At 35.7% G+C, this 576,716-nt stretch overlaps 1 long non-coding RNA gene across 1 annotated transcript; it reads right to left on the bottom strand.

Moving 5' to 3' along the window:
• Positions 1-515,504: 515,504 nt before the first annotated feature.
• LOC118499298 lies at positions 515,505-536,265 on the bottom strand. The gene is made up of 3 exons (XR_004901823.1): positions 536,158-536,265; positions 528,289-528,294; positions 515,505-515,516 (listed from the first exon to the last, which is right to left on the bottom strand). It is a non-coding gene; the product is annotated as an uncharacterized LOC118499298 (long non-coding RNA).
• Positions 536,266-576,716: the final 40,451 nt, after the last annotated feature.

Below are 576,716 nucleotides of genomic sequence, written 5' to 3'. Positions count from 1 at the left end.
ACCTTTGATTAATTTTTAGATTATTATCTCTTTCTCTTTTTTAAATTTAATGTACACTTTAGTATCTCATGGATTATAATTGTCAACATACAGTGATGTTTGTTAGCAAAGTAATGTGATATATTCTAGAAAGAAAAACTAAAGCTTTACTTGCAATTTTAGATGATTTTTTTATTCAGTACTGGCTATGAACTCCGCTTAGAATTTCAGTTTGATTTATAAATGGGAAAGAACAAGGATACAGGGCTTTTGTTTCTAAGTATTTCCATGTAGAATACATTTTATTTCATGCCTCTATTTTTTTTTTTACCTGACAAAGAAACTACAATTGCCCGAATAAGTATAAGACAAGTATAATTGGCTAAACTTAAAAATCAAATGTCAATTTTTTTAGCATCACCACACATTTTATCAGATCATTATATTTAAAGTGCTTTTATATTTAAAGTGCCATTAGGAGTGCCCTGTCAGCTTATTTATAACCAATGCTGTGAGAGTGTTGGCCCTGGCGGCTCTTTCTGTGATTGAAAGATGCCCTTCAGCAATAATCCGCAGAAAACTTTGAAATGATAATGTTTATTACTTCAAGTCCTGCACCTACAAGACAAGCCTAGGGGCAGACTGTGAGGTCCTGGGGGGAGCGGGGAGGGAGAGCTCAGGGGCCTGAGGTGCTACTTTTATTTGGTTGGAAGTTAAGTGCCAAGGGTGTTGCTAGCATACTCTTTATTGGTTAATTTAAAACATAAGAGTGGAGATGTAAAGCATGAGAAGAGGAAAAACAAGGGGCCCATATGGTTGATTAGAAAAATCAGCCAAGTTTTCCCACCTGGAGAAGCCGTAATGTTGGTGGTGGTGACAGTGTTCCGGCTCTTCTTCATGTAGTCCTGAGACCACCATCTTTGACGTGGGTGCCTCTGCAATCAAAGCTGAAAACAGCCACTTGCATTACAAAAGAAATGTCAGCTGTCAGGGATTATACTGTTTTATGATCAAGATAGTGATCAAGCTGGAGAAAAGAGAGTCTTCATCCTAAAAGTAGACAGTAGAGTCACGGTCATCTACCCCTATCCCCTACGTATACCTGCACCTGACTCATTGAACGAAAGTTCTTTACACTGAACCTTTCAAGATGGCTGATTTTTCATGTGTTTTCACATAAATACATGTTGATATAATATGGTTCAATTGAACACACCTAAAATCATGATTTTCCCATAGCAATATGGTAATCATTATATCAAAGTAGAAGCTATCTTCCTACTGAAACTTTGGTTACAGGAAGTAATAACAAGTACAAGGTATGTTTTATAGAATAAGACATTTCACATCGACAATTTCTGTTTTAAAGGTCATTTTACCTGTTTAGTGTATCATGCATTTACCCATTTTTACAAAGAAAAAGTTTCTATCATTTATGTGATCATGCCTCTCCCATTTGCTTTCAGGAAATAAAATTTACTAAGGATGCCATTTCTGCTGGAGTAACCCACAAAATAAATATCATCTCTGGTGTAATTTTAGGACAAATGTGCTTGCAAAGGGAATGAAACTAAGGCAAAGTAAGTATAAAATTGAGATTAGTCTAACTTTGATAACATTTTATAACATGAAACATCAGAAAAGATATTTAAGGATAAGTCACAACAAACAACTTATACTTTTTATTCAATGTGGGAACAATTTGTGTATGACTACATTTCAAATATTGCATTTAAAAAAAATAATTGGCTTAATCATGTCAAAATAATGTTTTCTAATATTTCACTATATTTTTCTTTTCCCCACAAGGGGAAAAATGAGATACTATGCATAATATGCTGGCTGTCCAGGTGGAAACGGGTGTTTGAGGACAGCTCTCATTATAAGCAAAGTTCTGCACTCTGCACTCCTTCATCCCCTTCGTTTGTAACCAACTGAATTTCATTTTTGGTGTCTATATTCAGCGTTTGTGATTACTCAGGGCACTTACCTATATCTGGCTTCTACTAAACGTTTTCTTGCAGTCTTGTGTTATTTGGCCTCTGCGGTCTGGTCAGGTGAGTTAGAGTTACTGACTATAGAGCACCCCATTAGGAAAAGTGTTTCTCCCATGTGGGCCCTGCCTTATGAATGCTAGCCAATGTGAATAATTCTTCTTTGTCTTGTATCATCCAGGTTCCTATGGCTTTATTAAAGATAATCACCTGATAAAAGTATGGGCAAGAAGCTTATCAAAAAGTGCTCATTAGCATGACTAACTCCATACAATCTCTACAATTTGTGCAATTTCCTGTGCATATAGAATAATGTCATTGATAGATCATGATCACTTTCAAAATTATCAGTGTAATTTAGCTTTGCAGTGACAGTGAAAGATCTGTGACGCCAGTCTAAGTGCACCTTACAGCTCGGACACTTGGCACTGTGCAAGAGTTACCTCTCTCGTTTATAATCCCAGAAAGGCACCACATTTCAAAGTGTCTGATGTTCTACTAAGAAACTATTTCAAAATAAAAATGGTCTTCACACTATCTTCATGCTCCTTGAGGTTTATGTTGGACTATGGGGGAAAACTGGCTATTTACAAGTGCATTGTAATAACTGAAATTATCCATTTGCTATACTTCAGAGGAACAATCACATAGAAAAAAGGGGAGATTCATGAAGACCAGAAGCTATGAATTAAAGCCCTTATTAATATAACCATGAAAAACAAAATAAAGCTATTTCAGCAAATTGGCAGAATTTATCACAATGTGATTAAAAATATATTTTTTCACAACACATTCAAATGTAGTATATTAGAGTTATCAATTTGGTTACTTTAGGTTCTTTCAGAAAAAAAATCCAGTTTAATTTAATTGTTCTCTCTTTACCTTTTGAATTGGAAACCTGTACTTGGTTTTACCTTGCATTTTTCTACCCCAGTGTTACAGCTGGATCTTCCAAGGCAAAGGATTAAAGCTAGTGGCATCAGATTAAATGACACTAATTCTCAAATAACTGGGCCAGAGAGGTCCGGCCAATAGCACCAATTTTTATGGTAGACACAAAAATGCTGTAACTCTTTCTCTGTCTCATTCCCTGGGTTGAACTCTACGGCTACCACGCATGTTGATATGCCCTAAACAGTGCATTGGCAGCTTTTTTTTTCTTTTTAAATTTCTTCCACCAAAACACATACTCCCTGAGCAAAATATTTTCCAGATGACTTTCCATTTATAAATCTCAGTTTCCACACATGGCTCAACAGTAGAATCATGAACCCTTGCCAACACAAAGGACAGAAGTCAAAGTCAACTAATTTCTTCCCTGAAGTCACAACTAATTCTAATTAGCCTGTCACCTTTAGACGTTTCTATTCAAAAAGCAAAAACAGGTACAATGCCCTAGGGTGTCTCACTAGTTTCCCTCCCATAGAAACACGGGTCGAGGTGTTAGCTTCTCTTTCTGAAAGTCATTCATGTTTTTCTTTTTTTTTTTTTCTGTAGGATTTCCTTTGACTATTTTCCAGCTTAAAATTGAAGAGAACATGTCCCTGCCCAATGGAAGCAGGAGGATAACAGCAGCCCTCTGTTGTGACGAATCCTTCATATAACCTCAACTGATTTTTCAAAGACTCTCCTTTTACAAAAGCAATTCTTAAGACTTACTAGTCTGAGTTTGCTGTTTGCGTAAGTCTTACATAGATTGTAAAGTGTATAAAACCTGGAGAAAATGCGTGTTAAGATATGTCTTTTCAAGAGAGTTCGACAAAATACATAAAGTCCTCTTCTATATCCTGTTATTTAAAACTCACTCAGAGGTGGACTGATTAAAAATAGGAGCAAAGAAAAAAACCGAGGGTTTCAAGTGCCCCGAGGAGTGGGTTTCCTGAAAGCGAGAACAAGACAGCGGCCCACCTGGAGCAGTGTCAGGCCTCTGGAGGACCTGAGCGCAGGAAGACAGCGTCACCTGGCAGCACCAGCTCTGCGGACGGCTCATCTACACGCTTCCCACGTGTCTTCCCACGCACCGAACAACTTCGTCATTTTAACTTGGCTTCTTACGTAGACTAGTTGACCTGAGAATGTTTGCTGATCACAGACCATGAGTATGCAGTCTGCATGAAAGTTACATTTTTTTATTTTAAAAAGGAAATTTTGATTTTATACTGCAGTTAGTGTGCTCTGATTTTGGTGAAAGCCCCTTGGAGCACATTGGACTATTCCAAGTGATACCCGATATTGCTAAACATGTTTTATTCTTCAAAGGCAGCTGTTTTAATAATGGACATAGTTAATTGTCATAAAGATAATTCAGACTCCAAGATCTACATATGTATACTCCTTGATACCCTCAGTTCATTAAAGAAGAACATATCTGTATCCTCATAAGTTTGACTCATATTATGTAACAGAGGAAAGCTAAAAGTGGGAATCCATATTAAGTATAATTCAGGGAAAGATTCCTAAGAGAGCTTATCCTTGAATTGTGTTTGGGGAATGTACAGATCTACTGGACTAAATAATTAGAAATAGTAAATATATATAAAGAAAATATCCTGAGCGGTAAATATTCTAGGAATTCCAACTTATTTTTAAATTTCATTCTTAATTGTTTAAATTCTTCACAGTCAAAATAATTGTGATGTCTATTCAGGCTTTATTTTCTGTACATGATAAGCAATTACTACCTTAAACTATGCAACTTTCTAAATACTGCTGCCACTTTATTCTAAAGAAAAATTGTAAGCAATCTATATATTAAATATAAATCATAACATTTTTGTGTATCAGTATCAATTATATTTATCTTTAAAGGGTTGGAACAACCAATCCAGTTTGAAATTCTTCCACATGGAGTTTTATAATACTGCTTTCAAGTGGATTTAAAACTTTTTCTCTCCCATAAGAACATCAGTATGGTACTTAAAACTTAGCTTTAACTGCAAGTAAGGTAAGCTCTTACAAAAGGTTCAGAAGATGTATTCTATACCTTAATAAGTGATCCGTATCTTAATTAGTTCACAAAATAAAAGCTATTTTTGTATCTGTGAATCATTCTATCTCTGAATCATTCATTTCATATAACATGAATCCAGTGTTCACTCAGATAAAGAGAAACATTTTCTTCGTATAGTTTGTTCACTATTATTATAATTTTTAAACTATTAAATTTTAAAGTAATTTGGCTACATTTTAGCATGTCATTCATATAACATTGTATATAATAAATATATAATTTTAATGCCACATTACTATAATATCAAGTTATCATTAACCTCATGGAAAGATATAAAAGTCCTGAATTTTAAGCATTTAATAAGTCACATTTCTTAGAACAATGCTATTAAAAATAAACATTCATTTACATACATAGTCTCATTAAGTAAAATCTGTCCACTTAATTTGAGTGACATCATAGAAAATAAATTTGTTTGAAAATAGATAGTTTCATACATTAAATTTTAGCAATAATCTTTTCACTTGGGTTAAGTCAAATTGATTAAAAAGTAATATTTTTTAGATCTCAAAAAGAAAACTCAGATAGCAATTTGAAATCTTACAAAGCACTGACAAAATTATTTAGTTCACAAGAAATTATTATGAAAAATTAATTTCAGTTAACCATTTGAAACATTCTACATGAATGAAATTATAGAGCAGAAAAATGCCTAAATTTGTACTTTTTGGTTATAATGTTCTTTGTACTTTTTAATGTTTGGTTCTAATATAAAGCACTAACTATGTGTGTAGCATAGCTTATGGACTATATAGAAATTCTTTCATTCATCCTGATCCAGACCCTGCGATCCAATCATTTTGATAACTGTTTCCTTTCATCTGAGCTGTTTTCTGAATGATACACCACCCACTTTCCCTGAACCACTAGTTAGCACAGCAGTTTGGTTTGCTAATTGATTACGCTTAACAATAAAAAATAACAGTAACAGCCCATTAGATTAAGAGAAGTGAAGGGCATTTGATACATTTTCTCTCAGTTCTTTTTTCTAAAAGAATCTAATTCATTAATGCTAAAAATATAAATACTCTTTCTTATTTTTCAGAATTTGCAACTAGAAAACAAAATTGGCAGCATACCATAGTTCTCTATTGCACATCATTTCAAACTAAAAAAAATCAATATGAATCTTGCATTTTTACAAAATGACATATAAATCTTTTTTTTAAAGATTTTTATTTATGTATTTTTAGAGAGGGAAGGGAGGAAGATAGAGAGAGAGAAACATCAATGTGCGGTTGCTGGGGGTTATGGCCTGCAACCCAGGAATGTACCCTGGCTGGGAATCGAACCTGGGACACTTTGGTTCCCAGCCCGCGCTCAATCCACTGAGCTATGCCAGCCAGGGTGACATATAAATCTTTATGATGTTTTCAATGCCAGATAGCGTTTTTGTTTGTTTTCTAGGCATTTTAACTTTAAGGAAAATAAATGCCTTTATGGTAAAAGAAGACATCTGTTGTGAGCATTTCTCTTTTTTCCAAAGATATATAAATGTATGAACATAAATGTTTTTGTCATGTGAATATACAGGTATGTATGTAGATATAGTATTCAATATTCAACATACCTATATGTTAGAAATTTCATGATACATATTAAAATATTTATTGTAAAGGAAATATTTATTGTTTCCTGTCCATGGATTTTTTTTGCGTAAGTGTTTTCATATGGTCAAATGATTAATAAAAGCACATTGGGAAACCCCTTCCGATAAGAAATTCAATATGTTTAAACATGAACACATACTTTAGGTATCGCCTAGGATTCATCTGTAGGAAAAATGATCTCCTGAAATACAGTAGTCACCCCTTCTCCAGGGTTTCACTCTACATGGTTTCAGTTATCCATGGTCAACAGTGTCTCAAAACATTAAGTGGAAAATTCCAGAAATAAGCAATTGAGAAGTTATAAATTGCACACTCTTCTTAGTAGCCGGATAAAGTCTCTTGCTGTGCTGCTCTCTCCCACCCAGGACAGGAGTCATCCCCTTGGTCCAGCGTTTCTGCACCGCAGACACTCCTCCTGCTTCCGGCACTTGTATCCCTGGCTCATCAGAGCAACGTCATGGGGTGGATGTGCTGGTGTGCAAAGTAGCACTTATCTTACCTAATAACGGCTCCAAAGCACAAGAATAGTGATGCTGACAATTAGATATGCCAAGGACAAGCCATGAAGTTCTTCCTTTAAGTAAAAAGGGAAAAGTTCTGGATTTAATAAGTCATTTTATGATCTCATATCATCACAGGAAGAAAAAGGGTGAGCACAGTACAATAAGATAGTTTGAGATACAAACTATATTCACATAGCTTTTATTATCTTATGTTGATGTAATTATTCTATTTTATTATTAGGTATTGTTGTCAATCTCTTACTGTGCCTAATTTATAAATTAAATTTTATCATAGGTACATATGTGTAAGAATACAACATAGTGTACACAGGGTTTGGTACATAATGTACACAGTGTGTACAGTTTCAGGCTTGCCCTGGGGTCTTAAAACATCCCCTGTAGATGCACATGTAGGAGCTCAAGTTGCCACTCTAGTAGCAACTGGCAACTTTAACCTGGAGAGGAGATTAAGTTGCATTTTATAAAACATGTTTTATTCTCACTTTACAGACTCTATTGAATTTGGTTCATTTTTCCTTATATTTCTCTAATTACTTCATCTGTTTGACATTTCTTTTAATTGTACTTGTAGAAATGTGATGGAGTGAAATACATTGAAAAAGATGTTTTCATGCATACAGTTGAAATGAGCCTATTTTGTTTCTTTATTCAGTCCAACAATAACATACTAGTATTTTAATTCTTCAAAAAATTAAGAATGTAGGAATTCTTTTGACTTTACTTTGCACAGTAATATATCTGATATGTAAAATATACAGAAATTTATGGCAAGAAATATTATAGTTTATTTAGTTCAGGAAAGCTACAGAATTTCAATTTTAAATATACCTAATAAATCTTAATATAATAACTGTACTTTAATTTAATATCTGTTTTAGACTACCTTTAATCAAAATCCAATTGAAACTGTACTAGGAACGATTTTTTGTTATAAGTTATTTTATATACATAATTTGAGATAGCACATTAATATCCCTGAATAACTTATATTAGTAAACATAGATTGGATATAAAGTTGAAATATGAACTTTCATTACTAAATAAAATTATAAAGCCATTTACTTTAAATTATTGACTACAATACATTAAGAATACATTAGATAGCATTTAGGAAGGTCATTTTTAAAGTAATTGGATCTCAATTCATGTATTCCTATTATTTATGAATTTTTAAATATTGTACATCATAAATAAACAGGCCATTTAAAATAATAAATTATTCAAACAGATTAAGTGGTAACATCGGCTATGTACTACACCATGCTACTAATGAAGTAAATTAGTAAAACTAGATGCTTTGTTGTCCACATAGCTTCACATGACATATAAATTTTTAAATGTATCTCTATGGGATTCACTTTCTTCTATTATTTTTTCTTTTTCTTATTGACATTTTGTCTATTATGATTTGTGTCTGTCCTTTGTTCTGTTTCAGCATATGACCTCTCTGGACAGTGAAACATTAGAAGCTTGCAATGATACTTAAAATCATTTTTGACTCTTTCCATTACACCAATTAGTCAATAATTCTTGTCAAATCATTCTTCTCAAATTTTTACATATGGCAATTATTTACTGATATTCTGAACATAACAGCTAAAAACCTTAATCGGAATGTAATTGTATCATTACAATGATTATGTAACTGGCCACTTGTTTTCCATGTCTGCGTGTTAAATAGGGGTGCACACGAATCGTTTACAAGAAAATGTTGAAAGCCTTTTGACATGGTGTTCTAGGCATTTTAAATATGCCATTCAAATTTATCTTTGGTTGTTCTTTCACATAAATGCTCCATCATTCTGAGAATTTCACTATCCCTCCCTGCACAACTTTGCTTATAATTTTCCCCTTTGCATAAATTCAAACATCTTTATTCCTGTATATATAAATAGCATCCAGCCATCTAAGGTCCTACTTCCATTTCCATTATAATAGCTATTGTTATCCCAAAAGATTGGGATTCCAGACAACAGCCCTTTTACTGCAGCTAATTAGGTTGGATGAGTTTAACATACTAGAAATAATTTCTTTCTTTTATCTGCTCTTGGATGTTATCTCTTCCTATTAACTCCCTTAACTCTTGTATGTTCGGTGTTTCTCTTCTTTGGACTATATATGTTAAACCATTAAACAGTGGCGTATTCAAAGTAACAATAACAACAACATTAAATACATGTAAAACTTTTTAAATGTTTTTATTATATCATATAGTCTCTCTATCTCTTTGCATTGCTCATGTCTCTCTCTGCATATGTAGTCACATAGTGTATAAAAGGAAAGTAAAATATGCTACCTGCCTCTACTTCTTTACCCATCATGTGTAAATTTCAGCCACTGAAGTCTGGTTCACTACTTCAAAAGTAAACATCATCTGTCAAGTTTAAAACAACAGCAACAACAACAACAATGGAACAAAGGAGACCTTTTAATATTCTTCTCATTGGAACTTTGCTCATCATTTTCCATTACTGAAGTCATTCCTCTCCATGATATTCATGACACCCTTCTCTTCCTGCTCACATCAACACCCAATCAGACCACTGTTAAGGGTGGAAGTGGGGTTCTTGCAGTGTCTAAGGGGAAAAGAATTCCCTGAGACCCTCTCAAGAGGATGTGGCTCTGCAGCATGGTTTACTGATGATGTACAATTAAGGGGGTTTCCCTCCTGATCTTCCAGTATGTCATCTCCATTCATCTTGCCACAGGTCAAGTCCCACCTTGCCTTCCGTAGGGTCAGGATGAAGGCCACTGCCTAGGCAGGGGTGTCCAACCTTTTGGCATCTCTGGGCCACACTGGAAGAAGAAGAGTTGTCTCAGACCACACATTAAATACATTTCAACACATGATCACAAAAATCTCACAGTGTTTTAAGTAAATTTACGATTTTGTGTTGGGCTGCATTCACAGCCATCCTAGGCTGCATGTGGCCCATGAGCTGTAGGTTGGACACCACTGGTAGAGTTTCTGCTCCATATTAAATTACAGTCCAGTCCAGCATCCACTAACTTAGTGTGCACTTCCAGCTTCAGTGCATCGTTATGCTTCAATATGCAGCCTCTCTCTGTAGATCATGGAGAGAATAGATGCCTGCACTATGGAAATGTGAATCACAAGCAAGAGAGTTTCTTTGTTCCCCTGGGGTTATAACCAGGAGCTTGGGTTTGGGATGGACCAGGTGCTTTCTCAAAGTGACCAATCAACTTCCCAGGTTTTTGCAGGATTTAGATAGGGCCCATCCCCCAGTTAGATTGACAAGCCTCTATGATCTAGCAACTCCCCCTGCACCCTACAACAATCCAGTACTGGAGGGGTAAAGGAAGAAGTGCCAGTTCCCTTGGCGGAGCATAGCACTGTGATCCCCTAGTATGTGAAGCAAAAAATCTCCTGCTTCTCAGTTTATTAAGCTCAATGTCTGTTCTGTGTTGTTCTCCTTCTCAATATTTAGCTAACCACCGATAGTAACAACTCTACATGTCCTAGGTAAATGTTTTTTTCTCTAAACTTCAACTTTCAATGGACACTTACACAAATCTGATTTTATATATTTGTATTGCCTTATTAATATTTTTATGACTGCTTTGAATTCATGTAAAATGTCTGAATTCACTGTTTTCTACCAAACTTGTCCCCTTTGTATATTTTAAAGATTTTTATTTATTTATTCTTAGAGAGAGAGAAAGTGAAGGAGAGAAACATCAATGTGTAGTTGCTTCTCAGGTGCTCCCTACTGGGGACCTGGCCTTCAACTCAGGCATGCACCCTGGCTAGGAATTGAACTGGTGACCCTTTGATTCTCAGGCTGGCACCCAATCCATGGAGCCACATCAGACAGAGTCCCCTGTGTACTTTTAATGTGACTATCATAAATTTAGTTCTTCAAAACAGAAAAATATTACATATCCTTCTCTATAAGTATTTTCTGTATCTCCCACATCTGAGGCGTCACATTTTTCTCTGGAAGACTATCACTATTTTCCAATCACATCCTCTCTGCCTAAATTCATGCATATAGCATTTCTCATCTATTGCAATACCTCCCTAGTAATTCTTGCTACTCCCTTAATCTCAGTTTGATGCAGACACCGGCCCACAGTATCTGTGTCATTATGGATGAAATGAAACATTCATACAGACTACCGAGTCTGGTGGAGGAAAAGGGACAGCATGGTTTTCTCTCAAGGGAAGCAAAAGTCTTGGCCCTTGCCATGACCGGTCTTTATTTGGTTTCTTGGCACATTACATGATGGTCCTCATTTACTATGCACAGGCTTGCTTTAGGTGGTTACCTTTTACAGGAAACAAAGGAGCCAATGCTGCTAATCACATCATAGAAGAGACATATTTGCAAATGAAAAGGCAAAAGTGGTTGAACCGGTTACACTCATCCTTGGAAGGGTTAGCATGGATTTTAGGAAGTTACTTTGCAATAAATGTCCTCAGTTCAGGGTGAGGGAGTTTTTAAGCAAGAGCAAGACTCAAAGTGGCCTAGGCACATTGCAGGCCTGATTCCCCACAGGAGAACCTATCTGTGGGTGTGAGTCTTGTGCATCTCTGAGTGGGAGCTGGGCCCACCCGACACAGAACAGTCTCCTACATCAGGTCTTCATTGCAACAAATTGGCTATTTCTTTCCATACCATCCAAGCCTTTCCTTGATCCCAATTATTTCTATGCTCCTACCCAATCTCTCATGATTTCCCACATTCACCTTAATACTTGGTTACAGAAATACCTGCAGCCTACCTAACTGAATTTACACATATTTGAAATGTCGTTTGTCTCTTTTTAATCTGACAAATACACTCATCCTATCAAAGTTAGATCAAGTGGCAACCTTAAAGGGAGCCTCTACTGTCCTTTCAAACTAATAAGTCCCTTCTCTGTAATCTCAAGGCACATGTTTGTATCTCTTAGAGCAATTTTAAGAGACTGTTATTAAGGGATATTCTCATTAGAAATTAAGCCTTAATGGAAGTTAACATAATGCTTTGGGGGCAGTTTACAAATTGGAGCCTCTGACTATAGCAGACACCCACACACACCCACACACACACACACACATCAGTTTGCCACTAAGCTGCCCTGAGGTTTCCCGACTGCATTGTTGTAAGTGTTTTATCTGTCTGGGCTCTAATGATCCCAGATGAGGGGGCAGGATTGTAACTAACCTTGTTCTATCAACACCCACCACAGTTATTGTAATATAAATTTTGTTGTTGGTTAAAGAATGAAGGAATGCGTACACTCCTGGCATTCACTCAACAAGTATTATTTTGAATGACTAATGCACAGATATTTACTCAGTTAAATGCATTAATACATAAATGATTGAGTGAAGGGAATGAAATCAGTGAAAGAATTTAATTGGACTTTTCTCTCATCTGATATTTCACAGTATTTAGAGTCTGTCATTGAGTTCTGGCTAATGCTTTGTATGCTTATTTAGGTCCTCCACATAGGTAAATGTATATGCCTAATTAAATTACATTCTCAATAAAGACAGAAATAGAGCCTGTACAATACTTTCCACAACATTTAAAATATGCAAGTATATAAAACTTATATAAAAGTTATTGAATTACTAATATAGAACCAAATGCTTTATATATTTTAATTTTAGTTGTGTTATGAGCTTTTGTAATTAGTTATGTTATACACAATTTAAAAAATAGAATTTTATATTTCCCTTGGAGGGGAAAAATGCCACTGAAACAATAAATAACCAAACATGAACCAGATCAGACATAAAGTATAACTTCATTCTTACTCTAAGGTTTACATTGTTTTCACTTGCTAGGTTCTACTATCTTTATTTTCTTCTGGAGGGTAAAACATACCAGTGACATTTATTAAAGCAGTCAAATAATCTTAATGTGCCCTCAATGTATTTGATGCATCATACATGGGTGATACTTTAAATAGCACCAGGGAGTTAGATGTCTCAGATTTATAAATGGAGAAATTAGGAAGATAATGAACTGATAAATCAGTAATAGACTTCTTATAAAGACTAAGACATTTTGACTCTCTTCATTAAGATTTGTATCTCTTTAAAAGACAACTATTTCTTACAGTGAAATCTTCTTGAACTTGATGGTACTTATTTCTCAAAACAAAATTTTAAATGATAAATAAGTGATTAAAAAGTAAAGGTTTTGTAAAAAGATAATACAACATTTTTATCTTACTAGATACTTTAAAAAGTAAACAAAATATGTTATTGATTAACATTTGTATATTTTCCAAGGTAGCATTTCATACATGTATTAAAATCATTAAAGTTTAAGATAAATATTGTATTTGCTAAAGTCATAGTATATACATGTACAAGATGAAATGACTCTTTTTTTTTTAAATATTTTTATTTATTTATTTTTAGGGAGGGAGAGAGAGAGAGAGAGATGGAGAGAGAGAGAGAGAAACATCAATGTGCAGTTGCTGGGGGTTATGGCCTGCAACCCAGTAATGTACCCTGGCTGGGAATCGAACCTGGGACACTTTGGTTCCCAGCCCGAGCTCAATCCACTGAGCTACGCCAGCCAGGGCTAAAATGACTCTTTTTTGTATTAAAAATAAATAGAAATAATTCCGGATTTCTTTCACACATGCCATGCTGAAGTAGTTTCAATTATCTTCTTGATGTTTAATTCTGTTGCAATTAGTGCATTCTGTGCATGTCATTGTACTGCCATTATTGCTGTGTTGATGTGGTGGCATTACATAGCAAAAAGAATGAGAAAGAGGATTATTTATGTAGATTTTGATTTGATTAACAAGGCATGTCTAAAAGATGATCCAGAATGAGCAGAATCATAACTACCCAGAAAAAAAGAAGTGTTTAAAATAATCAGATTCATACTCTATAGTTTAACAAAAGTACACTTCAAAAATTATTCACAAATATTGATTAAAAATGTTCATGTGGATATTGACTTAGAGGAAAGGGAAAGATTTTAATATAAACTAAATTTGGCAAGTGAAAAAAAATTAAGTGCAAGAGCAATAAAGGGGTTTCATAGATGACTTCAAATTAATTAAATATTTGAAAGAAAATATAATCAAGAAAAAATTTTAATTACTCATGAGTATTAACACACTATAAATCTGGCACCACAAAGTTTAGAATTTGTTAATGGATTAGGTCAGTGGAAAATTGATGAAAACAACACAAATTACCATTTACTTTGTTCAGAGCAAAGGTATGAGGAGAATTACTTGAGCTACTATTTGGGGAAATGTTAAAATACTGAGTTAGTAGGTATAGCTACTCCTATTATTTAGTTACATGTTCTATGAAAAGGAGAAAAGAATGGGAACCTTTTGTAAGTAAGTATCATGTGGTTTTCCTGGGGTTTATAATTAGTATCTCAATTTAAAACTTTCTACTTTGGATTAAATTCCACTTAATTTCAATGGTATACACAAATGACATCATTATTACTCCACCTCCATTATGCTATTGTTACATATTTATACAATGAATGGAAATGTATCAAGACAATGTCATATTTCTTTATGCTGTTATTTAAAAAATCAAATAGAAGAAAAGTTTCAAAAAGTTACATTTATTCTGTATTTTAACTTGCAAGTGTAATTATTACTATGGATACTTCTTTTTTAAAAGATTTTATTTATTTATTTTTAGAGAGGGAAGGGAGGGAGAAAGAGAGAGAGAGAGAAACATCAATGTGCGGTTGCTGGGGGCCGTGGCCTACAACCCAGGCATGTACCCTGACTGGGAATCGAACCTGCGACACTTTGGTTCGCAGCCTGTGCTCAATCCACTGAGCTATGCCAGCCAGGGATACTTCTTATTTATGTGACTTTAAGTTACTCTCTGATGTCTTTCCATCCTGGAAACCCCCATTTAATATTCCTTGCAGAGCTGGTGGACTAGTAACAAATTTTCTCTGTGTTAGTTGGTCTAAGATTGTCTTATTTTTTACTTCATTTTTGAAGGATAGTCTTACTGGCTACAGGCCTTTTTGTTATCTACCATTTTCTATATTTTGAAAAGGAGAGCCTACTGCTTCTGGCTTTAATTATTTCTTATTAAATTAGGCATTTGATTGCTTTCCTTGAGAATCCCTTGTATATAATGGATCATTTTTCTCATGCTGCTTTCAAGATCTCTGTCTTTGATTTTTAGCAATATATGGCTATGATGTGTCAAGGTGAGGATATCTTTATGCTTCATAGAAATAACCGTGCTTCTTGAACATGTAGATTAATGTTTTTCATCAAATGTGATGTTTTCAGTCACTGTTTCTTAAATATCTGTTCTGCTCCTTTCTCTTTCTTCCAGAAATGTAAATCCCCTAAAAAATTAAAAATGGCTTTTTACGTATAAAATTTCTTCTGTTTGCTTGCTGCTGGTCTGATATTTCCCAGTTGTTAACTATGTGATAATAGTTTAATTAATGTTTTGAAGTTAGGTCCCATTTCTTCAATTGTCTGCAGTGGTAAGAATGACCCAAGCTCATTTTGGGGAAAGAACTCTTAGTTGTAAGAAATTGTGGGGCTACTTACTTTGCATATATACTTTGTAAATATTATGAGATGAATTTTATCTCTCTAAAACTCACAGGTTGAAGCCCACAACCTCAGAACCTCAGAATGAGACTGTGTTTAGAGAAAGAGCAATTTAAAGACGTAATTCAGTTCAGCTGAAGCTGTTATGCCCTGGCTGTGTGGCTTAGTTTGTTGGATTGGTTGGAGCACCTTCCCTCCCACCAAAAGGTTCTAGGTTTGATTCCTCATCAGGGCACATACCTAGGTTTCATGTTAATCCACCACTGGGACGCGTACAGGGCACAACCTATCCATCTCCCTTTCTCTGTCTCTCAACCAATAAACACATCCTTGGTTGAAGATTTTTTTTAAATGGAACTGTTAGGGTAAACTCTAATCCAATCCGATCAGTGCCCTTATAAGAAGTGGATGTTATGACAGGCTGACACAGTTGTGCACACACATAGAAGAAAGTCCATGTGAGAACAAAGGACAAGGGGACCATCTCTACGACAAGGAGGGAGACCTCAGAAGCAGCCAACACTGTAGGCACCTTGGTTTTAGACTTTAGTCTTCAGCACTGTGAGAAAAGAAATTGTCATTTAAGCTACTCACTCTGTGATATTCTGTCGTGGCAGCTTTAACACATTCAATAAGGGCATCTGTTTTATGCTGTTTGTTGGGTAATTATAATATTTGTAGATTTTGTGAGTTTGAGTCTATTGCCTTTTGTGTCTGCTGGTTAGGTTCGTGTTGTCATTCCTTTCTCAGATGTCTGGTCCTCTTTGACACAGTGATGGCTAAGGTGCTTCAAAAAATAAGGATAACTTTAAACTTAGGATGAAAGGACCAAACTGAATAAAGGAGTTGCCTTTCCTGTCAAATGCCTGAAAAAAAAAAACCCAGGAGAGGACCAACTTAGATTGATTTCAATACTTCTATCCTTCAACCACCCAATAGCTAATAATAGTAGTCTAGATTATTTAGACTACTGTGTAGTCTAAATGGCAAATGTGTAGTGTAGATTATTTAGAACTTACCCCTTTTTAGCTCATTTTAATTAATATCTTCTATTAGACTATTGTGCAACAATGTTTTGCTTTATTTTTCATGTTTTCAGTAGTTCAAAGTGACAAGAGAAGCAAACTCTTGTGACTGATGAAGTTCTGTACTTTACATGAATTAACTACAGTATGACAATTCCCTCTACCTACTTAGTTGATCAATGCCTTTAAAATATTGTAAATATTTTAGTGAACTATTTTAGTTCTTTTTGCTTACAGTTGGAAATTAAAATATGTATTTATTTCTTTGTATTTTTTATGCTGTTATAGCTGTTCCCAATTTTTCTTCCTTTCCCCACCCTTGCCCAGGCCCAGCCTCTCCCTAAGTCAATCCCCATAGTGTTGTCCATGTCCATGGGTTGTGCATAAATGTTTTTTGGTCAATCCCTTCCCTGCCTTTTATCGCATTTCCCTCCACCCCTCCAGCAGTGGTCAGTCTGTTTCATGCATTTAAGCCTCTACTGCTCTCCTGTTAGTTTATTGTGTTCATTAGAGTCCAATATAAGTGAGATCACATGACATCTTTCACTGACTGGCTTAATTCACTGAGCATAGTATTCTCCAGGTCTCTCCACACTGTTGCAAGATGTAAGAGTTTCTTCTTTTTTGTTTCATGGTATTCCATTGCATAAATGTACCATATCTTTTGGATATTGGAAGCAATCATTTTATTGCCTGTTTTTTTCTTTTTTTCAATTGATCTTTTTCTACTTTTTTAGTGTGATGACTTTTTATATTATTTTATTGTTGTTTTATTTGTAATTAATTTTAAAATGTGGGGGGGGTGCATTTTTATTGTTTAAGTACAGTTGTCTCCATTTTCCTGACACCACTTTTCCCAGCCCACCCTCCCATATTGTCACCTCCCACCCTCAATCCTTCCCTGCTTTGGCTTTGCCCATGGATCCTTTATACATGTTCCTAGAAAGCCCTTTTCCTCTTTCCCCCTGTTATTGCCCCCTCCTCTGGTTACTGTCAATTTTTTCTTTATTTCAATGTCTCTGGTTATATTTCACTTGCTTGTTTGTTTTGTTTATTAGGTTCCACATATAGATTAGATCCTATGGTATTTGTTTTTCATCACATGGATTATTTCACTTAGCATAATGCTGTCCAGTTCCATCCATGCAGTCACGAAGTGTAGTAGCTTCTTTTTTCCCCCTACTGCACAGAATTCCATTGTGTAAATATACCATCATTTTTTGATCCACTCATTTACTGATGGGCACTTAGGTTGCTTTCAAGCACAACCTCTTGTAGATTGTGCTGCTGTGAACATTGGGGTGCATAGGATTTGTGAATCAGGAGTCCTAGGGTATAATCCCCACAGTGGAATTGCTGGATCAAAAGGCAGTTCCATTGTTAGTTTTCTGAGAAAATTCCATGCTGTTTTCCACAGTGGCTGCACCAGTCTGCATTCCCACCAACAATGGACTAGAGTTCGCTTTTCTCCACAACCTCGCCAGCACTTCTTGCTTGTTGATTTGTTTATGATGGCCATTCTGACCAGTGTGAAGTGGTATCTCATAGTGGTTTTAGTTTGCATCTCTCTGATGGCTAGTGATGCTGAACAGCCTTTCGTATGCCTCTGGGCCCTCTGTATGTCCTCCTTGGAGAAGGGTCTGTTCAGATCCTTTGCCCATTTTTTAATTAGATTGGGTTGGTTTGTCTTTCTGGAGTGGAGTCTTGTGAGTTGTTTATATATTCTGGAGATCAAACTCTTGTCCAAGGAATCATTTTTAAATATAGCTTCTCATACTGTTAGTTCCCTTTTCATTTTGCTGATGTTTTCTTTAGACATGCAGGAGCTTTTTTAATTTGATGAAGTCTCATTTCCTTATTCTTTCCTTTATGTCCCTTGCTGTAGGGGCATACTAGTGAAAATATTACTGCCTAGGATATCCAAAGTTGTTCTGCCTATGTTCTCCTCTAGGACTTTCATGGTGTTGCAACTTCTATTTAAGTCTTTTATCGATCTTGAGTTTATTTTTGTGGATGGTGTGAGTTGGTCTTTCTCTACTTTCTTATGGAATCCTTCTGCTATAACATAGAGAAGATTCATTCTTTTTTACCCTTGACTTCTTGTTCCTTTATATATTTAATATCTGTTCTCATCATTGGGGCCCCAGGTGCCTTCTTATGCACTAAGGGACTTGATTTTTCTCTTCTGGAAAATTTTCCTCTTGAAATATTAATACATCTGTGGGGAAAGTTGTGGTCTCAGGAGAGAGGTACTCATTAGCACACATATGGCAAGCTAGGTAATCTAGGTTTCTATCAAGTAACAGAAATACATGGTGCCTTCTTTGCACTGTGGTTCTTACTGAACAAACATCAACCACAGATCATATATGCTCGTTTTATGGAATTTCATACAATTATTCCTCAAGGACTTCAATGCTTATCTAAATCCTTTCAAAACTAACACTCCTTAGTTTCATTGCTCTCCATCTTTATTGTGCACTGACCTCTCAATATTATTGCTCCATACCAGACCACATTATACCAAGACATTATTTTCTCTTTCACCAAACAACAAATTCCATTTGTTGGGGTAATAATGCTAAATTCAGACTCTAATGTTCTCACCTAAAAAAATAAAATAAAATAATCATTTAATTTCCTCAATTTTCTAATTTCCAAAGTCAATAAAATTGTACTTTACTTACTCATCTATGATTATCCTAATATGTTGCTTGTCTTTATGTGTTTAAATATATCTGTTCCAACAAACTGTTCACTTCCTCTTAATTGGAAAGTTAATCTGAATTATCTTGCATTCTCAGTACTTGAAACATTGACATGTAGCAGATGTTGTGTTAATAAGTATTGTTATATTGTTGGTTTTCTTCATTAGCTACACATATGATGTGTGTCCTAGCTATTTAGCAGATTCTACTTGTAAATATTTTAAACTCTGTTTTAAGCTGAGTGAAGTGTTTATAGAAATTTCCATATTTAAAGAATGTTTAATATGCCAAATCCAGCTTTAGAAATTATAAGGTACTTTTTTTGTAGCAACATCTGTAAGTATCATATCATGCTGACCTTGGAGCATGCATTTCTTGTGGTTTATTATGGAAACCAATAATTAAGTCATTTGTCAGTTAAAAGTATATTCAGTTTTGCTTGAATCAACTACTTAGTGAACTATTAAAACATCATAATTTATCAAAGTATTAATTTCATATGTAATATAATGTACTTGAGAAACCACAAGTTGGTTTATGCATATGATAGGTAAGAAATTTATTCTGTAATGCCCTATGCTAATAGCACTGGGTTTTAATTGTCCATTGTCACACAAGCTTCTTATCTTACACCCTGTGATTACTTGTGTCTATGAGGGGCTGAAATTGAGTGCCAGTAAAGAAATCTGAGTTTCACAAGAAGGCAAACTACTTTTTACTTTTCTCCTTTTTGTTTTTCTTGATGAAATAAATACACACATACTGATAGGAAACCAAATATTTCGTGTATAGGAATCACCTAGTTCTCACCAGAAAGGGCATCTTTAGAAAACATTATTAGGTGGCCATGTTTTGCATATTGCAGGAGTAATGAGATCTATTTTTGATGAATGAGAACTGAATCAAAGAACAGAACAAATCAGAGAAACTGAGACCCTTTGAAATTTTAACATTAATAGTAATAATAATTATAGAAAAATTCTAAAATAAAAAAATCTACATTGCACAATATCAGAAATAACTTGTAAATGGTACAGAAAATATATTTGTCTAACTTAGCATTGTTTATGTATGGAAACTTATTTATAGAGTAACACTAATTAAATCTATTTTTGTTAATATATTTATACACACTCTGTTTTTCATATCATAAAAAATTAAGAAAGCATTGTTATTTCTTGGCCTATCAACTTCTCCCCCTTAAATTGCTTTAGGATACTTTATTGTATGGAAGCACTATATCACATGAGTCTTGCCCTGAATGTCATTTTAAATGTACTGAATAGAAAATTTTTGTTTAAATATAATATAAAATAGTATGAAATATGACAAAAGTAATAACTGCAAAATATATCCTGGAATCTACGATATACCTAAGCTAGACCAAATTATACTGATAGGATGCTTGAAGATTTTAAAGTGGTTCTGGAACCTCTTCCATTTTATAATTTAACATGATGGAAGAAGACGTGAATTAAGTAATAGTACAGCAATGTCCTACTTCTGTGTCACTTTCTAATAACCTAGTGCTCCTGGGAATCGTGGAGCAAGCAGCTCATGACTTTATAAAACCAATTCTATAAACCATCCTAATTCTGTTTATCCCTAAGTTTATTTTCCGATTTAAATTAATTCACTCCACTTGCTGAATTCTACAGTCAGGAACCTTACTAAATCCATATCCATTTTCTTTGCTAGTGAAATATTCATTACCTTCAAAGGGCATATCAATAATCTTTCAGAGGCAGTAACCATTAGTTTCTGCACAGAGTATTATTATTGACCATTATCAAGCAGCCTTGTTACTGTATTACATGAAAGGGTTGATGGTTCTAGGAAACTTGCTGATTTACCTGGTAAGACCCATAAAAACTGTTGCTATTTTTGACAAACAAAGATGTGCATATTTTTATCTCCTCCACTGTCAAAATATACACTTTGATAAGAAGTACATTTAAAGAAAACATAATGGTTATACTGTTTCACTTTCATATTTTCTGTTATCTAGTTTCTCATGTTTCTAAAACATCCTCTTCTTATAATCTTGCAATCTTTAAATCAATAAATTAATCAATTTACCAATCTCGCATAAATTTTCCTTGTTAATTGACCACAACTAGTTGAAAACAATAACTAACCACAGGAGTTTGGATGAATTGAGTTCCTGGTAATCCAGTGGGCATAAAGGTGAATTCTGATAGCTAGTAAAAACCATTTTATGTCACATTATTTTACTTTAAGAAAAACAAATACTTTGCAAGTACACTTGTAGTTTTACAAGTCTTTGTTAATCATGACAGATTAAGTCATAGGTATACCATGTGGCAGAATTTAAAATTTAGAATATAAGGAGGCCTTTTAAAATTTAGAATATGAAGAGAGGTCATGTATTTCTATAAACTTGTCATGCTTCTTAATATACGAGATCTACCCAGAAGGTATCCAGCCATGCAATGTGAAAAATTGAAATGTTTATTGAAAAAGATCCAAGATACCGGAAACATTGTTCATAGGACAATGATACCTTAGTCACCTTCTAAGGAGGCACCTCAGGACTTTGCACAGTTCTCTTAGTGTTTTTTCCACTGTTCAAAACACTCTGCAAAATCCTTTGTTAGAATTGCCATCAGCTGCCGCCTCATATTTTCCTGAATCTCATCTACAATCTGAAATCTCTTTCCTTTCAAAGGTGATTTTAGTTTTAAGAAAAGTCAGAAGTTGCAAGATGCCAAAGTTGGGCTGTAAGGAAGACTGAGTCACCTGGGTGATTTGACATTTCACAAAAAAAATTTCTGCATGAGACATAATACATGTGCAAGCATGTTGTCATGATGAAGCTGCCAATCACCAGTTGCCCATAGCTGCAGCCTTCTGAATCATCTGAATAGTTTCCACAAAGGAATGTTCAAGCTTAAAGCAAAATTCAATGACGATTCATTGCTCTACTCACTCGGTTTTTGAATGATATGGCCACACAGTATATGCTTACTAAATGGTGTCTACTGTCCCCATGGACTAGTACGGAGAAGTCACCGTTGTTCACACATGAACATTCCAGTCCACTCTCCTTGGCTGACAGGTTACATCGATGTCACATAAACTGTCTCATTATATTAACAATGGCTGGACATTTTCTAGACAGATTATATTTCACATATATACACATATATGTATATTTTACATATTATATATAGTGAGATATATATATCTCACATTATAGTGAGATATATACATATATATCACTGTGTCTACAGTTACGAACAAACATTAAAAAAAGAAAATTTTAGTAAAAATGCTATCTAACAGTCGAAATAAAGCCACATAATTTTCCAGACAGAATAGACCCATGATTCCTTGCAAGCTTGTGAAAATTATTCATTGGGTTTTGGAAACCAGAGTTTCCAAATCATGGTTTACTTAAAATTGAAAGTTCTTCATTTCTAAAGTCATTAACGGTCTTATTTTACTTCACACTCCCTCCCTTTCCTGTGTGTACTTATTATTATGGTTGTCAATTATCTTCTTAACTGTACGATTTTAATACAGGTAGCTCTACTATTAGCAAATTGCTCAGAAGCTGCTAATAGCTCTCCAGAGAGCACTTGTCTCACCCTGTATCTCCCACCTTATCAAAAGGTCACATTAATTATATCACCCTTACTGAGAGGAAATCAACATGTCAGTCAGAGGGCTTCACGATTGTGCTTCAGGTAGAAGATGAAGAGTGAACCAGTTATATTTAGTGTCCCGAAGTAGCCCATTTGCATTGAACTCTTGTAGGTGCAATTAATGTTAATGACACAAGAAATCACACTTATACTTATTGGTTTATTTATTTTTTGACAAATGCTAGTTTGACATTATTTTATGTTTACAGTTGTAAAATATCAGATGCCAGTTAAAAATGGCTTTAAGGAATCCTCTTCAAAAAGGATTCAAAAGAGCAAGGATTTCATTGTGCAAGTAGCAAGCCTTCATTTATCATTTGAATCTCCAGGTAATTATGCACATAAATTTATTTCTGATTAATCTTCTCTTGTTTTCATGTGCTCCGCATTCTTGGGATCACAGCTTAGGAACTGATTCTGAGAAAAGCCAGGGCAGCAGCAAAGAAAAACTATGAGAATATCGACTGTTTAATTATTATTAATACACTTTATCTGGGCAGCTAAATAATTTTTATTTATTTTTTCAAATGAATTCAACATGCCATTTACTAATTTCCTTGGTCAATATTCTTCTAACATTAATAAATTATCTCTCATACAAGAAATAATTATCCATTTGTTCATCAGGATTAGAGTATGATTTAAGGATGTATTGATGACTTAACTTGTGGATCAAACCTATTCATAATGATTTTGCATTTTTTGGCCAAATAATGGACTATGTATAAGTTATGGTCCTAGTAGAATACAGGAAGCATACATGTTTTTAAACAATTTTTAAAGATGGTTTTTAAAAAGGGACCATTTATAAAGTTGTGGAGTTAAGGAAAACAATGACATATAATGCAGCCTTACTGTTGAAATAATAGTGTCTGGGCATCTTAGCTCAAAAAGGTTATAGAACCATAACCAAAGAGCAGTTATTGTGACTATGGTTCTGGAACATAGTCCACTCCAATGACGGCAGAGAGGAAGCTGTGGGGTAAACACCTTCACCTTACCCTTTTCTTTGTTTCTAATATTGGGCTGCCTTTCGGCAGCACTTTTTCCAATGCAGAAGTCCAGGGAGACCACTGATGTAGTCCATATAGGTCAGCTGCCTAGGGCGGGCAGTGGAGTAGAACAGGTTGAGAATCGATCTGAAAAATCAAAATAAAGATGGCCATTTTGGAGACTACAGTCATCAATTTCTAATTGTCAACTGGAATGCAGCCGGACATGACGCTATGCAGATCTGAGAAGAGCAAGGAGTCAACTAAGAGCGGGGGGAAGTAGGCAAAGTTGTAGTCATTGTTGTTGTTTTTTTTAAGAAAAGTAAAAAGATTTAGAGAAAGTCAGCTAGCAAAAATAATTACATAGGAGGAAACAGGTTAAAAACCCTGAGCTTTAAGAAAGAATAAAACTTGGTAGCAAGCATACAATCTTCAAATCAAGGTTGTTGAGGCAAACCTCTTAGGAGTATGAGTTGTAGGCTGCACTACTGGGAAAACTCAAGTGGTTACATAGACTTAAGCCTCATTTTTCTCAGCTATTGTAACCAACAGGATAAAGGCATGTGAGGTAAGAGGATGGAAATGAGAATCCTGAATTTACACTGCATGCAGAACAGTCATCTGTTATATATATTTTCCTTTTCTTTTAAATTTCAAGCTTACTTTTCTTTTCTATGCAATGCTCCCTTCATCCCATATCCATTGATAATTTAAAAACCATAATTATCATTTATCTGCAAATCTAATAATTGCAGGGCACAGCTACTCTAATTTTTACTTCCTTGTAATGAACTCTTAATTATATCCTAGATTAAATGATTTACAATTAGTTTTTGATGTATTAGAGACTCTTCTTTATATGATATCTTGAACCCAATTTTAACTGGGATTTTATTCATGATAGCTTATTGTAATAATGTGTTCATTAATACATCTAGCCATTCAACTTGAAGGACACATTACTCCCCATAGCCACGTGGGCACTCTTGCCGCTCACTCATTATTCAAATGCTAATCTCGCCACAAGAGAAAACTCAATGGAAGAGAGAAAGCTCTATTTCCAGCTCTTCTGTATTTGAAGAGAAGATTAGAGCCTCTTAGAGTGATTTCTATAAATACTTGTTGGATAAAATTTCAATTTACCTACTTGTGAACATCATATCTAATTGTGTACTATTCATTATATTTTCGCTCAGTAATATTTTTGTAAAGGGCTTCATTTAAAAAGTTTTCACAAAAGGCTTTATTGTTCCTAAAATAAACCCAGTTGATAAAAGGAGAAAATTTAATTAAATGAATTCCTGTGCTGCATTTAGTAAACATGAGACACCAAGTTAAAGCATTTTACCAAGATATACTTTTGCCATTAAAAATACAATTACGTTACATTATTTTGTTTGTATTTAATTAAATCTCTGTTCCGTCTCATTATCAGACAGTGGTTTTCTTTGCAGATCAGATTTGTCAGGCTGGGACCAAGTAAATATTTGCAACCACCTGCATTTTAAAATTAAATCCTGACATTTAAAAATAGAAATATTTAACACTGATACTAGTGGAGTATTGAAATGTTATATCAGAATGCTTCAATCATGGGAAGCCTCCCAGATTGAACTGTGATTTTTTTTAATTTAATATAGTTATCTATGGAGAAAATATGTCAACACTTTTTACAATCAGTTTTTATTTATACAAATATAGATATGTATATTCTTGAAAAAAATAGAAACTAAAATACCTTAAATTATTATTATATTTTAATGTCAATTTTTCATAGTATGCCAAATCATTTTGAATTTTAGAAATTGCTAATGAACTGAGTTCAGGCCTATAACAGCTAGCAGGTGTTTTTAATGGGATATACAAATATACACATGTGTATGCCATGAGATACTGCATGAAATAAATGTATAAATCCAGCTGTTAATTAAACATAGAAAAGAGAATGCAATGTAATAAAATAATGCATGCACTGTTTGCCCTCTAATTTTAGAATTTTAACTATAGTTTCTAAGTCCTGGGGGTATTTTTATGAAACCAGTGCTTTGACAAAAACCCAGTTTGACTGAAGTCATATTTTTCCAATATTTATTTTCACATCATATTAAACATAACATAGCTTCCTGTTTTGTTCTCTTTTCATTTGACATTGCTTCTCAACTAAGATGAGTATGAAGTCCCTCATTGATAAAGAAAAGCATTAATTAAATTAGCAAATCTTTTAAAAATATTAATTCAGATAAATAAAGAAGAACCCAAAATTTAAAGTACAAAAATAGCATGAGATTTTCACATAGTTTTTAAAAAACGTTTTTTTCTTAGGCCAGAAGTTAGAGGTCATTTAACTTTGTCAAGGTCTAGAATTTCATTCGTGAACATATTTGAAACTAACTTATAACTTCGAGTGTCCATCAAATTGTTAAAAGAGACATGACTTGAAATTACCTGTCATAATAATGAGTATTTATCAAAATGAATTTGGATAGCTTCTTTAATTTTAGATTTATTCTTTGTCTCCAACTTCCAATGTTTTCACTTCAGTCCCTATCAAAATCTTCTCCCTTCTATTTCTGAAAGCACATGGTTTTATCATGGTCTAATGTGAGAGTATTATTAGTCTCCCCACATTTCTTTCTCTGGAAAATTAGGACATTTTTAAAGAAAATCATCAGTATTCAATGTCTCTTCCTGATAGGAATTCTGAAATAGAAACTAGGGGTCATAAGACATCCTTTACTGGTGTGCTGGATATTTTCTGTTTGTCCTTCCAGATCCCCTCCTTACCCTTCATCATCTTTCCAGGGACCGGGGCGCCTTCCCTTAATGAAAGACATCATTGAGCTGTTTGCTCTCTGACTCTCAGTGGATGCAGCCAGCCGGAAGAACCAGTAAGGAATTAGAAAATGAAGAGTGAAAAAAAAAAAAAGTGAAGGGCTGGGAACCCCAGACTTTCCCCTACTTGTTGCCATGGGTTTCTGTGTCCCTCTCCCATAGAGACACAGAAAATTTCTTGTCAGATGACTTTTCTGTTCAGATAATCTCTCCAGCTTCTGGTATCACTCCCTTCACCTTCCTCAGCCCCTTATTGTCACCAGCTCTAATTCGTTACTAGCCTTTTTTGCTATCCTTATCTACCACTTTGGAAGTATCGTGCACTTAACTTTCATCAACTGTTCTGTTCCATAATTAATCATTTTTTGAAGAAGACTTACTGTTGCAACTACTTAAGAAAACCTGTGGTGGATTTATTTTTTTAAGTGAGTTGGTTAAGCAAATATTCTCAGGAGTGAATTTCCTATGCCAACCAAAAACACTGGGAATATATACACGAGCTTGATATTTTAGGTTGAAAAATTTGTATAGCTTGTAAAATCTGAATCAGGAAAATAGAAGTTGCATTTTTGTTTGTTTTTTTGAGAACAAGGAACCCCATTTAGTTTGCATGTTGGATATTCTGTTGTGTCATGCAAATAAAACCTCGACCCTTTTTCATCTTTCTCTGTGCCCTGAGGGGCTGACACAATCATAGGGTACCATCTGGGCTCCCTTGTCTTCTGGCTTCGAGGTGATGTTGGTCAGTGGGTGGCTATCGGGAGGGAGAAAGGGGATGAGAAATGGTAGCTTGGGGGTAGTCAGTCACACTCTTCTTTCACTGTTGTTCCACAGTCCCAGAGACAGTAAGTAACAGTTCCCCATATTTCCACATGCCAGGAGCTGTGCCAGTTAATTGAGTCCCCATTCATTAAAAAATCCTGTTGGAACAATCTGTTACATGGACACTCTAGTCATATCACGACATTATTTTAATTTGTTAGTTAATATGAGAAATGTTTTATAAAGTTTAGAGCATTTTCAGACTAAGGTATTTGCTGAAGTCCAGAATTGGATTTGTTCAGGTAAGGAAACTGCCAGGGAAGATGTTTTAGATTTCATATAAATTTTTTTTTCAACATGTATGAGTCTATAACTCAGGGTGAAATATCTATCTATAAAGATATATGTAAATATCATTATTCTGCTAATTTCCATTTCTTGAAAAAATTTCTTCAGCCTTCTGAGTCACACAATAAATTGTGTGTCAAAGTTTGTGAGTCTCTGACTGTTCATTTCATAAAGAGGTAGATTTTAATGGAAATTTTAAATGTCTGCAATGAAATTTCTGAAGATCCAGTAGAATTGATATGTGCTTTAGAGAACATAAAATAATATTATACTTGGAATATCTTATGTTTAAACATGGTATGATTTAAAAGTTCAGATAAGCTTATAAAATGATCATAAACTTCAATACCACTGTATGTGAACTTTCAATTTACTATATTTTACAGGAAAAAAAAAACATTCCTCTCTAGAGATGTTTGTCAGAATTCTCTGCCCTTGTGGAGACTGTTCATGGCCACAGACATCATTTGGATTTGCTAATAATTGGACTTAGTAGCCTTTGGTAATCAACTGAATCCAATTAGAGGAGAATCAATGTTCCTGATTTAACTCAGGAATAATTGTGACAAGTACCCTCTGCCACATTATATTTAGGAAATGTCTTAAAATATTTGAAGTGTGTCAAAATACATCAATCTCTTCAAATACAAAACTTCTGTCAAGGGCTAAAAATGTAATGGTTAAGGAGATGCAGTTCTTAAAGTTATATAGCAAATTGCCTTCACTTGTTCAATGTTAAAATTAGTGGGAGTATATGTTCAGATGGAATTCATTAGTACATCTTAAAGTTAAATACTACCATCGTCCTACCTGAAAAAGATGTTCCACTACATTACTGGCAAGTTTATTTTCTCATTTTTGAGGAATAAAATTTGTCGAGGCTTTTATAATACCTTATTTTATTTTTAGTTTTTAGAAAGGATCATATGATCATATGATATCATATGCTCTCTCATATCATAGATCATATGAATCTGTGATATAGTAATATATTTTAGTATAGATAAAAGTACCTAATATCATTTTTATATGGATAACTGTGTTGGTTATCAATTCATTGTATTTAAACTCCAAATTTACTCCTTTTGCCTGCTCTGGTAAAATAGATTTGGCCCTTTAAATATCTTTTCTTTGTCAGCTGACAAAGAAGCTGTGTCGGTGGAGGGTGGTATTGAGGTATGGAAGGCTACAAAACCAGAACTGTGCTTCCTGGTTCTGATGCGCCCACTTGGTGAGTTTGCACATGGCTTCCACCTGGACCTGGTTTCTCCCAGAGTAAAGCTTCCCCAGTGCCTGGTTTCTCCAGTGTACGGTGGCCAGCTGTACCCAGTGACGGACAATTACCTCTGGCACCCTGATTTGGGCAGTTTTGTAGCAGAGTGCCTCCAGCCAGCTTCTCCAGGACACCCAGCTTCTCCTGAGCTGCATGGCAACCAACAGCACCCGATGGCCAGCACTCCCCTGGTAACTGAGTTTATTCAGTTTTATAGCAGGATATCTCCAGAGACATCTCTCATGAGCAGCTTTCCATGGCACGTTTGAGGGGAGAATTCCGGTACCTAATGACTGCCATATTGGGCAACATCATTTTATTCATTACAGAAGTAACAAGTGCAAATATTAACCTCGAATTAGAATGAGAAATAAAATTTAAAATGTGGAAGCTGATGTCTTTTTAAGTATGAAGACACTCTAGGCACAGAAAATACAAAGGTTGTTTAACTTAGCTTAGGTCTCATTACTTTTTGGTGTTCAGCAAGGTTGAATACTAAAGAAACTCTTAATAGATATTAAATATGGACCATATGTCTATGGATTTTACTTTTATGTTTTGTGGTTGGAAGATCAAGTGGGGTTTGAATTCACAGTAAAACTTAATGTACCTTTGTGAATGGATGTGCCTGTTTCTTAATTGAACATGTTAAGATATTGAACCATTTTATTGAAATAATAAAAAGGCTGATATTATGTTGGGCAATATATCGTGGTACTTAGAGAAAGAGGATGAATAATATGACTTAATATGAACACGTGTATTACAAGATAAAATGGCCATTATTGCTGATTAAAATAAGCTAGCAAGTTTTACACTTATTATATATATATGAGTGTCAAATTCTCATAAACATGATTAGTAGAAAGTTATATATTTATAATGTTTGTGTATATTTTAATATAATTAATCCTTTCAGTAAGGCATTATAATTTTTTTGTTATACATGAACCATATTGACAATTTTATATTCTAATTCCTATTTGGTAACATTAAGTAAATCATTTTAAATACTCCTGAAAAGTGTTTGCAAAATGTGAATTAATTAAATAACACCTAAATTCACTTGAATCTAAAGATTGAAAGGTCATAGAGATTGAATAAAAATGTAATAATATTGATAAAAATTCTATGTATTTTTCTGTAGATGTATCTATAAAGGCAGATTTAATTTTGTGAAAACATAAGCTATGAACATATACTGAGAATACTGCAGCAGCGCATTTATTTAGTTTCTTCTATCACAAGAATGCACCTACCCAGTTCCCTTGCTTTAGTGTAATATTATCTCTTCAGAATAAATTAAATTTCCTTAGAAGTGCTAATAAATAAAAAATCACTGGTAACTATGGATGCTTCATGGAACATTTCAGCAGTAATCTATTTTCCAGGCACTGCTGTCGTAAACAGTCTGACTCTTGTTTTGATGTTTGACAGCTTCTATGTCTTTATCTCATGCCGCTTTCCCTTCTGCCCCACATCCAGGAAAGGTGAGGACACCCAGGTGTTTCTTTCTTTGCTGCTGTCGAGAGTTTGCAGGATGCAACCCCTACCCACACAGAACCCTCACTCTTGTCCTGTCCTCTGACATCATATAAACCCCAACTCACCGTCGTTCTTTGCTCTCTCAATCTATTTTTTGAACTACTTTTGAGTCACCTTGTGCTCTCCAGAAAGCTTTCTTCTGTAAGTAACAAATCTTTTTTATACCCTCTTGGTGTGTGTGTGTGATCATCAGTCTCCATGTATGAACCAGTTTTGAATGGAGGCCCACCCTCTACTTTCATAGCGGCTACAACTGAACAGTGGCCAGGGCATCTAGACCAGCACTACCCGGGACCTTTCTTCTTCTGTTTGGATCACTAATTGGCCCTATTGCCTGTTCAAAGCAAGTACTTTAAGTGGCTTCTTGCTGGTTAATTTGCCCTGTGAGCACTGTTACTGAGTTCCATCCAGCTTCCCTGTTATAGATATATCCCACTTAAGCCAGGAATGTTGATAATTGGCATTTAGGGACAGGAGCATTAGACTGAATGCCTCTGTAAAATGGTGCTGGATCACATGTCTTAGCCAAGACCTATCTTTGTGTCTTTAATGAAATTGTGTGTCTTAATTCCAGCATACGCCATAGCCGACATTAGACTCAGTGGAAGGGCACTTACCCTATGGCTGTTATTTGGGTGCCTTGAGCTGCTGTGAGCTGCCATTCTGGAGAGCACTCAGGTAAAGACTTCGCCATGAGTGATGCATGGGCCCACCAGATGGTTGTTTCTGAGGAAGAAGACAGTCACTAACTGGATTAGTAAGGTCCACACTCCTATGAACAGATAATTCACAGGATTCTACAGAATAACTTGGCTGTATGCCATGCTACCTATGTGTGTTACCAACAAAAATTAATTCCCAGTTTTATAAGAAAAGCACTGATCATACCCTTGTTGCAGAACCAAGGGGCTAATTCAACCATTTCCCTCACAGAGGTATTTAGTTTTGATGATTCTAATTTGAGGCTATCTGGAGGCAGACACTTACAAATATGAGCACTGCAATAGCAATGAGAAAGAGAAAGAGAGAAGAAATCAGATCCAACTGGTAATCCAATATTTACTAAAATAAATTATTCAACAAACAGATAAAAAGGCACGAGGCATAGGTCAGTTTTTGTACCTCTAAATCATAGATTCTGATTTTTAACTTTAATGCCTGCTGAAATACACAGTTGGCAAGCCTTAGGGGCTCAGATTTCACTTATGCCTATGCAACAAGCTCAATTTAAGCAAGTTGACACTATAATCTTAGGAAGGTACTAAACATAAAATAGAGGGCAAATACGCATGTCCACCTTAACTATTGTCACTATTATCTTAACTAAATTGCCTATAGCTATAGTACCCATTGACCTAAAATATACCATAGTACACATAGGCACTCGATCCAATTGTAAATTGGCTTGATGAAATGAGACCCCTCAGACACTACCTCAGAGCTAAAATAATTAATATGACAATGTAAACTCTATCAGGATTGAAACTCATTTTACAAGAGCTGTTCAGAGGAGTGATTATCTCCACCATTTCTCCATTTATGGCACAATCAGACCTGTTCTTATGCTTAGACAGAATCAATGGCACCTCACAATGATCACCACAACCTTAATGTCCCTTAATGTCTGATCCCATCCATTGAGGATCTAATAAGCAATGTTACTGAAACTGCCAGCCTATCCAATCATCAACTGGTACATGCTTCACTGTTATAGTTTGGGCTAATATATTCTCCCTTGGGTGACTATTTCAGCATCTTTGAATGACTAGATATCATATACATCAACACTTCCCACAATCTTTGCAGGCAAGATCTTCACCACATGCTATTCTACCTAAGAGTACAGGTGCAACATGGAGTGAATTGTTTCTTCCTCTGAGGAAATCCATTTGACATATTCATTCAAAATATAAAAATACTCACACTGTGACTCAGTAGAGGAGGGGAATTGCCCTACACATAGCAAAGACCACCTCATATAGATTTTTGAGAACTATGTGGAAATCTAAAAACAACTCTATCCCTGACATTGTCAAGAAAGTGATGAACTCTCCTGTCATGCCCATTGCTGACAGAAACATTTTTTTTTAGTATTTTGGGAGTCCTGGAGGCAAAACTATTACTCATTTATGAATTTTACTTAAGATCATTTATTCTACTAATTGCATATCAGCCCATCTTGAACGAGACTTCCTTCAACAAAAATTCTAATATATGTATACATTGCAATTTCACAGACAATTCTGTGGAGTCCTCAGAGAGCCTCCTTTTCCATAGAGGCTAAGGAGACTTGATTTCATGGCTCCTAGAATCTTTAGCCTTTAAAGTTTGTCAGCAGAAGTTGCCCATGTGTTTCTGATGCAAGAAACTGCTGCCTGTTAACCTTACAATGTATATCATTAAAGTGATTATTCCTGATTCTTTGTCCCAACCAAGCTACTTGCATTGGGTCATGGAAGCAGCAACCCACACACGCAGCACAGCCATCAAAGCCTCCTTGCTACAGAATAAGGTAAACACGCACCTTCTTGTATACCCCATGTGTAAGAGCGGGACTCTCCGCTGTCTTTGACAGGTGTCATGCTGCTAGAGGAGGTCAATCAATTTCCAGACCTCTTGGTTACCTAAGAAACCCCAAGGATCAAATAAGTAAACAGAAAGTGGAGTTCATGTAATTTGCAGATGGCATCACCATCATCACACATGATACAGCACAGTGGGAATTTGCTGTTATCCATCCGTTAACCAGGAAATTCTAATAAAAAATGAGACCCAAGAGTCAACACAATTAATTAAACTTCAGGCAGTCATTTTAGCACTGGATGCTCTGGCTCACCATCAGCCCTATCTGCACATCTTTACAGACTTTTGGACCATTGCCAAGGGTAAAGTAATTGGCCAATCGATGCCAATTATAACAGAATGAAGGACAGATATAAGGATAAAGGGATGAGTAAATATGTAATAAAATAAAGTAGAATAGTAATGATATAACATAAGGGGTAAGTATAAGAATATTCACTGTAAAACACTTTAAATACTGCTCTGCATTTTAAAAAATCACAACAAAATGTTGTGGAGAATGATTTTTTTTAAAGCCATAGACAAACAGAAGGAGGAAATGTAGACTAAATAAACAAAACAACCTTTTGCAATACTTTCGTTTTGTTAGAATCCTGGTTTATAAATAACACAACTGTATTTTTCAATAGTATTGGGGACATTTAAGTGTAGAATGGTATTTGAATGTTTTTAAATGCTTTACATATAATGACAGTGTCACTTTCAGGTAGGAAATATACCTGTACTAAGGAGATGCATGACTAGAATGAAGTTTTATGGTGTCTACAATGTACAAAAAATGTGAAGCGGTTCTGCAGTGTGATTACATAAGTAGATAAAGAATACAGAAAGATAAATGTAAATAGACAGTAGCAAATGTAGTCTCACCAAAATGGCATTGCTTTAACCTATGTAATAAATTAAAAGTTATAATCATACTATCTGTTTTTAAACTTTTCTAACTATGTTTTTTTCCTTAAGGAAATATGAGAAGTGATTAGGTTCAATGATTGGTTGGAAATGAGAACTCAGATAATAAAAACATGTACATTTGAATAATTTTGCATTAACCTTAAAGTGAGGTATTTTAGATTAAAAGACTTATTTCTATGATTTTTTGTAATTGTGTTATTTCCCCCTCTTTTAGATTGTGTGAGTCACTTCTAATAGACTTTTGTGTGTAATAGTTATGTTGTTTCATTTTCAGTTTTATGTCTTCTGTGTTATATTTCTCTTACCTTTATCTTTCTTCTATTATCTTCTACATATAAAATGATCATTTTCTGATATTTCTTAATTTTTTTCAAGAAATTCACTAGCTGCTTTGACCACAAGATGTCCCCTGTCACCATCTACTTCAGTGAATTGTAATATAGACTATTATAACACTCTGCTTATTAACATTACATTTAAAAGATCCTATATATTGATTTAAGACAGAACCTAGAGAGAACTTTTACTGAAGTGCAATGAAATACCACTATATGAACAAACAAGCAAACAAAGCACAATTTCAATTTACTGTATATAAGTCTCCATAGATCTGAGATGAGTCTTACTAGATGCCCATGTCAAGGATACCTATGAGCTGCGAAAAGGAACAAGGGAAGTCTACTTTCAGGGAGAGCAAGTATGTCCATATGCCATGCAAACTGTCATGTCACCACTCTATAATGTATAAAATCCCAACTGCTGTCTCTTCTTTGCTTTTTTTGCATAAAGCAAAGAAATGCATTCATTTGTTGTAGACTGAATGCTGATGTTCTCCCCAAATTCATATGTTGAAATGGAAACGTCCATTTGATGATATTGGAAATTGCACCTTTGGGCAGTAATTAGGTTTAAGGGAGGTCGTGAGTGTGGAGGCCTCATGATGGGATTAGTGGCCTTTATAGGAGAAGAAAAAAAATCCAAGCTCCCTTTCTCTGTCATGTGAGGACACAGGGAAAAGACCTTTAAGTTACCCAGTTTGTGTTATTTAGTTATAGCACTCCGAGCAGATTAAAATAGTATTCTGTCTCCTCCAAAGGCATTTCTGAAAGGCATTCTCATCAGCTAATATTTTTACCCTAGGTTGACAAAGTATTTTAGTTAAACATTAATACAATCAGAATCCTTAAGAACAAGTCAAGAGAATATTAAAAAATAGGCTAATTTTAAAGTATTGCCTCTCAAAATTCACCCTTCTCTTTGCATTTAGTCCTGCTAGCAGGCGAACTCTGCCATTGCACGCCCTCATCGTCAGCTGGCTGTCAGAGGTTTGCTCTCCCAGCAGCAACAATCAGGGAGAGACTGGCATGCCGGGGGAGGAATAAGCCACATACCCCTTTATGTTCTTCTACTTGACCAAGTCAGCACCTCTTCAACGATGACTCTATCAGTGAATTCCAGTTAGAACTGATTCCACATTACCATATCCAGTCCCATTAAACCTCCTGAGAGGAGGCAGTGACAGTGGCTGGTGGGTAACCCAGTCCCAAAGTTTGGATCCCAGACACTAATAAGTTGAGCTAGTTCCTGCGCCATAGTAGAAAACCTTCCATCGGATAAACACAGTGACACAGGGACTTGAAGGGGGAAGTTGCCAGTGTGCATGAAAATGTCTCCTGCAGCTTCACCTGGACTCAGGGGGGCCCAAGAAGATGAGGCGCAGTTCACCCACCATTTAAGCCTGCCTAAGCCCTACAGTGAGTCTCCTCTGTCATGCATGCTTAAGGTTACGGCTAAGCATAGCATCCAAAACTTACGTGACACCAGCAGTAAAGTGGGACAAGCCACAGTCTTTGATGCAAGTATTCCCAAGGCTGTAGCTAATGCTAACCCCCATTCTTGAGCCATCTTCATACTGGGCTAGCACTTCAGCTGCGTTGTTTCCTTGTTTGGTAGAGTGGTGTAGGCACAGATCTCTGATGGCCCCAACTGTCTCCTTACCCGGCCCTAGGTTCCTGCCACTGTCAGTTGCTTCTTGTCCCCAAGTTTGCAAGCTCTCAGAGGTACCTCAGTAGAGTCTCTGAGTTCCATTTCCTGATAATGTAGCAATAAATATCTCTAGCACCTCATTTTACTCCAGAGGTTTCACAGTCTGGTAGAGTAATCTCTTTCTTTTTTTTACTGTTCTCTCTGCATTAAATGACCAAAATGAACTGATGATACTAATAACAGTAGTTCATGGAAATATTCCTTTCCTCCACCTCAGAAACACCAGGATCATTAATCCCTCATAGAATGGGAAGGATAAAAAATACAAATTTGTCAAATGGTCACTGAGAGTGATGATAATAGAAGTTACTCCTTTGAGCGCGGGCTGGGAACTAAAGTGTCCCAGGTTCGATTCCCAGCCAGGGTACATTCCTGGGTTGCAGGCCAGAACCCCCAGCAATCGCACATTGATGTTTCTCTCTCTCTCTCTCTCTATCTCCCTCTCTTCCCTCTCTAAAAAATAAATAAATAAAATAATAAATAAATAAATAAATCTTTAAAAAAAAAAAGAAGTTACTCCTATTAACATAGCTTGATTTCTAGATGCAAGTCTTCTACCTATTGACCCCTCAGCAAGAGATAATGACCATTGGCTCAACATTGATACGACCACCGGCCTGCAGTGACTGCAGAACACTGCGGACAGATGGCTCATCAAAACACGAGAAAAACATACACAGAGACAACCAGGTCCTGTGGGGAAATAGGGACGAAATGGCCATTCTCTCTAGTGGAAAGCTCCCCCCTTCTCCCACCCAAGCAGGCTTTTATTTGGTTCATTTACACAGGAATTCAGGTAAAGCTCATTAAACGTTGCCAGGAAGTAAGGATCAAACAATAGATAACAAGGAACTCTGAGGGCCTATTTTGAGTCAGGGTCAGATAGCTAAAGAGCTGTAAAACTTTGAGGAACAAACTTACTTCTTGCTTGGACCCTTATCATTTCATTGAGAGCATTCTCAAACAAAGCAGGTTTTACAGGATTTTACATTTTCTTTCTTAGGCCTGATCACCTGGGGAGCTCACCCTTTCCAGCACAGGGCTACACCGCCCTCTGTCATTGTTTCAGGCTTAGGTGGAGGAAGGGAAGTAAGGCAGCCAAGAGATTAGGAGATTTTCTCACAAACAGTGAGGACTCAGGCTATGTCAAAGCTGAGGGGCCAGAGTCCATAACCCCCTTTTGCTGTAGCCCCCCAGTCCTTCCCTGGGGCTTCCCACATGATTGTGCCTGTCTTAGGTCGTTCCCCCCTTGGGGAATCTTACCCATGATTGGCTAACAGACCAAGCATTGGGGGCCAGGCAGGGTGAAGTAAAAGGAGCAGAAGCAGTGCTCCTGCCAGGGAGATAAGCTTTTGTCTCCTTGGTGTCTTACAGTCCAAGGTTATTTCCTCAGCCTTGGCAGGGGTTACGGCTTCTGATACCAGGCAGGGCAGTTCCCAACACAACATCTATACACATCAAGTCTAACATACTGTTCTAACATCACGTGTTCTATATCTTATCTGGTGATTTAGCTGAACCTTTATGAGAACCCCCCAGTGCTCCCCTGGTCACTGGCAATAACATCACTATGGCACTGCCTTATCTTCCTGCTCCGAGTTTCAGCTTTTCAAGGTCTTTCATCCTAATTTTACCCACTCGTTTCTGGTAGCTGTTTTCTGCAGATACTGATTCTCTGATATAATATCTGCCCACCCCATTTCCCCCCTTTCAGTCCCTCATTTCCTGTTCAAATAACTCTTTACCTGAACTTTATTGAAATAACTGCTGTGGTTTCCTGACTAGTGCTGAAGATGGGCAGAAGAAGCTGGGGTAAAAGGAAATGTGTCAGAGTAACTGTAAGTAAACTGGAGCAGTAGGTTAAATTGGAATCTGAGTAGCCAAGAATTTTCCTCAAGTTCATGAGAATATGGTACCTTATAAATGGTGTAATTGGAAGATAGGTCAAAGCTGCAGAAACAGACAAAAAATCAAGAGAGAAATTAAACTCTTGAAAAGGTCATCATTTTCTTTTTGGTGAACTGAAGAAAAATGGAGAAATGCCTTGGGAACTCAGCAGTATTAAAAAGGACTCTGCGAGGTGGTGTGGTACAGGATGGATTATATAAAAATTCGAACAAACTGTCTTTACCAGAAGTTATGTCAACAAGAAGCATTTGTAATTGAGTGACATAATTATTGGTAGCTCCAATGATTAAGAGTTGCTGCTGTAATTTAATGACAAAGGACAGTGATATCACATGTCCTGGAATGCAGGGGACTCTTCAGGAAAAGGGAACACTCTCTCCCTACAGCCAGGAGCCTTCCAAAGAGAAACACCATCTTGGATACTATTTTTAGTATTTTTTCTACTGATTCTTTTTTCTTCAATCACTGTCTTGCATTTTATCTTATGCACCATATGCTTCAGGTAATACTTTAGTAAATGAAACATTTAACTAATGAATCTAAAAATGTCAGCTGAATAAATCTTAAGCATAAGACTCTTGAATAGTGTACTATATATCTTTCAAAATTGCACAAGTACTTTCTATTAATATTATTCAATTTGGAAAGGAACAGATATTCTCAAGATTTCAAAATTATTTATGTCAAAACAGTACTAAATGTATGCAGATTTCCTTAGTGGAATCAGGCAGTTTTGTAAATGTTTTGCTTTTGAAATGGTGTAAGATTTTGAGTTCATTTCTTCCCAAATTTCCTGCTCATCATTCTTTCCTTTGTAAATATTTAGATGAAGTAGTCTGAATATAAGCTTTTTGGTACAAATAACAGCTGACAGACAAAAATGTAGATTAGCTATGGCAGGAAAAATTGGGTACTGAATCAAAGCTGCTACTACCAGAATTAAAATATCTTATGGTTTGCATCTGGTCCAGTTGTGAATGTGAGGGCACTGCATACAGATTTGAGATAAGTAAATGGCACATGAGCAGAAGAAGTCAGAACAAATAATAGCTAATTTTAAAATATGTGCTTTATTACATGTGATCTAGTGTGTAGGAGAAAAATTTCTCATCTCAAACCTGGTCTGGGACTAAACTATGCTTGTCGGATATAATTTATATATTCCTGTAGAGAGTGAAAAACATTCTTATTAAAATGCTCAACTGTTTTTTTTTATTATTTTAAAAGGATTAAGAATTCATTTTAGAAAATAAGAATTACCCAACTTGCTGACAGACCATCTATCCTTATCATCAGTAAGCCTCTATTTCTTTAATCTACCACATTTGTTGTTGTTGTTTGTATTCATTGTTTTTGTATATAAGTGTCTCTATGAATAGTAAAAACCTTTGAAATGGCTTTTTTAAGCACCTCTTCCCTTTGGCAATTGCAATAACACTTTGACAAGTACAGTCAAGTTAATGTTCATGAAGACAATTATGAGTAGAAACAGTACTCTCATGTTGGAATACTAATAAGTTTCAAGAATTGAAGGTTACTGACTTCTGTGTAGCCACACTGAAATTTCTTTACTGGCTATTTTAAGAGAAAGAATCTTACCTGGACTCATGGAGACAGCCAAATACATGATGTCTAATACCATGGTTATGAAATTCACAACAATTTATTAATCACATATACTCATGAGCTAGGGGAGAATGGCACAGCATGCCACCCAAGGCCACGGGGCAATTGTATGTATGAACATAATGAAGAAGCAGGAGCCAAGAGAGGCAGGCTTTGTTGTATGGAGTGGGTAGGAGGTCCAGTCCCACAGGGAAATGTGATTGCTTTGTCGGAACAATTCCAGGCAATGGCAGGGGAATAAAACCTCTGACTAACAGTGGTGTTAGTGGGAGTTCCAAAATGAAGAAAGGTGAGTTTACAGTTAAAGAGATGATCCAGACCCGAGTTTGTATCACCCTTCCTATACCTCACTCCTGGCTTTGGCTGGTACCCAAGACTTGAGATGAATGCAAAACGTTCTGAAAAAGAATTTTTGAAGCCAGGGACCCATAAGTAGGGGTCTATAGCTAGGGTTTCTGCTTGACCAAGTGCAGGAAGTTCAAAATGGAAAGTGGCTGATAGGCTTCTCATGAACTCTGACTCACATCTACATGGAATGATGTTTAAAGATTTTCCTTGTAAGTGAAGTCATTGAATAATAAGCTATTCAAAAATCTCTTAACCTAAAAGAATGTTTGGATGTTTAAGTGTGAAATTGAAGTTTAACCTAAATGTATTTAAATTTCAAATATGACTGTGTAAATAATATAGTAGTTTGTTTAATAAAATTTTAGAATTGTTATAAAAAACAGTTCATTTAAAATTTTACTTTTAGCCCTGGTTGGTGTGGCTCAGTGGATTGAGCACCAGCCTGTGAACCAAAGGGTCTCTGGTTTGATTCCCAATCTGGAACATGGCTGGGTTGCAGACCAGGCCCCCAGTTGAGGGTGCATGAGAGGCAACCACACACTGGTGTTTCTCTCCCTCCCTTTTTCTAAAACTAAATAAATACAAAATAATAACATTTTATTTTTAAATGTACCTATTAATATCTCCTGTTAAATAGATATTACTTGAACTTTAAGCTTAGATAAAGTGTGTATTTAGAAGAAAATATTTCTAATTCATCAAAAATATATTTGAATATATAAAAATATATTTATTTGAAAATATAAAAGAAATGAAAATGAAACCCTGGCTGGGGTTCTCAGTTGTTTGGAGTATCGTTCTGCACAACAAAAGGTTGCAAGTTTGATTCCGGATCAGGGTACATCTCTAGTGGGGGTGTGTAGGGCAGGCAACTGATCAATGTTTTTCTCTTTCTTTCCTTTCTTCTCTTTCTAAATTCAATAAACATATCCTAAGTGAGGATTAAAGAAGTGACAGAAGTATAAACTGTTATAACGTACACAGTTATATAACTCTGAAAAAAAAAAAGCTCTTTATAGGCATTCATACTCTCGGGACTGCTAAGTAGAGAGATGCCATTATACTGAATAAGTACTTAACCATTACTGTGGAAATATAAACCACAGCAAAACATAAAATCTCAAGTGCCTTGAATATAAGATAATAAGTAGAGAAATCAGGAGTATACTTAATACAATTTTCCCCACCCCATCCATTAGCTTCAATATTCACTTTTATTAGGTTTAATACACTTTACCTCTCAATATTAATTCTTTTAAAAATCAGATGCTCACATTCAACTTAGTTTATAATTTTACCTAACCCGTCATGATCCTAGACTGCTGCCATCCTTTGGCACAGATTTTTCTCAGTTGTCACTCTACTGTGTTTAAACCCAAATAGATCATGTTACTTCCACTCAAATTCTTCAGTAAACTCATATGCTTAAAATTCAAAGCCATTTAACAAAGGTAGGTCCATGGAGACCTGGTACATATTGTATTCTCTTGTCTCATCTTATTGATGAGATATATACTATTACAATAGAGAATACAATACTATTAATGATTCTATTAATTCATCCATCCTTTCACCCATCCATCAATTCATTCATATTTATGGGCCTCTAATATTCAGTTATACACTGTTATAAAGCTAGGGATAATGTGGCATGAACAAACACCATGGTTCTTGATGTCATGTGAACATCTTTATAGTGGGAAAAATGCAATAAAATAAAAACAAATTAAAAAGATAATTTTGGAAAGTGACACAAATCTTTAAAAATAATGCAATGGCACAACTTTTTGGCAATGGAATTTGGTCACCTTCAACCAAAACAGAACAGTCAAGAGAGATTACTTTAAGAATACTAGTGCTTGCCTCCTAATTCATTTCCTGTCTGTAGGAATAGGAGATTTTTCCAACCCCTCCAGGACGTATGCTTAGGAGATACCAGTGCAGCTTGTGAAAAATAGATCCATTTGAATGTTTCTCTCTCCCTGAGACTTCAGATTCCTTTCTTTGCAGCATGCCAAGCCTTTTAGAAATTGGAATTATCTATTTTAAAATGTCATCACCACAGTGAGTACCATCACAGGTGTAACCAAGAAACCCACAGGCTTGTCCTAGCAGGGAAAGTGTCCAATCTATGATTTAGGATAGGTAGGCTGTTATTTTTCACAGTGAAGGAAAAAAGAAAGGATAGCAAAGAACAAATAAACATTATTCCTATTTTTTGTTCAGGAAACTGAACAATGAAAATGAAGGCTATTCATAGTAGGCAACTAGTTATTCCAGATTACAATGAACCAAAATACCAGAATAGCAACTCCAGGCCCAAGTGTATGAATCAACACAATAATAAAAAAATCTAGATGACATAATTCGTATTAAAGAAATTGACTCTACTAAGCTTAATGTTTCCTCTTACTTGGCTTAATTAACCCTTTTGAAACTGACTCCCACATAAGCTCTTCAGAATCCTAGTAATAAAAATTAATGTGGGCTTAGCCTTTTAGTGTATAGGCTATCTCTTTCTGAATACATTGTGAATCTTATGTTTAAGATTATTTTGGAATCAAATTCATTTTGTACTTGCAGGCAGTGACATGTGCTGGTTAGGGGAAGGAGAGCCTGGAAGAGAATCACTATCCAGTTTTGATAATGAAATTTAAAAAAAAATATTTTATATACCACGGGAGGGCAGTTCTCTCAGTGGTGAAGTGGGGCTGTCTCCTCTTTAATAGAGAAGGATGACACAGTAGTACGTATATTAATCTTAGTAGAGGTTGAACCTAGCTTGTTATTCCCACCTGACTTTTTTTTCCTCTCTTAAAATTAAAGTTGCATGTTAGACATTTTCTGGTATACTATTAAGGGATCTGCAGTTTTGCTTTCCATGTGACTCTAAGAAGTGGACTGGCTTCAAAACTTCAGGAATTCTGATAAAAACAAAACAAAACAAGTGACCAGCTCAAGGATGCTGATATTAAAGATCCAATCAAGATCTATGGGAAAATGTCCAGCACATCATCCCCGAATTGGAAAGCAGGATGTTTGCTTTAGGACAAAGGCTTAGTTTGCCATGCCTGGCACAAATCACTACCCACCTTTTGAGCACATTGCAGGAACCTGCTGTTGGAACCTGGGCCTGGGGCAGCCTGATCACTGGGACTGCTAATGCCAAGGTCCTTCCTGAAGCTGACCGGAAACCTGACGGCATGTCTACCCGCCTCTGCCTGCACAACCACAACCCCTCCCCCTGACTTCTTTGCTCTGCTTTCCCGCTCCCTCCCGATAAAAACCCTTGCCTGCACTGAAACGTTAAAATGATTTTTGAGGACAGGAGTCTGCTGTCCTCTCAGGTAGTCAGCACCTGAATAAACGGCTTCCTTTCTCACCAACACCTGTCTCGTGAGTTTGGCTTCAGCAGGAAGACAAACCTGTGTTCAGTTACACTATGAAAAGTGTTCAGAGAAATTTCAAGATTTAAAATTCTCGTCTCATTCACAGCTTCCCAAATCACCTTATTCCAGGATGAAAAATTCCAACCTCTTTTTAAAAGTATCTTGGTATCAAGAAACAAAATATTTCCTTCTTACCTTTGGCATTAAAAACGAATTGATCTCTCAGTAATATCTATTAAAAATAATTTATACTGTATTTTAGTATCTTTGAGTGGAAGATTGGAAGCTATTAAATGGAATATAAAATCAATTTAATGAGTTGAAAAAATATATTTTTAAAAGTGAAAAAGTGGGCCAAAAGATAAAATGTCAGAATCTACCACGTGTAATGAAATACTGATTTGTTAAACTTAAATATTACACATAAACACACATACAAATACAAAAATGATTAGATTTAGATTTCTCCTAGCTATTTATAAAAGTGAATTATTTGTTTTTTCCTTAAGGTTTAAAGTTTGAACATTTAATAACATTTTTAATAATGTTAAGGTCATTCCTTGTATTTGTGGAAGAATCAATGATTCATTGACTCTGTAGAACACTATCATATTTAATCAGCATAATAACAAGGCACGCCATTCATATTTACTAACATCTGAAACCCTTGTTAAATTAGGTAAGCTTTCTAGTAAAAAGTCTGATGTATAGTTTGAAATGTCATGCACCATTGCTTATAAATTTTAGATATTGTCCAAAGAAAATAATAATAATAAATTATTGTAATGCATTTAATTATAAAACCAATTATAAAATAATTTAAAGTAGATAAGTGAATAAGTTATTTTAGTTTCGGTAAATGATGGGGCAGGTTATATAGCTATAACTAATAGGGACAACTGTAAACAATTTATAAGAATTAAATAATGTTACAAACCAAAAAAAATCAATTACATAGCATCATAATTTTAATTTTGTATACTTGTTTAGTATAATAGCATTTACAATATTAGCCAAAATAACCAATGACCAAAACTATATTTAACTGTGAGTTATTTAATTTCATTTAGATCATGGGCCTTAAAGAAAATTTGAATTATTTTTTTTTCAATCTCAGGAAATTAAATAAAATTTACTGTCATGAAACCTACGTGGAGGTAAAATTATAAAAACATGTTCAATAACATCCATGAAAAGCATTTCCAGTAATGTTTATGAAAAATAATCTATCTAGCTCTGTTAAAATTATCAAATCTTATAAGAAGAAAAGAAATACCAATAGAAATATAAGTAAAACATAATCAAACTTCAAAGAACAGATTTTTACAAGATTTCTGTTTAAAGACATTTAAAATTTTTACTTTATGGAAACTATCATTTTAATAAATTTTTGTCAAAATGACTTCTCAATATACCCTGCCCCATAAAAGAAGGGAATATGGGATAAGCACAAGAAACGTCCCCTCATTATTCAAGTGATCTATATAACAAAGTCGCCGATGCTCCTCACACGCTCAAATCGAATAGCCGATCCTCAAACTTTTTATCCCACTTTTCAAAAACTTCAGTCATAGCAGATTATCTCCATAAGATTCTATCCTGTCTTGAATTCTGAAATTTCCTACACAGAAGTTCTGTCCTTATTGATGGTCTTACCTTCTGTGTTTCTTTTGTTTAATATTCTTGTGTCTCTCTTTCAATCACACAACATATATAATTTGTTGGTAAATTCAAAAACCTTTTAAAGAAATGTCTGTGAAATCTTATATGATCGATTTGTATCAGTCAGGTCAAATCTACCATTATCTTTTTCCCATTCTGAATAAACCACTGTTAGTATCTCCACCTCACCTGTCCTCCAGATCATAATGCCCATACAATTCATGTCATTTCTCAGTTAAAAAATTTCTAACAACTTTACCACCCAACTCTAGATCTGTGATAATTTAGAAGCCCAGGCCTCAGGCATCAGCTTTTAAAATAAGCAAACAAACCCATTCCAGGGAAATATTGGAAGGTGGGTAATTGTGACTCTTCCATTTGTTCTGAGACCTGGGGGCATAGCCGTGGCCAGAGCTTGTACACCAGTTAAGAACCACTTCTATGTTTACAACAGTTTTGTGCTTACGTAGACAAGGGTGTTGTTGACACTTAGAGGTAGGTGTTTCAGGGGCTTATCCCCTGGGTGGCTGTTTTATAAGTTAGCATGCTGGATGTGGGGTCCAACCCTTCACTTCTCATGGAGAACCTGGGAGTTGGGGGTTCCCTCCCTGTGTGATGGCACTGTGTTAGAGGTGGGGTGCAAGCAAGAGTATGGGTATTTTCTCATTTCCCCAAAGTGCAGGAGGAGGTTAGCTAGTTTCTGAATCTCTTTCAGAAGAAATCACTTCATGTGTAACTGTGTATTTGGCACCTCTGTAGAAGCAGGAATGCTCAGAGCCCCCTATGTTGCTATCTTAGTCAATAATCTCCATATTCTTAGTAATACAGCCAAATTGATTGCAGTAAAAACAAATCAGATGCTAGTCTTCTGTCAAAACCCTCCAATGTTGTAAAATCTGTAAGAATAAAAGGAAAATCAACCAAACAAAATTTTGGTAAAAAACTACAACATCCTGGAAGAGTTTATTTGTACAATATGATTTCATATTACTTTGGACTCATACTAGACAATCCTACTACATTATTTTCCCGCAGCAGTAACAGGGCTTTTGTCAATTTCAAGTATGTTTCTGTTCAACAGAAAAAAAAAAAAAAACTGTGGTTTTTCTATGTAAAACACTTTCAAGTACACCATCTTTCACCATGACTTAACTTTTATTTATTTAATATTGCTTTTCTTGATCTGGAATGTAAACTCCCTAAGGACATGGCCTTCGTTAAGTTCAGTGTTTTAGTCTAGCTCCATTGACAGTCTATGGTATCAAAATGGGTAGCAAAGGGTCCTGACCGAATTTAGTTGATTACAGCATCATCCAGATATGCCAAGGTCACAAGTTCGATCCCTGGCCAGGGCATATACAAGAATCAGCCAATGAATGTATAAATAAGTGGAAAAATAAATCTGTCTGTCTCTTTCTTTCTCTCTCTATCTGTCCCTCCCTCCCTCTCTCACACTGCCTCTCTCTCTAAAATTAATAAATAAATGTTATTCTTTCTTCTGAGTAATATTTCATTGTGTAAATGTTACCACAGTTTTTTGATCCATTTATTTACTGATGGGCACTTAGGTTGCTTTCAGCACTTGGTTATTGTAAATTGTGCTGCTATGAACATTAGGATGCATAGGTTCTTTTGGACTGGTGTTTCAGGGTTCTTAGGATACAATCCCAGTAGTGGAATTTCTGGATCAAAAGGCAAGTTCCATTGTTAGTTTTCTGAGTAAATTCCATACTGTTTTCCACAGTGGCTGCACCAGTCTGCAACCCCACCAACAATGTACTAGAGTTCCCTTTCCTCCACAACCTTGCCAGCACTTACTGTTTGTTGATTTGTTTATGACGGCCATTCTGACCGATGTAAACTGGTATCTCATTGTGGTTTTAATTTACATCTGTCTGATGGCTAGTGATGCTGAGCATCTTTTCGTCTCTGGGCCCTCTGTATGTCCCTCGTATATGTTGTGACAGCATGAATGGGACTGGAGAGCATTATGCTAAGTGAACTAAGCCAGGTGGTGAAAGACAAATACCATGTGATTTCACCTATAAGTGAAATCTAATCAGCAAAACAAACAAGCAAGCAAAATATAATCGGAGACATTGAAATAAAGAACCAACAGTAACCAGAGGTGAGGGAGGAGGGTATAACGGGGGAAGGAAGAGAAAAAGTTGTAAAGGAACATGTATAAAGAACCTATGGACAAAGACAAAGGGAAGAAAGATTGATGGTGGGAGCTGACGGTGTGGTGGATATGGTGGTGGGAAAATGGAGACAACTGTACATGAACAACAAAATAAATAAGTAAAAATAAATACGTAAATAAATAAATAATACATTTTTAAAAATAGGTAGCCAAGGGTTTTACCAAGTAAGAGGTGTCAAAACATTGTTATAACAATTTAGCCCTGGCAGGCGTAGCTCAGTGGATTAAGCACGGGCTGCAAACCAAAGTGCCGCAGGTTCGATTCCCAGTCAGAGTACATGCCTGGGTTGCAGGCCATGACCCCAGCAACTGCACATTGATGTTTCTCTCTCTATCTCCCTCCCTTCCCTCTCTAAAAATAAATAAATAAATAAAATCCTAAAAAAAAAAAACATTGTTATAACAATTTAATAACAAAAGAGGCACTAAAGTTTTTAAAGCAAGTAGAACACAATAAAATACACATTTTATTAAGATCTCTCTGACTGACGTCTGAAATGGAACAAGTTTGGAAAAGGAAAACAGTACAGAGAATTTTTTACATAAGCAGGTAAAAATAATAAACATTTAAAGCAATGATGGAAACATCCTGATAAAAAGAGAAAGATTGAAAGAAAGTATGCTCAACAAACCTAGATAGAAAAATAAAGTCTATCCTAAGTATCTGCAGATTCGGCAACTGCAGATTCAACCAATGGCGGACAGAAAATATGTTTTTCAAATGTTATACCATTGATGTGCCCTGTGTAGTTAGGTCTATAGTGCTCGGATCTGTACTGAAAATGTACAGATTTTTTTTCTTGTTAGTATTTCAAAAACAACATAGTAAAATAACTACATACTCAGCATTTACATTGTATTAGGTATTATAAATAATGTAGGGATTATTCAAAGTACCCAGGAGGATGTGCATAGGTTATATGCAAACTATACCATTTTATATGAGGGTTTTGAGCATCTGCAGGGGACCTTGGGACCGATATCACGCAAATACAAGCAAACAACTTCAGTTGGATATAAACTCCAATAATATTCACTTATTGCATGATGTGGCTAAAAAAAAAGTCCTAAGATTTTTAGTAAGCTTGGATGGCAAGTCAAAGGAATCTTAGTATTTTAAATACAAAATAGCAAAATTTAAGGGTGTGTGTTTTAATTAGTCATACTGCTCATGAAATAAACATCTGAAAACATGCTGATATTTTCTACTGGTTATAAGAACACCATTTAAGACATGTATTTAAGAACATAGAATACATTTCAAAGGTTTCACAGTTCATACAATGTATGATTTTAAAAAAGACATAAAAATATACTATGCAGGTATGTTGGCATATATGAAGCAGAAGTTTTCCAGCAACTTGGGGAAACCTGGTAACAAGCATATTTTTGAAGAAATGGGGTTAAATCTGTTGAAATAGTAAGTCTCACCCCAGCGACAGCTTTGGTGCAGTATCCAATTAATCAGCACCCAAGATGGGTCTGACAGGCATCCCAACAATGCTCTTGGTTCTCTGCACATAAGTGAGGCCAATCCATTCAAACAGCAATGATGAAAACCCACAGGTACTAAGACAATTGTTCATTCTAGGTGTGATGGTAACAGGCTTGTGGGTGTGACTCTAGTTTTATTTATTTTAATTTTTTTATTTTAATTGTTGTTCAAGTACAGTTTTCTGCCTTTTATCACCATCCCAGCCCACCCCCAGCCCTCCCCACCTCCCTCCTGTTTCTACCCACCCTTGTTTTTGTTCATGTGTCCTTTATACTTGTTCCTGTAAACCCTTCCTTCCTTCTCCTGAAATTCCCTCCCCTCTCCCCTCTGGTCACTGTCAGCCTGTTCTCAGTTTCAGTGTCTTGGGTTATATTTTGCTTGTTTGTTTGTTTTGGTGATTAGGTTCCTGTTAAAGGTGAGATCATATGGTATTTGTCTTTCACTGCCTGGTTTATTTCATTTAGTATAATGCTCTCCAGTTCCATCCATGCTGTAGATCTCCACTTTAGGGCTGAGAGAAGCTCTCTGTACTTGTTTGTCTAGACACCTTGAAACATAGAGAGCAAAGGGGATTAGTGGATAAAAATCACAGGAAGCCAAGGTCACTTTTAGTCCTAATAATTTTAAGAATAAGAAATGGCATTCTAAGTCAGCATAAAAAACAAAACAGCCAAATATGTCTTCTGCCACCAAGACATCAAAAAAAGTATAAACACTAAGCTAAAGATAAGCCAGTGTTTTCTTTTGCTATTGGACAAAAAAGAATATGCATGACTAGGATGGATCGGTATGTAAGTATTAGATAAATAGTAGGTAGATAGAAAATAATTTTATTCATACTTTCTGCATTGTTTCCTAGTTATGTAGTTCTTCAACTTTCATGAATAAGTAGATGGATGAAAGACCAAAATTATTTAGCATATTTTATGATCAATATATGATTAGTAAAATATTTGTTTTAAGAACAAATTTAAAACGTACCAGCCCCATGGTGTTCTGTGGATCGTAATTCTATGTAAATATTTTTTTATTAGAGGAAGACCTTCTGGAAAACAAAAATATAATGTAAATATAATGTAATAAATGTAATATAATATTGTTTCAGGCAACATCTTAAACCACATTATGGCTCTTGTAGACACTTTGAAATATGATATTTCTCTCATCCTCTTTGAGTCAGAAGACATGAAAACCATTCATTCTGACATCTATCTACACTGTGCAATCGATTCACTATATTATTTTAAAACTATTTCTAATTTTTGGATATATAAAATAATATATCCATTGGAATAGCCTATAGTAAATCTAATTTCTAATCTACAATTTTCATTCTTCAGCTTGTGATAATTGTTCTTTGTTCGCCTCTTTTTGGTACATGTTATAGAAAGAACTGGTTATATAGAAGTCATTTTTCCTCCCAGGATCAGAAATTAGAATTAGGAGATGTGTTGTAAGAAATGGTACATCAAAGATAGCAAGGAAATTATGCTGGATATTTAGGACATACTTTTTAGTATATAAGAGACAATAAAACCTATTTGGGGTTTCCTACAAACTGGTAGGACCTCAAACATAGTAGAGAGATGGCCATTAATAAAACAATAACACATCTCCTACATATAAAAATAGTGTAGACCCAAGAAGTCATACTCACTGATTTTTCCCAGTTTGGTGCTCTTATCCAAGGCAGAGGCTATATTCTCTGTGTTTCTCACAGTCAGCTATCATGTCTACACAATACTGGATTTTGCCAGTCAAAGGTCATCCTGGGCTGAAGTACTTTACTTTTAATGTCTTATGTGTTTCTGATAAATGATCATCAGCTAAATAATATCAGAGATTAACATGGCTATGAGCTAATGTTACAGTGGAAACAAGCCTCCTCACCAAATGTGTAATTACAGAACAGATAACGCACATGTACGGACAGCAGTGGCAATTTTCTAACTCTTCCTCCTCTCCCCATGCCTTTGTTTTTTGAGGACCTTACCCTTTCATCGAAATGCCCTGGCTGAGTACACGCTGGACACAGTAGTTTCTAGGGAGAAAACAAAATCTTGTCTCATATTAAAGTTATTTTCAGTTCACGAAGCAGGGGGAGTCTGTGTCTAAAGAGAACTTAGTGACTTACAGAACGCTTGCTGGAAAACAACTTGTTGAGAATGAAAGGACGACTGCTGGTGTCTGGCTCCTTTCAAGTTTGCTCGCATTTGTAGAGCCTGAAGGAGACTGTGTAAAGAAGATAAAATAAAAGCTTGGATGCCACACAAGATTAACTTGGCAATAGAGATAAAAGCAATTAATCAATGGAAACGCGCTTCAAGGAGCAGATCGGATCACAGTGACCGGAGGGCCATGTACAAAGCCCATGAACAATTGCTATTTACCTTTTGAAAACAATGACAGTAATATTTTGCATTTCGATAGCTACTTTGATCAAAAGTTTCCCAACTCTTAGCATAGTTTAACATATTAAGCCTTCTAAGATTGATACGACTTCAATCAGAACTTTATAAAGGAATAGGCCGCTTGGATTTCTGCTGGAGAGAATGCAAGTTGAGTGGAGATTACTCCTGAAAACATCCCGCAGCTCAGCCCTTTGTGGAGTGCAGGCTTATATTTTAAATAAAAGCCAGTAGAGTTTCAAGGTAATCAGAATCCTTCACTAGCTGTGAATATTTTCAAGTGGACAGAAATACTGAAGCTTTATTGTAAATGGAATTTGTGCTTATCCCTAAACATATCACAAGTGTTAAGGGAACAAACAAATAGCAATAAAACAGTAGTAGAAAAATACAAAAACAATAGGAAAATGGAATCAGTTTGTATATAATTAGGTAGTATGTCATTATATTAAGATGAATTAAGCACCTGCATGTAAGTGATTGGATAATAAAAGTTAATAGTTGTGATAAGAAGTTAGCACAATTATGCTAGTGGAAATTCATTAATATCACCTTCTTTAAATAAAAACGTCTTTCACACTATTTGTAATTTCACATGCATAATTAAAAATAAATAAATTTTACCTCACTATAACACATGACATACACCAAAACTTTTCAAACTCATAAGAAAAAAATTATCTTTAATGAAGTCTGGTTATCAAGAGGGGAAGCATGGGATAGTGGAAAGAGATCTTTCATAGTCTTGTTTTTCTAGCAAATTGATGGGTAGATAGATAAAATGATGATGATGGATAGATAGATAGGTATATAGATAGATAGAGACAGACATAGGCTAGGCATATAATTCCCCCCTTTCTTCTAACTTCAAGTAGGGACTGATTTTATATACACTAGTTTCAATCTCGGGCTGTGTATAATGTCATGTTTAATTCCTATCAGGTGATCTCTGGGGAAATGGAACATCCATTTCTCTGATTTCTTTGGTGTGCAATATTTTTGTGCAAATGTGTATCCAAATATATTATTCACCTGGAGTGATTAGAATATGTGTTTAGAATTTATTAACTAATTTGAACTGATATATACTAAGCTCATTATTTAATTATTATCAACACTCTTATGATAAATGAAATGGGTTTTCAGGAAATTTATTTTACAATGAGGAGAAACATAACTAAGTTAAATTACCTACTATGCAATTGAACCCTTGACTTAAATCTCATCAGTGATTTAATTAAAAGAGCTAACTTAACTTGTTGCCAAATATGGCACCAATCTTTTCAAGGCAATTTATTATGGGATAAAAATAATTCATCAAGTTCGAAAACATAGTGGAAATGGGAAGCAGACTGAGGAAGCTGACTCTAACATTATTTAAACAACCTGAAATATTGGGAATGTATTCAATGTTTAATGGAGGTTCAAAGCTTAACAATGATGTGCTGACTGTGCATATTTTCTATTTCAGTATTGCAAGACAAGTTCAGTGACCTCATAGAGGAAAAGTTATTGTGCATTTTGTAATAGTATATTAATAAGGGACTCCAGAAAATCTCCAAGAATGCATCAAGCAGAAACACCTATGTAAAAGAGTTCCAAGTAAGTCCTTATATATATTGCAGATACAGTCAGCACTAACTTGACATCCATACTCCTTTCTCATTTATTAATGAAACCATACATTTATGCATGTTTTAGGTTATCGTATGTTTCAGGAGCTCCTTCCAGGTTATGTAGAATTGTTATTATTTATGAACCAGTACATAAAGTAGGAATGGAAAAGACTCATGTTTTGATTTTTGGTGTTGGAGACCAATGCTTTTTTTAAGTCACTGCCAATTAATTGTTAGTCTATCTCAAATCCAGAGAAAGTGATTAGTGTTATCTTACATCATAGGGAATTAAGATCCATGAGTATATCCTAACTTTAGAAGTAATTCTTAATAACATATATTCTATGTACAAGAAAAACTAGTATTTCTAATACATTTATACATTAAAACAGGTCCATTTAACTATAGATCTTTAAAACATAAAGCATGTTATTATGTATGTATAACACCATATATGTTACTATATAATCATAAAGGTTATCATATATAAAATACAATAATTAATATATTACACAACAAATTAAGATTATATAATGTAATATATTATTAGCATACATTATTAATAATATTGCTCTATTAATTAATACTAATAGTATGCATGGTATTATATATGATTTATAATATAGTGTGTATTATTATAATTATTATATAATTATACATAATAGCACACCTTATTATATATAATAACTTAACATGCCTTATGTTTTAATGATATAATAACATGCCTTGTGTTTTAAGTTATGTTAACTTATGTTTACCTTATATTATTATTATATTAAGCTATTATATAAACATGGGTTCAAGTAGTGATGAAACAAATTGTAGTATTTGTTCAGCATTTACAAAGGTATAAGATTTTTATTTATCAATTAATATATATGAATGCAGATAAATCCAAATTTATTGTGGGCTTTAATTTTATTTTCTCCATTATCTATCTATCTATCCATATACTTTGTAGGGTATTGTGACATAAGTATATGTGTGTGTATGTGTGTATGTATACACACACATATGTATACACAAAGTACATGTATATGATTATATGAATGAATAAAATATACCTATGTGTTAAATACTATTCTTTGAGAAGACTGACAGGATATAGTTAATTTTGATGTATTTTCCAATTTGTTTAAAATAATCTTGCATAAGACTGCTTTTTAAAAAAGAACAGAAAAGTATAGCTGGTCCAAAAAACAATGTGAAGATGTCATTAAATTTCTCAGAATTAGATAGTCTTTATAAAAACAAAATAAAATAGAACAAATCTGTTTATTCCAAAATATCTATTTTTATTCACATATTTACCAATTACACTTTAGCTTTTGCTGAATAAAACACTTCTATACATATTTTAACTGCCCTTTTTAACACGAATAGTCTAGACATAAGAGGTAACATTTATCAGGTGTCTTTAGTAATATAAAATTCAGTATCTAGTTTTATTAGGACACTCTAACATTTTTTAAGGGCAATGGAAATGTTAGGGTATGTCATCTGAATCATAGATCTGTAAAACTAAGTACTGAAAAACACTATAAATCAATATTATTAAATTTTTATTACTAAAAATAGTTTTTACTGAATTCTTGGCCTCACTAGTATAAGTAACTAAAATTAATTTATGTTTCTAAAAATATTTATTGCCACTTGTTAAAAATATAGTAAAATAAACAATTTTCTGTTCTGAATAAGATTTAAAGATTAAATAATCGTTTAAAAATAAAAAATCAAAATAATTTTAAAAATAAAATGAAATGCTTCTATTGAAAATTCTACCTGATAATTTTGAGACTTTCAGACATATATTGAGATACTCTTAGAGAATAATTTTACATAGATTTTTAGATAATGGTATATTAAGTAACTATCAATATTATAAATACACTAAGAGAAGTTCATGGATATAATTATGTTTCCACATACTTTCTAATCACATATCTCTAACTGATGATTTTAATCATCTACTCTGATTGAACTCCACCTGCAAAAAGATTACACTCAAACTTCCAGTACTAACTGTAAGATTTTTTGAAATATAGAACTGAACAATACATTGATAAAATACATGGAAATTCTTTAAGAATATGTTTAAATGTTTAAAGTTATGACCATTAATTTTTGCAAATTGTGCCAATGATAGCAAACTGCTGAAAATGAAAGGGAATCATTTAGGACTTCGGGGTTAAAGTATACACATCATGTGCTCTTTTCAAATACATTGTGTGTTCTATGCAAGTAACTCTTCGCTTAGAATGTAATCAAAATTCCTGTTGGCCCAATTTATTTGACCTCCTTAAGAGTAATTGCTTGAAAGTGATGTTATTATTGTAGTTTTAGTCCTACTAATATGCCTTCCAAATTAGGTCTGGGGAAAACTTTTTAACATTTGTATCACATAATAGCATAAAATTATTGAAAATCCTGTCATAAAAATTATTTCTTAGATTAGCTGGCATTAGCCATACATTCAATAATGCCACCCTGGTGTATCTCTAATTGAGGCCTCAGCTTTTCAACGTAAGTATATTAGTTCAAAAATCTATATTTGTCTGTAAGACCTTTTAAATCGATGTCTTCTACTTGGCTAACTTTTGGTTATTTTCCTGTTCTTTCTTTAAGTTCAAGATTCCTCTTCTCAGGGAAATGTTTTTTGATATCTTTTCTCTGCCTTAGGTTCCTATGTGTTACCTATATGATCAAGCAAAACACTATGTTTCCTTGTATTTTAACTTACGACTTATATTGGTGAACTCTTTGAGAAAAAAATATGGTTACCTAGTCTTTTCTTCCCAAAGCCTGTCTTTGACTACTTATCTGGCACTTCAGAATGTCCCTATACTCTTGCTAACATGCTTAAGATAATTAAATTGTATTGTTGAAGACAATTCAAATGCCCTCCTTTTATCTAGCATTTTCTCCACATTGGTAAATGTTTACCTTTGGTCTAAAGTAATAATTTTCCATTAGAACTGGCTTAAGAATGAAGGAACACATTGGATACATAAACATAATTAAATGGACCATTAATGATTTATTTATAAATGTAAATTGCTGACAGGAATCCCAGCTGTTATAATTTAAGGATATGCTTTCATCTTAAATTGACATTATTTTAAACCATTATGTATTAACTAATAAACAAAGCCTGCCAACATTTTAGTTTTTCTATTTTCTAATTATTTTTTTGGATGGGCATGGATGTACCCTTTTACACATTTTAATTTGCTTTCTAAATGAGGTTAAGCAGTCCAAATGTACAATTGTTTAAGTTTTGTGATATTGGATTCCTTAAAAATTAACTATATTACTGTTTTATTTACCAGTGTAAATTATCATAACACTTGAATATCTATCATTATTTTTTTGTCTCCACATCTTTCTACCTATAGAAGCTATTTTTTAAAAAAATTATTTGATTGTTGTTCAATCACAGTTGTCTGCATTTACCCCCCACCACTCTGAGGCCATCATAAACAACTCAACAAACAACAAGAGCTGGAGAGGATGCAAAGAAAAGGAAACCCTAGGGCACTGTTGGTGGGAATGCAGACTGGTGCAGCCACTGTGGAAAACAGTATGGAACTTCCTCAGAAAACTAACAATGGAACTTTTGACCTGGCAATTCCACTACTGGGATTATGTCCTAAGAACACTGAAACACCAATCCAAAGGAACCTATGCACCCCAATGTTCATAGCAGCACAATTTACAATAGCCAAGTGCTGGAAGCAACCTAGGTGCCCATCAGTAAATTAGTGGATCAAAAGACTATGGTACATTTACACAATGGAATTCTATGCAGCAGAAAGAAAGAAGGAGCTCCTACCCTTTGTGACAGCATGGATGGAACTGGAGAGCATTATGCTAAGTGAAATAAGCCAGGCAGTGAAAGACAAATACCACATGATATCACCTTTAACAGGAATCTAAACAACAAAACAGACAAGCAAACAAACTATAACCAGAGACAGTAAGAACAATGACAAGAAGCTATTTTTAAATTTATGGGCAGTTAATTTATTTTATTTTTCTTTATGAAAATAATATTTCTATTTTATTCATATTACAGAATTTTTGTAATAAACTTTCATACATAATTTGACATAGAAGAGGTCTGTCCAGAAAGTATCAAGCCAAATGCTATGAAAAATAGACACATTTATTGAACAAGATGAAAGATACAAAAATATTGTACATGGGACAATGATACCTCAATCCCTTTCAAATTAGGTACCATGGGACCTCACACAGTTCTTCTAATCGCCATCAGCTGCCCTGTTATACTCTCCTGAATCTTATCGATGGTCTGAAATATTTTCTCTTTTAAAGATGATTTTATTTTTGGGAAAAGCCAGAAGTTACAGGGCACTAAAACTGGGCTGTAAGGGGATTGAGTCACCTATGGGATTTGATGTTTCATCAAAAAACTCCACATAAGATGTGATGTATGGGTGGACGTGTAGTTGTAACGAAGCTGCCAATCACCAGTTGCCCACAGCTATGACCTTCTAAATCATCCAGAGAGTTTCCACAGAGGAATGCTCAAGCTTAATGAAAAATGTGGTGTAGATTCATTGCTCAGTCATTTTGAATGTTCGGTCACACAGTATACATGCTCACTCAATGACATCTACAGCCCCCACCGAGTATTACAGTGCAGTCATCATTGTTCATGCATGTGCACTCCAGTCCATCCCCGTTGGCTGCCAGGTAACATCCATGTGGCACAAACTAGTCTTGTTATATTAACAATGGCTAGGCTTTTTCCTGACAGACCTCATATTTGAAAGTTTCTAATGTATCACTTTTCTTTAACAAAACTCTTTGTCTTATTCTATCTATATAGATATTGCATTAACCAGGGTTTTCCACAGAAATAGAACTAATATGTAGAGAGAGAGTGAGGCAGAGAGAGAGGAACAGAGAGGGACAGAGACAGAGACAGAGAGATGTTTATTTTGAGAAATCGGTTCTCCAACTGGGGAGACCAGCAAGTCCACAACCTGCAAGGCAGATCAGTAAGCTGGAGACCAAGGAAAAATGGAAAGAGTCACAAAACTTGAGTCTGAAGAAAACCTGCAGGTAGCATTCACTCTATGTACATTTGTGTCCAACTTTCTTCCTCTTATTAGAACACCAGTCATATCAATTACCACATCACTTAAGTACCTCTTTAAAGATATTTTCTTAAACTGTCATATTCTGAGGTACTAGAGATTAAGACTTCAACATAAAAATTTGAGGGAACTTAGCTCATAACAGATAGATAGATAGATAAATATGGATGGACACTTACAAACATAGATCTAAATGTGGATCTATGAAGAGCTATAAACTGAAATTTAATTTTATACTTTTATACTTATTTAAATATATATTGAGATATATTCAAATCTCTTTGATTCATCAAAGAGATGAAAAGAATTCTTAAATATTAACTTTTATTTATGTGCAGAAATGCTATGTTTTTTTGAATTTGAGAGTATTTAGTTTGTCTTTAGATTTTGTACACAGAATTCAAAACTAGAAAATAATGTAAATAAGATGACTGTCAGAGTTCTAAAAAAAAGTCAATTTTTGCACATAATCAAATATTCTGATGAATGAAAGAAAATAACAGATAAAAACATTTTTTATTATAGCCCTAGCTAGTGTAGCTCAGTGGATTGTGAGCAAGCCAGCAAACCAAAAGGTCACCAGTTCAATTCCTGGTCAGGGTGCATGCCTTGGTTGCAGGCCAGGTCCCTAGTAGTGGGCACATGAGAGGCAACCACACATTGATATTTCTCTCCCTCTCTTTCTCTTTTCCTTCCCTTCTCTCTAAGAATAAATAAATAAAAGCTTTAAAATATAAATTTTCTCTTTTAATTTTTGGGAGATACAATATTTTAAATCATTAGATTTGGAAATGATTTTTATCTAATCACTAGTATAATTCAGTTTCTCTACAAGCATGATAATTAGAGTTGAATTTATTTGGTTGTTTGCACACATTTACTTGACTTGCATCACAAGTAAGATTCTGGATGGAAGAGAGAGATGAAAAATGTGAAAAGAAGAATTGCTATGGCACTGGGCATTTCTCAGAAGAATCAGTTTTGGAAAGACTACATATCAGCCTTACATATCTGACATCAATGAACTCAACCTCCTTTGTGCCTTTGTACTCTAACAGTGCATCTGTATATAAACAGTATGAAGAGTGCTTTAATAAAAGAATTAACAAAATAAGTGCGTATGTGAATAGCCTACTAATATTAACATCAACACCAAATAAATGAATTGCCTTGTGCCATGTGTACCAGGCCAATGCGTTATCTTCATCAATCTGTTGCTGGTGGCAATTCAGGCTCCTCCATAGGATCATGAAGAACCCATTCCAAGGACCCATGACTCACAGGAGATTGTAATGTGGCAAGGTTTATTCAGGTGGAAATCTGTCCTTGGGTTTCCAGATTCCCATTTCCCTTCATCTTGTCTTGGAAAAAGGCCAATTGTGTCTTCAGCAAGGTCAAAATACAAGCCAGTGTCCAATGTTTCTGTTTTATATTAAAGCTTAGTCCTGTGCAGCCTGTGAGTCTGCCACAAGTCTATAAGGCTTCTAGACCAACAAGGCTGTATGCTTGAAGCAAGAGAGAATGTGTGAACAAATGGTGTGTAAGTCACTGGAAGAGGAATGAGACAGAGAGAGAGAGAGAGTACTCCCTGCCCCAGGGATAATATTAGTTTGTGTTTGCAACAACCAGATGCTTCTTCAAAAGAACCAATCAACTTTCCAAGTTTTCACAGGCTTTTGATAGGTCCACCCCTAGCTAGACTGCAGGCCTCTCTGGTACAGCACCACACCCTGAGCCCTGAAGCAACCTGGTACCAGAATGGGAAAAGAAGGTGAGTTAATCCCTTTGGCAAAGCAGTGCTATGATTCCCTGGGGTGTGAAGTTGTAGCTTCCTGGTAAAGCAAAAAGTCTCCTGCTCCCAAGTTTATTAAGCTCAATGTCTAATTCCATTTGCTCTCTTTCTTATTAATAACTAGTTAACTACCCATGGTAACAAATTTTCACAACGATCATGCATACTAAAGGGAAAGCAATTTTTCAAAGTTTTACTGAATAAATATTGAGATTTGACTAGGTATTCATAATAGATTCACTCAGTATATTAGGTCCTGGAGGAATAATGATAAATAAGACATAAAAATTTAAAAATAATTTATTAGTAAAAATAGTAACTATGAAGACATAATATGATGGACATTATATCAATCGTTTCATAGGAGAAAAAGACAAGCTATTTACACATTTAGTGAAAGCTCCATTCTGAAGCAGGGCATATTTGAAATTTCCATGCAGCTTTGTTAACAATTTCTCAGGGGGAAAAAAGATGTTTGTTAGGTATTTCAGAACCTAATCCTGGCCTGCAGGGAGAAAGTAGTCAGGAAAAAAACTACAAGTTTTAGAAATTTTTGAAAAAAATGTTTTTACTTGTCTGGGATTTTTTTCTAAGGAAGATAATTCTGGAAGGAGCCAGAGTATTCCATATGTTATAGAAAGAAGGAATTTTAATATGCTTAGATTTAAATGGAGATCATGAATCAAGAATGGTCTACCCCTAAAGCTAAGTCTATAGTAAAATCAAGAAAGTAAAATTGTTTCTTAGAGATCAGATTTCTTGTATTTTAAAGGTTAGAAAAAGTCTCTATCATATCCTGCTGTTCGAGAAAATGTCAAGTCAGATATCTTCCTGAAGAGAGGGATGTTGTTGTGAATGAGCTACAAAAAATATTATAAGCTAGTGATGATTTCACTGTCACAACACAATTCATAAAATTTAGTTGTTCTTAGCCCTGGCTGGCGTAGCTCAGTGGATCGAGCGTGGGCTGTGAACCAAAGTGTCGCACGTTCGATTCCCAGTCAGGGTACATGCCTGGGTTGCAGGCCATGACCCCCAGCAACCGCACATTGATGTTTCTCTCTCTCTCTCTTTCTCCCTCCTTTTCCTCTCTAAGAAATAAATAAATAAAATCTTTAAAAAAATTAAAAAAAAAATTTAGTTGTTCTTCCTTCCCTTTTGCCAGAAAGTCCAAGAAACTTTGTTCTGAAATGACTATGTCAAGCAATAGGAGTAAGATAGAAAAGTAGATCATTTAATGAAGAAAAATAAAACCAATAGCAAAAGTAGATTCTGGATATTGGGAGGCTATCAGTAAAACTACACACTCCAAGTTTAAGTTGATTTAAATATAACCTGAACATGTATATCATTTACAAATTATGATTAACTTCTTTTAATCATAATTTGGTTACAGAGTTAGCAAGAATCTTTTTATGTACTCTCCATTCAACAAAGTTGGAATAGGATGAGAACAAACCAGAACACTCCCCTACTTCTCTCTTCATTTGGGGCATCATCATGTCTTGGGTTTTTCCTTTTTAAATGTAACTATCCAGCTGTTATCTTAATTAAGTCTGCCACAGGCAAGAATCTGGTTTTCCACACCTGTGGAGAAGATTGTCATGGCATTTAAATGACTTAATCAAGCTTTAGGAAATGGAACCTAGTGTGAATGTGAGTAATGATTTGTTCGACTCAGTGCCAAAGCTGTCAATTTCCAATTAAGAGATGTGTTTGTTCCTCCACAATGTAATACCACAAATTCTGTGTTTTGACACTGTTAATTCATCTTTTGCCACCTGATAGAAATAACTCCAATGGCTTCCAGTAATCTCTTCCATGATAGAGACTTACTGAAGTTAGGGACATCTGGTTATCAGGTTTAAAACCAAACAAAATAAATTATTCTCAGGAATGGAAATATATGATAATAAAAGAATAATTATCTTTAGTAATGTACCAAACATAGTTTAATTGACTGCTATGGATGCCAGAGTATGTAGTTGTAATCATTCAATGTTCTCTTTGATAGGGAATTCTGATGTGGTTTATGTGGGAAGTATAGTACTCAGTGATAAGAAAACTTTGGCAATAGAAGATGAAGTAAGTATAAAACTCTTCTCCCAAAGAAGCATCGAGTTATTTATTATTTTCTATATATATTGGTGTAGAAAGCTAGAAGGTTAGAGAAAACATGAGAATGGTTGAATAATAAATAGGAAACATTTTAATTTGTAATATTTATCCTCAAAGCAGTATATCTCTGCTAAGCTTAGTAATAAGTACCACTTGTTAATTACTACATAGTATTAAAGATGTTTTAAAATGTGTAACCAAGAAAACATATGGAGAACAATGAATATACTTGTGGATGTAAAATCATAGTGATAGCTATTATTTATTAACTAAAATCTATGTATCAACAATTGAGATAGGTTCATCTTCATATATGTTTCATTTAATCACCATAATATCCATGCAAGGTAATTATTAATCTTATTTTTTTTAATCTACGAATGACAGAAGTGAAAGTAGAAACAATGAAGTAAATAGACTAAAGTAAAAAAAAAAAAAGGAAGGACTGTGTTATCAAAAGAACCCTATCTCCTGATACAAATGTACATGTGCGTTTGTTTCAACTACCAAGTTCCTTAAAAGGTGTTAATTTTCTTTGTTAACACATGATGATTCACTTGCAAAGAACATAGTATATATTTACAATGATGCTATTAGTCATTTATTGCCACATAAACTCACCTTAAATCATAGTGATTTAAGGTCTTCCAAATCATACTGAGTTTGGTAGGGGTAGTTCATCTCTGCCTCCTTAGGCTAGGCTGGCGCAGCTTGATTTCCTCTGGAAGAGAGGATACACTTTCAACACAGCTCACTTGATTTGCTGGCAAGTTGGTACTGGCTGTTTGCTAGGAGCTCAGCTGGAGCCATTGACTAAAAGCCTCAGTTATCTGCATTTAATGTCTTTGTGGAATAGCCTGATCTTCCCTACAACATCTCTGCAGTTAAGTTCCAAGAAAGAGCATTGAAGAGGACAAGCTCTAACGAGAGGATGGTAAGCTTCTTCCATTACACTTGCTAGTCCTCCATCCATCAAAGTGAGGGACATGAAAGAAGCCACTGTCAAATGTGAAGTGTCTTCCCAAGAACCAGAAAACAGGGAGGTATAAACAATTTAGAAACCCTCAAATAATAGTCAATCAGGACATAATATCTAAAATTTTGATGTGGAAGTGTGAGACCTATCTATATTTCCTTTATTTCTGGATGGACATTAAAAGTGACATAGAACAAAATTTTTCCCTTTCACTGCAATGCAAAACAGACATTTAATAAGTATACTTAAAACATCAATGACATGAAGGAAACATTTTACCAGAGGCTGTGGTTTCTAAAATTAGTATTTAGAAATTGTGTGAAGAGAGTATGGGGAGTGAATAGTAATGGAAAAATACAACAAAATAATGTACAAATGCATAAAAACTAAAAAAAAGAAATAGATTATCTTGAAAAAATTGTGTAAGTATAATTTGTAAAGCTTGGGAGATTCTACCCAGCAAAGAGTTTGTGTACCTTCAGTGATGATATTTATGAATTAACAAGAGAAAAAGTATCAAAAATAATAGATAAAAATATTTAAAAATTCTCTTTAAATAAAAGTAATGGAAAGGTAAAATAGTAAGAATATCAACTTATTAAAACCAAGTAAAATTAAGAATCCCAAACTTGACATTTTTCCCAAGTGCATTTGCAAGTGGGATGAACTTGAGCATAATTTTCTTGGCCTTGAGGAACACAGGGGCAGCTGGTGACATCTCATGCCTGCCAGGATGAAAGTTCCAATGGAGGGCAGTCCATGAACGGCTGGAAGCTAGTTTTCCAGCCCGCCAGTGTGTGCATCAATCCCAAGCCTCAAGAATTGAAAGAAAAGTCTCTTAGCCAATATTATCAGGAGAAAGTGTTGATAAAATAATACCTCCTGAAGAATTCTTAATGAAATGATTACGATGCAATATTTATAAGATTAGTTTACATTTAATTTTAATCATTCCCTGTGAAACCATAAAGTGTATTAGTACCTAAATATTGAAAGTCATGAGAATGAATATTATAACAACTCTGAACTAGTTGAATTCCATGAAGTGAAAGAAATCTCCATAGAAATACAATAACTAACATCAAATTAGAGAAACTATGTTAGAAATAAAGAAAAGTAACAGTGTTTCTTCATATACTTGTCTTTGTTAAAGAATGTTTGAGTTTTTTTGTAGAGCTTACTTTAGAACTTCCTTACAGTTCTACTAAACATATTAACCCATTCATTTAAAAATGTGAATTTTTAATATATAATCTTCAATTCATGTGAAGAAAAATACCTCAAACATTTATTTTTATAAAAGAAATCCATATTATGGGACACTAGGATACTATCCTCATATATGGCTGTTAGCGTTTATACGTGGTGTTTTTGGGAAATGGTTTCATTTATTGGTTTACTTTTGATTATTTTTTAATTAAACCTCTGCTTTAGTTATGTCTATTGCCAGAAACCTCAAATTTCAGGCTTAAGGAAAAAGGCATGCAAATGACGATGCTTATAATTATAATAACTGCAATCAGTAAATAACGTGTTAAAGGGAAATGTGCTTTCCTAGCTCTTTCATTTCTTTCTATGAAATGTAATTTCCCTAAGCCTAACATGAGGCTCCTACGAGCTGCCTTTGGGAATATGTAAACAGAATTTAGTGGTGAATTTGGAAATGTAGGAGTAGGTTTACATGAAGTTAGCATGTATTCATATTCACCCCCTCCATTCTCGAAGGTTGTTGTCTACACAAGGCAGTAGAGTCTCAGTACAGTCCGGCTAGGAACGGGGCATAGCTGCCAATTCTGGAGTTCACTTAGCTAGCTCACTTGGTTTTTACACTAAGCTATGCCCTCCAGAAGCGGTGTGCTGGCTTAATCTACTATTTATTTGTTTTATCAGTTATTCAGAAAAGAGGGATAAAGAAAGATTCTATTAATTAGAGGACTACTCAGAGATTCTAATAATATTGGTAACATTAATAATATTTAGACAACGTTAAATAAGTGCTACTAGCTATAAGATTTCCTACTCTCGATAAAGTTTTTGTGATTCTATTGTTGTTTTGGTTCATACAAGTGCTGATTTGTTCTTTTATAAAGCATGTATATGTCCTAGGTCAGAAAATTGATCAAAAAAAGTTTAAAAGATTTGACATTTCTTCTGTCAACTACATGCCACATTTAATATCTGAATCAATAAGTTCTTTGAAAATCAGTGTAGCCTATTGGAAAAAAGGGTCCTTGTGTTAGAGACAATTCAAAACTCTTACTGTACATTTAATTTCTTAATGACTTGTATCAATTATTTTAACTTTATTTCCCCATATTTCCTCATGTAGGGAAGAGGAATAATAATTCTTTTTTAAAAAGATTTTATTTATTTATTTTTAGAGAGGGAAGGGAAGAAGATAGAGAGAGAGAGAGAAACATCAATGTGCTGTTGCTGGGGATCATGGCCTGCAACCCAGGCATGTACCCTGACTGGGAATCGAACCTGTGACACTTTGGTTCACAGCCCATGCTCAATCCACTGAGCTATGCCGGCTGGGGCGGGAATAATAATTCTTCACTAATAATGATGCCAAGGGTTAAAGATACAAGGCTAAATAGACAATTCACAGATAATTCAGAATATGGCATACAGGAAATGCACTTTTTCTAAGGTGGACGTAAAGAGGCTTTCTGATAGGATGTAGAAATACATGTGAACAGGAGACACAAAACATCAGATGTCTAAGCTCCTTCCACTCTAATAATAGAAACGTTATTCAATGACCATAATACAATTGGTCAAAAGACTTCAAATTAAGGAACTCCAGTGTTACTTTGTATATTTTTCTGGTAAAGATGCAAATGATTTCTTTCTGTTGAAAAGGATAAAGCCCTTAAATTTATCCCCCCATGAAAAATTAACCAGCTTGCATCCAAAAAAGCAATCTTAACATTTTTTTATTAAATTGCTGATTAATATGTAGCTCCCCAGATGCTTTAGTATACATTCTTTGATATGAAAGATAAAGCGTAAAAAAGAAAATTTCCATCTAATATATTCCAAAGGACAGAGCAGGGCAAACACATATTCTAAAAACAAACCTTCACTCTATAAAACTACATTAAACTTTATTTGAAACAAATTGATTTAATTTGTGGAAAGAACAAAGGAGAGAACTGACGAAATCAAAAAGATTAAATGTTAATGCACTTGATACTTAAAAGGAAATTTGAAGCACTGCAATTCTCCAGTGGTCTTATTAACACCACTTCAGGCCAAATGCAATATACATGCATCATCAAAGGATTTACAAGCACATTCAGTTTTGTCTGATTTATCAGCCACATTTCTCACTGAATAATCACTTTTTTAATTACTCCTATGAATTGGTTGCAAGTTAAAGTTTATTAGTGTTTTATTCCAATTAGTGTCTTGATTATTGCTATGCTGATTGCCAATGGCATATCTGCTCTGAGAAATGATGTATATATAGCTCTAGGTTTTATATGAAGATGGCGATTTCACTTTCTGCACTTTCTTGTTTGAATTGTTATAATTATTTAATTTATCAAAGTTACACACCCATGTAAATAGACAACCGGTTTTATAATGTTTGTTAAGAGAAAATGCACTCGACAATCCCTGTTCATTTCCTTTCCTCATTTTCTCTTAGTTTAGTATTTTCAAGTCGGTTAGTTGAATCTTTGTGATTTATTTTCCTGTCTCTAGAGAATGTGCTTGATTGCTCTTTCAGGCATTTGTTTTAAAGATTTATTTATTTATATTTATTTTTAGAGAGGGAAGAGGGGTTGAAAGAGAGAGAAAAAGAAACATCAATGTGCGGTTGCTGGGGGCCATGGCCTGCAATCCAGGCATGCACCCTGACTAGGAATCGAACCTGCGATACTTTGGTTCGCAGCATGCGCAGGCATTTTCTATGGACTTCCCACCAAAGACATTGAAGACTAAAGCATCTTTCCTTCACCAAGCCCTAACATATGGACACCCACTTCCCACCTACCATCTTCCAAAAATAAATAGATCATTATATTGGTGAGGTCAATATTGACTGTTTACATTATTATTAGGTAAGTGAATTTTATTCACAAGCAAATCACCCAGTAGACATGCTTAGTTATTTATAACTGCATACTGTTTATTTTATTTGGACTTCATACAAGCCTTACAGTTACAGTTGCTTAATTTGCTATTTATTAATAATTTGCACATAAGGTTGTTGTATTGGTTTTGTTTTGTTTAGTTTTGTTTTGTTTTGTTTTTATTACCAGAAGCTAAATCTTCCCTTTAGGTGTGCATTTACTTGTTTATTAATGACTTTCTTTAGAAGAATTCTGTCTTTAGTCTGGCTTGTTTTCCATCTACAGTTGGTGTCCATGGGCATATCTAGGGGTCCCCAGTCTGTCTTCCTGGAGACAAGGTGTGCCTCTTTCCTGCTGAGGTTTTGGTTTCTCTCAGCAAGTATCATCTTCTCAATATAGTCCCTCTTCCTGAGAATGGATGGCAAGTGTCACAAATATTTTATATATTCCATGTCTGAAAATATTTTTGTTTTCTTCAGATATGTAATTAATAGTTTTGATGAATGTAACATTTAGGTAGAAATAATTTCTCTTCAAAATGTTAGACACCTTACTCTACTATCTTTATTATCTTTTAGCTTTCTGTTTTGCTGTTCATAAACATGAAGTCATTATCATTCATGATGTTCTTCTATGACCCATTCTTGATTCCTCTGTGCTTTTTCTATCTAGTATTCTAAAATTTCTTCACATCCCGCATTAGTAAAAGTGTACATTTATGCACTGTGCAAAGGCTTCAGTGGACCATATGCATTTGGAAAAGATCCTTTAGTCCTAATGATTTTTCACAGATTTATTGACTATGTATCCTTTTTTATTTTGGGAAACAACCTATATGTTACTTATGTTCAATCTGTGTGGTTGATGCTTAGTTTTCTTATTCCATTACCTATATATTTGACTTTCTAAGTTCAAAAATTAACTTCATATTCAAACATTAAAATAAGTTTTATTTTTTTAAAAGTTTATTCTGTTATGTTTTTAATTTCCATTAAGTTTTTCTCTGAATGTCTTCTTTATGGTTTCCTCCTTGTTAAACCACAGAATCAATGTCTTCCCTAAACTGAGAATATTCCAGAGAACATTTTACAAATACATAAATTTGGGTGGATTCTGTATTTCTTATTATCTTTTAGGTTTAGTCTTTTATACTCAGGTTTGATAATTTTCTTTTTTTTTAAGTAAGCAATTTATTTCTTTATTTAAGTATATTTTGTTGATGATGCTATTACAGTTTTCCCAATTGTTTTCTCCCTTTTATCTGCTCTCTGCCCTGCACCTTGCATCCTCCAGCATTCCCCTACCCTTTAGTCATGTCCAGGGGTTGTACATATAAGTTCTTTGGCTTCTCTGTTTCCTATACTATTCTTAACCTTCCCCTGCCTGTTTCATGCCTACCAATTATGCTTCTTATTTCCTGTCTCTTCCCCACCATGCTTCCCCTCCCCCTCCCCACTGAAAATCATCCAAGCGATCTCTATTTCTCTGGCTCTGTTTATCTTCTAGCTGTTTACTTAGTTTTTTTGTTTTTGTTTTTTAGGTTCAGTTGTTGATAGTTATGAGCTTGTTATTTTATTGTTCATAGTTTTTGATATTCTTCTATTTATAGGTAAGGCCTTGTAACATTTCATATAATAAAGGCTTGGTAATGATGAGAAAATAGATAATCTATCTGATGCAGAGTTCAAAACACTGGTAGTCAGGGATGCTCACAGAACTGATTGAGTTCGGTTGCAAAATGAAGGAAGAAATGAAGACTACTCAAAGTGAAATAAAGAAAAATATGTAGGTTTGACAATTTTCTAATTGATATTTCCTCTTGGGTTGTTCAGGTTTCCCAGGAACTACTCCTGGAGAGTATTTGTTGATGACAGCTCGCAGGAGGAAGTTGGAGATGTGCTATAAGCTTTCAGTTTGCACGTATAATTATGATTTCTGCACTTGGTATACAATCTCTGCTTATAGCAGTGTCTGAAGTTTCCTTAATTAATAGGCCTATTGTCATCTGCAGAGAAGAAATTGGCATTCTATGGCTAGTTTGAGGAACTGTCCATCATATGACTGAAAGTAGTAGAAGAAGGATTTCAGAAATCTTATTATTTAATAAATTTCAAATGACTATTCCAATTCTGTGACACCAGTCTTATTAGTACTTGCAGAAATATCAGATGCTGTCAATTCATGAAGAATTAATATATTCTGTGTTATAAGTAAAGTTAATAATTATCTGTCACTACCGCCAATTTAAATTGTTTTTTTTTATGGTCTACTAGTTTAGTTAACTCTCATTCATTAGTTTTCCATTGTTCAATATTTGATTGCTACTCTTTTTTTTTTCTTTGCCTGTGAGGGTTTCTTCTTAAAGAATAATCTTTATTCTACTCTCAAAAGCATATAGTTTTGAAGATACGTGGAAAGATTATATGGTGTAATGGAGTTTTCTTTAAGAAAGCTAATATAAAAGCATAAATACAATTTTAAAATATATATGGGACCTTGGAAGCAGTCTATGAATTTCAGATGCTCTATAGCTGAATATCAACTAAATTCATGGTAATTCTATTTCTGATCCTAGTGTTAGTATGTTTTTAGTGGGGAGAGACAGACATAAAAAGTATACACTTCTTTTCAATTTGCCGTCAATACTCAAAATCTGATTTGCATCACTTTGAAAGTGTGCTCATTCCTTGTAATACATTTTGTGGTAATTCAATTTAAATTTTGTTCATCACATCAGTATAAACTAGAACACCATGTTTTATAAAGGCCTAGAATATTTATGCAATGATATGCTTTTTATGCTATACTATTTTACTTTTCATTTATGCAAACTGTCTAAAATATAGTAAAACTGTTTCATACGATATCAGTAAATATTAACTTCATGAAAATTAACTTGTTTTACATAGAAATTACATTATTATACAGAATGTAATACATGTGGATTAAAACATGCAAGAGATTTGTAGAAAAATGTGTTTTTTATCAAAAAGACATTTAAATCTTGGTGTCCTCTTTTATTACATTTTATTTGTAGTTTTAGAGAAGATCACATTTTAAATTCAAATTGTTCTTGGTATCAAATAAATAGCACTAAAGAAAACAGTGAGTTTCTTCTTCTTATGTCAGTTGCGGTTCATCTGAAGAAAGAAATAGAAATAAATAAATAAGCAAAATATATGGCAGATAATTATGAGTGCTAAAGAAGAAATATGAATGTGGGTAAAGGAGAACCTTGGACCTTGGACAGAGAAGCAATTTTAAATAGGAAGATGTATGTCATGTCTTGCAGACCATATTATGGATTTTGGCTTTGAGAAAGGAGGTTAGCTATTTAAGGTTTGATAATAGGTTAAATGTTGAAATTGAGATTTTTGTTGAGGACGGCCACATGATTTTTAACAGAGTTTTTACAAAGTAAGGGGAGAAAGACAGAACATATGTGTACACATGAGAAAATAAATGAAAGCAATTAGAGAAAATGATTCAAGTACATGGTAGATATAAAATGACTACTGAAGAGCCTAGAATTACAATAAGAGTGCAAAAATGATACTTATTATGTAAATGAAAATGCACATAAACATGAAAGTGAATCTGGTCTACTGTTATACTCAGCAGCATCCCAAAAAAGAAAGTAACAATTTTAAAGATGCATCATATCTGTAGTTTTGAAAGAAATGGCAAAATAAGTCTCCAGAAAAAGAGCCATCCTAGATTCACCTACACATGTTTCAGTTTTTATCTTTATTTAAAATTTAGAAATTCTAATTTCAACATCTTTGTTCCTTTATTAAAATAACATTATTGGTTTATTTTTTAACATTTAAAAAAAGATTTTATTTATGTATTTTAGAGAGGGGAAAAGGAGGGAGAAAGAGAGGGAAACATCAATGTGCGGCTGCCTCTCACATGCCCACTACTGGGGACCTGGCCTGCAACCCAGGCATGTGCCCTGAGTGAGAATCAAACCAGCCACCCTTTGGTTCACAGGCTGGCACTCAGTCCATTGAGCCACACCAGCCAGGGCATCAAACTGCTTAAAAAATTTATTACCCTAGTTTCAAAACCAGATAAAGACAGTGCAAAGAAAGATAATTATAGGCCAATGTCACTGATGAACATAAATACTAAAATCTTCAACAAAATACCAGCAAACCAAATACAATAATTCATCAAAAAGATCATACATCCTGATTAAGTGCAATTTATTCTGGAAATTCTAAGTTGGTACAACATTCATAAATCACTAAATGTGATTCACTATATAAATAAAATGAAGGATAAAAGCCACATGATCATATCAGTAGATGTAGAAAAGGCATTTAATGAAATCCAGCACCTATTTATAATAAAAACTCTCACCAAAGTGAGACATACCCAAACACAATAAAGGCCATATATGACAAACCCAAACCCACTGCAAGCATCATATTCAATTGGCAAAAACCATAAGTGTTTTTCTTAAGGTTGGCAATAAGACAGCAATATTTGCTTTAAACTCTCTTATTCAACATAGTACTGAAAGTCCTAGTAGCCTCAGCAGTCAAAAAACAGGAAGAAATAAAAGGATTCCAAGTTGGAAGAGAAGTAGTAAAACTATCTTTATTTGCACATGACAAATACTGTACATACAGAATCCTAGAGATTCCACCAAGAAACTACTAGAACTGTAAGTGAATTCAGCCAAGTATTAGGATACATAATTAATATCCATAAACCAGTTGCATAATTTACTCCAATAATGAACTAACAGAAAAGGAAATTAAGAAAACAATTCCATTCACAATTGTTTCAAAAAGAGTAAAATGCATAGGAATAAATCTAAGGATGTAAAAGACCTGTACTTTGAAAACAATAAAACACTGAAGAAAGAAATTGAAGAAGATACAAGTAAGTAGAAGCATATACCAAGTTCATGAATAGAAAGAATTAACATCATTAAAATGTCCGTACTACACAAAACAATCTTTAGGACCACACAGTTCCTCTTAAGATTCCAATGATGTTTTCACAGAACTAGAAAAAATATTTCAAAAGTTTGTATGGACCCACAAAAGCCCCTGCATAACAACAGCCATCCTGAGAAAGAAGAACAAATTAGCCCTGGCTGGCATAGCTCAGTGGATTGAGCACGGGCTGTGAACCAAAGTGTCGCCTGTTCAATTCCCAGTCAGGGCACATGCCTGGGTTGCAGGCCACGGCCCCCAGCAACCACACATTGACTCTCTCTATATCTCCCTCCCTTCCCCCTCTAAAAATAAATAAATAAAATCTTTAAAAAAAAGAACAAATTGAAGGAATTACACTACCTAATATCAAACTGTACTACAAGGCCATAGTAATCAAAATAACATGGTACTGGCACAAAAACAGACACACAGATCAGAGGAGAATAAGAACCCAGAAATAAGCCCACACCTTTATAGTCAATATTTGACAGTGGAAGCGAGCACATAAAATGGGCTAAAGATAGTTTATTCAGTAAATGGTGTTGGAAAAATTGAACAGGTATGTGCAAGAAAATGAAACTAGACCACCACCTTCTTATACCACACACAAGAATAAATTTGAAATGGATCAAAGACTTAAATGTTGGACCTGAAACCATAAAAATCATAGAAGAAAATGTTGGCAGCAAAACCTTGGACATTGCTCATGTCAAAATGTTAATGGATATGTCTCCCCAAATAAGGGAAACAAAAGAAAAACACATGGGGCTAGATCTAACTAAACAGTTTTTTCACAGCAAAGGAAAACATTAACAAAATAAAATGACCCACAGAGTGAGAAAACATTTTCGTTGATACACTTGATAAGGGGTTAGTATATAAAATTTGTAAAGAACTTATAAAACCCAACACCAGAAAAATCAACAACCCAATTAAAAAAATGGGCAAAGAACCTACATAGACACTTCTTCAAATAGGACATACAGATGGACAATATGAAAAGATGCTCAACGTCACTAATCATCAAAGAAATTCAAATTAAAACCACAATAATATATTATCTCACACCTGTCAGAATGGCTATCATCATAAATCAACAAACAATAAGTGCTGGTGGGGACGTGGAGAAAGGGGAACCTTTTTGCACTGTGGGTGGGAATGTAATCTAATGTAGTTTAGTGGAAAGCAGTATGGAGTCACCTCAAAAAATTAAAAATGGATTTGGCTTTTAACCCAGCAATCCCACTTCTGGGAATATATCTGATGGAATGCAAAAAATTAATTGGAAGCACCCTTATGTTTATTGCAGCATTATTTACGTTCACCAAGATAGGGAAGCATCAGTGTCCATCATTAGATGAGTGGATAAAGTAACTATGGGGTATTTACACAATTGAACACTATTCAGCCTCAAAAAAAAAGAAGAAGAAAAATTTATTCTTTGTGATAGTATTGATGGTCCAGGAGAACATTATGCTAAGTGACATAAGCCAGTGAGAGAGAGAAAAATACCATGTGATTTCACTTATATATGGAATCTAATGAATAAACTGAACTCATAAGCAAATAGATGTAGGCTCATAGAGAGAGAGCAGGATGAAAACTAAGGGGGGTGAGGTTAGGTCTGGAGGAACGGAGCAAAGAGGAAAAGGAACTCATGGGCATGGACAACAGTGTGGTGGTTGTGGGGGTGTGGGCATATAAGAGGATGAAATCTTAATGGAAAAAAATTAAAATTAAAAAATTAAATTGAGAAAATATTTACTAGGGAAATGTAAATAACTACCTTTAATGAGTGCAATAAAATATAATATGTGAAGATGCATATGCATTTTAATAAAACACAGATAATCATTTGGAAAGTTTTATGTTAATATATTTGTTGAGCAAAATTATTTAAACAGTATGGGCTTATTCAGTGAAGCATTTTGTTGTTGTAAAGGAGATGAATTGTGAATGATGTATAAATACATGTTTTCATCAAAGGAGAATTGCAAGAATAAGTTCTTTTTTTTTATTTTAATCATTGTTCAAGTACAGTTTTCTCCCCCCTACTCCCATTCCAGCCCACCCACCCAACCCTCCCCCCTTCCCCCATTACCCCCCACCCCTAGTTTTTGTCTATGTGTCCTCCAAATTTGTTCCTGTAATCCCTACCCATTCCCCCCTGAAATTCCCTCTTCTCTCCCCTCTGGCCACTGTCAGACTATCCCCTATTTCAGTGTCTTTGGTTATATTTTGCTAGTTTTGTTTTGTTTTGTTTTGTTGTTTAGATTCCTGTTAAAGGTGATATCATGTGGTATTTGTCTTTCACTGCCTGGCTTGTTTCACTTAGCATAATGCTTTCCAGCTCCATCCATGCTGTTGCAAAGGGTATGAGCTCCTTCTTTCTTTCTGCTGCATAGAATTCCATTGTGTAAATGTACCATAGTTTTTTGATCCATTCATTTACTGATGGGCATCTAGGTTGCTTCCAGCACCTAGCTATTGTAAATTGTGCTGCTATGAACATCGGGAAAATCTCAGATATTTCACGTAGAAACTTTTTTACTGACTTGTCTCCTAGAGCAAGGGACATAAAGGAAAGAATAAACAAATGGGACCTCATCAAAATTAAAAGCTTTTGCACAGCTAAGGAAAACAATATCAAAATAAAAAGAGAACCAACTGTATGGGAAAACATATTTGCCAATGATACCTCAGACAAGGGTTTAATCTCCAAAATATATAAAGAACTTACACGACTCCACTCTAAGAAGACAAGTAACCCAATTAAAAAATGGGCAAAGGACTTGAACAGACACTTCTCCAGGGAGGACATACAGAAAATCCAAAGACACATGAAGCGATGCTCAATATCGCTAGCCATCAGAGAGATGCAGATTAAAACCACAATGAGATACCACTTCACACCAGTCAGAATGGCTATCATAAACAAAGCAACAAACAACAAGTGTTGGAGAGGCTGTGGAGAAAGGGGTTCCCTAGTGCACTGTTGGTGGGACTGCAGGCTGGTACAACCACTATGGAAAGCAGTTTGGAACTTCCTCAGAAAACTAAAAATGGATCTGCCTTTTGACGCAGCAATTCCATTGCTGGGACTCTATCTTAAGAACACTAAAACACCAATACAAAAGAACCTTTGCACCCCGATGTTCATAGCAGCACAGAATAAGTTCTTTGTTATACCATGTAAAATTGGGAAAATAGTATATTTGTTTGCAAAATGCATTACATATTAGTACTTAAGTGTTTATTATTATCACAGATTATGATTCTTATATTTATTGAATAATAAACTATTTCTTATGTACACTTACTGAATCTACTTGGAATCATAAATCTATACCTTCAACACTAAAATAATTAAAATCCTCAAATTACTTTCAAAATAACAGAGAAATTAAGTTAGTAATATGTATTTTTGTATACCAAAATATCTATCAGACTTAAAGAAGAAGTAATATTGTTTATGATTGTTTTAAAAAATAAACAGATTTGAGTAAGTTTGATTCAGTGAAAAACTGTGAAAACCAGTTTCTAAGAGGAAATGTTTGTGTATTTTTGTGTGTATGTGTTTACACTTAAAATCATATTATTTATTTACAGTTTCACTGCAATATAGAAAAAAGGAATTAATTTAAACTATCTATTTCCGAATACTTATTTCCCCCTCTCTTCTTCATATAATGTTTGCCATTGCCATCTCCTTGGCTAAGGAGCTCCTTAGATTTAGACTCACTATTTAGTCAAAAATTGAAGTCTTCTGAAAAGAGCAGTTGGAAAATATTATCATGCACATTGGTAGATATTATTAACTTTCATTATGGAACCATATACTTGTCTATAGGAAATAAGGCAGTCAAAAATTATTAAATTCTACTCAGACACGTACACAGATTTTTTGGCATGTTATTTATGCTTATTATTTATTTCTCTGCCCTATATGAGGTCTGTCCAGAAGGTATCCAGCCATGTACTATGAAAAATAGAGACGTCTATTGAAGGAGATATAAGATACAAAAACTGTGTACACAGGACAATGATGCCTCCGTCCCCATCAAAGTAGGCACCTTGGGACCTCACACAGTTCTCCCAATCACCATCAGCTGTCTTGTCTTGGTTCCCTGAATCTCATCAATGGTCTGAAATCTCTTCCCTTTCTAAGGTGTTCTTTGTGTTGGGAAAAGCCAGAAGTCACAGAGTGCCACATGTGAGCTGTAGTGGGACTGAGTCACCTGGGTGATTTGTTGTTTCATCAGAAACTCTGCACAAGACGTGATACATGAGTGGGTATGTTGTTGTGATGAAGCTGCCAATCACCAGTTGCAGACTTCTGAACCATCAGGGGCAGACTTCTGAATCATCAGAAAAGCTTCCATAGAGGAAGGTTCAAGCTTCATGCAGTATTTGATGCAGATTCATTGCTCTACTCATTCAGCAATTTGAATGTGACAGCCACACAGTGCACACAATCACTCAACAACATCTACTGCCTCCACTGACTAGTACGATGAAGTCACCATTGTTCACTCATGTCCATTCCAGTCCTCCCTCCTTGGCTGCCAGGTTACATGGATGTCATGCAAACCATTCTCTTTATAGCAACAATGGCTGGACTTTTTCCAGACAGACCTCATATAACATACTAAATAAAAATACAAATTAGAATTCAAAATGACAAAAAGACAGGCTATATTCTTGGTTATGTTGAGATATTTGTATAGTATATAATTATTTGAAGATATATTCTATTTACATTGACATGCTGTCATTTAAGTTTTTCAGGTAATTGTGCTGGCAAAATGGAGTGAATTTTAAAAGTAAGATAGGTTTAGTATTATTCTGTAATGTAAAATTTCATTATATCTTCAAAGATTTTCTGCACATAAATATACATCTATTATAATCAGATGTTGAGTTCACATAGATCAAGCACTTAAATTAAAATCATTTCAAACTTTATGCCTTACATAGAATATATTCTTTTAATGTTAAATCTGCTGAGTCTAACTGATGGTATAACTTGTGTTTCTGTATAATACGTTGGTTAAATTTGCAATAAAAGACTATTATACCTAAAATTATGTTGCTTCTATTTTAACATACAATCACACCAGATACACATACTCCATATAAACATGTATACAAATATTTAAATATTTGTGAATACATGATCACTAAAAGATATGTTCCTATATTTAAGTTTCCAAAAAGGTTACAAGTCCTAAAGAAGTTAAACCTTATCTCTTTACATCAAGAATATTTTTGGCAAAGATACAACAATAATGAAATCTGTTAAAGCACCTTTTCTGAAACACATCCCAAATTTTAGAAAATATATTCAAGGACATAGAGATTTAGAATAGCAGCAATTTCGTACCATGTAAACAAACACAATATTTTAGACATGGAATCATTTGAACAACTTGAGACATGATATGGAAAGTTTATTATTGCACTACTTTTAATTTTTAACATGATGTAGAATTTAAAGAAGAGTTTTGAAAGTTTCTATTATTTGCTACTGAGTTGGAAATGTTTCGACATATGTTCCGGTCTTGCCAGGTGAAACACAAAATCAAAAAAGTGAAAATAATACAGATCAATAAAATGCAGCTCTGTATTACATTTTGAGTTTTAGGAAAGAAATGCAGTCGAGATAAAGAATGAAAAGAGCCAAGGAGAAACATATGCATGTAACTGCGTCATGATCACAAACCTGGGTAGGACTGTCTGCAAAAAGAGAGATGAATAAGCCAAGGAGGTGAATGAACCTACAGAAAAGGAAAAAAACATGCTAAATTTGATAGTTGGCCAGAAAAACAGTATAATAGAGAAAGCAGAATTGCATACTTTAAAAAGAAATATTCTGGATTTTTAAAAATTCTTTATACTTTCAAGGAAACTGAAGCAACTACTGGGATGATGGTGGAAGGAACAGAGCTTCGTGTTGTCTCTAGACTTAGAAACTGACAGAGCACCTTTGATATGAGTCAGTCCCGTTGCAAATGCAAAAGCCAGGGGGGAAAAAAAAGAAGAACCTGTGAATTGTCTCAAATGCTGGAAATGGTACTGAGTTTTCATTGTGTGTAATAAAAAGAGTAAGTTTGGAGAAATACATTTTTAAAAAATAACTGTAAATTCAGCTAAATCTGAAATGATTAACAATAGGTGAAACCTGTGAAATGCCATTAATCATGTTTTATGATTTTCAATAATTAATGTACATATGTTAAGAAATGTAGTATTGATACAAGATATGAATTAACACATTGTATTAGTAAAGATGGGTTATGTCACAAAAATTCCTTGATGTGATCTAGAGCCCATTACAATTTTATGCTAAAATGCAATAAGACCTCATACTCATAGTAAAGAAAACACTTATATATGTTTTGAATCCTATACTGCTTTTTAATTATTTTTAAATATAAAATTTTTTCTTTAGCTTCCTAAAATATATTCTATAACTTTCTTATCAGCTCAGAGAACAAATTTAAGCCTCAATATCTGGCTAGAGGAATTAATTTTGGTTCAAAATAAAACTAATACATTTTTAAGTAAAAACTCCACCATAAATTAAAACAAATTATATTTTATTTAATTATAGTATGCTCTTAGATTGGTCCTATTAGTATTTGATTTTCTTGCTAGGCAACTAGAAATATATACAATAAAAACATGAATGATGAGAAAAGGAGATAAGCAGAGTTAATTGAGGAATTGAGGATAAAATAAATAATGTACCTGTAGGTTGAATCATTATTAAAAAAAATTCTTCAAAAAAATGATCATGAGTCAAGTGTATTTAAGTTTTACTGAATATCAAATATTTTGCATTCAAGTCAAGAAAATAGGTTTTCCTTAGCAATTTTAGTTGTCAAGAAACAAGAGAAAAACTTTTTCTTGGATCAAATGCACAATTACTAGAAATAATAAGTGAATTTAGCAAACTTGTATTATGCAAGTTTAATAACAAAAAATTAATTGAATTTCTATATTGTAACAAAGGAAAATGGAATATGTAAATGTGTTCTAAGGAGATTCACAATGACAGTAACTTTGAGGCAAAAAAAAATATTGTCCTCAAAATATTTTAGGTCAACAATCAAGCTCTCACAGGTGATGTTACATTTGGCTATATTTGAGCCATACAACTATTTTAGGCTGTTTTATATCTGACTAGGATAGCAAGACATCCATGTCTGATAAAGCTAATTAAGACACTGATTTCTCTGGAACAGAGTAAGTCATTGTACTGGTTCATGATTGTACTTCCTAACTAGGATGACATCATTTCAAATTACACAAGTTATCAGCTTTGCCTCATTGGTCTTGACTGTAATAGTTTTGAAATCAAAATCCTGGGGACTCCAGCTGCCAAATTTTAACAAGTTTCATGGAATCAGGTATCACAGACACCCTCACAAAATCGTTGCCCTTTTTCCACATCCGACTCATCTAAGGTTGCTAGGTAATGTCTCACAAGGTCGTTTTGCAGATCTTAGGTCCTGGTACAATTCTGCCCTCAGCGTATAGCTCACAGATGACTGTGATTTCCAGATAAAACAGTAATAAAACCTGAGGAATGTGTTGGAAAATCCAGATTTAGACACCTCCTGGAGTGTGTGCCATTTATAATGCTTTTGGTCAAATAACAGAAAAGCAAAAATAACTAGAATGTTTTATAATAAGGCAAATTTATTATATCAATTAACAAAAAAAACTGCAAAAAAGAAACTTTAGAATTACTTGACTAAGGAGATCAACAATATCACCAAGGAGTGGGTCCTGCCCACTCTTCCCCCCTGCCATCCTCAGCACGCTGCTCCGGTTCCCCGTTTGGCCTCTCACATTAAAAAAGTGGAGAAAGCCATTTCAAAAGTTCAGTCTCACACAATTATATCAAAATCCATAGGAGAAAAGAATGTGCTCCTTCCATATGTCCTGTTTTCAGAGAAAATGAAAGTTTTTTTTTGAAGTTGCTCACACCCCAGAAGATTATTAAAAATTCCTGTCAAAAATCCACAGAGATATGCAAAATGCCTGTGGGTTATTCATAATATGAGAGCATGAGAGGTATATATGTAATATACTTTTAAACTAGGATAATAGTATTTTTCAACCATTGAGATATTTTTAAATATGAAAAGATTGAATGTACTCAAAACAATATTTTAAGCCTTTTGTTACATTGACAAGAGCCAAGAAATCCATTCTTTAGAGTTGACATTTCTAACTCCTGTTGTGAATTCTTGTTTCACAATGGTATTTTAAAAGGATGTCACTTTTAAGTTATCTTTTGTTGATTTAATTCAAACCTTCAGACACTTCTTTTTATATTTGTTTCCCTCTCTTTTTTCATGAGACTTTATGTTGCTGTAGATAACATGTTTTGTGCATCCAAAATAAAAAAGTCTGTGAATCGTTTATTTTAAATATCCAATATTTTAAAATCAGATTCTGTATATTTATTTTTGGTAAACTTATGTAACACTGAACTTCATATCAAATCATATTATTCAATTTTACAAATCAAATACTCTGGCTAAAATTTAGGTAGCTGTTTCAATTTAGTATTCCCTGGTGTGAAATTTAAATGGTCAGTTCTACCTACCAAATCACAGCTCATTCTCTCAAAATCTAAGTAGTACTTAAACTAGAGATTTTTAATGATATTAATATACATTATTTAAGAAGAATCAAGGAACATTATAAAATACTAATAGATAATAGATTATAAGAATACACATTATATGCTTAGAATACAACACATGTCCTATTGCCCACATGTATCATCACAAATACATTTCAAAAATATTCATGCAATGGGTATGAACTTTATGCACCTCACAGAGATGAGGAAACTTGCATGAGGTGGTTGTCATGGAGATCTTCTGAGTCCTCCAGGTGGGTCTCTCCACCAACATCCTGCAGGGATGCTCTGTAAGCAGCTATTGTGCTACAACTACGCTCCTCCATTGCGTGCTTGTGTGTCACACAGAACTACCTGTAAACCAGACTCATTTCCCCCCCTCAGTCTGCAGGTCATAGGGAATTCTCAATGAAGCTATAAGTACAGGCTTGAGTTTGAGATGCCAGTGTGAATCCCTGGGCTCATTGTCTTTTTCCACTTTCCCCAGTTCAATTAGGGGTGGCCAATCAATCTCATTACACTCATTGTTTGGACAAAAATGTTCGAAGGTATCAAATACATGATTCTCCAGAATCCTGACTCATACAAGTATTTGGGTAGGAGTATCCAATGGTGATATTTTGTGTGTCTCTATTGTCACATTATGTCATGGGCACATTATGTAATAGGAAAGTACTCTCTTTCCCATTAAACTTAGAACAATCAGGATCTTTAAGCAGAATCCAATTTGAAAACCAGTTCTGTTCCTCATAAAACAAACAAAAAAATCACATGACTCATCATTAGGATTCTGTTCCCCTAAAATTACTCTCAGTACCAAACTCTGTATCAATCTACATTCTCCAGAGAACCAGAAGGAGTAAAAGGTATAACCATACATTAATGTCTTTATTGCAAGACACTGGCTTACACAGTTGTGGGAGCTAGGTAGGCAAGTCCAAAATCCATAGGGCAGACCATTAGGAAGGGCATGCTAGATCACCTGGGCATAAGCTGAAACTGCTACTTATGGGCAGAATTTGTTCTTTTTAAAGAAGTCTCAACTCAGTTTTTAGAACTTTCAACTGATTAAATCAGGTTCATCAAATTATCTAGGATAATATTTCTTACTTAAACTAATTCTGATTAACTGACTATGAAGTTTAATCACATCTAAAATATACCTGTAGAGAAAGACCTAGTGTCTGAAGAACTGGGAATTGTAATCTAGACAAGCTGATTCATCAAAATGACCATTTCAAAAGATAATTGCATGTAGCTTGTAGACAGTAATCAGAAAAAATTACATTTCCTGCTAAAGATTATGAACTTTATTATGTAAAAACTTAAGAAATACTGGAAAATTTTAGGAGAACATTGTCATGACTCAAGTTTATTCTACACTGATAACTCTGGGCTCATTATGATTAAAGAAATGAAGACTTCTTTAAGAAAAGAACTTGATATGAAAATATGAGAGTCACCAGAAGTCACAGGAAGTATATGCCATGGGAGTGAGTAATATCAATCATTATTTCATGTAATTAATATAAAATTAAGAGTTTAAGATATACTCAAAATAATATTAGAAATTAATAATTCTAAAGATGAAAAGTCTGCTCTTTCTCACAGGACCTCACAGTGAAGAGGCGCTAAACATATGCAGAGACTAAACATGTCCAAAGCTGGATGTAAAGGGATGGAGATATGCTTGGAGTACTGTGGGAGGCGGAGGAGGGATGCCTAAGAATGGGGACAGGAAAAGTTTCATAAGCAAGGTTAGTGCATTGAAAAGGGTAAGGGGGTCTGAAATGGGAACACTATTTTTAACAAAATAGACAAAGTCAAAAAAATTGAAATTCAATATTTAGCTTGAATGCTCAAACAAAAGTAAGAAATAGACATGCAAGTCCAGGAAGCATCGAGAGTCCCAAACAAGATGTATGCAAGAGGCCCACTGTAAGAGGCACATAGTAATTAAAATGCCAAAGATTAAAGATAAATAGAGAATCTTAAGAGAAGTAAGAGAAAAAGAGATAATTACCTATGAAAGAGTTCCCATAAGACTGTCAGCTGATTTCTGAAAAAGAAACCTTACAGACTAGAAAGGATTGTCAAGGAATATTCAAATTCATGAAAAGCAGGGACCTATAGCCAAGATCACTCTACCCAGCACAGATATCATTTAGAATTAAAAGGGCAGATAAACAGCTTCCCAGACAAAAAAAGCTAAAGGAGTTCATCATCACCAAACCATCGTTGTATGAAATGTTAAAGGGGCTTAAGAAAAGAAGATCAAAACTATGCATAATAAAATGTCAATAAATACACGCTTGTCAAAAATTGAATCTAAAAAACTAAACAAACAAGAACAGAGACAGAATATGGATATAGAAAGCATTTTGATGTTTGCCAGATGGGAGAGGGGTGTAGGGAAATGGATGAAAAGTTGAGGGGATTAAGAAGTACAGATAGGTAGTCACAGAATAGCCATGGGGGTATAAAGTACAGTATAGGAAATGAAGTAGCCAAAGAACTTATAGTCATGGCCCTTGGACATGACCAATGGTGTAGGGATTACCTGAGAGAGTGGGGGGTGCTGCATAGAGAAGAGCAAAGGGGGGAAATCAGGATAACTGTACCAGCATAATCAATAAAATATAATAATAAAAAAAATTAGTAGAGCCCTGGCTGGCATAGCTCAGTAGACTGAGCGCGGGATGCAAACCAAAGCATCGCAGGTTCGATTCCCAGTCAGGGCACATGCCTGAGTTGCAGGCCAGGTCCCCAGTGGGGGCCATGTGAGAGGCAACCACATATTGATTCTCTCTCTCTCTTTCTCCCTTCCTTCACTTCTCTAAAAATAAATAAATAAAATCTTTTTAAAAAGCTTAAAAAAGAATAATCTTAAAAAAAAACTAGTAGAGAAACTAAGAATAACATTTTCAAGAATAAATTAATGGACCACAAATTAAATAGTGCAGTGAGGTCAAGTGAGACAAGTAGAAAGTATTCATTATGTTTTGAAACTAAGAAATAATTTGTAAACTGGGGAAAACACAGTTTAATTAAAATGGAGAGGGTAGAAGCTCTGTTATAGAGTAGGTCAAGGAGTTAATGGGAGGTCAGAAAAATGAAAATAATATTTGCAGACTTGGCAGTGAAATAAACCATATGAGATTGTTAGAGGAGAAAAAAGACACAGGATGTTTTGTTTTGTTCATGGGTGGTAATTTAGCACATTTTAGGGTAGGAATGAATAATCCTGTGGTTTGGAAGAGAGTAAAGGAGCAGAACAGGACACATCTTATTGAACATATACTCCAAAAGGATAAAGACTTTCTATTTGTTTGGTTTACTAATGAATTAATGAATGAATTAAACAAATCCATAAAAGTTAGGAAGGAAAAAGCTCCTCAGCCCAAAAATTGCTAATGGGTGATAATTCTAATGGTATCACACAAGAGGACAACTTTTATCTGGATAAGAGAATGAGAAAAAATAACGTTTGGGGTGTCTTGCCCTTTGGTATATTCTGACACATCTCCTCTTTTAATTTGACCCTTACAAAATCATTTTACTTAAATATTGTATTCCTGTAATCACAAAACCTAAATCTGCCCTGGCTGGTGTAGCTCAGTGGATTGAGCACAGGCTGCAAACCAAAGCATTGCAGGTTCGATTCCCAGTCAGGGCACATGCCTGGGTTGCAGGCCACAGCCCCCAGCAACTGCACATTGATGTTTCTCTCTCTCCTTCTTTCTCCCTCCCTTCCCCCTCTAAAAAAAATAAATAAAATCTTAAAAAAAAACTAAATTTGAGGTTCAAAGAACTTAACAAACTGGAGAATCCAGGTCACTCTGATTTTATGGCCTGTACAATAGACGAATAATACATAATATATATGTTTTCTACTGGTTCTTTTCATTATTTTAGGTGGGAAAAATACAGAACATACTGTTAATGGAGTAAAATCAAATTATAATTGTACCTACATTTTTTCTTGCTTTAAGTATACCATATATTATTACTCAGCCATATATGTAAATATATATGTTCTATCCTGCTTCAGATCTTAGTCTATCTCTCGCTTCTTGGAAAAGCCTTCTCTGGTCCTCACACTGGGGTAACTCTTGCATATGGCATAGCACAGTTTCAAGAAAGGATTGTCTCAAATGAGAACCAAAGTTTATTTCTTGCCTTTGTGCTTCAGATCCAGTTTCCTTGAAGACAGAGGCAAGCCAAGGGGTTAGGTGCAAATGATTTGCTGGGTGGAGCATTTGCAGAGAGGGTGAGGGACACAGGCATTGAGGTGGAGAAAGAGGAGGAGCAAACGCACCTGATGCGGCTTCTTTCACTTAACATATTTGTGCAGAGATATAGCGAGTTGCTGCCCCAGTGATTCTCTACCATATGATGTGCGCCAAGAGGCCAAAGAAAAGTGCCTCTAAATTGACCACTGTAGGAAATAAAGGAGAAAACTCTGTCTCCCGCTCCTTCCACTTCCTGCCAGTGAGCTTCTCTGTGAGGAGTTGATCACCACCCCCACACACCACAGGCCAGAGGGCGTTATGTCGTCCCTGTTGCAGGTTTAGGGGAAGCCATGTCCCACGGTCTGAGTAATATTTTAACCAAATTCAAGACCCAGACGTTTACCTGGCTGCCCTCGGATGGTGAAACCATGTGGATTCACACAGTCACTTGCACTGCTTATCCAGTGAATTGACAGAAAACAGCAGAGAGGCAATCGAAACCAAGGAAAGGAAGAAGATGAGTGCCATACAATTTGTTTCATGTGTTGCTTTCACAGTTCTGTGTTTTTCTCTCTTTGGAGGAAATATGAGAAAAATAGATTGATGAGTAGACTTCTGTTCTCCTTGCTGCAATAGAAATGTTTAGTATCGATTTCCACAAAGTGACACTTACTAAATAATTATTTCCTTTAAAAAGAAGATGAAGAAATCTGGAGGGAACAGAAATATAGCCTAAGAAATATTTTCTGAAATCATTTTCGCTTGCGAAAACAAAATGTATTTTAGTAATCTGAATGCTATCAAGAGATAGAGTGTTGATCAACACTCAATAATTTGAGATCTGACTTATCTTTGTTAAGGCTCTCTGGATAAAAAGATGTAAGCAGGAATCTGGTGCACCCAAATCACAACTCATGAGCGAAAATTAGATGTACAGTCATCATCACATGCATTCATTTTGCGGGTGAGAATCAGAGACCATGAGAATATTGCCCTGTTAATAGACAAAAGAAGAGGAATAACAGAAAACGAATAGCACATCCTTATATTTTTAAGATTTTAAAATTTTTATAGAATTTTTGTGCATTTTATTCTCAAAGTGTGTTATTTTATTTTTTAAAAGATCTTATTTATTTACTCTTAGAAAAAAGGGAAGGGAAGGAGAAAGAGAGGGAGAAAAATATCAGTGTGTGGATGCCTCTTGTGCACCCCCTACTGGGGACCTGGCCTGCAACCCAGGCACGTGCCCTGATTGGGAATTGAACTGGCAACCCTTTGGTTTACAGTCCAGAGTTCAATCCACTGAGCCACACCAGCCAGAACAAGATTTTAATTTTCTATAGGCAGGGTAAAGGAGGGAGAAAATGAGGGAGAGCAACATCGGTGTGAGAGAGAAACACTAGTCAGGTTGCTTCTTTGTACATGCCCCAGTTGGGACCAAATCCACAACCCAGTCATGTGTCCTGACTAAGAATAAAACTAGTGACCTTTTGCTTTGTGGTACAAATACCCAAGCAAAAGAGCCACACCAGTCAGGGCCCACATCCTTATTTTTAATTGAATAAATTAATTATACCTTTTAAAAGTTTCTGCTCTCATTCAGTTTAATAGACCATGCATGCAGGAGAGTAAGAGATGGTTAAAATAACGTGTTTTCTCTTACCTCTTGCTGACTTTAGAGTTATCTACACAAGATGGCTCTCCACACTTTTCTCATGCAAAAGGCTGGTACCTTCTGATTTGAGGAAATAGTTATGGAAAACGGAAGCATGACAGCTGTCAGGTTCTTTGTCCAAATTTAATCAGGAATCAGACAGAAAAAAATGTTCTAATCCATCAACACCTGCTTGGGATAAGCAGTAAATCCACCAGAAGATCCAAATATAGTGACTTAATTAATTGAGAGGCTTTGGCACATATTGACATGTGCTGCTTCCAAGTATTCAACTAACATGGAGCAGAATCTACGTCTCAAGTATTGCTGTGCTTTATAGCTAACTTACTCGATATTTATTTTTTTAATGGCAGTTCATTTGAAAAGATTTCAAAGTACCAGAAGATACAAAATTGGAACTACTATTTCTTAAAACTTTTATATAGTATAATTTTATAAAGATTTGTAGTTTGGTGCAGAGTTCTGTTTCTATGTGAGTGGCATTTTTATATAGCTGCTATGGTGCTGATTAAATTGATGGGCAGGTGTGGCCTGACAACGCTGTATTTGTAGCTCATTCTAAAATGCATGTGCTAGGGACTAAAGAAAATTTATTTTACAATTTGGTCAGTTAAGCCATGTAATTGCAATTGTACAATATGCGGTTTCTTGGGGGATGACTTCTTTCACTTAACATACTCTTTCAAGGTTCATCCATGTTGTAGATTATATATTAGTATTTTATTCATTTTTACAGCTCAGTCAAAATCTCTATGGTGTTATGAATTGCTCTTAAATGTAATCTTTACCATATTCTGTTTCAAATAAAGTCAGTTTTCTGGTGTTGCTTCAGAGGCTCCACACGGGCCAAAACCCTGCGCTGCTGCTCCAGATCCGGGCATCAGTACAGAGGTCCACTGCTCTTCGAGAGACGCCCTTCGCTGGGAGTGAGAGGACTCAGCAAGGGCAGGTGCATATGGCCTCTGGGCTTGCCTCTCCATGCATGACCACAGCCTTACTACTGAGTGCAACTGGAGCACCATGCTCTCAGCCTGCTGGGCTGAGCCGGGGCAGGCCCGCTCATCTGTTCTTGTCTGACAGAGAGGTTCTGCAGTTAGAAGCAGGGTGGGTGGAAAATATCGGTGGTCTTGCTCTCCTGGGGAGATCACTACAGTGTTTGACTGGTTGGTTGGAGATAGAAAGCTCTGTGATCTTGTCTGCACATCAAAGAGTTAAAAATGTTGTGTCATGCTGAGCTTGTGGGTAGAGGGAGAGAATTATGGTTCAAATGCAATTGATTCTCACTGTTCTTACCAAGATTGGGTAGATTTACTTGAATAAATGTTTCTGCATTTATTCTGCAAATATTCCATTCAGAATACTTCTAGAGACTTAAAAACGGGGCGGTTTATAATGTTCACCAGTTATGTTTGTTTAGCTAAGAAGTGTGTCTACAGGGAACTTTCTGCCATCATTCCAGAAGTAGTTGTGAAGCTCTCATAAGATTTAAAAATGTGTTGAAACATTTTACATGAGTGAAGGCTATTCATTGATTTTCAACCATGTGTAAAGCTAGATTTTCACCTTTCTTTATTGCTATGTACAAAAGTACTGGTGTGCTGTTGATTCTGTACCAGATGGAGTGAGGGTGGTTAGATGACTCACCTACAAAACTGTATGTAGTTTCCTGTGTTGACTCGTTCAGCTTTCTCTTCAGTACATTGTAAAAATATAAGTGTGATACTATAGAATCTTCCATACACCTACAATAAAGGATATGAATGGTTCCCAATGAGAATATAAATACTTATATGAAACATCTTAGTTTCTTAAAAAAAGCTTATGTTTCATTGAGTTATTTTATTAAAATAGTTAAGAATTAACTTTATGGTATTATATCCCATCTTACTAGTATTCTCAAAATAACTTACTTAAATTACGTGTATTTAGTTTATTGAAATCATGTGGATAAAATGCAATGACTAACTCTGAATCTCCAGCGGAACAGAGTGACAAGCTATACTTTTATACTCCCAACAAACTTAGAAGATATAAATCTAATCACATTATTACACAGATCGGTAAACTGAGGTTCCCCAAAATGAACTGTTTTGCCCAAAGTAGCACAAGTAGTTAGTAACTGAAATATGAGTCCATGAATCTGGGTTATGTTCTGTTTCCACTTCATCATCCTGCCTTACCAACATGTAGAATCACTTCTCTTTCCAAAGAACAAAAATAATTCTGTCATTACTGCCTTTTAGAAAATATATAGGTGACACGTGTTCTAATTTGTTGGCCAATGACAGTAATTCATCATTAAGAGAAAAGAAACATCACTTCAGGAGTTTATGCATAGAGTAATCAATAACTATGGGCTACTTTTTTCTTTCACTTTTATTGTTTCAAATATTACTGGAGAAGTCAGAGGAGTGTAATGTATTGGAAGCAGAGAAAGTACATACGTTTCTGCATCTCTTGGTAGTTTATGATGCTCTAGTACATAACTATGATTGATGAGTATGGGGGAAATTTAGAAGGAACAATTAAATGTTTTTAAGACACTAAGTTCCTTTTAAGGGAATCCAAAAGTAAGAAATTGGCTGTAACTATAGTTTCTCAAATATTTATTTCTAAAAACAAAACATAGTGATATAACAAGGACTGTCTTATAAGTTTATTGATATAATTTGTTAAGTAATGTGTTCACATATTTGTATAGTTTAGTAAAACTCTCCCCTGTTTCCTTCTTTTTCATTCTAAGAGGGAAAATCCTAATTTCTTATTGGAATTGAATTGATAAAAATCTAATTATAACAATTCAATTTACTTCACTCTTGCATATTATGTCTCTTATACACGCTTAGACTTTTATGCTTTCAATAAAACAACATTCAACATTCCCTGAAATTTTTTTCAGATCAATTAAGTATGTCTTTTTAGCACATCCTGTGTTCAGAATAAATGTCAAAGTTACAAATGATTTCCATTACTCTACAATACATTAGTTGAGTAAAGTCATTTTTGTGACATGTTTAGTGCAGTTGGTAGAAGTATGGCTGGAAGCCAGAAATGAACGTGAATGGCATACACATAACACTAATGCCACCCTCAGCGAGTCCTTTTGTCCCCGTGTGAGGATACCAAATACATCTGTGGCCATTGCAACACTCTCTCACTGTGGGGTAAACAGTGACAGAAAGAAATAACAATGTTAGCTAATTGCAGATAAAGTAAGTCATTTTATAAAATTTATCAACAAAAAGCATGCCCATGTGAATACATTATTAATACTCATGGACCCATGAAAAAGTGGTCTTAAAGCTCAATCTTCATTCACGTCCTAGTGAACCTTTATTCTGCTTCTGTTTCCTCCTGACACGTGGAAAGAAACATCTCTTCTGTCATCTGAACTCGTTCTATGGAGGACAGGGTCTATCTGCTTTTATCTGCTCTGGGACATTGGCTTCCTCAATTGCCCCATCTTAATATAAATATCCTTCTACCGTCCATCCAAAAAATAGACAGATAGATAGATATTGCTATTATATCACTTCTTTCACTTTACTTTTAATGGCTTCTATTGTTGCTAAAAAGTCTAAAGTCTTCATCAAATTTACAAAGCATAGAAATCGTGCATGATTGACCTCTCCTGTCCCTACAACCCAGGCTCCTCTCTCTCATGTTCTTTATCAATGATTTCATTCACGTTAGTATTATTATGGTCCTTGAAAACCTTACACATGTTTCAATACTTTGAGTTTATTCATTCTTCCATGCCCCATGAAAGATTTCCCAACTATTCACAAAACATAATTCTATCTGCAGTTCATGTCTGCACCTAAATGCCCTGCTAAGCAAGCTTTTTCTGAACACCTTTCCTTCATTACCTCCTATCCATTTATTTTAAAGTGTTTACATAATTTGAAATTATTTATTGTGTGAGTGTGCATTTATTTTAAACAGTGTTTGCATAATTTGAAATTATTTACTGTGTGTGTGAGAAAGAGGGAGAGGGAAAGAGAGAGACAGAATGGTGTTAGTGTTATGTTTATATAACTCATTAATTTTTGGCTGCTAGCAATTTTTTTTACCCACTGTACTAATCTTGTTATAAAAAATGCTTTTACTCAACTAATGCATTTATATATATGTAAAGATATTTAAAATATATATTTGTTGACTTGAAAGAAAAAGAAAGGGAAAGGGGGGAGAGAGAGAAAGATGGATTTGTTGTTATTCCACTTATTTATGCATTTATTGATTGGTTCTTATACGGGACCTGACTAGGGATCAAACTGGCAACCTTGGCACTGGGAAGATACTCTAACCAGATGAGTTATCCTGCTAGGATGGAAATTATATATATATATAATACATATAATTAATTATAATTATATATATTATATATAATTATGTATATATAATATATGCATATATAATTATGTATGTGTATACATACATGTGTATATTTATGTATATATACGTGTGTGTGTGTGTGTGTTTTCTTTTTGGTTGTCAAGGCAAGGCATTTCTGCATTGATGGCCATTTTTTTCCTTAATATGTCTGCCACTTCCTACTCTGTTGGTACTAGTAGTTGTGACTTGAATAAATAAATTAATGAATTGATATTGATATTTAGAGGATAGATAGTTAGGGAGAAGATGTACCACCTGGAAAAAGCAAATAGGGAAAAGTAGCATAGTTAAGAAGACAGTAAATTTTATAAGCAAAGAGAAGGAAAAAAGGATACTAAAAAGAGTATGTTTAAATGTACTTGATTTTTAAAATTATACTTAAATAATTATAAGATTTACCATCTTTACCAGTTTCAATTGTTCAATGGCATTAAATACATTCCTACTGTTGTGCAACTTTTTGCACTTCTATGAGTTAAGCTGATATCGGTACCTCCAGGTAGAGTGATACGGTATTTATATTTTTGCAAAATAACTTTTCTGTGTCAATTTATATGATTTTTTTTCTTCTTTAGAGTCATAATATGGTGAATTAAACATTTATTTCCAATTTAAGCCACACCTACATTCCTGGAATAAACCACACTTGGTTGGTTAGTCTGGATTTGTTAGTAATTTGTTGAGGGGCTTAATGCGTACATTCATGAGCTATATTAACTTGCTTTTTTCTTTTTTTTTTTACTGTGTTTTTCTGATTTTGGAATGAAAGTAATGCTGCCCTTGTTAAATGGGTTCCAACATTTTCTCATTTTCTATTGTATGGAAGGGATTTTCTTAGAATTAAAATTATTTCTTCTTTAAATGTTTGATATAATTTGCCAGTAAACCCATTTGGGCCTGAAATTCAATTTTACGAAATGTTTTTAACAACAATTTTATTTTCTTAATAGTTTTAGGACTATAAAATGAGCTATTTCATCTTAAGTAAGTTTCAGTATTTTGCAGATGTCAAAATATTAGTCTATTTAATTTATGCTACTGAAAGAGTGTGTATAGCTTTCTCCATAATATTCTCTTATTCTCTTGATGTTTATGGTACCTATACTTATATCCAATCTCTCATTTCCGATATTGGCAATACTTGTATTCTGTTTTTCATTGTCAGTCTTACTGAACATTTATCAATTGTGTTGACCTCTTTCAGTCAAAAGTTATTGGCTATTCTGTGTTTCTTTATTATAATCATGTTTTCAATTTTATTGATTTAGTGTATATTTATGTCCTTTATTTGCCTTCTTTGGTTTATTTTGCTCATTTTTAATGTTTTTTTTTAAACAAAGAAACATTAATTTTTGATTTGCAACTGCTTCAAATAAGTAGTAATTTGAGGAATTCATAAACATTTTTGTGAGGTCACTTTCCCGAACTCTTTCCTTTCTTTGATCTCCACAGTAATTTTTGGTTCCCTGTGGTTCCATTTTTTACTTCTGTAACTATAAAGGGAGAGCTTTAGTCATTTGCTCTGTCATTCATCTCAGCAACTAATACCATACCCAGGGCTAAGTGACAGGAGGCCAGTGAGAAAAGAAAGGAAACAGAGGTTGTCTCGTGCTGTTGAAACCACAGCTCCATTTCCAGTCCCTCCAAATGCGTAGCTCCCTGCAGGCTCCCGTTGTCACCGCTTCCACAGACACAAGTTTTCTGAAGCCCTAGACAATGGAGAAAATGAAAAACCGACCGACCACCCCCAACAACAATAACAGCAAAAGGATAATTTCTGTACAATCTCTGATGTTAGTTCTTTTTTCCCTATTCCACAGGAAAGAATGTGGAAAAATCTGGGAAGGTCATTTCTGGAAGCCAGGAAGTAGATATACAACAATTTGAACCACACTGAGTATATACCTCTAATGCAAATACAGTACAAATAAGAATGACATTTTAAAACTGAAAAGAGAAAAAAAAGAAGGAAAGAAATCCATAATAAAAAGTCTAAATATACATTTCAAAAGTGTTATGTTTTTTAAGCAGTTAATAGAGTATGTGCACTTTCTAAAAATATGAGCTTCCCATCAACTACTGTTTCTTGCACCAGATCCATAAAAGAGAAATGCAATTATACCATACTATAATTTTCAGCATAGGAAAATGCTGAAAGTCAACACAGTGTAAATGTTGTTTATGGGTTTTCAATGTTATTTTTTTAATTTTTAAAAATATTTTATTTATTTACTTTTAGAGAGGGAAGGGAGGGAGAAAGAGAGAGAGAAACATCAATGTGTGGTTGCTGGGGGTCATGGCCTGCAACCCAGGCATGTACCCTGACTGGGAATCGAACCTGTGACACTTGGGTTCTCAGCCCTCACTCAATCCACTGAGCTATGCCAGCCAGGTCAATGTTACTTTTCTTTGATGAATAAAGAACAGAAGATTTGGTTGTAAAGCAAAATTGAGCAACATTAACATTATAACAATAAAAATGTGTAGAAGAAGTTGTAGCCCAGTGCAACAAGGGGTTATAGGGCCCACGAGAGGTGTAAAAAGGGTAGAAAATATGAATATGAACATTCATGTAAAGGTGTCATCAGATTTACAAAATAAAATGATGCCAATAATTGCAGAGACAAATTTAAACTATCATCCACACAGAAAAGTACAAAATTCAACCAGGAAAAATATCTAACTGCTACTATGGTGAAGCAACCTTTGAAATCTGTGAGTTTTACTAAATTTACAGATATGACAATAATTAATATTGAAGAAACTTTGTTTAAATTAACAGCTGAATAGGACTGAAAATATATAGCACCTCGACATGCAAATAATTTACTCCTAAAGGATAAAAAATACAGTAAGTTAAAAAAGACAGCCACTAGCAGGACATTTCAGTGATTACTAAGCAAAACATATTCTGAGGTGAGATAAACGTGAATCTGTAAATGAATATAGCTCATTTATTATGGTAAAAATCAATGGGAAGAGATAATATCTATTCCACCAAAAACACTGAATTTCAAAAATCAATATGAAATCCTATAATTATCTTTAGTAGGAAGAAAGAAGATACATATGAGGGAAGGTATAAATGAAAGTGTCCTTAGAAGTCTCAAGTCAACAATAACAATAATAGAACACACTAACAACAGCAAAAACAGCAGTGCCACGAGCCTCCGATAAGAAAAATGTTTACTAGGTCAGAATTTTGAAAAGAAATCAAACTTGCCCAGATGTTCAACTAGTAGAAAGTTCACTACCCATATTAATTAACTGAAAAATATTATCAAACCATACTGAGACAAATTCGAGGTGAATAAAAATAATCACAAATGGAGAAATGTAGATTTAAAAAGACAATGGGAAGTGATGACATGTTTCTTAGGCGACAAGAAAAATAAGCTCAGGATTCAGTAGGGGGAAGTGAAGCACAGAAGGTCAGAAATTCAAGTTCTGCTACAGTTCAAACACATGGGCTCACTCTGAAGGCTGGTTCACTCCTTTGGTAACTGGTGTCTTCTGGGCCCTCCCCTCCTAAAAATTCTTCAGCTCCTTAATGCAGCAGCTAACTTTTAATTCCACCATATTTTTAGTTTAGCTTTCCCAATGCAGCGTATCAGCTCTCCAGCAAGTTACAGGAGTCACTGAAGTTGGAGGATAGAAGAGATCAAAGAGAAAATGGGTGCCAGTTCATTCTAGTGGATCCCTGCTCATCTTGGAGGGGTCTAGTTTGTCTGGCTCCTTCCTTGTGATGTTCGGCTTTCTCTCTTGGTAGCCAGACCCGCTGACTTCAGGACCAGCACCAGGTGCCAGGGTAACAGACAAACACAAAGGGCCTAACTCAGTCTCACAATTACAAAAGATTATATCAGCATATCCCTTTTATCATTCATAATATTTCTGCTTCTTTGATGAAACCCTGAAATGTGTATAACAAAATGGCAATGTCATTGTTCTTGAAGACAATGAATATAATGATAGTTCCTTTAAAATAGTAAACTACCTTAATTTTTAGAATAAACTAACAGAAAGCATACATGGAAAAGAGTAGAAAGATCTGAAGTAGGTTGATTTCCTCAATTAACATAGTGTAAAAGGATAGCATGCAAATGACAATGTTAAAAATAATGTTTTAAATTATTAATTCCATTGAATTTCGGAGAAAGTACAATTTACTCTGCAAAGAGAACACAGAGAAGTCTTTCTAGTGTTTGGGCTACAGTTCAGGTGAGCAGAGAGAACGTTTCAGTGAGATGATTCACATAAAAAATGATTTTGATTGAAGATGATGTTTTATGTTTTTAATAGTGAAAATAAAGTGCTCTGGTTTACACTGATGGTGTGTTAGCAAAACATGTTAGTTGTGATATGACAATGTTTTTCACTGGTAACAACTCACACACATCAGAATGACAAAGAAAAGTCAAATCTGCCAATACATATAATAAGAAACATATCAACATATCAAATAGGATACTTTGAAAATTTAAACATAAGTTTTTCTGAAATTTTATAAACTATCCCCACCTCAGTAGAAATGCAATATGCTCAACAGAATAAGAAGTTTACCATTTTATTAGCTTTGCCTTTAAAAGCTGTAAAAACTTGTCATGCAAATGATATAGTTTTCTGAGGATTCCTCAATCCAAGTAAAATTTGAATATTCCCTGAAAATGTACCCTGCTTGCTGTATTTTGCAAACAATATGACATATTTGTTTTAAATTTTCACTTATTGTTGCCTTTGAGTTGAACATGTGTGCACAGTTCCAATAAAAATGTGGTAAGGGGAGGAGACTTTACTTGGGATAGAGAATACACAACACAATATACAGTTAATATTATAGAATTGTACACCTAACACCTATATAACTGGATTGGGGTAACCAGCATGACCCCAATAAACTCATTTAAAACTGTGATGAGGGCCCTGGCTGGCGTAGCTCAGTGGATTGAGCGCAGGCTGGGAACCAAAGTGTCCCAGGTTCGATTCCCAGCCAGGGTACATTCCTGGGTTGCAGGCCATAACCCCCAACAACCACACATTGATGTTTCTCTCCCTCTCTCTCTCTCTCTCTCTCTCTCTCTCTCTCTCTCTCTCTCTCCCCCCCTTCCCTACCTAAAAATAAAATAATTAATTAATTAATTAATTAAAAATCTTAAAAAAAAAAACTGTGATGAGGAATGGTTTGGCTCCAGACAAATTAAAAGAAGCTCATACTTGAACCCTTCTCATGAATGAAGTTGAACTTTGCAATAGAAGAAAATGAACTTGATGATAGATTTCCGTGGGCAATCTAGTTTAGGAGAGAAATGAGCAGGGGAAAATAATTTCAATTAGACAGTATAAAGAGTCAAGCCAGAGGGAGAGGATAAAATGAGTTCAGGGCTTATGCACTTGCAAAGAGAAATAAAGACACATAAGCAAGTGAACTAATAATCTCCTAAAATGGTTCTTGAGCTGTAGTGAATGTAGAGTTAAACTAACTGCCTTGAGATCAAAGTAAGGAGCTTCAGAAAATTTAACATTAATTCGCACCATTTTTGTCAGCTGCAAAATCATGTGGGAATCAAAGCTTATCTAAAAGTATTTTTTTTTGTTAGTCAATCACAGAAAGTAAAACATTTTTAAACTTGCGATGGCATATTGATTTAACAACTTCAATGATGGTGACTGAATGTATAAAATTCAAGTCAATGATGAAGCAAAGGAAACATAGGGCTAAGCTGTATTTTATACTGATAAAATATAATTTTTATGAAGTTAAAAGCATGCCTCATACAAATATAATATAAGCATGTGCGAAAGATTTATTCACTCATTAATGAGAAAATCAGTAAAATTGAAAAGCTAATTCGATAACCGTTTTGGGAATCAGAGGGCAACAGTCATTTTGAAAAAAATATGTTAAAATAATGTGGTAAAAATAGATTTAAAAAACTAGTAAATGTCCTATAAGTTAAGAATATAATTTCTGAGGTTGCCTTCTCCATCAGACAGAAATCTGCATGGTCTTCACGTTGCCTGGGGTTTAATCAGATGGAAAATAGCGATGTCAGCACAGGTACGTTCTCCCAAGGGGGAGAAGGGTGTTAGTACCCTGTATGATATTTAAATTACACTATATCCTCTTTTGCCTTATTTTCAAATTTTGGATACTTTTTCTTTATAGTTAATTGATCAAAACAGAAGACACCAAGCCTACCATTTTAATTGTTGTAATAAATCTAAGGAACTTGTTTGAATTTATAATTAAAGTTGAAGGTACTTAAACATAATGATTATGTATATATAAATTTTAATTATAGCATAATAAATAAAATTTCTGTCTTCATATGCAAAATAAAGGTCATGCATATCTGATCCTGATTTATAGCGATGGTCATGAAATCCCTATGTAATATTATTTATTTACAGACACATAGGTACTGGTGTTAAAATATGTGTTTTTTAAAAGATTTTATTTATTCATTTTTAGAGAGAGGGAAAGAAAAGGAGAGAAATACCAATGTGTAGTTGTCTCTCATACTCCCCATACTGGGGACATGGCCCACAACCCAGACATGTGCCCTGACTGGGAATCGAACCTGTAACACTTTGGTTCACATCCCACACTCAATCCACTGAGCTATGCCAGCCAGGGCTAAAAGCATAAGTGCTTTTTAATACAAACTTTATTAATAGTCCCGGCTTTAATCATTGTTTGCTTTTTATTATTGTCTTAATCCGCAAAGTTAAATATTCATTTGTAATTGTTTTATTTGTTTTTGTCAGTTTTTATATTTTTAAATTAATGTAGCATACATATTTTCATGAAAAATAGTAATGATGACTAGAAATAAAAAGTGATAGAGACAGAGGTTAGGGAATGTTCCTCCCGAAGATAAAATTTTAAGTCTGAAATAATTGGTATGGTACAAAGCCAAATGAGCACTAATCTGGGTTTAAACTTGCGGCTACAGTGGTCAATTGTTTTACAAGCCAATTTTAGACATTTAGCGTAGCTTCACTTAAAGCCAGTTTTCAAAGTTATTTAACACCACACATAAAGTTGATTTTTAAAGAATTGATGTGGGCAGCTAAGCAGTTTCAGCTACAGCATCTGACATCTGCTGCTTAGGAAATAACAACATTAATACAGACACGAGATTTTCCACAATGAATAGATTTTCCACAAAGAATAGATCTAGTAAATCACTAGAAAATTAGTCATTAATCTTTTCTGCTCAAGGCTAAGCCATGGGAAATAATAAGAAAGAAAAAGAAAATAAACAAGAACACCTAGTCAAGAGAATGAAACGTTAAGTGAAGTAAGTGTTGTTTGGATAGAAGACAAATGTTTCTAAGTCGGGGAAACTACTCATGCTTAAACAATAGATTTCTCTTCTATTTCTCTTCACAGTGAAATACTTTTGATTGTGGCTTTGAAAGCTGGTATCCAAGACTAAGTGTAAATGTCTCCATTCCTTTCTTTCTGCTAAATTTTATCTCTTTCAAATTATAGTGGATGGAAGTTATAGTAACATTCATGTAAGGCAAGGAATACATGAATATCTCTAAGCAACATTAGTTTACCAGGATGGAGACAAAATAGTTTAGAGATTACAAGGAAAACAGGACAAAAGACCTTATGGGAGTGAAAAGCGTCTCTCTGCAACCATACTTCCTATACAGTAAGGAGTAAACGGGAATCTTGGGAACTTAAATTTGGAGCCATAGTCTTGGGAGATTTTCTTTTTTTTCAGTAACCCTTACATACGAAGCTTCCGTGCTGTGAAGGATTGAACTCAGCCTCTGCATTATTGCCATAAATTCTAATGAACACTGTTTGTATTAAGTGCTTATGAAATGGTTTGAAAACAAGGTAGATCAGCAATCATTAAACATCTCTGATAATATTCATAATTGCCACGGGGATGCACATTAAGAATGATAATGAGAGAAATAAAAGTTTAGAGAATTTTCTTCATGTCGGTAAGTAAGTCTCAGCTTTTGGGTTCAAGGCCGTCAATGAAGATGTTATTCCCAGGAACCAAAGTATCAAGTTCAATAGAAATATGGAAAAAGGATTTATCATGGCAGAAAAAGCATTTTCTTACAGTTGGATATTTCTAAATAACATTAACAATATACCTTTTATATAAATGTTATTTTATTTTGCTCTAGAATAAAAAGTTGATTGATTTGTTCTCATCAAACCATACAGAGAATAACAACCACTTTGTTCTACATATGTATTTTGATTCTCCTCTTAGCATCAGTAACATTGTAAAATGCATTACAAAAACAATAATTAATTACCTTGAATTAAAAATTATCTTTGTGCCCTCACTGGCATAGCTCAGTAGATTGAGTGCGGGCTGCTAACCAAAGTGTCGCAGGTTCAATTCCCAGTCAGGGTACATGCCTGGGTTGCAGGCCATGACCCCCAGCAAGTGCGCATTGATGTTTCTCTCTCTATCTCCCTCCCTTCCCTCTCTAAAAATAAATAAATAAAATCTTAAAAAAAATGAGACTTAGGAGGAAATAAATATGAAAACAGTGCTAAAATATTATCTTTGCACTAAGAATGCAGTTTGCGATACTGAGAGACAACCTTGGAATGAGTTGTTTGCCCTATTGTCATGGAGAGAGCCCTGAGTCAGGAGCCCTGAGTCAAGAGCCCTGTCCCAGCCTCAGTTCTTGTCTCACTTGCAGGACATGAATTAAAGGGACAGAGAAATATTCATAGTGGGAATGAGATAGCGAGGTTATTTATGAAACACATTGGAGCAGAGAGCTACAAGTGGGCACTCAGCTGATCTGAGAGCCCCAATTATTGAGGTCCAGTTATAAGGTTATACACCTTATCCGGCTTCCAGAGGTGCCCCTTCTTCTCCTCCTTCTAGACCTTGGGATTGGTACAAAGGTCTTCCTCCTTAGTTAGTAAAGGCTTTCTGTCTAGTTAGCCAAGTTGTTACAAAGGCTTCCTTTCCCAGTACTAAATCTCAAGGACCTCCCTTATCCTGTGTTATTCCTGCTTGTGATGTTCAGGACACTTGGCAGTCTTATCAGACAGGGGTCAGAACTGCTGAATAACCTAGGAAGGCCCATCTCCCTTTGGCTCCTGGCTTCCTGTATTTAAATTCTTTGTAGATTGTAATGGCGAGGGGTCTACTCTATTTCCACTCTGCTCGCTCATTCCTAGCTGCTACCGAACACTTTCAGTTCTATACTCTCAGTTCTGTTCAAATCCTAATTTTCTTTCAAACAAAATCCATAGACAAATATTTAATATATTTTAAGTAAGTAGCGAAGTATATGCTTTTCTTGGCCTTTCCCTTCTTATTTAGCAACGGTATAGTTATGGAGTTTATGCGTGATCCTTGAGAAGTCACTTACTATTTGCACTGGAATCTCCATTCCTTTAATAATTTATACTATTAATCCTTTCTAACTCACCACTCCATCCATCCTCAGCAAACTGAGTTAGCGTCTTTATTGGCATATTTGGGCCTGCTGCAGAGTGTTCTTACTGTGCGTACATGTACGACGACCCAGTGCAAAGGCAGTGCAGTAGTCGTTATAATGATGTACGGTCACCTCAGGACACGTGGCCCTTTCCAAAGTTCATAAGATTACAAGGGATCTTCAGATAATTTCCAGATTGTAAGTTCTATTTACATTCTGCCTTCAAATGGACATTTATGAGAATTCATCTGCCAATCATTCTCACCTACACATTCCTAATTGTCCATTTCATATATCGCTCACATATTTAGTGAACTCTTACTATGGAACAATATCCTTAGTAAAAGAAAAAAAGAAAAAACCCACTATAACAAACAAAGGCACATTTGAATGTACAACATTCACTGATGACATTAGTAAAAGAAATGCCAATTCCTGAATGCAAATCCTTTTAAACCAATTTGTTTTTCTTTTTCTAACCACATTGGATGGGAAACGAAATTCAGTTCTCACCTGGTAGGCTATTCAAAACAAACTTTGATGGCAAATAACTATAATTTTGTAATATGAGTCAGGAGGAGTGCAAGATGTTCCGTGGCATCACTGTCATACAAAATTTGTCGTGCCTGTTATTGTTTGTGTGAACACATTTTCCAAGTCTATAGCTATATAAGTGAAGCCTTCTGGAAAATGTTTTAGTCCGGCAAGTATAAGTATCTGTCTGTTATTGTAGGTAGTTAACTAGTTTTAATAAAAGAAAGAGAGGCAAAGAGAATTAGACACAGAGCTTAATAAACTGGGGAGCATGAACCTGTTTGCTTCACCTGGAAGCTTGGGCTTCACACCCCAGGGGATCACAGCACTGTTGGCTAAGAGGATTAACACTCCGCCCTTCTGCTCTCCAGTGTTGGGAGGCGGAGGAGGAGACTTGGACCATAGAGGACTGTTAGTCTAGCTAGGGAGTGGGCCCTTTTAAAAGATTATTAAAGCTTGGGAAGTTCATTCATTATTTTGAAGAAACACCATGTGGTCCATCCCAAGCCCAAGGTAATATAATCCCAATGGAACAAAGAAGTTCTTTTGTGCGCTCTCTCTCTCTCTCTCTTCTTCTCCTTCTTCTTCTTGCTCACATGGGAATGCATTCTCTCTCACCCAGGAACATGGCACCATGTGGGTGTAACAGCCACTGGGGCCCACAGAAGACTGTGCACTCCAAAGGACTAAGCTTTAGCAAGGAACAAGAACTCTGGACATGAGCTTTTGTGTTGGCCTTGCTGAGGACATGGTCGGACTTTTTCACAGCAGGACAAAGGGAGATGGGACAGTAGAAACCCAGGGGCAGATTTGCATGGAAATAACTTCTGCCATACCCCAATATGCATGGGTCCCGGGAATGCTTTTCTCCTGGTCCTGGAGAAGAGTCTGATTTCCACCGACAACATATCTATGTGTACAATAATTGTAATTAAGTATTTTCTATCAAATTAACATGTATATAGATGATAAGATTTTATTGTTAATAAAAACTTATCAAAATTTCAGAAATATACACACATGCATTGTACTGATAATCCTATATTGCCAATACCTTTCTGTAAACACAATTGAGAAGAAATTCTTTAAAACTTAGAAACCTAGGGCAACAGTATATTTTAAGAAATAAACTTCAAATTATGTTTATATTTTGTGTGAAACTGATGAAGGTGAGAAATATAAAATATTTTAAGAATAAAATATTAAATTAAGATTCATTTTAGAAAAACAACCAAATGAAATAGAAAACAAAGAAAATATTTAAACTTTTCATTGAACATTGCATACATCATAAAATGTAATCACTTTTTATGTTTTTAAATCACTCAAAAATCAGAAAATTATCAGGATCACTGAAGCCCACTTTGTGTCTCTTTCCCATCACTAACTGCACCTTCCCCAAGATAAGCACTATTTTAGTTTGTAACAACAAACATGAGTATTTTCCTGGCTTGAACTTGATGTATACAGGAAATATTCTTGGATCTGACTCTTTTACCAACATGGGCTGTGAAACTATTCCATACATTTGTATTTAGAAGGAGTGTGTTCCTTCTAACTACTAAGTAATGTTCTATGACATAATATAACAACATTCCATTCTAAGTATACTTCGCAGTTGCTAGTGTCCAGTTTGGGGTTGTAACTCAGGGTGCCTTCGTGAGGATTCCTGTACATACCGTCTTGTAAAAGTATTAACACATTTCTGCTAGGTTATTTACCGGGCAGTGCAACTGCTTAGTCATAAGGTATGCATGTATTCACTCTTTCAATTTTTTTACCAGTTTTTACTCCCAGTAGCAGATTATGATATTTTCTGCATTTCAAGACCCCCATGTCATTTTGTTTTGTCCCTCTTTGGTGTGTGGGTGAATCTGGTGGGGTCATTGTATCATCTGCAAATAACAGCAATTATCCTTTTCTTTCCAAAGCATATCCCTTTTATTTTTAAAATGTCCTTATTGTGTTGTATCATATTATTTGGCATTGTGTTTTTTGTTCTGTTTTTCAACTTATTTTTCTGGCATGACCCACTCCTGGAGAATGCTTTATAGTATTGCTAATATCAGGCATCCTTGCTTCATTCAGAACTCAGTGTTAAACTTTTCACATTTCACCGTTGTTTATCATAGTTGCAATATATTTTGGGGAGATTATTTGCTGTTAAATAAAAAAGGTCACTATTCTAGTTTACTAAGAGTTTATGTCATGAATGAGTTGTTTATTTTATCAACTGACTGTTCTCTTTCTGTAGAAATAATACAATCTTTTATTTGGTTAATATGAATTATACTGATTGTTTTGTGGATGCTAAATCACTTGTATTCTAGGCATAAATTATATGTTGGCTACAGCTGTACATTTGCTTATGAACTGATTTATTTTGTTAATATATTTTTAGAATTATTAATTTATAATATGTTCATGAGAAATTAATATATGGCTTATAATTATATCTGTTCATGAAAATTATATGTCTATATTTTCCTTTTCTTGTCATGTATTTGTCTGGTGTAGATATCAGAGTTATTAGAGCTTCAAAAAAAGAATTGCTATGTGTTCTTCTTTTTTCCATTATCTTGAGAATTTCATGTGATATTGCTGTCATTGATTTTTTAAGTATTTGAAAAAATTCTGATGAAGCAATATGAGCCTAAATTTGAAGATTATAATTTTTAGGGCATTTGTAAATTTAAAAAAAGTTTTATTTTAATAGTAGATATGAACTTTCAAATTATCTACTGTTTCCTTTGTTTGTTTTGGTACATTGTGTTTTAAAAATTACCATTTTCAGACAAATTGTCAAATTTAATTGGCATAAAGTTGTTCTTAATGGCATCTGTTTATCTTTTGAATACCCATACAGATTTCTTCCAGGCTAATAAGGAATACTAATAGTAAATCTATGATGTGAGATCATAAAAATCATTCTTGGGAAACAAAAACAAAACAATAAAATGCTCATAATATATTTTTAAGTGGAAAAAATTAAAAAGTGTTTTAAAATCTTTACCAATTGTATAATTTGTGTATGGAGAGAGGGAGAAAAATAGATTGAGACATACACATGTGAAGTATACACATTTAAATCATAACAAAGTTATCACAGGAAAATGGGAAAATAAGTGTCTAGCATTTTGTTCAAGATTTTTCCCTGTAATTTACAAGGTTAATATTGCTTTCATAATGAGAACAATGTTTGGAATTGAAACAGGAACCCATAATTTGTTAGGATCAATATAAAAATTAATTTAATGTTTACAGCATATTTATAATAATCTGCATACATGCAATGGTTGTATACACTGCAGGCCTGTTAAATATACTTTTATTTCAATATTTGTTTTTGGAAGATAGGATTCAGACTATTAGAAATTGCTAGACTTACAGTTATACTTTATTTTATAACACAACTATATAAATCAAAATTAGCAGAGGAGAAGCCATGAGGAAAAGTCTGGGAAAAACATGGTACAAGCCTCCAAGGGTTCTCTCCTAGTAGAGTCACAGGACACACTTAATTCCTCCAGCAACAGACTGTAACGTACATAAAGTATTAGCTATAGGGAGCTCATTGGTGCCTGAGACTTTTTCAGGGGCTGGTGGTGCAGGTCCTCTCTGCCTTGCGGTCAGCCTGCAGAGCAGGGCGGACCCTCACACAATATTCGGTCTGCATGGCAAGACTGATGGCCCCACATGCACACACTCACACACCCACTCTCTCTCTCTCTCACACACACACTATCTTTCTCTCCACACATACAAACAGAGTCACCCCAAGAAGACACAAAAGGGTTTGGACTTGCACGTTGAGAATTTTGGATGACTGACAGGGGAAGGGCAGGGCCTGGAAAGGAGACCGATGCAGGGTTTTCTTGGCGTTTCTGGGCTGGGGCTGGCAAGAGGGCTGCACAGGTTAAGTATCTTGCTAGAGCCAGTGAAGGGAGCACAGTACTGGCCTGTTAGCCTACTCGAATGTGAGCCAGCAGTGTGAGAATGAAGGGCAAAGCCTAAGGGTTGTCTGTAGTCAACATCGAATATGGAGTTAAACTTTTTATTACGCCTTACTGTGAACATACCAAAACCTCAGACCCCTAAAATGGCAGTGAATGTAGGGCATGAATGCCAGTTTTAGCATAGCAAGCCAGTCTTTTACTGAGGAAAGTTGGATGCCAGCTTGCTGAAATATTTAAACACCAAGCTCCAGACACCAGCCAAGGGTCAATTTAACAAGAACTTTCTTTGGATCAGAGTCTCAGGCGTGCAGTGTTATGTTCTGCTCAGGTATGCACTTTAAGTCATATAGACCACCTGATTATTTTGAGGTCATCACAACTTAGTAAAATTTGTGTCTCAGCTTTCTTTTTGTATAACATGCAGCTAGCTAACAGGACATATTCTAGTAGAGATGTTGCAATACAGAGAAAGCAAACCAGATTAACCCTCAGTACTGTGGGTTCTACACAGTATTTTGTCTATCTAAGGTCAGGGCTTTTTTAGCTGTGTCTTCAACTTGTTGTACATTTTCTGCTAACCTTCTCAGTTGCATGCTGCAAATGCTGGGTCAATTGGGCAACACAGGCCCTTGACTGACAAGGCATCTTGGGCACCTTTGCTAAGAACCAAGTAATGAATGTGTAAAATAGATTTCACCCTGTTCTTCTTTCTGTCCTGAGTGGCTGGTATCTGTAGTTGTCCTCACATGGAATCTAATTATATATATATAAATATATATTTTTTTCATGTTCTCTGAGCCACTATATATATTTGCAAAATATAATATAATATTAATTATAATAAAACTAGTATATTATACTTTATATAATATTACTCCTCATGTTCTTTAGTTTATATTTTTGATGAGAAACTAATTAATGGGATTTTAGAGCAGACACATACAGCAAAAAAATAGAGTTTAGCTAACTTACAGGCATGTATTATGTATGTATGCCAACATGCTTTCAAGGTTGTCAACAGTTTTCTATTTAAATGTCAGTTTTAAAATTCGATTGTCTTCTGTTATAGATGAGTCAGTTTTTTTATTACTGGAGCATAGTTATAATTCTTTTAATGAATGGAAGATTGAAAAATATGCAAGGTATGGCACATTTATTAAAGTAATTATACTTTGAACGCTTAGCTACAAATTTCATACCTCCTGACTGAGGAGTTAAATTGAAATAGCAAACTGCTATAATACAATTTACAATATAATTAGCTGTTGGTAGCATTATGTATTTCAAGTAACTCCATTACTAAAACATTTACAATTTACATAATCAGACAAATAATTTAATGAGGTTGAGATAAAAGAGTTTTGTTTTTGGTTTTTTGCCCCTACATATATGCAAAGACACACAGTAGAAATAATGGCCAATTTTGAATACAGGGAATAATTTAAGCACCATAAATCAGGTCAAAAAATTTAACTCAAATAAAATAGAAAGATACATTTTAGCATTAAAGTATACACCTTTTATTTACTTTTGTAAAAATTATACCCTTTGTTAACAAAATTAGTAAAATCTTTTATCATTTCACTATTTAAACTTAATGCACTTGATATTTATCCTAAAATATTATAATATTTAATTTACTAATTAGATCAATCTTACAAAAGTTATTTTGTTTTTACTTTTGTCAGTTGTCAATAATTCAGAATTTTTTAAAAAAGTATTTTGAGTCACCTGAATCTGCTTTGCCGTTAGTGTGAGGGTCTAGACATGCCAAATGTAATCAAAAACAAAGTAGACAGGCTTAATAAAAGTCTCTTTAATGATGCGAAGAGGCCCCTTCTTGAAGGAAATGTGTTCGACGGAAAGATCGGAACAGGCCTTGACAGCGAGACTCAGTAAGAGCCTCGTCTGTTTCAGAGGAGAGGAATGCTGAGTGCAGCCAGTGTCCGACACTGGGTATATTTCCTTTAATTTTCTGACATAGTTTGAGGTCAAATCGGTACCGAAATTACTGCATCACGTAAAACGTAAGCAAAACATCAATCACGTAAAACTACCCTATTCCATTTTCCAGGGAACCTTATAATTTAGTGTGATTTCAAGAAGAGTCCACTGTGCAGTGGCTTTTTGAGGAATTCAGGACTCTGGTTACAGAAGGAAACAGAATTTCCATGAACAGAGGTGGTAAAAAAAAAAGGGGGCGGGGTATCGATTAGCATGCCTTTTGTACGAAGTACAAACAAAATACTGCCAGATTCTCCCAGAAACACCTGTTGAAAGCCATACAGGAGTCTGAGGTTCTTGTGAGAATGAGGAGCCACGGCGTAGGCGTGCTGTTGTTCGGGAGGGAGGGTGGGGGGCGGGGAGGGCGGTGTGTGACCTTCATCTCTATTCCTGGAATGTGAAGGGCGGCTTTGTCTCTCCTTGGTGCAGCTACGTTTGATTGCAGCACTGTGCTAGCCGTGGGCGGACATCAGGACATATTTGGACCACCTCTGTCCTTTAGAATGTGTTTACAGAAAAAAAAAATCGAATTTAAATTAGGGGATGCTTTAAATGAAAACAAAGTCTGGAAGCTTTGTGTATGTTTCTTTGCATCTCAGGGTGTTTGAGTCGCACACAATACTTTGTGCATCTCTTCTTATAAGTATTTGTATCAAAGATGTGTTTGATCTACAAAGTGACCGCCTGGAGGCCAAGTCCAGCTGGCAGCCTGTTTTCATTCTGCACATGAGCTAAGAATTGCTTTTACATGTTTTAGAGGTCTTTGAGAAAAAAAAATACTATGTAACAGAGCCTAAAATATTTACCACAACATAATAGACCACAAAGCCTAAAATATTTACTCCTCAACCATTAACAACCACAGAACATGATGATGGTAGGTGATTTATAACCACCTGTGTCCACTCAGGTCTCTTTTAGCAATAACTGCCAAGCCATCTGTCTCCCCATCATTTGCTTCGCAAAGTTATAAAATCTGAGAGTGGACTGGACCCTAAAGGTATTTCTAAAAATGAATCTGTGTGTGTGTGCATGTGTGTGACAACAGTATAGGCATTTACTGTTGGAGTCAACAATCACGGCAGGCTGTACTGTGGGCCATGAGGTCCAAAACAAATTAAATTAATCCACGCATTTGCGGGGATTGTGGATATTTCAGATAATGAAGCTTTACATAACAGGTGGTGGTGAAGAGCGTGGAGTCTACAGCCAAATAGCATGTATTTCAATCTAGCTACTGCCATTAACAACCTTTGTAACTTTGGTCCTATCACTCAACCTCACTGTGGTTTCCGCATCTTCTCTAAAAGGGGAAAAATGATAGTATGTAACCACATGAGGCTTTTCTATGAGGATTAAATGAGTTATTACTGGTAAAGTACTGAGATTTGTTCTAGTCAATCTGTTTTTGTTGAGAAATGAATATTGAGTTGCAACCTAGGTATGTGAAATTACCCAAGAAAAGTGGTAACAAGAAGAACTGCTGACCTGTGAGAATCTGTTGTGTTTTTTTTTAAAGATTTTGTGTATTTATTTTTAGAGAGAGGGAGAGTAAGTGAAATATCAATGTGTGGTTGCCTCTCATGTGCCCCTTTATTGGGGACCTGATCTACAACCCAGGCATGTGCCCTGACTGGGAATTGAACTGGCGACCCTTTGGCTCTCAGGCTGACTCCTTGGCTCTCAATCCATTGATCCACATCAGCCAGGGGAGAATCCATGTTTAGCAGTATAGGCAATATTTATATACCTGGAATCAAAATATGCTAATATAGTATAAATTAGAAACAAAAATAATAGAATGTATAGTAGTATTAGATAAGATTACAATTTCATTTCAATGTATGGAATATAAGCAACTTACAATGTTATGTTACTCTTTAATGATTAGAGAGATTAAAATGTCTTTTCTGCCACCTGTTTGATACTTAGCCTCATGGATGACAATTTTTAAGAATATAGATATCTTCTTTTCTCACACCATATTTAGAAGTATATTTTAGAGAGAAAAACTCTTAGACACTAGGAGTCATGATACATTAAGAGACTCAATTTAAATTTGGAAGACTATCATTCCAAACTATACCTATGTAGATTATTACAGATTTCTTTTCTTAAAGATTTTATTTATTTATTTTTAGAGAGGGAAGGCAAGGAGAAAGAGAGAGAGAGAAACATCAATGTGTGGTTGCTGGGGGTCATGGCCTGCAACCCAGGCATGTACCCTGGCTGGGAATCGAACCTGTGACACTTTGGTTCGCAGCCCGCACTCAATCCACTGAGCTACGCCAGCCAGGGCTAGATTTCTTTTTTTTTTTTTAATTTCTTTTTATTGTTGTTTAAATACATTTTTCTGCCTCCTCCCCGAACCCTCCCCACCACCCTAACCCTCCCCACCTACTTCTCCTGTTTCCACCCTCCTCCTTGCTATTGTCCATGTGCATTCTATAATTGTTCCTATAAACCTTCACCTTTTTCCTCCATTATCCTCTCCCATCTCCCCTCTGATTACTGTCAGTTTGTTCTTAATTTTAATGTCTTTGGTTATATTATGTTTGCTTGTTTGTCTTGTTGATTAGACTCCATTTAAAGGTGAGATCATATGGTATTTACCTTTCACTGCCTGGCTTATTTCACTTAGCATAATGTTCTCCAGTTCCATCCATGAATAGAAAGAGCATTACTCAACATAATAAAGTCCTTTTATGAGAGACCTACAGCCAACATCATACGTAGTGGGCAAAAACTAAAAACTTTCCCACTAAGATAAGGAACAAGAAAAGGTTGTCCACTTTTACCACTTCTATTCAACATAGCATTGGAAGCCCTAGACACAGCAATCAGACAAGAAAAGGAAATAAAAGGCATCCAAATGGCAGAAGAGGAAACAAACTTGTCATTTTTTGCAGATGACATGATAATACACATAAAAAATCCTATAGACACCGCCAAAAACTGCTTGACCTAATAAATGAATTTGGCAAAACAGTGGGATACAAAGTCAATATTCAGAAATCAAAGGTAATTTTGTATACCAACAATGAAATATCAGAAATAGAAATCAGGGAAAATATCCCATTTCATATAGCAACAAGAAAAATAAAACACCTAGGAATAAATCTAACCAAGGAGGTAAAAAACCTATGCTCAGAAAACTACATAACACTGAAGAAAGAAATCAAGGAAGACACAAACAAATGGAAACAGATTTCAGATTATACCTTCATAGGTCATTAGTTTTTCAGTCTAGATTTCATCTGAATATTCCCCCTCCCTCCCTTCCTTTCTTCTTGGTAATGGTGTTTAAAGAAGAATTTAGGAAAAAAAAATTTTTTAAAGTATGGCTAATGAATACAAATTGGGATTCTAAGGAAGAGTTGAAATTATCAGTTCATAACAAATAAATTGTTATTTTGTTAGAGAAAGAAGTCATGAAAAATCCATGGTCATATCTTTTATTTTTAAAAGCATTGTCTTGATTTTTTCCTATAGAAAATAGGTTTAAAAATATCTACACAAAATAGCTTTCATGATAATTAAATGTCAATTATTGTACAAAATTCTTAGAAAAGTGAAAATACATTTTTGTTAAGATGAAATGGTTGCTCCTACCCCAAATTTATATTCCTTACTGACTCTAATGAGGAAAAAACTAAATGACTTGTTTGAAGTGACTTCAACATTAAAGATACACTTGTGTGGGTGAAAATTTTTAGAAGAAAATTTCAGGCTTAGTATAAAAGAACATTTTCTGAAGTTCTATACATACAAAAGTTGAATGAACCTCACCGAGAAATAGCTAATTCCCTGTGCAGATGTTCTGAAACAGACCAGGTAGCACCTCATTGGCGGTGAAGTTGAGAGTCTCATAAGCACCTGTGAAGATCTCTTAGAATCTGGCTCTGTCTTAATGTTTAAAATGGATTTTCATGAACATAAATATTCACTCAAGGCAAAGCCAATTTGCTTCTTCAAAGAAATTGGGTAAGTTTCTAGGAAAAAGAAGTAAAAAAATGGTTTTCATATAAACTGCCAGAAAGGTCTGCATATAACATTTTGCCTAGATAATCGGAATATATTGCTGGCCAAATAATGGCAAACAGGACTATATCTTTCTTCATTTATGACATAATATGAATAAAACCATGCCTCCCAAAGAGAGATAGAGAGATCAAGAGAAAGAAAAAAAATCATTCTATACTAGCAAACAGATAATTGGTGATTATTTGTTTTTAGAGTTTCTTGTATAATTGGATATGCTCAGGAGTCTTAATGATAAACTGAAGAATTTTTTGAAAAGAAGATCTTGTGTGTGTTCATTTTTGAAAGACAAAAGTCTTTCATTTTCAAGAACATTGAGTTTTGAAAATTAAATAATACAATAACAATAAGAAAAAAGTGCTATTTAAATAAGGTAATGCCACTGAATGGAAACACAGAGTACCCAGGATCATCAGCTGTAATATACTTCACACACAAGAGTAAAATTCTACTATTCCATTGATTCTTTCCTCTTCAAGTTTTATTTATAATTATGTAGGTAAAATAGAAAGGAAAAGGGATTATTTTCTTAATACCTCTAAAACCTTGACATCCTTATAGCATTTATGCAAAAAACAAGGGGAAAAGGAATGATCTTTGCTGCTCAGGGCTTTCAAAAGACAAAACACAGTAAAATTAACGTAGCCAACTTCCATAACAAATGAGAAATATTAAATATCTCTTTGTACGGGACACTTTGAATGGTGTCCAAGTCAATATTAACACTATAGCTCAATAGTTTTGATGATATGTTGACAATAAACTTAAAAATGATTATGTAATCAAACTTGCAACGATAGGCATGCTTTTATATTAAATTAATACCACTCAAATATCATAAATCTGGTAGTATTATACTTATATTACAAACTAGAAAACAGATTTAAATAGGTTGTTATTCATCTGGACCCTCAATTAATAACTGCTAGACTTTGCTCTTAAACTTAGATGCCTTCCTCTAAACTCAGAAGTGCCAGGTGTTGCACAGGTTAAAGGTGCCGTGAGAGAAGTGAAAAGTGCTAAATGAGCATCGTGAACAATACTGGAACACAGAAGAGACATAACTCTGAATTTGTGTGAGCCAGAAAGTTTTCATACGCAATGGGATATAGCATTTTCTCTATGAAAGGTAAGAATCATTTATGGAAGCTAAGGAGAAGAGTTGGGATGGATTTGTAAGAATTTGTAAAATACTGAAACACAAATATACATTAAAATCATCACCTGCCTGTTCAATAACAACATTGTGGCAAACATGAAGAGTGACTACGAAATATCGTCTGCATTAACTCTCAGACAAGAGTATAAATGTCTTTATTCCCTATGTCCAAAAAACCACCTATATCTTTCAAACATAGAAATAAGATATTTTTAAAATTTTGCCTTTCTCTCTCAGGTACTTATTTTACCTGTAAGTAAGTTTGTGTATGTTAAAAGGTAGGATTATAAATTTGTTTATGTTTTTACATCATGATGATTATCATGTTATTGATGATGAAGGTAATTATGGTGATTAAGGATAAAATTAATACCTGTTATGTTTACTAGTTGTTGATTATTCATTTTAATATTTTGCATGTTTTAACTCCATTAATCTTCACAAAACTCTTTGAGGCAGGCATGTTATTATTATCCCCACTTTACAGATGAGGAAATTTAGGCACCTAGACATTAACTAATTGCTTATGAATACAAAGCTGGTAAGGGCACACTTGAGATTCAGATACAGGTATCTGGATCCAGATTGGTGTCCTTAGCTACTAAAATCCAGCCTCTTTCAGATGAATAATCATCCAGAACCATTTATTTTCCATGTCTTTTGTTCACTGACCTGAAATGCAATCTTAGTTAAACATAGTGTTCATATAACGTAAGTCTGTTTCTGAACTCTCTTTCCTTTTCCACTGGTATATTTTTCTGTTCCTACACTGAAGGAATTCCACCTTAATTAGTGTAAGTGTATGACAAATTGTGTGTTTTGGAAACATCTATCAACTCTATTTTTCTTCTTTAACAATACCTTAATTATTCCTGGCCCTTCGCTTTTTCAAATACATTTTAGAAAAATTTGTCAAGTACATCAACAAAAATTGTTTTAAATGGGATTTTGACAAATATCCTTAAAACTATAACCCAATTTGGAGATAAACAACATTTGTTCAGTTTTAGGTCCTCTAATCTATAAACATAGGATGCTTGTTCATTCAACTGGCCTTTTTTTTTTTTAACTATGATTCGCTAGTCTCCCTTAAATTATTTGTGAAATTATTGAGGAAAATTATTCCAAAGACAATGTGCATGTGCTTGCTTATAGTAGGCATTTAGGAGAACTGTCTTCAGGCTGGAAATGTGATATGATCTTGGATTTAATCCATGTTAGAATTTGCTTTCTGATTACAACTTTTCAGAGAAATCCTAACCAGACCTCCTGCTCAATGATGAGCAACTTTTATTTCAACCTTCTTTAGATGAGGAAGTGGGAAGACATCAGACTTGGTAATCACACTCAGAGAAATTATAGCTCTGTGGGATTGCCATTTTATAAGAAAAGGATCTTGACTTCAATTTGGGCAAAAATCAAGATAGTGTCCTTGGTCTTTGGTGTACATTGAGTCTTGGAAAACCAAAGCTTGTCAAGTTCATCAGTTTTTGACGTTTTCCCCAAATAAAAATGTCTCTGATACTGGATTCCCACCTTCATTCATTTATTCTAGCTAAGTCTCTAATAATTTTAAGAATATTTTTGTAAATAGTTTAAATGCTCCTGTTTCATTTTCAGTTGCTTTCTGAATACTTAGCCACCTAGTTTATTGGTTTATATTTATTTAAATAATTCACCATTCTTAATACCAGCCTTTCTTGAATTTCTTATTATAATTTTCCTTCTATCAAACATACACTTGTAAGATTGTATGTGTTTATATATGTGTGTGTTATATGCATATATTCCAACACTTAAACTTTCTAGGCAAATTCTTATAAATTACCAATACATTTAATATGAAGGGTTATGAGAAAATCAGAAAGATATAGTTATGGATATGAGTAGATTTATAGTAATAGAAAATAATACATATGGTGTGTAACACATGTAAGAAGGAATCTTAAAACAAACATACTAAATATTCTTTCAAGGATTTTATATGAATTGAGAGATACAATATAAAATATATTTTTATAAAAACAAACAAAACCTAGGCCTTCATGCTTTTAATAATCTCAAGGCCAAAGATCAGTTAAATTATCCACAAATAAAACTTAAATATGAAAACCAAACTGTAACAGGGTGCAGCCAAGAGGGGGTCCCCAAATAGGGATTTGGAAGGGGCCCAGAACTCAGGGTGTCCAGGAAATATTAGGATGTCCTCACCCCTTCCCCACAGGTGTGGGTTGGGGGAAGGGACAAATGGAGCAGGGCCATTGAGAGCTGTTTTGCATAGCAATAGCTTTGCAGCTAACTTCTGGTGTGGTAATTTAACATATCTATAACCTTTACCTGGTTGCATAGATATGTTAAATAGCTGTGGCCATGCTCTGAGCCAGGGGAATGGAAGTAACTTCTCCACCAAGACATAACTGGGGGGCAGGTCCCCTGAGTTACAGTGCCTGCGTGGGAACTTGGAGAAGACTGGCTCCTTGACATGGGGCCACACCTGCCCAGACCCACAATGGCAGCCCAGTAAGGCTGGAAGGCTTTGAGAGTACCAGCAGGTGTAACTGATTGTGGGAGGAGTCAGAAATGGGGCTGCAGAGGAAGATTGGTGTGGGGATTTAAGCCCAGACACAGCAGCCATTGTGCAGAGAGAACCACTTAGTCTTTAGCAGAGTGGGGACTCCCGCAGCCCTGCGAGAATCACCATGTGGCTTTAGCAGAGAACTGTCACTCAGCCTTGGCAGAGTGAAGGCCCCCCTCCTTGCAGCCATTGAGAGGGCAGAACCACGTGGTTTTGGCTGAGTGGAGACTCCTGTGGCCCTGGGAGAGAGAACCACAAGGCTTTGCCAGAGTGGGGACCCCCGCAGCTTTAGAAGGGGGAACCACCACCCAGCTTTAGCAGAGATCCCAGCGACACAGCTGATGGTGCCGGGAACCGAGGGAGGCCTACCAGCTGAGACGGGTTACTGGGAAGAACTGGGGGCTGCCTGAGCCATGGACTTCTATTTCTTTTCCTGAGATACGGTACCCCAGACTGGGCAAAGGTGGGAAGGAAGGACTGTGTGTGTTTGTGGGTGTTTTAAGGGTCTTTGGGATTCTGATGAAGATATTAGGTCACTACTTTAAGTCTGCATAGCATTAAATAAACATTTCCTGTCCTTTTCACAAATCTTTGACATTGAGAGACGTCCTTCCTCAGGCGGCGGACATAACAAAACTGGGGGTTCCTTTCGGGTAATAGTATATCACCTCTAGGTCCCCCCTTGCTGTTCTGTAACAAAACCACTACTGTCTCAGAATTTAAAAAGATATTATAGAGATTACAGAGTTGAAAATTTAAGAAAATATTCTGGGTTTTAGAAATGTAGGCAAAAGCTACAGATCTTTTAAATATGATACTAAGGAACTTAATAAAATACATTTTTGCCAGCTGTTTGCAGATTTTCTAAATTACAGCAAATGAGTTTTAAAAGCTGTATGCCAGATGGAGAAAGGCTCATATTTCCTAATGTGTCAATGAAGTTTAGTTATAGCAAGTTAGATACAGGAAAAAAAATATTGGTATAAGACATAATGATTTTGTCAAGCCAGCAGCTGTCACAATGAACTACTCATCTGCCCATATTTTGGCATGTTTCCCATATTTGTTACTATATTTATTATATAACAAAACACTGAAAAATGTTCACTTTATATGCAAGTCAGATTTGATGTCTCCATTGAATGCCCTCTTACTCATAAAATTTTAATATAATGCAATATTGTATAACCACAATAATCCTAATATATGTATGACTTTGTGAAAAAAATGTATTCAAATTGATGATAGAAAATCACCAGTTATTTCTATTATTCCCATGTGTTTAAGGACACTTATATTAATATGCACACATTTGAGAAATGAGATGTTTTTATTACATGAGTAGAAAATTAGCCATTGATAATATTGGTATATCCAGAAGCTTAAACTCATTCTCAATTTAATGTTATAAAATGTTGTCTTCACAAATATAGTCTCTCCTTTTCTTAGAAATCAATAAGCAAAAATTTGTCCAGAAACATGAAATAGTCTCCAGTCACATTTGTAGTATATTATAATTTTTAATAAGCTTTCACATGTAGTTATTAGCTTTAGCTTTGGAAACATGAAGGAAAGAAAAAACATTTACATTGAATAGTAGTATAAAAGGGAGATTAATTTTAGCACATGAGAAAATGTGACTTGTGAGAGTTGCGTTCGAATGAAGAAGGCAAGGACATATCCCCAAAATGAACATATCTTGTTTCAGTGATATTTCAAAGGGGATTTTGATGCTTCCTAATTCCACTATACAATAACAACAGTGGTAAGGTATACATTGATAAAGCTTTTTGGGCAGTAGCTAATGGGCTGGCTGTATTGTCGGGGAATGGGCTGTGGATGAGTGGAGGATGGGAACAATCTTACTCTGGGTGCTACATTGTGGAGAAGGAACTTCAAAGCGGGACAAACCAATATGCATCAAAGCAAAGCCCTTACACATTCAGCAGCCGCCAAGAACAAAGAAGCACACGTCCCCATCACCACTTGGAAGTGGTCTCTTCGCCCCAGTAGATGAGCAGCCACAGAGGCAGTCAAGCCATGCAGTGGGGAAAACGGCAGAATGCCTTCACCCGCCTCTCTAGCAAGCATGTGCTCCATCTCCTTTCTCCTCCGTTGCTGTCTGTGGGACAACTGCTGAACTATCAAAACTTGCACACTGGCAGCTTGAGCGTAGCTTCATATTGCTCCCCAGCATATTGTTCATACAAGCCTTCCACTGAAACCTACTGCTTCCTTTGCTTGAGAAGGCATGTTTGCAGATATTGAATGTTGAATAAAAATAATCCTACATTGTAGGTAGGAGAATCCTATAGTTTAGGTGGAAAGAAGTATGCTAAAAGTTCTGATATGTGTTACTACCACTACTATTACTATTAGCTCGCATTTATTAAGTATGGGCTATGAGTTAAATATTGTTTAATCACTTTGCATGAACTCTTTTTACTTAAATTTCACACTTTTCTGAGAGAGTATTATTAATATCGACATTATCGGTTAATTGACTTGCCCAAGGCACACAATTGGTAAGTAAGTACCTGAAGCCAGGCCTGCTGCCTTGAGAAAAGGCAGGCCCAGAGTACTTTGTTATATTAAAGTCCACAGTATCTGGACATTTCTCTGCGTCTGGGTCACAGATTATTGCTGGGTCACAGCATTATACATTCATGTAAGCTGCTCAAGTATCTAAGGTGGGATTTTGCTGCCAGTTTGTTCTGTAAACATATGTAAAAACCATTTGTTTTAGAATGTACTGGCCCATGGAGTCATTCCTGAGTGCATCCCTTCTGTCCCCAAACACACACACAGTGTTATCAAATGACTAGGGGTACTTTTTACAACATCACTGTTTCTTATGCCTGCTATGGTGTGGAATTCTTAGGGGAAAAATATCCTTTTTTTATTTCTTTTCCATGAGCTCCATTATATTTACAAATATTTCCAGAGCACAATTCTAGCTTACCCTGAGGGAATAGTGAAGCCAACTTCTCTCTAGTGTTTGAGTAGCTTACTGTCTGAGTGAAGACACTGATTTGGTTTCTCAGTCTTTGTGACAGAATGTTACCTGCACAGCCGAAATATTTAAAAATTCATTTTGGTTATGATTAAGCAGTTGTGTGATAACAGGTTTGGTTCACCGTTGCCCCCAGTTCCTGGAAAGCAAAATCTAAATCCTTGGGACTTCCCTGATGATTGCATTTCATGGTGGGTTCCAGCCACACCTAAGGCTTATACTGGTAGTGTGGGCCCCAGATAGTCTCTGCTAAGGAGACGACTCAGGGTGGAGGCTGGCTGTTCCACAAAGACCAGCCACTTGAAGACTGGAGCGCTAATCCATGCAATATCAAACAAATCTCTGGAGAAGAGGAGAAGAACTGGAATTGATTACAATGCCATGAAGAGCAATTTAATCAACCAGGCCTATGTAACAGAACCCCAACAAAAACTCTAGATGCTACAGCTCAGGTGAGCCTCCCTGGTTGGTAGCTCAGTGTACTGTCACACAATAATGCACTTGATACCTCTGTCTACCTGTCGGTTTTAAGTGGGAAGTGGACCAGAAAGGGTACCATCAGGCCTGTGGAGCTCAGCTCCCAATAGGCCTTGCTGGTGTGCAAACCTCCACACAACCCCTCTGCATCACCCTCTCCCTGGTTCCGGCCTGGTTTCCTCCGCCTTCTCTGGGGAAGAATTGAATGGGAAGGTTCTATAGACTGTCCTGGCAGCTCTCAGGGCGACCTAATGAAAAGGATAAGAAAACAAACAAACAAAACCAAAACAACAACAACAAAAAGAAACACAACACTTGACTAGAGGTTTGGTTTAGAGGTAACTGACAGCTGTCACTGTGAATTGACTCACGGATACCCCAAAGAAGAAGGGCTGGGGGTGGCAATATGTCACTGTATCAGCCCTTGTGTACCTGAGTTCTTTAAAAACTGGGCTTAAATTTGAAGGTGATGCTGAGAGTTAATTCCTGGGAACATATTATAGTGGCAGTGCTTCAGTTTTCAGGTCTTTGATCGATGATATTTCTATAATGTAGTTGCTGAGTAACATGCAAAAATTGTGAACACTGACTCTATGTCCAAGTGCATTGCTACCTGGAGCCACGTTTGCAGCCACAGAAGGACCAAAGATGCCAGGAAATTCATGGGTGGGTCTCACCCACTGACCACCACGTCAGGGATTTGCCTGAGCTGGTGTTCTCAGACTCACCCACTCTTTACTTGGTGGCTTGGACCATAGTTCATTCACACACGTGCACAGCAATGTTCTTCATATTCTCCTGACCCACCCTGTGTCCTGCTTGGCATTGCCTCTCCTCTTCTAGCATGTTAAGGTGAGAGGTCTGTTGCTTGGAAGTTTCCTTCTGTTGGTTCATTCTGTTCAAATGTTCTTTATGTCCATGCTGCCTGTTTCTTATAGTAGTTCATGCAGTGAAAGGAAATAAATAGAATAAGCTAAACCCTGTATGTTCTAGTCAAAATAAAAAGGTTTGCAAAGGGAAGGAAATAAAATGCTATCATCAATTTATATCAAGCAAGAGCACTACTTGTCAAAGATGTACTGTGTGGCTTGCTTCTGTTAGTGAATGGATTATAGTAAAACTTTCAAACCATATGTACCGATCACTAGCCTGATATTTAAAGGTAAATACATTTTCTTTTGAGCCTCAGTCATATAAAACCTCCGGGTCTAAACTTACTATAGTCTTATATTCCATACAACATTTTTTTATAATGAATGGGGTAAGTCAGCAAGGTTTAAAGCCATCAGATGATTGATTTTATTTTCAAGAATGTTTATAAATAGATCAGAAAAACAAGTAAAACTTAAAACTAATTGGGTCATGTTTTGCTGAACGAGATGGAGTGTGGGCCCACTTTGAATAGAAAGAGCTTTTGTTCTTCACTGCTGTAAGATGAACTATGAGAAGTTAAACTTTTGTGCACAAAAGGGAAAGAAGTTCCCTGGTTTCAAACATAGAACAGATTCTAGAATTCAGAGAAATAAGGAAGTAGTGTCCTTTCTCCTATTCCTAATATAGGCCACTGAGGTTGCTCGATTTTGCTAAAGTAATTCTCTGGCAAGTCAAAAAGCATAAATGATTCAAGGAGTTACCAGAATAAGAAATTCATTTCTTTTTCTAACATTATTTTATATATTTTTATTAGAGCTTTTTTTGGATTGCAAGTAATAGAACATTAATGAAGGAAGTCAGATTAAGCAAAAAAAAGTCACAGGGCTTCCTCCTAAACTAAAGGCAGGAGAGAGCCCGTGATCACAAGACTCCCAAGGAGCCCTGAGGAGCTGATCGGCAATGATTCTACCTTCACCTCGCTGGCCCCCTGAGGCGTATTCTTTCTCCAGAAGGGCAATTGAGTCCATGCAGCCAGAGAACTTCTTCAAATCTTCTGAGTTTAGAAGTTTAACATCTGCGTGCCATGGAGAAAAAACTTTTTAACATCACAGATTATAAATTCTTTGGGAAGAAATTCTGATTTTTCTCACTTGAGGTGCTTACTCCTTATTCACTTGGGTATAACTGAAATGGATGAGGTGAAATTTATGTATCAATAAAGGATTCCCTGATCTTATTACAATAGGAAGGTTTGAATCCAAACTCATACTCACCCTTTAAAATGAATTTCTGGCAGTTGTGTATGGGACTATCGTGAATAGAATTATATGATGGTTAAATGGATAAAATATTTTTATTAGAAGTAGTTATAAGTAATTGAATTTTTCCCATTTTCATAGTTTAGCTACATTGCCTCCAACCATCAATGAATGATAACAAAAGGGATTTAAAGTTAATTTCATATAATAGTAGATTTCTGTGGGGAAACCAGTGTTCTGTATATTCTTCCTGTAATATGATTTCATTGAACTTTTTTATAGCTCATTCTCTTCACTTAGATCCCATCTGCATCACCAGCTTGTTTGTTTTCCTTGGGATTAAGGATTGCGTTAATAATAGGCCTCACAGATCCCTGTGGCAATGCAAATGCTAAAATTTAAAAGAGATCACTCACACCAGAGGTGAAGTAATCCCTAGAGAAAAAAAAACATATTTTCTTCTTTGCCTTATTTATTCCATGATGTGTTGATAAGTTGAATGAGTAAAAACATGCTTGTGTGTATTGGTTTTGAGGCAGTTTTCTAAATTTTAGCATTCAACCTTTGCTTTTATCCCATTCTTTAAATATGCATAATTTATGTGCATGTATGTATATGTTGTATTTTATTTGATTGGCCATCATTAAGAGAAGAATATGTAAATATAGCTAACAATCTTTCAAATGATCACTAAGAAGCTGCAATTAAAAAGTTATGTGTATTCACCCATTAAATTTGTAAGTGAAATAATCTATCACATAGTATGCAACTTGTAAAACTAAAATAGTATATTAACTTCAAGTTCATTAAAAATTCCTTTCAATAAGTAAGGGTGGGGCAAAGGTAGGTTTACAGTTGTAAGTATGCAAAACACAGGATTCATTCTTGTATTATTAATTACCCATATTTTGCCATGTATAATGCACATATTTTTGCCCAAATTTTTGAGGGAAAAATAAGGATACAAATTATACACCGGTAGTGTTAAAACATGAAAGTGCATTATACTAGGTAAAAGACGGTAATAATTGTATTTTTTTCCAGATGAATAAATGTAAACCTACTTTTTTCCCACCTTATATTATTACATGCACAGTAACATGTAATATAGGTAATTCTGTGTTGAATTTTGCATGAACAACTTTTATTTTGATTTTATCATGTTGATGTTTGGATAAGCTATATATGTATTTATGTGTTTGTTTATATACTTGTTGATATACGTCACCTCATTATTAGTGTATCTTAAGCTCTCACACCTTGCCTTATCTTTGCTGTCTCACACCTTACTATCTTTGCTATTGATTGAATTCATTAAATATTACCACTGAGCTGACTTTAGTAGAAATACTTTGAGTTAATTGAAACCCACTAGGATTTTGGCTTACAAACTGCAGTATGGAAAACAGTAAATAGACTACTAGGGAGTGACATAGCAAAAACTCATTAAAAATGCTAATTAGCAAGCTGAATCTTTCTGACATACCCACTTCACTAATCCGCTAGCTAAACACATCATAAAAATGTGCCTGCCTTGTAAGTGAGCAAATATCCAGGGGAAGCATGTTTTAATTTCCAGATTACTTTAAATTAACTGAATGCAGAACAGCTCAGAATATGAAAGGCTGCATTATTGAAATTGTATTTTAAGTACCTAAATGAACATTAGAGTCCAATCATACTGTTGCCTTAACTTAGGCAGAATTCTTGACTGTTTCTATGTTTACCCCCATTCTTCTCTGTACCCTCTCTTTGCACTGAACAATGTATTCACTTATTTATTTTTTTACAGATTTCAGTACACTTGTTACATCTCTTTTTTTTTTACATTTTGCATTCTTTTATTATACTACATAATTACAAATATGATCTAGACTACTAGATAGAAAGTTCTATAAAGTCAGGTATTCAATGTTTTCTTCTTACCAAATGATGCTCTGTTTGAGAAAGTGTCGAATCTAAAAGTAAATACTTTTAACTTTTTTAGTGCTTCACTAGGCCTTTGCAAACCTGCTCAGGTGTTGGACAATGGTGTCTGGCTGGTGTCCCACTGAACACAATTCTTACTTCTAGTGTGTGTGTGTGTGTGTGTGTGTGAGAGAGAGAGAGAGAGAGAGAGAGGAAATATATTCTCCTAAAATACATTGTACAAATTTATTTTAATTTCTTAAAAAGCTGATATAAAAATAGTTTTAACAAACGTGAAGAAGGACTTTGGCTCTAATTTCTTTTCATGCATGAAACTTGTTACTTATTTTTATGGCAACTGATTTTTGATGTTTTCTAGTTCTTCCTAAAATGACTTTCCAGTTTTTAGTTCTTCATTTCTTTACTATACTTCTTTTTAAGAAAAATTCTTTCAACTGTTTCTTGCCTAAAAAATGTATTTATTTTGACTTTATCAATGAAGAATATTTTAATTTATTTATAAAATTTTAACTTGAGACTTATTTTTCTCTCATAACTTTTAATATCAACTCACTGTTTACTGACTCCCAAGGTTTATTTGGTATAGTGAGTTGTCATTCTAATTCTTTCTCTTTTTTGGGTAATATTTTCTGATCAGATAGCTTTTAATGAATTATATTTTTTTGTGAGTTGGATACACTCTGCATAGGTGTACTTTTCTATACAAATATTCTGATAGAGATGTTCTGAGCTTTATAAATATCTGGGTCAATGTCTTTTGATTAAAAAAAATTCTAACCTATCATCCCTCAAACATTTGTAACGCCCCGTTCACCATGTCTCATATTTTTCTGGGATTCCAATGGTAAGAATGATAGATTGTATGATATTTTTCTACAGATTTCAGATTATCTGTTCTTTTTCTTCTTTTTAAATTTTACTTTATAAATCAAACAGTGTTTATATTTACAACTCATTTTCAACTTCATTGAACTTTTCTCTGTTGATTACCAAAACATTTATTTTTTGCATAACACTTTTTCTTTTGGCTTATTTATTGACTTTCACCTCTTTCCTATATATCATAAATATTGCTTGCTTTATTTACTACATTACTTAATGTATTTATATTAGTTATTTTATGTCCATATTTCCAAAATTGATGTTATCTTTCTTGTTCCATTGACTCTTTTGTTTTTTAATGTGTCATGTGGTCTTGCTTTTTTGTGTGCTTTGTAATTTTTTACACTTGAATGCCACACATTTTGGTAGAATAATAATAGAAATTGAAAAGTAATAATTTTATACAGAAAATTATAAGCCCATTCTTCTATCAAGTGGAATATTTTCAGAGGTAGTCAGATCTGTTTTGAAATAAACTTCTTATCATCATCAGCAGCAGCAGCAGTATCTTGCATTTGCTATGTCCTGTTCATTGCATACTTCAAATGATTTGAGTTCAGGACCAGACGCTTCTGTTTTGCTGGGCAACTAATTTCAGTTAGCTTTCCTTGCCTTTAGCCTTCGGCTTGCCCTGGGCTATTGCAACTCAGAAGAGATTTTTCTCCTCAATTCTCCTGTCCCTCATCCAGAGGCAAATGTCCAGTGTTTGATACTCAGTATAAGACACAGAGAATTTCTCAGTCATTAATGGCCCCCAAGACTGTCTCTGTCACCTCTCTTGCTACTACAGCTATAGAGGGCTGCTGCCTTGGATTAAGTTAAAACCTGAAGTGCTTGTCACATTTATATGCTTTCGACCTTGCCCCATAATTTCTCCAGGTCTGACACATCTCTGCCTCACAAGATGGTCCCTCCTGGTGACCCATTTGCCTGCAGTCTTTTGATGAGCAGTCAGTGGATACCAGTGGAAAGAACTGTCTGATTGTTAAGTCTGTCTTTAAGCCTATTACTGTAGAGGGTTTATATTCTCATGCTAGCCCTCACTTGCACATTAAAAGTCAATTACGTTCTCACCTGCTTTCCTCCTACCAAGCCTTCCTCTACCTCTTATTGCTTCACCCAAGATAAAAGCAGCTGCAGCTTTGTCCATAAGAGTTTCTCACTTCTTATGAAATGTGTTTAGTATCAATTTTCCTGTAGAAGCCAAATTTCTAGTCACCATTTTATAAGGGACTGAACCCCCTTTAGAAAATGATATTAGTGTGTTCATTGTTTTTTAAATTGTTGTGTTTTATTGGTTGATAATCACCTTTTTATGAGCCTGGATTTATGACTTTTATTTTTATATATTATGCATTATTATAACATATTTGCAGCATAAATGATTATCAGTGGGTGAATTCACAGCATCAACCACCTTTTTATTATTTAACTACACTTGTTTCCAAGAAAAATGATAGAAATTTTCTTAAACCGATATGTTTTCCATAGTTTAAAGAGAAAAGAAAAACAACCATAGATCCTGAACATAATCAAACCTGATGCTACAACACTGTGGAAGGATCAGGGCTCATGAAAAACCAGACTAAACAAATGCTCAAAAGGCAGCTCCTCTCTCTGACTTTCTCTTCAGTATGGTCATATGCAAGACCATGTGGACAAAAATGCTAGTCAACCTCTTTCCCTTGCATTACACTTTTGCACAGTGTCTCTTGGATAATTTGGAAAACTGCTGTTTAGTAACTACAGTGAAATTGGCATTTTAATTTCCTGAGGCTTCCATTACACAGACGCAGCAATCTAGGAATGTCTGTGGACAGCTTATGACACATGTGGGTGCCAGCATGAGCTAATGAAACAAAAATCTCAGAAAGATGTGCCGATAAGTAATGGTTGCAAAAATAATTTTAATCTACTATTTACACACAGATGTTTCGATGGGCTTTGGTTGCTTTGGTTTGTATGTGAATCCTACACTGGTCACTGAATTAAATTTCTGAATATGTCAATATCTGTGTTCACTAACTGATGGAATAACCCAGAAACTGAGCTAATAAGCTGTATAACAATTTACATATTTTACAAATTTTTAGAAAAGATGGCATGTGTTTGCTGTAATAGGAGTTAAAATTTATATCCTACAAATAAGGAAACTGTGAAATACTAAGGAAATAAACAAAAATCACATTACAAAACAGCTACAGAGTACACCAAGTGAGAAAACTGTAATAACATAGACTCCTCATTCACTTTTTTATCTCCATTTTATTATCACTGGGAAAAAACATAAAATCAACATTTTAGATTTTATTATCTAAAACTAACTCAAATGTGTTCATTGTCAGCATTTAGCTGAATTGCACACTGAATAGAATCTAAATCATAGGAAAAAAATCAGGAAATACACTCGAATTAATTTTACAGTTTAAAACCAAGCATTATAGTTCTAAAAATACAGACAAAAAATACCAAAAATTTTAATTCCTTTTCTTGTTCTAGAGTAATTTTTAAACACAAGATATCCTACTTTTATCAAAATTCAAAATTAGTTATACTGATATATTTCTGCAGTAACAACCCCTAATTTTCCATACCCCTTTCTATCTACTTGTGTAGCCTCTCCTACCCTGACTCTAGGCTTTTCAATGTGAGTTCTTTTCACCAATGGGACAATAAAAAATCCTTGGGAAGCAGAACTTTAAGCTTGCTGTCTTTATACTCAGTCACTATTCCTTCCACTAGGCAAAATCAGCAAGGCTACCTACGTACAGAAGCAGGTCCCATTTGGAAAAAGACCAAGTCTGAGATGAAGTTATAAATCAGACAGCAAAGCAACCCCCACTTTGTGATCAAGGGACATACATGAGCTCAGCCGAGATCAGCCAAACTATGTGCAGATCAGAAGAACCACCCAGCTGAATCTGGCTCAAAACTCCTACCCACTTAATCAGGAGCCAACATAATTGACTGATATTTTAAGCCACTATGTTGTATGTCTCTTTATGCAGCTCTATTAATTCATACAAGCTGATCTAAATGTTTTTCTACCCCTATTTCTATTAACCTGCTAAATGCTGTGTATTGAAAACTATATATTGAAATAAAATAGTATTAGTTGTATCCTAGTTTATATTTTTATTTTCCACTTCTTATATATCTAGTAATCATCATGAAATCAAAGGGTGTTGTTTTTGTTTTATTTTTATAAGTTAGATTTTTTAAAAAAATAATGAGTAATAAGTTATATTTATTTTCTGATAGCATTTACTATTAAAGACTATAATTTAAACCATGTAACTCTTCATGGACAAGTCTTTCTTTTTACTCAAAAACCTCTATAATCTAATGAAGTTGAACATTCTGTCAATATTTTGTTAAATCTGACTATAAGCAAAAACACATAAAGAAAGACACAGACATTGACACTGGGATTGTTAAACTGCACGGAATCACTAAATTATCATTCTCATGTATTTTGTTTAAACAAAACAAATGTGCCTCTAACATCATAAAAAGAAATGCGCATAATAAAGGATGTTAGCAAAATATGTCACCTGTAAAATAAACTATATTAGCAGTAGACAAAAATTAAAACAACTAAAATTAATGTTCATATCTTGACAAGGTAAATAAAGTTGCATGCTAATTGAGCAGTGAACTTATTTAGATTAAGATGTGTCTATACGATGCAGTGCTAAATTATCATGAGAAATTACAACTGGGGCCTGTATTTATTGTTTCCTGATCGCAATGCCCTGAGAAGAGCAGAAGTGCACACATACTAAGTAAGTGTGCATTGTATCGTTCCACACTGAGGGGGAAAACACTAAAGACAAACTAACAAATACATAGACCAACCTCATGTTATATCTCGAATTTCTTAGAATAACCTATATGTAAATTTTTTATTCCAATCATATTTCTTACTATATAAATAAAACCATAACTCATTTTAAACCACAGTAAAGTCACAAAATGAATTTAAATAATCTAATTATTAAGGTAAGTGTATAGTGAATTGTCATTGACAAACGAAAACAATGATAAAAATCATAAAAGATAAATAAAAAATGGATAATATATATATATATTAGTTTTAAGGTTATGCTATTTCTTCTGCAAAGCAATAGTTAAATGATTCATAAATGTCAGGTTTTTAAAAATGTATTATTATATTTTTAAAATGTCAGGTTTTATTACATTTAACTTAATGTTAGCTAAGCCACACTGAATGTGCTTTAGCATACGTGTCCCTTCAATAATATGAGCCAAAAGATAAGGATTCATTTCCAAAGTGTATTCACATAAATAACATGCTTTTAAAAGAAGCAATGAGTACATAGAGAATGGGGAAATGAAAGAACTTACATGTACAGCTCAAGGAGATGAACTAAAGTGGGGAGAATGCCAGAGGGTTGGAGGTTCTAGGGCAGAGGGGGATAAAAGGCAGGAAAAAATGAAACAACTGTAATAGCATAATCCATAAAATATACTTAAAAAGAAGCAATAAGTAAAAACAGTAAAAAGGAAATATATTACTACTCTTTGACTGGTTTTATAACAAAAAATATCCTTCTATAAAATTTTATTGTACAAGTATCCCAATTTTTTCTGCACAGCATGTCTGCATCATTGTATGGTGATACATATTTAATTGTGAGTAAACCAAAGAAAAACAATCTGGAAGTTTAAGTACAAAATATGATCAGTTTTCTTTGGTGGTGGGAATGCTAGATATTATTGACTCTTTTATGTATACTTGTCTATATTATCTGTTTCTTTCTAATAAGCATCCATTACTTTTATAACTTAAAGGGTCTATTTATATTTGGAAGAAAAATAACATGAACATATTTTAATCTGAATCTTAAATATAATGGTCATTGCATGATTAATCTATTCAAAATTGATCTGAGCAAGATATATTTAATAGTACTTTTTAAGTGTTTGGAGAGCATTATTCACTAATTGGAAGCATCTATCAAAATTTTAAGTCCACTTGTGGAAATTTTCTAAATTTTAGATAAAATCAATTTTTACAGTAAATTAAGGTATCCTTGGCTTTTTATTTACATTAAGAGTTCAAAGTTCTTTTCTCTTAATTTCTTCACGGTCTGAGTTGAAAATGGCTAGTATCAATATTGACTGGTTCTAAGTTTCCCTTCTTTGGGAAAATTACTCGCTACTACCTTGTAGTGTATAACACCCATCCTTCAAGAGACTGAGAACTTTACTAAGTGACTTAAACAGTGTTACATTTTCTCAAAATAATAAAATATCTGGGGGTGTGTGGCTCTTATGATTTTTTAAAATATCTTTGTGGAAATAAAACTGATAAATAAAAACAGTGCATACAGGTATGTTTAGTATACATAATTTGATGAGTTTGGGCACATACATGCACCCATGAAACCATCACCACATCAAGGTACTAAAATATCCATTACATCCAAAGGTCTCCTCATGCTGCCCTTTTCTGAGGGGGATGGAAAGGGAAAGAACACTTTATAGGAGATCTACCCGCATGGCAATCTTTTAAGGGCACCATGCTGTACTAACCGTATCACAGACAGTAGGGTACACAGCAGATCTCTAGGATGAACTCATCTTGCATAACTGGGTGATGCCATCTACAAGGGTGAACTCTCTGTGGCTGTTTCCACAGCATCCATCCTGCAACTTCAGGCACCCTACTCATAGCCAACACAGAAAGAAGGGGGAAACAGACGACACCAGCAAAACCACCACCTTGTATCAAGAAAGGAAAAGCTTTCCTTGAAGCTTCCCAGCAGTTTTGCTTTTTATTTCCATGGTAAGAATCATTTTATTGGTCATTTTGAGCAGCAATGGAAACAGAGTAGCAAGGATGTAGTTTCTCCAATCTCTGGAGTGAAGCTGGTAAGAGAGAAGTCACTTGGGAATGGGTGTTGAGTTAGCTAACTATTTCTCAGTCTCTTTTTGAAATGTTGCTTGGTTCTAGGTTTTATTCATCAGTTCTCAAGTGACACAACATTTGCTCCTTAAGCAATCCCTTACATAATCATCTACCTAATGCTACCTCTTCCCCAAACCACACCTATACCTCACCTCTGAGTTCCACATCCATATACTCATATACTACCAACCAGAGTTCTTCCTCCACGAGTAGCATAGATATTAGATGTATCAGACAATCAGTGTGCACCATTCTGTACAACCACTAACAAAAAGCCATCCCCTGACTCCCAACAGAACAATCACCAAGAACTACTCACAGATAATAGATCCAGCCCATGTGATCTGTTCAGTTAAAGTTAGAAACCCAGGCCTTCACATTGACTCCCCCAGCTCATCACTCATGATGACTTGATTATTGAAGATTTCAAGCTACTATTCAACCCTGTCCTCCCCCTTACAGATATAATTGCATTTGTAGGTCTTTGTTTTCTGACCCTTGAACTATTGCAAAATCCTCTTGCCTCAAACCTCCAGTATCTTTATACCCCAATACCTCTTTAAATAACATCATGTATGCTACTTTTAAAATATAAAAGACTGACACTGCTGCTCCTTCAGTAAAAAGCCCTTTCATTGATTGTTAGTACTAAGTACCAACATTTAAATATGGGATTCACTTGCACTTCTCTCACCTGTCGCCTTCATTGCTCCAGTCATACTAAACTGTTCGCAATTACATGCAAGTTTGCAGAAATGTAATACCAAACTGGGCATGAACTTGAATCATTAATCTTCCTGTAAATTCTGGTTTATTCTGTGTAACCTATTACTGTGACATTTGTAATATTTAAAAAATCATTTTCTCCATGAACATTATAACCCACCTTACCTACTTGGTTAGCATTCCACTTTTCCATTCTTGAACTTGAATTATTGAACTAAGTCATTTATTTACCCTTTGATTCTCATACTGAAATATGAGTGTTTTGGAGGCAATAAATCTCATTCCCCTATGAATATTCAAGGCCTAGGCCCTAGAGTCTTACAGAGCATGCAGCCCAATAAGAATGGTGGTCTTGTTAGAAGGGATACCAGTGCATTCTCTCTCATTCATTCTCATTCTCTCTCCCTCTCTCTCTCTCTCTCTCTCTCTCTCTCCCTCTCTCCCTCTCTCTCTCTCTCTCTCTCCCTCTCTCTCTCTCTCTCTCTCCCTCTCTCTCTCTCTCTCTCCCTCTCTTTTTATTCATACACAGCTATGGGACAACAGACAGAAGGTGCCATCTGCAAGGCAGGAACAGACCTCTCACCTGCCAATAATTCTGCTGGTACCTTCATCTTGGGCTTGCAGTCTCCAGAATCCGGAAAAAATAAGTGTCTCTTATTCCAGGCATACAGTCTGTGTTTTGATGTGGCAGCCCAAGCACAATAATGAAATTTGTGGATCAATTGTTTACCTAAGATCACCTGATGAACAGTATAGATTGTGCTACTAAAATTAATCAAAGACCTGCTTTTCCACGGGCAAGCAAAATGTGTGAAGACTAAGTTTGCGGCAAGTACAACATAAGGAAATTTGCATTGCATTTATTAGCAAGTTTAGCAGATTGGCAGATTGTATGGGTAAGAGTTAATGGGTCTGCATAGTTTAACTCGTGGTTATATTCAGAATCTATATCAAGAAACAATGTAAACTTAGTTTCCAGAATCAAAGACTCTATTTTTAAATTTTGTTTTCTTTAGGTTCCTTTTAATGCACATAACTCAGAAAGACTAAATATATCAGTAATTCTTGTTCACAGCTCAGGGGCTTTTCTTTTGTGGGTTAGAGATTAATAGGCTTTATGTAAGTTACTTTTATTTTAAATTTAAGTACAGTTAGTCACTTACTAAGTTACTATTTTGAACATCTGCTAACTATACAGTTAAACTTCATAAAAATGAACCTGGAAATAAGTAAGTTTTCGATCTGTGTTGTCTTTTCTCTTACTTTGTAAGTATAGTATACTTTAAATAATAAAAACAAAGACACGATGAATAAACAAGTTTAAACATTCCTCAGCAAATCCACACACAAGATGAATAAGGTATGTAAGAAGATTCCATTGAGAAAAAAAATCAACAATTTGCCATCCTCTTGTCCATGCCCATGAATCCTGTTTCCTTTTTGTTCTATCCCATCCCCCCGCCAACCTCCCGCCTCCTGCCAGCTGTCACCCTGCTCTCCATCCATCAGTCTGTCCCAAGTTTCCTTGTTCAGTGTGTTCACTCGATTCCACACATGAGTGAAATCATATGGTGTTTGCTTTTCTCTGACTGGCTTATTTCACTTGGCATAATGTTCTCCAGGTCCATCAGTACTGTCACAGAGGGTAAAAGTATCTTCTTTTTTATGGTCGAGTAGTATTCCATTATGTAAATGCCCCATAATTGTTTTATCAACTCATCTACTGACAATTAGGCTGCTTCCATATCTTGGCAATTGTAAATAACACTGCAGTGAATATAGGGGTGCTTATGTTCTTTTGAATTAATGCTTTGGATTCCTTTCAGATATATTCCCAGAAGTGGAATAGCTGGGTCAAAAGACAGATCCATTTTTAATTTTTTGAGTTATCTCCATACTGCTTTCCACAGTGGCTGCACCAGTCTGCATTCCCACCAATAGTGCACTATGGTTCCCCTTTCTCCACATCCTCACCAGCACTTACTGTTTGTTGATTTACTGATGATGGCCACTCTGACAGGTATGAGATGGTATCTCATTGTGGTTTTAATTTGCATTTCTCTGATGATTAGTGACATTGCTGGGAGAAAGTGGGCATAAGGAGACTAAATGGTAATGGGAAAAATACAATGAAGATTAAATTAAGGAAAATAATTTGCAATGTTTTTATCTATGTGGGAAATCACTTTAAGTAGATTTTTATGATGATTATTATTGTTTGAAACTTTAAAAAAACAAAGAATGATGACAGAATAGGTACTGGAATTTCAGTAAGATTCCTGGATTGAATCCAGACTCTGCTTCTTATTTTCTTTATGACATTGGGAAAATTAACCTCTCTGAACTTTAATTTCTTGCACAGTTAAAAGGAAACAATTATGGGATGCACCTTGTAGGTTGATGTAAAAATTGCATGAGTTAGTGCATGTTAAATGTTTGGTATTCTGACTGACACCTAATAAACATCCAATGAGAGGTAGTTATTTAATAAAAGTATTAGTAACTATCCATAACTTTACATTGATATTTAAAATAAACACAACATATTTTCATTAGGCAAATAGAGAATATCTTCCTGACATATAATAAATTTCAGAGTTATGTTTTAGTTCATTTCATCCCTATGATCATCTGGGATTTTGAACTTTTGACCACAAAGAGATTTAGCCTATAAATATAAGTGTGTGCAACACCTTTTTGATATACTGTGTAGAGCAAAGAATTTATGTTTTACCAATATGGCAAATTCTGCCATGATACACAGTTTCTGTACTATACAGAAAAGTTGTTGAACTCAGGAAATTACCAGGTTACCTTGATATCAATTTATTTTCTCACACACACATACACACACACACCCCTGAAACTAAATGTATCCCTGAATAAACAGCCACATGGTGAAGACTCATAGAGCAATTTAAAAATTATTTAAAAATACATGAAGCGACATCCTCTTAAAGAAAAAGCTCAAAAATATACATTTCATATGTCAATAAAATACTATCTTAATTTCCTTTTTTTTTCATATATACAAACACTTTCTAATTTGATCATCTAAGAGATGTTTTGGAGTTAATAATAAAGAATAGTTGCTTTAGGGTGTAATATTAATGGAAACTTCTAACTTTAAAAAAAATAATCCATGAATGTCCTAGTCAAGAGATTTAAAAAAGGGCCAGCATAGCGGTGGGGAGAAGTTATTATCATTAACGACTTTTCAACAACAGTGGCAGGGTTCCAAGGCAGTCTGCTGCCTGCAGATTCGTTAGCTCCTTCATGGAATATGTCACAAGGGAGGTATTTTTGAAGCATAACAGAAGTGTGTGAAAAATCTCAATATGATGCATGGGCATAATCTCCTCCTTGCAGATGTTAATTCCCTGCTTGTTGCAGCTACAGAGCAGGTGCCAACGTGCCTGTGAATGCTCCTTCCCGCTGGACAGTATGTAAGAATCCTGGAGCACGCTAGATGCCATGGATATGTGATAAATCTTAGTAGTTCAAAAGGCTTTTCAAATGCATGGGTAATTTTTGATGATATTTAGCCCCCTTTAACTTGAAAAAATTAAATGCAGTAATAGAGGCTGTGTGTGTGCTCTGAGCTTGGAGGAGAGATTTGTCCTTGTCCTGTTGTCGCTGATGAATTCTCAGGAAAGGCAAATAATCGTTGCTACCACATACCTTTGACATTGTCTATAGTTTCAAAAATGCTGCCCTTTTTTTCACAAAACGTTTTTGACAAAGACATCATAATAGTGGAAGAAAAACTGAAGAAAAAATTTAACTTTCCAGGTCACATAGGGTAACTTTGTAATCTGAAGGTGATAGAAATGAGCAAAAATGCTTCTGAAGAACTGTAAAAGCTAGGATCAAAAGGAAGTTCATATCCTCCTTATAAAAAATTAACATAAATGAGTTTTCAAGATCAATATACACTTCTGCACTAACAGCTCATGGTAAAATAAGCGGCATTCTTTTAATACAACCGATGACCTTAGCTACCTAATATAATGATTATTCTGTTTGAACAAATACAGAAGAAAATGAGTTTTCTAAATGTTGTCATCGAATTCTAATTGCCTAGTATTAGCCTAAGCACATTTTTCATATATTGAAAACTTCCATTAATATCCTCTAGAATTATGAATGCAAAAAATAAAGTAGACCATTATTGATTTTTCATGTGTGCAGGACATAGTTTTACAAAACTTGGATGTGTAAAATAATTTCATTTCTACAAAAACTAGAAGAAAATACTCTTATTTTCCTCTTTTGACACACGAGGAAACTGAAGAAAAGACAAAGCACATTGCATTCCCATGCAGGTAATTTGTGCTACATCTAGGATGTGAGCCAGTTTCCAATAACATTATTTTTTATTTATTTTATGCATTTTATTTATTATGCTTATTATACTTGTCCAATTTTTTCTCCTCTTTATTCCCCTCTGCCTTGTGTTCCCCCTCCCACCAGCATTCCCCCACCTTAGTTCATGTCTATGGGTCACATAAGTCCTGTGGCTTCTCCATTTCCCATGCTGTTCTTAAACTCCCCCATCTGTTTTGTATCTACCATGTTTGCTTTTTATTCCCTGTACCTTTTCCACTATTCTCCCTCCTCCCCTTTCCTACTGATAATCCTTCACGTGATTTGCACTTCTGTGAATCTGTTTCTGTTCTAGCTGTTTACTTAGGTTTTTTGTTTTCTTTTGTTTTGTTTTCTTTTTTTTTAGGTTTGATTGTTGATAGTTGTGAGTTTGTTGTCATTTTACTGCTCATATTTTTGATTTTCTTCTTTTTTCTTAGGGAAGTCCCTTTAACATTTCATATAATAAGGGCTTGGTGATAATGAACTCCTTTAACTTGACCTTATATGGGAAGCACTTTATCTGCCCTTCCATTCTAAATGAAAGCTTCGCTGGATAGAGTAATGTTGGATGGAGGTCCTTGCCTTTCATGGCTTGGAGTAATTCTTTCCAGCCCCTTCTTGCCTGCAAGGTTTCTTTTGAGAAATCAGCTGACCGTCTCGTGGGAACTCCTTTGTAGGTAACTGTCTCCTTTTCTCTTGCTGCTTTTAAGACTCTCTCCTTATCTTTAATCTTGGGTAAGGTAATTATGATATGCGTTGGTGTGTGCTTCCTTGGGTCCAACTTCTTTGGAACTCTCTGAGCTTCCTGTACTTTTTGGAAGTCTATTTCCTTCACCAGTTGGGGAAGTTTTCCATCATTATGTTTTCAAATAAGTTTTCAATTTCTTGCTGCTCTCTTTTTTTTCTGGCACCCCTATGATTCAGATGTTGGAATATTTAAAGTTGTCCCAGGGGTTCATAAGCCTTTCCTCATTTTTTTGAATTCTTATTTCTTTATTCTGTTCTGGTTGAATATTTATTTCTTCCTTCTAGCTCAAACCGTTGATTTGAATCCCAGTTTCCTTTCCATCACTGTTGGCTCCCTATACATTTGCCTTTATTTCACTTTGTATAGCCTTCACTTCTTCCTCTATTTTGTGGTCATATTCAAACATTTCTGTGAACATCCTGATGACCAGTGTTTTGAACTCTGCATCTAATAGGTTGGCTATCTCTTCATCATTCAGTTGTATTTTTTCTGGACTTTTGATCTTTTATTTCATTTGGGCCATATTTTTTTTCATCTCGAGGCACGTGTTATGTAGTAAGGAGTGGAGTCTTAGGTGTTTGCCAGGGCAGGGCATCCCAGAGCAGGCAACCCAAGTTACTTCATTGTGTGCTGTATGTGGGGGAGGGGTCCAAGAGGGAACAATGCCACTTGCTTGGCTCTCTGCCAGCTTTCAGTCACTTCTTCCTCTACCCACAAGCAAATCAGGCCTTTCCGGTGCCGATTCCCTGGTGGGTGGGGGATCTGTGTACATTTAAGGACCCTGTGGGTCTCTCCCACAAACTCTTCTGTGAGGTTGGGAGTTTCTTCCATTGCAACAACATCCACAGATTTTTTTTTTCAATCAGAGGTTTGAAGCTTTATTTTCCCACACTGGAACCCTGGGTTGAGAGGTCTGTCTCACTCCCCAGTTGTTCCTCCTGGTTTATCTGCATGAAAATGTGGGGCAGCCTGATCCTCCAGCCACCAGTCTCTGCCCTCCTACTGGTCTGGATGAATATTTCTTCTTTAACTCCTTTGTTCTTGGACTTCCATACAGTTCTATTTTTCTGACAGTTCTGGATATTTTTTGTTTCTAAATTTGTTATTGTCCTTCTTTTGGTTGTGCAAAGAGGCAAAGTATATCTACCTACACCTCCATCTTAGCTGGAAGTCTATCAATAACATTATTTTTCTCTAAGTGAGTCTGATTTTTTTTCTATTCAGCAGTTAGTTTAGGGTCAGATCATCTTAATCCAGAGACTGAGAATATTCAAGTGAGTTTTTAAACATTATCCTTGGAAATCCATCTACTGTCTCCTCAGCTCCCTGAATTCCTTAGCCTTCATTTTTTAACCTTTCCCCATTAGCCACTAACAACCTGAAAAATTCTTTAAGACACAAAGCAGTATTAGATGAGTTTTAGCTAACCTTATTGAACTTTCCTTTTTCCTAGGATTATGCCCCCTTAAATCATGAATTACTTGGTAGCTTTAACTTATCTTCAAACATAGACTTATTTTTCTACTTGAGTTCCACTTTTCCAGTTATTTCCATTGAGTGATTATTTCTTCTACATCTGTTTGTTGATCTATAATAAATGGATATGTCATTTACAACAGGTAAATTTTATTTATCTCTGCCTCATGCATTTCCACCAACTCAAATACAATACCACATATTTCAATAAAACCTCGCCTCTTTCTTAATATATTTAACATTAACAAAAATAAGCAAGCTCAGAAAAAAAGATGTACACAAACAATATATATTTGCATATTTTGGATTTTTCTTTTTCTTTTTTTTACCAATATTTCAGCTTATCTTCCAAGTAGCTAGACTAACATGTCCAGATTATACATCATGGTATACATAAATCGTACTTAGAAAAAAAAGCTTGTATTTTTAAATTCATAAATAATAATTTATAAAAAAGTATAAAGACTTCTTTTAAAAATCATGCTAAGCTACCTATTTTTTCACACTAAATCTTCAAAATTTGGTGTGTATATCATACCGAACAGCACATCTCAATCCAAGCTAACCACATTTCAACTTCTCTTTAGCCACTTGTTGCTAACAGCCATCATATTTGAAAGCACAAGTCTAGTTCCATTTTAATAATATCTCTGTAACTAAGTATGGAAATCAATAAAAAAAATCATAAATCAAAGAGGAGAATAGTCTAGTTAATGTAAACATATACTATTATAATTTGTTCATTTTATACTCTTCTGTATTCCTTATCTTTATTAGAATTAGCATAGATTCATACTTTCCACCAATGATTACTTATTTCAAATCTAGAAGAATAAAACTTCAGATTTTTCTGTTGAAAGATGTTTATTTTATTAAATAAGCCTATAAAAGAATAGAGAATTACCAAGAATTTGCCTGTTGGTGGCTTAAATCAAGTTTCTCATAGATTTTTACCAAGGAAATAAATTCCTATACTACATAGTTTTAGACAATATAACATTTGGAGGAATGTGGACATATTATATTCATCTCCTAAACTCAAAGACACATACAAGATTGACTAGAGTAGACTATTTGCTTATTTTTATTAAAATAAAAATAGTTTTCTTCAGTTAATAATATTTCCCATGAAAAATTAATTTTTTGACTGGTGCTGGTGGACAATTTCTAATCTGATGTGTGCATCTGGAGAGATTCTATAATACATGTGTGAATGGTAATAATCTTCTATTATAGGTGGTTTCCAAATGATCAGAAAAGCAGTAAAATTATAATTTAATTCCAAAGTGTCATTTGTTTTGGTACATTTGAATTGCATAATCTATGCTTCATTTTATGCAATGCCAACAGCAGCTTCCACTAAACTATGTAATCATTTTCTCTGAGATATTCACCTTTTGAACTACTAAATTTTATAGGGGGACATTTGAGGAATATTTGGAGATATGTTAGGAAAAAAGGTTAGGAAGATATTAAAACATAACTCTTTTACTTATATAGCTATGAATTGATATTCAAAGGTCATAGTACCAGGTTTATTATCTTTGAAACACAAATTCATCATTTGTAACATTAGAAAAATATGTAACATACACGTCATTGGAATACAAAGCTGAAACTATTCTTGCTGGCGGATTTCTAGTTTCATTAAATCATAGAAAATGAGTTTTATGAACAATCCTCCAGATGGGCAAATGTTCACATGCCACACAACATTTCACAGATTTATGTGAAAAGCAATCTGTAACCAGATGCATACCAGGGACGAGAAAATGAATCTACAGATACACACGAATTGCCATTAGGTGTACAGCTGTACGAATTTGATGTCTTCCTTCCAGTGGGTTTACCTGCTGCCTCCTTACATTTTGTCAGCTAGGTGATTAATAGTAATTAACTTTTACAAGAAATTAAACTGCTAAACATAAACAGGTGTCTTTTTAGGTGTTTTTTTTCTTTGCATTGTCAATATGTGAGCATAACTTGTGCATTTATAGTTTTACTCAAAGCAAAATATTAATTTTACATTTCCCACAATTCTCACACCCAGAAATATAAGGTATTCCAGACTCACATACAGTTTCATACAGTGTCACATGATTCCTTTACTTATTCTTTTGTACAGCAATGTAAGTGTAATTAATATAAAAATGATTATCAAAAGTATTTTGGTCAAGATTAAAATGCTTTTGTCCCTTACCTAAGCAGAGATAATTTACTATTAATGTGTTTTCAAATATCTATTCCTTAATCTTTTAATGATACCATATACATAAATACAACCTAGAATTTCCCCTCTCTCTCACCGTTTTTCCTGTACTGCTCACCTGGGCACACACCCTACCTCCCTTTTCTTTCAGAATTTACTAACCTAATTTCCCCATGCATATGGTTAATTGCCAGAATGAAAAAAATGTATAAAAGGTATCACATATTTTTTCTTCTTTTCTTTTAGAATAAAATAAAATTCTGTTAGGATATGTCTACTCTCTATAACAATTTCAAAGGCTTGACCTTAATTTTCTTAAGAGGAGAAAATATCTTGTTTGATCCAGTGTCCACAGGACTCGAGTTCTGTCTGGCATATCATGAACTTTTAAAACCTTCTAAAGTAAAACTGAACCCAGTTGAATCTGTCTGGGTTCTGTGGCAGATCTAGAGAAAATCAATTACCATTAAAGTGTAAAATATATTATTTGCTTATAGACTGCCTTTCATATTTTCACCATAGAAAATATATCCAATGAAGTGCTATGTTCTACACATCAAATTATATCACAAGAAGTAAAAGTAATAATCTTTTTTTTAGTAAATCTTGCAATGGATAGTCCATCATCCCTTTTAATGCAGTTTACATTTTAAATTCTCAGAATCATTCTGAGCTACCTTTGGATTTTCTGAAATTTATTCTATAAGCACACAATCTATTTTTCCAACAACTTAAGTCATTAATGTATTTCCCCTGCTTAGTAACCCCTTCAACACATTCTTGAACACAATGAAATCACACCAGACTGTTCTCACTGACCTACAAGTTAAATATTGGAAGTTTGAAATTTGGCAGTTGTAACAATGCTATATTCTCAAAAATGGAGGAGGTTTTTTTGCAATAAATATGCAACTTGTATAATGAATTTGTATAATGAGCTGTTAATTAGGAAATCAAGCAAATTACTGTTGGTAAAAAGAATGGCAGGGTATAAATCATTACAATTATCAGAATGTTCTAACTAAAGACATGCATAACCCCGACAGTTTCCTATCAGTGTAAATCTTTATATGGAATTGCTATTTCTTCAACAATTGCCTGAGTACAGAATAATGTGACAAATATGTAGTGTAACCACACATTCCAGGCATGCAGTGATATATTTATTAAAAATAAAATAATGACTTAGAAATAGTATTGATTTTAAAGTTGTGGTTCAGTTTTTATGTTCCCCCAGAGCTGAATTTTATTCCTGAGCTCTTCCCCCACTTTGTCTTACTTCCCTCCAGAAGTAACTGAAGTTCAATACACACCTGTTGCCTTTCCAAACCCTTAAGTTTTTGTTTCATGCCTGAAATGACTGAACCGGGTAACCATGTCTGCAAACTTGTTCTGCATGCTTACCTGGAGCTAACAATATCACACAATAGAAAATGCATGCAACTGGGAACTTACATATAACCTTCGTTTTATATTGTAACTTTACCATTTGCTCTGACAAACTCATTTAATTTGGCCATGCCTCAGTTACTCTGCTGGTGGTGAAATATATTCGGGTTGCTTAAAAAAGTACAGCATTCTTATATAATAGCTAATACAAACATTTGCTGAAAACTCTTTCTTCTTTGCAACCTATTCAGAAAGATTCCTTTATATCTTTTTATTTTTTTTCCAACCCTTCTGAAAGAGCATTGATTCGTTGGCAGGGAGGACCCGCCTGTCTATAATCACACAAGCCATTTAACTCTCAACAGATGACTGTGATAACTGAGGAGAATGTCTACACATTTCTAAATCTAGCCTCAAAATAGAGAAGGAAAACATCTTCTATATTTTATAAGCTATTAAATGCTTTATGGCAAATTACAATCACACAACAGCCGACCTCTACCAACTCATTCCAACTGGATTATTCCAGTTTCTGCAGTCTAATTATAAGTACATATCACCATGAATTACTTAATGATTTCTTGCCAATAAGATCTTTAAAAAAGGGCAAATAGCGTGTATTAATCAGCCACTTACATGTAATTGGTTGTTTCAAAAAGCAACTTTCCTCTGAAGTAAATTGAACATCCTTCTTGTAATTCTGGTTAAAAAAAACTAACTTATTTATTTTTCATATTTAGAGTAAAATGAGACTTTAGATTTTTTTCAAATCCTAGTTATTTTAAATGAGACTCATCTAGATCAACTATTTTCTGTAGTAAGTTCAAACATTGCTTATTTACTGTTTCAAAATGTAAAAATAAAATCAACATCCAATATGTTCCTTAACCATCTCAATATGAAAGTAAACTGTGCCAGGTATCATCATATCAAATAATTTTTCATTGCTACTTTTATTAAATTAAACCTACAAATTCTTCTGAGTCCAAGGTTTGTAACTCCTCACCCTCCCCCAAAGAAAGAACAGTTTCAACCCTGCTTCCTTAAGAGTAGGAAGTATAAAATATTATTTTTTTAATTTGCTAAAGCCATGTGATTCTTACAAAGTCACAGGTAGTCAAGGTAGACAAATTTATCATGCTTATTTTTACATAAAAATTTTTACATAAGCATTTACTCAGAGGGACAGCTGCTTTAGGAGACACATCTGTCCAAAAATTTATTGGTGCTTCCCTAAAAAATCTGAAATCTGAGCACCTTTAACAGCTATGATTTGACAAGGCTGTGCGGTTTCGTTATCTATATACACTGCATCTCCAAATGCGACTTCAACCTTTATTGACAGAGGGAAGAGGGGATTATTATTATTTACCTTGTGTATTCCTACATCCAGTTTTGAATGTTAGGAAGTATTTGATATTTAACAAAGCTTTTTTTCTCTACCACTTAGGTTGGATAATTTCTATTGACCTGATTTTAAGATCATCTATCTTTTTCCTCTCACTTATTTGGTTGTTGAGGCAACCCAGGGAAAATTTTATTTCTTTGTTCTAAAATGTCAGTTTTTAAATATTTACCAGTTCCCTGTTAAGACTTTTTTTAATCTTTCCATTTATATATTCCACACAGTTCCCCACACGTATATATTCTATAGAAGCACCTCAATATGTTTTGTTTTTGTTTTCTATGACATCGAACCTCATGACCCACACCTATTCTACCTCTTTTCCTTTCCAGTAAGAGACTAAATCTTTAGTCACAGAGTTTGTTACATGGACTCAGGCTAAGTCAATTCTATTCATCATCCTTGCCTACAGTGATTGTTCAGGAAACACCTGTACAATCTTAATCCAAATCAATGGGAAACCTTTTTCAGATATTTTCCTCCTACATTTTTTCTGTTTTCTAGGAATGTCATATAAAGAAGTCCCTATTATTTTTCTCCTTTGTAAAAAAAAAAGATTTATTTATTTATTTTTAGAGAGAAGAGAAGGGGGGAGATTGAGAGGGAGAGAAACATCAATGTGTGGTTGCCTCTTGTGGGTGTGCCCCCATCTGGGGACCTGGCCTGCTACCCAGGCATGTGCCCTGACTGGGAATTGAACTGGAGACTCTTCGGTTCACAGGACAGCACTCAGTCCACTGACCCACACAACCCAGGGCTATTTTTTCTTCTTTTTTCATGACACATATCTCTGGTTGCACTCATGGCTCCACCTTTGTGGAAGGAGTTGGCTTGTGAGAATGGAGCAGAAACACAAAAATCAGATAGGAGAGTGGAGACCAGAGAAGATGGATGGTCTCAACTCTATAATTCTGTTTATTTCTTAGGCCAGAAGCATTCCTGCTCTGCCTGCTGATCCTTTTACAAAGCTACCGAATTACATATTTTTCTGTCAAAGCTAGTTGGAATTTACTTGCTAACAAGTAAATGCTAGTGCTTTGATGCTTAAGTAAAGAAAATGTTATGACAAATACTAGGGTTATGAACTTTCAGAATTTTAAGGTGACCCCAAATTTGCACCATTTCATAGGCAGGTTCTGAATCCAGTGAAGAAAATACAAAAGCAGCTAGAGAAATAACCACCTTACTGATATTGCTACGATTGAAAAATAATTGGAAATCAACACAGCTTTGATACCACACCCCAGAATCACTATTATTTTCTGGACATGTGGGAAGAAAGGACATACACCAAAAATACTGTAAACCTTAACTCTTCCACCGAATAAAGGATTTTTTAAAAAAACAAATTAAACACTTTATCATAAATAAAAATGATTCAAATGTGATTTCAAGGTAAGAATTTCATGTCATGTGCATTTTAATTACTGTTACCATTTGCAATACCAGGCAACTTAGTCCAGTGATATGTATAAATACAGGGAAAAACAGGGCATGGAGTCACTTAAAAGGCCTGCAGACTAACCACAAGTCAGGACTAGACAAAGTTAAGGCAGTCATCATTTCTGTCCTTGTTCATTAGTCACTTCTGGCATTCATGTTTCCTGAGAATGTCAGTGTTTTGTCACTCAAAACATTAAAGTATATTCCTGTTATGACAACAATGGTGAGAAGAAACACTAATTATTTCATATATGATAAGAATAATTATAACAATAATATATACACACATACATATAAGATACATATACACACACATGGATGCACATATGCATATTTCTGTTTCATCACTAAAAGTTCTATACTTTCATTTAGAAACAGTCATTTTATATTTTAGCTAGCACCCTTACTAAAAGTCAGATTAAGTGCTACCCTGACTTGCTCTTCATTAAGATATAGACTGATTATTAAAACAAGTTAAAAGAATGATATTTCTCACCAAGCTTTAAAATATTAGTTTCCACTTTGCCTCAAAATAAGATGTTTTATTCATTGGCAAAATTCCCAGTTCAATAATATAAAGGGAATAAATTTTGTGCATTTGGATGGCACTTTAGTGGATTTTTAATTAAGAAATGGTAACCATCATCTAAGGGGACACATTTTATTTAGCAAGTAAAAGAACAGATCCATTAACCCCCCATAAGTTCAATACTTAGCAGTAGGGATGCATTTAAAATTACTGTTAATTTGTTCTTATGTAAAATAATGTGAGCTTAGATTATTGATTAAGAATGAAGAATGAATGAAATTTTCTTGCTATGCAGATATAACAAATATTTTGTATATTTAAATATGAAATGTGAGCATGATCAGTACTTAGCATGTTTTGTGATTAAAGAAATAGTGGGTTTGCAGCATTTTAAAGTAACTGAACACACTGTAGTGTATAACAGAAATGGCTAGTGAACACTCAAGAATTTTCTTAAGGACATATGCATCTTTGTAATTTTAGACAGTTACTTGATTGAGTATTCTCTGATGATAAAGAAGCCCCCTAAAATCAGTGGAGTATATTAAACAGTTACCCCAAACATTTTAAATGATACTTATGGTTTTGAACAGAAAGACAACAAAACCAGAAGATACGTTCCTGAATAGTGGAAGGAGTAAGTACAATGTTTTATGTGTTATGTATCAAGATGGAATTAAAACTAGGGGAAAATTTGATATTTTACTAAAACAGTCACAAATGAAACTATGTGTGAAATACATATATACAAAAGCTTAAAAGTAATGGCAAGAATATCTGAAACTTTTAGAAAAAATAATTTTATAAGTAACACTTTCAAAATGAAAAGTATCTAGAAGTTCAAGTCAATATTTAAAATACATATTGATTTGTGGAAATTCTTGTATAAGTGGTTGTTTATATTTGTAAGAGTCCATTAGCCTTTCAACATGTTTCCAAAGACGTGATCCTTATTTATTCAATAAATGGATGCTTTTAGGACAAGCGGCATGGCATATTTAATAAACACTGGCCTGTGATCTATAAGTAGAGATGGCCACTTGTTGGTGATCTAATAATAGCACTAGCTAACACTATCATGGCAAAAGATAAGAAAAGGTCAGTAGACTCAATTTCATATATTTCTTTATTAACAATGGATGCATTTACTTACAGAAAAGGAGTAAATGCATTCGTAGGTATGTAAACATATACCTACAAAGGTCTGTCCAGAAAAAGTCGAGCCATTATTAATATAAAGAAAATAGTTTGCACGACATCAGTGTAACCTGGTAGCCAGAGAGTGGACTGGAATGTGTATGCATGAACATTGACAACATCATTGTATTAGTCAGTGGGGGCAGTAGGTGCCACTGAGGGAGCATATGCACTGTGTGACTGTGGCATTCGAAATGCCTGAGCGAGTAGGGAAATGAATCTGCATCAAATTTGGCATTATACTTGAATATTACTCTGCAGAAACTATTCGGATGATTCAGAAGGCTTTTGGGAATGATGCAACGAGTGTGGCACAAATAAGATGTGACACAAATGCTTCAAAGAGGGTCAAGAATCTGTTGAAAGGGAACCACATTCTGGAAGGCCGGCGACAAACAGAACACCTGAGAATGTTGAATGTGTGCAGGCTGCAATCAACGAAGACTGGCAACTGACAGTGTGAGAATGGAAAGCTAATCTGGGGATTCCAAGCACCACTGCGTCTGAGATTTTGATGCAGGATCTTGGCATGACACGTGCCATGGCAAAATTCGTTCTACAGCTTCTGTTACCAGAGTAGAAGAATTGCTGTAGTTGCTAATGACGTAATTCAAACTGCTACCAATGAGGTTCCAAGGTGCCCACTTAGAAGGGGACTGAGGTGTTATTGCTCAATGTTCAATGTTTTTTTTAACCTGTATCTTCAATAAATGTGTTTGTCATATTACATGACTAGATACTTTCTGGACAGAGCTGGTATAGTTGAAAAATATTTAAATTGTTTTCAAATAATTTAAATCCTATTTAAACAATTTAGTATATATGCAAATATATGGCATATGTATTTGGCTAGTGGCAATATTCAGTGAGAAGGGGATTGGTTCCAATTAGGCTACTCTGTATTTGCTGCATGATGATTTCTTTATCTCTCACTAATCATGTTTACTCAACTAGTACCTTGATATACATTTAAAAATATCTTCCCAATTACATTAAAAAGAATATTCTCGCCCTGGCTGGCACAGCTCAGTGGATTGAGCGCAGGCTGGGAACCAAAGTGCCCCAGGTTCGATTCCCAGCCAGGGTACATTCATGGGTTGCAGGCCATAACCCCCAGCAACCGCACATTGATGTCTCTCTCTCTCCCTCTCTCTCTCTCTCTCTCTCTCTCTCTCTCTCTCTCCTCCTCCTCCTCCTCCCTCCCTTCCCTCTCTGGAAATAAATAAATAAAATCTTAAAAAAAAAGAATATTCTCTTCATTATAAGGTTATATTCTAGAAATAATTGAAGTAGTTTTTTTTAATAATGTAGAACTTTTGAAGGTATTAGGAAATGCATATCCCTGCTTTCCCTTCTGTAGGGACACCTAAGTCTCCGACTGCAAATACAGGAGGTTCCTCTCTCTCCCTCTCCTTTTTCCTCCCTTTTGACTCCCCGGATACCCCACTTTAGTTGATTTTGTGATTACTTCACACAAATACGAAGACCCAAAATACATCACAGCTCAGGTAGTCGTGCCTCTGCCACCCTTCACAATATTGACTTTTGCGTATTGCACATCTACCTGGTTTAGGTGCAGTGTTCACTGTGAGGCTGGGGGTACTTCCCCTCAGTCCCCAACTCTAGAGTTCTAACAGAAACTACAGTCTTACAGAGGATGCACAGGTAAGACAACCTTGTCTCGTCCCAGATTTTAAAAGCTTAAAATTTAAGGAACTTGCCTGTATGAAGGACCCACAGACAAAAACACCAGGGGCAGATTGAATGTGGGAGGTGTGGGGTAGGTAGGGCAGGGAAGAGTAATGGGGGGGAATGGGACAACTATAAATAAACAATAATAACATTTTTTTAAAAAAAGAAAGACACGCTGATATATAAATCTGCATATATAAAGCTCTGTATCTTTACCTAGATAAAGATATAGATTAAATATTAAATTATTGCAATTTTTTAAAAATTAAAAAGTTGTTTCTAGCTAGATTAGTGATGCCCCTCAATTATTTTTCAGATATGAAATCCATTGTAATCAGCCTGACAATTTTACTTTGAGTTTATTGCTTTCTAGTTTATAGAGATACTAATCTACTGTTTTTAACTGTCTTGTATAGCATGTATGTCTTTTGCTGTGTGTTTGAAGTATTATAGAGAGTTAAAAAAAGGATGACTGGAGTCTTCCACATTGAAAGATCACCTTTTTATAAGTATATTTGTTTGTAATATATTTTGTAAATTATATTTGTTCATATACTTTTCCACTTAATTGTAGATATTCTACTATTTTTACCTCTATCATTTTATAATCTCTATATTTTTAAGATCTTAAATGTTTCATTTTTGATGTGAATATTTCTATTTTGTTTGGTGCCTCCAATTATTTTAATGTTTACATGGAAAAACGTATACAAAAAAAAATATGTCATTGCCAACTGCGTCTTTACCTGATGCATTTTATTTTTGAATTTTTTAAAAAGATTTTACTTATTTATTTTTAGACAGAAGGGAAGGGAAAGAGAGAGTAAGAGAAACATCACTATGTGGTTGCCTCTTGCATATCCCACACTAGGGACCTGCCCTGCAATTTAGGTGTGTGCCCTGACTGGAAATTCTGTGGTTCGCGCAGGCCGGTGCTCAATCCACTGAGCCACTCCAGCCAGAGCCCTGATGCGTTTTATGAGAGCTCCACATACCCTTATGTTTTCTTTTCTTGTTTTCTAAGTGTGAATACAGCCAACATTCCCCATACTGTTTACAATCTGGGAGTTTGTCATTAAGTCCATAAGGTTGGAAATGAGGGAACTATCAAGACTTTAGAACTGGCACAGGAAGTATGACTCATATAAAAATTACATGATTACTACAATTGTAACCTCCAGATATTTTGGAGTGAAGCAGATCTTATCTTTTACAAGCAAAGTTAAAGCAATCCGCAGCATTTCCTTAGAGTCGAGGAGTTTGCACCATAGTTAGGAAATTGATCTATGGCTCCTTTGCTTCTCTGAGCGGGGGAGTCACAGAACTTACTCTCGCCTAAGGGATAGATTTGTGCTCTTTTCTCCTTCCTCTTAAAACACTGTGAGTGATAATGACAGACATTGTTCCCCTGGCTCCCACTAAAATGTCTTTAAGGTGTATTTCAAGAAAAAATACTTTTTCCCCATCTTGATTTAAACTTCGTGTCACCCAGTGATTTCAAGTCAGTTGGGAAATTTAGGAAGTTTCTTTTTTCTTCAGTTTAAGGTTAAAATTGTAAGATAATAAAGGTTGTTAAATAAATGAAACAGTAACAACACTAACAAAACAATTTTGGCTTTTGTATGTACTCTTCACATATTTGCATCATTGTTAAATGAGTATGAGTGAAAAGATCACTCCCTATCACAAACTCCCTCCACAATATAACTCTCTTAAGTATCATAGATTCTTAATTTCTGTCAAGCATGTTTTATGGAATGGAGACGTTCAGACTTCACAGTTCCATAGAAGGTTGCATTTAGCTGTATTTTCATACAAATCACTGATTCTCAATCAATCTTTCACCACTTCGATATACTCCAAAAAAACAAAGGAAGCTTTGTTTTTGTGAAAAATTAAAGTCAAGTACTTATTGCTGAAATAAGTACAAATTGAAGAATGCTTTTGTTTCTAATTCACAATATTCTTCAAATTCTCCAAAGAGAACAAGTAGTATCAATTTAACTTGTCATACTCAGGAAGCACATATATTTTTCCTACAGAATAAAAGTAAGTATATATTCCAAGTCTCCAAATATGTAGAAAAAATTATATATATTTCTACTAGTTGTCTGAGTTGAACAGGGAAATAGGATTAGTAGTTGATATATCTACTTAACGTTTAGGTAATTTTTATTGATCTAATATAGTGTTATTTAAAATCTTTAGATTATCTGCTTCAAACCACAAAGATTCTTGTTAACCAAATGAAATTTCTTTTTCTAAAGATTTCATTTGTTTATTTTTAGAGGGGGGGAAGGGAGAAAGAAAGAGAGGGAAAGAAACATCAATGTGAAGAGAAACATTAATTGGTTGCCTCTCCCCCATGCCTGGACTGGGGACCTAGCCCATAATCCATGCATGTGCCCTGACTGGGAATCGAACTGGTGACCTTTCAATTTGCTAGATGATTCCCAACCCATGGAGCAACACCAGTCAGGGTTATAATCAAATTTCAGTAATTTAAAAAAATCACCCATTATTATATATTCTAATGTGTATAATGCAATGAGGTATTATTTTGGTGATTAGATACATACTATTTACTTGTCTAACAGAAAAACAAACATTGTAGGCACTTATGACATTTCCTCCTTTTCTATAGATTAGCAATTCCATGAACAACTTGACATTTATTCATTTTGCTGTATTTGGGGATCTGCTGAGAGATTAGAATGAGGAAGAAATTCTCATTCTTTAGGGCTGATGGTCTCTGAAAATCAAAGTACTAGAATAAACCTACATTGGAAAAAGCTATTTGAAATCTTAAATTACCCTGAGCAAGAGTAAAAGCTCCTCAAATCAAAAGTGGTTTGAGGGCTTTTAATCTAAACATACTTTAAAAAATTCTTAATCTCTATCAAGTGTGCTTTATGGAATGGAGACATTGAGACTTACAGTTCCATAGAAGGTTGCATTTAGCTGTATTTTCACACAAATCACTGATTCTCAATCAATCTTTTACCACTTCAATATACTCCAAAACCTTCCTTTGTTTTTGTGAAAAATTAAAGTCAAATACTTATTGCCGAAATAAGTACAAATTGAAGAATGCTTTTGTTTCCAACTCATGAAATTCTTCAAATTCTCCAAATGGAATAGGGACTAGAGTTCTGCAAATATAGCCTTCTGGTCTACTCTCTGCAGAGAAGAAAACCAGTGGCAGACAAAGTGCATGTGAAGACTGGGAGAACCCTTAGGTGCATTATCCAGTTTTGGTAGAGCTGTCCATCTTACAAATTAGTAAGACAGAATGATTGACAAGGCAAAATTAACTGATGAATTATAAAAGGAAGGTAAAGAGGAAATCATAATTACCAAAGTTTAAAAACAAAGTCCACACACGTACATTTTACTCTTGGGATAATTAAAAAAAAATTATTACCAGTAAAAATAAGTTACTGGTAAAAATATAAAATGCCAGGCTGAGATAAACAAATACTTCAAAACTAAATAAGCTCAGGGTAGAAGAAAAACTATTATAGAAACAAGCATGAGTAAGAAAAAATACAGTAGCAGAATTACCTTATATTGGAACCCAAATCAACAGACTCAAAAACATACTTGGGATAATCACTGAGAAATCAGAGGGAAATTAGATAACATTAGTTTGAAAGAAGTTAATAAATATGAAGTAAATATTGCAACTCTATGATCTCTCTCAGTATGTGTGAGGGATCGATCCAAGATCCCTCCAGACCCCAAAATCCTGGATGCTCAAGTCCCTTATATAAAAAGTATTGTATTTGCATGTAACTTACGCCCACCCTTTCATACACTTTCATTCATTTCTAGATGACTTATAACACCTATATAATGTAAATGCTATGTAAATAGTTGTTATCCTGTATCATTTAGATACCAACCTTCTGGATTTTCATTTTTTGAATATTTGTGTTCTGCACTTGGTTGGATGTGCATATGTGGAAACTTTGGATAGTAAAAACCATTTGTTAATAATTAATTGATTAAGGTGCAATAAATACTTTATATTATTATATTATGGCTATTTGAAGCACCCACATGTAGTGAGTAAAATTAAAGTTAAAGAGGTGAAATCAATATGGTTTCAGATTACTTCCCAGGAGCATTCAGTGGCGGAAAGCCCTTATGAATAATTTCTGCAGGGCAATGGTGGAAATCTAGCCAAGCTGTCATACAACTATATCAAAATTACAGTAATCAATGTTCTACTTTACCTGAGTTAACTGCTCACATGGTCACACTCCAAAGACAGCCAGCACTAGTAATGCCTTTTCTCTGAAATGCATATTTTAAGGATCCTGGCATTTGAATACCGTGTATCCCTCCTACCCCAGAGCTCACCTATTCTAAGTGCTGTAATGCAAAGGTCCTTTATTTAATCAAGAACTCCAATCCATTGATGCCACAGGGTTTACACTATGAGTCAATTATTTGTTTCTTCAGTTCCTTTCTTAACTTTACCACTCACTAAGGTTTTATGCTATTCACTCTATCTGTCATATGCAACTCAACACACCTCATCCCAGTTACTGATCTATTCAGGGTTCATACCTAAGTGTCTAAATATCACTAAAAAAAAATAGAGCAATTTTATATGGTTCTAACTATTTTTGTACATGAATCTCACACAAGCACTCTCCATTTAACTATTAATCACACATTCCCATTCTCTGATGTAAATCTTTACATCCAATATTTCTGTTTAACACTTCATCCTTTCTACCTGTCCCCATTTGCTAAGCAGAAAACTTTTTCTAACATTTCCTTTGAAAGACAGCAATAAGGAAAAACAACCCACCAACTTCAGATAGGTACTCTCTGGTCTAGTATGGTTCTTTATTTGAATGCCTATGTTCTGAATTGGCTCATATTACAGATTTAGAAATGCCCCTACTTCTATTCAAGGTCTTTCTTTCATTTATGATTTGAACGACATGCCCCTCTATCAACTCAAGGATTTCAATAGTATGGTTTTCTTCTCTCACCATTTACATTTTTCTTCTATACCATATAGCTTTATTTATTTTATTTTAGATTTATTTTTAAAATCTAAATATAAAAACTTCCTTGACTCAACATTTCCTTCTAGAAATTTCCTAATCCTTTGCTGCTGGATGCAAAAAATAGTAACCTAATATAAGTTCCTTTTTACTTCCTCATACATTCTTTTCAAGTCATTTCATATGGATTTTTATATCCACCTAGTTAAAAACAATTTTAAAAGGACTATACATGGATGAATATTAACATACATTTGCACAACTGATATTTAGGTGGTATATATATATATATATATATATTGCACTATGTTATGAGGATAATTACAAGTGTTCTACTCTGTTAAAGAATTGGGTTAGATTCTTGATAAAAATGAGAAAAAGAAAATTTGTAATTGAATGTCATTACTTTTTATTTTCATAGATATAAATAGCGAGGAATAACACATTCAAAAAGTGTATTAGTAATTAAGAGCTTATGCATGGGGTTTCCTATCAGTGCACTTCTGCCTTTCCATTCAAGTATGTAGAATTCTGAGATCTTCTATTTCCAGTCAAACATTAAAAGAGATGAACTAGAGATTTGTATCCAATCTCCAGAGACATACAGCCAATAAGATGTATATATGCACATCTAGAAGAGATGCATTATAAAGTATTGACTGACATGGTTATGAAGGCCAAAAATTGCATAATGCCTTCTGCAAGCTGGAGACCACAGACTGCCAGGGATTGAGTTCTAAGGCTGTAGAATGAGAGATCTGAGAGTATAGATTCTAGTCCCAACCTGAAAGCCTGAGTGAGAACAAGCATCACCAAAGGCAAGAAAAAATCGTCACTCCAGGTAAGTTAGGTAGAGATAGAGACTGAGCTACAGATAGAGAGAGAAAGAGATGGGAGAGTGCAATTTCTCCCTCTTCAAATTGTTGTTCTATTCAGGTCCTCAGGGGGTTGGACGGTGCCTGCCCACACTGTGGACACAATCTGCTTAACTCAGTTCACCTATTCACACGCTAATCTCTTTTGGAAACACCTTCAGAGACACACCCAGAAATAATGTTTAACCAGATATCTGGGCAACTCATAATTTAGTCAACTTGCAACATAAAATTAATTATCATAAGGTCTTATGTTTAAAAGGTTGAGAAAGCCCTGGCTGGCATAGCTCAGTGGATTGAGGGCGGGCTGTGAACCAAAGTGTCGCAGGTTCGATTCCCAGTCAGGGTGCATACCTGGGTTGCAGGCCATGACCCCCAGCAACAGCACATTGATGTTTCTTTCTCTCTTTCTCCCTCCCTTCACTCTCTAAAAATAAATAAATAAAATATTTTTTAAAAGGCTGAGAAAGCTAAGCAGATATTAGATAATATCTGAGAAGCCATGCAGGTATCAGGTATCACTTGTTTTGATATAATATACTCATATATTTATGTGATATACACTGTAGCACATAAAAGACTATAGTTTAAAACCAGGCACTTCTGATGTCAGTATTTGAAGTTTGACCCTTTTATTCATTAAAAATGAAATGAATGAATAGATCTATTAATTATGAATTAGCACCAAAGAGTGTTTATCTCCTGATATTTGACTAATAATTGTCCTAAATCTAGAACTTCATATAATCACCACATATCATACTGCCAAACCCTTTGAAAATAAATTTCACTAAGTTGTACACCTGAAACCAAGCTAATAAAAAAAATAAATCTCAAAGCCAATAATAAATACTGTATTTCAATTATATATGTATATATGATGTGTAAATATTTATACATATATGCATATTTGTATGCATATGTATATGTGTGTATATACATATACAACACCAATGTATAATATTATGTAAGAAGATATACATTAAAAAAACAAAATAGATAATAAATGTAGAATTATACCCCTTACGAAAGAAACCTGGCTCAATGAGGTTCATAGGCATATTTTTCAAATATTTTTAAAGCAGGAATTATTCTAATTTACATTATAGAACAAAACCAAGACAGCGAGAGAGAGAGAAGTATTTTTCTTTATTTTTTAAAATGAGGGGGAAGTTTTTAGTAATTCTCTTTTTTACCCTGTACTGCTTGGAGGAAATGAGGCATCTGGAAAGGAGAAAATTAGGAAACTGACCAGATTGATGTCTACAAGGTAGATTTTATTATTGACACTATTTTTTTACCCTTACAGATATACATGCTTCTTCTCATGTAATTTTTTAGACTCTTTCACTAACAACCCCTATACAAACCTGAACCTTAACTTTGGGCTTGGCCAACTGACCTACATTGAGCAGTCATATATGGATGAAAGTGACAGTGTTCTGATTTTGACCTGAGACCTAAATGCTACCTCATCTATTCCTGTTGCTCTCTGGCAGCTCTCCCATCTCTGTAGGAGTATGTCCCCTCTGGTCTGTGATCCAGCACAAGACAGATCACTTGGCCTCTGGCTGTCTGGTAGATTCATGAGCAGGTCTGCCCTGCTCATGACACTACAGACACTAAGCTTAGCCCAGTGTAGATCAGCTGATACCAAGCTGACCTACAGATGTGCGAGCATTTTTCTGGGCATTTCTCTGAAGGGATAAAATCGAGGCAGACTTATAATGATTGACTTGAACACCTGCTCCTAGTTTGGGAGATATAAAGACACAAGAGATCATTACATGACAGTAGAGTACACATCTAGTAAAGGGTAGAAAGGCTATTTAACAACAACACAAGAAGATTCGTTTTATCAGAGTGTGCCAAAGTTGCATGCATTCCCCTTTGATCTGCACTTGCATCATTCCTGAAAGAATAAAATTAAATATGAAGTTCTTTATCTGTGAAATCTTCTAGCAGAAGACAAACAGTGCTCACATTGTCTGGAAAATAGGCTAGATAATTCACCAAGCTCACTGGCTCAATGTTGATTTTCTTATACATGCAATGTCATACTTGGAACATTACTTTTCTTGTACTTGGAACATTCTCGGAGTGATCATTAAGATCCCAGATATAGTTAAAACTTTGAGAATCAACATCATGTATTTTCTTACATCAAAGTTACCAGGCTTGATATAGATTTTTCAGTAATAGGTATTTCACCCTTTGGCCAAGGGGTAGAGAAGATACTACTTTATTGACTGACAACTGCACCCTCCAAAATTCTCTGTTCCAAAAATCTAGCTGTTACAATTTTTGTTTCAGAAAACGCATATAGGGTGAATTCAGGATGAAGACTGAAAATATTGTATTTTCATCATGAGCTTCACTAAAACACGTGTTGAATCCATAAAAGATGCTCTTGTGAGTCTAGAACTATAGATGCTAAAAGTATCAACAAACTATGCTGGGGAGAATCCTTCAAGATACTAACATTACTAAAAATAATCGGCATGCAGACTGGGATATTGTATTAAATAAGCAGTATGTGTAGAGATGAGGTGTTTTGCAACTCAAACACTTGGCCTTCTGGAGGTTTATATGTTATATACCACTGGATAAAACATTATTCTGTCCTAACCATGTCTTCGCTGTCTACCAACAACTATTCAACTTATTCAATTCTGAAATATCACAGTTTTTGCACATCATTCACCCAACTCCTAAATCACTAGGTTGTCATGTTTTCTCTTCTCAGATTTGAAAATTAACCAAATCAAAGTAATATCATGAAACATATTAAACTTATAAAGATTTCTCAGTGTTTTTAGTTACAGTTAAATATGCTTGCATACATTAATGTTTTTCTTCTCATATTTCAACTTTCACACAAACTCAAATATTTAATATCCTAACTGTGATCCACATGAGATTAAAAAAAAAACTAACTCTGTGTATTTCACAAGCTATCAACACTTGTAATGCAGTGAATGAGGAGAGAAATACATATAAAGACCATTTCCTTTGTTGATCTATTGCTATGTTAACATGCTAGTGGATTTTCATAGCATGTGATCACTTAAAAACTTTCAATCAATTTGTAAAAGAAATAGTCCAATATTTATAAGGTTTTTTTTCCTGAACAGATTAAATGAGTGTCTTTTAAAACTGTAGCCTTCAAGTACATGAAGGAGTACTATAACTAGCTGCTCCTCATTTCCATGAGGATGAAAAGCATGGAAAGATGTTTAAATTAGAGCAGGAGTGATTTAGGTTGGACAACAGGAAGATACACTTGATGGAAAATCATACTAGACCCTAAAAAAGATTACCAAGGGAAATGTGTAAACTTCTCTTCCACACAAGACTTTGCAAATAGATTCTACAACTACTGTGATGACCATGAATTCTTGCAAGCAGGTCAAAGAGGTGAACAATGGAATGTTAAAGTAACAAACATTTTTTATTACTCTATACTAAATAGGAGTATAGAAGTTATCTTGTCTTACTCATTGCCTTTCTCACATGACTTCTTTTTTCTTCCCTTAGCTAGTGTGAATCCACTGTGTGTAAGTCAGTATAAATGGGCCATATGTCTGTACCCACCTTGGTGCTTTGTTATTAGCAGTAAAGACCTCTACAATAAACATATTTGCCAATGATACCTCAGACTAGGGTTTGATCTCCACAATATATAAAGAACTCACACAACTACACTCTAAGAAGACAAGCAACCCAATTAAAAAATGGGCAAAGGACTTGAAGAGATACTTCTTCAAGGGGGACATACAGAGGGTCCAGAGAGACACTTCTCCAAGGGGACATACAGAGGGTCCAGAGACATATGAAAAGATGCTCAGTATCACTAGCTATCAGAGAGATCCAAATAAAAACCACAATGAGATGCCACTTCACACTGGTGAGAATGGCCATCATAAACAAATCAACAAACAGCAACTGCTGGAGAGGATGTGGAGAAAAGGGAACCCTAGTGCACTGTTGGTGGCATTGCAGACTGGTGCAACCACTGTGGAAAACAGTATGGAATTTCCTGAAAAAAATAAAAACGGAACTGCCTTTTGACCACAAATTCCACTGCTAGGACTATATCCTAAGAACCCTGAAATACCAGTGCAAAAGAACCTATGCACCCCAATGTTCATAGCAGCACAATTTACAATAGCCAAGTGCTGGAAGCAACCTAAGTGTCCATCAGTAAATGAATGGATCAAAAACTATGATACATTTACACAGTGGAATTCTATGCAGCAAAAAGAAAGAAGGAGCTCCTTTCTACCCTTTGCAACAGCATGGATGGAACTGGAGAGCATTATGCTTAGTGAAATAAGCCAGGCAGTGAAAGACAAATATCAAATTATCTCACCTTTAACAGGAACCTAATCAACAAAACAAACAAGCAAGCAAAATATATCCAAAGATATTAAAATTGAGAACAGGCGGACAGTGACCAGAGGGGAGAGGGGAGGGGTTTGCAGGAACAACTATAAAAGACAGATGGACAATAACAATGGGGGGTGAAAACAGGGGAGGGAGGTAGGGAAGGCTGGGGTAGTGAGGAGGGGTGGGGGGAAAAGGCAGAAAACTGTACTACTTGAACAACAATAAAAAATGTTTAAAAAAAGACTTCTATAATAATAGAAGACACCGAAGTTGACAAATTGATGTCCCTTTTATTGAATTAATTTATCTCATATTTCTATCTTAACACTAAAAGATACCATATATTTTCTATTGCAAATGTTTTATTTTATTGAAATCATTTATTAATGCCTTAATATTGTGTGGAGGATACTGGCCAGCAGTATCCATCCCTGCTGCGGATGCTCGTTGAAACACGAGAAAAACATACACAGGGACAACCGAGTCCTGTGGGGAAATAGGGATGAAACAGCCACTCTCTCTAGCAGAGAACACCCCGTCTTCCCGCCCAAGCAGGTTTTTATTAAGAATACAGACACAGTTTGTGGATTACAGTCTGGCAGGGAAGATCAAAAGGGATAGGTAATTCTCAAAGGGTCTGACAGTACTCCTGCTGGGATTCTGGGCAGAGTTTGGGGTTTTATCACTACAGGACCTAAAAGGCTAGTGTTGTTTCCTGCCCTTGCCTTCATATTCTAATTCAATAGCATCCTCCAGGAAGCAGATCTCAGAGGATCTTGCATATTCTATGTCCCAGGCCTGATTACCCCTGGGATACGCCATTTTTGGTCTGGGCTGCACTGCCCCTGTTATTTCTGCAGGCCTGAGTCAGGTAGAGGAGACAAAGGCAGCCAGGAGACTTGGATTTCTCACAACTAAGAACAAGGACTCAGGCTTTGACAAAGCTAAGGGGGCAGGGGTTGATGTCCATCACCCCTTCATTTCCACAGCCCTGAATCTCTTTCCTAAGGCCCCCTCATGATCATGCCTGTCTTAGGCAATTCCCTCTGTGGGAAATCTTACCTGTCATTGGCTAACTGATCAAGCATTGGAGGCCAGACACAGAACAGGAAGCGTTCATGCCAGGGAAATAAGTTTTGTCTCCTTAGTGACTCCTGGTCCGGAGGTCTCTCACTCAACCTAAGTCATAGTCAGTTACAGCTTCCTGAGACCAGGCAGGGCAGGCCCCAACAATATTGCTTTCTATCTCTGCATTTGCACTGAGAAAATAATGGAATCAAAAGATCCTTTGAATTTAGAAAACATTCTCCTCTAATTTTGCAAATATATTTTAATAAGTCAGTGATAAGATGTTAAAAAAGCAAGAACAGTCAAAAGTGCACTCTTTCTTTATTGCTATAGTATCTCAGTTATGTTTTCCCACCTCATGTATGCTTAATAGAATAAAATAAAATGTTCTCTCTATAGCTAAATTGGCCATCTATATTCTTTTTGTGTTAGGAACCAGGGTTGAATTTTTAAGTTGCCTCAATGATTCTTCCTATCCCTGTGTTCCTGTTCTTTAGCAATACTGTGCTCTTCCTCCTATCAAAAAGATCCATTTACTCATCCATTGAATCTGTGCTGGAGATATAACTTCTTGACCAACAGAATGGTCAGAGGTTATTTTGAGAGTATAATCAACTTCCTTCCTTTTCTTCTTAAGATATTGCCATGAGACCACCATGTAAAGTCATGTCACTGGAAGAGGAGAAACCATATACATGAGAATTGAGGAACCACACTGCACGTGCAGTGCCCAGTGGCCACATATGTAAGTGAAGACATTGGGGACCATTCAACCTCTGTCAAGTCATTTTGTTGTTGGGGACCACCCTGCCTGGTATCAGGAGCTGTAACCTCCCGCCAAGGCTAAGGCTGAGGGGGTGACCTTGGACCATAAGCCAGCAAGGAGACAAAAGCTTATCTCCCTGGCAGGAATGCTGCTTCTGCTGCTTTATTCATAACTGAACCCCAAAAAGCTTAGTCGATTAGCCAAAGACGGGTAAGATTCCCCAAGGGGGGAACGATCTAAGCCGGGCACGATCACTTGGGAGGCCCCCCAAAATAAGGACTTTGGGGGCTGCAGCAAAAGGGGGTGATGGACCCTCGCTCCTCAGCTTTGACATAGCCTGAGTCCTCATCGTCTGGGAGAAAATCTCCTCATCTCTTGGTTGCCTTAGTTCCCTTGCTCCACCTAAGCCTGAAACAATGACAGGGTAGTGCAGCTCTGTGCTGAAAAGGGCGGGTTCCCCTGGTGATCAGGCCTAAGAAAGAATATGTCAAATCCTGTGAAAACTGCTTTGTTTAGAATGCTCTCAGTTGAATGAGAAGGGTCCAAGGAGGAAGTAAGTTTGTTCTTTCAAGTTTTATAGCTCTTTGATCCTGACTCAAAATAGGCCCTCAGACTTCCTTGTTATCTATTGTTTGATCCTTACTTCCCGGCGATGTTTAATGAGCTTTACCTGAATTCCTATGCAAATGAAACCAATAAAAATCCTCTCTGGAGGGGGACAGGGTGCTCTCCCCACGTGAGGAGTGGCCTTGCTATTTTTATTCCCCCACAAGACCTGGTTGTCTGTGTGTATGTTTTTCTCACATGTTGACGAGCCATCCACAGTGTTCTGTGCTCACTGCAGGCAGGTGAGCATGTGTCATTTTGTGACTGCAGCCCCATGAGCACCCTCAGTGCAAATGGTCACAAAACCCCCTCAGTTAAGCCCTGCTTAAGTTTCTGACCTATCCTCTCATGAGCAATGAAAACAGTGTTATCTGAAGTCACTCCATTTAGGTATGTGTTTTGTTAAGGGGTGCACCCATTCCATGCTCAATTCATACTTTACAGATGAAATAAATTACAACATGCAACATGTGACAATAATATTTTATGCTACATACTATATAGTAATAAAACAATTATGGGTCTATGAAAACTATCATAACATGAGATAAAAGAAAAAAGACATATTTAAAGAAAAGAAGATGGAAAAGGAAAACAGAACCATACAATGGATTTGATAAAGATTTCAAAGGGTCATGGAACATTTAATACATGGAATTTGAATGACTAAGTAGATGATGTTTTTAGTTTATTTCTTTAGATATTGTTGACATAAATTCTCTCTCAATCTCTCATTTTAGTTTTCCAATATGACACTCTCACCATGTCCTCACTGTACTACTTTATTTGTCCTTTCCTCATCTTCCTCATTGGTTCTTATTTATTTTCACATCTTTCTAAAATGAATGTAAATATTATTCAGTGAGATGCAGTATGGCCAGGAGAGCAAACTAACCAAAAATGAGATAGTGGAGCTGCCTGGAAGCCAGAGTCTGCAGTGTGAGCCTGAAGAGTGGTTAGCAGTGGGGGCAGCAACGCTGCTTTAAATGACTGTCCCTGTGGAAAGACCCTGTGCCCTGTCATTCTTAATTCTTGTCCAGGTCTCATGCTTCTGCATGTGATGCTTCTGCACTGATTCTACAGATTCTTTGATATACTTGTCTACCCCAAGGAAAGTGCATTTAATTATTTTAATTAGAGATTAGACATTCAAAACATGGAATTTGCTCCCCATTCTGTTATAGTTTCTGTGCTATGGTATGTTCATTCTTTCTTTACTTCAATACATTTGAAAATAATTACACATCTAAGTCAAAAAAGTATTTTAGAATCTTTAGTTGTTGGTTTCAAATTTAGGAAACACAAATTAAATTATCCATTGTAAATTCCCAGTTTTATCAGATATAGACAAGAAAGATATTTTCTAATATAAATTCTGCTTTCAGCTACATAAATCTTTGACAGAATGATTGAGTAGTTTTCTTGACGCATCTCCTACCTTGAAAAATAACCTTTATAATCTTGTCGAGTTTTGAGATAACAAGATCTTTCTGCAAAACATATACTGAGGAAATAATCACGGGGCTCACTCTGCCCCTACTCCCCCCATTTTATCAGCTCTCTGCTCTTGCTGTCCTTGTTGACCTCCAGAGTCGAAGCTGAAGAGCATCTTAAGGCTTTTTTCAGCAATTGATTAAAAAATAAGCAAAAGATTAGCACAAAAATTAAATCCTAAATGCACACTTTCATTTTCATATATATTTAGAGTATATGTATTAATTGAATTTAATAACAAGTATGAATGCAATTATAAGCAATATACTTGACATTTGTGTCCTCACAGCATTTTAAATTAGAAAACAAAAAGTCAACATAAGGAAGGAATGTTATTAAGACATAAGGGTAGCTATGGAGAAGTTCACTCGGTGATTCATAGAATCTATACATTTTTAGCTTAATAGACACTAACAGATGTGGTATTTAAAAAATAACAAGCTTATAACATGACAGGCCTTATCAATTTTGATCTCAAAATATGCTGTTTATAAATTATTGTTTTCATTCCAAAACCTGATTATTTTATAATCACTTGGTATGTAGGAATAAAGGTAAAAAAGGGGATTGACAAGTCATTTAATCATAAGTCTAAGATTTTAAAATTTAGATATAAATTATTTTAACTGATCAATATTTATTTTGATTTATCAATAAGTCCTCTCAAGTGGGTAAGGCAATTATGAGTCTTATAGACACTCAAAGCAGAATCAAATGCAATAATGCACATGAATACACATAAAAGCACACATACATATTTAATTATGATTATGAATATTCCTCTAATAACTACTGAAACTGACAAACTGCAAAAAGTCATTTGTAAAACTACTGTTTTATTTTTTTAAATAAATTTAAAATATCTGGCAACATTTTTAAATTAAAATAACTCTTAAGATGTTAATAATGATAACAGAGCAGGGTATTAAAAAGTTGTAATTCAGAAACAACATCTGATATGGAATTACAAGAATGAAGACAGTAATACATGTAAACCTCCTAAGCCAACTCCTTTTCAATCTTCTTTACCTCAATCCAGGTCTGTTTCTCTCTTCTAATTGCCTAAGACAAAGCCTATTCAGGCTCATTCCTCTTCGTATCACATCCCTTACCTACATTTTAAGACATCCTGCCTGTTATACTTTTGAAATCCAACCTTGAATCTCTAACTCCTGCCGGCGCCATTACCCTGACCCAAGAGTTATTGCAGAGCCAGCTCCATGGAAGAGCAACCTCGGCAGTCGGTCCATGTAAATGGAAGGGTCCCACTCCTGGTTTAAAGCTCAGTTCTCAGCTTCCTGAAATTCTTAATTATGTTTTAACTGCAGCCCAACTTTTCATTTTGCTCTAGGCCTTCATAATTGCGTAGCCAGACCTGATTGTGGATGTCCCCTGACGTGGTTTGCTTGTTTCTCCTCCAAACTCAGCAGAACTCCTAAGGTGATATGCCAGAAACTTATGTTAGATCATACAGGATAGGGCAAAAGAAAGTTTATAGTTGTTTTATGGAAAATAATATAATAATTAATAAACAATAAAAGAATAGATTGTGTTGTATACTCACAACTCTATACTTACTTTTGCCCCACCCTGTATTATTCCTTTGCTTCCAGTCTTCCATGTCAAAAGTTAAGGTTTTGACGAATTATCGTGTTTGATTTCTCTACACTCTTGTCTCTGTTATTCTCTTGCTGTTTTCTCACTATTTCTTTACGACTAAGGCACTAAACTTTTCACTAGTCCCATATATACACTACTTTTATATAAGGACTTTTGAATTTTTGTAGCTGTTGTTTGTAAGTCTAAAAACACAGTCTAACCTGGTTGGTGTTGCCCCAAAGAAAAAAAAGATGAATATTTCTTTTTTTTTTTTGCATATTACAAATTAAAATTGGTTCTACTCCTCCAATGGTCAACCCTATTGGTCAAAATCTTATTTTCAGTATTGAATTTCAGGTAAAGGAGAAATCAAGAAAGTCTAAAAAGCCTCCCAAATGGGTAGATAATAATATAAAAACATGTTGAGAAACATCAGTCTGGAATATTCTTCCACCACATATCTTAAGATGTGTTATCTCACGTTTTAGTCAGAATCTCTTCTTTAATGGGGTCTTCACTGACCACTCTAGCTCATTTCAAAACTTGCTCCCCTCTCCCCCTCCCATGTTCCAAAAATTAAATTTTCTTTCCCTAACACACACACACACAAGCACACCCATCACAATGTAGTCTGCTTTATATTTCACTTACAATGTTTTGTGTTGGTTTTGTCCGCTACAATACGAGCTCTATTAGAGGAATTTTTTTTGTCCGTTTTGGTTACTACTATACTCCAGGGTTTAGAACAGAGTGCTTCACACAGTAGAAACTCAGGACATGTTTGTAAATGAATGATTCAAACAACTTTAGGGAAGTAAATAAACTGTGCAATGCATTTGTTGAAAACAGATAAAACACAGTATCAATACATTTTATCTGTCATCCTTTGAGTATCTGAAAATATAAAAAATGTATAATAAACAGAAAAAAGCTTTTGTCTGGTAAAATTCAAGTAGAAGAGCATATTTAGTTCAAGCTCTGGATTTCAGATAAATGACAGAGAATAAAAATATTTTTGTAAAGAAACAGAGGAAACATCATTTTGGTAGCACTATCTGTTTTATTAACAATATATGCTATCATCTTATATCTCAAATTCCAATGCACACTAATAAAATTTTAATGTTTCATTTCACATGAAAGTGATACTGAATGTCTAAGCCTTTCATAATAGACTTGCAGAAACACAATTGGCCCATAGGCATGCTCAGTTTTACTTCTAACATATTTTAAATTTCAGCATGTGATATAAAAAATCTATTGAAAAATTAAAATAACAGCAATATAGCTATTACTCGCACATAGCAGCGATAGCGTGAAGCAGAGTGGCTGCTTTAACATCTAGAAGGATGTACACGTTCCCCACTTTGCCGCAGTGTCGGATGCCCTCTAGAATCTCTTCTGCCTCAGGGCAACTGTTTAAACTCTGTCACTCTCTCTCTCCGACTTTTTCATCACCAAGTTCAGTTTCCTCCTCTTCTCCCTCACAACCAGCCCTCTTCCATCATCTTGGGTTTTTTGTTTTGTTTTGTTTTTGTTTTGCTACACAATGAAACGCTTACATTAGACCAGCTTAGAGCCTGAGCTTCCACTCCCCATGCTTCTAAAATGGGCCCTGGCTGGGACTCATCAAAATGTGTCTCAAGCACAGCACTTCCCTCATTTTTAAAAACTTCGGTCAATCATGTTGCATTAACTAAGTCCTATATTAACAAAAATGATGCTGAACCTATTGTCTCAGTCTCTCAATAGCAACATTTATTATTAAAATGTGGAAGTTTCATCACCTAGCCAAGAGCAAAAACAAATTTAAAGATACATTGGAGCTTCAGATTTCATGTTGACCTTGGCTTTCCAATTATTTGGATAAATTCAAAAACTTATATTGATAAAATAAAATGAATGCATTTATATTTATTACATACAAACAATAAGCAGCCAGTCCCTTAAGGACCCATTTACAACATAAAATCTATGAGCTGCTGATATGATTATTCATATTTCACTGGGAATAAGTTTCCTGTTGCATAAAATAGATTATACATGTGGGCTCATAAAGCCAGTAAGACTTGCTTTAAGATTTTTGACTTTTGGCTCACTTCGAATTATCTAGAGTTCACTGATGCATCTGCTGCTTTCAGCAGATCTGGTAAGTGAGACTCCACACATCCCAGGCTTCAAAACTCATAAAACCTGATTTAGTTAGTGGTCACTTCATCCTTGGATATTTTTTGTGTGATACTATGTGGTAGTTCATGAATTCTGTAGGTGCACGTGTGGAGATGCTGATGAGGCCCTACCAGCATATTGAGGCAGAACTATACTCCTCCCCAAAGATGCTGTGTCTTAATTCCCAAAACGTATAAATATTTCTTACATTGGCAAACAGAACTTGGCTGCTGTGATTCAGGACTTGAGATGGAGATATTACTCCGGGTTAATTGATTTCTCTTTTTAAAAGTGTATTTTATTGATTATGCTATTATAGTTGCCCCATTTTTTCTCCCCTTTATTCCTCTCTGCCCTGCATGCCCCCCACCAGCATTCCCCCTCTTACTTCATGTCCATGGGTTGTACATGTAAGTTCTTTGGCTTCACCATTTCCCATACTATTCTTAACCTTCCCCTTTCTGTTTTGTACCTACCATTTTGCTCCTTATTCCCTATACTTTTTTCTACCTTCTCCCTCCTCCTGCTCCCTGCTGATAACCCTCCATGTGATCTACATTTCTGTGATTCTGTTCTTATTCTAATTGTTTGCTTGGTTCATTTTCCTTTTTGTTTTTGTTTTAGGTTCAGTTGTTGATAGTTGTGAGTTTGTTGCCATTTTACTATTCATGGTTTGATCTTCTTTTTCTTAGATAAATCCCTTTAACATTTTATATAAGGGCTTGGTGATGATTAATGCTTTTAACTTGCCCTTATTTGGGAAGTACTTTATCTGCCCTCCCATTCTAAATGACCAAGATTACACTAAATGATAGAGTAATCTTGGACGTAGGTCCTTGCCTTTCATGACTTGGAATACTTCTTTCCAGCCCTTTCTTGCCTGCAAGCTTTCTTTTCAGAAATCAGTGATAATCTTATGGGTATTCCTTTGTAGATAACTGTCTCCTTTTCTCTTGCTGATTTTAAGATTCTCTCCTTATCTTTAATCTCGAGTAATGTAATTATGACGTATATTGGTAAGTGTTTCCTTAGGCCCAACTTCTTAAAAATGGAAAATCTTTCCTGACTTGGTCAGAGGGACGAGACAGAAATAGAAGGAATAGAGATTCAAAGTTCAATAAGGACTTGACCTATGTTTGCTGGCTCTGAAGAGAGAGAGTACATGTAAGAATGCGATTGGTCACATGTGGAGGATACCGGCCAGCAGTATCCATCTCGACTGCGGATGTTCATCAAAACATGCTAAAAACATACACAGAGACAACCAGATCCCGTGGGGGCATAGGAACAGCAGGGCCACTCCTCACATGGGGAGCGCCTTGTTCCCCCTCCGGAGAGGCTTTTTATTGGTTTCATTTGAATAAGAATTCAGGTAAAAGCTCATTACTCATTGCTAGGAAGTAAGGATCAAACAATAGATAACAAGGAAGTCTGAGGGCCTATTCTGAGTCAGGGTCAAAGAGCTGTAAGACTTTTAAGGAACAAACTAACTTCCTCCTTGGACCCTTCTCATTCAACTGAGAGCATTCTAAACAAAGCAGGTTTCACAGGATTTTACATGTTCTTTCTTAGGCCTGATCACCTGGGGGAATCCACTCTTTTCAGCACAGAGCTGCACCACCCTGTCATTGTTTCAGGCTTAGGTGGAGCAAGGGAAGTGAGGCAACTGAGAGATAAGGAGATTTTGTCCCAGACAATGAGGACTCAGGCTATGTCAAAGCCAAGGAGCAAGGGTCCATCACCCCCTTTTGCTGTAGTCCCCAAAGTCCTTCTTTTGGGGGCCTCCCACGTGATCATGCCTGCCTTAGATAATTCCCCCCTTGGGGAATCTTACCCATCATTGGCTAACCGACCAAGCATTGGGGTTCAGTTATGAATGAAGCAGCAGAAGCAGCACTCCTGCCAGGGAGATAAGCTTTTGTCTCCTTGGTGGCTTATGGTCCAAGGCCACTCCCTCAGCCTTAGCTGGGGTTACAGCTTCTGATACCAGGCAGGGCAGTTCCCAACAGTCACAGCCAGCGAGGAAACAGAGATGTCGACCTGACAGGCACAAAGAACAGGATTCTGCCAGCAACCTGAATAACCAAAGAACTGGGCCCTTCTCTAGAGGCCACAGGAAGGCACGCAGCCCTGCCACATCTTGATTTTAATACAGCTCAGACTAAACTACTGCATAACACCTGAGCTATGGAACTTTACGATGATAAACTGTGCTGTTTTAAACCAGTAGTTCGTTGACAAATTGTTAAAGTAGTACTAGAAAACTAATCCAAGGAGGAAAGGCAAACCATACACAGATTATGCATTGTTTCTCAGAAAGATCAAGTTATTTCTGTCTCTGGGATAATGGAGGCTGCCAGGCATGATGATGATCTCCCTGAGAAATGCTGTCCTACTGAGTGTTCAACATCGGTCCACGTCCTTGGAAACTGGATGGCTGAGCAGTGGTAGCAAACTGATTAGAATTGGAGAGGGTGATTTGTGCCTACCCACTGACACCACCACTCTTGTTTACGGAATCATTGGGAAAGCAAACATTGCTATGGCCTTGAGGAAGCCTCGCTGACATTCATAAAACAGTAGGGTGTTTTGAGAGCCTTTTTTAAATTGGATGTAATAGAGCGAAAAAAAGATAGCACATCTGGTACTCACAATTTTAGCCATTTTCATTTATGTCTTGGTTATGTTGACAAATAAGGTGAATGTTAAACAGCAAAGACCTACATCAGATCTTCATGAATTTGTCAATGACTTTTTTAGTGAACTGGGTAATTTTTGAATTTTTGAGGCAATTTCCTTAGTTGTTTTTGTGCTGTTTACAATGTAACAGATATAGACAATTTTCTAATCTCTATTATTAATGTTCTCTTCACCACTTATATCTAGAAAATTGGCAGTAATAACAAAGCCATCCATTATCTCCGCCATTTGTCAATTTTCCCTGTGGTATCCTCCCATCCAAGCTGATTTTGAGCTATCAAGGTCATATCACTGGTGATGCACTGGGATCGGGGCTGGGGTAAGGTGAGACTCCTTTACACAGTCCAGGGCTTACATTATTTGAATTTTTCTCCAGTGCAAAAGAAGTGAGCACCCAGATAGTTTTTGTTTTTGTGTGTGTGTTTTAATCAGCTTACCCAGATGTGTGGCAAAGAAAGGTGGCTGGTGAGGCTAAAAGCTGTCAGCAGTGAAATATCAAAATAATGTCAGACTCTTGACAGTCAGCTTTCACGGGCCATTATGAGCCCAGTCTGGCACACCAGTGCTTGTGTATGAATGGGCAAGGCTATGCAGATGATCCCAGATCAAATGCGGGCTTTGCAAATGTTCAAATATCTCTAAAGCCTTTGTCCCACAGGCTGAATTTCATACTACTTTTTCCACTACATAAAATTCACTTAATTACTTCGTTTCTTTTGCAACCAAAATGTCCGCAACATGTGAGGCTAGGGCCAGAAGACAGCTGTCTGTGAGTAAGGGAGCAAGACCTCACCAGACACTGAGTCTGCTGGTGCTGCCACCTCGGGGTGCGTGTCAGGCTCAGACGTCGTGAGAAATACGTGGTGTTGTTTCAGCCACCCGGTCCATTCCATTTTTATTATAATAGCCCACACATACTAAGACAATGTGTTTGTTAGCCTTATAAACGGCTTTGAGTTTTATTTTATTTAAGTATTTTCCTGGCTGGCATAGCTCAGTGGATTGAGCGTGGACTGTGAACCAAAGCATAGCAGGTTCGATTCCCAGTCAGGGCACTTGCCTGGGTTGCAGGCCATGGCCCCCAGCAACCACACATTGATGTTTATCTTTCTCTCTCTTTCTCCCTCCCTTCCCTCTCTAAAAATAAATAATAAAATCTTTAAAAAAAAGTATTTTAAGCATGCTGCTTGGTTTATGTATAGTAATCATAAAAAATAAATTAAACTTGAATCTGAAAATGAAAATTTTGATGTAACTGATATTTGAATTATGTGTTCTCAATCAATTTTAAAATGACCTAAAAATTATTACAGTATATTTTCCAGAAGGTATTGATTATGTCCAACCTATCTTAACCTAATCTTTATGACACATTTGGTTAACTGAACTGTTTTTCAGAACACAAATCAGGTAAACAACATTTCTGAAAAGCAATATATGATATTAAATACAATTTGGATTATGGTAATTAAAATTTAAAAACTAAGCTGATCACAATCAATATGTCATTTTTTATAAAAATAAAGTAGTGAATATATGACAAGCAGGAAGAATTACACTAAAATTGTTTACTGAATAAGTTGTTTTTAAATAAGACATTGTTTATTGCAACCCTGAAGAAATATAAAGAATAGAGTTTAGAGCACTTAACAACATGATGATTTTTTTCTAGAGACAAATGTTTTTTCACAAAATTTTTAATATCTATCAAAGTTTTTAATATATATCTTTGAAAAGTACCAGTTAGTAAAAGAATTTTCTTTTAAAACATTACTCATAAAAAAAAATTAGAATCATATGGGAGGTAAAACATTTGGGGGCAAGGGTTAGAATAAAAAGCTTTCCCAATATTTAATTTAGAAAAAGTTCTCCCCACCCCTAGAATCTATGCCTATTTCACAGTTAGCGGTATTTCCAAAAATGGTAGTATATTCATTGTTTTCTACTAATTTATCTTAAACACACCTTTAAGATAATACCTAAGATCACCCTAGCTGGCGTAGCTCAGTGGATTGAGCACGGGCTGAGAACCAAAGAATCGCAGGTTCGATTCCCAGTCAGGGCACATGCCTGGGTTGCAGGCCATGGCCCCTAGCAACCACACATTGATGTTTCTCTCTCTCTCTCTTTCTCCCTCCCTTCCCTCTCTAAAAATAAATAAATAAAATCTTCAAAAAAAAAGATAATACCTAAGATCTTAGTCAATTTTCTGTCTTTGGGATATTTTTAACAACTATTTAAAAATCACTTGTTAATAACAACTGTCTTTTCTATTCCCTTTTAAATCAGATTTAGATGCTTATATTACTTTCCCCTATCATTATTATTTGTGAATCAATAATATCCTGGAAGTTAATTAAAGTCATATTATTGCCCGGATGTCAGCACAGGCCATGCGTTCTCCAGCAACGTAATATGTACATTGCTTTAAAAATTGTAATGGCGTATTATCTTAGTTCACATTATTGGAAAAAGCAAATATGTAGGACATATCTGCTGATCTTTAATAAACAGTTGAATTTATGGTCATAAAAATCTAATAATCTAATTTTTTTATTTTCAGAATAATACTGGCAAAAGTCACACAATATTACCTAGATAATACAGAAATATGTCTTGTTTCCCATAAATTTTATATACACAGAATATAATTAGGATTTAAGCCCTATCATGTTTGGTAGCTACAATACGTTTGATTTGTTTTTTATTTGCAGTTGGACATTAGGGTACTTGAATACTATTGTCTCATTAAAATACATGGCAAGTATAAAAATATTACTTTGCTGAGTAGGCCCATGAACTATAATAAATACAACATGTAACCTAACCAGGTATGTATAAACCAAAAATATTCACTTTGAAATTATTGGAAATTGGACCAATTTGAAAAAAAGTCTATAAGCAAAAAAAAAAAAAAGCTTTTACTTTTGTGGAAAATCATCTTTTTTGCTGCCAATTAAAATTACCAAGTGTGAAGAGTAACAATACTACATTTCAATATGCCAAAAATATTCTAATAGCAAAATAAAATTACATGACTTTTATAGATGTGTAAATTATTGTTAAGATTCAATATATAAATACAGTTTTACTGAGAAACATCTCCCCTGTGAGGAAAAAAAGAAGTTACTTCTTTGAGTAGTTGTTTCATTTCACTCCTGTGCTAGTTTCCTCTTACCTGACGTTTTGCTTTCTGTGCTTTTAGTTACCTGCGGCCAACCATGGTCTAAAAAGGTTACATAGAAAATTCCAGAAGTAAACAACTTACAAGTTTTAAGTAGTGCACAGCATGATGAAATCTCGCGAGTCCCGTGGTGAATCCTCCCTTTGTCCAGCATCTCCGCGCTATCTGCGCTCTCACCCGTGGGTCGCTTGGTAACCATCTAAGCTATCAGATGGACTGTGGTGACTTCACAGAGTGTGTGTTCAAGTAATCCTTTCCTTACGGCCCCAAAGTGCAAGGACAGTAATGCTGGTGATTCGGATTTGCCAAAGGAAGCCATAAATTGCTTCCTTTAAGTGAAAGTTCTTGACATAATAAAGCATTTTGTCTTCTTACATCATCACTAAAAGAAGGGTGAGTACACTATAAGATACTTTGAAAGAGAGAAACCACATTCACCTAGCTTCTGTTATAGTCCAGGAACCAACAGAAGTAAGATGTGTGTGCGTGTAGCTGGAAGGGTAATAATATGGGTGTAATAATTTACAGTTTTAATTTGAACATTTTACCTAAGATGTCATATGGTGTGCTTCCATGTGATATTGTTATGTTCCAGAATTACATGCTTATGATTTTGTAAGAAAATAGTTTGCAAATAAAAATGGCATTATTTGTCAGACCCTCTTATTGTTTTATTTTACTCTTGTTATTGTTTATCTCTCACTGTGACAATTCAGTATTAAACTTTATCATATGTATGTACGTATAATAAAAATGTAGTGTACCCAAGATTCAGCAGCATCTGCAGTCTGGAGTTTCGGCTGGGCATATTGGAACATACCCCCCATGGATGAGGGGAGGGGGGAAACTGCCTTAGATTAAAGGACAGTTTAAAACCAAGCATGTATAAATGTGTAACCAAATCTCTTTTAACTCCCCATGAGCCATGGAATTCCAAGCGATTTAATCAGGAATTGGCTAAGTGACAGATGTTAGCATCAGTGTTAACACCATATGGTGTTTTTTAGCATCTACGAAGAGACAATAGAATAATAAAATCCTATACTGAACGCCAATCCTTTAAATGCTACATTTATAATCATTGGCTATCAAAGTAAAATCTTATTTTAAAACTCACTTTACAAAAAAAAAGCTCCCTATATAAAAAGTGTGTTTTTATATAGCATGCTTATTTTAAAACTGGCATTATTAGCAGTCATGATATGAAGTGTGGAGATTTAATCCCAAGAGGATATAATCATATTGGTTATATAAAATTTAATCCAATAATTTAAAACCATACACACACACACACACACACACATATAAAATACCTTGGTGTTTCCTTAATGCACTTAAAAAAGACCTTTAATACTATCAGCTATATTTAGAACTATAATTGGGACATACAACACGTGATATTAGCATCAGTACCTTGGTGTGGAGAACAGCAACCCTAAGGATATTATCAGGGCATAAAGATACATCAGTAGTTTACTCTCTCACTTATCATGCCTGCTGCAACAGTAATCACTGGGCTCCAAATAGGAAAATATTTTTGGAGAAGATTTCCTCATGTACATGACCTAATTTATAAGTACGAATGGTTCAATAAACGACAGTATGTAATTTATTTTTTCCCTCAAGCAAAATGTCCCTTAAATTTTTTATAGATTTTAAACTTCCACAAATATAAGCCCATGTCTTAGAGCACAATCAGCCTCCTAAACATTGCCACAAATCAAATTTAATAAATCATATTTTCTTTTCCCACCAAATTGAAAGAAATTGGAGACACGAATAACTTGATTTTCTTTCTAGTGATCTTTAAAAGTAAAGTGAGGTAAACAAAATGTTCTTTGCTCTTTTTCTGGAACTGAAATTTTTTCTATGTGAAGGTTATACTCCATCTCTCCATATGAGTTTTAGTAACCATCCAAATCCTTTGTTTGAAAGGTACTTTACAACAACTGTTCATTTCTGGCTCTGATACATTGTAATACTTCTTGGGTATTTAGATCTGTGGGGGTTATTGAAGAAAGTAATCAGCAACCAAAAATATATAAAACTTTCAACTGAGGAAATAGCAAGAAGCATGACAGAAATCAACATTCTAAACTCATGAGCAAGAATAAAATGGGGTCAAAGCAGTGGGATTAAATTAAAATCTATATGTACACCAACTGTAATCATTGTCCCAAATATCCTTCCTCAACCATCCCTTTCATTTTTACTTAAATTAAGAAATGCAACTCTTATTCTATCAATGAAAGAATAAAATTAAACAGAAGCTATTTAAAGTAAATAAAGTAAAGTAAAATAATAAAATGAAGTACTGTTAGAAATTTAGGGACTTTAGTGTGAATTTTTTTGTAACAGTGTGTTCTTTCTTTCCTGTAACTTCAAAGAAATGGGTTTATTTTTAATGGCCATCCTTGAACATTATAAGTTCTTTCAAAATACATATTTATAATTCAAAATAGTTTTTCAAGCTCCAAATATCATCTTCTATCATTCCTTAAATCCAGCTTCTGTTCATTTTTCTAATATATATATATATATATATATATATATATATATATATATATATACAGTCATACCTCAGAAATATTGCTGGGGTAAGTTCAAGACTACCACAGTAAAATGAACATTGCAATAAAGCAAGTCACAAAGTTTTGATTTCCCAGGACATATGAAAGTAGTATTTACAGTATACTGTAATCTATTAAGTATGCAATAGCATTTTGTCTAAAAATTAAGACACATATCTTAATTAAAAGTTTTTCATTGCTAAATATGCTAACCATTATTTGAGCCTTTAGCAAGTAATAATTTATTTTGCGGGTGGAGGGTGCTGCTTTGATATCACTGGCCACGGACTCATCAGGGTGGTTGTAAAGGTTGTAGTAGCTGTGTCAGCTTCTTATAACAACAAAGCAGTGAAGTTTACTGCACTGGTTGAATCTTCCTTTCACGAATGATTTCTCTGTAGCATGTAATGTTTGACAACACTTCGCTCACAGCAGAACTTCATTCAGAATTGGAGTCGGTCCTCTCAAAGCTTATTGCTGTTTTATCAATTAAGTTTATCTAGTATTCTAACTACTCTCTTGCTATTTCAACAATCTGCACAGAGTCTTCACTAGGAGCAAACCCCAGCTAGAGAAACCATTTTCCTTGCGCATGCGTAAGAAGCAACTCCTCATCCTTTAAAGTTTTATCATGACATTATAACAACTCAGTCACACCTTCAAGCTCCACTTTTATTTCTAGTTATCTCGCTGTTTCCACCACATCTGCAGTTACTTCATCCATGGAAGTCTTGAGCCCCTTCAAATCACCCTTGAGGGTTGGAATCAACTTCTTCCAAACTCCTGTTCATGTTGGTATTTTGACCTTTTTCCATGAATCACAAATGCTCATCTTTTCCAGAAGGTTTTCAATTTTCTTTGCCCAAATCCTCCTTAGGAATCTCTATTTATGGCAGCCACAGACACACAAAATGTATTTCTGAAATAACAAGACTTTAAAGTCAAAACTACTTCTTGGCTGTGGAATAGATGTTGTGTTAGCAGGTATGAAACAACATTAATCTTGTACATCTCCAGCAGAGCTGTTGGGTGACCAGGTGCATTGTTGTTGAGCAATAAAACTTTGAAAGGGATATATTTTTTTTTCTGAGCAGTAGGTCTCAACGGTATGCTTAAGGCATTCAGTAAATCATGTTTTAAACAGATGTGCCATCATCCAGGCCTTGTTGTTTCTATAGGACAGAAGCAGAGTGGATTTAGCAGAAGTCTTAAAGCCTCTAGGGTTTCCAGAATGAGCATTGGATCCAACCTGAAGTCACCAACTATATTAGCCATAACAAGAGGGTCAGCCTGTCCTGTTGTAAAGCTTGGAAGCGAGGCATTCAATTCTTCTATTAAAGTCCTAGGTGGGATCTTTTGCCAATATAGGGCTTTTTCATCTATACTGAAAATTGTGGTTTAATATAGTTACCTGCATTAATTATCTTAGCTAGATCTTCTGGATAACTTGCAGCCATTTCTACCTCAGCACTTGCTGTTTTACCTGGCACTTATATGCTACTAAGACAGCTTCTTTTGTAAGCCCCCTGAGCCACCCTCTGCTAGCTTCAAAGTTTTCTTCTGCAGCTTCCTAGCCTCTCTCAGACTCCATATAATTGAAAAGAGTTAGGGCCTTGCTCTGGACTAGTCTTTGGTTTAAAGAAATGTTGTGGCTGTTTGATCTTCTATCCAGGCTACTAAAACCTTCTCCTTATAAGCAATAAGGCTGTATTGCTTTCTTATCATGTGTGTGTTCACTGGAGTAGCACTTCTAATTTCCTTCAGGAACTTTCCCTTTGCATTCACAACCTGACTATCTGTTTGGCTCTTGGCCTATCTTGTTTTTCAATGTGCCTTCCTCACGGAGCTTAATCATTTCTCGCTTTTGCTTAAAGTGAGAGATGTGCAATTCTTCCTTTCCTTGATATCTAGAGGCTGCTGTAGGGATATTAATAGGCCTAATTTAAATATTGTTGTTTCTCCGGGAATAGGAAGGCATCCTCCTGAGGAGGAGGAGAGAGATGGGAAACGGCCAGTCTATGGAGCAGTCGGAATACATTCATTTATTAAATTCGATGTCTTATAAGGGTGCAGTGCATGGCACCCCAGCACAATTTCAATAGTAACGTCAAAGGTCACTGATCACAGACCACCATAACAAACATAATAACGATAAGAAAAAAGTTTGAAATATTCTGAAAATTACCAAAATGTAACACAGGGACATGAAGTGAACAAATGCTGCTGGAAAAATGGTACCAACAGCTTTGCTCGTCACAGGGACCCATAGACCTTCAAGTTATAAAAAAGGCCGTTCCTGCAAAGCTCAATGAGGCAAAGCATAATACAAGAAGGTATGCCTATATTAAAGACACATTATTGTGTGACATCTATATCATATACTCTAGTTTATGTCTATTTATTTTCTCAAATCTAAGATGGCTTCTCATATTTGCTGTGTACATTAGTGCATTTTTTGCATTATATTTACATTATCTTCTATATTGTTTACAGTACTATTTTATTTTTGCCCTTTTTATGTCATGCTTTTCAAACTACTCATCTCTAATGAATTTCGTTGTTCTTGCTATTGTTTTCATTTCATTTATTTTGTGTTCACTAATTTTTCCTCATGTATCACAGAAGCTTTCCTTACAAATTTTTTTCCTTAGATTATATAGTGCACATTTTGGGGGCTTCTGAATCTTCAGATTGTTACTTTATTTGTACTTATGTACAATATTTTTTTATGTTTTATTTTTTTATGCATATAGTGCACATTTTGGGGGCTTCTGAATCTTCAGGTTGTTACTTTATTTGTACTTATGTACAATAATTTTTTATGTTCCTTCCTCTCTCTGCATCCTTCCAACCACTCCTTCCTTCCTTCCTTCCTTTCTCCTTCCTTCCTTCCTTCCTTCATTTTTCCTTGTATCTTTCCTTCTTTCCCTTCTTCATTTCTTCTTCATTCCAAAATTTATCTTAATCGGTGTGTTAATGGTCATTGGCATTCAAGTTATTCTTGGTCCTTAGGAATAAGTCAATTGTTTCCTCAATACCTGTAGCTAGAGGGCAGTGTGAATGTAGTACTTTTCGCACAATGTTGGTGCATAACATGGTTTCATCTACTGAGCCTCAAAGGACATGAAATAAAATTACATTCCGTTCAGGTGCAACACTTGAATACTGGCCCCACAATGCCCTCTGCTAGTGCGAATGTTAAGTCTCTGCTTCAGAGCCTGTAGGCCTTACACATCTTCAAGTGCAGACTCAATTGTAAAAAAAAATATTTTCACCCCTTGATTTTCAGGAAACTTCAATGATAGCATTAGTTTTTAGCTGGTAAAGATTCTTGTGGAATTAGAAAACAGTCAATCACAATGAAAGACAAGTAGGCTTTTTCTCCCTAGGCAGATGACCAAGAACAGGCCTGGGAGTTTATCAATTCAATTTTATCAGCTCGTGTGGGTCTTGAACATCATCTTAGTTTCACTATTTGCTGGGTGAATGTTTTGAAAGTTAACATGAATATTTTCATATAATATGTATAAACTAGCCTATGCAAGAAGTCGTTTTCAAATGTCATGAAACAGAATATTTGAATACTGATTTAGTAATATAATTTAGGAATGAATCTGCCAGAATATTTAAATTATTTGCTTAATACATAATCTTCCCAGGGTAATATGCATTGGAATCCAAGTAAAGATCAGATAATTAGTCATGAGAAATACAGAATTCTTGGTACATTAAGAGTCTATTCAAACCCCTGCACTAAAACTTGACTAAACTTCAGCACAGTTTCTACCCGTTTAAAGCCATATCTTAAAATAATCTAGTCTTGATAAAATGTTTACCTGAGAAACACCAGGGGATTTGACTTCTCAGCCAAATCATGGTGATAACAGATAGGCCCCTTAATTCCTTCTGAGAGCAGTTACTTTAGATAGTTCGCAATTACAAATAATTTTGTCACTGTATATAGTTAACTAATTTTAATTAGGAAGGAAGCAAAGGGAATAAGACATTGCCGAGCATAATCAACCAGGGAACATAAGCCTGTTTGTTTCACCAGGGAGCTAGAGCTTCACACACTCCAAGGTGTTACAGCCTTGCCCTGCCAATGCTTCCTTTCCCTCCTTTGGTACTGGATTACTGGGGGGGGGGGGGGGGGGTGGGGAGGGGGGGGCGGAACAGAGAGAGGTAAGCACAGGCACAATAATACTCAAAACAGTTCCTGGGTTGGTGCTTGACCAGAGAGGCCTGTCAGTCTGACCTGGGAAAGGGATCAATTGGCTAGTTTGTGGTCCCATCAGAAGCCCTCAGAAGCTTGGAAAGTCTACTGGGTATTTTGAAAAGTTCCTGGCCACCTGGCTGGCATAGCTCAGTGGATTGAGCGCAGGCTGGGAACCAAAGTGTCCCAGGTTCTGTTCCCAGCCAGGGTACATTCCTGGGTTGCAGGCCATAACCCCCAGCAACTGCACATTGATGTTTCTCTCTCTCTCTCTCTCTATCTCCCTCCCTTCCCTCCCTAAAAATAAATAAATAAAATCTTAAAAAAAAAAGTTCCTGGTCCTTTCCAAGCCCTAAATAATATAATTCCAGGAAACAAAGAAGAGGTTTCTCTCTCTCTCTCTCTCTCTCTCTCTCTCTCTCTCCCCCCACCCCCCTCCCTCTCCCTTTCTCTCTGAACCACACTTGCCCCATGTGCTTGCATGTTCTCTCTTCACAACCATGTGACCCTAGCCCATGGTTAGGGCCAGTGGCCCTGCAGACTCCAAACACAGGCTTCAAGCAGGAGCCTGAATATCACAACACAGCAACAGATTGCATCTGGGAACAAAAGCTAAGCCAGCTGTATGTCGAGAAAGACTGAACTAGACCACGCTTTAATGTGGAACAGAACCTCTGGACAGTGGCCTGTGTTCTGACCCTGCAGGAGACATGGTTGTACTTTTTCCATGGCTGGACTGATGCAGATGGACACAGAGGTAACCTTCTGCCTGAATAAATCTTGCCACACTGCATTCTCCCTTTGGGGTCGTGAAATGCTTCTCTCTGGATCCTCTGAAAGAGTCCCTCTTCCAGGAGCAACCCTTGGACCTTTGAGATGTAAATCTATCATCCAGAACCATGTCTTCAATGACTTGTGAGCCATCTTTTTTAAATGCAAATATTCAGGTAGGTAATTTTCACTCTGCTGGCCCTGTGGAAGGCTCAGGGCCTAACCTGGGGATGCTGTGCTCCAATGTACACACCCTCAAGGTTATTCCTCCTCCAGATAAGTGCCGATTAGCAAACCCAGATGACCTGGCCACCTGAACCAAACCCCTGTTTTTACCCTAATGCATTTCTCCTGGCACACCCTAACCTTTAGTAGTTTTGCTTGAGGACTTTATTTTTATTTATTTTTATATGTTAATTAAGTTTTTAGGTTGATATACGAGTTTCAAGTGTACAACTCAACCAAACACCATCTGCACAGGGCACCCGCTCCCGCTGCTCCAAACGGTCTCTTTTCATCCCCATTCTGCCTCACCTGCCTCGCCCCCCTTTCCCTCTGGCTATCACCACACTTGTCCAGGTCTATGTGTTATGTCCCCTGCCTTCCTTTTTTGATGTAGTTTGCATTCAGTTCTCTCTGGTCTGCCTTTCCTGTTGCAGTGGTTATTAACTGAATAAAATCTGACCCAATGCTTTAACTATGTTTATTTTTGACAGTGAACATAAATTTAGTTATAGGAACACAAGTGATATTAGTAAAGTTATAGGCATTTATCCAAAAGTAACCATTATAAAGAATGGTCAAGAGATACACTGACTACATGTTTTATCTGCTTCTCTTTTACTAAGAACTACAGTCAACAATTTAGTCACATCTTTTGTTTTCAATGTGTTAATAAGAGTGCTGTCACAGTTATAGATATGTTAATAAAATTTTATTTCTATATAGGTTGCACAAACCAAAAATAGCTTGTTCACATGACAGCCATACACTTATAGTTCGTTTCTCAGGTTGAAAAATTACAGAGAGACTGACTCACAGTATTTTGATTTATTTAATCAATCTTAAGAGTTCTAGAGTGACTTGGTATGTTGTTTCAAATCTCCTGTTAGTGATTAAAACACCTGAATTATATAAATTGAAATGATAGCTGTAATTTGCCTTGTTAATTCCTCATCCTTAATGCAGCCATGCACAGGCTAATATTACGAGGTTGCCTTCCTTAAACAAGACCACCCCTGTAAACACGTACAAGAAAGAATAAAATGTGGTGTGTTGGCATAGAGAGACAATGCAATCACACTCTGCTATGATGTACATAGCAATGATGTACACATAGACATGTACACAAACATGCCAAGTTTATCAACGTTGCATTATTCCAGATTCATTTCTGTAGATATTATAGTCATTATTTTTAAACATAGTACTTATATTTAAAACACCACACCTAAAGTAACATCTAAATGTGGGGGAAACATTTGTATACTAGAAAGCCAATCAGAAATTGGAAAAAAGTATACCATAACAATATTTGGAAAAAGTAATATATCAATTTTTAGGTGGGGGTATGGGGATAGGAAATGAGAAGACATTATATCTCTTTATATAAAGTTCAACGATCAAAAAAAAAATTGGAAAGTTGTTACACCAGGAAGTGTTAGGTAGCTTAAAATGTATTTAAGCAAAGGAATGGACACTTGCTCTAGTTATTCTATATCTTAAATTGTAATAAAGATGCTTCCAAGACTACCTTGCAAGTTAGTTTCAATGCTTACTTGGAACATAGACATAAACATGAAAACTGCCTGTTGTCACAGGTAAATGGCAAACATCATCAATGCATCAATGCTACTTTTAGCAAAGAACTGTTTTAGAATTACATATTAAATATATTTCATCTACTACTAAGAACATGGGAAAAGCATGTGGAGAAGAAATTATTACTATAAATTTTTACCCATTAACCTATTTTAAAATTTTTATGAGATGATTTTGTAGAAATGTGTTTGGGCATTATCAAACTTCTCCAGTTATTATGGTGATTGAAAGTTCCAATTTGTGGAGTTCCATAACATTATTAAGCACTAAATAAGGAAACCAAATATCATGCTATAATAATAATTCCAATAAGCCACAGCTCCACTTAGAATTTTGTTCCTATTGATATTTTAATTGTTTTACTAACAAGTATTAGGAACATTTACAAATAGTAATTTTGCTTCTGTCTTATAATTAATGGTAAATAATAGAGAAATTTGTCATCTTTTATGCCTTCACACTTTGGCCAATTTTATTAGCATATTTGATATTTTTGTCATTTCTATGGTGCTATAAAAATGTATAGTGGCCCTGGTTGGTGTGGCTTAGTGGACTGAGCATGGATCTGCCAGCCAAAGTGCTGCCGGTTCGATTCCCAGTCAGGGCCCATGCCTGGGTTGTGGGCCAGGTCACTGATAGGGGACGCATGAGAGGTAACCACACACTGATGTTATTCTCTCTCTCTCCTTCTTCTTGGTTTGCCCTCTCTCTGAAAATAAATAAATAAAATCTTTTAAAAATTGTATCAGTGAATATGCATTAATTGGTATACAGATAAGAAATCTGTATATTAATAATGATAAATACTTCTAAAGCAAAATAGCACATATTTACATTCTTTGAGTCTACTACATCTATGCTAAAATAAGCTTATGTCTTTGCCTTTTTTATTACTTCTAGCAAACACCCCAAAAGAGAAACTGAGGATATAATGCTATGTATATTCATCAAGTTTCTCTTCAAAATCACTTTTCAGACTTTCTTTGCCCACAATGCTTTTCACTCAGCTTAGGTTACCATTCAGCAGATAAAGGCCACTGGGAGAAAGTCGTGGATAGTATGCAGTAGTATGGTGCACACAGTTAACTAAATCTGTGCGTATCCCGGTCGCAACCTTTGACTTCTAATAGATACCTTTATTTCTCATTTAGTTTAAACTTCTTTCTGAGTTAACAGGGGAGAGAGAGTAAGACAATGGAAGAAAGATGAACTTAAGGGCAAAAGTTAGAAATAATAACTGTGCACATTAATTTTTTAATGTGCACAGAACAGGTAAGTCTCTGTTCTAGCTCAGTCTGTGGAATAGCAATATAAGAACTCTTGAGATATTGTGTTAGGTCAAGCCATAAAAATTATTTTGCCATAGCTTATACAATTAAGGCTTGGTTTCAATTCATCTCAATGCAGGGGTAGAAAAATATATAGCTGAAGTTGTTTCACCCTCATCTACATGATTCAGAGGAAGCTAACTTTCAAAATGATTGATAGTGACCTAGTTTGAAAGAACAGTGGAAGGCTGAAGATGCTCCTCATGTGAAATCAGCTAGCGAAAGTTCTCCAATGTAACTGCAGTACAGGAAGTGAGGTCATCCTCCAGAGAATGAAAGAGAAAATCGCTGTACTGGCACTCGGAGATCAAAAGAAGCTGCCATCTGCGGAGTCAGGCAGGGGAGTGTAACGACTTTAAAGCTGAGTAACTTGAGAAAACCTTAGATGCCTCAAGGTGTCTCATTCTACTGGCAGAGACAGCATTGGAGAACATAAATATCACTCAACAAAGCCAACCCTCTTGGACCCTCTCTTGAGAGCTCAGTATTACTATATTTAGGGCAAAGTCCTTTGGCATCCTCTTGGCCTTTCGGTTTCAGACACTGAGAGATATGTTAGATGCAGAATTAAATTTAACAAACTTTATATCACTGTCTAATGTGGAATTTTCTCCTCCTCAGAGAACACAATTAGTTGTTTCAAAAAAAGGAAGGATGTGGGTGGAATAACATTTGCTCTTTTTCTCCTTCTAATTTCTTTTTCTCTTGATTTTGGAAAATAGTACAGCATTTTTGCTACCTTAATCAAAGCAGTACATCATTTAGGGTGTTGAGAAGAGGACAACAGGTGATTTTCTTTTATGGAAAATAAAGGTAACAAATGGAGAACATGGCTAGATTAGACTGGAACAGGAAAGAGGTGAGGTTATTCGTCCTGCCTGACTCTCAGGTGTAAGATCCAAGAATCAAGGGGAAACAGTGTTAGCCAGGGACGAGATGCTGTCAGGTAAGCTTACAACCTGCTGCCTCCGTGGAGCCGGCTCAGCCCACAACAAAACCTCCAGCTGCAGCTCATCCTTGCTCAGGGCATGTCCCCCTCCGTCACCCAAGGACGTGGCTGAGAGCAGATTCCCTGTCTGTGCTTTATAAATAGAGACGACAGACTTTGTTCCAACATTCGCATTGCCCTGTGAGAGCAAATATTGTCTGTAACCTTTTAAGCCTTTGATATTCCTCTCAGAGCCATACATTTGTTTTCTCTGGACTGTAAATTCCTTTGCAGGCATTGCAAAACAACAATACATCAAGACAAAATCTTTCTCTAAAAACAAAACGTCGCAGCACCGAACAAAATAAAACAAAATACCCCACAAAATCTACCAGCCTTTTGAAGACGCTCCTGGGGGCCACATGAAGGCGGTCATAATTAAAAGCCATTTTCCTGCTTAATTGTGTGGGATACCCCATCAACAGTCCAAAGGCGATGTGCGTCGCGCACAGGGTCAGGAGGAGGGAGTATGGTCCCGCCTCCCTTCTGTCTTGTGCCTCCTACATATTTCATCACACCTCCTTCCATTTTTCCCACTTCCTCTCTTTTATAAGATAACCCTGAAATAAATGTTGACATATGTAAGCACTTAAAATGCATCTTGAATGTTTCCTTTCTGTTAATCTAAGAATAAAGCATTTTAAAAATGAAAATCAATATCAGTTACAGCAATATTTTTCAATAAAGCTCACACAAAACTATATAGATGAAAAATTATAAAACTGCCCTCTGGTTGTGAGTACATAGGTCACTAACACTGTAACATTAACTACAAATTTGTGTTAGTGAGCAGCCATGTTATAAAATAGGTACCTCATAGTTTGAATACATCATCATAAAATTAGTAACTTATGTATTTGCACTTCATAAAAAAACAGAAATGAACCTTATATTTTAGTTAATGTGCTTGAAATTTGATAAGTCATACAGTGAACTACAGATTGTACAGTTCCAATAATAGATATTTCTGAAAAGTCACAGTCTTTCTGTGATAATTTTCTATTATTTAGTTTTTAAAAATCACTCGGGTGTTCTTTATGGACAGTACTTTTTTTCTAGGTCGAGGTTGAGCGTCTGGGGACAATAGAGAAGAATGTGTAATGTAATTTGTATGTAAAGGTAATGGCAGTGGTGGTGTTTCTTTTTTTTTTTCTTTTTTTTAAAGATTTTATTTATTTATTTTTAGAGAGGGCAGAGAGGAAGATAGAGAGAGAGAGAGAAACATGAATGTGCGGTTGCTGGGTGTTATGGCCTGCAACCCAGGCATGTACCCTGGCTGGGAATCGAACCTGGGACACTTTGGTTCCCAGCCCGCTCTCAATCCACTGGGCTACACCAGCCAGGGCTGGTGGTGTTTCAAAAAGGGAACGCAGAGAAAAGCACAAGGAGGAGAGTTCAGAGAGGTGACCGCCAGGGGCTCGAGTGTTCAGTGGTGACTCACGGGGCTGTCACACAAGATAAAACTTGCCCTGGTGGTTTCAGCTGTGGGCGGGCGTCTGTTGTCTTCCCCTATAGATGGCAATAATTAGAAAGCTCACACTCAGTTTGGTGATATGTAATAGTGTCTGCCTAAGGATATAACGAAATGTTTGGATGACACAAAACCATTTGTTAAAGGGCTTCCTAGGTGTCTTTTTCCATAATGCGTGTCAGTTTTTAAGTGAAAACAAAAAGTTCCCCAGAAATTTATAATTAAGACTAAAAAGAAACAAAATATTGCCCTGGAAGCATGTTTCGACACTGGTTTCTGTCAGATTTTATATTTCCCAGATCTCATTATGGTGATTGCGGTTTGCACATAACAGCAATAACTGAGCAAGCTGCTGAGTCAGAATCAACTGAAATAAATCAGAGTAATTTGATGACAGTGAGGAGGAAAATGAACTGAGAAGAGATTTAAATGAATATACATCAGTGCTTTCACACACATGTTACAAATAAAATGTCTCTGAAAGTTATTTTTGTGCTCTTATCGGTGGACCTATACACTTAAACATTTTTAATGCAGGTAGACGTGTGGCAAGTTTTATGCATCGCATACGAAAAGAAACACAGAGACCTTGGCATTACTTCTTAACTGGACAATAGTAATCAACTTAAGCATTTACTTTATATTACCAAGAGGAGCAATATTGGAAGCAACTAATCTCAGATTTAGATAATGGTTTTGCAAAAAATCTCAGAACATAATATAATATTGTTATATTTTATTCATGTTTTAACTGTATCATTACTTTAATAGATTGAGAATTCACCAACCCCTTCTACAAACTGCATTAGCTATTTGTTGTTAATTGGCATGTTGCTGTCCACTAATGAGGTGTAGCACTGTGTGTGTGTGTGTGTGTGTGTGTGTGTGTGTGAATTATATAATCTTCCAGAGGGAGGGCCCCTTGTAGTACAGGTTTCCCCCCTAGGTGAGTGTTCTAGGAACCCATCTGTATCGGAGTATGAGCTGGTGTTGTTGGGAGAGGATGTGTTTGGCTTCATTGATTTCTTTTTTGGAAGACTCTTTCGGCGTGTTTGCCCATTTCCTGATGGGCGAGTTACTAACTCCCCTGCCCACACTGCGCCGAGTGTTTGGCAGTTTTGATTAAAAATGGTGTGACCCTTGGGCCCCACCTTACCTATTCAGTTGGTCTTACCCAAAGCAAATCTCTTTTTTTGTTTGTTTTCCCAAGATGAAAAAATTTCTCAAGGGGAAACATTTTACCAATGTGGAAGAGGTGAAACAAAAAACAGCAGAATCACTAAAAGGCAGGAAAATTGACCAGGTTAAAAACTGTTTTGAGCAGTGGAAAAAAGTCTTGATAAGTATATTGTAGCAAATCAAGAGTACTTTGAAGATGACTGAAGTTTAAACATGAAACAAAAAAAATAGAGAATTTTTAATAAATAAATTACAGTTTTTATGATCCTGCCATATATATATATACACACATATATATATTAGCTATTCAGATTTTTTCCACCAATTGTCAATACACACCTTTTGCTCAAATTTTATTGTATTTATTTTATTTCTTATTGATTTAAAGTTATTAGTATTTATTAGGTAGCATTACCTTGTTGATATTAGATAATGCAAATTGCTTTTCTCAGTCTGTGACCTAATATGCTTATTTTTCCTACAAGTATCAATAGAAAATGAAAAAAGTAATCCTCTTTCACTGATTTATAACAACACTTTAGTGATACAATAATATTAAAATAGTAATAAAAACAATGAAATTTAAATTTACAAAATTTTTATTGGTAAAATTTTAAAATATACTACAGCCAAGCATGGGTGAGGATGAGTGAAAACAGAAACAATTTTTGTGTTTGTTTTGGGACTTTGAATTTGCTAAGATGGTGTAGAAAACACTCTGGTAACTTTTATAGAAATTAAATATGCAAATGTTCTATAACCAGAAAATGGATAGAGTAGTTATTTTGCATTTATTTGAGTGCTTATGGTCATGCAAGGGCTCAAAAAAGAGACAGGCGGTAGATATTTTTACAGGATGTTAGGTGTAGCATAGTAGGTAATTATCAATAAGAAAATGAATGAATATGATGTGCACATATGATAGGTCATTACAGAGCACTTGGAAGTAATATGCTATATTTAAATATAAGAAAAAATGCAATAAAAACAAGGACTTGACTAAACAGGAGTGTGGGATACAGCATAATACTATTTATTTTATTTAAAAAATTAAGGATAATTTTATATCCTGTTTCCAAGATTACATATCTAAGGCCACTATGAAAAATATAAATAGTAATTATAGAAATTCTGCAACATGAAGAAGGGTCAGATGGAGACAGTGAAATGAAATAAAGAATAGGGGAAATGTGTTTGTTAAGATGATACTAATAATATGCTAAGAATTCTTTGCATCAGAATTTCCCTAAAATATCAATTCAAAAGAACCAGTGCACCCCAATGTTCGTAGCAGCATTATTTACAATAACCAAGTGCTGGAAACAGCCTAAGTGGCCATCAGTAAATTTGTGGATCAAAAAACTGTGGCATATTTACACAATGGAATATTACAAAACAGAATGAAAGAAGGAACTCCGACCCTTTGTGACATTATGGATGGAACTGGAGAGCATTATGCTAAGTGAAATAGGTCAGTCACTGAAAGACAAATACCATGTAACCTCACCTATAAGTGGAATCTAATGAACAAAATAAACTAATAAACAAAATAGAACTGCAGGTATGGAACCATGGAACAGACTGAAAGTGATGAGAGTGAGGAGGAAGGGTGGCTGTGGTGGAAAGGAGGGGAAAGGACTAGAGGAAGAACATGTATGAATGACCCATGGACATGGACAACAGTGTGGGAATTGACTATGGAGTCAGGGTTGCGATGGGAGGAGAAAGGCAAAGGGAAAAAACTGAGATAACTGTAATAAAATAACTATAAAAATGATTTTAAAAAGAAACAATAAAGATTTATTCTCTGTGCAATTTCAATAAAAATGTAAATGGAACCACTTTTTAGTTTGTCAAGAAAATGTAAATATTTTTAAATGCTCAAAAATGCAAAAGGTAAATAAATAAATAAATTAGAAACATATGCATAATCCTATGGAAGACTATAAGTATGTATAGTCCTATTCAAGATTTTAACTCTCTGAAATTCCTTTTCACGATCATCAAAAAACAAAACATTTAAGAAGTTTATCTATGAAGAGCTTTGTATTTTATTTAATTGAGTTATTTTGAGCTAGTAGACTTTAAAAAAGTATTCAATTTATCAGTGTTAGATTGATTAGTAAAATTACATAGATTTCAAGTGAAAAAAACAATGAATGGCTTTAAAAACCAGCTGCGCAGACTTGGCCAAATTCCTTAAGTAGTGCTTGTGAGAGAAACATAAATATGTTGAAATAACTTTTAATAACTATTTAATAGCTATCAACAACCTTTCATAACTAATAACTATTTAATAACTATTTTGATAAATATGTTGAAATATCTTTTAATAACTTTCTTGAATCATGAGTCGTCACACTGCTTTACACATTGTGCTGCAACAGTTAAGACAAACTAAAATTTACACATGCTCACAACTTTTCAGTTTGCATATTTTGTGAGCTCAAACTGCCGTTGCAACAGTGTTTGCAAAGTCAATGAAAGTGGAAAGAAACTTTCTGTATTTTAAGATGCATTTAATTATCAAGTGGAGGAACTTCCATATGACCTTTAATTGTAAGTGATTATTGGCAATGTAATGGCATGACAAAAAGCAAATATTAAGAAAATGATCTAATGTGCTTTTATAAATAAACTGAATTAAAAACATATGCTTGTGGACTGATACTAGTAGTTGGCATTACCTATTTCCACAAGAAAAGATTTTCATAGAGCAAATAAATAAATTCTCATCATAGATCAACATTAATAGATGAATACTTGCAAAACATTTTGATGGGATGGTCACAAACTTTAAATCCCAATTAAACAAAAAGAAAGAAAAATATTAAAAATTTCATTATTTCCAACAATAGATATTTATTAGAAAAATTGCACTTAGTAGTTTGTGGGAACTTGTTTTCTCTTTTACATAAAAGTATATGTACATTAAACATAAAGTGTTTTCTTTTACATAAAGGTATATGTACATTAAATCTTCACCTTGTCCCTTTGTCTTTACTTTAAAACATCTACTGTCTGGTCATTTGTCAGAAAATGCTGACTTCTCAATTAGAAGACTATATATATTTTCAGAAGATTTTAAACATTACATGTCACAATTATGACAATCCACTTCTTCTGGAAATTAATAAAGATGTATTGGGTTGGCCAAAAAATCCGTATGTGACAAATAAAAGACAAGTGTTTCATTTTTATCAATAACTTTATTGACTTTGATATTTTGAGTATGTTGGCTATCTCCTGCTATTAGCTTCTAGTGGGTAGAGGCAGGGGTGCTGCTAAACACCTTCCAGTGCATTAAGACAGCCCCACAGCAAAGGATTATTTGGCCAATGTCAACAGTATCAAGGAACTTTGCAAACCACTTTTGACCTGCTCCATCAGTCACAGCAACTTCTCCATACACTGCACAAATCTTTTTTTTTTTTGCTTTTCAGTTTTTTTCTACCTTTCTTGAAATAATACAGCATAAGATGTTGCATTCTTTCTTCCTTCTTCAATATTAAAATGGCTGCACAACAATTCATGAATTCTGATGTTTTTTATATGCACACTGATATGACAGCTGTCACAATACCATCTATGAAAATTGTTTTGAGTGAAGTTAAAGACAACAATTCATTACTAGAACTGGAAAAACTAAACAAACTTTTTGGCCAACCCAATAATTTTTTTACAGTATTCATAAACACTAAAGAAAAACTCTCAGAAACATTTGAAACTAATATAGATGTATGAAGATAGAATAATGTTAACATGAAATTATATTTGTTCTCATATCTGTATTAAATTTTAATATATGCGTTAAATTGTATTTACAATATATTCCTATGCACATTCTGTCTTTCTCAATTTTCTGGAGGAGGCTTTTTGATATTGGAATTAGCTATTTCTTGAATATTATGTAAAACTGTCTTGTAAAATTCCCTAAGCATGATCTTATTTCTTGGTTAAATAGATAATAAAAAGTTCTACTAAAGGTTAATGTTCAAATCAGATATTCTACTTATATTGTTAAACATTGCTGATTTTTTGAGAAATGAAAGTTGCACAAAACATAAACATGTACCTCAGTGAATTTGTACATAGTAAACACTCATCTAAGAGCTACACCCAAGTCACACAACAGCCCCCGAAAACTCTTCGTACTACCTTCCAATCATACTACATTTTGTCTTTCCAAAGGTTAGTCCTACATTGACTATTAACATGCAGTTAAGCTTTGCCTATGTCCAAAAATGTATAGACAGTTGAAATAAATCAGTATATATCATTTTGCATCATATTTCTTTTACCTAATTTTATACCTATGAGTTTAGGCATACACTGTGTAGATCATACACTGCTTTTATCCAGATTGCTGAATAGTTGTGTTTCATTCGTTTTCTTCACTTTCGATCATTTGTTTTGTGACTACAACACAAGTTGTTAACTCACTTGGGTGGTGATAAATGGAAAGTAAGGAGTTAAGCATTAAGTTTGTGATCTGTCGTCTCCCTTTCCCCTGGAAAGAAGACAGGTGTCTCAGCCTAATCTTGTAAATGTAAAAATAGCAGATCTCCTGGGGAAATTTTTTTTTTCTGGCAAGAGAGTTCTTATCTATGAAATAGTTTTAACAGATTGCCTGCTTATCTATGATTTCTTGCTGTTAACACACATGGGGTCTATGGATTTATAGGGCATGGCTTCCTTTCGCAAAGTCACATAAGCTGCGTAACTATCTGAGTATAAAATGTCAATGTTTTAGGACCTAAATGGCTACGTTTGTGTGAGTTTACCTCTTACTTTATTTAGACACTTCATCTGCTTTCGAAAGCCTGAGTATGTTCAGTATTGGAAATGAGGACCTAGGAAGTCTTGCAAGAGCCCTTGGATCTCTGCCTTCTTTGCCTGTGCATTTTGTTTATTTGTATTTAAAAGTAATTATAAACTTGAAAATGGGTAAGATCTGTAGTTTGCTGGAGTCTAACATGGCAATCTGCTCCTCTGTGTTATCAAAATGAACGTCCAAGTTGTTTTCAGTTGGCTGCTTAAGTTGAGTGCTGTATTATAGAAACAGACCCTGAGCTGAAGATGTGCCCGCAGAAGCTCATTGTGCACTGGGGGAATGCCTATAAAGAAGTGAGGATGTAGGACTGGGCAGAGATACAATTTTATCTGTGGAGAAATTACATAGGACATCCCAGACGAAGCTCTGAGGCTGGGTGGGCTTTCAGCGGGCACCCTCATTCAGGCAGGAGAGCTGGGCATTTCTGCCTCTCATTGACTAGTCCTTGGAGGGGGAATTTTTTTCAGGACAAGGCTTAAACATCTTGCGTTGGCTCCTTCCGCCTGACACATTAAGATAGATGACAGCCCACTCCACATCTGCTTCAGCTACGGGCACTGCTTGGTTGCTGTCGCCTGGGAAACCTTGAGATAGAACTTCTCGTATGAACCCTACCTATAAATAAACTAAATCCTGGTATATTTATATAAACACATAAATACAACTGTTATTTTAAGATGCTGGCCAAGATTTAGAGCTCCTGGTTCTTTGAGGAATAATTACAGGAGCAGAATAAGAAAGACGAATAGAGAAAATATCAGAACTCATTCTTCATTTGTACCTCTAAATACAGAGTATAAAAATCCTTTATAGATTCTTACTTCTCCCCAAGATAGAGCACAGAGCACCATACATATTCTTAATCTTCAGAATCATTATGATCATCTAGAGGTATGTGTTTATACTTCTCAAAATATGGTCCTGAAACTTATCTTATCTTGAAGAAAAGCCAACATTAAATGTAAAATGTGTGAGATATTTTTATTCATGGCATTTTCTATATCACTTTCTATTTCTGACAAAGTTATTTTTCAAGTGATGAAATACTTTTTGAAGACATTAACAGTGTAATATAATAACCATACTATAGTGAACTTTTTTTAAAGCTTTCTTTTTACTAGCATTACTAGCAACTAGCCAACATATAGATCATTGTTTTTCAAATGTCAATTATTTAGGTCATACACTGCTTTAAGCAATATTTCCCAAAACTCTGCAAACCCAGGATTTCATAAGAACAAACAGGGATTGGAGAATAATTGAATTTACTCTGTGAAATAAGCCACATACCTTTTAGTAATTAGCAATTTTAACATAAATTAAACCATTTAAACCATCCAGGCCTAAATAGAAATGTGTTATATTTAACATTTAATTCTTGTTAATAGACCACCGGGGAATCCCCTAGCCATAAATTGTCTTCTTACTTTTTGGTCATCATGGATTTGTGCCTCATAAATAACATTTTATTTACAATTTTAAATTGTTCTCCTGGTCTCATGGTAGTTCATTTGTGGCTATAATAGATTATATATAATGTCTGCATTCAGTTTTAAGTGTCTCTCCCTCACCTTTCTGAAACCCATGAAACGCATCTGCAGTACTGTTTGTCTCCTTTCACGTTTACTAATGGACATCCCCTAACAGTGCCAGGAATTGTATGTGATAAATGCCTCCAATAGTAATTATTAGCTTTTACTGTCATTAGGGTTCTCTTCTTCTTTTTACAATATAAACAAAATAACCAATATGCCTATTTTTAAGAGTTCTTTGTTTTTTTTTAAGAAAAGAACTAAGCTATTTATAGAAAAAAAGGTCTCATTTTTTTCTCTGTCTCTTGATATGTCGATTTACATGGAATAGTTACTTAAATTTTCCTGAGATTCACTGAGACTTTTTTCTTACTATTAAATATTAACTGCTCATTGTCACTGGCACTGCATTTGGGCATTGTTCACTTGCAAAAAAAAAAAAAAGGCTATCAAATGGGGCACTGTTATTGCTTTTAAAATGTATTAATTCTACAAAATGACAGAAACTGGGTTCCTGATTTATGAATAACCCCCCAACACATACCATAAGTCACACAGGTTTAGGTCTGTATGGCATTTTTTGAGTTTATGTGTTCCATGGATTTGTTCATCTGTCACAATGTACACCAAAACAGAACTAGAGTCTCTTTGCAAGGTGTTTCAGCATGCTGGGCAACACAGGAAAAAAGATGCTCTGTTCCTTGAGGGGGCGGAGAGATTTACACAGGGCTCTTGGCCAGCCTGGGTTATGGCAGATCAGAGGTGGTTTCAGATATCAATACAAGATTAAATGTATGGTATAATGTATCCTGCTGGGGACAAGGAGGAGAAGTCAGCAGCAGATCAGGGTAGGATATGGTCTTTGTGGGGAAGGTCAGTTACATTCTGGTTCTAAGAAAGAGAGTGAAAAATTATTGGACATGGGGCATTTGCCAGGGGCATGACAATGGTTTAATGATTCATCTTCATTAGTTACTTGCTATGCCACTTATCAACAAATTTGTAACTAAGAATGTGTTAACATGAAAATGCAAAAAAATTTATTACTGTGCTCACATTACATGGAATTCTAGCAATGTAGTCTCACACACAATATGTTTAAATACTACATGTTATTTGTGTAAAAGCAATCAAGTCATTTTTCATCAAGATATACTTTTTTAGTACTTATAATGGGAAACACCATTATCCAATTCACAATTACCATATATTCTCAATTCAGTTGCATTACAGATGATAAATAATTTCACAAAGAAGATAAAATAATTGTATAAAATACATGTAGTATTATATATGTTTTTATTGTCTTTGCTATAAAATTATATCTATTAAAGTAGCTAAATACAAATTAAAAATACAAAACAAAATAAGTATGGTATTTGCTAGTCATTTAACTATGTGGACCATGAAGAACCAATGTAATTCATTAAAATTAAGAAATGGTGTTTGGCCTTTTGCATTTGACGTCCCTGTTGAAATGAATTTATACTGGATTAAGGTAGATCCTAAATCCAGTGACTGTTATCCTTTCAAGAAGGCCCAAACCACAGTGAGATACCACCTCACACTTGTCTGAATGGACTTTATCAACTAGAAATTAGTGCTGGAGAAGTTGTGGAGAAGAAGGAACCCTCATACACAATTGATAGGAATGTAAACTGGTACAACCACTATATAAAACAGTATGGAGGTGTCTCATAAAATTAATTCTATTAAAAATAGAATTATCATATGACCTGGCAATCCCTCTTCAGGGTATCTACCTCAAAATTTTGAAAAAAATTATTTTTGTTGTCAAAACATCAGGAATGTATTCTTTTATAGTTTTGGAGGCTAGAAGTCTAGTATCAAAGTGTTGGCAGGGACATGCTCCCTCCAAAACCTCTAGGAAAGATCTTTTCCATGCTCACCTCCCAGCACTGGGGGTTACAGCACTCTTTGATGTTCTTTGGGTCGTCACTCTAATCTGAGCCTCTAATATTTACCTGGAGTCCTCCCCTCTGTGTCTGTGTCTGTGTCTTCATCTAGTCTTTTTTTTATGATGTTAGTCATTTATTTTGTTTTAACTAATTAAATTTATTAGGATGACATTGATAAATAAAATTATATATATATGATAAGCCTGTGTGTGATATGTTTCAAGTGTAAAATTCTATAATATATCATCTGAATATTGCATTGTGTGTTCACCACCCAAAGTCAAGTCTCCTCCATCACTATGTATTTGACCCCTTTTAATACCTCTACCCCAGGCCCCCTCCTCTCTGGTAACCACCAAACTCTTTTGTTGACTATGAGTTTTTGTTTGTCTTGTTTGTTTGTTGCTTTCAGTTTTATATCTCACAGATGAGTACAATCATATGGTTCCTGATTCTTTTATTTGACTTGTTTTGCTTAGCATTATACTTTCAAGATCCTTTCATGTTGTCGCAAATGACAGTATTTCATCTTTTCATATGGCTGAGTAGTAGTCTGTTGTATGTGTGTACCACACCTTTTTTATCTAATCAATCTAAGGACACTTGAGTTTTTTCCATGTCTTGGCCACCATGAATAATTCTGCAATAAATGTAGGTGTAGCATTTTGTTAACTCTGCCTTCAGAAACGAATATACAAGCATTATACTAATCATCACTGGAGATTCAATAGAAGGCAAGATCTGCATTCTAAATTCTATTGAGAATGATAGACAATTAAGCAGATGATTATAAGGCATTGTAATATGTGTTATTATTGGATGTTTTGCAGTGCTAAATGGCACAACTAAAACCATCAGAAGTCAAATAAGGCTTCCTGAGGTAGTATATGTTTGAATGGAGACCATAATGATGTAAGTAGACTTTAGATGTAAAGGGGATGGGGAGTAATTCCTGCACAGGAGTGTGTGCAAAGACATGGTGATGGCTACAGCAGGAATAATCTTAGATACTTGGAATGTAAGTTACATAGGAAAGGAAATGGTGTTGGGAGAGCTGGACAGCTACATACAACAAAATGAAACTTGATCATCAACTTACACCATATACAAAAATAAATTCAAGGTGGATAAAAGACTTAGATATAAGTTGTGTCACCATAAAAATCCTTCAGAAGAACATAGGCAGGAAAATCTCAGATATTCCACACAGCAACCCTAGAACAAGGGACATAAAAAAAAGAATAAACAAATGGGATCTCATCAAAATAAAAAGCATCTGCACAGCTACAGGAAATAAAATACTTTTTACAAGAGAGAGGGTGTGAAGGAAAAAGAAGCAGGAGAGATAAACAAGTTTTATTAGACATTTAAGACATATACATGAATATTAAAATTAGGGGAAAGCTACTGAAAAGCAAACTGAAGAATGTTATCAGATTTATATTAGTGAAATGAAATGGTGTAACTAATTTGCATATTAGTCTAATATGTTTTATTACGGCTGTCCAATGAGTTGATTGTTCACCCATTCTAAGACAGAAAAGACTAGTTTTAAACAATTATCCACTAAGACAGACTTTGCACTAATAGGTTTGTTTGTAAAGTTATTGATGAGATATATTTCCTCTTCTTCCTGATCATGCAGTTAGAATATATTTTTTTTGCTTCCTTTGCAATTATGCATGATCACATGACTAGGTTTCAAGTAAAATAATGTGAAGAGGAGTGATTTGTAATGCCTATAGGCCTAGCCCATTAAATATGTCCACATCTAACCCCTCATTCTTGATGCCCTTCTTGGCAACTTTGGGTGCAATGTAATAAAGACAGACAGCCATAAAAAATAAAAAGTCTGATTCCTTGATTTATGTACAATTGCCCCAGTGAGGCACAATGGTTTAGGTCTATGTGGGATTTTGGTTTTATCTTTTACAGAAAATAGAGTAACTCCAAATAATAATAGTATATGGAGAAACAGAGAGGAAATACACTCAGAACCATAAGGAAAGTGTTTATGAGAAAGAGAGAAAAAGTTGGATTACTTGTTGCCTATAACCATTTTCTATGGAGATTGGGAAGAAGAAAAAAAAAGTATTTCTAAAACTCCAGAGTTTATAATAGAAGAGAGATGCCAGGTAAAAGGGAACATCTATTTTCTTCAACATTTATTTCTTTTAGTTGAAGACTGTGTGTCTTCCACCCTACAGAAACGGTGGGATAATGACTAATCCCCCTTTTCTCAAAAATATGACTTAGCATCATACACTATTAATAGTTGTAATAAAAAGTCACTAACATTGGAAAATGGATTTGTTTCTCGTGTCAATGGGGTTCTTGCAGTGTGGCAGGAAAAGCATTTTCAGTGACCCACAAAAAAATCTCATGGTAAGATTTATTTGGGAGGTAAAATCAAAATGTCCCTCAAATGTTGCATCTCTGTCCATCCAGCCATGGACAATGAGAGCCAGAAATAAATCAATGTCCAGAAATCTTTTGCCATATTAAAGTTTGGCCCAGTCCACCATCCAGCTAATTTAGCTGAAGTTCCCGGGTCCAATTTATTGCTGTGCTAAGGTATTCAGGCTCTTGCCCAGAGCCTGAGTGCAAAGTGAACAGCCATCTCCAGTGCAACTGCTAGGGCCACATGGCTATGGGGAAAGGTCAAGAAAGTACATGAGGGCAATGCGGGTGATTAGCAAGAGAGAGAGCTATTTATCCCCCTGGGTTTTAACTAAAAGCCTTTTCAAAATAACCAATCAACTTCCCAAGATTTTGTGGACTTTTTGATGGGTCCACCCTCTAGTTATACTGAAAGGCATCTGTGGTTCAGCCCTTCCCTTTGCACCCCCGCCCCCAACAATCCAACAGAGGAGTGGCAAAGGGGGCAGTGGTAATTCCCTTGGTGGAGCAATGGGCTGTGAAGCTCTAGCTGCCTGGTGATGCAGAGGCTCAGTTTCCCAATTTTATTATGTTCAGTATCCAACTCCCTTAGTGTTCTCTTTCCTTATTAATGATTAGCTACCTACCTATGGTAACATTCCGCTCTGAAGATCTTGATCTTTATAATCTTACAAGGGTAAATGGATGAACGTCTCATCTTCTGTATGTGTTCTGTAGTGTCAAAGGGGTGCAATCTTGCCAATCCTCAAGCGCAGATGATCTTCCAATCTGTGAAAAGAAGAAAGGAGAAAAGGGGGCATGGGATCTTCATGTAGAGAAGGGATTTTGAAAAGTCCAGATCAGTTGGCTGTCCCTGAGAGGTTGTACACGTGACATTTAGAGGATGGCCTTGTCTAGAGGATGATGATGATAGACAGGCTGGCATCCTTGTTGTGTTCTAGAGGTGATAAATCTGACCAAAAGATTGAGAAAGCATAGTCCACAAATAAGGAGAATTATAACAGCTAAAGGTCTAGTAGGAGGTCAGAACTAAATGACAGTGGGAGCGGCTAACTCTACAGTGTCCCAGAGTAAGTTGGAGGAGTGGATTCCCTAGACAAAGATGTGTCACACCTGTGTGAAGTTCCATTGTTTACAACACTTAACTGAAATCATGCTAAGGGAAACATTCTAAGATCCTCTCCCTGAAGAACTATGAGCTTCTTCTGTCTAAATCATTTCAACAGGAAAAGGAGAGCAGTTACAAGCCAAGTCAACAGATTGCCCCATACATTACTGACTCAAACATCTACTCCTGACAAGCAATCCAGCCAAACCACTGAGTCTCGTTTCAGGAGGTGGTGATCTAGATGGGTTTTTAAGTGAGGTCTCTTCTCTTCAGAAGCAACCAGGTAAATGAAGTCATAGCCACACCCCCTGTGAAAATAGAAGGAAGTACACAAAGGTTAATGAGCACACCAAATCATAGACCAGTTTGAATTTGAAAGATTGTCAGTTGAGAAAACCTAAAAATATAAGGCTTTTGCTGGAATAAAATTAAACAGTGTCAGTTTGACAGATCCTTCTTGTCTGTCAGTTGAAAATCTTCAGTGATGTCATCAGGTGCTAAGACAAATTCTGTATGGCTTATAATGAAACAGCCTTAGGAGGAAGTTTAGTTCCCAGTAATTCCTAGTCCAGGGACAAAAGAAAATGAAACATTAGCTTAGGAAGTTGAAAAAAGCTAGAAGAATTTAAAAACCAGTCCAGCTTATAACTGAAAACAAAACTTCAAAGGCAGTAACTGCACTAGAGTACAACATCTACAACTGGGCACTGTGATTTCCATCAGCACTAAATTTCTCTCCTTAAAATCACCCTAACTGTCCTCAGAAAGACTGCATTAAGTCCAGTTTTAATTTTGAATTATTATTTGCATAAATGCAACACGAAGCATTTTAACATTGATCACACAAATGCCTTTTAAAATCTGCTCTGCAGGAGTTTCACAAGGAATCTTCAGATTGGGCTTTAGTCAGCCCCTCAGGGCATAGAGGCCAAGCCACACAGTTGCCATCAGTAAATTCCTCAGGTTCTTGAGGTCCCCAAAATGTCTTGAAGTTCCTTTCTTGCTACCTCTCAGGAACGAAACCTCTGCTTCTTACCTGGGAAGAATGCCATGAACCACATAACAAAGCAAGGCATGAGGCTATTTCTGCAGTGGACTTTTTGTTAGCTCAATTGCAGTTCCTAAGCCTTTCTGGTGACATCCAGAGTCCAGGCATGTCTTCCTTAGACATGACTTTCCAGTCAAAGTCTTGGTTAGTAAAACTATAATTAGAAACTGATCTTACTTGATTTATGCAAAGACATGTATTATCATGATTCATTCATTATAAATTATCAAATTCTTGGTGAATCACTTAAGGAGAAAAATATAAAACAAAAGGAAAAGCATTGTCTCTTCTATGGCACCAAACTACAGCTCTGCATTAGACACCAATTAGCATTCTTAGATTAAAAACATACTCCATAGCCTTCAGAGACATAGGCTCCTCTACTAGCAAACACACTTACACATTTGAGAGCCACACTTTCATGAGACAGGACAAGTATTATACAGTAAAACTCACTGATTTAGAAAGTCGCAGCTGGATTAAGTCAAACTGACTTGCTCAGCTGGCTAAGGTTTTTCTCTCTTGATAAGATCTGTCTGCCAGAAATTTGCCTTTTAAAATATGGCTCAGATAAGAGTTCTTGGAGACCAGGTATCTGAATTTCAAAGGTAGACTTATGCCCTTTTTTGAGACTCCCCAAGTTAAATTTCTGCCTGTTGACAAATATGCACCCTGAAAGGGGACTCTTGAGACACTGGGGATGAAGAATGTCTTGCCTGTTGTCTTCAGGGAGAAAAAAGTTTCATCTTCATAAAAGAGGGAGAAAAACTTTCATCGTTATAAAAAAGGGAGATAGTGGGTAGTTGAGAGAGGCATGAGCATCCTCCTTGTTCCCTGGCTCTGCTGTCATGTCACCAGAGCCTAGGATCAGTACCCGAGCCTGACTGCTGTCTGTCCTCAGCATCTTGAGGCTTGGTGTCTCACCCCACCCAAGCCAGGGTCTGAGGCCTTCCAAAAATAGAAATAAAATTGTCCAGGTGTAGAGCCTTACCAACAGTCAGTGGTGATGAGGCACTGTGCTTTTGGGGTTTATTTAACTCCACATGGGCAATTCTGATGGCCTCTGGCCTTTAGTAGTGGGGAAGGAACATGTTACCATTCCTTTCGTATTCCCAACAGCCTTGGTCTTTCAAGGGACCTAGTAAAGCGAGGCAGTCTTCCCCTAGAGGGGAGAGGGTATTCCCTATTAACCTCCCCAGGCAGAGATTTAACACCCTGGTCCTTGGGATAAATCTTATTGGCTTTCTCTAGGGAGAGATTAATCAACATTTAGTCTCCAAGATCAGTGAGCACTTACCTCTGAGGCTTTTCAGTTATTGAATACCCATAGAAGCATTAGTGAGAGTGGTGAGTCTGCTGCCCTAGATGCATAGACCAGCAGCTGTGATTGCAGGACAAGCTGGGATTTCCCAGGCTCCTGCATGAGTAGCAGGAGCTGCAAGACCCAGGTGGACATTCTGGCTGTGGTTGGGGCTCCCACCTATGCGAAACCAGCCTCTGGACATCACATTATGCTACCACCCATCAAAAGTCAACTGACCCAGTCCTTGCAAAATCACTCTTCCCTGCATGAAAATTCCATTCCCTTTTTGCTCCTTTTCCCCTTGAGCAGATAGGAGGTCCCTCTGAGCCTGGGGATGGGCAGGACTGTGTCCTTTGACAGCAAGAAGCAGCTACAGAAGGTGAGAACTTCATGCATTTACCCTTGTAAGATGATAAGGTTCACGTTCTTCAGGGGGCAAATTACCATAGTTAGTAACTTGTTATTAATAAAGAAAAGAAGAAAAAGGAAATTAGACATTGAGCTTAATAAACTGAGGAGCATAAGCCTGTTTACTTTACCAGGGAGCTACAGCTTCACAATCCAGGGGATCATAGCATTGTCTGTCAAGGGGATTAACACTCCTCCCTTCCCTACTCTGGTACCAGATTGTTGGGGGGCACAGAGGGAGATGCTTGACTGCAGAGTCCTGTCAGTCTAACTACAGAGTGTGGATCTATCAAGGGCCTGCAAAGGCTTGGGGAGTTGATTGGTTATTTTGAAAAAGCACCCGGTCTTTCCAAACCCAAGCTAATGTAATTTCAGGGTAACAAAAAAGCTTCTCTCTCTCTCTCTCTCTCTCTCTCTCTTTCTCTCTCCCTCTCTCTCTCTTTCTCTCTCCCTCCCTCTCTCTCTCTCTCTCTCTCTCTTTCTCTCTCCCTCCCTCCTTTCTGTCTATCTCTATCATTTCTCTCTCTCTGTCTCTGTCTTTATCTATCTCTCTCCCTCTCTTTCCCTCTCAATGACCTACACTCGTCCCGTTATTTCATGCATTCTCTCTCTCCTGGCAGCATGCAACTATTGAGTCTAACAGCTACCTGGGCTTGATGCCAACTATGTGGGCTCCAAAAAACTAAGCTTTACTATGAAACAGAAACTCTAAACACTGGCTTCTGTTTTGGCCTTACTGAAGCCATGGTTTGATATCCTCCATAGTGGGATAAAGGGAGATGGGAAATTGAAAACCTGGGGAAAATTTTCACCTGAATAAACCTCGCTACATTATAATCTCTTGTGCCGGGGTCCTCGGAATGCTTTCCTTGTGATCCCATGGAAGACCCTGCTTTCTACTGGTATCAGATTGAAGTTTATGACACTACATACTAGAAAACATTAAAAACGTGATAGGAGTAATTGAAGTCATGCCTTTGGTGTATTGTAGTGCAGATAGGACATGTGCTAACTCAACGTGTACAAAGGCGACGACATTTAAAGAAATGGTAATCATTTGTAAATATAGGATTGAGAGTCATTCATTGATATATTAAAAGGATGAAAAAAAGATAGGTGGGAGGTTGGTTCTGCACTCTTATAAATAGTGTTATCATTCTATAGAATGTTGTGTGCTTTAGATTACCATAGCACATCAAAAAGAAAATGCCTTAGAGACTGTGTGTGTGTGTGTGTGTGTGTCTACAGTGGAAGTACTTGTTCAGAGAGAGAGTAAATACAGTGAGAAGAGAAAAAAGTTAAAAATAAAATCCTAGGTAAATGTGAGACAAAGAAGAAAACCCACTTAAGAATAAGAGAACTCAAGGCCTCTGTATAGCTGGTCCATCTGACTGTCGTGATTACCTATTTTCCATCATTTCAACATGACTTCAATGCATGTTTCAGAAATCTGCTTAAAAGTTATTTCACAAAGTCTGTTTTCCACCTACACCCCCTCTGCTTATTCCAGGCAGCATTATTAAACATATAATTGAAGAAGAAAGTCATTTAAAAAAAAACCAAGGGCACATGCTAGTGTTCTTTATTTGAATTTTAGCTTAGTAGGAAATGTTTCACTTGAGGAAACTGAAACATTACGGTACTATATTTGATTTGTTATGAATATATCTTACCTTTCTTATTAGATTACTAAACACTCTCTACCCTTCTCTATAGAGTTTGCAGGTACTAAGTGTAATCCATCAGGTAAAGTAGCCAATGCCAGAAACAAGATTATATAGAGTCCCCGATAATACTATAGTCACTCCAAATGAAAAAGAGTGTACTAATCATAACAATATGGCCTTGAAGTTCAACAATCTGAGGATAATTCACTTCTGTGCCAACAAATTCAATCTATGATACAGAAATGCCTCAGGTTAGGAAGGAAAGATGTATGTAAACATTGTGGTCTGTAAACATGCATAAATGTCTCGATGTTGGAACCAGTATGAACTTTCCTTTCCAATTTTATTGAAATTGAGTTGATATTAATTAAAAGAAAGGGGAGATCCCCCGCTTTATTGTGTGACTTTGCTCTTGTGTGTCACCTTTTACACCAGCATCCTTTAAAGTTTCACCTCGCTACAGAGATAGTAACATCTAATAAAATAAAGGAGTGAGAGTGATTTGTATTACATGCCACACACAGACCAGCTTAGAGTGACCTGGCTTGTATAAATACTGGCACGAATAGGATATATGTAAGAGCAAAGTTAATAGACTTAGCCTATGTTGCTTTACTTTGTCTTTCAAATTTAGTGAATATGCTGCATTGTATTTATATGCTTTCAAACTTTTTCTATTATTCTACATGTTATCACATGAGAAACCATAAGTAAAACATTTTTTAGTATACATGTGATGAACTAAACTGAAATGGGTATTTCAAATTACACTGTCTACAGATAAGTGAGAGCCCCTTTCCACGTAGCTCCAATGGTGATTGGATCACTAACCCTTGGGGAAATGCATGTTCTACAATGCCCTCTGGTATTATTTTCCGTTCCTCATGACTCAGATGCATCTGTGTTTTTAAGAGCCTGTTGAGAGGTCATTAAGTCTTTCTGTAGAGGCTTTCAGAGCATTGTCTTCTTTGTGCACATTATTTACAGTTTATAGGAGTGGTGAACAACCTCAAAAAAACTTTAGCCTGAAGTAAACATATTTTTGGGTGCCCAACTAGTTGTGAAGCAATTCCTTGACCTTTCCTCTCATTCACTGAAGCAAATCAAAGTGTATTTCAAGTAGTGCCGCCTCAAGTCATCCTGAGAGCAAAGTTGCAGCATAAAAGTAGTTCACCCCTGAACGTGGTAGGCTAGTGATTCTATTCTTGACTCAAAAGAGCAAATAGAAAAAAAAAATGAAAGAAGTGCTGTGGATGGCAGTATTCTTTAATAACGTCCAAAGGCTTTGCCAAGATCGTTTGTTCCATTTCATGTGTATGAAGTGACAGCTTTTCAAGGGACATGATTGAGACAACAAAATAACTCCAGAACATACCATATACTGAGATGACAAAAAACTTCATGTTGTTTTGATTATAGCTCATTAAGAATTGCTTAAGTGAAGGGAGTATCAAATATAAAGAGAATAACATATAAAATAAGTAAGAGAGCATTTTCTGCTCGGACCTATATATAGCTTTATCTACAACTACACCTAGGACATATCAATATAACTTCCTTTACCATAGACTTTGGTTAAATAAGGGCCAAAGTTATGCAAATTATACCCAACTAAAATTGTTCAACAACAAAACAAATAATGAAACTGCTTCCTGTTGAATTCCTGAAAACTGAAAATTATCAGTTAAAATCACTATAAAATTTCAACGAATTAGAGAATCAGCTCTATTTTAGGGGAGCTAATATATTCAATTGGAAGTATATTTTTATTTATTTTTAAAGATTTTATTTGTTTATTTTTAGAAAGGGGAAGGGAGGGAGAAAGAGAGAGAGAGAAACATCAATGTGTGGTTGCCTCTCATGTGGCCCCCACTGGGGATGTGGCCTGCAACCCAGGCATGTGCCCTGACTGGGAATCGAACTTGTGATGCTTTGGTTCACAGTCCTCACTCAATCCACGGAGCTACGCCAGCCAGGGTGGAAGTATATTTTTATATAAAAACACAAATGTCTCAATATATCTATGATACAGATTTCCATAGACTAACCCTGTGGGTGATCACACTATTGGACCTGATTACTCACCCATCAATATACAACTTTTCATTCCTTCCACTAAAGAGGTTTGTATGGGGGGAGTTGATGGGAGTGAATAATATTTTCCCACTCCTTGAATTTGGGTTGTGCTATGTGACCTGCTTTGGCCAATTGAATGAGGAGAAAGTATAAAATGCTACTTCTGAACAAAGGCGTAAGAAGTGACTGATTTTTCTGCAGGTTTTTACACCTCCACCACTACCATTCAGTGAATGTCTGTAAACTAGCTCACTGATCCAACAGAAAAGATGTGGTGACAAGTGCAGCATAGCCACCCGAGTTCAGCTGATTTAGAAAAGCCACATTCAGCCAATACACAGGTGATAAGTCCAGTCTCAAGTCCAGTCTGTATGTAGTTTATCTGTAAGATAAATGTCACATAAATTATGTATCATGTCAAAAGTCACATAAGTGATAACTCTGGATTCAATAATGGATTACATTTTTATTCAATCTTTATTATATTTTGTCATTACCATTTAGTTCCCTAAATCTACCTCTCTGTTAGCAATCATCACACTGTTGTCCATGTCCCTGAGTCCTTTTCCCTTTTGCTCAATCCCTTCCACCCTCCTCACCACTAGCTGTCATCTGCTGTCCATCTATGAGTCCGTCTCTGTTTTACATATTAGATCAGTTTGCCATTAGATTCCCCATGTGAGTGAAATCATATGGCATTTGTTTTTCTCTGACTGGCTTATTTCACTTAGCATACTGTTCTCCAGGTCTATTCACACTGCTGCAAAGGGTAAAACTTTCTTTTTTATCCAAGTAGAATTCCATTGTGTGAATGTCCCTTAGATCTTTTATCTACTTATTTATTGATGGGCACTTGGGCTGTTTCCATATCTTGGTGATTGTCAATAATGCTACAATGAACATAAGGGTGATTATGTTCTTTCAAATTAGTGTTTTGGGTTCCTTCAGATATTTTCCCAGAAGTGGGACCACTGGGTCAAAAGGCAGATCCATTTTTAATTTTTTGAGGCATCTCCATACTGCTTTCCACAGTGGCTGCACAGGTCTGCATTCCCAACAACAGTGCAAAAGGGTCCCCCTTTCCCCACATCCTCACCAGCACTTGTTTGCTGACAGTCAGTCTGGCAGGTGTGAGATGGTATCTCATTGTGGTTTTAATTTGCATTTCCCTGATGATTAGTAATTTTGAGCCTCTTTCCATATGTCTATTGGCCACCTGTATGTTCTCTTTGGAAAAGTGTTTATTCAGGCCCTTTGCACATTTTTTAAATTGGTTGTTTGGTTGTGGTTTTGAGTTTTGTAAGTACTTTATCTTTTTAGGATACTAAGCCCTTATCAGATGTATCAGCGAATATATTCTCCCATTCTGTGGGTTGTCTTTTTATTTTGTTGATGATTTCCTTTACTGTGCAAAAACTTTTTAGTTTGTTGATTACATTTTTTGACCTAAACTCAGTTTATTATAATCTTAACTCACATTCTTTATCTGTTTAGTGAATCTAGTCACAAAATATAACATATTGAAATTAATACCATATTAATAATTATAATCATTATTATTGAGATTTTATCATGTTAAGCAATTGCATAAAGTGATTTAAAGTTTCTGCAAATTATATATTTACCCTGGAATTATATTTTCACAGATGAAAGAACCAAGGATCCAAGGATGAACATTCTTCAGAAAACCTACAGTTGGTAAGAAGTAGAATTTTCTGAACTCTAAAATAAGTAGTTTTTGTTCTATTTCACATTAATTTTCATTTTCTAGTGATTATCATAGTGCTTTCTGCAGAAAAGAGAAACAATTTTTTCATTCTACTGAAATAATCAAAATGAGTTTCTATTAACACTGTTTTTCTTTATGTTACTATTTATAATTCAGTTCACATTCTCCCTATATAAGTTTGCTATCTAGCACAGATATTCTTGTAGGTTTGTGCATTTCTGGTTTCCTTACTCTTTCCAATTGCTTTGTCTTTCCAATTTCTTTTCTGCCCTTTCTGTCTCTCTCAGCCTAATATTCACTATCCTTCCCCCATCCTTGCTCTCACCTTTGGTCTCCCCTTTATTCTGTCTGTTTTGCCTGGATATATAGGTTAAACATTTATACTTTTACATGAGTATATCCTTTTTCATGTGGGCAAGTTAATTTACTGCACTGCATTACAACAAGCAGTCATGAGACATAGAAACTCGATGTGATCTCGACATTGTGGTCTTATGTCTCAACTTTCACATCTGAATGTACACCTAAGCAAAAAGTGTTTTTACAATTATTAGTAATAGCAGCCTTGTAGGTCTCTCACCCTCCAGTCCAAAATCTGGAAAACTTTCAGGGATGACGAGGCCTGAATGTGAACTAAAATGCAAACGTAAACAGTCGGGAGCAGGGTTGAGGAGTTAGAGGTCTGGCCAGGAAGGAAAAAGACCTTAATCTGCAAGAACTCTGAGTACTAGTGAATTAATGGACAGTGCAGAGAAAAATTTGTTGCAGGGCAACTAATGTCTGGATCATTTCTATTCTGTAGGCAAATTCCTCAAGGTTTCCTAATACATGACAGCGCACTCTGAATGCTGGACAAACGACTCATTGCCATTGATCAAAGCTGACTTTGAGGGTGTCCGTCCTTCAAGTGCCTGGGAGACCGATTTGAAACAAGTGCCACTTCCTGGTTCTCTTAGGCTTCTTATGGCTGCTAGTGCACATCAATAACATGAATCCCATTTTATTTTTTTTGTAAGGGATCTTATTTATAGGGCAATTTCCAGCTCCGTGTCTTGTCTCTATGAAATGATTGCCAACTCAGGCAGCCATTAAAGTTTACTGCTTAGGCCTTTCTTCAAGGTACAATATGGATATTACTTTCACAAGTAATTTGGAATACGGAGCGAGAAGAGCATGTTAACTCCTTGCAAACATCCAAACTTAGACAAGAAAATCCTTGCCTTCTGAACTGATGCTGTGTGCTCTTCTAAGAGAACATAAAATCCAGCATTAAAACTTACTGTTTTATGGCCTTTATTTATAAATTAAAGATGTCTCCCTTTCAAGAGAGCATTACCTCACAGAATTTTAGTTAATTGAAGGAAATGATCATTTTATTTCATTTTAGCTTTCATGCCAGTACCATAACCCTCCTCACACGCTGAGATAAACTACAAAAGCTGTCACATTTTTATGTGTTCTCTCTTCCTGAGGAAAAGCATATTTCCACTCAGCAGCCTGTCTCCACACTCCTACACACAATTAAATAATGGCATTCCCCAGCCACTGCCTAGTTAGGAAATGGTTCTATTCAGAATGTAATCAGATCTTTCAAAGTTCATATCTGCTCATCTAAAGCTTCGGGGAACACATTGCTGTATTGAAATATTCCCTAAACATGATTTTACACTGTAAGTTATATTACTGTCTATTCATGCCTCTTTTTTAAAAATTCTTTTGCAGATATGTGCCAGATGGAAACACGATCTTAGGGTGTCCCAGGAATTCGACTTTGGCTCATTTCTAGGCACAGAAAGGACTTCTCTGACCACTTGGCCTCAGAAGGGATGAAACCCCACTAGGAGACCAGCTTCGGTGTTGGACAGCACAGTGCTCCAGTGTTTCGTTTCATTGGACTGAATCCTCATTCCTACCCACTTCACATACTGTGGTGCTTATTCTGACCTCTTGAGTTGCAGACACATATGAAATTTTAATTTTAAATCATAGTTCTTAAAAAGATGCCTAGAATATCACACCACCTCCTCTTAATTATCTCTGGACCAGGTGAGTCATTTGTTCAAGCATTCCTCGTGTGCATTAAGATTCCTCCCAGTGTGTTTGTCCTCCTCTGGATAGTTTATTTAGTCAAACGTTTATTCTAAGATTCATTGTCCTTGTTGTGAAAAGATATCCTCAGTGTGGTAAGTCCGTAGTTCTGTCTGATAATGTTATTGTCAGTAGCTTACACAAAAACTTGTATTAATGGAAAGACTCCATTTCATCTTGAAAATGTGTTTCCTCAGTTGTATATATTTAGGTTTGCCTTATCATTCCCTTCATCTCCAAGTTTGTTTGTTTTTTTTTTTTATTCACCCTTGTTAAATTGAATCCTGCCAGAGTCAAGATAATCTTCCAATTGTATGCCTACTAGATTATTTTTATAATTTATTTTATATTTAAATATATTCTAGTTAGCTGTCATCTGGATGTTTTGTAACTAAATATTTTTATACGTTTTCAAAGAATGGAAGGTGATTTAGCATATGACAAAAACGATCTTTACAAACCTGCTCAGAGTCACCCAGGGTGCTAAGAAAACAAGTGCCCAACTAGCACGTTTGTTATCCAGGTATCATGTTCCCATCTGAAATAAATGGCTAATATAGTGCATTTAATTCTGATTGTTAGTAGAAAATGTGGAATCAACACAAATGACCTGAGAAACAGAAAGGGTAGTATTGTGGAGAAGCACAATGTTGGTATTAAATCAGGGCAGAGAACATGGCAGGGAGTAGATTGTACGCGGAATGTATACAACAGACGCAGTAAGAAGTTAGAAAGTTTTAGTTTGTTTGGGAGGGGGAGTTTTAAATAGGGCGACAACTTGATGTTTTTGAGCTTGTGAAAGATCACCCTGGCTATTGTGCAGTAGTTCATTTGCAGGGTAGCAAGATGAGAGGCGAGGGGACCTGACAGGATGCTGTGTCTGGAGTCTGAAATAGATTTAGAAGACTTTCTTTTGAATTGTTGTACAGTGTAAGGGCAAGATGTATCACAGAAACATCTAACATTTTCCATCTAAGTAAGTGTATTATGAGCTATTTACTGATACGTAGTTTTAGGAAGGGGTGGAATCTTTAATAATTATATAATGACATTGTTATTATTTTGGCTATAAGGCATCAAAAACCTCGTCATATTTGGGTCTTAAACAATGCAATACATGGTACCCATGATAACGTACACAAGTGACAAATGACAATCAATTTCCCTGGCTAACTTGCACCGATTGCATGGGCATGGAAGTAACATTTTGCAACTAGGAACACTCGCCCTTAATTTCAGTTTAAGAGATTATGGTCAAAAGAATCAACAGCAATGGCAGATTATCCTCTCTGGCAGCAGAGGCAGCTGTACTGAGTTTGAGTTTCTCAGGCAACAGTAGAAGCCATGCTAGCAACTGCTTTCACAGCAAAGGGCCAACTGGGCTTACATCGCGCTGACCGTGCTGCCTACTGCAATATCCAGAGTGCTGACCTGGAGGCCCCAGTTTGCCTGTGAAACCAGTTTTGTAGAGGGATTTTAGGAATAATCCCAGGTTGTTTATTTTCTAAAAATGATTCTTTAGGTATCCCTCAAATTTTGTGATTTACCAAGTATCTTTTTTTTAATTATGCTTCAGTTCAATAGACAGAATTTCAGTGCTTAAAATTAAAAAACAAAAAAACAAAAAACTTACTAATACAAAAATTAGAATCAGAAGTAGAACATCTTAAGGCAAGTGAAAGGAATCTGCAATTCATCATCTTCTTGTGGTGGCACCAAAGGCAGGGATAGCCAGCTAGTCCAGTAAGGAACAGATCTGCGTAGTACAACACTATTGACCTAAACAGATTCTTTGTGAGCTGGTAAACTGAACTGATGTTGTGATTAATACATTTGCAGAATAAACTTGTTTAGGTTGTTATTAACTTTGTGGAATCAACAGATGGAACACATTTTAGTGAACTCCTAGGAAGAACCCTGTATATATGTATATGTAGCACATGCACACATATGTATTATATATAGCACACATACTTATGTTCAGAACGTAAGAACCCAATTGTGGAGGATACTGGGCCAGCGGTATCCATCACAGCTGCAGATGCTCGTCGAAACACGAGAAAAACATACACAGAGACAACTAGGTCCTGCAGGGAAACAGGGACAGAACAGCCACTCTCTCTAGTGGAAAGCGCCTTAGCTTACCTTCCTAGGGGAGAGCGCCCTGTTCTCCAGCCCGAGCAGGCTTTTATTGGGTTCATTTACACAGGAATTCAGGTAAAGCTCATTAAACATTGCCAGGAAGTAAGAATCAAACAATAGATAACAAGGAACTCTGAGGGCCTGAGTCAGAATCAGATGGCTAAAGAGCTGTAAAACTTTGAGGAACGAACTTACTTCTTGCTTGGACCTTTATCATTTCATTGAGAGCATTCTAAACAAAGCAGTTTTCACAGGATTTTACATTTTCTTTCTTAGGCCTGATCACCCAGCGAACCCGCCCTTTCCAGCACAGGGCTGCACCACCTCTGTCATTGTTTCAGGCGTAGGTGGAGAAAGGGAAGTAAGGCAGCCAAGAGATCAGGAGATTTTCTCGCAGACAATGAGGACTCAAACTATGTCAAAGCCGAGGGGCAAGGGTCCATCACCCCCTTTTGCTGTAGCCCCCCAAAGTCCTTCCTTGGGGGCCTTGCATGTGATCGTGCCTGTCTTAGATCATTCCCCCCTTGGGGAATCTTACCTGTCATTGGCTAGCTGACCAAGCATAGGGGGCCAGGCAGGGTGAAGTAAAAGGAGCAGAAGCAGAGCTCCTGCAAGGGAGATAAGCTTTTGTCTCCTTGCTGGCTTATGGTCCAAGGTCGTTCCCTCAGCCTTAGCCTTGGCGGGGGTTACAGCTTCTGATACCAGGCAGGGCTGTTCCCAACACCCAGTATCATTAACAACCCAGTTTTTGATTTTTTTAATTAATTATCTATCTTTATTATGCAAGTAACGATCTCCTCTCCAGCTTATGTTTCACTGGGCATTTTAACATATGAGTTTTGGAGGAATACAATTCAGCCTACAGTGGTATCCTAAAATTGCTTATAGTCATTGAATAAAGTTTCTGTAAACTAAGATAAAAAACAACTTTATTAAACATAGGCTTTTACTATTCTGAATTCCATTGTGTTCTATTTTTTTAAATGGGCATTTTGGGGGGTAAAGTAATATTTATAGTTTTGATGTGAGTTTTCTTCATGGAGTTTCTGCTAGAATAAGAACATATTCTATTATTGTTTCAAAATACACTTCAAGTTCTACTAAGAAACTTTCCTAATATCCATATCAGCTTATTGGCTTATATTATATTGGTATTTTTAATAGAAGCAATGAAGGAGAAACCATCTAAAGCTCCGTCTTTTATAAAATGACAAACCCAATGCAATACTAGATCTAACACATTTAATACATCTAATACATTTTCATGTCAAGAACTTCAAATATGCTGAACAGAATTCCTTTATTTCCCCTTTTAGTATATTTGCTTGGCCAGAGCAGAAGGCTATCAAATCTTAGATCATGGTAAACTATGGCCTGTAACCAAATTCTGTCATCCAGTTTTTTGTTTCTTTTAATGAATTTCTATTGGAACATAGCAACTATATGTAGATTACATATTACCTGTGGCTGGTTTCAGACTACAATGGCAGAGTTGAGTACTTGTGATAGATTCTCTGTGGCTTGCAAAGCCTAAAATATTTACTATCTGGCCTTATGTAGAAAAGGTTCACCAACCTCTGCCTATGAGTAATCAACTGAAGATTTTAATTTCTGAGACATAAATTAACAATTCTTATTAGCATCAGTTCATGGATTGTTAGGGTTATCAGGGCTTACAAGAAATAATTTTGAGTAATTAAGACAAAAAAGTTTGGGGAAAGTGATGTGGCAATTATCCCCTAGACTGGGTCAAAAGCACGAGTCTCATGAGATATAAGCTTGCTAAAAGTTCAGCGGAGCAGGATCCTGGTAATCAAGTAGATTTTGTCATTATCAGATAAGCTCATTTCTTATCAATCATATTGTCCACTGGTTGTTTCTTTGATAAGGAATGTAATAGGATCTTCTCCTTATCAAAGCTGACTTAAAGTCAGTATGATCTAACCTTTCAGAAGTAGACTTCTGTTGATTCTATTTAAAAAAAAAACACATACACCTATGACCATGTATTGGCTATTTTAAATAAATGACATTGGGCTTTTAATATGGTTTTGACAACTCACATTTTCTTTACAGTTTGTATTTGTTTTCTCTGTAGCCATTGCATCTTTCAGAAAGAACCTTCTTTGTTCAGTTATGGAAATTATTCAATCACCAATATTTTATAAAGCATAATGTGTCAGACCAGAGAATTCACTGTGCAATGAAAACAGAAGGCAATGAGCTAAACTTCATGGATTTATTTGCATTACCCAACTAACATTCTTGAAAGTTTAACCTAGGTGTGGCAAGAGGAAAAATACCTTCTGAGTTTGGAGTTTCATCCATATCACTCTCTTTATCATTGGTGGAATACATGGTGTGAGAACTGGAGTATGAAAAAGGGAAGGTGGGTGCTGATCATCACATAGAAAGATTTCATTGTATTTTTCTTGGGAATCACACTTCCTGAGGAAAAAAGCTCCCATCGGCAGACTTAGTTTGGGGCCTAGTGAAGGGGAAGCCAAAGCTACCACTTTCAATTTCATCTATTTTCTTTGTGAGTCATTGAGCATGGTCAGTCATTGGCTAAAAAAGAAGAGATAATAGGAGGTATCAAATATATTAAGAAAGCAATATATTTGAAAAACATATTACTTGCTGAAAAACATTTTAACAGAAAATTAATTTACTAGGAAGTGAAGTAAGACTATTTTCCATATTTCTTGTTTTAGTCTAAATGTTCTGTATTCTTTGTGTGTGTGTGTGTGTGTGTGTGTGTGTGTGTTTTCCAAATAAAGCACCCACTACTCATGAAAGCATCTTCAATTATCTTGAGGGAACTCCCCTGGAATCGAGGCATTCTTTCTTTTTGACTTAAAAAATGAGCTAATTTATTACCATATGAGTGTTGTTGTGTCATCTCCCACTTAATGAAATATTTATTGAACTAGTGTGGTACTACTATACAAGGCAACATGCAAGAATGCAAGATAAAAAATTTAAAAATATATATTTATATATAAATATTTGTTTATATATAAATATATAATAAAATTTTATATAAACATAAATATATAACACATATATTAGGTGTGCAAAAGAGAACATTCAGAAAAATCATGAATTTACCCATGTGTTTCTAAAATTTGAACTTTTGAAATAAGAGTATTTTGAATAAAAGGAGCACAGGACAAAACGATGTGTAAATGGCTGTAGATCTTGGATGCTGTATCTTCTCTACATTTTCCCACTGCACCTTTTTTGTCAGGTTTTAATACATTTTCACTACCATAATGACAATAACCAGTTATTAAAAAAAACAATTTAATAGGATTTATATAGATAATTCTTGACTGTAAGTAATAATAAACATATTTATTAATATAGTAAACCAAGAGTTCTTTATGAATAAATATAACTATTTCACCCCCAATGCAATTACTATATTTAGTCTAAAATTTAACTTTCCCCAAGCTTATAATACAGAAATAAAAGTATTCAACATGTTCCTGTTAAATGTCTTGGTTTAATGAATACATTGTTCTCTGGCAATGCATTTCATGTAGCAATCGTTTCCTGGTTAGAGTACATCAGAGAACATTACCTCTGCTCCCCTAATGGTGATGCGAAGAGGAAGAGAGTCCCCTCTCATCCCAACACACCAGGGCTGTTTGGAGTCGCTCCTGACAGTTTTTCACTGGTCAGGGTAAAGCACTTTTATCTTTTTCAAAATCATGCTGCTCCTCACTGAGAAGTGAAATAACATAAAATTGGCTAGTATATTCGCAGCCTACAATTGAGGAGGCACTTGGCTCTTCAGAAGATCTTGTTATCTGCAAATGACTTCTAACAGGGCTCTCCAGATTTTCTTTCAATGGATGAGTACCACAAATTTGGGTACTTTCTGTTGCAAATACATACAATTTTCTCAGAATCAAAATAGGAAAAAAAAAGGATACAAGCCAAAGCAAACTGCAAAAGAACCCTGGTTTAGGGACATTGCAAAAATTTTCAGTTGCATTTATTTTTATTAAATATTGAACAAGATGTAGTACCATACAGTACATATTATGAAGCAAAAGTAAATCCATACTTAAGTAATTGAAGAGGACTTGGGGTACTCTCAAAGTCTGAATGATATTGCAAATGCATTTTGAAAAAAAGAACAAGAAAATGGTAAACCCAGTGACTTTTGGATTAGGGAAAACAATCCCAAAAGTAAGCAGTATAGGCTGTGTTAGATTGACATCTGTAAAAACGTATTGTTACAGAACACACAACAAGGGGGGCCTGGGATGATATACTATTATTGAAAGAAGGCCCCGGGTCCGTTATGTCCACCGCCAGAGGAAAAACGTCTCTCAATGCCAGAGATTTGTGAAAAGGAAAGGAAACGTTTATTTAATGCTATATACAGACTTAAAGTAGTGACCTAATGTCTTCACCAAAATCCCCAAGTCCCTTAAAACACCCACAAACACACAGTCCTTCCTTCCTTCCCCCTTTGCCCAGTCCAGAATACCATATCTCAGGGAAGGAAATAGAAGTCCATGGCTCAGGCAGCCCCCGGTTCTTCCCAGTTAGTACTCGATCTCTACTGGGAGACCTCCCTGGGTTCCTGGCACCCTCGGCTGAGTCGCCGGGATCTCTGCTAAAACCAGGTGGTGGTTCCCCCTTCTACAGCTGTGGGGGTCCCACTCTGCCAGGCCACGTGGTTCTCTCCTCAGGGCTGCAGGAGTCTACACTCCGTCAAGTCTGCGTGCTTCTCCTTCTCCTCTCAGGGCCAAGGGAGTCTTCACTCTGCCAAAGCTGTGGGGTTCTCTCTTGCAGGGCTGCGCATGGCTACCCCCCCCCCCGCCCAATGGCTGCTGTGTCTTGGTTTAAATCCTGGCGCCAATCTTCCTCTGCAGCCCCATTTCCTGCTCCTCTCACAATTGGCTACAGCTGCCAGATTCTGGGCAGGTATGGCCCTGTGGTGTGGAGCCAATTATCTCCAGGCTCTTCTGGATCTTATTACAGATCCCTGTTTGAGGCTACCCTCTTGGCTGCACCCTGTTACAGTATGCACTATTCCAAATCAACCAGCTTTTAAACCTAAGGTTACATCTACATGACAAAACTTTAAAATCTATTAAGTAATAGGTGAAATTAAAGTTAAATTAGTATTTTATTTATACATATTATATATTCATATTACATATGAATATATCTTTGTATATATGTATGTATATATGTAACAGGGTGCAGCCAAGAGGGGAGCCCCAAACAGGGATTTGTAATAGGGTCCAGAAGAGCTTGGAGATAATTGGCTCCACACCACAGGGCCACACCTGCCCGGAATGCTGGCAGCTGTGGCCAATTGTGAGAGGAGCTGGAAATGGGGCTGCAGAGGAAGATTAGCGCTGGGATTTAAATGGAGGCACAGAAGCCATTGGGCGTCTCTCTTTTTGGGACCACGCATCTGTTTAGGGCCACGTGGCTTTGGTGTCTTGGTTGGACCATGAGGCTTGGGTGAGAGTCAGGACCATGAGGCTTTGGAAGTGCTCCCTTTTGCCACGTGGAGGGTGATGGGAGGACTGTGTGCATTTGTGGGGAAGTTTAGTGTTTGTTATTTCAAATGAGTAATAAATTCCTTCCCTTTTCACTGATCTCTGGTATTAAGAGACATCTTTACTCAGGCGGCAGGCAAAACGAACCCAGATATGTGGGGAGGAACCCCCTGTAGATTGTAACATATATATGATGTTTAATTCAATGATGTATTTGCTATTATTCAATTTCTTCAAAATTAAATGTGTGGCAGGCATTCTTAATTTAATCTGTTGACAATCTCTGACATACTTTTAAATTTTGGAATTAAAAAATAATCCTGCACATTTCTCAGTGATTTGTTACTCCTTGCAGTCACAGGCAAGCCATTTTGTCTTATCTTACATCCTGAAAAAATAAAAATAAAAACAAAAAGCCATTTTCAACGCACTTTCTTTCCTGTAATATTCCATTCTTTGGCTTCCACTAAAATCCAAACCAAATTGTTTATACTTGCCACCTCTAAATCACTCCTCCTACTTTTCTTTGAACTGCATCATCCTATCCAAATGCTGCATCGCTGTCATCATCCGTGCCGACCAGGGCACCCAGTACTTCTTACCTCTGCTCTTGGAACCCTGTTTCTCCAGATCTCCACACTTCCAGGCTGCCCTAGATCCCACGTCCCTCACTGACTGCTTCACATCAGGCCCCATTGCTGGTTGTTACCAAAAACATGGTGCTTATTATTTTATATTTTTTCATAGTTCGAATATTAAGTAGCTTTTCCCCCCTTTTTTGTTGTTTTACAATTAAAGTTGTCCCCATTTCTCCCCCATTACTGTCTCCTGCCCTACCCAGCCCCACATCCTACATTCAGTCCCCCACTCACCCACTGGTTGTCTTTGTCCTTGGGTTCTGTATATATGGTCCTTGACCACCTGTCCTTTCTATATGTGTTACCAACTTTTCTTCTTTCTTTTGTTTCCAAGATACTTCAGTTATCTACTTATCTGAAAAATGTTTTATTTTAAACTTTTACCTACACCACCCCAGCTCTAAGCTATTACATCTTCATGGACATATTTGAAAATATATTTATTGATGAATTTTGCAGTCTACTTAAATGATACCATGTTTTTAATATTTTTGTATCTCAGCTTTTGCTCAGTCTTTTCAAGATTTATATATATTTTCATGAAAATATTAAAACAATTTAATATTTTAAAATAACTTAATAACATGCATACTTCAGAGTAATAAGAACTCATATTTCCCCTACATATTATGTGGGCAAAGAAAATATAGCTACACTCACCACTCACCACTGATACTAGAACTAGCATAAGTTTACAGTCTTGAACCTATTTTTAATTACCAAAGGCTTAATATATTTTGTCATGTTTTTCTTAAATTATTATTGCCTTTAAGCTGTTATATAGCTTTCTTTTTATACAATGTAATTATAGATTTGAAGAATTTGTTTTATTCTATTTTTAGTCTGTAACAATATGTAAATTGGATGAATATTTTTACTAACATTCATGTGCAAGAAGAGCCCCATCGACATATTTTCAGAATTACATTTAATTAAATATATCTTTAGCGGTTTCTCAGAGATAGCACACCATCAAGGTTAATTCAGTTCTGTTTAGAAAAACCACTCCTTTTCCCTCAAGCCTTTAAAGAAACTTGGTGCCAGGTAATTAAAGACGACCATGTTAATAGGACATCTGTATTGTAATTCTATCTGTTCAAAACAAAGCAAAGCAACACAGCAGTAATAACAATATTTTTGAGACATCTATTATTTACAGTCTAAATTAAGCAATCCACTCCAATGTCTTAAGGCTATGGGCTACTAACCTAAAAAGGTTTTGGCCTCCACACTCTGACAGCTCCAAGTCAGGGAAACTATTTTTTGACCTGCTATATATATTCTATTCCAAGCAAGTTAAGTTTCTAAGCAGGACCCTGGAATGAGTCAAACATCCCAGTATTTACTCCCTCATGTAATCAAATTCAAGTGACTCTCTTTTGGTGTACGTGCCATAAAAATGGTATATGGGGTCATAAAAGCCTTGCTGCATCGACCTAAATCTTTTGTTTTGGGCTACTTTTATTTTTATACTGCCTACCAGTTACTATGCCTTGATAAAACCAAAATACATGCAGAAGTCAGAAGTAGATTATTTGGTAAATAGCCCAAATGAGTTCCCAGCCAAAAGTCAGTCCCTGTCAGCCATGTGGCTTAACCACCTTGATCTAGCCAGGTGGAGCTTCAGGATGAGTATAGTCCAGCTGCCATTCAAACAAACATGTGAAAAACCTCAGGTGAGAACCATTTAGCTGAGTCTGGTCAACAAATAATACTCGTTTACTGCCATGTTTTAGCTTCTTCTGAATTGTTACAATATATGCCATGATTCATGTTTCTATTTTTTCACCTTGTGTAAATGATCCTTTATTAAAATTTGTACAGCATAAATATTAATATAATTATTATGAGATAGAGAATACAGATAATGTATATGATTTATGAATAAGGTATATAACTTAAAAAATAACAGGATGTAATGTGAATATAAATGGTTATATAAAACAAATGCAGAAATTAACCATTTGCAGAAGGATGTTAATAATACAGATGTGATCATAAGAAGGTGCATTTATTATTCTTTTATTGTATTCAAGCCGATGTATTATAAAAATTCACATAGATTGCTTTTGGCTTAAAATGCTTTGCATATATACTTTGCAGAGTGAAACATAAAATTTATTATATTAGTACATGATTCTGAATAATGTCCTTAAGATCATCAAGGTAAAAAAAAAAACCACAAGCAACACAGGAAATAACTGTTAAGGAATGTAATTAAACAATTTAAGATGAAATAGGTTAATTATAGCATGTTAATTTCATTCATTTTAATTTGAAGAAAATATAATTGTGTTTCAGATTAGTTCATCTATTTATTTGTTTTTACTCAGAGGGAACTTATCTGATAATTTAGGACCTTGATTTCTCTTCTTTATCATGGGTTCGTAACCAGTTCATAAGCATGCAGTACTACAATTGTAATTTACCTGAAAAAGGAACTCTCCATAATTTCAGTTTTTAAGTACTGAGAGGACATAGCAGAAATAATGTTCCAGTGTTTTCCAGTGTTTGCTAATAGGCTTTACTTATCTTTCTAAAGTTTTTCACTCTGTAGTGTGTTGATTTTATATGACATTTTATTTTTATTTTGCTTAAGTATTTAGCTGATTTTAATTTAGTTAAAAATAAGAAGGATTAACAAAACACTGACTTTAAAATCCTTGACTTCCTGGAAAAGATATATATGAGGTAGCTTTGATGCATAATATAAAAATGATCCTTGTTTTGTGATTATGAGTAATGTATCTATGAGCAATTTCATTCCACATTTTCATTTAAAAATAACTGTGCCTTATTAACCTTGAAAAATGGATTAAGTTAAGATGAATATTTCTTAATCACTTTACATTTGACTAAAATTAGATGGGCTCTAATCAAAATCAATAAATTTTAGATATAAATCTTAAATATTTGGTTAATTTCTGGTTGGCAAATAACTACATATATGTTAAATATAAAATACATTTATAACTATCAGTGTACATATAAAATGATTTCTTAAAAACAGTACTCTTCTATGCAATAGCTTCATTTGCTACTGTAAGAGTATTTAAGTATGCCCTTACTACTTCTATTTGATAAGACAAATGATATTAGTTATATGATAAAGGCATAAACTTTGAAATAAGAATACTGCAATGAAAAATATTCATAATATATGTTATTATAACAAGGCCTACATAATCATGATATATCTAGAAATTAAAAACATAAAATTTAATATTTAAAAATGATTATTTGTAGATTATGATAGTCTTAATAGGAGTACATAAAATTTTATCAGGTAGGAAATATCAAATATCATTTTGAGGTATAATTTAAAGGATAGAAATGAAAGGCCTGGATATTAATACTCTATCCACATTCAGCATTAGTTTTGCATGAATTATATTTCTTATGGTCAAACTGCCAAACATCCTGATAAAACGTGGTCCAATTTAGTTATCATCATGAAAGTTGAAAGGAATTTGATTTAGGTATAAAATTGGAATAGAATACCACCCAATAGTAGGAACAAAATTGAGTTTCTCAGAAGCAAAGATATTTAGCAAAAAAATATGTAAAGAATAAGCTAAACTTCATTAAGACAGAAAGACATTCAAAGGATAAGAAATGTAATATAAGAAAATATTGGTAATTTCTATTCCAAAAAATCATCTTAAGTCAATTTAGAAAGTTTATTTCAGGATACTCTTCTTTCACTAGCCAAACTAGAACTTGTTTAATTTTGTCCTGTGCTACATTAGTGCCTATTTCATAGTTTTTAATATGTACTGCTGATAATTCTTTGTCCACAAGCAATTGCTTAAAATTAACACTTTATTATATTTAAAATCAAAGGATAAATTGAGAAATAATTACATAAACATAAGAATAGATATTTTCTCCCTGGCTGGTGTGGCTCAGCGAATTGAGCACCAGCCTGCAAACCAAATGTTGGTGGTTCGATTCCCAGTGAGAGCACATGACTGGGTCGTGCACCATGTCCCCAGTAGGGGGCATATGGGAGACAACCACCACTGATGTTTCTCTCCCTTTTTTCTCCCCCTCTTCCCTTCTATCTAAAAATAAATAAATAAAGTCTTTAAAAAATATTTTCTAATATCATTGAACTTCTATTTACATACTTGTTCAATTTTTTAACCATATGAAGTTAAAAAATATTTTTCAAACTATTTCAATTACTGTAATTTTTAGAATTACATGATTTTTTAATATTTTCACAAAGTTTTAACAAAATATATGAAAATATTTGTTATATAAATATTTTATTTTTTAAGGTTTTATTTATTGATTTATTTTTAGAGAGAGGGAAAGGGAGGGAGAAAGAGAGGGAGAGAAACATCAATATGTGGTTGCCTCCTGAGCACCCCTTATTAGGGACCTGGTCCATAATGCAAATATGTGTCCTAGACAAAGAATTGAACCAACAACCCTTTGGTGTAGGCCGACACTCAATTCACTGAGCCACAGCAGCCAAGGCTGAGGTACGTAAACAGTTTAACATCATCAAGCTTCAAGAGAGTTCTCAAATTTATGATGTAATGCTTAATACTTAGCAGGGTTTCTCCTTTATGTAAATGCATTTAGAACATACCCTTCCAGAATCATTTCTACTGCTTCTTAACATATGCAAATTCTAATTAAGGGGAAATTATTTGTTGTTTTTTAGTCTCTGGATCATGCACCTTGTATTGTACAATACAAAACATCATGTAATGAAAGTAACCTTTGTGTGGCAGACAAATGTAAATGTCAATAAATATATTTTTACAACCTTTAAAATTTAAAATGTAAGTGGCATATGGTTGGAAACATTATGTTAGTGTAAAAGGATGAATTTGTTTTGCTGAGTTTTGATTTGTTGAATCAATCTTAGTTGGCTTCTAAGAAATCATTAATTAACGCTTAATCTTATGAGTCATAAATCCAGTTACTTTTTTGAAAGGGCTGCACATTTGGTTTCTATAGCTCTTGACATTTTGCTAATGCATAAGCACTTGGAAAATCAAGTTATGTCAGTTGTAAAAATTTACCCTTCCACATTTCCACAGTTACCTTTAACATATTTTTAAACTGTATAAATGAGATAATGTATTTATATTACCATTAGTTTAAGTATTAAACCCAAGGTCAACTCCCTAAATTGATTTTTCAAAATCCAACATCTATGTAAGTTCTGAGCCAAAACACATTTTATGGGAAAATTTGACATAAACATGAATAAAAGTGTAATTTTTGTATTACTTGATATTAATATTTACATATTTCCCTGAGGAAATCTTTAAGCAATTATTTTTAATTGAGTGTGCTTCCACAGGTTCCCAGTGAAGGTTACTTGTTATAAAGTATTCATTATCTTCCGAAACCTAAACCATTCTGAAACCAAAAGCATATTCATCTATAAGGATCACAAGATGCTGTACACCCATATTAAAATAAAATAGCAAAGATATATAGTGAATAGACTTTACACACTGCATTAGTTAACATGATGTATACTTCTATAACAAATAAGTGTTTAAATTCAGTAGTTTAAAAAGACCTTTATCTCTATCCACATAGCACTGCAAGGCTGCTGTACCTAAGCAAATGCCTTTCTATCATAGCGAGCTTCTGGAGTCCTGGTTGCTTGTGATGGATTGGTCAACCCTCCAGGTCTCTTTATTACCAGCTGGTGCAATGGAGCACAGTGTGTGAAATAGGGACACTGATCTCTAAAGGTTAATCCTAGAAGTAATGCTCACCATTTTTTGTTTTCTATGGCTGAAAAATAACTGCCTGACCACCATAAGAAAATGGGAATATATTCTATGACTGGACAACCTCCTTTGAGAAACATGTCTCTCTTATGAAATATTGAACAAAAACCAGACAATTCTATAAAGAGAGAAATTAAGTTAATGTTGTCAGGGTCTTGAAGAATGGGGGAGGGGGATGTAAGGAGTAACATACAATGGATAAGACCCTATAATTTGTTATATAAATTTACTGTGATCAGGTAAATATCCTGGAATTACACTAAAAATCACTAAGTAGTTAACTTTAAAATGATGGACTTTATGATATATACATTATTATATTTTAATAAACTGATTTTCTTTATAAAAGTACTCTGCAAGCTTATTGAAAAAAATATCATATTTATTCCCTATATTACCAATTAGTACATAAAATTTTATTTTGCATATAAAAATGATAATCATTTAAAAATGAGTGAATAAAATATGTCCAAAACAGAAAATTTGTTTACATTTTTACATGACTTTTGTAAATATTTTTCAGTGTATGTTAGAATTCTTATGCCTGTGTATATCCCTGAATATTTCTTTTCGCTTGTCCTGCATCAATATCATCACTGTGATCTTACTACCATACCTCCAAAGTTTTGAATTTTACAAGATTTCATAAGTCTACTACACTCTCCATATGAATTACTCAACTCATTCTTGAGAAACTCTTTTGGACATAGGTTGCCTTATTATATGAACATTTTAGATCAGAAAACTGTAGCATTGAGTTTTTTAAACAGGTTACCCAAGGTCAGCCAGAGAGTAAATTAAGGAACCATTGCTCAAAGGTCTATTTGATACCAGAACATGTGTTCTGAAAACTCTTCCTCTATTGCCTACATCATAAGTAAAGTAACATAGAACATGTGAAACATATAGACACATACAGACATCTGTGTAGTCTATGAATTTTTCAACATATAATTCTTTAAATTTTATTTATTCATTCATTTGTTTATCTTAGAAAGCATTGCTTTATTAATTTCTGCTGATTTGTTGTTACAAAATTTTAATTGTTCAGTTAAAGTTGTCCCATTTTGTCCCCATTGCTCACCCCTACCCCATCCTGCCCACTGCCACAGTCAATTCCCCTATTGTCCACACCCATGAGTCTTCTATTTGTGTTCCTTTGTTCACCCCTTTCTCCTTCTTTCCCTTGTTATACCCTTTCCCTCCTCCCTTCTGGTCACTGTCAGTTTGTTCTTTATTTCCAAGTTTCTGGCTCTATTTTGCTTGCTTGCTTGTTTTGTTGATTAGGTTCCACTTATAGGTGAGATCACACAGTATTTGTCTTTCACCATCTGGCTTATTTCACTTAGCATAATGCTCTCCAGTTGCATCCATGCTGTCATGAAGGGTAGCAGCTCCTTCTTTCTTTCTGCTGCATAGAATTCCATTGTGCAAATATATCACAGTTTTTGAACTGTGGATTCCACTCATTTATTGATGGACACTTAGGTTGCTTCCAGCACTTGGCTATTGTAAATACTACTGCTATGAACACCTATTAGGATGCATAGGTTATTTTGAATTGGTGACTCAAGATTCTTAGTCTATAATCCCAGCAGTGGAATCTCTGGATCAAAAGTCATTTCCACCATGCTTGTCTTTTAATTCCAATGCATTTTTTTTCTTCAGAAACATAATATTAGTTATCTTGCTAGATTATCTTTTGCCCATTCATTAAATATATTTTTTAGAAACTGTTATTACTAAAAAAATACTGTTAGTTATTTTTACAAATACTAGATTGCTTAAACAGCATGTCTCCAATATTTCAACCAATTTCAAACTATCAGTCCAATATAAGTTAAAGTATAGACAAGTGTCTCTGAGTTACAGAAATAAATAGTGTGTATTCTTTCTGGATTCAATCACCAGTGTCTTTGACAGCGTTAAAAGTACAACTTCTAATTGAGTCGAAAGTTATCATTAGATACCTTGCAGGGAGCAAAAAGGAGAAAAAGCAATTAAAGATTGCTAAAAACAGTTTTCAGAAGATTTTGCTAATTCCTTTCTGTAAGATAAGGGATGCACTTTACATTGGTTTTTGTCTTAATTTAGAAACTATTATAGAAAGCATAGTTTTAAGAGAAAAGTCAAGAAGTGATCCCCCATGAATAACCAGTTAATTTTCCTAAGTTCTTTTGTTTTTAATTTTATTTTTATTGTTTATGTTGTTACAGTCATTCACACTTTTTCTCCTTTACCCCACCTCCACCCAGGCCCTAAGTTCTTTTGGAATGTGAAATAATTTTCTCCTCAAATTTGATATCCAGTAAAGAGTTATTTCTAAAATATGGAATCCATACACTTGATTCCCAGAAATAGTAAAGTTTGGTGATTTTCTTGGCGGCCAAGGAAGAAAAGCAGTGTTACCTCCTCAATTCAAAAACAAATTTTGTTCAGATATAATCACATGACCACAAATCAGGCAACTTGGAGAGCTGCCATGACTCATACTTAAATATAAAACTGGGTTTACTCCCTATGGGATCCAAATGCCATAATATCAACTGATTGACTAACTATTTTTACCTTCATTTTATTTGTTCAGTCCTGGTTTTATGTTATTGCAATGCAGGTATCGGTGCATCTGCACAAACTTGGTCATATACCTTTCTGATTATTCCATAAATCAAACTCCTCAAACAAAGTATAAGATTGTTAGATCAAATAACATGAAATACTTTAAGGCCATTAAGAAAAATTGTCAAGTTGTTCCAAAAATTTAATGCTATTCTTTATTTTGTTCTTCAGTGTATGAGAATTTCTGTTTTATCACAATATTGCTAAAATTTGTTAAGGTTAGCCACTTTGATAAGTGCCAGATATCCTTTATTATTCTTTTCATAGCTATTCATTTGAATTTACAGGAGTGTAACCTTTGTTTGTATTTATTAAACATCTATATTTTCTTTTGTGTGAGTTTGTATTGCTTCTACAATTTCATTAATAGGTTGATACATAAATGTTTCTTATTTATTTGGTGACAGGCTAGAGCAGGAGGCATTGGCTTTGGCAATAGAGAGGTATCAGTTCAAATCCCAATTCAGCTAATTAATAAGTGTCTTTGAACATGAAAACTCATGTCACTGGAACTCCAATAGTATATCAGATACTGAGATGAGTAAGGGGAAAATCAGGATAGTAATATAAATAAGAAGTACAACCTTTAGTTACAAAATAAATAAATAACCAGGATGAAATGTGCAGCACAGAGAAAATATTCAATAATGTTGGAATAACTTGGTGTGGTGACAGAATGTTACTGGATTTATTTTGGTGATCAACATCATAATGTATATAAATGCTCATTTTGAATTTATTCTTGTTTGTGGTGTAAGAATGTGGTCTGGTTTCACTTTTCTGCATGCATTGTTCCAATTTTCACAACACTATTTATTGAATAAACTATCTTTAGCCCATTCTATGTGCTTGCTTTCTCTCAAATATTGATTATAAAGGTGTGGGTTTATTTCTGTGTTCTCTATTCTCTTCCACTGATCAAATGTCTGTTTTTCTTCTAGTACCAAGCTGTTTTGATTACTATGACTTTATAGTATAGTTTGATATCAGGTAGTGTGATTCCTCCAACTTTGTTCTTCTTTCCCAGGATCATTGATGGAGGCCTCACTATGCAAGACTTTTTATTATTTCATATACATTTTTATAATATTTGTTCTAGTTCTGTGAAATATGTCATTGGGATCTTGAAAGGAATGGAGTTAAATCTATAAATTGCTTTGGGATGTATGGACATTTTAATGATGTTAATTCTTCCTCTCCATGAACACAGTATATGTTTCCACTTATTTGTATCTTCTATTTCTTTCTTCGGTGTCTTATAATTTTTTCAGCCCAGGTATTTTACATCCTTGGTTAGGTTTATTCTTAGGTATTTTATCTTTTTGAAGCAATTGTGAATGGGATTGTTTTCTTATTTCCCTTTCTCTTAGTTTGTTATTGGCATATAAAAATGCAACTTACTTCTGGATATTAATTTTGTATCCTGCTACTTTGCTGAATTCACTTATCAGTTCTATGTCCCCAGGCAGGGGAAACAAAAGAAAAAGTAAACAAATGGAACTACATTAAACTAAAAAGTTTTTGCAGAGCAAGAAAATCATCAACAAAATAAAAAGACAACTTACAGAATGGGAGTACATATTTGCCAATACATCTGATGAGGGGTTAATATCCAAAATTTATGAACAAAATATAAAACTCAATACCCCCAAAAAACCCAAACAACTCAAATAGAAAATGGTCAAAGGACCTGAATGGACACTTCTTTAAAGGGGATATACAGATGGCCAATAGATATATGAAAAGATGCTCAATGTCACTAATCACCAGCGAAATGCAAATTAAATCACAATGAGATATCACCTCACACCTATAAAAATGTCTAACGTCAATAAATCAACAAAAAACATGTTCTGGAAAAGATGTGGAGAAAGGAGAATCCTTTTGCACCGTTGATGAGAATACAGATTGGTGCAGCCACCAATCTGAAAAGTAGAATGGAGATACCTCAAAAAATTAAAAATGGAATTGCCATTTGACCCAGTCATACCACTTTTGGGAATATATCCAAAGAAACCCAAAATACTAATTCAAAAGAACATAAGCACCCCTATGTTCCTTACAGCTTTATTTACGATCACAAAGATTTGGAAGCAGCCCAAGTGTCCATCAGTAGATTAGTGAATAAAACAACTATGGGATAGTTTTACAATGGAATACTACTCAGCTGTAAAAAAAAAAAAAAGAAGAAGAAGAAGAAAATTTTTCCCTTTGTGACTGCATGGATGAACCTAGAGGACATTGTGCTAAGTGAAATAAGCCAGTCAGAGAAAGCCAAATACAATATGATTTTACTCATATGTGGAATCTAATGAACAAACTGAGCTAACAAGGAAAACAGAGACAGATTCACAGAGAGCAGGCTGACAGCTCTGGGGGTTGTTTAGGAGCTGGAGGGAATCAAGCAAAAAAGAAAAGGACTTAGGGACATGGACAACAGAGTGGTAGTTGCAAGGGCTGTATAAGGATGACAAATGGTAATGGAAAAATACAATTAAAAAAGAATCATTTGCAAACAAAACAAAGTATAAAAATGTTGTATACCTGAAACTAATATAATATTGTATGCAAATTATACATTAATGAAAATAATTAAAAATAACAAAAACATTATATCCAGGTGTTTATAAATGCCTCCTAAATTTTAGAAGCAAACAGTTTACATGTTCAAATATGTTTGCCTTAATAAACAAGGACTGTTCTCTACCTCTCTATTTATATTTAGAACTGGGAGATGAGAAGGGCTCTGCAATAGTTCAAGCTAAAAAGAAAATAAGAATGGAGGGTTTTAAATGACTCTCGTTGCCCACACAAATCCTCTTAGACTGATGTGTAGCATCCATAGAGAGAGAAATGAGAGTCAGTTATGATGGGACACTTCCAGAGATTCTCTGTGGGACTGGGCATAAGTAGAATTACTCTGAGGCATTAGTGATGTGTAGCTAAGTGTGTGAAGCAAAATCTTTTCCATGACTTTGATTGGAACACAGCACTTCTCTGGGCTCAAGGGATATTTGGGATCCATCAGAAATTCTAACCATTGCATAAATATTAAACCCTCATAGTGGGTTGTAGCAATTAAAAAATGTAACATGTACAAAGTAGATGGGGATAAATAACTATTAAATGATGGCTGTAGTTTACAGGCTTGACCCATGGAGATTCTCTAAAATAATCATAGAAGAGGACAGAGACCTATTATGAGGGCCAGCAGAAATTCAGGATACAAAGATTTTTTAAAATAAATTCTGTATTCAAAATTACTTACTTTTCCTTTATATACTGTTATACCCTCCACCTTCAAAGCTAAGAGGATTAGTTATATAACTTTCTTTCAATATATCTGTAGCTTTATTTGTGTATGTTAAATATTTTATTCATCTAGGATTTAATTCACTATAAAAAGTAAACTACACTTGAAAAAAACAGATGGAAAATGAATTCAAAAAGAATTTTCCAAAATAATCTTTACTTGGTCAGGACATCTAAGTCAGCAGGAAGTGAATTGGCGTACAAAGGGACGAAGCAGATATGTCAGTGTCCTGGGTGGTTGGTGATACCTTGGGGAGACAGGTGAGAGTCATATCAAAAGATTATCCACAGTAGCTTCCTGTTTCTGATCCTGCAAATGTTCATTTTAGCCAAGACAACATGCTCTATCCATCCAGTCACTGAAACTACATCTATAATTAGTGTATCAAACAGAAAAGTTGTTAAGGAAGTAGTTACTACAAGCTGATATTTCTCTGTCAAGCCCTTTCCTCTCGTAGTGTTTGCCATCTCACTTAATGAGTACCTGTGACTCCTTTTTTTTTTTTTCCATTTTCTACATTCAGTCCATCAGCAGATGTTGTTGCTTTTATCTTCAAGCTATAACAAAACTTGACTTCTCACCACTTTGGTACTACTTTGTTGGAGCTTCTGTAATAACCTTTGATTCTGTCTCTCTCCTAGGCCTTTACCCTCTTCCATCCTACTCAGCACACGCAAGGAGAGCGAGCCCTCCAGAGTGTGAGCCACACCAGTATCCTCCCCCATCTAGCCGTCTAATGACTGCCTGTCTCACACAGGCTGAAATCTAAATTCTTGGAACCACCTCAGATTCCTTCTAGGATCTGCCCTGCAGTCGCCTCTGGGTCTCTGTCTTTGATTCTTGTACCCAGATGCCGGCCACATTTTATCTTCTCAGTGAACCACCCCATCCCTTTCCATGCTATTTAAAATTGAATGCCCTTCTTCAGAGAACAGACATACCACTCCTCCCACCTGCTCCCCTTTATTTCACAATGACTCTGTCTAAGTCATTTCTGTCTGAATCATCTAACTGAATAAAAATTCTAAGAATTTTCTTCTGTTTCATCCAGGCTCTATTACCAGTGCCTAGAACAATACTTGACATTAAATTGGGTTTATTTGTAGTTATCAAGTGAAAAATATTAATAACAGCTTATACTTTCATAGCTCTTATATGTTGTAAACCTTATGTGAAGTGCTTTATACATATTAGCTCATATAAAATTAATGAATACTTTGAACCAGTGAATCAATGGATAAATATTTTATACACTTCAAGATTTAAGCAAATTGTAGGACCTTAGTATCTAAACTTACATATTATCTTTCATGTTATAAATATAAATAAGACCTTGTTTCATAAATGTACAAACATACCATTTTAATTTTTAGTCCTGGCACAAGTATTTTGTTACAACTGTTTACTATGGGAATATGTTTTATTTCAGTATAAAAATTTATTTCAAAAATAAATGAAGGGAATGTGTAATATTATAACACATTTCTCTCCACTTTGATAACAAAGATAAATGTTACAGTTCTCATTCTTGTTGGCAGGTTCAGCATGATCCTTACCAGTGGTACATATAAATGAAGCAGTTGCTCTCGGTGCCATCAATGGACACCACAGCAGAGAGAAGAGGAAATTAGAGGATATACTCTATCTTAAAGCTTGTGGTAGGAAATGTCACAGGCCATTGCTTTCACATGTCATTGCCAAAGCAGTGTGGCCTCATCTGACCCAGGCAAGCAGAGAAGTAGTATCCTGTCCTGCTCCCAGAGGATGAAGGAGCAGACTATTGTGCTAAACTAATGCTTACAACAAAGTATATTTTAAAATCAAGTAGGGTACTTTAACTTATATGTGATATCTTAACAAGGTAATTCAGACCATGTCATTTTTACATAAACTTCACTTTCTGATTAGCATCACTTATTATGAAATGTTTTTTATCACATATATTACTTATCTACTTTTTAAAGATTTCATTTATTTATTTTCACAGAGCAGGGAAGGGAGGGAGAAAGAGAGGGAGAAAAACATCAGTGTGTGAGAGAAACTGATCAGTCACTTCTCTCACACGACCCAAACAGAGACCATCCACACCCCAGGACCTGCTTGAAATGGGAATGGAACTGGTCCCCTTTCACTTTGTGAGACCCAACCAGCTGAGCCACACTCATCAAGGCTATTTTGCTACAGCTATTAAATGTATTGGCTGCTTCTAAATGAGAGTGGAGAGCAAAAACACCCATCACATCCATAGTATGACACCTTTTAAAGAGTGTGGCTCATTTTTTAAAAGGCAACATACAGTAAGTTCTAGGACTGTAAGGATTTGTTTAAAACAAGGTGTTATATGTTAGCTAGATGGACGATACATATAAAATACTATACACATTATTTTAAAATGTACACACAAAAGATCTTCCAATTTTGTCATATTTATTGAATCTTAGTACCGTATTTTACAATTGACAGAGTTTATAGAGTAACCACTTTTAATAAATACTTTTCAATGAACATTTAAAAGTATTATACTTGGTTTTAAGTTTTATATAATATCCAAAATAATAATTTTTTAAAGATTTTATTTATTTATTTTTAGAGAGGGAAGGGAGGGATAAAGAGAGAGAGAAACATCAATGTGTGGTTGCTGGGGGTCATGGCCTGCAACCCAGGCATGTGCCCTGACTGGGAATCAAACCTGTGACACTTTGGTTCCCAATCCACTGAGCTCCACCAGCCAGGGCCAAAATAATAATTTTTATAGATGGATTTCCTGAGTTACAATTCTATTATTATGAAGAATGAAATAGAAGTGATCATGTTCTTTTCTTAACAGAAAACTTCCTGATAATTGCAGTTGAAATTATATTTGAAAAGTTCAGCTTTAGACCTATTTAGATTTAGTATGTCAGAGGTATGGCATTTATTTTTTTCTGATTTTCCATGTATATTACAAATTCTATCATGTTGATTGATAAGCAATCTGAGGAGACAACATGTGGCATCTGATGAAAGCCTATTTTAACAAAACATTAGTCTATGACTTTAAATCATACACAGGGGCATTTTTTTTTTTTTGTCACACTTTCATTATTTTAAAGGGATGGGAGAATCTCTGTAGAGAAAGTTTTGAATCAATCTCTCATTCATGAAATATGTTTGTATGTATTTACCATAATTACTTCTGCTTCTTTTAGATAATTGTTTAAACTTTGTTTTTTAAAAGTATGTTATATTAAGTATTGGTGAATTTCTGATCCAATAACACTTATTGTGTACAAAAGTATTACTCAATAAATGTTAATCCATTCATCTTTTTAATGTTTGTTCTTGCAGACTTTCAGTGCAAGGTATAGAAAATGAAACAAATAGGACTTGACTCACAAAGTACCAAGGGTAGTGAATAAAAAAAATAAACGGTCGATAATTTACAATATAAACTGTATATCATGTTAAAATGAGAAAGACAAAGTAAGAATAGGGTGAATGTGAGATATTTGCACAGACCCAGCATCTGACTTAGACCAGTGGGGATGGGGAAATGACAGTGAAGACACTGGTGAAACAAAGAACTCCAGGAAAATATTATAGGAAAAGCGAGTAGGCTGTACAAACTGGTGAAGTCATGAGAAAGAATTGTTGTTTTAATTTCTAATTTAAAGAGCTGAACTATTTTAGAAGAGTTGTTATTATAGATAGTTAGCTAATTATTAATAAGGAAGAAAGCAAAGGGTTTTGGACATTGTTGAGCCTAATGGGCAAGGGAACCTATTTGCTTAGCCAGGAAGCTATAGTGTCACACACTCCAGGGGATCATAGTATTGCCCTGCTAAGGATTAACACCTTTCTGCACTCCAGTCAGGAGGGTGGGGGCACTGAGGGAGGTAAGCACATGTACGAAAGAAGTCAAAATGGCACAGAGGGAGGGAGGTGCTTGACCATACAGGCCTGTCAGTCTGACCCAGGAAGGAGGTCAATTGTCTGGGGGGATGGACACATCAGAAGCCTGCAAAAGCTTGGGAAGTTGATTGGTTATTTTGAAAAACATCCTGGTCCATCCCCAACTCAACTTAAAATAATTCCACGAGCAAAGATGAGTGCCATCTCTCTCTCTCTCTCTCTCTCTCTCTCTCCCTCTCTCTCTCCCTCTCTCTCTGTGTGTTTGTGTGTGTGTGTCTGACCCACACTTGCCCCATACACTCATATCTTCTCTCTCCATAGCCATGTGGCCCTAGCAGCCACATGGCTGATGGCTGTGCAGACTCCAGATGAAGGCTGCAGGTGGAAACCTGGAAACCACAGAACAGCAGCAGATTGCAACCAAGACCACAAACTAAGTTACCCAGATGGTGAGAAAGGCTGGACTGAGTTAAGTTTTAATATGGCAGGGTGACTCTGAACAATGATTTTTGTTTTGGCCTCTCTGAAGACATGTTTAGACTTTTTACCCACAGCAAACAGGACAGAGATGGGGCGCACGGCTTGCCTTCTAACTGAATAAATCTTGCCACATCACAATCTTCTGTGCATGTGTTAGTGAAATGCTTTTCTCTTGATCCCATGAAAGAGTCCCACTTCCAAACTTCCAATGGCAGAGGCAGAGTGGAGAATCCATGCCTGGGAAATCCTTTTGTTACTTGAATGTTGGTTAACTTTGGTGGCAACTGTTCAGCTCAGGATGATTCCGAGGACTGTACCTCTGGGGAACACACGTATTTCTCCAGTAGCCAGGAGCATACTGTGCATCTGTGGTTCCTGACTTATATGAGAAAACCAGGGAGAGGTATTTAGCAAACCTAAGCTAAAATGTTCACATTTTCTTTTTACTATAAATTTGAAGTGGAAAAATATAGGCCCATTTCTGGGATGTTTTATTCACATAAGTTAAAAAAGAAAAGGAATTCCCATTGTGAAACAAAACATAAGAGAAAACAAAGAAAAAAAATAGGAGATGATAGCTCTGAGGGCCTAGGCACCACCTTTTCCTGAGGCCCACTGCATTGTGGGTCACTTTACTCAAGATGGTTCATCTCAGTGTAACTGACAAGTAGCAACAGAGCACATAAAACAAGGAATATTTTCAAAAAAAAGAAGAAAGAAAGTGTTAAGACCTGTATTGCAACTAAGGAAAAATCTTACTTTACCCATAAAATGTATATTCAGGTCTGGAAAAAGCATTATTCATTATTTTCAATTACATCTACAAATTAATACAGAGTTAAACACTCTGTATTCAGCCACCATGAAAGATTTATGATTTTTCCCTAGTTAATTTTATTTAATTCAAAGAACTGACCTCTCTTAATTTATTTCCTGCATTTCATATCTTGAAACATTAATTTAAAAAGTTAAATCACATTTAAACTATTGAGAGATAAAATAAATTACATGTGTAAGAAAGAGTAGAGGAAAAGAAACATAACAACCAAAAATGTAGATTTTTTTCAACAATGCCCAATATCAGAGTTTAGAAAAGAATGTACTAGTTTAAAAAGATGTACAGAAAAAAAGGATGTATCACATTATGCATTCGTATATCTTCAATATTTTTAAGTTTAACACAACACAGGCAATTATGAAATAGAGAGTAACTATATCTTGTGATGTCTATATTAACTATCTTTAAAGTAAAAAACACCTGCTCTGGATGGTGTGGCTCAGATTGAGTGCAGGACTGCAAACCAAATGGTCACTGGTTCAATTCCCATTCAGGGCACATGCCTAGGTTGCAGGCCAGGTCCCTAGTAGGGGCGTTTGAGAGGCAAACACACATTGATGTTTCTCTCCCTCTCTTTCCCCTTCCCTTCCCCTCTGACTAAAAATAAATAAGTAAATATTTTTTAAAAAAGAGGAAGAACCCAGTTCTGAATTTTCAACTCAGTTCTTTATTATTTTTGTAAATGTGTTCAAGTACAGTTGTCTCCATTTTCTCCGACCACATTCCAACCCACCCATCCCCACCTTCCACCCTCGAACCTACCCCCTTTGGCTTTGTCCATGTGTCCTTTATACATGTTCCCTGATGGCCCTTCCCCTATTTTTTCCCCACTATCCCACTCCCCTCTCCCCTCTGGTTATAGTCAGTTTGTTCTTAATTTCAATGTCTCTGGTTATATTTTGCTTATTTGTTCATTTTCTTGATTATGTTCCACTTATAGGTGAGCTATTATGGCGTTTGTCTTTTACTGCCTACTCTCCAGATCCATCCATGCTGTCGTGAAGGGTAGAAGCTCCTTCTTTCTTTCTGCTGTAGTGTCCCATTGTGTAATTGTATCACAGTTTTTTGATCCACTAATTTATGGATGGGCACTTAGGTTGCTTCCAGCAATAAAAATAAAATCCAAGCAAAATAGAAATAGAAAGGAATATTATCAACCATATACAACAGCTATAAAAAACCTATACTTACACATTACTGATAAGAATGTAAATTGGTAAGACCATATTGGAAAATAAATGTGGCAGTTTCCTAAAAATTGAAAAAGATAATGGGGGAAAAGGGGAAAGGGATTTCAGGAACAACTGTCAAAGACACATGGACAAAATTGACAAAACCAAGTGGGGGGCAGAATCAGGGGAGGGAGGTGGGAATGGCTGGGGTGGGGGTGGGAGTACTAGGGGAAAATGCAGACAGCTGTACGTGAACAATAATAAAATAAAAACATAAAAAATTAAGTGTGTATCTATTATGTGTTCTATACCAGGGACTACTGTTAACAATACAAAGTAATAGAGTATTGCTATATTCTACAATATGGATTGATTTCAGAGGAGTTGTGTTGAATGATAGAAATTGGGAAAATAATAGTACACGCTGTAAGTTTCTAACTATATAAAGTCTAAAAAGTTCTAGGTGTATGGATGGGAAAGATCACAAAACCCATACTAGAAAACAGTTGGGGATGGTAGTGATGTTTATTTTTATTATTGTATTTTTTATTTTTGTTTAATTTCAGTTGCCTCACCATTGTCCCCATTGCTCTCCCCTACCCCGCCCCCCCCCCCCACTCCCAAAGCCAACCCCCACCCTGCATGAGTCCACACTTTGTGTTCCTTGACTTGTCCCTTACCCTTCTTCCCTCTGTTATCCTCCTCCCTTCTGGTCATGGTCAGTTTGTCCTTTATTTCCTTGTTCCTGGTTCTATTTTGCTCATTTGTTTGGTTAATTAGGTTGCACTAATAGGTGAGGCCATATGGTATTTGTCTTTCACCACCTGACTTACTTCACTTAGCATAACACTCTCCAGATCCATCCATGCTGTCGTGAAGGGTAAGAGTGGTTATGCTTATTTTTTATTGTGGTTATGTTTATTTTTTATTGTGGTTTTAATTTCATAGATACATACCTATATCTGGAGCCATCAAACTGCACACTTAATATATATGCACTTTTTGTATGTTAATTATATTTTAATAAATATGATAAATATGTAAATACTAAAAAAGTATTTGTATTGTTGGTATGTAATATTAAACTTTTAAATGTTGATTTTAGAAATACTATCTGATATCTGAAAATTCTACATGTTTTATGATAAAATGTTATTTTGTCAGTTCTTTGTAAGAAATACCATTTTAGCTTTTATTTTCTATTGAAGACCAATGAACCTTCAAAAGTAAAGATCTGCATTTATAAAATGCAAATATATTTCAGAGAGATATATAAAACATATGGCTCACTTATTCTTTAATAATAGGATACAAATATCTCTTTTTTACCAAACTGAGAAAAAAACAAAGGCTTATTTCAGTTGAATACTATGGCCAATTATGTGGAAAGAACATGGTTTAGAAAGCTATTAAAGCAGAAAGAACAACAGTTTAAAAGGGAAGCAGTAAGAGTTTGATTATAATACTAAAGATGGGTGGAAAATAAGAGCTGAACTCGAAATGCATACACAAGCACAATAATACTCAACCTTATTAAAACAAAAGAAACACAGAATCAGACAGACATACGATGCCTCACCAAAATACGAAAATAAGAAAATAATAGAAAGATGTTTGAGCCCTGCTTTGATGCTCATTAAGATTCTAGAGCTAAATATTTTTAAAGCTGCATTTTGTTATCACAACTGCAGGCATGTGGATTATAACTGTAATTATTTTCCTGGTGAGCCACAAATATTTTCCTTTCCCTCTGTCTACATTGTTCGGCAAACAGCAAGTTTGTGTTTAACTTAAATTTAAGGAGACCTAACACCTAATCACTGGACAGAGGAAATATTATTGTATTTTAAACTATTAAAGTTGTCTGTTTTTTTCTCTGTATAGCATTGCTTTTATATTTATTTTCAATTTTAGACAGAAGTAATTTGAAAAATCAGTGTTTGAGCAAGAAAATATGTAAAATTTACATTGTATGTTGCTTTTTTAAAAATATAACTCATAAATGTTCTACTGAAATATAATAGAATTGTTATATCTAGAAACCATAACTCTCTTCTGCACCTACAGACTTTCTTGAATTCATTTTGTCTCTCCCTCACTTTCTGTTTGTCAGAATTACTGTACAGATTTTTTTCTAGCTTATGTTCATGCCACTTCCAATCAGAAATGTTTATCACTTTATATATTTACCAATGTTCATTTTAAATAATGTTTTAAACAGTGAATGGAAAATTTGTGTTAATAACTTAATTAGGACTCTTCTTAAAATACTATATTGAAGGTTTTCTGTGGAAGCAAGAGCTTGCAACATTGTTTTTGCCTGGCAAGTCCTCTCCCCGTCCTACTCATGTGAAAAATGTTGCCATTTTAAGTTTAAACCCAGTGTTGGGATTTCCTCTATGCATTATTTTTGCATCAAGCCCAGATTTTTAGAAAATGCTATTACTTTGTGTTTTTGCCCTTATACCAACTATTCTCATATTACAAACACATGTGTCTCTGACCCAGTATGTCAAAAGCTCCTCCAGAGAAAGGTCTCTCAACATGGCGCTTATGTTGCATGATCAAGAAAATGTTGAAAGAATCTGTGAATGTATAAATAAATGGGTAAATAAAGTTTTCTCAAGTCTTTTACACTACAGTATTTTTTTCCCTAAAGGATGTACCAATGCTGTGACCTTAAGTTGCATTTTACCTGAAACAGTTTGTATGCATAACTGCAGCAAATATAAAGCATTCTGTTTTACAAACTTAACGGCACAAAGAACACTAATGTTTTGCTAAGTATTTTTTTTTCTCAATAAGGTTGAGAGGAGATCATCTAAATTGCTTTAGATATGAGTCTATACTCATATGTTTATTGAAACGTGGTAGTATATAATGTTAAAATTCAGAAATGCTTACTGTGAGTATCCTCAAAAAACTAATGGATAGACATTTGTTTTCTTCCCTATCCCAACTGAAGAATGTACACATATATGCATGTATGTGTATATGCATGTTTGTATATGTATGTGTGTGTCTGCATACACTACTATGTACCCAAACAATAACTTTTATATTGTTATGTAACTTATATATTGTATTCTATTCTAGATGTATCACATTATATATTGAGAAAATATAGCAAGATATAAAAGAAATATATAACATGATATCAGATATTAGATACAATATTAGATATTATGTGCAATATATCATACATTATAAAACCACATGTTATTCCGTATGTTAGATTACATTCCAGTGGTGAGAGTGTGCACCCTTGTCTTGTTCCTGATCTTAGAAAAGAAACTGTTAAACTTTCAACACTGAGCATAACATTAGCTGTGGGCTTTTTACGTAGGATGTTAATCACATTGAGGTATGTTCCTTCTCTACCCAGTTTGTTGAGAGTGGTCTTCACGAAAACATTTAAACTCATCAAATGTTTTTCTGCACCTATTGAGATGACTGCATCATTTTTGTCTTGCATTCTATTAATGTGGTATATCACACGTATTGATTTGCATGTATTGAACAATCCTTAGGTCCGAGGGTAAATTCCACTTGATCATGGTGTATAATTCCTTGAAAGTTCCTTGAATGTGGTATGCTGATACTGTGTTGAGAAATTTTTGCATTTATATTCATTAGGGGTATTGGGCTACAATTTTCTTTTCTTGTAGTGTTTTGCCTGACTTTGATATCAGGGTCATTCTGGCCTCATAAAATAAGTCTAGAATTGTCCCTCTTCTTCAAGTTTTTGGAAGAATTTATGCAGGACTGGCATTACTTCTTTAAATGTTCAGGAGAATTAACCACAGAAACCATCTGGTCTTGGGCTTTTCTTTGTTAGGAGAGTTTTAAATACTGGTTCAACCTACTTATTATTAGACTACTCAGGTATTCTATTTATTTTTTTATTCCTTAGTATCTTAAAAAAACATTTAATTAACTAAAAACTCTGCTATTTTTTTAGGGTCTGGGCTTAGTAGATATTAGTGTATTCACTCATATATCTGCAGACATTTAAAAGTTTTACTGATGAATGGCATCTTTCATGGGCGTGCAACCTTTTGACATCTCTGTGCCACACTAGAAGAGTTGCCTTGGGCCACACATTAAATACACAAACACTAACAAAAACTGATGAACAAAAACCAAAAAGGTTTGAACTAAATTTACAATTTTGTATTGGGCCAAATTCATAGCGATCCTGGGCTACAAGGAGCCTGTGGGCCCTTTTGGGCACTTTTGTATCTAGATGGTCACTTTCATATGTTGGCCAATGGCAAGGTTTCTACTGAAGTGACAGCAGTGACTGGGATGTTTAACAAACTATTGGGGCTGGGTCACATAGCAATAAAGCTGTAAGGCATGAAAGCAAAATCTGCAAGACCCCTTAAATTGTGTGCTTTCTACTGACACAGCATCCTTTACCCCATTTGCTATTGGTCAGACCAACCACTAGCCAGCCTTGATGCAAAGAGTGGGAAAATGGAGGGTCTACAAAGTCTCCCTTTTTGAAATCTACTACATTTTACTTGCATATTTTTACAATCCTCATTTCTCCACATTAACTTGAATATTGGCTTTGGATCCTTTAATTGTCACAAAACATTAGACAACACTGTGACCTATTTGAACTCTAAATCACCTCTAAGCTCAGCACAGAACTCTAGTGTAGTTTCTGCCTTTGTTGTTAAGAATCTCCTTCTGACAACACCCTGGTCCAAAGGAACCCTGCTAGATTTAGCCAGTCATTATATGAAAGAGGAATATTTGACTTAAGTGTAATTTCTCAGGCATTTTTCCTTTCAACATTATGAAGGGGAACAACGTTCATATCTTTTGGGAATAACATGGGAACAAACAAGTTTCATGAATTCATTTATTTTTTATTATTTTTTTATCCCCACCCAAGAACATTTTTTTCCATTGTTTTTAGAGAGGAAGGGAGAGAAGAAAGAAGGAGAGAAAATGATGTGAGAGGGAAGCACCAGCTGATTGGTTCCTGCAGGCACCCAGGCTGAGGATCCCACGCACCCATAGTGGGCATGGAGCCCATAACCCAGGCTTGCGTCCTGACCAGGAAAAAAACCTGCAACCCTCTGGTTACAGGAAGACATCCCAACCACCTGAGCCACACTGGCTCAGGCTGAATGTGTTTACTTTTGTCTTCGCTTTCATAAGTGCAGATAGAAAATAGACACTCCTCTCCTGCCTCTAGGAAACTGGATATTAAAATATAAGACCTGAAACCTATATTCTTATTTAATTCATTGGTAAAAGTACCTTTCTATTAAAGATTGGTAATTTGTCTACATATACGAAGCATGAAATTACCACCAGCTTTCTGTCAAATAAATTTTATTGTACTTTGTTATTGTTGGGTTTTGTTGCTGTTATTATTCTAATTTGTGAGTATCATTAATATGCTTGTGTATTCAGAAGTTAAGATAAAACTATGTTTATCCAAATCAACTGTTAACTCGGGTCATTCCCCAAAGAGCTATCTTCTCAGTTATTATGTTTCTTTAGTAGATGCAAATTAAGTATTTATATAGTTAAGTTTTGACCAGGCATTACTCATTAGAGAAATTGTAGCTTTATAATGCAAAGGAAGCATTTTTTCCACCTTTGGCACTTTACAATAAACTCATTCTGATCTAAATTAATTGCTGTGGGATTATCCTGGAGTCATTAAAATAGTGCTGTATTGACATTCACTAATGTTTTTAATTAGCAATTTCAAATTCCAGTGTTTGGCATTAAATATAAACAGGTATAATTTATTATCTCCCCATAGCTATTTATTCAGTTTTATTTGTTTATTCATTGAGTATATTAAACATTTATTTAGCATGCTATGTGTTATATTTAAGTAGTCAATGTTTATAGTACATTCACTTTGGCCTGTGTGTCTTTTTAAATGAAGACATAGTTGAGACCCTGAACATCTCTGAACTTGGATTTGGTAAAAGATATATATTTATTTTGTCTTATCACTTTTAAAATGTTCAGCAAATTATTGAATTTTCACAAATTTAAAAGATATGCTTGTACACAAAACAAGGATGTCTCAATCTTAAGAAATTGGTATTTTTCAAAAGCCAGATAATTTTGTTGGGAGAGATGAAAATATTTGAATTTGAAATTTATGCACACATTGAAACTTACTCTCAACTGGCTTGGTGCTTTCTTTTTGGTAAATGTCACAATCATAGTGTTGCTTCTAAAATCCTTAAAGAAAAAGTCTGAAAAAAGAAGGAGCCAGTCACAAAAGTAGAAGAGCCAACAACGTGTCATCAGAAACAGACAAGAGACACCAGTGGGGACTAGGACTCGAGTGTCTTTCCCCCGCCACATCCTGGTTTTTTGAGGCTGTAATTTAAGTCAGAGACCACCTGTTTCGGAGTAGTGTTGAATGTGTGTCTGCACATGATTGCTCATCTAAGCTGTTAACTTGATCGCATTCCCTCTATAAACCAGATTCCTAGGTAAAAACCACAAAACAATTTTAACCACGTAGTTATTGCAAGTGATGGACAAAATAAGGCCCACATGGTGACTGGATGGGCACAGTTGGTGTTCATTGCATGTGGCTTCCATCTTTTCATTTTGTATATGCTTCCCCGCAAGAGTATCAAAATGTCCTGAACATCTGCAAAATATCAGAACTTCATAAAACAGAAAATGTATACTTTCTTTAAAAAATGGGTGTTGCAAAAAGTCTACAGTATTTTAGTATGTAATTATAGGGACCTTTCATGTGTTATCATTTTATATATAATCTAGCTTCAAGTAAGTTTATTTTGAAAATTTTAAGATTTATTTCTTACTGAATAAATACTACCTGGAAACCATTACAATTCTAAACTGAAATGGGTAAAAAGTGACAGTGGGGAAGTTGAGGTCTTGATAATACCGGATTTCTGGTCCATCCTGAACTAGGGCCTTTTTCTGTTGTGCTCTTTCTGCTTAGAACAATCTTCTTCAGGATATTGTCACTGCTCCCTCCTTGTCATCATTTATGGCTTCACTTTCCTGACAACACTATATCTAAAGGTGAAATCCCTCATCAGTCTCTCTTCAGTATATCACCTCATATTCTTATTCTTAGCACGCATGAGAAAAAGAAAGTATCCTTTATGTCTGTGTGTGGTTGATCTATATCTGTCTCTCTTTTTTAAAATATATAAATCCCATAAGGCAAAAACTCTAATTTTACTTTTCATCCCTATATTTTCTGTGTACAAAATGTTTAACAAACAACATTGACTTAATATGTATAACACATGTTAAGCAATGAACAGTTCTGTAGTCCTTAAATTTTTTATTCTGCTATAGTCTATCTGTCTATGAACTATTCAGAGCTCTAGATGGATGTGTGTACAATTTTGGAATCTGAATAAGCACTTGACTATAGCTTATCTGTGCCCAATAATTAAAAATACTCCTTACCCTTTGGGGTTTATTGAGGGTACCTAAATGGTATTAAGGCGTACAATTCTAAACGCAGAATAACAGGAAACAGGATCAGATACCAACCATGTCAACTGCAATATATATGTGTATATATGCATATATAGAGAGAGAGGGGCCGGCAGAAGTAACGCCTGCTCAAGTGTAGTTGGTAGGGTAATGATGTGGGTGTAATAATTTACAGTTTTAGTGTGAATATTTTTCACCTGAAATGTCATATGGTGTGCTTGAGTGTGATATTGTTATGTTACAGAATTACATATTTATAATTTTATAATAAAAGATGTTGTAATAAAATAGGGTGTTATTTGTGCCAGACCACTGTATGGCTATGTGTGTGTGTGTACATATACATGTATATATACATATACCATAATTTATATGATATATATGGAACTGAGGATCATACCTTTTAAAGAGTCAACTTCAATGTGCATGATAAAGCCTCTATACTCAAACTTCATTTTATGTCTGTAGCTTTGGATATTAAATGGACTGATACTTATGAAAAGAAACTCCTATAGCTATTTTAGTTCTCTGTCCCATTACACTTCATCTTCTTACTGCTTAGTTTTGAGCTCAAAATTTGATACAGGCTTTTCCTTTATGAATATTAGAGTATCTAATAATTATAGTTTAATAAAATGAAACTCAGGAGTGAGATTCATCAACCAGAAAAATGTAGAGTTTTTTCATACAATTTAATAACATCAAATGGCTTCTATAATCATTTCCATATAAAGCATCAAAAATGGCTCAGCTGGGCTCATGCAGGTAGTTAAAAATGTGCTCAGACAGATCATATGGAAGTATGGTAATTTTACCTAAATTATATTTTATTATTCTTTTTGTATATAGTAAAAATTATATGAGCTATTTGACACTTGGTATTTAACTTTTTCGGGTTGGACATGGAAACATTGAAACAACTAAAAGGGATAGTTATGTGACTTACACACATTAGAATTAGGAATGGCAATACCTAATCTTGTGAAAAATACCTGCTAATATAATAATCAGAGACCCTCAAGATAGACGTGTTAACAATATTCCATAAAATTTCACTAAGGTTAATGTTACTTACACTTGTACATACAAAGTACTATGTAGATGAGTGCTGAGTATACACAAATTTTGAGACGTGAAGAATCAAATGTGTCTGGCTACTCTAGATGTAGCCTTTAGTGGGAAAAACTTGACTTTCTATTCACCTGTTTATGCAGGCAATTCTCAATCAATGTTAAAAGGAGATGTACTAAGAGCATGAGAAGAAAAAGGTAGTTCCAATTGAATTCGAAATCAGGTATTGTGATACAGATAGAGAAAAGAAACCTTTCAGAAGTACAGTTACTTAACGGAGTTTCTAGTGTCTGCCCACACGATCTGACTTTGAGAAAGTGAAAGCAATTCCAGAGCTTCATTTCCTGACCCATTTAATGGCTGTTGCACTACTTTCACCTAAACAGTAGGGCAAGGATTAATACTCATAAAATTATAGATAAATGTTCTGAAGTGTCATTCAATATTTAGTTTGCAAGTATTTACTGGAAGTCTTATCTAATCAAATAAGGCATCAAAAATAAATAAAATATATAGAGATTGGAAGGAAAATTAAAACTCTCATTGTTTGCAGACAACATAGTTTTATAAACAGAAAATTTACCAATCTATTAGAAACAATGAGCAAATAAATGAATTAAGGTTTATCAATACAAAGTTAATAGACAAAAAAAAAACCAGGTCTTTCTAAACATTAGCAAAACCATAGAAGTGATTTTATATATAATTTAGAGGAAGAAAAAAGAAAAAAATACCCACAATATAAATGAAGGATGTACAAAATCCCTCCAGTGAAATATTAAAAACATTCTTTAAAAAATAAATTGAGATATATGATATTAGTTGATTATAGCACTCAGTTCAGTATTATAAAGATGTCAGTTTGTTCCTTATTTCCATGTCTCTGTTTCATTTTGTTCATTTCTTTGTTTAGTTGATTAGGTTACACTTATAGGTGAGCTCATATGGTATTTGTCTTTCATTGCCTGGCTTATTTCACTTAGCATAATATTCTCCAATTCCATTCACGCTGTCACAAAGAGTAGGAGTTCTTTCTTTCTGCTGCATAGTATTCCATTGTGTAAATGTACCACAGTTTTTTGGTCCGCTCATTTACTGATAGGCATTCGGGCTGTTTTCATCACTTGGCTATTGTAAATTAGGCTATTATGAACATTGGGGTGCCTAGATTCTTTTGAATTGGTGTTTCAGGATTCTTAGGGTATAATCCCAGCAGTGGATCACTGGATCAAAAAACAGTTCCATGTATATTGACATATTTCACAGATACAGAACAAATATTTCAAAAATGTATGCAAAACCATAAACAACCCTGAATAACCTGAGCAATTTTGAGAAAGAAGAACAAAGTAGGAGGGATCACAATACCTAATATCAAATAATATTACAATGCCACTGTAATCAAAACAGTCTGGTACTGGCATAAGAACAGACACATGAATCAGTGGAACAGAATAGAGAGCCCAGAAATAAACCCATGTCTCTATGGTCAATTAATATTCAACAAAAGGGGAAGGAGCATAAAATGGAGTAAAAATAGCCTCTTCAATAAATGATGCTTGTGGAGCTGGACAGGTACATGTAAAAACATGAAACTAGACCACTAATGTATACTTTGCACAAAAATAAACTCATGGTGGATACAAGACTTAAATATACATCGTGACAGCATAAAAGTCCTAGAGGAAAACATTGGCAGGGAATCTCAGATATTCCATGCAGCAATATTGTCACTGACATGTTCGCTAGAGCAAGGTATATAAAGGAAAGAACAAACAAATGGGACTACATCAAATTAAAAAACTTCTGCATGGCCAAAGAAAACATTAGCAAAATGAAAAGGGAATCAACCATATGGGAAAACATATCTGCTAATGATACCCCGGAGAAGGGTTTGATCTCCAAAATATATAAAAGAACTCATACAACTCAACACCAGGGAGACAACAATCCAGTTAAAAAATGGGCAAAGGGCCTGAACAGACAATTCTCCAAGGAGGACATACAGGGGGCCTATAGACAAATCAGAGAACACTCAACATCACTAGCCACTAGAGAGATGCAAATTAAAACCACAACGAGATATCACTTCACACTGGTCACAGTGGCCATCATAAACAAATCAACAAACAACAAGTGCTGGTGAGGTTGTGGAGAAAAGGGAACCCTAGTGCGCTGTTGGTGAGAATGCAGACTGGTGCAGCCACTGTGGAAAACAATATGGAAAAATTAGATATTCTTATAGCATACTATCTGGAAATTTTGCCAAAGGATTTTATTAAGCAATCTGAAAAGTATGAAAATTCACAAAATGCATGTTGAGCTAACATAATGAATTGGATTATCAAAACTCTTGTGAATTAAGGATCTTATCCTAATTACTAATAATTTTAAGATTATAAGATATAAAATATAACTATAAATTAGCCTTAGATATCCCCAGGCCCTCTCTTTTATCATTGCACATGGACTCTCTTGCCTATAGTGAATGAGATCTCTAATGAGGTACATGAGCTACCATATATAATGTGAAGCATCTATGTTATAAAATATCTCTATTTAATACCCTCAGAATGTTATGTAGCATACTTCACATTCATGAAGATGTATTCCTTATAAATGTATAAATTGAAATTTTGCTTACCATCAGCCATCATAAAGCAGGGTATGATGCTACAAGAATTTTCTAGATATGGACTATCCTCCTAGCAATGAGCACTATCCTTTTTACCAGTAGATCAACGGTCAACACACTTATGTGGATATTGATCAGGCTCCCTGCCTTCTTTCTTTTCCCAGGAGCACACTCCATAATGAGTCAGAAATGGACCACAAGTCAATTGTTTTCATTTCTTCATACATACGTACAAATATATGGTGCGTAGAATTTTTCTGGAAGGGCTTATGAAAAATAAAAGTTGTGGTAGCTTCCACAGAGAGAAATTTGTGAATTGGCTGTTGACAAATGAAGTTCCTTTATAGTATATCTTATTTCTTACCTCATGGCTTTTGTGCCATATGCACTCACTGATATTTAAAAAATAACTTTGTCTCTAGATTTTGAAAAGTGTTCTCCTTAAAAATAAAATTTAAAAAATTAGCAGCAAAGTTTATAATAACCATATGGATTGTGTATTATAGTAACCATAATAGTGTGATGCTCACATCTCCCTTTAAGAAATAATTTGTTCAGCTGCAAGGAATGAAAATAGTGGTTTATCTCCAGCTGCAGTCATTTCAAGATCTGCCTCAGTTTCCAAGATAACTGTCAGCTGATGACTGGCTGGTGCAAGGGTTTCAGTGCATGGCTGTTTCAGATCAATGCAAGACTCCTCACCAGCCATCTTTATTTCAGAATTCTCTGCGGGTGTCCTGAGGAGTTTGTTCAATCTGTGTCACAGTCAGCGGGCCTCTTGATCGATACCATGTGTGCCCCACTTTCTTTGCAGGTTTCAGATTTGTAGTCTAAAAGCTTTTTTGTACATAAGTATTTCTCCTCTCCCTTTTATTTTTCATAATAAAATGTCAACATTCTTAATTCTCTCTCATTTTCTGCTTCTCAGAGAGCCAGACTAGTACAGTTGGTAAGAGGCTTGGTTCAAAGATGAAAATGTTTGTAGTTGGTAAGACGAAAATTTAGGACTGGAGCTCTCACTGCCTGGATGACAATGAAAACCTGATCTTATCAAGTGTGTGGAGTGTGGCTAGTCTCTGGTGCAAGACTGCGATCCAATTTTTGAAACTTTTGTTGTCTGGGTTTATTTGATTATGTTTCTGTGGAGAGGAAGGTCCAGGCTGTGACAATGATTCAGTCACTGGAAGAGTAAAGAGTGGAGAATAATATATACAAGAGCAATGGGACTGGTTAGTTGTTATTAACTTTCATTGATGCACTATAGGATTAGTAAAAGCATTGATATAATGCAATGATATGATGCATTTTACTAGTAAAAGCATATATTATTCTCCACAGGATAATATTTACTAGATGCTTTTACTAGTAAAAGCATATATTATTCTGTGGAGAATCATATATACAGGAGCAATGGGATTGGTTAGGTGTTACTAACTTTCATTTATGCACTTCAGAATTAGTAAAAGCATTGATATAATGCAGTGATGCATTATAAAATTAGTTGGGACTGTTACCCTACTCCCTCATTGATGACTAAATGTGAATGAAAATTGTCTTCCTGGTAGCTTGCAAAAAGCTCTTATCTTTTGATATGGGAGGGAAAAAAAATCTAAAGACCAAACCCAGGGTTTGCTAGTTGGAGTTCTTGAGTTTTTTAGACTATTGACTCCGGTTTATACAGGTCTGCAGTGCCAAACTCTGCACCCTGTTGGAGACCTGGAAGCCTCACACATCCACCAGGGACATGTCAGCAGATAGCCATGGGGACCTCAAGTATTAATGCCATAATCTTTCTTCAGATGTCTCTCCCTGTTCAAAAGAGACCATACAAAGAACAGGTAATAAAAACAGTCTTGGCTAAAGTCATTTTTAGACTGCATCTTCCAAGTTTTCAAAGGTATAATTGAGTGACAATTGGCAATTTAGGACTTCTCACATAGATTGTGGAATAAAAGTTGTTACAGAAGAAAAGAAGAAGTTAAAATCTCTGAATCTGACCAAACAATATAGCAGATTACAAATAATATCCTGGGTGGAGTAGAGAAGACATTCTAGTCTCAGAGATCTTAACAATTCAGCAACAGTAATAGCTATCATACCCCCATGTTATTCACCATCTGGCTAGTGAAGAAAAGTATCCTGAAAAATGAATTAAAGGCTACCCCAAGATCAGCTGAGTAGTATCCCTGATAGCAACTGCTGTGTATGAGATGCTATAATTTCTAGATCAGATTTACATGATTTTAAGGTATAAAAGCATTTAACTCCCCTCCACTCCTGTCTTTCAGAGGCTTCCCTTTAACATACTGCTCTAATATACTACTAATATGCCCTCTAATCTAATAATATACTGCATTTCAGCATCCTCTTACTGAAGGGCTCACAAACACAACTGTCAAACATGACAACAGTCCAAGAATGACTAACGCAGGCCTTGGGCTTGAGAGTGTTGATCCATGTGACCTGCTGTAGCTCAACATGATGAGAATAGGAAAAGGGTTCTTATCAGGGTAAGTGAACATCTCTAACTAGAAAGCTTTGCAATCAAATAAATGAGATTAGTTTTCCAGGGCATGTGTACTCAAGAATACACTTCTCCCGAGGCTGAGGTTGGGTGTGAGCACCTTTGTTCTCTGTGCTTGATAATTACAGATCTTGACCTACTGTGTCGATGATTCCTGGGACCAGAATATAAGATTCATAGGTAAAGATGCTGTGAATCACTGTCAGGTGGTGATCTGAGATTGTTCCAAGCTGCTGTATTTGTGCTAATTTGTTAAGCAGCAGTGGAAAACTAGTACACTCCAGGGAGACAATATAATTAATAGTGTCTTATAAGTGCTTATCTTAATGCTCATCCATTTACCTTTCTGTATGTGATGACGAAAATGGTTCGATGTTTAATATTCCTGTTCACTTAACTGAGTTTAGGTATCTAGCTCTACTGAAAAAAATATATTTGCACATTGGTTAATATTTTGTTTACTTAATTTTTTCCTTGCTATACCGCTTTTCTTTATTGCAAATCTAATTATACTAGCCATTTTAATATGGTTTTTGCTTATTTATTTTCACCCACTGGCCTCTTCTATTTAATATAGTCTAACAATATTATAGAAGCTTCTTTAGTTATAAGAATTCAGAGCATTCAATATTTCAGCAGAGGACATTTAATATCATTAAATGTGCTATCATCCTGTATCCTCATTATTTCCTCTGAAGATACATTTTTTGGAGGAAACATTATTTTCAAATTTTTGAAAGTAATTTTTTCCACAAATTGTACAAAATCTTCTTAGAATTGTGAGGCTGTTAGAATTCTCTAGAGAAATAATAGCCTTATTTTTAACTATTCCTAAGTAATACTGTCAAGATTAAATATAACCTATTTTCTTAATTAACATTTTAGTTGGCTATTAAATGCAAATTCAGGAATGGTTAAAATATGCTGAAAAGACTGTTTGGTCTATTCCACATCTCTGTAGAAATTTGCCGATGACTAGAAAGCAGGGTGGGGAGGTAAAACAGGGATGTTTACAAACACAAGAAAGGCTCTGAGAATGAGAGGTGCCAACTACAAAGAAGAATTACCCATATGTAGTAAATTGCCCATCACTAGGATCTTTGATTTGAAGTAAGCTAGCTATCATTTAAAGAGACCTTAGAATATATTGTACAACACCAGGTAATGTGCAATTAGTGTATCTTATAACTCTTATGCAATTTATAACAACTTATAACTCTTATAACACATAATGCAGGGTTGGTCCGCCCTGAAGAATAAAACCTCATTCAGAGAATATCCAGTGGTTAGATATTAAAAGATGGTTCTATGAATCTGCCCTTTACAACTAAGAAAACTAGGTAGTAGAGATTAGTGGTAGAGGCACTCATATGAAACCAATTCTAAGAGCCTTCCCTTTATACATAGGTGTGTATACCATTTGCATTTTTAACTCTGGAACAATAGAATATGAATGTAAACTCTCCATAACTAGTTCAACGTGGGGGAAATAAAGCATTTTTTTTTTATTCTGCAAAACACACTGCCAGAGTCGGCCTTGGGTACTCCATGTAACAGATTTTTTCTTTTAAAAAGGACTTGACAAAGAATTGGTAGTTTTACTTGTAGCTCAAATTATCTCCACCATAAACTGCCTTGACAACCGCCAGTGACATGTGACTTCTGCATAGTTTTCATTGACCAGATGAGCCTGTTGGCTTTGCAAGGGACCTGGGAATTACAGAATGAGAAAATGGAATAGTGCATATGCTTTGTGATCGTATCACAAAAAAGCTTCCTAAAAACACCACCACTTAATATATATTAGTATTTAAAGATAGTATGTTAACTGAGAGAAAATTTCTTAAAAATGTGTCCTAGAGGACACTTCTTATAAACGATAGAGTAAGTGTTACTGTTGGTATTTAACTAATTATTAATAAGAAAAAAGCAAAGGGAACTAGACATTAAATTTAATAAACTGGGGAGCATAAGCCTACTTGCTTCATCAGGAAGAAACAGCTTCATGCTCCAGGGGATTACAGCATTCCTCTGCCAAGGCAATTAGCATTCCTCCCTTCCCTTCTCCAGTACTGGATTTCGGGGAGGTACAGGGGGAGGTGCTGGACCAAAGAGGCCTGTCAGCCTACATGGGAGATGTAAATCCCTCAGAAGCTCACAAAAGCTTGGGAAGTTAATATAATCTCAAGGGAAAAGAGAAGTGTCTCCCCTCCCCTCTCCTCTCCTCCCCTCCCTTCACCTGTCTCTTCCCCCTCCCATTCCTCTCCTCCCCTCCCCTCCCCTCCCCTCCCCTCCCCTCCCCTCCCCTCCCCTCCCCTCCCCTCCCCTCTCCTCTCTTCCCCTCTCCTCTTCTCTTTTCTCTTCTCTTCCCTTCTTCTCTCTCTGTCTGTCTCTCTCTCATGGCCTGCACTCACCCAGTGCATCCATGCAACCTCTCTCCATAGCCATGCGGCCTCAGGCTGTGGCAACTCCACCAGCAGGCTCCAGCAGGGAGCCTGAATACTGCAGCACAGCAATGGACTGCAGCTAGAACAAACACTAAGTTAGCCAAATGCTGAACGAGATTGTACTTTATTTTCTAATATGTTATTGATTTTAGAGAAAGAAAAAGTACGGGAAAGAGAGAAAAGGAAACATCAATGAAGGAGAGTAACATTGATCAGTTGCCTTCCATACATGCCCCAACCTGAGATCTAACCTGCAAGCTAGCCCTGGCTGGTGTGGCTCAGTGGATTGAACGTGGGCCTGGGAACCAAAGGGTCCCTGGTTCGATTCCCAATCAGGGCACATGCCTGGGTTGTGGGCCAGGTCACCAGTAGGGGGCATGCAAGAGGCAACCACACACTGATTTTTCGCTTCCTCTCTTTTTCCCTCCCTTCACCTCTCTCTAAAAATTAATAAATGAAATTGAAAAAAAAAAAAAAAAAAAAACCCTGCAAGCTAGGTATGTCCCTGACTAGGAATCAGACTCTCCCACTTTTGGTGTAGGGGACACATTCATATAAACAGAGTAACACCGGCAAAGGCTTGACTGGACTTCGGTGTGGACCATAAACTCTGGGTAGCGGCCTTTACACTGGCCCTACGGAAGCAAGGGTTCACCTATTCCATGGTGGGACAGATGAAGGTGGGGCATTGGGAAGCCAAAAGGGGAACTCCCTTGATTAGACATCATCAATATAGTCTGCCATATAGACCCATTGTCCTGTGACAGTCTTCAGAAATTCTTTTTCTTGCGATGCTCTAAGAATTCCACTTCTGATAACACAAAGCGCATTCAAAGCTCCACTTCAGCATAAGAACAATGAGAATGCTGGAGGGAGAAAATATCTGTCAAAGTCAATGTTGTCAAAACTCAAAAAATTAAATAAAACCTTCCAACAATCTAAACGCTGTGTATTTAAGAAAAACTGTTTAATCTTGGTAAGAACAGCAAACTTTGTGGCACTTTTTAACCTGCCATAATTCCATGCTCTTGTCATCCAGATTCATAGTAGCCTTGAAAAACAACGCCCTCATAACTATAAAAGCTGTAAAACACACACACACACACACACACACACACACACACAAATGAGAAAAAAAACAGCAAACTTGCAGTCTGCGGAGGGTCACAGCAGTTTTGGGTATCCAAAAGAAAAAGCTCAGAGCTTTTGCCAGTGAATTGTCCTGATTTGACTTGTCTGACAGCCCCCTGAAAGGCTTGATTCTCTGGGCTTTTCTGTATTTGATGTGACACAGAGCGGTTCATTACAAATGGCCCTACCCTCGGGCACTTTTCAAAACAAACAGTGGCGATTGTTTAACAATACAGATGCCTGAGGTGGTAATAGCTATTGAGGGCAATAAGAGTCTGACAAAAAAAAAAAAATTAAAAGGAAAAAATGAGGAATGAGATTGTAAAGGGGGATGAATACACCAGAGTTATATAAAGCTAGCCATATTAATCTTAGCAAATATTAAACCCAACTTGCTACTGTAACCTGATTTTTTCCCTCAAAAGTAGAGCTTGCATGTTAAAAGTTTCTTTTCTAGACCTGGCTGGCGTAGCTCAGTGGATTGAGCATGGGCTGGGAACCAAAGTGTCCCAGGTTCGATTCCCAGCCAGGGTACATTCCTGGGTTGCAGGCCATAACCCCCAGCAACCGCACATTGATGTTTCTCTCTCTCCCTCCCTTCCCTCTCTAAAAAATAAATAAATAAAATATTTTTTAAAAAAGTTTCTTTTCTAAGTTTACAGCTCAGCAGTTACAGTTCCTGCGTGAACCTAAGGAACAGCCTGACCTCCAGGTCCTGGTGAGGCAGGAGATAGGAGGGAGGAAACTACAGAGGCTCCCCAGGAGTGAGACAAAGGGGATTGATACAGAACAGAAACCCTGCTCTCAGAAACTTTGTTCTAAGACGAGTTATACCTGCTTTCTGGCAGAACGGTGAATCATGGCTAATCACAACTGTACCTGTGCAGAAGGTGCTACGTGACCCCTGCTTCATTATAATAGCCTTATAACAAATTAGCATTGTGGGACACCCTTCCCTGGTGGTCATTCAAGGAAATCCATGGCATGCACAGTAGCTAAAACGTACTATGACTACTTGTACGTGCACAATGAAATCCCACCAAAACTAGCCAGGAAATATCTGCCTAGTAAGAATAGAATACCTCCAGCCAATGACGGCTAACCTCTGCTTGGTCTGCTCCCATATTCTGTGGAGTGTGCTATCATTTAATAAATCTGCTATTTCTCTCTTTGTGCTATAAATTCTGTCTGTTCATTTCAACTCACTATTCGTGATCATTAAGAATCTGGTTACCTGTGCCTACCTCTGACACCAGCTCAGAAATTCAATGGACAAAAGACCAACTCAGGGACAATGACCATGAATGTCTCTATCAGCACCAACAAGGACACTTCCTGAATGTCCACAGCCCCTCCCCTTACTCACACTTTCTTCTCTCACCAGCACCTGCACGTCCACACTCTCCCTCATGAGATTTCCCACTCCTGAATTTCCCACCAACTTCCTGTAAGAATTGCTGGCCAGACCAGAGATAGAAAAATGGGCTTTGGGACAAGAGTTGCCCTTCTTCCAGATTGCCAGCATCTGAAACGAACCACTCTTCTTTTCATGAGCACCTGGCTCAAAAGTTTGGCTTTCATTGCAGCAAGCAGTCAGAGCTGTGTGCAGTTACAAGATATTCATGGAGAACTTTGAAAACTTCTGACTTACCATGTGATTCTGGAAAACCATATATATACACACATACATACACATATTCATACATGTGTACATATCCAAGACATTGCACACTCTAGGAAAAACCTAAGAAAGCTCTGAACTTTGGCTGACCTTAAGACTTTATGTGAAGCCCTGGCTGGCATAGCTCAGTGGATTGAGCGCGGGCTGTGAACCAAAGTGTTGCAGGTTCGATTCCCAGTCAGGGTACATGCCTGGGTTGCAGGCCATGACCCCCAGCAAGTGCACATTGATGTCTCTCTCTCTCTCTCTCTCTCTCTCTCCCCCCTCCCATCCCTCTCTGAAAATAAATAAATAAAATTTAAAAAAAAGACTGTATGTGAACAGAAAGTGAGACCTAAGACAGACGTGAAAACTGCCTGGCAGAGCATCAAAAACATGCACACAATCAAACAGACTCCAGTGGCAAAAGCTAGAAAAGCTATTGGTTGAGAGAATGTAAGAAAATTCCTCAAGCGACCATTAAGTGAATGGAGCAGAGAGTTCAGTGGCTTTAGAGTACAGACTTTGCATGACAGATAAATAGACTATACATAATTAGTCCAGAAAAGACACTAAATGAGCAACTACCGATAAAGATAACAAATAACAGCATGAAACCCTGATGGTGAAAGTGGGGGAGAGGTGACTTCAAAATTGCCTCCTTTAAAATGTTGTCGATGTAAGAATTTTAAAACCGGTAGATAATGTTTAAAAAATCTATTTGAGCCAAACAGAGGATATACCTGGGAGCAAGATCTCCATAGACTGAGAGGAATGCTTCCCAGAATGGCAGTTTGCAGTTTCTTTCATGCATTTGGAATTAAGAAAGGAACATAAGGAAGATTATTCAAAGGTGGGAAGCTAGGTAGGGGCTGGATTACAGGATAGGTAACGAGGTTGAGTGCTTTCTTGAGAGTAATTATGCTTCTTTCAAATGTGTGTTTTCCTAGAAGCAAAAAAAAAAAAAAATCCCAAGCAAACAAACAAAAAATTAAACAAACAAAAACAAACAATGAGCAAGGAGTACAAAGGCAAAGTTAAACCTTTTATATGCCTGAAGTGAGACAACCCACCACCGTCTGCCCAAGGCAGTAATTTATGATCAGGTCACCCTGAGAAGTTACTTTCTTTAAAACCCCGTTTCACGTCCCCCCGCCCCCCACAGTGTTAACTAGATATGGAAAGAGACAAAACAAAAAAAGCCTGAGGAGAGTGAGAAAAAAAATAATCTCATTTCCAGAGCTGCAATGTTTTATTACATTCTTTGAATATTTAGTAGAATTCACCCAGGAAGGCATGTAATCTTGGGCTTTTCTTTTGGGAAGGTTTTTGATTACTGATTCAATCTCATTATTTTTTATTGGCATGTTCAGCTTTTCCATTACTTCTTGATTCAGTTTTGGTAAGTTGTATATTTCCAGGACTTTATTTATTTCTTTTAGGTTGTTCAATTTGTTGACATATAATTATACAAGTTCTTTATGGTCTTTTTTATTTCTAAAGCATTGGTTCTAATGTGTCCTCATTCATTTCTCATTTTAGTTGAGTCTTCTATTTTTTTTCTTAGTTAATATAGTTAAGGGTTTGTTGAATTTATCTTTTCAAAAACCAACTGTTGGTCTGGTTGTTTTTTGTTTCCTATAGTTTTTTTTTTCTCTGCATGTATGTATGTATGTATTTATTTATTTATGTAATCATTTATTTATGTAAATATTTATTTATTTACTGACTTTAGGCTTCTTTTTCTAGTTCCTTGAGCTGTAAAATGAGGTTATTTATTTGAGATCTTTGTTTTATTTTGATGTAGACATTTGTTTCTATAAACTTTGCTATTCGTACTGCTTTTGCTACATTGTATGAGTTTTTAGTGTGCAGAGTTTTCATTTGCATTTGTCTTATGATGCTTTAAATTACCTTGTGATTTCTTTGACCTATCAGTTGATCAAAGGTGTGTTTAATTTGAACATATCTATGAATTTTACCATTTTCTTCATGGTATTGATTTCTGGTTTTATTTTAGTGTGATCAGAAAAGATACATAGAATAGTTTTGATCTTCTAAACTTTGTTATGCCATGTTTTGTGATCTAAAATATGATCTATGCCAGACAATGTTTCATGCACCCTCAAAAAAATGTCTATTCTGCTGTTGGCTGGATAGTTCTGAATGTGTCTGTTAGGTCAATTTGGTCTCCAGTGTTTTTCACGTCAGCTGTTTATTGATTTTCTGTCTGGATGTTCAATCCATTATTAAAAGTGTTCTATCCTTTATTGAAGTCTCCTGCTAGTGTTGTATTGCTGTCAAATTCTCCCTTCAGATCTGTCAATTTTTGTTCAATATATTTAGGTTTCAGATGTTAGACGCATATATACTTATAGTTGATATAGCTGCCTATTGAATTGACCATTTTGTTGTTATATAATAACTTTCTTTATCTCTACAAAAACTTTTGACTTGAAATCTATTGTGTGTGATATATGTATAGCCACCCCTACTTTCTCTTGTTATCAGTTGCATGGAATATTTTTTTTCAATTTTCACTTTCAGCCTTTGTATGCATTAAAATTGAAAATCAATCTTTTGTGGACAGCATATAATGGGGTCTTGGAAATTTTTTTTTAAATTCATTCAGGTATTCTATGCCTTTTGTTATGGACTTTAATTAATATAAATTTAAGGTAATTTTTTGCAGGCTAGAATTTCCTATTAACATTTTGTTGATTGTTTTGTATGCTTTACAATTGTTTCATTCCTTTATTTGCCTCTTGCTGTCTTTGTTATTTGACAAAATTTTCAGAGTGATTTACTTTGTTCCTTTTCTCTTTATCTTTTGTGTATACATTATAAATTTGCGGTTACCTCTGTTCTTGCATAAAATTATCTTATACCTCAATATCTGTAAGTTGGAAACTTAAATTGAATTACACACAGAACTTGACACTTTCATTCCTTATCTCTAGCACTTTGTGTTCTTTTATTCAGAACTTGATTTTTTATTATGTAAATAACACTTTTTAAACTTTTATATTAATGTTAAATAATTTATGCATCAACATTACAGTGTTGCATTGTTCTTTATTTGTCTATATATTTACCTTTATCTGTAAAATTTATGCTTTCATGTTTTTGTTTTGTATGTTTTTATTCAATTGCCATAAGCATTTCTTATAAGGCAAGTTAGTTTTTGTTTTTTTTCATTCACTTTTAAAGAATCATTTCACTGGTGTCATATTCTTGGTTGGCGATACTTTCGCACCCCATCCCCACTTGTAATACATCATTCCACTCTCCCCTGGCCTGTGGGGTTTCTGCTGAATCCACTGTACTCTGATGGTGGTGCACAGCAGTGGCTCCTGTTCCTCAGGTCACAACGGTAACTCCGGTTTTAAGTTGGCACAGCAGTGGCTCAGGCTTCAGTGGACTCATCCACGGGGACTGCAGGCAGCTCAGAGCACTTGTGACATTATCACCAATGTCTATGGGTGTCCTTGATGGTAAAAACTATGGGTGTCCTTTTGTTTTTTTTTTTCCCCACACTGGAAACCACAGCCAAGTGGTTCTATCCTGGTGCCAAGCTGTCTCAGCCTGAGGGATCAGGTGACTCAGCTTAAATTGTTCCTACACCTCTCTCTGCAGCTTCTCTCATCTATTGTGCTCCACTGGGTTGCTGAGGCTTCTTAATTGAACAACAGAGCTCTCCAAGAACTCCATCTATTCTTTCATGTGCAGTTGTTAAATCATTATGTTCATGGGGTGGGTGAGGGCTAGGGCCTTTTATTCTAACACCTTGCTTCATCTTCTCCAAAAGTGTGGTACTTTAATAAGGATATTGTTATATATAAATTAAGTACAATTGGGAGTCAAAATATAAGTCATTATATTTGTGGTCAATTCACCTTTGACAATGGCAATATGGCAATTCAATGAGGAGAAGAAATGCCATTTTAACAATGGTGTTGGTACTACTGATTTTCCATGTCAAAAGGATGAAGATCCATCACCTCACCTTATCACAAAATTAATTCAAAAGCATCATATATTGAATACATAAATGTAAGAGTTAAATTATGCAACCCTTAGAATAAAATATAAATTTTCATGATATTGAATTAAACAATGATTTTTAGATATGATATCCAAAGCACAGATGACAGAAGGAAATATTTAGGCCTAGTCAAATGTAAAGGAAAAAAATTGTTTGTTTGTTTTTTTAAACACCATCAGGAAATTAAAAAGACAACTCAGAGAACTGATGTGAATACAATGGATTTCCAAATTGTATATACAAGGTCTGTCTGGAAAATGTCTAACCATTGTTAATATAATGAGAACAGTTTGTGTGACATTGATGCAAACTGGCAGCCAAGGAGAGTGGACTGGAATATGCATGTGTGAACAATGACGACTTCACTGTACTAGTGAGAGATGGCAGTAGACAATATTGAGTGAGCATGTGTGCCATGTAGCCATCACAATCAAAATAACTGAGCAAGTAGAGCCATGAATCTGCATCACATTTTGTGTCAAGCTTGAACATTCCTCTTTGGAAACTATTTGGATGATTCAGAAGGCTGTACCTATAGACAGTTGGTGATTGGCAGCTTCATCACCACAATGGCACCTGCTCACATCTCCTCACATCACATCTCCTGCAGAAATTTTTGGCAAAACATCAAATCACCCAGGTGACTCAGCCCCCTATACAGCCCAGATTTGGCAGTCTTTGACTTCTGGCTTTTCCCAAAACTAAAATCACCTTTGAAAGGGAAGAGGTTTCAGGCTCTCTATGACATTCAGGAAAATATAATGAGGCACCTGATGGTGATTGGTAGAACTGGGTGAAGTCCCAAGGTGCCTGCTTTGAAGGGGATTGAGGTATCATTGTCTTATGTACAATATTTCTTGTATCTTGTATCTTCAAGTAATGGCTCTATTTTTCATATTGCATGGCTGGATACTATATGGACAGACCTCATATGATGAGACTTGTATTAAGCATATGAAAAGAACTCTTATGATTTAAATATAAAGAGTCCCATTTCAAGAAAAAAAATTGACAAAGAATGTGAACATAGGTCCTTGTAAATAAAGATATAAACATAGATAATAAACATATGAAAAGGCATTTGGCATCATTATTTAGGGAAGTACAAATGAATCCACAATGAAACATTACTTCACAATTTCTAGGGTGGGTAGAACCATAAAGGAAGAATGAGTGTGGGCATGGGTGTATTTCCCTGAAACAGTGTGTGGTGAGAATATAAAATGTTTCAGTCACTTTGGAAAATGTAAGAGACTATTCTGCATGGCGTGGGCCCAGCTCCCATTCAGAGATGCACAGGACCCATGCCCATGGATAGGTTCTCCCGTGGGGAATCAGGCCTGCAATGTGCCTAGGCCACTTTGAGTCTTGCTCTTGCTGAAAAACTCCCTCACCCTAAGGTGAGGGCATTTACTGCAAAGTAACTTCCTAAAATCCATGCTAAACCTTCCAAGGATGAGTGTAACCTGTTCAACCATTTTTGCCTTTTCATTTGCAAATATCCCTCCTCTGTGATGTGATTAGTAGCATTGGCTCCTCTGTTTTCGGTAAAAGGTAACCACCTAAAGCGAACCTGTGCATAGTAAATGAGGACCATCATGTAATGTGCCAAGAAATAGAAATAAAGGCCTGACATGGCAGAGGCCATGGCTTTTGCTCCCCTTGAGAGAAAAGCCATGCTGTCCCTTTTCCTCCACCAGACCTGGTAGTCCGTGTGAATGTCTCATTTCATCCATAATGATATGGATGCTACGGGTTGGTGTCTGCATCAGGAAAACAATATTCCTATTCATCAAAAAATTAAACATGTTTCTACAGTATGATCCAGGAATTCTACTCCTGGTTATATTCCCCGGGGAACTGAAAACATACATTCACACAAAAAGTTCATACAAATGTCAATACCAGCATTATTAATAGTAGTGCCATGTGTAAACAACCCAATTATCTAACACCCATTAAAATGGTTATAAAAAATGTGGTATTATCAATGCAATAAAATACAATTCAGCAATAGAAAGTATGGCCCAAATAAACTGTGACAAAATTATGCTAAATGATAGAGACAAAAAGGCCACATAATTTATGAATCCATTTACATGGAATATCAAAGTAGGGGAGACAGAAACATGTTATTGTCCTCCTGGGTGTAGCGGAGGGCCTGGGACTTCTCTTCTCATGTGATGAGAATATTCTGGAATTAGATGGTGGTGCTGGTCACACAGCACCATGAATATACTAGAGACCACTGATTAGGATATTTTTAAAAAGGGGATTTTGAGGGTTTGCTGATTGTATCTCAATAAGCTTTTATAAAGCTAAAATGGAACCCAGAATTGGAACTATGCCTGGAAAGACAAAAATCTGAACTGGAGTTTGAAAGAGCAATTTCTGAGACAAATTCTTCATTCACAGCATACATTGAATTTAGGGCTATCCCTAGCCTGGAGGGAACTTTTCTCTGTTCGTAGCACATTGTGTACATATGGGCCCTTTCACGGCACTGTGGCAAGAGCAGCAGCGCATCCCTGCCTCCAACAGGAATCCACTTCTTCCCGTGCATCGCCATCTGATAATGTTACGCCTCTGTAATAATGTCTCTGTGGGAAATGTTTAAACTAAAAACCTTGATTTCAGTCTTCAAGATGAAATACTTATTTTCTGTGAGGTAGCATATGCATGTGTTCCGAAAGCAGAATAAGATGATTGTTGAAATAAGTCTAGCTGTTGAATCTATAAAGCTGAAAGTCAGGAACATTTTCTCCACATCAGACATTTTCATTTGATCATGAAATGGGTGATTTTTCACTTGCTTCAACTTTCTTTTTATATAAGAAGAGTAAAGTGGCATCTCTAGGTTAGCAATATTGTGTAGTTTTAAACTTAGTTATGTTATATGAACTATTTTGTGCTTATTGTTCAGCAAATGATTATTGTTGTATTTTGCAGACTTATAGTCTCTCCAAGTTTTACTTGTATATTCTTTGAAGTAAGGAAAGTGTAATGTCTGAGTATATTGAAGGTAAAAATCGCCAGCCTTCTAGTACAGCAAAATAACTGCGTATACCTTATTTAGAGCTAGATCATAGTCAGAAGTACTTTTCTTCAATGAAAGGTTTACTAATTATTTATTTTATATAAAAACCAAGTTTATTTTGCAAAAGACAAGTTTCAATTTACATTCTAGTAAGTTTTAATTTACCATATTTTTCAGACTATAAGACATATTCCCTGCTGCCAATTTGGGAGGAATAATGGTTGTTAATGCTGCTGTTGAGTTCTGTTTACATTTACATTGGTGAAATATTATGTTATTTATGCTGTTAAATATTTTACCACATTCTTTGCTTCATTTTTTTCCCTATTTCCCTCCTGTAAATCCTAGGTGTGTCTTATGGTCTGAAAATACGGTATTTCATTTATATTAAACATATACATATATATTTTTTAATCATTATAAAATCACTCCTTCAATATAACTATTTTTCTTGTTATTTTTATTCACTGTATTTTGGAAGAATACATTCCAATGACAGAAGCCAACCCTCTTCTCCTATATTACCAATAGTTACTCATATTGCTTCCCATATTTACTTACTTAGGGTTTCAGGAAGAATATCAATTTAAAAAGAAGAGTGCGCTATTTGTGATTGCTAAGATTTTTTTTTTTTTAAGTGATGGTTACATTTTGCCTATGACTATTGTCTTCCACTCATTTGTTCAGGAGGTAATTCCATTTTCCAATTTTCAGTTTTCATAAGGACAGATTATTTGTTTATGTCTGCCTTCTGCCTGTAACTTTTACTTCTCTCCACTCTCGTTAAGTGGATTTACTGCTCGGGGAGTGACTGATGATGTTATCAGTTCTACACTGGAAACTCTTGAGATACCTCCACTCCTTCACTCCTTTCTCCTGCACTAATCCAATCAGAGGGGGTGACCTGGGCTAGTGTATTCTTTTAAGTTCACATTTATCTCAGGTAAGCTGCTATAAGACCCGGACTTTGGGGAAGTTAGTTATGGAGTGAGTAGACCTGGTCAGCTCTCACACCAGCTGAGGTGTTGCATGTGGTTTTTGTAGTAATTATGTCCATGTTTGTGTGTGTGTGTGTGTTTCCTTTTTTACCCTGCTGTTGTTTCTTAATTTGATCAGCAAACTTAACAGGGAAAACTTGTTTTACTTGGGCTCCTTTGAAACAGGCAAGTTCCCTTAATTATTTCAGTTTCTTTCATGATCATTCACATAACAGCTAACATATATATATATATATATATATATATATATATATATATGGGTATATATGTACATACATTTGAACAGTAGTTCTACCAAACTACAAATTCACCATGAACTTCTGAAAAATAATACTGTCTAAGGTTTTCTGCTAACTTGCTTTGTTTAATTTGTTGCAGTGGGCAGCTAATTCTGTATTAACAAAAGAGAAGGGAGTCAGACATCTAATTAAGCCAGATTAACTAGGAGGCAGCTTCACAGACACCCCAGGAGACAGCTGCATCCCCTGCCAAAAGGACCTTAATCCATCCCCCACCCCCAGCAGACAGGAAAGACTGCCTTTCCAGTCTCCCAGGGGAAAACCAGCCCTTTAGCCCAAATTACCAGGGAGGTGGGTGGAGTGCAGGGGCATTAAACAAAAAGGGAAAATTCCTTTGCTGGGCACATGCACAGCAGAAGACAAGGTGGGAAAGGGTATGTCCTTCTACTAAGCCCATGAGCAATAGAAGCCGGAGGACAAAGCAGACCTTTGAGGCTTGGGCAGTAGGAGCCAAAATGGCAACCATAAAGGGGAGGAGTCTAACCTGGGAAAATTTGGGAAAAGGATCTGATAGGACACATGCCCAGCCCCCTGGGAGAGTTAGAAAAGGGAATAAATGGGGGAGGACCCAGCACAAGTTCACAATGAACTAGGAAGAAAACTGGTTAGTCTGAGAGAAAGTTTACCCTTACCCAAATCCAAGGAGATATAATCAAACTTAACAAAGGTTGCAAGCATGCTCAGAATCAAGTTCGCAGTTGGTTCATGTGGTACTAGGAGAAGAAACATGTAGCTTTATAAAAGTTTGAAAGCTTGTAGAAGCTGTGGTGTATCGGGACATCTTTTGGACCTTTTAAGTTAAAAATCTTTGCTGCTTCTTTGTTTTTCCAAGTCATTGATTCGTGCCATCATCTCGTTGTGTGTCTCTGCAGTGTTTGTGTGCTCAGCACGTGCATGTGCATGTGAGTATCTATGCTTTTCTGTAGTTGGAACTATGAAATGAGACTGAGATTGCTATTATTTGGGAAGGATTCCACCCAGGCAATTCTCACAAGGTAACATGGGCAACTTGTATTAAATGTTGTCCTTTTTTAGCAGTGTCCTTTGCACTTGCTCTTCAATGTACTTATTGTTTTTTTTGTAAGAAGATACAGGGGAGCAAGCCAAGTCAGGCCCTGACCTAGAGCATGGGGCAAGAAAGCCACTTTTCCTGCTTTTCTCTAGTCCACTTAATTTTGTATCTTGCAGATACAAGAGTGGAATGCTCACATGTGACCTTGCCTAATTCATCGAAGCCGGGATTCCACATTAGAGTACAAGAATAAAAACTTACTAATAATAAAATATTGGCATTCTGTTAGGATACCAAGCAGTTGTGAACTTCAAAGGAAGGCCACAAGTTTAGAATACTAGGGTCAAGATTTCTATATTTGGTATTTGAAAGATGTCACTGATCAGAAAATAAGTCACTGTTATTAACCTCCTTAACTGTGCATGATCTTTTTTTTTGCATGATCTTTAATAAATTGATTTGTCTAGTAAATTTCAGGATCTCTAAAGTCTTTGAGATCATACTCCTCAGTTCTCATAATGCACCAGTGTTTGCACATTAATAGCAAGTTTATTTATTTTTATTTATTTACTGTCCTAAATGAAGGTAATTTCCATTCCAGTAGCTCTGAAGTTAGTTTTCTGCTCCAAAATACATGAGCTAAAACAACACCAGTCATTAGTAACTTTGCCTCAGCAGGAAAATGATCCGTATAGAGAGGGGAGACAAGTGAGTGAAGGCGCCCATTGTTTTCAGCAAGTATGTGCTGCTTGAAAAACACTGCAAGGGTTTAATTTCTCATCAATTCAAAACTGAATATTAATATGCTGCCTAGAGTATGGAGGTGGAGAGAATACAGGGAATGTACTCAGCATTCAGAACAAAACTGTGAGAAAACTTTAGAGAATGACATGGTTAGAGACTGGAGTAGAGGAAAAATATGTGGTAAGCCCCAAGACCTAGTGAGGTTAGAAACATATGTGGTTCAAGCAAAGTAGACACTACTAGGTCCCTAATTTGGGTCGGATTTTCCTATATGGGACACTAACAGAGTGATCACCTAATGTATCTAAGTGAATGATTTGTAAAGATAAGGTATTTTGTATTTATTGCAGGTACTTCTCCCTTAATTGTATAAGCTTCTTGTTTCTAGATGTATTTATTTTATGCACCTCTCCCTTAATTGTATAAGTCTCAGGTTCATAGATGCATCTCCCTGCCCTGCATTAATGCTCAGGAAGATCTTAGTGGGAGGAAATCCTCCTTCACTGATATACAGGGCCCAGCAGAAGTAATGCCTGCTGGAGTGTGGTTGGTAGGGGAATAATATGGGCGTAATAAAATTTACAGGTTTAATTTAAACACTTCACCTAAAATGTCATATGGTGTTCTTGAGTGTGATATTGTTATGTTACAGAATTACATACTTATGATTTTGTAATAAAGATTTTGTAATAAAAAGGAGGCACTACTTGTGCCAGACCCTGTATATCTAATATACCATTGAAAAAAATAGTAAGGTGAAAGTAGAAAGAATATGGAAGAAATAAATAATGAACTGAAGGGTTAAATAGAAAAATCATCTAGAAGGTATTGGGAAAGTACACTGATTAATAATATCACAGTAAAGTATGAAGATATAGAGAATGTTGAAAAACTCATCTTTTAGAAGTCTCAGATTTAAAAATTGAAAAAATAATAATATCTTAATCAAACTAAAATGTAAGTTGACATGCTGAAACAAAAGTGGATTGCAACAAAATAACAGAATCAGTAACAAAATACTTCTGCATTTTTATGTTAAAATTAAAAATATTAAAGACAAAAGGGTAAGTTTTCAGGAAAAACAAAAACAGATCTACAGCGGATTCAGATTGAGATTAATATGCAAAGTGCAAGAAATCTATGTAATATACTATTAGATACAATATTTAACATTTTGACAATCTATTTTGTACCATACAGCATATAAATGTCTTGGGTATAGAATGCAATAAATGTATTTACAATTTCCATACCAGTTAACCATATGAAATACGATAGATAGTAAGTGTCATTCTCTATTTTCAGATATGCAATAACTCTAAAATTACTCTTGGAATAACTATTCAGACAAAAAAAATCCAAAAGGAATCAGTGAGATATACTGTACCAATTAACTGTGGCTGAATAACAAACCACACCAAAACTTAGCAGCTTTAAACAATTATTTACTATTTCTTGTGATGCCATTGGTTACCTTGATAGTTCGGCTGATAAGAGCCGATCCAGACTTGTGTAGTGAAGATCTTACTGAGAATCGTCTGTGTTCTCAGTGATCCTCCAGGGCTTTAACATTGGGTTACGATAGGGACAAGGATCAAGCAGGAATGGCTGGAGAAAACTACAAAGCTGTTTGAAGCCTAAGCTGTTTGATTCTGAGGTCAGTCCAGCATGTAAAAGGAGGGGGAAAAAAAAAGACTTTTTGCTTGTGTGGAGGAAGTGAAAAGTCACATTGCAAAGAGAATGAATGAGTGTTTGAGGGATGGAAGCTTGCTGCCATTTTTGTAATCAGTTGGCAACATATGGTAAGCAAGAAAATAAATTAAAATTGTCTTATAGTTGTCACACTCTGATTCTAGGTCTCCCTTCTGGACCAACACAGAAAGCATTTCTGTGGAATGGTTTTTACACGTTTAATAGCTCCTATTTTCTACCACACATTCTCTCATCCATACTAAGCCAAGAATCCTCAAATGTTTACAGAACTTTTGCAATATTGATTTTAGAATGTTCACACTCAAAAGGAGTTGTATACATGCCTCTGGGGAACTCTGAAATGCACTGATACTCTAGAGGTGAAAACTTGCATGAATTTAAATATAAAACCTTAAATAAATTTGAGGATCTATTAGTAATTAGTGAATTTCTGCATTTACAAATTCTGCCAACAATCGCTTCCTGTATTTAAAAAAAAAACATGTATTGAGATACAATTTATATATGATAAGATTACTCCTTTAAAGTGCACAATTCAGTGGTTTTGAGACTAAGTGCAGAGGTATGCAACCATCATAAATATCTAATTTAATAAAATTTCATTACTACATAAAGAAATTAGCACTCATTCATTATTCCCCCATTCTCCCATCTTCTGGAAAGTGTTGACACACTGTTTCTCTTTGTGGATGCCTGTATTCTGAGCCTTTCACATAAATGGAGTCACATAATATGTGGTTTATTGTGTCTTGCTTCTTTCACTTAGCATGTTTTCTAAGTCCATCCATATTGGAACATGGATCAATACTTAATTCCTTTTACTGCTAAGTAATATTCAATAGCATGAATATAACTACTTCAGTGTTCAGTTTTATATATTGGGCATGTGCTTACACCTTTGAAACTAATAGCCTACTCAAGAAGGTGAATACAGCTAGCTCACGCCTATAATTCCCTTAATGCTCTTTGCAGTCCCTCCTGCCATCGTTTCCCAGTGCCCTATACCATTAACCCAGGCGATCACAGGCTTGCTTTCTATCACTACAGGTCATTTCTTTTTTATTTTCTAGAATTTTATCTAAATAAAATCATTCAGAATGTACTGTTTTTGTGTGCATATTTTTAGCTTGACATAATCATTGTGAGCCTCATCTATGTTGTTGCATTAATATTTTATTCATTTTTGTTGCTTCCTAGTGTTCTGATCGGTGTACGTACAACAGTTTGTTCTTCTATTCACCTAGTTACAAACCTTTGGGTAATTTGTGGTTTTGAGGTGGTATTATAAAAATATTCACGTGCAATATATCATATGATACATGTGTTATTTTCTCTGATGTAAATAACTAGGTGCAGGATAGATCAATCACATAATGTTTATATCTTCTTTTAGACAATCTTTTAATTTTGTGTTAATTGCAGAATCAAATGTAGCTGAAATCAATAGTGCAGTGAGGTCCTGGATGCTCATTCCCTGGTTCATCCCAGTGGTATCCTCTTACCAAACTATAGTGCAGTATCGGAACCAGAATACTGACACTAGTGCGGTCCTCATAGCGAACAGTTCCGTCACTGCAAGAATCTCTTGTTTTGTCCTGTTGTAGACACACATACCCCATCCGTGACTCTGGAAAGCATTAATTCATAGCCATTGGTATAGTTTTAATTTTTAAGACACTAAAACTGTTTTACTATGTATTAATGACAGTAAACCGTTTTTCTGTTTGCACCATTTTACAGTCAGACCAGCAGTATTCAAGAACCGCAGTTTCTTAACATTCTTACAAACATTGGCAAGGATAGTTTTAAAAAGATAACTATTCTGACACGTATATAATGTTATTGTTTTGTGGTTTTAACTATAGAATCTGTTGAACATTTGATAAGCTTATCAATAATTTATTTTTAAACATTTCCAAATTATTTTGTGTAGTGGCTCTATAAATTTAAATTTTGAGCTTCAGTTTGTAAGAATCCCATCTTCTCCATATCCTTGCTGGTGTTTGTTATTTTGGCATTGTCTGTCCTTTTAATGTAAATACCCTATTGAGTATGAAGTAGTGCATTGTTGTGGTCTAAACTTGTATTTCTCCAATGAGTGATGATCTTGAGCAACTTCTATTGTGCTTGTTAATCATTTCTATACCATTTTGGTGAAATATGTATTCAAATCTTATACCAATAGTTGAATAGTTTTATTTGCCATTTTTCCATGAATTATTGAGTTTTTACATATTTCTGGATACAAGTCTTATATGAGATATATGATTTATAAATATTCTCATGGCTTGTCTTTGCATTTGATTAACAAGTTTCTTTAAAGCACAAAAGTTTTTTACTTTTTTTAATATTGATGAAGTTTAAATCATTTTTCCCTTCCTTTTACAGACTTTGTTTTTGGTGTAATACCTAAGAAAATTTTCATAGCCAAAGTCACGATTATATTGATGTGTGGAATGTTATGTCAATTCACTAAACATTACATTGTTCAGTCACTTTAGGTGAATTTTATGATATAGAATATACTGAAATGAATTTGTTAAACATTTATTCCTTAGAGGTAAGTACTGGTTCCACTTTTCTAAATGATGTGTGTCTCTTACAAATGACCACAGTCCTACTTATTTGCCATCCTTATTTGTCTCTCTGTAATGAAATACACCTTCATAAAACTCTGATGTTTCAACTCTAGGTTTAAGAACTTCTTACAGCACGAAAGTGAAAAAATGTCCATCCTTATAAACGGATAAACACTGAGTGGTGTACACATACAGAGGACACTGCTCAACAGTGAGAAAGGTACAGACAGCGAACACAAGCGTCAGCCAGTAGACATCCCATGGACGAGATCCAAAAGTAATTTACTAAGTACAAGAAGCCAGACATAAAAAGTCACCTATGCTTTAATTCTCTTTATGTGACATTCTTGGAAAACTAAAATTACAGAGAAGTAAAAGAGTGGTTGTCACAGACTGGGGAGAGGGGAAGGGAATTGTGACAAGTGGCAAAAAAAATCTTTTTTAGCTGTGCTGGAAAATATTCTCATTTTCATTGTGGTGGTGGTTTTATGTGTGCACATATGTAAAACTATACACTTTAAAAGGTGAAATGTACTGTATATAAGTAACACTGCAATAAATGGAGTTAATATTTTGTAATCACATTTAGAAATAGCAAAAATAAACATGTAGAAAATAATTTTTAAAAGTTACCACTGCCATAACATCACAAAATATCAAGACCTAAAAGTGAACATAAGCAATTATGTATAAGACCTCTGCAAAGGAAAGTAGGAGATATTAATGACACTTACTAAATATATCATAAAAAATTAAGATATATGTGATGCTCTCTCACATTCTGGAAAATTCAATATTCTAAACATGTCAGTTATCATATTAACAGTCAAAATCTCATTAGATATATTTTTCATAATTAGATGAATGAATTATAAAATATCTTTGAAAAATTAAAGAATAACCTACATACTCTATAAAAAGAACAGCATAGAATGACTTATCAACTAATATGATTTACAAATCTACAAACCAAAATAATGCATGATATTGAATAAAGGAGAGACAGACCAAAGAAATTAAATGATTGTGACTAGAACAGATTACACATATCTGAAAGCATGGCTTATAATAAAGAAAATACTGCAGAGCAGTAGGAAAAGAATTCTATTTTCCAAATAAATGTGTTCAGACAAGTAACCATACATGTGAATAACAATGAATTATATATAAATATATCCTTTATTATAAGGAAGTTTTACCTTCCTTACCTTAATATATAAAAGAAAAAATAGAATGAAAATATAGGAAAATAACATTGCTATTTGGGTAGTGAAATATTTTTAATAGTAAAAAAGTACTGTAATAACTACAAATAACTCCATTGAACTTAAAGAGATCCGTTTATCAAAAGATATCAATATGAATTAAAAAATAAGCCACAAATTAGAATGTAAAAAAGAAAAACATAAACAAAAAGAGCTCTGGCTGGTGTCTTGGTGAATTGAGCAGTGGCCTCTGACCCAAAGGGTCATTGGCTCTATTCCCAGTCAGGGCACATGCCTGGGTGGCAGACCAGGTCCCGGGTAGGGGGCATGCAAGAGGCAATCACACATTGATGTTTCCCTCCCTTTCTCCTTTTCCCTCTCTGTAAAAATAAATATATAAAATCTTTTTTAAAAAAAGAAAGAAAGAAAAGGGAGGGAGAGAGAGAAAATCCTACAAATCAGTAAAAAAAATTATTAAAATCAATTAAAAAGTAAGCAAGAGAGTTGCATATACGATTTTATAAAAGGAGGGATCTATGTGGCTAATAAGTACATGAAAAGAGTTCAACTTTATTATTAACTCAGGGAAGGCAAATTCGCATCATAAGATTTCCACTTTTCGTTTTGATAGAGTAGCTTGTATTAAATTAACCCTCCCACTGAAAATAATTAGGAAAGCTCAATTAAACACAAAAAGAAACAAGCAAATAAGAGAGAAGATGGAGCTGTGGGAGAATAACAAAGACAATTAGGTTTTTAAGAAGCAAAAGAGAGAGAAAAACTAGTTTAACTCTATATCAGCAATCACTTCACCACCTAGTATACTTGCCAGTTTCAGTGTTGAGATATATTTGTTGAATAAAGAACAGAAGTTCTTCTTCTCTGAGTTTATGTTGTCACAAATTCTTCTGTTGAATTTCTAACCTCCAATCTGGTGGTAGTTGAAGGTGGGACCTTTGAGAGGTGCGTATTTCACCGTATATATTGCACACATTTTTTGTTCAAAATTTTTAGGGAAAAATAAGAATTCACATTATACAGCGGTAGTACCTGAAGTACCTTGCATCTGTTCTTGTGTTTTGTAATTATTTTTTGCATAAAATTTCCAGTACCTTGAAATGTTCAAAAATAAATGCTAAAATTCCTTTATAATACAAAAAGCAAGTATCTAAATATAAATAAATTAAAAAACTGATTTAAAAAATTAAAACAAAAGATTTTTTTCCCTGAGAATTTGGGCCAAAAATGTGGGTGTGCTCCATACAGAGGAGTGCTTTTATACTCTGCAAAAAAAAAAAAAGGTAATTAGATTATATGAGGTCATGGGGGTATGACCCCATGATGGGATTAGTATTCTCCGTTTCTTTCTCACTGTGTCTTCAGAGGAAACAGTAAGAAGATAACCATCTGTGAGCCAGAACAAAGGCCCTTATCAAGAATCTGATCCAGTTGGCATCCTGATACTGGACATCCCAGACTCCAGAACTGGGGAAAATAAATGTCTGTTGTTTAACCCATCCAGACTATGGCATTCTACTATAGCAAGCCAAGCAGATAAAAATGGAAGCTGAGATTTTGTTAGCATGTACTTAGAAGGAAAATGAAAAATTCATTTCAGGAATTAAGGATTACCAAGAAAGTTAGGGCTTGATGTGCCCAGTGGAAAAGGCATGAAAGCTGAAGGTATGACACCAGACCGTAGATGTGTGGGCATAAGAAATCTTTGTATCTTAAAATATCACAGAGTATAATATGCTTTACAAGGAAAATTACCTCGGAATTATTATTGTGGAAAAATATTGAGGGGCACTTAAATTTATTTCATGCCATCTGTCTCTAGTACACAAAAAAATAATTTCTAGTCTAGATACAACTTGTAACAAAATAGAATTATGCATATTATAGTGCTTGACACAATAAATATTTCACAGCAGAGTTGAAATGATGGCATTTCCAATAAATGATCATGTCCCTTTTTGATATCCACATAGTGAAATAAATGCATATCATACCCCTGCATATTCAATGTACAGAAATCAGTGCCAGTGGACTCTAGATATGAACCAGACATACCACAAAACCTTGTAGATGTTCATATTGAAAAATATCTTTAAGAAGTATAAGTATATATGTAGAAGGAGATAGATTATATAGATATATATATATCTGTGTGTATATATAGGTATATATGATATATAGATATAAGTATAGATACTATATAATTACATTATCTAATAAGTATCTAGATAAGTACCTATCTATATAAGTACATTATATACTATACATAATATGTATGTATGTTATATAGTATGTATACTATATACTATAAATGCTATATTACATTGTATATAATACACACACACACACACACACACACACTCTAAATAGTGCAATCCACACATTTTGGACCAGATAAGTCTTTCTCATGCCTGGGTTAACCAAATATTGCAGTATGCTTAGCAGCGTCCATGGTCTCTACCCACTTGGTATAACTAACACCCCACCAGTTACATTAACCAATGGTGACAAAACCATTCCTAGTTGAGAATAATTGAATCAAACTGCATTATAATTAGTCATTAATATTTATTAAAAGTTACCTTAAAGTTAGTGAACCAACAGTTAATAAGACAGAAGCTATTCTTAATTTATATAACTGATAAAGTATTTTATCTAATATGTATTAAAAATAAATAGGAAATTGAAAAATACAGTAGCAAAAAGGACTAGAAGAGACCACACAGAAGGTAAGTCTAAATGTACAATGAAAATCGAAAGAGCTATTACCAAATAAAACACCAAAACATCTCAGATGAGCTAGGCTCCCCATATCAAGAGTAGCTGAGAATTGGTGGGAATCTTGTTATTGTTCACTAACATGAACCATGTGTCCTGTATGATTTCACTTATAGGAAGTTAAAAAAAATTAGGCAATACTGAAGTGTTGTGTTTAGGAATACACCTGTGGGTATAAAATTCCAGAAACAGATTACTGTAAATTCAGGTCTGTAGTTAACTTAGGGGTAAAGGGAAGAGGTGGTGAATGGGCAGGGGAGCTTATCAGGATCTTGTGTGCCAGCCAGCTCTATTTCCTGACCCGAGTACTGGATTTACAGGTATTAGCTTATGATATGTTGCTGTGCTCTACAGTTTTTGTCCAATCTCTGTACATATAGAACATTTTTAATACAAAAGTGGAAAAATGAAGGAAATGTTTTCTCTACCACAAAGGGTATTACTGTCAATAGGTTCTGAATGACCCTTCCAGACATCCTCCTCTACATCCTCATATGTAGACACACATATGTCTACATACATACTTATGTATTTCTACAATAGCATAATACTGCCTTACATCTTGTGTTTTCTTGCTTAATATAACAGTGATGATTCTTTATTAGCATATACATAACTCTATCAAACTTTTTCCAAAAAAGTGCATATTCTATTGCATATAAATGTAATCCATAAAACAATATATTATAATTGTTTGCAACAACAAAGCATATAATTAAGTTTGGTTTATTCATATGATAATATATATACTACATATAATTTAAAAATCAATATGCTATTTTCTTTTAAAGGCATTATTCAGAACCTTGGAATATAAATAATAAAAATTATGAAACAAAAATAGATTTTTAAAAAAGTCCTCACTTTCAGACAAACAAGATGCTGATTCTATACTGTCAGCACTATTGAGATAAAAGGTCAGAAATTTTTAACTGATTATAATAAAACAGCTAGTTTGTAACTTTGATCAAGGAGAACCTTTGATAACTGCTGAAAATTCACCTCTTTCTTTCTGTCCTTCTCTATATTTTAAAAACAACTAAACAAATAAAAATTTATTTATTAAGGTCACAAAAATGGTGGAAGAAACTGCACAATTAATTTTATTTTCAAAAATAAATTATTATATCTCTTTTGGAAATTATTATTTTATAAATTTGATTGTACCTACTAGGAATTATACACAATCTAAAAATATTTTGTTTTCTGAAGATTTGATTAAGAAAAATATGCCTTTAGTCTTCTTAAATGGAATGCACTCAAATTTATTTTTGCTATCTTGAATCTCAAGCGATATGATGTTTATACACCTCCAAATAGCCACTTACAATGCTTAACCGCCTCATTGTAAGTCATATTTATTGTGCCACAGTACCCCAGGGGATGATTGGATAATGATAACAATCCCAAAATAGTTCTCTTGATAAAGAGTTGAAATTCAGTATTTTGTTTTCTTCTGCTAAGGATGTTCACAACAAATTTGAAAAATTTCTTTCTTAATTGCAAAGCTCTAATTACTGATGGTCCACCACCAATATTAATGAAGGTGTTGTTGCTAATGGGGCTGCTACTTCTGTTCCCCAAGGAACCAGTGAATATTAAACAACACCCAAGGCTATGTGCAACGTGGATTCCTGATCTCTGCAATGCTACCATTTTTTCCAAGAAAATGTGCTCCCAGGATTTATCTAATGAAGATACTTTTTAAGCAATACAGTTACCTCCCAAGAGGTAATATCACCACTGTTGATGTTGCCTGCTAATGTAAATTGCAAGGATATGGATGTTTTGGGGGGACCATAGAAAATAACAATTTCCATCAATATCAATGTTTTTGCAAGCAAGGTAGTTGAGGTTTGTATTACCACTGACATAGTCCAGTTGCCTTTCTTTATATGTATAAATATATTTTTTTTATTTTGCTGCAAACCTATTTTAGTTAGAAATCATTTAGATGCAACAGACCAAAAAAGCCATATGCCCAAGCAAAAGAGAATTCATCCATCATGCACAGGTAGGATGAATTGTACAGCAAAGCCCTGGAGGAGAGCAAGCATGCAGCAGGTTCTACCAAGTACAGTAAGAAGCAGAGTCCCGTAGTCATCAGGCCTTTCTCTATGCCTCACGTTTTACATTTTCTATTGGTTATGTTGCCTAAGTTTTCAGTGCTGTCATTTTATCTACATGTAGTGGATTACCTGTGCTGATACTTTCTTAAGTACGTGTGTTCAGGTTCTTTCCATGTCCTAAGTCAAAATTTTAGAAAATGTTCTCATTGGAACACTTGAACCAGCTCCCCATCTCTGCTCTAGTAAATTAGGGCTAAGTTAAATCAAGCACTTCAGTGTTCCCTTGGTGAAGAAGCAAATGCTTATTCCTCGTAGTATCTAAGCCTAGGTCACAAGCATGAGCACAGAAGGACAATCTGAATGACAGAAATCATGCTGAACTCTAAATTATTTCATCTCTTGATACTATCATATTCTTTAAACTGAAGTTTACCCTTGTTCTAGTCTATTTCCTAGAGATTCTTTAGTTCCTCAATAAAGAATCTTCACAAGAGCTTGCATATTTGATTTTTAGATATGCACATTCATATACAAATGTTAGGATGAGTGTGGTTTACAGACATGTGACAGGGAACGCGGATATGCAATATGGCTCCAACAGGAAAGGCATCTGAGTAATGTTGGATTCTTTGCTTAACCTTCTCTGATTGTTTACCTCTCTGTTGCTTCAGGCTTGGCGGACTAATCCGGGAAGCCAGAAGGAGGCCCACAAATAAATATCCTGCCCCCAGAAAGGAGATAAATAAGTGTATAGAGTATGAAAACTGCCTGACGTTAACTTAGGAATGCATTGTTCTTTCCAGTGGTCTATGTGATTACCCAACGTGTGGTTTTACTATTAACTTCCTGTACAAGGGGATCCTGCCCTGGCCAGCTTGGCTTTGTTGGCTGGAACATTGTTCTGCAGACTGAAAGGTCACAGGTTGGATTCCCGGTCAGGACTCATACCTGGGCTGCAGGTTTGATCCTCTTCAGGGCGTGCATGAGAAAGCAACCTACTCATGTTTCTCTCTCTCTCTCTCTCTCTCTCTCTCTCTCTCTCTCTCTCTCTCTCTCAAAGCAATGAAAAAAAAAAAATAGCCTTAGGTGAGAAAAAAGAAGGATTCTGTCCTGGGAGGGGGTGGATTTTCCCTGCTGGCCACAACTGGAAGCAGCTGCTTTGCCCATTTATGTAAGTTTCTCCTATTAAAGCTCTTAGGACTTTGAATAAGGCCACATGCCAGCTCCTGAGATTCAACCATGAATTTAGACTTTTGGGGTTTTCCCCGCAACAACCTGCTAAATGTAAACCAACTATATCGATATCTCTAGTTTGCATTTGTTTTATTATGTCTAACATCTTTACAGGCAATTTTCATATTATTGTTCTTTTTTTCTCTTCTCTCATTATACCCATTCTTTCAGCAGAACAGCTTCCATATGAAGAGATTTATTCCTAAAAGCTTATGGCTTAAAAATCTACTTCCAATCTAGACTTACCCTTAATTCATTATTTCCAACTTAGATATACCCAGTTCTTACCTCTGTAAATCTCCAAACGAATGCTCAACTTAATAAGGTGAAATTAAAATATAGTTCCCCATATACCTATGCCAGTTAGTAGGACATCTATCCAAAAACCAGGTTGACCATTGGAATGTTGAAAGTTACAACTTAAGAGGGAAAAAAAACACAGAAAATCTTTGAGTTATCAGTGTTTTACCTCCTTTTCGGTCTTTGTTTTGTTCCCTGTAGACACAAGTGCATTATTTCTTTTCATGATTTTCAAAGAAAAGAAATTATTTGATTATTTAAAGGAGTTCAAAACCTTGATTTATCTTTTTGAAATCCTAGTACATATTCCAATTGATTATTCCCAATGAGCTTAGAAAGCAGAGATTTGCTGTTTAACTGTCTTTCCATTGGCCCATACACTTCCAGTCTCTCTGTATAGGTAAGAGAATGTAACACTGTCTAGAAAGCAGTTTGAACACAACATTTTCTCCTCCTCTCCAACAAGTCAGTTCCAATTCAGACAGTCTTGTGATGATTTTAATTTTGGTTGGTAATTTTAACATTGCTGGACAAAATACAAAATTTCAGTCATATAAAAACTGAATAATGAGAAAATGTTTAGAGAGACAGAGAGACTGAGAAGAAATATAATAGCCAAACCTATATTAATTGCTTAATGAAAGGATTTAAGATAAAGCCAAGGAAATCTTAAGGAAAATGGATCTCAAAGATAAAAAATGAGAATAACATTAAGAAATTGAGGTGATTAACATGGGAAGGCAAATCACAACAAAGAAAAAGACTAGGGAGATATCAACAAGAATTCGGACAGGGGAAATCATCAAAAGAAAACTATTAGGTAAATATCTCCAGAAATTAAAAGCATACACATCTAGATTAAAAGGTCGAAAGAACTTTCCAAAAGTTTAGCACACTGAATAAGGACATACCAAAATACAGTAAGGTTTCCAAGAATACAAAGCAAAGAAATCTATACTTAGATATATATATGTAGCAAAGTGAAGGATAAGTTATGAAAAGAGAATAACTCAGGAAATTTGCTTACAGTTATTTCTCTTTAAAGAAGTTATTGAAGAATGCACTTCACTGAAAAATATATTCTAATTTGGTGGCTCTAAAATGTTGTTCCTTAGACCAGTGTCCTCAATGTTACATTGGAATTTGTTAAAAATAAAAAATTCATGGGTCAGAGCCTACACACAATAAATCTGACATGTAGGGGTTTAGGCCCACCATAATGGCTTTTAAAAAGCCATACACCACTTCTTGTTTCTGGTCTGGCCTGTCATGAGCAAAGAACTTGTCATCCCACACTGACAAAAGAAAAAAGCTGAACAAAATGAAAATCAGTCAGTCTTCTTACATCTTTCAAAAATTGAAGTCCTAGTGCAAACCGCTGCACCCAATATTGGGGACAGACGTGTAAATGGAGAGAGGATCACAGCAGCTCAGAAGCTGAGGTTTTAGCTGGAATTAGTAACGAGGCAGAAAAACTAGCTACGACTGACGAATTGCTGGAGTTTCAGTATGGACTAGCTTGGAAAGGTAAAAGTTCCAAAGAGGACCTACATCAGGGGGTAAAACTAACCACCGTTTGGGGACTTTTCTCCAATCTTCATGGTAAGAACCTGGCAGATTGGAGAAAAGTCCCCACATGGCTCCAGCTGGGCACGTGTGTGGAAAGTAAAGTAGCAATTTTGAAATATGCTAATAATAATCTAGTCTTCTCAAGATTATTCCCTCAAGAAAGCTATTTTATCAATATTACAACCTAAGCAGTGTGGAGGAAGGAAAGTACCCAACTCCAGCCCACTCTAGCTCTCCACGGGGCAGAAGGGAAACACCACACCACAGCCGTGGCCCTCCCGTCTCACCTAAGGAAGGAAACACTGAGAAGCATCCGCGCAGGTCATAGCCCAGGGGTGGGACCGTGGGACACTGTAAAGTGGGAAATCGTAACCCACCTCACCACTCTTTTGACGTAGTTTCTGCAAGTGCTAATTCTGACTAATATGTAGCTTCAGAAGAACAGTATGTTTGTATGAGAATTCTAGGAGCTAACTTCAAAAGATACAGACCCCCACCTTTCTGCACCCCAGTTCCAGGAGATTTGCTGACCCTCAACAGTGAACCAGCTTCAGGTGGGCATGAAGCCAGGATGACTAAGCCAGGAAGTGCACACCCAATCTTCACCTGCCTGATTGGAATGGACCGCGCTCATCTGCACATACAGAACTCTGCGATCCTCCCCCTTGACCTCTTTATCTGTCCTCCTCTCCCTCCTTGTAAAAACGTCTGCCTGTACTAAGGGGTAGAAACGGGCTTTGTGACCTCAGTGCCCCATCTTCTGGGAGATGGGCTTTGAGATGAGTCACCCATCTTCCAGGTGGCCGACACCTAAAAATAAACCACTTTCCTTTTCATCAGCCCCTGCCTCTGGAGTATTGGCTTTCATAGCAGCAGGCAGTCAGACCTGCTTTCAGCTGCAGGGGCATAAACTTGATGAAGACTTAGACCCCATAAGAGGACTATAGTATGTTCCCCTTGCCCATACCTGACCAGCACATCAATAGGGCTGCTGTGTAACAATGAGGAACGCAAGCCAAAAAAATAATGTTAGGCCATGGGTGTCCAAATTTTGGCATCTCTGGGCCACACTGAAAGAAGAAGAGTTGCCTTGGGCTATGCATTAAATACATTGTGATACATGATCACAAAACATCTCATAACTTTTTAAGTAAATTTATGATTTAGCGTTGGGTTGTATGCATAGCCATCCTGGGACACACTCAGCCCACAGGCCGAAGTTTGGACACCCTTGTCTTAGACTCTTGTTAAAAAAAAAAAAAAAGCCATTAGGCAAATCCAAAGACAAAACAATAGTGGAAACAAAAGAAGGACACAGTGTTACTTAACACCAAGTGAGGTCCTGCTGCCCACCACCAGCCCCTAGGCAAAATTCCACAGGCAAAGTTTTGGCGATGAAAGAAGAGTCTTTATTCAAAAGCTACACAATTTTGTAATAACAGTTTTTCTCAGGCATTAATTACTTAAGCCTATCAATTAAAACTACAATCTTTAATGCTTGAGTTCCCCTATAATTCCCCCTGTTAGTTTTTTATTAGCTTGCTTCTATAGGATTAGTTTTCCAACTAAAATGATGTAAGATACAAAAGCTATACCATTTTGGAAGAATGGCAGGCTTCTGCCTCAGAGACCATCCCTTCTTGAACACCCAGAGAATAACCTTGCCACCCCACCCCTGCACCCTCTGCCAGGCCAGCCCGGTCCGATGCTGAGCCTTGAGTTTCTTCTCCCGGCCAAAATCCATCCAAAATGCCATCCTTAGGGAAATCGAGGCAGTTGCAGCACAATCACGCAGGCGTCCTCAAGGAGGAGAGCCAGTCTCTGCCTTCCTTTCATTTTAAATGTTCTGGCCCATAATTCCATGCACTCTGGAGATGTTCACCTTCTCAACCAATCCCATTCTAGACGGTTTACCATCGCCTCAAGCAACTTCCTCCTACGGCCCCTCCCTAGACCTCCCCAGTGATCTGATTAGATGTCTCTGTGTTACTACCTGTAACTAAAATATCCAGCAAGCAGAAAATCAGTCAAGTCATAGTGGAAGGACACTTTCAATGAACTGGATTAATTAGCAGTTATAGAATACTTCATCCAACAAAACGGAATGCACATTATTTTCAAGCTCAAATGGAAAATTGACTGAGACAGACCACATTCTTGGCATCAAAATACACCTTAACAAATTTAAAAGAATAAATATCACAAAAAGTTTGTTCTCAGAGCACAGAAGAATTACACTAAAAATCAATAACAGAAAATACCTGAAAACCTCCAAAATATTTGCAGGTTAAGCTACATATTTCTAAATAATACTCGGACCAAAGAAAAATCACAAGATAAATTTAAAACTGCTTTAAACTAAATGCACCTTCCAGATTTGTGGGATGCAGTGAAAGAGCTGCTTAGAGGGAAATTTATAGTATTGAATGAGTTAATATATTGTAAAGATGAAAGATATAAAATGAATAACCTAAATTTCTACATTCTAGAAAAAGAAGAAGTGAAAATCAACTAAGCAGAAGCAAAGAAATAAAAATCTATAAAGCCAAAACCTGGTTCTTGCACGTGGTGAAAACTAATAAGTCCGCAGCCAGATAAATTAAGAAGACAGAAGACACAAATGACTAACTAATATCAGAAATGAAAAAGGGTCCATTTCTACTGATACCATAGACATTAAAAAGATAATAAGAGAATGTAGTGAACGATACCGTTACTTCAAGTTTGATAACTTGGATAAAATGGAGTGCTCCTTTGAAAAACACTATCAGCCAAAACTCACCCCAGGAGAAATAGATGGATTGAATAGTCTTTGGTACATTAAATAATTTGAATCAATAATTAATAATTTTCCAAAGCTAGAAACACCAGTTCCAAAGGGATCCACTATATGTATGTATGTATGTATGTATGTATGTGTGTACGTATGTGTGTATGTGAGTATATATTTAAAGTGCTTTGTAAAGAGTAATAGTGTTTTTGTTTTCATTATTATTTGAGGACAACATAGTGTGCTGGGAAAAAATAGAGTCTTCGGAATCAAGGCCAGGTCTCCCATCCTGACTTTAGCACTCTCAGTTTGTGACCATAAGGGACTTAAATTGCAGGAGCTCTTATCATCCTGCATTAGATCAAAGTAATAAGAGTTCTCCACCAGCTAGGTTCTTTCTGGGTTCATCTTTGACCTACCATCCAATCTGTTTTGGAACCTGGTAATCTCCAACGTGATGGGTCAAATTTTGTCCTCAAGTTCTCACAATCGTCAACCACTGAAGTGCTGACAGGATTGACACTATTCCTGTGTTGTTAGAATGTTGGTGAGAATGAACGGGTGTTCCCAAGTGAGTCCCCCAAATTCTACTTCTTTAGAACACTTATCTGGAGGCAATAATTTTGGCTTAGTGAGGTAGTAAACCTTTTTCTATCCTCAGGGATATCATTTCAGAAATGGTGAAATTTGAATAAAAACAAAACAAATCACAGGTTCACAAGTCAACATTATCACAAGATAAGGCAATAGAAAACATAGGTAAGCAGAAATAGTTCTTTCCAAATGAGTAATCTAATTAACCACAGCATAGGTGATATTTTAGAAATAAAATCCAGTCTACATGTATATAAGCAACACTGTGATTGAAAACCACTGAATGCTTCTCTGAACCACAAGGCATATCACATTCCAGTGGCTCTCACTGCGCTTCCACCTGGGACTCTGTCCTCCCCGCCAATATTATTACCTGTTTATACACCACAGCTTTGCTGTCGCTATTGTTTAATGCTTGGTTTTCATCATGTCTTTACTATGTGCAGCTATTATAAACTAACCACCTCTTTTGTATCAAATTACTTCCCTGTTGTCAATCTCATCAAATTTTCCATTTTGAATAGTTGTCTTGCCTGTTTCCTCAGTTCTTAGAACATGGCCTACCAGAAACATAGGAAAAGTTAAATTAATCATTTTGTGCTGAATACATTTTTTACATCCTGCCTTGATCTCTAAATCATTTTTTAAAACTTTATCTCATTCCTTTCCAGCACTCTTTTGTTTTCAACACTCTTTCTAGTGGTATTTACTTAAAAAAAATATATTTGTACTTCAACTGGAATGTTCCATTTTGTTCTAAGACTAGATTGTCTTGGAGATAAAAAAGCTTTAACATTTTATATGGCATTTCTTTGAGAAATCCTCAGATTTGTTAAAAAATGATGCATTTCAATTTTTGTGCATATAATTTTATCATTACTTGGAGCCTAGAGTTACTGAAGTTCTCAGTTATTTCACTCGGGTCTAATTCCATTACATTCTTGGCCTGTGTCAATTAATTTTCTTTTCTCAGATAATAAATTTACACTTCTATTCCTCTTCTGAGCAGCTAGACATTTTCAGTATGGAACATTCCATTAAAATGAAATGACAAATTCTCCGGTAGCACACAAATTTTCAGAGACTGTTTGGTCTGATAATCTAGTTCTCAGCAGCTTCTTCCCGAAGTAATACATGTACACAACAGACATTTCTGCATTTACAAACTACACATAATTTAAAAATGATGTCATTGTTCCACAAATATATCTAGGTTTCAGAATGATTGATTAAATTCTGTTTAAAATTTTTCACCGAAGTACGGGATGAAGCACATTTTTTATTCCTCTGTGCAGGATCTAGTTTTCTAAATCACACTCCATTGTCATGAGGATGTTCATCTTCCATACAGAACACACTGGCTGAAAATAAGATCAAGTCTGCACATTTTGGGATATAAATTTTTGAAATTACTACAGTTGGAACTATATATCTCTCTTGTACTAGAGCCTCTAAATCTTGCTCTTTTTATCACTTTTGTGCTTCTGTTTCATGCTACTCTATAGTTTGTTTATATTCAGCACCTAAGTATTATGCACCTTGTTATCATGACTTATCCTATAATTGATTCTAAGGCATCAATAAGGTTTTAAGTATAATCGTAGTATAAGTTTGCTTAGTAATAAACTAGAATGAGAAAAGTCAGTTAACAGCGTACACATACACCCATTCTGCAAACATAGTCAGGCAGCACGGTGTAGTAGTGACTGACTTTCCTAACCTCAACTCGAAATTTGAAAATCAAATTTGATGCTAATTCTCACCAGAATGCTTACAAATTATGTAATTACACGTATATTTATGCTCATTACAAGTGATTGAACCATTCACTTGTGCTAGATTGCTTCTACTTTCTAATTGTCACAGTAGCACTATCTGGCCTTTCTCCTCTACAGAATGATTATTATAATTAAACGTATGTGAAGGTTGTTAGTACATTTTGAAGGCTTCTAATATTTTATTATTACATTCCTAAAACAAACTCTACATTAAGTATGACTTTTACAGAAAATTGTTTCATATGAAAGAACACAAATAATAGAACCCTTGATATCCATTTTTTATACAACAGCTAAAAACCATAGGCACAAAATATAACTCACTGCAACATATGTGAGTTGTCTCTAATAGAGTTGTGAACAGTAACTCATTGTGTGACTCAGTAAGTTTTTTTGTTTCTTAATTTGTAAATTGGAGCTATCGATCTACAGGATTTCTAGGGTTTCTTTTAGCTTTTATTTTCATATTAAATTTAGTTAAGAAATATGTGGAGTTAAGGAGACCACAAAAAGGACTCAAGCTTGAGGCTGAAATCTAGGTAATCTTTTTAAATGAAGGAAATAAAAATTGGGATAAATTGTAAAAAGTAGGATAGTGTCTGACAAAAAAAGCTGACTAACATTTGGAAAAGAGCTGTGAACAGTATTTGTACAGTGATTAAGGATTTCAGTGAAGAGATAACCAAACAACATGGAACACAGCATGTCTGCAGAAGTTATAAATATCAAAGCTGTCATTCTCCAGTTGTGCAGAGTGAAAAGCACAGCAAGGTGAGTCATGGTAAGGAATCAGCCACACGATTAAGTTTCTATCTGAATTTATGATCATCAAATTTTACTTTGCACCAATGGAAATCTTTTTGTTAATTTTTCCTTCTAGAAAGCAAGAAGTTTAATATCTTATATTAAATAAAAATGGTAAGCCTAATTATTATTAATTTATATAATCACGAGAGTCGATTGTTTAAATTGCATTTTAGTTATGAAATATTTAAATGTAGATTTATGAATATTTATTGATATTTCTAAAATTCTAGCCAGACAACAGTATAAAACTATTACATTCACTGCCATGATATTTAATAACTCTAGTTGGCAGTACTGAAAAAATTTCCTAAACTAAATTCAGGAGTCTCTATTAGGTCAATAATTTCATAATTTAAAAAGCTCTTCAAAGATCTAGCACAATGTTTTTAACAAGTAATATAACATCTATTAATTCACAAGTCATGTTTTGAAGGCCTCACAATCTGATTCTGAATGTCTAGAAGGTAGTCTCTTGATTCAAGGCATATTATCGACTCAATAATGTTACCCTGAATGAGCAAAGGTAAGGAATGAATGAATCACTTCAACCATCTATGGTGAAAAGACAACACTGAGTTTACATTAGAATTAATATTTCTCAAAATCCACATGTTGAACATTGAAAACAAACATGGATAAAATGGAAAAGGATCTGTGCTCCACAGTTCATAAAAAGTGAAAGACACAAGAAAATGATTTATGTTGGATAACACGTATAAACTCAATAAATAAGTGTACATGATTCTTCATCCTGTGCAAGCATTGTTTTTGATCTTTCTATCTGTCGTCATTTCATCTCATAAAGACTGAATAAGACATATGGATAATGTGAACATCAGGACACACATTTGTTCCCCAGTGCCTCTAAAGGGTCTGGCATATTTTTCTTGCAAGTCTTTACAATTTCATTATCTAAGTTTTTTATACAGAAATATGGTTTAGTTTTGTTTGGTATGGGACTTTCTGTTTTTAACATTTTTGCTGACATCCTGTTGAGTGAGCAGTCCTCAGTCATAAGCTGTATTGCTAAGAGCTGTGTTTTTCCCCCAGATCTTGTCGTCATCAGAAGCTCTGTTATGGGTATTGTTATACACGAACTCACATGGACTTTCGGCTAAGAGGGAAATGGCTCACATAGAGAGCATGCGCAACTCCGGTTTTATGACTGTTAAATGAAGTGGTTGTATTGATCCATATGGATGATACTTCACACCATCACCAGTACATTAATATTTACCAGAGTATCAAAATATGGTCATACCTGCTTCTGTGGGCCAGTCCGGCTCCATGTCTTCACAGAGATGCATTGAGACTTACGGGGCGCACTTTGAGACACACACCCACCATGAGGTCTAATCACGTGTGTGTCAAATATAAATTAAATCATTATGAAAAAGTTTTTGCTTTATACAGGAAGATACAGAAAATTCATACATGTAAAATGATAAGAAAAAAAGGCAATTAAAATGGGATTAAGTTAATAAATGTCCACTTTTATTAGCAAAAAGCTGAATCACTCACTTAAATATATATATACACATACACACACACATATATATATATGCAGGGTCTGGAACAAATAATGCCTTTTTATTACAAAATATTTTATTACAAAATCATAAGCATATAATTCTGTAACATAACAATATCACACCCAAACACATCATATGACATTTTAGGTGAAATGTTAAAATTAAAATGATAAATTATTACATACATATTATTCCCCAATCACCTATACTCAAGCAGGCATTACTTCTGCTGGACTCTGTATATATGTATATTATTTTTTAGAATGTACTTTTTTACATAACAATAGCTGAATATTTCAAAATGCATAATCCAAATATTAATTTTAAGTGTTACAAAGGCTTATTATTTGTTGTTATATTATTTCTATATAACTATAATATACCTCACTTTTATACCACGTGTAATGGTATAAATATGAGGATATGTATGATGCCTGATGATTTTTAAATGAATTCACTTTTTATTAAATAATGTAAAGAATTTCCTTGGCACCACCAATATAGATTCTTACCTTTATGCATAAAGCAAGCCACATTAATTTGCATCTGTAGCAGAGAAAATAGCTATTATCGCCAATGCTAAGTGAACATGCTCATATCCAAGAGCATCCTCATTCTCTGGCTTTTGCCATCCCTCCCCATATCTGCAGGGTCCAATGGGCTGCCCCTCCACCCTTGCCATATTCTCCCCCCACCCAGGGACCCTGCCCTGTGGGCTGCTGGGGAGTCCTTCCACACAGACACCAGCAGAGCTTAGTCACCTTTTGGAGCAGCGTTCTTTGCTCACACAGTCTTCCTGGAAGGTGATGTCCTCATGTCCTCCTCTACTTACGTGGTGCATCACCCCATCCCATTCACACCCTGACTCATTCTGAGTCTAAGTACATTGAGCTGGAACTGGATTAGCAAAACAGTCTCCCCTCCCCCACACAGGATAACCCGGCTGACTAGTGGGACCTTGGGTCTGGAATCCCCAGAGTCATTCATTGTCATCACAAGAATAGATCCCGAGTTTATAGTTATTTTTACTCAATGCTCAAACAGCCATTAGTTGCATAACATGCATATTCCTGACCTCATGCTAACCCCAGGACTATACCCTTGACATTTATTCTACCTGAAGGTTTGTAGTTAGACAGTGAATAATTTTAAATATAAGTTACATGTGTAGTATATGATATCAGGGTGGTGATAATTGCTGTACAGTCAAATCAGGTTGAAATGCCACTGAAATATTTATTGGTTGATCAGAACTGTCCTCAAGAGAAGAGAACTCCTGTAGCAGTGTGTTTCCCACAAGCGGGGCACCAAGGAGAAAAGCTGTGTCCCAGGAAACAAGAAGGTGCTGCAGGGCAGACTGGTCAAGGCAGGGGGGTGACCAGGGACAAGGCAGTGAGGTAACTTGGGGCCAGATTACATCTGGGGTGCTCATACAGTGTGATGGGAAATGTATTGGAGAAATAAGACTTCCATGATCTGAATTCATTTGTAAAAAGATGGCTTTTGCTGCTTTGTGCAGAAATTGGGAGAAGGATCAATAATGTCAGTGGACAGAAGAAGTAAAAAGGTATTTTCGTAGTTCATGAAAGACATGATAGTCAAACTTGCAATATATTTGAAGGTGAAGTGAGTAGATTTTTAGTACATTGGAGTGGGGTATATAAAAACTGGTGCTGACTCCGTGTTTTATAGCCTTAGGAAATGGGTTAGAGACAGTACAAATTACTAAGTGGGAAATCACTGGAATGGAAGCCAGATTGGGAAGATACAGATCAATGATTCCGTTTGCTTTGTTATTGGTGAGGTGCTTAGGTGCTATTCAAGGCAGTTGCAAATGAGTTGTATGTTCAGAGAAGAGATATCAGTTAACAATAGAAATTTGGGAGTCATATGCCTACATCTTCGCTATGAGGAAGGATTTTATGAATTACTGGGGAGAGTGTAAATAAGTACAATCAATTTAGAGAAAAAAGGAAGTACATATGCTATGTTACTCTGTGATCACCTTCACGATCCCACCAAGAACACAAACTGTAAGTAACTTATTTTGGAATGTGATCATGGATGAGGGGTGAGGAACAGGATGGATGTACCAGGGGAAAAGAGTCAAAACTAGAACACATTATCAAGTTAGGTAATTAGATACTCTAGGACCATTCACTAAACTGAAACAAAGGGAGGAATGTGTGCCCATCAGCTCTGGGGTTCCATTATTCAGCAGTTGCCCCCATGGATGGTTACTAACCTATATGCTAGATGATAGTACACATGTGAGTACCAAATAGAATTTATTCAGCAATTCACACAATATATAGTCCAAGAAGGCCCAAGGCAGGAAATAAAGTCTGCTTTGGGCCTTTAAAAAAATAATCAAATGTTGTGAATTTTGTGCAGCCATTTTACTATTGAAGATGGAAGATAATATGTAACATTTTTAGGATATTATGCTTTATTATTTCAAGAAAGATAAAAACACAACTGAAACTCAAAAAAATGTGCAGTGACTGATCAAATGTGTCAAAAGTTGTCTGTGAAGTTTCTTAGCACTATTGACATGTTGACCAAATAATTCTTTGCTGTGGGGCTGTCTTATGCATTGGAAGATGTTCAGCAGCAGCCCTGGCCTCTACCCACTAGAAGCCAATAGCAGGAGATAGCCGACATACTCAAAATATCCAACTGAATAAAGTTATTGGTGAAGATGTAAGTGTGCCTTTAATTTTACGGAAAAATGTTAAATGGACTTTTTGGCCAACCCAATATATGGCAGAAATCAAGAAAAGGGTTTTGTTTTGTTTTGTTTTGTTTTTTTAGATAATACATACATCCTACAGTTTAGTTTCAACAGAATCATCTCCTACTAACGGGAGCATATCTACAAGTTGGTGGATCTCCACTTATACATAATATAAGAAAAATCACCCTTACCGGGTGGTCCTATGTAGGTCAATATGCACCACAGTGTGGGGTTGTCTAAAACGGGCACTGAGGCAGGGTATGTGGATAACACGCCTATCTATTCACACGTGCTGAGGATGTTCTCTGCAGCAAACCATTAGGGGAACAAAAGGAGACAGGCATGAGCCACAGTTCTATGCAATCTAGTAGAGGAGGTAATTTAAATAACCCAAAACGATATAAAAGTATTCAGATTGCGATCAGGAGATATATATATACACACACAGGAAAGTACTATAAGAAATAATGGGCTGAAGGCAAGAATAACTAATTCAAGTAAGAGTTTCCCTGAGAAGCAATATTTAAACAGAAATTTAAAGAATGAGGAGTCATTTTGAAGGAGTAGACAGAAAGTTTTTTCAGGCCAAGGAAACAGCATTTGGAAAGATCTTCAGCAGGGAAGACCTTCAAAACTTGTGCATTCAGCTAGGCAGTGTTCTAAGCTTTTGGAATGTGTTACCAAAAATATTAATAGGAAGCTCTGTCCTCACAAAAGTAATATCCTAATCAAGACACAATATAGTATGCAAACATGCAAAATGAATCTTGTGTTAGATGGCAGTAAGTACTGTGGTAAAAAGTCAAGTGTGGCAAGTGTCTCCCCAGCACGGAGGGTTTGAACGTTTTCATAGAGTGACCATGGACAGCCTTACAGGGAAGATGGTATCGGACAAAAGATGCAAAGAAGGAAAAGGACAAACTAAATCTATTGCCATAGTCAGTAATTTTAAAGAGTCAACAGCAACTGAAACTGAACGAAGAACTGACACAGAAGTAGAAGAAATGTTCAAGGAAAAATGGGAAATTCCATATGATGTAGTTGTATAAGCATTCATACAAATTCTGACTTTTATAATAAGTGAAATGAGTGTAAATTCGAGAATTTTATGCCAAAGAAGTTTATGATCTGATTTCTGTTTTAAAGAGCTGTTTGAGAATGTGCTAAAGGGGGCTTGGTGCAGTATCACAGACAGGTGTTTGCAGGCCGATGCAATAACCCAGACGATCAGAAACATCAGCGAGCATCACAGTGCCGGCAGTGGACCCAGCAAAAAAGTGGTCAGAATGTCCCTGCACTTTGGAGATCAATGGGGAGGAATGATAAATAGGTTCTGAGGTGTGAAGGAAAACGACTCCATGTTTTAGGGACTGAGCAATCTCATTGGTTTGATGTTTAAAATTAAGTCATAATTTTAAATAATATAGGAATGTGGTAAATAATAATAGTGAAACTGTGGCTACAGGAAAATCCCATTTTGTAACCAGAGCTCACTTCCATTGTTTTAAAATGGTATTTGAACAGAGAAAACAACATATGGGTCTGAAACATAATCACCCACAGTCCAATCTCATTGACAGATTTACTAACTAAATGGGATAGGGCAGTGAAGCGGAAAGAGAAAAAGACAGAAACTTTGGAAGCCAGAATCTTAGGTTTATTTTCTCCACAAAAAGGATAGATAATATTTATAAAATGATACAATGTGCCAAATACTTTTGCTTACGTTATCTCGTTCCCCCACCAAATCTTACAAAGTCGACACAGTTTTCATTTGCATATATGAGAAAAATAATGACACTGAGAGTGTAACATTTTTCATTAGACAGCCAATATGTATAGCAATGTAGAACAATTTATTTCAACTTGGGAGAATGAGATTTTCTGATTTTTTAGTGTTACGAGTACATGGCTACATCAAGTTAAAGTTGAAATATTTTGCTATGGTCAGCATGTATGGGATTCCAAAATGTGAATTGACCCCAAATATCTCTATTTGTTCAGTGGGCATAGGAAGTTGAACATGTATCTTGTAGAAGGATACAGAGAAGTACCAATTTTCTCTAAAAGCAAAAGAGACTTCCTACTTTCATAGTATTTCTAATGAGTATACCCAGGGAAAGTATTTTGGCTCATTTAATTTTATAAAATTTCTCTCCTGTACATAATTCAAATTCCCTTTTTGCCCTTAGGAATAGAGAGGCAGGTATGCATTAATTCATGTCATAGTACAAGAATAGGTAGTAATAAAACACTGGCATTTTCCAAATTGCCAGTATAAAGAATTGTCAGAACATGAGTATTATCTTCAGATTCTCCAAGGGGTTAACCTTTATGTTATCTGTTAAGAATGAATTATGTATTAGCTTCTCATATTTCCATATATAAAACTTTGTGCCTTGGTCCTGTTCCTCAGGATGACCTTGCTGTAATCAGAGATAATAGTGTTCTTTACCAAAGACATTAATCAATAACTTTAAAATATGAAGCGCTCTGAATATTTAATAGCTTCAGGTTGAATAATTCAGATTTTGTATCACTAAAAAATAAAGTCAGTTGAGTGACTGAGATTTCTTTATTTCCTCTATTCTTATTGTATTTGCTATTTCTTATTTGAGAAGTGCATGGAATTATATATGTTGATTACATAATGCATCCTTTGCTCATTTTCAGTGTATAAGTAATTTTCATTTATTTTTAGTTCCATTGCTGAATATGAACATCACTTTTGGGGAGTCCATAATTCAAGCAAGAGTTCATGTAGAAAGAAGTAGTCTTAATTCATTGAAAGATACTGTTAGAAATGTACCTTAAATTTTTAATAGGTGAGAACATCAAATGATTTTCAAAATAAAAATACAGCAGAATCATAATGTTTAATAAAACCGCATTGATTTCTTACAAAGGGAAACTAAACTATAATAATTGCAGATAAGATTGAATTCCAGTGTATAACTCACCTAATAAAAAGCTTTGTGGAATTTAATTAAAATAGAATATCAATATGAAATACATAGAAAACTCACTAACAAATTGAAATATGGGTATATACACATACATATATACATATATTCATTCTAAACTATATACAGCCATTGTGACCTGAAAAATAATTTATAAGCTTCAATATTAGTTAATTCTGATTATTTTTAACAAAAGAAAATATCATGTCCATGATAGAAAATAAATTTCATCTATAGAGTGGATTTATACATAAACACATTAATACTACTCTCTAAATAATATAGTCCAAGGGTATATTTTTGTAAAAACTTAATTAAATCATGAATTTGAGTATGTTGTAGTAACAGGAATATGCAAAAGTAATCATAGCTCACTAAAATACATTATTTTCATGTAAAAACTGACTATTTTTGTGAAGACGTTGTGAGAGTATGAATTATATATTGACAGTCAATTGTGCATACATCCACTAATTCCCTAAGCTCAGTAAGCTACATATTAGTGCTAACATACATATGTAAAAAATTACATATATGATTTCTTATATATACACACACATATATATGTACATATCAGTAGTCATTTGTCAAAAAATAAAAATGATCTCTAGTATACTTTATTCTTCTGAGTTGTACTTTTGCTACCTGAAATTTTAATTTTGTTTTAAAAATTGTGTTTTTTTTCCTTTTCCCCTACTAGATTATATGATTCAATGGAACAGTGGTATTTGTTGTTCATGTTAATAGGTTTGTTAGTGTACCTGTACTAGGGTTTGGCTTTGACAGAGACCAAATAGAATAACATTATTGTATATGCAGGTATTTTTTGCAATTAAAATAATATTGTGTATCTTAGTTTGGTGCAAGGGGAACTTATAAATGACAGAAAATTACCAGGCCCTCTTAATAGATGTTAGAAATGTAAAAAAAAAAAAAAGATGAAAATAAAAATAATAAAGTCATTTGGGGTATGGAAGGTAACTTCAGAAGATGGAAATTTAAATAATAAGGAAAAGCACTGGATATAAAATCACTGTGCTTCCCAGGAACATGAGTTTAAGTGCTCACCCCACATGTGTGGTAATGTGTACCCCAGGTAAGCTCCCAGCAGGTACAGAGTGCACTTCCGAATTTCTAATGCCCTGGGCAGGCTATCACGTGGTCTTGGGAAGACGGAGGGGTGGGAAGAGACAGAGACTGGGGGGTGTTTGCACAATGCAGAGAAAGTTCCTTCTTCCTTACTTCTGTTCTACTTCTAGTGCTGAGGAGCGAAACCAGATTAGACAAAATAGATTCTGTCATTTTTGTCTGCTTTCTTATTTTATAATATGTGGAAAAGTTCATGCTGAAAAGTACATCAGCGGACTTACCTGAGTAGGACACATGCTAATCTCTGTAATATTGCCTTTATAAAGTGGAAGAAGAGATCAAATACAGGACTTCCAATGCAGATAATCAATAAAGACAAAAATTGCCCTTTGTTATGAATAATGATTCCCCTGAAGATTTATCTTCTTGTTGCAGGTTTTTGGAAATGAGCTATGTTGTTTGAATCATAACTGATGTATATTACTGTAAACAAGGGATGTTCAAACTGGTTCCATGTGGCCTAATATTATTGTATTTATTATAAGAGAAATGCAGCACAGGTCTTGTGGCAAGGAAACTTTATTGTCTCTGCTATTCACCTGTATTATTTCTCCATATATTACTATTGATAATACATTATCCATTTGTCACACCAATGACTTTGCTGTGGTAAATTAAAGATCTCATTGTCCTTCTCTGTCCACTTTGCATTGTAATGTTTCCTAGCAGATTTTATAGGTCTCTCAAAGAATTATAGCAGCTCTTTAAATTAAAAAAAAAAAAAAAGTTAAAGCCAAATCTCAGACTCAGTTACAGATTTTTTTTAAAAAAATTAAGGGGAATTTTTCAGTAAAATATTCTTTATTTTCTATTTTTAAGAAGAAAAAATGTGTTATTGAAATGGCATTATCTAAAGCTCATTTTGTCTTAAATAAATGCAAGGTGAGGCTAGAAACAGTCTAAAATAGACGTTATGGCAAAAACAATGAAAGCAAAACTAAGAAAAATTTTACAGTTCTTTTCATTCTATAGTGTAATCTATTCTATGCTATAATTATGTATTTATCACTTTCAAAGCCCTGCTACTTTATGTGGGAAATGAAAACTTTTCATTTGTACTGAGAAATTTTCTGAAAGTATAATATTCACATACTGTTGAAAGAAATTATTGGATCATGGGTATCAACAACAAATAATGCCAACTTTCCATTTTTCTACTGTATTCCATCTCCATCTGAAACACAGAGCTTTCAGTCCTATTAATTTCAGCAACCTGGTGGGTATGTAGTGTTATCTCCTTTGGGATATTTTTCTAATGGTGATGTCTTGTCTTTCCCTCAGGATTATTGGAAGCCTCTTTTTCTACATTGTTTGGTGATTTGGAAATCATTTTCATTTCAGGGCCACATTAAGCATCTTGTCCATTGCTAATGGGATTCTCTATATTTGCTAGTTGATTTGTAGGGCTTTATGTATTTTTCTTGATATGAACACTTATATGTTTTATAAATATCGTTGCTCAGTTTGTGGCTTGAATGTTTATAGATAGGTAGAAATAAAGACAGAGACAGAGATAGATGGGGACAGAGATGATAGAGGGAGGGGTAGAGATGGAGATACAGACAGATATGTACATGTTTTGGATTAACTGACACAAGGTCTTTTTTTGAATAAACCATGCTTCCCCTACTGTTACTTATCATATTTCCATACACACGTGAATCTGTTTCTGCACTGCCTATTCTGTACCACTGACTTCTGTGCTTGTCCTCAGCCCAATAAATAAATATTGGACTGAGGATAAGCACAGTCCAATATTTATAAATAAATATTATCCTCAGTCCAAAATAAATCAGTCTTCCTGATTTATTTTCCAATAAATATGATAGCTGTTAGAATAATCCACTAACATTTTAATTCTTTTAAATTATTGCCTTCGCATCATTTATCCTTTATGTTTTCATTTGTATTTTACAATGTCCACAAAAAGAACCCAGTGGGCTTTTAGTCCATGATCGAACGGAATGTTTAGAGCAAACCTGAGCAGATCCACACATAACAACATTGGATCAGTAATTGCAGAAATATGATATTGTTCTCCATTTATTTAGATCTTTTCAAATATATATTAATAAACTTTATAGTCTTTAGTGCAGAGAACTTGTACGTTAATGTGGATATATTTCATGCTTCTTGATTTCACTGTCAACGATATCATCTTTCTTTATTATTTGTTTCTAGTAAATAGTACATAGGATACAGATGTTCAATTGATTTTTGCCAATCAGTCTTATGTGCAGAGCACTGATAATTCTGCTTTATAAATCTAATGATATATCAGTACTTTATTTTAATTTTCACCAATCTTATATACCTAAATAATATTTTTAATGTTTACTGCTATTTTTTTACCTTATTTCACTGCCTGTGTATTCTAAACACAAGGCTTCCAGAGAAAGTGGTAACAGGTTTCCTTGTCTTGTTTTGTTTAAAGATAAAATATTTTCTTTATGTTAGTATTATTTTTTCTTAGATTTGTAAATATCTTTCCAGGTTATGGAAATTCTTCTCCGTTAACTAGTTTATTTTTTGTTTAGATTGGTAAATACATTTTATCTAAGTTTCAGTGGTTTAATGTTATGATCACATGTGTTTTCTTCTGATGCAGTCATTGTAGTGAAACTATATTAGCAAAGTTTTGAATTTCAAAGGACCCCTTAATTCATGGAATACATCCAATGTGTTCATGATGAATTGCCATTAATATATGGGGACTGTCCAGAAGGTATCCAGCCATGTAATATAAAAAATAGAGACCTTTATTGAAGAAGATACAAGATACAAGAAGCAGTGTATGTAGGGCAATGGCACTTCAGTCCCCTTCAAAGTAGGCACCTTGGGACCTCACATAGTGCTCCTAATCACCATCAGCTGCCATGTTGTATTTTCCTGAATCTCGTCAACAGTCTGAAATCCTTTCCCTTTCTAGGGTGATTTTAGTTGTGGGAAAAGCCAGAAGTCCTGGAGAACCAAACCTGGGCTGTAGAGGGGCTGAGCCACCTAGATGATTTGATGTTTAGTCAAAAAACTGCATGAGCCATGATGCATGAGTGGGTGCATTGTGGTGATGAAGCTGCCATTTACCAATTGCCCATAGCTGCGGCCTTCTGAATCACCCAAATAGTTTCTGCAAAGGAATGTTCAAACTTAATGCAAAATTTGATACAGATTGGTTGCTCTATTGACTCAGTCATTTTGAATGTGACAGCCACATAGTACACATGCTCATTCATTGGCATCTACTGTCCCCACTTACTAGTACAGTGAAATCATCATTGTTCACACATGTGCATTCCAGTCCACTCTTCCTGACTGGCAAGTTATATGGATGCTATGCAAACTGCTCTCATATTAAAAATAGCTACACTTTTTCTAGACAAACCTCATACATTGTTCAAAATATTATATTTAGGATTTAGGCAAACCCATTTATAAGAGAGAGTGACTGAGGTTAGCAAGTAGTTCTTCTTTTGTTTTTATCTTGACAGTTTATGTAAGATTCATGTCCTTTTCACTCTGAAAGTTTCAAAAATTCACCAAAGAAAGGCATTGATCTTCATGTGGGAGTTTATTTAATCAGGTATTCAGTTTTTTTCAATGGCTATATGATTATATAAAACCTAATTTTTTATCTCTTTGAATTAGTTGTATGTGTGTTTTTTTAAAAAGGTTTTTCTCAACTTTTGAGATACCTAACTCAAAATCTGCCTATCTTGTTATACATTGGTTTAAATCTGAATGTGACAAAATTGAAATAACAACAATATGAAGCTCCATTTAATGTTAATTCTAAGAAATTCTTCTTTAGCCAGTTCTTTTAAAAATGTTCACAATTAGTTTCTCTTATTTCTGTGCCATTGTGCTTATTTCTGTCTCATCATTTTAAAATGATTTGATGAATATAAAAATGTATACATAAGCCCTGTTATGCAGCAAACATTATTTCTGGTTTATCAAGGCATATCACTAATGCTTTATAGGTAGTTGGACACATGGTTTGACTCCTGCTTTTACCTACATTGATTAATACCTGACAGAAAAATGAAAAAAGAATTTTGTCTTGAGGAAAAATATGAAATGTTATTCAACATAACTTTTGAGGTTAGTTCAAGTGATGGGGCAAGTACTTGCCCGTGTATCCGAAAACACAAGATGAAGAATGTCATCTGTATTATTTGAGGTTAACATAGAGAGAAATCTTATGAAATAGTAACAGAAATATTAATGAAAACAGAGTTAAAATGTGTATACATTGGCTCTAAAATTTTAATATTGCCTATAATATTGATAATTGTATAGAAACAGCATCATTATTTTTCCAACACCAAAAAAAAAAAAGAGCTAACATTTATATATAGCATCATATGAAGTATCCAGGTCCCATTATGATTGATACTAAAGGGTCCATTTCATGAGATACTGTTATATGAGCCAAAGCATTGCCTTATACCAACCCCTATCCCATCTTCCCCAACACAATTCCTACCAAGCATAATAGTCATAGGTATTTGCCATTGGTCCATATTTTTCTTTTGGCCAGTAATTTCATTGGAGAGGGGCACAGCATTAATCATCATTCAGAATATAATACAAAATGAAAGCAGAGTCAAAATTCAGAAGGTTTATTCAAAATATGGAAACAATAGTTAATTTGTAGTTGTAAGGTAACTACAAAACATACCCAGCTCTCACCAGCTGAGGGGTTGCATCAGTGTACATAATTGCTCTGTGTCATGCCAGTTATTTTAAACTGTTTAGCCTTTCAGACCACATGAGGTGTTTTTTAATAGTATCAGGTGGTTAAATGTGCTGACCAGTGTTATTTCACTTTTTTTTTCCTCCTGAAGCTCATGACAATGGAATTATTTTTGCAGAGTCTACACAAAGTCACAAACAAAGTCACCAGGCTGGAGCTTGTCACCCAATAATAGACTGTCATTTATGAGTTCCCACTTTATGGCACACTGAAATGCTTTCATCTGAACCATTACTGAGCAGCCTGAGTCACGGGGATAAATCTGCCACTGTGTTCTGCATACAATGACAGATCATCTGAGGGTGAAAGAGTCTCAGCGAGAAGAGAGCAACTTCCATCCCGACCTTCTCTGCCTATGTGTATGCATGCCTGAGTAGGGTGAAACTCTATTCCCTTACAGTGTTATTTATGGGAAGCTGTTACTCCACTGCATTTTTCACTCACAATTTGACAATTCCTCTTACAATGTAGTTTCTGCAGTGAACAAAACACTTGTCTTCTGTTGAAACTGCTGTCAGTAAAGGAGAGTTAATTTTCTTCATGCTGATTCTCTATTTGGGCATCTATGTGCCAGGCATTCTGCTGGCATTTTGCATTCATTATTTCACTTATTCTTGGGCAGCCCTACAAGACGGATATCACTATCTTAGCACAGCATTATTTTTTATACCTTTAAATTGTGAAATATATATATATATATACACAATGGCAGTATATAACTTAGGTGTACAATTACATCATCATAACAAAACAATGTATTCACAATCCAGCTTAATACCTTTAGAACCTTTGTTTATTCCCCATTGACTTAATTAAACCAAGAGAAGTAACTACTTATCCTGAATTATGTATTATTAAATCTCTTTATTTTAAAATTTATATATGCATAAATACAAGGTCTCCCCAGAAGGTATTTGGCCATGTAATATAAAAAAAGAGACATTTATTGAAAAAAGGTACATAATACAAGAAACACAGGACAATGATGCCTATGACCCCTTCAAAGTAGGCACCTCGGGACCTCACACAGTTCTTTCAATTCCCATCAACTTCCTTATTATATTTTTCTGAATCCATCAATGGTCTGAAATCTTTTCTGTTTCAAAGACAAGTTTAGTTTGGGAAAAAGCCAGAAGTAGTAAGGTGCCAAATCTGGGTTGTAGCAGGGGGGCTGAGTCACCTAGGTGATTTGGTGTCACCAAAATTATGTGCGCAAGACCTGATGTGTGAGTGGTTGCCATTGTCAAGATGAAGCGGCCAATCACCAGTTGCCCATAGCTGCAGCCTTCTCAACCATACAAAAGTTTCTGTGGAGGAACATTCAAGCCTAACACAAAATTTGATACAGGTTTGTGGCTCTACTTGCTCAGTCAGTTTGAATGAAACAGCCACACAGTACACATGCTCACTCAACAGCATGTACCTCCTTCACTGACTGGTATAGTGAAGTCATTATTCACACATACACATTCCAGTCTACCCTCCTTGGCTGACAGGCCTACATGGATGTTGTGCAAATTGATCTTATTGTATCATCAATGGCTGGGTTTTTCCTGGACAGACCAATAACTATATACATAGCCATTATCTGCATTTTCAATATATAAATATAAACTTATTATATATGTTGAGGGCCCTTGTTTTTCTCAGTCAAGTTGATGACTTTGAGATTCACCCAATCTGACACTTATAGCTGCAGTCTATTCCACTATTGATGGACATGTGGGTGTTTTCCAGTATTTTACTATTGTGAACAGGTCTGGTAGGAAGATTCTCACTTTATGTCTATAGAAGCATGTGTACAAGATTGTCTCTAGAGTATTTACCAAGTAGTGAGATTGCTGGGTCATAAAACCCAGGCATAAAACATGCACGTGTCAACTATATTAAGTAAAGCCCAGTTATTTTCCAAAGCGGATGCTCAGTTTGCAATTGGACAAGCAGTTGCTAAGCAGTTAATGAGGTGCCCCTTCCTTTTTCCCCATAGTTTCCCCAATAACTGGTGTTGTCTAAACTTAGAATGCTTACCAAAACAATCGCTGCATTTTTCTCTTCAATTTCAGACAGGAAGGGAGAGAGAGGAACGTTGATTTGCTGTTCCCCTTATTTATACACTCATTGGTTGATTCATATATGTGCCTTAACTAGGGATTGAACCCGCAAACTTGGTGTATGGGGACAATGTTCCACACAGGTTAGCTACCCAGTCAGGTCATGATCACTAGTTTTAATTCACATTTCTCTGCTCTCTCACATCCATTTATTATCCTTATGTCATCTTTTCTGAAATCCCTGTTCATATACCTTTACCAATTTAGAATTTTTGTGAGCATTATTTTTGGACAAACATACATGGACACACATGCACACACACACATCTGCACCCACTCACTTATTTACTCACTCAGGTACCGTGGGAATTCTTTCCCGATTCTACCATAGTTCTTTGTGCATTTTGTTTGTGGGAAATACCTTCCATTTTGGATTAGTATCTTATTCATGGTGTCTAATGGATGAACAGAAGTTCTCATATTTACTCCATGTATCTCTGAGTTCCTTCTTTTCTACATTTTGTAAACCTTGTTTAAGAAATTGTTCTCATAATACTTTTTAAAAATGTGTATATTTTCACTTTTATACCTAAGTCAAAGATAAATCTGGAACCAATTGTTGTTTCAGTTGTGAGTTAAGTGTCCACCTGCTTTTCCTGTAAGGGTAACTTGAGTTCACATGTCCGTGTATTCGCCCACCTTTCCCCCAAGGACGTCTGACACTGCCATGCATTTGATGACCACATACACATGAGTGCAGTTCTGTTCCGTTTCAGACTTCGATTGCATTAAATATGTAGGTCAGCTTTGAAAATGTGGTCATCTCTGAACTCTTTAGTAAATTAATAAGCTCATATTTCTATTAATTTTACAGGCCTTCTTTAACGTTTTAAATAAAGTTTTGTGTTTCCAGTAAAAACCATTTTATTAGATTTGAAAAAAAAAGATGCTTTATGTATTATTTCTAGTATCTGACATCTTATAATTTTTTTGCACATTATCATAGTTAGGCTAAAAGATTTCCTAATTTATAATGACTTTCTAATCATGAGATGGTATGTGATGGCACTGGCCACGTTTTCTGGGAGTACTGTCACAACCATGCCAGTTCCTACCTTTAATCTGTTCACATGTAAATCATATTGATCAATAATCTGTTGTCAAATTAATCTAGAATTTCTAGCAAAAACCAAAATGATTCATTACACAATATTATATTATCTTTTACTATGTATTCTTGATTTTTGTTTATCTTTGTTTTTGTTTTTACCATTTTGTAGTTTTAGGAATTTAACATTTTTTTCGTTTCTTCGATTTTTTCAAAGATATGGAGTTTATTGGACTTCTCTTTCCATAAGCATTTAGAAAGAAATTCATTCTAAATCTATTTGATTATTGTTTTGAAAAATTAGAAGTTACTGATTTACATTCTCTGTAGTTAAATATCTATTTAAATTTTCTTGTTCTTTACAACTCAGTCAAATTGATTTGTTCAGGGAATTTATGAACTTAATAAGTTTGCAAAACTATTAGCATAAAAATGTTCAGTTTTAACATCTAAAAGTTAAATTTTATCTCCCACCAACTGGTACCTCAAATGCCCCAGACAAGGTCAAAACGGCACAAAGCCCAAACTAGAGAAAGAGGATTCCCAGTGTGTACAAAACAGGGAAGATCAAACCAAGTCCCCAAAAGCTAAGAAAGCAATCAAAGAATAACTGTAACCAAAGTTTGAGTTGAGACAGATGAGAGAAACAAAGTTTCATTTCAGAGAGACAAGAGCCCTGGGGGACTTTCAAACAGAACAGAGGAGAACTCCCAAATAGAAACTGACTGGCTCAGGAGGAGGAACTGGGATTAGTACTGAGAAATAAAACCAACAGACAGCTAAAGGGCAATATTGTTTCTACACAAATTTTTCTCAGCAATCATATCCAATGTCAAAAACACAGTGTTAAGAACACCCGACCACACATAAGCAACTAAGAAAGCATTTAGTACCCAAAAATCTATGTAACTAGACCAAAAAGAGTATTCTACCCAAACCCCATGCCAGGTAACTAGGACTTTTTCATCATAAAGCCTTGATACCTACCAAATGACTTCTATGGAATCCCAGACTTGTTCAAAGAACCCAGAGGGTGGGGCAGAGGGCCTTTAATCATGCACACCAGGGACTCGCCCTGTCTCAGGCTCATCAGCTCACCGGTGACTCATTCCCTTTCACCAGCTAAGAGTTTCAGGCAGCTGAGGCCCCTGAGTGGGAGAACAGAGAGCATCTTGGCACCTGTTGGGAAATTCCCACAACCCCTGCAATGAGGTCAGCCCTGTCATAAGCAGCTGTGACTCCAGCCTGGGCCTTCTGGGTCTTACCAGGGTCCACGTTGTCCCCGGTGGGGTCACCAGAAGCTGTAACTGAACACACATCCATCTGCTTGCTGCAACAAAAGCCAAACTCATGGGGCAGGTGCTGGTGAGAAGAAAAGTGTTTCATCAGCAGGTGCTGGTGCCTTGAGAAGCTGGAGGATCCTCATCTCAAAGCCCATTTCAACATCTAAGTGCAGACAGAGGTTTTTATGGAGGGAGAGGGAGAGCAGGACAAAGAGATCAAAGGATGGGGGTTGAAGAATTTCCTATGTGCAGACCAGCACAGTATCTTCTGGTAAGGACCTCAGTACTGGACAAGCAATGGCATGGTGTGCATCATCCTTATTTCCCTTCATCCTGGTGTTATGTTACTCTGGTTTTATGTCTGAAGGTCATCAAATCTCCCCAACCTGGGATGACTGAAGGTTGGAGTCTGTATCTTTTGAAGTTAGTTTCTAGAATTTTTATGTAAGCATGCTGTTTATTGATAAGCTGCATATTAATCAGAGTCAACATTTGCAAAAATGCCAAAAGAATGGTGGGGAGGATTACAATTCCGCCCTGTTACAATGACTATCCTTCCTGACCTGGCGATATCGAGGGAGAAAGAGATTGAAGATACACAGGCCAGTTTTCTTATTTCTGCTATCTCAAAACCAAACCACAAGGTGAGATTTGGAATTCTAGGGGAAGCCACAAATGAACAAAGAATCCTGACACTGTATGATCAGGAGTCTGAGTAACAGGACGTCCTGGGGCGTGGATTCAGTGTAGAGAGCTGCAATGTTTGGTGATGGGAAAGAAAGCCAGATGGACTTGGAGCAGAACTATGGCATCCACTTGACCTGCACATTTAGTGGGTCTAGCATTTTCTTTATTTTATCTTTGGGGGCAAAATGCCAGAAAACACCCATGAATGGCAGAGGTTAAAACAATCAGTACAAAAGAGTTACTATGGATGGAAACTTTGATCTAACACGAGTCATGGATTTTAGTGATCGGATAGCCAGGTTGTACTAATTATGCTGAACAGATGTCCAATCAAGGGCAGATAAGCACCGATCTATGCCTGAAAGCAGGGGGAATTTGGTTGTTGCTGATAAAATCTGCGGCATCCTGCCTTCTAGCCATGATACAAGGTTACATCAACCACAGAGCCCCCATCCCACTTACACTTGGAGCATTACGTGAAAACAAAATTAAAGGCTGAGCATTAATACAGAGCATGTGTATCTAATGAGAATGGCAAGGCTTTATTGAGCTAAAACTGTCAATGTGAAAGACAGGTTAATGGTCCCCCAAAGATGTATATGCCCCCAATTTATAGAACGGGGGAAAATGTAACACTACTCAGCAAAGAGGGATTACAGTTGCAGGTAAATGAACGTTACTAATCATGCGACTTTAAAATAGAGACTGTTGAATGATGCAGGTGAGCATCATGTAATCACAAGGATCCTTAAAGGTGTAAGATGAGCCAGACAGTGGAGCAATATGAACTGAAAAGAACGCAACCCACCATAAAATGTCTCTCCCTTAGAACCTCCAGAAAAAGTCACAGCCCTACCGACATCTTGGTTTTAGCCCGAGAAAAATGTCCAACAAAAAGACCACAAGAAAGTAAATTTGTGTGGTTTTAATCCAACGGTGTGTGGTAATTTGTTACAGCAGCAATACAAGGGGGCACCCCCAAAGTGAAATGTATTTATTTTTACACATTTAAACGCCAGTTACCTTCCAAGTACTCTTTCATTTGATGCAATACACCTATCGATACATTTCCCCACTATTCAAAAAAGTTTATGAACTCATCAATTTTGATGCCTTTTATTGCTTGTTACTTTTTGTTTGTTTGTTTTACCACTTCTACATACGCAAAATGTTTTTATTTTGAGGACATTTTTCATCCAGAAAAACAAAAAAAAGTCACTTGGTTTAATATCTGGTGAATAGAAAGTGTGGGGCATGGAAGTCAGGTTGTTTTGGGCCAAAAAACGCTGAACACTCAGTGTGGTGTGGGCAGGTGTGTTTGTCAATCACCCATCATGAAATGGACAAACCCTCTTAAGCAGTCTTCAAAACAATTTCACTGAAGCCGAATGCAGCCTCTCATAACAACGCCAGCTGGTACACTGATACGGATGGATTCCTAGAACACTCACCTAGCAAGGGAAGCCTGTACTGCAAGAGGCTGGCCCTTCAGAAGATAACTCCAGTTTTTTGTGGTGCCCCCTCATAAAAACTAATACGATGAAGTTAATGCAAAATTTTGCTGTATAGTTTTCTTTCTTGCTTCTATTTCTCTGCATTCAATGGTGGAGGACTTATGGTAACCAAGTCACTCAATTATAAAGCAGGAAAAAGAAATACAGTGTGTGTGTTCCAGCAACTCTGCCAGGGAATTCTCAAAAATGGAGAGAAGGACACATTTATTTAATTTTTTCAGATAAATCTTTTTCAAGTGCCTAATGGAACTAATGGTTTATCTTACAAGTTTAAAAGTATTTTTAATATGTCCTCTTCAAAGTCTATACTCTGAATAAGTTCTACTAGTCCTATTATCTTTACCACCAGGATTTTTTTTTTGAAAGCTGAAGATCAATTTTTTATTGATCTATTTTATATCCAACTCATTGCTGAAATTCATCTCTGGTACTGAGCAAACTGTACTCTCTTCCCACCTGTATTGGCACCTATGCGTAGTCCTAATCTTTGTTAATGTCTTTATTGTCTATCTGTCCTTCTAATTTATATTCTTTCCTGATACCTTTCCTTTTCCATGTCCATCTGGTATGCAAACCTCTTAAACCCGGCTTTATTCTTCCAACATCTTTGCCACAATTTTAAATTATCCTCATCATTTCTATTGTAGTAACCTCATAGTCGATATCTCTGTTATCATTCTATTTCCCACCCGGACATCTCTGTGCTCCCAAGGGGCTTCCCTTTCAAAGTCCTATTTTTGACATTAATTTGTGGGAAGGCATCATTGAACTTCTGCTCCCTCCTGACCAAGCCACCGTCACCCCTTCTCTACAAATCACAGGATTGTTATCTACTCATGCTTTATGCATCTTGCTGTGATGTCTAATAGAGCATAGAGAAACTTCCTGTGCCAAATATGTGTAAATGAATAGAAGGCAAATAGCTGAAGCCAGCAGTTTTCATGGTAATGGATCAGAGAGATAATACAGTCTTTGCAGGTAGTCCACTGAGAAGGTAAAAGAGGAATCTCTTTCTTTTTATCTCCTGCAGCTGAAATTGCTTTCATTAACATCAGTCTTCTAGGTGATTATATCCAAACCTTACTGACACATTCAAATTTGCTCTATGCGTTAAAGCAGCAAGTTTCACGCTCTTTCATCTCATGGCACACACAAACTAATTATTAAAATTCTGTGGCACACACAGAAAAAGTACATTGTATTTTTTGCCAAACTGGAATTAAAAAATAGACATAATTATGAATAATTCACAATGGACAACTATTGTGTCGGCAGTTGTCATTTTTTAAACTAGACAATCTAAGGAGAAAAAAAAGTCAGTGTCCCTGACTGAATTAATCAGGTACTTCAGGGTTTAAAACTTCTTGGAGCACACTGGTTATAATTGCTGCATTAAAGGGCTGATACTATAATGGGGAATGAATTTACTTATATTAAGTTACTCATATTAATCTTAGTAACAATCTTAACCCAGCTTGTTACTCTAACCTGATTTTTCTCTCAAAGCTAGAATTTATATGTTAAAAGTGTCTTTCCACCCTGGCTGGCGTCGCTCAGTGGATTGAGCTTGGGCTGGGAACCAAAGTGTCGCAGGTTCGATTCCCAGCCAGGGTACATGCCTGGGTTGCAGGCCATAACCCCCAGCAACCACACATTGATGTTTCTCTCTCTATCTCCCTCCCTTCCCTCTCTAAAAAAATAAATAAATAAAATCTTTTTTTTAAAAAGTGTCTTCCGTACGTATACTTTACTAGAATCAACAGGTTTAGGTCCTGTATAAACCACAAAAGAGTCTGACCCCGCTACCCCAAGGATACTGACCCTAAAGACCCATATCAGGACCAGCAAAGACCCTGCCTGTGTATCCATAGCATCTCTCTCTCTCTCTGTCTCTCTCTCTGTCTCTCTCTGTCTCTCTCTCTCTCTCCAGGAATAAACATAGCAACTTCATTTATAATAGCCCCAAATTGAAAGCAACCTAAGTGTCCTACAATAGTTGAATGAATGAATAATATGCCAAGATTACTGGAATACTAGTCAACTTTATTTAGGTATTGTGGACTTACAATAAACTGCATGTATTCAGTGTGTAAAACTTGATAGATTTTTGACATATGGCTATGCATGTAAACAGTGAAGATGATGGACGAATATATTACTTCCCAACATTTCCTCATGCTTCTTTGTAATCCATCCCTCCTTCCTCTCCACAATCCCTGACCCTACTCCCCTGCTGGTCTATTTTGTGTTACTATAAATTAGTTTGCAATTTCTAGCATTTTATATAAATTAATCATTCAGTGCATATGTATTCTTTTTTGACCTGCTTATGCGCACTTGTTCATATGACATGAATCGACAGCTCATGACTTCTTATCCCTGATCTCTTTGTTCTGCTTTTCCTCTCCTCCCTTCTCATAAAAACATCTGCCTGCACTAAGAGGTTAAGTTTTAATCATAATTTAGTATCTCTTAGCTAGTATGTATTCTGTAACAAATCAAAATGTTTCATCAACCATGTGCTCCAGTTCTCATTTCACTTGCAAAATATACTGGCGCCAGCCATGAACAACGAGTGTTCAGGGAAGGGAAAACGCTAATGCAAATAGAAAGATAACACTGAAGAAGGGAGTGAGTTTAGGAAGAAGCTGCTTTATTCCCCTTTCAGTGTCTCCTCTGAAGAGAAAAGGTATGTCCATGCCCACCTTGGAATTTTCCCCTCCCAAATTCCCACCAACACCCTATAGGAATTATTGGCTTGACCAGAGATGTTAAGGTGGGTTTTAAAGACAAGAGTCCACCCATCTTCTGGAGATGCCAGCACTGTAATAATTTCTCTCCTTCTTACCTGCACCTGTCTCATGAGTTTGGCTTCCAAGGTGGCAGGCTGCCAAACCTTCGTTCAATTACAATATAATTATTTTAAGAGGCTGCTGCTAAATAACCTGTAAGATTAAAACTAGTATTTAAAAGAATGCGTGCTCTGTCCAGTGACCTTTCCAACTTTCTACTGTTTAATGGATAATGTTTAGCATTTTCACTAAAAGCATTTATTTCATTTTATCTGTAAATACAGATGGTGGTATGGTCTATTAATCATAAAACAAAATCATTCTTAAACTGATGTTAACTACCTTTAAAAGGATTTTCCCTGTAGTAAATATTAGGTAGGCCAAAAAGTTTGTTTAGTGTTTCTTCCATAAAACAAAAGACATGTTTTCATTTTCATCAAAAACTTTATGGATTTGTGTATTTTGAGTAAGTCAGCTATCTCCTGCATGGGAGAACGCTGATTGTTCTCAATTCACGTCTCAATTTGATCACTATCAACTTCAGCTGGTCTACCCAGCCCACAGAGCATCATCTAGCAAGTAATCTCCAGCATGAAAATTCACAAACCACTTCTGACACATTTGATCAGTCATAGCACCTTCCCTATACACTGCACAAATATTGTTGTGTGTGAGTGTTTCAGTCGCATTTTTACCTTTCTTGAAATAAAAAAGCATAATATGCCAAAATGTTGCTTATCTTCTTCTATCTTCAACATTAAAATGGCTACATAAAATTTCACCAATTTGGTAAATTTTTTAAGTGCCCACTGATATGGTGGCTGGCACAATACTATGTCACATTATTATTTTAAATGAAATTGACAACTAAGCACTACTACAGTCACCTGGTGGAAAAAACAAACGAACCTTTTGGCTACCCTGATACAATTTAAATAGTGACAATAAAGCAGTTAACCATGCATTTCTGTTCTTAATCATGTTCGATACCTGGTTATTCTTAACGGGGAATGTTTTTCTTCTCCAAAGTTTACTTTTTAATCATTTCCTGTTATTACTGTTTGTTTCATGTTTGATTAACCTAGTTTATTAGAAATTATGCCCTGCTGCTTTACAAGGACATGGGTCAATCTGACAATCACCCAAGCATTGTGTGGACCCCTTTTTATTTTCGCTCAGCTCTTTGTGAGGGCTCCAAAGATAAGAGTGTCATAAAACTGCCAGCTTCTTATCATAAAAACCTTTGCTTTTATCAACTATAGTGTTCCAAGAAGCACTGTACTATCTCTCATATTACTTTATAACCACCAACATTAATATGATATAATGTTAAAAAGCACATGCTGGTGATTAAAAAAAAAGCTGAGGTTTATTGTGGATATGTAAGCTTCCTAAGTCACTCTGCTTATGCTCCCTTAAACACGGGAAAAGGAAACATCTTTTTACTTGGGGAATTTTGAGACCCCACTCTTGCATAAGATGATCGTGATGAAAACAGAAATGCCATTTACCTCTATGCTTATGTTAGATGGTGTTGTTATATATCACGGAAATCAACTAGTCTGGGGTGGAAATAGACACTTACTTAGAAGGTGTCTGTGCATTGACGAAGCTTAATGTGATTGAGTGTCCACAGAAAAAGCTAAGAAAACAGTGAAATCAAAAGGACATGGTTTTGAAATTCTAAGGTTTTTTTTCATCTGATAGCTATGGTTGCAGGTTTTATTTATTTATTTTTAGAGAGAGGGAAGGGAGAGAGAAAGAGAGGGAAAGACCAATGTGTGGTTGCCTCTTACATGCTCCCCACTAGGGATCTGGCCTGCAACCCAGGCACGTGCCCTGACTGGGAATCAAACCAGTGATGCCCTGGTTCTCAAGCCAGCACTCAATACACTGAGCCACACCAGCCAGGGTCTGGTTGCAGTTTTAGAAACTGGTTATCACTATTGCTGTTTTAATTTTAAACAATTATTATCTGTTGATTGATAAGTAAAATAAAATAACAAAACATTTATTTAGCCCTATTTGAGCCAATTCCTCTCAAATGTTAGGTCTTTCAGTTACAGACAAAAATGTGGAGATTTACAAACTTTAATGATTCACCTGTCTCCAAACCCAATAAGCAACAGAATGGGTCTTGAGGACTTGCTTTCTTAACTACTGATTTGGCCCAAAAGATTGTTTGGACTTTTTCATAAGATGGGTCTAGTAATGCTTAGTTGTCTTTAAATTTATTCAAAACAATTTTGTTTGACTGCATAGCGACAGCTGTCATATCAGCATGCATTAAACAAAAACTTACCACATTGATGAATTTTTGTGTAGCCATTGTAATATTGAAGATGGAAGGACATAAGCAACACTTTTGGCATATCATGTTTTATTATTTCAAGAAAGGTAAAATTGCAACTGAAATGCAAAAAAAAATTTGTGCAGTGTATGGATGTGCTGTTACTGATCAAATATGTCAAAAGTGGTTTGCAAATTCTTGTGCTGGATATTTCTCATTGGACGATGCTCTAAGGCTGGTCAAGTAGACCAGTTGAAGTTGGTAGAGATCAAATTGAGAGAGCAATTGAGAACAATCAACATTCTATCATGCAAGAGATAGCTGACTGAAAATATCCAAATCAATAAAATGATTAAAATGAAAAAAATGTATCTTTTATTTTATGAAAAAATCTAATTGAACTTTTTGGCCAATACAATATAAATCAGTTATCTTTTTTCTATATAACATAATGCATTAGTTTGATAGGACTGCCATAACCATACATATTGCAAAAAACTAAATATCCTAAAATAGTTTTGATTCATGAAATAACATGGTTATATTTTAATAGCTTAAAACTAAGTTTTATAATGCAAATGTATAAATTTAATTGTCAAATTGGAAGGTATTTTTGTTGTCCTCTGATGTAACAAATGGAAGTTTTATATAAGGAGTGATAACTTTATAATAATGGCAAATGAGTAAAATATTCCCCCATTACCATTGTTATGACAAAAGTAAACTGTATAAAAGACAGTTTATGAAAAACCACAAAATGTGGGGTTTATTATCACAGTAATATAAAATTATCTTCTACAATGAACTTAGCCAAATAATTTTTCAAGGTGAACAAATATAAGCAAAGCAAATAAAAGTAATATTTTCACATACTTGTATAATTATGATTGTAAAGATCACCTAAATTATTTCCTAAGCATCAGATTTCCAGGTACTTCCTTTAAAAGTTCTAATGTAGAAGATATATGTATAACACCTGTAACTTCGGATAACCATATACCATGTGGTTATTATCAGGGAAGTTTGGAAAACACAAATTTCAAAACCACTTATAAACATAAAAATGAAACTTTTATATATTTTTCATTTTTTATTGTTGTTCAAGTACAGTTGTCTCCATTTGACTGCCACCACTTTCCCCTGCCCCACCCACCCCCACCTCCCACCCTCAATCCTACCCCCCTTTGGCTTTGCCCATGGGTCCTTTATACATATTCCTTGACAAGAAACTGAACCAACATTGAGAGAAGTGTGGTTGTGCAAAAAAAAATCTTGAATGTGTTCATATCAAATATAATTAAAATTAGCAGGGAAATTAAAAAAAAAAAAAAGCTCTCTCATACAATGGAAAATCACAAGATCTCCTAAAGAGTGATGGCCTCTGGGACTGAGTTAGTAGTTTAACATCTGACTGTTCCTTTCCATCTCACGTATGCAGTGAGCGTGTAAAGCGTGCTGAACACCAAAACTCAAATACTGTCCCCTCCTCCCATCAGTGGTCTTTGGCAGTGCTTTGTAGATAATTTAGGAACTGGCAGCTTTTCCAGGTATAGATGCAAAAGGTGTGAGTAATAGCTGTAATGTTTGTGCATATAATTTTACTTTAATTGATATCATAATTACTGCAGGACTAATGCATTTGAATTTATTGAGGAATCTCTATATAGAGTACAAACCGATCCTCCAAAATTGAGATCATGGGTCAAACCCAAGGGGTAGTGCAGCTCTTTCCACTTATCAATAATAGACTTGACATTCTGGTCTCCAATTAGAAACAATGTGAGTGTTGAGGAGGAAAGAGAAATTTCTCTGCCGTCTTTCTAGGTTCTTCTGGCTGGTCTAAGAATTAAATTGACATGTGACAGAGTAACAAGAAAAAAACCTGTAATTTCATACTTACAGAGCCTGCATGAGAATATAAGGTCCATGGCAAGCAATCAAGGCATGTATGTCATTCTGAGTTAAGGAAAAGGGGCTGGGGGTCTAGGACCTTAAAGTGGAGGAAACAATTTACAGAAAGGTAGAGAAGCAAATGTTTAGCAAACAAATGCTTGCTGGGCTGTGCAGAGACAAAGAGAGACAGAGAGGGAGGTAAACTGATTGACCTTGCTAAGCTCCCACAGTTTACTACACCCAGCTCATGTTCTTTGTAGTTACCTCTGGCAATAGTTCCCTTTCTGGACCAAGCCCTCTACCTAAACTCTTTTAGGCAGTGAAGGAGAAAATAAAAGCTCTTCCAGGGTCTTTTGGGCCTCAGTTGTCTTCAGCTCAAAATAATCTCCATGCTAAAGTAGCACAATTTGGAAAAACTTGTTCTGAATCCCTCCGTGAGCTACTCTCTCGAAATTGGTGGTTTCCATATTTCTTGGAGGCTAGTTTCACTGTGGCGGTAGGAAGATGTTGACAGACGTGTGGAGATGTGCTGAAGCCTGGAAATAAAGAGAGCAAAGTTGTACCACTCCGGAAGCTTCAGGCAGTTAATCATATTCTTTTTCCCTGGATGTTCAAAGCTGAAAATAGCATTGCAGGAACAAATCAAGATATATGCGTGACACTTTAAAAAAATGATAAAGGTATTTTACCATTAGACTGAACATTTTGTAGCAAAATTCATGAAATATTAAAATATTTAAATGAATACTGAAGAAAAATTATCTTGGCATCAGTGAAAAGGTTCATAAAATCATGTAACATAGACATGCAAGAAACAAATACACTATTTTTCATGATCTCCACACACTTAAATTTAAAATTTTGATTAACGAACTGAACTCTTAAACATTTATTCTATTAATATTTATAGTGCCTTTGTCGCTTCCTTTCATGTTTATTACAAAAATTATTTGTTAAAAATTATACAACTCTAAAACTTATTAACTTATTCTCCTTAATAACAGCAAATGTTTATTGGATGTAAAAGCCATCAATCTAAAGCATTTTCTAGTAATTTAGTTCTTTCTGTTTTATATAGATACTTACAAATGATGAAACTGACGCACAGAGAATGTGAGTGTTTTTCTTAAGGTCACAAGCACAACACGCTCATGTACATACATCATACAGATTTTGGAAAGCAAGCCCACACATTTTCAGGCAAGGAGAGCCCCCCCAGATGATCTTAATCTTGATGCTTCTTAACGTGAATCCATCTCATTATGGGCCGTGACAAAACAAGACGGCTGAGAGGTTATGTGTAATTATGAGTGGGCTAGCTGCAGCTTTGTAACTTTTCCTCAAAAAGGAACAGTATATGTAATAGTATAGATAGTAAGACAATAGAAGAACGTAAAGGAGAGAGTGTTACAGATTTAATCAAACATCACCTGAAAATTATGTTGAAATATAAATCGCTTGCCACACAACACAGGACATATTCTTAGTGCCCCTGAAAGGATATTCCCTACTCTATATGGAATCCATCAGTGAGGCTGTTACTCCTCTGGCTTTTTTTTCTTTCTAGATTTAACCAAAGCAGAGCAACAGACAGCCATTCGAGGGAATGACAATGATAGTGTGGATATTTATCTCCTTGACTTGCTACCTATGGGGTTACAGTTACAGGCCAATTACTGCCCCGATCCAAAACATAGCTGCTGTCAACGACTCGTCCTGATGCAGTTTATCAGTGTGTTCCAGCCTGGCTCCCCTAAGTGTTTCCTGAGAGCTAGAAGTGTTAGCAGAGGCCTGCTTTTGCTAGCGTTTGCTAGCCCCAAGCCACTGCGTTCTCCTTTGTACTTTGTGCACCCTGACTGATTGTATCTCTTCAGTTCTCCCTCCAGTAAACCCTCCCCAAACAGCAAGATCGGTGTGTGCAGGGACCCGGACTGATAGCCATGAGATGATTGAAAGTAACTGAATTATGAAATCAGTTTTGTTTTCTTTAACCTTATTTTTAAAGCAGTCCCTGCTCTGGTCCAATATGATCCAAAACTGTACATTTTTATTTATTCTGATATGTGACTGATCAGAGTATTATTCAGTGAATAGTCACTCTTCTTCCCTTCCACACACACACACAATATGCACATATATAGTACATATATACACACATATGTATATATAAAAACTATTACATCATTAAATTATATCACCTTTGCAAATTCTCAATTTTTCTTAATAGAGTTCATGTATTCTAAACTACAGTATAAATCATGCAGTCAGCTTTGAAATGTCTAATAGGTATACAGAGCAATCCTGATCTCTAATTATTTGTACTCTCTTCACTCTGGCCCTGGATTTTAGTGGAAGATGGTAGCCTCACTTGTCTAAAATTAATATCTATTCATTTTATGGTTCTTAGCCTTTTCTTTGTGTTTCTTTACAAATCTTACATAAATTTTCTCAAGTATTCATTAAATGCTACTGTGCTAGACAATGACAATATAAAACTTTACAACATAGAAATGGTAGATATGGTCTTTCCATAATTCAGTTTACATTCAAGTAGTATAAACCAACTTGAATACATAATGCAATCTTTTGATCAATCACATCTAGGAAAATGACTAGAAACACTAAGAATATTTTTCTGCAAGCTCATTTTTCACATTTCTTTCTTCATACTCATTGTATGTATGATTTCATTTATTCATCATACAAATATGTTCATGTCTTTTTTTGTCATAAGCAAAGCGTCCATTTACCTCAAAGGAAAAATAAATTACACTTTCTAGCTACTTCCTTCTCACTGTGACTCCCTTCAAACTACCCTTCAGCCTTGCTGATTTTTTGGATCAACCTTCAATCCCTATTTCACTGGGCCTCTCTGTCCCCAGCACCCCCTGGAAACTACTCTTATTAAAGCAACCAGTGTCCAATAATGTTTCTCAGTCTGGGAACACTGCAATTTTTAAGACTTAGACTACATGTAAAACCCAGCAAATTAGCTATCATTCTATCCTCTTGTTTCTGACTCAAGAAATCTCAATAGAATCAAAGTACATGACAGAAAAGTGAAATAAAGATAACTCAAATCATCTCAGAATTACATTAAAAAATTAAATTACCCATAAAACTGTAGTAGAAAAGCAATGGCTTAAAGATAAAAAAATGTGTTACCCTTAGCCAAATATTCAAAACCCTTTATGGAATGATATAAATCTTCTTTTTGAGTTCTACTTTAGCTATCACGATAATTTAAGGCATTTGACCATTAACTCCTAGAAATAATTGTTCATGGTGTGTGTGAGTGCATACCAAATAGCTTTTAAATTTTACTAGTGAATAGGTGCATAAACTTTAATTTTACATCCCATGATGACATAACTACTGTTACATTTTGCCAAAAATTTACTAAGCATGGTCCAGTCAGGGTTTTTAGCTGAGAATGAAGATAAAATATGTGTAAATCACTTCTATCACAACATAAGCAATGATAAGCTGTCAAAATGATTTTCTTTCACATAATGATTATTTTTTAGTAATAATTGTTAATAATGTTTTGAAATGCCCCAAAGTAATACTTTGCTTTTAGAAGCATTTTGTGGCTTTTATTTCCCTGATAGCATTTTGCCCTCATTTAGGCTTTGGATCTTAGTGCTCCAGGGAAGGTTATGCTAGCAGTACTTCAAAAGGAGAGGAATTAAGCATCTTTAGAGTGGGGAGTGAAACTGAGAATTGAGAGGAAGGTAAATCCTACTTCTTTTTCTTGAGGTGACTAATGCCCATATACTGAGGATGCGTCTCTGGGGGAAGAAGTAGTCACATAAAGATACATCATGTATACTAAGGTGGAATCTCAAAGAACAGTGGACACTTTCCTTTGATGCACATGAAAGAAACAATGAACCAGTATGTGTATGTTAGGTTAAAAAAAAAACAAACTAAAAAGCGTGGATAGTGTGTATAGAGGCAAATCACTTGCTGTGGCTGTTTGTCATGTTTAGAAAGTGTCTAGTGTGTTCAGAAAAAAGAAGCAATCAGAGATAACTCCCTCCTCCCATACACACACAGAAAACTTACCTTCTTTTGTCACATGATTTAAAAAGAATCTAGCATCTCCACATAAACCCAGTGTGTGATGTGTCAGGTATCTGAATTTGAGGTCAGCAACCTGGTAGCACAAATGTAGGAAAGGGTAAGATAAACTATTCAAATAAATTGCAAGTAGAAACCCTAAATCAAAGGCCAGTGTGAAGAATCAAGTTACCTATAGTGCTAATGGGATCTGAGGTCAGGAAAAGTCTTTAAGAAGGAAACCACTAGAATCTGACCTAATAAGATAGCTTGCCATGAGGAGCATCAGCTCTGAAAACTTTAGAAGTTCATTTATTAGGTATAGGGGCTGACTTCTAAAGGTAATTTCACAAAATATTACTAGTGTATAGTGAGCACAAAAGGCGAATACATCTAAGAGGAACCCAGGACCAGTGCTATGAGAATAGCAATTACCCTTGTATCTTTGGAATAAAAAAGGACATGGAGACCATATGGAAGAGATGAAAGGTCTTTTTACACAGATAGATTAGATTTTAGGTTGATTAAAATGGTAATATTCAAAAAACTGTATTGTGTGATTCCAGCTGGATGAAAGTAAGTTAACTTTGTCTCTTTCAATTGGTGTTTGTCACCAGTGGGGATAAACTCAAAAGGAAAATTAACTTAGTTTTAGATAAACAAATGAGCTACAGTCATGTGTATTTTCACAATCTAGTTCATAAATCTCTTCCTTGGTCTTAAACTGTGCTTATACTATATATATGCACATCTGGTTAAATTTTACCGATTTTCTATAAACTACCAGTGTTAGTAAGATGGACTGTACAGCAGGATTAAAAAAACTTGCATAATGTTACATAGTTAGGCATATTTATATCATGGCATATTGATAAATTTGACAAATCATCTGCTAACTAAAAAATATTAATAAGACAGATCAAACAAATTCCAAGAATTAAAGACAGAGCATCACTACTAATGTTACAGAATTGGAAGAATTTTGTGAATAATATTTTGATGATGTTTGACAAGGCCTGTATTTAAAAAATAATGCAAACTACAAAACTGAGTGAAGGAAGAGAGAACTTAAATAAACCTATTCAAAGTAAAAAAAAAGTAATACTTTATTTGGACAAAAGACTGTAACCTGAAGGTTTTATTTTGTTGTGTTTGTTATTGAGTTCTACCAAAAACATGTAGATGTGATACCAATCCTTCACAAATTCTTTCAGAAAATAGGAGATGTTTTCCAGTTTATTCATTAAAGCCAGTCTTAATCTGATACAAAAGCTAAAAAAAGATATTATGAAAATTGTTGATTAGCACCTCTTACGAGTATGAACACAAGTATTCTCAAAAGAGTAAGAAGAAAGCATTCAGCAATACATAAAAAGTTAAACTGCATGGTGAAACAAGGTTTATCCCAAGAATGAAAATTTGGTTTAACATCTGAAAATCAGTTAATGTAATATTTCATCTTAGTAAAATAAAAAAGAAAAACAGCACATGATCATTTCCACAGCAATCATTGACAAATTCCACATTGATTAGTCATAAACATTCTTACCAAATGAAAACTATAAATCAATTTCTTCAAACTAATAAGTGTAACCTATGAGAAGCCTATAGTTTACATCTAATTTAATGGAAAACCTTGAATGTTTTGCCATTAAGATTCTACTCTACTATTTCTACTCTACATTGCCCCAGAATTTTGAACAATGAAATTAAGGAAAAATTACAAAAATAAAAGTTAAGAAAAACATTAATGTCATCTTTTTAAAAAACCAAGAAGTAGTCTTATAGTTGCATATTTAATGATTGTTAATGTAGAAAATTCAAAATAATTTTGCAATACAACTAAGAATTGATAAAAATTTTGAGGAACATTTTATGTTATAGAATCAATATAAAAATATATTTCTATATACTAGTGAAAAAATCTTAGGGAATTTTAAAATGCTTCATTAACAGTAACATATAGAGAATAAATGCTTTATTAATAGTAACATAGAGAGACTATAAAAGAACTTTCTGCATACATGCTATTCAGTTCAGTCCTATCAATTGCATACCTCCTTTACATACAGCAGTAGTTTTTGAAGCTGTAAAATACATACCTTCATGGGTAACCTAATCAACCTAGTTAGTAGGAGCCCAAGTTTCTATGGTAGTGGGGTGTGCAATGGTTATAATTGGCCTTGTTTTGCTATCTGGTAATAGCAGATTGCATGCAGCCATCTGTTAACATTATGAGAAAATGTTCAAGTTTATATTCCTTTCCATTATTCTAGGGCAGAGCTCAGTTTTTGCAAAGGAAGGGATAATATCTTTTAACATTAATGAAATTGATCCTTTGTTTCTAAGTATGAAAAGATAATCAAGATTAGGAGGATTTAGGACCACCAGAATAAAGGGAAGAATGAAGGTAATAAAAACAACCAATCAAAAATATTGACCCTAAAAGAACCAATTAATTCATACAAGAAAAGGGAATTGAAAAACACTATGATTACATATTGTATATTATAGTTTTAATCCAGTTCAATAAAAGTTATATTTGTGAAAACATTGTTATACAATTGCTCTGCTCATTCAACTTAGGCATCTGCAGTCCATGATTACCATTTACTCTGAGAGTGTTATTTACGTGGACCTGCAGCCTCACATGTAACATATGTGCTAGCACACATACATAATTCATACAAACCCACACTGTTAGAAGACAATGAAAGAGAAGTATAATCACTTTCGTCTTTCCGAATTGTGAATATTGGTTGAAATTCACAATTGACATATATTTAATGTGTATATAGAGAAATTAGTTATTCCTGGTAAGAGATGCAACTCTAACCAGAAATTAATTTTTTTTTTCCAATTGTTGCTAACGTTGAAGCTCATGACATGCTATTTATTGATTGACCCCTCAGGTACATTATGCCAAGTGGTGACCAAATTGACTTTTTCATACTTAGTTGAAGTATTTTAGAGGGGTATTTTATAACCTAATTTACTCTGAAATACATACTTGAAACAAAAATCCAGAAGTTGTACCAAGGGCATTTTTTTTAGAGAGAAGAAGCAAGAGAGGAAGGGAGAGAGAGAAATATCAAAACATGGATGTGAGGGAGAAATGTCTACTGGTTGCCTCCCATATGCACCCAGACCAGGGACTGAACCCAGAACCCAGGTATGTGCTGTGACTGGGACTCAAACCTGCAACCTTTTGGGTATGGGATAATACACCAACCAACTGAGCCACATGCCAGGGCTACCCAGGGCAACTCAGGGCATCTTAACAAAAATTAAACTAACACAACAAATTATTTTTAAATAAGAGCCAACAAAGACAGAAAATATCAATACAATATAAGCATTCTTAATACTTATGAGTTATAGAAGTACTATATTAGGAACCCAAAAAATTAAAACCTATGCTATAAGAAATATTTATCTCTAATGAGAAAATTTTTTACTTCCAGTGGAAAGAGCACTTTAAAGAAAGAAAAGTTGATTAAGACATAAAAACTCTAAAATACATAGAGCTAATTATTTGACCTCTGAAGGAAAATAAAAATTCAAGATATCTCAGCAGAAAAAAAAAAACCCTCACACACTGGACTTGGGTTTTTCATATGTCAGTCAATGCACACACACACACACACACACACACACACGCAAAATGAAACCTGTTCTACAACTGTTGAAAGAATGACTGTATTGACTAAGAAATATACAAAGGTGGGTAAAAGTAGGTTTACAGTTTTCATATGGAATATAATACCATAATTAGCAAATAATAATATAAGAACAAACTCTATGTTCTGCATACTCACAACTTTTGCCTGCTCCTGTATAAATTATTTTTGTTCAAGTACTAAGGCAATGTATAGAAATTCTAAAATGCAGAAAGTAAGTACATGTATTATTCTTCTTACCAAACTGAAGACAATTTAAGATCAAATGAGCTTTGGAATGTAAACTTTGATTAAAATCATGGTACTGGCACATATATTCATTTATAGTTACAGTTATAAAATTGTTATCAAAGATATATTTTAAAAGTAGAAGTACATATAGGCATACCATATAAAAGCACATAAAATAAAACTAACAGATTTGTAAATGAGATCATTTGTAATGCATGATTTATATTTCTAATGACTTTATTTTTCATATTTAAGAGTTAAATACCTGTTTAGAATTTAAATATATAATTCAAAGACATCATAATAGTAAACCCAATTATTTTCCATTACAATTTGATGTTGTAGGAGAAAATAATTATGGATAAAGATAAAAACTACTTAGATTTTTCTTTTGTTTTGTTTTAGTTCAGTTTCTTTTGCAGTTAAATTCTGCTCCTTTGAATTATATCAGATATGGATAACTCTTGGGAACTCTATTGGCCTACTCATACTTTTAAAAAGGTTTAACATTACTAGGTTTATCTTCTAGGACCCTGTGGAATTTGGTCTATGAAAGAGGTAACCCTGCTTTTGTCTGCTCTGTTAATTACACTAGTTTGTATTACAGTACTGCCACTTTTCAAACTGGAATATTTTAGACATATTGACCCTGGAATACAGAGATATGAGCTCTGAGCTTCCTTCTTTCTTCTGGGAAAGGCATCTATCATCAATAAAATTTAACTACTTTGTTCAAAGGCTATAAATGTACACTTCTACTGTGGTCTGCTGATAGATAAAATAATTTTCTCTGTTTAAAAAACTACTTCTGTAGGATTTTAAATTTTATTTCAAGACATTTTTTAGTTCAGGTTTTTGGTCAAGGTTTTAGAAGACATTATTTTAGGCACATTGTTATTATTTACTAACTTTATAATAAGAAAAATGTCAGTTGCCTTTCTGAATCTCAGGTGTGTTTCTAATAAGTAAGATAGCCATTTATTCTTTCATCCAGGGTAGTAAGAATGATATGAAGTTTGAAAGAATTCTCTGGGATATCAAATGCTCCTGATTTTTTTCATATCTCATGAAGACTTTATTCTCATCCTTCCTTTATAAGGCCATCCCTTTTTTAAGACCCCCACTTTTAAGTTTTGTGTCTCCCGAAATTGAATTTCCACCCATTTCCTTTTTTCTTCATTTAAACTCCTTATTGCAATATGGCATCAGTCTACCTCAGATAAATTGATATCCCCCAAACATCTATCTCCTCCCCCTACTCCAGAATCATACATCTGACTGTCCTGGATATTTCAGACCTCATGAACTTAACCTATATGTATATCTTTCCCAGCATTTGCTAACTCAGTAAATGATACCACCATTTTTCAAGCTGCCAACAACTCAAAACTCAGAGTTACTCTTGTCTTTTGTTCTCACATCTCAGCATAGTCTGACAATAAATCTTGTTTGATCACATTTCACAAAATCATAATCCAACTATTTTTCCACATCTCATACACCGCCACCCCAGGCCAACCAAAATCTCTCTCATGGAAGTGTGAGCAATGCCCTCCAAAATTGTCTCCATGTTTCTACTTGTGCTTCATTACAATCCATTTTTCACGCAACAAATAGAGTGAATCTTTTAAAATGTTAAAGAGATCATGTTAATCTCCTCCTTAAAATAGCCTCCCAACCTCCAAGCTCACTGGGAATGAAAGCTAAATTCCTTTCCATTTCCTTCAGCACCCTATACAATCTAGCTTCTCATCTGGCTACTCTGCCACTGCGTTCCTCTGCTTCTGATGCGCTCGTCATCTCTCTGCTCCTTAGACAGGCAAGGCATGCTCTGTCATTGCAGTCTTCCCATTTGTTTTCGAGTCTGTTGGAAATAGTCTCTCCCATGATGTAACAGGGTGCAGCCAAGAGTGGAGCCTCAAATAGGGATCTGTAATAAGATCCAGAAGAGCCTGGAGATAATTGGCTCCACACCACAGGGCCACACCTGCCCGGAATCTGGCAGCTGTAGCCAATTGTGAGAGTGTAACAGGGTGCAGCCAAGAGGGGAGCCTCAAATAGGGATCTGTAATAAGATCCAGAAGAGCCTGGAGATAATTGGCTCCACACCACAGGGCCACACCTGCCCAGAATCTGGCAGCTGTAGCCAATTGTGAGAGGAGCCGGAAATGGGGCTTCAGAGGACGATTGGCACCGGGATTTAAACCGAGACGCAGCAGCCATTGGAGGGGGAGAGCCATGAGCAGCCCTGCAAGAGAGAACCTCACAGCTTTGGCAGAGTGAAGACTCCCTTGGCCCTGAGAGGAGAAGGAGAAGCACGCGGACTTGACGGAGTGTAGACTCCTGCAGGCCTGAGGAGAGAACCACGCGGCCTGGCAGAGTGGGGACCCCCACAGCTGTAGAAGGGGGAACCACCACCTGGTTTTAGCAGAGATCCCAGCGACTCAGCCGACGGTGCCGGGAACCCAGGGAGGTCTCCCAGTAGAGATCGAGTACTAACTGGGAAGAACCAGAGGACTGCCTGAGCCGTGGACTTCTATTTCCTTTCCTGAAATACGGTACTCTGGACTGGGCAAAGGGGGAAGGAAGGAAGGACCGTGTGTTTGTGGGTGTTTTAAGGGACTTTGGGATTTTGGTGAAGACATTAGGTCTTCACCAAAATGCTATATACAGACTACTTTAAGTCTGTATATAGCATTAAATAAACGTTTCCTTTCCTTTTCACAAATCTCTGGCATTGAGAGACGTCTTTCCTCTGGCGGCGGACATAACGGACCCGGGGCCTTCTTTCAATAATAGTATATCGTCCCGGGCCCTTTGTTGTGTGTTCTGTAACAATGATACTCTTATAGTATTCTTCCTCACCTTCAGTCACATGTGCCTGAAACTGCCACCACTTGATAGAGATCTTTCATTATCACCTTAACTGAACATGGGCCTTTCTCTGTACCTTAACCTACTTAGATGCTAATTTAATAACAAGTGTTCATCTGAACCTTTGCAATATCTTCAGTCTTGAGAAAGTGTATGGAGAGAAAGAGACTGACTGACCCTGTTAAGCCAGAGGATTTTAGTAGTTTCACGTCATAAACTTATTCTATTGAAAGTTATTGACCCTCATGTGTTGGGGGGGGGGGGGCACAGGTTTCTGGCACTCACACTACGCTCCACCTGGGGATGCCCAACCTTTTGGTGTCTCTGGGCCACACTTGAAGAGTTGTCTTGGGCCACACGTTAAATACATTATGACATGTAATCACAAAAAAATCTCATAATGTTTTAAATAAATCACGATTTTCTTTTTGGCTGAATTCACAGCCATCCTGGGCTCATTGTGTCCTGTAGGCAGCAGGTTGGACAACCCTGCAAGAAAGAGTGATAATGATGTCACTCAATTACTTTTTCAATAGACATAGAATTTACCCCATTTTAGCAGTTTATGGTTACATTTATTATAAAGGAGAAGCTATCATATTTATTGAAACTATGTATTATATTTAGTTTGTAATTTATTTTTGGTTTTGGTGTGATCAGAAACTCCTACCTCAGTTTTGGGGGGTAAAAACAATATAATAAATTATTTTTGCTTATATAATACTGTAACAATAGACTCAGTTTCTAGAAAACATGATAATCATAGTCTCAAATCACAATTTAAAGCAATTCTTCAAACATCAGTGATTAACTTACAGAATCCTTCCATCTATGGGATGGTGCAGAATGGTGCCAGCTGGAAAGTCTTGAACACAGGTGTAACTCACTTTAACTAAAATTATAATTACAAAAGCAAGTAGATTTTTAAGTCAATTTACATTAATGAGTAAAGGGAGCATTATTTAGATAGTATGAGATATTAATGCAACTTAATTTTAATGTATCTGTATATAATTACACATAAACATCAGTTGCATTGATAAAATACACTCAAGCATATAATTTTATTTATATGTTGCCAAAAATTTAGGTTGCCATTTTATTTATATTACTCAGCTAAATACTTCAAATTTTCTCCACAAATAAAAGTAGAACTTTTATTTTTTTAAATATTTTATTTATTTATTTTTAGAGAGGGGAAGGTAGGGAGACCGAGAGGGAGAGAAACATTAATGTGTGGCTGTCTCTCATGTACCCCCTGCCTACAGCTCAGGTCACGTGCCCTGACTGGGAACCGAACCAGCGATCCATTGCTTTGCAGTCCAGAGCTCAATCCACTGAGCCACACCAGCTAGGGCTAAAAGTAGAGATTTTAATAACTCTATTCTTTAACTCTTTGTTTTTCAGTTCGTGTTAGAAAGTTTGGCGTTTTCTTTGACCACCTAGAGTTTACTGTCTTAAACTTGCTTAATATTTGAATCATTTTTCAAATCAGACTCATCTTTTCCACTTGAAAATATTGCTGATGACTTTCCTTACCTGTTCTTGTTTGTTTACTGTGTGTATTTCCTGAGATATTACAACATCAATTTTCTGATATAAGCTTGCTGAGCGCTTTTCAACTTATAAAAACATATTTAGCTTCTGTCTTCACACATAGCTGCTAGTTTATAATTACTTTAAAATGTAAAACAGTTTAAGTGTTAGATATGACATCAGTTATGGCATAATTCTGCTTACATAAGTGATAAAAATATTTAAACAGCAGCTAACGTGCCATCATACCCTGAAAAATACACACATGCACACACAGCTTTGCACACCGACAAAACAGTCTATGATTAAACTGTGTGCAGGAATTAATGAGTGAAGCAAGCAATGGATTTTCAAAAGCATAGTGTTGAAAGGAAAGTTTAATTTCTTTCAGAGCACTTAGAAAGTTCACTCAACTTTTAGAAAGAATATCCTAACATCTGATCTCCAGGGCATTTCATTGATCACATAAAATGTTCAACAACATTTCTATGTATTTTTGGAAACAAGTAGTGACACTTTCCCATACTTTCATACATTAATTTTGTAATTTCCCAAGGTAAGTCTGAAATAGGAAACACAAAAGGAAAGATATTACAATTCTTAGAATATGTGAGAATGTAGCAAGTTTATAATGCCCAAACCCAAGGCATTAGCTTGGCTTTGTATAGCTATAGAGTAGTATATTGCAGTATGAATAAGTTAGAATTCTGAAGATGCTGAAATAACACATGCAGTATTCTAATAAGTGCATGAAAATCACCCAGAGATAAAATGGTTCACCTCATACTCATGGCATAGTTCATGAGCTGACGGATTTAATAACCATGACCTAAACACTCAAAATCACAATGGCTACAATCTAAGTGATACAGGGTACAGCCCAGAGTGGGTCCACAAATAGGGATTTGGAATGGGGTCCAGAACTCAAGGTGTCCAGGAGATATTAGAAAGATATGAAGGATGTCCTCACCCCTTTCCCCCACAGGTGTGAGTTAGGGGAAGGGACACATGGAGCAGGAACATGCAGAGCTGTTTTGTACAGCAACAGCTTTGCATCTAACCTCTGGTGTGGTCATTTAACATACCTATAACCTTTAACTGGTTTTACAGATATGTTAAGTAGCTGTGGCCATGCTTTGAGCCAGGGGGATGGAAGTGACTTCCATACAAGGTGTAACTGCAAGGCAGCTCCCCCTGGTTACAGTGTCTGTATAAGAGCTTGGAGATGATTGGCTCCATGCCATGGGGCCATGCCTGCCCAGACTTACTATGGTAGCCTAGTAAAGGTGGAAGGATATGAGAGTGCTGGCAGGTGTAACTGATTGTAGGAGGAGTCGGAAATGGGGCTGCAGAGGAAGACTGGTACGGGGATTTAAACCCAGATTCGGCAGCCATTGAAGTGACCACACGACTGTGGCAATAGGGAGAACCACGTGGTTCTGGCTAGAGTGGGGACCCCCACAGCTTTGCCGGGAGAACCATGTGGCTTTGGCAGGGTGGGGTACCCACTCGGCTTTGGTGAGAGTGAGGACCATGTGGCTTTGGGGTGCTCCCTTTTGCCACATAGCTTAGAAAGCAGGAGAGACTTTTCCTGGAAGAAAAAGGGTGAAAGGACTCTTGCTGGTCGGCCATGAGAAAGTGCCACATGGCTTTGGATTAACTGGAGATCCTGGCAGTGACACGGCTGATGGTGCCAGGAGCCTGGATCATGGACTTCTTCTGCAACTCTTCCTGAGATATGGTACCCCAGATAAAGGCAGAGGGAGGAGGAAGGACCATGTGCATCTGTGGGTATCTTGAAAGACTTTAATATTTTAACGAAGACATTAGGTCACTACTTTAAGTTTGTATGGCTTTAAATAAACATTTCCTTTCCTTTTCACAAATCTCTGGCATTGAGAGACATCTTTCCTCTGGCAGTGGACAATGTGAACCTAGTGGGGGTACTTCCAGAAACAGTATATCACACCCCCCTTGGTCCTGATCTGTAACCTAACGTCATTAAATGTATTTATTAAAGAGCCATGTGCATGGCATTTTCTAAAACAAATTCTGTTTTCCCTTTGGAGACGGTAACTCTAGGTACTCACTTATTCCTTTTGATTGCTCTTTCTAAAGTGTTGTCCCATCCCTCTTTTTGAGGGGACTACAGTGAGGTAGGCTTTGGACTAAGGGACATATTCATGGGAACTAAAATCTAGTAAAATGTCAAATACTTTCTTTGTGAAAATTTAAAGAGTTGTGTCTTTTAGTGTTATGACTCTCCATGCAGAGACGATGATCAAGGTCTGGGTTTTCCATAGAGGTAGAGTCCGTTGACGGGCTTCAGGGGAAGGAAGCCTCAATATACTGCATCCACCTACCCCACCCCCCACCCACTACCATTCCATATGGAAGGGCAGTGTGTATTGGGTGAATCCTCAGATAAATTTTAAGATACTTCAGGAGCTTGGCTATTGCCTCCTGGGATATCTCTGGGATCTACTAGGAAGGGATAGTGGAGAAAAACAAGATTTTGGCAGTCAGGCACTCCTAGATCTGTGGCTTAATGGCATCTTAATCATGATCCATTTTGACGTGACTTCACAGGTCAGAAAGGTGGAATAACATTCATGATGTCCTTTGTTGGATTAATTTTCTAATTTTAAATGGTAATGAAAATGACCAGTTCAAAACAACTATTCTGAAATATTCTATCTCATTGTGACGGCCCCTCCTCTTTTCATCTTGTGGCTAAATAATCCTGGGATGATTATTACATGATCTCATTGTATCTTCTTTCTCCCTTCCTGTAAGCCTAAGTAAATACCATTCTTATTTCTATCCATGCCACTCCTTCATTTAAAATCCATCTGTTACTGGTCATTTCCCACAGAGTGAATTCAAAACCACTTATGACTTTCAAACCCATTTGCATTCTGACCCCAGGCTGCCTATTCAGTCATTCTCCATTAGGCGCCCTCTTCCTCGTAGTACTGAACCAGCGTAGGTATTCTTTCATCCCTGTATACGCTTTTCCAAGTCCACGCTTCTGTTTTTATTTTCCTTCCTAATGGGCATGTCCCACTTTCACTAACCCTCTATCATTAAATGCTACTTACTCTGCTAGGCCCACATCCTATGCAATACTTATATGAACTTTTTAAAGTTGCCCTAGCATGAATCAATTTCTCCTTCAATTTCACATTGTCTATTTTCATATAGGTTTTGCTATGTGACAGACACATCAAATTCTTCTAGTGGTGGTTAGGTCACTTGTTCCCTTTCATTGGAAATAGGTAACAATAGAATATATATTTGACAGAACTGCTACCGAAGGCACTACAAAATTGCCTCATGCCTGGGGATTTAGATGAAAAGAACAGCCATGTGCCTTTGGACTCAGCCCTCTCATCTGAGGAGATTTCATACATTTCTATGAGTTTCTATCCATTAATCCAGTATCTGATGACTTCCTTCCTGTTTTTTTAAACTATAATGTATTGTTGTAATTCAATACAAAGTAAAATTTGAAATACATAAAAATAAATCTAGACAATTAATCAAATAAAAATGTCCTTTCTTTAAAAACCTGCTGTTCATTACCTCTGTCTGAGAAAGGTGCCTCTGGTTGCTGAGCATCAACCTGCGCTTCCCAAGGGGCTGCTGCTTCCCCAGTGGTCGTGGGACGAGTGCAGATAATGATGTGATATCAAAAGCAACTGGGGTTGGGAACGAAAAGCCTGTGTCTTTGTAGACCTATATAAGGCTGAGGAGTCATGTAAACTGGGGACCCACAGTGTCTATGAGCTATAAGACTTGGAGGGTAACCGTGACCTTCTATTCGTAATATTCTGTTCTTCCCCCTGCTCCTGTCCTTTTACCCACATCATTGCATCTAGTCATTTGATTGCTCTTTCCCCTAATTTTCCAAATTTTTCTGACATTTATTTCATTTTGCATACCAATTAGTCCATTATTTTATTGGTGGCAAAGTTTATTTTTTTAAATTATTTTATTGTTGTTCAAGTACGGTTGTCTGCACTTTTCCCCCACCACTCCCTGCCACCCCAGCCATCCCCCTCCCTCCCCTGATTCCACCCAACCTTGGTTTTGTCCATGTGTCTTTTATAGTTGTTCCTGAAATCCCTTCCACCCTTTTCCCCCATTGCCCTCCCCCACCTTCCCCCTGGTTACTGTCAGATTGTTCTTAATATCAGTGCCTCTGTGTGTGCTATCCTGGTACACATTTCTAGATTCTGTGGCAATAATAAAACTGGCCACTATCAATCAAGTCTCTGCTTTCCAGGATGGAGGCTGCCTATTAAAAATATATGTGAGTTTTGCCTAAAGATTTTTTTTTTCTGGGAGGAAAACACTGGTTCAAGTTCAGGGCAAGCCGGAGTCCTAGAGCATAAGTGACCAGGAAGAGACCCTCATCCACTGACATTACAGGTTTGGGGGAAAAAGAGTACATAACTCTTGCTCCTTAGTTGGAAGTCCCCTGAGCACACATTGTACTGTCCCCTGAGTACCTTCAGGGAAGTTAATTTACAGGTGCACACTTTACTGCTCTATTTTTCTCCTTCCCATAATCACTTCCCTACTCCCCTACCCATGTTTTATTGCATCACTTTTGAAGAAACAAATTGCACTCAAATATTTGTTACCTTAGGTCTGCTTACAGGATAACCCAAATCAAGAAAGTTGAAAGCAAAAGAGATGGGAAGAATAGACCCTGAGGATGGAATTGGAGGAATCAGATCATTTGCTGGCCACATGGTAGTAAGGAATTCATTGCTGACATTAAGTGGGATATTGAAAAGCCGTGGCTTGTTGAAGTACCACGGTTCCTAAGATGTTATTAACCATGTGAATTTTGAAAAAAGATATTGGTAGAAAGGTAGCAATCCACTTAATAAATACTTTAAGCCCTTGAGATGTCAGGAAGCTGATCCATGAATCACGGAGTTGTCTGGCTATCATAAAAGTAATCAGGCTTTGGCCATAGGAACAGTTGTTCTGCTGCAGGTAGCATGATCAATCAGAACAGTTCAGCACACTCTCTAGCACATGGTGTACTGCCATTGATTTGCAAATACATTCCTTCCAATCCTTACTGAGACAGAGAAGCAGGGGTTTTTCACGTTCATCTGACATGGACAGTAGTTCATGTTAACAACAGTGCCCAGGGACATATTTGTAGTACGAATTGACTTTCATTGTATGGATATCTCACAGACAATCACATAGGCCCACTCTGTTAATGACATGCTATGAATTGGACCTGGTAAGTAAAAAGTGAAAAATAGTCTGGAAGCCCTCGTAAAATAGATGTACATGAGAAGATGGGAGATAAATCTTACAAAGACTTGGAGGGCTATTTGGATGTTTATTTTGGGGTCTATTTATCCTAGACATGCTGGAACATCCAACATAAAGACAATGTACCTTATATCTTCTACAGAAAAAGTGTAACAACACTTACTAAGCCTCTTTAAATTTTGGAGAATGCTCAGAGCACATTTTGGAAAATTGATTGGACCCTTCAGCATGTGATTTGGTGGTACTCTCTCCGTTTAAATGGGGCCGGAACAAAAGAAGGATGTTCAGCACCTTGGTGCTTCAGTATATAAGACCCCAGCTGTTGGTTTATTTGAATTATGAGATCCTGTTGTCCTGGAAGTATCTGTGGTAGAAAGAGATGCAGTGTAGAATTGCTCACAACTATGAATCAGAAAGTTTGAGTGGCAATTCTAGCCAGCTAGGGCTCTGGTGTAAGGTCATGCCATCTACGATTGAGAATGATTTCTTTTCATTATATGAAAAGCAGCTTCAAGCCTGATGCAAAGCCCTAGTGAAAAACTAAAGGCATAATAACAGGGCTGCAAAAGCTCACTGATCTTCTGACTTCATTCATTTTTGTGTAAGTGAAACCCCCTGCTACAGTCAGTCATTTATTAATACATTAATTCAGAAATACTATGTGCCTGGGAAGGGTTCTAGGTATAGGGCCTGGAACTTGTGGGAAAATAGTAATATGTACCTAATTGTGCTTTAGTGGACCATGATGAATAAGTTTGATCCTTTTCATGTGCAATTAGCCTCAATAATTCTCAGTGATTTTGACATCTTGATATCCCTCATTATTATGTGATTAACTTAACCCTGATAATGAGTAATGAGCATGTTTTTGATATTTAGGATTAACTAAATTAAAGCATTCTAAGTAGGGACACAGGTGATATTAACACTGTTATAACTCAGGAAACTATATGTTTCCCGGAAGAATTTTCTAAGTAATCTTACAAAGACATGGGCAGAATATTTATAGACTATGCTGAAAGAGGAAATGTTGTCTTTACAGCAGTCATTCTAGTCACACCAAGTTTAGATTTAGTTTACAAATATCTTCCCATAGAGTTTAAGATTTTGAAACTTAGTTTTCTTAAAGATCTTCCCATAATTTCTTTGTGGACCATACTTAAATAAAGGGAACATTCATTTTCTTAAAGTTTGATTTAGAGTTCTGTTTTTTTCTCTCCCAAATCCATTCTTTTTCTAGTTTAGATTTCTCTTTCTCTTTTGGTATTTGCATGATCTCAAAAATTGAATAGAGAAGGAAGCGACTCTCAAAAGTGTTTAACATAGCTAATTTTATTTATTTTGCCTCATTTGCAATTATTGCTGGAATGAAGGATTTCTAGTTACAGAATTAAATAATGCTCTCAACAAATCTATTAAAGGTTATATTTTCTTTTATTTGCTCTTACTCACCAGGATCAGATTTTCCATAAAGTTCAAGAGAGACTATATTTGTCGTGACATTTGGATTATAAGTCAGATGACTACAACCAGATGAGTGGCATTTTTTCCATAGAATAGATATATCAATTTTAATTTTCTCATGTCTTAGGTATTAACAAGATATTAAGAAAAGATGATTCAAGAACAAATAATATGTTATCTTGCCCTTACCCCTCCCCCACACACACTCTCTGCCCCTTGTCCTCCTTGCCCCTGTAGTTAGGTAGGGATAGGAATAGATAGCTCTTTCTCTCTCTCCCTTTCTCCCTCTCTCTCTCAATATAGATAAGTTCTCTCTATATACATCTATTTACAGCTATATATAGAGAGAGATTATAAGTATAGGTAATCCTCTATTTATATATTATATACATATATGGCTATATTGATCACTTGATAAAGACATATAGACATAGACACATCAATGTATCCAGAGATATAGATAAATAGGGATATAAATGGGTAGACAGATAAATATCGATAAATAAGTAATGTAAGTAGTATTTGTAAACATATTATCAATAGTTGGAAGTCTGTAAAAACATATATATAGTGCCACCAAATGGAATTTGCTTCTAAACTATTTAGGTATATTTTTAAAGCTTTTAGTTGCAGCCTGTTTCAAATGAACAGTGTTACTAGAAGTGTTTTCTACAGGTAACATTTAGATCCAATTGAATAGCATTGTCTGTCAAATAAAAAAATGAACTTTAATATTATCAAAGATCAGTTTTGTTATAAATATGTACCAGTAATATTATCCTACCATTGGTAGAGAAAGTTTTTTAAATCGTACCTTCTTTAAAAGTTATCTGCATCTAACGAAATCTATCTGATTTAAACAAAAATGTACAATATGTAAAAAAAATGTTAATCATTCAATTTATTTTAGAAATATTTTATTGTCATTCTATTACAATGGTCCCAATTTTTCTCCCTTTGCCTTCCTTTGCCCAGTGCAGCCCATGGTCCTACAGTCAGCCCCCACACTGTGGTCCATGCCCCTGGGTCATTCGAATATGTTCTTCATCTAATCCCTTCCCCTTCTTTCCACCACTATCCTGCTCCTTCTCCCTTGTGGTCACTGTCAGACTCTTCCATGTTTCTGTACCTCTGGTTCTATTGTGCTGGTTAGTTTGTTTCTTTCTCATTAGGCTCCTCTTATAGGTGAGATCATATGGTATTTTTTTTCATCAACTGGTTTATTTCACTTAGCACAATATTCTCCAGTTCCATTCATGCTGTCACAAAGGCAGGACTTCTTTCTTTTTCTGTCGTGTAGTATTCCATTGTGTATCATGAGTAAGCAACCCGTGGCCTAAAGGCTGCATGCAAACTAAGATGGCTATGAATGCAGCCCGACACAAAATCACAAATTTATTTAAAACACTGTGAGATTTTTTTTTGTTTTTGTTAGTGTTTGTGTATTTAATGTGTGGCCCTAGACAACTCTTCTTCTTCCACTGTGGCCCAGAGACACCAAAAGGTTGGACACCCTTGGACTGTAAATGTACCACAGGTTTTTGATCCACTTATTTATTGATGGTCAAGTAGGCTATTTCAAGTGCTTGGCTATTATAAATAACACTGCTATGATCATTGGGGTGCATAGGTTCTTTTGAATTACTGTTTCAGCATTCATAGTGTATAATCCCAGCAGTAGATTTCCAGATCCATCTTTAGTTCTTTGAGAAAATTCCTCACTGTTTTCCACAGTGGCTGCACCAGTCTGCATTTCCACCAACACTGCACTAGGGTTCCCTTTTCTCCACAACCTCACCAACACTTGTTTTTTGATTTGTTTATGATGGCCATTCTATTGGTATGAGGTAGTATCTCACTGTGGTTTTAATTTATGTCTCTCTGATGGCTAGTGATGTTGAGCATCATTTCATATGCCTATGGGGCTTCTGTATGTCTTCCTTGGAGAAGTATCTGTTCATGTCCTTTGTCCATTTTTTAATTGGGTTTTTTGTCTTCCTGGTGTTGAGTCATGTGAGCTCTTTATATATTTTGGAGATCAAACCCTTGTCCAAGGTATTGTTGGCAAAAATGTTTTCCCATATGGTTGGATCTCCTTTCATTTTGGTGATGTTTTCTTTAGCCATGCAGAAGCTGTTTAGTTTGATAAATGTCATTTGTTTATTTTTTTTTCTTTATCTCCATTGCCCTAAGAGATATACCAGTGAAAATATTGCTGCGTGGGTTATCTGAAATTTTGCTGCCTATGTTTTCCTCTAGGATGTTTATGGTGTCATGACTTATATTTAAGTCTTTTATCCATCTTGGCTTTATTCAGGCATATGGTGTTGGTGGTCAAGTTTCTTTTTTTTTTTCTTTTCTTTTTTTTTTTTTGGCATGTTCCTGTGTAGATCTCCTGACATTATTTATTGAAGAGACCATTTTTACTCCATTTTTGGCTCCCATACCCTTTTTTAAATATTAATTTACCATTGAGCCATGGGTCTATTTTTGGGTTCTCTATTCTGTTCCATTGATCCATGTGCCTGCTCTTGTGCCAGTACCAGACTCTTTTTATTACAGTGGCCTTGTAATACAGTGTGGAATCAGGTGTTGTGATTCCTCCTACTTTGTTCTTCTTTCTCAAGTTTGCTGAGGCTACTCAGGGTTGTTTATGGTTTCATATACATTTTTGAAATATTTATTCTAGATCTGTGAAATATGTCATTGGTATTTTGATAGGGATTGAATCTATAGATTGCTTTGGGTAGTATGGACATTTTAATGATGTTAATTCTTCCAATCCATGAACACAATATATGCTTCCATTTATTTGTGTCTTCCTTAATTTCTTTCTTTAGTGTTTTGTAGTTCTCCAAGTACAGGTCTTTTACCTCCTTAGTTAAGCTTATTCTTCTTGGTTAACTTTATTTCTTTTGTGTTGTAGTAAATTGTTTTTTTTCCTAATTTCTGTTTCTGATATTTCATTGTTGGTGTACAAAAATGGCTTTGATATTAATATTGACTTTGTATCCCTCTATTTTGCCAAATTCACTTATTATGTTAAGTAGTTTTTTTGTGTGTGTGGAGCCTTTAGGGACTTTTATGTACACTATCATGTCATCTGCAAATAATGGCAGTTTTACTTCCTCCTTTCCCATCTGTATGCCCTTTATTTCTTTTTCTTGTCTGATCACTGTGGCTAGAACTTCCAATACTATATTGAATAAACATGGTTAAAATGAACATCCTTGTCTTGTTGATAATCTTAAAGGGAAACATTTTAGACTTGCTGATTGAGTATGATATTGGCTGTAGGTCTCTCATATATAGCCTTTATTATGTTGAGGTGTGCCCCCTCTACTCCCACTTTGTTGAGCATTTTTATCATAAATGGGTGCTGTACTTTATCAAATGCTTTTTCTGCATCTATTGATATGATCATCTGATTTTTGTCATTCATTTTGTTTATGTGATGCATTATGTTTATTGATTTGTGAATCTTGCTCCATCCTTGCATCCTTGGGATCACCACTTGATCATGGTGTATGATGCTTTTAATGTATTACTGAATGTGGTTTCCCAATATTTTGTTGAGGATTTTAGCATCTATATTCATCAGAGATATTGGCCTATAGTTTTCTTACTTTGTTGTGTCTTTACCAGGTTTTGGAATTAGGACAATACTAGCCTTATAAAAAGCATTTGGGAGTCTTCCCTCTTCTTGCATATTTAGGAATAGTCTGAGAGGGATAGGAGTTGGCTCTTCATTAAATGTTTTATAAAACTCACCTGTGAGGTCATCCAGTCTTGGGCTTTCGTGTGCTGTGAATTTTTTGAATACTGCTTCATTTTCACTAGTTGTTTTCAGTCTGTCTAGGTTTTCTATTTCTTCCTGATTCCATTTTGGAAGCTTGTATGTTTCTAGAAATTTGTCCACTTTGCCCAGGTTGTCCGATTTCCTGGCATATAGTTGTTTGTAGTAATTTTGTACAATACTTTGTATTTCTGTGGTATCAGTTGTAACTTATTGTCTTTCATTTCTGATTTTATTTATTTGGATACTTTTTCTTGGTGAATCTGGTTAAAACCTTCTCAATTTTGTGTATCTTTTCAAAGAATCCACTCCTGGATTTATTGATCCTTTGAATATTTTTTTTGTCTCTATGTCATTTAATTATTTACTGATCTTGATTATTTCCTTCCTTCTACTCCCTATGGGCTATTTTTATTGTTGTTTCTCTAACTCAAGGATGCCAAACTTATTTTCACCAGGGGCAACATCAGCCTCATGGTTGCCTTTAAAGGGCTGAATATAATTTTAAGGCTGTACAAATGTAACTACTCCTTAACAGTTAAGTGAGAGCCTGGTGCTGCTGCTGGGTAGAAACAAGGTGCCGGGCCAAATAAAACAAGGTGGAGGGCTGGATTTGGCCTACAGGCCTTGTGTTTGGCACCTGTGCTCTAGCTCTTGCAGATGTAAGGTAAGGATATTTGCTTGAGATTTTCTTTTTTTTAAATAGGCCTGTATTGCTATGAACTTCCTTTTCAAGAACGCCGTGGCTATGTCCCATAAGTTTTGGGCTGCTGTGTGTTCATTTTCATTTGTTTCCAGAAACTTTTTGATTTCTTCCTTGATTTCATTGTTGACCCATTCATTATTTAATAGCACATTATTCAGTCTCCATGTATTTGAATGTTTTTGAGTTTTATCCTTGAGGTCGGTTTCTTGTTTGAAGCCATTGTGAACCTAGAAAGTGCTTAATATTTCAATTTTCTTGAATTTATTGAGGCTTGTTTTCTATCCTACTATGTGGTCTATCTTTGAAAATGTGGCATGTGCATTTGAAAAGAAGGTATATTTTGCTTCTTTGGGATGAAATGTTCTGTGTATATGAACTAAATCCATCTGATCTAGAGTGTTGTTCAACACTACAATACCCTTGTTGATTCTTTACTTGGAAGATCTATCCATTATTGACATGGGGTGTTAAAATCCTCTTTGATGAATGTGCTGCTGTCAATATTGTTCCTAAAGTCCTTCAAGATTTTCCTTATACATTTTTAGGTGATACCATGTTGGGTACATACATGTTATATCAAGGGTTATATCTCCTTGATGGGTTGCTTCCTTAAATAGTATGTAATGCCTTTCTTTGTCTCTTTTTATGGTCTTTACTTTGAAATCTATTTTGTCTGATATAAGTATTGCTACCCTAGATTTTTTTTTTCATATCCATTTGCTTGGAATATTTTTTTTCCATCTCTTCACTTTCAGTCTCTGTAGATCTCTTACTCTGAGGTGGGCCTCTTGTAGACAACACATACGTGGGTCATGTTTCTTTTCTTTTAGCTACCTTATGTCTTTTGTTAGAGCATTTAATCCATTTACCTTTAAGGTTATTATTGATAGGCACTTATTTATTCTGACTTTTTTCCCTTTGTACCTGGATTCCTCTCTTTTTTTCTTCATCCTCTTAAAGTGGCCCCTTTAGCATCTCCTGCATTGTTAGTTTGGTGGAGAGATATCTGTTTAGCCTTATTTTTTTGTCTATGGAACTCCTTATTTGGCCTTCCATTTTAAATGAGAGCCTTGCTGGTACAGTAGTCTTGGTTGCAGGCCTTTGCTTTTCATTACTTGGAATATTTCTTGTCATTCCCTTCTGGCTTGTAGTGTTGAGATCAGCTGCTAGCCTTATCAGAGCTCTCTTACTAGCTGTTTCTCCCTTGCGGCCTTTAAGATTCTCTCTTTGTCTTCCAAACTTGGCATTTTAATTATGAGGTGTCTTGGAGTGGGCCTCTTTGTATTCATCTTGATTGGGACCCTCTGTGCTTTCTGGGCCTACATGACTTTTTTCCCCTCATCAAATTAGGGAAGTTTTCTCATTATTTTTTTCAAACAGGTTTTCTATCCCTTGCTCCTATTCTTCTCCTTCTGGTGTCCCCATGATATGAATATTGTGATGTTTCATGTTGTCCTGCAGCAATCTTAAACCCTCTTCTTTTTTTTTTTTTTTTGAGTCTTTTTTCATTTTTTTGCCCTATCTGGGAGGGTTTTTTTTTTTTTTTCTATTTGTCATTCTGCTCACTGATTCTATCCTCTGCTTCATCTAGCCTGATTTTAATTCCTTCTACTGTGCTCCACATTTCAGATATTGTGTTCTTCATTTCCTCCTGGCTGTTATTGACAGTTTCTTTGTCCTTTTTGATGCTTGTGTAGTTTTCAGTAAATTCCTTGTAGCTTCCATGGAGTTCCTTGTAGTTCCCACTGAGATCCTTGAGCATCCTTCTAACCATAATTTTGAACTCAATGTATGATAGTTTGTGTGCCTCTATTTTATTTAACACTTTTTTTCCAGAGGTTCCTCCTTTATTTTCAGTTGGGGTTTGTTTCTTAGTCTCCCTATTTTAGGTGACTCTTTTTGTTTATTTCTACATGTTGGATGTATCTGCTTTGACTCCCTGTCTTCATGAAATGGTTTCTATGGTAGAAGACCTGTGGGATTCAGTGGTGCAGTCTCCTTGAATGCCTGAGCTGGGTGCTCTTGGGATGCCCTTTATTCCATTTATGTGGTCTTTCTGGTTTTAATTGTTTTTTGGTTGTTTTGGGATCATGCTTTGGTGGATCTTTCCTTCCAGCTGACTGACTGAAAGTCACACCACCCACCACATCTTGTATGCTGTTGTGCAGGTGACAACGGGACAAAACCAAACCACCCAAGAAACAAATCCACATCTACAAAAATAACCTCCACCCTCTACCACACTTATCAACAGCAAACAAGCAAATATTAATGAAGGCATAAAAATATTGAGACAAATATTAGTGATGACTAACTGAAAGGAAAATGATTTTGAGAGGGATTGAGGGAGGAGAAATAATAAAGAAAGGAATAGAAATAAGTCACAGAAAGAAAGAAAAAAGTTACATTATAAATATAAAAGGGAGGGAACAAGGCGGAATGAAGTAAGAAATGGAAAGTGTAGAGTATAATTTTAAACAAAATTTTAAAATATAGTAAAAAATATAGGAACTAAGTTGGAGGGAAAGATCCACCACAGCAATATCAAGAACAAATGTGCAAAGATTAATATAGGTGTAATGAGAATAAGAAGGAAAAGGAAAGAAAGAAAAGTTTATGAGATGCCTAGAAGAAGGAAAAGTGATTTTGAGGTAGAGAGAGAAGGAGCACTAAGAGTGAGGAATGCAACCAGGCTAAGACAGGAAAAAGTTAAATTTTAAAATGAAAAATAAATAAATAAATAGATAAATAGATACATAAATAAATAAATGACAGGAAGAAGGCAAAATGGACTAGGAAAAGGGGATAGTTAAATTTGAAATTTGAAATACAAAAATCGTGAAGATCTAGAAATAAAATTGAAGAAATGCAACAATCACCATGATATCAACAACAAAGAAGCAAAGACTAATTAAGGTGGAGAGAGTATAAGGATATTTTAAGAATGAGGGAAAGAATGTAAGGTAACTAGTGACAAGAAAAATGGTTTTTAGAGGCTAGAAAGGGGAGAAATAGCAAGAATGTGCTATAGAAACAAGTCATAGCAAGAGAAAAAACAAAATTTAAAACAAAAATAAGAAGAGAAAGGAAGAAGGTAAAATGGAATAAGAGGAGGGAGGAGCAAAGTATGAGATCTGAAATAAACGAAAACATAAAAACTAGTGAAATAATGGGCACAAAGTTGAAGGAAAAGAAATTAATGTTAAAAAGCTATGCAGGAAAGGAAATAATGCAAATCATGAAGAACTGGTGGAACTGGTCTCAGTAGAATCCAATGTTGACCTCTTCCTGGACCCGCCCCTAGTATTGTCAGATGATGTCCTACTGTGGCCATAAGCAACTTGTGAGATATTACAAGTGATCCATAATTGGTGGCTGTCTCCTTCAGATGTGCTGGTTCCCACTGGTCTGCGCTATAGCTTTCCATCAGCCCAGGGCTCAGGCATGGTTCATTTAATGACCTGAGAGGACTGCCAGAACCTTTTCCACCGGCCTCCAGAGGGGGCCTGTGGTGTGATCAGGATGGTGGATACCCTGTGTCACCTCCATGGGGCACTGTTTTGTCTTCTGGGAATATGGTAAGAGTGTTTTCCTGCCCACTTACCACAAGTCTTAGAATATCCCAGATTTGTTCCACTAATGTATGGTTTCTGATGAATTAGCTGTTCATTTCCTGCAAGGGGCCAATCTGTGCAAAAAGTGCAGTGCCTTCCTGCTTAGGGCAGACAGCAGCTCTGTCTAGGCACCAGGGCTGGGGGGGCCCTGAATACCCCTTGTTGCACTTGTCTCTAACCCCTCTGTTTTGCTGGTTTCAAAGAATCAGGGTCTGATGAACAGTGTAACTCATAGTGTCTGGTAACGGGCCCTTTCAGAGCTTTTTCTTCTTTCCCCTGTGCACTGTGCCCTGCAGGGGGCTCCTGAGCCTGGCCTCACGGATCTGCAGAGGTTATATTCCCAGGAGTAGGGGTTGGGCTCACCTGTCTATCAGGGGACCTACCTGGCTGCAGCAAACCTCAGGTGTTCAGCTCATGGCTGTCCAGTCCCCAACCTGCCGCTCTCTCACTGGAGACTCGAGCTGAACTCTCCATTCGGCACAGTCCCCTGCTGGCCCGCCATGCTGGGTTGGGTCCCGCAGTCCCTTCAGTGTGACCCTATCCCTCTGAGTTTTTTGCAAAGCCATTCTGCACATGCACACAGCTGGTTCCTGCCACCTTGAATCTCGCCTCAGCTCCTTTTTCAAAAAAGTTCGGGTGTAGCCCCCAAACTGCAGCACCGAGCCCTGGGGGTCCCATTCTCCACATGTTTCTCCTATCCAAAAATCACTAAGCTTCTCTTGGTCAGGCTGGCCACCGCCTGACAGAACCTCCAACAGTTTTCAAGTCTCTTGCTGGATCTTTCCTGGATGGCACGGGGAAGAGTCCTTCGAGGATATAACACAGGGCTGTGGTGGGGTGTTCTCGCGGCTCCCTCCAGTGATGCTCAGCCTTGGGGGTGCCTGCTCCTGCCACGCTGTGTCTGCAAACAGCACGTCCTCTGCCGTCTCTGTCCTCTTCCCTGGGCTCACAGATCTTGAGCCCATCTGCAGCTGTCCTGAATCTACACAGCCAGAAATGCCAGGTTGGGCCATGGTGATGGCACTTGCTCCATTAGGAGAGCCAAGGCCACCCACTCCCGAGTGCCCTGCAGCCGGGCAGGCTTTTCCCCACTCACATACACTCCCCACACTCTTGTCTGTGTATGTGCCCACTGACACACTCACTCTTCGCTGGATTTTTGAGTTGGTTGCTCTGTGGCTTAGCTATAAGATGGGTTTGGGTCTAGGACAAAGCAGATGGAGCTTCCAGCTACTCCAGAGCCATCTTGGATTCTCCAAATCCTTACATTTAAAAGCTAACTATCATTCTGTTAGGTAACATGTGGGATATTACTGTATAGCTGCCATTTTAAATAAGGTATTTATGTAGGAACTCATAAAATTATCTCAACAAGCCAAATTTATTGACGAGGAATCTGTCAAGTACCAGTAAATGAGATCAGGGTCATGTTCCTAGAAAGTGACAGAGTTAGAATTGATTACTCCCAGCAAGTTACTTTTCAAAGCAGGATTATTGCTGTCAGTTTAGAGGAACCATGAAAGCATGGCTATTTTCCTTGATAAAAATATTTTAAAGAACACAATTTACTACTTTCAAAAGAATCTTAGTTCCATAACAAAAAGTCACTAATTCTAACAATGTCTGCGCATTTTTAAAAAATATTTTACTTATTTGTTTTTAGACAGGGGGGAAGGGAGGGAGAAAGAGTGGGAGAGAAATGCCAATGCGTGGTTGCTTCTCACGTGCCCCCTACTGGGGACCTGACCTGCAACCCAGGCATGTGCTCTGACTGGGAATTCTACTGGTGACCCTTTGGTTCACAGGTCAGTGCTCAGTCCACTGAGCCACACCAGCTAGGGCTCTTTGTGCATTTGTTAATCCCCCCAAAACACTCATTTCCTGTCAGTTTGGCTTTTTATTTTTAAGTTAATAATTGTAACTTTCCTTGTATTTACTAGGAGTTTAAATGCTTTCAACCCTTAGTATGCAAAATATATATGCATCCAAATAATTTTGTGAAAAATTACTTTACAAATCTGACAAAGGCCAAATAGTTGAGAAGTGTTTTTAATTATAAGGTGACATTTCATGGAACAATGTGTGCACCATCTGTTTTTATCTTAATTTTAACACAATTCTAAATATATATATATACCTAGTAAGAATTTTTCAACATTATTGAAAATGAAATGAGCAGAATTAAGGAGTAAAATAAATCAACAACAATGGATGAAGATTTTAGAAACACTCTTTTCAGTAATGAACAAAGCTGATGATAAACTGATATCAGAATAGACATTGTATTTTCTCTAGTATAGACTGACTTGCACCATAACAGCCCAGCTGCTAGGCCAAATAACAAGACTCATTAAACTTTTTTTTTTAAGATTTTATTTATTTATTTTTAGAAAGGGAAGGGAGGGAGATAGAGATAGAGAGAAAAATCAATGTGCGGTTGCTGGGGGTTATGGCTTGCAACCCAAGCATGTACCCTGGCTGGGAATCGAACCTGGGACACTTTGGTTCCCAGCCCATGCTCAGTCCACTGAGCTACACCAGCCAAGGAAAGACTCATTAAACTTTAAAGGGCTGAAATATAACAGAGTCTGTGCTCTGATCACAATTTAGTTTGGTTGCATATTAGTAATTATAATTAGTTAGTAATTATTTAAATATTTAGAATTGAACAACCTTCATATATAAGACATGAATCAAAAATAAAACACCTGCCCTGACTGGTGTGGCTCAGTGGATTGAGCACCGGCCTGAGAACCAAAGATTCACAGGTTCGATTCCCAGTCAGGGCATATGCCTGGGTTCAGGCCTGGTCCCCAGAAGGCGGTGGTCAAGAGGAAACCACACATTGATGTTTCTCTCCTTCTCTTTCTCTCCTTGATCCCCTCTCTAAAAATAAAATAAATAAAATCTTAAAAAAAAATAAAACACCTGAAAAGTATAAAATAGTTCAAGATGAATGGGGATGGATGGGGTGGGGGGAGTAGTGGGGTGGGGGGTGGAGACAACCATACTTGAACAACAATAAAAAAGTTTTCAAAAATGAAATCTATCTGAATTTTTGAAACAAGAAAAATTCTTACCACAAATTTTTTGTTTGGAAAAGAAAATGTTTAAAACAATGATAGAAATTTCTACATTAAGAAAGTTTTTAGAAAAGCAATTAGAACCCTACTAAATACAGGGTAAGGAACAATTGGTAACCCCCAAAATAAAAAAAAAAAAGCCAAAATGAGAGGCAACAAATATTTATTTGAGATAAAAAGAAATGTAATTCTATATGCAGTTTCATTCTGATAATGTCCCAATTACAAGGTGAAGGCAAGGAATTTTTATAAGAAAGGGAAGGGAATTAAAAAAGAAAAAGATTTCTGGTGCTAAGACGCTGTTACTACACTTTAGCAATGTGACTGATTACTGAGTTTGTCCTCAGAAAGACTACATAATCATCAGTCTTTGTGTTGAGGATGTCTGCTTTTCCTGTTGGTTTTACAAACAGTTATTTGTAAGACAATGTGGCTATGAACCAGTCCAAAGTTTGTGTCTCCTAGTTCAAAGATTCCAAAGTTTCAAGGAGCAAGACTAGCAAGACGGCCCCTCTGGTACGACTGCTTTAATTCCCTTTTAAAATGCTCCGTTTCTGTCATTTTTTTCTGTTGTGATAAAAAGCAGTCATAAATGAAATAGAAAAGGGGGAAAGATTATTTTTAAAAAGCAAAGACACAGGCAAAAGTAATTATTTGGAAAGGTAAATAAAGTCGGTAATTTGTTTTTACTATATCACTACTAGATAAACAAATGGTAACACACAGATTACCATAACAAGAAGACATTTCTTATACATTCTTTAGACATCAAAAGAAAAATATTGGGAATTTAGAAACAACTTTAAACTCAATAAAATGTTTAACTGAATAAATTTTAAAAAATTGAGAAAATTTCAGAAACTTTAGAAAAACAGGGTACCAAAACTAACTCAAATATAGAATCCCTAATTAAACTTATATCTTTTAAAAAGACTTAAGCTTTTAACTATAAGCGTTCCTCACAAGGAAAATATCAAATGTGTTTAAATGGCTTGACAGAGAATTCTAAGTGAGAAGAAAATATCCACCAGCTCATTTTTGAGGCCAGCATATGTCTGACATAGATGTTGGAGGAAAAATATTACAGACCAATATCGCTTTTGAACCTAGATACAAAAATCCTTAACATTAGCATCATAGATGACAACATATAATAAATAGTAAAGTTGAATTTATAATCACAAATGCTGTATTTTTTCAATATTGATAAGCAATACGATTCACTATGTTCAAAGAATAAAGAAAAATAACTCATTAGATTATTTCAAAAGCTGCAAAGAAAGAATTTGCAATAATCAAAACCTATTTATGATTAAAAAAATAAATCCACTAGAAAAGGAACACCTTTCAATTGGATAAAAGTCACTTGTGCAAAACCTAGAGACTCAAAGATTTGCAGCAGGGCAAAAATGTCTCACTCTAAGTATCCCCAAACCATATAATGATCTTTGTATATAAAAAAAAAAAACTCAAAGAACTCAAATATATACAATAAAGTAAAAAAGTGATCTTGGCAAGTTTCAAAATAAAAGGGTGATACATAAAAATAAATTGCAGCTTTAGATACTGCAAACAGAATATCAGAATATGAATTTTAAATAAAAATGCCAATTATAATAATACCAAACCAAAATACTTAAGAATGGACTTGACAAAATAACTGTACTATAAATTACAAAATTGCTCTCATAACTAAATAAACTTTAAGTAAACGGATCACTGATGTAAGCATATATATTGGGAGAGTATAGTTTCATTTCAATCCAATCAAAACCCTTGGAAGAAATTCTGTATTATTGACAAACTGTACAACTTATTGGATATGCAAATTTCCTAGATTAGTCAAAATTCTTTTGAAAAAGAATTTAAAGGGTTTCAGACACTACCCCTGTCAAGATTTGCTATGAAACTGTGAATCAAGACAGTATGGCTTTGGCATGAGTGTATTTGATTATGTTTGAATTATATTACATATATTTAATTTAAAATCTAAATAAAGCATAGTGATGTGTGTTTAGGGTAACAGCTGCTCTCCTACAATGTAGCAAATGAACCTTCCTTACATTTAAAATGTCAGAAATATGTTTCAACTGAATTGCATACACCTGCTGGGGTCAGTAGCCTCATGCTTCTCTTGAATAACTGTCCCCACAATTATCGCAAGCTTCTGGAATGTAGCACTAAACATGAGGCTGCAGAGGATGTTGCCTCCTTTCCTGTAACACCCATTAGCAGTTCATACCCCTTGTATATTCATGCACCCACGATATGCTGTTTGGACGAAGAAATAAATGGTGCCGACCCTTGCGAGCTGCAGACAACACAGCGGAGATTGTGAGGAGGGCAAAATATTTCTAAAACAAGGGCAGCTTAAAGAACCGCTTAAACTGTGTCCAGAGCAATGCCCAACTTTTTTTTTTCTTTTTGCCTCAGGCTCTAGCGAAGCAAATCATTTGTAAAGAAAAATACGAAATATTACTGTAACTTGTATGCTGTATCAAGATAAAATAAAAGAAAAAACCAGCCAACTGTTTAGGCCATGGAAGATGATTTAATCAAGAAAAGATTGAACTGTCTAATTAGTCTAATTTTTACATCATCTCCAAGTATTTTCATGTACTCTGTGGGGTTTGTATTTTTCCCCAGCCATGGGAACTGGTCCCTCAGACTGCCAAACGGTGCTTCCACCAGGTTGCGGGAGACGAGCCGTTGTGCCCCAGGCCCCTTCCACTGTCCTCACTCCACGGCAGGTCCTGACCGCCTGTCAGGCTGCTTCCCATTAGGGCCCGCCTTTCCTCCATCACCTCCCACATCCCTGGGATGTCTTCAATAATTGCTCATCCTCTTAATAATAACACCTCTTAAGGCCAAGAACAACTTGTTTGTATGTCTGCACTGCCCCCAGCATGATCTAGGCATTTAAATTGAAAAATTAAATAATTGTTCTACAGCTAGCTATTAACTACTACTCAATGGACCTGTAACCTCCAGGTATGTAGGGCAGACACTAATAATGCAAACCCCTGGGACCATCCCTGGTTATTTTGTTCTAATGGACACGTATTTGAGAAAAGTGATCTGTTGTTCCAGGTGCAGAAATGAATTATGTAGAAATGTTAAGGCATCTTTATATAACAGGTTTCCCTTCGAATGTTTTCATTTGAGCAATGAGAATGTTCTGTAAGGAGCATTCTTACGGGATTTTAAATTAGAGAAAATTATAATGTGAAAAAAAATGTGTCCTGAATTTACTCACCCAGTGTCCCTCCTGTATCATAGAGCAAACCATTAAATTTGACCTCATGTGACCTTCTAAGAATGATATAAATTCAACATTTCATTGAGAATGAAAAGCTGTTCTATTAAATCTATGAATTCAAAGATTATATGCTTTAAAAAGTTCCTTTAGAAAGATACTCTTGGAATATTAATATTGACTGCCATTTTTTTACAGGATTGATATAGTAGCAGATGGGTTGGGTTTGAGAAACTACTTGCTATCGCAGAAGATACCTTATCTTACCTAGAAGCTCTGACCCCCTAGGTGGAATTCATGCCATGTCACCATAGAAAGAGGCCTGAACATATATATATAGATATATAGGTATATATGTACATGAACAGAGACGCGTTTGTATGCTGTAGAGTTTAAAGGAAACTCCACTTTTCAACAATGGAACAAGGAATTCTTTCCCACCCAAACTACTCATATTTGATTTTAAAACTGAATGCCAACAAGTCGCTACTTGGCTTTCATCCATTTATAAAACTTGTTACCTCCCTAAAATGAGTTTCAGGCCATAGAGAGGGGCCTTTTCAGGGCGTATTTCTCTTCCACCCCAACACACACACACAAACGCACAAACTCATAAACACACAAACACACAATAACACACCAGTATATTTTTCATCTCCACAACTGACAAAAAACTCATGGTAAAATCTCAAGTTGCCCAGAGTAGGTTGGGTGCAATAATGATAACTATGTTGACAGTGGAAACACTTCTTCATTGTGAGATTAGAGGAGAAAAATTTTATTGTTTTACTTTTTATGAAATGATTGTTTAACAGAAGGCAGAACATTTATAATGTTAATCCACTTATTCCTCAATACATATTTTGTAATTAGGAATTCACTAATGAAATTTTTCCAATTAACTTACACATCATTAGCCAAATTACAGAAAATGAGAATTACATGGCAATCAAGTTGTTTTCTAGGATTAAAATCCTCCTTTTACAGTTCAATACTTAATTTCATTAATAGTATTGTTGATTTCACTACTGTCCATCAGTGATATGATCAGAGGCCCTGAGACAACATTTGTCGATGTGGTTTTGGAAACAACCACATTACCACAATTAGGCAGTGACTGCATGGTTTAATGTGCTAATTTTCTAAGTAAATTTGCCTTCAGTGACCTTTTGCAGAGCCACTTTAGTCACTGAAAAATGTCTAATATTATCAGGGACTTAGCTGAAATGTTATTTCTATTATTATTCAGGTGTGATAATATGAAACAATACAAGTATAACTTTGGGAAGAAAAAAGAAAGCCTTCAGCAATATCTGAATGCATGTTTGCAGTCAGTTTGTTCTGAGACAGCGGAGCTCAGACAAATACTTTGTTCTGGCTGCAGCGAGGGGGCTCGTCTTCCCGTGAAGCAGAGTTGGACATGGGGACACGATTTTAGTTACTGGATAAAACAGAAGAAATGCTTAAATATAAGGTATTAAAATATGTGTCTTTTATTGGAATATGCAGTACAAATTAATAAAGAATTGAGGGAAACAGTTTTTTAGAAAAATAGAAGAGGAGCCAGTTGCAAACCTGGGTAGGAAAGTATCAGAAAAGAAGACATGGCTCACAGGGTAGAATACCAACGATGAAGTGATAGGATTTGAAAGACGTTAGTATTGTTGTTGTCTGGGTTTCTCACAGTTGTTCTTTCATAGAGCATTGAATGAACTCATTACCACTGCATGCTAATAATACCTTGCCATCTGTCCTCTGATAAACCCACACACAAATCTAGGTAATCACATTTTCCTTAATGATGCACTTTGTGAATTACAATGTCATGTTCTTAATTGCTATACAATGTTGGAATTTCCTGTTGAACAGAATTCAATTGCCTTTTTGTAATGTAATTGATTTCATAAGAGACCAGAAGAGTAGGCTGGTATCAAAATAAAGTTTTACCAATGATGATAATAAAAAAAAAATGGAGTCCTAGCTGGTGTGGCTCAGTGGATTGAGCACTGGTCTGTGAACCAAAGGGTCACCAGTTTGATTCCCAGTCAGGGCACATGCCTGGGTTGCAGGCCAGGTCCCTAGTAAGGTGCATGTGGGAGACAACTTCACGTTGGTATTTTTTCCCTCTCTTTCTCCTTTCCTTCCCCTCTCTCTAAAAATAAATAAATAAAATCTTTTAAAAAATTGGAAAAGTTTGCAAGAAATAAATCTTCATACTTTGAAATATATTCTTATACTCTTACAAAGATCCTCACAACGAAATTGGAAAACATGGGGCAAGTAAACATTATTTCCTGTACAGAATTAAAACTTATATTATATATACATTTAGAAATACATTCAAATATAAACACATACACATACTTACATATAAGCTGATAAACAATAATGTATAAATACATTATATAAAGCTAATGATGAGGGATTTTAAAGGACAGGGCAAATGGAAAAATGCTATTCATTAACTCACAATAAAATAAAATATTATTAAAAGATTGTATCCTTCTACAATTTTAATTGCATATTTTCTCAATTGTAAGATGCACATCTTTTATTTTCCTTTATTTTGTGTCTGTACGTGGGAGACGTCTTAAGTTCAGGGACATGTTGCAATTGTCACTGGCCAGGCAGAAGTCACAAGGACACTGGTCAAGGCAGCTGCACTGGGGTGCATCTCCTTATTTCTCTTAACAGGGCTAGATGCCTGCAGCCATTGGAAGTCTCAGTCAGCAATAATTTAAGGCTTATTTGAAGAAAAAATGAGTCTTGTCTACTGTTCTGTAAAATGTTTATTGTTTTAGCCCTGGCTGGCGTAGCTCAGTGGACTGAGCGTGAACTGTGAACCCGGCATCTCAGGTTCGATTCCCAGTCAGGGCACATGCCTGGGTTGCAGGCCACGGCCCCCAGCAACCGCACATTGATATCTCTCTCTCTTTCCCTTCCCTCTCTAAAAATAAATAAATAAAATCTTTAAAAAAATGTTTATTGTTTTAGATGAGGTCAAAAGAGTACAATCTCAAAACTTGGGGGAACCAATATAAGTGCATTGGGGAAAACCTCAGGTATCTTAAATATATTTTTTAGAGAAATGCTGCACCATTAACACTACTGATGGCACAGAGGAGGATCTTAAGTGAAAAGGACAGATTTCATTAACTTTAGGGGAAACATTATTTGGAAGAGTTGGATTTCATAAGTGAAAAAATTTAGGAACACTTTAGCATTTTAATTTTATAATGTTTCCCTTTTTCACATATATAAGAGTGGTTATATTACAAAAATCTGTATCTAAAACATAAATGAGCTCTTTGGTAAGTAAAATATATTGATAAGAGAAAAACTTGTTTAGATTTTTTTGTTTGTTTTAATAGTCTTAGCCTGGTATAATTATGTATATTAAAATGATACTGTCTAAAATTGATAAAAGTATGTTTCTAATCACCAGGAATTTTTCTCTCAGGATAAAAAGGTGTTTTAAATTCATGTAAGTCCTGGTTGGGTGGCTCAGTTGATTGGAACATCATCCCATGCACCAAAAGATTGGAGGTTCAGTTCCTGATCAGGGCACACACCTAGGTGGCGGGTTGCATCCCTGTTTGGTGGCAGCACATGGGAGGCAACCAGTCAATGTTTCTTGGTCACATCGATGCTTCTTCTCTCTCTCTCTCTTCTTACCTTTCTGTCAAAAATAAACATATCCATGATTTAGCATTTCAATTAAGTCACAAAGGTTGTGTATGCTATAGTCTCTCAAGGCTATAGTCCACTTTATGTATTCTTAGAATATGTAAATAAAGTCCTGTGTTTTCGTTTCTTCTCTAGCTTGTATTTCAGCCCATTGAGGGTGGAAGAGCTGCTGGGGCCAACCGTGAAGGCCCACAGGTGTCCGCCATAAATCTGTTTGAAAAGAACGTCAGGAGGAAGTGGAAGATGGGATGGAGCTGTACAACTGCCCAGAGCCCCCCCTGTTTCCATTCCCCATGCTTCCCCTCCTCTTTACTCTCGCGAGTAGGGCATGTCCAGAGCCCCTGCCACCAATCTCTTTATTCTGCTTCCCTTCTCCCTCCTTATAAAAACCTCTGCCTGCACCAAGAAATTAAGATAGAGTTTTGAGGAAGGGAGTCTGCTCATCTTCTGGAGATGCCAGCACTTGAATAAACTTCTTTCCTTCTCACCAGCAGGTCTCCCAAGTTTGGCATTTGTGGTGGCAGGCATCGGAGCCTGGGGCCCTTACACTTGGGTAAGGAGTGAAACGTGGAACATAAAAAATAAATTCACACAAGTACAAACATAGTACTCAGAAAGCAAAAAGACTCAGAACATTATCATGTGCACTAAAATATGTTCCAATTTTTACTTAAAAGTTGCTAAATTTGAAATGGACCTTATTTCATGCTGTATTTTAAATACTTCATTAGAGTTTAACATGAGTATGAATTTCTTTTACTTATTATATTGAGTTGTAGTCATATTCATTGATTATTAATTAATTATTCAGGAACATTGAGAGACTACATGTTAAAAATTTTAGTTATTGTGATGTCACCTGAAGCTTAATTACAGTTAGCCTATTTTGCATCCTGTTGTTTCATTACAATGTTTGCAAGAGTTGTTTTAAGAAATTAACACATCTGCATCTCACAGTCCCCACAAATATATGACTATCATTGTAACACAATTTACATGTTAATGTAATATTCATATAGTAATATGAGAATAAATTTAAAATAATTTGTAGCTATAATTCCAAGGTCTAATGATATTTAAATCGCATAAAATAATAATAATTTGTATATTTGCATACGCATGTGTCCAGGTAGAGGTTGTCTTCAATTTTGTCATTTTAAATATAGTTTTATTTTCATATTTAATTCCCATTAATGTGTATTTTTAAATCACTGTAAGAACAAACAGTGATATGTGCTTATACTTTGTCTAATATTTACTGATAATTTCTTTTTTAAGGTTATATTTATTTATTTTTAGATAGAGGGAAAGGGAGGGAGGAAGAGAGGGAGAAAAGCATCAATGTGTGGTTGCCTCTCATGCGTCCCCTCTGGGGACCTGGCCCATGACCCAGACATGTTCCCTGATGGGAAATAGAACCTATAACCCTTTGGTTTGCAGGCCAGTGCTCAGTCTAGTGAGTCACACCAGCCAGAGCTAATAATTTATTTATATATATGTATATATTTTTTACATATGTTATATATATACATATATATTAATTATTTTCAGCTTCAATTCTACCAACTTCTTGAGAAACTGCTTGTAGAAATAGGGGTGTCCAACCCACAGCCCAGGATGGCTATGAATGCAGCCCAGTGAAAAATCATAAATTTACTTAGAATCTTTTTTTACTCATCAGTTTTCATTAGTGTTTGTATATTTAATGTGTGGCCCAAGACAACTCTTCTTCCAGTGTGGCCCAGAGACACCAAAAGGTTGGACACCCCTCTAAGTAGAAGATATCACTGGCACTCGAAAATCAAGAAAAGATTTACAGAAGACTCATTAACCTGCTGGTACATTTGAGAGAATATTCAGTATTTCTTTTGTTTAACAATGTTTTGGCACATATTTGTTATTGTCAGGGAATCATAGATAGCTACTTTTCTAGAATCATGAAGAAATTTGAAGGTCAAGACTGTAATATCTGTTCAACCTGAAAGTTTGAATCAGAGTTCTCTATTTGCGATTCTTCAACCATCTCAGAACCTCCCCCACCCCTCACTCTCTCTGATATGTAGAGACTGGATAGCACTAACCTTTAGGAAGCCACACACCTACTGATTTATCTTCGTAGCATGTGTATTTCCAGTGCTGGCAAGGAAAAGAGAGTAAAGCCAGCACTTAGTCAAATTGACTCAACTCACCAGAATGTCTTTTTCCTACTGTTTTATTTTCTTTAGCGTTGACTATTCTCCAAGTTAGGTAGTGCACTATAGGGAACCAGTAAGAAAAAGCTTTCCAGAAGCTAATTGTTCAATGTCAATTCAAATTCATCTGTTGGAGGATTTAGGCGGTGATTGCACGTTCCACATGGGCTGTTCTGTCTTTGCTTCCCGTCTTTGCTCCTCACATTATACCTTTCCTTGATAATGAATTAAGTAAACAAACAAAAGCAGCATTTTTTTTAAATTCAAGATTCCCAGGTTGCTAATTCATGTCCATTTAACAAACAAATAGGTTAAGTCAGTAAAAAGAGATACCTAATTTTACAGAAAGAATGTCTTAAGCAATTACAAAGGTAATGGATGTTTGATCCACTAGCTTGGGGTGTTGGGACTGTCAGCCCATCACAACAGGAGATAATTTACATTAGGGTTCTTCTGTTATTGTACCACTGGAAAAAATATTTCAGTGAATATGGGCTTATACATTCCTATATAAGTGTGTTAAAATTCTTTGAATCCATGCAAATTGCCATAAGTATTAATTAAACTTTTACTAAATAAACATGCACGGCCCTGCACAAACCCCTTTCTCAATTTCTGTTCCAATCTGGGCCCACCTTACTCTTTGTGAAATCTCACTCACCTGTCAAGGCTTACACAGCCCAGGCATCGCTTCCATCAACATGCCTTCTGCAAACTAGGGTGGATCAATATTCAATCTTGAGATTCTATCCATGTCCCCTTTGAATTTCTCTCCCTTCTTTTTAAATACTCATTAGATGTTTATAAATATGCCTTTTTCTTGCTCTGTAGCCTTGAAGCCATTGCACCACAACACTTAAGGCAGCTTTTGGCATTTTTGTACTCTTCATTTATATAGAAAGAGGCTAGACTTCACTTAAAATACAAGAAAGTAAAATTATATGCAATACTGTATGCTAAACAAACAAAAAAGAAGAGGATCAGGTCTGGGGGATGCAGTTGAAACCAGCAGCACCAGGGCCAGACAGAAGAGGCAACTCATACGCAGTCCTGGGGTGGACAGATGTCTCCCAGGGAAACAGGATGGGAACGAAAGATGGGATATATTTTTAAAAAGACTCTACACTGGCTGTTGATGAAAGGGGTGGGAGATGGTGCGTCAGGGCTAGAGCTGCGCATAGTCCTTAAGGAAGAAGCAGTTGCTCTTTAGGATTGGTGGTGGGAAATAACCCGGAAAGATCATGTATAATCAACAAGTAGAGGTGCCTGGTGGTCAGCTGCTTGACTACATACTCTCTAGATAATTGAGGAATAGCTTCCTGAAATTTAATTCAAAATTTCAGTATACACTCAGGAATGTAAGCACTTTTGTTGTTTTCCCCCCTAGCAGTGGTCAACCGATTAACCGATTCTGTTTCTTCCTTCCACACTCTGGCCTGCTGTGATTTGATTTAGGATATCTCAATTTTTTTTCCTATCAATATATTTGAATACCATTGGAAATAAATGTAGAGTCTCACTAACAGTTTGATACCACTACCAATATTCTGAGAGAAACAGAAAGCAAAGGGAGAGATCCCCTCCAGATTCATTGTTTTGTTCTGTCTCAGCCTATTGATGGCCAGCCAGTGTTTTCACTGGACCAGCCCTTGTTGTTCTTATTGTGATGGTAAGGTGCCCTCAGCAATAACCACTACGAAACTTTAAAACAGTAAAGTTGGCCCTGGCTGGTGTAGCTCATTGGATTGAGCACGGGCTGTGAACCAAAGGGTCGCTGGTTTGATTCCTAGTCAGGGCACATGCCTAGGTTGCAGGCCAGGTCCCCAGTGGGGACCACATAAGAGGCAACCATACACTGATGTTTCTCTCCCCCTGTTTCTCCCTCCCTCTATCTAAAAATAAAATCAAACTCTAAAAAAAATTTTAAAAGATAAATAAATAAAATAAAACAGTAAAGATGGAAATGACACAGAACACCTGGGGCTAACCATTATTGATCAAGGAGAGAGAGAGAGAGAGAGAGCATGAATAGAGAGAAAGAACGTGTGCAGGGTTGTGGTTCTGCTTTTATTGGGGTCAAGGTGGGGGCCTAAAGTTTCTAGGGCTCATATATATAAGAGCAGGAAATTAAAACTCAGGAAGAGAAAGCAAAAACAATTTGTCAGTTACCAAAATCAACCAAGATCTCTAAAAAAATGAGCCTGGGATGGGAGAGGGGGACTACACTTGGCCTGGCTCTTGATGTAGGCCTGTGGCTGGCCGTGGGTCTTTGCCTTGGCAGCCAAAGTTTATCAGGCACTTGGATTCCAAAAAAAAAGAGAACAGAAACTATCAGACTTACCTCACACCCACACACTTCTTTGAAAACATTAAACAATCAAGAATTCTAAAGGGCAACAGAAGATTATTTCTCTAATTAAATAAATATTTGCAAAGGCAATTTTGATTTCCACTAATTGCCACTTCCAGAGCACTATATGGCCAATAGGTAAGAAAGATGATTTGAAAAGTTCATGTGGAATATTTGATTGCTTTACTTTTATGTTTTGTGGAAAAGCTTACACAAGAAATGCAATCGTATTTGTACATGCATTGGCACAGTGCAGTTGCACATGTATCGACACATGTACACTTAACAAAGAGACTCAGAAGCAGGGTTGAGCTAGTAAACAAAATACTTGAATTCAACATTCACCCACAGTAAAGTAAATTAGAAAATGGTAGAATTCCTTTGCCATAGTTCAGAGAAAGGGATTCAAAGAATTTTGAAATTGAGAATGGTAGAGTGGATATCTTTTTGCTTTATTGAGACTCAATTTCAGGGCTTACTCTTGAGAGAACACACAAGAAATATGTTGATGATGGAAAAACAACCATATTTTAGAAAAATATCTTTAGCAATCATTTGGGGGCTGTGCATATATTAGCTTTTTTCACAAATATTATAGTTCTGAATTTTCCAGGAACTTTGCAGGATTGTGCTTCCAACTTCATTTAAAGTTGATCATGGTTGTGCAACTAACAAACCAAAGCTGAGTAAAATCTTTATCCAATGTAATATACATAAAAGTTCTAGTAGCTAATGTACAACTCACACAGGCATTGTGGAGTGTGTATACAGGCAGATGACAATTCGTCCTGCGTGTTGTGTCCCTTTAAATATTGCTGACCTACACTGAACATGTAGAATTAATAAAAAATGACTTTTTTGTTTCAAGTCACTGACATTTTGGGGTTGTTATTTCAGCATATCCTAGCCATTCTGAGTGTTACAGTTAGTGATGCTAGTTTGAAATACTAAGGTTTATGGTACAGTTACACAGTGGAATACTATGCAGCAGAAAGAAAGAAGGAACTTCTATCCTTTACAACAGCATGGATGGAACTGGAGAGCATTATGCTAAGTGAAATAAGCCAGGCAGTGAAAGACAAATATCGTATGATCTCACCTATAAGTGGGACCTAATCAACAGAACAAACAGGCCAGCAACAGAGACTGAAATAAAGAACAAACTGACAGTGACCAGAGAGGAAGGAGGAGGGCGATAATGGGGGAAAGAAGGGGAAGGGTCATCAAGGGACATATATAAAGGACACATGGACAAGCCAAAAGAGGGTAGGATTGAGGGTGGGAGGTGAGGGTGGGTGGGGTGGGGGAGAGTGGTAGGGGAAAAATGAAGATATCTTTACTTGAACAACAATAAACAAATGAAATAAAATAAAGTTATATATACCAAAAAAAAAAGGTTAAAATGACCTTATTTCAGAGGGTAGAAGCATCTCAGTGACAGACTATAGGGAACTGATTTGTTTCAAACTGGTGAATGAAACTCAACCCTGTTTCGAAAGCCAACAGGAGCAAAGTGGTGGGCAGGAGCCAGACCCTCAAACCGGTTTTTCTGTGAGAACCAGGCCAGAAAATCCATACTGACTATTTTGGCTTGCTCTTGCTAAAACTCCCTCACCCTGGTCTAAAACAGTAGATGTTTATTACCTATCTTCAAGGTAATTTCCAAAGCCTATGTGAATTTTCCCAAGGGCAGAGCACAATCAGCTCGCCACCTTTCCCTTCTGTATTTGTTATTTTTGTTTCCTTGATTGTACCTAAAATGTAGACAATAACATTCTATGTAATAGATAATAAATCCTTCTTTGATATAAGACCTGAGTAAAACAATAAAAGCCTGCCCAGGCAAGGGTCAGGGCACTCTCCCCTTGAGAGAAGCCGCCGCAGGACTCTCATCTTAAGAGAGTACCATACCTTCCCTTTTTCTCCACCGGACTGCTGTTGTCTGTGCATTTGTTCTCGTCTTCAGCCACAACACGCAGACTCTGCTGGCCGGAGTCTGCCACACCAGACAACTGTTGGTAAGAATTAACTCTTAGAGACAAAGCAAATGTAGATACCAAAGAGCCTGTAGAGCAAGACAGTCAGAACAGTCTGAACCAGAAATATGTTGTGGCTCCTAATTTTCATGGAGTGCCAGTCACCAACAGTTATGACTGGCCAATTAATTTCAACTTGGTTTATGTAACCTCAAATTCAGACATATATGTCTGAATTATATATATATATATAATCTCCAGAGAACTTACTTTCCATAAGAAAAAATCAACAAATAGATTATTTTTGGTGGAATGGCAGAGGTTTGTCCATGTTAAACCCTTAAAATACACAAAAGTTATGATTGCTAACACATTCTCATTAAATTACCCACTTCAGTTGCTCAATAGACAGATGGGACTTAGAGAATGACAGGTAATCATCACCTTAATTGAGTGCTGAATCTGGGTACAGACAATATACAGATGTGGCCTCCCTACTTGTGCAAATTAATACAGCTACTTGTATCTTGTGTATCTATTGCTGAAACCAATTTTTTCCTTCCTTAAGACAAAAATTAATAAGAGAAAATGCTTTCAAAAGACAGTAACAGAAGTACATATTTTTATTATCTTCTTAGGAAGTGTATTATCACTGCATTTTTGACCCAAAAGTGAGTCTCTAGAAAGAGTAACTTCTCATCATCTCAGATGCTATCATTTTCTCCAATATGTTGATGACATTGTCTCTCTTATAGCCTGAATCTGGACCTTCTAAATTAAGAGACCTTTCATTAAGTCAAGTATCACAAAACACAGAAATGTTCTAGGGATGACAGTTCAATGGTCTGCCTGCTATTAAAATTTCTTGTGCCTATTGTGGTATAGACAGTTTAGACCATTAGCTCTTAATTGAAGGACAAAATGCTATGGTCAATCCCTTCTTGCACTAAGAGTACAAAGTTTAATGCAATTTGTTTTGTCCCTGGGGTCCCTTATATTATCTCGTTTTATTAGTTTTTTAAATTCTTTTGTTTCCTGATTGGACAATTTACATTATTTTTGCCTTCCTGGTCACTAATCCATTATTCTGTATTAAATAATCTGTTCTTGATTCCCCCTGGTGTGTAGTGTATATGTGTGTGTGTATGTGTGTGTGTGTGTGTGTGTGTGTGTGTATAATTTTGGTTACTGTATTCTTCAGCTCTAATTGGTTCTTTATTATATTTTAACACTTTATTGAAGATCTCTCTGAGTTCCTCTATTCTACTCCCAAGTTTGGTGAGAATTCTTATGACCATTTCTTTGAGTACTTTATTAGGCAAATTATTTATTTCCATTTCTTGTCTGGTCTCTTGTTCTTTTATTTATTTGCAGTATATTCCTCTGTCTTTCCATTTTGTTTGACTTTTTGTATTTGTTCTTATGAATTAGAAATAACTATCTCTCCCAATCTGGAAAAAGTGTGCATGTATTGAAGCCATCTCCATGTAGACTGTGTGATGGGTGCTTTGGCCAGGCCAGTAAAGTTGGGGTGGGCCTGTACGGTGCTGGGCCACCCTCTGGCTGGGAGGGGCAGGCAAAGAGTAGCTTGCTGTGCAAGTGTGTGGTGACTCTCTGCTGATCCGACTGTCCATGCTTGAATGGGGTTGGGGTTTGGCGACCCAGGAAGCATACATGCTGCAGCACTGTTAGTTTTCCTGGAACAAGTCCAATGTATGTGTGGGGAGAGGAAGCGGAGAAGGAGCAAGTGTACTAATGTGCCCTGATGTTCCTGCTGGAGTGAGCTTTGGGTGAAGTAGCCATGAACTTACCACTGCAGACTTGCAGGCTGGCCAGAGCATGTGGAGAGAGTTCCCACCTGTGTTCCTTCCTTGTGAAGAAGAAATGTAAACAATGCTGTTCATCAGCTCCTTCAATCCTGGATAGTTCCCTCAAGTCCTGGAGAGCTCTCATGGTTCCCCAATCCCCCCCCCCCTCTCTCTCTGTCTCTCTCTGTCTTTCTCTGTCTCTGTCTCTGTCTCTGTCTCTCTCTCTCTCTCTCTCTCTCATTGTATACTGGCTGCTCAATTGGCCTTCAGCTGTCTCTCAGGAGGAATACCCTAAATGCAGGTGCACATTTGTTGTTTTCAAGGGAGAGGCCAGCTTAGCATCCTCCCATGCTGACATCTAAGGTGACCATTGTTTTTCTGGCTTTGTTTTTTTGGCATTTTAGAATTGCCCTCCACATTGCCATAGTTCATTCTGAGCAAATACCAATCAGGACACTGCCTACTTCTGGATTTCTCTTTCTTTGTAGTTTCCTCCTTTCCAGAGCCTACCTCTATAATATTCAACTACCATGGATTTCTAATCTGTATTTTCTTATCTCAGCAAGGCATTTAGACTCTGGTTTCCCACATCTAATTCTACAATTTAAAAAAAAATGCATACAACCAAAAAATCTGGGTCAATATCAAGGATAACTCACTTGTTTTCCTCATGTCTGTTTCAAAGGCTTGAAGTTTTTAGTGTCTAATATCTGAAGTTCATCTCATGCCAAGTTTTTTTTTTAGTTTTAGTTATGTTTAAGACACATATATTAAGATTCATTCTTGTTAATTTATTGCAATTGGAAGTGGGTAAACAAATTTAATTTAAAGATATAAACAAAACAAAATGAAAATAAGTAATATGGTCTCACAATATTTACATAAGTGCAATGCAGTCGTCATTCTCAACAGAAATACTACTATAGCTCTTAAAAGTTGACGTGGCAGAACTTTGGCAATTGCAAATCACCTAAGTAAACAACATCTGAGGTATTGTAATATTTATGTATTTTATTTGAACTAAAAACAAACCTATGAGTAACTTCGTGGCAAATATTATTTTTAAAATGAAGCATTATCTGTATGCAGTTTTCATGTGAAGGGAGACTATATCAGTTTCCATTACCTGTTATTATATTTTAATAAGGTGAAGAAAAAATATGAATTGTAAAATTGATAATCTCTGTGTTTGCATCTGTGTGTGTCCAGGTGGAACTTTTTCTCTTTTTCTCAATTTTGTCATTTTAACTAACATTTAAAATACGTCTTTATTGTTTCATATGTAAATAGATTTAAATAAAGATATACATTTACACACACATATACATGCATACACATATATAGAGAGGCAGGCAAAAGTAGGTTTATAGTTGTTCATGTGGAAAACAATACAACAATTAACAAATAATAATATAAGAGTAACCTTGTGTTTTGTGTACTTAAAACTGTAAACCTACTTTTGCCCACCTCTGTGTGTGTATGTGTGTGTGCATATGTATATATATGGAGAGAGACATTTATATATAAATGTTGAAATAACCCAGATCAGTACAGAGGCAAACAAATTATTTACATTACTCTTTATTTTCAAAATGTTAGTTTCATTTTTAATAATATATATTTAAGGGGCTTAGTCAATCCCTCAGATAATTTCAAATGAGTGTGTAATTTGGATTGATGGCTTTTTACACATGAATATATAAAGCATTTAAACCACTACATTTCTTATTTTTGCACTGAAAATGTCACATGTTTGTTAAATGTATTTAACATAGTTATTTTGTAGAGCATGCTGGTAAAAGTAAGAAAGGCACAGTTTGAAAAATCACATTGTTTTACATTATTGTTTTTAAGGAGCCAGTTCTATAGAAAGTCACTATGCCATTCAGCAATACCACCCAGGGTCGATTGGTTCATCTCATTTTAAAGAGCATAATTAGATATTATAAGCACTCTTTTAAGAAAAGAAGAGGCTAGCCTAAGTTGCATGTGTAGTACATGTCTAAAGGCAATTTATTCTAAAAATGTTTATTTGGGTATTAAAATTAATAAAATGCTAATGACATAGATTAATGGAAAGTTTTATGCCAATGGCATCCAATGGGAGTTCAATCTTTAAGAAGAAATAGCCAGGAAACAGAGGGTAATTCTCTAGGAGTTCAAAGAGAAGAGAGAATGGTAATCAGGAAACAAGCAAAAATTGATTTTATGAATAAGGCATCTCTGTTATATACATAATTGATTTTAAAGCTAGATAATTCTAATTACTGAGTGGAAACTAGAAAGAGTAAGAAAAATGCATACCATCTTATTTAGGAGCCCCAACAAAAATTAAAATAAACAATTAGAAAAATGTATTTTTCTACTAATGTAATAAATTATATATTGCATTCAAATTTAAATAACAGATATAAACCAAAATTATATTTAGAAAAAATAAGAAAATAACATAGATGCCTATAAAATAAAAACACAGGGTGCCTATACTAAATATAAATTTTTCATTCAATAAAAAGTGTGAGTTAGATATAATTAAGGCATTTAAATTGCAATAAAATGCTGTATTAGTTTAATAAAATATTTTATAATGAATAGTGATACAAATAAAATAAGCTAAGATTAAGCATTAATCCTTTGATATTCTCATACATGCTTGTGGTCCTCTGAATTCTGAACTAATAGGAAATGCCAGATAAGTGTGTAAGTGTGGAGGCACATGCACACACAGGCCTACTATATGCTATGCACAAGGATCCTAATACACATATATTTTTTGTATAACCTTAATATTTTAGTGGGCATTTTTCAAAGTACTTACTCATATCTAAATGCAAAGATCTCTCATATGTAATATAAACATGGCACAAGAAAACAATTTAACAGCTGGCATTTCAAATTTCTCAATAATTAAGTTAAAAATATTTTTATAGAAGTTTGGTGTTGCATTAACCATTTATTATGATTAGTTACAATATACATTATGTTGAGTAAATATAATACAAGGTAGTGTTGTTATATTCAGCCTTCCTATTGGTTATCCATCTCCATCTCTATATGTGAAAGATAATTTAATGGGCGTAATTTTGTTTTTACTCATCATTTTGTGTCTTTTAATTTGTCAGAATTTTTTGGAAGAAATCATTAAACTGTTTTTATACATAGTCAAGGACTTTTTACAACTAAATCACATATATTAGAATATTGCTGACTTCAGTGATACAAAGAAGATAATATTTGGCTACTCATATCAATGTTTCATGAAGTTATTTGAAATCATGGCATTTTCTCTGTCTTGCATCCTCACAAATTTGAGTTGGATTATGTCTGTCTGGGTAACTATGATGATGATGATGGTGGTGGTGGTGGTGATGATGGTGATGATTTAGACTGGGATGACAGCACTGATTGAGTGTACACTATATATCAGGCACTGCTCTACACATTTGGTTTTCCCTAAAGACTATGAAATTGATACTATTATTATCCTCATTTAACAAGTATGAAAACCAAGGCTCAAAGAGACCTTAAAAATACCTGATTATTTTTCGATGGGATAAGGAATCAGTAGCAGATTTCTGACTCCACTACTAGTCCTCTAACAAACACAGTCTGTTGCTTCTCAATTCACTCTCACTTTGATGGGTTTGAGATATAGCTGAAATGTGGGTATGAAAGATAACGACACCTGGGTAAAACACTATATGATCCCTGTGCTCTCTCAGTGGTTATACTCTGGGAGGAAAGATTTATGACTATAAGTAATTTCTTTTCTCCAATCTTTACAAAAGGGTCATTTCATTAACCAGAACAAACTTAATAAGCGATTTAAGAGCATGAAAGTTTCTTTACACATTTCTCTCCACTCTTATCCCTCTCCGCACTTTTCCTCTGCTTTATCTTTTTCCTCTCTTTCTTCTCATCTTTCTCATTTCATTTTAACCAATTCATGATTATAATCATGTTTGCTATAATGTGATATATATGTTGATAAGCTTCAATGTGCTATTCAAAAGTCACACCATAAAATCTACAGAGCTTTGGTATAATGTAATTTAGATTTAAATCAGATTATTCATAACCAGATTTTATAGTTTATTTTTAATGCCAAATATAATAAAACTTGCATATGTACAACTTTTCTTAATGCCACTATTTCTTAACTCATCCTGAGTTCTTGGTGATCTTTTTCTTCCATTAATTATTTAGTCATTCCTCAATACGTACATTTAATTTTAAAATATAATAACCATATGATGTCTTTCCAGAAAAACAGTCTAACCATTGTTAGTATAATGAGAAAGGTTTTCATGACATTGAAGTAATCTGGCAGCCAAGGAGAGTGGACTGGAATACATATGTATGAACAATGATGATTTCACTGTACTAGTCAGTGGGGGTGGTAGACACCATTGAGTGAGCATGTGTGCTGCGTCACATTCAGAGTAACTATGGGAGTAGAGCAATGAACACACATCAAATTTTGCATCAGCTTGAACATTTCTCTGTAGACACTGTTGGAATTGTTCAGAAGGCCACAGCTATGGGCCACTGGTGATTAGCCGCTTCATCATTACAACACATCAGCTCATGCATCATGTCTTGTACATTTTTTTGGCAAAACATCAAATCACTAAGGTGATTCAGCCCCATTACAGCCCAGATTTGACACCCTGTGTCTTCTGGCTTTTCTCAAAACTAAAATCACCTTTGAAAGGGAAGAGAGTTCAGACCATTGGGGAGATTCAGGAAAATAGAATGGGACAACTGATGGTAACTGGGAGAACTGTGTGAGGTCCCAATGTGCCTTCTTTGAAGGGAACTGAGGCATCATTGTCCTATGTACAATGTGATTCTTGTGTCACATCTTTTTCAATAAATGTCTCTATTTTTCATATTACATGGATGGATACTTTCTGGAGCACCTCTCTCTCTCTCTGTCTCTCTCTATCTATCTATATATATACACATACACACACACATATACACAAACACACACACACACATATAATTAGAGAGTTATGTGGAGGATATTTGTGGAGGAGATGAGCACTATGACTGATAGTTTGTGAGGGGAGTAGAAATGAGTACCACAGAAAGCGAAGCTCTCTAACCAGGCTACCTTTACTCCCAAAGCATCGAATTTATCTAAGAGTGACAGTTAATCTGTAAAAAAATCTTTTTAGTTGTTTTTAAAGATTTTATTTATTTTTTAGAGAGAGGGTAAGGGAGGGAGAGAGGGAGAGAAACATCAATGTGTGGTTGCCTTGTGTGCCCTACCGGGGACTTGGCCCACAACCCAGGCATGTGCCTTGACTGGGAATCGAACTAGTGACTCTTTGGTTCACAGGCCAGTGCTCAATCCACAAAGCCACACCAGCCAGGGTGAAGATCACTGATTATCTTCCTGTTGTATATACACTTTTTGAAAGAGTAACATATTTATTTGACTTTTTATCTTCAATTTATAATGAAAAGTTTAATTTGAAGAATTTAATTTGAAGAATATTATCTTCAAGTTACAGTGAAGTCATCAGGATGGGCCCCAATTTTTCCTTCTTACACTGACCTGTGTCCTTCTTAAAAGGGAAAATTTGGTCTCAGACCCCTATAGAGGGGAAAGAATGTGTATCACTGTGTACAGGTCAAGGAAAAGATGCAGAATTTATCATTCTCTTACAGCCCTGAGAAGGGACTAACTCTGTCCATGCCTTGATTTTGAACTTTTGGTCTCCAGACTTATAAAAAAATAAGTTTGCATTGTTTAAGCCACCGTGTCTATAGCACTTTGTCACAACAGCCCTAGCAAACTAGCCCAGGTACTCTGACAGATCCTGCATGTGGGTTCCAAGTTCAGTTCCCATCCTCCTTAGTTCTCCACAGTGTCACAGGGGGCTGGGAATGTACAAACCTTATTTCCTACACTCCCTCACCAGTTGATTTCTCCTTAGTTATTGTTATTGAGGTCCCTGATATGTAATAAGAAGGGAATATAGCAAAGAAAAGGACATTTCTTGCTCTGACTGTGGATGAAGAATCAGCAGCAGAATTCGGCACCTCCAGGAAAGTAAGAGCTCTGACACCTTTAGCAACAGTGGTAGCTGGGAAGGCTCCCGGTGCAGAGTGGCAAATGTGGACCTGTGGTCTCCAGCCAGGGTGGCAGCACCTTTCATGTGCCCGTGAAACCTGTTTTTTTCCTTTTTGCAATTTCAGGCCTTCCAAACAAATTTGTAACTAAATATTTATATGCTTGAAAACTCCACAGGTGTTTCAGTTTTACTGTCTGCACACTGATACAGAATCAGCTATGCAAATGAATATTAAGATGAAGAAAGACCTTCAAGAAGGAAACAGGTGCACAGGCGAGGGCATCTGAAATGTTACAGTCAGTTGTGGCAATAGTACATATTACAATAAAAGTGCAATTCGTACCTTGTTTAATAGAATGAGTTCGGAGGTTAAGAAGGTAACATAGCTTTAGGCCAGATCATAATGGGCAACATAAATAGTTAAGGAGGTTGGGTTTCTTCATAATAGGTTATATTTTCATACTTGTCAACTCCTTCGATCTTACAAAATCTTTGTGAGAAAGATCAAGGAGGTGTTACCTCCTCTCCATAGAACAAATAAGCAAATAACAGGTTAGTTGAAGTTCGCCGTTTATATTGCTAACTCAGAATTTGAGCTTTATTATAGCTTCTTTGTTTTTCACAATTTTTAAATATTGGAAATAATTTACATTTTTAAGGCATCTTAACTCTGTCTTATATTGATTTGGTTCTGAATATAATTCTCTGTAAAATCAATCATTATGTTTTATCCCATTTGTTTTCTCAATATTACGCTCTAAAAAGATATTACAAGTCTTTTTCTATATTCATTTGGATAAACAGTCCAGAGACTAATTTCAGTAATTTAACCATTTATATTTAACAAGATATATATTGACCTGAGCTAAGCCCATTGCACAATTTTTTTCTGAAGTTCAGGGCCATTTTTGATCACATAATGTATATCACCTGTTAAGTCAAACAATGTTCCAATTAAAGCAAAGAAATAAAAAAGTGATTAAAATTTTAATCTCAATCCCAAGTCTGTATTTTTTCTTCCCATTTTAGTTTTAAAGAATTTTAAATTATACAAAAGTTATAAAGTAAATTCAAGAGCAAAAATAGGTTAATAGATTTTACAAGATGGAGCATCTCATTTTTGTTAATAATGTATATTCAAAAAAGAGCTCCATTATGAGTTTAGCATTCAAAAAATGCTGTAGAAGCTGAGAGTCATTCTGTTTTACCAACTTCCATCTACCATAAGCAAGGCCAACTGAGACGATAATGGTAGTTTAACAAAGAACATTCTTGAAAATCAAAGACCATAAAATAGATACCTGGGGAGAGCCAATCTCAAAAAAAATGCATAAGAAGTGCATATGAATGAGCAGGAATTAAATGTGTTTCCGCAATCATGAGTATGCCTGCCCACGTGTGTGTCTCAGACTTGATCTCTTCTTTATCAGTTCCATCTGTGTACCTGGAAACATATTTGATTTCCCAGGAAGAGGATAAATCAACAGGAAAAGTAATAAGTATATTAGATTCATGGTAATATTTGAAAAGATTTAAGAGTGTATATAATTTATTAATAAAAAGGCATTTGTGAAATGGCATTAGCCATAGTAATAACTATTTATAGGTCTGCTATATGCACACTTCAGTTTTTATTTCTCATTACTAAGAATGGGGGAAAATTTTGAGAATGTCAATAAGCCAGTGAATCCATTCTCTATTTGTAAGAAATATTGGATTTACTTTCTGAATAAATCATTTATAAGTTGGATAAATTTGATACATTAAACTCTGTAAACTGAATTCCTTATTTATAAAATATGGGATTTAATGAGACCTCATAACATTTGTGATGATTAAATAAGATCCTATAAACATATTAGATTCAGGAAATGTACAATAAATGTTCATTAAGTGCTTTCATGTCTGTTTATGAAGTAGGTATAGATGGTAAAATTGCTCAAAGGAAAAATCAGTGTTATTGATAATAATAAATTTTAATATGTCAGTATATAGGCTTTTGAAATCATGAAACTAGATGAGTTAAACAAAAAAGTAAAAACACACACTATATATATATAATTTTCTAAATATAAATATATTTAATGTATATGTGTGTTTTTATACTATACATGCACATACTTACTTGAACATAATTGATGAATTGATGGGTTTTATAATATACACCTAAATGGAAGTCTTTGACAATATAGTGATTTAGGTTATAAATTGTAAATGCCATTAAATCACACAAATTTCTTCTTAGGCAACACTGTCATGTGGTATGTTATTTGGCAAGTAGTAAACACTTGAAAAAATAGAGAAAGCCAGCATCTATTTCTGAATCATGGCTTATGGCATGGAAGGACAAATTGAGCAAAAGGTCAACAGAGCGGAACAGAGCACAAAATCTTCCCTGCTGTGAACACAGACTTGCCGTGGGTGTCACATTCAACTTCTTGAGTAGCTTCAAAATGTCACTATGCACTATCATCGCCATTAACTGAAAAGACATCTTCACCCATCAATTAGACCACTAATATTGAATTCTTAAGGAGACACATGAACGTCAGAAAAGCCCACAGCTGTTTCCTGGCTTGCTACAGAGAATTTACTTAAAGGATAAGCTGGGAGTGAATGTCAGGCAAAAACAGAACCTAAGACACGTTAGATAATTTCTTGGAAGACAGATGAGGAGATAGAAAAAAAAAACAGAAAGAGTTTATTTGGAGGACTGAGAAAACCTTTGCTTAGGGCAACAAACCAGAGACCAGTGTAAGTATAGATCAAAAGGACTGATGGGCACAAGAACAGAAGCAGCGACCCTGTAAGCTTTGGGGTTCCCAAAGCGTATACGTACACACCATGGTTCTATTATGTCATCTAACTTGATGGACATATGCCACTATAAGAAACATAAATAAATCATGGTTTCCTTATGATATGAATTGCAATGTTACAATTGTTTCTTCTCCTGAAAAAAAACCCCTAGATTTTCTAGATAAAACATGATTTTAAAATTTTTGCAGTAGTTTGCAAAACAGGAAAGGGAAATTCTAGATGCCTGAAGTGAAGAATGCACTGAGACTAGACAGAAGTAAGTAAGATGGTAAGACAGTCCACTCAAGTTATTGAAATAGTAATGGCTGGAGCACTGTATCATCAGGCCAACAAAATTCCTATAGAGTAGGTACTGTCAAGGCCATTAGTAATGGTGCTAAAAGCAGTAAATCTATCACCAGAAAAATTAAGCTTGCCTTTGTCATGACTTTGTGTGGGGGATAAACAATTCTCACAAGAAAACGAAAGAATAGCCCTGCAACTTTATATTTGAACGTGAATTTACACAATGCTCATAATGATAGCATATCCCAAGCTGAGAATGTGGTGATAAAAAATGACCCTGGTGTTGCACAAACCCTGGGAGGTCTGGAAATCAAATCCAAAATGACTCTGGAGGGACACAGTCCATGTAGGGTTTATAAAGGGGGAAATCAAAAGAGGCCAGATTAAGATGGGTTTGCAATCTCAAAATCAGCAATTACAAAATTCGTGGTAAGTGAAAGGCAGCAGTCACGGGCACTGGGAGAATTCTGGCGGCTATTTAGTTTAAAACCTCAAAGGAAACCCAAAGAGCAGAGATCCCAGGATGACAGGAAAAAAATCACACACACATACGCATAGATACAGCCTAAGTGTGTTAAAAAGGATTAATGAGATAAAAATGTCTTCTGATTAAATGCAGTAAACCTGAGAAGACAGGATCCTAATTTAGCAGTGGAGAAAGTCAAGAGTGAAGTTAATACATCCCCACGGAGCTTTCATAAGCCATAGTAATTGGTAGCAGTAAACTTGGAAAGGTAAAGGAAGGTGACCTTTAAAGCAGGTGGACTTGCTGAAAGTCTAATTGAGAAGAAATTATACCTAAGTGTCCTGTCCCCACTCCATCAGACAGGACACGGTGGTTCCCTGCTTAAGAGAAGATTGAAGATTATACTCTAGAGAATGTAAAACGCAAAGTCTCTTGCCTGGGAGAAAAGTTGGAGTTTAGGAGACCATACTGTTTATGTGAGGATTAAAGGTTACCAAGGACTTCTATTTGGTATGTTAACTGGGAGACAGGTGTACACCCTTCAGGAGGAAATGGGAATTATCTTCTCTACAAAGTATGGGAAGTGCAACAAAATTCAAACAAAACTTAAAATATCATCAGCAGTGATTTCCACACTGATAAGTGTCAGTCCGATCGAAATGGAGTAAAGAACAGAGAGGGTAACTATTCCCACATGCATGTGAGTTGAACTTGTTTTTTAGTGACTGTATCTTTTATACTCAAGATATTAAGATCAAAACGATCAGGAAAGTGGCTAATACAAGAACAAACTAAAGCAGCTTGAGAAAATCAGTGTATTTATGAGAAGAAATATTACTTTATACTCTTAAAGAACACAGAATCAAAAAGAAACATAGCATGCCTTTATGTGAATATTACATATAAAGTATATATAATCCTTCTAGTACAATGCTTAAAAGGAAAGGTGAAAACAGTCCTGTTCATGAGCCCAGGGAGAAAGCATTCAGTCTCCTATCATAAATAAGGTATTAGCTGTAGCCCTGTTTCTCCAAGATGCTCTGTACCTGAATAGGCAAGTTTGTTTCTGTGGTGGTCCTTTTTGCACTCCACTGAGAACTCTCTTCCAGAGAGAATCTGTGCTGGAAAACGTTAATGGACAGCCTCCAGTTGCCCCAGCTCCAGGATGTATGTACCAGAGTATTTTATCAAAGCCTCACTGTTTCCAGAAAATGACTGAGCATGCTGGGGGTTCTTGAGCTACAATACCCCTGACTAATATATATGTAACTCCCCTCCGGGGCTATCTTTCTTGGGGACTCCCAGCACCCTACTCTTGCTCAGAGCAGCATTGTAGGCTCAAGCCCTTTCTATCCAATTTCTTTCTTCTCTCTCTGCCTTGTGGTCTGAGGGTCTCCTTGCGACCACTTCCTTTCCCCTCTGCATGTCCCAGCATAGAAATCTATACCTTCTGAAAATACCCCTTAAGATGAAAACAAAGTAAATATTATATGACATGTACCATTTGAGATTTTATCTCCAGGAAACCAGTACTAACAGAAATCTTAGCTGTAGTTTTTCAGACAAAAAGTAACAACAGATGGAAGCATGGCTCTACACAAAAAGAATCACGAATACTGGAAATAAACACAGGCCAGAAAATATGCTCTCTTCGATTCATGAATTTATACCCATTTGGAGTTGCTTTTACAGTCCACCTTATGACTTATCTTAGTTGATGTTCCATAGACACTTGAATGGAGTATGTGTACTTCAACAGGGCCTGTATTTGTCCTTTAAACGTTAATGAGGTCAATTAGATCCACAGAACTTAAGTTGTTTGATAGTGCTGCTCAAACATCTGTATCTTTATGATTTGTATGCACTCACTGTCAATTATGGGAAGAGTGATATTGAAATATTTAACATGTATTGTAGACATTTCTATTTTTATCTTTAGCTCTTTGAGTTTTTTCAAGTCTCTTGTATTTCTGTTAATAGGTACACATTTAGGAGTGTCAGGTATTGAATGATTCTTCTTTCATTATAAAATACCCTTTTTAACTTTAGTCATATATTTATCTTGAAGTCCATCTTGTCAAATATTAATATAGTTACTATACCCTACTTCAGCTCAGTGTTTGTGTACCTGTACTATTTCAACATTTTAGTTTCAGCCACTCTGTTTTTACTTAAAATGTGTTTCTTATAAGCAACCTATGGTGTGGTCTTACAATCTTTGCTTTTCATTCAGAATTTTAATTCAAACAAATAAAATTAATGACTGATATGTATGGGATAAGTCTTCTATCTTGGATTTGGTTTTTATTTATCTCAATTTTTCTTTATTTATGTGTTATTTTTACCCTGACTATTTGTGGTAAATATACCCTATACTGACTTATCTATATGGTTTTTACTTTTGATGAATTATAGTTTTTAATATGAAAATAATATTATATTTTATAACCAGTTTACAAACTTTGTCACAATAAATGTATTAACTTACCACCCAATATTTGTGAACTTTTATTTTACCTCCTTCTACATTGTAAAGCCTCTAATATTTTATTTTAAAGAATCAATAGGTTTTAATAATTTTAAAACTCTATAAAATGTTAATGCTAAAATATTTAGTATTCTATATTTCCCCAGAGATATTCCTTTCTTGGTACTTTATATCACATACTGTAAATTTGACTTAGTGTTCATTTTTTTCCTTCCACTTATAAACTTCTTTTAAGCATTATTGTATTGAATTTCCTGGATAAAAATAATTTCAGATGTCATCTGGAAATGTACTTTGAAAAGAGTTAAATTTAAGCAATATTTTTTACTGAAAATAAAACTAGCTAATTTTTTTTACTTATTTATTTTCTTTCAGCCATTTGGTATTCTGTTTTTCCTAATGAGAAATCATTGCTCATTCATTTGGTTCTCTCTGTAACGAGTACTTTTACATGGTCCATTAAGATTTAGTTGTTGTTTTATTTTTAAAGAATTAATTTATGGTATTCTAGGTATGGTTTATGAGTATTATGGTATTATGTGCTTGGGGTTTTGTTGATCATTTTTTTTATACATAAATTACTCTTTCATCAGTTTGAAAATTCCCCATTCCTTATTTTTTCAAATAATTCTAATTTATTCCAAATTTTCTTTCCTTCTGATAAGCTAGTTACAGATAAGGTTTTCCATTTGCATTTATAGCACATATCAGAGATACTCTGTGCTGCTTTGGTTCTCACTCTCTTTTCTCTTTCTGTTCCACCTTATCTAGTTATTTTTACCTGTCTTTAAGTTCACTGTTTTTTTAATTCTGAATCCAATCTGTGGTTAGTCTATATGAGAGTAAAAGTAAATATATATATCCAATATATGATATTTCGGTTATGAATCTGTAGGAGGCTTTAAATATAAACATATGTGTGTGTGTGTGTGTGTGTGTGTGTGTATACTCACATACACAGAGGAGACTATAAATATAAAGGAAACTTTATGTATATACTCATATATGTGTGTGTATATATGTGTATGTATGTTTGTGTGTGTATCCTGTCCAGAAGGTATCCAGCCATGTAATATGAAAAATAGAGACATTTATTGAAGAAGATACAAGATAAGAGAAACATTGTACATTGGACAATGACACCTTAGTCACTTTCAAAGTAGGTACACTGGGACCTCACACATTTCTCCCAGTCTCCATCAGCTGCCACATTGTATTTTTCTGAGTCTAACTGATGGTCTGAACTCTCTTTCCTTTCAAAGACGATTTTAGTTTTGGAAAAAGCCAGAAGTTACAGGGCACCAAATCAGTGTTGTAGAGGGGCTGAGTCACCTGGGTGACTTGATGTTTCACCAAAAGCTCTGCACGAGACACGATACATGAACGGGCATTCTGGAGATGAAGCCGCCAATCTCCAGTCACCCATAGTTATAGCCTTCTGGACAATCTGAATAGCTTCCACAGAGGAATGTTCAATCTTAAAGCAAAATTGGATGTTGATTTGCTGCTCTACTTACTCAGTCACTTTAAAGGTGACAGACACACAGTATACATGCTCACTCAACAGTATCTACTGCCCCTTGACTAGTACAGTGAAGTCATCATTGTTCATGCATACGTATTCCAGTCCATTCTCCTTAGCTGCCAGGTTGCATCAATGTCACGTAAAATATGACATTGATGCATATATATCATTTTCCATTTTTGTCTTCATCAAAGTTGTAAATTGTTTTAATTTAAAATCTTTTCTTGTTAAATATTATGTTCCCTGTTTGATAGTTCCAAATTATATCATAGTAACACAATTCCTTTGGCTCTTATTAAAGTGCCAAGTTATTGACTCATTAACTAGTATAAATCTCTTAGAAATAATGCTGTATAAGCCATGAACAGATATTTATGCTTGTGCAGAAAACAACAAGAAAATGTTATAGGTGAATGCAAAAAAAAGGATAACCTTTTAGAACAAAAGCATAAGTTATCTATTTTCATCAGCATCCTCAGGCTTGATGCTTGTAGAAAATGATGCAGATTGCTATATCTGCAGTCAATGTGAAGAAGCTGACTGCATGAAGTAATGTGCACTGCCCAGGGCACGGAGGCAGTTTTTCCTCCTGTTTCCTCAGGGAGCAAACATTACAATATCATCAGAAAGGCAGGAAATTATCTCAGATTGCAGTGTTCAAATGCATGTAAATATGACCTTAATACCCTTGAGTCCTTCTGCTAAAATTGATTAGTCTGATATATTTGTACATTTTCAGGATGAGTACTTTAAATTGGGTTTTCAGAAGTTTTGGTAATAACCTTTGCTGATTCCAGATGCGGAAATAGCATCTCTTACAAAACCAAGCAGTTTCTGAGATTTCTTTGGTAGAAAAATTGCAAAATAAGATATCTGCGGGAAATAATTTTTAGAAAATACTATTTGACTTAAAATTATTCAGTGAATATAATGAGAAATGTTAAAGCCCAAAAAGTGCAAAAAATACCAAATAACTTTTCAATTTGTCTTATATTTACTTTTGAGTTCCTTAATTTATCATTTTAAGTGTATTTAAAATACACATTTTCACCTTGACTGGTGTGGCTCAGTGGATTGAATGCCAGAGTGAGAACCAAAGGGTCTCTAGTTCAATTCCCAGCAAAGGCACATGCCTGGGTTGTGGACCAGGTCCCCAGTATGGGGTGCTAGAAAGGCAATCACATGTTGATGTCTCTCCTTCTTTTTCTCCCTTCCTTCATCTTTCTCTAAAAATAAATAAATAAAATCTTTAAAAATAAAATAAAATACACTTTTTATCTCATTCAATTCTTACCCAGTATTCTGAAGTAAACTGTGTGTATGTAGGTATTAATAGCCACATTTCAAGCATAAATAAACCAAAAGCTACTGAGGTTTTAATAGCTTGCCGTGGTGACAGAGCTGAAAACTGGATTGCAGAGGTTGTATTCGTTTATAGGTAACTTCTTCTTGCTGAATTTTGTCATAAGAATGAAATAAGAACTTTTTTGAGAAATATTTGGATAAATATTCTTTAAATCTATACTTCCTACTGTATCTATTGATTTTTTAATTGAAACCATTTATCATTTTAGTCTGCTTTTAATAGACTACACTTGAATATATGGGACACTCTTTCTGTGTATTCTTATATTTTAATTATTTCTCCTTGGGTTTCTTTCTTCCAGAGTATGGTTTTATTCGATCAGAGTGAAATAGCTCATCATCTAAGCATTTAATCCTTATTGTACCAAACATCATCAGCAAATAAAAATATAAAGTATGATACCATTGTAACATATATGTGTTGCTATTATGAAAAGAGTGTCACAGAGAAGCCCAAACAACAGCATGTTTAATCTGATGATTAGCAATGATGATCTGAACTCATCTAAGTCATATTTTAGGTCATTTATGCTTTTAATTACCACTTTCTTTTTATCCCTTATTTCATAAAGCTATTCTATTTTCCTTATGTGCTTTTTCTGTTTTTCTGTTTTCTGTTTCCATTCTTTATAATTATCTAGACTTTGGCAATTTCAATTCAATCACAGAATGAGGTAGTTTTTTTTTTTTTTTTTTTAAGTTTCCTTTACATGATTAAAGCTCTTTGAGAGAAGTTCTAAAATCAGATATCATCGGCCTGGTTAGTCTTATAATTTATTTGTCAGAACTAAGTGTACCACCAGGAAGGGAGCCAAAGGAGTCACTTAAAAAATATATAGTTGTCTTCTAAATAACCTCAGTATGCTTTTGTGACCAGCCGTTAGAAAGTCATCTATAATTTTCAAAATAGGTAAGACTAGATAAGTTCATTTTTACATATTTTATAACACTAGTATATGTGTAAATATTTGCTAATTTATATGCAATTAATACCTTAAAGAATACTTTTTCTAAGCTTTGCTGTTTTATGTTCTGTATGAGTTGTATGCTGTAGACTACAGCCAAATTGAGTCAGATTTTATTTAGAATTTGTATATTTACTGTGATAACTTTTGTTTTCATTTTAAAAATCTTTCTAGATTATTCTCATTGGTGTGCCTTTGAAGGTTTATCATTTCTCAACTATGTTAACTGAGGCATTTTACTTAACATCTTAATATCCTAATACATATTCTTAATATTTTAATGTCCAATATCCTAAGATCATCTGTAATGTAAAGATAATATTTCAAAAGGTTATGGAAAATTATTCATAATGTTATATAGTTAAATGTGTGTAGTACAGTGCAAAGCTTTTTAATTTTCATATCCTAATTTCACTCATTAATTTGTGAAGTCTTTTGGGGCATCTTTTCATGCAAAATCCTGTGTAAGGACTGATAGTTTGATCGTCAGATGGGATTGCAGATTATTCCGCAGGTATGCGATTCCATGAGTACTAACGTGAATTAGAAGCATCAGTCCCAATAGGAGAGGTAACTGAGGGGAAATGGAGGAGGGGTTCTGGACTGGGATTGCTAAAAAAAAGGACAGGAAAAGTGGATAGGTAGGACAAAGAAAATGTGGTAACCTCCTCAATTAGAAGGTTGTTCTAATGAAGGAATGTAATTAGAGATGTGATCAATATCTAAAGTGAATAATATCACCAAGGAAGAGGAGCAAAGAGACTGAAACAGCCATTTAGCCTAGCAAAGGAAGTGCTAGAACACACTAACATTTATGGAGCAAGAGGAGAAACCCTTGAAAAGTGAAAGGAAAAGGCCAGAGCTGTTTCAAAATTATATGCTGGGTAGATAGAACTGAGGAGTGGAACACTGTTTAAAGAGTCGGGACATTTATATAAGGATTGAAAACTTTACTTGGGATTTAGAATAAAAAGTTCTCCAGGGCTATAGAAATAAAAAAATTTCAGCAGTATATTTCAGTAAGATTATTTAATACATTAATTTATATGATTATTTTAAAAGATTTTAGTATAATTTTATTGTCATAAATGAGAAATAAATGAAACGTGGAGAGTAAATGTGTACTACTTTCGCAAAACACAAGATAAAAAGAAAGACAGGATGATAACTGATAATCGTCATATTCCTTACCAGGCACTAATAACCCAGACTCCCAGGCATATAATTAGATAATTTTTCATGAGTGCATTATCTTAAACTTTCCTCCATTGATTCGTATTTTCCAGTACATGAGCCATTCACAGAACCTCTACACTTCTTTTCTTCCAAAGAGACTTGAGGTTTTCAAGTTTCTCATCATGGAATGTGTTTTCCTCATCTAATCCCTTTTTCAAGGACTTTACAATATGGAAAACAAATATGCTGCCAGCGTTATCCTTGGAGAACATACAGAAAAATATCTTCCATTTGAATTAACATATTTAGTGACTGCTAAATATTGACTATGTATAAATCAAAAGCAATATTCAGTGGGTACTTAATATTGACTGAAAGTCCTTTAAAAGCCTGTCTGTATTATTATTTTCCACTTAATTTGATTTACTTTTATATATGTAAACTGCAAATGTGTAAATGTAAAGTTAAAAAATGAGCTAAACATGTTTTTAATGAGGAAATTCTCTTTTCTTTCTCAAACTTTCTTAAGTGGTAAATCTCTAATTGGAGATTTAACCAAATTCTTCTTCCAAATTTTGCATTTTTATATATGAAGTCCAGATGATTGTCTTTCATTCATGCATAAATTACTAAATCTTTGAAAAATTTTATTAATAAATGGATAATCCATCTTCTATGCAAAATGTGTATTCCATTTTTCATAATAAAGAAAAAACTGATGAGTATTAGAACTTCAAGTTGCAAAAATTCACATGTATGTTTCAAATATTTACCTTTGCTAAGTAAGATATGCTTATATCCTATTTCTTTTCTTTCTGTGTCACCTCTTGCTTCCTGCCCCAGTGAAGCAGCCATCATTCTATTTCACAGACAAATGAAAAGAGGGAGGATGAGCAAATCTGAAATTTTCATTGCATGTGTTTTAAAAAGTCAAGCGAAAAGTAGTTGGTGATCTGAAGCACCACTTTGGTGCTCAGATTATAAATTCTATGTCTCTCTATTTGGTTGTCAGTTTCTGAAAGTCTCAAAGTCACTTATCCTAGGCTGATAGTCGTGTATATTTTTTAATTACAAACCACTCAGATGATTGTTGTCTTCTATACTCTTTCTGCACCTATGCCTGTTTCCACTCTGTGTAAATCGTTTTCTTCTTTCAGATATAAAAGGAAACCTATAAAGCTCTTTGTATATTACATCTCTCTTTGATGTTGACTTCTAACCTTCAATAACTCCCACTCCCTCTCTCTCTCTATTGTCACGTAATATGTTATAAGCCTCTAATTATGACCCTTCTGTTTTTGTCCTTCCTCCTCTTTCTGTATCAGGCCTTTGCACCAGAACTTAATGAGATAACAGACATGTTCTCTGACTGCACTGTGCAATATGGCAGTGCCAGCTATGTGTAGCTACTGAGCACTTGAAACACAGCTAGCATGGCTGGGGACCTGAATTGTTAATTTTATTTCATTGTAATTAACTGAAATTTAAATAGCTGCAAGTGGCTAATGGTGACCACACGCGGTCAGTGCAGCACCTTTCCTCTGCTTTGGTCTTTACTTCTCCCTTGCCTCTGTCTCTACCTCCAATTCTGACTCCAGTTGTTGTTTAAGACCTTGCAGTTATTTGTTGAACTAAAATCAAAGGCAGAAGCTATATTTCAAGTGAAACCACCAGGCAGTGATTTTGTTCATGACACAAACTCCTCTTCCAGCTCCCCTGCGGGCTGCTGACTGGAGCTGCTGGAATCTTCCACTGGTTCAGTTGTGATCATCTTGGAGGGGATTTAACACACACACACACCGCTCTTGCTTATTGCTCTTGAACTCCATACAAATCAGAAGCCTTCAGGGAACTTTCAAATTCATGATTCTTGAAGTGAGTGGAAGGCAAGGAAATCTCACAAATAACTTTAAACTTATACAACATAAGCATGTCTGCTATGTTTTTACTCTTGTCAACATTATTCTTCATGTTATTTGATCTAGTCACTCATCAATCTTAAAAATTGTGTATGTTCTAATCTTTCATAGACTACATTTATTAAAAACGTATTTTAGTCTCTTCCAACAATACTTAAGGCTTTTTTTTTTACAAAATTTGAAATGGCCTTTATTTTAAAGATCAGCTGAAGCCCTTATTGAAGCAAGCTCCATTCAATTTTAAATTTCAGAGCAATCTAAAACCACTTGAGTGACAGTGCTGTTTACTTTTCAACTTCTTAGATCCATGGGAAATTATATTCTTGCTTATGTGCCTTGTACAATTCACTGCTTAGAAAGACAAAAGTTGTGCAACAACCTAGATGAACCTTGAGAATATCATGCTAAGTGAAATAAGTCAGTAGGAAAAAGCTAAGAACCTTATGATTTCACTCCTATGTGCGATACAAATCTGAAACTCACAGACACAGACAGCACTTTTGCTGTTGCCCGAAGAAAGTGTTCAGGGAGCAGTAAAGGGTGACGGGGGCCAGATACATGGTGATGATTTGGCTGTGCGGTGGGCTCACAATGCAATACACAGATCATGTACCATAGAACTCTGTACTTGGAACCTGTATCATCTTATTAACCAATGTCACCCCAACATATTTAATAAAATATTTAAAAATAAAGAGAAAAGTTGACATATTCATCTGGCAATGAGTCAATGAAAGCATTTAAATATTTTATCTTACATGAGTAAGAACATATAAAGGATTTTTAAAACGGCTAGCTAGGCTTGGCCCAAGTCCAACTTGAGAAAACATAATTTCATGTTAAGTTGTGACAGCTCAGTGTATTAATTCTATTATTTTAACTTGTGTGATTCTGTGGACCCTAAATGATTTTTTCTGTGTGAAGCCCTCCCTTTTCCATTTCTCTCTCTCTCTCTCTCTCTCTCTCTCTCTCACACACACACACACACACACACACACACACTCAGAGGCACCCACAGGTTTTCAAACTCATGTGCTGGATTTGAAAAGATCCTAAAACCAACCAACCCGATTTTATTTTCTTTGAACTAAGATAAGGAACCTGTCATCTACTGTTTTGAAAGCACTGTTCTGAGAATATGTTTAGTAAACCTTGTTTCTTTTAAAGTTTATCTTCTTTGGATTTTTTTTTCTGTCCGTTTTGTTGTTTTCAGATGTGATCTTTAAAAATGGAGATTTTGTATTTCACACCTCTTTTTAAGAAGAATTTTCAAGAAAAATATTAATGTAGAAGCATAACTTTCATAAAAATTAATCTCTTTATTCATTTGCATTTGTAGGTCAGTTTAAGATTCCTGAGAAACCCTATTTCCTAAATACAGTTGACTCTTGAACAACAAACATGGTTTGAAACTGTGTGGGTCCACTTATGCATAGATTTTTTTTCCAAAGAGACATAGATAGCCTTTCATATGTATTTTAACATACTTCAAAACATTTTTGATCTGTGGCTGGAAATCTGTGGATGCAGAGACCAACTGGATGCATTGCTCTGCCCCATTTTATTAAAGACTTGATGAGCATGCACAGATTCTGGTATGTGAGGAGCTTCTTGGGGTCAATTCTCCCAGAGATTCCAGGGGATGGCAGAGTTTGAGGGCAGGGGGTAGTCAGTCAATATACACAGACTTTTGACTGTGTGGGAGTTGGCACTCCTAACTCCTGCAATGTTCAGGAGTCAACTATATTAGTAAAACATATTATTTTAACCACCAAATGAAATAGATATTCAACGATGACTTTAATGGTTCTTTAAAATCAAACACATCCCTGAACAAGCATGACCAAAAACATAAGAGTATTTACAAGAGCTAAAATGATATGCACAGTGCTTTGCTGCTCTAACTTCAGGTAGTGGGTAAGAATAACAATAAAACAAAAGGTGTGGCAGGATGAAGTGAGGTTACAGCAATCCATTAGTTCTTCCTGACCACTCAGTTCACCCTGCTTATAGAGGTAACAAAGCTCTGTTGACCTGGGGAAGATAGGTGGCTGGCTCAGTTCACTCTCGGGGTATAACTCGTAGATGCACGACCATGATTTCGATCTGTGCCTAGTCTTCTAACAAGTGCTATGTACTTGTAGACTTAGGGGGTATCCCGAGTATCACAAGATATAAACAAAATGATCAAATCTGCCAATACTAAATGTGTGCACTCTATTATTTTTCTTATTCGGGCTAGTATCTCTTGTCAATAAGAAAATTTAAAAACTGACAATGGTGGATAAGAGATTTTCATGTATACTGCGTCTACCCACCTGGTGCTCCCAATGTTTTTTAAAAGACTTTATGATTTTCCTTGTTTCTGCTAAACAAGTCAAGCCAACTGAAACACTTTCTTTTTGTGAGCATTTGAGTCATTGTTTTCAAGTTTATGGACTCAATTCCATTGTACAAATATTTATGAGAACTCACTTTTTGTCAGACCCTATGCCAGATGCTGGCAAAACACAGATAAATTAGGCATGGTAACTGTCATAAAGGAAGTGACTACCATATAAGAAGACAGAGTTGTACAACAGAGGGCAGAGGAGGGCTGCGGTCTGCAATCCATCATTGCCCACAGAATTATGAAGACGGAACACATCAGGGGGAAATGCTGGTGTTTATATTATGTGACACCACCAGAGACAGAATTTCAGTCTTTTTTTAAAGACAGTACAATTCCACCGAATTATGAATAGTACCCTTGTGATAAGCCCCTTCAAAGGGATTTTAACTACTGGTTTCATCATGTGGGCAGCTTGGCTCAAAACACTATGGTACATGGAGACCCTAATGACAGTGACCCCAGGTGGGAACACAGGGTTTACTGAGAATGGCAGAGTGGCAGATATCCATACAGGTCTGCACTGGTATCAAAGAGCCAGAATAACGGTCTGATGGATGTCATTCTCCAGTCCTTGAGTGCAAATCTGTTATATAAGAATTGTAGACTGTCTCAGTCTACATACATAGATACATATCGTACGATGTACGATACATCGTACACTATGTAGGATATTAAGTTTCAATTCCTTGTCCCATAAAGTTGGCGTGTTTTTATATTATACCATAAAAAATTATTCGTCTCTAGCAGAAGCCAATCAACACACAGGAAAGAGAAGATATATCATATTATAAAAAGAGTGAAAATTTAAAAGGCAAGGTAGTAAAGAATTACTGACAATGGATTAATATTTCCGCTGAATCTTTCTTTTCAAGTTTTGATGTTAGACTTTAAGCATTTTTAATGTAGAGATATCATGTCCAAGTTTCTTCATATTTTCATGTACCAGTAAAACTTCACACTTCTTGATATGTTACAATTTTAAATGTTTCTGCCTAAAGAATCCATCCCGAATGAACTTTAGCATTGAGATTTTAGAGATTAAATTCACAGAACAGACACCATGTCTTATATTTCTTTGAATTCCCCCACAGACTGTTTTGCAGACAATTATCTCTTTACAATGATACAGTGTTTGATAAATAATAACCGGATAAAGTGACAACTGGGAGATAAATTCACATTTCTTTAGTGTGTGCATGCATTAAAAAAATATTGTAACCGGAAAAGACACCGGCGTTAGGGCTGCCTGTCACTACCAAATCCAATAAGCAATGAGAGTGATTGAATCTTTTATGGGTGCTTTATTCAGATGGCCAGCGATCCAAGAAGATGGCGGGTTCATACTCTAACAAACCATCTTCCCTTCTCTTTCCTGGCCAGATCTTTTATAAGGGGGTGGGGGAGGGCAAACAAGGTTCGGTGAGGACTTTGAAATTCAGGGAGGATTAGGTGCAAAGCTGCAGCATTCCTGTTCTCAGCAGTTAGCAGTTCCCAAGGGCGGGGGCGGTCACACAAAAGGCCTTGGATACCTCTCACATGTCCCCAGACGGTAATCTCTAGCCCGTGCCCCAGGAGGTCAGCTGCTTTTCCCAGGAGCCAGGATGGGTCTTATCTGTAGTTTCTGAAACAAAAGCTTAACATACACATTACATGCTAGACTTACAGTTTTTTACCTCAAACTAAAATTTTCCAAGTCTTGAGTCCCCTATCAATATCATCGACAATTTCAATTTATAGCGTAATGTCAAATGTAGTATGTAGACAAATGCCATCTATATATACATATATAAATATCACAGAACAAATTTCACTGCTATATAATTGAGATTACACATAGGTTTTCCATGAAAAAACTATGTCTTCCTTATTTTTAATCTCTACGCACTTATTTATTATTGTTGTTAAAATATAAAAATAATGTTCTACCACACTCTTCTTCCAAAGAGTTAGAACCTTGGGCCGTAAATTGAATATCAATGTGATACTTCCACCTCTCTCAGACTTCTGTGTCATGGCCCCCACACTCGTTGCCCGAATCAATGCTGCCCACAGCCTGGGGTGTTGCTTTTGTTATTGAAGAAAATAATATCCATGTAATCAAGGAATAAACATTTAAGTCTAAAATATTTCCCCTACTTCCCCCAAATCGTTGTGTAGGAGCACTTCCCCCTGAAATGCTCCCGTGAAAGTCCTGAAAGCGAAGGACTTTGTGCAATGACATCAGTTCAGTAGGAGGAACGGAAGGCTTCAATGTTATGTTAAAGACATCCTGACAAATAATAACGGTTTCTTGCCTTTGAGGAAAAAAAAGAATAGCTCATACCAGCAAAGATTCAAACTTACAGTAAGTTTAAGTTTAGGAAACACAATAGATTAGAGATAATCTTCCCAGAGAATGTTGTGAGCTTTATCATTACCATATTTATTTCTAAGAAACACTAGAAGATTTAAACCCCCAAAAAGGGTAGCTCTAGTAATAATGGAGTGAAATAAAAGAGGACATTGGATTAAAAACCTGGCCTTGCTCCAGTTATTAGAAAAAAAGTTAAATACAAAAATACAGAATGACTGAGACACATTCCACAAATGTAATTTTCTTTTTTACTTTTATTGAGCATGACAGATGCTTCTGTGAGGGTTTTACCTGTGTTAACTCCTTTGCATGGATTTTACCCTCCATGGAATCATATTCAGTTGCTACTATAACTACCCCCATTTTGCAGATAGAAAAAAAATGGCACTTTAGCCAGTACGACCTACTAAAGCAGGCAAGGCTTTGAGATACAATTAAACCAGTAAACTGACCCTTTGAGATTGGATCTAACAAATGAAGCAGTGAAATAAGCAGAAGCAAAGTCATGACCCAGTAGGACAATAACAGCACTATATACCTCCAGTACTTAACGACAAGGAAGACACTCTTCACGTGAAGTGGAAAACCTTTTCTATTCATTTGCTAAATATAAAGAATATCTTTATTCACTAGCTTTTCAGTACCAAGTTTTAGGCTACTTACTCAGTTAAAATATAGGAAGGTCTAGAAGGAAACACAATAAAACATTCAAATAGATACAAAGGCATGGCTGTTACATTTTAAACACGTATTTACAACTACAGGGGTGAAAAGATTATTGGCATTTATATGTCTGCAAAGAAATAGAAAGAAAAATTAGAGCTATTAATTACAGATATGTTCACTTCCCCAGTTTTCACAGGCTAAATAAGTTCTTCTCATTTCTGTAAATTACCACATATCTCATTTTTCTAAGGATTCAACCAGATCATTTATATATAATTATTAGTATAAATATATGCATATATATTGATTAATAAATATGAACTTAATAAGGTTATACATATGTTTGTTCAAATATAGAATAGGGTTCCATTCATAAACTTTGCATAAAAATATATTGTAAATATTCTGGAATATGTTTTTGACCATTATAATGTCAAGATGTGTATAAGCTGTTTTACATGAGTATCTCTCTATTTATTTCTGTACAAAATATATGACTCACTAATTTCATCATACATGGTTCTTTGGGCTCAAAAGCACATTTCACTAGATCCTCATGACTGCCATTTCTCTGGCATGGGGCCTGTGAATTTTCAACTAAACTCTGTTACCAAATTGTTCTCCAAAATGTGGGTCATGTGTGAGTGCTCTGTTTCTTTATTTCTATTAAATTCTTTGCATTGAAGAGACTATTGGGATACTACCGTAAATACAGTAATAGGGGTGACATGGTTATTTCTTAGCTGGCATTTACCGAATTTCATGTTTTCATGTTTAATTAGCCACTGGGTTTACCTATTACACAATCTGCATTCACAAGATCCATTCTTCTATCGAATTTTGAACCATTGTCTATGAGCTTTTGTAAATTCCTCAAACACATTGAATATTAACCTGCTGCCAAATTCCTGAGCTATTTGCATTTATATCTGTTTTCTGGCTAGTCCTTTTTGGTCAGTTTAAAAACTTTATATCTCTTAACAATGTATTGTCCTACATTCTGTGTAAATTATTTTGCTCTTCATATGCAAGACTTTAAAAAAATATATTGAACACAAGATGCATATTTAATTATATTTGTTTACCATATGGATATCCAATTATCCTATCATGGTTTATCGACACTTCTGCTTTTCCTACTGATCTGCAATACCCAATATGTGGAGCATCACTCGTACCATCTGCAGAGCGCATCTGTTTTGAGCTACACATTTTTTCCATGGTATCATGGCATTGCACGAGAGTTTCACTCTTAGCTTTCAAAATTCTACCTATTATTTTATATTGTTTAAATATTCTTGATGATTTATTTTAATAAGAATGCTGTCATCTCCTTGTCAGCATATAGATAATGTCGTCAGATTTTTAAAATATTGGCATTGCATAATGACTGAAAGAGTGAACTATCTTGTTTGTTTACATATTTAAGGAAATAATTCCACACATAAACTGATACATGCTTTCTGCCTTAAGTTTCTAGGTGAAAAGGTTTCTAAATTTTTTTTATTGTTTGACATGTGTCTCATATCATCTTCAACTCAATATTATTATAAAACAAAGTGCCTTATTTTTTTAAACAGCAAAAATTGAAGAGACAACAAAATGGGATACACAAATGAACAAAAACACATGAGTAAGTGTTAAACACTATTTCTCTTCAGTAATGCAGTCTAAAACCACAATGAGATATTACTAAATATCTTTCACAATAGCAAAACAAACAATGCCCAGTATTAACAAGAATGTAGAACTAGAGTCTGTTAATAAAAACTTTTTTTTAAGATTTTATTTATTTATTTATTATTAGACAGTACGCAAGGGAGGAAGAAAGAAAGGGAGAGAAACATCAATGTGTGGTTACCTCTCCCATGCCCCAGACTGAGGATCTGGCCTGCAACCCAGGCACGTGCTCTGACTGGGAATCAAACCAGCGACTCCCCAGAAACTCTTGATAGGGATGTGAAAGAGTATATCAAGGGTGTTCAATCTTTTGTCATCTGTGGATCACACTGTAAGAATAGGAGTTTTCTTTGGCCAACAATGAAATACACTGCGACACATAATCACAAAAAAAAAATCTCATAATGTTTTAAGCAAATTTATGACTTTGTGTTGGACTGTATTCATGGCCATCCTGAGCGGTGGGCTGCAGGTTGGACCCCTGGAACACTTTAGAATTTGGGGGCAATTTCTGAAAAAAAAATAGAACTTGCAACCCAACTATTCCACTCTTAAGTATATAAACAAGTGAATTAAAACAGTTTGTCTTCACAATGACTTGTATTCATATTTCTGTAGCAGCTTTGGCCACAACAATTAAACTTATAAACAACTAAAATATCCATCAAAAATGTAAGGATGAACAAAATGTATTTCTGTATAACAGTATAATATGAAACAATAAAAATAAAGCATTTTTATATAACACTGATAAATTATGCCAGTAAAAAGACATAAATTATTACGTATTGTATTTATAATTCCATTTATATGAAACTCTAGAAAATACAAATTAATCTCTAGTAAAAAAAAAGAACTTTTAGTTTCTTTAATCCATAGTTTCAGAGTTTATCCCTTCGTTTTCAATATTTTTAGTAGGAAATTGGTCAATCTCATAAGCCAAAGTTCCTTGAATTTAAATAATTATATATTAAAGTTTTGTAAAATGGCGGGGGAGAGGATCAGTGTTCCTGGGTGAAAGGCAGAGGGGATGGTCTACAAAGGGGACGTAATGTCCTATAAATGAAGTGCCAGAGATTGCGGTCGACATTTGTCAAAACTGAAAGAAAACCTAACTGTTTCTAGTTATCATTTGCTCAGGTTGTACTTAAAAAGTTGAATTATCTCTGCCCGCAGATAAAAAATTAATAAATCTACTATAGATAAGTTTTACAAGCCTATTATTATCACTTAAGCTTTAATAAGAAGACATGGAAAGATGATCATTTTATCTCTTGACAGAAATACAGGTAAAAATATGAGATACCACCATTCATTTACTAGAGTGTCAAAAGCAAACAAGTACCTTTAAATAGTGAAATCATTTATTAACTTAAATATATCACATAATAAAACTAATTACTAAAATGGCTGAAGCAATGTTAATAATTGCAAAAGAAACATAATTTTCAATAAAACAGATGTAATTAATTGTCAACAATCTTTGCGAGTTTATAGTCAATATTTCATTTTAAAACCTTTATGTAGTTTTTGTTTCTGAATGTTCAACATTTATGAAAAGATTAAATTTATTATCTCCAATATATTAGAATATATCACTGCACCTGAAATATGACAGAAAAATTAACATATGACCCTAAGTAAAACTGTGTCATAATGTTAACTGAAAGCAAACTTTCTTATGAAACCATATGTTTTTTGTTTTTTTTGTTTTTTTGTTTTAATTTTTTTTAAAGATTTTATTTATTTATTTTTAGAGAGGGAAGGGAGGGAGGGAGAGAGAGAGAGAGGGAGAGAAACATCAATGTGCGGTTGCTGGGGGTTCTAGCCTGCAACCCAGGAATGTACCCTGGCTGGGAATCGAACCTGGGACACTTTGGTTCCCAGCCCGTGCTCAATCCACGAAACCATATGTTTATGATTCTATTTAAAAATGATATATATTTATTTTATTGGTTTTTCAGATACTAATTTTGTAACTATTTTTTCAATATTTTAGTGATACTATATATGTAATTTACTCTATAAGAATCATTTTTAATCTAAAGTCTGATCATTTTATATTTTCATCATAATGAAAAGATTACTTTTTAAATATAAAACAGATTCGACATGTAAGGGAGAACATGGTAAAGAATGAATTGTGTTTCCCCAAAGTAGTGTTTTTTAATAGAGAAACAATGTTTTTGAATTCTAAATTAACCCCAAATTTAAATTGTGTATTGTCATTTCATTATTATTAAAATCACTATAATTAGTTTAAGAATTAATACTAAAGTTATTTTTAAATATTCCATGTCATTATTTTTAAAATATGTTAAAAATTCTGATCTTAAAATTTTAGCGAAAATTTAGGAAATAGTAAGAAGGTTTAACTAAGAGCAAGTTTATTTATCAATATGTAATTGCTAGTGATCTGGCATATATAGGATTTGGGGGTATTGAAATGATTAAGAATTTTGAAAGAGTTTTGAAACATCTTTTTAAGAACATGTGGATATGTGAGTCAAATTACAACACACACACCATTAAAATGTTTTTAGTGCTCACATTTTTTCTGTTGCATTGTGTTAACATTGCTTAAAAAGAGGAGGAATATGCTCAAACTTTCTCAAATAGATTTTCATCATTTAAGACATTTTAATTGCAATCACATAAAAAAGATAGACAAAATGAATTTACCAGGCCTTCGGGCTTTATACTTCTTTATAGCTTTAGAATAAATATTTTTTAACATTTTTATTCCCTAACAAATAGCAAGTGGGAGTAGGAGTATTGCCATTGCATGCATAGTAATCAAGGTAATATACAATTTTATGAGGGCACAGTTCTTAATTAAGGTTGATCCAGGTAGGTCACCTTTGGAAAATAATAACAAGTCAAAGTCCAGTGCTCAAGCTTGTACTATTTTATAAAAAGTTTATTTGTTCATGCTCTTTATATTACTATACTAGTATAGCTATCTTTACATGTTAACAAAAATTTTATTTTTTTCTCATTTTTAAGTGAGGTTTTTTTGTTCAAGCCTTATATAAGTACTTAATTATTTAATATATATTCAGAATAGTATCAGATCCTATCAAGGGAAAAAAGCGATATTAAAATATCTACAACTTTCCGAAACCTCCTAATTACCCACTTTCTCTTCAAAAACAATTTCATGCTCTGGATATATTGCCTTGTGAGTAGACATGTCTCCTTATGAGTTATGTATCTCATAATAAGTTCAATGCTTTTGCTTGGACTATGGCTTGGCTGTTTGGGGGCCACATATTTCTGTTTGTTGGAGAATAAGGAGTGAACTTGAATGTCACACTATCACCCAACCAGTAGGTCGTTCAGCTCAATGCTGAGACCAGGACTCAGTACTCAACCAGTGTCTACAGCTTCCTAATTAAGTCATTGTTTTGCAAGGTTAGATTTACAGAGTCATTTGGTCAGCCTACAGAGTTAGAGAAAGTTATGATAAGCTTTTTTTTTTCAATGCCCTACATCAAAGTATATACCTTAATTGGCTTAGGGTTTATCTAGATACCTATAACAAAACAGATACAGTCTGGAAGAAAGAGGTGTATCGACATTCCTTTAATTGGCTTGGGGTTTAGCTATTTCATATCTTCATTTTGTTAATAGTCAAATAACTGTTTAGGAATTTTACATAATTGACAAACATTGTAAAGTTACTAAATCATTGTGGCTTTAACCCAACCTAAGGTTAAAAAAATATCAATGGTTTTATCTAGACAGTGAACAAATCAGTCAGCAAATACCAACCAAGAGGTACTATTGTAAAAAAAGAAAGATAAGAAAGGTACAAGGTTAATGAATCTGCTTCAAAGGACTCAAATGCATGAATCTTAGATGTACTCTGGTTTTATCACTGCGTATAAGCCAATTTAGACAACTTTTATTACTTCACTTTAAAGGATTTAAATCCCGAAGGACAGAAGAAGAGAACTAGAATATTTACCTCCTTTCCCATCCCACCTGCTCTTCTACCTATAATGAGACACCTCAATTGCCACCTAATGGCGGCACAGAACTTGCTTCTAATATCCTGTGTTTTGAATTCCAAAGATGAATTTTTGATAATTATTGGAAAACAGGAAAGTTTAGATTGTGCCATTCTGCAAGTCTAAGAGAAAGAATATGATCTCGTTGGAGGTTTTATATTCTCATCATTATGATTTTCATTTGCTCTCAGGTTTCAAGATTGACTTTAAAAATCTTTGCCCAAGGGAGAAAACCCAATAACTGCTTTTTTGGCTCTCAGGTTTTCCTACAAATTTTAAGTGCATGGAGGGTGAGCAGGTGACAAAAGAGGGCACCATTAATTTGCTCATAGTAGAAACAGGCAGCAGATGGAAGCAGGGTATAAAAAGTGTGATTACAATGGATATAGAGGTAGTAATTGATGGGTAGCCACTGATGACTAGTACTTGACTTATTTTTGCCTAAATGCAATGAAATGTAGTTGTCATAACTGTTGATAAGCCATTCATATGCATTGAATACATTTGCAGATAACATTAACTTATCTGAGTCTCTCCACACATTGAATTAAATGTTAGTGTTTCCATTTTAACATTGTGGGAACAAAAGTTCACAGGTATTTAGCTACTTACCCTAGGAAACTCATCTGGGAAAATGCAGTGCTTGGCTCATTCCAGGTATCTCTCTCTCTCTCTGCCTCTGTCTCTCTGTCTCTTTCTCTGCCTCTCTCTCTCTCTCTCTCTCTCTCTCTCTTTCTCTCTCTCTTCATCCCCAAAGGCTTTCAAACATAGTGCATGTTCTCTAATGAACTGATGCAGACCCCGTCTTATGGGGTCCATGCCATTATGGATGAAATGAGACATTCACACAGACTACCAAGTCCGGTAGAGGAAAAATGACAGCATGGCTTTTTTCTCTCCAGGGGAGCAAAAGCCTCAGCCCTTCTTGCAATGAGCTTTTATTGTCTTACTGGGCACATTACAAGAAGGTCCTCATTAACTATGCACAAGCTCGCTTGAGGTGGTTACCTTTTACAGAAAACAGAGGAGCCAATGCTGCTAATCACATCACAGAGGAGGGATATTTGCAAATGAAAAGGCAAAAGTAGTTGGACCAGTTACACTCATCCTTGGAAGGTTTAGCATGGATTTTAGGAAGTTGCTTTGCAGTAAATGTCCTCAATTCAGGGTGAGGGAGTTTTAGCAAAAAGCAAGACTCATAGCAGCCTAGGTACATTGCAGGCCTGATTCTCCACGGGAGAACTTATCCGTGGGCGTGGGTCCTGTGCATCTCGGAGTGGAAGCTGGGTCCACATCACACAGAGCAGCCTTCCACAGTGAACGCTCCACGTTTAAGTGTGTGTGAAAAGCTATTGTTTCATAGAAGAAGACAAGGTAGGGTGAAGGAGTATTGGTGAGAAGTGGGCAAAAGCTGTTGTACAGCTTTATAAACACCTCTGAAGGATAAAGAAAAATGTATATTAGAAATATTAACTTCCCAAGGAAAAGAAAAAGTATATGTGCTTTTAACTATAGGGAGAAACATAAGTATGACCCTATTTTGAGAAAAACCTTACTCTGTGCCAAATATGCTATACATTTATCACAACATTTCTCATTCATTATATAAAATGATGTTATTATTTTAGCATATATATACATATGTAAAACACATGACATAAGGAGTGATGTTGTGACTGATTCATTCCTTGTGTTTCTTTCCCTACCCCAAACAACTTCATACATTAGGCCATTTAATTTTTGCGCATCTACGGCTTAAATTTCACAGTTCATTTTCAAGTTAGAAAAAATACTGATGTGTTCCTTTTCTATTTCTTCCCGAATGTAACTGTGTTGTTATCTTTTTTACACAATGATGAATCACTTTTTGACACATTCTAATATTTCTTTCTCACATGCCTTTCCTTTTTTCCAGCCCCAAATAATGAAATCATCGCGGACCCCACTGACATTCATTCCTCCTCTGATGTGTGCGCAGAACTCTCAGATTGAAGTTTTACACTGTCAACAGCGAGAGAGGTGGACTGTGATCTCATCACAGTCTATTTGTTTTACACTGTTTTCCTCTCCATCGCCACATTCCCTCAATGCAATTTCACGTGAAGATACGTTTAGTGGGCTGCTTTACTTATTTTTCTGCACCATCAACGGATGTATTAACTCTGACAGGAGTAAATAGAGGGTTCCACACCACCACACCACCCTGCCAGAGATCTGCCGTCCTGAGTGTATCACTGACCATCACCCACTGTTCAGAGTCTGCTGGGGACTTTTTGGAAAGTGTGTGCACATGTCAGTCTAAGACCCTCCTGCTCATGGTGTTATTAAACCTTGAGATCTTCTATACTTTTAACACACATATGAAAAACAAAGGAAGCAGCACCCCACTTCATACTGAGACAACTCGTAGGACTGAGGAGTGGTTTTCTCTGTCATGCAGGTTTTGGGGACCAATTTTAAAAGGACACAAGTAGTTGTATTTTATATTGAATATATTTGTCATATGACTATTATCAGTATTCAATAGTCACAGTGAGATAGTTGCTTTAAAGAAAACCCAAAAGCTTTTTAAACATATTAAAATCTAAGAGGAACATAAAACAATGATTTTTCTTAAATGATCTTCAGATTATTGGCAAGCATCCAAATACACATAAAATAATGGATTTTTATGAAAATTTTTATCATATTAGTTTTATATTTATCCTTTCAATGCACACTATGTTGTACATGGTTGTTGCCAATGTCTACAGAGAGTATCAGTTTGCAGAAAAGTGCCAAGTTTGAATGTGGCTCTGAAACTTGTAAAAATGACCATTGAGAGCCATTCTCTAAATATTTAATAATTCAACAATAACAGAATATTGGGCTTGGAGATAATCAAAAAGATTTTATTTAGGACGAAGTATTTCGTCTCTGTTTTGCAGAAGAGGAAAGGGATCCACAGCAGTGAAATGAGTAGATTAAAAAGCTGCGTCTCTGGCCCTGGCTGGCATAGCTCAGGGGATTGAGCACGGGCTGCGAACCAAAGTGTCGCAGGTTCGATTCCTAGTCAGGGCACATGCCTGGGTTGCAGGCCATGGCCTCCAGCAACCGCACATTGATGTTTCTCTCTCTTTCTCCCTCCCTTCCCTCTCTAAAAATAAATAAAATCTAAAAAAATAAATAAAAATAGCATAATATTAAAAAAAAAAGCTGCGTCTCATACTGAACCCAGCCCTTTGGACGTCCAGAACGCTGATGAGCACGATCCAGAGTGCTTCATAGGAAAAGCCTATGTATTTTTCCTGTTGCTGTTACAGATGAGCACAAACTTGGCGATTTAAAAAAAAAATCCTGCAATTATTATCTCATAGCTCTTGTGACTCAGGAGCCTTGAGCATAAATTCACGGGGTTCTCTGCTCCAGGTTTCGAAAGGTTACAATCAGGCTCTTGGCCAGACACCGTCTCATCCCAAGGCTCAGTCAGGAAAAGAACCTGCTTCCAAGTTCACTCCGGCTGTTGGAAGGAGGCATTTCCTTGTGAGTGTGTAACTGATGGCACTGCTCGCTGCTGGTCCTAAGGGGGAGGCTGCTCTCAGGCCTTAGACACGGCTCCAGGTTCCCAGAGGCCATCACAGTTCTTCGGCGAGCCGGCTCCCTCCGCACAGCTGTTTGCTGCATCAAACCCGCACGGATGGTGTCTCACCTCAAGCATGTCCCAGTTCCTCTTCTAAGGGCTTTCACCTGAGGAGGTCCGTGGCAGCACAAAACAATCTCCCTCATGATCAACTCTTATACAGTAATAGTGGTTAGAGAATTGAATTACTTGGGCAGAATCTTTTCATCTTTGTTGTATTTGACTAGGCAGAAGACAGTCACAGGTCCCACTCACATCTAAGAGAAGTGATTCTAAAAGGTGTGAACACTAGGGTCTGGGAATACTGAAGAATTACCCAAAGGTGTGTCCGCCACAACTTGCCATGCTGGGTCCAAACCGCATAAAAGCAATCCATTGAAATGCCGGCACATTCTTCCAACACAGAAAACAAACGTCAATAATACTTCAATCATTCAAGCAGCCTTCCTTTGTCTACCCTCTCTCAAAGATTGACCCCAATCTACTTTGTTTAATCTCATCTCTTTGTCTGAGAATTTTAGAGATGGCATTTTCCTCTTCCTTTCCTATTTCCTTTAAGTGACTCAAGTATCCAGATATATTGTATATCATCCTTGTCCACTAGAAATATAGTAATAAAAGCTGTATGTGTAACCACATTAAGAAGTTAAAAGAAACACTAAAAGTAATTTCCATACTCTTTTTTATTTAATTGAATATATTAAAAATATTATCACCTTGATAAGCACTCGCTGTAACATACACATAATATACAACTGGCATTACTTTCTTCCGTCTAAGTCTTTAAAATCTGATGTGAATTTTACACTTATGGCACACCTCAATTTGTACTTTTTCTAGTACATACAAGGCTGTGTGAATAGTTCCTACCTCATGGAGCAGTGTAGCTCTCTGATTAAAAATAGCACTACTTCCTAGTCTAACAGTTACTCCTTTACACTTTTAGCTGGCTTCTACTTTTAAAAATCCATCATCATTACCGTTGCTAAACCAAACGGAAACATTTCTTACCAGAATTCTCATCATTGTCACAGAATTGATGATGTCTTATTTCCTTATGACTTCTCTCTCTTTAAATGAAGTGCCGGCACACTCACTTATTTCACCCTCCACCTCTGACGTCTTCCCGCTCCAGTACTCAGTACTCAGTCATACCTAGCAAATCAAGTCCAAAAGGAAACTCTTCTTCTTCACTAAAGTCTGAACCTCTCCCAACATCTCCCATAGCAACAGAGGTTGGCCCAGGTGTTCATATAATTGTATCATTCAGTATATATACCATGAGCATATTTTAATACCAGAAATAATTAGAGTTTCTACTATTTGTCAAGCATCATTCTAGACGTAAAAAGATAGCTGAGGACAGCTATAGATTGCTTTCATGTCTATATGCTATAAAAAGAGAGAAAATATTATATAATGATGACTACATAATAATAATATAGATGGAATGATAAAATTTCATGTAGGTATAAATGTTAAATAAAAAGTAAACTAGGATATAATTATGGGAGTGATCATTATACACAGGGATATAATGGGAGGGATATAATACACAGTCTATAAGTGTTCAGTGTACATTACATATGAGTTTGGAGATAAGGATGCACCCATGAAACCATAATCACAGCATGTGATGTAAACATATTCACCTCACCGCCTGCAAAAGTTTCCCCATGAAATCATTATTATTGCAATTGTTTTATAAGAACATTTAACATATGATCTTAGAAATTTTAAATTATGCAGCACAGTATTGTAAACTATAAGCTCTATACTATAGAGTAGATCTCTAGGGTTTATTCATCTAATATAACTAACTTTATATCCTTTAAGTAATGCCTTCCCATATCCTCTTTTCCCCAGCCTCTGGCAACTACCATTCTACTCTCTGCGTCCATGAGTTGACTATTTTAGATGCTTCATATCAGCAGTATAAAGTACTGTTTGTCCTTCTGTATCTGGTTTATTTCACTACGCATGAGTCCCTCTACGATCATTCATGTTGTTGCAAAGGACAGGCTTTCCTTCTTTGTTTAAAAATGAAAACTAGTGCATTGTATGTATATCCCCCACTTTATTTACATATCCATCGATACATGACACTTACATTGTGTCCTTAGCTTGGTTACCCCAGATAATTCTGCAATGCACAAGGGAGTTCAGAGCTCTTTTTACGTTCCTGATCTTAACGTATCCTTGGATATACACCAGAACTGAGACTTTCTATCACATAGTAGTTTTTCCCATGCATGAACATAGGATATATTTCCATGTCTTTGTCTCTGCTTTAATTCCTTTCACAAGATAATTATCTGTTAGTATATAAAAATGCAACTGGATAGTGTATGTTGGTTTTGTATACTGCATATTTACTGAGTTCATTTATTCGTTCCAACAGTTTTTTTTAAGGTATTTGGGTTATCCCTTAGTTTTACTGCTCCTTTTTCTGTTTTTCTATTCCTATTTTTTTAAAGCTCTAGTTTTTATTTACTTCCTTTTGCTACCTTTGGGCTTAGTTTGTTCTTTTTTCCTAGTTCCTTATACCTTGAGGTGTAAAGTTAGATTGGTTATTTAAAATCATTTTTTAAAAAGCATAGGTGTTTATTGCTTTTGCAGTATCCCATTAGTTTTGGTATATTGTTTTAAGACTTCATTTTTGTCCCAAGATTTATTTCTCTTTTGATTTCTTTTTTTTTATCCAATGTTTGTTCAAGAATGCATTGTTTAATTTTCATGTATCTTGAGTTTTCCCATTTTCTCTCTTTTGATTGACTTCTAGCTTTATCCCATTGTGGTTGAGAAAGACATGGGACATGTTTTCAGTCTCTCTAATTTTTAAAATCTTGTTTTGTGACCTAGCAGGTGATTTATCCTGGAGAATGTACTATATGCGCTTGAGGATGAATGTGTATCCTGCTGTTTTTGAGTGGAATATTCTGGATGTCTACTAAGTCTATTTTGTCTATAGTATGGTTCGACTATGCAGTTTCCTTGTTAATCTTCTTACTGAGTGATCTATCTATTATTAAAAATGAGTTATTAGCCCTGGCTGGTGTAGCTCAGTGGATTGAGCGTGGGCTGAGAATCAAAGTGTCGCAGGTTTGATTCCCACTCAGGGTACATGCACGGGTTGCAGGCCATGGCCCCCAGCAACCACACACTGATGTTTCTCTCTCTCTCTCTCGATCTCCCTCCATTCCCTCTCTAAAAAATAAATAAATAAAATCTAAAAAAAATGAGGTGTTGAAGTCTCATGCTATAGTGCATTACTGTCTCATTTTCACCTCGAATTTTTCAATATTTGCTTTGTATATTTAGGTGTTCTGATATGGGGTGTATATATTTGTATCACTTATATTTATTTAGTTGGTTATTTTTATTGAATTTATCAGGGTGATACTGTTTAACAAAATTATACAAGATTGAGTTGCACAATTTTATTTTTTATAAAGATTGTATTTATTAATTTTTCAACAGAATGGAAGTGAGGGAGAAAGAGAGGGAGAGAAACGTCAATATGTGGTTGCCTCTAGCATACCCCCTGCTGGGGATCTGGTAAAAAACCCAGGCATGTGCCCTGACTGGGAATCAAACCAGCAACCCCGTAGTTTGAAGGCCAGTGCTCAATCCACTGAGCCACACCAGCCAAAGCACAGGTGCATAATTTTAAAACTCATCATCTGTACACTGTATTGTGTGTTCACCAACCCATATCACGTCTTTGTCCATCACCATTTACCACCCCAAATGCTCCTCCAGCTCCTCCAATCTCCCCTCCTTCTGGTTCCCACCACACTGTTGTACTTGTCCTTGAGGTTTCTCTCTTGGTTTTTGTTGTTGTTGTTGTTGTTGTTGGGGCAGGGTGCTCAATGACTTTTTTTGTTTCTTGTTGACAGTTTTCAACTCAAAGTTTACATTGCCTTACAACAGTATAGCCACTCCTACATTCTTTTGTTTGCTGTTCACTTGAATATATTTCCCATCCATTCACTTGTCAGCTACGTGCGTCATTCAATCTAAATCGAGTCTCTGGTAGACAGGGTAGAGTCGGATCTCATTTATTTTTAATCCTTTCAACCACTCAATATTTTTGTTGGTGAGTTTGACCCACTCACATTTTCAGTAATTATTGGTAGATACTGATAGTCTTTGCTGATTGGCTTTGTCATGGAAAGGCACTTGCCCATCATCCTAAGCCAGAGATGATGAGTGTGGCAGTTAACATTGACATTGGGTGGACCAGCTGCCAGGGTTCATGGGCAGACAGGCCTATTGTCAGAGTCCATATGTGCTCGGTCTTAATGCTGGAGTCCATGAGCATGGCCAATGTTTTCAGATATTATTGTCTTCATTTTTCAATAACTGTATACTATAAAATATTAATTCTTATGCCCCCTTTTATAATGAAATTATTTTATTATTGTAATTTCTAAGTAATTGTCGATATGGTTGAGTGAAGGAAGTATTCATTGTCTGCATTTGTTTTATGGCCGTTATTATTGTTCCCTTCATCCCATGATGATGAACGAATTTTTAAAAAATCCAAGTGGTGGAGGGGATTGTTAAAAATGACTCCTCTAGCCCTGGCTGGCATAGCTCAGTGGATTGAGCACAGGCTGCGAACCAAAGTGTCGCAGGTTCGATTCCCAGCCAGGGCACATGCCTGGGTTGCGGGCCACGGCCCCCAGCAACCGCACATTGATGTTTCTCTCTCTCTCTCTCCTTCCAACCCTTCCCTCTCTAAAAATAAATAAACAAATCTTTTAAAAAATGACTCCTCTAGGTGTCATATTGTGAGATATGAGGATGGTCTGGTGGCAGGACGATGACCTTTAGTTACACGACCCTAAACTAGATGATCAGGGATTTGAAAGAAGAAATATCCAGTCAGAAGGACAAAAGGAGCGAAGGCCCTAGCAGGGAAATGCACTGGCTGTAATGAGGCATAAAGGATGCAGCAATATGCATGGAGAATATCTAGTCAGGCAGACTGTCTCAAGGTCAAAATACATCAAATCATGTCGAGTTTTGAAGACTGAGTGAGCAGGTTGGTTTTATTCTAATTAAAATGAGAAGAAAGTGGTAACTTGAGGAAAATTTTAAAGTTAAAGAATCTAATTTACATTATGCCAGAAACTTTGTAGTTATATTGGGTTGGCCAAACTGTTCATTTTCTTTTTTCCTGTAAAATGGCTGTAGTAGCACTTAGTTGTCTTTAACTTCATTCAAAACAATTTTGTTAGATTGTATGGTGACAGCTGTTGTATCAGCACACATTTAAAAACACATCAAAATTGGTGAATTTTGTGTAGCCATTTTAATACTGAAGACGGACAGATATGTGCAGAAAAAGGAAACTAGAATACCTTCTTACACCACACACAAGAATAAATTCAAAATGGTTTAAAGACTTAAATGTTAGACCTAAAACCAAAAAACATAGGAAACAAAATCTCAGACACTGCTCATGACAGTATTTTGCCAGATATATCTCCCTAGGCAAGGGAAACAAAAGGAAAAATAAACAATTGGGACTATATCAAACTAAAGTGTTTTTGCATAGCAAAGGAAATCATCAACAAAATACAAAGACAAGCCACAGAATGGGATAACATAGTCACTGATACATCTGATCAAGGGTTAATATCCAAAATTGATAAAGCACTTATAAAATTCAAAATAAAAAAAATTAAAAAATAAGCAAAGGACCTGAATAGACACTTCTCCAAAGAGGACATAGAAATGGCCAGTAGAAAGATGAGAAGATGCTCAATGTCAGTAATAATCATAGCAATGCAAATGAAAACCACTGTGAGATATCATCTCACACCTGTCAGAATGCCTATCATCAATAAATCAACAAACAGCAAGTGCTGGCAAGGATTTGCACTGTTGGTGGGAATGCAGGCTGGTGTAGCCATTGTGGAAAACAGTATGGAGATAACTCAGAAAATTAAAAATGGATCTACCTTCTAACCCAATAATCCCACTTCTAGGGATACATCTGAAGGAACCCAAAACACTAATTGAAAAGAACATAAGCATGCCTATGATCATTGTAGCGTTATTTACAATCAACAAGATATGGAAGCAGCCCAAGTGTCCATCAGTAGGTGAGTGAATAAAAACTATAGGAAATTTACACAATAGAATAGCCATAAAAGAGAAGAAAATTTTACCCTTTGTGATAGCATGGATGAACCTGGAGAAATTATGCTAAGTGAAATAAACCAGTCAGAGAAAGACAAATACCATATGACTTCATTCATATTTGGAATCTAACAAACAAACTAAACTAACGAGGATAATGGGGACAGACTCATAGAGAGCAGGGTGACAGTTAGTGGGAGAAGGAGGTGAGGGGTTAGAGGGATTGAGCAAAAAAGAAAAAGGACTCATGGACATGGACGACAGGGTGGTGATTGCAGAGGGGTTGGGGGTACAAGGGAACTAAATGGTATCGGAAAAATGCAATAAAGATTAAATTAAAAAGATCGAAATTGGTGAATCTTTGTATTAACATTTTAATTTTGAAGATGGAAGAAAATATGCACCATTGTCTGCATATTATGCTTTATTATTTAAAGGAAGTAAAAATGCAACTGAAACACACACAAAAGATTTGTGTAGTGTGTGGAGAAGGTGCTGCAACTGATCAAACCTGTTAAAAGTGGTTTGTGATGTTTCGTGCTGGAGATTGCTCACTGGATGATGCTCCACCATGGGATAGACTAATTGAAGTTGGTAGTGATCAAATCAAGACATTGAGAACCATCAGCATTCTATCATGTAGGAGATAGCTGACATACTCAAATCAACACAGTTATTGGTGAAAATGAAAAAAAAATGGGTCCTTCATTTTTTGGAAAAAAAAATACGGGCTTTTGACCAAACCAATAATTTAAGCCAAATTCTGCTATATTTTCTTTGTAAAAATTGAGGTTGATGCAATAGAGACTGTATGGTCAATGAAGTCTAAATTATTCCCTATTTGACAAATTCCAGAAAAAGAAAAGAATTCTTCTTATAGAAAAATGTAAAAAAAAAAACAAATTTGGTTATTTGGAAGAATAGACAAATTAACAACACCCTAGAAAGACTGATCACAAACAAAATGTCACAAAAAACAGAAAAAATATATGGAATGAAAATGGACTTACCTATAAAAATTATAAATATTAGAACATAATACGTGATAGTATGATCACATTTTTTTTTACCAGAAAACTGACATCTGGTGGTAAAATGGATGAATTTGTCAAAAAAAGTACCAAAGAAGAAAAAATATTTCTGAATATTTTCATTTCCATTTAGAAATAAGTGTTATTATTAGTGACCCTCCTATAAATAAAAACAAGCCCAGATAAACATTGAAGAGTAAGAATAGAGGGTATATTTCCAAAGTCTTTTTATGATTCAAATATTGAAAAAGGAAAAAAACCTCACACACACACACACACACCCCAGAAAATAATTTGCGAGCTGGTAGACATGCCATCGTGTGGTTTCTGTGCACAGGAACATAATACTTGCAGATGTGTCATATGCCATCAGGGTACTTGTACTAATCAATTTGCAAAAAGCTGACATGTTTCTATTAAATTGACTTGAGAAACAACAATCTTTCTCGATTATGATTCAAACCCCCAATCAATTTCTTACATTATTTCATTCTGGGCAATGTTAGCTATTGTAGAATTCTCTCCTCTCTGAATTAATATAATATTATGTCCAAAGAGCATTCATTATATTCATTCGCAGACTTCATCGAATGCAATCTGCTTTTGAAGGGAAGTTGTAACTTCTTACACTTTTAAAAATAGGGTTTATAGTAACTCATCCTTATTGTGATTTCATGAATTTAATGCAATGTAGTCGATGGATTTAATAAATGTTTAAATTTTACATGCTTGAAAATTAACACCATAAAACAAAGAGGATTATGGTAACTCTTTCACCGTTTTGTTATTAAATGGTCCCAGTTACTGGTAGTTATACTGACCTCTCTGACAAGAATGTCATGAGGAATGTTTTATTAATGACTGAAGGGCATTTGGAAAATGTGAGGTGGCACATAAATGCTAAATTATTCCTGACATAAGGAACTAGACTATACCAGCTGTCCTCGCAATAAATGTCAGACCATGGGATTATTTCTGGAAAGCAGTTAGAGTCTAATCTCTGTCCCTCCTGCCTTTGGGAGGAGCTAAGTGTACAGCTTTACTGTTGGTAAAATTGGATAAACTCTACTGGCTTTGTCTCCTTAGAATACCTAATAGACTCACAAAAATATCACACCAATAATCAGTGAAGAAAGTGCACCAGGGTTAAAAAATGATTTGCAGTTTCAAAAATAGAACAAAATATATGTAAAATACAGTATGAAGAGACTGAGGGAATCTGTTCAAAGAATTGCACACTTAATTATGAAAAGGCCAGGGGAAAGACAGGAGTGGTGGTTCAACATGACATGGTCACAGTTGGATATCTCTAGAAATAGAGAAGATTCTGTGCAATAGGTGTAGTGATGGAAAGTGCTGTCATTACGAGAATGTGCAAATGGCATGCATGTCATATTTTTATAAGCAGAGGACAGGGTGAATAAAACCTCCATAAGCACTAAAGCAAAGAAACAAACAGAAAATGAACAGGAAGGCACTATGTTGTACTCTAAAATGGTATTAAATAAATGGACTGAATGTAAGAAAAGATAAATTATTTGATGTCTTGATAGTAAAAAGATTATTTCCAGGATCCTAGAATGGCTTTTAAAATACAAATGAGAAAAGAAATTAACCAATATGACAGTATGAAGTTAGTATAATTCTGATTAAATCAGGTTATGGTTTTTCTACCATTTTAAGGCAGTTTAAAGAAATGACAAAGGTATTATTCTAGTTTCACGACAGGATTTAAATGGGTAAAGTTGAGAAAGTTGCTAGCATGATTAACATGAAAGTTGAAGCAAACATAAAAAAAATATTTTTTTGTATTTTTGTTTCAAAGTAAGTCAGTCATTTAAAAATGATCCTATTACTTTTAAAACATTTTGCAAGCAAGTGGAATTTTCTGGGGTTTTTTTTTAGTTGTTGTTCAGTTACAGTTATCCCATCTTTTTCCCCATTGCTCTCCCCTATCCCATCTACCCCCACTCCCACACTCAACCTCCCCCGCATTGTCCATGCCCATGAGTCCTCTATTTGTGTTTCTTTGCTATCCCTTTCTCCTTTCCCCATCATCTCCCTCCCTCCTTCCCTCTGGTTACTATCAGCTTGTTCTTTATTTCTGTCTCTGGTTCTGTTTTGCTCATTTGTTTGTTTTGTTGATCAGGTACCACTTATAGGTGAGATCATAGGGTATTTGTCTTTCACCACCTGGCTTATTTCAGTAGGCATAATGCTCTCCAGTGCCATCCATACTGTTGTGAAGGGTAGGAGTTCCTTTCTTCTTTCTGCTGCATAGTATTCCATTGTGTAAATGTACCACAGTTTTTTGATCTATTCATTTACTGAGGGGCATTTAGGCTGTTTCAAATACTTGGCTATTATAAATAATGCTGTATATTATATATCTTATTATATTAAAATCACAAATATTATAAAAGCTATCCGAGAGTATTATGGTTTATGGAGGGCTCATTAACCTCCACAATCTCACAAACCAGCTAAGTTTTAAAGATTAAATGAAAAAGAAATAGGGAAGAAAAGATCAAGAACAATATTTGGAAATTGTATAAATAGTGTCTGCATTAGGAGAGAATATTAAGCTGAGTGGAATGCTGAGAAGCAATCTAATTTACAGATTTGAATTTCCGCAAGTTCTGAAAGTAAGGGTGAACTTGATATGAAAGCTGGAAGATAGATTGAAAGTATATATGAATGGAAGTTATACTTGCCTGGAGATAATTCCACTTTGATACTAAACATAATTCTCTGAATAAGGTAATAAAAGACCTGGACTGATAAGTAATAGGTATGGTTTAATGGAAAGTTTACATAACAAGTATTTTGAAGGTTGGCACCAACCTATGTTTTTCCCTGCTAGAATTCTAGAATTTTTCAGAGCAGTAGATGGGCATATATTCATCTAAGCTGGAAACTCTCACCAGCCCAAAAGAAATGACTAAAAATTCTGACATTAAGGATTCCCTAGTGCAATGGCTCAGCCAAGTGGTACCTCAGGACCACAGTATTCAAACAGTATTTTTATTTGCCTGCTTTTAGAAATAAGAAAATCCTGAATCACCAATCCAAAAGAAACTCAGCACCCCAATGTTCATGGCAGTGTTATTTACAATAGCCAAGTGCTGAAAATAGCCTAAGTGCCCATCAGTATATGAGTGGATCAAAAAACTGTGGTACACTTACACAACGGAATGCTATGCAGCAGAAAGAAAGAAGGAACCCCTACCCTTCACAATAGCATGGATGGAACTGGAGGGCATTATGTCTAGTGAAATAAGCCAGGTGGTAAAAGACAAATACCATGCCATATGATCTCACCTGTAAGTGGAACCTAATCAACAGAACAAACAAATGAGCAAAATAGAACCAGAGACTTAGAAATAAAGAACAAACTGACAGTGACCAGAGGGGAGGCAGGAGGGAGATGATGGGGAAAGAAGGGGAAGAGGCAAGTAACAGAACACAAATAGAGGGCTCATGGGCACAGAAAATAGGGGGGGTTGACTGTGAGAGTGGGGGGACAGGGAGGGGGTGAGAATGGGAAAAAAGGTAGGACAACTATCACAGAACAACAATAAATAAATAAATAAATAAATAAATAAATAAATAAATAACAAAAACTCCAGGGATCACTAAGACTTTAAAAAATCAAAACAAAGCACCTTTATTATAATAAAAAGAAATGTAACAAACAAAAACTGAGGGAAAAGTTAGGAAAGTAACAGAAACTATTCAGGAGAATAACTGTAAAACAGCTTCTGAGCATTAAAAGAAGCTACAGCATTAATACATGAGCCCAGGAGTAATTGACATAGGTCATGATATCTCTCAATTCTGTCCCTACTCAGTTCTACAAGACTTGGGATGAAATAAATTAGTGATATTATATCATATAAGGTTATGGAACCACTTTTTAAATATACTGAAGTAGAAATTTTAAATATATATATATATATATATACATACATACATAACTTAAGGAATGGGATAGAGATACAATTAGGTTTTCACATGTGTTACTGTTTATCATTTGTAAACTGCTCTGTGATATTTTTAAAGACTTTATTTATTTATTTTTAGACCAAGGGGGAGGGTGGGAGAAAGAAGGGGCGAGAAATGCCAATGTGTGGTTGCCTCTCGAGCATCCCCAAATGGGGACCTGGCCTGCAACCCAGGAATGTGCCCTGACTGGGTATTGAACCAGCGACCTTTTGGTTCACAGGCTGCATTCAATCCACTGAGCTATACCAGCCAGGGCCTGCTCGGTGATATTTAATATTAACATACTATTAAGGAGTATAGACTCAATCCTCCTTTACTACAATAGTGTTAAAATACAGTGTCTTTATACCTCACTTCAGCAGTTTCGTTTCTAGCCAATTATATATCAAATCACCCTTCTTATGTCTGAATTTTCAAGCCTAAGAAAAATCTCATTTTCAAGTTATTCATAATACAGCCATAAGTCAAAGGAAACTTAACCCCAATGCTTTCCCTTCATCAGGTGAATTCCAGTCTTTTAATTAAATAGATCTTCCAGTTTCTCCTGTATCTACACATAGGACAGGGTGCAGCGTCAGGGAGTTAGTGTGAGTATTTCTTGACAAGGCTCAGAAAGTGACACTAAGTGAGTTGGTTTCTGTCTCTCAAGTGTACCTATTGTCCTCAACTTCAACAGTTTAATCAATAACTTTAGAAAAAAGTGAAAAAAATACCCATGTTTTTTATTACACTTATGTACTACACATAAAACAAATGAGAGACCCACACCACTATTTTTGGATTGTAATATTTATCTCTTCACTTATGTATATGTCCAGAAAGAACAGGCAGAACTGATAAAGGAAGATAAACCAATATCCTGAATTTACATTCCAGTGCACACCTTCTACACTATTTATTTCACTTTTCACAGAAGAGGTTCCCATACAAGTACCCCTTCCATGTATTTCTTCAGAATTTCTTCCTAGCTCTGCAGACGACTTTGAAGTCCTGGCTAGTCACTCTTATGCTTTGTAACGATTTAATATTTATGTGCTCTGATAGTTTTGAAAGAAACTAGATTTTCTATCCATATATTCTGCCATTTTTTAATATTTTCAGCTCACAACACTTATGAAAGTTGTTATGGAACACAAATGCTTATCAAGCATTCTTATCTAAGGGATAAAGAAGCACAAAATGTCCAAATTATTTTAACCTTTGTATCTCAATTTCTTACTTATAAAAGTAGGATGATAATAGTACCTGCATGACAGAAATACCATGAGAATTAAATGAGTTACTACATGCATTATGTTTGAGACAGTATCTGGGCCATTGTTAACACTAAGTATTTGCTCTTGCCATCATTATTTTTTCTTTGGCTTTATTCATCCAAAGACATGTATTGACTTTGACTCTTAGTTAATGCCTAACTGTTAAACCTGCACAGATCTGTCTGCCATCTTTTACCTAGCATCTTAAAGAATGAGAAAAAAAAACTGTTTCTGCGATGAATCAAAAAAGTGTCATGAACACATTATTAAATTTTGCTTTTGGAAAATCTAAAGATCGGTAAGTGGAAAATTGGACAGAGAAACCTTGGCTAAGAAAACCTTAATTAATATATGTACAATAGAAGATGATTTTCAACTAACAATGCTAACAAAGGAATATAAAGAAAAGGTGAGATGCCAAAAACATTTTAAGCAATATTGGTAAAACCATGGAGTATACATGACTCTTAAATTCTATACCCATTAACCTGAGAAAGCAATATAAGAAATAATGGACATGGTGAAGGAAGGCAAATTTTACTTAAGTTTCACTTGCTTATGGAAGTTTAGATAAACAAAAAATAGTTAAAACAGTAAGATAATAATTGTTGCACAAATTAGGATGGAATCCTGGGTAACAAATTTTAAATAGATAATGGACATGGGCAGGTCCGCAGACATTTTTGCTGGCATAAGACATTCCTTTTCCTGTGATGGATGGGTGACTGGGTGCATTGAACGTGATGAACTGCTACATTGCACACCACAAGCTCAATGCCTTAAACAAAAGTGCTGTTTTAAAACATGTTCTGGATCACCTGGGCAGTTCTTGTTTTATACCTCTTACAGAAGTTGCAGTGAAATTAAAAAGGTCGGGATTTAAGTAATTTTTTTAAGTTTGAAGTTCAGGATACCCAAGGCATCTCACTCACCCTGTTCAGGTGACCCTGTGAGTTGTAAAAGGATTTCCCCCACGTGGCTTCCCAATGGAGCTCAGGCTTCCCCTTCCATGACAGCTGGGCTCCCAGGATGCGTGTTCACAGAGACAGAGAGGGAAAGCAGCCTGGGCCCAGAAGGTGCAGCTGCATCATTTCCTCTGAGGTCTATGGGAGAAAGCGGCCACACAGTCTGCCCTTATTTAAGGGAGGGGTCTTTTCAGTGGAAGGATGTCAACAAATTCATATTAACTTCAATTCACCATACGACCCTAAACTGAAAATGATGACAAAGCATTTTGTGAGATTCCCTGATGACTATTTCCTCCAGGAGACAAGGAGGTCAGGGGGCTCTGACTGGTGTGGGGGGAGACCAGGTGGAGCAGGGGCCACCACAGCACCAGGATGGACGGCCCTGGGCAGAGAGCAGAGGACGAGTTAATCCAGTTACTTTTGAGAAAGGAAGAAAGAGGAGCATTTGAGATGGTGTATTTGTTTTGAGTTGTCTCCACTGTAGACCCCGACACTATCAGCTTGGAACAAAGATGATGTGGTGTGAAAGATTAAGCTTGTGGGCTGGACATGACTTCCAATGGCCTGGGGTTAAATCTCAGACTCCCCAGTTTATGAACTTGTACAAAATACTGGATTTCTTTAAGTCTGTCTTCCTGTGGGTAAGTAGTATGTAAGTGTGTTTGCATTTGATGGTAGGTCTTATTCTCTCTTATTCCATATTCAAAATCGAATTCTCTGTAAATAAATGGACAGGCAAATGTTCTCCCAGATTTTCACACTGGAGAACTTAGCCTAGATGTAGGCCTTTGGATTCGTCTGCCAATTAGTTCACTGCCTATATGTGGCCTTTATTTAGATTTTTAGAAAATTCTTAGTGTTACCTTTAACGTGGTAATTCATCTGCAAAAAATCCGTGGCTTACAAACATTGTCTCCAGCAAAGTTGTTTTGGTGATCAGCACCAAGACTCTCAGGTTAAAGCCTTGCACTTGACCTTCACTGACATTCTCTGGCCATCACCACTGGAATTCAGTGGTAGATCCTGTGCCCTTGGCAAAAGTGCTGCATGCACTTAGATGTCAAGCAGCATGTTTACTGCTTCAGAGCAATGTTATCCGGTTACCATGGAGCTGGAAGAGGACAGTCAGCACTAAATCACTGGAAGATTTCAAATCAAATAGGTCTATAATTCTAGGTAAAGTGTATAGCCATCTCAGATAAATGGCTAAATAAAATTGTATAATGGTTTTAATTTTCAACAGAAAGAGGAATTCATTGCAAATTGTAAGTTCTGTCCTCAGTGACTTCCCCATTTTGGCAAAGTACTGGCAATAAGACATGGCAAAATAACAAGAACAATTGGCAGAGCAGTTTTAATTAAATTAACATACCAGTCTTCCAAAGTTTGATTATTTAAAGTATATAGATCACTCTATGGGTGTGGCAAAACAGCACTCAGACCCTGAGTAATGGAATGGCTCTAGAGTGGTTGTTTTGCCTTTGAAATTTTATTCTCTGAATATTTAAAGGTAAAATCTAATTATTTGAGGAGGTCTTAGGTAACATTTTAGTAACTGGTGCCTAACCATGTAAAATAACCTTGATATTTTCCTAAGGCTGTCCTATGCTCTTTGACAGCTGCATGGAAGTATATATATATATATATATATATATATATATATATGTAATTTTTAGCATTTTTTTCTCTCTATTGCTATGGGCTACATTATAGTAAAGAATCTTAAAATTTCAGAGGTAGGAGTGAAGGTTCCTTGTTCATTTTGGAATCTCACAATCTGATAATCATAGGTTACTTTCTAAAAATTCATTTCACAAGCATATGGGATTAGAGAATTTAGGGGCTGTATAAATGAAACAGTATTCATGAACATTAAATAAGTGACTTCTTGATAGTTTTACTTATATACCTTGAAATTGAAAGTGCACATTCATGTTTCTATTCTGTAGAAGGATCAAAGACAAACTCAGCTAGCAGAATACTGAGCAAAAGGTAATTGTGAATAAAAGCCAATTTAGAGAAAAGTAAGCAAGACTGCAGGGAGGTCGTCACCTACTTGTGCATTTGACAGGCCACAAGAGAGCACTTGCCAGTTATTCCCTGGGCAAGCTTTACACGTGCTTTGATTACATGCTTTTATGCGTGTATCCTAGCAGGAGGTCAGTACGATTTCCTACCCTGACAGCACTTGAGTGGGATCTTGTTGGAAAGCATGACACATGGGGAAAGAAAAAACTTGCCTCTACCCTCAAGGTTCTTTTGGCTTGTCTAATCATTAAATCTACATGAGACAGATTGACAAGAGGATAACCAAATTTCAAACATATATACACATGGAAACCCCACATGTATAAGAAAGTCAGATGCCCACATATACAAGCGGTTCAAAGGCAGAAACAGAAAATAAGGTGTGTGTGGAATTCCAAGCTAAGGATGAGGCACCTTGGGGCTTCAAAGGGGCGGTAGGTTATTGCTGGATGATAAGAAGAGCAGCTGTTCAGTAATTAGTAGTTTGCTCGGAGTCGCGTAGATAGTTCAAAAAGGTCATTTCTGATAATCTGTTATTGTGTCAAGAAATTTATTCAAATTCTTCTCTGTAGTTAAAGAGGCTGAGGGAGGGCAGAGAAGTTTCTCTTGAGTCCATAGGGTCTAGGTTGCCTTTAGCTTCAAATAATCTGCATATTACAGAGGCATCTCTTGGGATCACTCTTTTTGAACTCTTATTTCCATAACCATGGAAGCAGTCTTTCTTGGTTACATAAGAATTTATTGGGTTGAGAAACAAATGACTGGAAAACTATAAATATGCCCTGGCTGATGTGGCTCAGTGGGCTGAGCGCCAGCCTCTGAACCAAAGGGTCACTGGTTCGATTCCCAGTCAGGGCACATGTCTGTGTTGCAGGACAGGTCCACAGTTGTGGGCGCACGAGAGGCAACCACACTTGATGCTTCCCGTTCTTTCTCCCTCCCTTTCTCTGAAAATAAATGAATAAAATCTTTTTAAAAATCTTACTTTTAGCTAGCTATGTTCCTTTCTTACCTATAGTATGTGATCCATTTTGAATGTTTCATATAATTACTCATTTATTTCAAGAATATTTGGCCCCTAATAATATAATATTCATTAACCATATATAAAAAAGATGGATCTATCCTGAAATTTTGTAGTTGAGGAAAGTTAAATCAAAAAGAAATATTGAAAAAATACATACAGCGATAATATTTACTTAAATGCTCTCTGTTGAAATTTTGAACCATTATACAATTTTATTTAGCCATTTATCCGAGATGGCTATACACTTTACCTAGAATTATAGACCTATTTGATTTGAAATCTTCCAGTGATTTAGTGCTGACTGTCCTCTTCCAGCTCCATGGTAACCGGATAACATTGCTCTGAAGCAGTAAACATGCTGCTTGACATCTAAGTGCATGCAGCACTTTTGCCAAGGGCACAGGATCTACCACTGAATTCCAGTGGTGATGGCCAGAGAATGTCAGTGAAGGTCAAGTGCAAGGCTTTAACCTGAGAGTCTTGGTGCTGATCACCAAAACAACTTTGCTGGAGACAATGTTTGTAAGCCACGGATTTTTTGCAGATGAATTACCACGTTAAAGGTAACACTAAGAATTTTCTAAAAATCTAAATAAAGGCCACATATAGGCAGTGAACTAATTGGCAGACGAATCCAAAGGCCTACATCTAGGCTAAGTTCTCCAGTGTGAAAATCTGGGAGAACATTTGCCTGTCCATTTATTTACAGAGAATTCGATTTTGAATATGGAATAAGAGAGAATAAGACCTACCATCAAATGCAAACACACTTACATACTACTTACCCACAGGAAGACAGACTTAAAGAAATCCAGTATTTTGTACAAGTTCATAAACTGGGGAGTCTGAGATTTAGGACAGCCGGACAACCTTAGGAAATATCAAGGTTATTTTACATGGTTAGGCACCAGTTACTAAAATGTTACCTAATACCTCCTCAAATAATTAGATTTTACCTTTAAATATTCAGAGAATAAAATTTCACTGGCCCCAGGCCATTGGAAGTCATATCCAGCCCACAAGCTTAATCTTAATCACACAACATCATCTTTGCTCCAAGCTGATAGTGTCGGGGTCCAGTAGTGGAGACAACTCAAAACAAATATACCATCTCAAGTGCTCCTCTCTCTTCCTTTCTCAAAAGTAACTGGATAATCTCATCCTCTGCTCTCTGCCCAGGGCAGTCCATCCTGGTGCCATGGTGGCCCCTGCTCCACCTGGTCTCCCCCCACACCAGTCAGAGCCCCCTGACCTCCTTCTCTCCTGGAGGAAATAGTCATCAGGGAATCTCACAAAATGCTTTGTCATCATTTTCAGTTTAGGGTCGTATGGTGAATTGAAGTTAATATGAATTTGTTGACATTCTTCCACTAAAAAGACCCCTCCCTTAAATAAGGGCAGACTGTGTGGCCGCTTTCTCCCATAGACCTCAGAGGAAATGATGCAGCTGCACCTTCTGGGCCCAGGCTGCTTTCCCTCTCTGTCTCTGCAAATACGCATCCTGGGAGCCCAGCTGTCATGGAAGGGGAAGCCTGAGCTCCATTGGGAAGCCACACGGGGGAAATCATTTTACAAGTCAGAGGGTCACCTCAACAATGTGAGTGAGATACCTTGGATACCCTGCTACTTCAACATGATACATATACAAGCATACAACTCACAACTTAATTTTAGGGGAGCATAGTATCAACAACCATAACTTCCTGGTTGTAAAAAATATCAAATCTGAATGTTTATATTTGTGTTGTTTATATTTCTCGTGTTAGAAGAATTTGTTTCAAAAATAGCACTTAGTGTTCTAATTTCCCTAATTGAATGTCTGTAAGGTGCCCCCTTCAAACTGTGTAAATTCCAAATTATTCCATTTTATTGTCATTGCTTCATTAATTTTCTGCAGGTTGAATGTATTTAAAATCATACTTTCAAGTGTCATAAAGTATCAGAAATTTTCTAGCTCTTATTAAATACAATCAATTTAATTGAAATGTTGCAATTGATTTTACAGTGAAGGGAAATTTTTTTGTAAATATTTTGCACCTCCCACAAATTAAAATACATGAAATGTTCAAGGGTTACTTAAACAGTACTACTGTGTTTTCACATTAAAGCAGTTAATGCTTGAATGCTATGGTGGGGGAAATAAAGCAAACCTCATCATTGCCATCAAACTTATAAAATATTCACAGTTTTAACCCTGTTTTGAATATTCGTTATCTAAATAACATCAGCTCTTGTCTCAAAATGATGTGCTAACCTTCTAACTGATTTTCTGCTTTCGTGTTTGTCCTATAAGTCTTCATTCTGAGACCTCTTCCTCATTTAGGATTCTGAGTAGCAATTTAAAGATGTCAATGGGATCTTTTCATTCCACTTCTCAAAAATTTCCAGTTGCTTCCTATATCTGAATGAATGTCAAAATCTCTCCAAGACCTATAGGAGTGGATGTTATCTACAAGTCCCTATGATTCTGATTTTATTTTCTTTCCATTGCTCTCAGATACACACTAACCTTTCATGTTTGTCTACATTAAGCCCACATCCACCTGAGAAATGTCTTTTCTCATCATCTACTTGGAATTCTATATTATTTTATTCAGGAATATATTCAAATATCTCTTTATTGAAGAAGATACAAGATGCAAGAAACATTGTAAATAGGACAATGATACTTTAGTCACCTTCAAAGTAAGCATCTTGGGACCCCACACAGTTCTCCCAGTTTCCATCAGCTGCCCTGTAGTGTTTTCCTGAATCTCATCCATGGTCTGAAATCTCTTCCCTTTGAAAGGTGATTTTCATCATCAGAAAAACCAGAAGTCACAGGGAACCAAATCTGGGCTGTAGAGGGCCTAAGTCACCTGGGTGATTTGGTGTTTCTCCAAATAGCTCTGCCTGGGAAGTAATGCATCAGCAAATGCATTGTTGTGATGAAGCTGTTAATCACTGTTTGTTCATAGCTGTGGCCTTCTAAATCATTCAAATAGTTTCTTCAGAGGAATGTTCAAGCTTAATGGAAACTTTGATGCCGATTTGTTGCTCTACTTGCTCAGTCATATTGAATGCAACAGCCACACAATACACATGCTCATTCAATGGCATCTACCACTCCCACTGACTAGTACAATGAAATTGTCATTGTTCACTCTCCTTAACTGCCAGGTTACACCAATGTTATGCAAACTGTTCTTGTTATATTAACAATAGCTAGACTCTTTCTGGACAGACCTCATATGTGAGCCTATAACTATTTCTAAACAGTTATTTTTATCCACATGAATTAATACTTATGTTTCTGACTCTAATAAATTACTACAGGTATCTTTCTAGCTTCCTTCCCCTCAACTGTAACCTCCCATTTCAAAACTGAGAAAACTAATTAATACCATCTTCCACTAATTTACTTAGTTTTTCAGTTCTGGTATGCCATGTATTGTGATAGCAAAATCATTAACCCATATCACATGAAAAGCAACTTTATCAACTAAATACAGTCTTGTAGTATAGTTACTTTGGCCTGCAGTGTTGGGGATCACACTGATTTCCAAAGTCACACAGATTGGCAATCTCCCATATGCTTTCCAGTGAGGTTATCTAATACATTTCCAATACAGTGAAATTGTTTTTCATATCCTTCATTCCATCCTGGAACCCTCTAATCTTCTAAAGGACTTTAAAATTTTTCATACATTAAGTTTCCAACTTTGTGCTTTAAAATATTTAGTATTGACACAGCTGTAGTGTCATGTAACCACTATAACTATCATATACACTGCAGTTTATTTAGGCACACTATAATTGCTCCTGTGTTTCATCTACTCGACCTCCTACCCACCTCCTCATCAACCTCTGGGAGACACGGATCTGTTTACCATCTTTCTAGTTTTATCTCTTCCAGAATACCGTGTGCTTGAAATAGTAAGTAGTCCCCATGAGCTACACATGCTCATCAGCCATTGATAGTGTCAGGTTTATAGCCTAACAGGGATGTCCGTACATTGGCTCCATTATTGTAATATTTGGCAAATCCCTGCCCACAAATGATTCTGAGCATGATTACACATAATTAGTTGCCATTTGAAAATCTTCTTTGATAAGATGTCTAGTCAGATATCTTGCACATTTTAATTAGATTTTTGGTTTCTTATTGTTGTGTTTAAGAGTTCTTTGTGTAATTTAGATAAAAGTTCTTGCTATCAAATATGTTTTGTAAATATTTTCTCCCAATACCTAGCTAGTCTTTTCATCTTATTAATAGTGCCTTTGCAGAGTAACAGAGCTTAAGCTAATAAAATTAAACTCATCCATGTTTTACATCCATGTTTTATAATTTTGGTGTTGGAGCTAAAATCTTATTTTAAAATAGCAAAGGTCTCATAGATTTTTCTCTATATTTTTTCTAGAAGTTATAATTTTATATTTTACTTTTGAGTCTATTGTATGACCCATTTTAAGTTACTTTTTGTGGATGGTATAAAGTCTGATCCCATATTTATTTTGTTGAACAACTGTAATATTTCCACTGAATTGCCTTTGCTCCTTTCCAAAGATCAGTTCACTGTATTTGCATGTACCAGTTGCCAGGGATTTATATGCTAATTCTTTCCCCACACCATGCCATGTTTATTACTGTAGCTTTATAATAAATTATGAAAATGAATGAGTATTCAAATTATAAAATTATTGAGAATTATGTTGACTCCTAGAGCTTTTGCCTTTCAATGTCAATTTTAGAATCATTCTTTGCATACATTATAGTTTTTGCCCTATTCAGATGATCTATTTCTCCTTTTGTGAATTTTACTGATTTGTGTCTTTTAAGGAATAAGTACATTTCATTTATCAAATAAATTGGCATAAGGTGGATATAATATTCCATATTTTTCTTTTACTAAGTTTGTGATTAGCAGTGCTTACCCCATTTCATTTCTTTCTTCTTCTTCTTCTTTTTTTTTTTTTTTTTGCAATTCATTTATTCCTTTATTCAACCAATATTGTTTAAGGCTTTTCTGTGGGTATACATGTTTCTGTGTACTGGGCTCACAATAATGAAGGAACACCCACCCCTAAAATCTAACCCAATTCCAGAATTTACCAACTGTCTCTTTAAAAGTACTTATATTTCTATGAACTTATGCTTATTAGAAATACTTTACACTTTTTTTGTTCTTGTTTTTTAATTATTTTATTGTTGATATAAGTCATTTTCCCTCTCTCTTTCCCTCCCTGTCTCTCTCTCTCTTTGCCCGCCTAGAGGTTTATTATCAATTGTACTGAACTTTTCAAAGAACCAGATTTTGGTTTTACTGATGTTTTCCATTGTCTATTTCATTGATTTCTCCCTTAATTTTATCATTTCTTCTACTTGCTTGAGGCTTAAATTTCTCTTTTGTTCCTACTTTTAAAAAATATTTTATTATTTATTTTTATGGAGAATAAAAGGAGGGAGGGAGAAAAAGAGGGAAACAAATGCGAGAGAGAAGCTTCAACCAGTTGCTTCTCATAGGTGCGTGACCAGGACCAAAACTGCAACCCAGGCGTGTGCCCTGAAGGGGACCCTAACTGGTGACCTTTTACCTTGAAGGGAGGTGCCCAGCCTACTGAACCACACTGGTCAGAGCTTTTGTACTTTCTTAAAATGATCATTTACAATATTAATTTCACACCTTTATTGCTTTCTAATATATGAATTTAAAGGTATAAATTTTCCTCCACCACTCTTTTTACTACATCTCACAATTTTGATATACTATTTTCAACTTTGTTCACATTTTAAAAATTCCTCTGGAGATTTCTACCGTGGTTTGAAGTTCCATGGTTTATTTAAGCACGTTATTTAAATTATGCTCTGCTATTTTCCTTGTATTGAACAGACAGCAGATTGTTTCCTCTTTCTCATTTCCTTTTTTGCATTGCTGCATCGCTATAATCACCTAATACATTATTAAAATTACTTGAAAAATTTATCTTTTAGAGTAATTAAGAATAATGAAAACAAAGAATTTAATTTACCTTTACTTACTCCTCTTGGACAATTTTCCTTTTTAAGGTAGATCTGAGTTTATAACCTATATCATTTTATTTCTTGAAGAACTTCTAAAAATATCCCAACATGTGTCTGCCAGCAAAGTCCCTTCAGTAATTTATTTATATTATTATCCCAGAAAGTTTATTTATCCTTCATTGTTGAAAGATAATTTTACTGGTTATAGGATTCTAGGGTTTTATTCCTTTCAATACTTTGAATATTTCATTCCATTCTGTTCTGTTTTTTAACTGTATTTTTCCAATACCATTAATCCCTCCATACCGTCTTATACCCCCATCACCACACTATTGTCTGTGTCCATTAGTTCTTTGTTTTTTCTTCCTTTTTTTTGCAATCCCTTCACCCTCCCCTAGAGTGGTCAGCCTGCTTATCTATGAGTCTGTTTCTCTTTTGCTTGTTAGTTCAGTTTATTCATTAGATTTCACATATGAATGAAATCATGTGGTATTTGTCTTTCTCTGGCTGGCTTATTTCACTTAGCATAATGTTCTCTAGGTCCATTCATGCTGTCTCAAAGGGTGAACTTTTCTTCTTTTCTATGACTGAATAGTATTCCATTGTATAAAGGTACCATAGCTGTTTTAACCCACCCATCTATTGGTGGATGCTTGGGCTGCTTCCAAATCTTGACTATTGTAAATAATGCTGCAGTGAACACAGAGGTGCATATATTCTTTCAAGTTAGTGTTTCGGGTTTCCTTGGATAAATTCCCTAAGTGGAATCAGTGAGTCATAAGGCAGTTCCATTTTTAATTTTTGAGGTAGGCTTTATCGAATGATTCTTTTGTCCTTCCTTCGATTGATTCGCAACTGAGTTGGAGAAGAGAGCTACGTTTATTGGGAATACTTTCACACTATCATCTGCTAAGTCAGCTGGGCTTCTTGAGAAGTAGCATGCTGAAGACGCAAATATAATGAACAGAACTAGATTCTGGCACAGCCAAGGTAGGTGACTTTAAATTTTCATACTGTAGTATCAAAACCAGAACGTGGTGGGGTCTTGTTTCTTTATTTGTTTGGCTTTGGTTATTTGCTTATTTGTTTGTTTTTACATCCACAGTTTAAGCTAACTGACATTCTATCCTGTATCATTTATAATAGTTTGGGAGCATGGAATTAGCCTTTGACCCCATGGGATTTTAATCTTCCCAATAATTTTGTATTGTGTCTCTATCCTTGCCTGTCCCTCACCCGCCCCACCTTCAGGCAGAGTAGCATGTGCCACCTTTAGCTGGTCTGTAATGTCCTCTGTAAAAGTTCTGGACTGTGTTTCATGGCTGTTATAGCTTGATATTGAACTACACAGGTTCAGCTTAGTTTAGTTTTGTGGACAGGTGAGATGTTTGGCAATGACCACATTTGGCATTGGTAGGCAGAAATATATCTAATTGCATTTTCTATTTTCTCTCCTTAAAAGGTGTGATTTATCTGTTCTGTGATTTTGGTTAAACCAGAAAATGAAACCAATACCCACAACTGTATATTCTCCACCCAGACATTTCTTTGTACTGATTGCTTCCAGACACACACGGTCTGATACTTCCCCCTATTGGGAGAGAAATGTGGCTGTTTAGTGCTGCCCAGGGCAAACTGCATCCAATAGCAGGATTCTCTGGTAGGTACAGCACTATTTCCCAAAATCCAATCTCCCTACAATGCTCCGCCAGTAATAAAGGTACTGTGTTTATGCCTGACTCTTGTGTTTTTTTTTTTTTTATAAACGATTGGAAGAAAGAGATTGATATTATGAAAAATACACAATAATAAATGTATTTGTTCTTTTTGCCTTTAGCAGCTTTCAATTATTTGAGATTTCCTTTCTCAAAGAAACGCCAATTTTAAATGATAGCAATAGAAGTATACTTAGAATTGACAGCTTGTATTTAATGGCAACACTTAAAAGTTTAGTGAATATAACTTATTTAGACTCAGTTTTCTCATGCTCTTAAATTAATTCATGTAGGTGCTTTAATAAAAATCTTTCTTTTTCTTTCTTCTTATTTTTTAGCAAAATGCTGCGAGAGACACTTTATGTCTATATTATGTACCATTATGTGCCAAGTAGCACAATTTTGTAGAGTTGTTGTCAGGAGTTTAGATAATGTATATAAAGCATTTCACATGTTTTCAGGCCCATGAGCTGTTATTTTTGGGTTTTTTTTCCTCTTATCATTGCTTTCTCATTGCCTTTAAAGAAAGCAAGTAAAAAATATACATAATTGGATAAATAGAAGAGTAAACCCAGGCTCTCTGACACTGAACTCCCATGTTAGCTACAAAAACCTTTTGAAAAGAAGCACGAAGGTATTCAGTGCAGAGAAGTAGCAACAATACAGAGATCTGACTGTTACCTACTGTGATGCTGAGTAAACCTGAAAGCATATATAAAAAACCCCCAAATTTTCACGTACTCATAGAGATTAAGTTCATTGATTTAGATACATTTTTATTGTTGTTCAAGTACAGTTGTCTCCACTTATTTAAAATGCTTTAAGTATATATATTTACTCTTTTTCTCTATTGAAATGTATTATAAGCATTACAGACATAAAATGGATAAAGAAAAAGGTGGAGAACAACAATTTTCAACCCTTTTCATCTAATGGCACATCTAAACTGACTACTAAATTCTGCAGTTCACCAAAGAATATATTTTAAGTCAATCAGATGAAACAAATAGGTATAATTTTGATTCATTCACAGGGATGGTTATTGTTGTGTTGGTTGTTGTCATTTTTAATTTGACATTCTAAAGAAAAAGGGGTCAGTGCCTCTGACAAAATAGTCAGGTACTGCATATTTTAAAAATTACTGCAGCACAGTTGTTGAAACTTGCTGTTATAGAAGAAAGTTAATTTTGTGCATGAAGTGTATATGCTGGCTCATTTATTGCCCATATGCCATAGTGTCATAGCAAGATATATAAAACATCATATATATAGTATATATGATAATATTTGGATATATAATATATATTACCTTGTGAAGATAATACTTATTCTAAGAGCTGCTGTGTTTTGTTACAAAAGAAAGGTTATCTATATATACATATATTTGGCAAAGAAGATTAAGTTTTTTGCTATCATTTTTAATGTAGCAAATTAATTCTACCAGAATTATATGATTGTGCATAAAGTCATTATATGTAACCACTGATATAGCTATGCAATATTGTATTGATCAGAATCCATTTAAAATTTTTGTCCATTTATATTTTCATTAATATTGAACTCCCCAATATTTTGTTTATGTTTATAATTATTATTCAGTTAAAATTTTGTTTTAAGGTCTTATTTTTCTGGGCTACATAGCTAGTATTCATGATTATGTATAATATAATCTCATATATTACTACTCATACAATTTATTAATATTTGGTGGATCAGATTTATCTAAAAATTTTTCAGTTTGTTCATATTGTTATTCATTTTGCAATCTCCAATATTTTGATATATATTATTATTTATGCAGTTGAAATTAACTTTTAAGGTCTATTTGGTGCTAGCATAGTTCCAGTGCAGAAACTTAAAATTTCCTTTGTGAATTATAATATTCACTATGTTATTCATCCATTATGAGAAAATAGTAATGAACTCAGACAAAGAAAGTAAAATCTTCCTAGGCGCTTATCAGGACATACTAATAGATGCACAAGCCAGCTGCAATCTTACTAGAAAATATGTATCCCAAAGACACTGCAAGCTCAAAATGTTGTAGCATCTTCTACCACTGTGTTGTCATTGAGAAAAAACAAGCTTTCTAAGTCACTGAGAAAGTTTGCTGTCAAGAATCCTAAGATATCATATAACACTGTTTTAAAAATTGTATCTCTAAATACTTTGGCAGTGTAGCTCAGTTGGTTAGAGTGTCGTCCCAATACACCAAGGTTGCAGGTTCCATCCCGGGTCAGGGCACATACAGAAATCAACCAATGAATGCAGAATGCATAAATAACTGGAATGACAAATAAATCTCTCTCTGAATTAATAAATAAAAAGTTTAAAAAGCATATCTATAAGAATGGAACATCTCACTCTTGACTGGAGGACCAAAGTCTCTGAAACAGAAAGCTGTCTTAATTAGAGACTCAGGCTCAGAACTTAGCATAAGTGGTTTCTGGGATCAGAACCCCAAATCAATATCCACAGTATAGTTTTTAAGTAACAATTATTTTGAATTGAGTTTCCAGTACAGATCTGATGTTGTTCCATTTTTATACAGAATCCTGCTTTTATTTTCACCACGTAAAAGTACAGCTTTATTAAATTATACTTAAAATCCACTCTTTCCTAAAATATTCTAATTCATTTTTATTTGTTTGGTGAGATGTCCCATGGTTGTTTTGGCAGGCCAGCTCTCTCAGAACATTGAGACAGTACAGCTTTTTTTCTGTAACTAATTTGTCCAGGGCAATTTATTGTCCAAAATTTTAAGATAATCATGGATGAGTCAGTGACTGTTTACTTATTGGGGACACAACAATGAATATGCCAGGAATGCCATTTTCCTCAGTGGGGTTACTTTGTACTAGAGAATGCACGCAGTAATAAGAAAAGTAATATAATTATAATAAATAGAAAAGAAGGACTAAAAGGGGGAATATGGTTGATAAAATGTTTGGAGAACATCTCTCTGAGGAGATGGTTTTTGAAATGAATGCGAATTGACTACAAGGGGCCAATACTGATTGGACCATCTTGCCAAAGAATATTCTGGGTAGAAGTACATCAAAGACAGATGGAGATTATGGAATGAGAACATGGCTGGGCAAATATGAGTGAGAAAAGCTAGATTGAAACTAAGTCAAATAAATTTTGCAAAAGTTACTGTTGTTTCATTCTAGATCTAGTGTGAAGTTTTGAGAAGAGTGAAAAATAGACTTTAGGGAAACAAAAGTAGAAGAAAAGGCCATTTTGGAAATTGTTGCGAGTTCCAGGCAAAAGGCATAACTGGAAGTTTGTTGAAAGGAGGGATTCAAAGCTATTGCCAAGATTTTATCAATTGGGAGAATTATGGTGATATTACTTGAAAATCTAAAAGATATTTTAGAAAATCTAAAAGAAAATCTAAAATTTATTTTAAAGAGAGGACTTGAACTTTATTAAAATTTTCATTCTGTGGTAAAGAAGATCAAAGACTAACTATATTAAATAATAGTTTTCATACTTTGGACAACAGGCAATAGAAGATCCTGATTACTAAGAGACGGAAAGCAAGTGAGATGGACAAAATTGTCCCCAGGGTGTCACCTGAAGACCGTTTCCAGGCCACAGCACAGACAGACAGAGACCAAATCAGAGCCTACCATTCTCAATGAGTTAAGGATAGGATTGGAATTCAGACCAATAAGGGCACTAGAAACTGAGTTGCTGAGAAGTTTTGCACTTTTCAGAATGAATGTTTCTAAATGAAGTAGAAAGGCAAAAGTATAAAAAAAAATTGAGTGTGGTAATACATAGAATGATAGTACAAGAAAGCTACCTCAAAATGTGCTGTTAAACAGTAAATAATACCATTAAGGTAAAAAAAAAAGCATAAAAAATAACCATAGCTACTTCAATTAGGAAATTATACAACATAAAAAGTAAGGAGGGAAAAGGATGGGGGCTGTATGGACAAATGCCCATAAGACATCAGCAGAAAATGGACTGTTTTATCTATAAGACATTTTATACAAAGCTAACTGCAAAAAAGAAAGCTAGAGCAGAGACATAATACATTTAAAAAACTGATGAAAATATAGAATACCATGAAACTAAAATAATAAACAAAAACAAGAAGACAAGAAGCAATGAAGGTACAAAATAATCAAAATTCTGTATCTTCATTGTTTCTTTTATTTTCAAAAGATCCTATGTACCCCAATGTCCATAGGAGCACAATTTACAATAGCCAAGTGCTGGAAGCAACCCAGGTAACCATCAGTAAATGAGTGGATCAAAAAACTGTAGTACATTTACACAATGGAATATTATGTAGCAGAAAGAAGGAGCTCCTATTCTTTGTGACAGCATGAATGGAACTGGAGAATGTTATGCTAAGTGAAATAAGCCAGGTAATGAAAGACAAATACCATATGATCTCACCTATAAGTGAGAACCTAATCAACAAAACAAACAAGCAAGCAAAATACAACCAGAGACATTGACATAAAGAAGAAACTGATAGTAACCAGAGGGGAGGGGAGAGATAACGTGGAAAGAAGGGGAGAAAGGTCGTCAAGGAATATGTATAAAAGGATTCATGGACAAAGACAAAGGGGGGTAAGATTGAGGGTGGGAGGTGGGGGTGGTGGAAAGTTGTGGTGGGAAAATGGAGATAACTGCATTTGAACAACAATAAAAAATGATTTTAAAAAGATACAGAATAATCACAAAAGAGGAAATTAACAGTACTAAATCTCATATATCAATAAGTACCCTATGCATAACGGGATTAAACTCACAATCAAAAGGCATAGAGTGGCTGAAAAAAATTTTTTTAAAAAGACCCAATTATATGGCTCCTTCAGGAGACTCATCTCAGGTCTAAAGACAGACATAGGCTGAAAGTGAAAGTGTAGAAGTTGATACTTCAAGCAAGGAATAGCAAAAATAAATAATAAATAAATAAATAAAGTGACTATAACCATGCTTATATCAGACAAAAAGACTTGATATCAAAAAAGATAAATAGACATTATGTAATAATAGAGAAATTCATCAAGAAATTGCAATATTTATTTGTATATTCACCCACTGTAGGAGCACCAAAGTATGTAGAGCAACTATTAGCAGACCTAAAGGCATAACTGACAGCAACACATGGCAGTAGGGCACTTTAACACCCTGATCACAGCAATGATTACGTCATCCAGATAGACAGCCAAGAGACATCACCTTCAAGTGCGGCATTAAATTTAACTGACTTAATAGATGTATATGGAACATTATATGCAAAAGAAGCAGAATACACATTGTCAAGTGCACATGGAACATTCTCAAAGAGAGCCCATGTTTGGGGCACAAAACAAATCTCAATAAGTTTTAGAAGATTAAAGTCATATTGAGCACTCTTTTGGACCACAACAGTATGAAGTTTAAAATCAACCAAAGAAGAACACCGAAAAGAGTCACAAATGTATGGAAATTAAATGATATGCTACACTATTGGGTCAACAAAGAAGTCAGAGAGAATGTAAATAATATGCAAAGACAAAAGAAAATGAAAATCTAACATTCTAAAAACTATGGGACACAGCAAAAGTGGTACTGAGAAGGAAGTTTATGCTGATACAGGCTTGTCCCAAAAACAAAACAAAGCAGAAAAACCTCAAATAAGTAATCTAACGTTACACATAAAGGAATTAAAAAAAAAAAGAAAAAGAAGAACAAATAAAGCCTAGAGTCAGGGGAAGAAAGGAAATGATAAAATACTTATTTTATTACTGGATGTTTGTACCTTTTGACTTCTTTCACCCCATTCTCTCTCTGCACACTCCTGGCAATCACAAATCTTGTCTTTTTTCTATGGTTTTGTTTCTTTTTGGATTCCACATATTAGTGAGATCATGTAGTATTTGTCTGTGGGACTTATTTCACTAAGCTTAATGTCCTCCATGTCCATCTATGTTGTCACAAATGGAAGAATTCTCTTCCTTTCAAATTCTATGTATCTCCCACTATTCATCATTATATTCATCTGTCAGTGAACACTTAGGCTGTTCCATGTCTTGACTATTATAGATAATCCTACAATGACCATGAGAGTGCAGGTATCTCTTTGACATAGTTTCTTTTATATTTAGAAGTGGGATTGGTGGACCATGTAGCAATTCTACTTTTAATATTCCAAGGAACCTCTAACCTTTAACCCCTGCTTGTGTTCCATAACAGCTATACAAATTTACACTCCACCTTCAGTGGTGTGGAAGGGCTCCTTTTCTCCACATCGTTGCCAGCATTTCTTTCTGATAATAGCCATTCTAACAGGCATACATTGACCTCTCACTGCAGTTTGCCTTTGCCTTTCCCTAATGATTAATGGATCACGTTGAGCACCTTTTCATGCACCTGTTGGCCACCTGAACATCTCTTTGGAAAAATTATCTATTCAGGTCCTTGAAAAAGAAGAAGTTCTATTCTAGGAAACACGAGTGCTTGAAATAGAAAATTATGTATTCAGGGAAACAAGAGCACTCAGTGAAAAAAAAAAAGACAACCTTTTCAACAAATGGTAACTGAAATATTACATATGCACATGTAAAAGAATGAAACTAGCCCCCTATCTTATGCTACTCACAAAATTTAACTTGAAATGGATTAAAGACCTAAATGAAAGATCTGAAACCATTAAACTCCTAGAGGAAACAAGGCAAAAAGCTCCTTGACAAAGGTCTTGGCAGTGACATTTTTTTTTGTGTATAGCACTAAAGCAATAAAAACACTGTGACTGCATCAAACTAACAAGCTTCTACTTAGCAAAATAAATGCTCAACAAGATGAAAAGGCAGCATACGATATGGGAGAGAATATTTGCAAATCATGTATCTGGTGAGGGATTAATATCCAAAATATATAAAGAACTCACACAACGTAGTAGCTCACACACACACACACACAAAACCCACAAACAATTTAAAAAGGAGTGTTTCTTTCAGTGGCAAACAACTAGCACAAGAGAACCAGAAGCCCCCTTGAGAATCCACCACAGCCAGTAAAAAATAAAGCTTCTTCTGTCATAAGTTCTGTAGCACATTCTTGGGGAAACTAAAGTGAACAAGTCAAATACTTCATCGTGTCTTGTTACACCTGTATCCTCTTCTTTCCTTTAATTTGTATCTTATAAAAATCACACTATATTTTACAGAAGTCCAAATACTAACTCTTCTCCTTCATTCTCAATCGGTGGTCAAATTAATCTTTCTTAAAAGGATTGACACTTTCATCATTGTATTTTCTAAGCTTATTATGTCCAATGTTTTGAAAACACACTTCCTTTTTTGAAAAAAAAATCAATATATCATCAGAATTAACATCAAACACATGGGTTCTCAAAATTAAGCATAAAACAGAAACACCTGGAAGTTTGTACAAATACAATTGCCAGGCAACACCTCTACCACCTCCAGAGTTAATTTGGAACACAGCCCTCCTTAAACCAGGGTAAAGACCCTCACTGAGAACTCCACCATGTTGTCACCTTGATCTTGAACTTTTAGCTCCCAGAACTGTGAGATAGAAATATCTGTTGTCTAAGCCATGCCGTCTCTGGAACTCAGTTACACAACTGAGCTATGAAAAGGGAATGAAACCTTGCCATTTACAATAACGTGGACGTACATTAAAGTACATTAAAGGTATTAGGCTAAGTGATATATATCAGATGGACAATGACAAATACACCATGATTTTACTTGTATGTGGAATCTAAAACAAAACACAAGTTATCAAACAGAAGGAAAACAAATTCGTAGATACAAAGAACAAATCAGTGGTTCCCAGAAAGTACAGGGTTGGGAACAGTGCAAAATGAATGAAGGGGTCAATTGTATGGTGATGAATGGTGACTCAGTTCTAACCAATATGTCGTGTGTATAAATATTGAACTATATTGTATAACTGAAGTATATTCACATAGAATGAACACCAATTTTACCACAATTAAAAATAAATAAACAAACGGCATGAGATGAATGCAGGTGTGTTCATTGCTACTGGTGAGTTATTGCTTCTAGCTATTCTCAGAATCACTAAAAAATACAAACACACATACATACATATTAACACACATATATATACCGGTACATCTAAATATGAATTTATGTTCATATATATATACAAAAATATATAAAACTATTTGTGTCAGTGTATACCTAAGTCTATACTTATAATCATGACTTGATACAGTTACCTGAAATTTCAATTCAGATCTACACTGGGTAGGCATTCTAGACTGTTCTCTTTTGTCCTGCTTCATCTGTGATAAAAGAGACCCAATAAAATCGCTACTAATACTTGCAGTCTAAAATTCATAAAAATATTTTAGAAATGCAAACTTATACTACCATGGAAAATAAACATTATATTTTCATTTCTATATTTACATTTGATAGTTCAGACAAGTGACAGTTTATTCCTGTAACCTACAACCCTATCAATATATAGAACTTTTTTTATGTCAGAAAGTTTCTACATTTATTTATCTGGAGGCAATCACATTACTGGAGGATTTTTCCCAATGAATCCTTATTTTTTCTTACACACACACACACACACACACACACAGCCTTTCATTTATATGGGTTTTGTCCTGCTTCTTATAGTCTGCATAGCATCTGGAGATTCATATCTGCTCTTGAGTATAAGAATCGTTCACTATTTTTTATTGCTGAATAAAAATCCTTTTTCATCTTTTCTTTCTTTTTGTGGACTAATCAAGCATTTTGCAATTTTCCCTTTTATTTCCCTATTGACTTTACAACCCTACCTTCTTATTATTTTTATGTTTATTTCTTTGAATTAATATATGATTATTTCATTTTTCAGTCTACCAAGTGTTTATGCATTGCTTACATAAAATACAAGAATCCTGTACTATTACAGATATGTTACATAGCATACTATAATACTTATCTTACACACAGCTAGATGGAAAGTCTTATGAACTATCCTGAATCTTTCATGGGAAGTATTGTGAACATTAATATATTTTCAAAAATATTTGGTTTTAAAAATATTTTGTTGTTCATGCAATTATTAGCTTTAAAATATTATAAATTTTGAATGAATGTGGACTCCTTAATAAAAAAGTAGCTTATAATTTTCAAATGTTTTGATGTTTTTGCAAGACATACTCAAAGTACAAGCCTTCATTGCTCCTGGCAGAATTTGACTTTCATAGTGACAACCACCTGTTTTTGTTTACTTTATGACAGTTTTTTTAATGTATGATGTTACAGAAATTTAAATAATTTTATATGGGTTTTTTTGAAAGCAAAGGAACTTTGAAAACTTTTAAAACAGAGAAATGAATAAAGATTCTAATTTAGGAGTAAGCTCTTTGTTCTGCTTCTATTTAGATAAGTTTAAACTATTATTCATTCCAGCAGTTATTTTTAAATATGCTCCCAAAATACATTTAAGAAAAACTTAAAGTAATATATTTCTAAATTTATCTTTTCTTTTTTATCCTCATTTAATGTTTTCAAAACTATCATCCCTGAAAATTGTCCTGGCTGATACTCTGACAATATACATGCCAGTATCTTGTCCAATTCAATTCTCCTTCATTATATAGTAAAATTAGCAGTGTCCTAAAATGAGATAATCAATTCATTCACACACAATAAAACTTGTAATTACACTTTCTTGCCAACAGTCCAAATTCTACAGCAGGCCTCTGTCCTAACATCAATTTTGGAGCAAAATGTCTATGCTGTAATAACTCAAAGAAGAGGAGTGGGGGGTCTAAGACATTTCCTATAAATTTCTTTAAGCGGCCAGGGAGTGGTCAGCAGAAATTTCAATGTATGTAATCCTCAACATCTAAAATTATTATATTCTCTCACTTTAAGATATTCTTTCATGACTTTTTAGAAAGACCCTATTTAAATTAAGCTTGCTTGTCTACTGATTTTATTCTCTTTACTTAGTGCACTAATAATTATGCACTCATTTATAAAGGAAACATTTTCTACCCTATTGCTAATACTTTCATACTGTGAAGGGAGATGCAGTCGTTACTGAGCCTCTTAACTTTTCCCCACTCCACTAATAAGGTGTATTTCTTTGCTAAATTTAGGCAGAATAACTAGGCATGTCGGGGGGTGGATTATTATCCTCAGTCTTTCAGTCTCTCTGTACTGATATTACATATTCACACTGTTTGCCATGTGAGCTTTTAATGCCTCATATGATTTGTTTTATATGGCTTTCAGTCCACTGATTTGTGTATATTTACATGACTTGCTTTGGGAAAGAAAATATGGCAGAAAAACAGGCCATTTTTGAGCAAGGCTTTCAGAGGTGTTGGTTGTTTAAATTCTGTCTGTGTTTTGGTCACGCATCACAGGAAAAGCGTGCACACTTAGGTGCAGGCACAAAGGGAAAGCGAAATCCTAGGAGGGTCCCTGAAACCCAGGTGGCCTAAGCCAAGCCCATTTGGCCCGTAGCCTGCAGCAGAGCCCCGTATGTATACACAGATTTGTGCGAGAAAAATAAAGCTGTGTTGTTTGAAACTGCGCAGTTTGGGGGTGGTTCAGTACAAAGTATAGTTGTAGCATTGGAGAAACAATACAATATAATTGTCTATCATCTGTGCAGCTTCTGCTTGGGAGTGGCTTGCTGGAAATAGCCTCTGTCAGTTCTTCTCTGCGTTGCATCCTTTCCTGAGTGAGGCTGTCAATCACTGGGAGGCTGACGGTGCCAAATGCTGAAGTTCATTTAATAGGCCCATTTGGCTCTCAGATTAAGTCAAATCCTCCAGCTTGTTTCCCTATAAAGATGATACATGTCTTCTATATTTACTCTTTAATTTATTGTCATATTTTCAGAATAAAAGAAAGAGGGACTAGATATTGGAAACTCATTGGAGACAACAGCAAAATGTGCATAATTATGAAAACTGTTTCTCAGAGACATATCAAATTACCTCAGAGGGATTTTTTTGTTGGCTTTGTGATAAGAAAGTGTTCTTATTTGCATTTAGGGCTGGGAAACATATCAAAATGATTGAAATGCAGCAAGGGAAAAACTAATAGAATATGTTCCTCAGCACCAAGTTTCCTAGGAATCCATTTGCAGACCGCTCATCATCTGTTTAGCTGTATATATCTGTTAACATACATTTGTTTTTTTCTAAACAGTTAATTTATGCATTTAAGAACTGGGAACAAGCCCTGGCTGGCGTAGCTCAGTGGACTGAGCACAGGCTGGGAACCAAAGTGTCCCAGGTTCGATTCCCAGCCAGGGTAAGCTCCTGGGTTGCAGGCCAGAACCCCCAGCAACCGCACATTGATGTCTCTCTCCCTCTCTCTCTCTCTCTCTCCCTCCCTCCCTTCCCTCTCTAAAAATAAATAAATGAAAAAAATAAATCTTAAAAAAAAAACTGGGAACAATATGTTTTTTAAATGTCCTTATTCTGTGGCAGCGTTGAAGGTTAGGCTTTAATATTTGCTACCAACTCAGTAATCCACATCTGCTCCACTGTCAAATATGTGAATCAGCACCATAACCTGAAATGCTGTCTGTTCATCTACAATCTGAAGAACTCCAATGGCACAATGACAGTTAAAGATGGCTCATTCTTCTTTGTAGAAATCTAAAATCATCCAAATAATCACAACATTCATAGAATAAGCAATTTTTTTCAGGAACACACAGACAGTTTACAAATATAGACAATGTAGTTTATATGATTAACCGTAAAACATCTCACCAAATCCCCAGGGTTTTAACTCATATACGGTAAATACTCTTTCACCATAATAGAATATACTAGACACTAAAGATATAACTAGAAAATTCAGAAGTGTATGAAATTAAGCAACACAAAATTTAGGAATAAATTGCAATGGAAATTATAATATTTTGGAGTGAGAGATAATGAAACAATTACCAATTTTGGGGGGGTTAACAGCTACAGCAGGGTTTAGAGGGAAATGTAATTTACATAAAACATTTTTTAAATGTAAAACAATATACTAAATTTCCCTTGTAGAAAATTAAACTCAAAGAAAAACAGTAGATGAATCATAATTAGGTCTGAGTAATAATAAAATATTAAGTGGAAACAATTGTGCTTGAACAATAAAAAATTCAATTCAATTCAATAGTGAAAAAAAAGTATGTTCAAATAAGAAAACCAATAAAGCCTAAGGTTGATATATAAATTTTAATAAAACCTCAATACTGAAAACCAGATCAAGAAAACAAAAACATAAATTGCACATAGTACACAACAGATCTTTTAAGTCTTAAATAATGATAAGATAGTAATATAAACAACTGAATGACAATAAATTTGATAATTTAGGTGTAATGTATAAATTATTTGGGAAAAAACACACTTAACCAAAATAAAAACAAGAATAAGTTTTTAAAAACTAGCTTTACTATGTAATGACAAAATAAATAAGCTCACAAATTATGAGCCCAAAATAACCATATGATGAGGCCTGTCTGGAAAAAGTCCAGCCATTGTTAATATAGTGAGAATGGCTTGTGCAACATTGATATAACCTGACAGCCAAGGAGAGTGGACTGGAATGCACATGCATGAAAAATGACGACTTCACTGTAATACTCAATGGGGACAATGTACAATGTTGTGTGAGCATGTTACCGTGTGGCTACCATATTCAAAATGACTGAGCAAGTAAAATAATGAACCTGCATCACATTTTGTGTTAAGCTTAAACATTCTTCTGCGGAAAATCTTTGGATGAATCAGAGGGCCACAGCTATGGGAAACTGGTGATCGGTGCCTTCATCTCGACAATACACCTACTCATGCATTATGTCTCATGCAGAGTTTTTGGCAAAACATCAAATCACTCATGTGACTCAGCCCTCCTACAGCCCAGATTTGGCACCCTGCGACTTCTGTATTTTCCAAAACTAAAATCACCTTTGAAAAGGAGATCTAAGACCATCAGTGAGATTCAGAAAAATATGATGGGGCAGATGATAGCAATTGGGAGAGCTGTGTGAGGTCCCAAGGTGCCTACTTTGAAGGGGACTTCGGTGTCATTTTCCTGTGTGCAATGTTTCTTTTATCTTGTATCTTCTTCAATAAATGTCTCTATTTTTCATAGTACATGGCGGGATACCTTCTGGACAGACCTTGTATACCAAATCTGACAGGAAAACAAATACATGTGAAGATAGTATCTGCTATTAACATTAAAACAAAAACTTTTAAAAGATATAATGCTACATAATCTAGAAATACAAAAAAGAACACTATTGTGACTGTGATTTTTTGGTAATAAATCCTATTAGTTTAGTATTTAAAATCATTCATAGTACTCTAGCACACTAATAGAATAAAGGAAGAATCAGTTAGCTTTTTTTTGGTAAATAAATACACTAAAATTCTTGGTAAAACTCGAACACAGATAATGATTATAAGAAATCTAAAAAAAAATCAGGTAGGAAGAATTTCTTCAATCTGGAAATACACTAAAATATGCATTAAATGTTCTACTTAAGAATAAAAAATCAAACATTTTTTTCTCCGTTGTTCAAAAGAGAAGAAAAACTTTTTAAAACATTGTGTTGAAGATTACTCATGCAGTAAAACAAAAGCAAAAGAAATAAAATTAACTCTGGTAAAACTGTCATTCTTAAATGACAAGATGGTGTAAAAAGAATATTTATTCTATGAGAACTCAAAACAAACAAACACGAAAAGAAATAATATGTAAATTGGTAGATTCCCTGGATAAAAATGAACTTAAAATTTCAGTTTCATTTATAAATATCTTCAAAACTGTCATTTTTCCTTCTGAATTATTTACATTATACAACAGACATTTCAGACATTAAAGTCATTCACATCTTTCATTTTTGAACAGAAGTAGATCACTATGCTCTTAAACATTCAATAGACAGGAATGTATGTAACAAAAGCTATGCAAACCTACTACCTGGTCAACTATGAGACACTCCTATGTGAAATAAGGAAGACCTAAGTAAATGTAAAATATTCAAAGTACACAGATCAAAAGACCCTACAATAAGATATTCTTACCAAAATGATTTATAAATCTAAAGTAAACACAAACAAAATCTCAGCAGTTTTATGTGGAATTCCTTTTTTAACATTGATTCTAAAATTCATAGGGCAATGCAAAGTGCCTGGAATATCCATGACAAAATTAATAACAAAATAATGGGATATACTCTACCAGAATTAAGTATATTATAAGGCTACTGTAATTAGGAGAATAATAAGAGTATTGCCACAAAGAAAAGTGAAACAGAACAGAAATTCCAGAAACCAGAAATAAGTAAATCTCACATCATTTATTTTGAGTAGCAGAATTATACTGAAGAGGAAATTAACCAAGGTAACCTGTACCACAGTGTTATCACCATGTATACCCACACAAAGACAAAAAAAGACTGCAAACAAATATTGAATTCCATGTAGTATGTTTTTTTTTTTCCTTCAGTGATATTGAATGAGCAATTCTGACACAATTTTCTGTTTTATTGTATGACCCAGCAAATTGATAGAACTGGGAGGTATCATTTCTGATTATTGTAGAAAGAAAGAATGAAAAACTGAGGGAAGAAAAGGAAGAATGTTAAGATTATGCAACAACTGGAATTATTGGTATGTACATAATTTGAATATAGATTGTTGATGCGTGACAGACTGATGATATGAAATAGATATAATACAGATGAAATATGATAGTTAGATGATAGATGATTGATAGATGATGGATAAAAGATGATTGACCCTGGCTGGTGTGGCTCAGTGGATTGACTCCTGGCCTAAGAACTAAAGGGCTGCCAGTTTGATTCCCAGTCAGGGCACATGCCTGGGTTTCAGGCCAGGTCCCTGGCAGGGGGCGAGTGAGAGGCAATCACACACTAATGTTTCTCTCCCTTTTTTTTCTCCCTCTATTTCCATCCCTCTAAAAGTAAATAAATAAAACCTTTAAAAATGTGATTGATAAACAAGTGATAGGTGACAGGGAAATGTTTTGGTTGATAATAGAAAAGTCACCAGATTTTCTTATCGGGTCGGGTAGATGAGAGGCAGAAAAGAAACAGGACATGGTAAGGCTTAAAGCCTATCAACAAATATCAAAAAGTGGAGTCAGGCTTTCTAATCCTAGATGTCCATTTTGATAATCAAGAAAAGATAAAACAGAAAACCCATGAGCTGAGGTCACAGTGCAGCAAAGGCCTGATCCTGGTAAAAAAACACAGTGGAGGCATTTTTACCTCTGTGGGATACTGGCTTAGAAGGGCAATTCCTGTTCTTTGGAAATCTGAGCTGGGAGCAAGATATGAACAGGGTCTACGGCAGAGATACCCTGTGTGCACAGATATTAAAAAGACGTGTGACCACTGCCTGGAACTACGCTGAAGGAGAAATTATAATAACATCGTAGGGCAATCTTAGTGTTAGCTTGGGGACAGGGTCTGGAGTCTCTTTACAGAACACAAACCACGTGCTGCCAGTACATGACTTGGTTCTGAAGTGGAGTTTCTTAGGGACCAGGTGGAGGTACATATTTTTTTAAGAGAAACTAAATAAAGTTCCTTTAAAGAATATTTACAACATAAAATTTAAAAAATAACTTTATTAAAGGTAGCCAAAGTATCCAATAAATGGGGGAAATACCCTAGTTTCTTGGTTTTAAATCTGAAATTGTATTTATATTATGTTTAAGATGATCAAAAATATAAATATTAATAAATACAAAATAGTACAAATGTATAGCACTAAAATAAATATAATGCAAAGGTATATAAAATATTTAATTAAAATATAGAACAAGTAAGTAATCATATATATTACACATGCATGAATTAATGATACACAAAATATATATAATACAAAGTAACAATAGTACCTTATATAAAACTGTAAAAATTAAATAAGAAGTTATTATTACTAATGCACAGGCACCAACAGCTTCCACCTTGCCCCAACGCCCCCCATTCCACATCCAGCTCTTCTCATCTTGCAGCCTTGCAGACCACTACAGTCCCAGGCCCATGATCCAGTGCGGAGACCCCAGACTTCCATAGGCTGCCCCCCAGCTCCTTGTGGAGGTGCCACTTTGGCAGCTGGATGCACATGGCTTCCCAGACTCCTGTCTGCTCCAATGTGTCTACCCAATGCCATTTTTCAGTACGGTTAGCTAGTGATGGTTTATACCCCCATATTTTTCCTAAATTGGGAGCAAACAGTCTACTCTGTATAGCTATTTCCAGAAAGAAAGGAAAAGATATTGGTGCGGGATCCAATACTTGATCTCACAAACAGATAAGAATGTAGCACAATTAAATCAAGACTTGAAAAGAGAGAACCAGAATCCAAATGACCCAGTCATTTTGAAACAGAATAGATTAGAATATACACACATGACTATAGTATCACAGTATAAAAATCTCAAAGAAAAACCACATAACAATTTATAATACCTGTAAAAAACAAAACTGCCACATGTAAAGAAAAAAATGGCAGAGAAAAATGGGATCATAAATTCTGTATTCTAGGAAAAAAAAGAGCTTTTGGCTTAGAATTGCATGCCTAGGAAAAACACACATTTTAAATGACTATAAATTACATTTATTTTCAAATGAATGAACACTATATATTTGCAGCATTTGTTGAAAATTATGTTTTTCTTTTGTTTGATTTTTAACAGCCAATTTAATGTATTTCATGTTTACAGGTCTCCTCTTGTCATCTAATCTATCTTTACTCAATTGAACATGAATATTCAGGAAATAAAAAGTTGGGGAATGGATTTGCTGTAGCATAGTCCATGTGATGCATAATATTTAGTTCTCTTGCTCTAAGTAATTTGGAATGTGGCTGCCTAATTAATTTTCCTGAGGGTAACACATATCTTGTTGCTGACTATGGAAATACAAGATCTTCCATTTGCAAGGTGAATAAAATTTAAACACGTTAGCCTATCATGGAAAATCCTTAAAATCTCTCTTGCCATCAATTCTCACTGGTCCTTTGGTCCAGCTGATAATGAGCTATTTATTTCCTTACATACTCTGAACTTCCTTCTACACATGCTGCCCCTCCTTCTCTTTGAATCACCCCTAAATGCTACATGTCCCACTGTGACTTTTTGCCACCAAGATTCCGCTTAATACAATTACATTTTGCTGGAGACTTCTTTGATCTCATTAAATAAAATAATTTCAGTGTTCTCTGAACTCCTTAATGATTTAATTTAAAATGCTATGAGCTCCTCAAACAAATGACCCATGTCTGATCTTTTAAGAATCTGAAGAAAACCACTTCTTTTGTATTATATCCATTCAATATAACTTAAATAATAAAAGAGAAACAATGAATTTTAAACCAACTGTCAAATTTAACAACTATCATTTAGTATATAGCATGGATTTTTTTCAATATTAACAACAATTTCCTCAAATTTGGAATTCAAATCCAAATCCAAATATTTTTTTTTGGAAAAATTCTAAGTGTCTAACCCATGTTGGAGGGTAGAATCAGTTCCTGGCTGTGGTGTCTTCTCTGGAATAATGAATAACTAGTCTCTAGCCTGGGAGCATTTGCGCGGTGAGTGAATTGTTGCAATCTCTGCATTCAGACATTTCCGGCCTTGATGCAAAAGGCAAATTTTGGTTGCCTTATTTTTTCATACTTTCCTCTTTTCTGATTTAAATAACAGAGCCATTATAAGAAAACAGAGTTGAGCTGACCTTGATCATAAGTATTACTTGTCATTTATACCAATATACACTTTGAAAACATTTTTACATTTATACATACTTTTTTAAAGATTTTATTTATTTATTTTAGAGAGCAGGGAGGGGAGGAGAAAGAGGAGAGAAACATCGATGTGAGAGAGAAATATCAACGCACCCTAGCCAGGACAACCTGCAAGCCAGGCATGTGCCCTGTTCGGGAATCTAACCAATGACCACTCCCTTTACGGGGCAACGCCCAACCGAATGACCCACAGCAGTCAGGTGGTGTTACATTACTGAAATACACATTAGAGGAGATCATAAATCATTCCAGTTTTTATAGTAATATTAAATAGGCCACTTCATTTAAACCGTTGATTTAATTAACTTATTGCAAACTTCCATAATATTAAACACAATTTAAAATAGATATATGGACATAAACATATACCTCTTTTGAAAAGAAATTAAAAACTCAAAGACATGTACTTTAAAACATATTGGTAATGGATATTACAGATAAACCAATGTATACATCTTCTAGAAATAAATAAAAAGTTATTCAAAGTGGCTCATAATTCTAAGACATTATAAAATTAAAGTGTTATGTAATGTATGTGATAAATCATGTGAAATCTGATTCTTAAAAACAAACTGTAGTTTTGATAAGTTAACAAAATCAATGTCAACATTCACTGACATTACAGTTTATTGCAATGTAATAAAAGTGAAAAGTTTCTGTTTTGTCTAAAACTAAATTCCATATTTTTAACATTATTATTTTAAAATATCCTGGAAGCATGGCATAGTTAAATTAAGTACATTTGTATTTTTAAAACACTAAAAAGGAACCAATGATTCCATTTTAAATTCTCAGGATTTGCTCAATGAAAAACACTTTCTATAAATTTCTGATGCGTTCTGACATGTCCGTGTAGTATGTAATTTCATAACACAATTGAGAGAAAATACTCTATTAAAAAATGTCATTTATCTTCCTAAAGTTGTTCATAATACCAATAAATGCTAGGTTGGTTAAATAAAATTATGTTTTCATAATTACCTATAATGAAAACCTCTCATTTTGTGTCATATTTTTCTTTTTCTCTATGAGTTATAATAACACAACATTTTATCAAATTACAGATGCTTAAGAACTAGGAACAAATTATATTAAAAGCCTTGAATGATGTCTAGAAAGATGTTGTTTTGCCTATAAATCTCTTCTAAATATTTGAAAGTTTTAAAAGAATTTTAATGAAATTAAGGAATGTAAAATAAGGAACATTTTTAGTAATGTACAGAATCTGTCAAACTGACATACCACAGGGATGTTTAATCATCCTGATGTAGGAATGGATGAATGAAAATCCCAAGTCACATCCTGAGGAGGATATTGTGTCATGATATTTACTATAAGGCAACTCAGGAAGAAATTAAGTACAATTAAATGTCTATGTTCATAAGCTACATGCAGTAAATATGTGTACACACACATGCAAGTATTCAGTCTTATATTTAAATGTGTGTGTGTCTATGTCTGTGCTTCTTCACAATCACCCTTTGATCACCCATGTGCACACACACAGTTTAGAGCCACAGACCCGGAAAGACATGCATTGAGTTTGCAGTGAGGGCAAGGCGCAGGTGGATAGAAGGAATACATTCCAACAGCAACAAATTGAGAAGGGGAAATGTAAATGAAATTACACTAGAAGTAAATTAAACAAAGCAATATTGTACACAGTATTGTTTAAAGAAAGAACACTATTAGGATGGTTGTCATTTATTAAAATTATAGTGATATAAACTTTGTTTCCTTTTTTTAGGATTTTATTTATTTCTCTTTAGAGAGAGGGAAAGGGAGGGAGAAAGAGAGGGAGAGAAACATAGTTTATAATGATACACCTTTATATGATTCAAATATAGATATGAAAAATTTTAAAAAGATCTGTCAATCACTTATAATTAAATATATAACATGTTTTGTGTAACAGATGTGCTGTTCATAAATTCAATATTGATAAATCACAAATGATCTCTATATACTTAAAAATTTTGACTTCTTTTTTGAAGTAACAATGAGCAATATATATAAATAAATCCCCGAACCTCTCCCCATAGGAAACACAAAAGGTTGAGCCTTGGAGAAAAGAGGAAAAGAAATAAATATGTAAAATTAAATACACAACAGGATGACAAAGAACTTGGTCCTTGCATTACTTAGCTAAATAATTATTAGCTGTAAGCAAACTCATAGTATCTATGTCTATTTATATGAGCATTTTTTCAAACATGTGCCCCAAGAATTTTTAAAACATGCAATACGGGACTACTTAGTCAGGGGCACTGACCTCTTTTCCCTTAGATTGTCAAATAAAAAAATGACAACAGCCAACATAACAATAGCTGTCTAATGTGAATGAACCAAAATTATGCCCATTTTCTGTCAGAGTGGCAAAAAATACATTTTTGGGTGTGTCTCAAAGTGTTAGTATGTAGTTTACGTGGGCCATGAGATGAAAAAGGTCGAGAATCGCTGCCCTAGAGCATTTCATCACTCTCATGTTTGTGGTGTACACAAACCTGCTGCGCTGGCGGTCATATAAAGTAGAGCACATGCCATTACAGTAGAATGCACCATCTAGGTCTGTGGAAGTAAACTCTATGATGCTTGCACGATGACAAAATCACCTAAGGCACATTTCTCAGAGAAAAATTCCTGTCATTAAGCAGTACATGAGTATATAGAAAAACAAAAAGTCATTTGAAATTCTGCCACTCTTAGATTTTATGGAGCTTCCTGTAATTTACTCGTATCCATATTAGAATCTTGTTTTGTCTGCATGATATCTATTATGTATTGTTTAATGTTAAATATACAAACACTTATGTGTGATAATGTACTCAAAAAATAGAATAGGGAAAGAATAAGGAATTATTCCAAAAATATTGCAGCAATTTAAATTCTTAATCAAAATAAACATCTTTGAGAGAAGAAAATACTAGATTTACCTAGACTTAGTGTAAGAATTTACCTTCAGAATTTATGAACAAGTAGGATGAGGAACCTCCCCATTTCTAGGAAATCTTCATAAACGTTACTACCAGAAATCTTGGGCATGTTCTGACATCTCTCAAGACCAACATTAACTCTAAAAGATAGTGAGTGCAATCAATAACCCTAACCCAAACTTCTTTATAATACCTGTAGTTTCAAAGATCAAGTCATATTATTATGTAAGTGTTTTGTTATTTTTCTGTTTTCAACTTGATAATTCGTCCCCACGTTTGAAATAGGTAACGTTCTATTTAAGATAAACCCTCATATTTACAGAAAGAGAAAATGTCACGCACCAGCTCTCTTCAGAGAGAAAACTTCATTTGTGGGGGAGGAAGTATTGGATTAGTCATTGGAGCGGCAGACCTAGGTTCCAAAAAATGTTCAAGTAGCAAAGATCAACTCCAACAATACTCTCAGTGATCAATGGATAAAACAAATGTGAAGCTCTGCAAGACAAACTTAAAATAATAGGTGCTTAAGGAAAGTCACTGCAGAGTATGGGGAAAGGGAAGAGCCTGGGTAGCAATGCAAGTTGCAAGAAAATGAAACATGGGGTAGAAAAAATATTCATATTGGTTGGTATGAAACTGGTGAAAATGTACATCCCCTTACATTTTTCCTAATGCAGAAAACTATATGTTACTCATATATATTCACACACACACACACACACACACACACACATATACATATATATAACTTTATATATTTATGTAGTAATATACATTTATATATTTAAATTCATTTATGTTATTATACATAGTAATATAAATATATACTCATTTATATATACATATGTACATATATGTCTGTGTGTGTATATATATATAGAGAGAGAGAGAGAGAGAGAGAGATATCTCAAAGATGAGGCAAAACATTTATGCTAATAATATGTTGATTAACTTCTTGGTCAAGAGCTTCTTTTCCCTTAGTTTCCCTAGGAAAAAGGGTGCTATGTTTTAATTTTTTCTTATAATTTAAAAATAATTAAATAGCCAATGCTAACCTAACCCTAGGTAAATTCCCAACTGGCTCTGACTCAAAGAGTGAAATTTGTTGCCTTCCCTCCTTCCCATTCTTACATAAGAAATCCAAATTCTTATCTCCTGTTTAGATTGTTTCCAGTGTTATGGATGGTATACCATGAGTTATCCAAAGGAAATCTGTTGGAGAATTTGAGGACAGTTCATCTTCTCATTATTCTTTACTCTTATGTGATCTGTTCCTTCTATCAGACCATGTGTCCACCATTCTACATCTATCTCCCAGCCTTGGTCTTATGTGGTCTTCAAACACTATGAACATTAGACTTTTGAAGAAAACTTGGCTTGCCTATAAATCAAACCTCTCATAGAATGTCTTTAGCTTTTCTTTCCTTTTTAAATTAAAATTTGGGGTGACATTGGTTAATGAAATTATGTAAGTTCCAAGTGTACAATTCTGTGATTTGTTATCTGTATATTGCATTGTGGGCCCACCACACAAAGTCAAATCATCTTCTACTAACAGGTATTTGATCCCTTCGCATGCAGTCTTGAGAGGAGAAAAAAGTAACTCACAAGGTACCAGTGACAGGCCAGAAAAAAATATATACTAAAATATATATTATTTAAAATCTAACACTATTGTTATGTTCCTTGTTACAAATGACACCTCATGCAATATTACAATAAATGTGTCAGATATTTTACCATAAAATTTCATTCAATGCAGACATGTGCCTAAGATTCTCATAATGTTTGTTACCAAACATTAAAATCATCATCAACAATATTTAAATACAAGTGAGACGATAAGAAAACAGTTGTGATAAGTAAAACAGGAATTCCTAAATATACAAGTTTCTCATATAAATTGTTAAAATTAAATTAAAAATACTTTCCACCTACTATCCAGGAGAAAAAAAACATGCAAGTGATAAAAATAGATACTTCTTATATAAAAAAAGCTAAAACATGTAAAGTATATTTGACTTTTTAGACAATTGTTGAACCCTTTGCTCATGGGCAGCTTCAAATTAAATACTCATGTGGAACTTAGGTACCAAAACCTATTCTGCATATGGGCTCTGGGACTGGTTTTGACTTGTAGTTGCAGAGCACAGCTATATAAGAACAAGAAAATAGGCATTGCCTAAAGAAAATAATGTGTATAGAAAAATGATAGAAATAGAGCAAATGTTACAAACCTCCAAGCTACCCCTTACTGCCTCTGATTGTTTTAAGTTCACTTCCAGATACACCCATTCCCTCTTGGTCTTTCACATCTCCAAGAACCACAAACACACAGATATAGCACCGAGCTTCTTAGGTTGGTAAGGATGGTTTTTTTGAGAATTCGTCTAAAGATAGGAGAGCTCAGTTTTACTTCCTAATTTGGGTGAGTTCACTGAAACCCATAAATCTGCATGATTAATGCCCAGTTAATAATTTAAGGACAGTTAATATACTTAGAATGTCATAGAAAAGTAAGCCAGTACTTTAGCACTTAGCTACCCCATCAATATTTAGTGCTGTGGACTGAATTGTGTCCCCCTTCTCACATTTCAAATGATGAAACCCTACTCATAAATGTGACTATATTTGGAACTAGGGCCTACACACAGAGCTACATAAGGTTAAAAGATGTCCTAAGGGTGGGGCAACAATAAGACAGAATTATTGTTCTTACCAGAAATCTTGTCCTCCCCACCCCTCCCCGCTCTCTTTTTTTCTCTTTCTCCTGCTCATTGCTGTTTGAGGACACAGCAGGAAGAGGACATCTGCAAATCAAGAAGATGGTTCTCAGCAGAAATGGAACCCTGACAGTCATTAACATTCAGAACTGTGAGAAAATACATTTCCATTGTTTAAGCCACCTATCCTACAGGATTTTGTTATGGCAGCCAAGCCAACTATGACATTTAGTGTACCTAGAAATGCATTTGGGAGCAATTATAAGTTCATGGTTATTTCAGTGTAAGTTAAAGGAAAATCTTTTTTTTTTAAAGATTTTATTTATTTATTTTTAGAGAGGGAAGGGAGAGAGATAGAGATAGAGAGAGAGATAGAGAGAAACATCAATGTGCAGTTGCTGGGGGTTATGGCCTGCAACCCAGGAATGTACCCTGGCTGGGAATCGAACCTGGAACACTTTGGTTCCAAGCCCACGCTCAGTCCACTGAGCTATGCCAGCCAGGGCTAAAGGAAAATCTTGAGCTCCTCAAAATGCCTCAGACAGAGAGAGATACAGAAATCGTTAAATAATATACACTTCCCACATTCACTAAGAGGACATGAAATGCATGGTATGTGAGAGTCCATCTTGCCCTGGTCTGAGACCCTGTCTCTGTGCGGCGTGCTCTGAGGAAGGCACCTGAGTGCTCTAGAAACTTATCTGAATACAAGCCAAGAGGAGGTGAGGTAAATACTCTGAGGATGTTTAAACTGAGATGAGAATAAAGACTAGGATTCTTTTATGCAAGTGGTCAAAGCAATGGGAAAACCTTTGAAGCACAGTGAAGATCATGCACAACAGTCTAGTGAGGAAGGAGGCATATTTATCTTGAGTAATTAAGGGAAGGGCAACAATATTGGAGCAAAAGAAGCTAAGTTTAGAGAGGCAGTATGGTGACTTATGATAGGGGTGATATATTTTTTCATGCCACAGATTGAGAATCTTACGCCCATATCAACAGTAAAACAAAAGTAGATCATCAGGCTGGAGTTGTATAACCATATTTGGATTTCTAAAGATCATTCTAATTAAGAGAAAATTCCAGAGCAAAAATGATTGTCAAGAAAGTATGTATCATCAATGAAGTTGTCCGAGTTCAAATAAAAAGTATTGAAAGAAACTGGGACAGACTAAGAAATTTTTAGAAAGGGGATATAGTGGTGAATTGGTAAGGAAATATACAAGAGTGATTTAAAGATGATTCTGAAACATATTGTATCGCTTAAACACTTACATGAATGGCTGCCCACCGACTTTGAGTTGAAGAGCCTCAATGAAGAAAGTGTTGGGAAAGTGGAAGCTGACTATGTTAACTTTGGGGCATATTTTTAGACATCCAATGAGAACTGTTAAGTACAAAGTTTATTACCAATACAAATTATGCAAAGATTTGTCTGTTAGGGATTTCTATTGGAAAATCATTTCATGGACATAGTGATAAAGAGAAAAATAGAGAAGGGGGCCTAGTTGGGAATCCTACACAACAGTAGGATTTTATACATGGAGCCCACAGAGAAAAGGAATGCAGGGAGTTAAAATTCATGATCATATTGCAACCAAAACAACCAGTGACATTATAAATCAAAAAGTTGGGTCTCAAATTGCTGATCAGATTTATTGGATGGAAAGCAATAGTATGGTTCTAAAGAGCCATTACTCACAAAATCCAGAATGATTTAGAAATTACAGGAGTTGAGGAAAAAACCTTCTCCACAAAGTCTGTCTATGAAAAAGAGTGGAGAAGTAGGCTAAAAAAAGAAGATAAATTCTAGAGTGTTCTTTTCAAGTTTTTATTTTGAAATAATTTTAGGCATAGAGAAGAATTGCTGAGATAGTACAGAAGGTTCCAGTGCATATTGGGAGGGGTGTTTTAGAGCATGTTCTTTATGGGTGACACATGGAAAGCATTTTTAAAAGCACTGACATTATCTGATAGTAGACAGATAAGAGTTAGGCAATTTATATAAGATAATAAGTAACAGATATTAAAAGCTTCCTGAACACACCATCCTGTTCATGGTAGTAGAAGATGGCTTTTCACATGTAACTATGGGAGGGGTGAAAAAGTACATATTCCTACGTAGGACTATTTGATGATTTGGTGCTGTGCTTTTGAATTGACTGTCTCTTGATATGTCCTACTTTTCTGTATGCAGACAGAAAAAGTATGGTCAACTTGATGTGAAGGGAAACACTAGATTCTCAAAGACCTGAAAGGAGTGAATGTCTTAGATGCTGTCTTTCCCCAGTGACTGTGAGAATGAGAGAGCTGAGGGAGAGAGTGTGTTTACCAGACAGTTGGAAGCAATCAGTTCACAAGTCTGTCCACCTGCCTGGCTCTATGCACAATTTGTTATGTATAGCCCAAGAGCTGGTGTAGCCTGGGGAAGACAGTGTAACAAATATGGCCAGGAATAAGCATAATTGGTCTGGGACAGTGAAAGAGAAACAGCAAAACAGTTTCTCAAGCATTAGGAAGTAAGAAGTTTGAATCAGAAGCCAAGGAATTTAAAACAGAAATAGAAATGAAGAAGAGAAAAGCACTGCTGATGTGTGGAAATATAAACATCATAGGAACAGAAATCTGAATCAAGAAGAGCAGGGTTGGCTGGACAATGGACTATAAAAGGTTGAAGAACGTTAGCTCTGGCTGGAGTAGCTCAGTGGATTGAGCGCAGGCTGCGAACCAAAGTGTTGCAGGTTCGATTCCCAGTCAGGGTACACGCCTGGGTTGCAGGCCATGACCCCCAGCAACCACACATTGATGTTTCTCTCTCTCTCTCTGTCTCCCTCCCTTCCCTCTCTAAAAATAAATAAATAAAATCTTAAAAAAAATAGCACCTTATGTTTAAAAAAAAAAGGTGGAAGAATGTTAAACAGTCCTCAACTTCCTTTTCAGACCAGTGTCAAACTATTTAAATTAGTATACAAATATACATTGAGACTTTTATTGACTTTCATTAAATATGTACATCCACAAGGGAAAAATTATCTATTTACAGTGCTGGAGATTCTCAGTCAAGAGCATGTTAAATATCTGAGTTCACGTGAACCTTGTTTTATATTGCTTTGTAGTATTTGGTTCTTGTTTGCAATACAAATTGCAATTGTGTGCACAATTCTCATTCCACTCAGTGTTCACCCTGATGTCTCTAGAAAGTTAAATGTTTAAGTCACCAAATTGATGACTATTTCTTTAGCTATTGAGCAGAATTCAATAACAGGGAATCCATGGCCTGTCAGAGAAAATGCTTTATAATGCTTGCAGGGATGGATCTCTCTGTTTGAGCTTATAATTAAATCTTTTTCTGGCTTATACTGACACATTTATTCTGACAACTTAAGAAGTCAGTATCATTCATTATTATGTATACATTATTGATTTTTTTGAATTTTAGTTTTCAATTCCATATCATAGATTAAAAAAAGTAAAACTTCATTCTTAATAGAAAAGTTGTATTTTTTAATTTATTTGTGGCCATGTATTATGAAGCTAAAACTGGATTAAAATCAAGTAAATATCATACAATGTAAATTATCATGAAATGTAACAGATCATCAATAGCTATTAATATTCATAATATATATCAATATTTAATGTATCTATACCAAATTTGGACTTAATTATTTATAGGTTTAAATATGTATATGTTTTAATTTCATGACCATCCTTATTTATTAACTATGTCATCTTGAACAACTACTCATATAATCCTTATTTCCTTATGTATCAATTGCTTATAATACTATAGGTTTCAAATAATAGTTGCAAGTATTTGTCAGTTATTACTAATAAACTGATTATTACTGATGTAATGCTTCTTGGATAATATATTCTAAAAGAAACATTGATATGTAACATCTTTATACATGTTACATGATTGAACTGAAAAGTCTGAAGATAAAAGATATTGCATACATACTTTAGTTTGCAACATTTTATGCAACAAAATGCATTATTTATGCAAATATTTTTTCCATATTAAGCTGAGAACTTTGGGCTATGCCTAAGGAAGCCCACACTAAGAGCACAATGATGGATTTCTTGAAGTGTTCTTATTTCCATCAGATGAAGGAAGAAAGAGCACCAAGGAAATATAAGAAATAACTAATCAGTTTAAGAACAACAACAAAAAAAGGTAGTATGTTGAGTCATAATGTACCAGAAGATGGGTTTGAAATGATAGAGCATCTAGGTGGATATAAGAAAGGGAAAAAAATAGACATGCCATAATGGAAGAGAGGATTATCCAAAAAGCAGTTCAGAAAGCATATCTCAAAGTTATTATCCCATTTTCTTTGTCCAGTTTTAGAAGTAATACCCCACTCTGCTTTCGTGGTGAGAATCCCAGTTAACCTCCAGCCATGTACATAATCATTGTGCAGACTTTAGAAGAAGATCAGTTCCAAGGTTGGAGAAGAGATGAGATTGTAAAAGGAAGAAAGTACAATAGGATGGGACATAGTGCTAAGTAAAAAATAGTGAAACAAAATGGAATAGAGATGAAGAAGAAACCACATGATCATATTACATTAACCAGACAATTTTGCTGCAAACAAAACAAAACAAAACAAAAACTGGCTAGGCCAAAATTTACATAAATTATCACATTATGTAAAATGTTTTTTTACCCAGTACAAGTTTATTAAATTCTGAGATTGTTCAGTATATTAGAAGTAATATATCTGTTGATTGCCATCAACCTCTCTGAAATATGTTTTTTTAGAAATCCTCAATGAGGATATGTATATTGATGAGAGAGACAGACAGACAGACAGAGACAGACAGACATTGATGTGAGAGAAATGTCAATCACTTCCTCCCAGAGGTCAAAACTGCAACTTAGGTATCTAGGTATGCACCCTGACCGAGGATCAAACCCGCAACCTTTTGGTATAAAGGATAACAGTCCAACCAACTGAGCCACCCAACCAGGGCTGCAAGATATATTTTTATGAATATTAAAAAATCTAACTCACCCATTTGAAACATAAATAACTCTTATTTTCTCCCATATGCTTAATAAAACTGACAAAGATATATACCCATAGTGAAAAATAATACTATGTAAACTGTGTTTATTGCATGGGTAAATGTCTTTCTATACACCCTTGTGTCTTTCTGGATATAATAATTACTTCAGTGCTTCCACTGCCTTGTTTTCTGTAACTATTTTTAAGTTTTCCTCCAATTATCCAGTAGACCTCAGCCACTCCTAGAATTAGACTTTTTCCTAGCGCTAATTTTTCTTGCAGATGGTTGTTGTGTTCCTGTTTGGACTGGCTGTTCTCTGGTCTTGCTGCACAGTCTTCTTCCTTAGACTCCCATTCATCTTCAACCCAGGACTTCCTACACCATGGCGCAGCCCTTGTTACTTGATCTCCATGCTTCCTGTGTTTGATAATTATCTTGTGTCTCAGTGTCGAATCTTTATTGAATTCTGCATTAACTTCACCTGGTCATGGCCAGGATGCCTTTAAGCCATCTCTCTGGGTGGTAGCTTCTCTGACCAGCTAAAATAATTATTTTTTCTTTCATTACACTTCTATTTTCTAAATATGTATTTAAATTCACATCTACCACGTTCTTCTCTTTTAAAGATCTGGACAGCTGGACTTGAGTGTTTCTCTCCTGCCAGCTAGGTTAGGCTTAGGTCAATTCCCAACAATTAGGCCCGATGAAATAGGTACCCTTGAGGACAGGCCTTGTTAAGGAGAACAGAGATACAGAGGCATATTTCAAAATAGTGATTTTTCCCCCTCCCTCTGCCAGAATTACAAGAGGATTTTTCTCCAGTTTTCACAGTGAGAACTTGATGGGGCTCCTGGAGATAAAACTCATGAAAGACTGGGGCCGCTAGGATACTTTAATTCTCAACCTAGTGCACACTGAGCCTGCAGCAAGTTGTAATCACAGTTTGTGTTCCTACTGGGACCAGTGATGGACTTCAGTCCCACTGCTGGGCTTATGCTCCCTATAAATTGGGATGCTCTGTATGCACTTATCTCTCCAGTTTTAGGGGCAGCAGTTGGCCTTGCGGCTTTAATTCTCTGGTGGCTCTAAAAAGAGTTATTGATTTTCAGTTTATTCATTTTTTTTGTTACAGTTGTTGTTGTAAGAAAGGGAGTGACAGCTTCCAAGCTCCTTACAACGTGAAATGGAAACCAGAAGTGCAAGCAACACAGCGCACAACAATCCTGTTAGTAATTCCTGTCAGGTTGTCCATTCGCCTCCTAGATTTGTCAATCACAATTATTACTATGTCGCTTTTTCCATTTTTCAGTGCAAAAGTGCATGCTTCATTTTATCCTTTCCCTAAAATTTATATCTCTAGATAACTGGTCAATCTTACTGAATGTTTACTGAAATATTCATAATCGTATTTAGGGATTGTGTCCAGAATAATTCTCTCTCTGATGGTGGCATTCATTAATTCACCTAGGAATTGTCTCCCAGTCCCTGCTATGTGTAAGGAATTGTGCAAGGTACTCAGTCCCACATAAGGAGATGTGATTTGTACTTTCAGTCTCCTCATAGGCTACTGATGGGATTGCCAAAATACACATGAAATGTTCAAAGTGATAAATGTCAATTATTAGCTTCAAGCGGCTGCTAAAAAAATCATCACAAACCATATGGCTTAAATCTATAGAAATGTATTCTCTCACAGTCACAGAGGCCAAATCAAGGTGTTGGCAGGGCCTCCCTCCCTCCCAGAGCTATGTGTGTTTGCCACTTCCAGCATCTGGTGACTCCAAGTGTTCCTTGGTTTGTGGATGCATTGCTTCAGTCTCTCTGGGTCACATAGCCTCTTTGTCTGCTTGTGTTTCTCATGTTCTGTTGGCCTGAAAAGTCTGTTTCTCTCTAATAAAGGTAAATGTGATTGCATTTAGGGCCCACCTGGCGAACCCAGGGTGAGTTTCTCCTCTTAAGATTACTAACTTGCCCTGGTTGGTGTAGCTCAGTGGATTGAGCATGGGCTGTGAACTAAAACATCACAGCTTCGATTCCCAGTCAGGGCACATGCCTGGGTTGCAGGCCACAGCCCCCAGCAACCGCACATTGATGTTTCTCTCTCTTTTTCTCCCTCCCTTCCCTCTCTAAAAATAAATAAATAAAATCTTTAAACAATTTTTTTAAAAGATTACTAACTTAATCACATCTTTTGCTGTACAAGGTAATATTTCAAGGTTCTGAATATTAGGGTAGGGAGGTACCTTTCTGGGTCCATGAATCAATTCATTATGGCCAATAAAAATCACCAAAAGCCACAGAAGTAAAGAAAGAAGTCAGAGAACCTCCTTTAGAGGTAGGAGTACACAACCTGAAAGACAGACATAGTTTTAAGTTTTATTTTGTTTTGCTTTTAAACACAAAAACAGTCCATCTCTGAGTGATTCAATTACTTCTGGGTCTACTGTGACCCTAAACATAAAGATATAGCATCCTCTTTCCGCACCACAAAACCTTAGTCAGCACTTGACGATCTCAAATGACTTACAGCTGAGTTCAGCCTAATAACTAGAAAAGACCAATTTCAAGGAAGTTATAAGGTTATACTAATTTCCCTGGTCATAATGTCCACACCTGATAAAGTCAGGGTTTTCACCCACAACTTTTTTTCTCCAAAACTCATGAGATTTAAAAAAATATATATTGATTAGGCAAAGAGAGAAAGAGAGACATCACTTTGCTGTTCCACTCACATATACACTTACTGGATGCTTCTTGTATGTGCTCTGACAAGCCCACAACCAGGGTGTATGGGGACGAAGCTCTAAACAACTGAGTTACCTGGCCAGAGTTCAAAACAATGTGCTTTTAGCAAAAAATAATATAATAGTAAGAGTAATATAAAGATAATTAGTGTGAATCAGAAGACTACCACATTTTTTTTAATCTTCAGAATAAGGTACATTTATTCTTAAGAAGTTCATAGTCTTTTTATGTCTTATCTCAGAGTTTGAGGACAGTGCTATTTAAAATCTTTTGCCAGCTCTCCAGTTGTCACTAGAGCTGCCACTGTACTGAACTGGTGAGCCAGTAGAAGCAGGCATAAAAAGCAAGAAACTTTCTGCCTTTTGCCTGTGGGGCTTGCTGTCAAAGCAATCGCTGTGTCTTCCACGGAGACAGAAAATGGAACCTCTGAGCCAGAGGTAACATCCGCCGAGTTGATGAGATGAGAAGTGCTCATAGGCTTCAGTAGCATCATCATCTCTTCCTATTTATTGATATATCCTCGCTAAGGTTGAGAAAAGACTTTTTGAGGCACTCTTGCCATCGATCAGTTTCAGAACGTGTGGAGGGGAGGGAAGTGTGGTTTGCACAGAAAGGGCGAAGGATTTACATTTCATAAAGCTGAGCGTCCCATAGGCTGCTTTGTCTTAAAGCACAAATGAAGATTAAAGTAGTGAAGAGCTTTAGTGGCACAAATTTGACAGATTCTGGCTTCTGAAAAATAAATCATACAATAAACTAATAATAGAAGACAAGAGATCTGAAAACTCAAAGGGAAACTGGGCTGTTTATCTCCAGTGATAACACTGTGTAATAAATGATTTGGGGGTCTAAGTACGCTTTAGGCTTCGAGAGATCAAGCTGATGTGTGGGTCACCGGCCAGCAGTGACCACGGAACGCTGTGGATGGCTCGATGAAAACACGCAAGAAAAAAACATGCACAGAGACAGGCTAGTTTCTGTGGAGAAGTAGGGACAGAATGGCCATCCCCCCACTAGTGGGGAACATGCCGATTTACCGTCCCTACCTGCTTTTATTGTGCTCATTTTGCATAATAATTCAGGTAAAGTACAGTATTCATTAGGGGGAAGTAAGGAACTATAGATAACAAGGAACTCCACCAGTCTATTTTGAGTGGGGGTCAAAGAGCTGTAAGACTTTGAGGAACAAACTAACTTCCTCCTTGGACCCTTCTCATTCAACTGAGAGCATTCTAAACAAAGCAGGCTTCACAGTAATTTACATATTCTTTCTTAGGTCTGATCACCCGGGGAATCCGCCCTTTTCAGCACAGAGCTGCACCACCCTGTCATTGTTTCAGGCTTAGGTGGAGCACGGGAACTAAGGCAACCAAGAGATAAGGAGATTTTCTCCCAGATGATGAGAACTCAGGCTATGTCAAAGCTGAGGAGCAAGGGTCCATCACCCCCTATTGCTGCAGCCCCCAAAGTCCTTCTTTTGGGGGGCCTCCCAAGTGATCGTGCCTGTCTTAGGTCGTTCCCCCCCTTGGGGAATCTTACCCGTCTTTGGCTAACCCACCAAGCTTTTGGGGGTTCAGTTATGAATAAAGCAGCAGAAGCAGCATTCCTACCAGGGAGATAAGCTTTTGTCTCCTTGCTGGCTTACGGTTCCAAGGGCGTTCTCTTAGCCTTAGCCTAGGTGGGGGTTTCAGCTTCTGATACCAGTCAGGGCGGTTCCCAACATCAAGCCATCATCCTGAAAGGTGGACCCTTTCTAATTTGTAGTTTTGTTCCCTTGTCTTCATTTTGTGATGGCATCAATATGTTTAAGGCCATCTTGTTTACAGACAAGTATTAAAGTAAAATGATCTAAATGTTGCACACTTGCTAAAAATAGAATTTAATCCATGTCCCAAGAGTTATCAAAAATGGTCAAGCTTTTTACGACATTGTTTATCTTCATCTCACAGTCTTAGCCTCTGGAATACATTAATTTATTAATAAAAAAGGAGATGGTAGGTCTAAATGCATCACATTTACAGGATCTTCAGGTTTAAAACTGCAGACTTGAGATCCTGTATGCATGCATTATCAGCCTCTTTTCTTCTCAAATATCTGCCTAAGCAGAGGCAGAGCTTCTTAAAGAAAACTTATTTTCTTTTGGTCGCCCCTGCTCACAGCTGATTCTCATTAGGGAATACAGACCTCGCTTTAAAATAAACTGTAGGGAGTTAAGGAAGAGGTCAATGTAAATTAGTTCCAAATGTGAGACTTCAATAGTTATCTGGTCGAGAAGCAGGAAGCCATATAAATAGAGATATCAATTTGAAAGAAAAGGCCTAGGGCCTGTTTTGTTCAGAGCTAAGCCTTTAAGTGAGTTTTTGCCTCTCATGCTTTTTTTTCTGTCTCACAGATGTTTACCTGTCTATGAATGAACACTGTGCATCCTTTTTGAAGTTTATTTCCGTGCAACATCTGTGAGGATTGTGGCTTTGGGTCTTACTTCAAAGCTTTTGCATCTAATGATAGCACAAAGAGATAACTCAACAGTAACAGCATGCCCTCCCAGGAAGGCATTTCCATGTGACACAATTTTTGATGTTTAATATCAGCATAAATTTTCAAAAGGCAAACAAGGTGTGTTAGGTGCATGGTTGAAAAGAACCAACCTCCCTGTGTCCAAGAAATAATGCCAAATGGAAAAACGTTTGTAATGCTCTCTCTTCAGCTAATGTCATTTGTTTTTTTTTAGAGCTCAGAAAAATAACAGAGCTTTGAATGCCTTTAGTGATTACATTGATCCGGGAAAAATAAATAACTAAACGCCTTGGGTTAGCTAGCAAATTGACAACCACTTATTGTGTTTTCTGTGCACCTAAGATTTGTTTCTAATAATCTGCGTAGTCTATCACACTTAACCTTCACAGTACTCCAGGAATTAAGGACAAGATTTATCTATTTTGGAGATGAAGAAGTTAATATTTTAAGAAGTCATGTACCTTTTCCAAGATGACTTACCGGATAATGGATGAGTCCGAATTTAACTCTGGCAGACTGACCCCAGTACTGGAGTCACCATGCTACCTTGTTCCACGAATATTCCTGGAGTAATGGGTACTTTGCCTTATGTTTAGCCACTTTTAATATTTTTAAGATATAGGATGGATAAATGCAAAACACATATCAAGGATGAATAGGATTACACTGTGGCAGTAGGACTCAGGTTTATTGTAATAAATATATCCAATGGGGGAATTGTTAGAATTTAAACTCTATAAATAGATTGTTAATTTCTTCACTTAACATAAACATGTGTAAATTACTGTATCTCCTACAGTAAAATGATGAAATTAATATTAGACCTCATTTGAAAACACAAAATTAAGATTTTTAGGTCCACAGGTATTCTATATAGTTCTCCCCGCCCCTCCCCAGTAATACAATGTTACTTGAAGTCTAAATTTACCTTGATAGGTTCTGGATGACTTTTAAATTCTGCTCATAATGTTTTTAATAAAATAAAAGTAATTTTCCAAAAAAAAATCATGTAAGTAAACTCTTGAATCCATCAAATGAATACCACTCAAGTGATTTACAGGAGTAATAATGAGTATGAAGTTTTCTAAGTGGATTTTATCATATCTGTTAGCTAATCGATAGTGGTATCTCTTAAAAACAAGAGCTGATTACACTGAATTTATAGACATAAACTTTATCAAGTTGTTTATCATTTTCAAGAGCATTTATAATAAAAAGCATATTTTGTCAATGACCATTGAACTTTAATGGCAAGCAAGAAATTTAGCTTTGTCTCAAAGTATTTTATGATCTCTTAAAGCTCAACAAAGCCAAATGAACACTGTAAGATCAAACTATACATTAGTTACCATACAACATGGCTATGTTATGAGAGTGATAGGCACAGAGAAATGGGACCACATTATCAGAAGAATACAATTCAGATGCTCTGTATACAGACATAAAGCATAATGTGACCACCTTACATTATGGGACCAAACACAGAATTTTCAATACTATCAATGGAAAGTTGATCAGAATTAATCCGAACCATGGATATAACCCTCAGACACATAATATTCTTTTTGTGTATGATTGAGAGATAAAAGAACCAGTGTGAAAAACCAAACTGTGGGCCTCTACCAAAAAGACCAGCTCAACAACAATCCTGAGTAGCAAGGACCTTTGACTGCCTTTATTCAAGGCTATCTATACTATCAGAGTTTTCTCTAGGTGGAACTGTTTGGAGAATTAATGCCAATTATTCTCAGATGCCCCACTTGTAAATTCACTATGCGTAATGTCTTAAGTTCCAATATATCTTATTGTCCATTTATAATGATATAGGAAATAAAAATCCACCAGGAGAGGTAATATAGTACCTTGTGTTCACACTAAGGATGCACAGCGCTCAATCATAGGCAAGTAAACCTCTCTGTGAGAGAGAAATGAAAACTAGAGAGACAGAGAGAGAGATTCCCGATTCCCTTAAAGGCAAGCTTTATACAAAAGAGGCCCTAGGCCTTTTCTTCCAAATTGATGTCTCTGTATGGTGCACTGTCTCTTTTATAGGTAACTGTTGCTCTTCTCTTATTGGGATATGTTTTGATATTACTTGCAAATTTAGGCATGGCATGAAAGTAAGAGAAAAGAAGAGAAATCCACAAATACAATTGGAAAAAGTGAGCAGTGGAACACCAAAGATAATCCTCACATACCTAACAAATTTCACATATAGAAGCCATGGCTCTTATTTTGGCCCTTGTAAGGTTCTTTCTTATTCAATAATGTTTGTGCATATTACAGCTTGTGTAGTCATAGCATAGAAAGCACAAGCCCGATTAAGAAGAAGGAAGTCAAACAGAGAGTAGAATGTGGGCATGGATGGCGCTATTAGTCAGAAAGTGCTTTTTCTTTTTTTGACAATGCTTAGAGTTATTTCTTTCTGCTAACAGCATTGCAAAAAGAGCAAAGAGGCAGTTAACCATGAAAATGTGTGCTTATCTATAAGCTATATAAGTACATAATAAATTTAATATTCTAGAATGAATAAATAATGATAATATTATGAATAAAGACTACCAATTATTTCTGAGCTGCTAACAATAGGACCAAGACTGCAGCAATGTCTTTAAATATCCCCAAACCTTCTTATAAAAATCAAACAGACCAATGAGATAGTAAAATAAATAATTCACAGATGACATATTCACTAATGCTACGTGGCAGGAAATCCTGCAAGAACTTCTGAGGGTGAGTGCTATTGTGGATGGAAATCAGGCTTTTCTACAAGATCGTGAGAAAAACATTCCAAGGACCCACACAAAGGAGAATGTGGTGTGACAAGATGGTTTATTCATGTGAAAGACTTCTCCTATGTTTCTCATGTCTCATCGCTGTCCATCCCCCCAACAGAAAACGTCCAACTATATCCTCAGTGAGGCCAAAACAAAAGCCACTGTCCAGAGTTGCTGCTTCATAACAAAGCTTAGTCCATTGGAAGGCGCCTGCACAGTCCACTCTAGCACCAGTAGCTGCTGGACCCACATGGCCAAATGCTCCTGGGCAAGAGAGCACATGGACACATTGGGTGGGTACATCACTGAGAGAGAGTGAGAGCGAGAGAGAGTGAGAGTCTTTGTTCCCCTGGGATTATATTAGCTTGGGTTTGGGATGGACTATGTGCTTTTTTTCAAAAGAACCAACCAATATTCCAAGCTTTTGTGGACTTTTGATAGGTTTACACCCCTTAGCTAGACTGACAGGCCTCTGTGGTTGAACACCTCCTTTTGTATCCCTCAAAAAAAAAAAAAAAAAAAGAATCCAGTACAGAAGGAGGGGGAGGGAAGGAAGGATGGTTAATCCCCTTGACAAGCAATGCTACGATCCCTTGGGGTGTGAAGCTGTAGCTTCTTGGTGAATAAGCAGCCTTATGCTCTCCACTTTATTAAACTTGATGTCTAATTCACTTTGCTCTCTTTCCTTTATCAATAATTAGCTAACTACCTATGGTAACAGTATGGCCAAACCACTTCACATTGTCAGATTCTGCTGAGTCAGATTCTGCTCGGTGGTACATGAGAAGAGATATTTGGACAGGAAAGGACCATACGGGCCATGGGATCCAGAAATACCAAAAAAAAAAATGCTTGTTCTCAAAAGTATCCAGATCAATACTGCAAACCCACCAGCTCCAGAATTCAGATCCCTCTAAAGAAGATCCAGAGAAATACACTGAACAAGGAGAAGAAGATGGCACATAAATCTCCAGATATCACAAACCTACTGTAGATAAGCTTTTTCAGAAAGACAAAAACCTACATCAGAAGAAAAATTGGAAAAATTCATGCTGAGAAGATAGAAACATCGGGAAGCCCGCAGAAAGACTGTTTAGATCTGAGGTAAGGAGATCCAAAATAAATACATCTTAAGAAATAATACTCTAAAATAACAAAACTTTAAAAGTGAATCATTTTTCAAAAAGCAAGGCCTATAGTATGAAGGCCAACAGAGTTAGAATCTCACTAATCTTGAGATGGAGAGTCATGGCCATGCAAAAGAGTCATACTTTTGAATATTGAACCATATCAATAAAAGAGGAGGTGCCTTAAGCATGAAGGTCATCAAAACTCCCCAAAAAAGAAGGTCCTACTAGGGGAGCGGGGCGGGAATATAAATACACACATACATACATACATACATACACACATAAATAAGCTCCTACTATTACAAATCCTAATGTATTATTGTAGGTCCCCCAGAGAAACAGAACCAATAGGATATGCACATACTCCATGACTCATAATAGGATTACATCCCAATAAACCCACTGTAAGTTGAGATATCATGAGTCAAAAATGCATTTAACTCATTTCACCAAGCTTCATAGCTTAGCGTAGCCTACGTAAGCTCAGAATGTTTACATTAGCCTACAGTCGGGTAAGTTTGTCTCACTGCTGCTGCCCAGTGTGAATCAGGAGAGTATCGTATCACACAGCATTAACCCGGGAAAAGATGAAAATTCAAAGGACCGTTTCTACCCAATGTATATGCTCTGGCAACATCACAAAACTGAAAAATCATAAGATGCATCACAAGTTGGAACCATATGTATATGAATGATTTACTATAAGGTATTGGCTTACCTAATTATGAAGGCTGAGAAGTCCTAGATCTGCTGTCGGCAAGCCACAGACCAAGAACAGTTCAAGGTGTAGTTCCAGTCTGAGTCCAAGACCTGCGCACCAAGAGAAACCAGTAATGTTTCTACAGAAAGCCTGCAGACGTGAGACCTAAGAACAGCAGTGTTTCCATTTGAGTCTGAAGACAGGAAAAAACCAATGTCCCAGCCTAAGGGAGTCAAATAGAAGTCCCTTCTTAGCCTCTTTTTGTTCTATCCAGGTCTTCAGTTGATTGTATGAGACCCACTTACATTAGAGATGGCAATCTGCTTTATAAATCTACCAATTCAAATGCTAATCTCTTCCAGAAACACTCTCACAGATACACCCAGAATAATGTTTTACCAGCTATGGAATAGTCAAGGTGATCCATAAAATTGACCATCACACCTACTATGGAACAATTTTCTTTTAAACACAAGCCTCAGAAAAGGAAATGATTCGAGGCCTACACAAAAACACTAGCAGAAAAAATACGATGAAAATAACCAATATTATTGCACGAGACAATGAAAGTAGAGCATGACATCACAATATAAAATGAAAACAGTGACATATTTCAAAATGTGATAATAAAGGGTAAGAAAATGATTAAAGCTTTGAAAAACAACACAAATTAAAATAAGAAAGCTCATCAAGGGGATGCCTACATAGCAGGAGGACATGGGCAAGGAAGGGACTGACTGCAAGAATGAACCAGCAAAGCACTCAGAATCGTATTCAGAAACAAGGTGGAGCAAACAGACCAAGAGACACCATGGAAATTACACATGGGATAGCTATTTGGAAAGAGTGAAAAAGATAAAACTGTATCCATACTTCAAAACATCTAAGAAAGTAGTTTCCAAATAAACCACAGCTCTAATTTTAAAGTCATCCGCAAAAAGAAATAAATTCATTTATAGAATTGGCAGGCATAAACTTTAAAATTATTATTCCCTAGAAAAAAAGAAATAATATACTGATAAATTAGAGTGCATAAAAACAAAAATAACAAATTTTTCTTGAGAAAAAAGAGACAAAATATCTGTGACCTCTGAAGAAGTCATACAATTAAGGGAAACATTTCAGACACACACGTGGAAATGGGTTTTAGAGGTGGGAGGTTTTTGAGAGCGGGTCCCGCAGCAGGACTGGGCTCAGAGAAACAAGTTGCACCGTGATTCAGGTCCAGGAAAATCGTGCCCTAGCCTGTGGGTTGTCTCCAGGTTTGTGTTCGTAAGATCGACCACTGGTTTTGTTTACTTAAAATCCCCCTAAGATGTGCTATGCTTCTTAAATAATAATGTAAATAGGTACGGCTTTCTCTGTGGTTTTGAGTGTCCACAGTATGGTTCATTTATATGTCGTTATAATTTATGTTAAAGAAATAGAGCAATTGATGAGGATTAATGTACCAAAATTTTCATTGTAAATGTTTTCAAATAGAAAAAATTAGAAACACATTAAATATTAAGTAATAAAGGGATTGGTAAATTAATATAATGCTTGTATGACTTATTAACATACTTTTAAAAATTTAATAATATAGAAAATGTTCTTAACATAATTGTATGTGAAAGTGCTATAGACACACATTTTTACCTAAAAAAAAAACACACATGTAATTTCAAGAGTAAAGCTAATATGTAATTTGAATTACCTCCTGCTTCTGAGAGTCTGTAAATATCCTAAACCTTAAGATACATGCATAATGGCTGTATAAGGAGAACAAAGTTTACTAAAAATAAACAAACTGATTTGTAATTATATATGCAGAATAAAGTGGTTTCTTCTGCCATCCTCAGTAATTTAGTGCTAAACACACAAGTAAAGGAAAATAAAAATAAGTAATAAGTATACATTTAATCAAATAGAAAATATTTCTTACTTCTTAACAGATTTTTTATATTTTACTTTTTAAAAAAACTGTTGTTCAAGTACAGTTGTCTCCATTTCCCCCCCACTACTGCCCCCACCCCACCCACCCCCACCTCCCACCCTTGATCCCACCCCCTTTGGCTCTGTCCTTTGTGCACGTTGCTCCGCAACCCTTCCGGTTCTTTCCTTCATTATCTCCTCCCACCTCCCCTCTGGTTACTCAACAGACTTTGTTAGTATAAAAATATGACTACTATAGGAGAGAACTAGGAGATCATGAAAGTAATAATGAAATACAAAGTTCTAAAGATAAGTAACAAACTTGATATTCCTGAATGGAAGTTTAGGAAAAGGGGTAAGGTATTCCCAGGACAGTTGGATGAGTACTGAGCGAGAAACATATATCCAAACCAAACTGTGTGGGTAGGGCTGTCCTGGATAGAATGGTATTCATAGCAACCAAATGATGAATGAGACCTAGGGTTTCTATAGGAATGGCAAATAAATTATGGAGAATCCATAATATTTATAAATATTACAGTATTTTGAAACAGTTATAACTCTCTAAATGTGAAACAAAAATTAATCTTATTATCAAATAAAGAGTGAGATCCAAAACAATAAAAAGGTATTAGTCTAACATTTGTTTAAAAGGATACATATTAAAATGTATGTATCAACATGTTAACAAAAGTACCTTTAAGCAGAAGCAAAGCAAACCCTGACTGCTGTGCTTTAGTGGACTGAGTGCTGGCCTGTGTACCGAGAGATCACTGGTGTGATTCCTAGTCCAGGCACATGCCTGGGTTGCAGGCCAGGTGTCTAAAATCTTATGAATTCAACGTATAAACAAAACCAAAACACTGATGTTACTTCTATTTCAAAATTTGGTTTGTTGAATTGAATGCTAGGCAGTTTGAACATTTCATTATACAGGGTGGGATGAAAGTAGGTTTACAGTTGTGAGTACACAAAACACAGGGTCTAGTCTTGTATTATTTTATTAATTATTGTATTTTCCATATGAACCACTGCAAACTTACCTTTGCCCACCCCTCTATTTATCAGCTTTTATATATTTACTTTTCTGAACTTCCTCTTCCTGGCATTTGTTCAATGTAATATTTGTCTTCTATTGGTCAAGTCTCTTAGCACCCTATTAATTATTTCACATTGCAAAAGATTTTTTTGCTATGAGATTTGTTTTAACTTTTTGAAGTTTTTGATGCTTAATCAAATTTCTCAGTATGTCTGCTTTTATTGTGTAGTTCAGAGTTTCAATATTGTCATATTATTTCAGTAATTTTATGCTCTAAATGTTTAAACCCTTATTCCACCCAGAGTTTATTTTGATTTATATTGTAAGAGCTATCTAAGGTGATTAACCATCTACTAATTATGTAACAGGGTGCAGCCAAGAAGGGGACCCCAAATAGGGATTTGGAATTGGGTCCAGAACTCAAGGTGTCCAGGAAATATTAGAATGTCCTCCTCCCTCCCCCCACAGGTGTAGGTTGGGGGAAGGGACACATGGAGCAGGGCCATTGAGAGCTGTTTCGCATAGCAACAGCTTTGTAGCTAATCTCTGGTGTGGTCATTTAACATATCTATTACCTTTAACTGGTTACATAGATATGTTAAACAGCTGTGGCCATGCTCTGAGCCAGGGGGATGAAAGGAACTTCCCCACCAAGAGGTAACTGAGGGGCAGGTCCCCCGGGTTACAGTGCCTGCGTGGGAGCTTGGAGAAGATTGGCTCCATGACATGGGGCCATGCCTGCCCAGACTCATGATGGCAGCCCAGTGAAGCTGGAAGGATATAAGCATGCTGGCAAGTGTAGCCAATTGTGGGAGGAGTCAGAAACAGGGCTGCAGAGGAAGATTGGCATGGGGGATTTAAACCCAGACATGGCAGCCATTGAGGAGGGAGGACCATGTGGTTTTGCCGGAGTGGGTACTCCTGAGGCCCTTGTGTAGAGAGGACCACATGGTTGGGGCAGTGGAGACAGAACCTCACAGCTTTGCCAGAGTGGGGACCCCCGCAGCTTTAGAAGGGGGAACCACCACCTGGCTTTAGCAGAGATCCCGGCAACACAGCTGATGGTGCTGGGAACCGAGGAAGGCCTACCAGCTGAGACGGATTACTGGGAAGAACTGGGGGCTGCCTGAGCCACGGACTTCTATTTCTTTTCCTGAGATACGGTACCCCAGACTGGGCAAAGGGGTAAAAAAGGACTGTGTGTGTTTGTGGGTGTTTTAAGGGACTTTGGGATTTTGATGAAGACATTAGGTCACTACTTTAAGTCTGTATAGCATTAAATAAACATTTCCTTTCCTTTTCACGAATCTCTGGCATTGAGAGATGTTTTTCCTATAAGGCAGCAGACATAACGAACCTGGGGGGTGCCTTTTGGGTAATAGTGTATCACCCCAGGCCCCCCTTGTTGTTCTGTAACAATTAAGGCACACGTTTTACATTATCCTATTATGATATTTTCACCCGACAAAAAACACAGAATGAAGAACTCATTCTACTGTGGAGGGGCTGTGGGAGCGGGTCATAGTGCGTCTCTTAAAGGAAATCCCTGTAAGAATTTGACAGAAATTTAACAGAAGATACTACCATGCCAGGCAAGAGCAAACATGTTTCTAACTTTCTACTCTCTTTCCTTTTAACCAGTGTTCTAAAGAATGCCAATTACTTGCGAGTACTCATGGGAAAGAGGGATGAATACGTTACAGAATTTTAGTATTTGCTAGGTGGTCGCATGAAGATGAAATGCTGTTTGGTAGCTTTGGAAAACTAGGTATCTGTTCTAAAGTCACAGTGTGAATATTTGTGGCTAATTTTTTAATCAGCATTAGTTCATGCATTCTCAGTTTCATGAGGTGAAACCTCACTTTGTTTTTTCCCTCCTCAGCCCACCTCCATCTACTCATTTTGCAGAAAACATTTCCCCTCCTTTGTGGCATTATGTTTTTATCACACCAAATGTTTGATAAGGATCATCTTCATCTGGACATGTGCCTTAGGAAATGTTACAAGGAGAATGAATCTGGTAAGTGGTAATTCACTAATAAATCACTTGCACTTAAAAAAAAATCTTTGTAGTTTGCAAAAGTGACCATTGTAGCACTTTATTAATATTGTCTGGTGCTCTTGGAACATTGTTATGTATTTTTTTAAAAATTTTAAAATACTTTAAGTTTGTCAAGTGGACTCTTCTTTCATGTTGAGTTATTTATCCCAGTTAATATTTCATTAGTTCTATTTTATTAAGTTGTTATTGGATATAAATTGGACTTTATTTTCTACATTTATCTGTCTTAATTTTTCTTCTCACTTAATTTCCATAACTTTCTTCTAAATTCTGAGCAAACTTATTCAACACGTATTTCATTGCATTGACTTCCCAAGGAATGTAGGTTGCTGTCTGCCATCATCACAATAATTTTAAATGTGATAATTCTATCCTTAATTGTCGGGGACCACCCTGCCTGGTCTCAGGAAGCTGTAACCCCCCATGACTTAGGCTGAGTGATAGACCTCCGAACCAGGAGCCACTAAGGAGAGAGAACTTACTTTCCTGGCACGAACGCTGCCTGTTCTAATGCCTAGCTCTCATTGCATGATTGACAGTCAATGACGGGTAACAATTCTCTAAGAAAGAGAATGGATCTAAGACAGACACGATCATGTGGAAATGCCCTAAGGGAAGAGACTCAGGGCTGTGGATATGAAGGGGTGATGGACATCAACCCCTGCCCCCTTGGCTTTGTCAAAGCCTGAGTCCTTGTGAGAAATCCAAGTCCCCTGGCTGCCTTTGTCTTCTCTGTTAACTCAGGCCTGTGGAAATAGCAGGGGCGGTGCAGCCCAGACCAGAAATGGCAGACCCCCAGGGTAATCAGGCCGGGGACATAGAATATGCAAGATCCTGTGAGATCTATTTGCTGGAGGATATTATTAACTTGGAATTTAAAGGCACAGACAGGAAACCTTTGGAGCCTGTAGTACTCTCATATGTTAAAACCTTAAACCTCTGCCCAGAATCACAGCGGGGGTTCTGTCTGCACCTTTGTAAGTTACCTACTTCTTTTGATCTTTTCTGCCAGACTGTGAATCCACAAACTAAGTCTGTATTCTCAATAAAAATCTGCTTGGGAATGGAGACAAGGCATGCTCCCCACTAGAGAGAGTGGCCCTTCTGTCCCTATTTTCCCACAGGACCTGGTTGTCTCTGTGTATGTTTTTCTCGTGTTTTGATGAGAATCCACAGCAGAGATGGATACTGTTGGCCAGTATCCGTCACACTTAATCATGAATACATATTTTATTTCTAATCTCTAGAAATGTTGCATTTATCAAAGGCATGATGACAGCTTCGATCCAAGTCAAAAGTTGAGGTGGCTGCTGGGTCCCAGGTTTCTGGGCCAGGTAGGTCCCAGCCACCATCGGTCTGCCCATGTTGAAAAGTGTCCTAAGCAAGGAGGGCTCAGCTCACATGTTCGTTGTCTTCATCTACTTTGCCATAAGTCAGCATGCTGAGTGCTTTCCTGAAGTCACAGCAGAGAGAGTGCAAGAACCTGAATTCTGTTTTGACCCCAACTCTGCATCAGGTCCAAACCCTGCCACTGGAAAAATGCTAATCATATTCTATTTCATAATCCTTAGGCAAAGCCATTTTCCACCCACAATGAAGATGAAGGAGGAGAACTTGAACCACTTCTCCTGCACTGCCAACCACGATGCTGGTATGGAGCGTAAGTCTGCACAGGGACCAGTCAAGTACACAGGACCCAAAGCTTGCCATCTTCCATGTATCAAGTGATGACCAGTAGACTGACCTTGTATCCCTTTGCTTGTGATAAGGAAGGCCTTCAGTGAAGTATTTACCTTGGTTAAAAAAGAAAAGACAAAAATGATTTAAAAAGAAGTAATAAAAAGAAAACTTTGTCTCACTCCTCCTTTTTCTTATTGCCCTGGGTTGAACATGTGAAAGTAAGGAATCAGAAGGTTTTATATGTGTGTGTGTGTGTGTGTGTGTGTGTGTGTATACACATACACTAGAGATACACATATGTGCTTTGTTCAATCAAAAATTCTGCACACTATCCAAAAGACATCTGTTTATCCAGCTACAATTAAAGTCCTCAGTACATGCCATACAGCAGAAAGAAATATGGAAAAAATCAGTTTGAGATTAGTTCCTAATCTGATGAATAGGTCATTAAAGGAAAACACAGATAAGAAAATATATTTCAGTTCAAAAGATGAAACTATGAAGGTGGTCAATACCTAAGTTCCCATGTGGCCCAGGAGCATGACTTGCTACCCTTGAAATATTGACGAAAGCCTTGGAAGAAACTGAGCACAGTAAATATTTTAATACTTTGGCCTGGAGGGAAAATAAGCTGCTTTGTGGCCTAACATGGGTAGCGAGGTAAAGTGGGAAACTGGTGATACCTAGTATGTAATACTGCATTGGGTGTTTGCAATACTCAATTTACTGACATATTTTTAAATAAAATTTGAATATATTTTATAATTGTTGATTTAAGTAGTTTGTGTGATTTGGGTTGAAAAAAATATTAAAAGCAGAATCTCTTCTGGTCTTCTAGAATTAGTGATATTCTAGAATAGTAATAAAATATTTCATAATATGTTTTTAGTCAAAATGAAAATTGGCAGGTTCATGAAACCAAAATAACATGTTTTTCAAAAATTTACAAATGTACAGATAATTCTTGCCGGAAAAACCCTGAACATTTTAAGCAAAATTTCTAAAATGCAATTGACTACCTATTATGCATTTTTCTATCATATCTATTAATGTATTGCAGAATCAATGTTGCAATGCTCTGTTTTTTAGTTTACTTATAAATATTGCTTTAAAGAACAGGTTTAACAAGAGAAAATACAAGATTTAGAAAATTATGCTTTCCACCTTCTATACGAGGTCTGTGAAGTCACTTTAGTTTGTTCTATATGGTAAATTGTTTTTCAAGAATGCTGTGTTACTTAACAAAAGAGACCTAAATAACATGAAATAATAAGGGTTCAAAAATTCAACTGTGTTCTCATGTCTTAAAAACTTTATTCAGTGACCCAGAATTGCTGAAAACTTCCAAAAAGATATAGAAAATGAATGAAAGTAAAAGAATGCAACTTCAAAACAAAAGAGGTTTTCCCACAAAATGAGGCCAATCCCAGGCCCAAATTACATGATATACTCCCAGTGCAAAGCTTTGTTTCTAATCTAATAAAACCTGCAAAATTCAATTAGAAGTAGTATATGTATACATCCTTTTTCCTTGGGCAGTGCATATAACATTTAAACCCTTTATTTTATAATGAAACAAGGTGCCTATAGCTACATTGGTGAGTGTGAGAAAATAGTTTAAATTGTCATTATTTTAAAAAATTTTCTACTAAAGCTAATAAAAATTTAAATCAGTAGAGCAAACTAAATTCAAATAGATTAAAGGGAAACTTACTTTTATTCTTGTGATTAAAAACAATAAACTCAAAGATGTAAAGATAATAACATTCAATAAATGTATGACAATCCATATAGAATTATAGTTAAATTATTTAATCAATAATTTAATCCTTGGAGCTCTGGAATTTACATCTTTAGCTATCTGTGCCATTATTAGAAAAATGGAGACAATAACTATTGCATTAATGGGAAAATGTTTAAAAGTTAAAAAAAAACTTATAACAAAGGAAATGTATCAGTACCTATAGAATTAAACATAATCATTAATAAAACAAATCATGAGCTTTCTGGGTAATCCACAGAGGAAGAAGTAGAAAGTAGGAAACAAAATGCTTTGTAAACCTCCACCATACTTCTCTGTTCATGTACATGTTCATGTACAGGACTGTGCAACATCCCAGAAAAGACTGGATGAGGTGATGTAATCCCTGACTCTGAGGCTAAGGCAAGCAATATGAGAAGTTATGATACAGTTTTCAATTACTGGCTAGAGCATTGAACATGCACACCACCACACAAACACATACACACACAGCCTGTTGACAAAGGCTTAGAGACTTATTAATTCAAGGTATTTTAGTATCTCTCCCTACTATGAGATTAGCCAAGTAGAGACTTCGGCAGGATAGGTAAAACAAAGAATACAGACATCGTACAATTAGTCTAGAAAAGTCCTAAACAAAAAAGAACAACAAAAACAGCAAACAGCAACAGTAAGAAAATCAGAGGGTGAATATGATTTCTAGAGTAGACACATCAATATTATTTTAAATATCTTCTTATCAGTACTAACAAAATTTATAAAATACTTAAACATTTTCAGACATTACTCAAGCAAAAAGCAGTCAATAGAAACTACTCAAAAGAAAGCTCAAGTATTGGATTTACTAGACAAATTTCCCGTTATGTATGTTGAGTGAACCACTGGAACTATGGCTAAAGAACTAAAAGGAAAGGCAAAAGAGATGCATCACCAAACAGAGGTTATCAAAATGCATAGAATTCTAAAAAAAAAAAAGAATATACATCCTGGATTTGGAAAGCTCAATAACTAAAATAGACGTTTCACTAGAGGAGCTCAATACCAGACATAAGCTGGCAGAAGAAACAATGAATTTGAAGATGGGTAAGAAGTGATCATCAGAGTGAGGAACAACAAAAAAAAAAAGAAAAAAGGGAAAGGAAAAGGAGAGTGTTGGACAAATTGTGGGATACCATCTTGTATGCAGATGCGTGCATAATGAGAAGACCAGAAGAAGAGAGAAATGGACAGAAAAAATATTTGAACAAATAATGACCTCATACTTCCCAAATCTGATGAGAAACCTTATCTTCCAAGTGTGTTTTGAAATAACATCTTGAGATATGACCAGCAGAAAGGTATCTGTGTGGAATGTCTCAGTATCCTGCAGTTCACAACTTCCCTTGAGGAATACATGCTACATGCCTGTAGCATGCAACCTGATCTGCGTGGGGGAGAGGGAAATCCCCAACTCGGGTGCACACCAGCATTTCTGTCTTAACTAAGTGATAGGGCAGAGGATGAAGGGGAGCCGATAAGAGCTTGTGAAGATGGCAGCTGAAGGCCTAGGCTCTTTGAAAGAAATGACAGGGTATTACAGAATCAGAAAAGTAAGGCTAAGGCTCTAACGAACGAGAAACTTACAGGGACATCTGTGATTGTTCATACCATCTGTCATCTTGGCTAGGTTATGAGAACCAGTTGTTTGGTCAAACACCAGTCTGGGTGTTGTTCTGAAAGTGTATTTTAGGTATGATTAACATTTAAATCAGTCGACTTTCTGAGTGAAGCAATCTCTCCTTCCACATGAGAGTGGAATTCACATATCTGTTGAAATCCTTAAGAGCTAAGATGCTAAAACTGGGGTCTCCAGAAAAGGGACTCTGTCCTTATTCTGAAACTGAGAAATTATGCTGAGTACCCAGCCTTTGCCCACAAGACCGCAACTTTACTTGTTGCTGACTTTTCCAGCGTGCTGGCCTGCCCTGCAAACACTGGACTAGCGAGTCACCGCAATGACAGAGGAGTTCCTATAAAACGCCTCCGAAATACATTCCTTAGCCATATCTTTTTATCCATGTCTGTTTCTATCTATAGATAATTTCCACCCTGTTGTATTTTCCTCTGGAGAACCTAATAATACAAAATCAAAAGACAAAACAAAATACAGAAAGTAATCAACAGCCCCAGAAAAAATTAAAGCCTCTGATATCTATAGTTACATCAGTCAGTAAAAACAGCCTAACTCCTACCCAGAAAAACATAAAATGTCACACTGTAAGTCTATTTACCTCATTTTCTTTTGCCAATACAATATGTCTGGCATGGATAAAAATTAAAAGGAATAATAAAAGGCAAGAAGAATCATAGTCTAAAAAGACAAATCAGGTAACAGAACCAAACTTAGAAGTGACAAACACATTGAAAACAACAGTTTGGAAGCTTAAAATAACTGTCATTAATGCAGCTACAATAAAAATATGCAGCATATGACAACAAATAGATAATGTAAGCAGAGAGAAAAAAATCTAAGAAAAAATGCAGAAATCAAAATCAATACCAGAAATAATGAATACCTTTCATGAGCTCATTAGTAGACTTGATATAACTAAGGAAAGAATTACTGAGCTTAAAGATATGTTACTAGGAACTCGAAGCTGAAATGCTTGGAGAAAAATAGGAGAAAAAAGTAAATAAATACATAAAAACTGTAAGACAATTATAAAAGGTATAATACATATGTATTAGGAATGCATACAAGAAGGAGAAAAATAAAAGAAGCAGAAAAAATATGTGAGGTGAAAATAGCTAAGAATTTTCCCAAAATAATGGCAGACACCAAAAATGATGACAGATAAAGGACCTGGAAAACTCCAAGCAGGCTAAATAACAAAAAACCTTCACCTTGGCATGCCAAGTCCAAACTTCTGAAAAACTAAAGACAAAAAGAAAATCATAAAAAACACACAGAAAAATAATACCTTACATATGAAAGAAGAAGTATAAAACTTACAGCAGACTTTTTGTCATAAATAATGCCAGCAAAAAAGAGAAGGGACTGAAAATTTTTTAATGTTGAAAGAAAGAAATCACTAGCCTAGAATTCTGTATCAAGGTAAGTTATTCTTCAAAAGTGGAAAAATAAAGACTTTCTTAAGCTAATAAAAATAAGGGTTATTGTCACCATTAAACCTACCTTTTAAAAATGTTTTAAGTATTAAATAACTTTAAAAAGTACTTAAAGAAAGAAAATATATGTCCAAAACTGAGATCTACAAGAGGGAATAAATGAAGGTAAAATAAAGACTTTTATTTTTCTTATTCATGATTGCTTTGATAAATAATGGTTCAAACTAATTACAGTGACAGTATATTGGCTGATCATTGCTTCTTAATAAGTGAAATAAATGACAGCAATGTTATAAGGCATGAAGGGATGAATTTGAAATATTGTCATAAAGTACCTATACTACTCATAAAATATTACAATCTTATTTGAAAGTTAACTTGAATTAGTCCCAAATGTATGTTGCAAGTTTGAGCATTTTTACAAAGAAGTATAATTGATTTGGTAAGAAATGGGAGAAAACAAAGTCATATACAATGCTCAAATTAAACAAGAGAATGTAGAAAAAGGGTGGAAAATTTTTTAAAGTACAAAGAAAAAATACGGAAAGAGAAGAGATTAATCCAACTATGTAAATAATCACTTTAAATGTGAATGAATTATATAGAACTATTTAAAAAACAAAATGGCACAATGTACAAAAAAAAACAAAAAATCACTATATGTTTTTGATAAGAAACCCAATTTAAAGAGAGAAAATGCAGCTAGATTATAAGTACAGCAATGGAAAAATATACCATGCTAACACTAATGAAGAGAGAGCTGGAGTAGCTATATTAATATCAGACAAAGCTAACTTCAGGCAAAGAAGTTTATCAGGAATAAAGGGGGACATTACATAATGAAAAAGGGCTCAGTTTTCTAAGACTTAATGATCCTTAATGTGTGCACCCCTAACAGCGAAGCACAAAAATACGTGAGGCGAAAGCTGATAGAATGACAAGATGAAATACACAACTCTATTATTACAGTTGAAGACTTCAACAGATCTCTCTCAGTAATTGACAGATCCAGGCAGAAAACCTGTTAAGGATGTTGCTGAACTAAAGCAGCATCAATTGTCTGGATCTGATTGGCATTTATAGAATACTTATCCAACAATGGAAGAGTACACATCCTTCTCAATATCACATGGGATATGAACCAAGAAGGACCGCGTTCAGGGCCATGAGACACACATCAACATATTTAAAATCACTGAAATCATCCAAAGTATACTCTCAGAACAAAATGGAACTAGAGACCAATAACAGAAAGTAGCCAGAAAATCCCAAAGTATTCGGATATTACGCAACAACACCCTTATAAATAACAAATGTGTCAATGAGGAAATGCCAAGGGATGTTAAAGCCATTTTGAACTGTATGAAAATGAAAATACAACTTGTCAAAATATGTGGGATGCACTGACGGTGGTGCTGAGAGAGACATTTGTAACACCAACTGTGCCTATGATAGAGGAAGAACTAAAACCAAATGTGGGCTTTCACCCTAGGACGTTAGGTAAAGAAGAACAATATAAACCCAAATAAAAAAAAGAGAAAGAAATAACTTAAAGCAGAAATCAATAAAGTTTAATATAAGAAATAGAGAAAAATCAATCAAGAAAATGAGAAAATCAATAAAACCAAAAAGGTGGTTCTTGGAAAAAAGTATTATAATTGATAAACTTCTAGCCAAGCTAAGAATAAAAATAGAAGGAAGACATAAGTTGCCAATACCAGAAATGGAACAGGGACCAGCCATCATTTGACAAGGTCACAGAATATGATATAAAAATACATTAACACAAATTTGATAAATTGAATGAACAGGGCTAGTACTTGAAAGACACAATCTACCAAAATTTACACAAGGAGAAATAGATAATCTGAACAGGCCCATATCTATTACAGAAATTCAAATAATAATGGTCTTTCCAGAAGTGCAAACACTAGGCCCAGATTTTTCCACTGGCGAACTCCACCAAACATTTGAGTGAGCTGATCCCAATCTCTTTAATCTCCAGAAAAGAGAAGAAGAGGGAACATTTCCTCACTCAATGTATGAAGCCAGAATTACCCCAGACCCAAACTACAGATAACAAGAAAACTACAGATCAGCATATCTTATAAGCAGGTGCAAAAATTCTAATCAAAGTTATAACGCATTGAATTAAAAATGTATAAAAATAATTATACATGATGACAAATTTGATTTATCCCAGGTAATCGAAGCTGGCTAAATAATATATTCATAATCAATATAATCCATTACATCAAAAGGCTAAAGCAAGTTTTACCAGCTTTATTACCTCAGACAAGTGACCTCGCATTAGTAAAATGTGGGTTAATAACAGGTGCTGAAAACAGGACTGGTGGGGAGGAGTACGTGCTGGCTCCTCTTCCTCCCTTCATGGTATGAGACCACCTAGTGCTAGTCTGAGTCTAGCAGGGTACCAGGCATTGCTATCGTTCAGTTCAGGAAATTACGAGACAGAGATATGAGCCTGGAGTATAGTAAGCAGAGGTTGAAGGGCTAACACAATGAACACAGTGCTACCGGAACACAGAGGAGAGGACGTTAACTTTCTGGGTCGTTTCATGAAAGGCGTCATGAAGGATGTGATTTTGGAACCAGGTCATGAGGAATGCACTGGTGTCTGTCCAAAGTGGAGATGTATACACTGACCTCCATAGTCAAGGGGCACTGGGGTTCCCAGATGACAGGAAGCCAGGCAGTGAGGCTGGCTGAGAGGGGTAGGTGCTCGCTCCTTCTCCCCTCCCTCCCTTCCTTCCTTCCTTCCTTCCTTCCGGCTTGTGCCTTGTGTGGTGCAGGGTTCAAAGCGTTGTTGTGATATTCTAGTTTGGGAAACTTGTGCTCTGCCTGTTTCTGGGATATCCTCTTCCCGCTGTGAAACACAAGGTGTGCAGTCTAAACATTCCGTTGAAACACTGTCTTTGCCATTCCATATTTTAGGGATGCCAGTCTAATAACCAGGTATTATATAGGTATAAACACTTTTATTACTAGTGTCTGCTCCAATTTTTCAGGTCTCTCTTTACCAGTTCTTAACATATTTTTAAAAAATCACGAAGTAAAAATAGTTATTTTCTTGCATAATTTTGGCCAAGTGTAAAGAATAGTATCCATTAGGTATGATCTATTTTTAAAGCTTCTGTTTTTACCTTTCTAGTCGTTTGCCTCTTTATTTTGACTCATTGTAAATATTTTAAAAATTTAGATAATTTTAAAAAGAAAAAATACATACTGAATTCTCTAGGTGTACAAACACCAATTGTGGATATAAATTTGTTTCTTTGTTTCAAAAAAATAAAAAGCATGCTTAGTCCCATTCATTCTGTACAGACTTAATTGTGTGTGTTTATTTCTAGGGGCTGCCCTCGGAACTCCACAAGCCTGTTACTGACTTTTAAAATTACTGATTATACTCATATATATAGTAGTCAACTTCCAGAACAGTTTTAGATTTACAGAACAAACTGTGAAGACAGCACAGAAGGTCCCCTGGATACTTCATATCTAGTAGCCTCTATCATAACATCATGTTAGTATGACATGTTTGTTTGTCACAATTAATAAACCAAAAGCACAATATGATTATTTAATAATTATTTGCTAAATTCCGTAGTTTACTCATACTTACTTAATTTTTACCTAATGTCTTTTTTTCTTTTCCAGGAACTCATCCCGAGACCACATTATATTGTGCTGTCATGTTCCTCAGTTAGGCTCCTTTTAGTTGTCACAGACCCTCATATGTTATTAATTTTAATGACCTTGGCAGTTTTGAAAACGGTTCCGGTATCGCAGAATGTTCCTAAGTTGAGCATTGACCGATGTTCTTATTATTAGCCTGAAGTTTGGGTTTTGGGGAAGGAAGACCACAGAAGTAGAGTGATATTTTCATTACATCATATCAAGGGTATATACTATTGACCTGACTCGTGTGGCTCAGTTGATTGGGTGTCATCCCACAAAGTGAAATGTCACCAGTTCAATTACGAAAGAGGCCACATGCCAGGGTTGCGGGTTCGGTCCTGGTGGGGGCCATGCGGGAGGCTACTGATCGATGTTTCTCTGTTGCATCAAGTTTTTCTCCCTCCCTTTCTCTCTCTCTAAAAATAAATAAATAAAATATTTTAAAAAACGGTATATACTATCAACACGACTTAGCACTGTTGGTGTTGACTGTGACCACTCAACTGAAATAGTTTTTGTTGTTTTTCCTCTGTAAAGTTTTTTATTGTTCTACCTTCACACTCCAGCCCCTATACTATATTCTTTGGAAGGAAATCACTACACACAGTCTACCCTTAAGTAATGGGGTTTTCCCCCCTTCCTCAAGGGTAGAGTACATGCATAAAGTATTTGCAATTTAGTATTCATTGATATCAATAAGGCTTCATTAATATCAATAAGGCTTCATTGATATTAATTTTAAGCTTTGTTATAATCCAATATTACTATATTTATTTGGATGCTCCAGTTATTCCATTTTGGTGATTGGGAGCTCTTTCAGCTGGCTCCCCAGTCAGTCCTTTCGACATCATCGTATGTTTTCTTTTTTGTTTGTTTTCTTGCACTTACACTCTGGCACTACGTGGTCCTCCAAACTCATATAGATACAACCATTAGATGTACATTTTATAGTTTAGAGATTCCATAAATGTTTTTGTGCACGGAATACTGATAAACCTCTGTCAGATCAAGGACTCACAAATCCTAAAGGGGAAACCCAAATTGAAGAAAGTGTTTGATTATTATCTGTATTCATGCTACAGTGAAATTCTGTGAGGGCAGCATTTGTTTTATCTAGAGATACGTTCCTAAATCCTAGAGAAGTGCCTGGAATATAGGAACGATGTTGAAAATTGCCAAACGCTGTGGGGATGTATACAATCAATGTAGAGTCATTTTAAAATGTAATGCTACTAGATTTTGTTCCTACTTGTATATAGGGGCAAAAACCATGGCAGCAAAACACTGCCTTCATGGAGTTCAAATTTCAGTAACTTGTAACTGTTTCTTCCCATTTCTCTGAAGATTCTTTCAATGTATTCATTTTAATACTGTAATAGAATCAACTGCTCTCAAGAAAGCACAGCCCTAATTATGCTGACTTTTTAAGAATATGATGGCTACTCCATTTGGTAGCTGTAAACGTCTTTATAGAGAAACAGATGTTTTAATGTTTGTTGGAATAGATTAAATGAAATATGTGACACACATTCCTGTACAAAGCTTTTTTAAGAACTAAAATTTCTTTCCATTCTGATTTTGTTCATCTAGAAAAGTTAATTTTCTGTTCTCACTGAAGTGGTATGTGAAACTGATTATAAATGAACTGAATTTCATAAGCCAGTGAACCTGCAATTCTGATCCAAGTTAAGTAGATATGTGGTATACAACTCATACAGACACATAAATAGTGAAATATATAGGTCATATATTGTAGGCTTTATACCTAAATGGAAAAGTAGTAAATACAAATATGTATGTATTGGGTTGGCCAAAAAGTCTGTATGGTTTTTTCCGTAAAATAAAATACACATTTTTCATTTTCACCAATAACTGTATTGATTTGGATATTTTGAGTATGTCAGCTATCTCCCACGTGGTATAATGTTGATTGTTCTCAATTAACGTTTCTATTTGAGCACTATTGACTTCAACTGATCTACCCAACCATGGAGCTTCATCCAGTGAGAACTCCCCAGCATGAAACTTCACAAACTATTTTTGACACATTTGAGCAGTCACAGAACCTTTTATATACACTGTACAAATCTTTTTCTGTGTTTCAGTTGTGTTTTTACCTTTCTTGAAATAACAAAGCATGATGTGCTGAAAACGTTGCATATTTTCTTCCACTTTCAACATTAAAATGGCAACAAAAAATTCACTAACTTTGGTGTTATGTTTTTAAGTGCATGGTGATATGACAGCTGGCACAATGCAATCTAACAAAATTAAATGAAATTAAAGACAACTAAGCACTATCAGAACCACTTTATGGTAAAAAACTGAATGAATGTTTTGGTCAACCCAATACATAAAATAACAATAAGGGGTGAAGTACAGTTTAGACTGAATTATGGCCCACTCACAAAATCACATATTAAAGTCCTAACCCCAAATGTGATTGTATTTGGATACAGGACCTTCAAGGAGGTAATTAACACTGCAGGGGTTTAGAAGGGTGGGGCTCTAATCCAATCGGGTTGCTGTCATTAGAAGGTCACTTAAGGACACTGAGAGAAGGTAGCAAGTCAAGGACAGAAGTGCCAGGGAGGAACCAAATCTGACGATAACTTGACTTTAGATACCCAGTTTCCAGAACTGTGAGAAAATAAATTTCTATTGTTTAAATCACCTAGTCTGTGGTATATTGTTACATGGTATTATTCTGTTATTTTGTTATAACAGAATAATATAATAATAATAATAATAATAATAATAATAATAATAGTGTGCTAGTGTGCTAGGCAGCCCTAGCACACTAGCACAACTACCTAAATCCAAAAAGCACAAGAAAGAAATCCCTTACACAAAACATGTTAAATATATGTAGAGAAGTTGTTTCAGATACTTAATAGTTTTAGGGTTTGTGCATTTGGGTGTTCTTAAAAGTATACTTCATGTGATATTATTATATATATGTATATATATACATGTATTTATACCAAGTACACTAAACTCAGCAATATGTATATTTTATTTTGTATAGTGAAGAATGAATATAATTTGCTTTGTAGGTGTTACACAAAAGAGCCAAAAATATATGCATATATGAATACAGATATATATATGTGTATATACAGTAGTGCTTTGTACACACACACACACACACACACACACACATATTGTGATCTCAGTGTCATTTACTTCTTTCTCTACAGCAGTCTATGACTGTTGGCCCAAATGCCTGTAGTACTAAACTCAGATTGTTACATACCCATATGTAGTAAATACATGCGAACGGAAGTTTTTTAGGAGAGTGAACCTATGCTATATGACATTGTAGTGGTGCATACATGATGCTCTGCATTTGTTAACACCCACAGAGGTTTACAGCATGAAGAGGGAACCTTAATATACACCATTTTTTTAAAGATCATCTAGAAGGTTAGGAGAATCCCACAATGTGACAGGTTGGGGTGGGGAATAAGCATTGACCTAAGTAACTTTGGAAATAAACAGAGGCTGAAAAATAAAACCAAAAATAAGCTATATATACACACTGTAAAAATATAATAAACACATTCTTTGTTAAGAGGAAATAAGTCAGCTAATATATTTGCTTGTATTAAAGAATACATCCTTGGCCTCCCCAGCCTCTGACTAAACTGATACTCAACAACGCACGGTGGATTATCACCTATCACCTTTGAAGTCAGTAAGACATCCACGTCACAGGCAGGTGTTTAAGACTTTTCTTAAGATTTCACGTGCACTGATCTCAGGGACAAATATCCCTAAAACGGGATTTGAAAAATGTATTAAAACTGGGTTGGGTATTTACTTTGGTGCTGCCTGTACTCAACTTGCAGATCCTCTTAAGACCCCAAACGTACACTTATTATAGCTGACGGCTCCAGCAGATGTGCGAGCAGCGGAAGCGCGGAGCAGAGCCGAGTGGAAGAGCCCTGCAGAGATTTGCTGGAGCCCAGCTCCTATTCATTAAAACCAATGGCGAATGTAAAGCAAATAAGAGGCGACAAAGGTTGCAAAGATAGTCACCGTTTGTTTTCCCAGGTGTGTGCTGATTGTCAGGAGTCGCTTCACTCTGTCACGCATTCCCCAACACAGCATGAATCAGAAGTGGTATTAATAAATGTTTTCACTCTCGATGTTCAACCTATTCTAATAGACAGTTAAATACAGTTTTTGGGTTCGCAGCTTGTCATCACCATTTGTCTATCCCTGTAGCAAAGAATACGTAATAAGATTCTCTCGGCGTTTTTTGCACATAAACTAAGATGACAAATGCTATGTTTCACTGACTGAGCAGGTACATAAAACTCAGAGGCTCAGCTGGCATGCTGCAGATATGCAATACTAAGGTTTGGATTTTTTTAAATGTTAATGATGATGGTGTACAAACTAAATATTTTAAAGTAGAGCATGCACTACAGTGAAATGCACTGCATGCATTAAAAATACATCCCATCACAAATACTTTGATCCTATTATTTTTAGAATTTATGTTATGTTTATAGATTTATACATCAGGTTGGATTTTTTCTATCTGAATAAAGTTAATTTAAATCAAACTATAATAAAAATACTATGGTTTATAATTGGAATAAGCTTTCTCAGCAGACAGAGGGAAGGAAAAGGACTCATCCTTCAGTATCTTACATGCACATAAGAAAATCACTTTATTTTGATGTGCCTCGGTATTAAAATTAGCATTATAATGTGTGCATTGTAATCTAATTTTCATACTGCATGATTAGGATTTAAATAAAAGTTACAGGAATTGCATTAATATAGTTTTATGGCACTCCAAATAGACACCAAGTTTGGGCTCTATGAGCTAAGAATGCCTATGTTATCTGGCCTGTATCTGCTTCAGAAAGACTTTGATTTCCAAAGTGCTTCATCATTAAACCTATTCAGATGCAACCCTGCCCGTGCCCTTTGATAGAGAACTCCCATAATCATTGCTTTAGATATTGGTAAATTATAATTCTGTTCACATTTCATTAGCCATTGCAAGTCACATGACAATGCTTAGTTGAAAGATAATGGGAAAGGATAGATCTGGAATGATTTCCAACGCCAATTATGACTGCTACCGTTACCGAGGCATTTTGTCAGCGAAATCCATAGGCCTACTTATATTAAACTTAGCCTAACCTGTAGCCCCCCTGAGTGCCAAAAGGAAAGCTGGAGCTCCTGAAAGTCAAACTTATTACATGGTAAAGATTATGGTCAGCACTCTACACAGGGCTGGCTAGTGAATGTTCCTATAAATAAAGTTTTATTGGAATCAGCCATGCCCATACATTCGTTTAGGTATTTCTCATGGCTGCTTGTATACTCCAACAGAAGAGTTACATAGTTGCAACAATTTCCACAGAGTCTGCAAAACCTAAAACAGTCACTGTTTAGTGTTTTAAAGAAAAAGTTTGCTGACTACTGGTATAAGTGCATATATGACAGATGATGATGATTTTATTTTTGTTTCTCCCTTCATTTTTTGTTTAGTAGTGCCTGTTACAGATATAATATTGGGCATGTGAAAATTCAAAAAGACCCTCACTTATGTTATTAATTAACAAGTGTGAAAAGCTTCAATCCGTATTTACCACTAGGAATTACTGAGAAAGGTAGAGTTTGTAAGTCTGAAGGGATAATATAAAGCCACATATGCCAACTTTTTTCTTTGTAAACAATATTTTTATATACCAGCTTGGTATATGTCTAATTTTAAAATATATATATATATTATTAATAGGTTTCATTCCTTTTCTTCTATTGTGACAAAATAGACCCAATACAAACTTTACCATCTCACCATCCATCAAGCACACCCACTTTGCTGTGCAACCATCACCACTATTTCCAGAACCCCTCCACCTTGTCTAGTTGAAATTCTGTACCCATTCAATACCAAATCCCAATCGCCCCCACATCCCCTAATAACTACTATTCACTATCTGTTTCTACAAAACTTGCCTCTAGGCAATTCCACCCAAATAGAATCATAACAATATTTATCCTTCTATGACTGGCCTACTTCGTCTAGGTTCATTGATGCCCTAGCGTATACCAGGGTTCCCTTTCCTTTCAAGCCCAAACAATAATCTACAGTTTGCATAGACCATGTTCTGTTTGTGCTCTCATCCGTGAGTGCCTGGGTTGCCTTTCACTCCCTGGCTACTGAGAAAACTGCTGCTGTGAACATGGGTGTACAGAACCTGTTCAAGTCCTCACTCCCACCTCCTTCAGGAACATACCTACAAGTAGAACTGCTGGAGCCATGTACAATGGGGAATAGACATACTATCCTCCAGAGCCACATGCCATTTCATACACCCATCAGCAGTGAGCAAGGACCCCAACCTCTCCACATCTTTGCCAACACCTACCTTTATTTATTTATTTTTTTGACAACATGGTCTTAGTTTAAATTTCTCTGAAGATTAGTGATATTTAACATCCTTTTATATGCTCATGGGCTACTGGTATATCCTCCTTGGAGATGTGTCCACTCAAGTCCCCTGTGCTTTAATTGGTCTGCCTGTATTTTTATGGTTCAGGTGTAGAAGATATTCGTATATTCCAGATAGCAATCAAGTCTGAGATACATAATTTGAAAATATTTTCACACAGTCCATGGGTTGTGTTTTCACTGTTGATAGTGTCCTTTGATTCACAAAGATTTTTAATTTTGATGGAGTAAAATTTATCTAATTATTCTCTTGTTGCCTGTGATTGCAGTGTCACATCCTATAAGGCACTGTCAAATCCAACATCATAAAAATTTGCCTCTATGTTTTCTTCTAAGAGTTAGGTGGTTTTAAAACTTATATTTAGGTCTTTGATTTATCTTCAGTTAATTTTTGTGTATTGTGTTTGGTAGGCATCCAAAGTTATTTTCTGTTTGCATGTGAATATCTAACTTTTCCAAAACATTTTATTGAAAACATTGTTCTTTTCCCATTGAATGGTCTTGACATCCTTGTCAAAATAAAGTTGACCATATATGTGACAGCTCACCTCTGGGCTTTTTATTGTATTGCATTGAACTTGTGTCAGGATGAATGTTTTAATACCCCACCGCTGTATAGCAAGTTTTAAAATGAGAGAATGTGAGACCTTCAACTTTGTTCTGGTTCAACGTTATTTTTTCACTTGAGGTCCCTTTAAATCCCATATAAATTTTAGAATAAATTTTCCTATTTCTGAAAAAATATTAAAAATGTAATCATGATTGCATTGTATCTGTAGTTTGCTCTGAGTAGTGTTGACATTTTAACGGTATTAAATTTTCCATCACTAAACATGGATCTCTTTCCATTTATATGTCCTCTTTAATTTGTTGAATTTCGGTGCATATATTTTTTGCTTCCTTGGTTGAGTTTATTCTTATGTATTTTATTCATTTTGAAGCTGTTATAAATTAGATGATTGTCTTAATTTCTTTTTGATTATTCATTTTCGGAATATAAAAATGCAATTCATTTCCGTCTGTTGATTTTTTACCCTCTTAGTTGAATTAATTTATTAGTTCTATTATTTTCTTTTTAATGGAATTATTTGGGTTTTCTACATCTCCATAATATGTCATCTGTGAACAAAGATAATCTTACCTTTTTTTCCATTTTAAATCCTTTTTATGTATTTTTCTCAACTCATTGCTACAGTTGACTTCTAGTACTATATTGGATAGAAGTGGTAAAAGAAAGCTTCTTTACCTTGTTCTTTATATTGGAGGAAAATATTTAAGTCTTTTATAAGTGAGCATGGTTCTGGGTGTGGGCTTTTCATATATGGTCTTCATTATGTTGAGGTAATTTTCTTTTATTCTTAGTTTTTTGCATGCTATTACTATGAAAAAGTGTTGAATTTTGTCAAATGTTCTTTCTCCATCAGTTGAGATGACCATGTATTTTTTCCGTCCTTCCTTCTCTTAATATGGTATATTACATTGATTGATTGTTATATACTGCACCATCCTTCCATTCCCAAAATAAATCCCACTCAGCCATGCTGTAAATAGATAAAATGTTTACAGAGAAAAAAATAAATACTTTTCAATTATAAAATTTTCAAATGTTCACAGAAAGAGAAAGATCAATAACTTACAAATTCATCATCTAGTTTTTACTAACCCAAGTCAGTTATTTTAACATAGATTTTTTAAAACAAGTTATTTAAATTTGATCACTTTTTTAATTATGATGAAAAAATCCATTTTTTATATTTACTCATTCATATTATTTATGCTGTTACAGTTGTGCCTGCTTTTTCTCCCTTTCCCCATCTCCACCACGTCCCACCCTCTCCTCTCCCTAAGCAAATCTCCGTATTGCTGATTGGTGTTCATGTCCACGGGTTACACACACACATTTTTGGTTAATCTCCTTACCATCTTTCCCCTGTTCTCCCCTCCCCTTTGGCAGCTGACAGTCTGTTTCATGTATCAAATCTTCTGGTACTGTTTTGTTAGCTAGTTTATTGTGTTCATTCGATTCTACATATAAATAAGATCATGTGGTATTTGTTGGCTTAATTCATAATATTCATAATCTTCATAATTCATGTAATTCATAATATTCTCCAGATCTATCTATGTTGTTGCAAAATATAAGGGTTTCTTTTTTACTGTTGCATAGTATTCCATTTTCTATATGTACTACAGGATTTTTCCTCCCACTCATCTACTGATGGGCACTTAAAACTGTTTCTGAATCTTGGCTATTGCAAATAGCACTGCTATGATCATAGGGATATATATATATATATATAGGGATATATATATATATCCCTATGATATATAGGTATATATATATATATATATATATATGTATATATATATACATATATATATGTGTGTGTACACATATATATATATATGTGTACACACGTGTGTGTGTACACATATATGTGTGTGTGTGTGTATTTTTTATTTTGGTGTTTTGGGACCCTTAGGACATATTCCCAGAAGCAGAATTGCTGGGTCTAAAGGGAGTTCAATTTTTAATTTTTTGAGGATACTCCATATTGTTTTTCACAATAGCTGTTGGTGGGAATGCAGCCTGGTATAAAATCCATTTTTAAGAACAATTACCCTCAAAACTATTTATCTTAAAATACAGTTCCTACCAAAAAGATCATAATATGTGTATTTCTTTACTATTATCTATTTTTGGAGCAATGAGTTGATGCTTTCTATCAGGAAATTCTAATAATTTTATCATTTTGATATTACTTTTTTCTTCTTTCTATGAATTATCTTCATGAACTCATTATCTACACTGAAAAAATGTGAATCAACTATATAGTCTTTTTCAAAAATGTATTCAACTCTCTTATCATTGGCCTACATGTTTCTATTTAAGCTGACTATTGGGACCGTCTGACATGATCCTGTTAGTTTCGAGCAGCCGATTTTTTCTGGTGTCATAGTGTGTGTCAGATTCGTCTAGCACATTTCCTGCCCCATACACAGAAACAGTCATTTCTCTAAGGTAAATCCCAGGCCCTTTATTTGGGTGAACTGTATGAAAGACAATAATTTTGGCATTAGAACAGCTATTATATCATTGTAAAAAGTGGTGTCTCCTGCCTCTTTACAAAAATTACATTACACATTTTATCACACCAGAACAAGTAAAATGATTGCTTACAGTCAACTCTGATATTATTGTTCACTACAACTGAAATGTATTTTTGTTTTGAATCTCACTTTTTTTTCATCTTAAAGAGCTAGAGATTAATGCATTGATTTAAAAATCTTGTACAATACAGTGACAAAGAGAAAAATACCTTCTCAGGTAGTTTATATGTGGTGGTATGTATAAATAATGTATATATGTCTATCAAATATTTTATATACAACTCACTCTGCAGTCATGGCTGAGTAAGTAGATATCATTATCACGGCTCGGCTGCAAGCTACTGTTCCTTTATTTCTAACGACAAGCCCTATGACAAGAGAAAATCAAGGACATTCCTGCACATAAATCCTGTAACATTTTCTCAAAAATTTCCTCCCGCAGGGCTCTATTGTTCAGAGTATACCACTGTCCATTATTAAATGATTTCCTCAATTATAAATTCAGAGAAACATAAATTTTACTCTCAGCTGGTAAAAATAAAAAGGATTCTCTCAAATGACCATTTCTGAGGTTGCTTTCGCCGTCTCCACTCTTCACTTCGCTCCCTGCCTGCGGCTCAGACAAGGAGGCTCCCGTCGTGGGGACCCGCGGCGGCAGCACTGGCGCACTGCTTCGGGTTCGTGCACAGCAATTACTTCTACTTAGAGTCTGTGGCATCGGACAGCGAGTGCCTGTCATGTCTGTCATCTGGCTTGCCCTTAATTGGAAAAAATGATGGATCGATGGAAAGACAGGGGGCAGGAAGATGGACAGAAAGATGGAAGGGAGCAAATAAAAACAGCAGTGCACAGATTAAAATATATGTTAAGCTTTGCAAACACTGCAAGAGGCCAGACAGCTTGAAAGATGCTTATGCTCCGTTTACAGATTTACGACTTTCTCTCTCCAATATTCATGAACACAGAGAGATTTGCCTACGGCATGATACAGTGCAAAGCATTAAAACTGACAATTGCCTACCACAGTGAACAACATAATTATATACTTTTGGCCACTTTATCCATTGAATTCAAGATAGATTTACCACTGTTAAATGTATGTGTATATACATAAATGCATTTATCTGAAACAAAGGTCAGGTACCTACAAGATTTTTTAATCTTTTTATCTCCTAACTAATGGTGTTTTTCCTCCTTTCATTTTGTTTATAGCATGTAAATTGCAGTTTTTCTTTATTCAAAGGATCTTTGACTAATTGGCTGTCAGTTCCATTGTGAATGCTATTATCAATAAGCTACAATTATAAATCCTTGAGTCCTCTTTTTATTGACATAAACATGAGAATAAAACAACAAAATAACATTAGATACAATCAACAAAAATTATTGGTTTATTGCAGCAAGATTTTAAGATGATCAAAACAACTGATGTCATTTTATTCATCTCCATGTACATTCGATAGAATGGGAAATAATGCTCTGCAGACTAGTCAATTTCTTTGCAGATGTGCAAACATATTTTGCTTTTAAAACGGGATACTCTGATTGCATATCCCTTTCTAGGCAGACTGTATTCTTTTCTTCTGCTCCACAACCAAACTTCTTGAACCAGCTAGCTGACCTAGAAATTTTTTTCAAGCCATCTCCCACATAACCAGTCAATTAACGACAGTTTGGCATCTCTCTTCTAACTCTAGTAAAAAGACTCTTTGGGGGACCCCAACAAATACCATTTTGCCAAATCCAAGGATCATATCACTGTTGTTATATTACCAAAAATCTCAGCAATTGATCTTTCTCAAATGATAGTCTTCTTTATTTTCTATTTCATTGCAGGCTCTGGGCTTCCTTCTTCCAATCTGCAAAACTGTAGTAATAAATACTTTACTAGTACTGGTCTCTCTCTCTCTCTCTCTCTCTTTCTCTTCCCTCTTCCCTCCCACACTCCTTTCCTCTCACCCCTCCCCCTTCCTCCCTTTATTTCCCTCCTTTTCTACATTTTCTTAAAGGCAATGAATGCATTTTCTCCTATTATATTGATTAGGTTAGGAGTTTATTGATTTTGCTAATTTTTGCACAAAAAACTTTGTTAATTGTATTTACATTGAATTCTGTAATTTCATGGATTTCTACTCATTATACATTTTTATTGTTTTTTATTGCCTGAGGAAAATTATACCATATATGTTGGCTTAATATTAGCTGTTATTTTTCAGCTACATTAAGAGTAGGAAAAAGTGCTAGTTTTTAAATAATAATTACAATGTCTGTCTTTTTCATTCCGTTCAGTACATATACATTCCAGTGGGTGGTGTTTCCCTTCAATCTGAAGAACATCCTTAAGTAACCCCTTTCTTCTACACTTCTACTGGCAATAAAACCTCTCAGCTTCTTTTTTCTGAATGTGTCTTTGATTTAACCTCATTATGATTAGATACTTTGTCTATGGTTTTGCGTTAGTTGTTTCAAACTATATTGCACGTGAAAACCTGGAAGATCCCTACCTCATTGTTCCTTTACAATCATTTCTGTGGCTGGTGGTGGTTGGTCAGAGGCCCAGACGTGGGACTGGAGCCCTTTTATTAGATCACACAAGGAACCGTGCTCGAATGTTGATCACCGAGAGAGTTATGTCTTGACAACATCTGATCAAACGCCACTGGAAGGACTAGAGGTAGCAACCCTGGTGGTAAAGCTCTTGGCTTATAGAGGCAACCCTGTCTCCCCCTTCCGCATGGCCTGTGTCCTGCGCCTGGTTCCTATGAATCACAGTGTGGAAATTGAGCCAGCTTTCAGAAAACTTCTCCTGCCTCTTGGCATTTTGTCAGGCCGGGTCTCCACTGCCCACCAACACCATCAGCCCAGGACAGTTCCCCTCCTATACCCATGCCTGGTTTGTGTGTAAGCTTCTCCTCAAAACTCATACACATTCCCAGTTTGTAAATAAAAAACAAACAAACAAACAAACATAAACAAGCAAGGAAAAGCTTTCACACTGGCATTAAGGTCACAGCATAACTCTAAACATAGATTTCAAATTAGAATCACATTGAATTTTTAATATTGTTTTGGAAGAAAATTGACATTTTTATATATATGTATTTCTGTCAAAAATATATTATGTTCCTTCCATTTGTTCTGGCCCTGGTTTATATCCTTCAATAAAATTGTATGGCTTTCTTCATAAAAGTCAGGTACTTTTCCTTTAAGTTTATTCTAAAGTCATATAACTTCCCCACTGTGTTAAATGGATTTTAAAAAACCCTGTTACTACTTCTAATAGAAAGACCTAGTTATAAATTATTTTTGCATCCATTCAATTTCCATAGATTCCTTATTATATTTTTAAAGAATTTATTTGGGTCTCAGTTTTCATAGGTATAAAACTCATATCAACAGATTTATCTCTTTAATTTTTGTATTTATTAAGACTGTTTCTCGTTATTTTATTGATTGTAACAGAATGTATGAAATAATGTGAACAATAATCCTCCCTGTCTTAATCCTGGTTCTTCCTTGGTGTAGTCTTTAGAGTTCCATTATTTAAAATGGCGTTTATTATTAAAATTTAAAATGATTTTGATTACAATTTCCATTTTGCTTAAACATTTTATTACAAGTGGCTTTTAAATGCTACTAAGAAATTCCCTGCATATTGAAGAAAGGTATTGATGTTTTATTTTATGGCAATAATGAAATAATACATTTCATGTATTGATAGCATTCCTGTCACTAAACTAACTTTTCCATCTTGCAATAAATAATACACTGCTATAACATATTATGCTCTCCTACATTTTTATAGTATATTATATTAATTTTATTATGTTGATTATATTATATTGTATTATATTATATTCATAGTATATAGAAACAAATCAACTACATTTGATATAGGCCTATGTTTAAACCGTAATTTTTTAAGGTTGCTATATTCTCATTTATGAAATGAATGAGAAGATTTTATATTTTATTATATGGCTGGAATGGGTTAGATATGACTAGAATTAACTATTAAAGTTTACATAGAGAAGTTAACTATATAAATATCTTTAACCTAATTTATTTTTTTGGTCTTATTTTTCCAGCTTATTTTTTGAGGTTTACTGTATAAAAAATAAAATTTGTATATATTTAAGGTGTAAAATGTGATGTTTTGATATATGTAAAAATTATAAAATAATCACCAAAATCAAGATAATAAATATATCTACCATGGCACATTGTTGCCACTTGCTTATGTGTGTATGGTAGAAACACTTGAGACCTACCCTCTCAGCAAGTGTCAAGGATATGAAACCGTATGAACTACAGCCACACTGTTATACGTTAGATCTCCGGAAATTACTCATCGCACGTAACTGAAACTCTGTCCTCTTTGTCTAACTTCTCATTTTACCCTCTTGCTTTGACCCTGGAAACTTCCCTTCTGTTTTCTGTCTCAGTGACTTTGACTATTTCAGATGCCCCATGTAAGAGATCAGACAGAACAGTATGGTTGTTGGAAATAATACTGCAGTAAACATAACAGTACAGATCTCTTTGAAATATGGATTTCATTCCTTTTGGACTTATACTCAGAAGCAGAACCGCTGAATCATGAGGGACTTCTATTGTTTTAATTTTTGAGGACCATCCATACTGTTTCCCATAATGAATGCATGAATTTACATTCTTACCAACAGGGGTACATGGGTGTTTCTTTTTTTTTTTTCCATATCCTCACCAACACATGTTATCTTTTATGTTTTTGATAACAGTTACTCTAACTGGTTTGAGGTACTATCTCATTATGGTTTTAATGTGAATTTCCCTGATGAGTAGTAATTTGGGGCCCCTTTTTCATATACCTTTTGGTGAGTTTTATGTGTTTTTCTGAGAAGTGTTTATCGGGCCCTTTGCCTGTGTGTGAAATTGGTTTATTTGGGAGTGTTTTGTTACTGAATTATATGAGCTCCTCATATAGTTGGGACATCAGTCTTATCAGATGCGCAGTTCACAAATATTTTCCCCCTGATCTTAGGTTGTCATTTCATGCTGTTTTCATTGCTATGTAGAGCTTTCTAATTTGATGTAGGCCAGCTTGAATATTTTTCTTTGTTCCTCTTCTTTCTGCATCACACTAAAAAATTCATTGCTAAGACCAAAGCTTTTTCTTATCTTTTATTCTAGCAATTTTATGAACTCAGGCCTACACTTACCACTTCATTTTGAGCTGATTTTTGAATGCACTGTGAAATAAGGGTCCACTTTCACTCTCCTACACGTAGGCATCCAGTTTTTTTCTCCACCATTTACTGATGATACTATCCTTTCCCCATTGTGTGCTTTTGACAACTTGGTTGGAGATGAGATGATCATGGAAACATATGTTTGTCTCCGGGCTCTCTATTCTGTTCCATTGACTTATATGTCTGTTTGGGCACCAGTACCCACTCTTGATTATTGTAGCTTTGTAATATACTTTTAAATCAATAAATGGCATGCCTCCGGGTTTGTTCTTTTTGTTCAATGTTGTTTTGGATATTTGGGTTCTTCTGTGGGTCCACATGAATACTAAAATCATTTTCAGCTTTTCCATTTCTGTAAAAATGCCATTGGTATTATATAGCATGGACATTTTAACAGTGTTAATGTTTCCAATTCATAAACATGGAATTTCCATTTATTTGTGTCTAATTTATTTTGTATTTTTATTTTACAATTTTCAATGTACAAGCATCTCATTCTTTTGGTTTATTCTTATTTTGTTCTTTATTGTGATTAGGAGCGTACTTTATTTTTTACTCTTTGGAGTGTTCATTATTTTTGTATAGAAATAAAGGAAACTGTTTTTTTCTTTATTTTTATTGAGATATAATTGATATATAGTACTTTTGGGAGTAGCGAGTAATAATTCAATATTTGTATATTTTGCAAAATGATCACACTAACTCTAGTTAACATTCATCACCATACTTTCTTGTTTGGATAGTTCACTGTTTTTGTGTATAAGTAAGTGTGACTTCATTTTCTTTATTTCCAAACTGATTTTAAATCTAGGTTATTATTTTACAAGGCATTTATTTCAAATTTATTGAGTTTGAGTTCTAGATAATACTTTATAGTAAATTTTCAATTTATCTGTGGAGTTTTGCCCCACTAATTTACCTGTAGACCGAGTCTATTTCCTGGCAGATCTCTGCAGTTATACATATCATATTACTCCAAAGCTTAAACATGTACTTTCTGGCCCTTTACCGAAAATGTTTGCTGATATTTTTAAAGGGTATATGGAAAGTTTAATTATTATTGTATTTATTTTCATTATTTCTCTAGGAAATTTGCAATAGATCAAAATGTATCAATGCATGGGTCTTTTTTATATGTTTTCTAATTATTACATTTCAGTTCATTTTTTTCAAAATTAAACATTTTATTTCTTTGTTACAATCATTCCTCCAACTCTACACATCAGATACCTGGGTGTTTGCTTGGGTACATTATCCTCCGACATACTCCAGACAATTTATTATTTATAAATGTATTAAACAAATGATGTTCAGTTTCCCTGTGCTTTGGTAACTAAGAATAATACATTGTGAAACTTTAATTCCCCATATCATATAATTTTCAGTATGCAAAGTGGTTAATGTAACCCTAACAAATATGCAACTGGCACACCATTACATTCCTGCTATATTCCAAGTTTTGCACACTCCAGTTCTTTTCCACTTCTTTACCGTTATCGTGTGCACTTTCTCCTTTCTTCCAAACACAGTGCCTTTCTCCCAGTTGCTCTAGTGCCGAAAGCCCCTTCCCGCACTTTGACACCCATGTAAGATGTTTCTGCTTCCCAGAAACCCTGCTGTCCTCTGCCACTCACTCACGCTTCAGAATAAGCATTAGTTTCTCTGAAACAATTTTTTTCTTAAGGCAAAACACATTTTCTTCCTCACTTTCTTTTTTTTTTTTTTTTTTTTTTTAAATATTTTATTTATTTATTTTTAGAGAGGGAAGGGAGGGAGATAGAGAGAGAGAGAGAGAAACATCAATGTACGGTTGCTGGGGGCTATGGCCTGCAACCCCGGAATGTACCCTTGCTGGGAATCGAACCTGGGACACTTCTTCCTCACTTTCATTCTCTTCTCAAATACTACACGTTTGTTGGATAACATTTATTACAAAAACATGACACTGTGAGATTTTTATGTTTTGCTCCTTACTACTCTGTTAGCTCAGTGATGACAGGAGCCCGAGTCTGTAATAAATACTGAGTGCTAAACCTGAAATATATATTCTTTTAAGCATCTGGTTCAAGACAGACATTCAAATAATATTTTATTAAATAATATTGATCTTGTATAAAAATATTCATAGAATATTTACTCCCAATAGCAAATCACAAAATAAAACCTAAGTATAAACTTTGGGGAAGGGTAAATAAATTAAAATGTGTACATAGGATTGAATACCAGACATTTTTATACACAATACTTTAGAAGCAATATTTAAACGCATTACCATTTTCAACCATGACTGGTGTAGCTCAGTGGATTGAGTGCAGGCCTGTAAACCAAAGGGTTGCCGGTTTGATTCCCCATCAGGGCACATGCCTGGGTTGAGGGCCAGGTCCCCAGTATGGGGCGTGTGAGAGGCAGCCACACTTTAAATGTTTCTCTCCCTGTCTATCTCTTTCCCTTCCCCTCTTTTTAAAAATAAATAAATAAAATACTTTTTAAAAGCATTACTGTGTCCAAGCATCAGAAAATATTATATATTTTGGGGTTATCATTTTCCTCTGAGCACTCAACTCTCTATTGACAAAAACAAATGAACTAGAATATTCTATCATGAGCTGTCCAGTCATTAATATAGATGACCAGTATAATTCTTTGTTCTTTGAGGAAACCTGAAGGCACTTGGCTAAGTATTTTAATAGTCCAGAAATGGGGTCAGACATGTACAGACTGTTCTGTTTCACATGGAGTCCTCGGAAAGGTGACAGAATGCAGTAAAAAGCACTTAGTTTTCTGTAAGAATGGACCACAGAGATGCCTGGTAAGTGGGACAAGACCCCTGGAAAACTCCTATATAGATCTTCACATGCACCATCTAAGTTTCCCAGAGGAAATAAATGAGGAATAGGTTTATATTATATAGAATGATTTGGGCTTAATTAATAGGATGTCTTATATAACCATGCTAAAACAATGAGAACATTTATTGTTTCAAAGAACTTAAACATGCTAAAACAATGAGCAAGCGTATTATTTCAAAGAATCGGAAGTTAGATTTCTAAGCTCATTGAATACCTGACTTAATGAAATCATCAAAGTCTTTCATTTCATGTCTTTAACTCTGCTGTCCTCAGGGCAGGCTTTGTGCTAAGACTGGTTGCCCTCAGGGCTACAAGGCGACTGCCAGTAGGAATCAATCAGAGTTAGAGGCTCACTCCCGTTCTTAGGTTCTTTGGGGAAGAGCAAGAAGGAGCTTTCCCAGAAGTCCTTAGCAGACTCCTCAACTCTCAGTTCAGAATAATCCCATGTCTATTATCCAACCGGTTATTGACAGGTAGAAAGATAAATGTTTTCTAATCATTACATTTCATTTCATTTGGCTACACTGACTGACTCAGCCTACACTGAGGCCACTTAATCTCTATTAGGTTATATAAGCTTCAGAGAATAAGTGGATACTTGGGGAAAATGGGTTCAGTTTCTGGTAGAGGAATGAAAGGGTGGAAATGGAATATGGATGGGTGAGCTACTATAGAAATCCAATATTATAAGCTCTTTGGCTGCCCAAATACTTATTCCACATATATATTTTCATTCTATACATTCTAAAAATATATTTGTAAAGCATTCATATCTGCATATAATACATCCCAGTTCCTCCCCAAAAGGAGAAAATCTGAAGTCAATTACTGCAATTAACCTGAAGTGTGAGACCGCTGGGTAGTGTACAGTCCTCTACGAGACATCATGCCTAGATCTAGCTCCCAATAATGCTGTGACGTCTCACTGAGGGATGAAATATCTGCCTTAAATGCACACAAAGGGGCAAAAAGCATGATCATTACAATAACGCTCTCTTTTGTGAAGGGAGACAGTGGGCACACTTGTGGCTGTTTATAATATCTAGTGCTTGTTAGGGATCCTAAAGCTTCCTGCTCTGTCAGGGGGTGATGCACATAGCCTGCGAATCAGATAGCTTTTGTGCTCCCCTCTCAGCGTACAGTTGTGGCTGCTGTCTCTGTGATACACAGAGTGGACACTGTCGAAAAGGTCCTTCTGGGTGCCGTGCTACACAAATAACATACCCTCTATAGATGAAAATTCTTGGGACTGGTGTTTTTGATTCGAAAGGTTTAATCCTCATATACTCTAACCAAGCTTGGGGTTACTGCGGTAAGGCAGTTCTTTCAAAATTCGTCATCTATTCTACTTGTTTTCTAGCGACTCAGTAACCAAAACTACATAATTGAAAATTGTTTGGGACTATGAGTCTAGAAGTTCCTGGTTTATCATAACAAGTTCTGTGTTTTGTTTGTGCCATGAAACCTTAATTAAATGCTTTCCTTTCCTCTTCACCTCATCTTCCAGGTGATTTAGCCAATTGCCCCTGAAAGGGACTTTTTTTGCTTTAGAGGGCTGTATTGTTACAGGAATCAAGGCATCCCCTTTATCAGTCATGTAATGCTTTACAGGAAGTGCTTAGGAGGATATTTGTTCCAATGATATTTCCTCCATAATTCTCAAATTTTATGTTGCTTTTCTGCCAAGACTTAACTTGCCTAAACCCGCCAGTCCCCTGATTGCTAAACTTTCAATGGTTCTGATTATAATCCATATATAAAGATAGACTCTATTAGAAACAAATTTTCCTTTCTCATATTTCAAACAAGTCACCTGCAGACAAAAGTTTCCTCTGTATTTTAGGATGTCATGTTATGCCATTTAACTGGTCAAATTCATAAATTTGTCATATACTAAGACTCGTGATAAGTCATCCATCACCAAGAGTTGGTATAAAGTCTTAATGTTCAATAGACAATAGTAAAACAAAAGTTTTCTATAGAATATCAGTATTCTCAGATTACCATGACAGAAAATTAAGATCCTTATTCTCCCATACCAATTTTACTCAAGCAATACCATATTTTACAATGCTATATTCAATGTTGCATTTCTCATACAAACACCTGATTCATTTAAGATGCTGACTCAAGGAACCCGGATTCAAGTAGCTTACACATGGCAACTATGGAGAAGCTGACATAAAAGAAGTCTAGAAGAAAGGCCATTTTCTGTGTTCATCAATCCAGTAGCTCATTGATGTTATGAAGACTCAAGCTTTATTATCTCTCAGCTTTTCTGGCCACAGTACAAACATCATCTTAAAATTGCTTCTATCCACAGTCACAGAAACGTGGCCAAGAATGATCAGGATTACCTGTGTTCTCCCTCACATCAATTGTAGAACCAAAAATGTTCCTGGGTATTATTACTGATTACAAAGAAAAAAACTCCAAAAACAAACTCCATAATTATCTGTGGTTTAAATTTCACTATATTTCTATCCCTGAAAAAACTACCAGCAAGTGAAATGACTGAGCATAACTAAGATCTCTGCTGGAGAGCATAGTACTAGTTTCCAATTTGCCATTGGAATACCTATGGGATATTCCTGCTCCCTACAGAAAGGTTGGGTATCTAATTGAAATCAAAATTATTTTAAATAAAAGAAAGAGAGAATATGGCTTAAGCATACTACTAAATCTACTGTAGAGCTATTAAGAAGTTACTAGATTTATTGATAACAAAATGTATGAAACTATGGGCATGAGGATTGGTTGAATGGCTTGAAATATATCAGTAGTACCAGGTAGGTGAGACCAGGAAGCATAGGGACTCCATATATAGTTTTTCATGATTATGAGACTGTAAGGAAACTAAACTAAATTTAGTGTATTTTTCTCTGGGGAACTATGTTGTAGTTTCTCCTTCATTGCTTTACTATATTTTATATTAAAACTAAAATATAGATGTTAATGATAAAAACATACATTTTACCAAAATATGTATTCAATTTTTATTATTAATTATGAGCTTCTAAAAGAATGTCAGTCTATACAATAAAGCTAAACAGCATAAAATACAATAAACATAAGAGTTAATGCATTGCTAAGATTAGAAGAAAATAAGGCAAACAACCAGGTGCCCCCACCAAAGAAATAAAACAGAAACTACAAAGGTGACTTGTGATCACAGAAAAGATAAAACAGTAATGCAGAGACTGTCTTATGGACAAATCCAATATTAAATTTAGGGAAACGTAACTGAAATGTGGACTTTTATTAATTTGGGGTGAATCTGGGAACTCCAGGTTAAGCGTAGACCCTCACTCGGGGCTGAAACCTTAGTAAATAAACCAGAAAGGTAAAAAATGTGCCTGCCAGCAATGAGGCACTCCAAGAAAACCACCTTTTTTCTGCCCTTGTTGCAGGTTAGTTATAATATTCCTTCAGTGTTTGCAATTATAGGTCTCACTTGGCTCTGAAGTTCAGTTATCAATATATCTGTAATCATTTAAGTCATAAGTAAAGTTCAAGAGCGTTTCTCAGTTGAATATATACATATAGATACATATATACACACATATAATAGAATATAGAATATATATAGAATATATATATGGAATAAATATATTTAGTGTTAAATCCTCTCTTGTCTTGGTTTCCAAACTTGTAAAGGAAAGCCAGATGAAACTAAACTGAACCTGTCTCCCATTCCAGCAAGACTGAAATAAACAGCAATACTGAATCCTCAGAATTATTGAAGAGATTAGTTTTACTGTCACAGATATGAAAGATGTAGTAGTTATGATCTCTAGATATCCACATTTAATTTGCTTATATGGCTTTCACACAACCATGATGAATCATAGCAGGTGAATGTGGACTCTAGCATACTTATCACTTAGTAGCCTGATTTTGAATTGAAGCTGTTATTTCCACCTGTGATATTATGCCTAGAGAAGTTTATCATAGTCACTCTCACTGGGATTTGGGAAAGCATCTACTGGCTTAGCGAATAACTAAAATTTTAATCTCCATTAAAAAGGGAATATATATATGAATATATTATGAATGTATACACATAGGATGTGTATGTAGTGTGTGTATACATAAATATGTATACTGTATATATATAGTATACATAAATATATGCATATATACAGTATATATACATATATTTATATATATACTGTGTGTGTGTGTGTGTGTGTGTGTGTGTGTATGGCAAGGACCGAGGAGAGAAGATCACCTTCATGCTTTTACAAAAGTTTATAAAAATCAGACACATAGACCAATAAAGCAGCACTGAAAATCCAGAAGCAAACCCACACATACATGATGAAGTAGTATTTGACAACGTAGTCCAGGATAATCGGTGGTGAAAGATAATTTCTTTAATAAGTGGAATTAGGAACACTGAATATTCATATGCAAAAAAATGAAATTGACCACTATGTCACACCAATTAGAAAAATTAACTTGAAATGTACTAAGGACTTAAATGCAAGAACTGAAACTGTAAAACTCTTGGAAGAAAAAAGCAAAAGAAAACTCCTTGACATTGTCCTCAGCAACATTTTTTTTCAGTGACATCAAAAGCACAACTGATGAAGGTGAAAATCAACAAGTAGAACTACATCAAACTAAAAAGCTTCTGCACAGCAGAGGAAATAATTGACAAAATGAAAAGAACCAAATAGAATAAAAGCAATACTTTCAAATCAAATATCTAATAAGGAATTAATATCCCAAATACATAAGGAGCTCATATAGCTTAGAAGCAAATAACAAACAATCTAATAACTGGGCAGAGCAACTGAATAGACTTTTTTCCAAAGACATACAAAGGCCAACAAGTACATGGACGGATGCTCAACTTCACTAATCATCAGGGAAACGCAAATAAAAACTGCAATGACATATCACCTTGCAACTGTTAGAATGGTGTTGGAAAGAAGACAAGAGATCACAAATGCTGGCAAGGATGTGAGAAAACAGAACCCTGTTTTGCTGTTGGGGATGTAAATTGGCACAGGCACTATGGAAAAGTGTATAAAGGCTTCTTGAAACATTAAAAATTGATTTACCATATGATCTAGCAAAAATCAGTCTATTAAAGAGATATTTTCACCCCCATTCTCATTGCAGCTTTATTCACAATAACCAAAACACGGAAACAACCTTAGAGTCCACTGATGGATGAGTGAGTAAAAAAAGTGTGGTGCAGGGAGGAAGATGGAGAGAGAGAGAGATAGGACATATAAATGCACAGTGAATATTAATGTAGCCATAAATGAAAGTAAATTCTGCCATTTGTAACCATGTGGATGAAATTGGAGAGTGTTATGCAAGTGAAATAAGTCAGAAAACAAAGACAAATATTCTATGATACCACTTATACGCAGTGTCTGAAAAAGGCTGAACTCATATAAACAGAGAATAGAAGTGGTTGTCAGAAGCTAGGCGAGGGGTGGGGAGATGTTGGTCAAAGTATCCAAACTTCCAGGGATGAGATGAACAGATTCTGGGGGTGTGATGTTTAACCTGCTGATTCTAGTTAACAACACTGTACTGCATACTTGAAAATGACTATGAGAGTAGAGCTTCAGTGTTTTCAACATAACAAAAGTAACAGATTGGCAATTCAGTGAAATGAAGGATGTGTTAACTAGTATTATGTAGTAAGTATTTCTCAGTATATGTGTATCATATCATCAAATTGTACACCTTAAATTTATACATCAATGTTAATTATATCTCAATAAAGCTGGGGGGTTAAGTAACCAACCCATAATCAAGCTGCAGGCCAAAGTAATCTTCATATTTAAGTATTAAAGAAAGAGATCTTTTAGTAAGGCCACTTGTTATGGGTTTACTAAAATAAAAATATGCTTTAATAAACTGATTGACAAGTTGACATATTTCACAGTGAAAGGATTTAGTAATAGGAGAGAGAAAGCAGGTGTGTAATTTATTGAGATTGTTTAAAATACCATTTAAATATTTTCCCAGATTATGGATACATTTTCCTTTGTATGTCCCATATATGAGTGAAACCATACAGTTCTTAGCTTTTGCTGACTGACATTTCAGTTAGCATAATATTCTCAAGGTCCATCCTTGTTGTCCCAAATGGGAGTATTTCATCTTTTCTTACGTCTGAGAAGTATTCCATCGTATGCATGCACCGCATCTTCTTTATCCAGTCCTCTAGAGAAAAACAAGTTGCTTGTCTCCATATCGTGGCCCCTGGGAATAATGCTGAAATGAACACAAGGGCACATATATTTTTGCAAATAAATTTTTCTTGGTTTGTTTTTCTTGAGGGGATTGAGATTATCTCTACAGAGCCTTAGTATAGTGCCAGTCACAGAATATGCATTCAATAAATGTAGGCTGTTAATAGTAGAACATCATTGTTGATGATGCGGAGTTTATATTACTGATGAATTTAATAGAACAAATTTTGAACTATGATTATATTTCAAAAGAAACTCTGTTATTTTCTCAATTGTTTTGAGGTGGAAACAACAGGAGCTTTCAAGTAGTTCTTTTTTTCCAGCAAGGGTAGAGAGGCAGTCTCCAAGGTAACAGAATTCAAAACCATATCAGAATTTAGGAATAGAAATCTATACTCTGAATTTCACTAAGATACAGAAGTGTGTCAGCAACATTGTACAGCCCAGTAGCAATATGCTCTCTGAGGTCAGTAAATAGCACAAGAGGTAAACATCGTTATCACGATTAACGTGAACTATTATTTCCAAAAGAAAACATTATAATTATTGATGAAAGATTAAAAGTTCTAGTTGGCAGAATAACAAAAGCAACAAAAGATAATAAATGCACACCAATTACAAAAATGAAAAAAGATATAATATTAGAATTTAAGTTCATGATGGCCATATTCAAGATAAATATTTTTAAAAAACTTTAGTCTACTTATACACTAGTAAAATCTGTTGCAGTGATAAACTTACATATTTTAAAATACCATATTGTATGTCATCAAGAATTATAAAATTGTCAAGATTAATCTAATGAAATAGGAGAATTAAGTGCCAAACACCACTTTAAAAATTCTCAACATATGCAAAAATATACAAAGATACATACAATGTTCCCAAATTGACCAAACTCATATTATATAAATATCATGGCTTAAAGAATGTTATTCCATATAACCAAAACTCATAAAGCCTTTTTTGAAGTTCATCAAGTTGATGATAAGTTAACCTGGAGGCAAAATGATGAATAAATATTCTTCATTGAAATAAAATAAACACAAATTTTGAAAATGAAAAGGAAAATACAATAGCAAGGTAACAGATCAACACGCCCTCAGCTCACATCATGTTCACAGTAGCAACTCATTGGCAATGATGCAAAGGATAGAGGACAAAGACAAAAACAAAACAAAACAAAACAAACAAACAAAAAAACCCAGACTGCCCTGGCTGGTATGGCTCAGTGGCTTGAGTGACAGGCTGTGAACCAAAGGGTTGCAAGTTTGATTCCTAGTCAGGGCACATTGCCTGGGTTGTGAACCAGGTCCCCAGTAGGAGGTGAGTGAGAGGCAACCACACATTGATGTTTCTCTCCCTCTCTTTCTCCTTCACTTTCCCTTTCTCTAAAAAATAAATAAAATCTTTAAAAAAGAGAGAGCCATAAGTTTCCTGGATAGCAGAGAAAAACTATCATACCAGCCCATTATGAGAGAAAAATAAAGTTCTATATCCATTAAGCAAATGTTATTACAGGGTTCCATGAGACACAATTGAATTTCAACCTTAACAAATACAGTCATATTTAGAGATAAAATAGAAAAGTTTTGCTGAGGCAACAACACTAAGGGTAAATTGGAAAGAGGGATTTAAATAAATTTTAACAGTATATTTTATTTAACTCAATATATCCTGAATAATATCGTTTCAACACCTAATTATAAACATATTAACGGGGTATTTTACATTTCCATATTAAGTCATTGAAATCTTGTGTGCATTTTATTCTTATAGCATAACTCAAATTTGGACTACTCACATCTTTTTTTTTTTGCTAGAAAAAGTTACTTGCTTATTTATTATAACCTAGTATGACAATACTTACAGTCACTGAAGAATATATGGAGAATGTAAAAATCAGAAATAAAAGAGTTGCCTATATTTATGCCATCCAAACTCATTCTCAATAGGTTGTTCTTTCATCTCCCATTCTTACTCTGAATGTCTTTCACATTTTAATTGTTCAACAGCCAACCACGAGTGACTAGTGGTTCCCAAATTGGACCACATAGTTATAGTGGTTTTCTGGAACTTAAGTATTCTAGAAAAGAATACATTATAGGGCATGCATTACACTGAAAAATTAGCCAATATTAGTGATGGCTGAGTTTGACCACTGGCGAAGGGAGGACTACCAAATTTCTTCATTAAAAAGAAATATTTTTACATATAAAAGGATGTTCAGCATCACTAGCTAACAGAGAGATGCAAATTAAAATCGCTTCACACTGTTGAGAATGACCATCATACACAAAGGAACAAACAAGTGGAGAAAAGGGAACCCTAGTTCACTGTTGGTGAGAATGCAGACTGGTGCAGCCACTGTAGAAAACAGTATGGGATTTCCTCAGAAAACTAAAAATGGAACTGTCTTTTGATCCTGCAATGCCACTGCTGGGATTATACCCTAAGAATCCTGAAACAGCAATTCAAAAGAACCTATGCACCCCAATGTTCATAGCAGCACAATTCACAATAGCTAAGTACTAGAAGCAACCTAAGTGCCAATCAGTAAATGAGTGGATCAAAAAACTAAGGTACATTTACACAATGGAATATTATGCAGCAGAAAGAAAGAAGGGACTCCTACCCTTTGCAAACAACATGGATGGACCTGGAGAGCATTATGCTAAGTGAAATGATCCAGGCAGTGAAAGATGAATACCATACAATCTCATCTATAAGTAGAACCTAATCAACAAGCCAAACAAGCAAGCAAAATATAAGCAGAGACATTGAAATTAAGAACAAATTGACAGTAAGAAGATGGGAGGAGGGAGGGGATAGAGGATGGAAAAGGGGAAGAGTTGTCAAGACCATATATAAAGGACCCATGGACAAAACCAAAGAGGGGTAGTACTAGGGGTGGGGGGGTGGATGTGCAGGGTGGGGGGAAGTGGTGGGAAGAAAGTTGAGACAACTGTACTTGAACAACAATAAAAAATTAAAAAATGAAATATATCTTTTCTCTGCAGTTAATATCTAGTGATTTTTGCATCTTGCAAGTATTTTGTGTATCCCAAATATTCACTCTTGTTAAAAAATTATTTTTAAATGAGTTGTATAGTATTTCAATCATACAAAATGTTTGAACACTAACATGATGAACACTTGGGTGTCCACCACCCAGCTCAAGAAAATGAAAATATGCCCTAGGTGAAAACATACAGGGTATGAAACAGGCCACGGTACCTACCCCTGATCACATCTTCCTTTCCTCCCAAGACAACACTTTCCTGGGTGTATTGTCATTTCTATGCACTTCCGTTAACTTTTGAGCAAGGGATGTTTTAAAACATTAAGTTAGGTCTACCAGAAAACACTAAGACAATGCAAACATGTTGGCCCCAGTATCGTTGTTTTGATGGAAAAATAAAGAAAGTTAAATATTTTGTCAAGAGAAAACCAACAGGATTTGCTGACATGCTGAGAGAAGGAAAATTAATAGAGTTAAAGATTTTGAAATTGTTGATTGGGTGAGTGATGATACCATTAAGCAAAACAGGAAGCATGAAGATGGAGCAGGACTACTGGGAGGACGATGATGAGTTTAGTTTTGTTGAATTAGATTGAATTGCTGATGAAACATTTAAACTTGGTTGCCCTATGTGAGGAGAAGATTGAGTCTGTTCAGCAAGTGAAACAGATTCTTTATGAGCATAATATCTTTTCTCTAACTTTTTCTACCACCATTAGAGAAAGTTATGCATGTGAAATAAAGTTATAATGTAGTATTTAGGGTTCCCATTTGTCATGGATGATGGTTTTTTGTTTTGTTTTGTTTTTCACTTACCACATATGGAAAATATCTCTGGGTAGTGAAATGATACTTCTCTGTTTGTTATACATTTATAAGTTTAAGCATTATAAACCAAGTACCATAGTAGCCCATGCACTCTTTCATATTGTATGTATATATCTAGGTGTAACTAAGTCCTTTACATCTCTTCCTTTTCTGCTCACCCAGTAGAAACATAGAATTCTTCCCTCTTTACTCTTACATTTGAGGTAATCTATTAAAGAACTTCTTAAATGGAAACATATATATTAAAAATCAACCCTGGCTAGTATGGCTCAGTGGATTGAGTGCCAGCCTGTAAACCAAAGAATCTCTGGTTCAATTCTTAGTCTAGGGCACATGCCTGGGTTGCAGACCAGGTCCCCAGTGAGGGGCGCATGAGAGGCAACCACTCATTGATGTCTCTCTCTCTTTCTCCCTCCTTTCCCCTCTCTAAAAATAAATAAATAAAATCTTAAAAAATAAAATAAAATTCACATTAATTTGAATCAATAGTTTTTAAAACTTTTGTTTGTTTTTTCAATTATAAAACTAGCATTCAACTTTTTATTTTTTTACATTCTGGTTTTGATACTGTAGGTTTATATAAAGATAAACTTCACATTGAACTCTGTCTACATTTATGAATTTGAATTAAACATTTCACTGATTAAAGTCAAGACACTGATTATCTATACTCATTATTTAATTCCTCTTAATTTGTTTTTTTTTGTTATTTTTTTAATCTCTGTTATTCTCATTGTTATGATTTTTGCCCCAGGTACAGATGAGTAGGTGTGGATCCAGATGATTCTGGGTGATCGATCTCTGGACTTCCTGACAGCTCACAATATATCTACTAATTACATCAGATACTACCTCAAATTGCCTGGTCTGATAAAAATTTATCAAACTTGCTAACAGAAGTTCACCTTTACTTTAAAATGATCACTTTCTTCCCTGCTGTTTTATCTAATAGAATACACTCATAAGGACTTCATCTACTGTCTTTTCATACTCCTTTTGTTTTTATTATCTTTGGTCATTAAGCAGATGAAAGAAGATGGACAATGTTTCCTGCTCACATTTTAAAATAGACTTTATTTATTTATTTATTTTTAGAACAGGGAAAAGAGGGAGAAAGAGAGGGAGAGAAATACCAATGTGTGGTTGGCTCTCATATGCCACACACCCCCCACCCCCAAGGACCTGGCCAGCAACCCAAGCATGTGCCCTGACTAGGAATTGAACCAACAAACCTTTGGTTTGCAGGCCAATGCTCAATACACTGAGTCAGACTAACCAGGACATACTTTTATCTTATTTTTTTGTCAATGCAACTGAGATTCAGATTGTATAATTTGATACAAAAGCACAAGTTAAGCAATAAGATTTCAGAGTGCCTCAAACTCATACATGTTCTACACATGTATTACATGTATTCTGAGTTTTACAAAACACATTTAACTATGAAAGTAATGCTATAAAATACTATATATCAGAGAGTTTAGTTTCTAATCTTATTCTGCTCAATTTTTCATAATAAAAACATTATATATTTCTCAGATCTAAGAAAAGGAAAAAGCCAAAATTACAATTACTACCATGATTTGTCAGTATGAACTACTTCTTTTTATTTTATTTTTATTTGTCAAGATTTGGAAGAAGCCCAAGTGCCTATCAGTTGATGAGAGGATAAAAAACTATGGAACATTTACACAATAGAATACTATTTGGCTGTAAAAAAAAAAGGAAAAGGAAAAAGTGTGACCTTTGTGACAGCATCAATGGATCTGAAGAACACTATGCTAAGTGAAACAAGGCAGTCAGAGAAAAATAAATACCATATGGTTTCACTCATATGTGGAATCTAATGAACAAACTGAACAAACACGCAAAACAGAGACAGACTCATAGATAGAGAATTGGGTGACAGCTCTAGCGATGGGGGTTGAAGGGGTGGAAGGATTGAAAGAAAAGTAAAAGGACTCATGGACATGGATAAAAATATGGAATTGCTGGGGCGGGAGCAAGTGGAGGTGGAGGAGGGAGGTAAATGGTAATGGGACAAATACAATGAAGTAAAAGGAAGGAAGGAAGGAAGGAAGGAAGGAAGGAAGGAAGGAAGGAAGGAAGGAAGGAAGGAAGGAAAGTAATTTTTGCTTCACAATGATAGTTACTTTTCTTTTACTACCAATAGTGATACTGTATGCAAATATTTCACAATGAATATTGGGACACTGAGAAAAGGAAAAGAAATGGCTAAGGCCTTGGGAAACCATGTTAAAAAAAACAGGTTATAGTTTATTGTGAACCTTTCTCCCCAGATCAATAGAATCATTGCCATATGACAAATGACCTAGAGTTTGGTTCCACAAATCAGAGTATGAATGGTTCATTGTATGTGTCAACTTGATTGAGCTACAGGGATGCCCAAACAGCTGCTACAACATTACCTCTGAGTGTTTCTTTAAGGATGTTCCTGGGGGAGGTTAGCATTTAAATTAATAGACTGAGTAAATATGATCATCTTGAGGAACGCAGGTGGTCATCTGTTGAGAAACTAAATAGAACAAAGAGGCAGACGAAGGAAGAATTTGCGATTTTGCTAGAACTAGGACATCCATCTTCTCCTGCGTTCAGACAAGAGTGCTCTGATCTTGTCCCTTGGGACTTAGACCGCGACTTTCACCATCAGGGCTTACCACAATTCTCCAGCCTTCAGACACAGATCTGGACTTAAACCATGGGCTCCCTGGTTCTCAGGCCTTTTGGTGGGGACTAAATTATACCTCAGACTTTCCTGACTCTCCAGCTTGCAGACAGCAGATCATGGGACTTGGCCTCCACAATAATCAGTAAGTCCTGTAATAAGTCCCCTTTTTATATATATATATATATATATATACCCATTTGGATCTGTTTCTCTGAGAACACTAATACTGAGGGCTTTCAAGGGTATCTTAAAACATATGTGTTATGGTAATTCAAGAGCTTCCTGACATTGAAAAACTGTGAATGAAGATAGAGGCAGCAAAGGATATTGAGAAGAGACATAAAATATTAAAATGAAGGTTGTCCAGCTCTGTAAATGTACCATGAACCACTGAATTATACACTTTAAACGGGTGAGTTGTGGGTTGTATGTGAATTATTTCTCAATAAAGTTGTTCTTTAAAAAAATACACAAAATTATTACTTTCGTTTAAAAATAAATGTTACATGGTGCCCATCAGTAAATGAATGGATCAAAAAAACTATGGTACATTTACACAATGGAATTCTATGCAGCAGAAAGAAAGAAGGCTCTCCTACCTTTTGCGACAGCATGGATGGAACCAGAAAGTATTATACTAAGCAAAATAAGCCAGGTGGTGAAAGACAAATACCATATGATCTCTCCTTTAACAGGAACCTAAACAATAAAACAAACAAACAAAAATATAACCAAAGACACGGAAATAGAGAACAGACTGACCAGAGGGGAGAGGAGAGGGAATTTCAGGGGAAAAGGGGAAGGGTTTGCAGGAACAAGTATAAAGGACACATGGACAATAACAAGGGGCAACAGAAATGAGAGAGAGATGGGGAGGGATGAGGGGGTGGTTTGGGATGGGAGTAAAGGACAGAAAACTACTTGAACAATTAAATAAAAAAATAAATTTAAAAAATGTTACAAATTTACTTTTCAAACATATATATTTTCTTTTCTTGATATTTTAAACCAGAAAGGTGAAATCAGTGTGAAGTATAAAATCTGTAATAATTATCGCCTAAAAGACTCATAAGGAAATACGGTGTACGGCCGTGGGATCTCCGCCTGCACGCGAGAGCAGCCTGGAGAGACGGAGGGCTCAGTCAGCACCGCACCTCACTGCCACTTGCCTTCCCTACTGCATATATATTAGGATGTTTTTCATGTTTGATATTGGCACATGCAGCTTAAAATAAATTTTGGTTATTAAGAAACACACACTAATTAAGCATCATTACGTTTAATATAGTCTCCTCTTAGCACTATTTTTCTTCGCTAACGACAAAGATCACTGCATTATGTAGCTTTTGTCCCCTACATATCTATTTCCTTGGTGTCAGATGTCTTGGTCTTGCTTCCATGTCTGCCCTTACATGACGTTGCTTTCTCTTCACCCTTATATTCCTTATGAGATGCCAACGATTAGCAAAGCGATGGTCCTACCAACAAAACTCCACAGAAAGGCAAAACTAAATACAACGTAAAATAACCAGCTATTGCCAACACGTAACTATTCTGCCTACTGTCTAAGTTTAAGCAATCTTATTTACTACTGGAAAAATTTTCTTGGAAATTTCCCCAACTGCTATACTGTACAAGAGCTATTTCTTGCATAATAACTGAACAGCATGAATTGTTGCTAGAGTCCATATTACAAGTTAATAATTAAGATGCATATCTAAATAATAAAATACATTAGAGCAATCTCCACAACGGAAGATCAAATTGATTGAATTTGAAATTAAACATACCTGATATGCCTGACATTCTATCAGTCTTTCTAAAGGGGGTTTCAACCCAGAACCCCTCAAGGTTTGTAGGAGGCAGTCAGGTGGAGGAAAGGTCCCGTTAGTGCAATCCAGTGCCACTAGCTTTCTGTGCCTCTGGCAGTTGGACTTGGGAGCATACTGCTCCACAGCAGGTGGGAGGTTTAATGCTCAGTCAGCTTGTGACAGTGGATGGATCCAGCAAAGCAGTCCCTCTGAGATATACTTAATGCGAGCAAAGCCTTGGCTGTAAGCTCTGTAATTGCTGTAGATGAGGGGCATAAAAGTCAATTTACAGAGTTAAATCACAATGAGTTGAATAGTGGGCTAAGGTAGTCATACTGAAATATATTTACACATTTTCCAATTTTTGTGTGTGTTTCTAAACTTCACTTATAATCTCACTCTGTTATTCATGCACTTTTATCTACCACTTTTCTTCCTGGGAATATAGAATGCCATATCATCAGTCACCAAAATAGGCTTGGAAGAAACAAAAAGTTACTGGCATTCTCCCTTTGCAGATAAAAAAGAAAATTGAAAGGAAGGCTAGGTAATTTTTCCTCCTAGATCGCTCCAAGAAGTCATTGGTGAAATCAAGAAGGGTCTGATGGTCTCTGGAGACCTGTATGCACAAGTGCGAGGTGACACTGTGAGATAAGAACATAAACAGAATTCAAATACTCCGTCAATGATGGTCACATTTCTTTTGGTCCCCTGTCAGGAACAAAGAAAAAAATGACACCACTTATCAAAAGTGTGCCCTTTTGTGTTCATATTAATACTTTTTTGAAACTGCAAGAGCTAGAAATAAGTACATTCATCTATGATTTCTACATAATCATATTTTAATCATTTATTCTCCAAAGTACTATTTTGCTCCACAAACTTCCATTCTGATTCCTCTTCTTCAATGTCCACAATTCTGTGTTTGTAATTCTATAATTTTAATGTTTTCCTGACTTTGTAATAATACAGGGGAATTTTGCTCTATTGGAAAATATAGAAAGGCTAATATGTGAAATTACATTTTATAAACTGACACCGAAAACGCAAAAATCTGCTAATACATAAAATATACATATATGATTATAGGTGTATAATGGTATAGAAGTAACATTATGTCAATAGAAAAATCAAACAAAATAGGAATGGTAGGTAGAAAAGGGTGGATAATAAAATTACACAAGAGCAATCAAGAAATAAAGTGGCAAAGTAAATTCACTGAGACCATTAAGGAGAAAGTTATTTGAATTATATAAAAAATGTACTGGAAAATGTTGTGTCTGTATGATAAAACACTCCATCAAATATTATAATGTTCTTTAAGACTTTAACAAAAAGAGAGGTAAAAAAGTAATACTGGTCACTCTTAACAAGTCATTTTTAAGTCACTTACAGGAGTTATTTTCTTAAGAATGAGTGTAGGGACCCTTAGAAGGCGCCAAAGGCAGTGTAACTAGACCATTTTTCAGGAGATTCATGGAAAGAAAAGATGTCAGAATTTGAAAGGAACACTGGGGGAAAGGGCACAGTTTCTTCCTACAGTAAATCTAATTGGAAACAATAGTGTTAGAAGCAACCGCAACTCTACTGAATAGAAGTGGTAAAGACAGGCAACCTTGTCTTGTTCCTGATCTTAGTGGGAAAGCTTTCAGTTTTTGTCCACTGAGTATGATGTTGGCTGTAAGTTTCCCGTATGTGGCCTTTATTATGTTGAGGAATGCTCTCTCTGCTCCCTCTTTGCTGAGTGTTTTTATCATAAATGGGTACTGTACCTTATCAAATGCTTTTTCCACATCTATTGATACGATCATGTGATTTTTGTCTTTCCTTTTGCCTACGTGATATAAAGTGCTTGTAAAGCTGTGGAGAGAAGGGAACCCTAGTGCACTGTTGGTGGGAATGCAGTCTGGTGCAGCCATTGTGAAGAATGTACAGAATTTACTAAAAAAAAAACTAAAAATGGAATTGCCTTTTGATCCAGCAATCCCACTGCTGGGACTATACTCTAAGAATCCTGAAACACCAATTCAAAAGAACCTATGCACCCCAATGTTCATAGCTGCACAATTTACAATAGTCAAGTGCTGGAAGCAACCTAAATGCCCATCAGTAAATGAGCGAAGCAAAAGTTATGGTACATTTACATGGTGGAATACTATGCAGCAGAAAGAAAGAAGGATCTTCTACCTTTTGTGACAGCATGGATGGAACTGGAAAGCTTTATGGTTAGTGAAATAAGCCAGGAAGTGAAAGACGAATACTGTATGATCTCACCTTTAAGTGGAACCTAATCAACAAAATAAACAAGGAAGCAAAATATAACCAGAGGCATTGAAATAAACTGACAGTAACCAGAGGAGAGAGAGGAGAGGGTAATAGGAGAAAGAAGGGGAAAGGTCCTCAAGGAACATGTATAAAGGATGCATAGACAAATCAAAGGGGGTAGGACTGAGGGTGGGAGGTGAGGATCAGTGAGGTGAGGGAGAACAGTAAGGGGGAAATGTAAACAACTGTACTTGAACAACAATTAAAAGAAAAAAACTACAATTAGTAGAGGAACATTCCCAGCCCTTACCCCACACACACATACCTCGTCTTAATATGGTAAAAAGACAGACTTTCATAGTTAGTTTGAGATGCAGAGGCAAACTACACCCTTAGAAAAATAAATTGCACTCAGAATGGAGATGATATTCTTCATTTCAGGTTGATTTTGAGAATCACACTACTCTCTGCCATAATGTATTTGTGTATTTTAATATATTAAATAAATGAATGGAGATTTATTCAATTATCGATGGCATTATGTCAATTCTCATGTTGGTTTCTGTTCTACCTAGTTTTAGAGACTAAAACTAGAAAGTTAAACACTGGTTGAAAAATAAACAGTAAAGAATTTTAGCATTTAATGCTTTGTTATTTGATAAAAGTAACTTTTCCATTAAAAGTACACTTTTATTGCCAGATAGGAAAACAAAAAAACCATTCAATTAGTTGCAAAATCAGCTTAGTTGAAGATTTGGAAAATGGTTTGTTGGAATAAAATGTATGCAAAGTAAATACTGTGAAAAAAAAATCAATCGATACTTGTTTCCAGAGATGGAAATGTCTCTTGTCATATCTGTTTACAGTTCATTGCACTACATTATGTGATTTGAAATGACTCAACTTATACAAAAATATAAGACATTTTAGAGAACAAACATGGGCATAATATTCAAGAATCACTTATCTTCACACTGTTGCTATTTGAGAAATAAATGGATAAATACAGATTTTTTTTCACTGCAGTGATCCAAATAATGTAAACTTAGCAAAGGTCTTTCAAGAATAATTAGACAGATAAAGGGGGACATTAGGGGATAGAGGGGCTGAGTGAAAAGGAAAAAGGGCTCATGGACATGGACAACAGTGTGAAGATTTCTGGGGCGCAGGAAGCAAGTGTTACAAGAGGACTAAATTGTAATGGAAAAATACACAATTTTTAAAAAATAATAATTAGAAAATTTGGGCAGACTTCAAGTGACTAAAGGAATTGATAATGTCACCTGCAAAACAGCATTCCATCCCCCAAAAACCTGTTCAGGTCCACCCTATCAGCTTTCTTAAAGTCAAATGTATCACATGATATCATGGAAGTGACATCTGTCATAATCACAGTCATGGGCAATCAGGTTTGAACATCAAGGGGTGGAGAATCTTGCAAGTCAGTTTAGAATTCTGACTACCACACCCACTAAGTTGTACAAGGGAGAGAGTAACCTGGTTTACAGATAGGCTTAGTATTTGATGCTGTTCTCTGTACATTCCTGATATTATTCACTTTAAAATGAGATGCAAATAATAATATAACTTAAGTCAGTTTAAAACTCTCATTTAAACAGGTCTAATTTTAATGAAACAATAGAAATAGTTGCTTAAATTTCAGTAATAAAGATGACTCTCTTGATCTTTCATCATAATTTTTGGAGATTATTTGAGAAGTGCTGGTCAACGCAAAATACATTTAAAAATATCAATATAAGAAAGAAAGGAGAAAAATACAAGTACATGTAATAAGGTAATTCTTTATCTGGAAAAATAGGAAAATAACTGAAAAATATGAAAATAAAATAATTTAGTAACATTATTACTTGCAAAATTTTTATGCAAAGCTAATGTTATTTATACATAAACAATGAACAATTTATGAATATAAGGGAAGAAAATAACTAATTCACAGATGCAACAACACAAACATAAAAATAAATAGTAATAAGCTTAAAAAATAAACTATTTAGGCTCTTTCCCAAATACTTTTCTTTAAGGTAATTTGTATAAAATGGTGATGAATGTATAAAAAATGGTAGACCATCTACACAATGGAATACCATACAGCAGAAAGAAAGAGGGAATTCCTATCTTTTGCAACAGCATTGATGGAACTGGAGACTATTATGCTAAGTGAAATAAGCCAGGCAGTAAAGGAAGTATGTTGTATGATCTCAATTATAAGAAGAATCTAATGAACAAAGTACACTAATGAGTAAAATAGAACCAGAGGCATAGAATAATGGACAGACTGACAGCAGTAAGAAGGTAGAAGAGCACCAGGGATTGATTGAAAAAAGGTGAGAGGGTTAGTCAAAGAACATATACAAAGGACCCATGGACATGGACAATGGTGTGGGGCTTTACTGTGGGGGTGGGCTGGGTGGAGAGAGGGAAAGGGGGGATATTCAGACAACTGTAATAGCATAAACAATAAAATATTAAAAAATAAAGTATTTATGAAAATCATAAAATTCACCTAAAGAATACACTAAACTAGATATACACATTCAACAACATATAACTATTACAATTCTATCAAACTGAATTAATTAAATCTAAGTGAATGCTAAATTCTAGAAAACATATTTCAAGGTGAATGATGAAATGCACTTTCTCCCATTTACCAAAATGTATCAAATAGTACTTAAAACAGGATGGTGTTAGTAAAGAATCAGAATGAAACACCTAGACACAATGAAGTTAATACATCGATCTAGTCTCTGTCCTAAACTTCACCCACACAAAAACAGAGTAACACAAACAATGTATTATCTGTTGGAGGCTAAATGTAGTACAATGACAACATGAGTGTATGTGCCTCTGAATGTGAATTTAAGGATTTAATTATATTATATTATTGGATTCAGCTAAGTTAAAAAATATATAAAAGCTACAAAACTACTGATGTACCTTTGACCCAGAAATTACTATTTTTAGAATTTTATATTAACAATATAAGATATTTAGAAAACAAACGATGAATAGTCTTTTTATAATAGTAGCATTTGGAACATTAAAAAATGCAAACCACATACATGGGATTTATTCTTTAATTATTCTATAACTATAGGTTTAGAAATAATACAAACAATAAAAATCAAATTTATAGGGTTAAATCAGAGGGAAATATTGAAATGAATATGTTTAAACACATGTTTTACAAAACAAATACAATTTTATGTAAAATGTATATGTACACATATGTACATACAAAAGTAACTTGGAATACTTTTGGAAAAAGTAATTTTCATATTCTTTGTACTATATTTGTATTCTCTAAATTTTCTACAGTAAGACATTATTTTAAATATCAACCTAATACAAAATGATTTAAAAATAGAGTGAAAAATTTTATCATTAATCAAATTTGATTTCATAGTAATTTATACTGTTTATTCTTTAGGAAGTCAAGTACTTAGCCTAGAAATAAAGCTTTCAATTAGCAAAGTTCTTTCTAAATGCTAGGTAATACGTTCATTTTCTTCAATTGCAGTTACAATCTTTTTACTTTACCACTTCATTTTAAGAAACCCAAGTGATAACTCTCAAACTATCTGTGATGCAGTGTATGCAGAGTTTTAATGTGGTAAACTTCCCTTCATCAAAGCAGATCTAGCTCCCAACAATGTTGATTGTCCAATTTACCAAAATCAAAGCCCAAAACTAGACTTCACATAGAACATCACGTTCTGGGATCACCAGCCAGCTTCTTGGTGAAAAGTTGAGTGCACTGGATCGCTGCCTTCAAGAAGAGGGCATTCATGAGTTCTGTGAGACAGTGACTGCCACTAGCCAGCTATGCAAACTAATACATATGTACTAGTATGAACTAGTACACACTAGTACCACCAAAACGTGGGTCCTGTGGGAATCAACATGTATGCAATCCTTCCAAGCAAGCTGGTAGCAGTGAATATGATAACACAGAATGATAGGGGAATAAGACAGAGCATTGATATTAGCTTAGATATCACTATCAGCTACAGAAATAACAGCTGAGGTATCTATATTTTGTGGTGATTGCTCTTTATTTGCCATTTATATGATAAGTAGTGATGGATGTTAATATTTGCCTACATGTCCCAGGTTTACAGAATTACATTAATGTGGGCTGTGGTGACATGCCACAGTGGAACTTTAAGTTTCTATTCCATTGGGGATATGCTTCTGATTGCATCACCTTCATTTTTGCTATAATCTTTTGTGACCAGATGATATTACTTATAGTGTTTCAGATAAAATTGTCCAAGCATTTTACCTGCTTGCTGAAGGGTGTATCATTAATAATATTTTCTTATTCTAATTGTATTAATCTCAAACATGTACATGTGCTTTGAACATAATAAATGCACAATAAGTATTAATTGCATTGAAATACTGCAGCTGCTGAAATCACAGATACCTATTTACTATTGGAAAAATATTAGCCAGAATACAGGCTAGAGGGAAAAAGTTGTATTTTTGAAAAGTGTGATTGTGTTCTTGAAATTTTTATATTAAATTCCATCACTTAAAAATGTGTGATCATAGGTTTAGCCTTTTTAGCATTTGATGGCATTTTGGCAGTGTCCCATTTATAAAGGAGGTAAAATGAATTAGTGTATCAATCCCATTGTGTGTGCTCAGGTACATGTATCATAATCAGTTTCACCTTCAATAAAGTTTTCAGCTGTGTTCACCTCAGCCCTAAATAAACCTAACAGAAAGAGGAAAAGCCCCAAGAGGGAAAATGAGAAGGACTGTAATCATGAGTGATACTAGAGGAGAAGACTCAGAATAAGGGGGTATTAAAAATACTTGGCTGAATTGCTCTGAGAACACCAAGGGGAAAAGGTGATAAAATAGAAGCATATTAAGAAAAGAACAGGATAAAATAGATACACAGAAATTCTTCTCTTTTACCCTTCCTTGCAATTCAAGGACAGTGAATAAAACCAGAGTGCTTAAAAGATGAAAATAGAAGTCTCCTTCCTTGGAATAAATTGTCAAGAAATAGTTGCAGTGTTTCTGCCTGCTCCAGTCCTAATTGAGATACTAAATCAATATTGCCATACCTTCATTTTTAAATACTTATGTAATAAAATGTTAGATAGTAAATGCTTCTAAGACTACACAAGAATCTAACAATTTTATTTTTAAAAGAAAGGAAATTGAGGCCCATGTAATTTGGTACTCATATTTATTTATAAACCTAATTAGTCAGAGAGCTGTTTCCAAGGTTCTTATGTCAGGGAACTTTTTAGTGCTCCATGGTATCAGAATAAGTATTATATAGTATTTATCTCCCAGCTCATTTACCTGCATATGAAAATATATAAACATATACATTATTTATATGCACTGTAAATGGAATGCACACACAAATATATTTGATGCATCAGAAATATATCTTAATAGTTTTTGTCATTTTATTTAAAGGTAATTAAGTAAATGCACCATCTAACTGTCATCTGTCCATATGCAAAAATTATTTACATAAATTCACATATAAATTGAAGTATATTCTGGATAATTTTAATATAAAGTATCAGTAGAACTATGTTAATATCACATAAGCAATTTTTATATGGGATAAGTTGAACACCTAATTCTTAAAATTTGTCATAGCCATTAGTTTTTTTCATATTTTCCCTCATTTTTTTGGCCCAATATTAAATTTAAATTATTGCTATCCCTTAGCATCCCACAGCAAATGGATTTTCTTAAGTTAGTGGTTGGCATTAAAAATTTGTATTTTTGGCCCTGGCTGGCATAGCTCAGTGGATTGAGCGTGGGCTGTGAACCAGTGTCGCAGGTTCGATTACCAGTCAGGGTACATGCCTGGGTTGCAGGCCATAACCCCCAGCAACCGCACATTGATGTTTCTCTCTCTCTCTCTATCTCCCTTCCTTCCCTCTCTAGAAATAAATAAATAAAATCTTTAAAAAAAATTTGTATTTTTGTTTTGCCCTGGCTGGTTGGCTCAGTTGGGCAGAGTATCGAGCCACCCAGCAAAAGGTTGCTGGTTTGATTCCCTGTCAGGGCCTGTCTAGGAGGCAGTGGCCAGTGTTTCTCTCTCACATAGATGTGTCTTTCTTGCTCTCTCTCTCTCTCTCTCCCCCTTCCTCCCTCTCTGAAAATCAATGAACATGTCCTTGGGTGATAATTTAAAAAATAATCTCTATTTTTTGACATTAAAAATAAGAAATACATTTACAATAAAATCTGAAGGAAATTACAAACAGGCCTATATGAAAACATTACACATCATCAATCTCAGACACAATATTAAAATTCAGTGCAGATGCTCTTGTCAATTGACCGTCCAAAATGATTTTTAAATTGAATTTATTGGTGTGGTGACATTGATGAATACATTTATATAGGTTTCAGGTATGCAGTTCTATAGTACATCGTCTGCATATTGTATTATGTGTTCAGCACCCAAGTCCAGTCTCCTTCCATCACCACTGATTCCTCCTTTACCCATTTCTATCTCCCTTCCCCCTTCCCCCCGTTAGTCGCCATACTGTTGTCTGTGTTTATGAGTTTTTTTCCTTCACCTTTTCCACCTAGCCCCAGTTCCCTTTCCTCTGACAGCTGTCAGTCTGTTCTCTGCATCTGCGAGTCTGTTTTTATTTTGTCTGTTAGCTTATTTTGTTCATTAGATTCCACATGTAAGTGAGATCATATGGTATGTGTCCTTCTTTGACTGGCTTAGTTCACTTAGCATAATACTCTCCAGGCCCATCTATTCTGTCACAAAAGGTAAAAAGAAATGCCTCTTCTAGTATTTTTGTGAGACTTTCAGACTTATCGACTCCTGATTTACTCTAAGTACATGCCATCACTCTCAGAAGTGCGGATCAGATTGTTCCCGCATATCCGGGTCTCAGAGCTTTCCACAACCTTGAAGAACAACACGGGCTTAGCTTTTTCCTAGCAAGTATCACACACACACACAAATATTTATATGCAATCTAATATTATATTATACAATATACATAATCTCCTGCCATCTATTGTCACTATCCTGTTACTTACTCCTCCTTCTATGGGAGGAGTTACAATCTCAACCCCTTGCTATAAGCCTGGTCAAATTATCTGATGAGAGTGAAGCGGGGTGAAACCCAAGTGGCAATAGACCAGCTAGGAGCTGAAACTTGAAAGTGCACCTGTGCTTCTATCAGTAATCTTGCTCTGCCATAAGGGAAACGTGTCCCCAGCAGAAGCTGCTTTTTAAATCCGGTTCCTGCAGAATGGTAAAACACATGAAGGGTGGTTACAAGCCGACAGAGCACAGCAGAGCTGAGCAGGCAAAGCTGACTGAGAGCCACCAAAGTACTACGTGGATGAAAAATAAATTCTGCTGTTGTAAGCTATTAAGATTTGTGTGCTCCTTTGTTACTGCAGAGAATTTGACTGATGTGCAAGACAACCAAATTTTTGTTGAAACTGATAACCTATCCTTAGTGAATTTAAAGAATATTTACTTAGCCTCAGTGTTGTAAGCACAAATATAACTCTGTGGATATAAAGATTTTTTAAGAGGCATTCTTTTTATTGCTCATAATAAAATGGATATTGCTGTAGTAGAGAAACATTTACAATAAAATGTGATAAATGCCACAATATAATTATATTCTGGTTCACATTCATGTGGAGTCAGAGGCTCACCTAACTCTACTTAAGATAGAAATACAGAATTTGGAGAATGATTTGCAGAACAAGTAATAACTAACCTGAATCTTGAAGGCAAACAAGGGTTCATCGAAAGGACAAACGGAGGAGATATATTATGGACCCAGGGAAACCTAGGAATGAGAGTGAAGAACGAGACATATATGGCAATTGTAAATCAGCTGTAGAAGCCTGGGTTGTTGGTAGGTAAGACAAAAAAAGTCAGTCAGTGCCAAATTAAAATGGACCTTTCTCATTGCACTAATGAACCTGCAGTTCCTCCAGTAGGATGAATAGTAGCAAGATGCATAACGGATTATAGATCTAGGGAGAAAAAGATCAGGGTTTCTAAGAGTGCATGCAAGAATTTGAACCAAGACACTGTCATCAGGCAATTACAGAAATAAGTTTCCTGCTTGCTTTGGAGGAGAAGACCAGAGGGAATTTAGTTTCACTCTGATGCACAGTTAGCGTTAGCCTAGGAGCAGAGATGACATTGATGCCACTGCATCTACCCTGTGAGGCTAACCGGGGGCCCAGCCATGCCTTACTAGTTCTTACTGAGGCATAAAATTTAGAAATCTGCACAGCTGAGCCAAGGTCAAAGTTCAGGGAAAAAAGTAACATTGCAGCCTCTCTAAGTCACATTGTCTCAAGGGTAACACTGGACCTATGTACCCATCCTGTGATCAGGATGAAGAGAAAGTGGCAGATACGTGCCCGGGGTGAGGCTCAGTAGAAGAGGTTAGGGAATGAAAAAGATAGGAAGAAGCTTTGAGTAGTGTCATCTTTTATCTTTACATTATTTTGCCCACATATCCAACAATTTTGTCTCATCATCTTCGAAATCCACAGGTTTGATTCTAAATTTCTTCAAACTAAACAGGCAATGAGAGGCAAATTAATTGTATCTTGTTCTGGAGGTAGGGAATTAACCAGAAGACTTGTGAAATATCAATCATAAGGAAATAAACCATTTTATCTGACGTTTTCTCTATATAACAAGAGGTGGAAAAGAGACAGGACATCTACAAAAATTGAGAGTACATGTTCTGCCAATGTTTGCGGTGGCGAAGTGGGTAATTTATCATATGAATAAAGGCCTTAAACCTCTCCTAAGCAGACAGCTATGTTCAAAAGTAATGTGTGTGTATGTATTTTCCTATTTCACAGAAAAGTCAAAAGGAAGATAGTATCACGAAGCTATAACAATCAGAGTAACAGGAAAGTGAATTTGTCATCTCAAGAAGAACTCGAAGCAACATGAAAAATAGCCCAGAAAACTTTCCGAGCAACAGAAATTCTATGAATTTGGCCTCTAATATAAAACCGGCCTTTCCAAGACACCAAGGTTGCTAATGAAAAGAGGCAGAAGGGCATGCCCTCATTTTTTTTTTCTGCCACCATCAAGGAAAACTCGTTTTTATAGAAGCTGCCAGATTCAGGTATATCAATAATGGCAGCAATAACGACACTAACGATGTTGAGAATTTTACAATATGAATTTTATTACCGCTCCAACTGTTGAGTAAAAATAAAGAAAATAAGTATCACATTCATTATTTCCAAGGGAGGACAAATTAATTCTGTTTCTGTCAGTGAAAATAAAGGACTTATTTTACTTTTCTGTATATTCACTTACTTAAAATATCAGGAAAGAGAACTTAGAAAGGAGTTCTTAAAATCAGGAAGACAAAAGGTTGAAGAGAAAAGACTTGAGAGTTCAAAGAGCATAAGGTTGTCTGAACAAGAATACTGACAGAAGAATTGGAACATAAAAAAAAAAAAAGGAACCAAGAAAGGAAACAGAGCTCCGATGAAGAGACATCTAATTCCATTTGTGAGCAGGGGGTCTGAGCTCTACCACCAAGAGTGAGGACAAAAACAGGGGCAGATCCGTGAAGGACTGGAGAGCTGGGGAATGGCCTGCACTTTGCTTTGGAAGACAATTGTAATTCAGAAAGTTTGTGAGCTAAGTCCCATGTTATTTGCATAAAGCACTGTGTGTGGAAAAAGACACGGGCCCACAACTGCAGCTGATACTGAAAACCTGAAAGTTTCTGAGCATAAACGTGTAGCACATTCATAAGCGATCACCAGAACTTTAAAACAAAGACCGAAAGAAGTACTTAATTATGATACACTGGATAGAGGTGTTGGTGTGGGGGTTTGGCGGGAGGCCGTGAAATCTGCATCTCTGACCGACATTTGCCTGTATAAACAATATGGAATTTTTTTAAAATTAGGTTTTATTCTCATAAATCAAATGACATCAATGCTGAGAAAATTGGATGGAAGGATCTGCTAAGAAGAGGAGTAGGTTCGTTTTAACCAGTTTCCTTGTTTTCCTGGGCATATCTCATATTCTGCTTTACCTCCAGTGCTCTTTGAAACAAACGGAATGCCTTCGGAACTGAGTCCTTCCTTTGGTGTTGCCTGTCCATTACTCTCTATAGCAGGTCCTTCTCTTTGTTTCCACAGTAATGTTTCCGGTTCATGAGTCCGGAGGTTAAGGAAGCAAGTGCTTGTCTGCGTGGCATAAATTAATGCTGTCTGTATAAAATTCATTACCCTGTTTTCACACCCTGGGAAGGAATAATAACAAAAAAAAAAGACGGCTGTCTTTTTCTGCGTCCTCTGCCAGCTGAGGCTGATGTGTAACAGCAGGTGCCTTAGAAGAAAGGCTTTGGGCACTCGGAAAGGCTGGCCAGCACAGCTCTGTCCTTTTTGATTAAGGAAACAACATTGTTTCCTTTATGTCGAACTGTCAAAAAGATTTTTTTTCCAGAATAGCTCAGGTAAATGACATGGCACAACATGGAAACCATTTCATAACCAGGAACCAAAGAATTTAAGAACTGGTCGATGATCACAGGAGAAGCATCTTTTTAATGGTCTTTGAATAAACTTGCTAACCATAAAAATCTGTCTTTAGTTCCAATTGTTAGGGTTAGGTTAGGGTCAGGGTTAGGGTTATATATGAAAGGATGAATTACTCGAATTTCTGTTGCTCAGAAAGCCTTCCGGGTTGTTTTTCATGTTATTTTGAGTTCTTGAGATGACAAATTCACTTTACTGTTACTCTGATTGTTGTAGCTTCATGATGTTATCTTTCTTTTGACTTTTCTGTGAAATAGGAAGTAATATATATATGCATTACTTTTGAATATCTGCTTAGGAGAGGTTTAAGGCTTTTTTTCATATGATAAATTACCACCACAACCACTGGCAGAATATGTACTCTCAATTTTTGTTGATGTCCTGTCTCCTTTCCTCAATCTTGCTTAAAGAAAAAGTAAGATAAAATGTTTTATTTCCTTATGGTTGATATTGTGCAAGCCTTCTGCATATAATGTGTGAATCAAAACATGTCTATGGAACTTATATTAAAATATTTGGGATTAAATGCATGGTTGTGTTTAATTTGATGCTCCTTTTAAAATCTTAATGTCATTTAAAAAACAATGTCCAGAAACTATAGTCATAACTTACATCTTTTTAGATCTTTACAGATTTCAAAATGCTTTAACAAAAGGTATTTCATTTGATTCTAAAACATAGTCTTGAGGAATAACATCACAATTCCAGTTTTCCCGCGCAACAAAGAGAGGATCAGAGAGGTTAAGAGTTCTGCCCAAAGTCCTAAAGCCAGTAAGGAGTATGTTGACACAAAAACTCTGATCTTAGCAGCCGTTCAGCGGTTTTCTGTACATCATCAGTAAGTCCAAGGGTTTGGAGATATTTCTGAAAAAATATCTAAGACTATTTTGTAGGGAGTAGGGAGAGAAGCTGACACCTGTTGTAGCCATAGAAATACCTTCCCCCACACATCCTTACCTCTTCCTTTAGGCCTCAGAAGATCTTAACGCAACTGCATCGACTCGCCGTTTCATCCCGAGAACAGGGAGAAGTCACCAGGCATAGGTTGCACAAGCGATTTCCGCTGTCCAGCTCGGTGTGAAAGGAGCTCCTTGTCACTACTCCTTCCTAACAAATTAAAAGCTAAGTGGACTGGGGAAAAACAGTGTTTTCTTGGGCCGATAAAAAAAGGGGAAGCCAGGACAAAGGGCAGCCCCAGGTTGGAGAGACTGACAGGCAAACGCTAGGAATCGTGGCCTCCGGCGGCAGAGGCCTCCTGCGCGGGGGCAGGAGAACCGGGCGGTAGCTGACAAAGTGCTGGAGGCCCCGTGGGCACACCTGAGATGAAAAAACCCGGGGGTCCCAGTCATAGGGAACCCCCACAAAATGGTGGGATTTACCTCCAGGAGCTACCAGAAAAATTCCCTTGTGCTGCCAGCAAGGGAAGAGAAAGGAATCGTTTTTGCAATACTCCGAGGACTCTCAACAAGGCCTGCCCCGAGAGGAAACTGGTTAACCAGAGCCCAACCCGCTGGGCTAGTAGAGCATAGCTGAGTCCTGGGGAAGGGGGTGACCCAGCTGCAGCTCCCTGTAGCCCTGTCCGACATCAGGCAGGAGGAAAGGAGAGCTGGAAAACATGTGCAGTTCAGTCCAGAGGCATAGGCTCACGAGAAGCTCTAATCACAGCATGACTGTAGAAAATGCGCCCTCTCTCCATACGTCACCACCACAGCACTGGAGACCTATTTTTAAAGTTCCTTTTATTCGGTACATCTTGCCTGGCTATTTAAAAAATAATAAACGAATGTTAAAAGGCAATAAAACCTAACTTGAAGAAACAAAGCATCAGAACCAGACATGGAAAAGGTACTGAACTATTAGACCAGGCATTTTTAAACGAGTAGGATTAATGTGCTGAGGGCTCTAATGAACAAAGTAGACAGCATGAAAGAACAGATGAGCAATGTAAGCAGAGCAATGGAAATCCTAAGAAACGACAACAGCAAAAATGCTATAGATCAAAGACACCGTGCCAGAAATTAAGAAGGCCTTTGATAGGCTTATTGGCAGGCTAGACATGGCTGAAAAGTATATGTGTGACCTCGGGGATATCTCAACACAAACCTCCAAATCAGAAAAGCAAAGAGAACAAAGACTGAAAAAAGAGATCAGAGATCAGAACGTCCAAGGACTGCGGGACGCCTGCCCTAAGGGTGTGTGACTTACACGGGATGGGAATGCCAGACAGAGAGGAACAAGAGACAGGAACAGAGGAAATATGTGAAACAATAATGGTTGAGAATGTTCCCCCAGGTCATGTCAGCCACCAAACCACAGACCCAGGAAGCTCACAGAATGCCAACAGGTTGAATGCCAAAAAATATACACCTAAGCATATAATTTTCAAACTAGAGAAAAATCAAAGAGAAAACTCTTGAAAGAAGAAGAAAATATCCTTACCTAGAAAGAAACAAAAATAAGAATTACATGTGACTTCTCAGAAATCATGCAAGCAAGAAGAGAGTGATGTATTTAAATACATAAAGAGAAAAAAATCACTCTAAAAGTTGTCCACCATACATTTGCTAAAGTAATTTAGCTGAACAGGTCTATAAATAATATTTACTTAAAACTACTGCTTCCAGAAAAATAATGAAACTCTATATATTTCAGGGGACTGTTGAATTCTACATCCCCCAGACCCCAGGACCGCGACCCTCCCACCTTCCTACTCTCTGTGTCAGCTCCGCCACAGTCAATAATATACTTTCCAATCCTGGGCATTCTGATTGCCAAGGACAAATGATATGTTTCCACTTTAGTTTGTGAACAACTCTAACTCTCATCACTCCTGTGTATCTCTATGTCTATAAAGAATCATGTAGCTTTTTTTGTATTTATCCAGCTAACCATTTCTGAACACTTATTATAAACTGGACATCTTGTTACAGGCTATATGCATTGCTGTGATTTAGCATAAGAAAATGACATTAATAAAGTTTGTTTTTATTCTAGAATTTGTGTCTATATTCCATAAAAGTAGAAACTGAGGCTCAGAGAAGTAAAATAACTTCCCAAGAGTCAAACAGCCGATCATCAGAGGAATTGAGATTTCTATCCAGATCTGCTAGCAGAATCCAACCTCTCTTTTTATATCCCTAATCCCTGGAATATATAGCCTCAGGCCCCTCCTCCTTGTACCTGAATGTGCTTGTTCTCCTTTGTGAATTTAAATTGGTATATCTTCTGTGTTGTTATAATGATGATGCTTTACATACTTTCCCTACATTCTCGTCTCACTACCACTCGCACTTATGCTGAACTGACTGCTTAAATCTGAGGACCCCTCTCCAGCTCCACCTGCTTTCCCTGAGAATTCATCATCGCACAAGGTCTCTGCAGAAGGGATGGCCATGGCCTCCACCTAAGTTCAAATGGCTTTGCTGCTAAGGAGGGAACAAGTGACCTAGTCCTTGAAAATGAGGTATTTTCCAAGAATGGGTTTCTGTGATATGGTTCAAACACAAGAGTGAGATAGGGCTGTGAGTCCATGTTGCATCAAAGAGACAGACAGAGAGTAACCTTAGTTCCTGAATTACCAGATCATGCACCAGGTCATTGAATCGCAGTCCTCCGTTGCTGAGAGGTAAACATATCAACTGTCCATTCGGTTTTGGCTGGTTTTACCAAACACTGGGAAGTGAAACTACACAGAGCAGAGTAAGGTTTTCCCAGACTTGGCATAAATGTGTCATCACCGAGTAATAAAATATAAATCAACTCATTAACGTGCCCCCTAAGGTTTTTAGGAGCATAGACCTATGTCACACGAGGTTGATTCTTTAGGGAATGCAAATACAATTGTAGCTTAATGGGTTATAAAAAAGAAGAAAATCGATTCTGAGGTTGCCTAGCTTAAAACAGAAATAAAAATGTGAAATTCATACCCTACTGGATAAAAGACATTTTTTAAAAAGATTGTATTGTTATTTTTGGGAGAGGGGAAGGGAAGGAGAAAGAGAGGGAAAGAAACATCTCGAACAGTTGCCCTTCACATACCCCTACCTGGGAACCTGGTCCACAAACCAGGAATGTGCCGCGACTAGGAATCGAACCAGCAACCTTTTGGTTCTCAGGTCAGCATTCAACCCACTGAGCTATACCTGCCAAGGCAGGATAAAACACAATGACATCATGCCCTGCCAGAAATCAATTATTTCCCATTCTAAACCAGGGTGTCTTATTGTTTGACCTGTATGTATAAGGACTACAGAATTCCAAGCAGGATCATCCTTGCATATTAAATATATAAGAAGTGATATAAATGGAGCCATTTCAAAATGGAGTTGGAGCTGCCATCCCAGAGGAATCGCCTTGCACCACTTACTCCTCAAAGTTCGGAATGCTTGAACTGGTAGAAATAACCTTTGGACTGAGCCAGACCAGCATTCTATTCCAAACAACTTTTGCAAAGCTAGTAGGAAAGCAGACATTCGGACTGCAGGGACTGGAAATTAAATACATTCTTTAGTACCACATGTATAGCTTAAGGACAACTTAGTTTATTTGTACCTATAGAATTTCCTTTCTTCTATGTGTGCAATTATTTCCCCTTTCTTATAAATATCCCTTACCTTTACCTCATACTAGAACACTATTTGGAACACCCCATAATGAAATACCCCATAAATGGAATGCTCCCTGAAACAGTGCTTCCTGAATAATTATTTTTTTACCCCGAATAAACACTCGTTGCTACGCACTTTGGCTTTTTATTTTTGAGGTTGATAGGCATATGCAAGGATGTTAGGGGACTGTAGCAACACAAATACCTGACTGTTTCCAATGTGCACCCTGTGTGGAGGCTGCCTGTAGATACATCCCTTTGTAAAGCCTGATTAGTGTTGCTATGGGACAGGAGACACAGGGAGATAAGCTGAAACATATTACGGAAGAAAAGGTCCCTGCAGTCCCCCTCCCAGGGAACTCTGTATACCATTAGTGCCCTCAATCTTGAAGAGGCGTGGGGGAGGCCCACAGGGTTGCTAGGTGATGAAGCTTCCCATTTTGGTCATCCTATAATAAGAAACCGGAAAGCGGTGAAGCTGGAGAGTGATTCATGGGCCAGGAAGAAACAAACAAACAAAAAAACCCCCCAAAACCCAAGCTGTGATAGAGTCCCTGGAATGTCCAAGAGCGGAAATCAAAATGAAATAAAACAGCATTCTCTCTCTCCCTTTCTCTCTCTCTCCCTCTCTCCCTCTCTCCCTCCTCCTCCCCCTCCCCTCTCTCTCAGGTTTAGCAGACACAAGCAGAGGCTTTCAGCTCCTTAGGTAACCAAACATTTTGGAGACAGTTGTAATTAAATGGGCCTGATACATGCACAAACCCTCTCCAGTGCTCCCCTCAGAGTTCTGAAGTACCACACACCAGGTGAGCTCTCCTTACAGACGGCCCGCCGTGTGACCAGATTTGCTCAATGGGAACATCGTCCCTTGCAGGACCCGGGGCGTCCTCCAATCTTGATGCTCAAGCAAGTTTCTGCCCCAGAGATCTCTTCCTGGCCCTACCAATGCCTACTTGTATGATGGTGAAAAAGTCATGTTACCTCTCTGTGATTCGTACTCCTTGACTTTAAAATAAGGATATGAATAGTATCCTCTGCAGGAGGTGCTTGTAAAGATCAAATGAGTTAATACATATATACAGTTCTTTGAAGAGTACAGGGAGGAAAAGTTAATTCTTGTGGACTCTCTCCTTCAAATGAGGAAACACGGTGTGAAATAACGTTCACGGGCATACCTCTAATAAATGGTAAGACTGGAAATTAAAAACAGGAGATCTGATTCCAGACATGCTTTTCTTGATAACTTGATAACTTCATATGATAACTTTTCATAACCGTATACTCATATTTTCTTTCCTTGCTTAAAATTGTATATCTGTTTCATTGGGAATGATTATCTTCCTCATTCAGCTCGAAACTTGCAGGTCAATGAGAAGCACCTGGTGTGCCTTAAAGATCAGTGGAGGGAAAACAATGGTGTGAGGTGGATAATCTAGCATTATCCATTTACGCACTCTCAACACTAGACGTTTGAGTTGTCACCAGTTTGAGACTGTAATGATTACTGGTGTCATTAACATTATTATATGGGTACATGTATGTCTATGCAAATGAGTACACACATACATGCATTTATGTTGGCTATATTCTTAGAAGGCTATAGTTCTACATATACCTTGAAAATGTCAGCCTTAACAGATGACAGTTTTTCAGAATAGTTCTTCCAATTCACACTTCTGCAGGCTATGTTTGCCATTTCAGTTGTCCTGCGTCCTCGCCAGTGTTTGCAATTGTCCATCTCCTTCATTTGGGCCCTTGTGGTTCTGCTCTGCTAATGATTTCACTGATTTCACTTTGCACCAATCAAAAAAGTTAAATTACCATAAATGACTAATACCACAATGGAGCAGGGAGAACCAATGATCTTTCTTTGTATGCCCGTATGTCAGTTTGTCTGTTTGTTTTGTCTCTCAAAGCAAGCCATCTTTCCACGTCTTCAAAATTCACCGTGTAAAGGAAATAAAAGGCACGTTACGTATTTGACACCACTCAGTACCGCTGTTGTTGTACTCTGAATACAAGAACTGATTTGAGAGAACACATTTCTACTCTCAGCTGTGAGAGAAATTATTTTTATGTGATGAATTATAGATTTAGAGCTTCTGCCTTCCCGGCTCTGGAAATATTTCCAGCATTGTATTCACTCATGTATTCCCAGCTTTCCTCACTCTCAAATGTGCAACAGCTGCAGCGCTGGTTAGAGAAGCCTGCGCTCACACCAACATTTTAATCAGTTTACTCAAGTAGTAGAGGTTTATTTTTATGGACAATTGAATGACTTCACATGAGTACACGTTTACTTGATTTACAAGAGCTCTGCCACTTACAAAACCAAAATTGAGTTACAGGTTATAACGAAAAATCTCAGCCTTTTCCTTTTCATATGCATGGGTAGCATACGCCCAATGAGAGCGTGATGCCTGCAACAACAAAAATATAATAACACGTATAAATCTTTGTCACTGTTTTTGGGAGTTTCTCCCCATTCTGAGGCTATCTCCGGGGCCCACCCTAAGTTACCTGATCACTGTTAACTCAGGTGCGCTCCAAAAGGAGCTCCTCAGCGGTAACCAAAGATACTCCTAGCACTCAGAGCATTCTGAGGGTTTTAGGAGCTTTGTGCCAGGGCCCCAAACAAAGACCAAATGCATTTTTATTATGCCTCAGTTATATAAGATATTCTTAATATTTTATTGTACTGTGCTCAACACTCAGTGTCATCAGCCACTAGTATTTTGACAAAAATCAAAGCTGGAATACTGAAGAACCCTCCTATTTCTCTAGCAAAGTGAGTTTTCTGTCTCCTAATAGGTCTGTAAATTCCTACTCAGACCCCAATGCTAGCTCACTTTCTAAATGTCTCCAGTGATTTTTTTAAAATTCACTTTGATATTTAACCTCCTCGGCCTCTCCAATAGGAATATTTTCCAAGTAGTGGCCTTATATGTAATATATACTTACCTTACTGATCTTCTGTAAAGTCAGCCTCTGGAAGCAATAGTAGTGGCTTGATCTGCCTAAGAAAGCTATCTGGTATTTTCTGACTGAAAAAAAAAAGTTATAGCAAACACACAAAATAGTGTTTGAAAACATCAGTTAAATTTAAAGAAGTGTATAAGATTGTAAATGAATGTATGTAGCAACTGGTTGACAATTTATCACATATCTTACAAATGCACTGTGGGTTTCCTATCACCTCCACCTCTCCTCTCCCATCGAAATACTCACTCTTCTGCTTTTTTATTGACTATCCTCTCATTCTTTATCATTTTTCTCACTTGTGTATTTTTACCACACATCATTTTGTTAGTGCAGGTATTGGTGCCTACAGGATTATACAAATGGACAATGAGGAAATAGCTGTTGGAAGCTGAAAAGATGAGAGTCTATTTAACACAGTGGTAAAGTATAATAATTCAGAAGACATTTGTTACACATATGAATACCTAGAGTTAGCAGGAGCGTTTATAAAACAGAATGTGAGTGGCATGGTATACAATGCTTTCATTTGACTACATTTGATAAAATCTTACATGAAAGAGATGAGTTCAGATAAGAATTCTCTGGTTTGAATTAAAAACTAAATAAAAGAGAATAAAAAAAGGCCAGTGATTAAGAATGTGTATGTCTGGAATAAGCAACTAAAAGATACACATCAGGAAGCCTTTGAACTATAAATGCCTTGACATACAGATCAAATCTCTCTGTCTTTTCCATCTCTTGGTCAAAACTCTGGGTAGAATCAAATGGTGCCTAATAAATGCTTTCAGAAAAATGAAACTAGACCACTTTCTTATACCGCACATAAGAATAAATTCAAAACGGATTAAAGACTTATATGTTAGATCCAAAACCACAAAAATCATAGAAAGCAGCAAAATCTCTAAACTTATGTGTGTAAATATATGGCTTTTGTGATTTTTCTATCAATATGGTGAGTATAAAGATGAATGTCATTATAGTTTTGATTTGCATTCTCACGGTTGCCAGTGGGGTCGACACTTCTTTTTTTTATTTGTTTTTTAAAGATTTTATTTATTTATTTTTAGAGGGGGAAGGGAGGGAGATAGACAGAGAGAGAGAAACATCAATGTGCAATTGCTGGGGGTTATGGCCTGCAACCCAGGCATGTACCCTGGCTGGGAATCGAACCTGGGACACTTTGGTTCCCAGCCCGAGCTCAATCTACTGAGCTACGCCAGCCAGGGCTGACCCTTCTTTTATTTACATATTTACAGGCCATTTGTTCTGCATTTTTGTGAAATTTTTGTTGTCCACTTTCTGATTCAGTTTCTTAATTATTTATAGCAATTCTATTTATGTCGGGTTACTTGTCTTCTGTTAGGTCACATGAGTTACAAATATTTTCAATTTATGTTGTTTTTCACTCACATTAGATGTCTTATTACAGATTTAAGGCCAAAGTCCTAACGCTTTATATCATTGCTCCCCTAGAAGTTATCAGTAGTCTTACCACAATTTTTGAAAGGCCATTATTTTCCCAGTAACACACAACCGCCAGTTTGATTTTGAAGTGCACAGTGTTTGTTAATCAGCTGCAGGTGTGTCTCCCACGCATTTCTCCAGTGAGCCCTTTCCACTTCCCATCAAGGAGGGTCTGATTTTGCTGCCTTCGAATCTCACCTGGTCCTGTGAGCTGTTCTTACAACAACATGGGAGGAATGTCCTGCTGTTCCATCCTCAAGCTGGACTTTAAGAGGTCTACAGATTCCATCCTCATTTTGAAATATGAATATATACTTTCTTGGAACATGACCCCCCGACACTGTGAGGAAACCCGAGTATCTGCGTAGAGAGGTTCATTTGACGATGGACCAGGCTCTCTGCTGAGGGCCTCAGCTGAGCTAGCAGTCACCGTACAACACGGACTTCAAGCCAAGTGAGGGAGGATATTTCAGACGGTCCAGTTATTTTCCCACCTCCATCTGTGCCATGTAAACCAGGAGAATTAGATCAACCATAGATTTAAAAAGGGAATATTGGTTTAAATCACTAAATATCAGAGTACATTTCCGTTCCATAATAAATACTCGAAACAGACTCTAACCAAATGTAAATATGTGCCAGGTTCTCCCTGGCCTCTTGATTCTGTACCATTGCTCATGTTTTCAGTATCTGTTTCATTACATAATTTGGTAACCTTACTTTCAATATTCATCTTGATATATTTTTAGAAATCCTCATGCATCTTCTTCTGGAATGGGTATTTTTTACATGACCCAGTATAATAATATGATCTGTGTACTTTATTGTGTTTCTGCCTCTGAAATTATATTATCTTCAAGGTACATCTGGGTCTTATTTATCTGAGAAGCCTCCCCCGCAGCAACTGCCCTACTTGTCCAGAGCCCCAGGCATCGCCTCCAGGTAAAAGGGGTCCATAGATGCTTGTCAAGTTGGGTTGGGTTAAGGGCTGGTTCTGTTGCAGTGAACTAAATAGACATCATATGGATGATAGTTTTTGCTGGATGTCACCAGTACTTTTTTTGATAGTCACCTATAAATAAAACCAGATTTCTATGTTCTTTAGATAATCTGACCTGGGGAAATACGTCAGTTCAACAGCTGCTGTATTATTAATGTTGAATATCCTTTTCATCTTTTCTATTGAATTTATTGGGGTGACAGTGGTTAATAAAATTATGTAAGTTTCAGGCATAAAATTCATAATACATCATCTGTATATTATATTGAGTGTTCACCACCTGGAATTTTTAACCTTTGCTCCTCGATATAAATCCTGTCAGAGTATCAAGTATTTTAAAACAACTGGAATTTTCACAGAGACTGCATGTTAATGCTATCTCCGTAGATAAATTTGAAGATTGAGGTCTATGCTTTTAATCTATTTCCATTTACTTGTCTTTGTTTATGTTTTATGTGGAATTTTATCATTCTTTCCTTAAATGCTTTATCAATATTTTATTTAAATTTATTTCTAGACACTTTATACTATCAATGTTATTTTAAGTGTGTTTTCTAGCTGTCATTGAAAGTACAGAAATGCAGTTGTTTGTCATTTTTTGCACATGGATTCTGAAATTATACTTGTCACTCTCCAAATAACTTAATATTTTATTTCTAATTTCTTTGGAATTTTATATTAACATTATATAATTAAAATCACTTATTTTTTTGCTTTAATGAAATGAATGAGAACACCCTTTAGTGTTGAAAAATGTGGGAATAGTGGGCAGCTTCATTTCATTTTCCATCATAAGAGGAAAGTTTTAATGTTTCACCATAAAGTATGATGTATGCTGCAAGCCCTTTTGCAGATACTTTTGACACCTCATACTTGATCAGTTATTGGTAAGTCCTACATTCTCCCTCTATAAATATTTCTGACATGATCTTGTATTTGAGATAAATGTGTAATACAAAATAAATAATTGCTTTAAAATCAATTGAACAAAATTAAATAAGAATGTTTTCCTTCCAAGATAGTGGATCCACATACATGCATTTCTGAATTGAATCTCATTATCAAAATTATAGTAAAACTTTACAAATATAAACACATACATTGATAAGAGTAATGACAAAATAATATAGGATAGAGTGTTATTTCCAATCCAGAAAGTTTGATGACTTACTAAACTCACAAATTAACTAGTTTTATAATAAAGAGATGAGCCTAAGAAACAAAGCCATATATTCAACAACAATAATCTAGAAGTAAATCAGCCTTCAGTCAATGCATGAAGGAAAAACTTCTTGGGAATGGTAAAAAAGGTGGTTTTTGAAGTTTACAAAATTAGTGGTCATTTCAAAGGTTGTTTAGTAGAAAGAAAGACATTCCCCTGAAAAAGATCTACAAATTATAGTGTGCAGTTATACAAAATAGCCAAGTGCAAAAAAACGTGGGTGTAACCAATATTTGAAAAATAAATGTAGAAAATTCAGTGAGTGACTTGAGATAGGCAGGGTAGAGAAAAAGTAGGTTTACAGTTGTTTGTATGGGAAATGATATAATAAAAAATAATAATATAAGAATAAACTCTGTGTATCACATACTCACAACTGTAAACCTAGTTTTGCCCCACCTTGCAAACTTTCAATATTTCTGTCATTTTATTTTGCATTTCAGATTTTCTGTCTTGAATTTTTTGTTATTATTTTTCTTCTTCTAAGTAAAATGCATTCTTGCAGCTCTATTTGACACAGGACCTTTTGTGATACCACCTCTGTGCTTATATATACAAAAGATGTCTTTATTTCAGCTTCTTTCTTCAAAGAGAGTAGGTTGAAAGTTTCTCTCAGCGCATTAATAACATCTTTCCACTGCTTTCTTGCCTTGGTAGTTCAGCAAGCAGCCTAATTTTCACTGATTAGTAGGTGATCTATCTTTTCTCTCTGTTTTTCTTTAAAGATCTTATCTTTTACTTCGGTGTTTTATTGATTTACTATTACGTGTCTAGGTCTGTCTTTCTTTTTTCCTTATCTTCCTTATACTCATTGGGCATCCTACATCAGAGGTTGCTTCCTTACAAATATTCTGCACAATCATCCTCTACTGTTTGGATTTTCTTATGCCACATTTTCTGTCTTAACTGTTATTGGTGTGTCAACTCTCTAGCTCCATCTTTTTTCCTAATTTCTCCAATTCAAAAACACGTTCTACCTATCCACATTGAATTTTGACTAATATATTTAACAATACCTTTGTTCTGTTTAGCATACCCTTTAATCAGCTAGGTTTGGATACATATAGCATTAACACACTTTGATGTTCATCTTTATAGATCTGTGCATATTATGTTTTGTATCTGTGTCTGTGTTTGTGTTTGGGGTATTTAGTCTGAACTTGGCTGGCCAGCGGCACTCCGGCTGTGGTCCAGTTCAGGTCTCTCATTTTTATTCTGGTGTCCAGAAAGTAGTGATGACGTCCGCTTAGGAGATGCTTTTCTCATGTGTACAAGAGCAGGATTTGGCTAGTGTGTATAGCCACATTTTGCACACCTCTTTAAAGCTTCTTTTGTGTCACATCTGTTAACATTTATATATTAGCCAAGACAAGTCCCACAGACAAGGCAACGCTAAGCCAGGTAGGCAGATGTACCCACAGTTGGAGGCACGGTGAAGTGACCGGACACAGGGTTAATAAATGGAAATAATAGCACAGTTATGACACTCTTTAGTTCTCCAACTGAATTTTTATTTTACTTTTTATATTTTTCATGGCTATAAAGTGTATTTGGTTCATTTTTGTATCAGCCTGATCATTCTTTGTTGTTTCTTTTTCCTTATTGACATCTGAAAGCTTCTTTTTAATTTATTCAAAACTATTAAACAAATTAATTATTTTTATTTTGTATGACATAAGTCCAATATCCAGATTCTGTTCAAATATGTTCGTTTGCTTTTGTTTCTGATAATTTTTACTTTTGTTTTCATTTTTCTTTCTGCTGTTTTTTTAAAATAATTTCTTTATCTGTGAGTGATTTCTTCTACTTGAAATTTTTATCTCCATTTGTGGCTAGACTTGAATTTAATTCCCCCTAGAAAAAATTTACATTTGATACTGATTCTTGCCTGAAGACAAATTTTTCTCTTGAGGGCTTTCACAGAAGTATTGTGGATTATGGACCCACAGAGGGGCTCACTTATGATTCTAAGTTCTCTGGGGAGAATTTTTCTCCCCATCCTGTCTTTAATCATTTAAAGGCAGACAAATCTTGCCATCTCCTTTTACATGGTGAGGATAATTTCTTGGTCACCTATACACATAGGATGTAATCCTTTGTGGCCCTAGTTTTATGCAAAGTTAGCTTATTCAGTCTCTCATCCGCTTGAGCCCCAAGTTTCATCTCCTGCCCTACAACCCTGTGCAGTGACCGAAGGGCAGTTCCTGGTCTCCAGGGCTCGGTGAGGAAACAGGTTGGAAGTCAGCTCTACTGTGGAACCTCCACGGTTCCTGCTTTCAGTTTAGTTTCCGTCCTTGCAATTCTCTGAATGTATAATTAAATCAAACTAATAAAGTATTATGTGTGAATGTGTGTGTCTGTGAATATTTGTATATTTATATACATATATTTTATACACATATGTAGACATCTGGCAGTTTAGTCGTTTCAACTGAAATGATTATTCATTGTGCATTATCCACAGTATCAAATGATGTACGTTCACTTTTCAGCCTTTTCAACCTTGGCACCCATTTCTCCCATGTTAAGCTGGCTTCTCACAATGATGTGGTAACTTTCTTCAACTTGGAACAGTGCACATGGGGCTGGCTTCACTTAGGAAACGGGTTCTAACTTGAGAAATCTGTTTGCCCATTTTGTCTGTGAATCAGTTGTTTTAGAACTATCATGTTATGCCATACTGTGCCTCGTATTCTCACTCACACTGCAGGCTGTCAGTAAGAGCCCAGATTGTCTTCTGCAGAGCTGGGCGGCCACCTCTGTGCAAGGACAAGTAGAGCAGGAGGGCTGTCCTGGACTCAGTTCACGTCTGTGCTGCCTGCTAGCCAGGCGGTAGCAACCACACACGGTGCTGAATATTATGTTTGTATTGACCTATAACTAACTAAGTCTCTCTCTCTCTCTCTCTCTCTCTCTCTCTCTCTCTCTCTCCTTGTGAAGACAGGAAGTATAGAGAAAATATAATTAAAAGTATTCCCTCCCACCCAAAATCCATTTTCTTAACAAAGGTAGTAAAAAAAGAAAAGAAACCATCATATTAAACAAGCACTAAATCAGAATGTAGTGTTAGTACAAACAATCTGCCTTTAATATATTTTAAAGACAAAAAAAATTATACCCTTTTAATAGCCAAGCAAGTACAACCCATTACATGCATGTTCTCAAGACAAATAATAATTAGTCCTGCAAAAAATAATATAAAGTGAGCCACTTCAAAATGTCAAAGCGAAGTTGGAGCTGCCATCCCGGAGGAAAAGCCTCGATGTATTACCCCTCAGACCTTTAGAATGTTAAAACAGGGCTTAAAAATAACCTTTGGACGGGGCCTCAAGGAGCACTGTGTCCTGAACAACTGCTTGTTATGACTGTCGGACTGAAAGTTAAAGACAATCTTTAGAATTTGTATCATATAGCAGTTTATCTGCCCCTATAGAAATCCATTCCTTAGCTTATTAACTCCTACAGAAATGCCTTGTCTGTTCATGTAGTTACTCCCCTTCATGGTCTCAGAAATACCCAATGTCTTCAGCTCCTCATCAAAATACCATTGGGGTTTCAGCCTGAACCAGTCAGTGCTTTCCAAACAGCTATCCTTTTGAACATCAAATAAACACTTATTGTCTCTCACTTTGACCTTTTATGTTCAGGTCAACAGTCCTCCAGTAAAAGGACTTGACAGCAATGCCTCCCTCATACCACACACCCAGTTCACCCAAGAATCACCTGGAATTGAAATGCCCATCTGTGTTATTAACTGACTTCATTTATTTATTTATTTTTAGGGAGCGTGAAACATCAGTTTGCTGTTCCACTTATTTATGCACCCATTGGTTGACTCTTGTATGTGCTCTGAACCGGGGGTCAAACCCACACCCTTGTTATATCAGGACAGTGCTCTAACCAACTTACTACCTGGCCAGGGCCTCTTCCACCTTCATTTAACCTTCCTTAGGTTCTGAAGTCCAGATGCACAAAAGAAGCTGTACCTGGCTGGCGTAGCTCAGTGGATTGAGCACGGGCTGCGAACCAAAGCATCGCAGGTTCAATTCCCAGTCAGGGCACATGCCTGGGTTGCAGGCCACGGCCACCAGCAACCGCACATTGATGTTTCTCTCTCTCTCTCTTTCTTCCTCCCTTCCCTCTCTACAAAAATTAAATAAATAAAATCTTTAAAAATAGAAGCTGTAAATTGTCATTCTGAGAAGCATTTTTCTTCATCTGTTAAGATCTTGCCTTCAGTTGCATCCTTTGTTTGGCTCAAACAAGTTTTTATTAAAATTATTTTCAGGTTTGGATATTTTTTTCTGTCAACACTTTGAACATTGAATTGAAGGTTAAACTCTTTTTCTTTCTTTCATGCTTTTTTATTGAGCTATGATTGACATAATATGATATTAGTTTTAGGTGTATAACATAATGTTTTGCTATTTGCATACATGGTGAAATGCATACAATAAGTCTAGTCAACCTGTGTGACCTTACGTAATTACAAAAAGGTCTTTTACTTGTGATGAGAACTGTTAAGATCTACTCTTGTCGCAACTTTCAAATATGCAACACAGTATTACTAACTACAATCACCATGCCGTACATTACTTCTCCTTATTTATTTTGACCCTTTTGACTCATTTCTCTTGCCCACAAATCCCTGCGTCTGGAAACAACCAAGCTGTTCTGAACATCGATGAGCTCAATTATTTATTTTTGTTTTGTTTTGTTATTTTTTTCAGACTCTACATGTAGGTGAGATCCTACAGTATTTATCTTTCTCTCCTTAACTTATTACACTTAGCACAATGCCCTTTTACAAAACAATGAAGGTTAAACTCTTCAGAGAGTGGCCCCTTGTCTGTTCCCACTTGGGTGGCAGATAGTTGAACAGGCAGGAGAGATGGAATGGGGGTTAGGCTTTCTTAAAAATGACTAATGATTTAAAAATAACAAAAAACAGGCAAGTTCTAAAAAAAAAAAGCTAGACTAGATCTAAGAGGATATGAGCATTTCCAATGTAAACTGAAGGAGGCAGCACCCTTATGAAAAAATTGTCTAATATTCTAGGTCACTCAGGCAGCTGGACATGTCTAGGACGGACAGTTATACATCTTCTCACTCCCAGACACAGGACTGGGAATCTCCTGAGAGCAAGAAGAGTAGAGGGAATTCAGTCTATTCCTGGCACCACTCAGCATGGGCAAAGAAATAGGAACAAAAATGTTCTACTATACTTTCAAAATTTAGAAATGAAGAATCAAATCCCCTTTTCAGTATTAACAGCACCTCTCCAAGTATGCTCTAGAGAGCCCCAGTGATCCCTGAGACAATTTCAGGGACGTCTGTGAGATTAAAATAAATTGTTGTCTTTTTCATTCTCATTTTTCTCATGAGTGTAGAGGAGGCATATCAATACCAGGTGGAATGCAGCCGTTTTCTACTGAACTAGGCCAGTGCCATACGGTATCTACATGTGGTTACTGAGCACTTGAATTGTGACTAATCCTAACGGAAATGACCTCTAAGTGTAAAATACTTAATGAATTTCGGTGATTTTGTATTAAAAAAGTAAAATATCTTAATAATTGTTTACACTAAGTATATGTTGAACTGAATATAGTTTAGATATATTGGGAAAATAAAATAATAGTAAAATAAAGTTGAATTTTTTAAATGTGATTACAGGAGACTTTAAAATTATATATAGTACTAATATTTATATTGTTAAAGAGAAGACCAAGGCCCAAAACAACAATACTCATGCTAAAGCCCACGCCTTCATATGTGATCTGACTGCAGCTTTGATCTTTACTGAAAATATAATCTTTTATTTTTTTTTTGGTTGTTCAAAATTTATTTATATTTTTTTTTCTCACCAGTCTGGAATATTATGGTCAAAACCACACAGGTAATCTGTCACGTGGGCCCTCTCCAGGGTCTCCCTGACCTCCCAGAAGAAACATGCAATCTGTTTAATAAAACCCTTCTTGTACACTTCCTCCCAAAAGATGTCCTAGTCTAAAAATAATTCTTCCTTTTCCTTTGTTAATATCCTCCAGAACAAGAGGTTCCTAAATCCTTTAATACAGCCAAATCGATTTTCAAATTTACTCAGCTGACTTTTGTTCTTTAACAGTATCCTGTGCTATATTTCTATTGAACAGTAGGTACTGAGCCAGCTGTTAAACAAATCTGGGTAGAAAAATGGTAAAGCTGTGCCTCTTCTGTGATGGCTCATTTCTGTGTGTCAACTTGACTGGGCTAAACCGGTAAAACATTATTAGTGGACATGTCTGTAAGGATGTTTTGGGAACAGATTAGCATTTGAATGAATAGACTGAGAAATGAAGATCATCACCCATGAGGACAGACATGGTCCAATCCACTGAGAGTTTATACAGAACAAAAGGGCAGAGAAAGCCTGAATTTGCTCTTGGCACAAGCAGGGACATCCATCTGCTGCCCAAGCGTGCCAGGTATTGCTATAAAGGTTCCCAAACCTTCAGACACAGAATGAGACTTAGACCTCTGGTCTTCCTGTCTCTTAGGCCTTTAGAGTACAGGGATCTACACCACTGGCTTTCCCAGGGCTCCAGCAGGCAGACAGCAGATTCTGGGACGTCCCTGCCTTCGTAATCCTACCAGTTACTCCTTCATAATTCATCTCTCTACATATACATGTCTAATTCATGGGGTCTGCATCTCTGCAGAAACCTGACTAATAAGGCTTCCTACTAATTTTTTGTTCTGTAAAATTCATTTTTTTCATAAAAAAGTATGTTATTCATGTTAACTAACATGTAATAAAGTTTTCTGTGATTTTAAAATGAATGAGTTTTTTGAAAATTTCTGTTTCAAGTTCCAATTTAGAGTATATTAGAACATGTCATGCACATAAACATCAGCTATTTTGGCTTCTCTAAGAAGTGTAATTTCCAAGACTGTAATTTCTAAGAATGTAAAGAGTTCCTGAGACCATAGGAACATTCAAGAAGCACAGTAACAGCGACTCTTGAAGCTGTCAATAAATCAACATTATCACCACGTGTTGCCTACTGTGTGCCGGGCACTGCACTAAGAGTCTATGCATGTTACTTTTCTACATTCTCCTAAAAGACTAAATGGTGATATGTGCTGACTCCCCACAGAGTGGAGCCCACCAGTTCAAAGAAGGGATGCATCCATGCTACTTTGAGAGACCTTTTTATCAAGATTATTTTCTCCATTTTAAAAAGAATGAATTTTTAGTTCAGGAAACTTAGAAAACTGTTTAAAGATCACTTGACTACCAATTGAGAAAACTAACTGGAGCCTAGAATAGTATCACTCAATGACTATACAGTGACACTGTATAATCCCGTGGTAAACCACCTCCCACAGGCAAATAAAAACTAAAATGTTTGGATGAGAAAAGAGCCAGACATCATGTTTTCAACTAACTATGGCACACAGCTTCCTTCTAACCCCAAACTACTACTACTGTCTTCAAAATAATTCCTCTCAATATTCATATTTTCCCTTTCTTTTCTTAGAACTCTTGTCCAGGTTGCAGACAATTCACTTCTGCCTTCAGCCTCATATGCTAGAAAGAGGGAGAGAGCACTTGAGGTCTCCACTGTGAGGTCACTATTCCCATTCCTGACAGCTCCACGCTCATGACTAACAGCCTCCCCAGAGCCCCAGGTCCACACACCGTCACCTTTGGGGTTAGAATTTCAATGTGGGAATCTTGGTGGGATACAAAACTCAGCCGGTACTATCAGTAACTGTGAGAAGAAATGGAAATAACATTTCCTATGTTAGTGATATGGTACTCAGAGAGACCATGCGAAATATTTCTGGGTGTCAATAGCTACTAAAGATGATGACTATAATTTAAACAATTAAAAACAAAAACAAACAAACAAACAAAACTCTAGTCTAGTCACCCTCACTTGAAGAACATGTGTGTCAGGCCTATGATAGCCTGGCTACCATGTGTGAAAGCTTTAATGGAATTGTGAGATATTTAATGGGAAAATGACAAGAACTTCATACAAACATTTTAAGGGGTATCTTTAGAGTAGATGAAATGTAAAAAAGTAAGTGATTTCCAGACACTGTTGATTCTGCCAGTTATTTGTATGATGCTACTCATGCATATGTAACAATAGATTGACAGATTTGCAAAAGTTCTCAATGGGGAAAAAATTTTAACGAGCTGGGATTTATGTAGTCTGTCAGGAGAGACACTGAAGAGTATTAGCTAGAAGGAATGAACGGCTGGAAAAAAAATGAAACATTTAAAATTCCATTGAATAAGTTTATAAAGACTCAAATCAGTGGTTAGCTGTTACCTGTTTTGAATTTAAAGTGATAGTTTGAATAATTTTACTTGTATAAATTATATATCAAATGCATTGAATTAGTTATTTTATTCATATTCGGAAATGCAGAAATCCTAATTAATATCTAAAATAAACAACAATTAAATAACTGTCTGTTACATTCCAAAATAATTACAAATGTTCAAAAGTTGAAAAATCTTTTGTAAAAGGCAGAAAATGAAAGCCAGGAAGAGACTATAGAAGATCTTAACGACCCAATAATGCCAATAGTGCATATTTCCCTAACATTTTTCAAAGTAACATCATGCTAATATTGATTTCTAAATATTGAAAATAATAAGCTATGTTTAATTTATGCTTTCCTGAGAAGTTAGAGCAAAAATATTTATTACCTTACTTAAAATAGAATCACAAAATTAAAAAGAATTATATATTTACAAGAAAGCCAGACTTGAAGTCAGTAAATTCCCTGAGTTCCCAATTTTATGTGAACAAGTCAAAGCTCTCTCCGTATCTACATAGATTATGATACAAAAAAAAGCTCTTTTAAGTTTTTGCCTAACGCATTCTACCCAATATTGCTCCTTGTACCTCAGAACTACTAAAGGCAGCTTTGCCTGGACCAAAGATCACAAAAGATGATAAAAGATCTATTTTTGAACCCATACAATAAATTCTCACAGCAATCTATAGTGAGCGAGTCACTGGCAAACATGGAGGGTTATGCAATTGTGCAGAAGTCTAAGACATTTGGATATAAAAATCTGGAACAGATGGAAGATAAAAATGCTTTCTTAATTACACCTGCACCATAACATTTCATCCTTTGGTTGGTAAGTAATCACATTTTACATTTTAAAACCTATCATTCCCAAAACTAATATATATGGTGCTGATATTATTATATGTATTATTTGTATTATTTGTAATTATTTGTCATTAGACCATTATTTATAGTCTAATTGAAACTAGGTTCCCATTTTTGCAAATACATCTGCCTTTCATAAATAATCCATTTTAATCTACTGTATTGGGAAAATTGAAAAACAAATCTTAATTATATGTAGTTGGTGAGTTTGGGGGGGAATGCATTAGGTGCGCATAATATGCATTTGGTTATACCATATATTTTTAAAGGAAAGGGACCAATTTTTTCATATCATTAAAAAAGAAAAATAAAGCTATTAAGCTTATATTCTCCATTAGTGACTTTTTATTTTGGGGCAAATATATCTTATTTTGGTGAATATATAAAACTAAATTAGACATTCAATTCTTCATTTATTAATTTCTTCAGTTACTATTATGGATAAATTATGGTATTCCAAAATCTACACTAAGAATGTGTCAGAAAAGACAATTTGTTGAGAGAACTGAATGTCTGGAATAGTTTAAAATTCATTGTTATTGGCTTGCAATTTGACTTAAAATTAATACTTTCATTGTTTCTGTAATCTGGCAGAAACATTGTGGGTTGGCCTTGTGGGGGTGCAAAACAAGTCACCCCAAGATGTGCCTCTGGTATACGGATTGTTTTGAGCTAACAGCAACCTTAGTCACAGGCTCAAGAGAAACTTTGGCACTCCATATTAACTATCTAGAAGAATCTAAATAAGAGACTTTGCCCATAAAAGATTGTCAGAGATAACTTCCTTTCATCTATCTGAATGACAGGACAAATTTCTACTTATTAGATGTCTGTTCTTCTTACCGTGCTGCAATGACCTCTGGAAGCCCCCAAGGCACCTTAGGTCATCCCTAGCTCTGGATGTCTTATACACTTCAGTCCCCCTTTCTATCCAACCGCTCCTGCAGGTGGGGTCTCTGACTCTCTCATGTATGTACAGTTCCCATACATGTTTGCATTAAATTTGGTTATTTTTATCTTGTTAGTCTGTCACATGTCTATTTGATTATGAGAGCAGCCAGAAGTTTGAGGGCAGAAGAAAGTTTGTTCCTCTCCCAAAATCTCACAATCTCCCAAGTCTACTTTTTCATCTGGCTGTCTCTCTGTGAGCATGCACTGGACCTGTGACTTTCTGCTTACTAGCAGATTATGGCAAAGGTGATGACATGTCAGTCCCATGATTGTGGCACACCATATAACTGGGCGTCTTGCCAGCAGGCTCACCATAGGGACTTTTCTTGCTGGTTTGATAAAGTCATCGACCATTATGGGGACTCTAGGAATCAAAGATGACCACTAATTTTTGAGAGTGGCCTTTAAGCAATGGCCAATAAGAAGACAGGGTCTTGGTCCCCTAGAAAGAAGGAAATTAATTTTTCAAACAAACTATGCGAGAAAGAAGCTGATTTATCACCCTCCGTGTCTGATCAGAGCCTCAGAGAGGATCCAGCTAATCCATGCCAGGACTCTCGGGCTATAGAAACTGTTAGAAAATCGCTGTCATTTTGAGCTGCTAAATTTGTGGTAATTTGTTAACACTGCAAAAGATAACTAATACATGTAAGTTCTTAGTTTTTTTTTCCCATGTGTGCATTGCTGAACTAATGGTAAATCTAAAAAAAAAAAGCCTCTGTGAAATATTTTATCATAAAATTTTGAGGACAGATTAATCTTTTCTCCACAGGCTATTCTACTTCGGTGTTCTTTTTGACCAAAATTTTTGGAGCCATATGTTCACTTCAAAACATTATTGAAAATATTAGTAGTAAATGCATTTTTTGAGAACTAAAGCATTAGCATTAACAATTGTAACGAAGTCGATTTAAGTAAGACTTAAGAGATTCTCAAATTCTCGAAAGCCTCAAAAATTATATTGATGAATAGTTTTCAATTTCTTCAGTTTTATAATTAAACTTGACATTTAGTAAGATTCCTAGAAAGTGGTACCTTGGAGTATATATGAGTTTAATTATATGTAACCATTTAAGAACCTTTGAGTGTACATGAACTTAACTACATGGAACCATTTAACTTACTTGGCATGTGTCCTAGCATTTTTGTCTTTTCTTACTTCACTAATTTCCTAAATAAGAAACCTGAATTCCTAAATTATAACACATCTTAACTTTATTTAATAGTGTTTTTATTGCTTTACCATCTAATTTTCAAATGAATATGTTTTAAGAACATAACACTTTGCTATTTTTATTAATAAAATTTTTAATTTAGCAATATTTTATGAATGAATACTAGCATTTATCAGACCTACACAGCTTAATTTCAGAATAAATTAATCAATTTCTGAGAAACTTATAGAATTATTTGATGTATTTGATAATTGTATGTTACTAGTGCAAATACATAATAGTAACTTATTTTCTGATAACAATTTAAACAGATTTCATTAAAACACTTTTGCCACTAAAATTCTGCATATGAGACCCTGGAAGGTAAATATATTTATCACCGTCTTCACTGCAACTCTGTGGGGGCCAAGATGGAGTCAGGGAAAGGACAGAATAAATATGGTAAAAATCTGTTAGACGCTCAGCACAGTGTTGTACGCCATACACCCTGAGTAAACAGAGAAGCCACATGAATAATAAATATTTGATTAATTCTGTAATCTCAAATCTGTATTTTCCCACATTTTTCCTGCACAGTTCTAACTTCTCATCCTGCCTCATGCTATTTATCCCTCCATGATCGACTGACCCAGGGAACCTGGCCATAATGTAATTAGCAGACGAGTATGGTAGGGGAGGAAAACTTTTCCCTTCTTTTCTTCCATGTTCTTTGGTTGGTCTGATAATTGAATTGACATAAAACATATTAAAAGGAGAAAAATAAATTTAATATCTATACATGGGAATATATAGAAATATGTGACCAAAGAAGTGAATGAAGCAGGCAGCTTTTATACTTTTTAGACAAAGGAAGAATAAATTTGTGAAGAATTGACAAGGTTTAGGCTCGAAGTAGTAAGTTACTGTAGAAGTGACACAGTTTGTTTACACATTCTTCTGGGCTCTTAAGCTCTTATATGAGGTATCATTAAGAAATAGGGGCTTAAAGACTATTGTTTTATTTTTACTTTTGTATTAATGATAGAAAACCTACTCATCTTCCCTATTTGGGAAAAATCTCTACTTTTCACCACGCAAACGATAAATGGTGTAATCTCCTACTCAAGAAATGCACATGAAAGTCAAAGAGAAAAGTGTGTTATGTAGATTAGTAGCACGAAGAAACACTACTAGTAGCTGTCTGGTCCAGGAAGTTATTCTCGCGTGAGAACCTGCACCACCCAAACTCATGCCCTCATAAGGTGAACACCTAATGACACTGATACAACAAAATGATACCACGAAGGATTTGCAAGGCAAGAGAGAGGGTAAGGACAAGACCCTTAGGGTATAATGTTTAAGAGCACCACATTGTTACTTTCTTTTTACAAAGCAAAGTAGTGCTAAAAGAGTTGTAAATAGTGCCACGTAGCAGTTGCAGCTTGCAAATGAAAGAACAGCTTTGCAAATATGTGTGTACTTTACAAAGGCCCTTTGGTTATAAATCAGTCTCTTCAGCAGCAGCTGTGGATCAGAAAAAGAGGGATCCTGCCGTATTTGTGTTTCTCACCACACACACAGCATGCTATGCAGTACAGAGAAATTGGAACCTAAGACTCTGTGACTTAGATTCAAGAATCCTTTCTTCCATTTACCAAGTTTGGGAATTTATAAAATTCATTTAACTAACTTAAATAGTGGGAGTGGTATAGCTGCAATAACAAATATAAATAAAACAAAACAAAATGTGGGGTCCCAGCCCAGAAGAACTTGAATCAGTGTTTGTGCTCTGTGAGTGAATGTGTCGGGGTTTGTTCTCCCCGCGGTCCAATAACCTGGCTGACCAGCGTGCTACTGTTTTCAAAATATGGCTTCCTGGGTTCCTTGGAAGTTTCTATTCCAATCGGAAATTGGAAAAAACAAAAGGTCATAGAAAAAGACTTATGAGAATGTAAAACCTGGACTGGAAATTACACACATCACCTTTACACTTATATGCAGATTCTGCTGATCCAGTTTAGTCATGCGGACACAATGAACTTTATAGGAAACTAGGAAAGGTGGCCAAAAACCAAATGAAAAAAGCAAACAAACAAGACATAAGTTTGAGTAAACTGCTATTATACTCTAAATTTAGTAAATTTAGTACTCTAAATTTACTCTAGTAAATTTAGAAAATTAGTTCTCCATGCGAATTAAACTCAGTTAATCTACCTAGGAGTTTGATACCCTATAGGTATCAAATTATATTTAATTATTTTTCCTCTGGTGTATCCTTAAATATACAAATGAGGAAGCCACAGGTTTTGAGGGGTACCCAGATTTTCTTCCCACCTTGTATCATAGAAGCTGCAAATCCAGGTTTTCACTCACTACAAACATTCGTATTACCAAAAATGTGATTCTAATTTTCAAAATTTGTGGTATCTAATGTACAAAATTGTGGTTCTAATATTCACCATACTCAGATTGTATTCTGAGCATATTCCTAATTATTTTTCAATGTTAAGTGCTTTTGGAAAAGATATAAAAATTAAAGTTCTGTCTAGTTAGTTTATACACTAGTACACTTTACCTAGGATAACATAGCAAGAAGAATTTGCAAGCAGAATGAATTCATTCTTCCAAGTTGCATGAGAAGCAGAGTCTAAGTTTCAGATTAAGTTTACTTATATTTTTGTGAGGATCTTAAATTTTCAGACTCGCTGATTTTGGACCCAGAGAATCACTTTAGCTACCTCGTCCCTTTAGCTACTTGGATATTTTAAACTTACAAAGAAGCATTTCACATGCAAAACTGAATACTAGTCATATATGATACAGCTCATGCCGGTGAAAATTTGGCACACTATTCCGTGGGTTTGGTAGACTTGCCCAAAGCTCATCCTCTAAATCAGAGGCATCCAAATGTTTGGCACCTCTGGGCCACACTGGAAAAAGAAGAGCTGTCTTGGGCTCTTCTTACATTATATTCACAAACACTAATGAAAACTAATGAGCAAAAAAAAAATCTGTCTACAATTTTCATGGTATCTGCCACCACAGACAAGCAAAAAAAGTCCTCACATAGTAACCTAATTATGTGGCAGCCCTCTTGATAATCTTTTAAAATCCTTGAGCAGGTCCCAAGTTTGTTATCACTAATATAGAAAATGTACATATCTAAGTAATAGAACTTAGTAATATTTAGTAATGAAACTAAGCAATGTTTTAAGTAAATTTATAATTTCATGTTGGGCCACATTCATAGCCATCCTGAGCCGCATGCAGCCTGTGGCTGCAGATTGGACACCCCTGCTCAGTTAGGGTCATTACCTATGGGTATGCAAAATGGGGTATCATCCAATGCAATCATTTTAAAACAATCAATCATAAAAAATGATCATTGATAAAGATTCACATTATAATATATTGCAAAACATTTCTAAAGTTAAAAATTAAAGTATTTGACAGCTAAAACCAAATTCCTGTACAAAAGTCATAGAAGTCCAGAAAGTAAACATTCATTTTAAACAAATAGAAGTTCTACAAACATGAGGTAATATATTTTAGGAAGGAAAACACTAGGACAATATTGCTTCCCTATATTTTATCAGCAGATTTATGTTTTTTGAGAGAGCAGTATTAAAGTTCGAAGAGGACATTAAATTTGGTAGGCCAATTTTGACAGGGTAATCCCAGGTTTTATATAGTGAGATATACTCAATGCACATTTGAAATTGCTTTTGCTCATAATTTGTACAGGCAGTTGTATAACTGAGCCCTTTCAGGTATCGAATATCTAAAATTAAATTAGAGACCGCTGAGCAAATAGGCATGCCAGGAATTTGTGAAAATAAAGTGAATAAATCATGTTTCATAAAATAATCACTTAGGCCTTAAAGTGAGTAAAACTGTATTTTCATTTTCTTGGAGCTAGCATTTCATTTCAAACTGTTGACTACACTTTCCTACCTCACTTTAAACCTTATATACAAATAATGATCACGGCATTTGTCAGGATCAGTTAAGAAAATAGAAACCAATCTAGATATACCAAATAAGGAAGTTGTAATGCAGAGATGTAGATGCAAATAAAATTGTTGAAAGGACTGGAGGAATAAAAATCAGGAAATGCTTCTGCTAGAGCTCCAGGATTCGGGTTGTAGCATACACCCCAAGATCCCTCTTAGACTGTTCACAGCAGCCTCTGCACTGATGAAGAAGTTTTAGGTAAGATACTCAGAAGCTCAGGGAAATTTTCATGTCTGCTGAAGGCCAACATTGCTCAAAGTGCAAGTATGGTTATGGCTTTCCCTGCCCCCTCTAAATATCACACTGGCATAATATGAGTAGCAGCCCTCTATAGTGTTAGATAAATATGCAACCATCCTTTTATTCTTCTTAAAAGAAAAGTTTAATCCATCTGTCAATTTTTCAATAAATACTAAGCTATGTGCCTCTGCTTCAATATTTCCTCTTCCAAACAATAACCAATTTCCTACACATCATTTACTTAATAATCAGTTTCCTCCTAAATATTTGTGATGGATTTATTTTGACATTAAGTTGTTTCTAAATTGTATATTTGAATATGTTTCTGAGCTGTTTGTTTGAGTCTATTATTAAGTGCGCTATCAATTGGTACACAAATAATACACCATTAAAATTATTGTAGTCTACAAAAAAAATCCAAGGAAAATCTCTTTCAATGTCGTTTCATTCCATTTTGTCTGTTTTGTTTTTCATGGAGAGATTTTTTTAAGCTTTTGTTTAAACTATAATAAATATTTGCTATTTTTAATAGTTTCTCAAAACTATTTTTAGTTTTAGAAAAACAGTTTCTAAAACTATTTTTAATAGTTTAATAGTTTTCTCTTTATTTATAGAACTGGGAAATTGTGCATTTTCTTTTATAATGGTCACATCTAAGTTTAATGCCTTATTGCATTTTGTAGAACTTGACAACTTGTCCATTTAATATAAAAATAAAAATGCTGCCCTGGCTGCTGTGACTCAGTTGGTTGGAGCATTGTCCTGTGCACCAAAAGGTTGCAGGTTTGACCCCAAATCAGCCACATACGTAGGATGCGGGTTTCATCCCTTGTTGGGGCGTGTACAGGAAGCAACCAATTGATGTTTCTCTCTCACATTAATGTTTTCCTTTCTCTTTCTCTCTTTCTCTCTCCTCCCCTCTCTAAAAATCAGTGAACATGCCCTCAAATGAGAATAAAAAACCAAAATGCTCAACACACATAATTTATATTAGAACTATAAATGCCTGCTTTAAAAACACTTAAATATCAAAATATTTTATTTTACCTCTGTCAGTATTTAAAAAATGAAATGTGCACTACAATTCAATGGAAATTTAACTACTCTGTTTTCTCTAATATTTTACAATTTGTCGTTAAATATGCATTTTGATTTAAATGATTGAAAGTCTCAGGAGAAAAATTAATGGTGCGATATAAGAACGTTCAATATTTAAATGCAATATTAATTAACTATGAAAGTTTTTCTTAAAAAGTTTAACTTTAGATAAAAAGATAAAGCTCCAGAATACTATAGCCATGCTGATTTAAAAGCAAACAAAACCATGGAGATTAAAATATAACAGTGCTTAAATAATAAAAATTAAAAAAAAAAGTGTCCCAGGTTCGATTCCCAGCTAGGGTACATTCCTGGGTTGCAGGCCATAACCCCCAGCAACCGCACATGGATTTCATTTTCTCTCTCTCTCTCTCACTCCCCCTCCTTCCCTCCCTAAAAATAAATAATAAAAAAAAAGTATAACAGTGCTAGTCGCCATCCCCATATTTCCATGCTTTCAATAATTCAATTTAATGTTCAATACCATGATATTTATCTTTTAAATAAATTCTTAAACATTGACAGGGGTTTTGCATACCTTTGGTTTTGATGATGTAATAGTAGAAAAATATGGTGACATTAAAATTTTACAACCTTGAAAAATAATACTTTTAATCTGCATAAGAATGATAATGTAATTTGAAACTTAAAGGCAGACTTTATTTCATTAAAGTAATATAAATAAGTGTCATAAATAAGTTAACGTTATTAAATGCAGCATTCTCATTTATCAGTCTCAGGGTGTAATTGCTAGTGTTTTAAATATATTTATTTAATATATATTTATAATTTACTTAAATTATTTTATTGTTAGTTTAATTCTCCTTGAATTTGGATAATGATGGGCCTTATATATCCCCATGAAAGAATGTACAATACAGTATTAAAAATGTCCACTCTGATAGCAATCAATTTAATAGTTTGTTTATTTTCTCTTTTAACTTTCTACCTTGAAATAATGATTGAGTCATAGGACCTGGAATCATCGTCCAGAACAGCCCTGCGTACTCTTGACCCAGCCCCACCCCAGAGACAACGTGTGACGTTATTACAGGTCCAAAACCAAAACCTGAGACTGACGTTGTTCTGTCCGTGAGGCCCAAGTTGGGGTTCACCAATTTTTATACACACTCATATTTGTATGTGTATGAGAGAGTGTGTGTGTGTAGTTCTGTGATGTTTTACCACATCTGTAGGTGAATGCAGCCACCGCCACAATCAAGTTACAATGATGTCCCTGCAAAAGGACTCCTTAACGCTCTCCCTTTCCAGCCTGCCCTACCCACCGTCACATCCCTGGCAACCGGTGATCTGTTCTTGATCTACACAATTTCGTCACTTTGAGAATGTTACAGGAATGAAATAATGAAGTATGTAAGAACTTTTGAGGTTTTTAAATTTGTATTTGTTTTTATTTAGCATAATTTCCAGGATATCATCCAACCAAGTTTTAAATATGCCAATAGTTTGATTACCTTTATGGGATCGGGGACCTGAGACACTAATCAAAAAGGAAGTTGGAATCATGATGTAATTCATATCCTAGCTAGCTCCTGAATGGGAAGTTATTTTATTTTTAAATTTTGCTAGGTAATGGGAAGCTATTTTATTTTAAAATATTACTAGCTATCTTAGAACTTACAAAATATACACTTTTCATTTAAAATGTACTAAATAACACTGATTATCTTTAGAGTTCTTAAACCAAAATATTTCGGCGCCTGTACACATAACATGGCCTATGTCAATTTTCTTTTCAAGTGCTTATTATGTTGGAAAATAGAATCTGTTCTCATAAAAATGGCAGCTGCTTTTAAAAAGCTATGCTTCATGAGTTCTAAAGCAAACCCTCGGGACCATCTAAGTGCATATAACCAGGAGGGAAATCAGCCTGTATTTAATATTTATATGGGATGCCAGTTTACATTATCATTGACTCTTGTGAAAACTGATGCAGAATCTCTATTTATAAAAAGGCTTGGCTTTTCTGATAGCTGCCAGGCATTTTATCCTCAAAAATAATAATGTTCTGAGAACAAACTATCATTAATAAAAAGTAAAAAGATCTGACCATTAAATTCAATGACCCGTAAAATGAGTCATTGACGTCCATCGAGTGTCTTCCGTGCCAGACGTTCTGCCACAGGAGAAATCTGAGTAAGTGTGGGAAGGTCCTGCTTTGAAGGTTACCAAAAAAAAAGCTCTGGGTTTGCCCCTTAAGACTGGAGAGGAGTTCAGTGTTACTGAGCGTGGTAATGAGCCTAGAAAATAACCCCCAATGCCCTCCTCAGCTTAATACTCACATATTCCCACATTTTGCCAAGGTTGTTGGTCTCTGAGACTGATAGTGCAAGGCAAAGTGATGGTATTGCGTGCGTGACTTCAAAGATTAGATCAAAAAAGACTGCAGCTTCTGCTTGGCGTCTCTCTCTCTCCCCCTCTTTTACTCTCTGGCATCAGTCACTCTCGTGGAAACTAGGTGACAGACATATCATGAGGACATTTGGGAAGCCTATGAAGAGGCTACATTGGCAAGAAACAGCAGTCTCCAGCCCACAGTTAGGGAGGAACTGAGGGCTCAAGTCTCCAGCCCACATGACTGAACTTGGAAGCTTTGCCACTGATTGCAATATCATGAGGGACCCTGACCCAATCATCCTGCTAGCTGGCCCCAGATTCATGACCTCCAGGAATTATGATGTAATAAACATTTTTTAGTTCTAAACTGCTAAATTGGGGAGCAATTTGGTATGAAACAACAGATAACTGATACATAGCTAGTAATAGATAATACAGATATTTGTACCACCGGTAGAATGTCCCCATCACAGACCTTAAGATGTGGAGGTGACTTTAGAAATGGCCATGGACAAAGCTAACTATCCATAAGGATTCTGAGGAAAGACATAGTAAAAAAATTAGCCTTGAACAACTATTCAGATAATTTGGGGCTTTGATGAGGTAGGTACTGGTAAGGCTTTAAAAGAAAGTGAAAAATTGTTAGAATCTATGTATAGGAGAAAAGATCCATGTCAGCAAGTGGCAGGCATTCAGAAACCTGAGTTTCCGTAGTAATGTGAAAGGTGGAAAATGTACGTAAGGGACTCGGGGATCTAGCTAAGGTTTCCAAGCAGAGTGTTGAAAAACTGCTTTTTAAAAAAATTTCTTACTGCCTCTAGTAAAATTTAAGAGGAGAGTGATAAAATAAAGAAGTGACGGTTGAGCATAAGGGAGCTTGGACTTGCTGGTTTTGAAGACTCTCGGTCTCTCCAAATGGCTAACGATGCTAAAATTAAGAAATGACTTACAATCAAATATATCTACGGTACTCACAGAAAATCGTGATCTTAAAGATGAAGCTGAGAGTTTGACCATAACATCTTTTAAGAAATAACAAAAGTGTCACCTCCAAGTGCTGACAAAAGACCCTCTAAAGGAGTTAAAGCTGTGCCTGAAAGCTGTGCTCAGCAACCGAAAGGGAAACTGGTGCACTGTTATTTTGAATAGTCAATAAGAGAAAAGAAGGAAACCCTTTTGACTGGTCTCAATGTCTCTTGGTAACCTTAAAACTTCAATACACCCTTTTGTATACTTTCAGCAGAGAATATAATACAGCCCTAAACATGCAGCTAGGAGCACAGAATCTAGACTCCAACTGTTCCTTAGTCCATTCTCAATGAACACACTGGGCTCTGACCAGGTTTATTTTATTTATTTATTTATTTTTATTGTGAAATTTTTTATTTTTTGACTTTTTTGTTTTCAGGTATAGTTGTCTTACCAAGGTCATTTTAATAGCCACTAACTTGTCCCTTACCTTTTTTCCTCTTTCATCTCTCTTAGCCAAAATCTATATATACCAATTTGCCATTATGTGCCTTTTAAAAACATTTACATCTCCACTCAAAATCCTGTGATCCTTTCAATTTCACTCAGAGGAAAAGCCCATTTCTAAAACTGGCCTAAAATCTCTATATAATCTGGCTCTGTTACTCTCTGACCTCATCTCCTACTGTTATTTTCTACTCAAAGCAGAATAAGGAAATTTATTTTCAACTGGAAATCTAGTAGGAACATTAAAGAAATATAAGGAAAATAACCACAATATAATGAAATAAAATAGTGAGAGAAGTAAAATGATCATGGAAAATATATTTGAAAGAGAGGACAGGTAAAGGAGATCCAAATATATTCAGTGTTTAGACTGTCTGTTAGTAGTCTAACTTCTCACAAGCCCTAATCTACTCATAAACACATGTTGAACTTTCTGACTTTAATGGATAATTTTTAATATAAAGGGACAACTAAATATTTCCCGATACTGGAGAAAAGACTTCATCAAGAAGGACAGATATAAAAATAGTAAAAGTGATGTGAAATACATAAAATCAGGAAAAAAATTACATTTCAAGATCATTACGAGAAAATATATGTAAAAATTAAGTATAAGAATCCATGTAAAATGAAAATAGATATGCAATAAAAGGCTCTTAGATAGTCAAATACTCTGTTTCAAGTTCAAACAAAATGATAGAATTAAGTGATTTTTAAATTCTTCTCAAGTGAGAAAAATGAAAAAATGAAAAATGAGAGAAAAATGGAGAAAATGAGAAGATATGGCTAGAAGATGCACCACCTGAGAAGGAATGTGAGAAACACGAATTAATAAAAGTAAACTTGGAAGATGAAGAATTATAAAAAAATAAACCAGGGAAGACAATTTCCACCAATATGAAACGGCTCATTCAAGACAAAGGGTCAATCCAGTACTCAGCGTAAAGTTAGAAAGTGACCTCTATCGAAGTGTATCCCAGTGAAATATCAAAACACAAGTGATAGGGGAAAAAAACTGAAAAGGGTGAGAAAACACGAATTACGTACCAAGAAACAGAAATCTGCGGGGCATCAGGGTCGCTCTAAGGGAACTCTGGAGATGGGTAAGGGCCGCGGAGCAGCGCCTTGAGCGTTCTCAGGGATACATAAGGTCAACACAGAGAGACCCCACATGGCAACTCCTTGCAATCATTCTCAGCACACTGCTGCGGGATTAGCTTAAAAGTGCACATGTAAAGCAAGAGACATCATTAGACATGGGATCCAGAACATCTGAAATCGAAACTAGGAGGGAAAGAAGGAAAGTTCCGGTACACCTATGGCACTGGCGGTAGGAACATTCCAGAGAGAAGGCGGAGGCTGGAGAGAGGGGCAGAAATATCTCTCAGAGAAAATACAAGCTTGTAATTTACTTTATTTATTGTCATACTGGAAAGTGGATTGATAGATATTTGAAATATTAGGGAATATATATATATATATATATATTTGTAAACTAAGTAAATATTAATTGAAGTACCTTTACCTCTAGGGAAAATTTGAAGAAATTTTCTAAATGTTTGGATTTTACTTTGATAATCTACTATGCTATAGATCACAAACCATGCAGAACTTTTCAACCAATCCCTTCTAGCAGTACAGTATCTGCTCCTTCTCTTATTGATTCTGGTCTGAAGCACGTGACCTGCTTTGTCCAAGGAGACAAACCAGCCAAGCTCAAGTATACGCAGGCCCAGAAGCAGCATCAAAGTGGTCCCAGACAAACTGGCAACAGGGAAAATTGTGAACTAAGTAAACAATTGTGGTGTTAAGATTCTAAGTTCATGAGTGACCTTTTTTCAGCAAAAGAACTGACACAAATGTTTAATTAAACTTGGTTCTTTAAAAATAGAGATTTCAACACTAGGTGCACTAGTAGAACTTTCATTCCCCAAAGATAAGTGTTCCCATTTCTTTAGGAATCTGGCTGAATCTCCTCATATAACTTTAGGTCCTCCCAGAATTCGAGAAAAATTAGGTTAAGAATTGGTAAACTGAGAAAATGGAGTGAGTAGGAGAGGGAATCATGGTTCCTGATCTTTAAGAAGTTTTGGTTACATAAAGTTGCTTTGGCAGGAAAACTAATATTTCACATGTTAATTCCTTGGACTTTATGTATCTGGACATTAATTTACAAAGATATTTAATCTTCAAATTTTAATTGGGAATTAGAATATAAAATGTGCTCGGCATTTAAAATGCTGGCAATGGTACATTAGAGTTTCACGTTACTTCCGTCATGAATGCCTGTCTGACCCAGAGGCCTGGTTAAGGCCAGCGTTTCCTGACTGGCGGCCCATCTGCCTAGTTCAAGGTAACGGGAAAAGTCCTATTATGACTTTGTTGTCTACAGTCTAACCTCTATCAGCAATAAGTGTAATTCTTTGACCTCCATCTCACATTTGCCATACTTCCCATCTGTTTCAGCCTGTTGCAGAATATAGATAGTGTATTAATCACGGTAATCTAAGGCTAACCACATGCACACACCACTCCTACCACATATCCACTGTGAATTGGCAAAGCATATCAGTTCTTCATGATTGAAGGATTATAAGGACTATAATCCTTATAATTCAGGATTCATGATGACTACGCTTTCATCATCTTGTAACTGTATCATATGAGTATCAATATCTTTTCAATCATTATCTGAGAGCAAAGGCAGTTTGATACTCGGGTACCAGTGGTGTCAAGATTTGGCGGTAAGTGACGGATCATTTACACTCCCATTTCACCGGCCAGAATAGTCACACAGTTATACCTGATTTCAAAGTGATGAGGAAAAATCACAATCTGATGTTCAAGGGCTCCTTTCTTTTCAGATCTTTTTTTTCCCTCCTGCATCCTAAGGGAGTGGAGAAGGAGTGGAGACTGCAGAGAAGGGAGTCTGTGCAACCAGACAAAGTGATGTCTCCTTTGTTCTTGTCCACTGCTGATGACATCATTAGATTAGGCTGTAATACTTGCTGGTGACATCAGCTGGTGGCATTCAGTCCCATTGTGGAACATGGGTATCAAAATCAAGTGTTAGTGAGTAATAAACCGTCTCCAGGCTCCCTGAACCTGGAATTCCTTAAGCTAGAAACTTTCTGGGGGTGGCCAGCAAGTTCATGCTGATAGCCTTTTCAGTGACCTGGGATAAAGGAACCGAAGGACCCCAGGAAGACTGCCTTCATTTCATGGGGTCACTGTATGCAAAGATCAGTAGTGACAATGGTGGTGGTGATGGTAGATCATCTTCATATTTGCCCTCTGCCAACTTGATGTGCCCTTCTGCCACCTTCTATATACCAGTGGTTCTATGTGCCTGTGAACACGAGGGCTCAGGGAACTCTGATAACGTGTGTTTGTCTCTTTATTGGCAGTCATGCTGCTTGTCACACTCCATCTTCAAACAAGCCCCTCACTCCTCCGGAACTGCTTTCTATGATGGTTGTGGCCACCTTAGATGAATCTTGAGGAATTTGGCATTTTTGTTTTGTCCTTGAGATCTACTGCATGGATACTTGTCCTGACCTGCTGAGGTGTCTGCTGGAGCCACTCAACGCCAAGAGAGTAAGAGGAGTTCCCACTGCAGATACAGGCATGGAAACTCAGTACCTCCTCCTAGGCATAGCAATAGTATAGAAATGTTCTTTAAAAATTGGAAATGTTTTCATTAGGTTATAAATCTATATCATCTAATTGTTTAAAACAGTAATTGTGTGTTCCGGTACATTGTCAACATAAATAACAGACATTCATTTTTAGGAAGTAACAAAAACATACACACATTCTGCAGCTTAAAGGGCTTTCCAAATGCATTTTTTCACATAAAATATTTGCATTTTAAAACAACAATAAAAGCCTTGTAGAAATCCTAAAATGTATTCAATTACCATGCATTTCCATAATTTAAATAATATTGTGTTGATTAATATATATCTAAAATAATAGAAAAGATGTTTGACAATCGTTTAACTAAACTAAATGTAGTTATCAGAACTGACGCACTATTTTGAGGACTGAAATTGTAATATGTGTCAAAATGTCGCTAAGAATGCATTAGAAAGGTTAAAGTGACAAAAGTAGACACTGCAGGAGAGAGGGAGGAAGAGAGGAGAAGAAACTAGAAAAAGGGAGAGGGATGCAGAAGAAGTGTACATGGCAGACAGAAGAGTTAGCATTACTTTATGACAGCCCCCTGATCCGGGATTGGATCCGTTATCATCATCTCACCAAAGAGGTTTAGGGAAGTAATTCCATTTGCTCCACTTGGTGTTTATTAAAGAAGAACGAAAGTGATCACACGACTGTCAGCAAAAATTTCATTGTAGTAAAGCACTGAAGCTTAGAAACATTCATTTTTGTTGTCTAAGTTGTTTTCAAACTTGTAAGGGAAATCATCTTAGTTTGTGGGAAGTCTTTGAATGCCTATAAAATAAGGACTATTTGATTTGTCACAGAGACAGCTCCCATCTTGAATATGATTGCATTTCTTTGCATTTTGATCAGTAAATCTTGAAACTAGTCTATGATTCTAAAAAGTATAAAGCTGGGCTTTGGGTGACTATAAATCAGATATGTAGAGTATGATCCTCCTACTGGTACTGTCAGTTTGATTTAACAATATCCAGCCTGTGCTAGTCTACCCTTTTCACACAAATAGAGCTATAGAAAACTTCAAATGGAGTCCCAACAGAAACATAGAAAAAGAAGCACATTTTCATGTTTCTGATCTGTATTTATGTTCCATATCTGTACCGACACCCACATGCAGAAACACCAACACACAAAAACACAGACACAAACACACATATACAAAAGAATCCCATGCTTTCTAGCTCAATTAAAATCTGGCCACAAATCCATTGGTTTACTTATGCAAGAAGGGTGACTCCTGATTAAGTGGCTTTATTGGTTAACAAACAAGGTTCATTCTCTAAAACGCTGTATTAGCTTCCTGTGGCAGCCTTAATACAAACTGTGTATGACTTTAAAAAAAACAAATAGAAGTTTACTCTCTCATAGTTCTTGATGCTAGAAGTTCAAAATGAAGATGACATCCGAATCATAGTCCCTCTGAGACTTGGGTTAAGATCCTTCTGGCTTGCAGGTGCATAACTCCACCCTCTATGTCTGTCATTACATGGTGTCTCCCTAATATGTCTGTGTCCGCGCTGTCTTCCCTCTGTGCATGTCTGTCTTCTCTTCTTTTAAGAACTCCTGTCATATCAGATCAAGGGCTCACCCCATTTCATCAGTATGACCTCATTTTAACTTCAGTAATGATTCCTACTTAACAACTTGTTTTCACATAAGTTTACATTCTGGAGTTCTAAGGGCTTCACATACATTTTTAAGGGATACGATTCTACTCATAACAGTGTACCAGTTTTAGTAATTGAAACCAACATAATTCTTGACATGTAATCTATATATAATATTTCCATGCTACTTTTCTTTAATGGTCATGTTACTCTTTTGCTCAGGTTGAAAGCAGACTCAATTTTGTAACTAAACCTTCACACAGCAGGTACAATTTTAATCTGGGGTGATGGGATGGCAACTTCTTCCCTTTCAGCCTGCTGTAGTTTTCTCTCTGTCTTTCTGGACTGGATGCATAAAGATGCAAGAAAAGAAGCAGAACTTTCTTACATAGCTAGGCCTGTTGTAAGACAGTGCTGTACTCGCTGGGTCTGATGGGGCCTAAAGTTGACCCTTTTCCCTGTGAGTGCTTCTGTGGTGTTTTCAAGAGTAGTCCCCACTGGGCGTATCCTTCCCACAGCCTCCAGAAGTAAAAGGCAATTGCCCCCTCAGCTCCTGCCACACTATTGGGGGACACACAGCTGCTGACTACTGAGGATGCGTAGGAAAACGGTTTACAAGCCATGGCACGACTCCTCAGCAGTGCTTTTTAAGGGAAGCATCTTTGCCTGAAGCTTTGTTTTATCGTCTTATTTTCTATTGAATCTAGTGTGTTCCTTGACATTTCCAATTCAACTCCCCATTCTACAATACACATACACATGACTAATTTACACACACACACACATAAATAATTTAGCTTTTCTCTTGTGCTAGTATTATAGGATTTTCTGGGCATTTTTAGGTTTTGAGTCCTGTCTTTTTGGGGGGAGGACCGGAGTAATTTGATTTGGTGTTTACGCTAACTGTAATCTCACTCACCTCATGAGAGCATTCTCCCCTTCCTCCCACAGGCCCGCTCCATAGCCTGAAGGTAATGGTGGAAAGAAAGAAAACGGTTCAGTTCTCCTCCTGTTGTGACTTCTGGCTCTCTGGGGTCAGATCTGAAGAAGAGAGAATAAGAACAACAAGAGTAACATGACTGTACCTTGCACTATTTGAAGTCCCCTTTTGTCTGTGACCATCGCTGTCCAGTCCTCAAATGCTGGACTTTTACCAATCGTTGTAGTGGATCTGTGAGCCCCCCTCCCATGTCATTCCCTGGCAGGAGCTCCACGCCTGGATGCCAGCAGTTCTCTCCCAGGGTCTCCTTATCCCAACATGTAGGTTATCTTAGTCCACATGTGTTTTAGGTTGTCTTCTTGACCCAAGGGAAAACTCATATATGTTAGCCATGTCAGACTTTATTAATGCAAGAGGCTCCTACTGCCAGTCCTTTCTTCCAACCCCACTATTTTCAGCTGCTTTGGATGACAACTCATATTCCGGTTTCTCTTGAAAGGAAGCACGCACCCATGGTAGCACTGTAGGTCAACCTCAGACATCTCCTGGAACACACATAACACTTTCCTAAGAACTATTTTGACTCCCAATGGCAACATTCGGTGAGTCTGTGATACCCTGCAGCTCAGCAAGTGTCAGCCCGGGAGAAAGACCGGTTCTTCCAATTTGTGCAAAAAAGTTCCATGACACCTACTTCTGGGACCAGAGTGGGGGAAAAAAACACCCCAGAGAAGAGAGAAAAAGTAAAAGGCACCATCCACTCTATTTCTTGGAATTCTCCTCAAAGGACAGGATGTGTTTAATGAGGAATCTTCTGGAAGTAGATAATGAGATTGACTGGTACAGGCCCAATTTCGTCCCCCTTTGCTCATTTCTGAACAGCAAAACAGCCAGTGAAATTTAAAAAGTAAATTCTGTTTTTTTCCCTACATATGAACAACTGCTAGGAGAAAAAGCGAATGCTTGAAATTCAATTTTCCATCCTTAAAATGCAATTGATGTAGGGAGCTTATCTTCTGGGATTTAGTACTGAGGGGGATGACTAGAAGATCTTTAGGAGGTAATTCTGAGGCCATATGTATTTACTTAATTGTAATCTTTGATTCTACTGGAATATTTTGAATAAAATATTCCATATTTTATTCATATCAAGAGCTATGTCTTTTCTTAATTTTTCTGGAACATAGTGTATCTTTAAAAACAAGATAAATGAGGAAATAATAAAAGAAAGTAATGAGAAAAGATCTAATATTGCAAATAGATGAAAATCAAAGTCTGCCTTCTATTCTTTCCCAACTCTCCTGACATTCCGCTCTATAACAGTCGCTCTCGATAATGGCAGTATTGACATTTGGACTAGCCAACTCTTTTTGTGTAAAACTGCCCTGTACATTACAGGATGTGTTTCAGAATCCCCTGCCCAATAGATGCCAGAAGCATCACTTTTCTTCTCCAAGATGTGATAATCAAAAATATCCCCAGACGTTTCCAATGTCCCAGAGGGCAAATTTGCTCTCCCATTAAGAATCATTGCCTAGGAGGGAACAATTTTATGAGTTTTGTATTTTAAGATCATAAAGCGATTTCTTTCATAACTAAAACATATGCTGCTACCTCTATTTCAGATACATCAACCCCCACTTTCCATTACTCTCCTTCCTGTATTTCATTGTGTTATCATTTTTAGTTATAGTCCGATATTTTAAAGCTTATATAATACACCTGTCTCCCTTGATTCATTTTGTGTACTATCCATGATGCCTACATTCTCTTAACCTTTTCTATCCAAAATTATTGCTACAGTATTATTCTTGCATTAGTGTATTTTTAATAACATTTCAGTTTGTTATTACAGATAATTATAAAGTGCATATTTAAAATAGCTTAGGAAGCACCATTTAGGTAACTATTATTGAGACAAAGAAATGCCTGCACATGGCTAGGAAACCAAACAGTACAGGTAAGTACATAAAAGAAAGTAAAAACCTGCATCTCTACAAAAGCTCAGTCTTTTCTCACAAGAGAACCCAGCCACCTTGATTTAAAAAAAAAAAAAAGGTAACGAGAAGCAGACAGATAAAATAAAACACATAGAGAAGAAAATACAATTGAATTCTGTTTCTTGAAAGAGAAGTTCCAACACTGAGGCCAGGTGAATTATCTTTTTCACATCCCACCAAGTCCTCAAATCCTGTGACATTACGGTCTGTTTCATTTTGTTTGTTTCATTTTCTGGCTGAGACATTGGCAACTCTTCTGTGAGGTCCAGCAGCCTACTTGCGATTGGTCCAGAGGGATTTCAGGACAGATGTAGGCAGCTTCCCCCTCGCCCAGTCTTCACGGGGAGTAAGTACCCTGAGAAAGCAGCAGCGTGAGCAGTGCAATTCTGGGGCGGGACCCCGTGAGCACGGAACTCGGAGATCTCAGGTATCGTCCCCCTGAGCATTTCTGTTTGAATCGCTTGAAACTACAGATGTTGTCAGTATCCCCTAAAACCTAGTGTAAACAGTAACTATTTTCCTGAAAGAGAACAGTGATGTCTTGAAAGGCTTCGATCCTTTTTGAGTTTTTGTTGATTCTTTTATTTGAGTAGGGCATGGGACACACAAAGATCCTGAGATTCTGCCAAATTCTACATGTTGTTTTGGATCTTTAACTTCCCCACAGTAGAATGACAGAGATAGCTGTCCCTCACACGGGACCATGTGGTAGCTGTAATGTGTTCTAGTCTTCACTCAAAGCTGTAATTTGTTGTACTTCCTCTGCCCAGGCAGCAAAGCATACGTGTTGACTCAAATGAACATATCAAATATTTTTCAGCTTTTTTATCGATAGAATAACCAGGTTAATCCACTTTTCCTCAACTAAGGACAGTGTAACCTGGGATGGTCCTTACACTAACATAACATGCTATGCCCGTCCACTTCACCAAGCTCACAGAATCTGCTTTTTTCATAGAACTGATCTTTCATTCCCTGGTACACATGTCAACTAACATTGTGTTTAAGGTATCTGCTAATGTGTATTCACCAGAAAACACAGGTGTAGGCTCTTTAATAAACAGTGGCACATCTGTTAAATGGCTAGATGATTAAGATCCCCCTGAGGTGTAGAAATGGGGAGCTGACTTATTCTAGAGGTGGGGATTGGCCTCGGACGTTAATCCTGATTCTGCCCTCTGTACCTTCTATTGTACCGTTCTCACTGAGACCAGGAAGCCCCTATGAACTGAAGTTCTCCCAAGCTTCCCCAGCCAAGAGAACAATCAATCAGTAAATAGCATTTCAACTTGCTGGTGCCTTCCACACACACGCCAGCCCCTTGCCCACACAAACGTGGGTCACACATGCTGAAAAAGAGACTTGAGTACTTTAAAGAGCTGTTTCATGAAGATGAGACTAGAATATATACATAACAGATTCTCAGTTCCCCAGTTATTTAGATTACTTTCTCTGTTATTTATCAGAGACAATCTGCTCCCTCAATTTACTTTATAGAGTCAGTGATTAATGAGTCCCTGTGTTTTTATGAAGCAGCCAGACAAAATGAAAGCACAACACTCAGTTTTCACATAAGCATTCTGACATGTAGATGCAGTCCTATGTAAAATCATATTACCAGATTCAGATCATTTGTTAAATATTCCTCAGAATTTTTGCTGTTAATTTACCTCACATATACTCAAAACCCCTATATTTTTTTGTGAACATAATGTAGCTTCTTAGTACTTCATTCTTCTCTTCTTGGATCTCACTGTAGTCGGAATTTGACTTCAGGGACACAGTGAAATTTGATTCACATTGTTGGTATGATGTCAATACGGGATGGGACACGCAGAGAATATTAGCTCCCTGTTTTGAGAAATTACCTTTGTGAAAGACTAACCACTTAAACAAGAAAAGAACAGTGTAGCAAGATGAGGGTTACTATCTCCCTTCGGGGAATAGAGAGTTATTTTGGTGGAGAAAAGATATTCCAGAAAAAATTAACAGCATTTTTTCAGAGCATGGAATCAGAAAACCATGAAGCTGTTATGGAGGCGATGAAATTGGCTGGGGAGCAGCGCATGAATAGAAGTAGGGAGCCGTTACACTGAAAGTATTGATGTAGACTTGGTCTTCAAGTTTGAATAACATCCGTGTTTTAGTAGGCAAGAGTTTGGACAGGATTGTGCCTGGAACAGAATTGTTACTTAGGGAAATTAACTTGACAAGAATGTGTAGAATGAATTACAAAAGCAAGAAAAACCAGGCAGGAATACCAATTAGGTAACTAAAACCATAGCGCTGGTGAGAGGTAATGAGGCTTTCACTAAAATAATTGCAGAAGGACCAGGAGAAGTCCGAAGGTTAACACTTATTTCTAGTCTCGTGACAATGTATGTATGGATGAGTGCAATTGATAGGCACCTGACCTCTAAATGCTGCAAATGTTACTTATATGAATCTACTTACTATAGCATATTTACCAGAATGCTTTATTTAATCTTAACAGGGGAATAAGAATTAAATATGTAACAGATTCTCAACCCGGTCAAGACATGACAGAAACGAATACAGGAAAGCACATGTGTCAAAGGAACATGCAGATGATGTGAAAAGGGACTTACCAAGGGCTTCTCAAATGTATAGGGACATCATAATGACATAGGGAATTTTTAAAAAAATAAAAATGCGGATGACTACCCTGTACACTAGAAACTTAGATTCCGCAGTTCTGAAGTGGTTCCATGACACTTATATTTGTAAAAAAATCTACACATGATTAGGATGCACAGTCAAGACTTCACTAACCTCCAAAGGAGGATCAGCTAACGAGGAGGCACCCCAGGGGAGCAGGCACATGAATCAGGCCTTCGTACCAATCTGCTTCGCAGATGATGATCGGCCTCTGCAGGTCTGCTGTGTTTCTTCATGTGAGTCTGCTCCGTAAGGTTTACTCTGCTGCTCCAGATCACCCCTCTGGTGTGACAGCTTGAACTTCACATTTCTGTGTGCATCTTGATAACCCAATCCTGAGTCTCTGAACTGATAACATTAGCTTCATAGCAATGTGTCTAATTAACCCAAGATTCTTCCCTCTGTTATCAGAAATCTCAGGTTTAGTAACCTTTATGGTGACTTATTTCAAAGTGTTTTCATAGGACAGACACATGACTACCTCAAGTATATTTAATTCAGAAAAGATCCAAGTCTCTCTAGCTTACTTTCCAAGGGTTTCATGAGCTGAATTGAATTTTTACAGCCTAGTGTTTTTGCAAAAGGCCATTTATGAGGGCGTGTGTTCTTCGTGTGATAGTATATATTCTTTCTCTTTCTCTCTATCTCTCTCTAACACACACACACACACACACACACACACACGCACACACTCTTAAATTTTACTCTGGAATAATTAATTGACCTCACATGGGCTGGAAATATCTTTCTAGAGAATGATTTATGCTTTTGGATTCACCATTGATCTCACTACATCAATTTATAGCAGAACTGTTTTACAGAAGAAATGATAGCCCTGGCTAGCGTAGCTCAGTGGATTGAGCGCGGGCTGCAAACCAAGGCGTCACAGGTTCGATTCCCAGTCAGGGCACATGCCTGGGTTGCAGGCCATGGCCCCCAGCAATGTTTCTCTCTCTCTTTCTCCCTCCCTTCCCTCTCTAAAACTAAATAAATAAAATCTTTAAAAAAATGACAAAGGGTAAAATTTACCATTTTCATTGTAACAAATTAACTTAATCCTCTGATTTTTTTGTCTTTTGGCTTGATCTTGGAAGAAACTATTATTTTATCTAACATGTGAGTTTCCAACTAATATCAATGGACTAGCTCTAACAAGGAGATATGTTTTCTTTGCTTAGAAAAATATTTAATAATATTTCAATTAGAAAGGTTTTAGATACAGCATAAAATCCCCAACTTAACACAATTATTAACTTTTTCATATTGCTTTTCACCTGTATCTCCATGTGTGTATGTTTTTTCCTTGTCTTTAAGGAATTTGAGCTCAATCTGAAACCAGATTTAAATGTAACCACAAAAAATATAGTTATGATTTACACACAATAAAATACATTCATTTTATATAGATAGTTCCCTGAGTTTGACAAATAAATACATCCATGCAATTACTGCCAAAATCAAGAAGGAGAACATTTCTATAACCCTGGAATGTTTCCTTGTGCCTCTTTGTTCTGGGACTTAATATTAACAAAAACTTAGAATATACTACATTATTCTATTTTTAGCTTCTTTAGATCATGTTTTTTTTTTTCTTTTGAGATGCATCCCTGTTGTGCTTATCAATAGTTCATTCTTCTGTATTGCTGAGAAACAACTGTATCATATGGACGTGTTACAAGTTTATGGACATTTCAATTGTTTCTAATTTTTATTTATTATGAGTAAAACTGTTATGAACATTTGCATAAAGTCTTTATGTTGATATTTGTATTTATTTCTCTGGGTCTCATAGACAATTGACTGTTGCCCCCTTCGTTTTGAAATGGTTCTATACACTATTGCATTTGATCTGAGTTCATTTCAATAAATATTTACCGAGCAACTATTACATACCAGGAAATCTAGTAGACTATAGGTATAGAACTCATACAAGTCAAAATTCTTGACATAAGGAAGCAAAATCTGGAGAATAATCCTGCTTTTAAAAATTACCAAATGGTATATTTTCTAAAGAATGCTTAAAATATATTATTTGAGTAAAGGAGTAAACTTTTCAAAAATGGAGTGCCAATGTAAGAATAATTCTTACATTATTCTTACAATAATGCAAGAATATGAATTGTCATTGATACCCTGAATAATAAGAATAAGAAGTAATTAATAAGTGAGGATGCAAACTCCAAGAGAGGAGGCAATGAGTTTAGACATGTGGGCAGAACTTCTAAATCTTAGAGGGAGAGATCTTAAGAAAGTTTTTTCACAGGGAATAAAAAACATCAGTTTTGTTTCAGAATGTGTGTACTGCTAACTGTGTAGCAGTGTGATGTGGAGGAAACTGAAGGTAGGAGCCAAACAAAGTGCTGTTAGAATTGAGGCAGCATCGGGAAGTTTGTTGACTGACTAATTACACACACGAGAGAGTGAATCTTCTAAATTTCTTACTGCCGAACTCATTAGATGGAGACATTTTCAATGAAGATTTAAAGATGCCAAAGATAACATTACCATCTTCTTATCTTCTCACAGAGTCTGAGGCTTCTGTGGCACACCTGGTGGCTCTGCCCAATAGACATTTGGTTGTATAGGCTTGAACTTCAGCAGAAGGCTGTGGGCTACAGACGTGGATTTAGATTCACAAGAGTGTAAGTACCTGATAAACCTGAGTATGAATGATTTCATCCACCTATTCTGTGTGTGTGTGTGTGTGTGTGTGTGTGTGTGTAAAGACAGTAAAAATAATAGTGAGAGAAGCATGGTTAAAGTGAGCAGAAAAGAGGCAAAGGAGTTCCAATGGACTGAATAGTTATGTCCCTCCAAAATACATATGTTGAAATATTAACTCCCAATGTAATAGTGTGAATAGGGAGGGCACTTGGGAGGTAAATGGGTCATTAGGATGAAGTCCTCATGAATGAGATTGGTGCCTTTGTCAAAGAGACCGTGAGAGCTTTCCCTTCCCCAGTGTGAGGACAGAGAGAAGACGGCCATCTGTGAACTAGGAAGCATGCTCTCACCAAACAACAGATTTTCTGGTGCCTTGATCGTGGACTTCTTGGCCTCCAACTGTGAGAACAATTCTGTGATTCATAAGCCACCTGGTCTAAGGTACTCTTTATAGCCACCTGAACAGACTAAGATACAGGATTTCAGGAAAGAAATTAAAGGGAAAAGCAGAGAGAAATATGGTGATCCATGAGAGGTAGCTCAGAACACATGGTAAATATTGAAAACAGGGAGGAAGTCAGAACCACCAATGTTTAAGAAGTTAATGAACTTCGAAAATACAATAACTCAGAAGTCATGATTGAGTATATAAAGAAGAGATTTAGAAGAACAGCATGGACTGAAGGCAAGAATGCACGCCACTGACATGTGAGTCTTGGGTGATAAAGTGGGCACATTAATCAAAGTGGTCACATTAAAATCTGTGGCCACTAGCTCAGCAAACACAGGGTCATCTTCAAAATTGGAGATAATTAAAATTATACTGTGAGAGACAAGTTAAATAATAATTACAGAAAACAACTGGTGGACATAAGATAAAATGGGTTGTAATGTGGAACAGTTGGTGAAATTAAACTTGGATATGATAATGATTACCTTTTTTCCATAGATATACAGTTCTCAAACTCTTCCCCAAACCAGTATCAACAACATCTCCTTGGAAATGTTTAGAAGTAAAAATTTTCAAGCTAACCCTGCCCCAGACCTTCTAGCCCAGTCTACCCTAGGGTTTGAAGCCTAGCATTCTGTGTTTTAAAGAGCATTTCAAGTGACTCTGTTGAACAATGAAGTTTGAAAACAAACACTGGATTGGAGAAAGAAGAAGGACAAAATTTATGAGACTATAGAGGCTACAATAGGAATAGAGGATGACAATTATAACAAACTCAAAGAGATTGTCCTTTCTAGCCTCAAAGACATCTGTGAATTTAAAGATGAGGCCAACAATAGATGTAAATAGATGAGGCCAAGATAAGATGTAAACCCTCTCAGAGAAATGATGGAATTCTTTGGTTTCCACTCCTTGTTAATATAAGGTGAATCTGGCTGCTAATGGGACACCAAAGAAGGATTGCTAAGAATCCCTGATTGTCTTCCTAGGCTTCAAAATGGCATCCTTCTTCCCAGTTACATGATCTTTCACAGCACTCTTTGATGACTTCTGGCAATGGACCAAAGGACCTTATCTTGGGAAACACGCCAGAGAAGTGCAGGCACTTTGATACTGCACTAATGATCGTTCCTTCTCTTCACAACCCTCTACATTCTAGTATCTTAAAAATAATGACAATTTCTGTTGTAACTTTCTGTTCCATGTGTGAACTAATTTATATGAGTAGTAAGACCATACGGGATTTAGATTCTAGGTGCAAGTCAGACTAGTTGCAGATCACATGGTTTTCTGTAGTTACATTACCTGGAACTGTAATAACTCATGGCAATACTTGTTAAGGCCACAGTGTTATCTCCCCACTCCAGAGCCATTAACACGTCTCCACTGGAAGTGCATGCAGCAGAGCCTTATTTACCTCATTAAATGCCATGCGGGGCTGGACTTCTTTGGGGATATGTTTATCTCCTGTGTGAAAGCTTTTGAAGATAAAACTTCTGGAAGCCTTATACAATATTGTGGGGATCTATGAGAAAGAAGACAATACCTTCTTACCTCTGAAATGATTTGCTTGCTTCTTTATTTAGTAAGCCACTACATTTATCTTGCCTGACAAAATCAAATGCTTCCTAGAGACTTAACAGAAGGGTTTCAATAATAAAAACCCTCCATTTACTATTGATATTTGGTTCACCTCAGAGTTTTGGAGATTTTTTATCCTACACATTGCTAGGCAAGAAAAAGTTATAAAGTTGAATGGTAGAAAAGCAAGGTTCTAAAATATCTAGATCTTACTACTCTGCATAGCCACATAGGAGGACCCATGAAAATGCACGTTTCCTTTAATATTTCACTTCACTCACGGTTATTGTTGCAGGTGGTGCAGCTGGTCTTACAAATTGAGAAGAAACAGGAATGACTGAAATGCTTTCGTTGATAAACTGTGCATATCCCCTCCATTTCATTCAGACGGGAGACTGTTTAGTGACAAGATGATGGCTGGTTAGTAGAATGTCACTCCACTTAAAATAGGTGCATTAAACAGGGTGTAGTTAGAGCCCGTATTGGATTTCTATATTTTCCAAACTGACATTTAAATGACATTTTCAGCACGAAAGGCAATATTTTTATAACAATCATATTACGATGATGATTGCTTCCACATTCAATGTGTTTCAATTTACACATGGGCACTAGGAGGGTCCACAGCATGTTGCAGTCTCTCCAGACCACCTATAAGGAGGTTCTCGGGTCTAAATTATTCATAACAAGCTTATCAGTAGTGAGAAAATGGTTTACTTTCTAGAACCTATATTTAGATCACTTAAAGAGAGTGGGCATTAAAAAGAAAGAGGAATAACAAAGTTCCAACACATAAGTAAACATCAAACAGATGCTATAGAGTCTGGTTAGATAAATAACTGATCTTGAAAGGAGAAGAAAGGTAAGAGGAAGCTAAACAAATGATGCTTTGCTAGTATTAGAAGCCGAACATAAAACAGAACTTCTGGCTGATTTTCTTCCTCATGAATCGTTTTTACAAAAAATATGTCCCTTATTTACTATCCATTTGAGTTGATTTTCTACATCAGCTAGAATTTGAAAGTATCATGAAGCAAAGGAAGTATAATGCTAACAGCATGAGTTAATTCAGAACAGAAATGCTATTTTAAAATTTTACTACGGATTCTCATTGGCACAAGTTTTATAGCAAAAAACATAATATTGAAAAGATACAGAAAAGGCTCCTAATGTTCCTTTGTATTTTTTTAATTGGCTTGTGTTGATGGTGAGACAAAAATAATCTGTTCAATTGGTCTCCTTTCTAAGATTATATGTGTTCAATTTTGTACTTTCCATTTCAGGCAATACCTTTGTATCTTACTCCAATAACCCCGCTTGCTTAGGAAACACAGTAAAATCAATTAAATTATACTCAATGAACTATTATAAAATGTTATTACATTACAGTCTCTTTACTAGGCACTACAGTTTGGAAGTTAATAAAAAAAACATCATTTTCAAGGTGTTCACAGAAGGTTGGGGAGGTACGCACCTAAAGAATGGAGGAGATCAAACCTAATAGGTTTATTAGCATGAGTGAAGTTTGAGGTAGAGGCGATTCTGAGGGTGCAGTTAATTATAGCTGAAAAGTTCAAGACAGAGTTCACGGGAAAATTAATAAGAATTCCCCTTTTACCTCAGGATAAGTTATAAGTTATTAGTTTTAGAAAGGTTTTATGAATCCTTATATGACCTGGAAAATTACAAACATTTTTATAATTCCCTTCATCCCTTTTCAAATATGTATTAATATATGTATGTATGAGTATTTATTTATTTTGTGTCAGGTAATATGCAAAGTCCTGAAAATAGCAGAGAACAAGACATATTCCATTTCCTTCTTTATGGTAGTCTAGGTAGGGATGTCAAATTGGAGATGAATAAATTCCGCGGATATGCAACGCATTTAAATGTGGTGTAATAAGAAATCTTAGGACTTTTATGTTTTCATGCTTTAATGAAAAAGGAAAAAGCCAAGGGCATGTAATTACACTAATGTCTTGTGTAAGGCCTACTCCAGATTATAGTTCCCATGCATTCTCCCTTTATTGTTCTGGGGGAATGGGAATCAAAGTCAAAAGTGAAGCATGGTGCTGTCACTCAGCTGAGCATTGTTAACATAAGTGTGCCCGATTAAGTCAAACTTTGGACTATTTTTCTAATTGAAGCTAAAGTTTAGTGGCTAAACCAACACCAAATTGAAATGTTTTACATAGACTCTGGTTAAGAGACTCGCTGAAAGTATGTGTAATCCAAACACAAAAAAAGTAAAAGATAAGAGACCTTTCCTTGGAACAAGTAACCTGTCCCTTTAAGGTAAGAGTGATGTCATCACAGTGAGTAAGAAACAGCTTCTCCAAAGTAACTTGCGCTAAGAAGAATACAGTGTAAAAACGCATATTTAGAAATGGTGTGGGTCTTAACTGTTTTTTGTTGTTGTCATAAATTGGCTTTTTAGCAGATGCTGAAAAGCTGAGTTTGGGATGTAAAATGTCTCTTAGGAAACCACACCTTTGTAAGGAGCCAGGTGAAGCAGGAATGGGCAAAGAGAAAAGTCAGGCTGTGACCAGGCCCCACAAAGCCTTCGCCAATGTTTCCGTCTGCTTGGACAGCTGTAGCAGATTAACACAGACTGGGTGGCTTGTGAACAACAGAAAATTATTTCTCATAGTTCTAGTTCTAGAGTTTTGGAAGTAAAAGATCAGGGTGCCGGAGCTGCAAGATTCTGCTGAGAACCCTCTTCTGGCTTGCGGAGACTGTTTTCTCGCAGAATTCTCACATGGGCAGAAAGAGCAAGAGAGCTCTTCTATAAGGGTACTCTAAGGGCTTCACCCACAGGATCTAATGATCTCCAAAGGCCCCACTTCCTGATACAATGGTACTGGGGACTAGGATTTCCATATATGATTTCTGGGGAGATACAGCATTCAGTCCAAAGCAGCCAACCCCACAGAGAGCTCTGGAATGACTGTCGCTCATCAGAACTGTCCTTTGCCTGGCCAGGATGGCGGCTCCTTAATAGCCCAGACTTGCTCAGTTATTAGATGCAGGCTGACTCGGGAAGGGTTTGTCCTTTGGTGAGGCAGCTTTCAGTAACCGAGGCAGACTTTAAAGGGTTTTGAGTTCGGTTTTTTAAAATTCCATCCTCCTATTTGGTTTATGAAATGTCTTGCCTGTTAGGAGTTGAACTGTAGGGCCAGCAAGAAGAGACATATAGCCCTTGTCAGTGCAAACAAGGTCGACTGTAGGAAGTCTATGAAGACTATGAAGTCCACAAATCTATGAATGAATGTTTGTGTAATTGAAAAATCTATGGAACCTAACTAAGGTTCCATAGTTAGCTTCTCTCCTTTCTTATCCAGGGATAGGAAAAGCAGTAGCCCATCCAGAGTGTTTAAAATAAGAATAAGAAAAAAAAGCTTCAAACATCAAGTCTGCTGTATTAAATATAGTATAACACTTTTCTCTTCCATTTGTCTTCAGAGGACTACAAACACTCTAAGGCCAGTAATTAAATTTTGCTGCAATTTATGTCCAAACCATACATATAGTATGTGCTTAATAAATATACTTTCAACAAATAAAAAATATGGAAAGGAGAGAAGTTAAAAAAATATAGAAGAGTTGAAACATGTTAGCGAATCTCTACTAATACATTGTTACTAAGTGATAATAAAGGAGAAAAAAGCGCAATTCCACAAGTATCAAGAGAAAGAAATATGAGATAACAAGGATATTGACAATTTTTCAAGATGCAAAGCAGGTGAATGAGTGAAACCAAACTAGCAAGCCTTAACTCATCAATAGACTTTATTAAACTGATGTTTATGGATATAACAGTGTCTCACTTGGTGAGACAAAATGCTAGAATGAATCAACAAAAATTAAATTCCCTGACATCATTAGTATTTCCTTCCTTAAAAATAATGATTTACAGAGTTATTGATTCTCCAAATTGAAATGTATCATATTAGTTCAATATTAAAGCAGGAAAATATTTCAATTGTAGCACTTAATCACAATTTTTGAAGTTTATTAAAATACTATTTTATTTTGACAGAATATGAAAAATTCAAGAAAAATACAGTAATTTCATTGAAACAAGTAATTAAAATTTGGAGACACCCCCCGATCTTTTATTTCCCACATGTGGACTCTACTTGTCTAACACTCTGTCAAACATTCAACTGTCAAAGGAAATTAGCAGGAAAGTAGAATTTAGCTATTTTACAAATATATGCATTAATTGCACATGTTGATAAATAATACATCTCTTCAGAACCTCTTATTAATTGAGTTCTTCTAATAAGTATTTTTTAAAGATTTTATTTATTTATTTTAGAGAGAGGGGAAGGCAAGAGGAAAGAGAGGGAGAGAAATATCAATGTGTGGTTGTCTTTTGCGTGCTCCCCACTGGGGACCTGGCCCACAACACAGGCATGTGCCCTCAGTGGGAATAGAACTTGTGACCCTTTGGTTCTCAGCCCAGCGCTCAATCCCCTGAGCCACACCAGCCAGAGCTCTTTTAATAAGTCTAATAACAGATATTCCAAAATCACAGTTTCCTCTCAGTTTTTCATCATACTTAAAGTGGATATCATCAAATGAACGCATTTTGCTCCACATCATATGTGCTACAAATGAAGGATCCACTATTCAGCAATATCATCATATAACTTCATAAAATTAGTAGTTTATCATTAAAAAAATCCAATTCACTATAGAATATTTTAAAAATAAGGGAAGAAAAATAATCCCCCCTGAACCCACAATCTGGAACAATTACCATTAACATTTTGACATACTGATTTTCAGGTATTCCCAACGCATGGTTGTTTTATAATTTTTATTTGCATGATAGACAACATTGCACTGAAATTAAGAGTGTGAGCTCAGAGTCCGTAGCTTTGAACCCAGATTCAACTTCAACTTCTCATTTATTTCTCAGTTATTTCTTCTGTAACATGGGCCTCAAAAGTGTAGGAAATTTTAGACTCAGAGGACTGGAATGAGATAATGCATTAAAAGTTTGGCATAGGAAGCCTTCCTAGGCTTGACACTAGCCAGGCTAGTGTCTTACTGTGCAGGTATAGGACATTCATGGATAGCCTTCCTTTTCTACTTCATGTTGTAAACATAACACTTCCCCATGTGTTACAGAAACTTCTCAAACATTTCAATGTTATGATACTATTCATAGTTTATATAACCATACACTATACTTAAATGTTCGGGTTATTTTAATACTTATTAGTGAAAGCAACTGTGATAAATGGCCTGAGTAATAATAAATTCCTGTAAATCCTGCATCCAAAAATTAGTAAATTTTAATTTTATATATATTATTGAAATATTTGTTAAAAGTAAATAAAAATTTCCAAAAAAATCAAAGTTCCTGTGTTGTTCTTTTTATTCTCTGCTTCCTTCACTAGAAGCTATCATTATTAATTTTATGTGTATATTTTATTCATGTGTGTATATATGTAGCTCATATACATATAAAATTGCAAATATTACAATAATGTAATATTGTGTTATTTTTAAATTTGTACAAACATCATACTATCAGTAATATTATTTTTCCATAATTATGATGTAGATATTCCTGTCTATGTTAATGCATGTAAATCTAGTTTCTTTATGGTAAATGCTGTATAGTACTTTATCACATAAATCCAAGTATACTACCATTCTCTTACTGTTTAATTTTTTGGTTGATTCCGTATTTTTGCTAATGTAATAATGTGGAGGATACCAGGCCAGCGGTATCCATCGTGGCTGAGCATGCTTGTTGAAACATGAGAAAAACATACACATGGACAACTGAGTCCTGTGGGGAAATAGGGACGAAACGACCACTCTCTCTAGTGGAGAACACCCAGTTCTCCTGCCCGAGCAGGCTTTTATTGGGTTCATTTACACAGGAATTCAGGTAAAGCTCATTAATCATTGCCAGGAAGTAAGGATCAAAGAATAGATAACAAGGAAGTCTGAGGGCCTATTTTGAGTCAGGGTCAGATAGCTAAAGAGCTGTAAAACTTTGAGGAACAAACTTACTTCTTCTTTGGACCCTTCTCATTCAACTGAGAACATTCTAAACAAAGCAGGTTTTACAGGATTTTACATATTCTTTCTTAGGCCTGATCACCCATGGAACCCACCCTTTCCAGCACAGGGCTGCACCATCCTCTATCATTGTTTCAGGCTTCGGTGGAGCAAGAGAAGTAAGGCAGCCAAGAGATTAGGAGATCTTCTCACAGACAATGGGGTCTCAGGCTATGTCAAAGCCGAGGGTCGAGGATCCATCACCCCCTTTTGCTGTAGCCTCCAAAGTTTTTCCTTGGGGTCCTCCCATGTGATCATGCCTGTCTTAGATCATTCCCCCCTTGGGGAATCTTACCCGTCATTGGCTAACTGACCAAGCATTGGGGGCCAGGCAGGGTGAAGTAAAAGAAGCAGAAGTGGTGTTCCTGCCAGGGAGATAACCTTTTGTCTCCTTGGTGGCTTATGGTCCAAGGTCGCTCCCTCAGCCTTAGCCTTGGCCGGAGTTACAGCTTCTGATACCAGGCAGAGCGGTTCCCAACATAATACTAAACCAAATATAATTTAAATTCTGGCAAACATGAGCTAAAATCTCCCTTCATTATATATCTATCTCTGGGAAGGAAAGAAGAGAGAGGGAGAGAAGAAACACCAAACTGATGAGGGCTTTCCATCACCTCCTCGTGAGTCTTCCATTTTCATCTCCATTTCATGTTAACAGTTTCATGCTTTTAAATGCATTTTAATTGATTTGTGAGGCTACATTATAGTGTTTTATGTACGATTTATAACATATTGGTTTAGTTACATTTTATATGTGACATTTACCTTATCTCAGACAGTGTTTTATTTTTTCACATTGTGTAATCAATCATACAGAATTATTTCATTTTGCAAGGTCAAATGTATCAGTCTTTTCAAGATTTGTATTGTTGCCTGACTCAAAAACCTTCATGATATTGAAGTAATAAATACATCCTGTTTCTTTCCAGTGTTTTTAAATTTTCTTCTGCATATTTTATTGTCTCATTTAGCTGGGGTATATTGTTAGGGTGCAAGGTAAATATCCATTTTGTGTTTCCCCACATAAACCATATTTGCCTATACCAATTAGCTAGCACTTTATTTCTGTGCTTATTTCTTAATTACTCTAAAATGTTTTTAGTCTTCACAACAAGTAGTAACAGTCTCTATCATCTTTAAATTCATTTTTAGAATTTACTTTTCTGAATTATCAAGTTCTTAAAAATTTCTGTCCAGGTGATGACACAAATATAATGGAGTTTATCAGTTTATTTGTACAAGAATTGTATTTCTGCAAATAATGTCTCCCTATTTATTCACTGAATGCGTTAATCTAGCAGTCCCCAAAAATTGCCCACGTGCTAATCCCTGGAACCAGTGAATGTCACGTTATGTGGCTAAATAGAGTTTGTAGGTGTGATAGCATCTGATCTTGATGAGGAGTTTATCCTGGATTGTGCAGATATGTGGTCCTTATCAGAGGGACTCAGGAGTCATGTCAGAGGAAAAGACCATGTGATGTTGGAAATGAAGATGGAGCTGTTTGCTTCCACCAAGGAGTAAGGGACCACAAGCTGAGGAATAAACAGAGGTGGCCCTCAGAAACCACAAAGGGCAAGGACACAGATTCTCCCCTAGGGATCTCCAGAAAGAAGCAGCCCTCCCGAGTGGCCATGGACTTTCAACCTCCAGAACTGTACATCGGTGTATTTGTGTTGTTTTAAAAGCATGGCATTTGTGGACAACAGTGACTGTTTTTGGAAATGAATGCACTCTTTTAGTAATGTGACTTTCTCTTGATTAGGTTTTGTTTGACAATTTTTCATATATAGTTTTGGGTATAACATTTAGAACTGCTTTGAGGTGAGTGCATTTTTAGAAGTACTGTGATTACCGATACGGCTTGCCTATTTCTAATTGCTTCCTCTGAGTGCTCGCTCTCTTCTCCATAGTTCTGGGTTTGCCTGCTTGTTTGTCCCCGCATCCCATCTTCATTTCCACTCGATTGATGGGATTTTCCGCATTCCCATCTGTCAGCCCCTGCTAGTTTGACAGCAATCTGTTGAATTCTGTCTTTAAAATTACCCGTAAATCTTTAACATACAGAAGTATATTTATTCACAACCTTTGAAGTTGGTAACATTTTTCTCTTTTAAATGCAATGATCCTAGAATACTTTAAATCTCTACCCCATCAGTCCTCTCCAGGTATCACATATTGATTTTTAGGACCCTTGTTCCCTGCACCTCACTCCTTCCCTCTGAGTTTCATTTTCTTCCTACTGAAAAGTATTCTTTCATAGCTGACTCACCATGGATATGTGGGCTGTAAATTGTCCTCACTTTTGTAGGTTTGAAAATGTAATTTTACCCTAAACCTTGATTGTTCCTGCAGCTTTTGTTGCCAAAATACAGGCAGCTCACAGTTCAATGGTTTTGCTCAATATGTAAATGGGGTCTTGTGTGTAGTTTTCTTTTTTCCATGTTTCAGAAATTTTATATACAGCTATTTTCTTAGAAAATGACTGTCTTCCTCTTTATCCCAATAGACCTTCTCTTTGATGCATGTGTAGATGCGTTATTCATTATGGCCACTATAACCAATTGCCACCTTACCCCTAGTCCTGTAAAATCCTTAACAAGAGTGAGGTTACATGGCCCCAGATCATATAATTAATGTCATAGATATTTTCATTGGAACAGTGAATACTTTGGCATAATTCCTATTTTGTCACCTCCTCCTCCTTCTTCACACCTTATTATTGACATAGTTGTATAATAGTGGCACTTCCAGTTATAAAATAAATGCCATGGGAAAATAACAAACAGAGAGAATATAGTCAATAATACAGTGATAACTGTAATACCTTTGTACAGTAACAAGAAGGAACTAGGCTTTTCCTGGTGATCAGTTCATCATGTATATAAAAATCAGATCACTATAATGTACACTGGAAATTAATGTAATAAATCAATTAATTATACTTCAATTTTTTTTTAAGTTGCAAGTGACTCCAGGAAGCTGTCAGAGTTTATCTCTATGTTTTAAAGATGTATACAAAGCTGCTCCAGATCCTGACATGAATTGATTGATCTCAATGAGTTCTCACTGACATAATGGAAAATTTGGTCCTACTCACCAAACTAGAATCAAACTTTTCCATGGCTCTTGCTTGAAAATCATAAGCCTCACAAGATTATTCCCCTTCATAATATTGTGATGTTAGCATTCTATTTCCACACAATAAAGACATTTGTCATCTTTTGGGCATGGCCGTTATTTTTATTATACATACTTTAATACTACTTATCATTGCTACATGTTATTTAGAGCTCCAGAATATGTGATAACACTACTATCTTTATTAGACTGCAACAGATATCTCTGTGTGTTCATGTACATACTTCCATGTAGTTGTTTTCTTAGGTTATAATTCCAGAAATGGATTTCTTTAATTATGAGATTATATACATTTTTAATTTCCTTGGTATCTCTGCCAAATATCTACCCTAAATGGTTAACATTTTATTTTGCATTGCTGCTTTCGAAGACAGTTTTTATTTTAAACTAAAAAGTATAAACGGCTGAACAACATTAATACCATTTTTACATGACATATTCATAAAACCTGCTCTAATTCCTGAGGTTTTAAAATGTCCCAAGTGTAATATATTTCTGTGTTTTATCCCACTCTCCAGAAGTGTTGTGCTTATGAAACTCAAGAAATAATTTGTTTTCTTCAGTCAGAATCAACATTGCAAAATGAATTATCATTTATTCAGAAAGTCTGCAATAAAAGGAATAAGCCCTAAAAATCAGAGCTGAATGATTCATGGCTGTGATGTAGATGAACCGAAACTTTTTAAAGATTTGTATAGAAACCCATTGATTGATAAATAAAGAAATACAGAATCCTCACACGGCAGTCTGTATAGAAGCTGGATATTAGACACAGTTAAATATACACTCTTTGGAAAATAAATACAAAATGAAAGTAAATTATAAAAATGATCTCATTTTCACAATATAAATGTGTATGGACCAAAAACGTATGTAAAATGAGCTATTCATAGTAAAGTTAGAAAACCAAACATACAGTATTAGGAAGTAGTTCATTCTTGGCCCAGGGTTACGTCTCATCAGATAATTTATTTGATTAGGAAGTAAAAATAAAATGTATTTAGTAGGTTACTTTATAAATAGGACAAGTTAACTGGCCATTATTCCCTATATTTATTAATTTTGATGACATGTTACTATGGCATACACCTTCCTGAAAGTTTCTCAAGATATTGAGTGATAAATTAAAATTAGAACCAAAGAAATCTCACACTCTTTTCACATGTATTCCATGGTGAATGCTGAAGCTTTGAATCAAATGCTGAGCCTGACCTTGTGGAACAATGGTTTTCAAATGGTGTGCCGCAAGAATTTTTAAATCATGCAATACCTGACCATTTAGCCAGGGACACCAACCTCCTTTCCCTTTAGATTGTCAGATAAAAAAATGACAACAGGCAAGACAACAATAGCTGTCCAGTGTAAATGAATCAAAATTCTATTTTTTTTTAGATTGGCAAAAAATATATGTTTACAGTGTGTTGCAAATTTTAGTCATTAGCTCACATGTGCCATGAGATGACAAGGGTTGGAAACCACTGTTGAAGAAGCCTGAGTGTTCATATGTGTCTCAGTTCTAAGTAAAGCAGTAAGGAGCCTGCTAGGAGCATGAAGGGAGAGGAGCAAAAAGCAAGAGTCTCCTAGCTGGCTCCAGAAGGGTTGGTGCCACTGGTTCAGGAGCGCTGGAACCTGACATGGAGATGACAGTGCCATTTAGCAGCAAGAACATTCTTAAAGGGCCATGCATGCTTCTGGTCTTAAATATTCCTTGACGACCTCACCTGGTTTTGCAGAACCCAAATGACCAGTTTTAGTGGCATTTTTTTCTTCCCTCTATCATAGAAGATGGTTGTTTTGCAAAAACAATTATGATGATGTAATTGACAGAAAGACACCAGCAGACAAAAGATCTGGAAATGAATTCTGTAGAATAGCTAAAGCAAGCTAATTTTGAGTTTATGCAAAGGTAAGGTATTTTCTGAAAGAGAACAGTCCTGTTAGCTGAGGACAAGCTTTGCTAGTATTGAAATCCCAAGAATGTACCCAGCTTAAGTTACGATTCCACATATTTCAAGGGGTAACTTTGCCATTCTCACTTGATGGCAGGGTGTTAAACTATTTTCGTGTCTCTTAACACATCTGGGCATTCTGGCTACCTATCTGCTTCCCACCATGCAGATAACTTCAGAGTATTTTTAAGGGATTACTATGAATTTGCGTGAATCATCTGCCTATTTTTCAGGTAAACCATTACTTTAAGAGGCCTGGGCTTCCAGACTGCCTAAAATCTATTTCTGCAAACTGTATGTCTATGAACGAGAATCTATTTTTTTTTACATTTTTTTATCATTCAAGTACAGTTGTCTCCATTCCCCCCCACCACCACTCCCCTCCACCCCAGCCATCCTCACCTCCCACCCTCGCTCCTCTCCCCTTTGGTTTTGTCCATATGTCTTTCGTACATATTCCTGAAAACTCCTCGTTCCTTTCCCTCTTTTATGCCCATCAGTAAATGAACTGATCAAAATACTATGGTACATTTACATGATGGAATACTACCTGGCAGAAAGAAAGGAGTTCATACCCTTTGGGACAGCATGGATGGATCTGGAGAGTATTATGCTAAGTGAAATAAACCAGGCTGTGAAAAACAAATACCATATAATCTCACCTACAAGAGAAGCTTTTTTTTTTTAAATCAGATTAATTCCAGTTTCATACCAAATGGTACAAACAGGGTCAACAGTCTCGACAGCTGAATTTTTGAGAAAGAAGAAATTTGAGATATCACTAAGCACAGATATGTTCTTTCTTCTCTGTTTATAGATCTCTTGGATCTCTTCTTTTTTCAATGTCATTTTTAATAATAAATCGAGATAGGTAAGTAACTTTGTTTTTGGAGGTGGCCTTGCTGTTTAAGATCAATCAGCCTTTTTTCTTATTTAAATTTTATGTTAAAATGTCTGAAGGAGTTTCTAAGCTTATACACAACACACTCGAAGCCTGCTCTTCTTTATAGGAGAATAGATAAGATTTTCAGAAAACTACTCTGATATCAGCAGAAGATATATTTTCTTATTATTCATTCCACAATATACTGATATATGGTAGTAAGTGGCCGGTTCAAGATTCAAATTCAAGTTCCTTGCCCTCCCCTGCCAAAAAAATTTCAATGCAAGAAATGGTAAAATAGAACTGGAAGGAGCCCACACATTTTGCAAGTGCCTATCTCACTCTTGTCTATACTTTCACCGTCTGAGTTATAGTAGCAATGTTAATACACACATTAATATATTAACATAAACATTGATATAATATTAATGTGTACATTAATATAAACAAGGAACATTATAAATATATATATATATATATATATATATATAGTAAACACTAAACTGTTTGGAATATAGTTTCAGATCACAACCATGCTTCTTTAATACCCTCAGCTCTGTTTATTCAGTGAACACTGATGGAGTTGTATACCATGCGCACGCCAATAGAGATATTATCTCGCTTGTAAGGTTGAGTCTGTGTCAGACAGTCCCCTATGAAACCTAAAAGTGAGTGTTATAAAAAAGTCAAACACTAGTTTTATTATTCCCATTTTAAAGATATTAAAAAAAGGGGAATGGAAGGATCCATGGGCTCTCCAAAGTTAACAGAATTAATAAAAGCAGAGTGAGGATTTGAACTCAGACACTCTGGTTCTAGCATAGTTGTTTTGGTCACTGAACCATGGAAAATAAATATTACACATATTTTTTCACTGCTGAGGAAAATTATAATCTGTGGATGACAAAGTTTAGGTATGAGATGATCTTTCTAATGACAGAGGCTTCAGTTTATCATTATATGTTGTTGCTCCACAGTTAGCTCCGCCCATTCCAGAATCATGGGCTCTGAACCAGTTGTTATCCCAGACAGCACTGACCAGTCCTACTTTTTCAGCGGAGAGTTTGGGAAGTGGATCTTCTCACTAATCCCACGTTTCCTGTCACTAATCTCACAAAGTAATCTCATGTTACTACTTGCTCCTTTTTTAATGAACATACATTTCTTCAGGCTGCAGACTAAAGTCTCACGTTTGCTCTCAAGGGTTATAGCATAAACCTTAATGATACTAAAGTAAATATTATTAAACACTGCTACTTATGCTGGTTTTCTCTCAAGTATATTCTCACATATCTTATCGGGTGACTACATATTCAATTCTGTCTCATGAATATTTTCTTAAATTAATTTCTTAAATTACAGTCAATTAAGATAGAATTCACATTTTAAATACACAAATACTCTTCCAGTAAAAAATAATAATTTTGTATTATGACTATTAAAAGTCAGCGCCCTGTGGTAAAAGGATTTTTCTGATATTTTGGAAATCATAAGGCTAGAATTAGCTGTGAGACTTTACAAAACTTGCTTGAGTAAATTAAGATATTGGACTTAAAAATTCCTAAGATAATTTTAGTATATTTTACTTTATCAGTGCCAGCTTATGCATATAATATTTTCATGTATAAAATATAGTTTCCTTTATAAATATTATACTTAAACTATTCTAAATATTGCCAGATTGTACATAAACTATGCAGTTTGAGTGGATTCTGCATCACGTGGAGTTTTGTGAAGTCAGCTGAACCATCACGGAGCCACTCAGAAATCTCACGATATGATCCCCCCACGTTCAATGCCGGGAAGCGGAACTGACCTCAAACAAAATCATGAAAGTAAGCATTGTCTCTGAATTTATCTTACTTCGGTATCTGACATTTGTCATTTTAGGCTTTTTTATTACCCTGATTCTGATCGTGATATCGTCTTATAGACAAGATGCCCGCCCGAGTTGATCCATCAGTTCCCATTCTCAATCCCTCTTGACAATGCATTTGAAACAAAATATGTGACGTAAGAAGTCTGGCATGCTCACCTTCCGTGTTGCAGGACTTCACTGGCACTCTATTGGCACATTCTGTTCTCACTAAGTACAATACTGTTTACCCACTTTCATCTTGTCTTCTCAGACTCAGATGCATTATATTGACAGTTCTTATGATAGTTATATGGATGCTTATATGAGTAAGTTAACAGAAGCAACGTCAAATATATATGTAGTATGTAATTTATAGTAAAATAAAAAGACTACAGTTGAATAGCGGCACACCCTTCTCAGATTTTGGTGAACGTCATTGGAGATCTTGTCACTCTGTCATAAGTGATCGATTTCTTTTCCGTCTTCTCTGCTGGACAGTGAGCTAGTTAAGAGCTGGTAGCACGACACATTCACCTCCATATCACCAATGCTTAACGTAATGGCATCGGTGGAGTTCAGTGGTTCTCAAGTGACAAATAAAACCTAGTTGAGGTATCTTAATTTTATTCAGCCAAGTAAGCTTTGTGAAAAATAAATAAATAAACATTCAGGTTGAGAAAGGGATAATTATTGCTTCCAAAATGTTTTTTTTTAGCTTAATTCAACTTCATCTCAAATTGGTTTTCTGTTGTAAGTAGGCCCGTGATATACTGGGGTACTTGAGATGCTGATTCATATTTAGGTTATATAAGATTGCTGAATAAATTAAATTGAGAGTCAGCAGTTGTGGGTTGTTTTTTTTCTTTCCTGTAAAGAGCCCAGTAGTAAATATTGCAGGTCTGTGGGCCACACGGTTTCTGTTGCAGCTACTCAGCCCTGTTGTGGCAGTGAGAAAGAGTCTCAGACCACATGTGATTAATGAGTGTGACAAGTTTCCCAACACTCTTTACTGATAAAAAATAGGCAGCACTCCCGATCTGGTCCATGAACCAAAGTTTCCTGACCCAACATTGAATCACTAATATTCTCCAAATTAAAAGTTGAAAATTCACTGGATGCAGTGTTAGGTCAATTAGCGTATTTAGCTCTATATTAACAAATGCTCAGCTCTCATTTGTTATAGACTGGTTTGCAAAATAAGGACTTTGAATTAAATCAATTTCTGAAAATGTTTTTCAAGATACATTACTTTGAATTTTGTGACTGACACATTTGGCATATGTGTAGTAATATCCATTAACAGGCTAATTTACCTTATAATTATCAAAGTAATGGTACAGTAGACAATAACTCCCAAGCCTATTTAACAAACACAGTATCTATGGCACTAGCATATAAGGGAATATATTTTTCTGAACACCAAAAAAATGAACATTACTGTTGTCAGTGGAAATCAAGCTCTTCCATGGGATCGTGAGGAAAGCATTCCAAGGACCCACACACTGTGTGGCAAATAGTTTACTCATATAGAAGGCCACCCATGGGTCTCCTCTCCATCCACCCCTCCATGGAAAATCAGGGCCAGAAATAGGGTCAATGTCCAGAGATTCTGTCCCACATTAAAGCTCAGTTCAGTCCAGAAGCTGGCTAACTTAGCTTGAGTTCAGATTGCAATCCATTGCTGTGCTGAGGTGTTCAGGCCCCTGCCTTGATCCTGCATGTTGACTTCACGCAGCCATTGTCCACATAACTACTAAAGCCACGTGGCTGTGGAGAGACGACATGTAAGTGCATAAGGTGGGCAAGGGGGAGTGAAGAGAGAGAGGGAAAGAGAGAGAGCGCAGTTTTTTTCCCCTGTGATTGGTTCAAAATAACCAATCAACTTCCCAACTTTCACAAGCTTTAGATATGGTCCACCCTCCACAGAAACTGACAGGCTTCTGTTGTCAAGCACCTTCCCCTATCAGCCACAGTAATCTGGTACCGGAGAGGAGAAGCGAGGAGTATTAATCCCCTTGGTGGAGCAATGAATGTTATGATTCCCTGGGGTGTGAAGCTGCAGCTCCCTGGCGAGGCAGACACTTATGGTCCCCAGTTTATTAAGCTCAGTGTCTGATTCCCTTTGCTACCCTTTTGTTATTAATAATTGGCTAAAAACAATGGTAACATTACTTTCCCTTTAGGTTCTGACTTTCCACTTATAAAATTAAAAAAAAAATCAGGATATAGTGCCTCAAGAATTAGAAATAATGACTGGCCACTGTCTCAACAGGGAAGACGAGAACTTTTAATATTCTAAGACTCCACAGAAAGCTTCTTACAATCAGTAGGCCTAGTCTCATCCTCTTTCCTCAGAACCTCAGCATCTGACCTGATTTCAACCATTTCACCAAAGGTGGGGTTGGGGGCTTACTCCCTAGCTACTCATTATAACTTACTGTAATCATTTCTCATGGTTATCGCTTGTGGAAGAGACCATAATGATTTTCATGTATTATTTTTTTTTCTCTTCTTTCTTTTAGACTGAATTTCCAAGTTTTACTTGAGTGAATGAGCCTTGAATGGGAGATTATATTCACAGCCTCCACTGCAGCCAACCTTGACCCATGGTGCTTCAGTTCTGGAAAATACGATGCTGGCTTCTTATCTCTAATCAGCCTCCCTAAGTGGAAGCTGATTCTCCTCTACTTCCTCCTCTTCCTCCTGTGGGCTAAGAAGTAGACAAGGCTGTGGTGAATTGTCGTCGGTCCTACGAGGAGGAGACAGTGGAAACAGATGCAGGAACAACACACTACAGAGAGCCCGGATGCCCACCTGTCTGTGGGGAGCAAAAACGAGCAGCACCTTGGCCGTCCCAGCAGGTTATGCTTAACACAAAAACAGAAGTAAACCTCTATTTGGTTTCTTTGAAGTAGTTTGACAAATACCCTAATAATATGTTTACTTCAAAAAGTGTCAGAATTTAGAGTAATTTCTTCTGCTTCATAGCCAACTAGGCTGATTCTAGTCTACTAAGTCAGGTCTGCCAGTCACACTAATGTATAACCTTGACCCATGCCTTTCCCTTTAGACTGAAGTCCTGCAGAGTGGACTGAACTAGAGGAAGACTCGAAGTACCTGCACAGGAACAGATGTCATTGAACAGAACAGAGACATTCTTCTTTTTCTGTGTTTTGTCAGATGGTAGCACCTATATTTTATTATCTGCATTCACTTTGGCAGAAACTGCTTCTCTTTCAGCAACCACTTTGGATCATTTATTTGTAAAACTAACAAAGGGGGAATATATTCGAGTAAACGTGTGAGTGTGTTTCTGTGTGTGTGCATTTGACTGCATAGCAATTTTCTGAATTGCCTACTATTTTCAATTATCCACGCATCCGTGGCCTTTCATCAGCATGAATAACCAAGTGTTGAGTTTAGTTAACAAACATGAATATCTGGGAGGCATTAACAATTCTTGTAAAATGCCTTACTAAGTATTATTTTTATGTTGAATGGAATTAAATAGAAACATTAGTGTACGTGTTAAAGAAACATGGGTGATTTGATTATGGCCCCTGCAGATACAACATTTTATATGAATAATAACAATAAAATCTTAGGTAAAACATTACGATTTTTATTGCAGTAAATAGTTTATCTGAAGGCTGTTACTTGAATTAATAAAATTCAAAAGCTTCATTTTATTGTAATGAAGATTCATTCATGTAATTACGTATCTGTATAAAACTTTAGATTCAATTAGGACATAGGCAATTCAAGTGCTATCACGAATAAAAGATTTTTTAAATAAATTAAACCTCTCATTATATCTTGATTTTATCCCTTTGCATATAATATTATAAACTAATATATTATGCACTTTTTGGAAATTGAATGTTTTTTTTACTTTAAAAAATAACCTAAATGCCATGTTAAAAATTTTAAAAATCAATTCAATTCTCAATATATAAGTTCATTTTGGAATATATAAATCTATCTATATTATATCTACATATATGTGTATATAATTAGGGTGTTGAGAAATGTTATCACATCCTTCATCATCGGGTTTTTTTATGTCTTCCTGTGGTGAACACCTGTGGCTCACTGTCAATGTGTTTGATTCCCAGAACGATTAAGCACTCTATATTTTTAGAGTGGATCAGCTCAGAGTTATTTAACACAGGTGTTTCTAAAAGTATGATATATTGGGAAATCTACAGTGTTCAATAGCTTTCAGGTCCCCACTTCTACTTGGGTGACAAAATCTCTCTTATGCAACACTGCTTTATTGAAGTATTGAGAGAAGGTTAAGCATAAGCTTGCTTAACTGACTTTTAATAAACTGAAAAGATACTTCTTTTTAAATATTTGACATTTTGTAAATATAAAATAATTTTTGTAAGTTGATTATTTTCATGTGGAAAACCAAACTATCTGAAAATATTTAAAACATATATCACATATTGTATTTAAAGACTATACCAATTGTAATCTTACATTTATTGAAGTTTCAGTGCCTATTTATGCACTATTGCATATTCACAGCAATTGAATGCATTTGTGTGTGTGTATATATATATCCTACACATTTAATTTTTAATTTTCAAAATGTAAAAGATACAACCCTGGCTGGCATAGCTCAGTGCATTGAGTGTGGGCTGCGAACCAAAGTGTCGGAGGTTTGATTCCCAGTCAGGGTGCATGTCTGGGTTGCAGGCCATGACCCCCAGCAACCGCACATTGACCCACATTGATGTTTCTCTCTTTCTCTCTCTCTCTCTCTCTCTCCCCCCTTCCCTCTCTAAAAATAAATAAATAAAACCTTTGAGAAAAAAATATTTAAAAATATATACAAAAGATATTTTTGTGTCACATGTTAT

This window comes from Phyllostomus discolor, chromosome 3 (genome assembly GCF_004126475.2).
Source record: "Phyllostomus discolor isolate MPI-MPIP mPhyDis1 chromosome 3, mPhyDis1.pri.v3, whole genome shotgun sequence".
NCBI classification, from domain to species: Eukaryota; Metazoa; Chordata; class Mammalia; order Chiroptera; family Phyllostomidae; genus Phyllostomus; species Phyllostomus discolor.
The sequence above is the reverse complement of the archived record's forward strand: the minus strand, read 5'-3'. Positions and strand labels throughout refer to the sequence as shown.